Source organism: Perca flavescens, chromosome 11 (assembly GCF_004354835.1).
Source record: "Perca flavescens isolate YP-PL-M2 chromosome 11, PFLA_1.0, whole genome shotgun sequence".
NCBI classification, from domain to species: Eukaryota; Metazoa; Chordata; class Actinopteri; order Perciformes; family Percidae; genus Perca; species Perca flavescens.
Window position 1 is genome coordinate 20,871,621 of NC_041341.1, and position 453,274 is coordinate 21,324,894.

The window sequence follows — 453,274 nt, forward strand, 5'->3', positions numbered from 1 at the left end:
GTCATCCCACTAATTCAGATATGTACACTTTTTCAATAAATCTTATCACTGTAGCAAATGCTGTGCATTTCTTTATTCAAGCAAAATTCTGCATGATAAATAATCCCAGTTTCTTTCACATTGTTTTTCTCAACATAAAAGTGTGCCTATACTGAGCATGTTAAGACAAATAAAAGTTTGCATATTATAGTTTTACTCCACTTATCACATTATAATACAGACAATCACCATGTCTGTAGAATAAAAGCTGCCCCGTGATCATGGTTAAGCATTGTGCTTTTTATCATGAACAAAGCGCCGGCAGTAGCAGCCGCACTGCCAGTCATGCCTTCCAAGTGTCTGGACAACATTCAGTCAGTGAATCACAATGACATTGCACAGTTACACAACATAGATTGCACTAAAGTTAAGGGTGGTAAGTAAAGTATTCTTATATAAACATCTGAATTCATCCATAAGGGAGAATAAGGGCATGTTCATACATGTAAATCAACCCTTCTTTGGTTCACAAATGCACTAAAAGAATTCAATGTTATTCAAAACAGTGTGATATCATACAGTTGAGTTTCCAAATAGGAAGGACAATACATTACAAATGGAACAGAACAGCATATTACCTATTCACAATTCGAATCTCTGGGTATAAATAAAGTGATTCATCTATTACATTCTATACTGTATGGTCGATTTATATATAGGAGTTTTTCACTGTAAATCTAGAACACATTTGGCACAAAGGCAATGTAACAATACTATACACAATCTACACAAAAATCTCTGAAAACACAGCGATCAAATTACAATGACTGTGTTATATATTTCCACCTATGTAATATCAAAAGGAAATAACAGCTAGGGTACAATGTGGTGGTGCATCTGGCTTGATAATTATACAGACAACATGGAGCACCAACAGTCAGTACACCATATGTATATATTACATTAATACTCTTTATGTCAATGCTATAAGGTTCCCTACATTGTGCTCTGATACTTTACTGAATTTATTTTGATGTAATTCTGTTTTAAATTCTGACCTTCACATAGTACAACAGTAAAATATATATTTTTTATAGCTGCTATAGAAAGAATCATTCAAGTGCTCAGATATTCCTGCTATTTCATATTTACATGAAAAGTAACCAGTGTTAATCTCATTTAGTCAACATTATATATATATATATATATATATATATATATATATATATATGTAAATGTCCTGTTAACATACGGTTTAGCAAGAATACTAGTGCTTTTGTGATTCTCTCACAGATTTGACTTATGTCCTGTTTTACTTTAACAAATGTTTTGAATATATGTCATCGCTGCTAAAGACAGAAGAGACAGAGACACACAGGGCATATTATTTCTTGTGCATTGCCAGAAAAGACTTGTAAGCAAAAATGTCAACGTCTTTATGAGACAAAAGGGACATGATGTCAAGCTCAAGTCTCTCCAGAGTTGGAAATGTTTGGAGGGGGGGGTGTGTGTGTGTGTGGGGGGGGGGTTCAGGTGTGTGGCTTTTACAAGTCATGCCCCAGTCGCTCAATCTCCTCGATCAGGAAGTCGATGTCTGACCTGGTAGCAGCGGGGTTTGATATTACCATGCGGAAGAAGTTGACCTTGTTTCCTTGTGGCTGGTAACCCACCATTGTAGTCCCTGACTCCATCATCATTGCCTTGATCTTTGGGGCCACCTGTTGTGGAAAAAAATTATGTGTTACCATCCAAACTCTGCAAAACACAAGCATATGCACAAACAATTTGTCCACGGCTTTACTGTGTGAATCCCTAAATCTAAATAGACACAATATGAATTAATCTAAGAGGGCAGGGGGAACTAGAAATGTAGCTTAAAAAGGACATTGATTAGTCATTACCTTGTGCAACCTCTCCCGCCTCTCGTCACCATCAGGCAAGCTGCGAAGGCTCGGTGGAGTATACCAGAAACACACATTAGTGTGCTGCGGCTGATAAGAGAAAATGGGAACAACATTTGTAATGAGTGCCGATAAAAACAGCCTTCTGTAATTTCAGCTTTCACTTGTCAGCAATGCAAAATGGTCCAATCAATCCTAAAAGCAAGTTAAGATAGGAAATATATTGTTGTAGTCATTTATCAAAACAAAAAGCCCAGATAGCTAATAGTAGTAACAGAATAGTATAGACAATTTTTCTTTGTTGCTGCAGCGAATTTTCTTGAGTATCCAATACATTCTGATTTATATTCATCCGATTTCTCAGTACAGTGAATATTTGCTGTCTGTGTAAATAATTATCTCACCTCTCCATCAAACACCATCTCGAAGCCCTCTCTGTTTTTTATTTTATTGTAGAGGTATGCTGACAGATCCAGGCACTTGTCGATATGCTGCTCAAATCCTACTGTTCCCTTTTAGGTAGATTGAAAAGGAAAGAATAAGGAGTTGTTACATTCTAGATATGGCAGCAGGGTTAGTAGAGACTTTGGAAAACAACTAATAAAATGCACACCTTTGCCTTCCACATGAGCCAGAACTTGAAGATATCGACATGCCGCCCACACTGAATGGCTTTGTCACCTGTGTCGTATGTAATATCATACTGTTTATCTGGCTGGAAGAGGTAACCAGCACACATGGAGTTGCAGCCTGTTAATAATCCCTGAAATGGACACAGTCATGGTGAAAGAAACTGCAAGGTTACCAACCACCGGCCGAAAACAGATATCTTATCCTGCTAATGCAGGGGTGTTATTGTGAGCAGCAGGCAAGTGAAGAAAACTCACCCTCTCTCTGACCAGAACGGCAGAGCACTGCAGAGGCACTCCCATCATTTTATGAGGGTTCCAGGTGACTGAGTTGGCCCTGCACAAATATTGAAACCGTAAACACAGCTCTGTTATTGTGATTTTGTGTATGTGTGTGTGTGTGTGTGTGTGTGTGTGTGTGTGTGTGTGTGTGTGTGTGTGTGTGTGTGCGTGCGTGCATGTCAAGTCCAGGAACAGAAGTGGCAATCTAAGAATATATTGATCCTTATTATTACATTTATTGAAATAACTGTGCACATGAGTATTTTGAAAGATAGAGTTGGAGAATTCTGTGGTCATGTACAAGCTGACTACAAATCTGAGATTGTACACCAGATTCTCTTGGCTCAGATTTTAAAGAGGTACTGCAGCAATTTGGTATAATACTTCCATGAGGGCAGATTGGGTTGCACTTGTGGCCAAGGGGTTAACGTGCCGACTATGAGCCACAAGGCCCCGTGATCCATCCCCTAGGGACTTTTGTTGTGTCATTCACCATTTGTCTCTCCTCCCTCATTTCCTGTCATCCCTCTACTGTCTACTATCTAATAAAGGGTTAGAATGTAAAACAAAATATGAGAAAAGACAGATAGATTCATTTTGTTTTAAAATCAATGTCAAGCAGCAAAGCCCAAGATATCCCGACATTCATTCTCAAGTATGGGTCAAGACACCAAAACACCAGATCCTACGTTTCTCATAATGTAACTCATTAGCATTTATGTAAGACCCTTCCTACCTGGTAAATACTCATGTCTTTCAAACTCAATGCCCCCAGTTGAATGCAGTTTTTCTTCCTTAAAAAGGTGAAGCCTCCACTCCAAGCCCATGCCAAAATAACCCTGACAACATCATGAGGCTTAGAATTATCCTTATGATGTCAGGGTTATCCATCCAGAGACATGATACAACTGCTTTCACAGGCTGAGTAGTGTTCTCTGTGATTCGTAAACTGAACTTGATACGTAAAATGATCTACACTTAAAAAAACATGTTTTCCTGTACTGCAAATAATCGTCATTTATATGAACAATTGCACTATTTTACCTCTCTACTCCATTCAGCTTGTGTCTGTGTTTCCTGGACATCAGCAAACCTCCTCCCCATGCACCCTGCACAGGAAACAACATATTTATAACAGGACGGATGCTAATGTCTATTACAGTGGCTGATAGGTACAGCTGATGTTATTTTTTTTGTATTGAAGATTATTGATATTCTCTTACGTCCACATGAAGCCACATGTTGTACTTTTCACAGATGTCTGCAATTTCATTGATGGGATCAAAGGCTCCATAGACGGTAGTACCAGCGGTGGCATTCACAAACATCGGCACATACCCCTGCAAACCGGAAGCATCGGAGAGAGAAAAAACATTAGCTACAATTGTGGGCTGAATTCAAGTTGTTATGTTAATTCTCTCCCTGTGATCGTATCTACTGCTTTGCCATTTCCTCTAGTCTGCACATCACTTTGCCTTTGAAGAATTACTTCAAGGAGAGGTACTTTAGACCGGGGCAGCATCACATGTGAGCAGACAGAATTGTATTTAACCTCACTGAAATAACCTCGCTGCTCTGACACACATAAGTGTTTCCTTTGCTACAAGTAAACTTCACGGCTCAGAGAAGTCTTTCTCAATGCACACTGATAGAAGCAAATTAATAAGTTAGAGGGGATGATGTCTGAGTCATTGTTGTTGACATTCACCTTTTGCTTGGCCTCTATGACTTTGGCTTCCAAATCAGCAGGAATGACTCTCCCTCTGTAAAAGAAAAAGATGCAATAGTAAGTCATCCAGATATTTGATCTTTTACCAGACTGTCTGCATGTGGGTTCAGTAAAAAACAAACCTCTTGTCTGTGTTCAAAAGAATTAGGTTCTCTGTCCCGAAGCCCAGAGCTGCACTGGCTTTCTTGATGGAATAGTGGCTCTGCAAGAATGGATGTTTGATCAGTCACAGATCAGGCTGGATTTACACTTAAGATATTGATTATCAAACTTTGTGATAAAGGTACAGTTATACAGAGACAGTGTTAAGACTAACATGCTCTGAGGTGAAGAGGACCAGTCTGGGTGCAGCTGTCATGCCTTTGGTCTTGACTTCAGGGAAGAACTTATATCTGGCAATCATCACACTGTACATGTTGGAGATTGCTCCTCCTGTAGAAAGTAAATACGGTAATTAAGTACACATTTGAGGTACTTGCTCTTGAGTAATTCTGTTTTAAGGTGCTTTACGCTACATAAGTTTTGGAGACAAAATGTACTTTTTACTCCACTACATTTAATTTAATTACTAGATACTGCAGATTTAAATAATTAAAATAAAATGTAATAAACACATACATTATGATGCATCATTATAGAATAAACTACTCAGCAGTATATAAAGTGGTTAAAATTAGCCCTGGCTTTACAGGCTGCAACATTAAAGTGATGCTTACACATTAATGCATTAATAATTATAATCCAAATTTATTATATAATTCGGAAATGCGCCAATTTGCATCATGAGTACTTTATTATCTTTTTATATCTTTCACCACTGGAAACCAAATGAGAGCTTTTAGAAGTGAAAACTTCAAATTCAGAACCCAGAACACCTAGTGGTATCTGTTATAGTATGGCATAATAACAAGAGTCTGACATGTTTGCATGAGGACTTGAGAGTTTCTGAGGTACTGGTTTGTCTCTCACCTGGAGAAAATATCCCATCGCCCTCTCCGTCAGGCCAGCCGATAATCTCTCTCATCTTTTTCAGTGTCAGCTGCTCCATGAGCACAAAGACAGGGGCGATCTCATAGGTAAACCTGGAACCAACCGGAAAAAAAACATTTTAATATGTGATGAAAACCTGATTGAACATACAGTATAACTTAACATTTGTGTACGACAAATACTACAGTTTTCTCTCTGCCATTTGATTCAAGTTAAATTCCATTTCACCTACAGGCTGCAGGAGAGTGATGGGATCAATATGAAATACACTGATATTTAACAACATGTATACTCTAATTGTACAGCATGGTTACTGAGCATGCTGCTCTCTCAATAGAAATGGAACAGATACAGCATTGTGGACACAGTCACACTTAAATGATAACACAATTTTGTTCTTTTAGAAATGGCCTTTTGATGCAGTGAAATGACACAGCAAATATTTTTTTCTTGTCTAATCAAAGTACATTAAACCCCCCTCTGCCTCAGAAAAGAGCATAGTCAATTTGGAATTACAACACAGGCAGGCTCATCCATCTTCTCCTGACCAATATGCTTCTAATTACATAAGTATCTGTCTGTTCACGCAAAGAAAGTAAATTAATCAGTGCAACATTGCAGAATGTCGCATTGTGCCCCACAGCATCGTCAGCATACACACACACACAGCAATATAGAGAGGGAAAAAATAAACAAGTCAGATGCCACTCTGCAGATGTCGCACATTAATTTCACTGCATTCATTCATGCAGACAACGCTCACTCATTCTGATTATGTAAGACCTGGATGTGATTGTCAGTCTATTAGTGTCAGTCAATATCTGCCAGGGGTAATTAGGGTTGATGGAGTAATTAATAAAGGTAAATTACAAGTATGTAAGCAACCTCCACCCTCTGGTTCAAGTCATCCTCGGTGATATGCCAATAACACAAAAGCTGACTACAGTGCTTCTTTGAGGCAGGCTGTGGAAGACAGACTGGTGGTTGAACCATGTTAGAAGGAATGAGGCTATTAAAACATGTTTGAGACTGTTAATAATTTTTTAAACAGAGTTTTAAAATAAAGGGTTTAGGCTCCACCTCTGTTACACTAAAATCCTAATATAATCTTCAGAAGCTTCACCACTGTGTACTGATAAAACTTATAAATTACTGTATGGTACCATTTTCTAATAGGGCTCCCTTTATAAAAAGAGAACTCTCTAGAGAAATCCTGAGCAATTAATAAGAAATGGATGTGAACAAATCCCTTTTTTTCTGGTGTTTAACCTTTTTATCTGGTAATTTTTTTTGGCATTCACCATTATGTTTTTTTTTTAAGATACTTTTTTTTCTTCATTTTAGGCCTTTATTTGTATAGGACAGCTTAGACTTGAAAGGGGAGAGAGAGGGGGAATGACATGCAGCAAATGGCCGCAGACCGGAGTCAAACCCGCGGCCGCTGCGTTGAGGAGTAAACCTCGCAGTTATACATTTGAGTAATTCATTAATAAATACTTCTTTTTTTGTGATAAATGTCTTTTCCAGATGGTAAGTGGCCATACAGTTCAAACAGTGAAAGGGACTTTTCAAAACCTGCAATAATCAAAAAGGTTCCCTGAAGCTGCATGTGACCCCACTGATCAAGTTTTTTTTAATCTGCATTTCACCTTTATTTAATGGTTTACAATAATGAGAATGGAAAACATGGACCATGACTGGAATCAAACCTGGGAAGTATGGTATGGTACGTATGGTATGCACCTTGGACCACTAGGACGTTCCAGAGTTCGGGTCAAGTCTCCCCTAAGTTAATCATCATACATTGAGCTACCAGTTTATAAGGTAAACTACAACAATTAAATGCAATAAAAATCGAGAAAGAGAATGACAACAGAGATGACTCAACACCCCTCTGATGCAGTCATGAAAAACTAAAGATAGGTTTCTCATTGCAATGGCAAAACTCATCACTGAGTCCCACTGATGGCTGCCCATATTGTGTAGAGATGGTCTGAGGGGGAGAGGCTCTTTCCCCCTCCTGGCATTGTTATGTCACAAGAATAAAACAAAGACACCATGTAAACTGTGAATGCGAATCAATATGCAATTTAGTTTGCCCGCAAGGCTGAATTATGTGACCACAGCTTGAGCACAGGCCAACATTGACAATTCTGTGGGGGAGTAGCTTTACAAATGTCTTCTTTTGTGCTTCTTATTTTCCTGCTTGATTGACAATCTATTAGAGCATGCAGAGTATTCTTCTGCCAGCGACAGTAATTACTGTATGTCACTTCAATAATTTTTACATGGGCCATTTAAAAAACAATAAGTACAAATAAAATCTTTAAAAAGGTAGACTAGAACCTAATGACTTCCAAACTTGATCCACTTATTATTGCTTATATGTCAAATATTATCTGCATGAGTGTATTTATGGAGTGCACATATTATTTAAAAAACCAAGTGATAAACAACACTGTCTCACAGCACTCACATGTTAGTGTTGGCTGTTGAGGTAAGCCACTCTCCTGCCAAACCAACAATGTCTAATCCAGTGGACAGCTGGTTAAAGAACCTGGGGTGACCTGCGATTGAAAAAGAGACAACAAAGCAACATAATCTTCTGAAAACAATTCATAATTTGAGAATGTGAGAGAGAAAATGGCTTATCTGTAATCATTACACTGGCATGTAAGCTAATGAGAGTTTTTGATTGCAGCAGGCCATGCTGCGCGCCTTCAGGCATCTTTGTTCTTACCTGTTCTCACTCCATACTTCAAGGTGTCCCTGCAGTCCACCAGGATCTGCTCCAGAGACTCGGGTTGGTCAGAGAGCTCCAGGTTGAAGCCCTCCATGCCCTCCAGCAGCTGGTGGGGGTGGTGGAAGTCCAGGACCTTGGTGGATCGGTCAAAGGTCTTCCTGACGTAGTTGGTGAGGATTTCCACAATCTCCAGCAAGAACTGCATGGTTGGCTCTTCTCCATTTTTGGCGGGCAACAGATCTACAAAATTAAATAAATCCATGAAATTTGAAATTCGTTTGTGTCTCTTCTGGTAAACCTGGTCCTTTTCACTTTTACTGTTGAACTTCCTGTGACCTCTGGGTTTCTCAGCAAGTTGATAATTACTTCTACTCATTTATTTTGTGCAAATCCTCCAACAGTTGGGTTAAAAGCAGCATTGAGGAACTAACACCCACAAACAAATACAGTGAGACCTTATAAATAATTATTTTGGCACTACCAATCTGATTCATCAGCATATTAACTTTTATTTATTATGATTGTATCTGCTTATATCAAGCATATATTTGGTCATTAGAATCCAGATTCAAATCTCCACACAATGTTGAATTTCTCAAAGTTGTATGCGTTATATATGTATAACATTTATTCCAAAGAATAAATACATATACATTCTTCTCCAGCATATACAGTAGCCTACCTCTGGCGAACAGATTGGAAAAATCGGTCTCCGTGCGTCTGAAATGCGCATCTCCTCCGGTGTTATCGCAGGAGAGCAGGTTCTTGGCTGCGCGCTCCTTGAAGGAACTCACAATTCTGCTCCTTTCCTCCAGACTGTTGTTCTTCTGTAAAAACCCTAAACGATTACAAGAAGAGGAATCCGCAGGGTGATTACACTCCCCATACATGTTGAGAGCTGCAGCTTTTTGAGTCTACCAGGCCCACTAATAATCCTCCGCTCTCATTTCTGATTTTTATCTCCTTTCTGTCTATCTCCGAGGATCTACACTGCTCTCTCTCTCTCTCTCTCTCTCTCTCTCTCTCTCTCTCTCTCTCTCACACACACACACACACACACACACACACACACACACACTTTTTTTTCATGACAAACGGGTCCCATCCTGCTCAGGGAGTCATGTTTATGGGCGGAGGTCTCTGTGGGAGGTTGAGCCCGGTGACATCAGCATCAAACTCCAGCCAAGCAAAAACAACTTGCTGTTATGTAGCGACTGTAAATTGTTATTAAAGCACAACAACACAAGTAGCAGATAACAACACAAGCCAAAGGAACATTTGATAATGTGAAGTGAATGTATAAATAAAGCGTGCTGGGGAGAATATAGTCCACATGTAGGCTACTTGACAGAAAACTCATCTGAAGATTGGGCAACAAGCTATTTTGGAGACATTCAACCTTTCCCCCGTGATACTAATCCAACCACACCTTTGTTTTCGTTCCCCATCGTATTGTGTAGCTTTATACGGCCCTGGGTAATTAAATGGACTTAATGAAACCAGCAGAACGTGTCGGTCAAAAATACCAGAAGATTGTGCTGCGCACTGGTGCATGGCATTCACCATTATGGTAGATGTCAGTCCGCCCTTGGTCAGCGTGGTAGAAGACGGGAATAGACTCTAAAAGTAGAAATCGGAAAATCCATCCTGATTCCCTCTTCAGTTTCATCAGCTTCTACTGAGAGATAAATTGATGGTTTTGGCAGTTGATGCTCCTCGCATTTTTTTTTTTTTTTTGCATTTTGGTTAAATTAGCTAGATCAGGTGTGATCGTTATAAACTAAATAATATCGGTTAACCTAAATATGTAATCGTTGTTTGGATGATATTTCAAAATCCTGTTCGTCGAGGAATCCGTTTCCATTGAGCCGCGAGTAATATGATGCAGGCCATGAATAGCCAGTCGCGCTTGTGGACACAAAAAAAACCCTGATTTTTTTTTAATCTCTATTTGACAATTCATAGTTTTTGCATAACTTTATTATTATTTTTTTTAAATAGAGCTACTTACCACATATCTTCATTCCCAATTTTCTAGTACATCCATGAGCAACTCCACACCAAGCATCATAGCCTAAAATGACAAAAACAAAAAAACAACTAGAAAAAAAAATCCAATTTAAGTGTAGGCTACATTTATATCTTGAACAATTTAATGTTGAAAATAAATGGAGAGACGTATGAGGTCAAGTGATGTCGCATGATGAAACAAAAATAGCCCGCATGGGTGTACTGGGATTATTTAAACATTAAACCGGCACTCTTCAGGGCCCTGGATCTGAATTAGCCTATTTCCACTGAATGTCAGCGTTCATGACCTAGGCGAGAACTTCAAATTAATTAGCCGTTTGGATCCACGCCAAGCTAAAGATCGAATTGAGTGAATAGGTGCTGGTTTAAATGCGAGCATCAGTAGACATGAGCCGGCTGGCCAGTGACAGATAGAGAATTACTGCGTTATCAAGGGCTTCCAGCCAGAGAGGGGATGGGGAACCTTGGAGGGGAAGCATAGACCAAATCCTCAAAAGCAGCAATTTCGGGGAGGGGAAGAATGGGAGGAGGAGGGGTGGTAGATGGAAGGGGGGGGGGGGCAGTCCCATATCCCAATGTAACCCCTTGCTTTGGATCATTAGATAAATCATTGCCCTGCTCAGCTCATTGGACGCACTTTAACTCAGTCCCCACAATGATTTTCTCCAAGCCAGAGGAAATGAGATGGGCAACAAAGGGACAACTAAAAACAGAAAAAAGGAAGAAAAGAAACAAGAGCAGATGTGCTGACAAACAGCATTCAGACCAGACTATAGACATTTGCAGAGGTGCAGCCCCTCTGAAATCAAATATTTGTAAAAAGTAATAGCTAATGTTTGCACTGTACAGAAATATAAGTGCATGATATTTTATTTTAAAAAAGAGGTAACAATCACCAATATCTGTATAGTTATTGTGTCAGAAGCATATCTAGCCCTTTAACATGATTTTAGACCTCTATTCATCGGGAGGATCAGGCTTATTTTTTCTTTCTACCAGCTGACAATGGAAGGACTGCGGTGGCTGTATGGTTTCTACATTGCCCCTTCTCTCAAAAGCTCAATGCTTAAGTGTACCATTAGGGGCAATTTAATACGGCTGAATTAACAGCCACTTCAGGGCAATTTTCATTTCTCCATGCAGGCACTTTATTTAGCCCGAGCACATTTAGCCAAATGCACACACAAAATGAATGCATTAAACACCACCCCTAATAATAATAATAATAATAATAATAATAACAATAATAATAATAATAATTTAATTTAATTTATTTGCAAATAAAAAAAAACTTTTTTAGCCTTTCTTATAGGATGTTCCGGTGGTGCAGCCTCGGGCTTGTTTTCCATGCTAATTGCTACTGTTAGTAGAGGACATCAGGTTTTGACAGCAGCATTTATCTGTCACGCAGATGCCGGGAGGTCGGTGTGGTGAATGAAATGCAGCGGTGATTTGTGGCAAAGGAAGCTTTCTCAAATGGCAGCGGATCTCTGCCCCCCCCCCCCGCCTCTCTCTCTCTCTCTCTCCCTCGATGAAAATGATTAATGGCATTGCCCACAAAGTAAATAGCACACATGAAATAGCATTTTATCTGTGATGGACCTACTTGAGCCCGGTGGTCGTAAATTTGTCGAGTTGGGATCCGGTTCGCCGCCAGAGGAGGAGGGTGCAGACGCCGCCATCAGAGACCCTGTGCCAAAGTCTTCACCTCAAAAAGCCTGGTCACTATTTTTTCTTTAATGCGACCAAAACCCCAAGAACAAATTATATTTTAAATATTGGCCGCTTGAAAAGAGATGCTTAAGTCTGAGGCACAGACCTGTAGGTTCCAAGGGCACATCCTGTCTTACAAGTTGAGATTCAATTAGTCGGCACAAAGAAAAATGATGAATCTAAGACAAGTTCAGCTTGTTCAACTGTTAACTGACAGAAGAAAAATCCCCAATTGAACCAGTAGCCACTGACAGGAGCACGTTATTTCAGTGTCATATCTTGATCCTGCTCAGGATGGATGATGGTTTACAGCCGCCAGACAGCTTCATGTTTGTCATCGTCATAATAAATAGCACAGCACTAATTGTTGTATAGCTAATGCTATGAAATACGCACATATTGAATATCTGGAGTTAAGGCTATGTGCAAAATAAGCAAATAAAAGCCTACAAAGAGCAGACAAAATTTTACTTTACTCCAATTAATAATTTGGCCTATATCGTCATCAGAAGCCTGGCTTTGGATCCACACACTTGCATGACAAATATCAGCACAAGGTGATTATTTGCATTGTTGATCAAAGTCCCCCACAGAAAAAAAACACACGACTTGCATCCCTCTTTCCAAACCTCCAACCGGTTATTAAAGGCTAAATGAGAATGTTTCAGCGGAACAAACATCCCGTGTAACATAAACACGTGCAATTCATACACAAACTACAGGCTGATTCTGTCACTTAATGCTATTCTCTTTGCAGGGAGAAACCTTATAAAACACCTGTTAGAGCATCTTCAATGACAATTAAGAAAGAGTTCGTTTAGTTTGGACTGGTTAGACTCCACAAATGAATAAAGCCACTTACCGTGATGATGTGGGTCCAGGTGAACAGGTGCGGTCCCAAAAAAAAAAGTGAATTTACCACCAAATTAAGTCCTGAAGGAGAGAGAGCTTCGCTCTTTGGTACACTCCGAGATGAAGAAGAAGAAACAACAGACCCGAGCTTCAGATCTCTGCTAGACCCCACACAAGGTGACCTTGCTTTTGTTGGAGTAGGTTTGATTAGCAGTCATTTAAAGCAAGCCTTGTCTGTTTATTGTCATTGCGCACGAATGAGTCACTAGTAGCCTACCTCCATCGGTGCTGCATATTTGTGGAGCGGACTCGTCTGCAGAGGAGTCCGCAGGTTTGGCACTGAATGGCGCCGCTTTCGGCCCCTGAAGTGTGACTTTTTTTGAAAGTGTTGATTGTCTTCGGATCTATATAGCTCTGGTTTGAATCCTGGTCACGGACGTGGACTTTAAGTTTGATGATATGAGCAACACATTAGGCTACGTGAGGAGAGATCAGGATCGAAGAGGGGAGGGGGAGAGGGTCGCTGGTTTTGTTCTTTGAGGGAAAAAACAAGAGGACAGCCGTAAAGACGCAATCACGATCCTAAATACTCCTTTGCTTTTATTTTATTATTCTAACCCTAAGCCCCTCCAACCATGAATGAGTTTGCCATGTTGATATTATGAACTGAGATCGATAAAAAAAACGTTTGCAGATGATCTTAACGCTATTTGTCGTTACATATAGAATAAACACCTGTCTCATAAACATCTTATTTTCCCACTTTTTGTGCAGACAGGGAGGTTTTTGAATGGTGAAGATGTAACCGACAACATCATGACACACTGAAAGGACGAAAAACACGAAATCCACAAGGTGGCAGTGAGAAACCAAGAATGACTTCTGCAGGAGCAGACACACAAATGGGCCACTCCAGAAATACTTCATGAAGCTAATAATAAACGGACCCATTAATATGGAACACGTCACCCTCATACTTGAACGCAGGGACATGAGGGACACACAGGAGACAAGCCAATCACAAGCAATCACACATCAGTCTCTGGGCATTTGTTATCTTTTGCATCATGGATGTGATTACAGGTTATGTGACGCTGTTGATATAAAGCACATCAAACTGTACATTACATTTGAGGACATAGAATTAATTGTTTTCAGCACTGGACAGCTCCTTAGCCTGCTTGTGCTCCTAAAGGCTGCTGTCCAGTCCTGACTTCTCAGAAGGTGCTCAGAGGCAAAATTGAGCTTTGGGCCCCCCTTGAGTTCCAGGTTCCTCCCTGTAGGGGCTGCCAGCATTGCTATGTGTCAGTTAGGGTTTGGTAATTTGATTAAACATATATCTATTCCAGGAATATGCACAATATTAAATGATAAAATAAATAATAAAGACTAGATTTTGAGCAGGGCCCATCTACAAGATGGAAGTAGTCAAAATGCAGGACATGCCTTTAAGGACAGGTTCACATTTCTTAAATCTATCTTAAAGCAATACTCACATACTTTGAAACAGTTATCAGCAGGGCAGTTGCCCACTTTAGTTGCTTGATAGTCCAGCTTGGTGTACAATCAATACTCTTCACAACAAATGCATTTCGCCTCGTCACACATCTATTGTGTGCCTGTCCTCTGCCAACATCTGTCATGAAGTCTTTAAACGGCACCCTGCAATGACACAGTAGAAGGTTTTCTGTTGTTTTGTTTCTCAGCTGCAAGGGAGTGGTGTACAAATACAACAAAAGATGTAAAAACTAAAGGGAAAGGGGGTAGGGTTGTTTTTTACCAGTAGCTGTATGAAACTGTCCACAAGATGGGGCATAATGCAAATGTAGAGAGTGAAAAAAAACAGGGAGGAGGAGGGGTCCCATTGAGACAGACTATTCCTGTATTTGTGTATGTGATTATTTTTTTACTGCAATCTGTGAGCAAAATCTGACTTAAACAAGTCTAGCTGTCTGAATTGTGACTGGGAAATAAGCCTGTGAAAAGAAATCTCCTTGACAGGAAAAACAATGCCTGGTCCTGTTCTTGTTTCTCTCTGAGCCTGCAGCTGTCAGTGAATGTCCCTCTACTGTCACACAGTGTCTCACTGGTGTCAATGGTCTCTCCCTCATCTTGTAAACTTTACATCTTTTCAAGCCAAGTCTTCAACTCAAGAAACACTCATCTGGCTTTATGGGTCTGCTTTGAATAAATACTCCTAATAAATAAATCACTAAAACACTGTAAGTATGATAAAAGTTATATCCAAAAAATCAAGTCTATAGACAACTATTCTAAAACTCAGTGTCAAGCAAACAGACCCCTGCTGAGATAAGACACTGAGATGGTGACGTTCAACTCTTAACCCAGAGCTCAGCACTGAGGATCGAGGATAAAATGGGCTAACGCTGCACTGTGTGAAAAGCCATGTTTGATCTTTTTAAAGAAGGTGAAGCTGTGATAACATCAGCAGCCTCATCTGGGACAGTTTTAGGGCTGTGATTAGATTTTTAGAAGAGCAGGGGCCATGAGTCCATGCAACTTTACACTTTAACTCCATTACAATTCAGAAACAAATATTGTACTTTTTACTCCACCAAATTTATTTGACAGCTTTAGTTACTAGTTGTTGTTCAGATTTAAATTCTGCATAAAACAAATATGATCATCTTATAAAGTACAGCCCATCGTTAAATATTAAATCAGTGGTTTCCAGCAAACAAAAAGTAGTATCCAGTTGTGGCTCCTTAGAGGTAAAACACACCTATATATTGAACCAAAAGGCAAAGGTTTTGAAAAGTCTGAAAAAGTTATCTGAGTTTATGTACCAGGACTTTTTTTGTTTTGTTCCAACCCCATTAATCAGGTGATGACCTCTCAGATTTACCTTAAGATAGGTAGGTTGGGAACCAATGGAATAAACTACACAACTGTATATCAAGTACTTATAACTAGCTACATGTGGACCAGCAACAACAATAAAATTATGTTTACACCCTGATGTCATAATAATATAATTTATCATATCAGTCACAGGGGCAGATTTTTTCTGCCAAACTAGTCCTTTTACTTTTATACCTGAAGAACATTTAGCTCATAATACTTTAACTTCAGTAGGATTTTAAAAACAAGACTTTGACTTGTTAGAGTATTTTTATAGTGTGATATTGTTACAAATGGCCTTTAATCAACACATTTATTAGATAGGAAAGGGTGAAACTGAAAACACAATAACAAACAAAGTGTGTCCCAATGATATCACATTAAAGCGGTAGTAGGCAGTTTTCTGGAAAAGGCAAAAACATCTACAGAATTTGAAAAAACAGCTATCCTCCGGCAGCTTTCCCCTCTCTGTCCTAAGCCCCTCAGACCAGATGAGCGCGGGCATATGCACACGCTTCATACAGTAACCTGCAGAGAACTAGTCATTCATGGCTACCATTAGCAGAAGGCTTAACTATGAGCAACATTTTCTCTCCATCTCTGAAACGCTTTGCTGATATTGACACTCGTTTTATTGTGTTTACTGTCATACTCTCTTTTAGACTCTTTTGTATTTGTCCATCTTCTATTTCTGGGGGGTTGCTTTGCAGTGTAGGTAGTGGTTACCAATGCTGGAATAGCAACTTTTTCTGGAGATTTTTTTGCCATTAACTCAGGCTTTCACCATCTGAAAGGGATGTGAATGTGCATCTGCATCTGCATTTATAGAACAGCCAATAGGAACACCCTCTCTCTGAAATGACCTGTGATTGGCCAAAGTCTTCCTTCATGGCTATATTGTCTGAAGCCTGAAAACAGAGCCAAGAGAAGCTGCAGAAGTCTAGTTTTCTCTCAGACCACTTGAATTACAATATGCTGAAAGTTTATTATGGATTTTTTGTCCAATGATGCCAAAACAAAACTGCCTAACCCAGTTATAACATAAGAGGTAAGAAAACATTAAACAGATGAGCTAATTTCAATACAAAACTCACTAAATACAATATATTTTACTAATAACACTTGAGAAAAATATGTGTAATGAAAATGAACCAATACATACAGATGATGCGACCACAGGACTGAGGATGCAAGCAGGAACAAATGGATTGATGTCAGACATCCAGATGAGGCTAAAAAACAGTGATTCTGAACACCTACTTCCTGTACATGTCACATGACAATGGAGATGATATAAAATTTTGCCACTAGGAAGTGCAGAAAATCTGCAATCTGAACAATAACAAACTGGAACAGGACAATCTTATTATCCTTATTGCAAATCCCCCGGTAAGAACTTGTTGGTCTTGTAGGATGAGGCTTTGCTTTGATTGAGGTGGCACTAAAAAAATGTGAAGATAATGACAGTGGTCGAAAATAGCTAAGTACAATTAGTAAAGTACTGTACTTATATTACTTATAGTATCATTTTGCTGTTTTGTACTTCCCATATTTCCATTTCCTGCAACTTTATATTTCTACTGCATTACAATTCAGAGGCACATATTGTGCTTTTTACTCCACTATATTAATTTGACAGCTAAAGATAGATTTTCTTAGACTCAAAATATTAAAATAACATGTTTATAAGTGAGCTTTACAGGTGCTGGTAGGTTGGTTTTATTACCTTCGAACAGAGCCAGGCAGCTTGAAAGAAGGCCATAGATATATAGGAGGCTATTATAAACACATGATTTAAGAAGTTTTGACTAAAGTTTAACCTCAAAGAGGGTCAAAGACAGACTGTAAACAAGTTGGATCTTGAAAGCTTGGGATAAAAACACGTCTGCAGGGAGTAGCTGGTTCAAGCACTGCCTCCTTGTTTTATTGGACGTACACTGTAAAGAAATGTAAATGCTTATTTAAATCTAAACATATTTATGTATTCAATAAAGAGATGGAAATCAGTTATGAAGAAATATAACATGTTTTAATTACATTTTAATCGCTGTGCACTGATGTATAAAACATGCAGCCCAGCTTGAGCCTGACTCTTCTGACCTCTTACACACAAACCTCCATCCAAGAGTCGCTATTTTTAATCAGAACTGGCATGAAATTTCCTCTTTATTACAACAATGTCTAGATATAACAAGTCGAACTTAGAATCTAATTTACTAATTTTTCATGGTTTAATACCCAACACCCCCTTTTCTTTAAAAGCCAATTAAAATATGCAAAAGTACAATCCTTTAATGTTCTCATAAAAATGTAAATGACTCAAAATGGTTACTTACAATCAGAGGAATTATTTAACAATGGAAAATAAATCTTCAAGTCTCCATGAAATTATAGAGCAATGACATCTCTAAAGTAAAGTAACACATGTACATTAAATGAACTAAGGAACAACTGGGATTTTTACTATTTAATTCTCCTGCTGTTGTGCTTGTTGCAGATGGCATGGGATGCAATATAAGGTCATCTTGCTCTAAAACAAGGTTTATTGTCTTTGACGGAATGAGTCTGTTGTGTTGACCTAACCACTGGGTGCAGTTTAAACTAGTCTCCTGTGAGACATTAAAATCTTCTATCACCGTCTCACAGCTAGAGACTCTTAACGCTCCTGTGTGAACACACATAAGAGCTGAGCTTGAATCTCTTACATATAGTCCACTTCAAAGAGTTATCTGTGAAAGCAGCTACCCATTTATTCCAATGCAGGTTAGTGGAGGGTAGAGGTGAAAATCACGAATTACTTTGCTAATTCAAATTATTTAGTTCAGCTCAGTTTAAAGATTTGTAGTCACTGACTATGTAGTTTGTTCAGTTTTATCTAAGCCAAATAATCGCATCATTGTTGAAATAAACTTCAGTATGTATAACAATGAACACATCACTGTTCATAACGGTGATGTGTTCGCTGTCTTTAGTTAAGTACACATTTCAAATAGCAATAAATCCTCCAAATTAAACGACAAAATGCGTTCTTTGTCCATGACACATAGTAGCGTTTTCTGATCTGACGCCTTTATCAACAGGACAACATCATTTGTTTGGTCCTTCCAAAACTGTCACAAATTACTGTTAAAAAATAAATTGGTTTTAAGATGTGAAAATGCTATCTTTTAAATCAACGTTATGCAAGAGTTAGTCTATATCCTTGACATTCGACTTCCGGAATTGCTCCAGTACCGCAGAAAATTCCGGCGGATGCATATATTTTAGCTGATTTCCGTTTCCTTCCGCTTTCTTTTTTGTTGGAATTTTAACCTCCGGTGGATTTATGAGTACTATGGTTAACTGCTCCTCAGATCTCTCTGCATGGTAAATTGAGACAACTAGCTAGATCTGTCCAATTTGTGTTTTCACTCGCACAACTATTTTGCAGCGGCTCCGTGCAGAGCTTAGCGCCGCCCATGGTGATTGTGATTGGTTTAAAGAAATGCCAATAAACCAGAGCACGTTTTTCTCCCATCCCAGATTGCTGTGTGGAGTAGACAGACCCTCCGCCGCTCCGCAGCGTGTGGATGGTCTGGCAAAGCGACACTATGCAAGAGTTACGCCCGCCCTCTTCCCAGCGAAATATTCCCCTAGCGGCGGGAAGTTTTAGACGTAAGGACTGCGGGGTGCGCTAGCTAGCTAAAATATACTTTCGTCATATAGAAGTGGCCGTGATTTCATCCAGACAGTAGATTGGAAAAAGGATTGACGATGTCCGTGCTGAGAATACCGAGCTAGCTTCTTCTTATAGCTAGCTGGTGGTGTGTGGCTTCTCCCGGGAGATCGTACCCGCTCACCAAAGTTACATAGTGCAAGAACAGGCGTCCGGGGCGTGGAGTGGGAATGAAAGAGGCAGTCACAGCGGTGATTCGGTAGTCGTTCATTTAGAAGATTCCGTGTTAAAAATGTGTTCGTGGGCGCCCGGATAGCTCAGTTGGTAGAGGTTTACTCCTCGACGCAGCGGGCCTGGGTTCGATTCCGACCTGCAGTCCTTTGCTGCATGTCATTCCCCCGCTTTCTCCCCTTTCATGTCTTCAGTTGTCCTGTCAAATAAAGAGCTAAAAAAATAAAGTGTTCCTACATGTACTGAACATCTCTTGTCCAGCCTGGTAGAGAGCCAGTTTCCCTGTATGTCCGTTTTTTTGGGTCAGCAAGAGAAAATATTTCTAACGAGCTGCTTCAGGTTTGTTACAAAACCAAGAGTTATAAACCTTAAATCAAAAATTGAAGAAAACTGAGCTAGCCTACTTTGTACTATTGGCATTAGTTTAGAAGCAAAATTAGCTGAATAGTAGGCCTATATTAACTCCATGAGTGAATTCAACAAATATAACTGATATGAAATTTTAAGTCTGTCCATCAGTATTAAAGTTTAAATATCTGCACCGATCAAAGTAACCTGTAAACTATATTCATGATGTAAAACATAGTTACAGAAGGCTATAGAAGTAAAACACAGACAGACATAAGCAGAACAGACATGGGCAGCTTTAAAAGCAAAGTAAACTACTCATCTTTATGTCACATCACACACACTTCCAAAGGTATAGTTGCCATTTGATCACTGCCTGTGTTTTTTTTTTTTTTCACACATTGTATCCTTTTTGTCTATCTTTAGCAGACAAGACCTATATGACACCCTAAAAAATAAGTAAATTGTTATTGTTTCATGACTCTGGTCTGAATATTTCACCAACAGTGTCATATTTTACTTAAAAGATCTGAAAACCTATTTTCTCAATCAGCTTACTGTAAGCTACAAGATCCTACATGAACACAAATATTTTCTGGCAGTTTTTGTTTTTCGTGGTGGACGCCGGTGCTCGGTTTGGACATTTTTTATTATTTTATCTTATTTCTGTGCACCAATCAGAGCTTTTGCACTCTTAACCTTGTAATAAACGTAACAAAGGTTTGTTTTTTAGAAGTTCTTTTCTGAACTTCAACTTCGATTGTACATTTAATGATAACATTTTAGACAAATACTTAGAAATAAATACTTTTGTAGTTTCCAGTGGCTTTAAACTGAGTTGCACAGAGGCATTGACTTGAATACAAAGATGGTTCTCAGACAGTCCAGCTTAAGCTCACATATTTAATAATTATTTTATCTAAACGTCCAGACAAACCTTTTTCACTTGCCACACTAAATGTAACACCAGCTGTAAAATGTCAGGCAGTACATAACTATCCTCCATAGAGTGCAGCAGAGCTGTTGACATCAGGGATTTGATTCATGCCACTGCTTGTCAGTCATTTTATTTTGAACAGCCTCCGCAGAGCCAACGCCACGGTGAAGAAGGATCACGTCTGATGAAAGAGTTTGTCCCTGTGCTGACTGAACCTGATCCCCAAAGCTCATGGGACTGCAATGAATTATTTAATTTATATATTTTACATTTGAGGGTCTAAGTCAGTCAGTTAACATTTGAAAATAATGTATTTTCTAAACCAGAAGTGAAATAATTCTGAACTCTTCTTTCAGCACTCCCTGAAAGTTCAAACAATTTGACTAAGAGTCTTATCTCAAGGTCCACTTTTTAGATTGCTTTCAGAGCTTTCAGTTGCATCCCATGGCCTTCATCAGTGGAAGGTGTTTGAGAAGTGGAAAGAGAAAACATATTTATAAATAAATACTTAATTAATAGATATAGTAAGTAAACATAATTAAAATGATAAATATTATCACTACATAATACATAATTACTTTGTATCCATATAAAAAATGAAGACAGCTTATATAGTGTATAACATAGTCAATCATTCATTATCTGTTTACATACTACACATTATTGGGTCAATACAGCATTGATCCAATACTGTATTAACTTTACTTTACAGTATCAAAATGGTTATTTTTGACTCAGTGTTGGACACAACAAGCTCAAGTTTTCCCTTAAACCATCATAAATGTATCGTTAGTTGAACAAAATGATATACATGTGACATTCAAAACTGCAAAGGATACATGTATTAATAACAATCGGTCACAAATAGTGACATATAAGTTTAAAAAGAGCTAGAGTAGATCATAATAGTTCACAAGCATCCCTTTTAATTTGGGTAAATCACCCAACTGAAATACAAAAAGAAAAACGCTAATACTGGGTCAAAACAGCCCTTTGTCTGCTATATTGACTTTTAGTGTGTATATACCAGTTATAGATGCTTCACAGGAGCTATAGTTATTGACATTATTTAACATTAATAAACACTGAAACATATATGCTTGCTGTATAACTACATTATAGTGTGTCTTAAACAATTGATTAACTGTTTTTTTGTTTATACATATAAGGGGGGTTGAAAAGAGTGAAACCCTGACGGGAATTACATACAAAAAAAGATAATTAGCAATGAGCATTTAATCTACAATAATGCTTATGATAAAAAATATTAATTATTTTTCTATTTGAAAGTAGAAATTAAATCATTTGAAATCATACATGGACAGGCAATTGTAATATGAATATTGAAATGTTCTTAAATCTTTTTCATTTTAGAAAATAAACTTAAGCCACGGTATATGATATCCTTTGAGTTATTAATTAAGCATTATGGCCCCCTGCTGTGTTAAGGAATAGTGACTCAATTTTGGACAATGAAGCCAAATCAGAGCCGAACCATGCCTTTGTGCACAGCCAGTCTGGTGCATTTAGCATATCCATCCACAGGCATCATTTCATAATAGGATCATAACATTTGTGGATAAAGACTTTATAGTTCAAAGGGTCACATCTCATCATACTAGGTTTTCCCTTCATAGCTCATCTTGTTGTGATGAATGCATGTTAATATCCGTGCAGATTGTCCATTCTTGGGATGTGGTAAAACTGGAAACTCTCACTAGTCCATTACTACCAAGTGCATATAGCAACACTTAATATATAAAATACATGTACGCAAATACAATGCGGAATCACATGACAAATTTGGTCCAAGTACTATAGTTGCTAAATACAACATAAAACTGCAGCAGCAATCAGTAATCTTTTACAAATTCTTTATAAATAATAGGTACATTCATTATATAACTGAGTTATAGATGAAAACCTGTATTTTGTGTTTTTTATTTAATGATCATTTAAAAAATATAGAACTGATTTGTTGCTATTCACAAATAATACTGATGTAAACAAACCTTTAACAACACTAGTTAACATAATAACTTGTATTTTTATTGTTGTTTAGTGTTGGTCCTTGATTATAATGTATGTGTTTTTTTAACAGGGACAACATTTTATATTGTAAAGAGAAGTGATGCAACAGATTATCTTTATTTATCTTTATTTATCTTAGGCTAAGTTGCAGCATCCATCATTGGTTATAGGCCTTTAAATTCAGGTTGAAGTCAGTTTGGGAGTGAGCAAGTTAAAATCCTGTATTTTGAAATTTGGTGTGGAGGCAACCACTACAGTATGTTAACATATGGACGTTTAATTGAATTCTAAAGTCACTTGGTTGCACCTTTAAGCATATAACATATCAAGATAATGAAGTAAACTGACCTGGATTTCCAACAGGCAGAACTTTCTGCCTGATATCGCAGCACACTCAACAAGGTTGCCAAAACAAACTATATTTGCACTGTTAAATAAAGATTGAGCAATAAGCGTAATAATAAAATTGAGTAATACAAATTGATCACCTGTTGAACCTTCCAGCAGATAATGTACGACAACATGCAAAAAATGGAAAAAGATATTTTTCTGAATACAAAATGACCTCTACAGTAGTCTAAATATTTGTCTGCTCTGATGAACCACTGAGGCAACTTACAAAAGGGGGCGCTGTTGAGGCAGAAAACTGACAGTTCAAAATGCCATCGAATGGCAGCGGTTGTTCTCTTCATACTGACATTCTCACTGATCCCTCATAAGACAGACAGAACAACAGACAGTGTCACTGCTGACAGGCAGCAATGCTGCTCTCTAATAATTAAGTTACTGAATTGGATAATTGGATCATTGTGTCATCGTTCAGATCTATTCAACATTGAAGAGTTCATCACTTCTCTGTTTTGATTAGTTATTTGGAAGTAGTTGCTTCAAGGTTAGAAAATCAAGGTATTTCGTCCCCAGAAGGTCACTTTTAATCCCCAGTCGCCATGGGAACATGTGGGTGGAGGAAGTCAACATAAAATACTGATCCGCAAGTAGCAGTTAGTTTACTTTATGTTACATGAAACTTAATGTAGGTGTTTGTGTGTAATAAGTGTGCAATCTACCATACAAATTTCACTCTGTTGGACAAAAAAAAAAAGAGTTCTTCGCCAATTGGTTCGGTCAAAAAAACTTGACTGTTGACAACTGCCCATTAAGGCTCTGATTGACAGACAGGTGAGACATTAAACTTGCTGCACATACTGTGTGTAACATGAATCCAGTGATATTCCAGTTAAAAGTGTTTCTCGGCTAATGGGCCTCATCTCAGTCTATGGTGTCACTTCAAAGTCCTCAGATGTAAATGTAAAATGCAAAAACTGTGGCAGAAAAAAAACAAATACACCACATCTATTAGAGTGCATTAACAAATTAGAGCATTTCCACAGTTGAGTCTAATGGTAGAAAAATGAACATAAACTGAAGTAAATGTGTGGTATTCTCCAAAGAACTTCATGTAAAATTATAATTATTTTGAGGTATGGCCTGAAAAGAAGCAACATTTTAATAAAACCTCTAACCTCATAATTTACTGACATTAATACCGCTTTACTGAAAAGGTAGGGTTGGAGTGTAATTAAATTATGTTGAAGAATATTAACACCTGTTTACACCTTTGAAGCGCCCAGGTCTACATATGATCTCTAGGGATCCCTTACATGCTTAATGTCAGTTGTAGTCTTAGTTGGCGAACACATTTAAGGGTTTGCACAACTACATTTTACTGTTAAACATTGTACTGTAGATTTTTAGACAGCGTATGTACAATTCTAATGATTTCTGTGAAGATTTTCCAATACAGTCCAGACCAACTAATCTTCTGTCAACAGCAGCAGTAGGGCAAAAGACTGGATTAAAAAAATGCAACATCTTTTCATTTTCAGAAGCTGAAGTAATATTAAACATTGTTTTATGTTGGTTGAAATACTCCTTTTTGACCACAACCAACAGCTGGAAACTAAATATTAGCACACAGTTTTCTGCAAGTCCTCATATCACTTACATTTTAGATATTACTTAATAAAGTAATTGGAAATTAATAACTGGGGTTTCCACTTCACACTAATCTAGGCAATACTGAATGTATTTCTTTCCATATAAAACTTGCTTGTCTCATCACCTATAACTAAGTGGTATCAAATGAATTTTTCACGTTTAGAGTTGAGGAAAATGTTATAATCTTTATTCTCACACAGTATTTGGGTCATATCAACAATAGCAGATCTTTTCAAGAGCATGCTTAAAAACACCCCATATGGAGCAAAAAACGGACACTTTCATTCAACAAAAGCTATTAAATATAATTTACAGGGGAGTGAAATCTTCCACCGAAGACAATGATCAAACACAAGTTGAAAACTTGTCTTACTTGGTATGATATAGACAGTGAATTCAAACTCATGAGCTATAACTTCTCCATAGTCCCAAATTAACTTATGAAACTTTATATACAAATATGTGCTACACAGACCAGCAATGTTTGAGACTATTGTCAGGATGTAAGAAATCAACCAACAAAATAAACAAAATACCCTATAAAAAAAAAAATGCAGCTCACTGTGTACTTAGCTAATGTAAGATTGACTGTATTGCACTAGTGATTTCTACTTGTTTTAAATGACTACAAGGTGTGTTACAACATATTCCTCGTGTCCTCCCTTTTGACATGGTCAAGTGTCTTGTCGTGGCACTTGCTTTTTTTGTTCTGGTGAGTTTTGACATGTTTTGCCAAGTGGTCACTCCTCATGAACCTCTTGCAGCAGTCCGGGCAAACAAAGCGCTTTTCCCCCGTGTGAGTCCTCAGGTGTCTCTGCAGCTCATCCGACCTGGTGAAACTCTTGCCACAGAACAGCCAGTTGCACACAAACGGCCGCTCTCCAGAGTGCCACCTCAGGTGCGCCTTGAGGTGAGAAGTTTTCCCGTAAACTTTCCCGCATCCCGGTATGTGACAAATGTGTTGTTTCTTCTTCCCAGGCTCGTCGCTGGACGTGGAGGACTGGCAGTTGGGACACCTGCACCTTCTGCACCGCCGCGCAGTTGCGAGAGGGGACTTTGTGTGCAGCAGAGCCGCGATTTGCGTCTGATATTGCGCAAAGTCCGTATGTCCCAGAACCAAGCCCCTCTGCAGCTGGAAGCGATGGGGACCAAGAGAGGCTGAGTGACTGACATGGTTCCCCTGCTGGAGGCTCCACCACGGAATATCCTCTCCAGGGTTTGGGGATAACTGTCTCTGCTGCTGATGCACAAGGCCGGAGGGTCCCGTGACAAAACTTGGCATTGCAGGCGGAATGGGAGTCGGGGCTGCGTAACTGACGGCGGGAACGTAGGTGGGAGGGCAGGAAGACTGCAGAGACTGCATGGAGCAAGGTAACATCTTCACAGGGGAGAAGTCATAGGGGTACGAGGGGTCCGCCGGAGGAGTGAGGGGCAGTTCGTGGTGCGAGGTGAAGGAGCTCTGGATGTGCGCAGACAGCTGGGGTTTGGAGGATAGTCCGAAAGTAGAGTTGCTGGCCAGGCTGCTCTGAGGGGTTCCCTCGTTAGTCCACGGGTGAAATAAACGCGAAGGGGAGCCCAGAGTTGGGTCGTAAGGGACCTGGAGGAAATCTGTGTGGTTTGATCCGTGGTGATGCCCGATCCGGTTACAAGTGGCAGCCAGCAGAGCCAGCGGAGAGTGCTTACAGTTCTCTGGAGAAGAGTTTGGAGTGCGATCCTGGATAACCGAGACACACATTTTCTATATTACAATCATTATTTACCACACTCAAAAAAAATTTAAAAAAATAAATAAATAACGTTATTAAAACATAGTTTAAATGTAATCTGCACTAAATCGATCCTATCGCCTGAATTGTGATGATGTGACATAAAAGTTGACGTTATGTTGCAGCAGAAGTCATTAAGACGCAAACGATTAGCGTTAGTAATACAATTATATGACACTGGACTCAAAGTAGCACGGCTTTTATCTGGTGTAAACTATAAAAGACTCGTTACCCATACGTAAATCAACTCGGATGAGTACATTCACAACTTATTAAAGTCGTCAAAGTAAACAGAAACTTGCGCACAAACCTGAAGAAAAGCTTGGAGTGTTTCATTCCGCAGTACAGCCACTGCTGCCATGATAAACGTCCTCCTCCTTCTTCGATGAAAACAAATAAAAATAAAAGCACTAATTTAGTTAAATACGTGCATTCGCAGTAAAATATCGCGTCGAGCAGGTCTCCACTCTCCAGTGCTTCCTCTCTCCGAGATATCCTTGGTCTATCTGAAGAGTGAGGGATCACTTCTTAGAATTTGATAAGGACTTTGGTGGGCCGCCAGCCAGTCAGAAATAAGATTTATTACTTTGAAGTTTGCCGCTGCCCAATCATCAAAGAATAGCGGCTCTTTGAGAGGGGAAAGCAAATCCTTTGAATCCACAAAGCTCCTATGGTGTGTTTGTTGGTCTGGATAAAGGAGCTGATTATTAGGGGGGATGGGAAGGGAGGAGATAAAGGCGGGACAATTAATGAAGTAATCACTATGTGGGAAATGTATATACACAAATAATTGGATTTTCTTGATCAAAGACCCCCATGCCGCCTGGAGACCACGGTATTGGATGCTGTAGTCATCTGATCCTCTTTTTGTAATTAAGGATTTGTAGCAGAACCCTATGTGACAATGTGACATTGTTATCTCTGGAGATCTCCAGCTCTAGCCTGACTGTTTGATGGAGGAAAGAGACCAAATCAAGTGACTCAACACAAAGTTCTCATCTCTCAAGAATCTGCGTCTCTTTTACATTTGTAATTTGAATTAAATTTCCTTTGTTGTTCCTTTTAACTACAACATGGCATTAAACACTTAATTATGCCCTCTCTGAATTATTTAAATGTGTAATGCCCCTTCACCCATTTCAATCATTGTTTTATCAGAACCTTATTCTTAATTTAGTTTTTTTTCTCTTTGTTGAGCATCAACATGTAGCCTAAGCTTAGAGCCTAAGGCAAAATTCCCAGCAGCTAATTCAAATTATAACATGTTACTTAACATGACACAAAAGGGAAACCTCTGTTTTAAATCAGGTGACAAAAGCAGCACTTGAAATGGTGATGCCTCAATTTCCTTAAACTTGTAACAAAGAGGTTATAACCTCTTTGCTTGTAACTTCAATGTGTCTGAGGAGGAAGTTCAGCACAGGATCTCACACTGAAGCATTAAACAGAGGTATTTATAATGTAAGGGGTCTTCCGCACAAAAGCTAAACTGGCATATATCATATTTTTGTCGTGTTTTTGTTTCAGAACATTTAATGAAGGCAGAAGTATGCAGTTTTCTTAAGATAATACTCAAACTTTTGTGGCAGAACAGTTGGAATGGAAGTTGTAGTTTTCTATATCAACTCTCTGATCTTTATCTGGCTTCCCTGAAGAAACAATCACTGTCCTCTCAACTAGTTTGGAGCGGCAGATTTTGAATTAGATCTGTTCCTTTGAAGGGATTAATGTTCCCAGTCCTCTCCCACGGCTTTACACACAGTCATGAGGGTAAGGGGGGGTCCTGCTGAGCTGCACTGGAACCATGTTAAACTACAAAACTGGCTACAGGAGTGGTGTAGTCACACTGTTGACTGATAAAAAAAAACTAGTAGAGATTAACCTTGTTTACATCAAGTTATGGATGATGAAGTTTATTGTGTAAAGCATATAAAAATATGCAGAAAACAGCAAGGTCACTACTTTGAATCCCGAGCCACAGAAATGATAAACAACCACCAAAGTGTTTTTTTCACAATCTGACCACCCAACACACTCATATTAAGGGATTCTGAATGATCTATGAAACATTCGTAAATTATTATTTAACCATTAAAAAGCTATTAGTTAATACTTGTGAATTGTTCGGTATTGGATGAATTCACTCTCTGCATTTTGGTATGAAAGGATTTGTGATACAAAGGAACTCAAAACAGGTAAAAGAGTATTATAAAATGGCCAAATGGTTGATAGATTAGTAAGAACATGTTTTGGGTTGTCAAGTTGTAAAAAATTCCTTTGACTGGTGTTCATCCTTTCTATTTGAGTGAAGTTAGTTCTAAATGTTAATAATATAAATACTACCGCAGTTTCTCACTTTCTTTTCAGCAGTCTGCAGTATGTTAATAATTCATTAATAAAAGGTTTTTACACAAATCCATCTTACATTGGCAACCCCCAAGTTGTTATTGATGGCTTATAACTGATTCATAAAGTAATAGTAAATGATTTATTGATTAATTAACCATTTATAAAACTGTTATAGAAAGTGGTACCAAAATGTAATTTTACTGTGAATTGTACTGTATTGGTGTACATTTGTACACTTCATACATAAAGGATTTTGACACAACAGAGCTCAAAATAGGCGAAAAGAGGATTATAAAATGACCGAAAGCTGTGTACTTAGTTAACCAGCGGTTACCAACTAAATTAATGAACAACTCAGATGCCACAGTAAACATTTTTACTCCATTCCTCGACTCCAAAAGTTTTTATCTGTGCAGAAAAAAAGCTGTCAGTTAGTTTCTGCATGCAGGTTTAAATGTCAGATAAATGTCAAATGTTGTAATCTGCTCACTTATGTCAGGCCAGACAACTGTTAAAGTAAAGAGGAAATCCACCCTATAACAGAACTAAGATTTTACCATGATCCTGAACAGCCGCACTGATTTGAGGAACTTAAAGTAGGTAATGTTAATTCTGATTTAGGGTGGATTTTCACTTAAATCAGCTTTACATGTGAGCTGTCATGCTATGCAAAAGCAAAATTCAGACATATGTGACAACTGCATGAATTCTGTGAACCATCAGCGTTACCAAATTATTGATATCTTCCTATGAGATACTCGGTTCAGCCCTAAATGCAAGTTCTTACATTTTAATGAATCTCAATGGGACTCCGGCTGAGAGATGGATTTGGCTGAGCAGGACTTTGATATAGTTTGTAAGAAATTCATTACTGTGTGCTGGACACAATGTCCAGTCCCCGAGGTGATTCACTTGCTCCAAACCTTCACCGTCTTGTGGCAATGCCTCAAGTTTTACAGGGTCACCTCAGCAGTGGTTGGCTAAAAGAAAGTTTTTCTGCTGCATTTGATGGCAAAATTAACTTAGAGGAACCCCTGCTGCAATAGTTTTCTGCCTCTACATATGTTTGAACATGGAATCAGTCTGTACCATTTATGTATTTTATACAATACTTAAAAGCCTAAAGCAGAGAGTTGATCAAGGGAAATACTGTGGAGATGTACGCAAAGCTGCATTTAGGGACTAATGCAGTTGTAATAGGAAACAAAACTCACACAGTTGTTGTATCTAAAGGGCAGGAACCCGAAGCAGGTCTTTTTCTACATACATGAAAGTCAGACAAAACCATAAGTCCGTTTCTGCACTTTTGGCACATAATCCTCAGAAATCTGAATTTCCTGCAGTTAAAACAATAGGAAACATTTTCAAGTTCAACAGGTGAAGAAGAAAAAATACACCAATAGTCAAAGTGAGTAGTTTAAACATATTTATTTGACTCATATAAAATGTCGGTTTACTATAAATAAATATACATTTACAACAGATATAAAGTGTGTTGCTGAGTTTGTTTTGGTTCAGGTCCAGTTCAAAGTTGAAGAAGGCAATCTGCAGAAGAGAAAGGGAAAAAACTACATTGTCAATTCTCATTATGCAGCACACTCTAAATAATAAACACTATTGTTGCAGTTTTCAATTCATATACATTTATTTCAATTATATATTACTTATTGCATTAACCCCAAAAGGATCTGAGAAAGTAGAGCTGCATATTATTGTGACATGTTGAGCAACTGACAGTGAGAACTGTGGATTTGACAGAGTCAAGGGGCAATGCCACAACACAAACCCTTTTTAACTTTTCATATTCTCTGGACAGCTGGGGAGAAAACAGGTTCCACATCTGTCTCATACTAGAGATATCAGAGAGGACGGGGGTGGTAGGGAAGGTGGTAAGGGTGCATGTGTGAGAGTGAGAGTGAGTTCTAGTGTGTGGAACAGAGAGAGGGGGAGAGGGAGAAATGCTCGAGGCTACTGGGTACTTGAGCAGCTATAATGGTGTCTCGTATGAGAAAACATCTGTGAATTTCCTCAGTGATCTACAACAATGTATAACTCAGAGCAGTCACTCAGCAGACCTTTGAAGTTGCTGTCTGACAGAAAGCTGCCATTGTTCGCAGCCCCCAACACACAGAAACTCCAACTTTGGTCTCACTAATTTTCTCTGCAATGCGATACAACTCTTTTTCTCTTTTTCTCTCTTCCGAGCCTATGAAGCTGGGGATCTCTGCATATTCAAGAGCAAAGAGCAAAGCCTTGGCAATGTGCAGGATTGGCCTGGGGTCACGTAAGGCGGGACAGGTCATTTTACCTTCTCTCAGCCCACCCTGGATGCGTTAATCCAGCCCTAAAGAGGGAAACTCTCCCCCTCTATTGATAATGTACAAGGTTACAGCCTGCAGTGCTCTCCAAGGAATTATACAATAAAAAGATCCCCAATCAGCATATATACTGTGATGACATGAACAAAACGATCCTCGAATATTTAGATGTTTACAGCTTTTAAGAACAGGTGGTTATTTATACTTACATTTTTAAATATTCTTTCACTTAGTGACTACTTTCCAGGGGGTAGGTGCTCCAGAACACAATAAGAATGGCAAATATTTGCAAAATGCAATTTGTGATACTTTTAACATCAATTTGTTTCAGGTTTGTAACTTTCTTTTAACATTACAACACAATTCCATGTTGTAGTGGGCTAAATAATCTAAATGTGCTCCTTTTAGTAAATATTTAATTATAAATGTTAATGTTTTGGAGAAGCAATAAAAACACAGGAGAGTGAAATAAACTGTATGGAGAAATGTAACCTTTATCTTAACAGTATCATACAATATGTGAAATACAGGAAGGAATTGACATACACATATATAATTGCATATATGTGTCTATAAGAAAGTAACCCATTACACCTGTCCGTGAAAGACCCTGTTCCTGTAAAAGTACTGTGTTGACCATGTCAACCAACTTATTTATCTTTAAAATATCAACACAAATGGTTAAAAAAGGGGGAAAGAGCATGCAGAAACTACGTAAGCAGGTGATCTTAAGGGGCATGTAACAAAAATACTGTAAAATGACAGCGGGGGGTCTCCATGGACAACTACACAAATAAGAGAAATCTATTTATTTTTTACAGTAATACTGGGCATTACTTTATTGTGACCTCAATCAAAAGGTTGAACACCGGGTGACACGTCCCTGCTCCTCCTGGCAGTGGCAAAAAGACAAGCTTTCTGCAATGCATCCCAAACTGAAACAAGGCCGTGGTAATTCTCACACTGTTACCCGTCCAGCGTTTATTCAATGGCAGCTGGTCCCACCATCTGGGAAAGCAGCACCGGGGCAAAACAAAACAGGTTACACCTTTGGCCATGCCAAGTCTAGTAGTGCCCCACTCCGTCTACAAACTGAGAGAGGCTAATCACAATTTCACGCTCTGATTTGTCAAATCCCATTCCAGCACCGGAGGCACCAAGAAAACTTTTAAGTCAATAAATTCCATGGTGTACAGGATAACAGCTTTTCCATACTGTTTTCATTGTTCTATGTCAACCTTTATACTAGATTTTACACCAGGAAGCAACTGACTCTCTTTTTTGCAGATGAAAAGGAAGCTGTAATTCTGACCAAAACATTTGGTCTCCACCAAGATTAGCAGCCAGGAACAAAATCTCCTCATGCATGCATTTTATATTCATGCAAATGTTAACAACAAAACAGTGCATAGAGTGCCCTCAACAAACAGCAGGTGTGAGGAAGCTGAAACAAAAGCCACTGTAACCCTAATGGCATCCCTTGTCATTAAGAGACCTTTGATGTATGTACTCAACAGACTCTTTTATCTCCTTCTTCCTCTTACTCTCCTTGTCTCTACCTGGTTTAACCAGTTTTCTTTATTAATGCTGTCTTTAGTGAATGTTCTTTTGCTCAGAGCCCTCAACACACATCTGACATCTGGTTGAAACTCATGTACGTCATTCTTTGGCACCAATCATTTTCCAGCAAAGAGCATCACAACACTAAGTTTGTAGATTGGTATCTGTTCGTCCCGTGGCCTCAAAGTTGGTAGTAACAAAAACTATTAAAAAAAACAAGACTTGCCATTAATTCTTTACTTATAAAACTCTACTAAAACTGTGGTATGCAATCATAATGCAGTGTGATATATTCTACTGTGGTGGAAATCGGTAGAACAAAAGCACGTAAACTGCATTAAAACCGTATTTGAAAAGGCTGCACATGAAATACTGGTATTCAAACTCTCCCTTTGAACTCAAAGGATATAGAAACAGGACAATGTTGGCCTAATCATGTTCTCTCTTTGAAGTGAGACATCACTATTAGGTGAAAAGGTAAGTATGCTTCTTTAGAAAATAAAAGCTTTTCATCATTTATTAAGGCTGCAGCTCGAGCGATTTTCATAAAGATGGTTTAAAACTTTGGATAACTGTGTTTGGGGCTACCTTGGATGTAGCTTTAATGAAAGTGTGGCGCATGAAGCAAATAGCTAAAATGGCAAGAATAACACCAGCAGTAACGTTAGCCACATTAAAGGAGTCCTCTCTCCCACACCAGATGTTGTCAGATTTAATGAGGGAAAACAAGAGGGAGAAGGATTTACGCAGACGTATTAAAGAAAACACAGGTGTCAGGCCTCCAACACTGACTTGACACTGCGTCTGTCGCTCAGCATCCTGCCTACAGACCTGTAAGACAACCAGGAGGCTTTAGTTCATTAGGTCAGAATCTTTCATGAGAGTGACAACAGTATTTCATAATATTTGCCTTTTGCAACACATAATCAGCTAACCAAGGTAATTACGTACACACCTAGGCTCATATGCTAAAGCAGGCAATCAGCCAGGGAGTTAATTTGGCAGAGAAAAACAGGGGAAGAAACACCCACTCTGGAACCATTTGTCACCACAGTCCAACCTTGTTATTCAAACTAGTGAGCCTATTTGAAATTCCTCTCTGTGGTAAAACAGGGCCAAAATAATCAAGGGAGCATGATCACACTTAATTGATTCAGTGTACTTTTAAGATGCACTACAGGGTGCTGGGGTGACCTATTTCAGACTGCTCTTCAGAGGAACCAACTATCCCAGCAAGGGAGTAATGCACAACGAGGATTTTAATTATTGCAGGATCTGTGGCTACGACCGGAGGTGAAATGCTTCTGAACTAACTGTGACACCACATTATAACACTGATAGTGGTTTAGGGTATTACTCTTTTTATATAGTTATATATGACAATATTAAATATAAGACTAGAACTTTATTATCCATGCAGCTTAATTATGTGAGCATGAAAACAGCTGATTTCTACTTGGTCTTTTTTTGAGAAAAAGTTGTCCACAGATAACTGGAACCAAATCTCAAACAACCACAAGAGGGACATAACGACAATTTTTAGATAAATATTGGTTTCAAATTTCAAAAAAGAAGGAATGCTTTTGTCTCACATCTCTTTGAATTCTTGTCAATGCAGTAGTGAAATGTAACAAAGTACATTTACAAATGGGCATTTGCACTTTACTTAGTATACTCAAATACTGTACTTAAGTAGGCTACAATTTTTTTGGGTGCGGTGCTCCTTGGGGTGGCATTAGCTCAGTCCATAGGGAGTTGGGTTCTGAACCAGAGGGTGGCTGGGTCAAGTCCCTGTATGGACCAAAGTACAGAGTGTGGATTGGTACGTGGCGAAATGCTAATTCACCTCCTGGGCACTGCAAAGGTGCTCTTGGGCAAGGCACTGTACCCCCAACCGCTCAGGGCACTGGTCCAGCAATGGCAGCCTACTCACTCTGACATCTCTCCATTTGCCCCTGACCGTGTGTGTTTCAGGCCTGTTTGTAATTAATTTCTAACAGAGTGTAAATTGTAATTCCCCACTGGGAATCAATAAAAAGTTTAAAATAAATTAATACTTATGCTTCACTACAATTCAGAGAGAACTATTGTACTTTTTACTAACAAGACTAGTTCTTTGCATATGAAGTTGCTGTATACAAAACCTATGATGAACTTACAAAATACAGTTCATTGTTATAGAATAAACTACCCAACAGTATATAGTAGTAGTAAAATTAGCTCCACCTCAACTGCTACATAAAATGCTGCTTACCTATTATCATCACTCATCAGTAATAATAATAATCTCATATTGAGTAGATAATAATGTAACAATGTCAGGAACCATAGAAATCTGTAACTTTTTCTGATAGTACTCTTGTACATGTTATACTGTACTGGTGTATTTTACATTGTTAAATTGCTATTTTTAAAGTGAAGTATCTGAATACTTTTTCAATCACTGTGTAGAGGTTACATTACTTCCAGGATATGTGTAACAATTAAAACACTTTGGATTAACCATACTACCACGACACACATTGTGGCTGTTCAACACAACAAACAGCATAATTATGGTCGGAAAATGATAAAACCGGTGGACTTGAAACCATGTATCATCTTAAAGAGTCATGTAAAGAAAAGCCTTATATTTCACATGCTTCAAAAAGAGAAATAACACATTTAACCAGTGATGTTGAAGTCATGGATCAGTCCTTAGTGTCTCAACCAGAGTCTGACCCTCACAATACTGAGCGGTGGGATTTGATGAACACTTTGGGTCTCTTTAAACCCACGAGGATTTGTGTGAACCTTAACCTAAGTGAAGCCCCTATCTCTGTCTCGCTATCTAGGCAGAGCTCTAATGTTTTCCCCGCTGAATGTAAGGAGGATGAGATCCTCAGTCATACCACCCTACTCTTCCTATTAAGATCAAAATCTCCTCTCAGGCCCTCGGGTGTCAACAAAGGGAGATGCAGTAAATGATATGCAAATTGAAAAGAAAAAAAAAAAAAAAAAACTCTACAAATCAACTCGCCAGCCCTGTATTTCCGACACTTCATATCTTAAAAGAAAATTCCTGTATTTAGGGTGAAATTAAAAGTGAGGTCTAGCTCTGCCTCTGTAAGGCTATATGTGGTGATTCCAGCACTCAGAAAGCACAAAGCCCCTCTAACTACAGCGGCTCGCTGTGGGAGAACTCGTAGGGAGAGTTTGGGGTTTCAGAAGGATTTGTCTCTGGATCCGTCTTAGACAATAGACATAATGCTCAAAAATAGGTAGATACCAAGTCAAGTTAACACCACTGAGTTTAACAAGAAACATGCTGCCTGTAAGATGAGGGGTTCCTCAGAGTAAATGTGGAGCAATGCTGAAACAATAACATTTGTCAAATGACAGAAAATAACCAATGATCCTTTTAATTTTAAGAAACAAACTGATATTGTTGTCTTTTATTGAGATAAAATGCCAAACATATGCTGGGTAAAGCTTTAAAATCAAAGGATTTGTTTGCTTTTTTTCAGTTTGCGTCATTATAAAATGTAATAGTATGACTGATGGTCAAACACACGGTCAAAAGAAACAATTTGAAGACATTTGTTTTTCTCTCTGGCATTTGTCATTGTTTCATAGACTGAAGAACCAATCAATAAATAATTAGTACATCCAAGGCTAATAAGAGTAATCATTTCTTGCAAGCCTGGCATAGAGCTTAAACATCTGACATTAAAACTTTAACAACATCTGACAATTAAAACAAATGGTGCTCAGCATGTAAGTGTTTCATTGTGACTTTGCAAAATGTTTTTCATTAATGAAACCTCCCCTCACATTACATGTATTGTCATTAATTCATTTATTGATGCAACATATGTACCATTTCACAGCAGCTTGTAAGCTGACTGAAAATTTCTTATTTGGTGCAGGTTTTAAGACCCCAAAAAAGCCTCTGGAAAAATGACAAACACCACAATACACATTTTTGCCACATTGAGAATGACACAATAGCAGCAAATCAAGCACAAGACTAGAAAAAAACTTTGATAAGAGGCATTTGCAGACATCTATAATCAAGCATTATGACTATAAAACCTGAGCTGAAATGGAGAAACTACACAAAATATAGAACAATGCTTATAGAAAACTGTTGTAATAATTTCACTGATGAGTAAGTCGTTCCTGTAAACGCTTTCCGACCACTTTGGATTAACAGCTGAGGGCATGGCCTGCATAGGTCACTTATTCTGCACTGCTATTACTTGCTCCACATACAGTACCACAGCACATCCATCACTGAAGATGTTCTTTGGAGTGTCTGTCTGCATGTCTTGTGCGTCTGTCTTACCGGTTGACATGGTTGTAAGGCTCAGCCCTGACTGACGAGAGGCCCACTAGAAAGAGTGGGAGGGGGGGGCGGTCGCGTACTCTTCCTCAGGGATTGACTCCACAGTTGACAGTAATTTGTAGTACTCGTCTTCTCCATCCAGCACTTTGATTTGACTGTGATAGGAAAGAAAGTGGTGAGAAGTAACTGTGATACAGAGCAGTCTTGATGTGAAAACCTAGACATTTAGAATAAAAACAATATTTGCAGATGCAGCGATGAGGCACGTGTTTTCTTAAGTATACTGAGCTGAACCACAATGTAATTTATAGTACAAATCCAAGTCAGACCTTCAACAATTAAAATTAGCATGCTGACAAAGCCTTAATATGTAACCCCCCTCTCTAATGACTCCAGAGCAACTGCTCATAAAAAGCCTGTTATTTTTGGCTCTCCATTTACATTATAAGAAAACAACTCCATTTCTGGATTCTCCTATTCCACAAAGGGCCTGCTCTGTTTAGAGTTGCTGTAAGTAGGAAAGCAGTTATTTACCCAAGTTTTCTCGGCTTCCTCTTGCTCCCCTGGTAATCCAGAGTTCTCTGAGGAAAGGGCCAAGAGCACACAGTCAAAAGATGAGCAGAGAGTCATTAATTTTTAATTCAAAGTGATTTTGTGTTGAATGCGAGCAGATGCTGATAATATCAGAAGTCACAGCATAATTTTTTCTGATCAAAGGGCTCAAGTGAGTCTGATGAAGCATGCATCTTGCTCAGCTTTGATAAACCACATCAATTATTCACCGTGAAGGCAGACATCCTGACATGAAAGCAACAGATAAAGAGCATAAGCACATGTTCAAGACAAGAGGCAGAGAAGCGTGGGGGTGGGGCTCCAGGGTCTGGCACAGGTAGGTTTAATTGTATTATCATGTGGAACCAAAGTCAGACAAAGGCCTTTATCGGCACTTTGAACTCACATTTAGCTGGTTGTAGTACAGGCTGTCTTCAGGGCTGTTGAGCAGCTTGGGCTGCTGGCCCCGCCGGCGAGGAGTTCTCTGCTGCAGCTTCATCACTGGACCTGCAACAGAGGAAAAATGAGGGCAGGGATCCAACCAAGCAAAACAACAACAAGCACCGACATGATACTGATGGTGATGACAGGAGCAGTAAACAGATTCTGCCCTCCACTTTTGAAATCTGCACCTAAGTGTGACAAAGTGGCAGAAACATATTTTAAATTTACGTCGGTTTAGGTCTAAGATTATGTAATTTCATCGATGAGCTGACTCAATAACAGTTTAACATTACATAAACCACATCTAATTATATCTCTCCTCACAGGTGAACAACAAGCGAGAGTTCAATATGCTAAATAGCTACAATGGAGGAGGCAGAGGTGAGACTGGAATGTGTTTACACTGAGGCTCAGATCAGAGCTTACCACTCCTTTTCAATAGAAACAAGTGAAAACAAATGCAGTGCCTGTTACAATAGAAACAGCTGTGACATCTCAAATGTTGTTACAAACATTTGCTAGCAAAAATTAACACTGACTGCAGAGTGTTGACACTGAAAAAGAGTGGCAACTTTAAAAAGGGTTGATAATCATATTTGTAATATTATAATAATATTTTGTGGATGTGTAGTCATAGTCTGAGAGTATTTTAAACACACTTAATAATCTGTGAGACAATTCAATACATTTAGTTTAAGTAGAGGATTTATTTTCAATGCATCAAACATTAGTCTCAGTGAAGAGTTAAACGTTTATTTTTATCTTGTAATTAAAGAAGTAGTTAGTATGTGCTGTGGCGTGAGGCTTTAATGAGGAAGTTTGCAGGGAGTTGTTTAGAGTGGCTGTTTAGTCTTTTACAAGGTGTAGTTTTTCTGCTGAAGACAGTTTTCTGGAATAAATGCAACAAAAGTAGAGCCAACAGTAAGCAATATGGGATATTGTTGGTTTGGAAGTAATTGTTTGCCAATTAACAAGATCAGGGTCAAGTTGCACATTTTAATGTATTGGAACGGAAATCACTGCACAGCAGTAAAATGCAGCCAGGTGCTGGTCAAACACAGACATGTAAAATAATCCAAAATAAAGGTGCTGGTATGTGGGTTTTGTTGTCTTTGTATAGAACACGGCTAGCTGTTTCCTTCGGTTTCTGGTCTTTGTGCTAAGCTAAGCTAACCTGCTGCCAGCTTTAGTTCATACTTAGTGTACAGGATGAGAGTTGTATTAATTTTGTCATCACCTTTTAGCAAAAAAGTGAATAAGTGTATTTCCCCAAAATGTCGAACTATTCCTTTAAAGGTACAATATGTAACATTTCTGCATTAAAATGTCTAAAAATGACTATACCCATGCTATATATTTTGTTGAATTGTGTACTTACACTATCCCAAATGTTTTTAACATCTTTCAAACCCAGAGAAATCTGTTATTTTATTTTTGACACGGGATGTTTTGTTTAGTCGCCTGTCAGTGGCGTCATATGACCTTTGACTCCTCTGGTTCCTCTAACTTCCATCAAAACACTGGCATCCACATGAAACATTCAAGAGTAATTGTAAATCATACAATGTCACAGAAAGAGATACACTCAGTTACCATAATACTGCTTTTTTCTGCCACATGGCATAATTTTTTCATTGATTACATGCCACTTACAACACAGTAATACAGCAGAGACCTTATTTATTGATATTGATTGATTTCAATATCAATCGATCAAGCTTACTGTGCTGGTTGAGAGGTAGCTAATGCTAACGCTTCGTGGGTAGCATTATAAGGTTACAACATCATTCAACATGCTCATAAAGTTATTTTTAGTATGATTGTTTTGACCACGGTTAACAAGACTGGGTTAACCCACAAATAAGTTCATCAGTAACGTTAGCTGTATAGATAGACAACTAACCTAAATGTGTGTCTGTGAAATATATTAATAGATATAGATATTTTATTAGAATGACATGAATAAATGTAACTTGAATAAACTTGAACGCTTAAACTCTTCCGTAAACAGATGCATTCTAATCGGTGATAGTGTTTAACAATTAAAACTACAACTCCCATAATTCAACACAACTTCACAACGTCATCAAAAGTCCGTGTTTACCATCCATTGTTTTGATTGAGAGAAGCCTAGCGGCAGAAAGTTACATATTGTATGTTTAAAGGTCCCATGACATGGTGCTCTTTGGATGCTTTTATATAGACATCAGTGGTCCCCTAATACTGTATCTGAAGTCTCTTTCCCGAAATTCAGCTTTGGTGCAGAACTACAGCCACTAGAGCCAGTCCCACAATGAGCTTTCCTTAGTATGTGCCATTTCTGTGTCTGAAGCTATTGAGGAGGAGAGTGGGAGGGGCAAGGTGGAGGGTGGGGGTGTGGCCTTGACCAACTGCCACTTTTCTCGTTTGAAAGCCATGATGTCTCTCTCTCATGGGTGGGCCAAATTCTCTGGGCGGGCAAAGCAGAGAAGGGGGAGGTAACCTTGCTTGTTATGACCTCATAACCAGATTCCAAAACGGCTCATCTGAGCTTTCATTTTCTCAAAGGCAGAGCAGGATACCCTTTACACCTATCACCATTTCTAGCCACTGGGGGACCATAGGCAGGCTGGGGGAACTCATATTAATGTTAAAAAACCTCATGAAGTGAAATTTTCATGCCATGGGACCTTTAAAGGCTGAGTTCATCTAAATCAAAATGTTTTTTCCACATGGGCCTTGTGGTGCCTCTTATAGGTTTGGTTTAATTGTTGAGGTCATATCTGCAGGATATCTGCATCTGAGATATTTGCTGCCACCCCAATTCAATTAAAGTTTTTAGAATTTGATTTGTGGCGATTTGGATAAATTGACCCTTTAAAGTGAAGTGACACCATTAGCTGGCCTTTCAAAAGTACATTTCCACCATTCACATTTGAACAAAGGACCTGAAAAAAATCATCCGCTGACTCAGCAGAGATACAGGACTCTAGATGTAGAAGTTCACCCTCCTACTTCTGAACCTAAAGACACAAATGTGAGCCGTGACTAATCTGCTACACAGAGTAAGAAGGAATTTATCACTGCCCACCCATTGAATGACTTCTTCTCTACTCTCTGCTGCTTCTCTTCCAGCAGATGCCCGAATCTTTGGCGGAATGACATTGTTTTCCCTGATTGTTCAAAACAGTGTACTAAAGAATTAATTATTCATTCCCCACAGAAAAGTTAATGACTTACTAAAGATAACGAGCTACGTGATAACCTGATTATTCAAACATAAGTCAATTAGAAAGGCTTATTATATTCTTCTACAGCACATCCAGGGTTTCAAAATTCATAGGTTACAAAAGTGTGTTTTAAAGCCGAGACACCTTTACAAGGAAGCATTTATATTTAATGTCAGATAACGTTTCATCTTCTTTGCCTACGTTTTCGGGTGAGACAGGACATTTCTTCATCATCTCTTGCTACCTCGGCTTCTCTACCTTGACTAAAGCTGCATTTGCTTTTTCCATCTTAACCCTACTTTGTACTCACTTTGAACAGACCTCATCACATCTCAATCCTATACATCAAAGGGCAAGCTCCCACCTCTACCCCCACATATTTCCTCGGCTTTCTTGATGTTATTCAAACCAGTGCAGGTTTACTAAAGTCACACTTTGTAAATGCCCAGAAAGTTCCAGTCTGTTCTGAGATATTAGCTAACTTTTACCGTCAATCTTATCTATCCGTGCCTCAGAGGTGCTAACCATCCACTGTGTGAATCCTTGTCACCCCTGAGTATTAGAGGGTATTTGGATAGATTTCATGTACTGAGGAAAAAACAGCTGTGTATTTCTTCTAAAGAAGTAGCTTGGTTTGGCTGCATCAAAAGCGTTTAGGTTTAAATATTACATTGAGATAAATTGTACAACGTTGCTGCTTTGTGAGACCTAAAAGAGCTACTCTATCTGTTGAAAAAAAAGAAACCAGCACAAATAAAATGTTTGCACCTTACATTTAAGTTAAACAGCATCTGTATGTGGGACATTGTTCTGCTAATGATGCAGAAATGGATTTGATAAGCAAATGTTTTATTCCCCTGAAATTGCATCAAAGCACTCAATCACTAATAATGAACATCCTTGAACAAAGTTTCAAAATTCAATCGCTTTGTAAAATAGACTGCATAGCCTGTGTTTTCAACAAACATTTGTCTTGTTTTTCTTTAAAAAAATAAAAAGAATCTGAACTGTATTCAGTACAAGCAAGACCCTTTGCTGTACCTAAAATATGAAATATTGTAGGGCTGAATGATTCCATTCTTATCCCTTGTAAGAAGTTAAAAAATAAGTTATTGCTGTTGCTGTTTCTAGAGTAATATGCTCTCTGCAAGTTTGTGTCTGTACACTTTAGTTAAGATGGTTTAGTCGAGGAAGCAACACCACCATCATTTTTAACCACTAGCGATATTGCTGGATGGCATCACCTGTCGCTCGGGCCACCAGACTGAAATATCTCTACAGCTCTTAGATGGATTGTCAGATTGCCATTATCCCTGGAGGATGAATCCTGCTGACTTTTCCTCCAGCGCCACTGTGAACTTTGGTAACACATTTGGATGAATTATAATATCTTTGGTGATCGCCGGACTTTTCATCATCATCAGGTCAAAAATTTAATTAGGTTAATACTTTGGTTTATGACCTAATATTTTCAAAACTGATAACATTCCCACATGCCAAACTAAGACACATGGTGTGTTCTGATCATTGACTGTAAAACAGGCAATGGTTCTGATATTTAGCAATGACATGGTCATTGTGAGCATGCTGACGTTAAGATTTAGCTCAACATCATTCAACTGCATTACTTTATCGTTTTTTTATAGACACAAGATGAATTTGTGATTGTGGTTAGTACGATCATATTTTGTTTAAAAACACAAATACAGGCCTGTAATTATGTTTATAAAAAAGAATTGCATTTTAAATCACTATTGCAATATTGGTTGAGAAAATCGCAATTAGATTTTTTCCTAAAATGGCTCAGCTGCTGGATACACCGCTGCATATCTGGAGCCCGAAACACGACACACGGGGGTTGAGCATCACCATTTATCCATTTTGACCTGCAGCGATTAGAGCGTGTAGCAGATCAGAGGATGGGTCAGAACTCCCATCTCTGTGCCTCTGTTTGGGAAATCACTGCCATTTGATCCAGGCCAGCCCCAGAGGAATGCTGCTCCCACAGATATATTACAGGCAAGGAGGCTGCCAAACTGGCCTCTGGCAGGGGAACGCAGCTTGGACATGGGCAGCAGAGCTGGGAAGGGGTCAATCAGTGGCTCACACCGGGGGTTTGCTAAATGATGGTGGGTAATGTCTGCTGTTTGGGGTGGGGAGGAATAATGGTCAACTGGGAATACAGAGGCAGTACGGTTCATGCAATATTGATTTCTCCATATCAAAAGAAAGCCAAGCTGAGTTGAGTGAGAAACTTACATATTGTACATGTTTTCTTCTTGAGATAAAAAGGGCTAGAATTCTTTTTGAGATAGGTATTTCTTTCATTTTCAAAGAGCATCAGATGACTCGTATTACATCTCTAAATACCACTTTGAAATCCCTTCAAAATCAGAATGCTCTTCAGAAACAAGATAAAAGAGCTGTTAAAAGAATTTTAGTGGAATAAATTAGAGATGTATCGATTTACTTCCCAAATCACGTGCTGCAATCACCTGACTTCTCCCAGACCACAGAGAACCACTTGGGCTTTGTTTATTCAGATGGAGGGAGCAGAGGCACCAAAAGGCATGGATTATAAGGAAAAATCATCAGCAGGGGCCTTTGATGTCTAAATGAGGCATGTGCAACCCAGACCCTTCTCTTTACCTCACAACTGCCTCTTCACACACACACACACACACACACACACACACACACACACACACACACACACACACACACACACACACACACACACACACACACACACACACACACACACACACACAATTTCTCAGTTGCAAACAGATCACTGAAGAGGGTTAAAGAGGATTTCCAGAACTTTTTAGGGCTCCTGAGATTTATTACCGCTCTCGTCATTTTGGACATCATACTAAAATAGCAACTCATGTGCTTTAAATTATAAGACAGACTGGTCAAGTCCTGCAGATAATGCTGAAAAAAGTAGTTCCTGCATCTGTTTTCACTAATGCAAGGAGAGGATGTTGTTACTTACAACCAATTTTTCACACTGAAATCAATCATTTCCACTGACAGCAGTTTTGGAACTTTGACTTCTAAAGAAATGTTTGCTTGGTGGAAAAATCTCTGAACTTTGTGGAAGTCAAACATTTGTCACAGACATAATTCATGTAAGTAGTAAGGAGGGAGACATGAATTACAAGGAAACCATGCTAAACATAGATGAAATATGCAAATGAGTGGCATTAAGCTTTTTCTCTCCTGATTGGTGTGATCCTTTGTAATTTTTTAGATCAAAAAAATTTAACTATATAAAACTGTATTTGTTCAACAACAATAAAAAAATCATAAGGTTTTGTGTTTGGGAAAAACTTTGTTTAACTACATCAAATGAGCCAATCCACATGTGGAAAATGACAGAGAACTTGGAGTATCATTTTCCACCTAGATTTTATGTCTGAGGAGATTATTCTGTTGGAATTGTGATGATGAGTAGTTTGGAAGTACATCCTGTTAACTACTCCCACTGACATTAAGAGGATTACGTAGGTAGCGTCAGACAGAGGCAACTCCTTCAGTTAAGTTGAGTCTTTCCTATCCCTTCCAAATCTCTGCTGCCGCTATGTCGAGCCTGTAATTTGCCTATAACTGAAGGCATCCGGTTGAGACGCTGCGATATGTGAAGACAGACAGATCAATCAAAAGGCTGAGAGACAGCGAGAGGGTGGGAGCGTATTTGTCTAGAGAACATGAAGAGGGTGGATCATTTGTCTGGCAGATGCATGTTCATGTGGTGCTGCTGCTGCTTTGAAGGTGGTGGTGGTGGTGGTGGTGGTATGTTGTGGAGCAGCACCTGGTGGCTGCAAACCTTGTGGGAGGACATGTGGGAAGACGTTTAAGAGCTGAGGGAGGGAGCGAGAAGAGAGGAAAGTGAGATGTACTGGTGAGTGTGGGTTTGACCTCAGTGTGGGTAAAACAGCGTTCACATTTCCAATGAGCTCTCACAGCTGCAGCAATAAAGCCCAGAGAGAGCTCAGGGCTACAAATAAAATCAATTCCTATTGACTGTACCATTTTATGCACTGAGGGGACATAACTATAACCAATAAGTCAACATGAACTTCAATTACTTTAGCCCTCTTTTCATTTTTCTCTTTTCTCATCCCTTCAAGCGACCAGGTTAACTATCTTCAAGGCACAGAGGTAATTGGTCTCTGTGTTGTGGCACTTTATCACTGTCTCTCTCTTGACATGTATGTTTACCACAACTATAATCTTCAAAAAGCCTGTTAACATAAGTAGCTCAGCTTTCATAAACCATAAAGTCAGCTCTGACTGATCCCCAGCACCATCCTGTTTACCACGCCGAGGAGCATAAGCAGCACTCTGATCATATCTGCTGCTTGCTAGCAAAGGCTTTCTTTCTACACACGCTCTGTGACTCATTTCCAAACATGATGTATTAATATTCAGGTTCGGGAGACAGGTGACAAGAGGTGACATAGTCTCGAGAGTGCAGCTTAAATGACTTCACTGTGTATGTGTAACTTTTTCACTGACAAAACACAATCAAAGATTGGTGCTGCAGACATCTGAGAGCGCCTGGAGTACAAAGTGCTTTAATGCTCTCTTCCCACCATAAAATGCAACACTGCGGGTATTTCGCTAAAGAGTGAGAATAGTTGCCTAGCCTGATGTCACATATGCAATAAAACAGACATATATCCTATTTTTCTCACTCCTTAATCTGCTTTGTTTCATACATGAAAGTAAATTGGACTGAGCGCAACACTAGGCTTTGTTAAATCACTTAGAAAAGACCCAACGTCCGTCAAACACATTGAGAGGTTCCAGGTCACGCCCCGGTGTTTTGGCATTAATGGGAACAGAGTGTGTGCAAGCGTGCATGTGTCTGTAGGGGTGGGGTAATTCGATTTCCATGGCTAATTTTCTGTTTTTCTCCACTGGTGTCCTGAAACACTCCAGGTCGAGCTCCAGCCCGAGAGAACCGATGCGATCACCAGAGGCGACAGCAGGATGAGACACAGGAAGGAGCCTGGTCTCCAAACATCTGGCAGGGCAAGGCTTCCATGACTCGCTCAACCTCGGGATGAAAAAAAAGGCCCTCAGATCTGCAGCGATCAAAGTGTGCCCTGGGTGCCTGAGCCACCGTGGCCTCCGTTAACATATTCAAATGGGGTTTCCTGAAAGAAGTTGGAGCCACAAGCAGACCTCAGAACATAAACGAGGCAGGAGAAGAGGCGACGGTGAATACCTGAAAATCTGTGTGCTCTTCACACAGAATAAGCCCATGGCAGAAGAGGAAGGGATTTTCTTTTTGTCAGGACATTTAAATAGAATATAACTGTCAGATATGAAACGTTATACATGTGCCAAAGGCTAATTTACTCAGTACAGAGAACCTTCATTTTACCTAATAACAAAAAGAAGTATGGGAGCGTTTGACTTACTGCAATAAATGATGCCAATGAGACTTAACTAGAAAAGTTTTAGGTTGCATTAAATTTGTAGGTTTCCAACCTGGAGGTCAGGACCCCCAATGGGTCCCCAAGATAACTGGCCAATGCAATAACCACCCTTAAAGTTCTTAAAACAAGTGAAACTATTTGCTAGTGCATTGAGAAGATTTCCACTTTACCAATTGTGACAGAGCCTAATTTCTAGAAAATTCTTGTAAAAACAAATTGATTTCTTTTGGAAATAGGTTGAAATTATCTTCAATTCCACACTGAAGTTATTTTATGATGGAGATTTGCACTAGTTATAATACAATACAAAAGAAATACACAAAATTAGGTTTATTTTTCTGACTTTTTGTCATATTTTTTGCTTTTTTTCTGGATAATTTCACCTTGTTGTGCCTTGAAAAATCCTTCAAATTAAACAATCTAAACAGCTCAAAAGTAATTTCCACAATGAGGCCACAGTCCGTAAACAGGGGTTGCAAGTAGACTAAAAGGTTGGGGATCAATGCATTAGGTGGTACAGTAAAAAGTAGATCATTGGGCTACATTTCATGGTGAGGGGATCCTAAGTGCAAAGGAATGTGACTTTTACACATCAAATGAAACATCCTACATCCTCATCTTAGGTAGCTGGGTGTCAAACTACAAATGAAAACAAGAAAGTAATTCAGCCGTTATCTAAAAAGTCTTTTAGAAAATGACTGGAAGCTCCAGTGACACAGGACAAAACATACTTTTGAGCAAAATGCCCTCTTACTGGCATTTACTGCAACGTTTCCCTCTATAATCACTCTGACATTACGAATTCATCAATCACTGGCTCCCTTCAGCAGCAGTGATGCCTGGGAGCGGGGGTCACCTGTATGCAGCATTACCGAATTAGCCGCTATCTAACCCAGACCTGCTGTGGCGTGCTGACACTAATCCCAGGCCCGCTGGAGAGCCCTGTCTGTGTTACATTCTCATGTCTAATCCCCATAATCTCTCAGCCGCGGCGCTAAATGCTATTTCACCTCGGTCTCTTACCTCATACCCCTCTAATAACATTAATGAAGGGCCGGGCTCCCATTACCCAGGCTACCCCAGTGGTGGGCTAGGTGACGGCTGTAATCGGAGGCCCCCTGCACAGCCACCCACTCAGCCTCCCAGGCAGCAGGAATTAATGTAATTCATCGCCTGGGGCAAAAAGCAAACTAAACATATGTTCAACAAATCAGGGTTTGTGTATTTTCTTGTCACCGTTTCTGTGCAGGTCTATTAGAGTCATTGATGAGATCCTTAGTGAAGGGCTCACCGTGCGGAAGAATGAAAGCTTTGAAGTGCTCATGCCACTTCGAAAGCCCCCCCTCCCACATGCCATGAGACGTTTATGATGAGCTGACCTGGGTTATTAAAATACCGCAGAAATGATCACCCATAACACTGCTCTCTTTTTGCTGTCAACAAAGAATAGCAACAGAGGATTGGCTGGGATGAAAGGTTGAAAGGGGCCCTGTATTAAAAATGGCACTTTATCCATTAAGGCGGGATTTCTGCTGTCTCTTTGTGTAATTACCTGCACCCGCCAGCTCTGCTCGGGCTTACCTTGTTTACACTGCATGTCTCGCAGTCTAGCTGTCTCCCTGCAAGGCTTCGTTACACTGTCTTCTGCTCTGCCTTTGTCTCTCTTGAAGTCTTTCACTTGTCTGTCTCGGCTGTCGAGGCCAACCTTGAAAGAGGAGGCGTAAACACACCCAGAAGAGCAATGTCAATGAAAGCAGCGGATAAATAGACACAAGTTAAAGGAAGCTCTGTAATGTGTTTTTTTCGCTTTCAATTTAGTCATGTAGACACTTTATTCATTTATTTACAATTTGGCACTCATATAACTCAAACCCATTAATGTGCTTTGCAATGTTAATCAAATGCTAATGCAATTGCATATCCCCCTTTACTAGCCCTACCTCCTAGCAAACAGCACCACACTGACTTAATTGTGAGGGTAAAAAACAGCTCATTCAGACTTCCTCTCATATTTAATTTTATCTTTGAATAAAAGAGCTATAGGAAAGTATTAATCTGCTTAACATTTCTAAGTACATCCTCCAAAGGATTTTGCTTTTTTAATCTTACATATGCTCAGCAGAGTTACTGGCAAAAACTGTACATTTTCCTCATTTCATCCTTTCAACATCAAATGGTGAGCAGCAAAAATTGGATCAGACTTCAAAGACTGTGATGTGCTCCAAGTCACGGAGTGGCTCTTCTATTTCACATATTGAATCCGAGCAGGATATCAAAGTGCTACCAAAGAACCTCAGGTCTTTACTAAAAAAGGGGTCTAACATCTGTAGAAAGAGGAGCGCAAAGACAAATCACCTCAGGGAAGAGCGAGCATTTATTCTCAGCCGTGAATTTCCAGCCTTTTGATTCTCTCGTTCCCGTACCACCCTGTCTTCTCCGCTGAGATGAAGGTTGGAGCAAGAGAAGTCTTTTGTCTCAAGGACTCAGAAAATTCCCAAAGAATAATCTGGGTTAAAGCTGCTTTGTAGAATAGCAGCATTTTACATACACAGCTAAAGTCAGGCATAAGAAAATGCTCATTGATATTCTGTTACTTACATTTCCTCTATGTATGTGATCAGTATGTGCCTCCTTGCTTTCTGAGTTGTTAGACCTGTGAAAGTAAGAAGCATTTTTAACTGAAATGAACACAAATTGCATATGTTTAATGGCAAAAACAGCTCTGGTTTATGATTATGCAATTTGTAGAGAGCGAGACAGAGACTATGTTTCTGTGTATGATCACTCAGTGTTGCATTATTTAAAAAAAGAAAAAAAGAAAAAACAAATGAGACATCTGCAAACACAATGATGCATGCCAGTCATGCTTCGAGTCCAGAAAAACAAAATCTCATCCAGTTTGGACTTGGTGATGCAACCGGAGGCTCTGTTATTTGGATGCAAACACAGAATTCATGCGTGGCAGAGAGGAGGGATATCAAAAGGGAAAAGAACAGCATGTAGGTGAGAACATAGATCTTACAGGAGGAAAATGGGCCAGATCATGTCAAAATAAATCTATATGGAGAGATTCCAACACTGATTAAACAGAATTGTTAAGAGAGGGTTTGAAGTTTTTCTCACCAAGGAATATGATTGTAAACATTGAGAGAAAAATCCCAGATGAGGCTCCGCTCAATTTGAGTATACAACAAGCATAACATTTTCAGATGTGTAAATCTAGTATTTTGGAGTTTGAGTCTGAAGAAAGATGCACAGCTTGACCAAAAGTCACCTAAGATTTGAACGATATTTCGCATAAGCATGACTTGGTTTACCCTGAGCGCTGATAGGCAACGCAACTCTACACACATTTGTCATTATCATAATTTATTTTCGTTCTTTTTTGAAGCTCCTGCGCATAAAGAAAAATGTCATACTTTTCCTCATAGATACATGTTTAGTATGTCATCTCAAACCTAACGTTAGAGTATTTGTAATAATTATAAGTTGTGGTTCGGAGAAAAGCTAAATACGGAGCTAAAATCCGACATCAACACCACTGCTACTGTTCAGTCGGTGACTGCTCTCATGCTTAGCACATACTTTCTTAATGACTGGCCTGCCCATATGCTGAATAAACACAAATTCTTCAGCTCGTACATCTGGAGACCAGCGCAGCACCCAGCCCCATTTGTGGTCAGACAAGTGTGCTATCTTGGTGGAAAGATATTTATTACGTTTATAAAACTGAAAAAAGGGTGTGCTTAGGGAGGAGCTTTCTCTTCTGCTTGAAACAACAGTACATTACAGTGCAAGAGCAGCCCGTCCAGCAGGGCTGAATATGAGTGACAGGTATGTGAGACCTCTTGCTCAATAAGCCGTCTCTAATAGTCTAATTTTAGGTCCATTGTCTGTGCTGTAAGAAGAAACAATAAAGACATAACGAAAATCAAAACCGCAGGAAAACATTCTTTCAGTGGGAATCGATCCTGAAGGACAAAAGATGTCAAGGCTCACCCTGTATGCTCCTCCTTGGTGGTCTTTCCTCCAGCCTCAGGGTGACATATGTGCTCCTGGGGTACATGGTCCCGACGCACCCGATGGCCCCTGTAAACTGCACAGGATATGAATGTCAGACATGCTCTCACATGGTCAGAAAACCCTCTGCCATTTATCTATCTAACAACATACACATAGTCCACTGAGGCAGTTATCAAATATAATTGCAATTAACAGCAATTTATCAAAGCACTAAAACAACCTGTGAAATGTGTTTATTAAAGGAGTGTAGTGTAGCAGTGGGAAAACTTTGTGTGATTATTAAGACACACTGGGTTCAGATGGATAGTAAACGGAGCCTGATGACTTACTCTGTCAACGGGATTTGTGTTTTTCTTGTAAAATTATATGCGCAGGAAAATAAAGCTCAAGTACATTGTTGAGCCATGGTTCTACTTTGCATGGTCTAATCTGATCGATGGTGAGCATGTCCCCCCAGGCCCCGCTGAGATCTGAGAAGCCACCAGGCTCATACATTTGAAAGGCATCTGTTTATTTTCAGAATGCAAATGCAGCCCACCTCAAAGGCTATAAGCTGCAGAGAACACACAATGTGAATGTGCTGGAGTGCTCTGCCGGGGGGCTGAGGCCCCACTTATGTCAGGTTCAGGGTCCCCGCCCCCCTCCTGAACCCCAGCGGCCACACACAAACACACTTCTCTAAAGAGAAAGACAGCGGCGATAGAGAGGCTTTTCTCACACCAAAACCATGTTTACCCATTCTGCAGCGTTATTTACAAGGGGTTTTAATGGAGGACATTTACACAAGGTGTGCAGGCGACTGAGATGTGCCAGATGAGGGCAGCCCTTAGGAGAGCCGGGGGAAACAATGCCAAATCTCCTCCCCCTGCCCTCCTCTCTCCTGCCCCTTTTGGCACCCTCCCTTGTCCTCCAGTCAGAGGCTCTAAGGAGGGGGTGAGGCAGGGGGGGGGCCCGGGAAGGTTAATGTGCCCGCTTTGATCTTCGTCAAGGCACACTGAGTAAGAATTAATTTACATTTCAGATGAAAAGGTTGACAGTATAAAAAGGCATCTTGTTTCTGGTATGTGAGAGCTGTGTAATAGGCCAGGAATTTGAGAGAGGAAGTCGTGAGGAAACAGAAGGGATAAGCCCCTCTCTTGCCTTTACTGGGAAAGAGATGAAAGGAAAAAAAGGATCTCAGTATGCACTGTTCTTCTGAAACATGGGGACCAAATGCTGCCCAAACTTTCAAAAGCTTTTCTTTATGCATTATTAATTAATTATCACTGTTTCGTAGGCCACTCGTTGAGATCAAAAAGGTGTTTCACAAAGACGTAAGGTTTTCAGGCCTTTATCCATTTTCCTTTTGAAAATTTATGAAAAAGCGGCGTGTATTTCTAACGGACACATGAGAAATTCCAGAGGTTTGCACTTGGAAATATGAAGAAGTTCAGAAGAAAAAGTAAAAATGTCTTTACCTGACTGAATGCAGATAGCGGCCTCTTCCCGCTCCTTTTTTATCTGCTTGAGGTTCTGCCGAGCAACATAGCCCCTCCAGGCTAGAGAAAGAGAAAGAGACCGTGTGTGTGTGTGTGTGTGTATACGTGTGTGTGTGTATGTGCAAGAGATCGCTGACCTGCCTCTGTGAAACAAAATAGACTTCACATATTACACAAGATCCCACTTCAAAACACTGCTAAACCAGGTGGCAGATGGATGGATCCCTTTGAACTCTCTGAGGTCTTATTGTCTGCTCTGAAGCATTGCTCTTAACCCATGTAGGTCAAGCTGTGGTTATCAAACTCATCTCTTTTATGAAGATTCACAGGAACATAATAGACTAGAGGTCATTAAGAAACTAGCAGTCAGATTCACATCAAATTTGCACCTGTTTCATCATTACGTGATAAAAGAATACATCAGGATTTTTGCGTTCATTTGCATTTTTTTATTATTTATTTTTTACTTAAGTTTTAAAAATGGCTTTCCTCTGTTTATGGTTTAATTAATACAAGTGTACCTGACTGGATGATGACAGCCCCGCGGTTTCTCTTCTGCTTCTCTTTTCGGTAACGTCGGGCGCCCAGCCAGCCTTTAGTGTAAGCTTGCATCACCACCACCCGAGCTATCACCTCCCTCAGCAGCAGGTTTAGCTGCTCCACATGGTAGTACCTAAGAAAAACCTGACAGGATGTTTCGCCCAGGTTAGAATATCCCCAGTATCTCAGTCTAGATCTCTGTACTGCTGTTTCTATACATGGTTATTGGTGAGTTTAGGTTAAATGTATAATACAAACACAAATGTCTTTATTGATTCATTTATTGCTGTAATAACCACATTACCTTTGTCTTCCCCAGCACCCAGCCTTCCAGTTTGGCCCGCTCCAGTATGGCGACAACGTTCTCTTTGCTGGTCTCAGGCATCTGGTGAGCCCGAAAAGCAAGGTAGTAATATCTATGAGAACAGGCAGAGGGGAAAACAATGAAATATTTGATCTAATGTAAAGATTATGTTTGGAAAAAAGGTTATCTAATCACCATTTAGGGATTTCTACTATTATTAATTTTTGAGTGTTCCGATTTTCTTGTCATCTTTTTCTGACACCATTTGGTGTTTGCAACAAGAAATTGAGCCATAAATAACAAAGACATATTGGATTATTAATTATTGATTATTAATGGATTATTGCTTGATGCCAGTAAAATAAAATTTTTGAATTTTAAATTTGTCATTTTGGAAAATACGCTTATTCGCGATTTGAGTTAGATGTGAAGATTGGTAACACTCTCATAACTGTCCGGTAAATAGTAGGCCACAGCCAGCAGCCTGTTAGCTTAGCTTATTCTTATTCTTTATTTTATAAAGGACAACACAACATTTCTGTAAATGTGCCAGTGTTAGCCAGCCGGCTAATTTTCAACTGTAGTCCTTTGGCCAGATGAATTTAGACCAGAGCAGCAGGAAGCAGCAAGACATTAGTTCCACTTAGCATAAAGACTGGAAACTGGGGGAAACAGCTAGCTTGGCAATTCCCAAAGGTAAACAATATCTGCCTACCAGCACCTGTACAGCTCACTACAACATGTTATATTCTTTGTTGAAAACATAAAAAAAGTATATAAAAAAAAAAGACAAATTGCTGGCTGTAGATTAATTTCTAGTGTACAGACAGAAAAGCAATAATAGTATTTCCTAAAGTGTCAAACTATTCCTTTTAATTTTACTACTACTTTTGTTTGATTTAGTGTAAACTGTAAGATTTAGAATTACTGTACAGGTAAATAATCCAAAGATAAACTACAAGTATTTTGGTCACACAGTCGATTACATAACTGATTACAAACATGGAGCTCCACTTTAGTAACTGACCACATTTGAAAGTTATTTAATCTAACATTGGTCAAGGAGAGACTAGAAATCTTTGCATTTCCCCCCCCCCCCACAACTACTAGCATCATCACAGCTGGAAAATCGCCTGCTCAGTCAGAGCAGAAAAATGAGCCTGACTGAGACATGAGTCTTCAACAGAGGCCCTTTGTTTGAGCTCTTTTGAATGGATCATCATCTCTTATTTCAGTGGCCACAGAAGATGCCCATCAGCCCGGGCCTATCGGTGTTAATCAGCCCCACTGCATGTTTATCGCTCACATTGTCTGGACTTGTTGTAGTTTACAAAATACCAGCATAGGACAGGGTGGCTCTAACTGTTTGCTCAGGGACATAAAGGCTCCAAAACGACTGGTTCATCTCTTGTGTTCTGGCGTTGGTCAAAAAAAAGAACAACATGAAGAAAAACTTCTTTGAACTCCCCTCCCCACTTCAGTCTACAGCCTTTCATTCTAATTCCTGTTGATACCTGTTATTTCTTTGATGTAAATACAAAGCACTGCTTGGCAACATCAGACGATCCTTTGATATGAGAGCACAAATTTAAATCAGTTTTCACTAAAGGTGCAGTTTAGCCATTCAGCTCCGTCTGTATGACTTCTGCCTGGCTCAGGTAGGATCATATGGATTCAATAGCAAGGTTAAAATGTAGTCTGAAGTGGTAATACACCCTCTCATTCACAAACACTTCAGGTGTTGTAGAGAAAACAGTAAAATTATCGTTCAGGCTTTTGATGGTTTTCAATAATCACACACTTTTAAATATTGGGACCAAAACTAGGACATTCAAAATTTTAGGACACCAAAATTAGGCACAATTTTTAAAGCCTTCCTAAAGCAGTGAGACTAACCATCCCTCTCAAAGTTTATTTTCCCTACAGGCCACAAGCCAAAGTTAATTAAATTTTATATCATCTTAAAGTCTCCACATTAGAGGGGGCGAGAATATATTTCAAAGGAGAATTGATCAAACATAAGTTTCCCTGCATTTTCCCACAGACTTGTCTTAAGGATGTGTATTTTTTTTCCTGAACAGAGCTTGTGATGTGTGGGCATACACTTTTTTTAAATTTGAGGTTGGACATTTGATGTGTGGTATGGAAACACCTCAGCACAAGACAGGAAATGTCTGGACAAAATGGTACACACAGCATAAAAAAGTCATATGCAAGGAGCCATCGTCCCTTGCTGTAATATGGAAGAAGGGTCACAATATTCATCACGACTCCTCTCACCCTGCTAACCATCTTTTTAACTTCCTCCCTTCTTTTTAAACACTGAAAAGTATCTGAACCAGGACAGCCAGCACTTACCCAGAGGCTGTATGCGCCCTTAACTCTTAATTATTAATGTGCTGCTATTATTCACGTCTGTAAGACAATGTAAGGGTATGTATGTATTGTACTGTATACAATGGTATGGATCATAGGTGTCGTGGTACCTACAGCATCCCGATGGGAACGCTTGTTTTAATTATTTATTATTATTACTTACTTTATTTCTATGTCCTGAGGTGGCCACTGTATGTGAGTGAGGTTTTTGTTGTTTTTGAGCTCACCAAACCAAATTCATATCAACTTTGTTGAAATCAAATGGCAATAAAGTATTGGATCTTGCACCCTGAACAGGGATACGTAACACTTATTAACGTTAACATATCCTGTCCCATATTTTTAAAAACAAGAACAACACCCTTACGTAAAGTCCCGCTAATGATGAAATCTTGTTTTAATTGTGTTCAAATGTAATACCAATGGGACACACATGAGACTACATTTGAGCTTTTCCAGGTCACTGAATTAAAGAACAAACTCTTTATGAATAGTAAAAGGAAATCCATTAATGCATCACCCCTTATAATCACAGTTCCTCCCTGTTTGAATTTTATCCATATTTTCAAGACTGGAATATCCACCCAGTTAAAACAGCTGTAGAATTTTGTCTGTTTTTGTTTCTTTGTTTTGCACTATCACTAATGACTGCCAATTAGTCATCCTTTTGCCCTGCTCAACTTGTACCCTTGTCTAATTAAAGAGCTGTGTTTGTGTGTGATGCAGAGCACAGCTCACTTGTTCTGCACTCTGGGGTTGAGTCAGCGCTCCACATGTGTGCATGCTGCAGAGTGTAGGTGCTGCCTGTCTTGACATCGCTCTTACCTGTTGACGAACTCTTCAAACAGGATGCGGTGGGAGTAGCCTTGCCGACGGATGTTCACTGTTTCCAGGATTCCGGTGTAGCGCAGCTGCAACATCACCCTCTCCTTGCAGAAGCGCAGTCCCTGCCTGTCATCATTGGGTTTGATGCAGCGCACAAAGTGTGGCTGACCTACCACCATCTTAGACAGCAAGTCCATCAGGGAGTACTGCAGATATACAATGACAAAAAAAAGATAAACAGTTATCATATGAATTCACATTATCACAGTCCGGTGGTGTAACTCCAGCTAAAAAGATTAGCACTTCAACTTTTTACAGACAGATCCGAATAGTAATTAACAGCATTAATAAGTCCCAACAGGATCTGACAGTCTTTTTTCATTCTCATATAACAAACATAAATAACTGAATTAGCAGTTTTTTTTTTATTGCAATTGTTATTTACAGTAAAATAATCGATAATGTTTAAAAATGGTGAAGCAAGACAAAAACTTATTGTTTAAAGCTACATAAATGAAGTTGTTTTGCCTTGGAGGCAGCAGAACATACAGTATATATATCATCTTATCAACATATCATCACCATATAAAGTTATTATGGCTAATGTTGCTTATTTACAGATCCAGCAGACACAGATGAACATTAGCATCATTTGTAGAAGAAATTCTGGCCACCAAACAAAAGTAAACCCAATGTTCACTCTCCTTTTAACTCTGTTTTGGTCTCCACCAACTCCTGAGGATCTTTAGCTGCTAAATGCTCCACGATGTAGTTACAACTTTGTCTGTCTGCCATTTGGTGCCAACAGATTTGCAGGACGGAAAACCAAAACAATAAGCTGAAAGATGCTAAAACGCTCCGTAGAGCTAAGGCGAACTGCAGAGTTGGATGATCACTCTCTTACTACAACATCTTTGACGTACACATACTGTAGTCATTTAATCTATTGTTAGAATAAAAATATTGATTATTAGTGCAAGTCTTTATTTCTAAAGATATATTTGATCATATTATGGTACGGAGCCTCCCTGAAATAAATAAAAAATTAAATAAATAGAAACATATGATTCAACCAACACTATCAATGGATTTTGACTAGTAGTCTAACATTGACACGACTCATTTAGTTTGGTGCCCTTTTCTGCTTTATTTCAAGAGTCAATTGTTATTTCTGAAAAATTGTCATCCGTTTGTGTGAGTCAACACAATTATGATTTTAAAATTATAAAAACAGAAGAGTTCATAACATGTTTAAACGGGTTGTTGTCAGACAGTTGATCATCATAAAAGAGAAAACACCTACACGGAAATAGGAGGCTACAGTCTGTCTCCTCATGTTGGTGGTTTCTTCTGGGTGACGCATCATCTCCATGGTGTCCATCTGAACACAACAGTCACAATGAACATGTTGCCTTGACTCAGGCCAAGAGCACCACTGCAAAAGCAGCAGATATAAATGAGATTCAGTTTGATTGCAACCTGACATCCTTTGTGGGCTCTATAGAGATAAAGGTATTATTACAGCAGGTCTTCTTCCTCTAAATGGGCCAGTTGGGAATACACAGCTGTACTAACTGTGCCGTCTGTATAACATAGCCCCATAAACACTTAAAGCTAACAATCTAGAGAATAATTCTGCACTGCTGTGGGGCATGGGAAAATTGCAGAGCATTCTGAATAATGAGACCAGCCGTCACCAAGCAGACAGTCATCCCGACAACGACGGATTAACGAGGACACAATATAAGCTTTCTAATGGCCTTTGCAGTTCATGGTTTCATCAAAATTAATGATGCAATGGATATTTTATGGTAAGTCTACGTAGCAAAGTGCATATTTTAATTCTTTATTCCTTCCCAGTGCAGAGAAAGAAAGGTACGTCAAACGTTCTCTGATTTACATGAAGAGAGGAATCGGATGCTTTTACACTTTATTTTGAAAGCAGATCACACAGAAATGGTTATCCAGGACTCACTTCCACTATTCGAACAACTGTCACACTTCTTTAATCTGGTCGTACTGGTAACTTTTTGTAACTGTCAGTTTCTGTAAACTTTTGCCCAACTCTGATTGAGAACATGACGGCATACATTTTACATCAATCACACTGAGTTGTTATTAAGAAGCCCTTTCTCATTCAAGATTGACTAGGTGCTTATGGGAAGTTCAACAAAGTTTCTCCACAGTTATGTTGGCCTGTATTTGTCTTCCACATTAAGTACATCTATAATTTAAAAAGATACAAAACAGAGCATTTGTTTACATTATTGCTGCAGAATTGTGGCTGCGTGAAACAATACAGTGGTGCTCATAAGTTTATGATCCCATGATAAAGTCTTTTGGAAATTGATCTTAATGCCTTAATTAAAAAATTAGGAAAGAAATCAACTTTTAAGGACACCAATTGTCTTTGTGAATGAATAATGTATCTTAAATAAATAAATGTTCTTCCTTAAAATACGGGGGGCATAAGTAAGTACACCCCTATGTTAAATAAAAAGAACATTTATTTATTTATGATACATTATTCATTCACAAAAAAAATTGGTTTCCTTAAAGGTTGAATTTTTCCTAATTTTTTAAATTAAGGCATTAAGATCAATTTCCAAAAGATGATTTTTTTTATTCAACTTTAGCATGGGTTCCTAAATTTATGAGCACCACTTTACTTGAAAGGAAATGATTTACATTTTTCAAAGCCAGACTGTGATTGCTGTCAGAAGATTGAAGCAGCAGACAATTCAAAATTACTGAAGTTTCAGTTTGGATTACAATGATGATCAGTTGATTTCAGTTAATTATGTTTTTCAAAGACTGTTTGGAAACATATTTAGATTTAGGCTAATTTAGTATTTAAAGAAGTCTTACCTTCAATAGGTATTTGGGAGACTTTGAGTGTGACACGTCGGTGAATAACATGCAAATAAAGGAGGAGAGAAGTGGAAAGACAAGAAGCTGAAATTCACCTTTAAGGGGTTTTCCATTGTAAATCATAATGTGAATTATCTTTCTGTTTAACAAAGACCAACCAAAAATAATTCCACAATGGACAAAGATATTTCAGATTCATACAGACATTATGATTTGTCCAAATGAATCCCCTTAAATAAAGTAAAATAGACAGTGAAATTAAACTGTTGGAGTGTGAGTCCAAAAGTGAGAAAGTTCTGCTATCAAGAAACCTTTTGGCTAGCTTTCTTGTACTAAAATACAGTATGGTGTGTGTGTATATGTGTGTGTGTGTGTGTGTGTGTGTGTGTGTGTGTGTGTGTGTGTGTGTGTGTGTGTCACACCATAAAAATGCACTCAAAGAAACTGCACGAAGAACATAATTGATAAACAATATTGGATGCAAACACTGTCAGTGTACTCCTTAGTATGTCCGTTGAGTGTTGCTACATCAAGAATTATTGTGGAATATACAACTCATAAAAACTATTCTGGTCTCTTATTTAAGTATGTTGATGTAGTTATTTGAGCTGATTTCAGAGGACCTACACATTTTTTTCAAGTACTTTAGTGCACATTAACAAAACAACAGTAGTTAGTAACTCTGAAAACTACTTTTATGCCGTAGATACCAAATGCCAGATGGCCATGCTGCATTACCACAAGCAAGATAGCAAACATAACAGGGTAGTCAATTAATGTGGCTATGCTTCACAGCACAAGTTTTACTGAGTTTCTTATGGTGCAATGCCTCTGAGCAACAAATAAAAAACCATTATGTTCTCAGATGTGACGATTTGTGCAACAGGAGCCTCACCTTGGTGCGCCCTGAACCGAGCTGCGGTGGCAGAGATCTGGAGGCAGCTGTGATTCGGGCTCTGGACATCGCCAGATTTCCTGTTCAATACCAAAACATGAAAACAGTCATCAAGTAGTCTTGTCAGGTCTTATTGAAAGCTAAGAAAAAGTTTTAACTGCTGTGTGAAATAAAGGGAAGAAATGATCATTGAGAGTGAACTATCAAACATGTAGACACAATAAACACTTTGGGGTGATATTCCTTAACATACAAGATATAAGGAAATCAAAGGTACACTACTATGTTAAAAGTAGTGTTCATACTGCAGCACAGTATGAGAGACAGTTCAGAGGGAGCCTAAATCTAAGCTGAATCCCATGGACTCAAGAGTGCAGCTGCGTGCACAGCAGTCCAACAGCCCCACACATAGCGGAAAGGATATGAACATAGCATATGCAAGACAGTCTGAACATTTCAAAGTTTCTGCACAAGATGTCCAAATGTTTTCTCTGGCTATATCTTCAGAGGCTAAACTGTGATTAATAGCAGTGAAAGAAGCCTTTGAAGCAGGATTGGTGACATCAAAGTCCTAATCCATGGGTGGCAGGATTTTTATAATGAGTGGGAAGTATCTTAACACATTTCAAAGGGTTTACTCCATGAATAAACAATAGCTGCACAGATGTGCCACACACACCTTTAGAAAAATACGTCTGCAGACACAGGAGGCAGCATTACCCAAGCAGCAGTGTATGGCAAGGAGGAAAACCTTTGTAAGTTTTTTAAGATAAAGCTGAAGTGACAGGCCAACAATTGTTCTAGATTTTCTACCGCACACAGATGAACTTCTAAAATGCAAATATGTAGTCGGCTTCTGCTATATCATTTCAAGACTCACGTCAGTTCTTAAAGACATGGTCTGACAACGAGCCAAAAACTTAAACACTGGATCAGCGCCTGCCTTTCTCGGAGGACTCTGCACTACCAAGTGTGTTTTAGAAGCATCAATCAAACACTGGAGAGATCAAAATCCATTTATGATGGATTAATTAACAGCAAGACCACTTCTAACTTTAGACAAAGAACGTCCTACTTGTGCCAAAGGTTTTAAAGTGAGCCAAAGCAACAAACACACACACACACACACACACACACACACACACACACACACACACACACACACACACACACACACACACACAGCTGTAGTCAAAACAAGCCAAAACATATGATGTGAGAGTACTTTTAAGCTAGTGGTGATACTGCTTTCAGCATATGACATATCTGCTAATACTTATTTATTTATCCACTCATTTATTCTGCCATTTAGCATTTGGTGAACAAACTAAATTCAAGATATTCTGACATTCTCAAATTAAAATATGCACTTTTATATGTGTTAATAATGTGCTTTAAAGAGTATCCACAGGTTCTGAATCTCAACCTAAAAATAGAATAAAGGAAAGTGTAAAATATGATAACATGGAAATATGAGCAGTTAATTGCTCATTATGAACACATGTTTGTGAGAGGGCCTTGTGTTTTAGGATCACGGAAACAGATTTTACATCCTCAAACTCCCCTTTGGCACAATCAACATAAAAAAACACACACATGCAAAATAAAAAAAGTATGATCTTTGAGAACAGGAGCCGTTAAACTGTGTCGTGTATATTACCAGCACACAGGCAGGGAGGGCCCCGCTCCAATTAGCCCAGAGTAAAGCTGGATGGATTAATTGGAGTGGGTCTTGTGCAAATGAAGTGCGCTCTCTCCTCTCCCCATTAGTGCTGCTGGGCCAGATCATCTGAGCACATTTGTCATGATGAATTAGCGGCTGCGAGTGGAACGGGCTCATGGAGTGTCACTGTGCTTTCACGCCTCTCACTTCCATGACACCATCAAGGGGAGATGAAGGGGCTGTGCCGTGATGAGAGAAACTATGACAGTTGTACCTAAGCCTTGCAAATGGACACTCACTGCTTTCTTCATGTATTCCTTGGCGGGTCGTATTAATTCATTCTTCTGGCGGGTTTCATACCCCCTCCTGACTAGATGATTAGAGCATGGGTTAATAGTCAGTATCCTCAAAGATTTCCATCTCCTGAGACTTGAAACCAAGGGAACACCTGTGATGTCCGGCCTGAAAGAAGACCTTCTAATTTAGATACAGTGGGAAACTTGTCTAATGATGTGGATTATAATTATTCAAACACAGAGACGAGCAGGAAAAAAAAAAAAAAGACTTGTTCTTTGACAGTGGATTCAGTTTCAGAAGAAGGCCACATATGTTTTAGTTACTGAGGCAGTTTTTACTTTTGTCAATGCACTTAAATAGACATATGGTGAAAATAAAATAAGGAGTTTTTAATATAAAAGCTTATTAATTAAAAGAGGAGCAGGTGATGGGAATATTTCCCATCAGGTCATTCAGTCTTGAGAAACAGGCGGTGGAGGAGCGTCCCACTGATCTTTTCTGCTTCACGCATGTTGCTCTTGGCATAGACTTCCAGGAGAAACACAGAGTGAGGCAGAGCAGTGTGTGTGGGGGGAGATGTGTGTGTGTGTTGGGAGGGGAGGGGGGGGGGGCAGAGAGAGAAAAAGCCTTCCTTGGCATCTGTGCATTCACTTTGAAAATTAAGCCCAGCAAGAATCCTGTAGGAAAAAAAAAGCTCAAGCTGGCAGTTGTATTGGGGTTCTATTGACAAGAATAGTCAATGTGCTTGGGATTAAAAAGCAATCCTGCGTTCAATATGACACCTCCCTACATGCTTTTATAAGTGCCAGTGTGCGCCTTGTACTTCAGAAGCTGTGGATCGAGCTGTCGACATGGGGGACAATCAAAGTTGTAAGAGAGAGCAGCCTTCCCGAGCTGAGTGAGCAGAGGCTTGCTGGATATCTCCACCACTCTCCCGCTCTCTTTTTGAAAACATGTGATCTAGAAACTCAACTCAGCAACCAAGCAAATGAGATTAAAGCACCCATAGCCCTCCGCCACCCTCCATAACCACCACCATTTATGCCTAGAGATGGCTCCGGGGGCTGTTGATTTAAATGCCATCCACTACTGTCAGAGCAGATCAATCATAAAAAGCATGGTGTAATTGGCTTTTAGTGACACAACACAGTGTTGCATTTATCAAAGGATGTTGTACCATGTGACTTAGGAGAGCAGGCTCCTAGCTATTGATGTGTGGGGCCGTCAAAAATCCCACTGCTGACTCAAAACATTCTCCAATACCACGATTAGGGGAGAAATTGAACAAAAGTATCACTTGGTGAGTGTCTCTTTTGGTAGCGAGAATGTGTGGAAGTCTAGTGAAAGACTGGGGTGTCTGCCCACTGGGATGAAAAAGGCTTCTGCTGGGAGAGAACAAAGAGCCAAATGTGTCATATCGCTGGGAGATGCCTGTCATTTCTACACAGGAGGATCTCCTAACATGAAGGGAGATGGAGGGAGATGCAGAGGACGGCAGAACTGCAACTGTGGCTTCATGTGAAGATGTAAAAGCAATGTAAATTGTTCAACATACATCATGGTCTTAAACTTATAAACCCTGATATCCCACAGGAGAATATTGTGGAGCTTGTTTTATTAACTGACCTAGTGGTACAATTGTAAAATAGGAACAAGAAATATTTAAGGGTCATACGGACTCTTAAACATTTCTATACAGGTTATAGTCAAAGAATAGGAAGTACTCGTACCCTTAAGTAAAAGTAGCAATACCACAACAACAAAAATAAGATGTTACAAGTAAAAGTTAGCAGTAAAATGTCAATGTTATATGTCATGTTAATTATTATTACTTAATCATTACTGTGTAAACGAACGGTATAGCAGATCATAGTGAAGCTGATTTACCTACTTTATTTGCTGCTGGATGGTGCATTATATCATAAGCTAATCACGTTTTTTGGGTAAAATATTAATCTGTAACACTAGTAAAAAATAAATAAATAAATTAAGCTAAATTGAAGTAATATTATGTTCCAGGTGAAAAAATCTTTGATGCTCCATGAATATGTGAAATGCTCAGGTGGCCTACAGTATACGTACTGATAATCCAAAAATGACAACAAACTGCACCAGTGTAGTGCAGGTCTCATACCAGTGAATTTTCTTTCTACATATAACATCCATTATATAAGTGTTGAAACCCTGGCATGGATAAAATATGTCTTTATACGCCACTGTGTGTGAACTTTTCATAGGGTACACATCACTCTGCACATCCTCCACTGTCAATGTGCTCTGACAAAGGACTGGCAGTCTCAAGGTGCTGTGTGTGTGTACAGATGTGCTGTGCAACAAGCAGCACAGCCAGGCCCCCCCCACGCACGCATACACACGCATGCACGCACGCACGCACACACACGCGCACACACACACACACACACACACACACACACACACACACACACACACACACACACACACACACACATGCACGCTCGCACACACGCTCACAGTGACCGCAGGCTGCCCAAGCCCTGCTAGGCCCTACTGAGCCCAGCCAATTCAAACACTGTGATCCCCCTGATCTGGGAAAGGCCCTGGCTCTGATGAATTTGTCCATGCAAATACATTCCATTTCCTCTGACGAAACATGTCCAAGCCTCAAGGACCCACATTCTGCAAGGCTCAAGTGGACTCTCTATTCACCGCCTGGGAGCTTTTTACTTTCTGGGGCCCTCCTAGTTTCCTGCTGTTCTCCAAATATGACCTGCATCGATACTCCACCATTCTCAATCTACCGTGTGGAATAAGTGAGTGGTCTACTGAATATTAAATAAATGTGGACTGCGTGTCCTTGTTTTAAACCTTTGTTTTTTAAACAAAATATAACAGAGGAAAATTATGCAGTTTAGAGGAATTGTTCCTGCATCACTACACTGTTTGTTATGTGTGCCAGCAGAAACATTAACATTCACTGCATGTAAGTGTATAGTTTGACATCCCAGGTCCATTATTTTACTTCCATCACAGTGTCAGACTGCAAGTCTACGAGGGTGTCCCCTAGTGGTTACACTGTGAGGAGGCGACCCAGAGTGGATAACCACCCTGGTGTAAACCAGATTTCCATCAGATCCCTCCAGATAATGGTAATTTCACAGATAACAGTAAATCTATAATGTGAAGTAAAATGCAAATTAAATCCCCCCACAAATTTTACCCTGAAGAATAGATTTATAATTTTCTTATGCTATACTGTATCTCACTTTAAACGGTGCTCCATCTTTGCCAGAACGATAAGCCGGAGCAGAGCGTTTCATAGCTTTTATCTAATGAGATGATCTGCAGTTTTACAAACTGCAATAAGAAAATTGGACCTCCAACTCCAAAGAGCAGATTGCAGTCATACTGCCTTTACATGAACATGCAAAAGAATCTACTGTATATAAATACTGTGAGCTTTGGTAGAGCATTTTAGGATAAAAAGGCTCAAACTGCACAACACAGTAACAGTTTATTTCTGTGACAAATCATCACATTAACTTGATCCACCGGTCTGAATGGCAGGACACACAAAGTGCAGTAGAGGAACAAGGAAATAAAGAAGCTTTTAGGTCTAACAGACACTATGTCAGCAGCAGTAAACATTTCAGCATCTTAGTATCTATTCAGTGCCTTTGTGTGCTGAAATGAGGTGTTCACTGAATTTGTTTTTTATAGAGTGTGCTCCTCTGAAGCTTTTAATTGCAGAAAGGAAATGGCTGAAGGCTCCCATGTGCACAACCTGCAATTGAAGTTTACAGACACATCACACAGATTTCTACTCAGCTAAGGTGCCTTTTGTGAATTGAAGCTCCTTTTAATGCCACTGGGACTGAAAGCAGGCATTTACAGGTCCCTAAAAAGGAAGTGAATCACATAATGTGGCTTAGCTGAAATAAAGTAGGAAGCGGGAATCTGATAATGTAACACATCTATTAGCATTTCAGCTAAGTCAAGTGACCAGGAGGCCTCAGCCACGGCTAATGACGAGCACATTACTCTACCTTCATTTAACCAACAGAAAAGCGGTGGGAAGAGTTTCTTTTGTGTTCTCTAAATACTGTTTCTTCATCCCCTGGGTATTTAGAAACCTTATCATAAAAATATCCCACTGCACCCACAATCTGTAGATAGCATTCAGCAGTGGGAAACCAAGAGGGACAGCTTAGTGAAAATAAAAACAGAGCGCCGTGCAGAGAGCTGAGCCTCTCAAGAGATAATGGAGACTGCAGATTTATCCAAGCACGGCACACAGAGGCTTGAAACGAAGGGGGACCAGGAGATGCCTGGGAGCCGCGTTTTTAAGAAACCCACTTACCTGAACATTTATGGAAGCAGTAGACACAAGCACAATTCACAGAATACCACAGTCAGAACCCTGCATTGTTAACAATAGTTCCTCTAAAAGAAAAGTTTTCATTACCATTTCCATTGTGGTTAGCGGTAGAATAATGTTCCTGTCAGTGGCTGAGATGTTTCACATTGCTACAGTATATTTTTCACTGAGGCCTATATCATAGCATACCTGTTTTAGTTAAGGGGCTGGAGAATAGCTGCTGCAAAAGTTTGTTCTCTGATGTTCTCAGAACTACGATGATGTCTGCAGGAAGAGTGTCTCGGTTCTTCCCCAAAAAACCATTCACGCTGTACATTACCTGTCGAGAAGGACACAACATTACACATAAACTCTAAATGCTACTCACATTTAAAGGAGCCAATCTGATTTGTCTTTACCTCTGATAAGGCCTTATATTTTTCTGATCAGATCAATGAAATCAAGTAACATTTGTGACAGACATTTAAACATTTTAACTATTGTTAATACACTGGTAAATCTTTTTATCACACCAACGAACAAGGCAGTTTGTTGCACAGATTCATAGATTTATTTGATACCTTTCCTGCATAATGCTGAATCCCAAAACAGAGCTCCACATGTTTTGGTATCCAAAAGTACTTGCAGCGCAAATTGTCCTCAAATTTATCTGTTGGCAGAAAGGCAAAATAGTTAAATATACAAAAAGATGCTTTAAGCAGCACAGGTAGGAACATTTTAAAGTATCTAAGCTGTGTGGCAAGAGCTGCAGCTACATTCAAAGAAGCAGTGACCTTATGAACTCTTATATTCATGTTTCATGATTTTTGTTTGTTTGATGTCTGAGCATGTTGCAGGAGTAGCTCCAGTCTTACCCACTAAGGTCTGGTCAGTGGCCTGAGGGAAGCGACTCTCCTCGTCCATCAGGGACAGCAGACCCATGGGCTTCTGCAGGAACATGTCCAGGATGGGCCTGTTGTCCTCGTATTCCACCAGGCTGGCATCCACCCCCTCGCTCTGGTATTCCATCTAATTAGAACCAGTGAATATAGAACAATCTAGTTAATGATTTCTCTAAATGACCCAATTAAACAATCTGGGCTAAATATTATTTGTGCATGTTTGGGGGTAAAAAAAGAGTTTCTAATCAACAAAACCAAACAGCTGCAGTCAGCTAAGTGTGTCTATTGCTGAAGTTTACAGCATAATAGAGGGTTTTACTGAATGCATGAAACAGAACAGCTCTGAACCACCAAATAGAGCCACTTACTTATTCATAATTTATTTCACTTTGCAAATAACCCCGAGTCTTATCATATTATTGCATCTATTTAATTTTGGATCAAAAACTTCTTTTAAATATATATTTTACTAATAAAGTGGAACCAATGGATCTAAACTGTCCTCATGTTTTAGTCATTAACTCAGAATAATCAGTTTCTGTGTACAGCAAGACTGTAGAAACCAAATCAAAATCCCTTTTCCACAGAGCACCAGCCCTTCATCAGGGGCAGCTCGCACTTGTTTGTAGAAGAGAAACTTTTCCACAGGCTTAAAGGCCTTATTTTCAATTATCACTGCTGTGATTAATTTGTAAATGGTAAATGTTGCTTCCAGTTCTGGTCCTGGAGAGAGCTGGAAAATATAAATCAATGAGCAGAGAGTATTATCAGATTTTATGTGTGAAATCCTGCCTCAATAAATTATCTCATTTGTATTTTATTTTGTGAATTCTTCAGTGCATGTGTTGCTGTATGCATTTAAATCAAATGTAAAGCAGATAACTTAGTAACAAAATGTGCTACAGTAAATGAATACATTTGCCCTTCTTTACCTAGTTTTTCCTTTTAGAAGGACTGTTGCAAAGTTAAAACTACACAGACCAAAAGGCATTATAGCAAACTGGTTCTTGATTAATGTCTATTCATTTCCATCAAGAAAAAAAAAATCATCTTGCACTTCAGGGTAAACAACTTCATTAAATCAATTAAGAGTGTGATTTGGTGGTGCGTAATGGTATAAGCAATCATTTACACATCGCAGCCCGGCTAAAAGCAAAATGTTCATTTAGAGAGCATCTCTGCCCTGATGGATTCAAAAACACAAATAATACTAAAATGACTGCCTTCTCTAAGTGTTTTAAACTAGTTTTTTATACACAGTATTATTGCTGAGGAGTGTTGTGTGGATGCATTCATTCCAAGCACATCACATGACATGAATAATCATGATGTACTGTATTTGCACAGACATACTATATCAATAACCTCCCTCTATATGTCAAACTTACCTGTTCAAGGGCAAAAATGTGCTGGTTGAAGTAAAACTGGATCTGCTCGTTTGCGATGTTGATGCACAGTTGTTCAAATGAGTTCTTCTTGAAGTTTTCAAATCCAAATATGTCCAGGATTCCCACATTCATGACGCTCTCTGCGGCACTTCAAAGGAGGAAAAAGGGGACAAACAAACTTATTCTTCTATGTTACAGAACAAGCAAATCCCCAGCAGGCATATTAATTGATAAAACTTTAATGATAATCCAAGCTCAACCCAAATACAGAGTCCTGTAGTCTGATGAGAAATCATAAACATCAGCTTTCAAAAAGTCAGAGCTTCTTAAATGGGTTCATTTCAATCTCTATTGATTTAACCTCGAGTCATTTTCAATATATGCACAAACAATACTTATTTCTAAGACACAGCATGAAGACTTAACACCCTGAATTTCATATTCAGTGCTTGGAGCTGCTACTTTTCATGATCAGACACTGCCCGCTGTATGTAGAGGTCACCTTTAGCCTGCGCTACATGGTTGTTAATGGCAATAAGGAAACAGCAAAGATGACTGGAATGCAGACAGGAACTCTGGCTTTTATACATCTCAGAGACGACTCCTTGACAGTCGACGCTCATATTTATCATGGAATTCTTTTGGATCAATGAAAAGCCTCTTTGCAGTCTCTCTGAAGTCTTTTTAATCATCTGAACATTATTTTCTCTGCACGCAACTCTGTATCAAAAATTTATTAAAACTTTTTTTTGCTCTCCTTTTGCTTGTCTTGTGCTTGTCCATTGATATTCTCCTCTGCATGTTTGCATCTACCTCTACAGACTTCCATAAAGGTCATCAGCTTGGCAGAAACTCTGCGCAATCGCTCGAGATAATCGAAGAAGAGAGAGTAAGAGAGTAACAGTGAACGCCCACACAGATCTTCACCATTGGGACGCGCTCACCAGATATTCATGTCAGGCTGCAGCAGGGAGTTGATGCGGTTGACTATCCAGCTGAAGAGGCGTCCGTACAAGGCCTTAGACATGGCGTCTCGGACGTCAGCGGCTTTGTCCACGGTGTTGGTGCGGATGATGGTCTCGCCCCTGGTGACCACACACTGGGAGGTCAGCGCCTCCTGGAGTTCCTCAGTACCGATGCTGAGGAGAGACGCAGCTGAGAGAAAAGACGAGAGAGTTAATCAGTTTGATAATCAGGAGCTCATCTGCCTTAATCATTAGCATAAAAATAAGCCCCGGCAATCTCTTACTGTGGATGTCTTTCAGCTTCTTTACATGTTTTATGTAAATGGAAAGGGGTTCTGTGCTTTCAGATATATTATGGTTACTGCTTACAGAAAATGTTCCCCTATTTTCTGGGTAACAAGCCATGATTGATTGATTGTTTATTTTGCACATACAAGTGGCCACAAAGTCACAACATGTGTCACAAAATAACTATTATATACAATTAATTATATACAAAACATAAATTATTACTTTACAAAAAACCATAACACAGAGACCTGTGAACACATTTCTCAAAAGGGTTTCCTTCTTAAAACATTTTACTACATAGTGCAGTCCTTAAATCATCACACAAGGAGGATTAAAACATAGAATAGCTTCCTTTTTTAATCCCATCTAAACTCTTTTTTTCTTCAGGGAGACCATTGAACCTACCTGTTTCTTCGGCTAAAAGAACAGCATCACTAAGTATAAGAAAACACATCACCTAATGTAATGTATCTCACCGTTCTCTAAGGCCGCTGAGTTAGGCACTTCACTCTTATCCGTCTGGTGTTGGGATGTGATGGAAGCAAATTCAATATTGCCCGTGTTCAAAATGGCTGAGAGAATTCTGTAAACAGAGTTGACCTCCTAAAAAAAAAGAAAAAATACAAGCATTTCATTCATCTGCGACCAAATACTGTATTTGATCGAGTATTAAAGTACCTCTTCAGTAAAGCCAATATTTCGGAAGCACTCCTGAATTGCGTCAAACTGCTCCGTGTACAGTTTGCTGGAGACAATGTCTTGCATCACTTTGCGGTGTTGGCTATCAATATACCTGCAGATGCAATCATGAGTATTAATGCTGATGCTCCAAAATGATGGGAATGGAAAGATGTATTATGAACATGTCATAGTCAAACTGCTGTGCACTGTAAAATATTACAGACCCATTTAGTTATGTCCACTTATTTCTTATTTTTAACTGAACAAGCTTATACAAGTTGTGGATTTTGAACTCAACTTTTTGAGTTTTTGAAAGTTAAACTTGCATTTATTCATTGGGTTGACTATTTAAAAAAATGTATGTGTTGATTGAACTTGGGTTTGTAAGTTATCAGTTGAAAAAAAAGCGTGTGTGTGTGTTGCAACAAAAAAGAGCTGCCTTTCGAGTTTAAAACAACCTGTCTTCTTCCACGGCAAAGTTAAAGCATGGACACAATAAATTAATTATACATTGCCGATAAGTGATGTAGCCTATTCAAATTTCTTCTAAAATATAACACGTGTTGTGGCAAACAAGAAAGCACTAGTGCCCGGCGGACAACAACAACAACAACAACAACAACTTGTGAATTTCACTCAAATTGAAATGGAAAGTTCTTTTCAAAAGTCAAATGTTTAGCTCCACCCACATTTAGTCCAACCCCAATCTGCGTACTGCAGTCAGGACTGCAATTGGTTCATTGGCTGGCCAATTCCCATGATGCAAGGTGGTAAATAGAGTTGTGTTAAAATTTGCTGAAAAGTTTGCAGTTTGTTCGAAATACAAATGTAACTTTATGAATTCCGTTTATTAAACGTGTGCTTAGAATGTAGTGTTTTGTTGCCTGGTAATTGTCATTGTTGTGCTGTTTTTTTTTTTTTAAGTGACTTATGTGTGATAAGAGGTGGAGTATTACGGTGTTAGACGTTGAGCAGTAATAGGCTTCCATCAGCCATTTATCTGCGGCATGTCACTTTACTAGCAGCCATTTTATGTCAAGTGATGCAAGATCAGCAGAGAGGCTGCTATTTTGTACAGGGCCCTGGGGCGCCCCTCCCACCCCCCAAGCACCCATGCTATCTCCGCTATAAATGTGGTTATGTTGGTTTAACTTGAAACTGTGAGTTGAAATAAAACAGAAAAGTATGTCTGTTATACTAGGCAAGATAGGTTTCTTGCATTATTAAAGAAAATAAATTATCTGTTTTAACTTAAAGTATGAAGTTAAACCAAGTAATACAAAGTTAAATCAACTAAAAGAACAACTTTAACAAAACTAGAACACTGTAGTTACATCAACATCATTAACTTTAATTTCTAAGTTGAAACAAAGGCAGTCTTCAAGTTGAGTGAACTTCGATTTTCAAGGCAGCAGGGGAACTTGCATTTCCAAGTTAAACTAACATGACATTTATTACAGTGTGCTAACCTGGGAGGTGTCCTGTCTGGTAGCCTGTAAGTCTTCAGCTTGTCTTGGTGGTAAAGCCCAGCGTATATGTAATAAAATATGTGGAAGTTTTTCTCCCCACTGAAAGAAAAACAAACAGAGCAGTCAGAAGTGTGACAAAGAGAACGCCAGTCAGACCAAGCCAAAGCAGCACATACATAGCCTGTTTGATGACCCTCGACTTCTCCAGCAGGTTCTCGGATATCTTGGCCCCGATGACCGCTCCAGTGGGTGTGAACTTCATCTCCAGGTATTTGCCAAAGCGACTGGAGTTGTCATTGATAGCTGTGCAGGCGTTTCCAAAGGCCTCTACAAGGGGGTTCACCTGCAAGATCTTCTCTCGCAGTGTCCGATTGTTAGCCTGAGAGCAACAACATGTTTCTTTAATAAACCATAATTATTATAGAACTATACTTTTACATTCTTTCAGTATTCAGCATAAGTATTAACCAATTTAACAATAAAAGGATGGCCACACAGCTACTATACCTTTCCCAAGAAGGTAAGATGTTGAACAATCAAATGAGCGCTCTCTGTTTTCCCCGCACCGCTCTCGCCGCTGATTATGATACACTAAAACAAAAGAAAACAAAATCTAGTGTCTAAAACATCAAACAAGGAACATTTACATGATATCACATACTTTTTCCCTTTTTTTAACCATGTAAAAGTCTTGTAGAGAATGAAATCTATTTTTCAAGACAGACGTCACCGCTTTTGTTCAAAAGTGAGTACATATGCTACAAAGCTTATTCAATCGCTATAGGAAATAAAGCTAGATGTGATCAAAAATGTCTAGAACATCCTTCCCAAACATTTCAGTAAATTGTTGAATATAATTTTCTTTACAGATTTCCATCATCATTTTATCTGTTATACAGATACATATCTGAGTCTCCATTCATCAAATGTTTTTTGGGTAGTACCTGGTCTTTGCAGAATGTCACCATGCCTCGGTAGGCTGCATCTGCAGTAGCAAAGATGTGTGGAGGGTTGTCAGCCCGCTTCACACCGTGGTACAGCTTAGAGAACTAAGAGAAGGCACATGCAAAAGGCATATTTTTTTCAATTTTACCGATTTCTACAAAAAAAGATCCAAGATTTGAGTTTTGTTATAATTATGCAAACTCAATTTTCACCTGTTTTTATTATTTACATTAAACACTAACTCTAAAGGTGTGAAGACACCATGCGTCTACAGCCATGCTCTGTGAGGCTGTGTTTTAGCTGAATGCTAATATTAGTGTGCTAAAATTGCTAACATGCTGATGTTTAGCAGTTTACCATGTTCACCATTTTAGTTTAGCATGTTAGTATGCTAAGTATGCTAGTATTTGCCAATAAGCACTAAACACAAGGTAAAACTTTCGCAGGTATTTGGTCATAAACCAAAATATTGGACAAACTGAAATTATGACCTGATGGTGCTAGATGAGGGATCATCAGTTATCACAATTCCCGAGGGGATCATATACAGGATGTCTTCACCAAATGTCAGGACAATCCATCTAATAGCTTGGGATAATTCACTAAAAACAAATAATGTCAACCTCATGGTTGTGCTAAAGAAAAAGCCAGAGGATGATGATAATCTATTAAATAGTTGAGATATTTCAGTCTTGACCAAAGTGGTGGACCAGACGACTGAATGGCATTGCTATCCCTCGACACATGCCGCTAGTATGAAAAAAGAAAATGTGTTTGTGATGAAAGCAGTATTTTTTTTTACATTTTAGTTATATGTTTGTATTGTTATTCTCTTTTTCTGGTGTTCAGCTGTTGTAATATTTAAAATAAATACTGATTTACACTGACTTTAAAAAGAAGCCCTACATCACTTCCCTTTTGATTGGGAAAAACCACTGGGAACATTTGTGTGACTGGTCCATAACCAACCTGGGGAGAGTAGATGTTGAGATTCTGGAAAGGATTGAGAGCAATGAGGATGTCACCAACGTAAGTGTACACCTGCAGCTCATCATACCGCTTCTGGAGATGGCTGATTATTGTCTCCTAAAGAGAAGAAAAGAAAAACACACATAGCATCAAGAACACTGTGCCTTTGACTGATCAATACATGATGAAATGAACATATTATACCTTACCTCATCTAAGAACTCCAGGTTTACCAGATCATCATCAGGACAGCTCTCTATTATGAGGGTTTTACGAGTATTGATCAACTCCTGCCTGTATGAAGCCAAGCACATTATAATGCCTCAGAAAGCTGTAAAGTGACCACCAAATGAGAAACAGTAGTTTGACTGGCTGGGTGTAAGACCCAGTCACTTCCAAGGTTTGTGTGAAGCCCTTAAAGCTCTCCCAGGGGACACATCTCCCATTATCACAGACTGTGATTGCACTTCATCTGTGTTTTGACCTATCACTCTCCAAAGAGTCCCTGTGGGCAGAGGTCAACACGGAGCCAGCTGCCTCCATGGGACTGTGGAAAACCTCAGGGGACACCAGAGAGTGTGTGAAAGAGGGCTGTGTCTGTGAGTGCCTACAGCTTTACACATGTGTGTACAAAGGATAAGGTTGGTGATATTCTAGACTTGTCTTATTTTCATCAACTCCAATGAAAAGACCCAAACCAACACTGAATTGATCCTACAAACATGTATTGTCTGTGTAGCCAAAGCCTGACATAGCTTATTCATCTGTCAAAGAGCTCAATTATTGTCAAAACATATCAAAACAACAACAATGAGCCAAACAGTTACACTGGGTGTCAATATGATGAACATGTAGTTTGGTTTGAGTCAATCGAGCATTCGCTGTCCTGCTGCTGTCAATACCCACCAGGATTGGGTAGCATCATCTATTCGTAAATCCATCACTACATTTGTGTATAAAGTCCTTCCTACGTTATACCGAAGCATAACTACCAAAAATAACAGTTTTGAGTAACAGTGCCGGAAAAAAACCAAAGCGACCTGCATGGAAAAGATAAAACAGATTAAACTTTTGGAGAAACGCAACCCGACATCACGCTGCGATAGCTAATGATGTAACTGGCGATCAGACAAAACACAACGGCGTGTAATGTTATTTTTCACATATAGTCACTCAATATGGCCTTGTGCACCAGTTTGGAAACCACCATTTTGATAGACCTGCCAATTCTTGCAGCATGGCTAAATGCTAGCACCATGGGCAACACGATGGAAACTCAAACAAGCAACACAATACCGCCGATTGTGTATTAATCCCCAACTGAAAAAGCATTTATACTCCTATTTGAGTAATGTTTGCTAAAAAAATTACTTTGTTACTTTAAAAAATTAAACTACATACTTGTTTTAAAGATTTATGTTAACTAGGAATAAATGGTCTTGGGGCTAAGTGTAGGGAAGTCAGAAAGTAGTTAAAGACAGATTAACAAATTGTTGGCTTTTGTCTTTTCATGGGATTGACAATTAAGATAAAAATAAAAAACACCATCAATGTCTTTTACTGTTGGTATATGACAACTACTGAAAAAGCATCAGAACACTTCTTGTTACTACTCAAAAAAATTAAATATCTCATTCACAAGATGTATCTATATTATATTACAATAAATAATCAATCGTATAATGAAAAAAAATATTCAAGCTTCAGGTTAGGAATTGTTTCCTCCTCTGCCGTTCTATTCATTTTGTATTCTGAATATAGTGTAAATTCAACAGTGCAGAAATAAAAGCTGCATGCTCAATATGTGGTCCCGCTAAGTCATCGTGTCCCTTTGGAGAAGGACTTGAGACCTCTAGCCTCTACCTCTCTGCTTTGAAGTAAATCACACTATTCCACCTACGGCAGCTACTTTTAAGTTCTCTGTCTTTATTCTTATCTGGAGTCATTGTGTGCTGATCTGTGGCATGAGAGACTAAACCAGGCGAGCCCAGTTTTCGCCCTACAAGCTCCTAATCCCATTATCCACTTTCACTGTGGACAGGAATTCGGGATCAGGCTCAGGCACCAACTCTGCACACTCTCGGGAGTAAACTGAGCTGGCACAACATCAAGACTCTCAGTCAAGGGCAAGTTCAGTGAACTCTTCCACTCATTCATCTTTACACATTTTAGGATACAAACTCCTGCAATCACTGTCCCTGCCCCTTCATATCTATCTAACTATTCCAAGCAACTTGTACAGTAGCTACTTTTAAAATCTGTGAAGAAAATAACCCAACTCATCTTAGTCAAAACCAAGCAAAAAAAAGGTAGTACAGTTGAAATGTCACTTATTTTCAATCTTGAACAGAATATTTGCTCCATCATTGGTTTAATCAACTGGGTGGGAAAGTGCTTTGTACTAAGGACTCCCCATCAGATGGGTGCTCCATCCACTGGCCTAAATGGAGTTTATTAATCTAAGGTTAGTCAGCACAATCACTCCCTCTGAATTAGTCACACTCCCCTAACTTCTCTCTAATCACATACTGTAATGTCCATTACAGGGTGTCATCATCATCACTGTGTGTAAGAAGATGAGACCCTGCCCCCTACTGGACAGAAAGAATATCACCACTCAGTCAGTGCCCATCTGCAGCAACACAGATCTCCAGTGACAGCACACAAATGAAGCAACTAGCTTTGTCATTGTAGCATTTTATTTACTCTGCAATTTTAGAATGTAATATAAAGGGACTTACTTGGTTTTGGTTTTGCAGCCCAGTTCTTGCTGTTCCTTGATGAGACCAGCTAACTGCTGTGGTAGTACCACATCTTTGCCGTGGGCCTGCTTGATGAAGGGATGCTCTAGGAGGTGCGTCACAGATGGACGTGCTTCAAAATCCTTTATCAGACACCTTACGATCACAAAAATAGAGAAAACTTTAAACACTTATAGACAGACATAGCCTCCACCATTGTCTATCTGTTATTTGTCTTAAAATCAGAATTAAGTAAAACTACTGAGGAGAAATTGTCTCCTCACCTGAACATGACAGAATGCTGGTTTGTCTGGATCAGTACTGACAGACATCTGGTAGGGAGCTTCTTGTGTTCTTAAGTCTGGGGTCACTAATCTGTCATTCTCTGTCTAAGTACCACATGGTGACTATCACCATGCCCCCCCGAGTCCAAACAAGCCTTGCAATGGCACAGCAGTAATAAGTCCTATCTGTGATGTGCAGTGTTTGCCAATAGGTGACATCTCTTTGTGATACTGCCCAATGCCCACAATTCAGCATCAGTTAGCTGCTGATACAAATGGTTGCAAAATATTGACTGTTAAGCACCACACACCTAGGGGAACAAAACTGGCTTTCATTTCTGACAGTTTTGATATATTGTGAAACAAAAACTATGAAAATAAAACACTGTAAATTCCCACCTGAATGCAACAATTCATCCATCAACAATTCACTTTTGTACTGTTCAATTACTTGTTCAGCTAAAGACTTTAAACGTCTGAATGTGTGCGTGAGCACTACAACACCAACAATTGCAGGCAGAGGCGAGATAGGAGAAAAACACCAATCTAATTCCTACCACTTAATCTACACTGGAATTCTGTTTCTTTTATCAGTTTGTTTGGCTCTGAAAGTTAATTCCATGAATTCATTAGCGTCAGGACATTAAGCAGAGGTTGCTGCTATTAGCAGGGCTGTGCTGGCGGGATGCTGAACGGCAGGCCACTTTGTCACAGAAGTCAGCTTTCTGGCTGCACAAGTGCAGACACTGGTGATGGATTTATTATCACCACACACACACACACACACACACACACACACACACACACACACACACACACACACACACACACACACACACACACACACACACACACACACACACACACACACACACAGGGCTGAAAAGGCTTCACAAACAGTCTGCAAAGCTTGATAACATTGTCCAACCTCCCAACATTAAACTCTGCTGGGCTTTGTTCAAGGAGATTATTTCTGATATGCTATCACATAATCCATTAACACAGATTACAGACTTTCAATCCAAAAAGTAGCCAATGAATACCATTGCAATTACACTTGTAAAAAGTAGAAAAAACTAATATCACTACAATATGTGTTGGCTGTTTAAGGGGTAACATGCCTTGACTCTGTCCTGACCAGTCAGTAACTCAAGTGACACAAAAAAAAACCAACAGGCCTTCAAAACAGATGGTCTGTTTGTTTTTTCAATTACTCCTTTTCAGTTAATGCATTTCAATGCAAACCTAAAACAATGTTAGCTGGAAACCATGCCCACACAAATAATTCTCCAGACAAATTGAATTTCATTTTCTCATTATGGTTCAACCTCACACACCTCTGCGCCGTATATATTAAGGTTGTATATTCTGAGCAACCATTACGAGCCACCTCTGACATTATTAGCTTTGCACAGAGAAGGAAATGATAAGTTATGGGCCTCAGATAGAACTGATAACTCAGGTGAATTAGCTTGTTCCTCTGTGGCAGATTTACACAAATGAAAGTCAATGAACAGGAAGACGAGAGGGTTGGTAGAATCTGGCTATAAAATATCAATTTCAATTCCCTTTATGTTTACATGCACATTACCGCCTGCTGACAATGTACTAAAGCTAATGTTATGCTCTTCCTGATAAAAAAAAAGTTATCTCAATATACATTTTATCATTTCATGCTGGACAAATGCTATATATAAAAAAGAATTGGCTTTTAATATGTTCAAGAGTAGCTGCTCAGTAATGTGTATCATCTCAAGTACTGCATATAGCATCAACAGCAGATGTTCAACATTGCTTTCAGTCACAGATTCAAGCAGATTTAAAAGTAAATTGGTGTCGTAAATGATATACATTTGTATATACATTTAATGTTTGATGTTGAACTTTTCTTATTTCATGTTTATTATATTTTTACTGTGGTTCAGGTTATTATTTGCAATCATTTGTTTCCCAGTGACAACAGTTCAAATTTCATATTCATATTTAGTAACCAAATCAAAGTCTTAATTAACATTAATGTGTGGGATTCTTATTGATATATACAGTATGTATATATACATACACATACATACATACAAACATACATACACACACATATATATATATATATATATATATATATATATATATACCGACCTTCTGATTTATAATATATATATATATATATATATATATATATATATATATATATATATATATATATATATATATATATATATATATATATATATATATATATATATATATATATACATACATACATACATACATACATACATACATACATACATACATACATACATATATATATATATATATATATATATATATATATATATATATATATAAATCAGAAGGTCGGTTGACAGGTTGAAGTTAGAGGACACTTACTGGCCGATGAAATGGCAAAAACTTCTGCACCACTGCTCTGGATTTCGTAATGTAGGGGAGGGATTTCTGAAAAAAAAATCACATATACAAAAGTCAGCATAGTATTTAAAAAAAATTTGACTTCATTAAATGCATTCAAATGACATCATGATCATCGCTGAAAATGAAAGACTTTAAACTCGTCTCCTGAGTAAGCTGACAAATTATCGCTGGCAAGCGGAGTGTGACCGTCAGACTCCTGTGAGAGTTTTTGGTCCGAGGACGAGCTGGTCGGGGTCCAGGTCTGTGGCAGCCACAGAAAAAGTGACAAATGATAACAGCTCCTCCACTGTCTGGCAGCAAGCATCTGCCATTGGGAGCCAAAAGTTATGGGAGCTAGTTATACCTCTGTCAGCAGCATTTATGGAGGCCATCTATAATGAGGCTAATACTTTTCAAGTGTGCATGATGACAGGAGGCAGGTCTGTTTGAGGAGCCAAGGCTGGACGGGCCTGAGTACAGTCATCTTCACAGGGAGCTGCAGGTCTGACAGCTGGAGGCTGAGCCTTTTGTCACTGTCAGACAAACCGTGTCAGACCTGGTCGAGACATTTATTAACTGCATTAATTAGTTCACACGTGTTGTTTCCCAAAGCTGACAGACAGGTAGAATATGAAATCCTTTGTTTAAAGGAAATGCATGAATTTGATTCATTTTGTTTATCACTAACAAACCAGAGGTAGATGCAGCTACACATTAAACGACAACATACTTAACATATTTTTTTCTATTTTTTTTGGAAAGGAGGAGAGAACGTTGGGGTGCAAAATCTGTCATTTCCGCCGCACTAAGTTAGTAGAGTCTTTGATAAGGATTCAGACAGGCAATCCTTTCCAAAGTGCAGATCAAAGCCAGTAACTGACTGCTTCAATACAACCTCTAATATGAGCCTGAAGACACGTTCTCGCATTGTAGCATACTGCTTATACATTAGAAAGTCAATATAGCAGCACACTGCTGATAACACTGTCAAATGCCCTCATTGTGCTTAGCAAATTCAGGCAGTTTTTTCTTTCAGCATTTGTGAGAGTGCTGGCTCATATTGTAAACACAAATGGCTTATTCAAATCTAGGTCCAGGCAGAGCATGTACTGTCAGATGTTCCTCAGTGTGGATTGAGGCAAAATCACAGAGGTGTCAGCAGCACTTGACAGCTGTAACTAAGCCATGAAGGAAGACAAAAATCAGGCCAATGCAATATTTGAATACGTCATATGTAGAATTTATAATTCTTCCCCTTCCCATATGTAGCAAAACAGTTTTTTCATTCAAGAAATTCTTTAGTGTGACACTTAAACTTTCACTGCTCCACTATTGTCAGTGCTCACTTACTTAGAATCTGTCCAACAGCTCTCTATTTTCACATAGAATCATTATCGAGACATACTGTAAATATCTATTTCTTTGCCAGATCTCCACAGTCTTCAAAGTCCACTATACCAGACAACATAAAGGTGATTCAATTACCAAAACAAGGCAGCAATGTTGAGTTGTTTCTTTTTAGTTATGAAGGAAAATCACCAAATATACTGTAAATCAGAAATATCAGGCTATATACAGAAACATCAGGCTTAACAGAGACTGACTACAAGGGTCCAAAATAAAGACTTATTCAGCAAATGGACCACCCGCTTAAAATTTTAGCTCATCCATCACCGTAGCCAGAGCACCAGCACTTCTTTGCTCATACATGCATGAACACACAGAACTACTGCTATATTTATCATGTCTCTGGCAGCCACATCACTAAATGCTGCCATCCTGGACACTACACAGAGCAGTAAAATAACATCATCAAAGACGGAGATGTTTAAGCCTTTAATCACGATTGGAAAACTCATCCAACCAGCCAATGATCTCTTGTCAAGGGTCAAGACTGCATAAGTGTTTGTGGCCGGGTTAGCTCAGTTGGTAGAGCAGGTGCACATATATAGAGGTTTATACCTCGACGCAGCGGCCGCAGGTTCGACTCCAACCTGCAGCCCTTTGCTGCATGTCGTTCCCCCTCTCTCCCCTTTCATGTCTTCATCTGTCCTATGGAAATAAAGGCATAAAATGCCTGAAAAGATAATCTTTAAGAATGCATAAGTGTCTGATAATGTGAAATCTGTGACATTAAGGTGTATGGTGTATTGCAGGGCTTCTAAGGTCTAAATCTATCCAAACACACTTTTGTATACATGAAATGGAGATGTAGACATTCAAAGGCATGCCCGTTCTTTAAAGATAGCTGAGAAAACTGAGATGCGGACAAGTTATCAATCGTAATCATCCAGAAGTAAAAATGTTTTTTTTTGGCCAAAGACTCTCAGAGAAAGCAAATGCGCACTAAACTGCAATCATTAGCCACGCTAGCGCCATGGTGAAAGGTTTGGCATTGTCAGGTGGTCGATCCACCACTTAATAGATTAGATTAGATTAGTCTCTGACTGAAATATATATATAATATATTGGATGGATTGCCATGAAATGTTATATAGACATGTATGGTCCCCAGACGATGAATCCTAATGATTTAGATGATCTGCTGACTTGATGTTTTGTGGACTACTGGATGGACCGCATTCAGATATTCATGAAATGTAATAATATTGAGGATTTCTTAACTAGTATTATTTTTTTGTATTCTAATTTGCTCAATATTTTGGTTTATGACCAAATACATGCAAAACTAATGACATTCCCATCAGCCTCAGTTGTACTTTGCGTTTTGACGTATTTACCTTAGCGCTGTTAGCATGGCTGTAGACTCCTAGTATTGTTGATGAATAAAAGATTTGTGAACGACAATTTTGTCTGGAGAGGATTTAAAAATACATGTCAAGAAAATGCAAACAAATCTGCAATTTATATATCTACATGCTGTAGTTCAGTAATGCATGGATTTAACATATCATTCAACACAAAGGCAAGAAATAACTTTAGTCCAAACTTGATTTTTTACCCCTTGAAAAGATTTCATTCGGTGTCAGAAACACCAGAAACTGCACTGATATCCCTCACCCTTGGCTGTTCTGCTCCACAGATTTTAACTCAGGCTTTTTCACTGAAGAGCTGTCTCTTACAGGCACACTGGTCTGGATTTCTCTCCCTGATCCTCATGATTTGATTAGCCTTTGTTGCTTTTGACAAGCCATCATTTACCTCTGTCTTTCATCTCGATCGTTCTGGTCTCTGCTCAGACAGATACACGTACTTTTAAATATGTGGCTAATATCTACAGGGATCTGGCCGAATAAACACAACCTTGGGATGTCTTTGCCAATTGCCTCTAACCTTTACAACGCATTTTACATACACTTTGGTTTGACTTTACATGGACACTCAAGGCCTGTTTACCATAGAGGGCACTGGTGCAAGCAATTACTCTTACCGCATATTAAATATCACAGAGCATCTTTGTCTAGAGTATCCATAATTAATTTTGCAGTTGATGATTTAACAACTTTACCCTCTGACATGCTCAGTTGCCTTTATTCATGGTCACCACAGACATCACATATCTGTCATACACACTGTAACACACTGAGTTGCTATTAATCATAAAGAACAAATTCATAAAAGCCTTGAATTTATGTTAAAAAATAAAACTGAAGCTCCAAAAAAATATCAGAATGATCTACCTGGGATTTAAACATATGCATGTATCGGTGGTATGTCACAGCTCATCAAGTATCCGATATTTCTGAAGCACAAACAGACCACGCATCAAGGTGACCCTAATTCACGGAGCTCATCTGACAGATATCAGAGCTCCTCTTATCGTTTATAGCCGGCTGGGACGAGAAGCATTTTCACCTGTGCAGGTTTCCCTTAGCACAACCAAAACTGTGACATAACGGCTATCTGCTGCTAGCCCCTGTAGTCAAAGTGGTGATAGCATATAGAGTTTTTATTTGGTCATCACCAGGAGCCATTCAATCTTTAGCTTGACAAGGGAAAAATCTTACAGTGGTATTCTCAGAAAAAAATAAGTAATCATGAACAGGTGAAATAGTACAATGACAGAGAGCTGACCACACGCTGCTTGAACAGTGTTAGCATGATTCAAAACTGGGATGAATTTTTCTTGTGTATGGAATATAATCTTGTATTATATGTTATATATTTCTTGTTTACTATCTAGATGTGTTTAGAGAGGAGGAATGATAAGGTGGATGATACACACAAGATTAACAACATGACAGTGAACCCTTTAGAGCCTGGAAACGCATTACTGTGTGCAACTGTAAAATATCCGGATGATGAAAATGCTTATTGCATGTTTTAGTGCTTGTATGGTTTCATAAAACATGTACTACCCAAGGACAATACTTCTCTGGTAATGGTTTGTTACGTATTAAATAGAGAAAAACAATCTGGAACTCTGCAATGATCAAAACCGGTGAAGATGAATCTCTCTGATTTCACCATGCATCACTCTCACCGCCACTAAAAGCCCAAAGGTGAAACACATTTCCCTATTTAGAAAGTAATTCATACAGGAGTCATAATTTACACCACATTTTCCTCATGATTTTGTCTGCCGAGCAGCAGTGATGGGAAAATATATTTGAGATAAATGACATGTTAACAGAATCATTTCATGGTTCAACACATTTGCTGTGATATATACCACAACCACCAAGCCTTTAAGGTCCCAATTCATATCAAAAGGGCAAAATATCTATTTTGATTCAAACAGAGACAGAGGAATGTCAGTTAAAAGATATATGTCCAATTCCATCAACATCCTAGTTATCCCCAAAGTCAAAGAGTCTGAGTAATGAGATCTGCAGTAATGAAATAGGATTGGACATTGACATGGGAAATGCATATACCCCCTCTTATTATGGCTGCTGTTTGATAAGGAAACATGCTAGCTACTTGACAGACACCACTTATCCAGTTTCAGGTTGCTTTTTTAAAATGCTCCCAAACCTACAACCCTTAAGCTACATCCACTCCTCCAAAAAGGTGACGTGTTATAAGATGCACATCTGAGGAAAAACCTAATTCTGAATTAGTAGCATTCATCATTTTACTGAGTCGCTCTTGTAATTATTTTAAATTCAGGATGAATTTGGTGCTGATGAACTGCTGTGTTGGCTCCATAATTCCTGCCACACAAGTCACCCATGTTCCTCCCCTGGCTTGGCAGGGAGGAGATAACATTGTGACGGGGAGGAGGTGACAGCCTCATCTCAATGTGAATGGAGCTAATCACCAATGCAAATTGCAATCAGAAGGGCATATCTCTACCTAACTGAGAGATAATTGCGCAATTGTGCTGATAACAAAAGGTCAACCGCGTGTAGCCACTAAGCTCTCAAATGATCATCAGACACACACCGTCTCCAGCAGTGAATATTTTTACAGATTGAATCACTGCATTAATTTTAAGGCCAAACACTAATACATCTGATTATTTAGCAGATGCGGTCTTTCAGATAGGAAAAATCTAAATGCAATAGCAACAAGAAACATTGATCAAACCACAAATATCCAGTTTTCTATTTCTAAATTTCAAGTTCAATTGTCAATAAAGCCACTGTTATTTTTTTCTTTTCATCACCTTATACTGTCAAATTAATTTTGCCCATTGTCCTCCTGACATAATGGAAAGCTGTTTTTGAGCACGCTTGTGTGGGCAGCCTCCAGCTGTGTGGTAGGAGCGCCCTCTAGTGGACTCACCGCGGGATTTTGAAGAGGGCTTTAACTGGATGCATCTCAGCCAGCGGGGGATCTCCGTCTGCCAGCTCGATGGCTGTGATGCCGAGCGACCACACATCACAGCGGGCATCGTAGGAGTAGTCATACTGCTGTTCACAGGCTATGACCTGGCAATACAACATAACAGTGAACATTGAATTCACTACTACCTGAACATTGTGTCAGATTCTTGAAATAAAGCACTTTATTAATATTTAAATAATTTGAAGAAAATAATGTTCAAAAGGATCATAAAGCCAAAATTGACTTCCTGTTATAGCACTCTCTTACTTGCTGCTTGTTACAAACATCTATATTTATGGACTAAAAAGGTAGGACAGTTCAGTTGCTGGTGCTACGAGCCTCTCTTTTCCACAGTCAATAATTATAACTGACATTACATTTTACAGCTGAGTTTATTCTAAGCGCCCCTGAGGTCCCTCCCTACCAGCCCAATCACCACAGCTCATTTCTGCCAAAGAGTAAGCCGAGGGGCCACAGCCTCCCAGCTATTAACCTTGAGGCGACCGCAAGAGCTGCACCCATGGAGGGGAATACACAATGACAAGGGGGAGAGTCACACAGAAATATCTGAGCTTCTCTCCCTCTCTCTTTGTGGCACATACAGTATAAGAGACTTTGCTCATTTTAAATGTTCAATTAGGCACAAAAACATGTGTACTATTTAACAGTTTGCATTTCTATACAGTAGACAGCATTAGCATTGGACTCTGACCTCAGGAGCCATCCAAAACGGAGTCCCGACTGATGTGTTCCTCCGCAATCGTGCGCTGGTCAGCTGAGCGGAAACACCTAAAAAAACAAAAGTAATATTGAATCACCTCTAATAGTAATTACGATTTAGATATTAGTATTTTTATCAGTGTGAATTTGCTCAGAATAAAAATACAATTTATGATAGAGACTAAATGTTTGAAATAATCAATAAATCCTTGCATATAATTTAGTGTGGCAACCTGCCAAGCAGCAATAATAATGGGCTATAATCATTTCAAATTATGTAGGACAGATTTTTATCAGCATGAGTCCACTTCATCTCCATGACACAGAGGACATAAACATGCCTAGGGGTGACTCAAAGTCATTTGCCATAACAGCTTTCTTTTAATATGCAAAGGATCAAATAATGCAATTTAAATGAGCAATAATAGCCTCAGGTTAAGGCTACGGTCCATGAAATAAAAAGATGTTATGGTAAGCAAGGGACTAAAGTGTGGAACACATACAATGATTTATCCTGTGCTTGTGTTCGCCTTCACAAACAGCGTTGCAGGAATGTGCTGCTGACACTTCCTATATCAGTCAAATACCAACAATACCTTATTTATCTGACAATGCACTTCAGAGAAAAGATAAAGCTGAGAGACATTTCTCAGACCTTGATCCATTTGTCTTTTTCCAGAAGTCCCTGAATTGGCTAAATTGCCTCTTTCAAAGACCATTACCAAAGTCAACCAGTTTGACTCCTCCCTCAGTTGTCAGGAGGATGTTGTTGCCTTTGACGTCACGATGGATAATCCGGTTGTTGTGCAAATGCTGAAGACCCTTTTAAGTTAAAGGACAAAAAGCACAAGGTGCTCAGCATGAATCATCATCACAATATTAGGCATTTGTCATTAGTATAAATTAGAATATGATGCATCAAAAGGTTAGGCAGTACAAACTATATAAAAGAACTCCCACAGCTGTTCAGAAGTAGGGACATTCATTACCATCTGCCATACTTCCCCTGTGAAAATTAATGCTTAGCACGTTCTCTGCATGTTTGCATCCCACCCTCTCCCTAACATTAGCAGCTTTGCAGCGGGCCATCTTACCAAGAGGGCACTGTATAAGATGTATGAGATAACGGGCTCTTGCAGACACTGGCCTCGCATGAGCAGGCCTTTGATGAGTTCTGTGACAGAGCCGCCATTGCACAGCTGGGAGGGAGACAGAGAAATTCCAGTGACTCGTCCATCACTCAACACTCTAGATTATGATTCATGGGGAGAGGTAGCCCACACACACAAGTCAGAGGAAGCAATGCAGCATCACATGGTAGCATGATAGCATCAACATTCATGTAGATGGGTTATTGTGACAAACTGAGGCCCTTTTTTTAACTACTTAGGTATTTAATTTAAGCAACCAAGTTTTAAATATTTTGGGGTTCACAGACACAAAAAGGCAGTATTTGGACAAGCAAGAGTTAAAGGTACCCAGGGAATTGTCTAGTAAACAAATAATTATGTTTACATTCAGAGTGTCTTCTTCAAGCGGTTTCTTCCTCATAAGAGATTTGCAAAACGTATTTTTTAAATATTTAGTTCATTTACATCCAGATTTAACATCAGTTAGCAGTCTTGTTCTTTCTCGCCATTTCCTAGCACATAACTAGATTTTCCGCTGCATTCTTGGCCAGTCTTTGAGGTACATGCCAGTTTTATTTAGCATTACATTGGGCAAATTGAAGTTCAAACGATGAGATGTTTCCAGCTGACGAAAAATATCCTAAAACATTAGTCAACTCTCCTTGGCATTTAGTTTGACCTGATTGTCTTCTTGTTCTTCGTTGTTACAACTTTCGTGCACTACATATTTGCAATACTGACCTCTGCAGTTTCAGAAATGGATGGCGTTACCCGCATGCTCGTAAATATACTAGTAGAGCATGAGATATTACATACAAAGTAACTATATTTCTGTAAGTCGACTTACAACACCCTGTAAACTTATGTGTGGTCTACATGTGATACTGAGCCGCCCCCCTATACTTTAACCACGCCCACATACTCAGGCCATGCCCCCTTTCATATTTTGAAGTGTTTAAAGGAACACTTATTGGGAATTTAGCTTATTCACCGTAACCCCCAGAGTTAGACAAGTCGATACATATCCTTCTCATCTCCGTGCGTGCTGTAATGCTGTCTGACGGCTCCAGCAGCATCAGGCCAGCACAGAACACGCAGGTGAATGGTTCCAGTAATCCTACTGCTCCGAATAAGTGACAAAATAACGCCAACATGTTCCTATTTACATAGGACGCACGGAGATGAGAAGGGTATGTATCGACTTGTCTTACTCTGGGGGTTACAGTGAATAAGCTAAATTCCCAATAAGTCGGCGTGTTCCTTTAAGGTAGAGTGTTGTGTGAGGTATCATTGAACTCTGCAGAAAGTTCCCTATTCATTGGTAACGATTTGCAGTGTCTGAGTGACGCGCAAATGCATGGCCGCAAGGAGCGGGTCCGCCAGTAACCCCGACGTGCAAGGAGGTGTGAGGCTCGTCCAACGCCGCTTGTAGCTTTCTTTTTTTTTTTTTTTACAAACTTTTTTTGTACCAGGCTGTAGACATGTTAATTTCTGCTGTAAAGTTGGGTGTTTTAACATGGGCATCAATGGGAACTGACTTGCTATTGGAGCCCGCCTCAAGTCGTCATTTGAGGAACAGCAATTTTTGGCACTTCGACATTGGCATTATTTTTCAGCACCGGAGGCTGTTGCTTGGTTTTAACCTGTTTTATACAGTCTATGGTTTTAACATGAAAAATAGTCAAGGAATTTTCTCTATTTTTTTCCTGGTGTGTAAAGGCCATTAAAAAACAAGATTGTTAATTAGTGAGCTTTAGAGGTGAACAGAACCGGGGTAGCTGGTTTCCCCTGTTTCCAGTCTTTAAGCTATGCTAAGCTAAGCTAAGCTAATGGCTGCTGGCGGTGGTTTTATATTTACCATACAGACATGAGAGTGGTATCAATCTTCTTATCAAACTCTCAGCAAAAATATCAAACAAGTGTAGTTCCCAAAATGTCAAGCTATTCCTTTAAGTAAAATTCAAAACTATTAGCACTGGTACAGTGTTAACACTGAAATGATATACTGTAGTGTGTAAAGGATGCAATGCAAAGATGCATTCTGGGGAAACCAGAAAACAGTGATCTAGGGTACTGACAAAGAGACTAAGAGATAAGAAGAGCTCACCTCAAGGACCAGCCAAAGTTGTCCACCTGATACTTTGTCTGACTTGTAGAACATGCCGTAAAACTTCACCACATTAGGGTGGTTGGACAGGGACCTCAATATGTTGTATTCTGCCTCAATTTCCTCGTCCACATCCTTTAAACAGCAACAGAAAACAGGCCAAGTTGGAACATAGAATTGCCAGAGATGATGCTATGCAAATGAGAAGCAAATAACATGGAGGAATGTAATAACAAATAACATTTATGCCTAAATAGTTCAGGTTGGGTTTCATCTGAAACACAGCAGAAAATCCAATGATAGGTTGACTATAATTAGACTCCTACAGATAGGGTTATAAAGTCAGTAACAAAGGAAGGGACGAGCCCAGGTGCTAAACTATTTCTGGAAGTGCTTTTCTATCAAAGTAAATCTCAGAAGGGAGAAGCAGCAGTCAGAGAGGCAGAATTTCTCTTCCTGTATGTCTGAGTGATAATGTCAGCAGTCTAATCAGGGAGAGGGATGAGAGAGGAGGCATCTTCATCTTCATGGCCATCAGGGGAGCATCATGGTGGATAGCACTGCCAGGATGGGGATTGTTACATTGACACAATCACAGCCATGTCTCAGACCAAGTCTCACTAGCACAATACGCTGCCAATGCAGAGGCTACAGCAGTCTTATCACACAGACAAATTAAAGGATATACAGAAAGGATACAGCCAATGCAGCAGCTACACTTTCTGGTGAGAGTGTGTTAGACTTAACATGACAGGACATAAATGAAAACGGGAGACATTGATATATATCACTGGAGCAAGTACAAGTACAACTGCATCAAGATGGAGAGGAGGAAAAAGTACTGGCAACTTACTCTGTTTGAATGGCTCGCATGCTGAGACAAGTCACATAGTTATAAAGAAAAACACAGTGGTTTTAGTCTTTGCTTTTTTTCTTTTGTCACAATATTATGAGTTCTTGCTGACATGAAAAAAAATGTCAAAATGAATGGTTATGGGGTACACGGGGAAGCACACAGAATGATGTCAGATTAGTGTTCCAGTTATCTAATTTAGCCAGCAAAACAGTAAACACTACATTTGTTCTATCAAGTGTTCGATTAAATTAACTACAAAGTAAGAAAGCAGTTGTATTATTATATATATAGGATAGGTTGGCCTGAGTCATAAAGACAACAGAACATTAGACAATGATCAAGGTAAAGGCTCAATTAAAGCAGTTACAGCAGGTTAGTAAATGAGAAAAGTCACAGAAAATACAGAGAGGTGTTTTTTAGGTGACTCTGCCACTGTTGCCTTATACCAGTGGCAGATCTGTTAATTTTACACGTGTGGTCAAATCACATGCAGCCCAAAACTAGTTATGAAGCTAAATCCAGGAGATCCAACATAGAGGCACAAGTACAACAATAATGCACCTTAAATTAAATCAGTGGTTCCCAACCTGGGGATCAGGACCCACAAGATAAATCCAATTGTTCACCAGACAATTAAGAGCTAGTAAAGCAGGAAACAAGACTAAGAGTCTACTGCCATGCAATCAACTCTGTACTTATGCATAGCAGTGCTTTGAAATAAATGCAAAAATCAGCATGTTAACATGTTTGCCATCACAATGTTAACATGCTAATGTTTAGCAGGTACAATGTTTACCATGTTCACAGTCTTAGTTTAGCGTGTTAGCATGTTAACATTTACTAATTAGCACTACACACAAATCACAGCTAAGGCTGATGGCTGCTAGATGAAAAATCAGGGGTCACCAAAGTCATTAGGATTCATTATCTGAGCACCATTGATATCTGTACTAAATTTCATGGAAAAAATCCATCCATGGATCTGAACCACTAGCATGGCTAAAAAATATTGCTACACAAAATGATATACATTTTTTAGTTTTTACAGATATTACTCTAATCTTTGATGGTCTTAATAATTATAGGTAAATTTTTCATATTCTGGCCTAAAAACAAGGTCTAAATATTAATCAAATATAACGGGGGAAGAAAAATATATTTTAATTGTTTTGTTCTTAACCCATACCCTTACTCTTGATGATGGGCCGCAAGTAGTCAGTTTCATTTTAATAAAAGCCCAAAAGATTGGAAACCAGGAGGACATTAAACGACTGAGTGAATGAGTTTTTGGATAGTCTGGTGGACTATATAAATACTAGAATACACTATATAATGAATCCCTAGCTGGTTCTGCATCATCCATAGTCTGCTCTTCTCCCACTACAGTAAGGGTTGGTTCAAATAGCTTGTGTGGTCTGCAAGGTGATGGTTATTAGGGTTAGGGTTATGTTGACAAGCAAAGTGTAAAATACAGTTAATCTAAAATCAACTTTTTTGCAGGCAACTGAAAATAGACAACATGCAGCAGCGACAGGGATTTCGAATTCTGCAAAAGGTTTCTCAGTAAACATGACTTACATTGATTGGGTCCAGCACTTTCACAGCTGCCTGACTCCCGTCCTTCTTATTGGTCACTCTGTAGACTTTCCCATACGTTCCTTTACCAATGGTCTCCACTATATCCCAGTTACTTGATGGATCGCCCAGGTTCTCCATGTCAATCATGCTGGGCTTGTGAGGATACAGTCCATACAGTGACCTCCTAGAGGATTAACACAATCCCAGATGAAAAAAACTTTTCAAAATACAGATAATTTTCAAATCAATAACAAAGACAAAATAACAAATTCTTGTTGAAATACCTCTTTAGTGAAATGAAAACTCAATAGAAATGAAGAAGAAAAATGCCAATCCCTTTCTAATACCTAATACTTGTACTTGTAATACTAACCCTAACCCTACAAAAAAAGGTTCTTGAGCCTGAACAGACTTTTACATGGTCGCGGCAAGACAGAAAAACATTGTTTCCCGCTTAATGTCACAGAGAAATAATTAAAATAAAGTATGAACTGAGCGGTTTATGTATAGCACAGAGCAATACCTTTCTTCCCATGAGCCTTCTCTTTTAGCTCTGTGAAACGACTATATCCGCCAAGGGAGCCACTTAACAGGTTTAAAGCATGGGAAATCAAAGTAAAAACCAAGCAGACAACTGAAGGTGTAAATGACTGTACTCTACTTACATGGCAAGTGTTATTTCCTTCTGACTCATCAGGGCTGAGAAAAATTGCAACTAAAGAGTCTCTTGTGATCATAATATAACAGCACCAATAGCAACAGCAACAGCTTCCTCAAGAGGACATGCAACAAGTGGCATTTCACAGACACTGAATTAGCCGTGTCCACAGGGACCTCGTCACTGCCCACTAAGAAGTGCAATCTCCCGAAGATCAATTGGATTGGACAGAGATTAACTTGACATAGTGGCCTCCTGAACAAGCAGTGAACCGGCACCACACTGTTTTGTGAAATGATCAGTATGTTAAAGTGCTCATATTATGCTCATTTTCAGGTTCATAATTGTATTTAAAGGTTGTACCAGAATAGGTTTATGTGGTTTAATTTTCAGAAAACACCATATATTTGTTGTACTGCACATTGCTGCAGCTCCTCTTTTCACCCTGTGTGTTGAGCTCTCTGTTTTAGCTACAGAGTGAGACATCTCACTTCTGTACCATCTTTGTTGGGAGTCACACATGTGCAGTAAGGACTGCTAGCTAGTAAGTTGCAGAGTATGAGGGAGTGCCACGCTAGCAGCTAGGCGAGCATTATAACGTGTGTTACAAAGTGACGCACGTTCGTCACGGAAGTAAAGGCTGGACTACAATAGAGCTGTTTGTGAACAGTGTTTTCTGTTGGAGATGGTAAGTCCCTTCCGGGTGGACTTTGGGTTTTTTCACTTTTTAAACCTATAACGTGCACAAAAAAGATATATAACACAAAAAAGGAAAGGGGAAAAGCCAAAAAGCATAATATGAGCACTTTAAGTGTTTTTCTTTTTAAGTGCAGTGTTTCCTGTGGCGGTGCGCCATGGCAAAATTTCTTCTGCCACGCTATCAGAAATAGGGCAGACACACAAGTCGCGGTTGCCTTTTAATGATCCTGCCGACATAATGACTGGGAAAGATACCGCTACGCTTGTTACTGTAAGTAGACTACAATAAAACCTAAAAGTTAATACGTATCAATACCCACTCACCTGTCTACAGGCATACACATGTAGGAAGCAATATATTTCAATCTGATCTGTCTGGGCAGTTCACTCTCGTCCACCGCGCTGTTTACACAAACACAGCTCTACTCTACTCTAAATAGCGAATTTTGACAAACAAGCTAAAACAAAAGTTGTTGGTTTGTAGTCTAACTCTTTATCTTAGTTTGCCTCAAATTTTTAAATTTGAACAAATTCTTGTAAACTTAACTGCTGGCTAAACTAACCATCCTCTGCTGGAGAATTTATGGATGTATTATAAGACCAAAACAAACCAACGTGGCTACTTAATATGCACGAATGACGCAATCTTTATGTTAACCGTGAACGAATGAAGACGTGAACAGTTCACGTCTTCATTCTTGATGATGATGCTGGTTGTATTCTGGCCCTCATGACCCCTGACCTAGGACTAGGTATAAATTAATTAAATTTGCACAACGATATGGAATTAGGCTTAAGCCCAATTTGTTAGGAATACCAGTTATACCATAAAATAGGATGAGAAATAGTATTGTTTTATTACAATTCTATACAACTATATTGAATAGGGTAATAAAATGGAGTGGGGGTTGCTATTCGGACAGACCTGCCCCCACTGCTAAAAAAAATCCTAAAGGAAACACTGAAGTGATTTACACTATATATTATAAGGTCATCAGGACCACTGAACGGCGATGCATAATCCCAATATAAATCCTCCTTTAAGTCTACAAGTGATGTTTCTGTGACCAAATAGAACACGTAGAGATCATTGATGCAAAACATTAAGTGACAAAACAGCTGAGACAAAAAAACATGATGGATTAGGAACTGATATAGCCATGTTGAGAAACATGCATCCAATTTTTTTTTTAAATGACCCCCGTTTCAGATTAGCATGATGGAGAGGACTGTTTGTGTAAGATCTCACGACTGCTCCGCTTGTCATAAACGTGTTATGTATCACAGAGACTATGTGACCCTGAGGGAGGGGCGCCGAGATCAGCAGATTGATGTGAAAAAAACATGAATGATGTTTAACCCTCAGGTGCTGTGGCCACTCACACGTGAGGACAGATTTATTGTGAGTTGTTGTGCATGCAGGTTGAGCAATGGCATCCAGGTAGATAACCAATGGATATGCCGCTTTTTGGGGGGGGACGATCAGATATGCAGCACTGATATCCTTCACCGTGTCCTTCAGGGAGACACATGTGATAGCAGCACTAGCCAAAGTACCTTTTGTAATTGTGCGTTTTTATGACACACATTTCAATAATTATTACACAAGGCAACTACTGAATCACTTAGCTACAAGTATGGTTTCATCTTCAGTCTAATAATCCATTATTGATTGTTTTGAAGTTAATCGCCCATTTTAAACTGTCTCTGAATAATGCATAATGCCTGCCTTATTAATCAACAAGATCCAAACCTGTTTACCTGCCGCTTATAACTGTTGCTCTGTTTTGTAACATGTGTCTGCATCTACACTGTCTCTTGAACACATCACCAGTCACCTGTTGCCATGAGACCTTCACCAACTTTTGACAGCTCATATTCCTCAACCGCAGCTTTTTGTCTCCAATGACTTGCTTTAAAATATCAACCTTTTCCTGTGATTTATAATCATACGTTCAAGCCTCAAATGTGCAGCTGCAGATCATATGAGTGATTATTGTTTGTCAGTGAATTAGTGGCTAATGTCTAATAGCTTTCAAAGACGTAACAAGTACAAGCTGTTAAAGCAAAATACAACAACAACTAGACTTTAACAACAGGATATGTGTTAGTCAAGCATAATTTAAAGTTGCACATAATTTAAAGTTACACAGCACAAATGATCTCACCTACTGCTTTTACATCAAGTGAGAGTCTGCAACAATCACACACAAAGAACCAATGTGGTCATCTACTCTTCTGCAAATCTATTCATTATTCAAATAATTGTTTAAAGATCAATAAAGCTCAGATCATAAAACCAAGAGTCACACATACCTGTCTCTGTCAGAGTGTTTGTCTCTCACTCACACTGAAAGGCTCCAGTCTAATTCATGCTAATCTATAGGGATTAATAATTCACCAGTAATCTGCAACCTGATCTGCAGCACATTACTTATTCAGGTGGCAGATGTATCCACTCATAATGGTGGCTGATATTAAGCGTCTCAGGTTGCATGCAGGTTACCAGGAAGTTCGTGATAGTTGCTAGGTCACATGCCTGCTGGGACGGTGTTGTGCCAAAAGGATTCCACTGAGCTAAGGACAAACTGTCCATAAAATCAAATATAAATCCAGACCTCCAATGTAGGATCTTATAATATTATAATAATCTGGCAACCTTAACCATAATGTATCTACAAAACAGAACCTCCATGAGTTTAAAGCCCTGGGGATCTAATGAAGTGGAAGATAGTCACACCAGCTGTAAAGAGTGTTAACATCGCCAGAACATGCTCCTAGAATTTTTTTTTATACATGTTTTATATTGATGGTTTCCAAACATTTTCTATCATGCCCCACCTTTGGAAGCCCATTGTTGCCTGGGCAAATAAATAATGTATTAGCTTGTTACAATGCTGGGGAAACTAGTAAGAAAAGTTGAGTTTAATTTAATTGAAATAACATTTTAAAGAACATGGACATGATATTTATTTGTATGTATGAGTGTCTGTTTGCAAATAAAACGTGTTTTTACACACAAAAGGCTCTTCTGCTATATACTGTATATGGACCTTTTTCACAGCAGACATTTGACTTGTCAAAGTAGGAAAAGCACAGCCGAAATTGATAACCTTATGGCTCAATTCCATCAAGTGTCCCAGTAAGCCATTTCAGTGAGTCAAGGTTAGCCTGCAGTTTCGTGAACAAAGCTCATCCATGGCTTCATCCTTCATCCAAGTTACAAGCTTTACAACATACAGCCCTCGGTTGTATTATAAGAGAGAACCAAGGCCATGTAATCACTATGTCTGTAGTAACGTTATGTAGGCATATAGCTAGCTATGTATAGATCTTAATACAGCCATGGGGAGCGTGTCTATGTTCCCCGGGTCCTATGTTCCTCGGTTCCTATGTTCCTCGGGTCCTATGTTCCCCTCTTTGTATGAGACTGGGGAACATAGGACCCTTTTAAAAAAAAAAAAAGGGTCCTATGTTCCCCGGGCTGTTACTTTTTCCACCATTACTGCCAAATTCCATGGCAAATAGGCCTATGTAACCGTAACCCTAACCCTAACCCCCTAACCCATAGATTGCGGGGGAACATAGGACCCAGATTGATACCTGTGTAGCAATGTATTGCTACAGGGGAACATAGGACCCTTTTTGGGAAAAACGGGGAATATAGGACCCTTCTTTTTCTAAAGAAGGGTCTCTATGTTCCCGCTCGGGGAACATAGGACCCGGGGAACATAGGGATGACCCCCAGCCATACTAGCTACCCCTGATATTAGCAACTAGCTAGCTAGCCGATAGCCCCGCCAGTTTGGGAAACGCTGACGTTACATCCACGTAACAGGCTTTACAGCATACATACATCACTCGGATGTATCATAACTTCATAAGATAATACCATGGACGTATTAATAGAACACATGGTGAATTACAACCATTAGCTATATCCATTATTACAGCTAGCTACATGAGCTCGGGAGAACAGTCATGTGAGCGGGCGAGCGCAGTCCCGCGGCTCTGCTCGCGTCCATTATGCGCGTTCATCAAGCCAAATTTAATAATTCTGGATTCACTTCTAGTGAATGTTAAAAATGTTAAAAACGTGACGTTTTAAACAAGGACCCTTTCAGTGTTCGGGGTGGTAGGTTGATATACCCCGAAACAACTTATCCGCTGAAATATAGACGTTTCTTTCGCCATGCAATGTCTATGTGACAAGTCTTTCTGGGCCATGGGGTGCAGTACCACCCTATCCGCTAAGCCCGTGGTGGCTTTTAGACATGGCGCTCTTCCTGGGGGGTTGGCCCAGAGCCATTCTGGATCTGCCATAACCAATCGCTAATGTTTGGTCGTGACGTATGTCATGCACATGTGCAACAAGAGGGGAGACCGTCAAGGCTTATATTTAGCATAAGCATCGCTAGCATTAGCCTTAGCCAACTCCTTCTACACTAACGGAGCGAGCTGGAAAATTTTCCCGAACCCCCGTGGGGAGGAGGGCCACAACATCATGGCCACCAACACAAAGGAAAGATTGTTCTTGCTCGGGCTTTAAAGGAACACGCCGACTTATTGGGAATTTAGTTTATTCACTGTAACCCCCAGAGTAAGACAAGTCGATACATACCCTTCTCATCTCCGTGCATGCTGTAACGCTGCCTGACGGCTCCAGCATTAGCTTAGCCCAGCACAGATCCTGCAGGTAACTGGTTCCAACTAGCCTACTGCTCCCAATTGTGACAAAAGTGACAAAATAACGTGTTATAACATGTTCCTATTTACATGTTGTGATTTGTAGAGTCACAGCGTGTACAAAAAACAACGTAACATGAGACACAGCCATCTTCTAACAGTAAACAAACCTGGAACTATATTCTCAGACAGGCTTGCTGCGAGCATATCACTCCGCCCGAGTACTATATTCTTCCGCCTGAGAATATAGTTCCCTGTTTGTTTACAGTTAGAAGACGGCTGTGTCTCATGTTACGTTGTTTTTTGTACACGCTGTGACTCTATAAATCACAACATGTAAATAGGAACATGTTGGCGTTATTTTGTCACTTATTCGGAGCAGTAGGATTACTGGAACCATTCACCTGCATGTTCTGTGCTGGCCTGATGCCGCTGGAGCCATCAGACAGCGTTACAGCACGCACAGAGATGAGAAGGGTATGTATGGACTTGTCTAACTCTGGGGGTTACGGTGAAAAAGCTAAATTCCCAATAAGTCGGCGTGTTCCTTTAACTTCTGGATCTTTGGCGGCGTTGCCACAACGGACCAAATGGCTTCGCTCTCATCTTTCTCCGCCACAACTCTAGCGCACAGCCTCAACGCCATCGTTCTCAGCCACTCCCTCTGTTCGCTGGTTGGACTGCCAAAAATGTTGAAGGAGAAAACCCAAGACTATACCCAAACCCAGACGTAGTACTGAAGGGAAATGAAAAGTGAGCCTAAGTACGTAGGAGGGCGGAGCCAAGGCTACCACAATACCAGGGCCTCTCCTAAGTGGAATGCAGCCATCATTAATGGTTTTGAATACACCTGTGCTTTTCCTACTATGACATGTCAACATGTCTGCCGTTAAAAAGGTCTATTGACAGGGAACTAGGGCAGTGATGCCAAATATGTGGGTCAGGACCCCCTTAAGGGGTCACAAAGGGTCTAAGGTGCATCATTTTCCTTATGATATGCCGTTAAAAAGAATCTGAATTGACTATTAAGCTTTGGTCACCCTGGTTATATTCCGTAGACATATGCAACCTGCAGAAGGGTAGCAAGTAGACATAGCATTGTTTTAAGGGGTCACAAACAAAAAGAATTGGGAACCACTAAACTTGAGAGCAAGATAGGCTTAATTTTTTTTTTTATTCAGTTTAAATGTGAGTCTTGACAGCCTCAGAGCACACTTGTTTATTTAGAGTTGAATCAGATTCACTTAACTTTCGTTGCCATCCACAAAAACATGCTTTGTCTTTTTGTCACAAAGCAAAGATAAAACCCAAATGCTGTTCTTTGCATGAGACACATCACTGCTGCTTTAGAAACAGGACACCACTGGTCCTAGATGGCAGCGCTCAGGTTACCCCTTGTTTACCGTACTGTCAGCATACCTGAAAAAGGAACATCGTATCTGGTGATCAAGAGCTTCTCTCTGACACACTGAAATAGTAAAAAAAAAATCCAACATCATCAAACTACACATCAAAATCACAGGGATTTATGTAAAAACTGGGTTATGTGTTACGTGCTGCTTTGTGATAATACTACATGCAGATGCCTCTTGAGCTAAATAATATGCCCCCCAACATTTGCATTTACGGTGCATCTGCATAATTCCAAGTTTCAGTGATGGTTGGAGGTGCTAACAGCTTTAGATGATGTGAACAGCTGCAGCACAGGGACCATCTTTATCACCAGAAACAGTGGAAAGTGAAAGTGAGTAATCTAATTTTCTGCTTCCATCAAACTCGTACAATCCCACCCTCTCTGGTAAAGCCTTGCGGGAACTTCACTTGGTAAACCCTTTGGTAAATCTGTGGAGAGAAAAAACTCTGGACTATAATCCCTTTTAAGGGGATATGAAGAGGCTTTGCAGTAAACCTCCACTAGCCACGAGCCAGGCTGAAAGCACTGTGCACTTGTTGTCACCCTGGACAACCAAAGCCTCACACGACCAGAAACCCCTTTTTCTTTTGTAGTTTAACCCCCGAATCTCAGCAGTCCACCTTCATGATTAATAATCTCAAAGTGACAACTTTGTAAACACTAAACATTTACCTAATTAAGAAGAAGCCAATGTCAGCATTAAATTAATCAATCTAAAAACCGGAACAACGGTGGCTGGGTAGCTCACCTGTTAGAGCATGCGCCCATATTTGTGATATAATGTGGTGCAATACTGTACAGTGCAATACGGTTAGTGTAAATTAAACAAAACTGACTGTTATACAGTGATATAAAAGTTGAACAAAGTTGCACAATCTCAATCATATTCAAAGACGAGAGAAGTCTATTTTTGTCAACAAACATGGTTTCAAAGTGCAAAAATGTCAATGCAAAGAGCCCATATAACTTCTTATTCTTAGCATAATTATCATATTCTAAATACAAATTCTAAAGTAAACACAACCTCATATTAGCGTATGGTTTCATTCAGCATAGGACCCTCATTCTTAATGTAACAGCCTTGCCTTGGTGATTTATTACTTAACCACCACTGAAATATATTCAAAATTGCACTGTATTGAGTGTTTGTTATGGTCATGTAAATTGTGGTTTAATATTATGTTTTCCAGAATTACATCATCACTGTAGCTTTCTGGATTTAAGATGATTAAACCTACAAGTGTTTGAAATATTTATTGTTTGTTGTCTTGGTAAAAAAACTAACTCTTTGGTTGATATTGAATAGAAAAAACTAAACCAATACAGTGAAATACATAATTTTGCCTTTATAAATGTAGGACTTTCCGTAAAATCCAACTGTAGACTGTATTTACACCAACACAGCATACTCAATAAGTAAAAATAGCATTTAAAGTAATTTGTACCCTACATCATTGCACTCATTTTGTCATTGCTAATTGTCCTGACAGAATGACTATTGTAAACGGTTTTGATGAGAATTAGTTCATGTTTGACAGCAGTATTTGATGAGGAACATTTTTTATTTGAAATGCAGCAATTATCTAAATTCACTGATAAACATAGCTCTAATGTTTTGATGCGTTGTTAAACTTACTATGTAGGCTAATGTATAATCATATAGCAGTTTTCATTTGTGTGCTACCTTAGATTTTGAGGCCAATATTACTGGCGCAGTATAACTTTGGATTCAATGTTTTGCTAATGAAATTAAACTGTAGTGGAAACTGTGCCTAACTAATTATTTTTTTAAATGGTCATAAGTTGGTGACCCTCTAAAACAAATGTAGGCCCGCATTTGTATGATTTTTTTTCCATTATCCCATCTTTTCAGTTATGCCATTATTTCACAACGTAAAGCCTATAGCCTACACTAAGTGTACCAGAAGTAGTACCAGAATTACAGTAATCCAGACAAGATGACAGTGTGGCCTACTTATGAGAAAACACGAGACCTACCTTGAGTTTGCAGCCTCTGTATTTCCATCTCTAAAATCTGCAAAACAGAGGACGTTTTTTTAGACATCAGCTGATTACTGCTCAGTCTTGTATCCATCTCAGAGTATCGGGGTCAACGCAACCAACACTGTTGATAGTTTTAGACAAACCTCACAATTAGTCTACTACTTTAACTAACAATTATCCGTGCAGCTTACCGTCCATAGCAACAAATTCGAACGGGTTCCCCGTTTACTCAGTGAATGGTTTTAATTATTAAGAGTATAGACATCTGAGCATGCTGTCCTGCTGACCGGAAGCTCATAGCTGACCAATATCACCTTCAATGGTATAATCATGCTCTTTGAGACGGCAGTATGTACCTACCTGGACACGAGGCAATTCAAGGGAAGATAATGTAAATGAGGAAATGTCTAGTGATGCTCGCCGCAGCACCGCCTCTAACTCTACCATCTCTCAGCGTGAAACTGTTCGCATTCTCGCTGGTTTTACCCGGATAAAATTCCTCCGCTGGCCACACTATTTTTTTGTTTCTTTTTGCCTAATTGGCAGAAAAGAGAGGATTTGTGCAGCCATTGGTCATTAACCAGAGGGCCTCCCGTGTTCATGCAACTTCAACCCAATTATCCTCAAAGTGCTCAGTCACATGGCAATGAAAGTTCTTTCTGGTACTCTGAAAAGGACAGTGGACAAGTTGGATGAACAGTATTAATACAGAAATCAACAATACAGCATACATGAGATTTCCTCAAGTTTTATTATTTTTTTTCATTTCATTAAATAAAAACTAGCAACCAACCCACTTACAAATGGCACACACTGATATTTCAATGATCTCAGTACTGATGCATCTGCTCAGCTGCATTTTGAAAATATTTAGCAGCTTTTCACACAAGCTGTATTCTTGTATAGTCACATTATTCATTCAAAAAAGGTCACAGGACTGGTCTGTGGAGATGATCTGATGAGCTCCAGTGAACTGAGACCCCTGGTGGTCACAGTTTGGATGTCTGTCTCTTACCAACCACATTTCCTCACTACAGCTCACACCAGTGGCTTGAGACCAGAGAAAGGTCATTACAGAAAGTAACATTTGAGCTTTGTGGAGCAGAGATGATAGCAGTGGCATGAAACCCTCTTGTTCCTCTTGTCCCTCTAGCACTCATGTCTCTTGGAAATGACTTCAATTACACCTGCTAGAAATTATGGTCATGTTTAGATACAAAATTATAGTATCTGCTTTTTCTGACAGCACCGGTAGAGGAGTGGTTTTGATATCTGACAAAAGCAACTATGACATTGAGAGAATATTTTGACATAACCAATATAGATAGCATCACTGCTCTCATACAATGTACATAAGGAAGAGTAGAGAAGGTCATTCATTGTAGTACTCAAAAACTAGCAAAAAAAACAACAATAAAAGGGCACAAATCAGTGTTTATATTTTATTCACATATGTTACATTTTGCATTAAATGTCCAAGTCATACTTTCTGGTCAAACTCAGAAAGTTTGAGTCAGCACCTACAGTAATGTACTGTATTCTCTCCTCACTCATACAGGAGAACACACAAGAGCTTTCAGTTACAATTTACACCCATTACTCATTGGCTATTTGGTTGCGGTCATTTACAAAGTGGGTACTGCAAAACAAAGAAGAGAGGAGAAACTTGGTAAACAGAAAAGCAGCATGCATGAATTCAAGAGAAGGGTTTTTCAAGTGTTAACTTGTTCCTTTAAAAATTCCTTGATGCAACACGATGTGGCCCAGAATTCCAAAGCCAGATGTCAGGGATATCAGCAGTGTGCGGTTTATCACTCAAAAACATTTATCTTGCAGGCACGACTGGATACATTTCCTCTCTTCCAGAAAAAAAAAAAAAAGATGATAATCAGAAAATTAAGTAGCTAAGACACTTAAATAATGGTGGCTTAAAGGATGTCATGCACAGTGTATAACGGATACTCAAGTCTGATAATCTTGTTATGTTGGAATGCAACTATTAATCACAACTGGATGATGCATGAGTTAGGGATAGTCATCACAATAAATGCTCTGTACTGCAGTTAGGACTCGACAGCTGACAATCAAAAGCATAAAAAGGAAAAACAACTTTTTTGACAGCACAGACAGATGAGGAGTATTGACATTTCTCAAAAGCAACTCACATTTCATTGAATTTCATGGAGTTTCATATCTTGAGAGAAAACTTTGACAGAACTAATATAATATTTCTGCTCTCATATAGTGTTCAGTTTTGCCAGTGCAGCAGGACACCCTATCTGTGCAATGACATTTTCTTTCAAATGTATGCTACTTTAAATTCTGTATGTTTGACTTTAGGTTTCTGTAGAGCGATGACAATGACTCTCATAGACCGGTTGTAGCGTTAGCTGTTAGAGTTAGCATTAGATTTCTTCTTCAGAACCAACCAGAAACAAGAAGCTCTATGCGATAGGGCAGAACTACAAGATCTGTAGTGAGCGTAATGAGGTGACCGCATACCTCCTTGAACAAAGTGAATTTGAGTCAACATTCCCAGCCATCTACCATAAACTCAAAGCACAACCATAGAAAAAAAAAAAAAACATCACAAACGTTAAAATTACTTACTTGAACAATGAGCAGCAGCATTTATTTAAATATCTAAAAACATTTTAAACAGCAAAAACAAAAAGAAATTCCTGAGGATGGATTGCAACTAGACCCATTAAAAAGAGCCTTTGCGTGTCTGCAAAAAAACTCTAGTGTGTTGATGGGTGGACTTGTCCTGCCTACCCTCATGTCAGCAGACAATGAGTGCACATTGCAATATCACCGCTACACTCATCAGGAGCTTGAAACTCATGCCAGCACAGCAGAGCACATTTGGATAAATAAAAGGGATATGCATCAACATCATCAGAAATGGTGTCATAAATAGTAATCAAACTTTGCATGGACATTCAGCACTTGAGATAGATATATATATATATATATATATATATATATATATCTATAGGCTTAAAAACACCTGTTCCACGCCAATTGAATTTCTGTGCAAAGTTGTGCTTTTTACTTTGATCTTACCGAATTCTGTTTTTCCCTGTTGAAAACCACACAATAAATCACTTAAACACACACACGTGTTAATCTTTAGGCATGATTGTACACCAAACTTCACATAAACCAAGGCTGTGGCAGCAATACCCTCACTGGGATGTTTGTGTTTATCACGTTATGAGTTCCCATTTATTTTAAATCGAGGCAGACACATAAGCCAGAAAAAAAAAGAAATCTTCTCCGTCACAGGTTGCTGTTTTCAGTGGACTTTGGAAGATCTTAGAGTCCATTATAGTGAGGCCCCCAACGCTTATTGATGTGATCAAAGGTGTGTGAAACCCACTGTTGCTCCAACACTCGATACCTCTCTTCACATAAGAAGAGAGGCTTGCCACGGCTGCAGAAAAGCCAGAGGGGAAAACAAGTGTGAGAGCTGTGTTTGTTTTCTCTCCAGCAACACATTCTTAAAAACAAACTGAGTCCCATTTTCATACTAGATCCTAATTCAAAGAAGGTTTTGAGTATGTTGAATGTTTGTACGTGAAGGCTTACATGTACTAAAAAACATGTATGCATAAAAAGATTACGATGATGTCATGTTATTATCAGTACAGATACATACTGCATAGTATGTATAACGGAACTGGGACACAGCACATGAGTGTTAAAATGTTTTAACTGTATAAAGGGTGTGTGTGTGTGTGTGTGTGTACCGTAAATCGCGGTCCTCCTCTCCGTGGGCATCAAGGTAAACCGAACCCCACAGGCAGAAACGATGTCCACGGATGATGATGATGACTGAGGCATTTATTAGTAGAAAGATGCCTGTAGCTGCGCCACAATGTTGGGAGTGCTGTCAAAAAATAAAAAGTCATACAGCTATGCAAATTCAGCTTGCAATGAGGCATCCAATTATTACTTTTGCTCCAAATTGGGTTGTTGTCCCTCACGTAGAATAATAAAACAAATAACAATAAATAACATTATGGGCCTGCTTTTGAAGCACTGAGAAACTTACCAAAACACATTCACAGATACCCTGCTGTTTGCAGCACACGCCTTTGAGACAGACAAAGGCGCCACAAACAAGGCAGAGTGCGGGGTCTTTTGGCACCTTTTTGCAGGCAGTGCAGGCCTTCCTGTGATAGTACTGGAAGATGATATTGTAGTTGTCAGGGAGCTGGAGAAGGCGGGGGGAAGCCCACTGAGGTTCCTGGACAAGCAAGGTCTTCCGAGGAGAAGAAAGACAGAAATATGTAAAATTTACTAAAATCTGTCCATAAATGCACTAGTCATTAATCACTTTGTCCTCCAACTCTTCCCTGCTCTACCCAAAACTCTCAAGTAAAAAAGACAAAAGATAAAGTTTCTTAAGCAAAAAAAAAAAAAAAAAAAGAATATCAGACTTGTTGTCAGCCTGCACTGAATTAAAATAATTCACCAGGTGTCAGCTTTCCTAGTTTTTAATGTCTTCCTTCAGCTCTGAAATGTTATAATAAATAATGTCCTTTTAAGTATTAGCAACCTAAATTGACATGCAAGACACTTAGTTTTTACCAAATGATATACAGCATCCAATGTTACTGCAATGCTGACTGCCAAGGGCATAAGGCACATGGCTAGTTATGCAGTCACTCTCTTCAGAGACTAACCGCTAAGGACCTCGTCAACCAAGGTTGAAACTAATTTCAAAGTGTCAATAGCACTTGAGTTTAATGAGTAGTTTACAGGACATCAAGTTCAAAATACTTGGTTTGCATATTTATTGCAGAGAGTATTCAAACTATTTATTTGAAACTCCAAAGCCAATTAAAGCTCAACATCTCATTATACTGATATTTTCTGAATTTAAACCCATGCTGCACAATTAAATTCACTGGGAATTAGCTCTAGTTTGTTAAAGGCAGAAATACTATAGTCACACTGAATGGTAATTTATGTTCAAATTCAGCTTTGAGTCCAGATTTACAATTTAAAAAAAAGAACACATGGACAGACTAACTACTAAATAAGAGTTACAACAATTTCTTTTTATCTCTAAACGTTTTTTTAACGTCTCATCCACATGTGATTTTAATGGTATATACTTGCTGTCTTTTGTTATAGCACGGTCATAATATATATGTAAATCCTCTGGTCTGAAATTCGCACACATACCAATGATTGCTCAGCTTGCATCTGAAAGAGCCCTGTGACCTCAGTGCACCACTGTGACACCAAGTCAAAGGTGCTGACTGCCCACTTCAGACATGAGGCACTGTGCACAGTGTTGGAGGGCGGGGCCGAGGATAAGAGCCCCAAACACACAGCCAAGGACGAGAACTCCTCCTCCTCCTGAGAACACACAAACAAAAGAAAACAGCTGAAGAGGTCACTCTCTTTGCTTTCACCAACACCTGTGCCTTATGGGAAGTCAAATAATCTAAACTCTAGTTTACCCTTGTGCTGAAACCATAGACTGTATAAAATATGGAGTATCTCCATGACGTCAGCCATTGGTTTCTGAAGAATAAAAATGTAGCTGGGTGTGGGTGGCTTGGGCAGTCGCCATCTTGGCAGTGCCTAACGCCCCCTGCTACCAGCTATTCCAAAAATGGGCAAAGAGGTGTAGCGTGGAGGAGCTGAGGTGGGCCGAAAGCCTACAGTCTATGCTAGCCACCTGTGACTACATCCACTTATCACTTAAAGCGGCCCGCCCTTAAAGAGATATTTTGATTAAAATCCAGCTCTGTGTCATGGCAGTGTGATAAGATGAGTGGTTTGCTGGCCGTGCAGGGTTGCACCGAGCTACATTTAATTATGCATAACTGTAAGCCTTGATATAATTTAAACGGGTGAGATATACAATCAATTCACCAGTTACAGCACATCATGAAGTGGGAAATTAGCAATAGAGACCAAAATCGTTTTTTGTACCAGGTTGTAAACGTGTTTATTTCTGCTGTAAAGTTGGGCATTTAAACATGGGGGTCTATGGGGATTAGTCTATATCCTTCGCATTCTACTTCCGGGATTGCTCCGGTGCTGCAGGAAATTCCGCCGGATGCATGTATTTTCCATTTCCTTCTGCTTTCTTTGTGTTGGAATTTTAAATTCGATGGATTTATGAGGACTATTGTTGCAGGGTAAATTAAGGCCGGTTACACACTGCCTGCGTGGCGTGAGCTTGGCGTTTCTGTTGCGTGTCAGCTGCGTGGCAACTGCATGGATTTTTCTATGTCTTTACACAACAGAAACATGTCTGACGCAGCGCTGCTGCTGCTGCTAGCCTTGTCTGGACACATGTATGTTTCCCATTGATAAAATGAAATACCATGTTAAACATAAATATATACTGATTTGATTACAGCAAAGACGTCGGCTCGAGCCGCGCATGTCACGCAGGCAGCATGTAAGCTCTAACCTGTTAACATGGGAGCCGAAATATAAAACGGACACGCCACACAGCTGACACACTCTCGCGACGCAGCCAGTGTGTAACCGGCCTAAGACAGCTAGCTGACGATTCTGATTGGTTTAAAGAAATGCCATTAAACCAGAGCATGTTTTCCTCCCATCCCCGAATGCTATGTGTGGTAGCCAAACCCTGCTTCAGCGCGCTTTGGAGGAGGGTCTGGCAAAGCGAGACTAATGGGGAATGACTTGCTTTTGGAGGCTGCCATTCATGGAACTGCAGTTGTTAGCACTTCAGCATTGGCTTTATTTTTCAACCTTCATTTTTTCAGGAGGGTGCCACTTGGCTGAAACGCCTCATGTCTTGTAGTGAGACATCAATCATGCTAGTTTCATCTCATCATCATGAGAAATTTAACAAATATTGTAGACAAGATCAGATGAGCAGAAATATTGACCAAATAGGGCTACAAGGGTAGGGTAGCTTCGGCAGGTAGCATGACATTTATGATAAAACATACCAGACAGCTAGTTAGGTTGTCTCCGTAGAGGTGATGCTGCAGGAGGCAGGAGAGACGCAGGAAGGGCAGGCAGAACTGTTGAAGGCTAAACTCGATAGATTGTGGAGACCACACACTGGAGATCAGCTGGAGAGGGAAACAACAGTAACACTTGATCAATAACCAGCCAACGGCTTGCTGATAACACTGTGATGTATATCTCCCCTGGAGATTAGTGGAGATATTAGATCACTGTCTCTCAGGGTAATGGCCAATTCATTGTTTAAAAGAAAATGAAAAGGAGCAGAGCAAAGACAAGACTGAGGGGAGAGAGAGCACTCTCCTGGAGGCCGAAGTGCTAAACAGACATTTTAGTGCCTCACCATTAATGTTTCTTCAGCGTTCACCTTGTAGACGCTGTTGTCCTTCGAGAGCTCACTGATAACGTGACTTAGCAGCGCTTCAAAAGATGTCTCCGCATTTGCAGCATTCTGTGGCAGAAAATCAAAACGTTGACAATATGTAATCAAACATTAAAAGACCAAGATTTACACTTAATCTAGCCTATAATTTCCTCTGACGGTGAAAAAGCATCTGCGTCAGTCAATTAATTGCCTGTTTGAGCTGAATTAAGGGGAAAACATTAAACCAAAGTATTTTTTAGCTGCCGATAAAAAAAAAAAAAAAAACTATTTCCATATTGTTGCAGTCCCTCCCAAGGCTTATCTATGTTTAAAAAAGCCATTGTCTTGTAATAGGAAAGGAGGATAGTAACACTATGGTACACCTATAAAACTAGGTATTAACATGAACTCCAACTGATAAAGCCATGACAAATATGGGTCTTCAACAGTCTAAATTAGCCCTTGATCCCAGAAGGCATGTGTGACTCATTAGACAGTTATTCTTTAGTCATCCCGTTGAATGATTTCACAGATGGATACGCGCTGTTTCTTGCAGAGAACATGTTTCATAGCCTATAGGCATTCAGAAATTGATAAGACAATCAAATGACCCTTAGCCAGGGACAAAAACATATAAAAAGAAATAAAATAGTCATGGTATTAACCATTGTCGGTTTTCAAATATATGAATGCCACATATCAGAAAGCTTCACGTGTACATCTTGCCACTGTAGTCCTCCTCTTACAGTAGGTATAAAATGTGCTGCACTGTAAAATATAATGACTTATGCAGAATAAGCAGCGAACAATAATTCTTTCCTTACAATATAACTACTGATAAGTGGTAAAGACATTACTGAATGTGTGTTCTGATAAAAAAAATTCAACTGGTTTAGCTAGTATTTTATATATCGGAAAAAAGCTGCATGCATTTATCAAGCTGAAGGTGGTAGAATATAAAACAGCAGTCTTATCTCGTCTGCCGTCCTTTGTCATAGATTTATAGGGGTGGAATTTCAAGTCCATGGATTTCCTTCCTCTAGGCTCGGATCTTTGTTCAGAATGCATCGTTTTTAACAACTTCAATTTAATTACAATGGCGTTCCACCAAATATGGATGCTGTCCTCATTGTGGATTTGAAATCCATCTTAATGGCAGCTTGTGAATGCCTGCGCTACGGTTCATGACAAGTGTAGTAGGAAGATACTAATCCAAACCTCCATTATGGATACAAACACCCTAAAGGGGATGGTTTCAGCTATTTGTCTTTTGAAATTCAAGCGAGCTACTCACTAATACAGATTTAATAGACTGAAGACAGATAGCCAATTAATGCAACACTCTCCAGCAATCACACTTTTCAAGATAATGAAGATCGACTGTGAAAATCACGTACATGAAACCAAAAGGGGCTCAATTCATCTCAATACTAAGTCATACACAATGATTTACGGTTGTTGTAGACTGGTTCTAGGGAACAATCAGATGATACAACTGGTTCAACAATCAGGGGACACAAGTAGACTTTTATCACCCTTTGAAAATGTTACCCAGCAGCGTTGGAACTGCACAGAGAGCAGGAAGTACAGTGAAGGTTCTCTTTACACAACTATTTCAGCAGTACTTAAAGGTTTTATGCTGTCTTAAGTGCTGGGACATTATATAATTTACAGTATGACCTTTTTTGACAATTTCTTTAGTTTAGTTCTGTTTAAAACTAATTTGGGAGTAAATAAGATATACTGACTAGTGTACCAACAGCCATTGAAAAACCTTTATCGGTCGACCACCTGTACTGACTACAGAGGACCATGTAGGCAATCCACACAAATCGGAAACAACAAGAAATAAGTATAAGCCCAGAAATAAGCACAATACCAATAAAAGAGAATACATATGCATTCAAAAGAAGTAGGTAATAGGCAGCATATTACATCACTAGCAGCGAGGTCACAAAAACCCAGGTGACTATATTACCTGGTCTACATCATTTAAGCCTCTAAACACTACAGTAATTAAAGAAAAATGAAAAAAAGACCTACTGTATGCCTGACACTGGAAAATAAATAAGTTTAGCACCAGCATAATGTAATTATGAATCAGGCTAATTCAATGTGACCTCACTTTTACCTTCTTGAGTGCTCCAGATGTGCTCCAGGCCTGCCTTTCTTCTGGGCTAAACTTGGTTGAAAGTGCAGCCAGAGCCTGGGTGAACTGCAGGTTGTACAGCATCTTCACCACACAGGTAAAGTGCTCTACACATGGAGAGAAGGTGACACTGATTATATAAACCAAGTGGGAACAAACAGAAGTGGAGAAGCACAATTTACACAGATAAAATATGAAATATATAATTCATAACATTACTTCAATATGTGAATTTAAAAAGACCTTCTAGCATTAGTTTGGCATAGAGAGCCTCAGTGAACAGTATGAAGGATAATCGGCAGAGCATTTCAGGCGGAAAATGTAGCCTGAAGGATATTTAATTTTGGTTTAAAAAGAACAACAAAGAGGGCAATTTTGCTTTATTCTTCTCAAAGGGCTGCTGACAGCTCCACTGTCCTGGTCACTGTGACAAGTGTCAGTACACACATTAAACAGTAGAACTAAAAAAGGTTGCCATCCCTTTATAGCAACCCTGTGCAAATGACTCCTCAGGGGACTATTCATGCCTCAACCTTTCTATTTCTCTAAAAAGAAAAAAGAGCCCTTAACAATGATATGCTACATGCTATCAAACACCACCACCTTATGAACAATCTGACAACAAAAAAAACATTCCTTGATGAATTCTACATCATGATTTAAAAAATCCAAACACACTAAGGGTATCTAACTATAATCTTACCTGTTTTAGTCAAAAGCTTTCAATAAATTCATATTTACTATGTCCCATAAAATGTCCCTGCCAGCGGTCAACCTAATTCAATCATCAACTAAATGATCTGCCTGCTGTGACACTTCTCCCATTAAACATGACTGTAGTGCATTGGGCCAAGTCTTTAGGTGGCCCTCTACCTTTTCTGGTGAAGGGCTAACATGGAGTAGATGCAGCGACAAGCCACAGATGAAGGGCACGCGAAGGAGGGGCAGCCCTCCCATCACTGGGGTCGTGTCTCTCTGATCATCACGGTCAAATAATGGCAACAAGAGCATAGATAGGAGATGTGAAATGCTTCTTTCCAGCTCTCAGCCCTGATTTTTACGGATAATGGGGAGCTTTGTAGAGCAGCCACTGAGAAACATCCCTACTCTCTTGTAGTGTCATGATGCAGACATAGGAACTGTACCTTTTCGCAGAGGCTGTGGCATTGTCAGCACAAAGATAATCAGGAGGGATGGGACATCTCGAAACAGCATGGGTACCTCAGGTCTCTTTTCATCAAAGTCGCTGCAAAATATGCAAAAGTTATTCTCTCTCTCTCTCTCTCTCTCTCTAAATTTGCTTAACAAATACATGGCATGAAAAGGCCCATTGCTTGCATTCCTGCACCGACTTCCTTAATGTAGCCCTGGTTACATATTTGCATTGAGTGCCGTCTCTATTTAAATGTCTTCTTGTTCTGTTGACAATTCAGCGAGGTTCCAATCTCCACTCTACTCTTGAAAGGCCTAAGGCGGCTTGGAATAAGAGAAACTGCACTAAAAGAATAATACCTTTCATTACCAAAGCACTCAGCGGTTAATTCCACTGTGAATCGGAGGAAAGCCTCAGAGGATGGAGCTTACAACCCTGCTATGACCACTGCATACAAACTATTTGCACGCTGTAAAACATTCATGCATTCCTCTTTGGTTCATACAATAAAATAAGGCAAGAGCAATGTTTTGCGTCTATGTACGTCTATTTAACTGGGCTACATCAGGTTCACTGCCTAAGGGTGTCAAGGACAGTGCTCCCTCCCGTAACCCAAACAAAGTATTTTTAAACACCAAATGGCTCCTCTGAGAATACTGTAGGGCTGTGAGCATTTTAATAGTAACAGGTGTAGAAGCTGTCTTACAACACTAACAGGGAGGAAAGGTTGTTTAAGCTCATCTTGTATTGTTAAGGGCTGCCAGTAGTTTTTTTTTTTTTTAACACCATCAATCCTGACAACCAAACACATGTGTGCATGAAATAAATGTTCTGATGTACAATAGTGATTCAAGACAAAAAAAATAAAAAGAAATTGTGTGTGTGTGGTAGAAACTATGTATTTTACTAACTACTGGTAAATGCTGTGCTGGAGTGGTGTTGGTGTGGTGCAGTCGTTCTCTGTACAGAGTATTTGACAGGGTGGTTTTGCTCTCTGTGGAGTGCCCGGTAATTTGCGAGATGCAGCAATTATTGGTATCTATGGAAACCACACATGGTCCCTTTTCTGTTTTTAGGTCTTCTTTGTGTGGAGAAAACGCTGTTGGGGGCGGGATGAAATGATGGCGTTTAGAAAGGGGACAAAGTGGCCCTTTGATTGCATGTTTATGTGAGGAAGGAAACGTGTGTCGGAAAGTACAGAAGGGGGGGGGTCACAAATGTATGAACATATTTATAGATTTACTGTTAGCAGAGGTACTTCAGAAAGAAAGTCACTCACTATGCCTCTTTGCTTTGTGTAACCTGAGTCAGCTTAGTCCAAGGGTTGTAGGCTGAATCAATGCTGTACAGACGCATGTGCATGGCCAGCACATGGAATAGCTGATCTGAAAGAAAAAGAAAAAAACCAAAACACATCATTGTTATGTTCCCCGCAAGGTCCAACAGGAACAAAACCAGCAGGTGTCTGTTTATCTCAGTGTTCATTGTCATAGCCCACCAGCAACCAGTGTAGATCAAATGATGAAAGCAGTTGACTTGAACTGACTGCAGGCTAATGGTTTGGCTCTGATAAAACCAGGCCAGGCCAGATGGATACATGGAGTGCTTGATAGCCTCGAGCAACTCTTTGGTCAGGTCACACCTGTTCATTGTGAAACTAATGGAACATGAGGAGAGACCCCCTGTGCACACACAATCTCTTGTGTACACACTAGCTTTTAAAAGCAGGACAATTCACAACCTCGATTGTCTTTGTCCAGAGCAAACCTGTTACAAGTACCAACATTTATGACATTATAGAAAACTACAACATGGGCAAAAGACAGGAAGTCATTTTAGATGTAATATATTCCAAAGTGAAGAAAGGTCCTTGTCTCTCTTATTAATTTAGAAAATAATGTAACAATGTATTCTAATCTCAATCTACATCCTCTAAAAGCCAGAAATCAAAGGAGCACAAGAGCAATAGATTTAAATCATATATGACCATGTTTGAAACCAGCGGCACTAAACTGATTAGTTTCATCTTCAGGTGAACTCAACAACCTTCTGTAGAACCAAAACCTTTTTCAATAAGCAACACTAATCCTATTTTATTTTGTTTTACAGGGAATTATGATGCTGTAGCAGCAAAAGTGCTTCAAAATAATCAGCTCTGCCACTTGACTTGTGTGAACTGCCAATACTTGATGCAACACTGCCCTCTACAGGTAAATAAAGACACAGCATAAAGAAAGCAAAGGGTCAGTCCTTCGTTGCATCCCATTTGTCCTTTCTACGGCTTGTTTCCTCAGCTTGTTTCCTCTCTTCCCTCACTACCACTCACCAGGAGGGAAGGGGAGGGGGAAAAAGTAAATGAGAAATAGAGAAGAGGTGAATCAAACCCAGGAAGTCTTTTCCTGCTATTGTCATAAAATTGCAAAATATATACAGATGGAAAAGGCTTATTTCAAGCTTCAGGTCCAATATTTGATCACAGCTGTCCTGCCAAACCAATGTAAGCTTTAAATAGCTTGTTTTCATTAAAAGTCCCTTAGAAGAGCTTACTCAAAGACACTGGTGTCGTAGAATGCAAAAACATTTTCTAAAAGGTTACAATAAGTCTGCTCCGACAAAGTTGCTATAAATCAAACAACAAAGTGTGTTATTCTGCTTTCTACACTACTGGGAAAACTGTAAGACACTGGGCAACAAAGGAAAAGAGAAGATAGTAAAGCAAAAGAGGAAGCATTTTAGAGTAATTAGAGGTGCCCTCTGTGCGAGAGAGTCTTCAACTATGAGTGTGAATTCAACAGTCATTTAATTATTTAAAACTGTGCCCTTCAAACTGTGACATATATTCCTTTCAGTTCATGGAAAAGGCCTGTCCTCCATCACCATACACTATTTTACTGAATACAATCTGAATGTGTGTTCACTTTTTGTTGCAAATATTTGACAGTTGCATGTGTTCTTTCAGGGCATGCCATCATACAGTAGTCTACATGTAAAATAACATCAGCTACACAAAAGAATGAGGGAGGTTAAATAACGCAAATACAGCGGTCCAACACTCACCAAGTACTGCAAGTTTGCACAACTGAGGTCAACATGAATAACATGCCTTTAAACTCCCTACACAGTAGCAGCCACATAGTCCCCAAGATTAATTCAAATATTTGCAGTTAAATGAACCAATGACATGCTATTTGGAGGCTGACTCTCAATAGAGTTGATTTAGCCCTTTTCAAGGGAATTGTGGGCAGCTTGCCTCTGTGGTCCATCATATCCTCATCAGCTCAACAGAAAAAGTGCCTACTGGGAAACAGGCTTAGGAACCCCATGAGCTCTCAGTTAGCACACGTCTGCCGTTTTCCTTCAAATCCATTTCCCTAAGAAGAACGAACACTAATGTACTGCATCTGAGTAAATTTGGCCGTCGGCATGGCTACGTGGTTAATGTAGCTAAAAAATGGCAAACCTCCACTGTGAAATCTCTTTTCAGCCACTCAAGGATGACAGGCCATTTCACTGCAGCAGCCCCAACTTTGACAGAATAATTAAACAAAACAGAAAATGGGGTGTAGTCTGTACAACAATCTTAACTCTGACACATGCATACACTTTCTTTTGCAATATCCCAGCCTTCATGCAAAAATATTTAGTAAAATTTTAATCAGTCAACAATACTACAATGAATGCTGGTAGTGGTTGATGTTCAGCTTTGTCTTTGAGGAACCAAGATCCCAGTTTTCATCCTCCCCTTGATGCATGGTCTTGTCAGCTATGACACAAACAACAGCACTTGACCCATTTGTCTGCTTCATTTACCCCGACTGCTCCCAACAGCTCACCTGGGACAGCGTCTAACCTTGCCTGCCATTGCTAAGCGACCCTTTGATTTTTTTCTTTTAATGGTTCAGCTGTAACACGGAAGAAAGAGTTTGATCTCAAGTCAGACACTTTATTAAACAGGGGCTCATGGGAAATGACAGCCCCCTGCATTAACACATGTCACTATAACTGTCAACCTAACAGCAGAACACATCTGACATAGCACCTTAATACCATTTTTTTTGAAACCGTGAAAACACTGCAGGTCGCTGAAAAGCAACAGACAAAGCATGGTTAAACAGTCAAAATTCTGCATAAAATTAAAAAGGGACCAAAAAAAGGTATTCCACTTGAAATAATTTATCAGACTTACACATTGTGAAGTTATATACGATTTTGAGGAGAAATTGTATTGATATAAAAGTTAAAGATGTCTAGGAGTAACTACTTACTGAGACATGAGCGTTTGGCGGCTGCACTGGCCCCTCCAGAACATAGGTTTCCTCCCCGGTGTACAAGTTCCAACTCCAGGTTGGTCCTGAGAAGACAGAGCCATGACTATTATGAGGTAGCAGGTACACATATGAATATGGACACGGACACACACAATCTAAAAGTGATCATTTGCTAAATGACTCATCTCCATCTCAATCACTCAGGCTATGTCGAAAATATTTATATACATGCTTGCAAGGCAATTTTTTTGAATTCATGTGTCGTTTCGGTCCCAATAAGCTGGTTCTACTCCATTTTCTCAGTATTGTGTTGATGACTTAAAGGGGTGATAGAATGCAAAACCGATTTTACCTTGTCATAGTTAAATAACGACAGTTTGGTGGGTAAATAGGACATACATAAGCCGCTTTCCGACCAGGTAGTTATAGGAACATATTATAGGAAAAGTCCACTTCTAAGCAGTTCTACTAACTACTCTCCCCCAAAACCGTTTTTTCAATGTGCATTCGCACTGGCCAGGTGGCCATAGGAGGGGTAAGGGAATAGCCTAATGCAAGCACAGCAACGGTCTTTATAGCATTAAAATCAGAAAATAAATACACCCAAAAAGTATGAACTACATACTAAATCTAATGTATATAGCATATTTGTCATAATTTAAACAAGTCTCCCGAAACGGGTATCTCTCTCTCCCCCTCCTCTTCGTTGTGTGGTGTGTGTGTCGTCCGGACAGCGAGGTTGTCAAGCCCGCAGGGCACGCTTGTGGAGTTTAACTCCGGAAAGACAGCTAAGCACAGGTTCCCGTTAATCTTATGATGGACTTGTGTTGTGATATTTAAACAAACGAACCGTCAACGGCCAAATAAAAGCCTGTTATTTACGAGAGCGGTCTGAGAGACCACCAGCTGACAGCGGGGTTTCTGAGCAGGACTGGCCGAGCGGCGAGCTTGCAGCCGGGGCGCAAAATTACGAATCCCACTATGGCCACGCCAAGACCCGCCCTACAAAGCAGCTTGATTGGTTGGGGTTAGGCATTTCACCTCGAGTGGTTAAGGTTAGGGTTAGGAGATTGGTCAGGTGATAGGACCCGTACATGTAAGCATGGACGCCTGGCCAATAGTAGTGTGTGGACGCTATTGAAGGGCGGGTCTTGGCGTGGCCATAGTGGGATTCGTAATATCGCAGCCGGGGCAGGCGCCTGCCGACTGTCGCCTCACTTCATGGAGCTTCTCACCTCCGAAAACTTTGAAGCAAATTGTCAATTCGGCATCAATTTTCGCAAGACTGCCGATATTCGAAATGTTAACAGTTCATTTCTCGTCTAAAACGTTGTCAGAAGTGAATTTAGTGATGAATAAGAAAATTGTTAAAATTGTCCCGTTGTTGGTCTGTCTGTACCGGAAACTCGACCCTCGTTGATCTAGGTCCCTATGCTGAAAAGGGAACAGCGAAAAGACGCTGCCCTGAAGTAGGAGCTGAAAGAGTTACAGGAACTGCAACCAGAGGGACTTAAAAATCCCCAAATTGGTCGAGTTGGAACACGAGAAGTTCTACGAATTTTATGTTCTAGGAACTGCAAAAATCCCTCCGGTCGGAAAGCGGCTATAGAAGCTAAAAATCCCATTCACACCCCTTTATTATGAAAATCTCTTATTTTGAAACTGCAGCTGAAAACAGGCAAATCTCAACAAAGCTGGTAGCTTACGTAAGCATCCCAAGACCTGTACCTTTGTCACGCCCATGGGTGTATTAAGAGAAATCAACTATGTAGAGGTTAAATATGGGCCGTTTTACGAAAATTGATGTCCAATTGCAAATTTTGTCCAACTATGTGTCGGAGTTCAGCGGCCGGTGCTGCCTGGGTTGCTGCCTCGCTGCCTGGCCTGCCTTCCTTCACAGACCCTGGCCTGCTGTGAGCTTGATTGAGCTCCGTCATGGCGAAACTGAAACTGTAAATATACTTTAACGCCGAAAATGAAGCTTACTATCAGGTGATTTGTAGCTCCACATAGCTAGGATTGAAGGGACAGTCGCAGCTAACGAAAACCTTAATTTTCACAAATATTCATTAACTTGAAATCGGACACCGTTGTTAGCTTTATAAGACCTTTAGGTAGATGTTGTATAAGTGGCGTGACGAAATTCAAACTGTAAATATACTCTAATTACGCCGAAAATGAAGCTAACTAGCCGCAATCTGTACACATTGAAGGGACAGTCGCAGCTAACGAAACCCCTAGCTAGTGTTCACAAAAATTCATTAAATTGAAATCTGACACCATTGTTAGCTTTGTAAGACCTTTGGGATAGCTGTGATATAAGTGCCGTGACAAAATTCAAACTGTAAATATAGCTACTATAGTTATGCCGAAAGTGTAGCTAGCTAGCAGCGATCTTTTCCCATTGTATTGAATGGGACATATAGCTAGCTAGCTGCTCCTCTTAACAAAACGCCTGACGTTCATAAAAATGCCTTACGTTGAAAACTGACACAACGTTAGCTTTGTAAGACCTTGGGATAGCTGTGATATAAGTGCCGGGACGAAATTAAAACTGTAAATATATTATAGTTATGCCGGCAGCCGGCCGCGGAGCCCCGTAGTGCAGTAATCCACAAAGGGTGACTTTAGTATGGACCCCAGCAGGCTGTCGCTTTCTCGTCAGACTGTGTGGAGCTCCTAAAATCCGACATGTCTTACCAAACCATACTTCAATTTTTGTAAAACGGCCCATATTTGAGATTTATATAGTTGATTTCTTGCATAAAAAAAGTCTCAGAAGTGAATGTGATAATGAAACATTGCAGTGTTTGGAATATGAGATTCTGTCGCTTCTCTAATGTGCTGTATGGGGGATTCGCTCAACCAATCAGCGCGGGTCTCTAATGTGTGTGTATGGGGGATTCGCTCAACTAATCAGAGCGCAGCTCATCTAAATATTCATGACCATACCATATTTGGAAGAAAAGCTCTTGTTACAAATAGGGGATGCATAAGGGCCAATAAAATATCAACCAGGCCATTTTCAGCCCAACCAATGTTACATACCCCATTAGGAGACCATAAGGAACAGTGTGAAATACCCTATATAATCATTCTATCACCCCTTTAACACAGATGTCGTCTTTGGTACTATGTTGGTCACTTAACCATAAAAAGAAAAAAACGCTTTCATGTTCCACCATGTTGCAGGCCTGGTCTCACTTGTGCACTGAACTAAAGACTCACCTCTGGCCTCTTCACTAGTCCTGCTCAGTCATACCATCACTTACTTATATCTGGCTTTACAAAGACAAGAAGCACTGGCTTTTCATATGAGATCATGTAGTATAAGTTGACAAGCAGTATACATCACCTTATACCTGCACATTAATGCACACAGTAAAAGTGAATCATTAACCAATGTGTGGGACTTCTTGCCAAATTACAAGTTGGAAGTGGTTATTCAAGTAGGCCCAAATGTGTAACGCAGTTTTACATTACAGGGTTTTTGGAAAAGTTTAAATCTCAATATTTCTGTCAAAGTATGTGTCTATGTATTAAAGTTATAATAGATGTGCATTACAGAGCACAATTAGTTTGGTAAATAGGTTTATTTTTCTAAAAGTTATATGGTTGGTTTAAAACATCTCCATAATCGACCAAGCAAGTAAAAAGTTCTTCGACATGTATAACAGGTTACATAGGATGGATCACTGACACAAAAAACATCAGTCTGGGGTGCAGTATTCCTTTAGAAAACCGCCATTAAAGCAGAGACTGTCCATGCGTGACCGAGTGGATGGAGGTATTGGTATATCATCATATTCAGATTTTGGTTACGTAGCCTGCCTCTTTTACCAGTTTGATTAGGAAGATGAAAGATGCTGCCTAGTCAAGCCATTTGCCATTTAATGTTCCTGTTTTGCAGCAGCAATTCCGTATTGAGTAATTGACAGCTTTCCAAGACTGATTTTACACAAACTGGGCCATTAGCATAAAAACTGTTCCAACCACAAGTAATGCATAATCCCCAATGTGCATTTTCCATGCATATCCAAACACATTTCACTCCTGAATTTTAATTCCCCAATACCAAAACAGTGAAAAAATTAACTAAAAGCTCTAACAAAGTACATAGATGGTGAAACAGATAGGTATTACTAAAATAAGATTGATCTGGGCCCGTTTTCATCTCACCACCAGCCATTTCTTTCTATGGGCCAGAGAGGTGGGGGCAAATCCTTGGGTTTCCTGGGAGAAAAAGCAATTTCACATAGATAATGCAACCACGGTGAAGCTCCATCTGGCTTTTGCTGATAAGAGTGCCTCTGTGACAAAGGAATTTTCCACTCCTCAGGCAATTTGCGCTGTTCATTGAACTTCAGAGAGCCAACAGGCATCCAGACACACTCAGGGGATCTTTCTGTTCAGGGTGGAGGGCTGAGGGAACCACAGTGTTGTTGGGTGGGCAAAAGGTCTGGATGGTTACGCTCCAGGAAGGGCAGAGTTTTTGGAATGGGAGTGGTGAGAAGTTAGAGACCCCAAGGGGAACTGAAAGCCAGTCATTTCTCTGACCTGTGACCAATTTGTTGAGAAGATACAAATACTGAGAAAGGACTATAATGTTTTTTCAAGATTAAGTTTCTGGCCTTTTCGCCAGAGGGTGGGGGAGGGTGAGATGCCCAACTGGAACAGCTCAGTTGCATCATTAGACCACTAGCTCACCCCAAGATGCTCCACAATAATTTAATGTAAAGGAATTGTGTGAAGGACCTCTTAAAAAGACCAGTGGTACTAAAATGAATTCAGAAGAGGTGAAATAAATCCATACTCAGTCAGACCTAATAAGTGAAGATAGAGCAAGAGTCAAAACCATTTCACTGTGGCCTAGAGTGACAAAGCTGCTAATGCTACTTCCAGGACCAACGCAGCAATATAATGACAAGTGTGAAGTAAAAACAACCACACCTTCACAGCTCCATGAACAAGTTTAAAAAAAAAAAAAAAAATGCAACACAATCCATATATTTGGTGCAAGTGTTATGCAACAGCTGCAGTATTGAATTTCAGTTCCATTTCAAGGCGCCTTCCTGGAGTAAAATGCTAACAAAGTAAGACTAACACTGAGAAAGGGCACTATTGTCTTTTTGCAATCATTGTTATTCAGGCTGAGGAAATGGCATTACAGACAAGGGAAAGAACGGGCAGACATTAATTCCACTGGTCTCAACAGTCAGTGGTGTATGCATGTGTGTAAAAATGTGTGAGGTGGTGCAGAAAGAGGACCTCCATGTTCAAGGACTGCAGACACAGAGGTCAGTAGACAAAGACTTGCTAAGAGATAACCCAATATGACAAAGTCATTGCTCATAACTCGCTGATGCACACACGTACACATGCACAACAACTCCTGGGGTAGTATTTTGTCAGGATCCTAGAAAAGGAACAGACCACACTCGAGTGATTACATGCCCTATTATCTCCTCAAAGAAATTGTGAACCACATTTAGTGTAAAACTTCTATTAGCTTAGCCCCATCTAAAGTCAGTTTGACTGTCCACAGCCTCACCTTGCCACGGAGTACATGAAGAGGAAATCATTGTCAGGGGAGCCAGGGTTCTTGCCGTAGTCCATGTATTTTTTCTGGGTGGTATTCTTGATGTCTTTAATAACCAGCTCCATCTCTTTACTTAAGTTGGATTCGGTCTAAAAAATAAATAGAATTAAGTCAAAATGATTTCTTGAATGGATTTTAGGAAGCTAACCCAAGCTAAGAAAAAACATTTTATATTTACATAAACAATTCAAGATCTTGCAATAGAATGCATTACATTGGAAAAGGAGACTTTGAGTAAATGTCAAACAGGGTGTAATCAAACATATCTAATAACAGTAACTGCTTTTCTGTTATAATCTATCAGCAATGTGAGACAAAGTGACTTAGTACAATGTATCTTATAGAAATGTCCTTTTCTTGTTTATTATCCCTCTCCATAGGAAGTTTAAACTGCAGTTAGGCATAATTGATACAATGAGCTTATAGAAAGAGACTGCAGACAGTGTAATACAGCAACATACAGTCAAAGAAAAATGGCCATTTGTAACTTTTACTAAAGCGGTTTCCAGCTCTTCCTTTCAAAACACTTTGTAAACAGAAAGCTTACATTTGCTTGGCTCAACAGTTTTCTTGAGCACATTTTTTAAAAAACCCACAGGGACACATCTTCAAATTCAAAAACATCAATTACACAATGTAGATCTTTTCCACTTCATTCTGCTCCTGCAGCCTAAAGTTGCTCAAAGCCATCTGAATTCATACATCTGACTTCAACTATGGAAGAAGGATTTAACAAACAACTGTGGTTTTAATTTTATTCAAAGCAGCATGAAACCAACTAAAGAGAAAGGAAATGTATTGGCTGCCTGGTAATCAATTTTAGTTTGTCAAAATGACGTAATAATTGCATGGTATTGCCATGCAGATATTTTGAATCAATCTGCATTTATAACTACAAAAATAGCACATCTGAATACAATGAAAAGAGACTTGAATGTAACCGTGATCCAAATACAACACTAAACCATGCTGTAAAAATGTTTATTTTACTGATCAAGAATATGGCACTTGTAATAATTATGGCAAAACAGGCAAAGACATTAGTGTAGTCCTTTAACCTCTTAACCGTGTTTAATAAAAGGTCATTCTTTGATCTGGAAATGTATGTCATTTGGAACAAATCAATACAGCATATAGCATTCCGCCAATCATGAGATTGGAAATGGAAAAGATATCAAATAGATGATAGGTTCTGTTAGGCCTGAGCGATAAATCGATTTTATCGATAACTCGAATGTGTACGGTAGTTAATGTCGATTTGTTTAAATGAAAAATCGTTTTTCTCCTTAACATCCGCCAACGCTCCCCTCTGGGCTCCCGTAGTTCCGAACGGGCTCAGCCTTTTTTTACCGCTAGTTACTACGAAGGAGCTTGCTACAAGTATGCTACATTCATGAGACCATTGGATGTTAATGTACGTTACTCAGCAACAGGTGAAAAAAGGGGCAAGGTTGCGCGACTAAAGTCAAAAATGATTTGAAGTGAATTACCTGTATGTGTGAAAACAGCTTTATCTCACGCATCCATTTTGTGGTTATATTTCCCAAAAATTGGCATGAATAATCATAATGGTATACATGCCCTGTGTGTGTGCGTGTGTATGAGTCAAAACAAAATAAAGTTAATACTTGTTTTTAACAATTTCTTTGTCATCTGCAGATTGATTTCAAGTGTGGGTGGGGGGGGAGGGAAATCAATTTAAATCTTAAATCACAAATCAGGGATTTTTTTCTTAGGCCATATCGCCCAGCCCTAGGTTCAGTAACAAAATTGTGCCACTGGTAGTTATTGACTCTTCAAGGATGTCAGGCCCTTGATGAATTTTCCAATAGAAGAACAGTCTCTCTTATAGAGAACAACCCTGTTTCCATCTGCATCAAAGTTCAACGCTCCCTACAATTTGAAGTAAGCTGATAACTTTAAGTAATTATAATCACAGTCTATATTACCACGTGCCAGTAATAGGTTGACAGTGTGTTTGAAATACATGATGCCTTTAATGATAAACTCCTGGCTGTATTGTAAAACTTACTGGGAAGAGGCCAAGTTTCTCCTGAAGATCTTCCACCTCCTTTACAAGCACAAATGTCTTCTTGTTTGTGGGTGTGTGCCAGGCACCAGCCTCTGTCTCCCGCCCAGGGCGACAGGGAAGGACACTATTGGCAAACTGTCGACACAGTGGGCACGTGAATTCCCCCTTGTCAACAGAGAAACCCTGGAGGACCTGGTCATTCTGAAAAGACACATAAAAGTTACATTTGACCTATACAATCAAAACTCAAAACTCAAAAGAAGCAACTGGCATTCGACCTTTTATAAGTAGAACGTGACAGGTAGGATTGCACAATTTCTGAATATATAGTCTTTAGTCCATACTGCATCTACACAAGGAAAACATTAATGAACAGTGGATCCAAGACTCCAGTGCTTTTCATCAATTAATCATTTAGTCTTAGCAATTCTTAAAAAAAAAAAAAAAAAAAAAAAAAAAAAGGTATGCAAAAGGTATTACATTTTTTATAACAAGAAGCAGATAAGTAAGAAACTTCTCACATTATATAGGTCTAATTAGGATGTTTGGTATATTCACTTGGCTAATGACTTAAACAATTAATCAATTGTCATTGATTGTCTGTTAAATAACTACTGTAATTAGATGACTAATAATTCCATAAGGTCAAGTTTTGTCTTACCCTCAGAGACTCCATGTATGACTTATGGCAATCTATATGCAAAGTGTGTCCACAGGTTTGAACATAGACGCCCCCATCCCAACCTATTGACACAGACTGCAGGCAAGAGCTCTGCAGAATTCACAAGAAAAAAAACCACATCAATTAGAATATGCAAATATGTCTTCAGACATTCAACCTTCCAGACCTTTTGTTTATATTGTGGTGCCGATACATATATTCTTCAAAGTGAATTACCAAACTACAATAATCACCCTATTGATGAGGTATTTTAAAGCCAGCATCTTTTAAAGGACAATTAGACTGCATGAGTGAATCACCTGCTTTTTATCAGACTATATCCAATTCAACTAGTGTAATCATTTTTGGTTTGGAGTTGTGTTGCAAGCTAATCAATACACAACATTGGCATGGGAAGCAAATGAAAGCAACTAAGTCAAAGCAATTTTCAATGAAGCTTTTTGGTTTTACTTTTTACCGATGACTGGTATATGCATTTTTATTCTGCTGTTTGTCACACAATGTCTTTACAGTGATTTTACATGACAGCCTGGCCTATAATACGACTACCAGTGGTAGTCAACTACAAGCATCTTGGCGCCCGGATAGCTCACTTGGTAGAGCGGGCGCCCATATATAGAGGTTTACTCCTCGACTCAGCAGGCCCGGGTTCGACTCCGATCTGCGTGTATTCAGCTGTCCTGTCAAATAAAGGCCTAAAAATGCCCAAAAAAGAATCTTAAAAAAAAAAAAAAAAAAAAAAACACAAGCATTTAAGAAATGTATTCTATAACAAGACAATCTGACGTCCAAGTCTCTTAAAAAGGGACTTCAGCAGATGCTCACATTGCTGACTTGCACACAGTATAAACTAAATGTCAATAAATTCAAACAGCTAGTTATTAGAGATGGTAGAGCTGTAATTTTAACACACAAAAATCTGTATCGCTATAGTGCTCCAAGTGTTTATGGTCTTTTTCCTCTCCTCTGTAAAGCTGACAATATTTTCTGACACCTACATCTTTGAAGAACTGTTGCATGAGCGTGAGCCTGACATCATGAGCCACTCCACACGTGTCTGCAGCGTAGATGTGCTCTTCATCACTAGTTGGTAGCTTCTTAGCCTCTTTGCTTTTGCAGCGGTGCCCGAGCACTGAAAGCCAATCACAGAGGTCAGTTATGAATTATGATGTGAGGACTATAAATCGGTCTAACTTGTTTAGTATTTATACATAAAAGTCAAGAATTGGGATTGTGGTCAGAGTTCATACAGTATTAAGGCTATAACTAATGATTAATTACAAATAATTGATTAATTTGGTGATTATTTTCTTGATTAATCATTTAGATTTAAAAAAATCCGAAAATAGTGAATATCACAATTTCAGTGAGTGATCTTTACAATGATAGGTTTCATGCACAAGTGAGCAGGAATCAACATAAAAGAATAATTAAGCCAATTAAAACAATAGTTAACCCACCTATTAAAAATATGATTTCCAATATGGGTGGAATAAAGGTGCTATGAATAACTGTTTTGGTTTAAAATACAAGATTTCCAGCCAATAAATAGAATAATCATGTGTGCTTGTTTAAAATTGTACTCCAAACTAAGACAGTAAACAAATGCAGGTGAAGGTTATTCATTTTAGCATCCGAGAATGGAAGGGGAGGATGCAGGGACATGCAGTACCTGAGGATGCTTGGAGGAGGACTACGAGGCCAGTGGGTCTGTCCTCGGTGGAGGGTCCGCTCTGACCACAGATCACGCAGTCATAAAGAACCTCGGACTCCATCACTTCAGACGCTCCTAGGTCCATGGCTGCCTCAGTGTCAGGGGATTCTAGCATCAAAAGTAAAAATCTTAATATAAGTTTGTAAAAGCTTCCCCCACAAAAACTTTCAAACTTAATTACAATTAATAATAATTAATTTGAGGCAAATAATTACTAGAAACCTGTAAAGCAATTTTGAAAGAATTCTGAGAACGTATCATTCATATTCAATGATGTGTAAGCATACATTAAACTCTGCTTGAATGAAAAGCATCCAACTGTGAGAAACAAAAACACTTTGAGGTAATGTGGTCTGAAAGGAATTCCTTTAGGTAGATCAGAAACTGAGGTAACAACCCATGATGTAGGGAGGTCCCTGACTGCGAGCCACGTTCGTACTGAGGCGACAAATACGACACTCAGTTGCACAACACTACTCCTTTCTAATTTACACTGAAAATAACCGATTCTAAGAACAATACTTCCGGCTGATCTTTTGGCGTTTTCAATAATTCCTAATAATTAGTAGTTTCCTTATTACAGTCAGTCATGGGAAGAAGAATGGAGAAAGTAACCTACTGGGGACATGCATACTCTCTGCCACCCCTGCATCTGCATGATGGCACAGCACTAGAAATTAATAATTAAATTAGTTTTAAATGTTAAGAACCGTGTTCAATTTGAGCAGTAAATATTGTGGACAAATGTCAAGGTATGTTGGAAATGGAATTATTGCATTTTTGGAAAATATGTTTTCAAGAGAGGTCACGGTGTTCCTGGGGAAATGAAAGATGCATTAGATGTCAACACCACAGCTTAAGCCCCAGGCCATCCCAGTACATAAAGTCACCACCAACAAACACACAGAGAAAGGTAAGACGACAAGGACACACTAACCATTGGTGTGTTGCTGTTTTAGGTCTCTTACTGCATACATTTTTAATACTCTTTTAAAAAGTATTGTTCGTACTCAATAGGTTTTTAATTGGTCATATTTTATTTGACACATTTGCCTGTTCTTAAAGAATGCTGGTTACGTTAAATGATGATCTCCTTTGAAATAACTTTGGTATGTGTTCAGGTGTTTGTTCATGTATCGGTCTTTGAGATTTCTGGCGGTGGTGCACTGAAGTATGACATTTAAAATTTCAACTGCAATTTTGCTGCAAAACATAATTTTCTAGAAAGAGCATCCAGGTAACTCTTGGGACTATTTCTAAAGATACAATGAGAACTCTTCTCAGTGAGTTCGGTTGATTATTCTGAGTAATAGGGACAGTGATTTAGGAAAGACACATTGCGGTTTCAAATTTAAAATCAAATTGTCATTGCTATGAGAACAACAAAAGAAATTCAATTCACTTTCATTATTTAAGGGAAAGGAGGCGAAAATCTTAGAAAAATATCTCAAAAGGTGGGCAAATAAAACAAACTCATTAATGACAATGAAACTGACCTTTTGTTACCTGCAGTTTTTATAAGTAGAGGTGAATGAATAACAAAAATGGATATAGAGGTTATCGGTCTGCCTCTCTTTTAAATCAGTGTGGATTAAATCAGCCACACCAGTTTTTCCAACTCCTTTCAAACACAAAAACTGTGATCACCCAAATATGAATCGTAGATCATTCTACCAAATTATTAATACATTCTGGTGTTTGTCAACTGTCCTGTCCAGTCCCGTCTTGTCAGTTCTGTTATTGTCCCGTCTCACTTCCTTCTGTTGTTCTGTTGGTCACCTTGTTGCGTTTTATCTGTTACACTTCGTACGTGGTGCTTTAAATCTCCCCGGCCCTTATATGGATCCAGGGTCTCACTAAAACAGGGTGAATGGTCACGGTGGGGCAACAGTTAATGCACTGAATGTAATTCTAAATCTGAACGTAACATATATAAAAAATATCGCTCTATAATAAAAATCGCTCTATAATAAAAATAAAGTTGTCCTCCGAAGAGGGAAAGAAAAAAAGAAAATATCAGCCACATCAATGACACGGAAGTTATACAAAGATTAAAATAAGAACAGAAGTTACTAATATCCTAAATATAATTCAAGGTCTTTAGTGACCTTTGGTTTATTATATGACAAAATGTGGTTCCAAGGCTGACTTCAAGAGCAAACAGCAAGTCCAGCTGTCTTTGACATGGTACGTCTTGAAATCTTACGAGCTCGATTACTGGCCAATTTGATTAGACCTCTTGTGCAGGACATCTAAAAAATAATACTAAATGCTATGTTGCAGGCACATTTAAAGACATCTGCAAACAACTTACACTGCATTCACTTGATCTAAATTGTCATCTTTACATCCCATCTAAATCTTACTTCAGTACAGGTGATGCAAAGCAAGCAGTGAGCTTGAAGTAAAGCAACTAAAGTTACTGCTCAGCAGGAAGTGTGCAGAAGAGGTCATAATAGAGTCCTGCCGGAATGGTCCGTCTGATCACAGCAGCTATAATTCATTCACTAACCATGCTGTGTCAAGGCGGGCCCTGGGAGTCCAGCCCACTATTAGTGCTTTGATCCTATGTGCCCTCAGCCAGCAGCCACCCACACTCCCACAGGAGTGCTCTCCTCTCAATTTCTCCTAACAGGCCTACAGAGACCAAAAGCAAAGACTCGGCCCACTGTCACCTTGCCCCAATGAAAAAGGTATAGGAATGATATGTTTATTTCAGCCAACAGCACTTTTCTTCAAGGGCTACAGTAGCAAGATGTCCTTCAAACAAAAAGTGTTACTGTGTTTTGTGCTTTTATGTCAAAACAAACCCAGTTTGGTAAGCATAAGCATTCTTTCATAGAGGTGGTTGCCACTGTACTCAGTCGAGTCAGATTTTCATTCTACATTTTAGTCAGTTTTGGAAGCCTACAGTTAATAAACGACAGTCCATAGAAATTTGTTTATTTCTCTATTATACTGATAACAAAATAAATATCTCTAATATCATATCTTTCAAGAAATTCAAACTTGAAAATGAGCACTCTGCCTCACAATTTGTGACCGTCCTAACACAATGCGTGTTTTAAAACTCACTGGATTAGAACCAAAGTAGAAGTGAAGGTGCACTTGTGACACACACACACACACACACACACACACACACACACACACACACACACACACACACACACACACACACACACACACACACACACACACACACACACACACACACACACACACACACACACACACACACACACACACACACACACACACACACACACACACACACACACACACACACACACACACACACACACACACACACACAATGGGGAGTCAGCAAAAAATACATTCACTATTGTTGGCTTGCCTGTTTGGCTGTGCAGCATTAAGGTAGAGACAGTAGACAGTAGACTGAATACTGCACTTGGATTTACAACTATGTTACAGTAAGTATGCCAAGTAAAGCTTGTGTGCCCTATTGCTGCGGTGTTCCTGCTTCCACAGAGCATAGTGCCATGATAACACACTGTTTGCAAACAGAATTTGGGCAGTGGCTGCTGCGAACGATGCGTTAGTAATTTAAAACTCAAAGACCATAAAACTGAGGCAACAAGCTGGCAAAAAAGATGAGCTGGCCTTTTCTTACCAACATCCATGGCCATTGCCATGAAACTCTTCTGCCTGGATGCAAATTCAGCAAGCAGCTTCTGTTGTCTCTCTCTAGCCCTCTGACGTCTGAAAGAAAGAAGAGTGATTAGCTATTTGATGAATATGCAGCAATATGCAGTATTTAACTTAAGTTTAAAACCAACTGAACACACATTTCAGACCTTTTAAAATCACTTAAACTCTACTAGCAGGATTATATTAAAGGAATGAAATAATTTCCATGAGAAAATATATACTGAGTAAGTGAAAACTGGGATTACATACAGTGACAACAAGCACTGCTCTAGATAATAATAGGTTCCTGGCACCCACTTGCTCCATTTAAGAACATTTATCACTGCACTTCCACTAACCAAATGCATTACAGTTGGGAATAAGCATTGTTTGTTGTGAAGGGCATGCTTACCCTGATCAATCACAGCATGTGCAACAGATTCATTATATGAAGCAGAAGATACTGTTACATATAGAGCAGATGTCTGATTTTAACAAGGCTGTGTTGTGAAAGTTGGAAATTATTAATTATTGAACTATGGCGGGTTGAACCCCACTCTGCAGACTTACAGGGTGAGAGCTGACTGTAAATTAAGACCCTAATAAGAGGACATACTGTAAACAAATGCTGACAGGAGCGTCACAGCTTAATAATTTTCACTGATGGCGTAAGGGGTGCCGACAACCAGCATGAGGAATGGGCAGCAGTTTCTCACTTCTCGCCGCCACTGACCACACTGCTGCCTGACGGTTGCCTTGGAAACAGCACTAGTTTGTGTGAACAGGAGATCCTCTACCTTTACCTTTGTCTGTGGGGTGAAGCCAACCCCAAAAGGAGGCAATTATTAAACGGTTATAGCCCATTCCATCATGATCAGAAGAGGGAAATGGGAGACATGGACTAGTGGGTGAATGTGAGGTGGAGAGTCAAAAGTTTGATTTTTTGAAACAGCCAATGGACTCCATTTTAAATGGTGGCGCAAAGGTATACTACAGTGTTAATGGAAACACATACGATAATTGTGTAGATTATTTTTCTTCCAAAATTAAAAAGCTGGTAAAAATACATTTAGATTCAGTAAATTTAGCTTAAAACAGACAATAAATATTAGTTGTATTACACAGATCATTTGCTTCTTGCCACTCTGTACTTCTCAGACAATATTACTCAGATTTCTTATTCAGAGAAGCAAGATTACACATTTTTAACAGTTTTTGTTGTGGCATGCTTTTAAAAGACATAATATGACAGGCTGAGAGGATAATGAAGAATATTTGACTCAAACCTTTTCAGCATTCAGCACATAGATAAAAAAAAAAAAAAAAAAAAAAAAACTGTACACATTGATTATCCTTGCACACATGACATGGCCCTTTGATTATTGTTGCAATTGTACTATAATACAATTCTTGTAGTGTTAACAAAATTATAGAATGCCTTAATAATAAAATTTGAAATGATGATATAACTCGCTTTTAAGCGATTATGAGCAATATTAATATGCAGCTGTGCAAATGTAAATCCACAGTCGTGAATATGTTATTTAACATTAAATACCTCTCTTCTTTATCCATGGTTTTCTTGTCAGTGGGACTGTTCTTCTTTGGTGGCACAGGAGGACACACCTTTCCACAAATGTCCTGGATGCTACGTTTGATTTGGCAGCTGCGCGTGGCTGCCTTGGTAAGGATGCGTTCAATAGCTGTAATGCCATCGCCGTGAGTGTGACGGCTCGTGTCCATATCTTCCAGCCAGGATGCCGACAGAGAGTTCTGCTTGGACGACAACTTCTGGTGGAGCTTGAGGAGGAGAGACAGCATGCTCTCCCGGATCTCCAGGATCTCAGTCACCAGCTGAGGGGGTGTGCCTGGTGGGACCCAGCGTGTTGAGGAGCTCTTGGGCCTGACAACCTGGGAGGCTTCAGTGTTGCTGCGGTTGATTATCTCCTGGAACTTCCTCCTCCGCTCTGCTACAAGGCTGAACACCTGAGCTTCACGCAGGTTCTAAGAGAGCAAAGCATTTTTAACAATTTATTTGTTTACATGAAAGTACGTACGGTGAACATTTTAGTATGTGCCTTACAACATCAGTAGAACTTTGTTTTTGTATGGGTGATCTAACACCTAAGTCTGTCACTGTTAATACCATGCCCTATAATTAAAGCTTTATAGACACAATATAAACACATGTGGTACATAAATAAATGATGTCCCACCGATACAAAAGTTGTCACAGCACACACCTTTTTAAGTATCAAGCCCACATCATATCAGCAAAGTATGCAAACAGATGAAGAGAACACTCTTGTGAACAACATCCCTTCATTCCACCTGCATCTGGGTGCTTTGGCAGATCTGTCTTTGAGCACGAACACAATCTCCTAAAATGGCATCACTAGTAGTCTGGTGGACTTTGATGGATTGGAGGGGTGATTCATTACCATAGTCAGACAAGCACAATACACATAAAAGTCAAATTAAATGTCCATTATAAAATTTCAGCGGACGTGGTTTCATGAATACCTTTGCTGATAGCACACAGAACAAACATATTCCTGAGGAAAATTCAAATCATCCTGATGGGCACTCAAGCCTTCTAAAAGATAGCCATGACCTGACCTGACAAAAAGGACCTGAGCTGCACTGTTAAATAAACATACAAAATATTGCTCAGTCAAGGCAACATCAATCATACTGACATGCGGTTAAAAAGCATTTACCCAAACCTGCATTTCAAATGTAATTAGTTTCAGCAGTCAAGAGGGAGGGAAACTGCTGAAGCGCAGCATTGAACACACACCATAACACACCAAGGCAGACCTCCTTTAAAAAGCACAAAACAAATGTGCAAAGAAATCCTTTCATGATTAAGACAAAACGTAGACAAACATAGCTGCTAGCGGCATCAAAGCCATCAACCTTTTTATATAAAAAGGAAGTAGATAGCTACCTCTCTCCAATTCCCTGTAAGACGCCTGGAGTTCTGTGGAGCAAGTACAGCAAAACAAACAACAATACTAGCAATGAAATGAGTATGAAGGCAACAAAACAAACCATGTAGGATGATAAATAAACCCTACGCATGTCAGGGTAGAGTTCAAAGAAAATGGGACAAGATTGTTTTTGTTGCTGTAATGTGCTAACGTTACGTTGAACTAATTGTCACTCTTTGTTCATTTTATTATTATAATTTACATGTTTTATTGTTCCTAAGCTTTCCTTTGTTTTATTTTGTTCTTGGCATACCTGTTCTCCATATTTGCTGCCTCTGTTTGTTGTTAATTTGATTGCTTGGTTTAATCACACAAGTGTCTTCACTTGTTGTAATTTACATGTTTTGGTTTGTTTTGTGGTTTCTCACTTTGTTGTAAAGCACTTTGAGCTACACTCTCTTTATGAAAGGTGCTATATAAATTAAAGTTTTATCATTATCATCATTTTTAGCATGATTAGCGTTACATTAAGCATGGAAAAGTCAGGGGACCACCAAAGCCACTAGGAGTTATCCTATAGGGACCATAAAAAAGTATCAAATGTCTTTGTAATCCATCCAATAGTTTAATATCCAATAGAAATATGGAAGTTGGAGCAAAAATTAGTCCTTATAGGATGTGAACCCAAACTTTATCACCAACAGCTGTGAAGTCTGATATGTGAACTTTTCAAAAATCTGAAGGGTCAAAATTGTTTACACTACTAAGTTGCGGACTATTTCTTGACTGGGAGCAATCACTTCCTGTAGTTACAACTGGCTGCCTCATGTTGATGACAAGACACGTCTTTGGCTTGGCTGTAGTAGCAAGGGCGGGGAAAGTTGAATGAAAGCACAAGTGGCATATGAAGCGGCAGGTATAATGTTAAGTCCCATCAGCTGATAATCAAATAGCAGCAGGTGGAGCAAATTCTCTCTTTTCACAGCCTTTCAGATTTGTTAGAGACACTACGGCACCTTTTCTACTTAGATTTAGCCACTACTTGCCATGTGAAAAAGGGGTTTATGAATCTATATTGTTCATGATGCTGTTGATACACTGTGTTTTGTTTACTTGCCGCACAGAGCCATCAATTCAAATCCGCATAATACAAACATGTGTTTTGTATGCCAAACTGAACGACTGGAGACCACGCCTGACTGGCATTGCGCTGGTCCATTGACCACTGGAGGACAAAAAGACACCCAAAGAAAACTGACAGCAACCTACAGTCTGGCATGCTCTACACTTATCAAGTGTTAATGGCTAACCTTTAAGCAGACAATTGCCTTACAATCGAACAGATACACAGCAACATTGACATTGAAATGTATTTTTGGACACCTGTTCAATAATCATTAGCCTTTTAGCTTAGATCCCTGTGAAAAATATCTGGGTCTTGAGCATTTAGATGTTCACTTACCTTCCCAGCCACTAGTTTAATTCAGTGCCATTTGTGCTGGCAGGAAGCATACAGTCAATAAAAAAAACTGGGAGTCAGTATAGTCACTAGAAGATTCACTTCCAGTTGTTTTAATACAGTGACATCGCACTTTAATCAATAGTACCGTAATCCATCTCAGCCTACATGCAGAGCTACATCTTACCTGGCCATAGGAAGAAGCTTCAGTGCTGGTGCTGGGAGGGGCCTCTCTTTTCACTTCAGGAGCGGTCTCAGGAACCCGAACCCTCACAAAGTTGATGACATGGTGCAGATTGGAGAGGAGGTTTGTGCCAGGGAACCAGCTGTCATGGCAGTGCTCCTCAATGCAAGGCTCCTAGAAGCATAAGACCCTGTAAGACACTGGTGGACAACAGAAGTTTGGACAGCAAGGAGTGGTTGAAACTCAAACATCCACCTCACCTCATCCTCCTTGTTGTCTTGAACCTGGTTATCCAAGCCCAGCTCAATAAGGTATAGCACCATGCACAGCACATGCTCCGACATGTTCTGATGATCCATCCATATCTAGAACATATCAAACTATTAGTTTATACTGAAAACAGCCAGATGTTATCCCCCGCAACTATGCCACTGTTGTTAGACTTAAACAATAGTTTGTCAATTAATTGTCTTTTTGTTTCTACCTTATGCCTTTTTCATTTGTACCAATATCTTGTAACATGTCATTATCAATTAGTTGCCAAGTCATATTTACATTAAAAATAGCAAAAATAAGCACTTCTAATTTAGCTCAAGTAGTGAATTGAGATACAAGGGAAGCCCTGTATTATACCACATAAATACTAGTCGTTAAAAGGCTCACCTTGTAAAGGAGAGTGAATATCACAATGTGCAGGGTCTTGCAGTGCAACAGCTTGGTTAGGCCTTTGTAACATGGATGCAGAGGAGTCCTCTCCTTGTAAGGTGGCCATGGGTTGCCGGTGTGAATGCCAGACTGTTTTAAACTAGACAAAATCATCGTCAACAAGAAAGAAATATCAGAGGAAAAATCGGTAACACACAGAACAGAGTAGTTACCACACCCATAAGGTTGTGTGCTAGCTTACATGCAACAAAAGGTTGAATCTCCACATAAAGCAAGACAATTATAGAAATAAGAGTTTGATAAAGTGACATTTTACATTGTTCAGAGTAATCCACTGTAGAAAAGGTTTTAGTCTATGCAACAGAGCAGCCGACGGGCAGCACAGTCTCTCACTCTATTAGTGATGATGGGATCATTGCTGTATAAAACCAGGGCCAGCCTGACAGGCAATCCATCATATTCAAACAGCGTAAATGAGCAACATGAGGCTGGTATCAGACTCTGAAGGTGGCGATGGCAGCTTCAATATGTTTTAAGGAGAAATATGCCTTAGTTTCATCTGGTTTAGAACACCAAAATATATGTATTTGATTACAATTAACTACATCAGTGATCCATCTATACTTTCAAGCTATACCAAAGAAGGCCTAAAATCCCATTATAAAAAGGTTATCTTCCCAACTAGCATTTCAAGCACTCAGTGAGGGACCCTTTCGTTATAATTAGCATCTTTACACGTTCCAGCAACCTTAAAGAAAATTACCTCGAAGGTATCTCCTTCACCTCCATGGACACGTTTGTCTTGGTAGATGTCTGTACCACAATCAAACAAGAAAGATTTCCTCAATCCTATTACAATTTAGACCGAAGTATTGATTTTTCGCAACAGCTATCTAATTGGAACCGACTTGAGCACCCGGTAGACCTGACCTTTCTTATCATGTCCCTTCATAGGCAGGTGAGAGAGGTGACCCAATGACATTGAACAGAGCATGATGCAGGCTGGTTTTGTCAGGGATAACTGAACACGAATACTCTAAATTAATGGAGTCAAGCATAATGCAAGGACAATATGTGATATACAGTGCTAGAAATGGTTTAATGAAAAAGCACCGTTTATCAAATATCTAAATTATATAAACCAACCATTTCAAGGCAACAGTGTTAACTTACAATGCTGAGTATCTGTCCATTGCTGACTGGACGTCACGCCGATAGACCGTTCTGAGAACGACTATGATGGGGTCAAACTCCTTCTCCCACACCTCCGCTAGTTGAGAAAAGGGAGAGAAATGTTTTCTAACCTCTGGTACAAAGTGACATTGATTCACTTTCTTCCTATTTTCACCTGCTCTACGTAAGTGGTGTAAGCCTGCCCCCAAGTGGTCTGCTGAGGACTAATGACAGATCTAATGCTTAATGCTTTTAGGCTTTAAAAGGCTAATTTTCTACTAATTTCTACCTACAAATTTGAATATAAAGTGTGTGGTCTGAATTACAATACATTACATGCATTTCCTCTCGGTGGGTTGTGTAAGATACTTCTATTAGTATAACTTTGTTTCCAATTTTGTGCCATATTATAACAATACAATTCAAACAGAAAATACAGCCCAGTGATTTGCTTAATATTCCATGGCACACTGTACCAATTTTAAATTCATTTGTAGTTTTCCTCCCAATTTGGAAGGAACGCCCAATTCCCAATACATTGCAGTCCTTGTAACTGCTAACACTACTGTTGGCCAGTGGAGGGCAGCAGACATATATATTTACATCTAGGAAGTTCACACTATCCTGCAGAAACAAACCCCACTGTGCAGATGCCACAAACAACCAGAGGGCGTTCAGCATCTAAGTTCAGAAAGGTTACTGTCTGAGTCCTGTACCTAATAGTGCGTTCCATTTGTACTCGGATTTCCGAGCTCGGAACTCCGTTCACACACATAATGCGTTGTTATTGCTAACAATGGCTAACCGGGCTAGAACTAACGAAAACAATGAAAATCCAAAATGGAGCGCATTCAACTCTGGTGTGACGTCATTCCCAGCTCCGGCTTCCGAGTTCCGAGTTAAAAAGAACGCACTATAATAGCAAAACCTGACAGCCAGCTAGTCAGCATTAATCACACCAGCCACTTCTGTGACATCACTTGATTTTTCAAAACAGTTACAAACAGGTTACTTGTTACAATGAATGTTTGTTAATCATGTCCTAAACTTCACTACAAAACGCCCTACCTTTTGGTGTGTACATGCCCTGCTGCATGGAGCCTCCAGGCTCGAACACCGGTGCTTTGAAGTCAGCCACAGCAGAGAGCATCTCCTCAAAACTACAACTCCCTGGTACAATGCCACTCTTTGGGTTGGGATTCTCAGGAATCTAAGGAAAAAACACTTAAGGAAAAAGATTGCCATGGATGACTGAATAATAGTTTCCCTTTAAAATATTTGCATTGAAGGATACAAGGTCTAACAGCGCGCTGTGTGTACGGTCATTCATACACAACTGCGAGACCATCTCAGCCCGAAGGATCTCGTCATCTGTCATCCCTGTTAGTCAGAGTGAGAAGTAGAACGTAAAGACAAACTGACAAAGATTATAGCCAGACATTAAATACCAATTTGCAGAACTAAGATTGTAAGCAAACAGCATGTTGTGTCTTTTAGTCAGTTTAAGCAATAGTGTGCCGGTTAACACAGTTCCTTTTTTTTTTTTTTTTTTTTTTTTTTTTTTTTTTTTTTTTAAAAACGCGGTTTTATTTTACCATAGGCTTACTTTATTATATTGTAATCAGTGTGTTAATTTCGTACTCTCTGTAGACTGTGCATTCTGTGTGTGCATTCTCCGTTGTACCACTTACCCAAATGAACGCGAAGGCTTGTCAATATGACCAGGAAGGTCAGCGCTCCTTCAAGCATCGGCCTCTCCTGCTCAGAGTCCAACACAGCATTCTGATGCTGAGATGCCATGGTCAACAGGTCAACCACTTTAAATCTGTGTGACAGAAGACAGTGTGCACAATGCTACTAATCTGTGTTGCATTAAAAATGTAAAATACTACATGAATGCATGTGTAGGAGTTACCTTTCAAAAACACTTGAGATGAAGTAGTCAGGATCCAGTCTTGATGCACAAACCTGTAAATACATAAATAATACGAAATTCAAAATTCAAATAGGAACAAAAATCATCATAATTATTATTGTTAAAACAGTATATAAATATAAGTGAGACAAGATAGTTTTCTATAATACAGAAATACAAACCTGGAGCAGATAGATGTCTGGGTCAATCATGGAGTTGCAAAAGTGCGACTGCACGTAGGTCATAGCCTGTCCCTTGATCTGAAGACCATTCCTGACCCACATGTTGCTGTGGATCTCGGACAGGCATGCCTACAGCCATACATAGTTTTAGTTAACATGTGGCTACAGACTTGAAGGGGATACATACATGAATACAAACCACAAATCTGTTTATGGGCCTCTAGTGTTACCTGGATTTGGAGTGGATGCACCATGATCTTCATCAGCATCTCTTGGTCAGGCAGGAGGCTGTCCAGGTCCAGGCCTTGGCACTTTACAGCCTGAGAATTTTCAATCAAACAATTAACTAAAAAAAAAAAAAAAATAAAAAAAAAAAAAAAAAAAAAAAAACATACACACACAAGAATGTACTTCAGAGTCATGTCTTAAGAGATGAGAGCCTCTGACATACCTTACTGAGGAACATGGCATAGTAGCGGTGCAGTGGCAGGTGAAAAGTCACTTGATTTGGAGCAGGCTAGAAGAGATATAGGAGCCATGAGGAAAGGGGGAGGAGAAGGCTTGCTTGTAAACACAGTGGTTTGGCTTTTAAATTTACCTCATCGATGAAGCCAATGGCATCAAACCAGATCTGCAGGGTCTCCAAGCAGTAGCGTACCACAGTTTTAGTATATTCCTGAGTCTCCTGTTAACAGACAATTTAACATGTTAAAGATTATATAGGGTTAGACGGTAAACGCATGTAGCACAGGATGCTTGAGATGCATGTTCCATTAATCATTCAAGGTCATCACAATAGCACACAGGAGATGTGCGTGAGAGCAATCGGAGTGTAAAAACACTGGACTTACTTTGACTTTGCAGTGTGTTAAGAGACCCCACATTGGTTGTGCACAGGCCTCAAGCTCTGCTGCAAATGCTGCATAGTATGTCTGAGACTCAAATTCCACATGTTCATTCAACTCCCGCTTATTCAGGTTCATACCTATCACAGGAGGAAATGGTTTCAAAGGTTAGACAGTCACCACATGATCCATGGCTCTATAATACTCATATGAACAAACCAATTTTTTGTGGACCTTGTGTTTTGACCTTTTGTTTCAGCGTAGACCTCTTTAACCCCAAAATATATATGTTTGGTCATGTACATAATAGAATGTATGTGTACATGTGTGTTTCCACATTAGAAATCAAAAGTGTCCGATGAAAGCAAAATAAATCTCTATTAAACAAGAGAATTTAAAGCAGGAGCAGTGCAGCAGAAATACATACAATGTAATAGTGGCCCTGTGCACATAAAGTCAGCAAGAGGATACTCCAGCCCACTGTGAGAGGGTGAGTGTTATTTTTAGGGTTGTGGTAGAGTACACATGGCAAGTGAGCAGCACTAACCACAATCCTAATTCAGAGACTGACCAACAACTCATTTTTCTCTGAGGTATTATCAGTAGAGAACAGTTGAGGCCAGCCTCGGTCTAAAGCGTACTGTTGGTATAGGACATCTAACTGAAAATCTGCACAAGCAATCATTTAAATCAAGTGTTGTGTTCGACCTCATGGGCAACAAATTGCTTTGGATATACCATTTACCTATCCAACTATGACTTACCTTGGAAAAATGACACAAAGCTCATCCACAGCATCAACAATGAATGGTCCTCAAGGAACTTTTTTGCCACACTTTGGTGTGAGAGGATGTTGATAAAATCACTAACTAATGGCCAGTAGGTGTTGTTCTTCAACAAAGCCTCACTGCAGTTCACCACAACATGGCGACTGTTCTCTTCATCTAAAAAGAAAAAAAAAAAAAAAAAAAAAGAGACAAGGAAACGCACAGACATTAAGGTAATTGCATTTTGGCTCACTTTGTATTTAGTCATTTAACAACAAAAAGAGACAAATAGAGGAAGACAATAGTCTAAGTTACAAAACTCAACACTGGGCTGGCATACAGGGTAACAATCTTGTCTGCAGTATATATGAAAAAAAAGACTGCAGTAAAAAAAATTACAAATTCAACCTTATTTCAATTAGAGCCTGCACAATGAGAAAGGCCAGAGGGATGAAACATCTGTGCATGTTTTTTTCTGTACAGAGAATGATGTACAAAGCAAACTTAACAGCTGCATTTTGCTCTTTTGAAAGGAGTCCAGTTTTTCCTTCTTAAAACTAATTAGACATCAGAAACATTTGGACAACTTACCCTGAAGTTCACTTTTAATAAGGCAACTCTCCATCATGTAGAGAAGGACTGTGACCATGATGTCCAGCAGCTGACACTCCTCTGTCACATGTCGAGCCAGCTCCTCATTGCTGAACAGCTGCACACTAATATGTACAATGCGGTTGGACATTGTATCTGACTCGTGGCTTTTCATCAGTGTTTTCATGATGAATGCATAATGTTGAACAAATGTTTTTGTAAAAGTGATCTGCCAGAGAGGAAGAGAAAAGCCCATAACACAATTAAGGTTTACTGCTATGATATGGTCACTTTTAGGAGGATTCCATTTGCTTTCAAAACTAATATATATATAAATATATATATATATATATATATATATATATATATATATATATATATATATATATATATATATATATATATATATATATATATATATATATATATATATATATATATATATATATATATATATATATATGAATGAGACAAGCATCATTTCAGTTACCTGAGAGCCTATGCCATGACATTATATTACAATAAAAAGGCCAGACATGCATCTTAAAGTGATATTAAAAAGGCAAAATACCTTGTAATCTTGATCTGGCAACATGTTCAGCAGGAAGGTGACCATCTTCTGGGGAAACTCGTATTTTATTGTCCAAAACAGCAACTCCTCCAGAAAGCATTTATGCTTCAGAGATTCAATAATACATGCGTCTGAGGGCAGAAAAGGCATATAATAAGTAGGGCTGGGGGAAAAAAAATCGATTTGATTAAAAAATCGAGTTGGTAGGTCAAATCGATTCATAGTTTCAAAAAATTGATTTTTTAGATTTTCTTTTATCCAAATACAGTATAAATAATTTGGATGTTTAACAATCTTTGTTGCACACTGCACAGTGACTTTTCACTTTGAGAAAGGGTTTGCCTTTGCAATTTTCTTTATGTTGATGCACTTTAATTAAATACAATAAATATATATTTTTAAAATGTATTTACAGTTCAGTTATTTTGTTTTAAATGGAAGGGGGAGGGGGGGGGGAATCGAATCTCGCAGATTTTTTTAGAGAAACAAATCGCCCAGCTCTAATAATAAGGTGGCAGTTTCATGTAACATATACTAGTACATTATATTTCTTTTTATAAAACGGGTAGCTCAAATCAAGCAACGGCTTTGACGTTTAATTCCTTTGCACAATAAGTTTCACTCTGCACCTGAGAAAAATCAACAAAGTATCACTAAGTGTACATTATATTTACATTATTTTCACCACTTTACCTTGCCGTCAGATAGACCTTTCTTTTCATTATCTATGCTCTCTACAAAGCCACCAGACTCCATTGACAAATACAGTAATTATACCTCGCAGAACACAGGAGTTGCTGGTCTACTGCTGTATCGATCGGTTAGTGCAGGCCGAGATAACGCCCCTTAACTGTAAAATTATTACAACATACCACGGCCTGTTGTGAGTTATTGCTTCAACATTTACCTTTGGTATTGCTGCTCAGCTTAACCCTCTTCCTCTGTCCAACAGACTGCCCTGCATCTTGGTCCTCCTGAGGAAAAAAGCAACACAAATTTCAACAAACAGGTTAACAAAATGTTAAGTAAAATCCCAAACATGAACTAAATACATTTTGATTTTCCGATGGTTGAATAATTTAAGACATCTATGTAGGCTCTGATCACTTGTGGTGGGATTTTTTTACATTTAAAGATGAAATTATTCATACATTAATAAAAAAGAAATGCTGGAATAATCTTTTGAACCCTAAACTTAAGTTAAAAACAGTTAAAATGAGTTAGCTATTCTGTGTGTGATGCTGGTACATACCTCTTTATTAGACTCATCTGGGCTCCCTGGTGCGGTGGTTCCTAAGAACACCAAGAAAAACATTTAGCCACAAGTAGCAATTAGCAGCATCTTAAGCAACTGGACAAACAAATGCAGATGCCTGAGATATCACAGATTTGTTCAAACAGCAGTATTCAACATGGGTTAAATAGGCTGCAACACACCTTCTAAATACTTATAAATTATGTATACAAAGTTTGATTTCTCTAGAAATATGTGCTGAAGTCTGAACTGTTTGGCAATAAACTTTTGTTTATCTTAACCTAATGATATTATACACAAATATGTGGAATAGCTATGATGTGTGGACAGTTCAAGTATACTGTGTGGGAAAAGTGGTTTCTGCAAGTTCACAGGTCTGTGTTTCTATGGAATAAAATGTGAAAGAAAACTTATGATTGCTGGAACCTGCAGGGCATGGAAAAAACTGAAATTGAAAATTTAACGCAAATTATCAAGAATTTTAAAACCTTTTTAAAGTCACTTACAGCTACAGCTGACAGAAAGTTGATGAAAATATGCTTTATACAAAGTGTAATGGTCGTCTTACCCAATAGGACCACTGCTCCTGCACCTCCTTCAGCATCACCAGTAGCATCAGCAGCAGCACCTTGGGATTTCTCCTCCACAGAAACCAGGCCTGAATTTTTCAAGGCTGACAAATACTTGTCATAGTTCCTTTGAGCATAGACATTCTCCTCTTGGCCTGCAACAGTGGAGCAAAACATAAATTGCAACAATTACTTTAATGTCAAAACCTCAAGGTATAGAATACTTAATCACAAGCGAATGCACAGTATTTCAAGTAAAGGAGACCTGGATGAGGTATTCTGCTACAGAATGCATGGCTTGAATAAAAATGCAGACCATAAAAACTGTTCTTTATATTTTAACGATAAGTTATTATAGTATATGCATTTTTTTTTTCCAAGTTTTAAAAAAATGTTCATAGGTGTGACACAAAAGAAACAACAACATTACATTTCCTAAAACCAAGAAAAAAAAAAAAAAAAAAAAAAACACTAAAATTCTGTGGTATGGCAATGCTTAATAATTATCAACATGTGTTGGTCTAACACAAACTCTAGTATAGATATTTACCCATGCTCAAGTCCTTGAATGTTTGCTGATTGGTCAAGATCTTTGTCAGTACAGTCCTCATTGCGCCTCCCATCTTTGTGAGTTCCTCCAGGAAGGATATCTGAGGTTCCAGCTGCTGCAGGACTTTCTGTAGATCTCTCTCAGTTGAGGTGTCTGGTAAAGCAAGATAAGAGATGTACTGTTCAGTACTTTGTGAACATAATTTTGGATGTAAATAGTTGTAAAACACAAGTATCCAGTTAGAACAACAGATTCTGATTTACATTTGACACACAACAGGAGATCCACATTATAAATAAAATGTTTTAAAAAAAGAACATGGAATACTTTTGATTACTGGGTTTCTGAAAGACACCGGACACATTTTAAGTAATGTTTCATAGTGACAGCTTTTGTTTAAAATGGTCAGTAGGTCAAAGTATATCATCTCATGTCTTTGTAAAGAGAAGACTGTTGTCCTAAGTGTTTTCACCTGGTTCAATGTATCCATCTCTCAGATACTGTATGATACACAGGATAAAGCGAGGAAGAACCATCTCCGACATCAGAAGAAGGTCTCGAGGTATTGAGGGGACATTCTCCCCCGTTCTCAACCGATGCCGTCTGCAAAACCTGTCAGGAAAAAAAAAAAATGTTGATGTTGCAGAACTCTTACGAAGATCCGAGAGATTATCCCTCTTTCTCTCCTTCATTAATTCATTTTTGTCTGAATTCTTAAGCGTCTTAAATCATTTTAAGTATCAATCCAGTAGGGACTCCATAATGGCCCTGCTAAATCAGAATGTTGGGTTTGAATAGAATTTAATTTTGTTTGTTTTTAAAAGTTGTAGGCTAATACTTGTGATAACAGCAACTTGTAGAATTGGATATTTGGTTGAGGTTTAAATATGGTTGGGATTTGGTGAGCATTCCAGTAAGAATCCGGGAGTTTTATTTTAATTTTTTGTCCCTGTCCATACCAGTGTGATCGATAACAACACACAAACTACTACACCTCTTGCTGATATTGCTGTAGACTGTTTGACTGAGAGGAATCAGTCAGCAGCAAAGTCAGCTGCTTGATGCTGAAATATCCACAATATTTCGTAATATCCACAATATTTGGATACAATATTTCGTGGCATCAAAATTATATCACAATAATCAAACTCCCAGACCATATCTATGCAGTCATCTATCGGCAATATATAGAAACCTCCAGCTACAGCTGCTGGTACAATAATTATTGTTATGGTTAGCCAGGCTGGCTAATGTTAAAGGTCCCATGGCATGAAAATTTCACTTTATGAGGTTTTTTAACATTAATAGGAGTTCCCCCAGCCTGCCTATGGTCCCGCAGTGGCTAGAAATGGCGATAGGTGTAAACCGAGCCCTGAGTATCCTGCTCTGCCTTTGAGAAAATGAAAGCTCAGATGGGTCGACCTGGAATCTTGCTCCTTATGAGGTCATAAGGAGCAAGGTTACCTCCCCTTTCTCTGCTTTGCCTGCCCAGATAATTTGGCCTGCCCATTAGAAAGAGAGACATCATGGCTTTCAAACGAGCAAAGTGGCAGTTGGTCAGGCCCCCCCTCTCTCCTCCTCAATATCTACAGACACAGAAATGGCACATAGTAAGGAAAGCTCATTGTGGGACTGGCTCTAGTGGCTGTAATTCTGCACCAAGGCTGAATTATGGGAAAGAGACTTCAGATACAGTATTAGGGGACCACTAAGGCATATATAAAAGCATCCAAAGAGCACCATGTCATGGGACCTTTAACCCTGAAAGCTGAGCTGCTTAGTTCAGGGTTTCCTATCAATAAATGACAGAAGTATCGTAATATTCAACACGGTTGCTGACGGTTGCTCCGTAAGTTCTCAAACATAATTATCTGGAAGCTATAACGTTAACAGACTAACGTTCATGAATGTAACAAAAGCAGATCTGGAAATTGTATTAGTTAAGGTAGCTAGCTCACTTCCCACCAAGACCTGTCAAAACAATACTGGCTGTAAGTTAGCTTAGCCAGCTTAGCAAGCAGCTAACTAGCTCGGACTCACCCACTCTCTCGCATGACATTACTGTCTCCACAGTCACAGGCCCCACCAGCCTGGCTCCTGAACATGTTGAAATCATGGCCCGTGTGATCTCCATTATTGAAACACTCTGCACACAGTGACATGCACGGGGAGATGCCACAGGTCCGGCAGCGATATGCCACGAAATTAGCCGTCCAAACCAAGCCGCACAGAGTCGCGTTGTCATAGGACCGGACCGTTTTGCAGAAATCCTCAAAACCTTCGCCTCCTGCAATTAGACATTTACACCAGTCAAGAGCCTCTGTGTCCGCCGCTGGTTTTTCGGGATTAAGCACAGCGTCGAGCAGCTCCTGAAGTTGTCGCACCCCGGAGCTATTGTCAGTGCGATTTAAGTCTGCCTTCAAGCGGGTGGCAGTGGCTTTCTTGTCCCGGCGTACCAACGACGCCGCCATCATGCACTATGGCTTGTTGTCCACAAATTTATTTTTGTTGTCTTGCTTCCATGTTCTCGGGCTTTCTCGCGATACGGCTCGTTACGTGGTCGTTGTCTGACAGATTTCCAAATCTAACAGTTTTTTGGCCATGGCCCTACAATTTTTTTTTCGCAATCATAGACTGTATAAAAAATGAGTTCGCAATATTGACTCTGAATTATTTCCCCTTTCCTATAAAAATGTAGTGTTGGGCTTTTTATCTTACTCTGCTACCAAAGACAACAAATACTACATCATCAATTTAATCTTATTACTCACAAAATATCATATTCATAAATCTAAATTTTCCAATCATAAACCATCATTTTCAATTAATGGAAACGAAATAAAATTTTACATTACACCAATCATACATTTTTAAAACAAAAAAAACCAAACAGAAACCCTGAATCTACATTTTTATAAACTGATTGATTTCTGTCTATGTTCTGAGCCCCTGGCATTTTCTGTTTTTGTATGTTTTGTTTACCATAATTATTTGTCAATAAATAAAATTTAAAAACTATTTTACGTTCAGTGTGCAATGAGTGAGTCTCGGGCGTCTTGCCTTTATTAATGCACAGTTGGAGGAAGGTCTGGCAAAGCGAGATTAATGCACAGTCATCCGTGCTGTTTTGTTTTCTTGTTTCTAAGTAACTGATCAAGCCAACTAAGTGCTCCCATGCAATGCTGTACGGAGAGGGCCAAATAGGCTAGCATTTAGTAGGTAAGGTAAATTATCGAATTGTATAATCCCACTTTGTTACACTTGTATAAAACACTTTCATGTTGTACATAATTTGAATTAATAATAAACTGAATTTATATAGCGCTTTTCATAGACTCAAAGTCGCTTTACAGGGGAGGTATATTACAAAAACAGAACAAAACAAAACAAACAGAACAATTTTTTTTTTGATATTTTCACATATTATTATTAATTATTATTATATATTTTATTATAGGCCTATTTGTTTATTGCATTTCCATTTTTGTATTTATGATGATGATGATGATTAATTATTTGATATTTTTCTGGCAATCATGTTATCAGTTGTATTGCAATTAACTAAATCATATTCTAAAATGCCTGTTTGACACAGCATAAAATAAAATATTTCATAAAACAAACCAAAAATTGACGTCGGAACCATAGACCATTAATATAAATATTTAAAGTCTATGGTAGGAACTACCATCACGCGTTCCGGGGTCAAAGTCGGAATGTTTTGGATGATGCACACATTGTTAAGGAAGTTGTCTTCAACCATGCTCAAAATAAAACTCCTGTCTATTTTAGTTGAAGAATAGCGGTTTTAAACAACACATCGGGGTTGTCGCACAGCGTGCACACAGGTTTGGGTCATCACAGTTGCTAGTAATGAAACTAAAAGAGTTAGAGAGTTGGCTACAGCAAGTGGACGCGTTTGAAGAGCCAAAAATTCTTCTTGAGCAATATCCAACCAGTCCTCATATTGCTGGTAAGGTGACAACGTGTGATCATAGGATAGTTTGCTAATATCGCATATTGTTGTCGTTAACTTTCTGCTTGTTTGTTTTTCACAGCATGCATGCTTTATACAATCCAAAACACGTTTAATGACATTGAGGGTAAACTAGTGGCAGATCTGGGATGTGGCTGTGGAGTCTTGAGCATCGGGGCTGCGATGCTGGCTGCAGGGTGAGAGCATCTGACCATCATCAATGCATTGTTTTCAATCATGTCAACAAGAATTTTAAACAAATGTACTTTTCAATCAGCTTCATTCCTCATTCCCTTGTCTCTCTCTCCAGTTTGTGTGTCGGCTTCGACATTGACAACGATGCACTGGACATATTCAGAAGAAATGCAGAGGAATTTGAAATTTCTAACGTGGATCTGGTCCAGTGTGACCTGTGTTCTCTGGAGGCAGAGGCTCATGCCAAAAAGTTTGACACCGTAATAATGAATCCACCATTTGGGACAAAACACAACCAAGGTAGTACACAGTTTCAAGGGCTTTTAGTTTTGTGCTTCTATAAAGATAGGGGACTTTTGACAAATTAAGTAAAGGCCAAGAGATCCTCGCTTGTAGTCCCATTTTGTGGGTCAAGGTACAAAAACTCTCGATCATACAGTCCCCATAATGCAACCCAATAACATCTTTCAGTAGGACCTCCCTGTCTTATCTCAAGTCCACTTCTAAACTCTGACATCAGAAGTGGTTATTTTCTGAATACGGTTACAGTATTACGCCACATTCGGGTCATATGGCATAGATGATCGAAATGGGAAAGATTCCCGTCGACTTGTGAGCAAGTTTTCACAGGTTGAGTAGTTCTCCTTGTTACATGTATACTGATCTCCATGTGTTGGACCAGTGGAGTAGCCCTTTAAATAAGTGTAACCCTATCGAGTTACATGTATGTGTTTAACTTCAAATTTGTTTTTATTCAAGGCATGGACATGAAGTTCTTGTGGGCTGCTATAACAATGGCAAAGACAGCAGTGTATTCACTCCATAAAACATCAACACGAGAGGTAAGTTCATTTACAGCACTCTGGTATTAGACTGCGCTTTTCAGTCCAAGTTAAGTCCCTGAGGGAAAGTCAAAGTCAGGTTAAATCTTTCAGGTCTAATTGAGGACCATAACCGATGTGATTTTACATATCTGTAACCATGTCCTTTCAATGAAAAGGTCAAAACTTTAGAGAAATACTTTTAAGCCTCAAGTTAAGTCAAGTCCAATCTCAAGTCCTCATTTTTATGACTGACTCAAGTTTACATCAGTAGTGTGAAGACTGAAATACAATTCCTCATCTGATTACAGCACATACAAAAGAAGGCTAATGACTGGGGAGTGAAAATGGAAGTAATAGCAGGTAAGAATAATACAGTACATCTCTCTAACTAAAATATTCAAACACTTACTATGTACTCTCTTTACAGAACTAAGATATGACTTGCCAGCATCTTACAAGTTCCACAAAAAGAAGTCGGTAAGCTAACATACTGTTACACTACTGAGGGACGCGTTTTGTTTGTCTCAAACTGTAATTGACAAAACGCATTCACACAGATCTTGATTAATAGTTATAAACGTTTTATTTGCTATTGACATATGCAAACTTAAAATAAAAATGGCAGACGTTCTCATCAGTCATTGTAGGAAATCTCCAAGGAAAAAAAACAAGGCAAACAGCTTCTAGATGTCACACAGGTCTGACAAAACCTACTACATGTTCACGTGTAATTAAATTACTGTCAAACAAATTTATGTTGAATATGATAAAATCAAAACCATCCTAAGAGGAGAAATAAGGTACACAAATAATGTGAGGCACAATATACAGGGACTTAAAAGGCTGAAAACTGACAGAGCTTTGCAAATTGTTGTCTAGGTTGACATCCAGGTGGACTTCCTACGATTCTCCAAAGCCTGAAGCTGTCACTGGAATGGATTTAATTGCCTCTGCATTCTCACGGTTTATAATAAAAGTTTTCACAAAAGAAAAATTCTGGGTGTGACCTTGTGACTAAGATCCATTTTCAGTTTTGATAATCTTTGCTGCGGGACCATCAGCATCTTCTAGTTCTCTCTTTGGGGCTTTGGGTGCTAGAAGAAAAGCACAGTAGATATGATAATGTTAGAGTCGATAAATATCTTGCCATTGAAACACATTTTGAAGGTCTGCAAGATGCTGAACTTACCATCGTCCTCATCATCACTTTCAAATTTAGTCTTTTTGCCCTTGTACTGAGTTCTGCCTTGATCTCTGCCACCTCTTCCCCTTCGGCCTCCTCTTCCTCTGCCACCTGATCTTCCTCTGCCAACTGTTAAGACAGACAAGATACATCAACACAAACATAAATAAAATAAATTATGATGGATTTACAAATTCCTTTAGATCAGCTAAGTTTGAAAATGGTATGTACCTCTGCTTTTGGACCGGTTGTATGATTCTTGTTGAGCTTCGATGATCTTCTTCAGTTCCTCTTTCTCCTCATCCCCCTCAAGCACCTGCCATGTAACACTGTTGTTCTTGATTTTCAATTCCCCTCCGTTTGCCTCTTTGGCATTATCGAACGCTTCCTTTGCAATCCCATCGAAAAGGAGGGTGCCCTTGTTGAAATTAAAAAAATACATAATTTTTACTACATCACATCACTCTTTACCCTGAGTGCAAGGCTTGAGTGGTGGAGGGCTTCCTTACCTCTTTGGCCCCTCTTGTAAAATCAACCCACTTTATCTTTCCATGCCCAGAGAACAATTCATGGAAGTCCTCTCTTGAAACATCTTCAAGCTCTCCTGAAAACCTCAACAGGCAACCTGTCTGTTCATCCAAAAGTAGACCCTGTAACACAAAGGACAAATTATTACTGTGACCAGAGCCCTGCCAGGAGAATGTACTCTTGTTAGCACCGAGGAGGACCTTACCATTTCTTTGTCTTCTGCATGTTTCTGCTGTTGTTCCTTGTCCCTAAAGATTTGTATTGGGCGGGGGAGGGTCAGTCATTTTTCACAAAATGTACGGTATATTTTAGGACAAAAAAGGTGTTGCTTATGTACTCACTGCTTAGCTTTGGCTTTGTTCTCCGCTTTGAACTGTTTTCTCTCTTCTGCTTTCTTTACATGGTAGTCTTCTCTGAAAGCAGGACAGCAATGACAGGATTATCACCACTACTACTACTACTACTAGTCCTCCAAAAATGACTATAAACACTACTTCCATTATCTAGTTTTGAAGCAGTGGTTCACAGAAGTTAAAACAGTCACAAAATCTATTAAGTTTAATCTATTAAAATGAATGTGCTGATCTGGCTTAAGGTCCGACAGACTAGAGGGATCCAAAACCTTTGCACATACTGCATTTCCTTTCTCCCTCCAAGTTACTTACATTAAGCAGGCTTACTCTGCATTAAAATAATCAAAAATATGTCACTCCCTTTTTCCCCCCTTTCAGAGCTTGAGCAGACGTTTCTCAATCAAAACAGCATTTGTCCACTGTAGATACATTTTAAACCAAGAAGCAGTACAACCTACCTTGATAACACAAGCATCTCGTTGTCTTTGAATGATTTTATGTCTGAACGTTCAAGGAACTGCTTAGATGAATCTTCTGTGTCAAAACAGATAAACACTGATCCCTGTGAAAGAATAACTTCAAGTAATTAGAAAAACACCCCCAGATTCACTGGAAAAAAAACAACAACATTCAATTGGAATTGTTAAACATATTTAAAATTTACCTTGAACTGCCTTTGCAGGTTTCTCCTCATCTGAATGTTTTCTATTGCACCTTTCCCATTCAGCCACTCCTGAATCTCATCAAGGGAAGTTTCGAGAGGAAACCCTTTCTAGATGAGAAAAAGCAAAGAATATAATTACAATATGTACAAAAATGTGACAGCATTTATGTAAACTTAGCACAGATACAGAGTGCCATGACATGCAGACGTTAGCTAGGAAAACACCCGGTCTATAGTTTATAGAATGTAAATGTATACTCTTAGGTACACCTAGCTAACTCAGTCTATAACAGTCCTGCAATATACTCTACCTTCATGAAGGTTATAATGTTCAGTTCTTGTTGAAACTGTTTTAGAGGTGTTGTTCAACTGAGGATGTAGTCATGTTACGATTAGTTTTTCCTGCCCATTTATATCAAAGAGCATAGATAGGCTAAAAGACAGAAAGACCTCTGTTCAAGTGCAGTTGAACCAACACCTCTCTAAAACAACAACAACAGAAACTGAAAAGTAGAACCTTTATGAAAGTAAAATATTCCACAGAACGTTTGTATTACACTGCATTAGTTTTAACTAGGTGTACCTAAAAAATGAATACATGTTTTAGTTGAAATAAGAATTCTAAATTAGTGTGCATTCCATTTAAAAACTTACTATGTACACAGATTTGTGTTTAAGAGCATCTTTGTAATCATCATTCACTTCGGGTAAGGGTTTGTTTGGAGACCTCCTGATTTTAGTCTTGTCTTCACTCATTTCCAGGAGGCCAGTCTTTGATTTCTGGAGAGCTTCAACGATGACGTTGGTTTCTGTAGTTAAAATTTTCAGTCTGGGAAGAGATTACAGACGTTTCAACAAATACTCTGAACTCAAAGGGGAATAAAGGCAATGTATTACTACTGCACTGCTCTTTCAAGTACTTAGGCTTGATTAGCCAGTAAAAGTGCTGACTCACAATGACTTCCGTCTACATAAACTTCCAAATATATACTTGAAGCAGTTTGATTTTGCCAAGTTGTCCATACAACAGTCTCTAAGTCTAATGACACTTATTAATATCCCTTAAATTCAGCAAACTGTTACTTTCTTAATGGAGGTGTGTCTGTCTTTATGTGTGTATGATGTGGCTAGGGACAGGGTGAGGACATTTGCTAATCTTGTCCCATTTGTCATGACTCACACAAACTGATTAGTCATCTCTCTCTCACAACCTCCAGTTTTGCTTTCCTCCCGTCAGCTTATTGAAAAATTCTCCACCTCACCATTCCTTGGTGAACATGGCTTTTAGTTGATGCTTGCCACATCTTGTTATGGAAGCTTCAGTATCTGATTCAGTCATGTTGAGGTGGTGAGACCCCAATCAGGGATGTCAAAGCAAATATTTCCTCATCAGCTGTTAAAAACAAAGCACACATGTGCGTTGCAAACAATTTTGCCACAGCCTTTGATATGTTAATCATTTGGCTAGTGTTTTGGGGATTAAGTCCACATGCTGCGAGATGCCAGTATCACATATTTTGGTCAGTGACAACCACGGTTGCTTTCCACAAGAATAATAAAAATTAATACACTAGTACTACACTTGTCTACATGTAGAGTGGATTACTTTTAGTTTTCTGTGATCTCACACACTCCCTTGAGGTTAAAAGGTGGGGTCAGAATAGCAGAGAGCCACCCAAACAATGAAATAACAGCAGTGTGATTGCAGGTTACACTAACATTACCTATAGTACGGGCAAAGATAGTGCCAGCCACCGTTATTTCCTGGACTCCCCTGCCTTATTTTAGATCCTTCTGCACATGTCTCAACATGCAAAACTTGTAGAGGATGGTAAAGCATGGGACTAGATTTATTAATTTTGCTGTAGCTAAATTCCCTGTGGTACTATGCTGCATAACTGGATTTCAGTTCAGTTTTATAGCACCCCAGCAGATAAAATAAGTGTTTTATGAGGGTTATCACTTGGTTTTGTGTCGTTTAGGACGCCAAATGTAACAAAACAATGAACACCAAGCTTTTCGAAAAAACCCAATACGTGTTTAAAGACATGATTTTATTTTAGCTGCGTTTTTATTTTTTGTTTATTTGATTAGTAATTGTTTAACAGTAGTTAAACAGAGAATGTGATATAGACGGGTATAACAAACCTGTTGAATTTGAGCATCGTCTCCAAAGGCACCCAGCCATCATCAAGTTGCAGTTGTTCTTTGAGAAACTTGTCTCTCGGAAGATTGTGATCCCCGAAGTAGTACTAGAGGTGGGAATTAAAGATATTTTTAGAGCTGAATTTAATAGACTTTTACTAAATAATATATAACTACTACAATCTGAATTACCTCTATCTGTCGTGCCACTTTCATCTCAAGTGGAGTCATCTCTTCTTTCTTTTCAGCCATATTGTTCTGTGCAGAAAACAGTTATCTAAACAATTAGGAAAAGATTCAATAGATATGACGCATTTGTGAATTATATCATAATTCTAAACAGGAAAAGTTAACGTTGGCATGAACAGGAAACAGTTCTCGTTTATTCTGATGTATTTAAGAGTCAGACTGTATGCCGATATTGCTGCTAGCTTGATAGCTAACATGCTGGTTTATAAACTGCAGCTGGGACGTTGACGTTACGCCGGCCACGCTTTTTTTTGGTACACTACACGCTTTTTTTTGGTACACTAAAAGTCACAGCTTTTGATAGTAGCTACATGTTTTATTTAGTGTTATATTTAGTCAGCCGCAAATTACTTAATAGCGTTACGTAGTTTAACGTTAAATTAGTAATTTAGCTACACTCTGCGCAACTCCCATACTAGCAGAAGCATGCAGCTCAAACATGCTAGGCGAGATTGTCTCCTCTGCTCTTTAGTAGCTAACCTACCGAACATTTCCATGGTGATATATTAGAAACCACAAAAGACATTTTACACCATCTTGAAAGGTTATACTTACGATACGTTGAGTCTCAGCTAGAAGCACTTTCAGCCGTTGAAACCAACAATTTTCACTTCTCTGCTCGCACGTTGTGGAAGTGCTGCGTGCGTGCTACGGAACACACCGAGGACCAAAAAGAGATCGTCTCCGCGCTAACTCCACTGTGACTGTGGCTGTCCGGCTGTTTGGATTTGAGCAGCTACAGTACCCTGGCCGTCACAATTTATGATGTTTTCACTACTGAAGTGACGTCTTTTTTGTGAATTTGTTTTGGGCAAACAAACACCTTTCTAGTTCTCTTTTTGAGTTACAGCACTTAACTTAAATTTAGTGCAGTACAAGTGCACCTGTTTTCTGTTATATGAACCCAAATTAAAATTTTGTAATATTAGATTTGTAACTTTTAAATTATTTATATTCATTTATAAAGTTGTATTCTTTTAGCTTACTTATAAGTTCTGTTTTTGTTGCATACATCTTTTGATATTGCCTTGTTTCTTTAGGCTATTGCTTGTCTTAATGTATTTTTAAGTCTAATAAAAAGCACTTTTAATTTACTTGTTGAAACTTGCTATACAAATACATTTGCCTTGCCTTTATACTACAACAGTCTTTACCTGAAATATTAACATCCAAAAGTTGTATGGAACCAAACATAAATCTCAGTGTGTCTGACTGTAGATCAGGTTCAGATACAATGTAATGCAAGTTGTCCAATGTACCTTGTATGGAGCTCACTGATAAATTCAGGCAGAAATCACATCATACAGGTCGTAATTTATTTAATCAAGTAATAGTACAGTTGTATTTAAAAAATTTAAAAAAAAACATGCATCAGTAGTCGCAGGTGGATTCCGTGTATATGTATATTTAAGTTTTAAATAATACTATTTTTTCTAAATCTTAGTCTTTTCTTTCAATCCATAAAAACAGAAATACCCAAAAGTTAACTAAAATGCTACTTGTGAAGCCCCTGAGATTAAGTGTAATGCTTATTATTAGTGTATTCACAGTTTGGCAAATGTGTAGCCCTATAAAGGCAGGTATAATGTGCTAACTCGACATCTTGTGTGATAGTGTGTACCTGACATTTGCAGACTTTGACAGAATACAATTCACCATCTGATTCATTTGGGACAAAATGATGTGATAAGGGTTTGACACTAAACACTGTAAACGCAAACACTTCCATGTGATCTGGCTGGGCTTGGAAGAGTCCCCACAATCTCCCAAGAGTCCAGCTCAGGGTCATATTTCTCAATGCTCTGCAGATAAGTCCCTTTTGAGTATGAGTATCCCCCTGTTACATAAATACAACCATTTATTACCACCGCCCCACACTCCATCCTCCTCTCCTTCATCACTGATATTGGTCTCCATTTGTCTCTCTCTATGTCGTAGCAGTCTGCGATAGTCGTCTGTCCACCCACCAAATACAGCTTGTTGTCGAGAGACACAGAGCACAGCCCGTACTCTGAAAACAGAGGATTTCAAATTAGAATACAGTAATGAGCATTTTTGTATTCCTATTTCTTCTCATTCTCATACCTGGATGTGGACTTATTGTAATGATACTCCACTCATTGACATCTGGCTTGTAGACTTGGATTTTTTCATAGGTGCAGTTTCCTCTGTACCCATAGTGACCTCCGGTCACATAGATTTTATCTCCCATTACACAGGCAGTGGCATTTCCTACACCTTCAAAGGAAACAGAGGTTAAAGGTATCATTTGATCAATTACTCATGTCTATAAATGTTAATAAAACTTAAACCTGCATTTATTAAAACCTTTTGGGGAAAGCGCAACAAGCTGAAAACACAACACTGACATATACAATCGCCTTATGTTGATATAGAAAACATGTAATAAACAGTTGCTTATTTACACATTCAACAGATCTACAGCAACTTTAGAATTCATCTGGCCATTTAGCCAGTAAATCCCTTCACTATTTTCACTAGCTATCTAACTAACTTTGCCTGTCTGTCTTTTGGTGCTGGGCAGGTAGCATACAATGGGTTTATCAGAACTTTTTTCACTAATAACCAGCTGCCTGTGTCTGATAATGTTGATAAAAGCAGTGAGAGTGAACTAATTCATAAAGTCGTGGGCCATCAAACCAAACCAATGAGCGGAACAATCACAAGTACTCATGTGATCCAGTGTTAATATAAAAATATTGTTTAGTGCAGCTTTAAGTTGAAAAAATGTAAAAGCATGCACTTTTTTAAAACTCAATTTCCCCTTGTCAATTTATTTTGGGGCTTCCAGCTATATCTAGGTTCAAGAAATGATTCAGTTGTTGATGACAATTGAAGCATAACCATGGCAACTGAGCAAACTGATGATGGACCTGAGATGTGGCTGAAAGCTCAGAAGGAAGACAAGTAAGTGGAACGTGTGTTAAATGTTTTGTTAAACTGCTATTCACAAGGACAAGAATGAACCTTTAGGCTCAATAAGCCCAATAAACATAAAAATAATAACATTGACTTTCAATTAGTAACCACAGGAACCAATCAGGAACCACAAGTTCAATTTAGAAGCTATTTAGGAGCTTTCAATCAAATCACACGATCTTCATCAGCAGATGGAAGGTAAATTACTCTGAAACTCAGATTTTAGGCCAACATGGACAAGAAGTCCTTAAAGTGCTCAGAAAAAAAAAGGGAATCAAGAATGCCATTAAACCAACTTCAATCTGCTAATACAAATCAGAAACTCCAATACAGCTACTAAATTGAGCCTATAGTGAGATTGTTTTCTCAACAGTAATTTATTCTTTCTCCTTCCTCTTCAGTGCATCAATGCCTACATCGCTTAATATTTTGCATACCTTGGATCATTTTGGCCAAAGGGAACCATTTCTTTTTCAATGGATCATAATATTCTGTCTCTTGCTCTGGTGCTCCTCCTCTGTAGCCTCCGATGGCATAAATACAGCCATGCAAAGCCACAGAGCAGTGGTAGTATCTCGCTGTGATCATGGAGCAACCCTCGGTCCATTCATCATAGTCACAGTTATAAACTGAAACTGTGTCCAGAGCCTCAACAGTGTTTGTCCTGTAACCACCAGTCACATAGATATTTGCTCCAAGTAAACTGATGCTGTAGCTCTCTCTTGCGTGGTCAGGCATGTCTTTTCCTTGAACCCAGGTGTTGCTGATAGGATCCCATATGTGAACCTCACAAAGAGGATGCCAGTAGTATCCGCCGATGACATACATGCTGGAAGACATTTTTCTGCTTGCAGACATCTCCTTGCCATTGGACCTTAAAGCCTGAATGATCATAGATTTAAGCTTCCCTTCACTGTTCAGCAAGCATGGTTTGTGCACATCTAAAGTAGCTTTAAAGTCAATCTCATCCAGGTCCAGATGGATGGAGTGCAGCAACTCTGCAGCACAGTGAACACGATTATTCAAGTCATGGGTCACCCACTTAGCCACAGCATCTATCAACAGATCGTCCCTCTGAACGGTGAGGTTCTGAGCGGTCAAAAGTGAAGTCATGTTCCCATGATCCAGTTCTAGGAACTCGTCCTGCTGAATGAGCTCCGTGAACCTGCTCAGCATCACTCTGCGGGCCTCCCTCTCCAGGCTGGGACACAGGTGCAGCTCAGCAAAAGCATGCATCCCCAGGCAGTTGTCCACATCCAGGAGGCGAATGAGAAACTCCTCGCATGCTTGTTTCACAGAAAGGAACTGCAGGAGATCTGCAGCCTCCAGCAGGCTCTGCACGTTGCTCGCAGTGATACACACCTGAGCTGTGTACACATAGTTCACCAGAACACCCAGGACCCCGCAGTCTACCCCGGTGAGTTTGATGACGCTGTTTGACCTCTCCCTCATATCAGCTGTGAACATGACTTTGAAATATGAGCTGCGGGCTGACAGCAGCGCCTTGTGGCAGTGAAACACCTGTCCGGACTCGCCACATTGTAGAGCAACGTCGGTGAACAGGCCACTAACGTAGAAATGCCTGAGTGCATCAAGGAGCTCTGTTGGATGGCCACTATCACAGAAGTCGTATGTGTAGATTTCAGCTGGCTTATGTGACATGGTATCTGGGGGAAAATACATGCAAATGGCCTATGTCAGTGGTCAAATTACACAATCTGCTGTAAAGACTGGCAGTAGGCTAAAGCAAAGCAAAATCGCGATGTCAATATGTCCCTTTATTTACGCATTCATTCATAAATAGAAGGCTAGGTTTAGGAAGAGAAACTACAGGCTTACCTCTCATCCTATGTCCATGAATGAACCGTGCTGTTCAACACTCGGCAGTGTGTCCCCTCTTTGAACGCTCCTCTTCAAAAAAAACAAAACATGAACCTCAATTTAGCTCGTGCAGGACTGGCGCAGACAGCTCTGTCCTATTTTGGTATTTGTGTGCAGCGGTCACCCCCCCCCCCCCCCCACACCCCTCCTCCTACTCTCTCCTGCTACACGTCTCCACCAGCAGGTCCTTGACAAAACCAAGCCACCATACAGAGGAATCACCCAACAGCGCTATTTTCTCCCTGAGCCTAAATATAACATCCATCCAGTCTCGTGATGCACTCACGGACGGCGCATTATTAGTGTAGGCTACTCAACAGGCGGAGAAGAACGAGGCATCACATAGCATACAAATCTTATACAAATGAGCGTCGCCTTCAATACAGCACAAACAAGAAGCCACAGCACTCTTCACTATTCATGTCCCCCCCACCCCCATTCTTGTCGTTGCCATGGCGTTTTGAACCCACTTTCAGTGTGGGCTTTAACTAATCCTAACAAGGATTAACGGCACAGTGCACGATATTCACTGCTGCACAAGATCAGAGACATGTGACCACATCAGCGTGTCCGTACTATAGTAAAACAGTAGTACATGGAATTCAAGCACGCAGGAGAGTAACCTATTAACAGTCTTTAAATATTAATACTTACTAAAAGTGGAAAACATTTTAAATCTTTAACTAAAAAGTTCATTCTTTGAAGTCACAGTGAAAATTGTAATTTAATGGTGGTACTTAATTTCTACTTCTTACTGCCAGGCATCTTGTGAATGTCACGAAGGGATTAAGTCTTATCCTTATTTTAATAATAGATCATGCATTTCTTCATTTTATTTTGTTTTATTTATCTGAATCTGCAAAGTAAAGAGTAACATAATGCTATTAAATAAATGTAGTGGAGTGAAAAGTACAATATTTCCAATAATATAGTGGAAAAGTAGTAAATATCAGAAAATGGAAATACTTAAGTGCATCCACCTCAAAAGTGTACTAAAGTACAGTAGGCTACTTGAGTAAATTTACTTCCCACCACTGCTGTTTGGTAGTTAACTGGAGACGCATCATAATGTAGGAGCTTTTAATCAGATATGTGTACCCCTATATACAATGTAATGGAATAAAAATACTATAAACTACTGCCTTAAAATGAACCATGGAATTGAAATAAATTCCTTTGGACACAAAAACTGAATTTTAAACTTTACAAAATAAGAGTTACATTGCAGGGCTGTTTTATTAGACTGGGTTGAACTGTACATGTGTGCTTAATAGACAGGCAACTTGGTGTGGTACATCCCTTTAAAAATGTAAGTAAAAGTGTGAAGTTCACTGAATAAAAAAAAAAAAAAAAAAAACTCAATTGCCAGTTTGTTACAATTGTTCTTACAGTTACTTTATTTTACACCTCTGCTTTAAAAAGGTCAAACAACAAACTGAACAGCATGTGACACTGAAACATTTTTATTTATATTTTTACTTTAACAAAGTTCATGTAAAGTATCTAAACACTGGAATGTTATCAAAATGTAAGTTTTAAACCGCAAATGTTCAACTTCTAAACAAAGCTGTTAGTTGTAAATGCTAAAACCAAGATGGATCAATTATATTCAGACACTCTCAAAAAGAGGTTTTTCAGATAGCATTGCTGCGGCCATTTAAATAGTGAGTTGTGCAGCCTCCTTTACCAAAGGCTTCAAGGCACTGAGGTCTGGCAGGAGAGAGGACACCCCCACACAATACCACAGATCCCCGGTGCGATCTGCAGGAGCACTGTAGGACTCAATCTCCACTCCCTCTGTGGCCAAAAGTCCTAAACAAAAAACAATGGAAAAGAGAAAATAGGTGCAAATTTAAAGAAGAAAAACACAGCTATTTAGTCCTAAGAAGTCATAACTCAATACCACCTTTCATCAAAATTGAAAATCTTAAGTTAACAAACAATATTATGAAACATACGATATACTGTATACTGCGTCTGTTCCACTGAGGCTATATTCAATCTTTGCGGAGACTGATACGCTGTCTATCTACAGGAATAATGTGTATTGTAATATTTACTCCAAAAAAAGTGTTTGTTTTGTTAAAAGCAAAAATAAAAAAGGACTATAGAAAAGGCTCCAAAGTTATGTTAGTGTTGCTGTTATTTACTAGAGTTGACCATATTGTGTTTTATGTTTCACGTTTACTCCCGTTTATTCAGTGCTGGTATCAGGGTAGCCAAAGCGTGTGCTGGTTTGTATATTATAGCGGACGTCACACAGTTAATAAGCAGTATGATAGAGTTAGTTGGTCAGTTGGATTGTAGTTGTGAGCGGCACCTTTCTTCAGAGTGTGCGTAAATGAGAAGAGTAAGTATATCTGCCACATCACTCGTGATATTGTATTTCTTTTTAAAACCAGCTGTTATTTCTGCTATTTGACATAGATTAGAGTTAGGAGTTTAAGGGGTCGCCACGCTACGCGACCATTGTGCTAATTATAGTCACGTTCGTACACGCTAGTTTCGAGCTTCGGCTCACCCGACTCAGTACGTCGGGTCAAAATATGTAACATTGTGTTTAAAGATGTTTATACTTTTACTACTTGTTGTTAGGATTGTTCAGTACTTTGTGGTTGAGTAAATTAAGAAAAACCACACTCCCACTCAAACACACAAGAAAGAGGAAGAAATAAATAGAATAAGAACCATCTCTCAGCTCTTCTTTTCATACTCTGGAATATTTGGCCTTATGTGGTGTTCTGGCCGACACACTTGCGTGAACCTGGTGATAAAACCTAGCACCTAGACTGAGCGTCGACCCATTATCTTCACTACAAGGACAAATGTGCATTTTAAACAAATGTCTAATGGGTTTAAATTGCTAATTATATCTCAAATCTAGAAGCCATGGAGGTTGGCAGATTCAGAATTATAAAGGAGGGAAACAGAGTTAGCTTAGCTGTGTGAGGCCCACTTGTACTGTACATCATGAAATGGCACGACAAATATTCTGGTGTACAGATGATCAGAAATAGGAATTGTTGAATGTTGATGAGTTTATGTTTGCGAACGTGCCTGGAAAAGAAGGTAAAATGGTATGAAAGTATTTATTTATTCTGATTTCTCCAGTATTGTACAGAACATGTTTGGTCAGAGATATATGAATTTTGTGGTAGACATGAAGATCTGAAAGTCCGATTGTTAAAACGTCCTCTCTTTTCACAGTTTATATTAGGTTTGAAAATGAATGTGTGTCATTCTGAAACTAGTTGTGATTTTGTGAGGTCCAGTGAGCTCACGCAGTCTAGGCAATCATGAAAACATTTACTCATGTGAAATGCTTGAATACAAGACACAATTTATGAAGGTAAACCATTACACTACAAATTACAAACTCTGAAAAGGTCTATTGAGATTGTTGTTGCCAAAATTGGTCCTTGACACACTGTGATGGAGTTTAAAAAAAAAGAAATAAAAAAAACTGAGTAAAATGTTGCTTAAGATCCATCCAGTAGTTCTATCTATCAGTTATGGCCTTATTGTAAACATACTGGTTAATTGTATCATTTTAAAAGTTTCTTACCAGCCACTGAAGATAGGAGCTGAGGACTTGCAGAGGCCTTGAAGAACAGCAGGTTTCCAGTGAGAGAGACCGGCTGTTTGAACACACTGTCGCTCAGCTCCAACAGGACTGGCACACCACCTTGAACTGAGCCACTGGCTTTGTAGCTGCTGCCGTTGGCCACAATCTCTACCTTACACACGCCACTGGCAGCCCCATCAGATGCACAGTGGTTCTGGTTCACCTGAACAGTCCACATGTATGAAAAGATTATTTTCTTAACACTCATTGTTGTCATGTGGCATTTGCCAGTAGGGGTTCAGGTTGTACCGTGATTCCAGACTCCTTGGCTAGGCTGAGTACGTTGATGAGGTTCGGGCAGCAGCCAGATTCATGGTTCAGCAGTCCAACCAGTACTGATGAAGTCATGTAACCAGTGGAGGACTTCATGCAATCCCCTGGTTTGAAGAAAACAGTACATATTGTTAACTGCCACTACTAGCAAGTGAAACATTCAAAGAAAAAAATGCTGATTTTAGAAAAACTAAAAACTGCATGGTCATAACTTACTATAATAGCGCCTGTTTCACAATCATACCACCAGAGGGAGTATATTCCCCACCATTACAATACTACACCCCCCCTTCAGGTTACACAAACTGGTTGGACCAGTAGTATTTACCTTGAGTAGTGATTTGGACACGTTTATACATTTTCTTAGAAGAAGTAGCACATGATTGCAGAACAGCTCCGACAGCTTCTCCCAGTTTGATCAACTGGTGAGATTCCTGGGAGAACGTGCTGGCCAGAACCTGTGCATTTACCTAAAAAAAAAAAAAAAAAAAAAAAAAAGGAGAAAACAAAACAAACTTTATTCCTTAATCGTCACATACACACAGTACAATGTAGTGAAACTCTATTACTGCATTTAACATTTAGGGGGAGCAGTTTAGGACAATTTAGGTGGCTACACAAACCCAAGCAGTATTTGTATCGGTGTAAATACTTGTTTGTTTCTCCACTTACTTCAGCTTAATCTCTCCTAACCACTAATAACTATGGTGCCTTATTGCTAGAAATATGGAAATAAATGCTAACAATCTGTTTTTTTACTTCAAATAAAAAAATATTACAGAAAGAAAAACTAGCTTTTCCAATATTTGTACAATCATTTTTAATGTCAAAATATGACAAACTAAGCATCAAACTAAGTGCATTTATTGTTTGCTTTGCAAGTGTAGTATTGCAAGACAGAACTGAGCTCACCTTACATGCTTTTAAACAAAAAAAAAAAAAAAAAAAAAAAAAAGAAATCAAATCCATCAAACCATGTCATATTAAAGTGAAGCTCTGACTCCAAACGACTACTCAGCAAGTGAAAACAGCTAAGGTAATGTTCTCTGTGGCTTGTGCTTAGAGAGAACTACTTTTAGACAGAAAGCCTGCGTTACAAACAGGGAGGAAGGGTCCAATAAAAGATGTGATCCAGTTGCATTTTTTTGGAGCTTCACCCATTTTGGGGATTAGAGTTCAGAATATTTCAAGCTCTGCTGCATTGATTTTCATCACTCTTCTTTATCCGTCTCTCACGAGTCCCCCCCAACTTTATTTGTTTGAAAACGTAGAAGAACGCTTAGTAGAACTTACTGCTCCAACCAGCTTCTTGCCCTTCACCATGTCCACAATCTGCAGAGCGATGTCCTCCCCACAGCGAGCCTGAGCCTCCTTCGTACTGGCTCCCAGGTGAGGACAGCTGATGACATTAGGATGGTCGACCAATGAGCGGTTCTTAGGAGGCTCCTGTGGCCAAACATAAACACAAAGTAAGATGTAGGCTGCTGCAGCACCTCATTTATTAATAATCAATGAGTGATTAAAGACACTATTTATTGCCCAAATAATCTTGCCTCAACAAAGACATCAAGTCCTGCTCCTCCGCACTGTCCGGACTCCAGAGCTCTGAGGAGAGCAGCTTCATCGATGATGCCCCCTCGTGCACAGTTCACAACCTTTACTCCTTTCTTGCATTTAGCAAACGTTTCATCATTAAGCAGACCTTGGGGGGGAAATGTTTTTTTTTTTTTTTAAATCCACAAATTTTAAGTACAATTTATGATGGCTATATAATCATGAGAGCTTCAGTGACACTCACCAACCGTAGAGGGCATTAGGGGAGTGTGGACAGTAATATAGTCACACTGGGGCCACAGCTGCTCCAGAGACATCTGCTCCACCCCCCAGCTGGCAGTCACCTCAGGAGGAGTGATTGGATCATAGCCAATTGTCTAAGAAGAGAGAGCAAAAAAAAAAAAAAAAAAAAAAAAAAAGACTAATCTTGCCATGTTTGTTTCATCTAATTATCAAAGTGCAATTAACCACTGAAAAATGCAACCAGTCTTGTCATGTATAATCTCGTTACTTACCCTCATGCCAAATGATTGCATTCTTGAGGCGACTTCCTTTCCAATTCTTCCAAGTCCAACTATTCCGAGTACCTTGCCATACAGCTCTGCACCCATGAACTGTAAAATTCAGAAACAAAACAATGACCCTGTCCAAGTGTCACATCTGATTAGTGATGACGGGCTGAACAATGGAGCCGACCATGCGACAGTAATAGCTTTGTGTGCCAACTGCAAACACGGTCACTCAAACAGCACACGGGGGTAAACTACAATCTCTGCATACCTTTTTGCGATCCCAGTTCCCTTGTTTCATCGACATTGCAGCTTGAGGCACATTTCTGCAAACAGAACGGCATAATTAATAGCACTTTTACATTACGTCAATGCAATTAAAAAGACTGAGCATGTTGACCATTGCTCATCTCACCTTGAGAGGCTCATCAGCAGGGCACATGTCAGCTCGGCAGCACTGATCGTGTTACCGCTTGGTGTGCTGGAGAAAACAAAGTCTACAGTTAATGGACAGTACATGATATCGAAACTGCACAGTAAATCAAATTTGTGCATAGAGCGGAGACTTACTTCATTACAATAATACCCTTTTTGGTGGCAGCATCAACATCCACATTGTCCACACCAGTTCCAGCTCTCCCAATGATTTTGAGATTAGCAGCATTGATGATATCAGATGTTACCTTCGTTGCAGATCTAACCACAAGGCCATCGTAGTCCTAGGATTTTTAGAAAAACCATACAGTTGTGTTTTATAAGACTGTGGTTACAGCCAAAAACCTTCAGGGCCCCCTAAACCCACAGAGTCACCTTGCCCATTACTTTGCAGTACATTAATCAATGCAAAATGTTTAATCATTTGCACCACTACAGCACAATATAAATGGACATGATAAGGGCCTTAAAACCCTGATTATTACCTCATCTTGTGGCTCTGTTTTATAGAGGAGCATTTTGTAAAAAAGGTAGTTTTAATACAACAAAATGTTTTTAGTTACAATTTACATGGTACAAAGTTAAATACATGCGTCTTCTCATGTTATCACAAAGTAAGAATGCTTTTGCACCTAACCTTATTTGCCCCGTTAGTAAAGTTTGTTTGGGCTAATGTGAAAGCTGTCACATTAGCTAAATCTGGTGCAGAATAACAACAGGACTGAGACCGCCTGAAAAGGAGAGTTTTGGTCTGCTTCCAGACTCTGGTGCGGTTAATTTATGGTGGGAAAGCAAACCGACCAACCCAAAGGCCTATGTGATAACAACATGTGTGTTTTTTGTTGTTGCATAAATTCAATAGCTTAAAAACAGCTGATCATGTGCGGTTAACAAAGCTTTCTCCCAATCTGTGCAAGTGATGTGTGGCCTCTATTTATACAAGATCATTGTAACCATGGTAACATGTCCGCTGGAGAGTGTGAAGATTTTCCCTTACTTATCTTAAAGTGATAGATGAAAGTTGAACCAGAGGTGCGTTTAACTGGTGTCCTACTCGGGAGTATTTTAACAGTTCCCCAATAATAAAGCGAGAGAAATGCAGCGACAACACAGTAACTATGCTCCGGTATTATTATGGTACAAAATGCTTCTTTTGGCCACGTTTCTTGTCTTTAATTGCAATTTATGGAAAGCCTATACATGGGGTCCAGTTGGAGCCTTGACTAATAATGTTCATAATTAATTACTTTTTCGTGAGCTCTTTGTGAACACCAGAAAAGATAAATATAGGCCTACTCATAAGTAGTAATCAAAAACTGATTAGTGAATAATCTACCACTCAGTAAATATGCCTTCATGTTTACTCCTCTTTGTTCATTTGTAAAAAGCCAGTGTAAACATAAATCTGACCAGTAGAACAAAAAAAAAAAAAAAAAAAGGCAACATGTCTTTGTTTTGGGTTCAGATTAAAAAGAACCTAGCAACCAGTGTGAAAGCACTGTAACTGACACACAGCACACAGGAGGGCAGGTAGGAACAGTTTATGAGACTTACTGGGTTGAGGGTAACATCACATCACATCACTCAGTTCTAAAAAGTCTTTACATTGGCTTCCTGTCTCTCCAATAATTGATTTCAAAACACTACTGTTGGTTTATAAAGCAAGGAATGGTTTAGGGCCAAAATACATTTCTGATCTGCTGCTACATTGTGAACCATCGAGACCTCTCAGGTTGTCTGGGTCAACTAAAGCTGGCTTGCCTACCAAGAGAGGGGTATAGGGGGAAAAGGGGGACCATATAGCTTACTTTTGCCCAAGGGCCTAACAGTGGGATAGTCCAGCCCTGGATCGACTGCAAAACACTGCAATCAATTCAGTTTGAATGGCAACATTTCCACTGCAACCGATCTAATCTGACAAATCTAAATTGCACAAAGATATATATGTATATTTTTATTATTACATGCACAGCCTCCTGATAAAGGTTGCCAATCTGCCGCATGTGGCATCAGAGAAAGTGATGCGGAAAAGTCAGAGATGAGTTGCATCAGCTTCCCAAGGGGCGGGGGCGGTACTAAATGTACAATCAATAGTCACACCCGGCAAAATGCTTGTCCCAGTCAAAAGAAAAGCGCGTGAGTATTAAAAATGCACACATTTTACATTAAACTTTACATGAAAAAAACCCCCGAGAGGCTTACTTTTTTGCCTTTTACTTCCCCACTGCAGCGGCAACAATGATACGAGCTTTTTAAAATGATGCTAGCTAAAGCTAAACTTTTGCAAAAGATTGCATGCTGCGTAGAAACAACACCCGGTGCATGTGAAAGCAGTACGCAGTACCCTACTCGAGTGCCAACTTTACCTTAATCTCCGCCATCAATTCATCCTTTTTCATATTCTGTTTTTCCGTAACTCGGATGCCATTTTCCTCCAGAATAGTCTTGCAGCGAGGGTCAACACTTTCACTGATTAAAATCGTCTTGATGAAGATAGGTGCCATGTTGATGTTTTTCTCTTCGGGTTGTTGGTGGTGGTAACTAGTGTTGGGGAGCCGGAGTGAAGGACGCAGGGAATGGCTTTCCCTCTGCTGGTTTTGAAAGGTTTTCTCTGATTTAGGACAGCCCCCTTTCAAATAAACCCGACTCTGCTCTGACGTAACGTGCCAGTTTGATGCGAGCATCAAGCCATCAACAATTAAATGGTAGAAGAAGTATTCCGATGTTTTGCATTCTCACTGTTAGCATGCATTCAAAAGAAAGAAAGAAAGAAAGAAAGAAAGACAGATAGGTAGGTAGGTAGATATGTAGGTAAGTGATAGATATAGGTAGATATGTAAGTAGGCCTATAATAGATATATAGGTAGGTAGGTAGGTGATCGATAGGTAGGTAGTAGAGGTGTGAAGCTTCACTGATCTCCTGATTCGATTACAATTATTAGGTCAGCGATTCAATTCGATTCGATATCTCGATGCATCATGATGCGTCAAATACATTTTTCTATTAAAGCCATGTAGGATATTTAATTCATAGCTTTTCAAGCTTCAAAAACAAAACATTCTGCAGTGCTCTAATACTAAATAAATTGGATACATCAAACTAAAGCACTGAGCACATGGCACTTCTTGAATGTGCAAAACATAACAGAATATGTAAACAGAAATGTTGTTAGGCCTACATTAAATTGTAAACAGAAATAATTGATTATGAGCCTGCCGATTATCAATGCAGCATCGTCCATGTCCATGATTCAATGCATTGATTATTTGATTAATTTCAACACCTCTAGTAGGTAGGTAGGTGATAGATAGATAAGTATAATAGATAGATAGATAGATAGATAGATAGATAGATAGATAGATAGATAGATAGATAGATAGATAGATAGATTAGATTAGATAGATACTTTATTGATCCCCCAAGGGGAAATTCAAGGTCCCCGTAGCAGACATCACACAAAACATACACATCATAAACAGGATGATAAAATGACATGATCCACATGAATAATATGTACAATAAACAAAAAGATACTAACTAAAAAATCCACATGCAGAATGCATCTATGAGAGTGTGTGTCATGGTGGTAGTGCAAATAAGTCCAATAGTGCAAGGATAAAATCTAGAGACCAGCATTAAATATGGACAATATAAGAGAATATGGACAGAGAATAAAGCAGTAAACAGTGGGCCAGTGGACAGTCAGTATAACTATTGTTATTGTTATTGTTATTTTTATAGGAAGTAGTGGAAGTGGTGGAGAGGGCCGAGAGGCAGACAGGCTATGCAGAGAAGTCTCTCTCTCTCCTCTTCCCTTTTGTGAAGCATTGTAGAGTTGTATGGCCCTGGGGACAAATGTCTTTCTCAGTCTGTCAGTGGTGCATGGCAGTGCGTGGTCTTGAGCTGATCATGCTCTTCTGCTTTGTGATAGTGTTGTGGAGTGGATGACAGTCATTGTCCAAAATGTTGAGCAGTTTGTTCAGGGTCCTTGATTATGTTTATCACGCACAGGTACAGAATGTATATATAATGTAGGTGTTTTTGTTGAAATAATTTTAATCCTCCAAAGAATATCAAACGTTCTACCCTTGTTATATCCTTCATTGTATACTTTTTTTTTTTTTTTTTTTCTTTATTCACAATACCACTTGAAACATTACAATAATACAGCTGGGGGGGTACAAGATGAATTGGGTAGAGTGAATGGGTCCCCCAAAGAAGCTAGAAAAGCTTATAGGTGGGGGCCCATGAATCAATAAAAAGTAGTGATACAAACTATAGAATACACAATTACCACAAATGATGATGACTAGTTGCACGCGAGAGGCGCACCAGTACATACATAACATTACATACACATACAATCATACACATACATCCCAGTAGTCCATGAAAAAAAACAGTTTTATATTAGATGTAGGTTAATAAGAAATATTTTTTTAGTTGTCTTTTAAAGTTGGAGACCTTATCTTGTTCATTCCTTCATTAAACAGGTCAGACAAGTCCATTTTAATCTAAATTTAACAGACGCCGTTCATCACATGACTATATAAGATGCACATGACAGCCCCATTCATGCCATTATCTGCTTTCACCACTAGATTTTATAACACAGGTTGTGTGTATGCAGAATCTGTATGAGTGTTATATAGTTAATTTGTATTGTTAAGTGTCCCAGTAAGCCATTTCAAAATGTCCCCTTTGAAAAAGGCCTATGACGTACAGAGTACACAGGAACAGGTCTGTAGAAATGGACGTGTAGCTTTGGGATTGTCCGTGCTCCGATATCATCTTGTCTGACTTCCAGCGTGATAGACACACTGACACAATACAGCAGAATATGGATCAGCTGTTCTCTATTTAAACTACCAGTAGTTGAATTACAAATGAGTTTAATTACAAATTATAGGAATCACCTGCTTAAAATCCAATTATGTCTTACAGGTTCCAATAATATTGTGACTTGGTCTGACTCCCGAATCCCTAGTAAGATTTTTGTTTGACATAACATTTGTCTTATGTGTTACACAGTAAACCAAAGAAATACTTGTAAACATTTTTTTTTAATATATTTTTCTGAAAGAAATGTTGCATTGATTTGAAAAAAACGCAAAGGTGCCAGCATTTTTTTAAAGAATTAACTCAATGTGGATGCCATAACAATTCAAAGAACTCTGATGAGGACAATGCTATTATACACAACCTTTGGGACTTTGCAGGACTGATTTTGAAGCATCTTGGAATGATGTTGGTTGTTTGATTTAGACTTTTGAATAAAAAACCTTGTTGTCCTCTTTGCCTGTACCCCTCGGCCTTGTAATGTCAATGTTGTAGTTTGTGTGTCTTTGTATGTCCTATATGTGTTGTATACAGGATATTGTCTTTTATAGACCTTTTTCACGGCAGACATGTTGACATGTCATAGTAGGAAAAGCACAGGTGTATTCCAAACCATTGATGATACATATGCATTCCACTTAGGAGAGGCCCTGGTATTGTTCATGCTGACTCACTGAAATAGCTTACTGGAACACTTGATGGAATTGAGCCATCGTTAAGGTTATCCATTTCAGCTGTACTTTTCCTATAATGACAAGTCTGTTGTGGAAAAGGTCCACAATAAAGTAATAAAATAAATAAATAAAGCACAGTGCCACCTGTCGTCCATTAGCGGATATGCTTCAGATTAGTTCCGCCGTTGCCTAGATACAATGCAACAAATGCGGACACTGAAAGCTGTAGCTATGTAACCCTTATATATATGTCAATGATGTAACCTGGTAAGAGTTAATGCTATCTATCTAGCTACAGTAAAGGTTTTATTTATCAACTGTTTTATTTGGCAGTAGTAGGCCTATTTAAATAATAATAATAATAATAATATATATATATATCTAATACAAATGGCATCGGTGGTTCAGTACGGCCGAAGAAGAGGCTCCAGTAAAAGAGGTGAGAGATAAAAAAAACAAACTTTACTGAGGGTAACGTTAGCTAAACTAGCTAAGCTGGCTAACGTTAACTGTCATGGCTAACGCTAATAGACAGAAGTCTTTGATGGTGACAGCCGCCTTTTAATATTGTAAACGTTAAACTAAAGTCAGAACAATTTAAGACATGGCTCCGAAAACACACGAGTTATTTAATTATTTTGCATCTATCCCACAAAAAAACATGCAGACGCTTTCAAAAGAAAACAACTTCCTGTGCAATGCTACAGATATTTAATATCACTGCACAGTATTATTTTTGCGTATATTTATATTTCGCATATGCATGGTCAGAAACAGAAACACTCCAGTGCAACCTCACCCCATGAAGGCTCTTTTGACTAACGTTAGCCACCAAAAGACAAAACTAAAATGTTTATAAATGTCAAAAGGCAATTCCTCACTTGATCCCAAATCATTCAGAATGATATATGTTCTTCAATTCCATGTGCAATTACAAAATGTAAACTTTCAACATAAAAAAAGCATCGTAGAACATTCTAGACAAAAGCATTACTGTAATATGTAGCTATAACTATTTTAAATAATTAATCTGGACTTCAGCTACCTAAATTACACAAAGTGATGGTGTATCTTTTTTTTAGTCCCCTTAAATATACTGTGTTCTAGATGTAGTGTGTCTTCTTTCCTCCTTTTTCTAATAGTGTCTTCAGTTGAGGAAGCCAGCAGGATGATCCAGCCACCAGACCTCCGGCAAGTCACTGTCTTAACCAAGGCTGAATGGCTGAGGATTCAAGATGAAATAAACCGGGTTAATAGAGACAAGGAGAGAACGAGAGAGGCAGCAAAACAGAGAGAGACCCTTCACTTGCAATCAAAAGAAGTGGTGAAACTGTGGTCCAATACCATCGCTGTAAGTTGCCTGTACAGATTTTATTTGCTTGTAAGGTTGCACAATAGAAGCACAATATACTGCAGTAATATGTTTACATCTATCAAAGGGTCAAAGGCAAAAAAAGCTAGAGGCAAAGAAGCTTCGGGAGGAGATTGAGGAGGAGAAAAGGAAATTGACTGATAAGGAAGAAGCCAAATATCAGGAGCAACAGCGGAGAGAGGCCATTGAAAAAGCCAAGACTCAGCTGTATTATCAAACCGACCGTGTTAAAGGATTACATGTTAGTATCTCTTGAGAAGTATTGTGTCACCTGTACATGTCTGGCTATATATCTTGATGTTTTTGGGATACTGAATGATTGCTGTGACTTCCACAGCGTGCACTCTTGCTGACAGAGGTGCTGAAGGAGAGGGAAGCACAGATCGAACTGAGGAAAAGAATCAAGAGTGCCTCTAAAGATGTGGACAAAGAATTCCTGAATATGGTAGAGAGCAGAGAGGATGAAGCCTTGAGACAGGAGCAGGAGAAAGCACTTCAGAAAAAGCTTGAGAGACAGGCTGTGGCAGAGCAGCTAAAAAATCAGTAAGACTCACATCAGACCCAACAAGCAGCTTTGAACACGCTGCAGATGCAACAGTTGTCGGGGTCTTCAGAGAATTTAAATATTTCAAAGATATGCATTTCTGTTCTATTTTGTCTATTGTAAGGTAACATTGCATGAGAACTAGCATTTAATGTCTTATTTTACAGCTGTTCCTGGTTGTGACCAATTTCAAATAAGAATTTGAGAAGAAGGCTTGAGTAAAAACCATTTAGCTGAGAATATGGTTCCTTTTCTTTAGGGTCAAGGAAAATAAGCTACTGAGAGAGCAACAGAAGATAGAGAACCAAAAGGACGGAGAGGAAACCCAAGGCCTTCAAGAGCTCTACCAATGGGAGCAAAGAATGGAGGAAGAAAGACAAGCAAAGCTGAAAAGAGACATTATGCATGCTCACCTGGTAGGGCCTTAGCAGCGCAGGTTATCTAGTATTTGTATCCTTATTTTATAAAACATATGTTCACTACTGTATACTCTGTATTCAGGAACATATCACCAATAGAGACATCATAAGAGCGGCAGATGCACAAAAACAGAATGCTGAAGAGGAGCAAAGGAAACTTTTTCTCTCTGCAAAACAAAAAATGATGAAGTTACGGAAAGACAAAGAAAAGGAATTGTTCAGGTAAGACTCGGCGAAACAGTGAGTATCGACCTTGTCCTGGCTTCGTACAGCCAGTCATCGCAAACATACCCTAACGACGGATCCCTAGTGTATATCGATCACGCTTGTGAGTTGTTTCATTCTTCAGAGAGGCCCAGATGCACAGAGAGAGGATCATGGACAAGCTGACCGTCACACAGCAGGAGCAAACTGACACGGAGGAGCAGCGGACTGCAAAGGCTGTCGCTGAGCGGGATGCAAAACAGGCACAGTGGCAGAGGGAGGAGGAGGAGAAGAAGGCTGCGATGTTGGAGTCGATCGCTGCACACAGAGAATTCCTGGTAACACACGTTCAGATGCTGCACCTGCAAAATACAAAGTTACTGGAGCATAAAGCTTTTGTTAAACCATTAATATTAAATGTCTACTTAGTCATTTATGTGGGGTTGTGACCTGTGGGTTAAAAAAAAGTTTGTCACATATTTTTTTCGTGGTATAGCTGCAGTGAAATCTGGTTTCACCTGAGACTCCAGCTGCAGCTAACACAATGTTCTCACACCTGTAACACACACTGTCTCATCAGAGACTGGAAAAGGAGCAGAGGGACAAAATGGACGAACAGAACACCCGAGACAGACTTCAGGCCAAGAAACAGGCTGACAGAATATTTTCCGAGAAACAACAACTGAAGACTCAGAGGATCAAGGAAGAAAGAAGAAAACTACAAGAATTCCATGCCACACAAATGGTAATGTTAAAACCCGTCACACATCATTGCAAAAATTAACAATTTGGGTTTGGTGGTAGTTTGACATTTGTCTTTCATCCTTTAAATATAGGCTCAAAAAAGTGCCCGGCATCAGCAGCTGAGAAGAGAGGAACATGAGTTTGAAGTGAAGACCGCAGAGCTCATCGCTGAAGAGGAAAACCTGTTTCAACAGTATTCACGGCACATCATCAGCGCAGCGGCGGAGGCTCAGCGAAATGTGTTTCCACTTTGCAAAGCCGCAGGGGAAGGGGTTGGAGGAGGGCTCGGTCCCATTTCTAACGGAGTCAAGCCTAGATACCTCGTTCAGGACCGTAGCGGTGCTCAAATGCCCAAATATGTCTCTGGTGCCACCCAGAACATTAAAAAGCTTAATGAGGCCGTAGATATTCAAGATACAAAGCGGAGACTTGGGTTTACATGGTCATAGGTCGCTCCCAGCTGGCAATTCTGGTTTCATGAGTGTTGAACACACTTAACACTAAATGTTTTAATAACATCCTTAAGATGTTTCGACAGAGGCTGTCTGAAATCACTCCCTCGCTTACTCATTCGTTATTCCGTTTATAATAGACACTCAATAGTGTGCTGTGTAGTGAATAGTAAATTGGGACATTGGACACTTGTGAATAGTGATTATATTGTGTCATCCCTTGCAGGGGTAATGCGGCACGGTTTTAAAATTTAGAGTTAAAGGCAACGTATATGAACCATAACATATCTGGTTTGAGTTGAGCCAGGGAGTCCTTCCCATCTCTCTCATCTCACTAATAAAAGGCATGGAATTGCCCAAAATATACTATTTACAAAAGGTGGCCTCTATGTCATGGAGACTACTTTCTTTGTCCAGTTGTTGAGATGTTTGAGAGCAAGCTATAGTGCATAATTTTCACTTATAGTACACCATTTGGTGAACAGGGAGTGATTTTGGACACAAAACCTTTTGCATGGATGTTCTAAAAGTACATGATGGAGAGGAATACGTGCTTTAGACAACGTCCGAATGTTTTAGTCAGAATGCTCTACAGTTTATTACAAACTTCTGTAATGTTCCATACATTACGTAACGAAACGTGAAAACTTGACCGCTACAGTGAGATTAATTCCAGACATATTTATGGTTTGAAATAAATAAAATGTTCTGTGAATATTGTGTATCAACTTACCCAAGTAAAGATGACTCTAAAAACATGGACTCTAGTTAAACACTGAACCAAGCAATGAATCACCACTGCAGTTAACTGAACCGGACACTGGATGACAAAATGTTGACAGTATAGTGTGAATTTCCTGTAATAATGTTATCACTGTTGATTATTGTAATTTTGGATGCTAATAATGTTTGGGCCTCCAATAGATTGATTGCATTTGTGACAGCATTTACAGAATATTAAAACAATTGATTAAAATCAAAGGTGAGCCTTTAATTCTACACAGCAGTCGAGTTCTTCTTAAAACCAACTTGCACAAGACACAATTTATACAAATGGATTTTATGTTGTACTTACAGCATGACGTTGAATTTTTTTTTCATTCAAAAAACAAACCAGAGCTATCTCAAAACAGGTTAACAAATAGGATTACAGTACAAGGTCATGGATGTAAGAAAAAAAAAAAAAAAAAAAAAAAAAAAGTATGAACGTACAAATTCCATCAAACAATGACAGGGCTAAGCATGCACGAAATGAAGAGCGTTTTCTTCCAGATTGATTTTTGTAGTAAAAATACATGACAAGTAAATATCAGACATTTGCCAAACTAAGAGACTGTCCTTATCCCCAAAACCAACTGTGTTAACATTGAAGGGGGGGCGGGGGACTTATTGTAAAGGCAAATCCACAACTTCCATTCTGTGCCAAAATGAAGACCATAGTTCAGCCAAAGCATACATGATGCTACAGTCTGCCATTGCAGGTTTGAGGCGTGGTATTCACAGTTTGGAAATGTGCTTTGACGGACTTCTGTATAACCCTGTTAGCTTTGGCTCAACTGTGGAATGGGTTTGTAGGCACTGAATGAGGATTTTGAACATGGAAAAATGATGCTGCATACTATATGTGTAGTGGGTAAAAAAATAGGGACAGACTTTAAAACTCCCAATCTATTCCTTTAGGATTTCATCACTGTCTCAGTCGCTGTCAGAGCTTGAGCTCGATTTATTCCTCTTGCTGTCGTTTCGGTCTTTGCCCTTCGTACTATCTGGTCTTGGTTTGGCCGGGCTTCTTCGGTCTTTGGATCTGGAGCTACTATTTGCTTTTCTCCGTTTGCCATCTGGGCTCTTTTGACTCTTCCTTTTCTCGTCTCTATTGCTCTCAGAACTGCTGCTACGTCTTCTCCTTTGGTTGCCAGATTCTCTGTCTTTGTCCTTTCTATGAGACGACCGATCTCTGCTGTGGTCTCTCTTATTGCTCTTGCTTCTGGAGCGCCTGCCTCTGTGGGAGTCTCTCGGCTTATTTCTTTCTGGACTTCTTGTTCGCTGTTCCTTATCCCTGGATGTCCCTCGCTTCTTATTCTCCCTTTCACTGTTGTGTCGTCTGTCCTGACTCCTAACACGTTCTTTGCCCCTCTCTCTGTCCTTTTCTCGTTTTTCTTCTTTGTCTTTTGACGCTGCACGCCCGCTCTTATCCCTGTTCCTGCTGCTTGATCTGTGCCCATCTTTTGTTGTTGGCCTTTCCTTACTTTTGGACTTAGTTCTAGTTCTCTCACCATTTCTTCCTTTGGTATCCTCTTTATGCTTTTTATCCGACTCATGACCCTTATTTCTATCTTTATTGTGATCAGACTCTGACTCCTTTTCCTTCTTATTCACATTTTGGTCTTTGCTCCTTGAGCGACCTTTTCGGTCGTCACTTTTGTGCTTATGACCCTTCTCTCTGCTTTTAGACCTCCTACTCTTTTCCCTGCTTTTACTGCGGCTTTGGGATTTATCCCGTTTCTTTGCCTTGTGTTTGCTATGATTCTCATTCTTCTCATCATTGTCCTCTTCTTTGCTTTTGGATCTATGGGACCGAGTTTTCTTGTCTTTTTTACCCTCAGCTGTGTGTTCGCGCTTTGTGTCAGCGGTCCATCTTTCTCTTCTTGGAGCTTTAGCAGCCTCATCCTTGGCCTCGTTCATGTCCCCTCTGTTAAAAAGAACAGAGTACGGACATTAGGCACCACTATAGAGCTACGTGACAGCCTTAAATAATGTTCTGAGCTAATATAATCTAACTGTTGGAAACATTCCTCAAAAGTTCAGAAAACAGTTTCATTATTTGCTTACATAATGAATGTTCTTGTTTAATGACACGGATTAGCTTTAAAATATAGAAATATAACAGCCTTTGCATTTCATTCACAACTAATATCTGGAAACATTTCAGGTACCCACCCAGATAAGTTTTCTTGTTTTTTGTCAAACATTTCATCACTGCTAGGCATACTTAAAGGGATGTCAATATGTGCAAGTTTATATTTAAAGAAAGCTAAGGCCTCTGACTGGCAGAATTCATTTTAAATGGGCAGCCTTATTTTATGGTCTTTTTTAAAATCTTGTTTTACATTTGTGAATTGTACTGTTACATACACTTTATTAAGTCAAAGTGAGGTTATCTTACTTGTCACCCTTAATCCAGCGCTCTCCAGTGACTGCCCTCATCCTCTGACGTTGCATCTCCTGACGCCAGTGTGGAGGGGTTTCACTGCGCCGAAAACGATCTCTGGACCTGGAACGAGAGCGTGACGGAGTCCGATAGCGCTGGATGGGAAAAAGGACAAACCACTTACTTCTGTTCTTAAACTGAAACTCACACTGGACAAGACAGACATTTTATAAAAATGCAATTACAATGTTCATGAATGGTGAAATTCAATTTTAGGTGTCACTGCCTTATTAAAGCTATTTGACATATTCCAATCTCATTAACACAATATGAATTGTGACAGAGTGGACAAAATGTTAACGGAGCTCTTCTCATTGGTGCAGAGCACCTACCCTCGGACCCCTGCCTTTTATCTTCCTCCCGGACCGTGTCATCACCAGTCTTCTGTGATATGATGATTGAGAATTATATGTTATGCCAGCACTAAAGAGAAGAAAAAATAAAATAAAAAACAAGGCATGAAATTTACCAGACAATGGCATTATTCATCATGTCATATTGGCTGTTTGTGAAGCAAACTAACCTTTCTCTTGGCCTTTCCTCCTTTTTTGGCTGAACCTTTTCAGCCTCCTCTTTTGGCTTCTGGGCCACCTGGGGACTCCTCCTCATGAGAAATCGGTTCTCTGGGATGGGTGGAATTTCTTCAGGACGTACAGTAGATGTAACCACCTCTTCTTGTTCTTTCTCTTCAGCACTTTCAGCCTCTGACCTATGAAAGCATTGCAGCTCAGAATAAAGACACTAGACACTGTTTACACTGCAGATGGTGCAAATGTGACAAATGAAGTACCTTTTCTTTTCCTTCTTCTCTTTCTTTTTTAGCTTTTTCACCTTCTTTTTCTTCTTCTTCTTAGATTCCTTCTCAGATTCTTCAGAATCAGAGGAGGACTGTGATGAGCTCTCAGAGTTGCTGGAGCTACTGCTGGAACTGGAAGAGGCTCGCTCTTTCTTTTTTTCATCTTTCTTTGCTGCCAACATTTAAGAGTTTTAGAAGCAGTGCTTTATACAAATCTACAGTAGACAAATCACAAGCTGACGTCTGATACAAACAAACAAACCTTTAGATTTAGGGACAAGCTCTCCACAGTTCAAAACTTTCACGTCAGCATACGGTCTGCTATTAGGATCCGTTTTCTGGTTCTCCATGGTTTGAACAACCTCTTGGCCAGAAATCACATGACCAAAAACCACATGGACACTGAAAAAAAATACAGTGGGGTTGAGCTTTAGCTATGTTGATCTAAGTGAAACATATTGCGTACATTGTACACAATGCAATCATTCAAAGTTTTAGATGCAATGAAGCAGCACTCACCCATCCAGATGTGGTGAGGGTTTTGTTGTTCTGAAGTGTTACAGCAGGCCATTCAAGACAAAAAAAGCATTTAATTATTCGTTTGACTAAAGGATGACAGAACAAACTAATGAGTCTAATGCAATTTATAATATAAAGGAAAGGTGCTTACATAAAAAACTGTGATCCATTGGTATCTTTGCCCCTATTGGCCATAGACAACAGGTACTCCTTGTTGTGTTTAACAGCAAAGCTTTCATCTGGGGGAAAAGGATAAGATTGTACTGCCATCTTGAAGCCAACGTCGGTTTGGATAACAACTGACAGCTCTGACAGTGGACTCTTTACCTTCAAAAAAGCCTCCATAGATGGATTCGCCTCCTCGTCCATTACCTACGATGTCAGAGAAGAAATAAAACATAAGAAATGGGCTGCTACAGGAAAGAGATTTATGAGGTTATAAAACTTCTGCTAATTGCTGGTTATACATATTTGGTTAGGTTGATGTTAAGCTTTGTTGATGCTTTCCTTTTAAGATGCGGACACCATACATGCATATGTAGCAGGTAAAACCTGACTGCTTTGCGATGCTTTTAACACATTAACAATCCCTTCACAAGCTAAGTGCACCATTCACATCCTCCAAACTTTCATAACTCACCTTCGCTGAAGTCTCCTCCTTGAATCATGAAGTCTTTTACAACTCGATGGAACAGACATCCTTTGTAGTGCAGGGGTTTCATAGTGCCTTTACCAATGCCTTTTTCACCTGAATGAAACACAGTTAATTGTCAGCTATCAATATTAAAACTGTGCCATGAAGTAAAACATTTCCTGGCATATTATTGTGTAGAAATCCATTATCACCTGTGCAGAGGCACCTGAAGTTTTCACAAGTTTTGGGACAGATGTCTGAGAACAATTCAACCACAACTCTGCCGACTATGAGGAAAGAGTTAGTTTTGTTTATTATGATGAAAAAAATAAATTAAAAAAATCAACTTCAGTGGTCAGTACATTAGTACTAATGCAGTATAATACAATATATTTGCAAGATATCCTACTGAAACCCTTCTTCCCACCCTAATTATATCAATGAATGTAGACTAAATATTAGAAACCATTTTTAGAATACAATATAATTCAACAGCAGCACAAATGCTATCCTCCAAAATGACAATACAGTTTAATCAACACCTCTCTAAAACAGTAGACAATCTAAGAGTGTACTATTAACGGAGGTAACATTTATTACAGGGCTGTCATATTAGACGGTATTATCATTTAGCTGCAATGACCTAATATATTAAACTGACAACTGAGTGAATGTATCAGTAAGTAGCCAGAAAGTTGAGGTGTCCTCCTTACCGAGCACATTACTGATGCCAATGTCAAGGAAGCACCGAGTGCGCTGGACCTTGATCCCCATGATCTCCTTTACTCCTTTACTACACCTGAAGGGGAGAAACATAGAGAACACAAAGATAATTTAGCTCTAAATAACTTGCCTTGTCTTCTCAGGCTTTTGGTTAATTACAGTTTGTTTGTGTGTGTGTGTTTTTTTGTACAGGGCTTGTGTTGATGCTTACATTGTATTTTTTTGTTTATGCTTTATTCTCATGCTTATATTTTTACATTTTGTCTTCAAATATAAAGCACTTTGAGTTTACGTTTAATAAAAAGGTGCTTTATGAATAACATTGCCAATTGCCATATAATGGACAACATAAACGTTACTGACACAGGTAGCGTTAACGTTGCGACGACAGAGGGATTTTAAACATAATAGTTCGTTTGTTTTTTATTCTATAGTTATGGTTTCACATAGACACACCGTCACCCTAACGGTAGGCCTGGCGTTAGCATTAGCAAGTTAACCTAGCCTCAGTCAGATAACATGTACAGGGATTCTTCTACATGATGTGAACCATACAATTTCGACATATTAACTACACAAATATATCGCCAAGATGTGGTTAATGCGAAATCACATCACCTGGAAAAACAAGGCTATCACTCCATATAGCGAGCAGCTCCCAAAAACGACGGAAATCAAGTTTCATTCAGTGTTGGGCTCACTGTTTTCTAAAGATGGCGCGGCAGGGACGTCAGTATTTCAAGAAGCGTGCGCCAGTCAACGCAGCCGGCACGTAGCTGGGAAACACGGAAACAGTGCGACACTCTATGACCTGAAACTAACCTGTCAGGTACAGCTTTCTTTTAAAGAGAGTTCATTTAAAAAATCGTTAAAAATATATCCAGTTTAAGAGATATTAGGGAGATTTAGACTTAGTATTTAATATTCTTGAACTTTATATTAAAAGAAGAACAAACAATTTTGCATGTATTTTGTATCACTGTATGTATACCATAACATGTTGGGTTTGATGTTCAACATTTTATAAGAAGGAAAACTGGGCCAACCAATCAATTTCAGGATAAAGACATTCTTGTATGTTTTGAAGGTAATGAGATTGAAAAAGATGTTTTTGTGTGCAGTAAAATTCAACATTCACAAGAAGAAATGGGCAGACTCCAACCAAACGTTGGACTTCTTTTTCAACATCTTGACTAACTTTGTGTTTGGTAAATTTGTCATGAGCAGTTTTATATACAGACTATTATACTTGTGTTTTTTAAATGATGTAAACAAATAAATAAAAAATGGTACAGCTTTCTCAGAAATCATCCAGAACAATTATTCTCAAAGTGGATCCTTGTGTGGGTTCCAGGGGGTATAATCCTTATTTTTACTATAATTTCATCCATAAGTAACACAATGACATAATGTATGACTCTTTGGTCATTGGTTTCATACACTTTCTGTAATATAACATCTAAAAGTGAAAATCCTATCAGATGGAGGACCCTGGGAATCTTATCAAATTGAGTGGGTGGGGGTGTCTAATTTGTGTCAGTTTACGGGTTCTCACCTTAATGAACCCCTCTGGACAACTGGTTGCCTGCTGAAGGACTCTCGACCTTAATACGATACATCCATGACCTCACCATGTCTGCATAGGCTCCTGACTGAAAGGCAATACCCAGGGTTTAAAAAACCCTCGTATTCAGTATGTCACTGGCTACGGAAGTGTAACAGTATGGCACGCATGCTGGGTAATTTTGACTTTGAATGAGCGATTTTAATGACATAATGTATTTGTGTTATATATCTTATGTTTGAATCGCTGTAATCTGCAGAAACCTAGCTAAGAGTCCAGCTAGCAGGAGTAATCTGGAGTCATTTTAGGTATTTATTTTTCCATGCACGTGAATACTGCTTTAGCAAACTGAACTTATAGCTATTGGTGTTATAACTGTTAAGGAAAGTAATATGAAATCTCTGAATGGGGTTGTCTGCGAGATGAGCCTGTCTGAGCATGAGGTCAGCATGGCACACTGAGCTAACCTTACTGTCATCATGCAAGTGTTTGTGCATAAAATGTTACTTATAACGATAGCATACCAACTTATAAGTTATAACCATATATAATTGAACACATTGTGATGCAGGTCAAATTAATGCGTTTCTTTTGTGTGTATCTGTCTTCAGTTGACACAGGTCCCTGAAGGAGCACCTAACCTATGCTACCTCCAGACTGGAGTTTTGTGGGTGTGATCTCAGCTCGCTGATAGCTGCCTGCCTGTTGGTTTGACGTTGAAGTGCACAGTGGGGACACTGTGTTGGTACAATGAACACCCCAGTGCATTTTTAATTTGAGCCCAGGTCTGTGGTGATGCTTCGGCTCAGGTGTGTGCATTCCTTCCTTGGGAGACTTCTTCATGGGGGGGCAGTGAACCGAGACCAGGTTCTGGAGCAGCTGCGGGTTTGCTCTGCTGAAGACCAGGTGTTTGATGTGGTGGGCAAGAACAAGGCCAAGCTCACAGTGAACCATGTCAGCAGTGCTGTGGGGATGCTTTGGCAGTTCCAGAAGGAGAAGCCACAAATGCTCAGGACTGTGGAGCTCATCAAATGCCACCCACAGTTCTTGACTCTCCGGGTTTTGGCGGAGAACAAAATTGCTCTTATGGATGATTTTATGTTGGTTGACATGCTTTACAGTTTCCTCAGGTACATAAAGATATAGACACAATTATTATAGACACAATAGTTGCAGTGTTATGTCTTTGAATCATAATAGAGGAATGATAATGTCCTGTATTACTGTCCATCTTTTAGGTTGAATGTGGATCCACATGACTCTCTTGTTCAGCAGTTGGTTTCAGAAGCATGGCTCAGAATAGACCGGTATGATTGCATTACATTAGTTTGAGTTGATGGGATGTAGGGCTGCAACTAACTATCATTTTCATTATTTAATAATCTATTGTCTTTCATTAATCAAGCGATTGTAAAGTCTATAAAATGCCAAAATACCCTCAACTGTCTTGTTCCAACCAATAGTCCTAAACCCAAATATAAAAAATGCATTGATATCAAATAGAGAAAAGGTGTAGATCTCTACATTAGAGAAGCTGAAACCATCAAGTGTTTGGCATTTTTCTTTTTAATAAATTACTAAAAAGATAAATTAGTATACAAAATGGTTGTATTAATGGGATTTATTTGCAGATTTCCAATGGCATCCCTGTCCAAGTTTTCCATCTGTCTCAGTGATCAGCACCTTCAACACAGTCCTCTAATGGGCCACATCACCAGTATTGTGGATCAGAGGTTGTCGTCCATTGATGATGCCAGGTTGGCCATGAGACGGATAAGATCAAATATTTAATCAAATATAAGTACCTTATATTGTGTATTGACTTGTCATGTTTTCCCAGGATCCTAACTACACTGATGATCAGCATGTCGTCCCTCGTGTCTCCCCGGCTTCGGGATGCCCTGATTAGCAGGGCAGACCATCTCCTAGACACCATGGATCCCTCAAATTACAACAACCCGCGGAGAGTGGTGCAGTTTCTGCGCAACGTCAAGCACAGTTACCGGCCTCTGCTGGAGAAGTGCAACAAGATCATCTTGTGCAACATTCCCAAACTGGACGCAGAAAATATCAGCATCATCATGGGGCTGTATCAGTCCCTGCAGTTCAACAACTGTGACTTCAGGCTCGCTGTCAAACAAAGACTAAAAGAACTGATTGATTCAAGCACCGACCCTTTCTCCTTCACCAAACTGTTTGTCGCTCTGGCTCCGATGGCCAGTCAGGAGATCAGAGACGGGTTCGTATCATTATCAATGGAGGGATCCATGAGTGGAAATCTAACGCTTTACAACAGTTCTTGAGTCACACATGTCTCCAATGTGGTTTAATCCCTCTCAGGTTGGAGAACACTGCCCTCCTGTTGGCGGACGAGCTCAATGCACATCAGGCTTTGGCTATAGCTGAAGCTCTAGAAGAGATTCAGAGCAGGAATCTTAGCTTACTGAACAAGTGAGTTCATATCATATAGTTTAATAAGTGGAGCCAATATATCGACCAATATCCACTTATTGGATATATATCAGTATTACCATATACAGTATATCAGTACACTGACAAAAAAACATTTCATTATTGATCTTGAAAACAGGGCCATTTAAGAGCTCTTCTGGTGCTTTTGATCATGTACATGATCTTTTTTGGCAGATGCATTTGTCATGAAATTGTAAATGTTCAAATTTACATTTTCTGAGAACTCCAAGAACCTCTCGCTCATGTTGTCTTAAAAGTTGACTGAAAATGAATTCTTTACATTGGAAACAGCAGTTGACAAAATCTCACCACAAGGTCCATTCGTTTAAAAACAGTGTCTCCATGATATAGTTTGCCCATCAGAAAACTCTGACAAGTTCATTTGTTTATTGTAAAATCTCTCCACTCAGGTTATATCTTGTTGAAAGTCAAATTTCAGGGATCCTTATCATAATGTTGTGTATCTTAAGGTGTTTACGTGAAAAGATTCCACCGATATTTTGTAAAATGTAATTAATTATTACAAAATTATTTTCCAGAATTGCATTGGTAATCCAAAGGAACCTTCATTGCTACAAGCCAGTGGAGGTGGCCAGAATCACCCAAGCTCTTTTTCTGCTGCAGTACCAGAACCCCGAACTCTTCACTAAACTAAGAAACATTTTGGTCAAGTAAGTGTTTATTTGAGCTAAGGAAGACATGTTGCTTCTCTCTTTGATTGAAATATAGGCTGGTTACCCTTTCTCTTGCAGCTTTTTGCTGCGCAGCTTCTTCCCCTACGAGGTGACCATGTTGACCCGTGTTCTGTCTATGCTGCCCTGCCCGCGGCTTGACGAGGGCGTGATCTCAAGGGTGGATGCGGTAGTGACCCAGTGCAATCTCAATGACCTCAACACCATTTCTTTTGCCGTTGCCAAGTGGGTGCGCAATGATCCCTCCTACCGCCACAACACTCCCAGCAAGTACGTCCGTCTGCTGCAGACCCTGAATCGTTGCGGGCATGAGAGGCTGCAAACGGCCGACCGGCTGGACTTGGTGCTGGAGGAGCTCAAGTACATTTCGGGAGAGTGGTTTGAGGAAATGCTACTGGAAGAGACGATGGTCACGCTGAAGAGGATGATGGACCAAATAAACTGGACCAATGTGCCTGAGCTGGCCCTCTTCTTAACCAGGATAAATCACCTCTGCCCTCCCCTGATGGACCGTATCGCCAGTATGGCCATTAAAGACATTGACAAGGTGCCCTAAGAGACATCACAATGTGTTGAGTCTGGAATAATTAAATATATATTAAGCATACTTTTCCTGTATCCGTTTTCAGATTCACCACTCGGCAACCTATGCTACCCTGCTACCCTTCTCTGTCCTGAATTATGATCCCGTACAAGCAGACGAGTTGTATGATGTTTGCATTCAGCGCTTCACGCCTCATATCAGTAAGTCAATCAGTTTACACTGACTTTTTATTTTTTATTTTAAACTTACACTAACACCTTTCCCTCTTGTGTTTGTAGGGTCCTTTGACCCACATCTGCTAGTTCTCCTGGCGTACACTTTGGCTGTGGCCGACTGTTTTCCTGAGGAACTGGTCAAAGAAATCTTCAGTATAGACTTTCTGGGAAAGCTGGATGCCCAACTAGAAAGTATGTCCCCAGCTTTGCTTGCAAATGTGTTTATAGTAATATAATTGTTAATCTGCATCTTTAGCAAAATACACATCTTAAAATGTAAGCACTTCACAGTTCAATAAGATTAACTGTTGTCCTAAACTTCTTACAGCTCTACCTGATAACCTAAACATGCGGACCAGACTACGCCTCATGGAGCTCAATCGTGCCGTGTGTCTCGAGTGTCCCGAGTTCCAGGTGCCCTGGTTTCATGAGCGCTACTGCCAGCAGTTGCAAAAGAAAGGTAACAAAGATGCACAAGTTTAGGTGGGGAAAATGGAATTCAAATAAATATGTACTGTCATATAGTCTGTCAAAATGTTTTTTGTTTTTTTTCAGGGAATGGCACTGTGAGTCCTGTGCAACAGCAAATCCACAAAATGCTGGGCGAGGTTCTCGGTGGCATTAACTATGTTCGAGTAGCAGTTGTCACTCCATATTTTTACACTGCAGGTGAGTATTATGAGGGGGGATTTCTATCTCTACATTAAACGCTAATTTGATGTTTTATCGCACCCATTCTATTAAAGTCTGCACCTGAGGAAAAATGAAGCTCATACGATGGGTAGCCCATTCACTTGCCATGCATCAAGTCAATTTATACTGATGAATTTCAATTTAGAACTCTTAAACACAAGCTTTAAGGTAACGGTCACATTATATTACCGTTATTTCCGTCAGAAGCGTAATGTGACCATGTTGTGCCTTTACAGACTTTGAATGCATACTGGACAAACATCTGCAGCCGTTGCCCTACAGCGAGCCCAGCACACTGCAGATCTCAGACAGAGGAAAGGTTCACTGGGGGACCAGCTCAGTGGAAAACATGAGGGATGAGCTGCCACCTGGAGCTCAGCGGTAGGGATATATCCGAAAACAACATGAATAATAAAGATGAATAAGTAGACCAATCGGAAATGAATTATGTTTGACATCCTGCTTTTACTTTATCACTCAAGAGTTGCTGTGGACTTTCTTGATTCAAAGTCCTTCTGCAAGAACTCTCCCCATATGAAAGGTGAAGCCCTGATGAGAAAACGACACCTTGAAATTCTGGGATATAGTGTGGTTCAGGTGAGAAGATACCATTTTAAGATTGCATGCGGTGGGGCGCCCGGGTAGCTCACCTGGTTGAGCATGCGTCCCATGTACAAAGGTTCAGTCCTTACCGCAGTGGCCGCGGGCTTGATTCCGACCTGCGGCCCTTTGCTGCACGTCATCCCTCTCTCTCTCCCCTTTCCTGTGTTAAGCTGTTCTGTCAAATAAAGGCCTTAAAATGCCCCAAAAATAGTCTTTTAAAAACAAAAAAAATAAAGATTACATGCGGTGACCATATTAAATGTCAGTGACACTGAAATAATCTGTTTTTTTACAGATCCCTCACTTTGAATGGAACTCTATGGAGCTTTCAACACCAGATGCCTGGAAGGACTATCTAAAGAAGAACCTGTTTAGAGAGCTTTCTTCTTGAAGGCCTTATTTATTGAATAATTAAAGTAATGTTGAATTTAACGCCTTGACAGTGTTTTGAAAACTATCAAGTGTTCCTTACTCTATTGAGCGCAAAGTTGACATGAATCTACCTCGTTCATGTTAAGTGAGATTGTGTATTATGTGCTTTTGCATTAAAATGGAATATTTTTAATAAAATATAAAGCTTCATTATCTTTAAAAAAAAAAATCTAACATGAATGGGGTATTATCAGTGTTGCTCAACAAAACTGGCTATCATGCATTTTGCTAGACTAGTCAATATGCGGAGCGTCAACAGGAGCCAAGGTTTCCATCAGTCCTCTTTGGGAGTATTGTTTACCAATTCACACAAACATTTAAACTGTGATTGTAGAGCTTTTGAACATGAACATTGGCAGACATTTTCCCAAGACTACATTTTATCCCTTACATATGTGACATATCCAGACTCTTATTCATACATTAAAAAGGCCTCAACATTTAACTGAACCTTTATGTTCTGACTATACTAGTGACTTCTCATACAACAGCATTAAAACATTTTAAGTGAAACTTGTCATGACAGGGCCACACTATTTTGAATAATCATATGAGCCGTGTAGTATTGCTTGAAAACAAACCAATCTAAAAGGTCAAACAGACACAGTAAGCCTGTGGAAATGATGTTTTAAAGGTGCACTATGAGTTCCTGCGTGGTCACTTCTGTTGACATTCCAAGTAAATACCAAACAAAACAGAGCAAGCTCGGCCCTCCCCCCATGCTTCTGTCATGACTAACTGACTAACTGTCACTAACCCCCACCCCCAACCATCTTGTCGGGGATTGGCTGGAGTGGTTTGTTGTATTTTGGTGCACAGCCTGTGCCTCAAGTGTTTGTTTGACATTTACGACCCCTATGTTGTCTCCCCAGACCGGGCTTTTTCACAGTGTATTCATGGGGCAGGCAGCTAGCGGATCAAGGAGAGCTGCCTACGATTTGAGACAAAAATGAAATTGCGATGAAACCATGCTGGAACTCATAGTGCACCTTTAATACTGAAGAGTTACAAGGTACTTGTTGTAACTGACTGGAAGAGGAACATTTTCAGATTAAAAGAAGAAAACATTTCTATGCAAACCTAACCAGCTAACAGTAATAATAATAAAAACTCGTAATTAAGCGGTGAAAGTGGGGAATTCTCAACAAGTGATGCGTTTTAGAAGATCAGAATCAACTAAGTCTGGTCCAAACGACAAGAAATAAGCCAATTAAAACTATAACACATTTCATAGAAACACTCAGAACAGGCAAAGAGGACGTGTGATATGTTAAATGACAACAAGCCGCTAAATAAGAGCATGTACATAATATTATTGCCTACAGTAGTAAAGTGAACGTGCTTTATATGTCCCTAGACTGTTGTTACAGATGGGGCATTCTGGCTGCATTTAGACGCATGGACACACAGGAGGCTCCAGCTGCATAACGCATCTCTTTGATCATACCAGTCCACTGTTTCTTGTCATCTTCATACCTGTTGGGATAGTTAACACGTCACTATAAGACAGCATTGAAAGTATTATGAGAGCCATCATTATAAAAAAAAATATTGAGCAAGATGACATTGTTCTGTGCCACATTATATTGTGAAATGTAATGCAACAAAATCAACACATACAGCCAAATGTCGATGATCTCACTGGGTGCGCATTCGTTCTCGTTCTCCACCAAGGCGAAGCCTCCAACAGTGTACAACTGCCCTCCACAGCTCACCAGGTTGACTGAGCTCCTCTCCTGGGGCAAATCTGGAAAGGGTGACCACCTGCAACAAGGTACACTCGGCTGTATTCATGTGTTATCTCCATGTTGTTTGTTTTTTCTTGTCCTTAAGAATCTCAGCAAGAGTTCCTTGACTTTTTATTTGAATTTTATATTAAAGGAATATAAAATAAATCATACATTGTATATCTGTTACACAAATTATAATACTTTTTTTCTCATTTGTGCTTTTTGTCTGGATGCCTTCTCTTTAAAATCTTTCAAATGAAGCAGTCTGAGGATAAAAACACCATGGTTTAACCGCTCACAGCAAGATTGGGACCACTGATTTAAAGCATGCAAATATATCAAAAAGCTGCAACATTTTATGAATATTTGATATATATAACTTGGATTGGTAAACTAAATATCTGAAAATAATAATAAAAAAACAGCTATGTACAACACTTTAAGGTGCCTATACAAATTGTTATAATAAAACCACATACTTGTTGGTTCCAAAGTCATAGGCTTCACATGCAGCTGTGAGGCCTTCCTCATTGACTCCCCCAGCGACAACAATCTTCCCGTTATGGATAACTGCCCCAAACATGGATCTGGGCGTCTTCATGGAAGCCACTTCTTTCCACTCTGACCTCTTGTGGCTGTATGCAAACATCTTATTGGTCGCTTTACTTTACCGGAGAGACAAAACAGATGAATGTGAAGGGTTAATGTAATGTAAAAATAATATATTTGGACTTAATTTCAAATGTTTTGGCATTGCAATCTTACTTGTCATCTGTTTTTCCTCCAATACAGTACACCAGCCCGTTCTCAGAGACAACACAGTGGCCGTGGATGTTCAAGGGCAACTTTTTTGTTTGAGTCCATTTCATTTTGCTAAAAAAGGGCAGATAGAGTATTTAAACAGTAAATACAACCTGTGCTTTCAATAAGACAAATGAATGAGCATATCCAAAATGGCTGTACTGAACTTACTCAATGTCATAGCACAGAACAGTGTCATGAGACTCATTGGACTGTAAATCTTTTCCTGCCACAGCAAAAAGGAGATTGTCACATTCACCTACAGCAAACAAACACCTCGGGGAGGGCATGGGTGGCAGAGCGATCCATTCAGCAGTGAGACTGTCCAACTGAAAGACACATTTTAAAGATATTTTGGAAAACCAAATGAAGGAATTACTTTGATGTGTTCAGAACATCTGCGATGTAAATTACAGTTTTATACCTGGTAGAAGTAACACTGCAATGGGTTTTCTTTGTCCTCTTCATCCACAAACAGTCCTCCCAACACGTACAGATTGTTCTTCCTTGTTACCAGGCTGACGTGGTTTCGTGGGATCTGCTCAGCCATTGCAGCAAGCAAACATTCATTCTCCTGGGCATCATAAGCCACGGCAGCAGTGTCATTGATCATCAGAACCATGTCTTTGGCATACATGCCGTATCTGCGGTTATCATTCAGATAGCCGGGCAATTTTTCCTCCTCTCCTTCCTCATCATCTTTTCCCTTTTTCTTCTCAGGCAGCTTCCCTGCAAAGGCTTCCTTTATGACTTTGATTTTTTTGAGAAGCTCCGGATCAGCCTTAATGAGGTCATCCTTCTCCACCTTCTCCTTAAAGTACTTCTCTGGGAGCAAACGGAAACGAATGCAATCAAAGGCCTCCTCTAAGGATTTCACACGCTTCTCTTTGTCTTTTCTGATCCACCTCATGAAGGTCTCAAACACTAGTTCCTCCTTTTCTACATTCAATGCATCTGCTCCAATAATGGCAAAGAACTCAGGTGGAGCGAGCTCTAAGAAATCCTCATCATTTGCTATGGTCTCAAATCGATCTGCAATGTAATCTCGAGCTGCCATTGCCAGTCTGGCGCTGTTCAGCATCAGTCCCAGCCTGTAGATGGCAAGGCAGTTTTTCTTTGACAGCGTCTTCTGGAGATAATTCACACAAACTGTGAACACTGAGGGGATCTGGAAGCGGTTGGCAGCAGCCAAAATATCCTGCACGTTGTTGTCATTGATGTCAATCTCTGCTGAGTACATGTGATTTACAATGGCCTCCATAACAACGGGGTCCAGGTTCTCCAGAACAACCTCCATTTGATCCATTTCCTTGCCATCGTTTGAGAAGTACAGCTCCCGGAAATAAGGACTACAAGCTGACAGAATAAGCCGATGGCAGGGGATGCTTCGGTCTTCAACCTTTAGGACACAGTCAATTAACTTATTCTCATTCAGGAGCTCTTTGAGTCCATCCTGCAGCAAAGTGCTCTGAAACAGACGGAGATCTTCCCTCATGCTTTGGGGATCCATTCTTTTAGGACAGGACGTGAATGGAAGTGTTTACAACAGACTGTCCTAGCTGGTGAAGACCGAGAACTATAGGCAGCCAGGTCTGAAGTCACTTCAATATAACGTGCCCCTTCTAAATATAGCCAACCACCCCAACCATGAAGAATTCAGGTTGGCCAAATCGGAGAGCTCACACAGCTGTCATAGAGTAAAAACAACTGTGGAGCCTTGTCACCCTAGTGATTTGTAACAACACTGTTGTATGGTCACACAGAAATAACCTATGATCCTTTCATTTCATTTACTCTTTTTGTTATCCAATAGGGTGAAATGTATAGTTTTTATCTATCGAAACACTAAACACAATGACAGGACTATTTGTTGCAGCACTTTGTGTTCACGGATATTAGTTTTACTACAATCCTGTGTTATTCTAGAGACATCTACTATGTGGAGTGAGTCACAGTTCACTGATAGTAACAAAAACTTCAGTACAGTGTGATTCAGTATAGGGATGTGACACATCCACAGGGGAGTTGTCTAACAAGAAGACAGGCTCAGTGAACAGCTGCTGCCACAGGAGGTAACTGTTTGTCCTCTTTTCACATTTTTTAAATACTTTAGCGCCTTCTGCAGTTATGTATATCAGTGTTTTTTCCACATAAAAAAGGAATTGTGTGTGGGATACAGTACAAACTTACTGCATTCTTGTTATTCAAATGTAAAAAAAATTAATTAAAAAAAATACTCTCCAATGTCTATTTAAATACATTTATTAACTTTAAACAATACAAACTGCATTATATGTCACATTCTAGTCATTAAAAGAAAACGTTTTACACAAATATCCTCAAAATAAATATGCCCTACATGTACTTTGGTGTTTTATTTATTTTTAATCAAAAAGTACCTATGCATAAACTGTACAACTTTTAACCTGACATAAATAAATAAGTTTCATATTATTTCAGCTCATGACTTCCCACAGTCCTTGAAGTGTGAAGCCATCCTTCAGCTTCTCAACAGCGAGGCCCAGCTCCTCAGAGAAAACTGGCTCACGGTCTTGTTGCTTTGGAACAACATTAAACAAATGAAAAAAATTATAACATAATATACAACATATTTTACAATTATAACTGGTGATAAAATTAATTGTGAGACGTTACCTTATTTCCATCAGCAAAGTAAGCCTGTGGGCAACACACACAATTCACACATTTATTTAAAAACCAACAGGGATATGTTGTCTGTGATAATAGGCTATGGTCATCTGATGAGCACTGCTCCATAACACAAATGAGCACTAGGCAACATGAATTGTTTGTTCATTATGCTGAAGGGCTTTAGCTGGCAGCTATTCTGAGAGTCTTAAAACTAAACCATTGACTCTCAGAGGAGTGATGAGTGGAACTCACAGTGAAAGCATCGGTCTGCTCATCGGGCTCAATTTCCACGTCATCGAAAGGCTGTTCCACTGTCAGTTCCTCCAACGGCTGGGGCTGAAATTAATGTTAGGACAAACAGCACTATGACAACAAGATCAGCTGAACTAGTGAAAAAGCCAGCTACAATGGAGTATGCAAAACAATTACAGGAATGTAGATACAAAAAGATTTGCTGTGAAAATGGCAGTGATTCAAAAATATAGGGGGGTATTTTAAGTTGGTTTGTTTCTAGTTTTAAGTCTTTTTTCACATTTTAATGTTGTACTGTTGAGGTGTTCGGGGTCATTGATTCTAATATTGTGACACCTACCTTTTCTTCCATTTCATAGTCCACTCCAAAGATGGGGTTGGCAGAGTACACCTTATGCAATGAGTTGATTTCCTTAAGTGCGTCTTGAAGCTTATCCACAGGGTCAATCTTAAACCCGAGCACATAGCCACCACTCTAAAAACACAAGTAGATTTGTGCACTCATACCCCAGGTAATAAATCATTATATTGTGATCAGTTCAGGCGAATGTGACTCCAGCTGCATTTTACTTCAAACATTTTACCTGGCGTGAACTCTCTATCACCAAAGCCAATCCAAACTTTGAGTCTCTTATTCTGATGGACCACTAGATTAAAAAAAAAAAAAAAAAAAAAAAAAAAATGGAAATAAAACACACAATCTGAAATTGAAAGAGAAACAATACATAATTTACAACCAAAACAAGATCATTAGTAGCAGCTCATATGCAAGAGTACAGTGGTGTCTGTCTATGACTAAAGTGAATCTACCTCAATTAAAAAAAGAAAAAAAAAGTAGCTGTAATGACACAGGGCTGCTGAGATTAATCACTAAACAAATGTATCCTACCGACTAAAACAGGATGGAAAATTACAAAGGTACCTCATGCCTCCTGCTGTGTGGATGTACAGTACAACAACCTAAAGGTTGCTCTGTGTCTGTTTTTACACATTTTGGTGTATTTCTATTCAAAGTGCATTATGCAATTGACAACCACACAGTTCCTCTCTCACTTAGGCGCTCCTGAGCACGTAATAGGTTTATATATTTTTATACAGGGCTGGTATGTAAAAATTTGGGGGACAAGCTCAAGTTATGAATACTAATATCTACATTACAGTATCTGGTCACACTATCAGTCGGCATTCAAATTTTGTATAATTTGTGAGGACAAGTTTCAAAATATTTTGAGCCACGAATTAGCAACAAAAAAAAAGGAAAACAAAGAATCCTATTAGAAATAATCAAAAGGCCACTTTACAAGTCAGATGGAAAGTGAGGACTGGATTGGTAATGTTATTTAGTGTATTGTACTTACAATCTGAAGGTAAGGAATGCTGACATTGAAGCTCTCGTTCATATTGGCATGCCACACGATACGAACATTGGTGATAAAGAAGGTTCCAAGATTACCCTAAAAGAAAGCATTTAAATCTATTTTTAGTATAAGTCTGAGTATTTATGATGTCAGAGAAACTCTAAATAAGTAAACTGGAAAATGCTAAATTGAAGCAAATCATTTCACTTTTGCATCAGCCGTACCTGATCACTGGATAAATTCCAAACTCCATTAATTTTATCATAAACTTGCTCTCGGGGCAAGAGCCTCAGCTGTTTATTTTGAATGAGAGCAGCTCGCAATTTCAGGTCCCTGTACATTTTCGATGTCTCATAGGCCCTGTCACAAAACAAAAACAAAAGTACTTAGTAAGACATACATTTTATGTAGACTGTCCTCACAGAACTGAACACTGCTTCAGCATTGTTTTACCGGTGGACAGCAATAACAGAAGTGAAGAGCCGTGGACTCCCAGGAACCACATTGGTGAAAATGAACTCAAATCTTGTATTGTTGGACTTTGTCAAGATGTAGAGCGCTTCAGTTTGGCCTCTCAGTTTCTGGAAAATAGCATTCAGTTAATAAATTAGCATTGTTTGTCAGTCTCTATCACATTTCTGTTAAGTTCTTCATTTATTATTTACTTCAACAGCATGTCGAAACAATGTTGCCTTTATTTGTCCTTGCAGAGATTAGTTTGAAACATTTCTCCACTTTAAACTTGTGAACATTTGACCCAGACTTGTGATGTGTGCGAGGAAATGTAAAAACATTATGGACAAATACTTACTTGAAATAATAACATAAGATAAGCGTACTTACTGAGTTAGCTGTCCTTGTTGTGATGTTAATGATGGAGTTGTAACCCACAGCTAAAAAAAAAAAACAGATCTGCATTTAGGTTGGCAAGATTTTTAATATGATTTCCCACACTTGGCTTCTTCCAGTCATCTTAACTTCGCACTTTGTTGCTATGTATTTGCAAATGTGAGCACTGAAAGTAAAGTAAGAGCCTCAAGACATATTATTCTGTTTATCAGTATGATTTTCATTATTATCCTAAAGCACTTAGTATTACTTGTAGTGCTCATTGATTGAACATACAACATACAGAATGACATGAAGACATCAGCTTCATTTCAACAAATGGTAAACAACTATTTTGTATTGGATTATTCTGAAATTGGTGACAATGGTGTTTCACAAGAGCTTTAGATTTAGTTCAGGTTTAAGCAAAGGCGAGAACGAAATTGATTGTGCACAGGAAAGTAATTTGACCTACAATAAAAACTGTTTTTAATCTGTTGAAGCTGTCCAAATAATACAATTTAATAAGGTAATATAATACCATTAATTTCCAAGAGAGGGCAGACTTATTCTGCCGATGTGCTGCTGCTGGAGAGAGGCAAACAATAAGATAAATAAATGCATTTAATCATGAAGGTGTACTCACACAAATTGACTCTTGGCAGGGCCGAAGAATGCCAAATGATTCTCAGGTTTGTTACCAAAAGTCGTCCTGCAAAAAAAAAAAAAATATATATATATATATAAAAAAAGACATCATGACATTTTGGTGACCAGCACACACAAGGTTGCGCAGATAATTTTAACCTCCAAGACAGCCAACTACCTCGGTCTCCGTTGTTTCCTTTAGTGTCTTCTATGGAGTCCAGACAGTCTATTAGTGCTTCTCCTGGACGAGTTTTCATCTGCCTGTGTACAAGGAAATTAGAACGTATCTACAGATAGATCAAATAGATTTGCATCTCCCTTGCCTGTGTAACGTTATAAAATTGATTGACGGATTGATGAGGGATAGCTGAGGCTTAATTTAGCTAGTTAACTAGCTAAGTATATCACAGCTGGTTAACGTTACACAGTAGCTAAAGCTGGTATTAATATAACGTCAATCTATGACATCTAGCTATACACTAAAACAAATGTGGCATAAAGCTACCGTAAAACGTTTTCCACGATAGACTTTAAAGCTAAACACACTTTCAGTCTTGTATTAGCAACAGCCGAATTAACGTAGATAGTTTATCTGACGTTACCGTTGGTTAGCCAATTAGCGAGCTAACTAGCTAGCTAATTTAGCTTGTTTGTACGATGGTGAAATAATCCCAAAACGGTTACAGTGAAGTAACTTACTGTGCTGTTATGTCGAATCTAACGTCTCTGTCCTCCCAGAGAGCATCTAAAACAGATGACATGACTGCAGGTAATAAACCCTTCGGCTTAACGTTATTTTAGCTAGTAACGTTGGTTTGCTAGCTAAATGTTAGCTAGACTGGCTAATCTGAACTAGCGTCATAATCACTGTGGCAACAGACGGCAAGCAAACGGGACAATATTGGTTTTTCGCAAAAGTTGTGGCAACATGTTTATATGTCATTATATATATATATATATATATATATATATATATATATATATATATATATATCTTTCTATACTATATATTATATAGTATAGATAGATGTATAATTAGGGAAAAAATCTGATTTCATATATAAATTAACAATAAATAAACTATATATTCTATAATTTGTTTATTTAGATATTCAGTTTTTTTCCTTAATCTTAAACATGTAGTGTTTGGGTTTACTAACACATTTTCTGCCAGTGAGTACTATATTATTTACACTCCTTGAAATTGAAAAACTAAATTAATTTTACTCTTTTTATTTAATAGTCTTGTCAATAGGCCTTTTTCACAGCATACATTTTGAATTGTCATAGTAGGAAAAGCACAGGTGTTACTAATAACAATAATGATCACTCTGTTCAATTCAAGTGTCTCAATAAGCCGTGACAGTGAGCCAGTGTGCACAAGAGCAGCTAAATGGAATTCAGACCTCATTATTTTTTATTTTTTACACCGGTTCTTTTCCTGTGACAAAATGTCAGTTGTAAAAAAAGTCCAGCCAATTATCTCTGTGTCAGAGACCTTGGCTGTTACAAAACGGAGACAAAAACTTTATATAGCCTAATAGAGACATGTTTGCGACCTTCAAAATGGCCTTTGATTTGTGAAACATCTGCCACTCAATCAGTTGACTTTCTCCCCCACCATGACTGTGAAGTGGAACGCTCCAAAGTCATGAACCAACCATTACACCCCAGTGGGACGCCTAATTAGTGCTCTATGCTTTATTAAAGGCAGGTTTGCTAGAAAGACCTAATTAAGATGTTAAAAAAAAACACATGGACAGAAAAAGATAAGACATACTTAATAATTATATAACGCAATTTTATGTGAGAGGGAAAACTTAAATAAAAAATAAAACAAACTTAATTTTAAAGTTAGATTTAGGTAATGTTCATAATCCATTCATTTAATTAATTGATGACAGATGATGACGGTTATAATGGTAATAGTAATACTGGTTATTTTCCTCAATGAACACACACAAAACAAGACAAACCACTATTATTTTACATTTCATTACAAAAAAAAAAAAAAAAATTATTTATTTTAAATATACGGTGCACACACTGCCCAAATAGACAGGTTTAGACAATTGCAGTAGACCTCTGAAAGTAGTACCCAGACAAAAACAAATAGAACGCATAAAAAAATACTCAGCATATTTCAGTAAATAATAAACACAAAGTACGTAAAGCACGTGGCTCATAGAGGTATAAGAATGATCTACAGGTTAATTTTAAATTGTAATACAATTTCTAATTAAAGTTGTTTTATGAAACCGAGGGCAGCCAAACCTTGAATAAAGGATAACTTCTGGTTTATCAAGCACAATACAATTTCTTTCAGGTAATAAAGTCTGTTTTTGTAGAAATTCATCTTAATTAAGTCAGTCAGTGAACAGCAACATGTAATTTTTCAGAATTTGATTAAATTCATCATTATTTTTCAGTACCGTTATTTGTGTGTGAGGACAAAAGTGTTATAAAAAGTGCATGGAATTATTTGCTGAACCCAACTGACAGAATGCATCACATTAAAATAACAAATGAGTAGTCCACTTTCTGATGTCTTCTTCTCCTTTCATCCTGCTGAGTCCAAGACAGTATAATATTCAGACAATAAAAATAAAGGAGAATGTGCACATTTGCTGTTAAAATTCTTAAAAGTTACCTGTTCTGAATAGAACGCAAGTATTCTTGCATTCATCCTCTGTTTTGTAACGGTTGTCATTTCCACCGCAGCCTCCATACCAAAACTGTGCACAGGCATTGGCCTGCTTGTCGTAGTACCAGTAAATGCTATAGTCTCGGCAGGTGCCTTGGTCCAAGCTGAGGTTACAGCGGGGGGCTGCTGAAGAAGAAATGGTGCGTGAGCTGCATGTTTTTCAAAAAAATGTTTACGTTCTCAATGAGAATAGGCCTTTTTTTACACAACATATATTTTGACTTATTTGAAGTAGTCATAGGAAAAGCACAGGTGTTACTAAAAACATAAATGGCTTAGTTCTATGGCAGCGAGCCAGCTGCACCGGACCCTGAAACCAAAGCAGCTAAATACAATTCAGCCATCATTCATTTTATTATTTACACCTGTGCTTTTCACACTGTGACACGTCAAAGTGTCGTCTGTGAAAAAATCCAGTTGAGCAGAAGTGCAGTACTCACCTTCAGGCAGGACTGGACTCACCACGGCCGGCAACCGGTTAGAGTTTAAAGCTGAGCCCAGTGTTGACACAGATGTTGCAGATGAGGATAACGACGTAGAAGATGATAAGCTGGCCTCATCAGAGACGGAGCTTTCTCTCACAGGTGATAAAGATGTTGTTTTGTTAACCACAGCTACAGTAGCTACAGTATTACTGCCCCGCGCATGGGCTCTTAAGTCTAAATCTTCACCTTCATCGTCTTCTGCCACCTGGAGTAAGACCACAAAATAAGTCATCGTCATCAGTGAAGAAAACGACAACAGAATACGTAAATCAAAACAATGCCGAATGAGTTTTCAGACCTGGACGGGGAGCGGATCAGCACTGATGGTTAGGGCGAAAGTGTCTCCACGGCCTCGGCTGTTCGTGCGCCTCTGAATTTGTATTTCCTCTTGGTAATTGTGAACATTTTCGGTGTTCCCATATCCATTGTTTCGATAACCATTATTGCCATAGCCATTATATCCATTGGTACTCTCTCCATGTCCATTGTTTCCATTAATACCACGCCCATGTCCATTATTTCCATTTATGCCATTACCATTGTTGCCGTTCCAGAGTCCGTTTGTAATTCGATTGTAAATGAGGGCGCCATTTTCATCTTCACAGAACTGGCTGATGAGTTGAGACTCCAGTGCTGAAAAAATACATTAAAAAAATCAGTAAGGCACTTACAACCTCTCAGCTGAAAGCAATTATAGCTATGCATTTTAATGAACACACTGCTGAAGGCATGATATTTACAACATCTGACTATGATTATCACCTGGTAGAGTGTTGAAGTCATCAATAAGGTACATGTGTTCGCTGTCGGGGTCTGAGGCAATGAGGTTGAGTTCTTGCAGGAACTCCGTCTGCGTAGGATCAGAAGAATTGACGATCCCCAGGGCGTACATCTCAATGTTTGCAGCGTGAGCTTCCCTCACAGCTATGTCAAGTTTGACAGGCTCTCGTTTGTCAGTTTGACCATCGGTGATGACGATGGCTACTTTCCTGACTCCAGGCCGAGCGCTAAAGAAAGCCTCCTGAGTTGCCTTTCTGATGGCGGTGCCAGTGTAGGTGCCCTCACCCATGTAAGGCATTTTTCTGATTGCCTGCTTAATGTCTTGTTTGTTCATGTGGCGAACCAAGTTAAACTCCAAATGGACATCCAGACTGTAGAGGACCAGTCCGATTCTGGTGGCGTTGCGTCCGACTGTGGTCCGGTCCACCAACCTGGTGACAAAGTCCTTGATGATTTCAAAGTTCTCGGGGCCGACACTCTCTGAGCTGTCGATGACGAACACAAGTTCCATTGGCCTTTCTTTGCACTTGATGCCACATCCTGAAAACAATGAAATACTGTCACTACTGTCCTATACTCTGGTTTAGGTAATGATAGTTTTAATGCTGCCAATTGATCAAATTACTATATATAATGTGAAAGGGATTGCTCACAGTGATGAACCCACAGAGAATCATCACCCGGCTCTGCAGCTCCCTTCAGCTCTATAGTCTTTTAGCGTCTTTTAGGTCATTGTTTTGATTTTATGGCAAGGTTCTTGTTTTGGTTCACTATCACCACTCTCATCATTTCCAGTCACATCAAGCAGCTTTAAAAAGTCACTATGAACCTACCCAGCACCAAACGGCAGACAGACACTTGGCTAAAGCAGCTCTTTAGCAGCTCAAGATATTTTTTTCCAGAATTTGTAGAAATTTGTATTGAGCTAAAAGGAAAGTAAATATTGGCCTACAGGTCGACATAAACATGAATCCAAGTGAATACTAATGTTGGTCCATGTCTGCTGGATGCGTAAATGGGCAACTGTTTGCCAATATATTTGCAATAGAAATTTTGTAAAGTTAGAGTATTTGTTAACAGTTTTTACCATAGCCCCCAAGTGGCCTTCAATTATTACTGCTATAAAGAAATGATGTCATCTGAACCAAACATTTAACAATAAAACACCTTTCATATTTTTTCATACTTTGGCTCTACATTCATTAATACTACTTATTAACAGTTATGCCAGTGAACTAGACTTGTAGTCTTCTTACCACAGATTTCTTTGATCAGCTTAATAATGTCTTCTCTCTGAAAAATATGAGAACATTTATATTAGTACAAAATCACTATGATTGAATGTTCAAACATTAGTTGAATTGATGAACTTACTGTGAGGCCTGGGTCTCCTTTTGATCCTGGCCTCCCCTGGGATTGGAGAAAAGTTTTAAAATAATATTACCATTACAAGCCAGTGCATAGCTTAATTGAAACTCAACATTGGCTGTTTGATTATTTATTTGAGAGCGTGAGGAATAAGATCTGTATTTCTTACTGCTTCACCATGATTTCCAGAGTCTCCCATGTCTCCTTTTATACCTTTCATCCCCCTCTCACCCTGTGATCCACGATCACCCTGTAACATTACAGAGCCATTTGTCAGTCAGAGTTAATCAGATATCAATAAAATGTTCAAAACATATGTTTAAATCTGCCACCTTAGCTCCAGGAAATCCATCCCCTTGAGGCCCTCTAGGCCCAGCCATGCCTTGTGATCCTGGCTCACCCTGAAATTACATTTTAGATTTACTGAATCATTTGGGAGCTTTCCATATTCTTGGTAGATCATAAATTATTATGTTTTGTCCTGCAGCTAGTTTGTCAGGCAGTTCTATTGTGTAACATGTCAGCACCAATCAAGTACATTATATTGCTTCACTCTTACTGTGGACAAGAAAGTACAAATGCGAAATAATCCTGATTAAAAAGAGTTTGGCAAGTGCTTGAAAGACAGCACTTATGTAAAACAGTGGTGACATTTACCTTTGGGCCTTGAATACCCACTCCTGAAGGTCCAGTTGGACCAGCAGTTCCTGGCCTCCCAACGTTACCCTTAAAATAAATATTTAAAAAGTAATTAGGCGGCTGGTTTCTACAAACAACAAACCGCAAACTTGCATAATATAGTAAATAGTCATAGGACAACTTCTAACCTAAATATTGTCAAAGGTTTATTATGTGTAGTTATTAGCTATGATTCAGATTTGAATATTAATTATAAGTAGATGTTTGCTAGATAATCTTTCTTACAGGTGGTCCTTGTAAGCCCTCTCCAGGGGGGCCGGGCAAACCTGGCAATCCTCTGAAACCAATATCACCCTGAAACATACATGACATCATCAAATTGATACCAATACACACACAAGCAAAAACACAAAAACAAAAAACATGTAGACACAGTGTTTCCTTTAGGATTTTTTTTTGCAGTGGGGGCAGGTCCGAACACCCCCCCCCCCCATGAAACAGAACTGACACTTTGCTGCAACACAAACAAATATATTTATTCACCTCTATTCACACACACAATGAGGCATATTTTCAGTTGTGATGAAATGTATTTTTTGCTTACTATATATATATATATGTTACTATATAGGCCAACTTTGATCTTGACATATAGGCTGAGCATTCTGTAACAAATAACAATAAACCCCACTATTAATTACATTATCTTAATGCAGTGTAACTACTTCACCATGTAAATAATGCTCCTAAAATACAAACGTGGGTGAGGGCGTTCAGCAATCGCTATTATATCGAATCAACAGCCACGTGCAATTTAGCTCGCAGGTGAAGAACACAAACAACGAAAATCACCAGTTAACTTAATTTAAATTTGCAAGACCAGGCTTAAATGAACTGACAACATAAGTTATACGACTCACAGTTCTCAAGGACGTACACACACACGATCTCAACTGGCTTATCATCTGGACAGTGTCTCTTTTTCCTTTCTCCCTTTTTCTGCCGAGTCACCGTGCTATTCTCCGACATGCACTCTAACAATGCAGCCCTATTTCTGATAGTGTGGGGGACAGAAATGTTGCCGTGGGGGGCCGCCACGGTCAAATCAACATAGAGGAAACACTGAGACACAAACCTTGGGACCAGGAATTCCTATTCCTTCTGGGCCCTGCTCGCCCGGTAAGCCTGGCAGGCCTGGAGGACCCTTAAATAAATACATAAATTAGTTTAGAACAAGCTAACTTGCACAGGATTTACTAGTTACAGAGTTTTCGTGCTAAATGTGCTAAATGTTGATGATACAAACCACAGGGCCGGGGATGCCTTCGCCTTTTGGACCAACTGGACCTGATGAACCTGGATGACCACGATCACCCTGGTTAAACAACATTTTGTGATGAAGACCATCAGCATTATGCTAAAAAGAAAAATATGGTTGAAAAATGTTGTAAAAAAACATTACAGTGTTTACCTTTGGACCAGGTAATCCATGGCCTGTTTCCCCAACAGGACCAGGGGGACCAGCAGGGCCTCCATCACCCTGGAGACAAGACAACAAAGTCATAATGATGAATTATGGCAACTTCTTTTTGATGCATTACATCACATCAGACACTATCTGGCAGTTCTTCTGGCTGCTGCCTATACTTGTCTTCCTCGGTGCCAAGATCTGTGTTAAGAGACAGTTTGAGGATTCATTTTTATTTACCTTTGGACCTGATATGGACCGTCCTGGCTGCCCCAGCATGCCCTGCTGGCCTGGTATCCCACGTTCACCCTAAAAGATGAGAGTTGGCAAGAGACTTAAGATCCACTTAATATCTTTATTTTAACAATACTTGTACTGCAGACAACCTGCAGGGGACTTTTTTTGTTGTTGTCTCTATTCAAAGGTTGGGTTAGTGTGGCTTAAATCCCCTTCAGCAATGTATTCACCATACAATAAATAGAAGGAGGTTGCTTATAATACATCATCATGGAAGCTATCATGCCACAATAAAATACTTGATCCATTAATTCTTACCTTTGGTCCAGAGGGTCCTGAGATCCCAGGAGGCCCATGTAACCCACGTATGCCCCTCAGACCCTGGTCACCCTTGGAGGGATTACAGCACACACGTTACCTGATTAACATTTGTTGTCATATAAACACTGAACAACACAAGGATATATAATCTAAAGCATACCTTCTCCCCTTGAGTGCCAACTCCTTGTGCTCCCTCAGGACCTCTTAAACCAGGTAAACCAGCCTCCCCCTACGAGAGCAAAAGGTAGATGAAACAATGAAGCAATCCTCAACTGTGACAATTAATTCTAATTCCAGAAATAATGTGGTGTTGTTTCATAGTAAACCAGCGGACAAAGGGAAGGAAGGTAGAGTTCAGATACTACTAAGAAATTTGGAAACAAAGTGAAAGTTTTCCACAGAGTCATAATGCAATTTACCTTCTGCCCTGGAGCTCCATCCTCTCCTGGAAGACCAGGCAGGCCACCCAAACCAGCTGCCCCAGGGTCTCCCTGTAACAGTACAATAGTATTATTTGATTTTTTTATGGATTCGGTAGATTAGCACCACCCATATGGTAACATAAACCAGAACTAAAGTGACTGGTTTACCTTTGGACCAGGCTCACCAATGCCTCTCTCGCCTGTGGCTCCCTGCTCTCCTGGTAAACCTTGGTCTCCCTAGAAACAGAAATAGCATAATGACATAGGATATAATAACATAATTATAAGGAAAATGTCATAAACCTGCAAGTTCTGAACTTTGGCATGTTTTTTGTCTGTTTATTCTTGTGCTGCACATTTATATTTCGAAAATTGTAAAATATATAAACGTTATGTTCTTGTGCTGCTTCACCAGTGACAGAACAGTACTGAATTGTAAAGCTAGATTGACCTGGAAGCCTTGTCTGTGTGAGGTGGCAGTATTAACCATTGTGCCAGCTCTCTCTGACCACACAAGCAGACACAATGTTGCATGTCATACAGCAGGTGTTTTGACAAACCTTCGGTCCAGGTAAACCTTCTCCTGGATGTCCTCTGACGCCTGGTGGACCTCTTGGACCCTCGATTCCCTGAGCAGTAATACAGATTAGATGGATTTATGTGCAGAATGTCCTACAACTCTATGTAGGAATATCATATCATATTATATATATATATATCTCTCTATATATCTCTCTATATATCTCTATATATATATATATATATATATATATATATATATATCTATATATATATATCTCTCTCTCTCTCTCTCTATATATATATATATATATATATATCATGTAGGACATTGTGAACACATAGATGATGATATTTTGCTGACCTTCTCTCCCTGTATGCCCACTCCTGTCAGTCCAGTTGGCCCAGGAGAACCTGGAGGCCCCATGTCACCCTGGAAGTAAAACACCAGTTTAATACTAAAGTATCAGTTCTCAGTGACTCACTTGACAACATAGGTGTGCATATGCTACATACATAATCTTGACTCCTCGATACAATTTATACTAGGACTGTCACACTTGAGGTTCAAGAGAAAGCTATGCATAGAGTCTATCCATTTTGGGAAATACTCAAAGTTTAGTTAATTCATAAATTATATAAATAGTACATAATGGTCCTTTCCAGTATAGCACAATCTTTAATCCCAGTAATCGTCATATTTCAATTAAATAAATAAAAATGTTTACTTATGTTTGGCTGAAAACACATCCCTGATTATTTTAAGGTAACCTGTGGAATTTCCTGACCTCTAGTAGTGCTATGGAGCAGGTTTCTTTATGAGTGGGTCACCGCTTTGTCACAAATACATGCACATGCGTCATGTACATTCCTGTCAATTGTTTCACACTATTTCACCGATCAACTGGTAGCGCTAATGAGCCAAGAAACACAATAATCACCGTTCTCGGTCTAGTGAATGACATGACCCACCCTTTCTCCTTTGATTCCTGCGCCCTGCTGTCCCCTTGGTCCTCTCGGTCCAGCGAGCCCACGTTCCCCCTATGGAACAAAATCTGTTTATCTATGTCAGTTACATCACAGCCACTTGCCTTTGGATCACAGCCAAGTCTGCATTGTTCTCAGTAAAGAGAGTATTGAAGAAGAGCATGTTGGCTCCTGTTATCCTCTTGTGATTAATACAAAATGATCCTACGCACAAAGAACGAAACCGGGTTTTTTTCATGGCACGTCTTGACTAAATTTACTTTTTCCGGTGAAGTGAAGCGGTTTCTGATGGGAGCAGCCCATGAACATCCAAGTTCATGGACTGGATGAACATCCAAGTGTAATGATGAAATGCATGCAGACCTACTAACTTACTGTGTTTCTGTGTGTGTGTGTGTGTGTGTGTGTGTGTGTGTATAGAAGAGAGGAATTGATCACCTCTGACAAAAGCACTCTGATCCCCTTTTACAAGAGGTAGAAGTCAGCAGAGGAATAAAATCTATAATAGCTAGGAAGTCTGGCACAGGTAAAACAGATGTGTAGTCGCTTGAGGACATTTCCAGTGCTTGCTTTCCAAAAGCTTTCTTTAACAAATATGTACTTAGATTTCTTTACAGAAAAATCTTCCACATAAATATGCTACTATTATTTACCCACACTTTCTGTCTTGTGAGAGGCTATTGAAGCAATTCTTTTTACTCTTACTTAGGTATTATACATTAATCTATCTTCATTATGGTTAGGTGTTTTACCTGTGCGGCTAAACAGCAAGACATGCTGTTGTTTATTATAAACTCCATGCATATTTTATACTGTAAGCCATATACCATTGCACATAGTCTTGCATGTCTTGCCAAACCCGTTGCTGAATCCCAGCTGTCTCATTTTGAATGGGGCATTTGCAGAGTCTTTTGTAAAACATAAGTCCCATCGTGCAGCATGTTGCAGCACAGAGGGGATTTTTTTTTTCACAGGCTTAACACATCAACAACAGAGTGAGTAGTAACGCCACAGTGAACGCCTGAGTTGTGAGTCAGTGAAGTGGAACAGAGTGAGATCTGGTTTTGACAGATGCATGCCATGAACTGCAGAATACTCCACATTACACACATAAACAAACATAATTTAATGAGAGCTTATGTTTTTGTAAGGATCTAGCAACTGATTTATGCAATGTTAATGCACAAGTTTTGAAACTGGTCAAAATGAAAGTAATTAGGTACTGGTAAGTGGTAATAATCTATAATTGCTTTTAAACATGCAAATATGTTTAGAAATTGCATTCTGCTGATCAATTAAAGAATATCTGCAGCCCCTTATTTTATATTGATATCAGGGTTGACATATTCATATGGTAGCCCTGATAGCTCAATGCACTGCAAATTAAGAAACTATATGCAAATAGACACAACACAAGCAAATAAAGAAACATCTTTACCTTTTTTCAGAATTTAGAAAAAGTGCTGCAAGAACACACAACGGAAACTGTTTCCAGGGGACAATAAAAAGTGATGCACGCAGCCAGAACACGCTTGTTGTTGCCATGGTTTGTGGCTCACCTACACAAAATCACTTATAGTTATTTTTCGGCTTATTTTAACATTGTGATTGCAAGATTAAAATAATATAATAATCGGCAAAAGGCTACAGCTAGGCAAAGCTGCAATAATGGGCATGTGTTGTCAAATTGATGTTTCTTCATTTGCTTGTGTTTTGTCTATTTGCATCGGTTTTCTTAATTTGCAGTGTGTTGAGCTCTCAGACCTTGATATCTCGACCTGGCTAGTGTCTTTCTAAACCACTGTTGACAAGCTCTCTTCATATATGTGTTCATACACATTGAACCATTTAGACTTGCGATCAGGGCTGGACTGGCCATCGGGGATACCGGGCATTTTCCCAGTGGGCCGATGCACTTTTGGGCCAAATCGCCGATATAAATAGGCCTTTTTTTATATTTTGGCCGGGCCGGCCCATAAACAACTCACAGTGGCCCATTGGTTAATTTTCTTTATTGGCACTGGCCTGACCCAATCAAATCCAAGAACCCCCTTCCCCACTCACAAATTTACAAATCCCACATGGCCACTCCTCCCGGCCCTGAGACACGAGCTGTAATAGTTATGCTGGAAGTTCAGCATCCACGTTAAAATGGACAAACGACCATCAAAGTGCAAGGGAGGTGCAAAGAAATTACAGGACAAAAAGATTAAGAATCTACAGGCGGATTCCTCAAAAATTTCGGACATGTTTGGGGCTGTAGTTGCTGCTTCAACATCAGCATTACCTGAAGCCGAGGAGGAGGAGAGGTGGCTGGCTATACAGAGAAGCAGAAACAGCATCATGACAGGAAAGAAGCTGAGGAGGAGGTGAGTGACCATGACAGGGCCATGGGAGCGAGTGAGGAAAAGATGGAAGAAGAGAGTAGATGAAGATGTGGTAAGGAGTAGGCAAATTAACAGGGACTCTCAGGAAGGGAGGGAGGCTGTGTGTGTGTGTGTGTGTGTGTGTGTGTGTGTGTGTGTGTGTGTGTGTGTGTGTGTGTGTTCGCGCGCGCGCGTGTCACGTCATAACGACAACAAGCAGTTTGGCTGTAACATTAAAGTTAGTGGCTGTCAGGTAACCTAACTGCTAAGCTTACATTGAAAATGCTAGCGGTTAGCCTGTTGGGTAGCTGAAAAGTCTGTGTGATCTATAAAATCAGTGTTGATACAAACATCAGTGTTCCTTGAATGGCTTAATTAGCTTCTCTTGTCTTGGTGCTCTTTTCAAGGGCATATACTACTCTCAGCTTTATTCTAGCTTTTGGGAAGGGTTATGGTTATGGTTATGGTTATAGTATTTAGCTGCAACTTATGTCCAAAGCAACAAAATATGAATCTTACAATAGTTAAAATGAAATGTAAAGTTACTAAGCCAATATTAAGCAAAATAGTAATAATAACAATAATGGCAATACAATATCAAAAATCAGTAATAAAAAAATACCATAAATATACAAATCATAACTGTAAGAATTAATTAATTAATTAAGTGTAAGATCGACAGTTAAGTCTTGAGATCCCTCTTGAAGGATCCAAAACGATCACATGAATGCAGAACACTAGGCAACTCATATCACAGAATGCACGCATATTTTACGAGGACTGTCTGCAGGGAACGTGTCTGACCAATCACGGTGGATGTGGGCCGCCTGGGCCAAAAATGCCAGGGCCGATTTTTTGTCCCAGTCCAGCCCTCCTTGCGATACAATAGATTACAAATCATTAACAGTGCATGAGTAAGGCTAGACAGTTCTCTGCAACAATTTAACATTAATCAATATTTTTCTAAGCATTACTTCATCAACAAATGACTCGTTGTTATTTAATTAATCTGTATGTAACTCGTGATATTTAGGTGTTCAGACTTGTGTGTTAGACTGGTACGTTCTAGCTTTGACCTAGACAATGTTATATTGATTAGATGACTTCTCTGATGATAGACTCAAAATAATACCTTTGGTCCGGGAAACCCCTCGCCATGGGGTCCTTTTTCCCCTTGAACACCCTGTGGTCCTTGAGGTCCCTGTAAACAATGCCAAAGTGTACAATATGTCACTCAAACAGTGCTCAGGTCAACGTATGTAACGTATGTGGGTTTTCTCAACAGATCACATGTGCCACTGAAACAAATAAGGACATTACAGACACAGAAACATTCAACACTTTGGGATAGCCCAGACTTTTTATTAACTTACAGGAAGGCCGGGCTCGCCCACTCCATGGGGACCAGGAGGACCTGGTCGACCCTGGAATCCCATGTCACCCTGCAGATTTATATAGTAACTTAATTCAATAAGAGAATCACAAAGAAATGCAGATAGCAAATAAACTAACAAACAACAATAATAAGAGGGTAATCCATAACATTTACTTTTGGTCCAGGAAGTCCAATACCAGTCTCCCCCTGAGTCCCTGAGGGGCCAGGTGGGCCACGTTCACCCTGTGTTCACAAACATAATAAAGACTTAACACCACTGTACATTGGCGCTTAAATCATGTATCAATATAGCAAAAGGACATGAGTTCTGAACCAGTTAGTGTCATCCTTTTAAATCGCGTTTCTGCCTTTTTAACCTCTATTTAAACATTTGATGTGTTTCATTTATTGTGTAAAAACACTATGTTGCACCCCTGAAAAGTAGTAACTCAAAACGTAATGCACACATACAGTTTAGATGCTTCTTCAGGCTGAAAATAAATCCTTTAGCTGTTGTGTGTACTGTAAATAGGGTAGTGGGTGGGATACTATGTAATCTCTCCCTGCAGGATAGGACAGATAAGAGCTAAACTTCAGTAATGTCTCAAAGTTCAAGAAACCCCAAACAACAGTGTCTTAAAATAACAAAGAACTGCTGAAAGTACTTTTCTACTGTACATCACAGTTGGATTAATTACAAAATTTGCTCCAAATGATTAAAGGGAAAACAAATGCAGAGCCTGACATAAAGAGATGTTATGTAATAATTTTGCCTGCCTTAACCATTTTACTGCATTTAATATGAATTTAACCTGAATGATTAACTTTAGAGTTATCAGTCCTTGTTCCAGGCATTCTCATTTAATTGTGAGGACTGTGGAGTGAGAGGCACACTTAAAACATTCTCTTCAGTTGTATCTAGCCCCTTTCTGCCCTGCACCTCACCAGTGGGGATGTGCACACTACCAGTACTGCTCTACACTTAAAACTTCACACTCAAATATGTATTTGTGTCTCACAGGGGTATTTTAAGGGAAATATACTAAATATGGACCACCAAGAGACCTGTTAATCTTTGCAAATGCTTCCTACATCATGTCCTTACATGGCGAGACATAAGCATATACTGATCCATGTATGTTATTAACTGCAGACTTTGTTGAAGAAGCTGACAATGCTGTAGGCACTTCCTAGTCTGTATTTAGAAACAGGATACAAGGAGAACATTAGGAGAACCTGTAGAGAGACTTTTTGCTGATGGCTCATCCCTATGCTGGTGAGTAACAGTAATGATGGGGAAGACTTTGGCTCATTGCCAAGTGTTCACACAGGGGTTTATTACCAGACAAACAGGCCTCTGTGCTGCACAGTAAAGACCAGGGTGGTAGAGCTCCAACCTCTAGTTTAAACTAATCATAAAAGGAAATGTAAAGGTCATAGCAGATGTGCACGATGAGGTAAGTAAAAGTTGTTCATAAGGGGCTGACCTGCTTTCCCTGATGGCCCTCTGGTCCAATGTCTCCATGTGGTCCTGGTAACCCCTAGTCAGAAACAACATACAGTACAGCCATTAATAAAGAAATAATGTGTGTGCATGTTAACTATCAAAGCTCTATAAACACATAAATTGCATATTTTACTACTGAAATTATTACTGACCTGTAAACCTCTAAGTCCTCTTGCTCCACCTGAACCCTCAGGACCCTAAAGTGCATCACACAGGTAAGAGAAAGACCATGAGACCAAACGCAGTATGTACAGTAAGTAGGAATCAAACTGGGAACATATTATTCATCATGTGTAGTGTGTTGTACCCTGTCTCCTTTGATTCCTGGAGTGCCGCACTCACCCCTCTCACCCTGTGTAGAAAATACAAGTACTACACAGGCTTGCATTGATTCAAAAATAAATAATGTTAGCATTGTCATTCATCTAAACCACATACCTGCTCTCCTTTATAACCTGGTTTTCCCTACAAATTAAATAAACAGGATGTTATGTGTGAACAAACTACAGAGACAATAATGAATATTTTCTTAATTTTGGTCATGAATAGCGATATTTACCTCAGCACCCTCTCGCCCGGGTAGACCACTTAGTCCTGCTTCACCCTGAAATGACAGAAAGTACACGGACTCATTATGTACAATGAATATGAGTTACAGCTACTGCAAAGTAAATACCTTAACACAGAGTAAACAGTCTGATATTGCAGGTATAAAGAGAAACAGTGTCACCTACAACATCAATAGACTGAAAAGTTAACACATTTCAAAATAAATGTGTATATAATCCACAAATATAAAATTAATTGGAGTCAAGTAATGACCTGACGTTGAACAAATCAGTTCATCGTTATATTAAAATCGGTTTATGATTTTTCCTATATTCCTTATACTATTAAATATGAATGTCCTAATAATTTCCAACAGATTCATATTTCATGACCATGTCAATATTATTTACAACATAGAGCATATATATATATAATAACAAATACAAAAAAGCACAGTGCACATAAACACAAGCAATACAATGGACAGAATATAAAAAGTAATGTAGTCAGTAGTCAGTAGTCATTAATAATTGTATCGACACAAACACTAAGGTAAAAGGTGGGTATTGGACAGACTTTAAAAATGCCAATAGAAGGGATTTAAAGGTAGATTACAGTCTTGCTGCAGTAATGGCAAATGCTCATTCACTGTTAAATTAAAGGTGTGGAAGTGGAATAGGGGCGGAGTTGGTGAGACATATAAATAGGTTCCACAACATGCAGTACTTCAAAAACAAATAAAAGGACCTTAAAATCAATCCTATATTTGATTGGTTGCCAGCAAAGGAAGGCTAATACAGGCTGCCAAGGCTGACAGACTAACTCACACACACATAAATGGTGTACAAGATGTAAAGAAATAAAAGCATGGTGTGGTACATATAGCTTGGTACTCCACCGGAGAGGGGTGACAAGAAAGAAGAAAAGTTACTAATGTTGGCAGAAACTGTACTTGATAACTAAGAGGCAAAACAGCTGCAAAGCATGAACTTAACTGTTATTTGTAATTGCAGATAATAATGTCAGTTCATAACGCATGAGTGGCTGAGTTTGTTTTGTATGAATATGTAGCTTTATTTCTTCAAGAGCACTATACGGTTTGTTTCTTGAGTGCATCCTAATACGTAACCGTTGAACAGATCACTATCTGACTAAATTATGTATTCATTAGTAATAATACAGATTATGGCTTCTTCATGAACTCCTGGAAAAGTTACATGTGCAGTGCAACAGGTCATGTTTTATTGTATAAGCAAAACCATTTTATATCTTAAAAATAAAATACAAATATTGAACTAAAGTCATTACTAAAAATATACATATGTTACAAATTACTAATATATAAACAATAATCATAAATAATAATTAACCAGGCCTAGGTTTTAAGTTTTTCCAAGCACTTTACAATTTACAGACCCTGGATGACCCAGTTCAGGAAGCCTGACAACTTTTTGAAATTTAAGTGTGACACACTGAGGAAGTATTATATAACAGCTGAAAAAGCCTGGCAGCTAAGACATTCATAGTCCACATGTCCACCAAAAAGCACACACCTTTTGACCTCTGAGCCCTGGGGCTCCATCATCTCCGGAGCGACCTTTTTTCCCCTGGAGCAAAACAAAGTCAGGGTTTAGTTGATTAACAACCTGGGGATTAGAGTTATCTTGACCATGTGTATGCAAAGTGAAAGTGTTTAGACAGGCATTGGTTGAGACAGAGAGAAAAAAAAGGTAACTGGGCTAATGTCTGAAAGTGTGTTATATATGTGCTTCTGGATGTGAGGGCTGTATGACAGTTGAAGCCAAAGGTGGGCATGAGGGGTCTTGTCCACAGGGCCAAGGGTCATTGTCTTGAGCTGCACCTGGACAGCGTGTGTCAATTGCTATCCACCAGAAATCACTAGTTTCTGGCCATTAAACTAATGAGAGCAATTATGCCTCCTTGTCTAAGTGTAAGAATTTGAAGAATCTCTCTGAGAAACAGCACCTGGTTAATGGCTATGAAGCTGTCTGTCAGCAACATGGTTATCTGCCAGGTTGCTGGAACGCTTGATATTACCTGAGCTGTCTGTTAGTGTGAGTGGGTGTCCTCTTCAAGCATCACACAGAAATCATGTGTAATATCTGGTGCTCCATACTGCAGTCTTTCTATCCCTACATAAAGGACCATGGCAGTAGGGGTTGTACGGTGGATTTATGGTGGCCAAAGGTCCAGTTTAATGGAAAGTGGAGCTCTAAATGGTGCCTTTGGTTTCCATGGGGGACATCTTATGTTACATGAGAAATGCACAATAACTGGCTGAGAATGAGCACAACAAACATATTTCTCTAGGAATAGCAGACCACAGTCTCTGATCTCATTTTCCTGTTGCCATAGATTTGCTTTTAGAATGTGGGGCAGGGCCACCTATCCACTTACTCTGCTTGTGCAAATGCCTGCAAGCAATATTAAGGAGAAAAAAGCAAGTAATTATCCTGATTGTTCAAAACTGCCCAATTACCATCCCTAAAATATCAGGAGCATGTTAGATTTCTTTGCATAAGATGTCATGTATCCTTTCTTCTCACTTGTGACACTTCAAAGGAAACTGCTCTTTGTTTGTGGGATATTTTCAAAAGACTAAGGCTAAACACTCACCGCAGGCCCGCTTGGTCCCCTCTCTCCTTTCTCACAAGCACATCTCTGAGCCAGAGGGCACTTTAGAAAAAAAGAGACATGATTGCTAAGCTGTCATGGATGTAATTCTATACACCCTCACCTAATTACACATTATTACATTTGAAAAGATTCCATATATGAGCTGTCTGATTGTAATATTACTTACTCCTTCATCAGCCAAGTTGGTCTGCAAAGAAAACAAACGTTTATGAATATCTGACAGAATATGACTTTTGACAATATTGCAGTCCCTTATTAGATTTGTTCAGTCATTGCTTAGTGAGGCAGATTTCTTATGATATTTTAATGTGGCACCATATATGCCTATAAAACTACTTTATACAAACAGTAGTTTGGGGAAACCAAAGGTATAGGCACTTAAAATTGAAAGCCGAGAAACTGATAAACAAATAACATTCCTTAATACTTCAATGTTAACAACAACTTAAGTTATTTAAGAATGAGTTATAGCAGTGCCAGTGTATGTCTATGTCTAAATGTAAGTAATGTGTTACTGTATAGATACATTCTAGGAATCCTAGGGGATATGCTCATGCAGATGTCAAACAATGTTTTTTAAAGCTGTGTAAAAAGCTTAAAATCCATAGCTGTCACAACATTCTTTCATTTGTTTCTCCAGAGCATTGTCATCATTCCATCTCTATACGAATACCTGAACAAGCCTGTCCATGCGTCAACCCTGAAAAGATCCTTATTCAAAGCAAATACATCCCCTTACTTCTCAGTGGTGTCTGCTGAAAGACAAGGTATTATACTCACAATCTCAGGGACGATTTTTTCAACAATATCTTTGTCCTGTAAATTATGCAGGAAGCGGGTGGCCGGGGAGCTGGCGAGCAGACGGAGATGGGCTACATTGGCTGGCTCGTTGGCTGCCCGGGTGATGCCCAAAGTGAAGAATTTGATGCCCTGGTTCTTCGCATCAGCGACAGCAGAGAAAATGTCAGGGTTCCTCGGGTGGGAAATACCATCTGAAAGCAGCATGGCTACTTTGATGCTGCCGGGGCTGGATTCCTCCAGGTAGATTTTGGTCATGTTGGTAATGGCGTAGGTGGTGTAGGTGCCATGCCCGATGTAGATAATGGGAGCTATATGGGTCTTGAAGTTCTCTGTGCCCCTCCAGTCTCTGAAGGTTTGCTCTGTGATAACGTGACTGCTGTACTGCAGGAGAGCCACTCTCAAGCTTAAGCTGCGGCCGGTCTGCAGCCGTACCGCTTGGAGTCTGTCCACCATGTTCATGATAAACTGCTTTTCCTGCTCATGATTGTCCTTGGCGCTCTCGGAGCTGTCCAACAGGAAGGAGAGCTCCAAGCTACAGTCCTCGTCTAGGATGGCTGTGTGAACACAGAACATAATGAAGGACTCTCTATTGGCAATGCAACATGTTTTTAAAGTGTTATTACTTTCAATAAGCAATTGATTACATTTTGATTTAACTTTATGTCAAAATAATGCATTTGTTTCTTCAGTCTTCACACAGGGGAAAACTGCAGATGAGTACAGTCAGAGTAAGACATGAACAATACATTACAATATCACTGTAGCAACATGATGTTAAATTTTTTGCACCAAAAAGAGAATTTGTATAAGAATACAAACATTTTCTTTCATTGTCTTACCTTGTCCATTATGAACATTTGCAGCCAAAGGTTTGGACTTGGATTTTATGTTAGTTTTCCTCTCTTCGTAAAACTCTTGGGCCCAGACGCTGGTCAGTGCTGTTACCAGCAGCACCAACGTAGAGGAGGGGAACATCTTTGTCCCAACTTTGGAGAAAAATGGCAACAATAAATCAAAATCAATCCATTTTACTGTCCACAAAAGTAGTTTCTGCATCAAATCAGGTTGGAAACGTTTGTGCATCAGAAAACAGTTTCATGAATATTATTTTCTTTTAAAAGTGGATAATATCCTTGAAATAATTGAGCAATTTTTCTTCACATCAACTTACAGTCCAACCTCCTTTGTAGTATTTCAGTGTCCTATTTTGAGTGCAGCCCAAAATGCAGACTTGAAAAAGGTAGCAGGAACAGCAGAGGACCGGAGCGCGCAGGGAGCTCCAGTTAGCGAACAGCAGCAGTGTCAGTCATTCTGAGGAGTGAAAGACCCCAAGACACTCACTCCTCCTTTATAAGGAGGCACTGACAGACCAGATCCCGCTGAGCCTTGCAAGGACTCCCGTTCTGCCCTCAGGGCAGGGGAACTTGGAACAGGGGATTGTTTGTAACAGTGAAGCAAATACAATAAACTGTAGATGTATGCGTTTACTAGGGGGTAACTCATTCTTAAATACCACAGAATTATCATATTATGTATTTGTCTTTTTACTGAAAAGTGAGAGCCTTTTTAACTGCCAGCAAAATCAGTTGATCAGGACTCATCTATATTTCAACTTCAAATCCTTTAAAGAAAACACATACATTCATTTAAACAGTTAAAGCACTTTCTTTCGACCATAGCGAGCAGGGATGAGAGGGATGGTTATAAATAAAATCTAAGAATCTGGCACAGAGTCAACCATGTCTTTTAAAATCTCAATTATTTTGAATCTGTAAGTTAAGTTAGTCAACGTCGAAGACAAATGTTGGACATAAACTATAATAGGCTTGCATCAGATTAAAATAGCACTTAAGACAAAATTGCAACAACAAAATAGGGTCAATGCATTTTTTTAAGAGGTGATATAAAAAGCATATGCATAAATTCCACAGGTGGGGGTGGGGGGTTAAAGTTAAAGTTTAGAGGCCCTAATGGCAAGGGCCTGGTCACCTTTGGACTATCCCTCGACTTTAAATGACCATAACAGCCCTGACTGAGAAAACAGGGTTAAAGGGTCTGAGATTGTAAAAAGTAGTATAAAATCACTTTAGATAAGATAGAAAAGGGTCAATTGGATCCAATTGTTTCAATTAAGAAACCGTGGATGATCACAGTATTCTCAACAGAATCCTCAACTAACTTTAGTTCACTAGATTATCCTTTTGTCGGCTATTGTGATTTGTTTCTTTTAACTGAAAAAGGGGGTTGCAACCAGTAAGCGAGTGACATGCAATATATCTTAATAACAGAAGCCATAGGTGGTACTTCACCTTCCAGACCCTAAAAGATGACCATCCACTAGCAGAGGTGACCTTTTAGCGTACTGGTGCGGTTTAGAGATGGGGCTGGTCCTGTGCAGACTGGCTCCTGATTCATGGCTGCCTGCTGTGCTTAAGGTGTCGAGGCTTTGTTTTGCAAAGCTCCAGGCAAGAAGTAATTAGAGGATACTCTCTGACACAAAGGAATGTTGCACTGAATGATGGCTTGGCAAAATCCACCCTGTCACTTTCATATAATGAATGACGTCCATTCATAGCATTCCTATATGCTGCAGCAACATTTACAACTTGTGAATATTATTTTAAAGTATTGTTAGGGGTTAAAAAACAAGAACTGAATACTCTGGCACTCTGTAACAGATGGGTAGAATACACTGTGAAATTCACAGTATTTTATTTTCATTACAGTGGTATTTTGAGTGGTGGTTTTACCTACTGACAATATAAGTATTTTAGGAATACATGAACTCTTCTACAGTGTCATCACGCAGCATGACGGCAGCAGCAGAACCAGATGTCAGTAAAATCCTAAAAATTTGTAAAATCCTACTCCTCATCATTGCTTCCACCACTAGGGGCATCTGACCACAATGTGGTTTACCTCCGGTCTATATATCAGAGACTCCTGCAGAGAGAGAAGCCCCAAGAACGCTCAGTTAAAATATGGAACAATGACAGCATTATGGCCTTGCAGGGTTGTTTTGATTGCACAAACCGGGACATTTTTAAATGCCTTGAGATAAATGAACAGGTAGAAACAATAACTGACTACATCAATTTTTGTGTAGACACAGTCGTACCCATAAAAACCACTAAAATCTTTCCAAACGACAAGCCCTGGATCTCCAATAAATTAAAGCATCTTATAATTGAAAAGAAAAAAGCACATTGGAATCAGGATGACACAGCCAAAAGGGACATACAGAGACAGATAAAAAGACAAATACAGCTGGATATGTACAGTTACAGACAGAAGATTGACGCAACCCTAGTGTCAGCCAACTCCCGTGAGGCATGGCAGGGGATCAAGACCATGACCAATGTCCCACACAAGGGCAGAGGAAAACCCTCCCTGAACCTGCCTGGAGATGAGGGATTGGAAAGGGCAAACCAGCTAAACAGCTTTTTTTTGTCGCTTTGAGAGTGGCAGCGATGCTGGGGCTGGCATTGTGCTGCCCCCTCCACCCTCTGCGTCTGTCCTAAACATCAGTCAATCGGATGTCTTTCACCTTTTTAGCCACTGTAATCCCCGGAAAAGCTGCGGCCCTGATAAAATTTGTGGTAATATCCTTAAACACTGTGCAGAACAGTTAGCCCCTGTGTTCACCGATATTTTTAACTCCTCTCTTAACATCTGTAAAGTCCCTAACCTGTGGAAATCATCTACAATTGTACCTGTGCCAAAACTGCCAAGAGTCCAATGACTTCCGACCAATAGCACTGACATCTCTGGTCATGAAGTGCCTGGAGCGTCTGGTAAAGAAGTACATTGTATCCCAAACCCACCATCTTATGGACCCCCTGCAATTTGCTTACCAAGCCTCCAGGGGGGTGGATGATGCTATTCTGACATTAATGCACCTTTTGCACACTCATCTTGAGAAACCAAAGACTCATGCCAAGATTTTATTTGTGGACTTTTCATCTGCTTTTAACACTATGCAACCTAAGATTCTTGCAGACATTTTAGCTAGTGAATTTTATATTGATACAGGTATTATTAATTGGATCATGGACATTCTTACCAGTAGAGTCCAGCGGGTCAGAGTGGGCTCATCTCTGTCTGATTCGATGACAACATCCATAGGCTCCCCACAAGGATGTGTTATATCTCCTTTACTATTTATTCTATACACAAATTCATGCACTAGCACTTTACAAAATAGGCACTTTATTAAATACGCTGATGATACAGCTTTAGTGAGTCTGCTACAGGATGGGGAGGTAGATCATGGGCCAGTTTTAGACTCCTTTTTAGAATGGTGCAATAATTCACATTTAATTTTAAATACCAATAAGACCAAAGAAATGTCCATAGATTTTAGAAAGTCACAGCAATCCACCGACACTTTTATCAATGGTGGTGCCATTCAGGTTGTTACAAACTACAAATACCTTGGCATTGTACAGGACAACAAGCTTAAATGGGACTCTTGGACAGATCTCCTGCAGACTAAGACACAGCAAAGAATGTACTTTTTAAAGAAACTGCTTGTTTTTAATGTTAATAACAAAATGCTCCAAATGTTTTATACTGCTTTTATTGAAAGTGTTTTAACTTGCTGTATTATCTGCTGGTTCAGAAATGCCACTGAGTCTCAGAAAAAGACAATCAGAAAAACAGTCTTAACTGCCAGCAAGTTACTTGGGGTAACACTACCGAGCATTGAACACATTTACAAAGACAGACTGGTGAGAAAGGCTAATAACATTGTATGTGACCACACACACCCCCTGGCATCACATTTTAAACTACTGCCATCTATGCGTCGTTTCTGCTTACCCCTTCTGATCAAGAACAGATAAAAAATTTCTTTCGTACCACGAGCCATAAAAGCCTTAAATCAGTCAGAATAAGCTAGTCGTCCAGCTGGTCTGACCATACCCAAGGGTGTATAGTGTATTGTAGTGTGTGATGTATAATCTTCATTTTTTGTTTGTCGGTGTCTGATATAATAATTATTTGTTTGTATTATGTCTGATGTCTTGTTATAAAGTGCCTTGCGATTGTGCCGCAAACCCAACTGCCCCACGGGGACAATAAAGTTATCTACTTACTACTACAACTTGTGAAAATTATTTTAAAGTATTGTTAGGGCTTAAAAAACAAGAACTGAATACTCTGGCACTCTGTAACAGATGGGTAGAATACACTGTGAAATTCACAGTATTTTATTTTCATTACAGTGGTATTTTGAGTGGTGGTTTTACCTACTGATAATATAAGTATTTTAGGAAATACATGAACTCTTCTACAGTGTCATCACGCAGCATGACGGCAGCAGCAGAACCAGATGTCAGTAAAATCCTACTAGGCGGGTTTGTGCTGCCCTCTATCGGTAAATGAGGGTATAACAACACGATGGACCGCTCAGACAGCCCGTTGGGTTGAGCAGCAGTTCAAGATCACTCATAGCTGTGTCCGTGTGTACTGTCCATGGTGTGTACATTCACCTTCAGCCATCTACTATGTTGGGTGCTGTCACCCAACTCTTTCTTTGAGTGAGTGAAGACACTTTTTAAGGATGGACTGACTGCAGGGCTGGACTGGGACAAAAAATTGGCCCTGGCATTTTTGGCCCAGGCGGCCCACACCCACCGTGATTGGTCAGACACATTCCCTGAAGACAGTCCTCTTAAAATATGCGTGCATTCTATCATATGAGTTGCCTAGTGTTCAGCGTTCATGTGATAGTTATGGATCCTTAAGACTTATCTGTTGAGCTTACACTTAAATAATTCATTATGATTTGTATATTTATGGTATTTTTATTATTGATATTGTATTGCCATGTGTCTGCTAAATACTATAACCATAACCATAACCCTTCCCAAAAGCTAGAATAAAGCTGAGAGTAGTATATGCCCTGGAAAAGAGCACCAATACAAGAGAAGCTAATTAAGCCATTCAAGGAACACTGATGATTGTATCACCACTGATTTTATAGATCACACAGACTTTTCAGCTACCCAACAGGTTAACCGCTAGCATTTTCAATGTAAGCTTAAGCAGTTCGGTTACCTGACCGCCACTAACTTTAATGTTACAGCCAATCGTTATGACGTGACACACGCGCGCGCGCACACACACACGCACACGCACACACACCCTCCCTCCGTTCCTGAGAGTCCGTATTAATTTGCCTACTCCTTACCACGTCGTCATCTACTCTCTCTTCCATCTTTTCCTCACTCGCTCCCATGGCCCTGTCATGGTCACTCGCCTCCTTCATGTCACGTCATGATGCTTTTTCTGCTTCTCTGTATAGCCAGCCACCTCTCCTCCTTCCTCTACTTCAGGTAATGCTGATGTTGAAGCAGCTACTACAGCCCCAAACACGTCCGAAATTTTGGCACATTTTGAGGAATCCGCCTGTAGATTCTTAATCTTTTTCTCCTGTCATTTCTCTGCGCCTCCATCGCACTTTAGTGGTCGTTTGTCCATTTTAACGTGGACTCTAAACTTCCAGCATAACTATTAGCTACAGCTCATGTCTCAGGGCCGGGAGGCGTGGCCATAGTGGGATTCGTAAATTTGCGGCCCGGAATGGGGAAGGGGGTTCCTGGATTTGATTGGGTCAGGCCAGTGCCAATAAAGAAAATTAACCAATGGGCCGCTGTGAGTTCCTTATGGGCCGGCCCAGCCATAAAATAAAAAAGGCCTATTTATATTGCCGATTCGGCCCAAAAGTGCGTCGGCCCACCGGGAAAATGCCCGGTATGCCAGATGGCCAGTCCAGCCCTGACTGACTGTCAACGTCCTTTGGCTTGACTTAAACGCATGCTCAGTGTGTCACTCCTGAAATTGACCATAAAGTGTCTCCATTCATTTGCGATCAGTAGGGATTTATCTTTTTAATTAAAGCAGCTATAACACTCAGTTATTTGGTCATATTATTACTTCAATCAGACGTTGTAGCTCCAGTCATGTCTTGATGACCCCAATCAATGACCTTTCCAAATAACTCAGTAAAATTCACTACCTGTTTGAACTTTTCAGCCTGTAAGTTTCAGTGGCAACAAAACATGGACCTTGCAATTCTGAAGCACCAATATGTTTATTGGTTTATTGTTTATTTATCCTGTAGATTTAATATATCACACATGCTATACGTTAGTCCTTGTTTAGTCTCCGTATGATGTTTCTCAATTCGAGTTGCTGCTGTTATCGTAATCGCAAAGTCACTTTTAATATGTTGCCGTTAATGTCATTGTCCCTTCAGGCAGAACTGCCCAACTGCTTGATAGTGGCTGTGATTGGTGCTGTGGTGGATGTCCAGTTTGATGAAGGCCTGCCTCCTATTCTTAATGCACTGGAGGTGGCTGGCTGTGAGAGCAGGCTGGTGCTGGAGGTAGCACAGCATCTGGGTGAGTGTGATGAATTGATACTGGGGTCCGTTTTTGGATGTCTGTTACAAAAAAAAAAAGAAAAGAAAAAGAAAAGTGTCTTTACGGTCTCTCCTCATGCGCTTCTTCGGGTGAAAACACAGTCAGAACGATCGCCATGGATAGCACAGAGGTTCTGGATCCCAGAGCCCCTATCAGGATCCCTGTGGCCCCCAAGACCTTGGGCATTTGAGAACCCATTGATGAGAGGGGTCCAATTAGCACCAAACAGTAAGTTTGATGATGCTAGAGTTATTCTATATTTTCTTGTTGTCAACAAATCCCAAATAATAAGTTTGTCTCTCAGTACTTCTTGAATTCCTGACTGTCCGTGGCAGCTGCAAGTGTATTTGTTCCTTCTAAAAGGAACTACTACTACTACCCCATGTTGGGGACTATTTATTTTGCTGGTTCATGTCTTCATAGGATTCATTCACAATTAAAAAATAAGAATATGGCCAGCCTTGTCCTTTAAACAGCATATTTAAAAATAACGTATCATCTTGCAGAACTGCTCCTATTCACGCTGAAGCCCCTGAGTTCACAAACATGAGTGTGGAGCAGGAGATCCTGGTCACCAGCATCAAAGTGGTAGATCTGCTGGCACCATACACAAAGGGTGGAAAGATTGGTGGGTGGATTATCTGACACCCTAGATTTTTTTTCTGCACTCATATTTTCATACATGCATCTCATGATAATTGATATTGTGCGTGTTGAATTCCTTCAGGTCGGTTTGGCGGTGCTGGTGTTGGCAAGACTGTTGATTATGGAGCTGATCAACAATGTGGCCAAGGCTCACGTGGTTACTCTGTGTTTGCTGGAGTGGGTGAGTGAACACGTGAGGGAAATGATTTAACCACGAAATGATCGCGTCCGGTGTCATTAACCGGACACCACCTCAAAAGTAGTAACATAGTTTTGATGGAGTCATGTAGATCTATTCAGTCTGTGTCAACTCATACTAAACTCCCCAGGTGATTCCTGTCATTGTGTTCTCAGGTTGCGCTGGTGTACGGTCAAATGAACGAGCCCCCAGGTGCCCGTGCCAGAGTTGCTCTTACCGGTTTGACTGTTGCTGAATACTTCCGTGATCAGGAGGGACAGGACGTTCTTCTCTTTATTGACAACATCTTTAGGTTTACCCAGGCTGGATCCGAGGTATGCAATGCCAAATATATTTGTCATTATTTTCAGATATCATCAACAAATTATGATATTGTTTATGTATACATATCTTGCGTCTGAATATTTGTGTCATTGTCCTTTAGGTGTCTGCTCTGTTGGGCCATATCCCCTCTGCTGTGGGTTACCAGCCCACAAAAAGGGCTCCATCACCTCAGTACAAGTGAGATGACACAAGATGCTAATTGCACATCAGCAGACTCTCATTTTTCCTGATTATTCATACTGAAATTGTTCAAATCATTTTGTTACAGGCTATCTATGTACCTGCTGATGATTTAACTGACCCTGCTCCTGCCACAACTTTTGCTCACTTGGATGCAACAAATGACTGTTAACAATATCCGCAATCCAAAAACTAAACTAAAATCTTGTCTAACAACCTAACTGTTTTTTTAGGACTACAAATCATTGCAGGACATCATTGCTATCTTGGGTATGGATGAATTATCTGAGGAAGCTAACTGTAGCTCGTGCTTGTAAGATCCAGTGTTTTTTGTCGCAGCCATTCCAGGTAGCAGAAGTCTTATGGGAAAGCTGGTGCCTCTGAAGGAAAACAATCAAAGGCTTCCAGAGCATTCTAGGAGGTAAAGTGCTGTGTCAAGGTTCATATATTTCTAAATGGGATTAACTTAATGGACATTTGATTGTAATGGTTATTCTTTTCTTTCTTCAAGGTGAATATGATGCCCTGCCAGAGCAAGCTTTCTACATAGTGGGTCCCATTGAAGAAGTAATCCAAAAGGCTGAGAAACTGGCAGAGGAGCATTCTTAAGTGATGTGTCTGTATAGTTTTATGAGACTAACATTTGTACAATATCATTTCTATTTAAGGAACTTTTAAGATGTCATGCTGTGTATGTTGTGTTGTGGTTCCATTTCTCTGGAAAGGTGAAGACGAAATTAAAAAATAACATTGCGATATATAGTTAGTTTTTTTCCTTTACATTGTTAGCACCGTCAGTGAGCAAACATTCTTGGTGAAAAATATTTGTTTTAATGAAAACATAACACTTACATGTTATTGCTAAAGTTTAGCCCATCATGTGGCGAAGTTTCTTATTTAACTCCCTTTCTTGTAAAAGGAGGTTGGTGCTGTGTTCTTTGAAGGCTTCAAAATCCTGTAAAATAATGGCAGAAGAAGATATGTTGAGCATGTTATGTGGGCCACTGTCAATCACACTTCAATATTGCAGATTTTAACAAACCTTTTTCAGCTTCTCATATTTTGTCATGGATTCATCAAGAGCAGACTGGAGAGACTTCACTTTAACATCTGCATTAACAGTTTCTGCTTCCTGTTCAAACCTGAGGCAAGGTCAGAACAAATATAATCATGGAGAAATATAGACAGTGACAATACCGGTTATCCTTCAGGATTTTTCTTAAAGCAGTATTGGGTTGTTGATGCAGAATTTACCTGTCCTCTGCTTCGGCGCGGGCTTTTTTCTCCTCTTTCCATTTTGTCTCCAGTTGCTGGATTTCCTCTTGTTTCTCCTGTATTTAAGAGCAATTTGTTTGAAGATAAAGTAATTCTTTTTTTCGTTTCAGTGAGGAGAGCAAATAGTATATTCAATCACCTGTATTACTTTCCCTCTTTCCATAGACAGACACAATAATTTGTCCTTCTCTTTGGTGAGGCTTGTTATGCTTTCTCTCATGTTGGTTTCCTTGAAAGCATGCTCTTCTTCAGCATTTTGTAGATTCAGCTTTAATGCTGATTGTGGAGAGAAGGCCAGAAGTTTACAAGTGCTTGTACTTTGTAGCACTTGAGAATATAATATAATATTGAAAATGATAAAACGTTGACTACCCACCGTTGTACATTTCTACAGCATCTCTTTGTTGTTTCTGAGCATCATGCAATTGATCAAGTAGCTTTGTGGCCCTGGATTGATGCTGAGCTGTTTGTTCCAGGAGTTTTGACTGGCATCCAGCTAATTTCTCCCTAAAAGATAGATGTAAAATTCAGCAAAGGTATTCAATTTAACAACAAACAGAGAAAAAAACAGCAAAATGCTCATATTTTAAAAGCTTAAACCAGGGAATGTTTGGCAGTTTTACCTAATAAATTACTCATAAGATTATTAAAATTGCTGTTGATTAATATTATGTTGGTTGACAAATAAATTGACCTTTCAGCATTATTAATACATGACAATAGATCTACTTACTGATATTCAATTTCCTTCTCTGTGTATTTCTCTCTCAGTAGTTTGATTTCTTGCATCTGTTTTTGAACAAACACTTCTTTATCTTGTAATTTTTGGGAGAAAAGTGTGTCATTTTCTGACTGCAGCTGTTTGTTTTCCAGCTTTAACTGGGCATTCTGACTTTTGTACTCTTCCATGAAAGCAATAATTGCTTGATTGTTGGCAGCTAAATCCATAAATCTCTTCTCTAATAGCTCTGCTCTGTTTCTTTCACTGTCCAGTTCTGTCTGGCAGTCTGTTACTTGGCTCTCTAGCTCCGTATTGATGTGTTGCAGGGCTTGACATCGAAGAAGCACCTCATCTGCTCTCTCTTTCAACATGCAGATCAGGCTTGACTGTTCATCTATCCTGGACCGCAGCATCCCGGTTTCTGTTGCATCATTCACAGAAATGCTTCGAAGTTTCTCCAGTGACTTCCGAACAATGTCCACATGCTGGGAACAAGGGAAAAGGTCATGTGATAGAACATGATACACAGGTGCTTTTGGCAGCTCCATAGTAAAGTCATGCTGTGTTTGGACAAGGGCCTGACTGACACTGTTGTTTTGAGGCTGATACTGATATAATTTGAGATGACATAGCTAGCTATCTGTGGAGAAAATTCTAAATAAACTCTAGGTGATGTCTTGGGCTTTAGTTTGGACAGTCAAACTTTTCTTTTCTAACGTTAACTTCTAACGTTATACATTTGGGTAGCTTTATTTTAAACAATAAATAATATGTAGCCAACTTTATAAGCTCATATTTATAAGCTGGTCAAATAAATGTAACGTTAGTGGAGTAACGTAGCTAACTAGCTAACGTTACAAAGCACAATATTTCCCTGTAATGTAGCTGGCTAACTTGACATCAAATTTGAAGTGTAACGTTACTCAGGAGACGGCTAACTAGCAAGTTAACGTTAGCTAGCTAATTAGTTAGCTAAACTACTAACGTTTTTATGCATAATTCTACCAACGGAGGACCCCGCAGATTTATGGTTGTCATCGGTATTTTCTTACCTGCGTCGTGTTGCCCTCCACCTTCATAAAGTTTTCTGCATTTCTCTGTGGAGTTGCCATGATGAGTACAAATGAAAAAAAGGCCTTTAACGTTATTTAACTTTCCCCCTCAGGGCTCGGTTCCTTATTTCTCCAAGTTTTAGTTGCTCGGTTGCTAATGGCAACCATCTTTGAGCTGCCCTGTGATTTAGAGTAGATGCTAGATCGGATCCACTAGACGTGTCGACGTCACAGGACGTGCCTCGTGGCCCGCATTATTCTGACTTTTTCTGCCTCTGATTGGCTTATCCTGGTTTTCTTACCCTAACCCTAACCAATCCCGGGTCCCCATGCCTAAACCTAACTACGTCGACCATTCTAGCAGATCCGAATTAGCATCTAAACTGATTTTTCAGGAGCAGGCTGCGGCGGCAGGTGGAATGCTGGTGCCTCTGCTCGGCCGCATGATGGAGGTGTTGGACTACTGATCAGACGCTAGCACTATTAGCTAAGGGAACGTTATGGGTCGAACAAAAATATGTTATAAGAACCTAACGTTAGTTGTCTTATCTTGTTTAAACCATGTTTAACTTTGGTAGTCCTCCTGTACATTTGTGATCACTTAATTTAATGATGCAGTGCAACTGGCAATTTTCTTTTTTGTCAATTTTCATTTTGAGATCTAACGGTGTCGTCGATTTATCTAACGTTAATTGTTTTTGTTGTATCTTTATGGAAACATTAATATTCCTGTTGGACATAAAGAGAGCCCAACGTACCAGGAAATGAATTTATGGTAACTTATTTTTCAACTATTTAGCATTGGTGTGGGGTATGGATGTATTAAGAGAACGGTGTGGGGGAGTGTGGGACCTGGATGGCATTATGCAGGTTCCAGGGCCAGAGGGATTTATCCGGAGGGCCGAGGCTGGCTTGGGGGAGCGGCTGTCCTGGCCTTTGTGCACGCCCCTTTTCATCAACTAGCGGGCCAAGAAAGACGGGCAGAAAAAAAGCAACAGCATCCCAGCCCAGTCCCTACAGCTCCTCCATCTGCACAGCGGAGCTGGACGGACCAGCCAGAATGTGGAGAGCACTGCTACTTCAACTCTTTCTCGTCTTCATATGTTGTGTAAGATGGTGCAGCTCTGAAGGTAAGTAGTGTGACTTTTTTTCTTCTCCTACATTTTTTTCCTGTTCACACAGGCTGTCAGCTGAATGATTTATTGAGGACCTGCAGAGTTGTAGTGCTACCAGTGATTCACTCAGTGCACTTGTTGCTCATCAAAACAAACCAGTTACTGTGCAGGGAACATGTTGCTGAATTAAAATCCTTATGTATTTGTTTCTTTTTAGCACAGAACAATAAATTACACACCCAATGAGTTACAGTACACATTCTGATGAGAATCAAAGAGGATACATCAACTAAGCACATGACTAAATAACCTTGTTGATGATTCAAAAAGCCACTATAATGGAACTACACAATCTTCTTCAGGGATTTTGATGTGGCTCCTAGGTAATGTTATTCTGGTTCTAGAGCTAAATGTTTTACAACATAGTATTACTTTAAAGGTTGAGCACAAAGCCTTCCTCAGACAGATTGGAAGTTCTCTTGAGGAACCTTTGCCTGAGCTTTACTGTTGCTAGGTAACAGAAAAGAGCATGTGACTTACAGACAATCTGTGAGGACTGAGAGCTACTGGTACAAATCCCATTCAGTGGAGCAGATTTTACGCCGCAAACCACTAATTCAAATTCGATTCCAGCTCAGGGAGGAACTTTATTTTCTAATTTAAGACAGAGACGGACAACATGCTCACATACTGCTCTTTATACATGACAAGTCTTGTGTTTGTCTCTTGTGTTTGTAGCCCAGCAAGATCCTGCTTCTCAAGTTGTAATCTGCTTTCTTTTTGCTCAACCCTTAGTATGTAAGCTCCTTAGTGTGAATAAAGCAACTAATTACACTGCAGCTGCTGCAGAATGGAACCATTTCTACTTAAGGAGCAGTCTGGAGTGAAGTAAAAACTGTACCAAGAGTAAGGTCATTGCCACAGCTTTCTTATGTATATATTATAACATATCATTGACCAATTTCCTCACTGGCTAACAGACACACAAAAACAGAAATGGTGGACTGCCCATGCCAAAAAAAGACCAAAAACAATTCACTTGGCATTTCCTTTGAATTACAGCAGTCACAGTACTTGTAGCTGACATTTGCTGATGACAACTGAGGTGTACAAAATGATGACTTGACTTAATCCGCAGACTCTAAGTAGACTTTGTCAGCATGAGCACGTTGATCATTAGCCTGGATTTGTTGTGATTTGCAGACAGTGATTGGTGACTGTTTAAATAAAATTCATGCAGTCATTCAAGGTTTAAACATTTGAATAAGCATTTCATGTTATACAGAGTAGCAAGTGCTTACTGAAGGCTAACTGGTGGTGTGAGAATCAGACTGAAATATGTGCCACTTGAAAATATACTCAGGAAGATAAGTAATGGTTTACTTTTACTATGAGGGGAAAGGATACCTTCTCTAATCTCTTATCTCCTCCACAAAAATCCTTTAGTTTGATAATTGTTTCTTCCATAACCTTCTGTAACACATTACCCAGTCCTTGGGCTTGATACTACTGCAGAATGCTTACACTGGCATTAATAGCTAATGTAACAGTCTGAGGGGATTTCACGGTGCTGGTTTATTAACTATCCTCTGCAATTTTTGCTGCTCCAGACATGTTTTGTCACTAAATTGAGTTGTTTTTTCTCTATAAATCAATGGCCAGCGGAATCTTAATGACATATTAAGTGAACAGTAAGAACTTTGATGCTGTTACAGATTAAGTTGGAATATGAAACAGAATAATGAAAACAGACATCTTTGTTTATGTAATCTTAATTGTCTTGATTTGATTACACTTATTTTTAGTTTGAGTCTGTAATGGCTGTAAAAAAAAAAATTCTTCTGTTGTGTTCAAACTTTTCAAGACACACAATCTTGGCCTGCACGTGCATGTTAAACCTCATGCATGCCAGCGTCTTTCCGGTGTAGGCTAAATCCTTGCGCAACAGTTACACTGCGTTAGAAACAGGAACACAGTTGGCACAAATCAAGAGCAAATCCTTTCTTTTCCTGCAGCTCCCTCAGTCTAGGTTACAGACACTGAGGATGGAGTTTAGCCTCCAATAATCAGTTAGTTAGCTGTGACTCAGTCTACAGAGGAAAACTAAGTTGTCCCGTCTCTCTCTAATTGCATTGTGACAACTTCATTTATAATTCATTCTTTTCACTCATGCTTTTGTTAAGGCACGTACCAAAAATCATGTTGAGTATTTCTCAATTCTAAATAGACCAAGGCTTTATTCCTCTTTTTTGCTCCCATGCCACTGCCAAAGCCTCCTCGCTTTTCCACTGTTTTGTGTGTAGCAGTAAGTGCCAAAGTCACTTGTTTGGCAATTGACTGCATTCTGCTGCATTGATTTCCATATGAAATAGACAGCAGCACTTCGCTCTGACAGCATGGATGGGTCCAGCGTTTCATGCTGCCAGCAGCCGTTTTCTCCACTTTCTTCTGCACACATTCACTGCTCTAAGACAAGACGGTATTGATGAAAGCTTGAAGACATCTTTCAGGCGCTCCATGTGACAAGAAAGAGATGTTTCAGAGAGTTAGAGGACAGGTGTTTTCTTAATGGGTGGCCATGTGAAGGGAGCTTATGTTCCACTTTTGTTTAACCTTATCTCAGGAAGTAAGCCTTACTGTACTCTCCTTTCTGCTGAGTACTTTTTTAGGGTGACACTTCCAGTTATGAGTTTGCATCCCTGCTGGCACCTCTTTTGTGCCATTGTAACTTCACAGTGGGGTTTAAGGCGTATGGGGGGTTTCATTCTAATGAAAATTCCTCTACTACTCTTCTTTGTTGGGCAATAGTAGGGCGTCCTTATTTTCCTGCATGGATGGTGCGGTGCTCTCTCCTGCTGAGGGTTTAAGTTGCTAATTAGGAAAGACAAGGCTGGAAAGAAGGGAAAGGAAAACATGAAATTACACAAAAACACAAACAAAAAACTAATGAAAAAAGCACTCATCATTAGACTCAGATTAAACATTCTTAATACAATTTGCACCCTGACTTTTATTTTCTCAAGTAATGATTGACATAGTGAAATTGCAATTTTTTGTCAGGATGAAGACATAGAAATTTGAGGATTAAGGAAAAGTTACAAAGAAGACGTTCTTTTCAGAATGTAAGAAGAACCCTCGCACAAGATAGTGCTGTTGAAAGGTTTGGCTTCAGTGTATCTGTCACCTTTCCCAGAAGTAATACTGTCAGGAAACACTGGCTGCATTTGAAAGGCTCCAGTAGATTGGTTTCTCCTTGGCATACGTGGTTTTAAGTAATCAACCAAGGCCTGAATGTATGGCAGCTATAAACATTTTGCTTTGTTATTAATTTGTTTTGCTAATTTTTGCAATTTTATTTTATTAGTTCAGTTTAATAACACAATTATATTTCTGTTTTTTAAACATTGTGATCCTGTACAGACAGTAGTGTTGTCTGGACACTCAAGACTTAAAAGTATTAAATCTGCCCTTCATTGTTGAGGGAAATTTTATTATTTTTTACTATTTTTTGTTAAATAGAGAGCATCTCCTAGCAGTTATACTGTATGCAACCCTGCTGCCATGCTATAGATGATGCTGAAACCTCTGGGATCACTGCCTTCTGCAACAAAGGCTCCCTTTGAGCAGATTGTGAGCAATTTTATCATTAGTAAACTGAGCAGGAAAAAAGGTTTTGCCTCCTGGATAGCTGCTGAAGGAGTTAAATATACAGCTTGTGTGTCTAGGTTGGTCGTGAAGTAGTTTGGTTTTTTGTTGGCAAATTAATCTGAGACAAGTATTCTTGATTGGAGCGTATGCTAGGCTTTTAGTGCAGTAGCACAGGCAGTGACCCCACAACTGTTGTGGAAGTGATCCACCTTTAAAAGAGAACATTACATTAAGGAGATGATAAACCTCTGACTCTAAATACAATCAACGCCTTATTCACACAGCATTTATCAAGCTAATAGGCTGCAGGTGTGTAGGCAATTCATGTTTGCTAGTTTTAGTTAGTTTTTGTCACATGTGCCTATAATTCCTTATAACTAGTAACTTCAAGCCATTCATGTGTAATTGTAGAATCATTGCTATGGGATTACTGCAGCATTTGATTTTAAATAAGTAACCTCAATATTTAGCAAATGTAGAAAGCTATCTGATTAAGAAGGAAGAATGTTTCCAAAATGCTGGATAAGACAGGACAGAGATAGACCACCAACCTCAAGCGAGCACCACCAATCACCACCTCACAGCTCTTCTCATGAAGAATTTGGGTTGAAATGGTTGCGGTACCACTCAGTACCACTATTTATTCCAATTACATTTCAGACCGGACAGGAACAGCATGCACCATAAATCAGGCTGTCAAAGAGACAATCAGAATTGCACATTCCTATTTGGACGGGTCTGATAGAGTGCTCTGCCACTGAACTATGCTGCCTAAATCAATCTCTCCTGGAAAACGTCAGGGACGGTAGAGTGGTGGTACCTTATCTCTACAGATGCCACTCAGTGAGAACATCAAAAGGAGGCTCGGGATGAGTGCGGTGAAGATTGTGTAACTTTCGGGGGGATGGCTGGCACGCTTGTCTCCAAGGCTTGTCAATGCTGTTAACAACATGCTTCATCAGTGGAAGGCATCCCTACCCCCTTATGCCATGTTTTTCTATTAAATATAGAGTATTTAAGAATTTATCAAATTTGTTTTTTTGTGACCATATTTTAATGTAGTTTTTTCTCTTTGCCTCAAGGACCCAGGATAGGCAGAATGACATGTTTTGGGCCTAATTAAATAATGATAATAACAATAATGGTGATAATAATAATGTAATTGGCAAAACATTGAAGGATTACTGTCGATAAAAGTTACAATAGCATGAAAGAAAATGCTTAAACTCAAGCACTGAATTATGTCAATTTTGTATTGTGTCTAGGATGCGAGTTGGGGCAGTTCCGCTGTGGGACAGGTCGATGTATACCAGGTGACTGGCACTGTGACGGCACATCAGACTGTGTGGATGACTCTGATGAACACGACTGCCGTGAGTTACTCATTATATTGCAGTGTAGGCCAACATAGCACCTGAGATCATTCTTGTTGGATGTGTCATTTCAATCTAAATTACATCAGTGGTGGAAGAAATACTGAGATCCTTTACTTAAAGACCTGCTATCAAAATTGTACTAGTAACCAGAAGTATAATCAGCATAATATACAAATACTTAAAGTATCACAAGTAAAATCACTCCTCTTAAGAAGTAACTAGTAATTAGTACAATATTTGTATTGCATACATTTAGTGGAGCAGAGTCACATATGATAAAAACACTCAAGTAAAGAACAAGTAACTCAACATTTTAATAAAGTACTATACTTGAGAAAATGCACATACAGTAGTAGCTTCCCACCAGATTACAGTCAACTATTGTAAATAATGAAATGCTCTGTATGTATTGCCACAGCTCAGGTATCATGCGATCACAGTCAATTCCAGTGTTTGAGTGACGGCGAGTGTATCCCTGATGTGTGGCTGTGTGATGATGAGGAGGACTGTGAGGATGGCTCAGATGAGAGGCAACACTGCCGTAAGTACATTTTTACATTATTAGCCATTTTCCAGGTGAGCTTATAAGAAAATAGAAATTACACCAATTTATTATTCCAATTGTAATTTGCATTTTGAATAACAAGATATTCAAAAGATACCCGCCAAAAGGGTCTGTGGAAGAGTTAGATTTCTGTTGAGTACCTATATCTACAGTACAAGAAGATGCACACAAGAACTACAGTATGTGAACAAAACTTGTCTTGTGCTGCTAAGTCACTCTCCAATCTGTCCCCAGCTGGAAGGACGTGCACCAGTAGCCAGTTCAGTTGTAGTAACAGGGCATGCATCCCAGGAGAATACAGATGTGACCGTCTGGCGGACTGCTCAGATGGGTCTGATGAGAGAGACTGCCGTAAGTATTCTCCAGGGTGGTTTCCCTTTTTTTGTATTTAAGGCTCCTGTGGCATTTTAATCAATTTGTTAAGATTAAGAGGCTTGCTGACTGACAGAATGGGCCACAATATGCTTCTTGTTGTCAGAGGTTGATTGCAGATTCCTTGGTGGATTAGTCAAGCTGAAGTTCAGCTGCTATGCTATTATTGTTCTGACATGGTAGACTCACAGCACTACACACTGTGGTAATCTCACAATTGCATAAAGAATGCTGTGGTCGTCTTTTATCCTTCCCATTTGCAGAGCTTTTCACATTTTAAAAGCTAAAGAGAAAACAGTTGTCAGCTTGATTTGAATGCATAGCGTTGCCCTGATGATGATTTAATCTTTCAGATTACCCCGAGTGCACACAGCTGAGGTGTGCTAATGGGGCCTGCTACAACCGGACCCAAAGATGTGACCAGATGCTTGACTGTCGTGATGGCTCTGATGAGGCAAATTGCAGTAAGAAGCCAGTTACTTTTAGTGATAAACTATTCATGTGGAAGCCATTGTTGAGCCTTCCACAAAGTGCAACCAACAAAGCAATACCATCCATAGCATGACACCATCACCAAATAGATCTTTTTTTGTCTTTTTCTGTTGCGTTTTCTTTAGCACAGCACTGCAATACGGGCCTGTTCCCGTGTCATAACGGGGTGTGTGTTCCTCAACGCTACGTCTGTGACCATGACGATGACTGTGGAGACAGAAGTGATGAGCTAAACTGCAGTATGTGGCCTCTGTCTTTCTAACCTCCCTTCTCTTCACCTAGATAGATGTACTTAGTCTCTGATCTTTTCTGTGTATTGACATTCTCCATTTCACCTGCAGCATATCCTACATGTAGAGGGAACTACTTCACCTGCCCCAGTGGCCGCTGTATCCACCAAGTCTGGGTTTGTGATGGAGAGGATGACTGTGAGGACAATGCAGACGAAAAAGGCTGTGGTATGGAAACAGTTGGAAACCAGTTGTCATAAACCTTATTCATTTTTGCTGTAAGGTCGCAAAAACGTCCGACATTTGGCTGGTTAAAGAACACTAGAATGTGTAACAACTCAACATCTCTGTGTGAACCTGATTCATCTCCAGTCTCCATGGTTTGTTCGGGCTAGCAAGACGCTATGCCTATGCTCCTTTAAGTGTGTTATTCAAATGCCTCTTTGTGGCACAAGATCATGCAGGCCCCCAAAGGGCTTTAGAATTCCTCCACACGGCTGTGAAGAGTGTGTGTTTTTAGAGGATGGGCTGCTGAAGCCCTCTGAGCCCCCATGTGACCCCCTCAAAGCTCCACTCCCCTCCATCGATTTAAAGTGACAGTAATTTCCCTGACAATAAAGTCCCACTCACAATTTTCATAAGATCAGCACCACATTCCTGTGGAAATTAGGCTGCCACACACTCACACGCTAAATATATTTAAATTCTCAACAGCCAAATAGCAGAAAACCTCTCTGCTGTCCTGCTTTCTGATTAAGATTAATTTCGTAAGCCTGCAAAGACAAAGATGAATTTGTTTTGTCTGCAGATAATGTACTGCAGGAGTGTTACCCAGGAGAATGGCCCTGTCCATCCTCTGGCCTGTGTATCCCCATGGATCAGCTATGTGATGGGACAGCTCACTGTTTTGAGGGAGAGGATGAAACTAACACCACTGCTGGGCGCAACTGCAGTTAGTACCAACACAACTTGTGTCAAGTACAAATTAGTACATCTAATGTCAATGAAAATGTGCTATTGAAGTATATTCATTCACTAATGTGGTTTCTGTTGCGGTCAGGTATCTGGAGATGTGCCTCTCTGAGCTGTGAGCATCGTTGTCATGCTTCCCCTGATGGAGGGACCTGTTCTTGTCCTTCTGGATACATTGTCAACACCAACGATAGTCGCTCATGTATAGGTATATATCCTTCATTGACTTTACATCACCCTTGCCCAATGATTGAGATTATTTATTATAATAAATTGGGACGTTCAATGATTTTCCATGTAATAGAAAGTATCTATTATATTATGTAAATATTTGGCTCAATAAATGAGATAAGCAGTAGCTAGCGCAAATTTAAAAGAAATGAGGGGGGACATTTAGTTGATTCACACCTCATTATGGCTGTATGTTGTCTTAAATGTGTTAAAAGTGGAATTTGACTAAAACTAAAAAGTTTAATCCTCAAATGCTGTGATTTTGATTTCATGCTGAAGACTTTGACGACTGTTCGATGTGGGGTGTCTGTGACCAGTTGTGTGAGGACCGCATAGGCTCCCATCGCTGCAGCTGTCGAGAAGGCTACACCCTGGAGCAGCACAGATACTGCAGAGCTGACGTCTCAAGTAAGTGCCTCTTTTCCTGTTTGCTAACCACTGTGGCTGCTTTACTGAGCATCTGCACTTCTTTCTGGTGCATTTTTGCATACCAAATGTTGTTTTAGTTAGTCTCTTGCCTTTGTGTAACATAGAAAGAGTGTTGACTGAGAGGCTGACCTCTCTGCCTTTAGCTTTAGTGAAAAGAGTGTGAAATGATAGAGGCTAGAAAGTACTCTACCTTCATTAATCTGAGTCAGGGATCTGAATTAATGTGCTACATTCTGTAAATTTCTAATGATATTTTAGATGAGCATCCATACTACAAAACTGATTACTGCTCTAATACAAATATGACTCTGGTTCTAACCTGAAAGTTTCAAATGACTTCCTTATGCTGTGTTTTGTTAACTTGTTGTATTTTGTTTCCGCTGCAGCTGGAGTCCCTTCCTTGATATTTTCTAATGGCAGAGACCTGCTAATAGGTGACATCCATGGCAACAGTCTACGCACTTTGGTTCATTCACAGAACAGAGGGGTTGCAGTGGGAGTGGACTTCCATTATAATCTCCGTAGAATCTTCTGGACTGATACTATTCAGAATAAGGTTTTTCTTTAATACAATTTCAATTTTACAACCGTATATGTACCTATTTACTACAGTGTTTGTCTTAGAGCATTACCTTAATGAAAAATATTGTTATTCCTGGGTAAGAGGTTACAGGAGCAGACCAGTTTTTTTTGTTTGAGGAAATACTTGAGTTAGTCTGAAGCTGGCCAGGATGGAATTCTTTCAGTTATCCTGTGAAATATCAGCAATGTTGATACTATAATAATGGGATAGCTGTTGGCTCCTTTGGGGCTGGGTCATAATGAAGGGAAGTAGATGTGGAATGGAATCCAAATGGCCTAATCTTGAAACCTGTCCGATAGGCTGGTATGATGTTCACATACCAGGGTGCAATTTTTGTAAGTTGATCTTGTTTGAAGTAATCATGCTGCATTTGTTTTCAATGGCACTGTCCATCCATATGCATTCTTTGGCCAGCTCAAAAGTCTTTGTTCAGTCTATGCCTTGGCCCCTCAATGGTTTGAACTGCAGCCACTGGGCTGAAAGGCTAAGGCATATCTCTGACTGGGCATCTGTGTATATCAGCCAACTCCATGGCAGCATGTCAGATTAAAAGTAGGTAAAGCACAAACAGGGCATGTGAATGCAACCAAAAAGGTTAAACTATCAGGCTATTTCCACATCTTCAGTTTCCCTTTAAACAGGTCAGTTGAAATCCTGCCTTTTAGACGTCCAGATCTTGTTTCAAAAGAAGCAGAGCTGCTAAGAGCAAACCCTAACCAGCTGCATGGTGCCAAGGCTTCCAGTCTGAGAAACTAGTGCTATCATAGTACCAGTAGAATGGCAGGTTCAGAAAACAACTTTACATGCTTCACAGAAATGTTAAAAGACAGAATCATCAGACAAGCAAACAAATAATTTCTTCTTCTTCTGTCTTTTTCTACTTCTAAAATGTTTTTAATTGTAGATTCATGCCTGTGACAGCTGTTGACTGCCATAGACTCTTAAATCACCCTTTCTTGAAGGATAGGTCCACATTATTTAAAGTCAATCTTAAAACAAAACTCACATGCCCATAGATTTTTTGTTCGCTGTAATTATTTCTTCTGTTCATACTGACCACAAAGTGAGCAGTTTCAATTTAAGTGATAGGTGACAAAATCCAAAGTCTGTTATGTGTAAAAATGTATTCCAAAGTGCAACCAAAACTAGTGTGGAAGCTTTTGAAATATGCTTACTTGATTCGTCTATCTGAGACAGCTGAAGCCTAAAGGATTCTAAAGCTTAATTAGAAGAAATAAGAAGTTAGATAATTAGTTTGCTCACAACAAGGACTGGGGACATTGACCAACTAGAAGGTCCCTCTGATAGCGCAGACCTCCGCCAAGGCATGCCCTGTCTCACAATGTTAATGCAGTGTGAATTATCCTAGTTTGGAACTAATTTTTCCAACTATTCTGACACCACGTGAGTACAGCACAAATGCCTTACCTTGCAATGTTAACAAAAGTGAAACCTAATTTGTGTATCCGCCCCGTGATTCGGATCCGCTCCAAAATGTAATGGGTTCTTCCTTGGCCCATGCCACACCCTTCCACCAAGTTTCATGAAAATCAAGCCAGTAATTTTTCCGAAATGCTGCTTACAGACAAACAAACAAACCAACCAACAAACAGACAAACCAAGCCTAAAACATAAACTCCTTACTTTCAATGTTGCATGTGAGTATTGTAGTAAGATACACTTAATCAATACACTTGCTTAAAAAATTTGAATTTATTTTTTATCTTCCTTTTATATCTTGAAGCAGTGACCACCTAAGAGCTAATTTCCTGACAACAATGGCGTCTTTTGTGTACAGGTGTTTTCTGTGGATATGGACGGTTCCAATATGCAGGTGGTTTTAAATGTATCAGTTGACTACCCTGAGAATTTGGCGGTGGATTGGGTGAACAATAAACTGTATGTGGTGGAGGCCAGCGTCAACAGGATTGACATGGTGGATTTTGATGGAAGTAACCGGGTCACACTCATCACTGAAAACCTTGGAAACCCGAGAGGACTGGCGGTGGACCCCACTGTAGGGTAAGCACATCTCCTAATTTCCATCCATTGAGCTATCCACCCATTCCCAAACCCCACATACAGTATCTGTCGTGCTCCATTGGCATGGAATAATGGGTGTGTGTGTGTGTGAGATTAGCAGATTGCCCTGGGTGGATTAGTGAGGAGCAATGTAAGTGATGACCCTCATTGTAATCCAATAGTATAGTTCGGGGGGGGGTGACGAGGGGGGGGAGAGAGCCAGGTGGCTGCAGATAAATTGCTTATCGTAAATGAATGTACAGCTCTTTGGGTAGATGCACAGCCACCCAGCTGGAGACATAATGTGATAATGTGGATGCTAGACTTAATTAACAAGAGTAAAGTATCCAAGATGACATGTAATGTTATTTCTGTGGTCCCAGGCCCTGTATATAGCAGTCCTTATGTAATGATCCATCTCAGAGAAAACTTAAACATTAAACATTTAACCTCCTTTCACAGGTATATGTTCTTCTCAGATTGGGAGGCAGTGAATGGACAACCAGGTCTGGAGCGGGCCTTTATGGATGGCACCAATCGTTATGGGATCATTGGGAGTAAACTGGGTTGGCCAGCTGGTGTCACTCTGGACATCGAAGCCAAGCGCATCTACTGGGTTGACAGTCGCTATGACTACATTGAAACTGCAACATATGATGGCCTTCATAGGTAAATATGTCATGTGTTATTCCTCAAAAATAACACGTCATTTTTAATTTACAAAAACATAAAAGCATATTGTGAAGTAGAAAGGTCCACGGTTTATATTATAATATGTCAATGTTCTAAAAAAAATGTCAATAGAAAATCAGTGGTCCATGGAGGTGCTGTGATCCCACACCCATTTGGCATCAGTCTTTTTGAGCACAATGTCTATTTCACGGACTGGACCAAGATGGCTGTGATGAAAGCCAACAAGTTCACTGACAACAGTCCTCAAGTTGTTTACGGTACAGCTCAGACTCCACACGGAGTAGCGGTGATACATCAGCTGAAACAGCCATATGGTAAGTCCCTCAATGAGATAAATGTGTGTTCTTCAGAGTGATGCAGCTCACAGTATAATGTTAATTTACCCATATTTTCTGCCATGTAACTGCCAGTGTTTCTAAAGGAAGAACCATGAATAGCTATGGACAAAGACAATCTGAATCTGTAAATTAATTTTATATAACTTTACTGGGATTTGTTTTTTGCTTTGGTCTCCAGTGCCAAACCCTTGTAGTGTAGACAGAGGAGGATGTGAGCAGATCTGTGTTCTGAGTCACAGGAGTGACAATGGAGGACTGGGTTACCGCTGCAAATGTCGCATGGGCTATGACCTACATGCCGATGGCAAGCGATGTTTTGGTAAGAGAAGATTTCTCCTATAACTGAAGTGATTTGTTTCTTGAACAGATCTCAGTGTGTTTCATTTATTCTAAACATGTAATGGTTCACCTTATACTCACCTGTACAGCAACTATTATGTTTCATATGATCTTCTGGTTTCCTATCTTCAGCTGTGAGGCAGTTTCTGCTGTTCTCCAGCCAGCTGGCCGTCAGAGGGATCCCCTTTAACCTCTCTTCTCAGGAAGACATCATCCTGCCCGTCACTGGATCACCTTCCTACTTTGTCGGGGTGGATTTTAGTGCTGAAGACGATGCCATCTTCTTCTCAGACACAGCCAAAGACATTATCTATAAACAAAAAGTGGACGGGACTGGTGAGCATCTTGTTGGTCGCTATACAGTAGCCGAATTGTTGAGAATATCCTGTTTACATTCACAGCATTACAATTGCATAATAATACAAGGAAAGACATGGTGTAGTATGAAAAACAATCAGAAGCTTATGTTTCCAATGTTTTCTCTGTGCTTACATCCTTAGATAATTTCTTCCCTTGCAGAGAGCTCGACCATGTGATTTAGCCAGGCTTATACAGGGAGTTAAGGGAGTGCCTGATGGGGCCGACTGGTACTAGGGAGTGGACAGGAGCATGGACAGTGGAAAATGGAACATATGATCAACATCCCAAACTAATGACCTGAAAATGATTAGGACAGACTAATCAGGAATGTTTTACCAAGCAGTTTTGATATTTAGTTTCAAATCTGTCACCTAAGCTGTGGAAAGTAGTTAATAATGTCCACGAGCAGTCACACCACACAAAAAAAAGAAACACCACTACTCTGATCAGCGATGTTGTTTTTGGAGCTGCTCTAGTTTTTTCTGTCCGATCCACATGGTGAAAATGCAAGCTGACAGCCTATTTATTGAAATGTGTTCCTCTTTCATCTCTGTGTTAAACGGTGGTCTGACTGCTTTGATCTGCACAGGCAGGGAGGTACTGGCAGCTAATAGAGTGGATGGAGTGGAGGACCTGGCTTACGACTGGATTTCAAAAAACCTCTACTGGACTGACCCCCGATACAGGAGCATATCTGTCATGAGGCTAGCTGACAAGTCCAGGAGAACCATCATACAAAACCTCAACAACCCTCGTGCCATTGTGGTGCATCCTCCCATTGGGTAAATCATTATAAGACCAGATAATTAATAGTGTTTTTATTTTCCTTTTTCTATTGATATTTTTTATACATTATAAAACTAAAAACTATGGGATTCAGACTAAACTAGATAGGAATAGGGAAGTTTCTGTTAAGTTTCATCTTAAGTTTCTCTTGAGATGTGCTCAACCATTCAAAGACTCAAATAAAATCCCCACCTGATAAAAGGATCCTTATTTAGAACAAGCTTTTATTTCCAACAGCCTCAAAGTCATAAGGCCTCGGTGTCCAACAGCTCAGATTAGTTTAGCGTGAAGGGCAGTATTGTAGCAAACACTAAGAAGTTGGCTTAAACAGAAAAGCTCTACAATGTGGAAGTATCCAAAATAAAATCCAAATCAGGAACAGTTGATATTTCAAAGTATTCAAAGTGGGCACATTTTTGAGTGTAATGTAATATGACAGTGATGCTCGTTGTTTATTTGTCTTTGACAGGTATATTTTTTGGACTGACTGGTACCGGCCAGCGAAGATTATGAGGGCTTGGGGTGACGGGTCACATGCCCTCTCTATTGTAAACACAACTCTTGGCTGGCCAAATGGCCTAGCTATTGACTGGAAGTGAGTCAAACATCCTAAAAAGCCAACAGTCCCACGATACACCATTTCACCATTAATGTATTTTTTTTTATTGTTTTACACAAAATGTATATATAAAAAAAAAAAGAATATGCTACAGCATTGCTTTTTTGTGGCTGTGTTTATTTTAAACCTTTGCTCTCTGATTTGTTTTCCACTCAGCGTAATGCGTCTGTATTGGGTGGATGCCTTCTTTGACAAAATTGAGCACAGCAATTTTGATGGACAGAACAGGATTTCTTTGGGCCGCATAACCCAGATCTCCCATCCATTTGGTCTCACTATTTTTGAAGGTAAAAAGTCCTGGAATAAACAACAAGTTGCAATACAGTATCATGTATTTAATTTAAATAAAGAGGGAGTTCATTTTACTGCCGTTGACTTGAACTGTGGTTTGTCATTCTTGCTTTAATGATGGCCATGTCAGAAGAGCAATTACTGTTACCAGGGAGGTGATGAAAGTTAAAGTAATTGAGCTTTGGTATTTTGCTCCTGTCCCTTGAAGGCTATGCATATTTCACTGACTGGCGCCTGGGTGGCATTGTACGTGTGCGCAAGACCGATGGTGGGGAGATGGTCATTATCAGAAGAGGAATCAGCCACATCATGCATGTCAAGTCTTTCAACTCCAACTCCCAGATTGGTCAGTAGCTTTATTCACTACTCTTCTCACTCCACTGTTCGTGCGTAGCTAAGGCTCACACTTGTCAGTCATATTCCAGGTAATTATGCTCCACTCTCCTTCTCAGGTTCCAACCTCTGCAACAGGCAGACAAATCCTAATGGAGACTGCAGCCACTTTTGCTTCCCAGCCCCGAACTCACTGAGGGTGTGTGGCTGCCCGTATGGCATGAAGCTGTTGCCCAACCATCAGACATGTGTAGAAGACTCTTCCAACGAGCCCCCCACGCTGCAGTGCGGAGCCAACTCCTTCTCCTGTGACAACGGCAAATGTGTCCCAAACAGCTACAGATGCGATGGTGTTGACGACTGCCATGACAACAGTGACGAAGTCAATTGTGGAATTAACAGTAAAGCTTTTTTGAAAATCTAGTCTATTATACTGGCCCTACCTGACCAGAGTAAAAACAATTTCATGCCCCTGGTGTTTTTCAAATAGAGTTTAATATTATATTTTAATCAAGATCATCATCTCTTTTTTTCAGACAACACTTGCTCCCCCTCTGCATTCACCTGTGCCAATAAGCAATGTGTGCCTGCGAGATGGCGCTGTGACGGGCACAATGACTGTTTTGATAACAGCGATGAGTACAATTGCCCTACGCAGGTGCCTGGAACATGCCCTGCTAATCAGTTTACCTGTGCCAACCACCGCTGCATCCCACATACCTGGCGTTGTGACACTGATAACGACTGTGGGGACAGTTCAGATGAAGCTGACTGCCGTGAGTATCTCTATAGAAGCTAGACAATGTGCATATGTTGAATGTCCCACCTATGTCTCTATTAGAAAAATGGGTTACTCAGAAAAAGATTTATGGCTTTAACTACACTGAATCTGCTGTGGACCCAATTCAGCTATTTATAGAAACATAGTTTTTGTTCCTCTAAAAAACTAAAATGACTTGAAACTAAGCCGTGTACACTATTGTATATGTTGACATAGAAAGGCTAAGAGATTAGCTCATAGTTTATATTGTCTAACAATGTGTATCGACAGATCTGAGAAGCACATGCAATCCAGGACAGTTTCAGTGTCCAGACCACCGCTGCATAGATCCCAACTATGTCTGTGATGGGGACAGGGACTGTGTGGATGGGGCGGACGAGCAGGGATGCAGTGAGTATCTTACAGTTTTCTGGACGTACTTATAGTTGCTGGTCTCACCCGGTGCTCACTTATCCATCAAGTCTTTTTACACAAGTCTGTATTTGATAAAATCTATTTAATTCTGCTTGTATTTTATACTGAAAGTAGTTGCTAATCAGACCTATTTACATCAGGTCTCATGACCATGTACTGTAGACTTTCCTACGACCTAACTGTAAACTTGCTTCAGACCAGCTTCTCACTTTAAAATATTGTGAATTGGAGCTTTACATGCCAATTCCCAATAAAGAATAACTAAATTAATTTGTTATTCATCCATTCTTGATCAACGTACTGTTTATACATACCAGCTAAACATGTTTAAGAAGTTGTAGAGGTCAATTGAACGCTCTGTAAAATTCAACAAGCATTTGCTAAGCCTCTTAGTTTATTGATCTCATTACTTGTGTTGCACAACAATTGAGCTCAGCATACATACAAAACTGCAGAAATATTAAATATCAGGTTAACATACTCAACTGGATTTTTCAGTCTACAACTGCACTTTGAATGAGTTCAAGTGCTCCAGTGGTCACCAGTGTATCAACTCCTACTACCGATGCGATGGAGTCTTTGATTGCGGTGATCGCTCAGATGAGCAAGGCTGTCGTAAGTATTTAAATCCTGCCTTTGGTCATGGGCCATATTACTTAAGCATTACTCAGTCATGCATAATTATGTACAAGGTTGATTTAAATTTTCTCTAATTTTGAACTGTGCTAATGTGTCTTTGGGGTGTTATATCTCAGCTACTAGGCCCCCAGGGATGTGCCACCATGAGAGCGAGTTCCAGTGTCAGTCAGACGGGAGCTGTGTACCATCTACTTGGGAGTGTGATGGTCATCCAGACTGTGAGGATGGCAGCGACGAACACCATGCCTGCCCACCTCGCACCTGCCCCTCTTCACTTGCTCGCTGTGACAATGGAAACTGTGTGTTACGTAGCTGGCTTTGTGATGGGGACAACGACTGCAGGGACATGAGCGATGAAAGAGACTGTCCCACGCCGCCTTTCCGTTGTCCGAGCTGGCAGTGGCAGTGCCCAGGCCACAGTCTGTGCATCAACCTCACCACAGTGTGTGACAACACTCCTGACTGCCCCAATGGTGCAGATGAGTCTCCTCTCTGCAGTAAGTCTGATCCCTGCTGTTTTTGTCAGCCTGGAGCATGTTCTTTGTCTTTCAGAAATACTTGATTGTTTTATTAGATTTCTACATTGGCTGGTCTCCCTTAAATTCAATTGAATTTCCACATGGCGAACAGGATCGAAGTCTCCACTGATTTTGTTTAATTTGACATTTTCCTAGTATGCTGTAAACACGGACTTCATTTCACAGGGATTTTGTGTTGAATGTTACCTGTTTGTCTTTGGATTCTTGTGTTCAAATCATGCATGTGTGTGATTTGACCTGTATTAACATGAAAATGATCTGTGATTTTCCTTTCTCACTACTTTCAGACGAGCCTTTGCCAGGTAGGAACAAACTCTCAATCATTGTTAGAAATGCTGCAAGTAGTTTTGATTCATTTTCAACAAACTGTACACAAACTGAACACAAAACAATTGCGGTCAATAGAGTCTGTGTGGTGAATATAACAATAATTGTCCACAAATATACATAAAAAATAGTTCTGGCTCAGAGTAGCACTTCTAAAGACACTAACTGAAGTAGTTAGTGCTTTGTTGTTTATTAACTATCATCTATCATTGGAACATGTTAAGTAATTGCATAATTTGGTAGATTTTGTGTTTGGGTTGTATGAGTTATCATTTACTTGGTTTAATTTCCATGTTTGGGTTCTAAATTGTGCTTTTCCCACTTTCAACTCAGATCAGGAGAGCTGTTCGGACAACAATGCTGGCTGCACCCACGGTTGTATCCAAGGGCCGTTTGGGGCCCAGTGCACGTGCCCTGTGGGTTATCAACTGAGCAATGACTCCAAAACCTGTGAGGATGTAGATGAGTGTAATCCCCCTGGATTATGTAGCCAACACTGCTTTAATGAGAGAGGCTCTTTCCGCTGCCACTGTCAAGATGGTTACACTCTTGAAGTAGACCAGCGTACCTGCAAAGCCTCAGGTGAGGAGGGAAATGACTTAAACCATCTGTGCATGAAACATATAGCTCCCGTGGTAGTTGTAAATAACAACCTGTAATTTAATAATACAGTAAATTAGGAACTAGGCTAATTGTCATCACTACAGTGACATGGTTGTCAAGATGATGCCTCCGCTGTGCTGGCTGTTGGGCAGTCCACCAGACTGGGAGACTGACATACCGTCTTTCTTCTCCCATGTCTCTCCTTGCTGCTCTGATTTCTTTAGATAAGACAAATAACATATGTCACTCACTGGCCATCACTGTTGTAATTAGGACATAATCACCAACAAAGGACTGTTTATGGGGAGCGTGCCTGACATGAGCTCCTCTTCCACACAGATAACCTGCTGAAAGACTGCAATACAATAGGTCATTATTTGGACAAAAGTGCATTCCCTGAGGATTGCCATTTGAGTAGGGTCTATTTAACAGTCCTGTCATATAGTTGGGGTTGAATAGCTGTTGAAAAGCTGATAAGTGCTCTAATTAGCATGAGAATGGACATGAAAAATAGGTAACAGAGATTTGATGTCTGTTTACAGATTCTCGTCAGGCGTTCTTGCTAGTGGCCAGTCGTAATCAGATTGTGCAAGATGACATAACCACTCAGCCCAATGTAATCCGTTCACTGGTTCGAGATGGACGCAACATTGTGGCCCTAGATTTTGACTCAGTCACTGACCGTGTGTACTGGTCCGACACAAGCCAGGACAGAATCTGGAGTGCTAACAAAAATGGCAGTGACAGAACTGTGGTGAGTTGGTTTGTTCCTTTTTGTCACCGAAGATATATTGCACTAAAATGTTTTGTGTTTAACCCCAGCTTTACACATGGTTTCATTTTTTTACATATTTAACTATGAATGAGTCTCTTGTGGACAGATATTTGACAGTGGAGTGACTGTAACAGAGAGCCTTGCAGTGGACTGGGTGGGCAGGAATTTATACTGGACTGACTACGTCTTGGAGACTATTGAAGTGTCAAAACTGGATGGCACCCACCGCACTGTATTAGTCAGTGAAAATGTCACCAACCCCAGAGGCCTAGTGCTGGACCCAAGAGACAGGTCAGTGATGTACTTAGAAACACGTTTGTTTTAAATCTTGGAATGTAATGTAGTTAGCTTAGCGTAGTTACTAGTTAGCATAGTAATTAGCTTAATTCAGCTAAGTAGTTATGGTCTCCACTTTTTATTATGAAAGCAGTTGGTGTTAAAAGACAAGCGTTTGTTTTGCAGTGCTCACCTTATGTTCTGGACCGACTGGGGCAGAAACCCCCGCATTGAGAGGGCCAGCATGGATGGGAAATTGAGGACTGTTATCATAAACAACAAGCTGTACTGGCCCAACGGTCTAACCATAGACTATCCAAACAATTTGTTGTACTTTGCTGATGCCTACTTGGATTTCATTGACTACTGCGATTATAACGGCAACAACAGGAAGCAAGTCCTGGCCAGTGACCTGGTGAGTGTACGAGAAAGAAAGACACATTTTCAAAATCATCTATAGAGATCTGATTTATGTTGATAATCTAAAAGTGAACACAGCACATTCAATTTCCCTCTGAATAGCATGTGTAAGACACATTTTTTTTCTTTTGCTACTCTCTGTGAAAAGGTACTACAACATCCCCACGCAATTACCATTTTTGAGGATTTTGTGTATTGGACCGACAGATACATCAACCGTGTGATGCGAGCCCATAAGTGGCATGGGGAGAACCAGACAGTGATGCTTTTCAACCTCCCTCAGCCCATGGGTCTGGTGGCAGTACACCCAGCCAGGCAGCCAACAGGTATGGCAAAGATATTCTATATCAACAAATCTCTGTTGCATCAGTATTGGCTGATGTTGACCATTGTGACTAAATTAGTTTGGTAGTTTTGTATATTGATAATGATGCCAATATGCAGCAGGTCTGTTGTTTTTGTAAATACATTTAAGAATTATCCTAGAGATCCTGTGAAGATTACTCTGTTGACTCTTTGCGGCTACGCATGTGTGTTTGTGTGGTTTGACAATTCTTAGGTGAAAATCACTGCTTGAGGAGTCGCTGCACTCATATCTGCCTGCTTTCTGCTGTGGAACCGAGTTACTACTCGTGTGCCTGTCCCTCAGGCTGGACACTGGCAACAGATCAAATCACCTGCACCAGAGGTATGCATCCTGCCAAATGAAGGAAAACACTCATCACTCAGTTTGATGAAAAAGGAAGTTGGGTCAGATGCAGTTGATAAGTTGATGTACTCATAAGGTATTACTCTTAGCTGTGGTTATTGTTGAAAAAGAGCAAATCTGTTATTGTGGAAATGATGGTTTTGGCATGCTTTATTTGCAGCCATCGCAATGTTGGTAAGAGGAGAAATCTTTGAAAACACTATTCGTATTATAGATCGATCCAGGTCCTTGTCAACAGTCTTCCATTTAGATTCTCTTGTAAACTGCTGTTCCAGTCATAAATATTAAGAATCATATAAGTGTGTCTTTCAAGGTCTGAAGGAGACAAGGGACCTTTAATTCAAAGTCCAAGGAGTCCCCCTTTAGTCAACAGCTTAACTCATCTCAGGTTTCAGCCCATTCAAGCCAAGCAGAACGCAGACTCCCCCTGAGGCCAACGATTATCCAAGAATGAAAATGCCCCACAACCATTCATCGATTCTAATCTCTGATGACAAAGCAAATCATATTGTGGAAACAAATTTCACCACACTTTATAGATAAAGGGCTGTTAGCTCAAATCCCCTATTTTGCAACAGGTATCATACACTGAAAGCAACTTTTAGTTTTGGATTACCATGGGCTAAATCCATATCCAGGAAACATGGTTTCCTAGCTCTGATTAAGAATTTGTTACGTAACTAAGTACTTAGTAATTCATAGCTTTTGATTTGTTTGAAATTACAAGTCACAATGACAAAGCTTTTGCTTGTTGTTTTACTGTAGAAAGAGCAGTTTGTAAAGGTATTCTTAGACACTGTTTATTCACTTTTGCATTATCGTTTCTACTTGTAGTTGAAGATCCTTTCCTGGTGGTTGTGAGAGACAGCATCATCTATGGCATTTCCTTAAACCCAGATGACAAGAGTAATGATGCTATGGTCCCTATTGCTGGGCTTCACAATGGCTATGATGTTGACTTTGATGACAATGAACAGACCATCTACTGGGTGGAGCACCCGGTGAGTTACTCTCCTGTCACAGTTCAGTTCAGAACTTGACGGTTGACGGTAAAAATACACAATAAAAATGCAATTAAAACATGCTGGGAAAACACAACACAAGATTCACTCAACTTACTCAGCAGTCTGTGAGGTTAATCTGTCTTCCTTTGTCCACCAGGGTGAGATCCACAGGGTGAAGTCAGATGGTACTAACAGGACAGAGTTTGCCCCTGCGGCCATCCTTGGCTCCCCTGTCGGCCTGGCCTTAGACTGGATAACAGAGAACCTGTATTACACCAATCCAGCTACACAGTCTATTGAGGTAAGACAAATAATACTTTGTCCTGTTATTGTTGTTTTTTATCATTACTGACTTTAACTGAGATCGATATTTTTGTGTGATTACACTCTTAATAGGAAAACAGAAAATGAGTGTAAGGGCAGTGTCACAACACAATTACGTTGTACAACAACTTAACTTGTTTGTACTTGTACTCGGCCAGGTTTTGAAGTTGAGAGGGGAGGTACAGTACAGGAAAACTCTCATCACAAATAACGGCTCTCCAACTGGCGCTGGCAGTCCTGTTGGCATCGCAGTGGACCCAGCACGTGGGTAAGCCCCATTTAACACAGTCCTGGCACGGTCACTTATCCCCACAGCTACTGAGCTCCAACAGCCTCTTCATCGCCATCTGCTCTGCCTCTAGAGAGAACTCAAACCAGTGTTACTGAATACCCGACTGCACACTCAAACCACAGAAACGTACAATAGAGTACATTGAACAAACAATAAAGACATTTCAAAGCCATCCCTTCTCACTCTAATATTAAGACATTGCTCTCAACTCTGATTTTGGGTTACATGACCAAAATCAGTGTTGAAAGACCTCACAAATGACCTGGTCCTCTGTGGGTTGAGAGAAATTTCTACCCTAATAAAAAGCGTTGATAATCCAATGAAGGAAATCAGAAAAGCTGATGTTCTAAGTTCTGGAAAAGTTAATATTTTGGAGATGAAAGGTTTTCACTAACAGCGACAATTTGTATCTCGGTGGTTTGACTATAAAGTGTATGCAAGGCTATTAAAAAGTAATAAGCATAGAGATCCATGACTATATTGTAAATGTAACCTCCATTCTTGTTATGTCCTCTAAGCAAACTGTACTGGACAGACCAGGGAACAGAGAGCGGCATCCCTGCCAAGGTGGCATCTGCAGACATGGATGGCTTAAACCCTGTCACCTTGTTCACCAACAACCTAGATCACATTGAGTTTCTCACTGTGGACATCACAGAGAACAAGCTGTACTGGGCTGTTACAAGCACTGGCATGGTGGGTCTTAGCTCTCTTAGCTCTCAGGAGTCACCATTTGTTATTGTTATGGACCATTGTATAAGGTTCTCAAATGTGTGCAACTTTATGCTAATCTTGGTAATTGTACAAAATGAACATACTACGTTTGAATCCCTGTCTGGTGATCTCCACAGATTGAGCGTGGGGATCCAGATGGGAGTAACCGCATCACCATAGTGACAGGCCTGTCTCACCCCTGGGGTGTGGCTGTCTATCAAAACTACCTCTACTTCACTGACCGCAACTTTGAGGTCATAGAGCGTGTGGACAAGTCCACGGGGGCCAACAGGGTTGTGCTGCGAGACAATGTTTCTGGACTCAGAGTTCTGAAAGTGCATTATCGAGAAAGTGAGTAACACAAGGAGACATCATCCTCCTCATTCACTGCTGTCTGTGTTTGGCCTGTTGTTGCTTTTGCTTTTGTTCATCATACTGCATTCTCTCCACAAACTAAGCCTCTGCAGGTACCTCCAATGGCTGCACCAACAATATGGGAGTGTGTGAGCAACTCTGCCTCCCTCGGACGCAAGGTCTGTTTACCTGTGCATGCGCCACAGGTTTTAAACTTAATGCTGACAACAGGACCTGCACTCCTTACCAGTCCTATGTTGTCATCTCCACTCTGTCTGCAATCAAAGGCTTCAGTCTGGAAGGGGCAGATCACTCTGAGGCCATGGTGCCTGTGGCTGGGAGAGGTCAGTGATTCTAATAAATTACCTAATACTGTACTGCATGTTTCATAGGATACCTTTTTTTTATGTTGAGAAAATACATGTCTAAAAGTAAAAGCTGAGTTTAGGTGGAATAATAAACTGAATAACTGACATAGTAACTGAATATCAAATGTTCATGATATGGTTCTTGTCTTTGAAGTAACAATAACGACGGGGTTATCCTCTTACAGGCCGTAATGCTTTACACATTGATGTACACATGGCTTCTGGTTTCATCTACTGGTGTGACTTCAGCAGCACTGTGGCCACACAAAACGGGGTCAGACGGATCAAGCCGGATGGCTCTGGATTACATAGTGTAGTAACATCTGGAATAGGACGCAACGGGATACGAGGCATTGCTGTGGACTGGGCTGCAGGTAAGCTATTGTGCCAGCTCACAAATGTGTTTTAGGATCTTTTTTATACATCCATTCAGTGCCTTCCTGGTTGCATCTCAAATATTTACATAAGTCATTATATTTTTATCCATGTGAATTAATTCCACAACACTTCAGATGCAGGTAGAAAAGGATCTCAGTCACTTGCTGTTGGAGGTGTTGGTTCTGAAATTGATGTAGATTAAGTTCACCACCATGAAAGCATCCTACCCTTATAAAATATTTTGTAGCCAGTTACACTGGCTGTTGTTTTCCTCTCTGTTAAAAATGCCAGCAAGTGTATATAGTCTACAATATATATCATTTAGACCAGTGAGTCATTTCAATGTGTTTTTTGTCAATTGTCCCACATTTGTACCACTTCTCTTTTTTTATATTCTAATTCTGTGCTCATATTCAATACCTTTTACCTCGCTAAATTATATTACATTTGCAACTGCAACATCTTATTTTCCCACAGTGTAGAAGAGTTTAATTTTATCTGAATAAATACACTGCTCTTAATCTGTTCCTGTAAACCAGAAAACCAAAAGAAATTCTGACTCATTTGAATTTGCTGCATGACACATGCCTCAGGCAGCAGGCTGCCAGCTAGAGTCAAAGTTAAGAAGCTTTATCATAATGACAGACTCACATAACAAGGAGATCAGTCCCACACAGCTGACAAGGAAAGAGGATTTAATTTGCTAGTTTTGGAAAAACAGAGACAGCTACAGACACGACAAACTGTTTCCTTGTTACTCATTTATAATTGCATCATTATAACTGAAGGCATAACGGAAAATCTGTTGTATATTAATAACACCATCATAATGTCAGCTGGTAAAATTTCTACTTGAATTGTGACCTGTCATACTTAGCAGTTTGTGGCTGATGACCTGATCATCCCAAGTCTTACAAATATTATGATGCCACTTTAAACACTTAGCTTACTGGGTTCTTTCCACAGGGAACCTGTATTTCACCAACGCCTTCCTAACTGAGACATATGTGGAGGTGCTCCGCCTGAACACCACTTTCCGCAGGGTGCTGCTGAAGACCCAGGTGGACATGCCACGCCACATTGTAGTGGACCCCAAAAACAGATTCTTGTTCTGGGCTGATTATGGTCAGAACCCCAAAATTGAGCGAGCACTCTTGGACGGCACCAACCGCACAATTTTAGTGTCATCAGGGATTATTACTCCTCGAGGTCTCGCTCTGGACTGGCAAACTGGCTATGTGTACTGGGTAGATGATTCCCTGGATATGATAGCCCGAGTCAACCCTCAAGGTGGGGAGACAGAGATAGTCAGGTATGGCAGCCGCTACCCAACTCCTTATGGAATCGCAGTGTTTGAGAGTAGTATCATTTGGGTGGACAGAAACCTCAAGAAGGTGTTCCAAGCAAGCAAACAGCCTGGCAGCACAGAGCAGCCTGCTGTCGTCAGAGACAACGTCAACATGCTGAGGGACGTTACCGTCTTTGACCAACGCACCCAGCCTGCCACAGTCCAGGAGCTTAACTACAACCCCTGCATGGAGGCTAATGGAGGCTGTGCCCACTTCTGCTTTGCACTCCCAGGTTCTGGCACAGGTAACCAGAACAAAAAATGCAGCTGCGCTTTTGGGAATCTTGCAGTAGATAACAAGAGCTGTGTGGTGTCAAGGGATGATTATCTTATCTTCACGACTGAGAGCACCGTGCGCAGCCTGCGCCTCAACCCCGAGGACCATGCATTGCCCTTCCCTGTGGTCAATGTCCCACGTACCTCAGTGGCACTGGATTTTGACCTCACAGACAGGAGGATCTACTTTACCCAGAGCTCAGGCGCAGGAGCAAGCAAGATCAGCTACATCAGCCTGTCCTCTCCCACCTCAGCCCCTGTAGTTGTGGCTTCAGGTAGGTTTGGCACTTCCCTACTCTGCAACATACACTTTTATTTATTCCTCTTGGATTTGTTTTTGTTTATGTAGGAATGGATACCAGTGGTATTGCTGATGTTGCTTTGTTCCCTGTGTTTGGACAGATCTGGGGGCTCCTGATGGCATTGCTTATGACTGGATAAACAGAAGAGTTTACTACAGTGACTATGTCAACCAGAGCATCAGCTCCATGTCTGTGGACGGCTCTCAAAGGACAATTATTGCCCATGTGTCCAGGCCAAGGGCCATCATGTTAGATCCCTGCAGGGGGTAAGACTATCACAACACACACACTCTTTGTTCATTAGATTAAACTGAGATTTAAAACATAAACCTTCCATGTTCCACAGTTACATGTATTGGACAGACTGGGGAACCCATGCAAAGATTGAACGTGCTACCTTGGGTGGAAACTTCAGAACAGAGATTGTGAACACTAGTCTTGTGTGGCCCAATGGACTGACCCTGGACTATGAAGAAGAGAGACTCTATTGGGCAGACGCCAGCTTGTAAGATCTGAAAAATTCTACTGCTGAAATATATACCAACTTGTTTCTATTGACCTTGTCAAACTGCTGCTATTATCATTATTTTGCTCTGCCATCAGACAGAAGATTGAGCGATCCTCTCTCACGGGGTCCAATCGGGAAGTCATCGTCAGCACAGCCATCTACCCCTTTGCTATGACCATGTTTGGCCAGTTCATCTATTGGACCGACTGGAACACACGCAGCATCTATCGGGCCAACAAACACGACGGTTCTGACCTGAGGGTCATGCTTCAGAACCTGCCATCTCGGCCAATGGACATCCATGTTCTGGCCAGCAGGAAGCAGCAGCAGTGTGATAGTCCATGTCAGCAGTTTAATGGAGGCTGCAGCCACATCTGCACACCAGGTACAAGCTGTTTCATGCTGTCACTTTTAGTGAGGTAGTTGAAAACCCCAACTAAATGTATAAACTGCAATTGTATCTTGTTAGGACCCAACGGAGCTGAGTGCCAGTGTCCATCAGAGGGCCGCTGGTACCTGGCTGACAGCAAGCACTGTATCCCTGATAATGGGACTCGCTGCCAGCCCGGACAGTTTACCTGTATGAATGGCCGCTGTATTCGTGCCCAGTGGAAATGTGACAATGACAACGACTGTGGAGATGGCAGCGATGAGTTGGAGAGAATCTGTGGTATGGTGTTCTTAAAAGGGCTTGAATAAATTGTGTTCTCTTTTTTTTGCATTTTTTCATTGTTTTGTGTTTTATTGAATTATACAAAATCTCTCTGTTGATTATTAGTCATAGCGGTCCTCATAGAGCCCTTACACCTCCTGCATGAGTGAATCAGAACTCTCTTCTCTATTAAATGCAATTCTATATCTTTTACCTTCACTAATACTAACAAGTTATGTGTTTCTGCTTTAACAAAATTCTTTCTTAGGGGCAAAACCTGACTTCAACTATGTTGGTGTGTATGCTGCTTGCACTTCATAATGACATTTCCATTGACATGCACCTAATTCCTAGGTCTTAAAACAAATGAACACTAACAAATGAATCAATATGCTTATATCTTTGCATGCAGCCCCACAGCTGTTGTCATCATTTATTGCCCTGTCAGGTAAAATGAGCTTCCACTGCATGTGTATTCAGGCCTCTCCATTGGCCAGAGCTCTGACATGTTCTTGATTCTGATTGGCAGCCTTCCACACCTGTGAGCCCACAGTGTTTACTTGTGGCAATGGGCGATGCGTGCCCTACCACTACCGCTGTGACCACTATGACGACTGTGGAGACAATAGCGACGAGATGAGCTGTCTGTTCAGGCCGTGTGACCCCAACACAGAATTCACCTGCAACAATGGCCGCTGTATCGCAAAGGACTATGTTTGCAACGGCATGAACAACTGCTATGACAACGGCACAACTGATGAACTTAACTGCCGTGAGTATCCTTAGTTTGCCACAGAAATCAAACAGAGGTAAATTGGTTATTACTTATAATAAATATCAGTTCTAATTTCTGATTAACTTAGCGGAGAGAACCTGCCAGCCAGAGCACACAAAATGTCAGTCTACCAACATCTGCATCCCACGTTCATACCTGTGTGATGGAGACAACGACTGTGGGGATATGAGCGACGAGAGTCCTACGCACTGTGGTGAGTCAGTTTTAGGATTAAAACAATATTGTGTTTTATTTCCTGTTGAAGCAAATTCATATTTGTGTCGCTCTATTAATGGCTTGAAAAGGCCTTTTTCATGGTTGTAATTAATAACATTAATAATGGCTGCATTCTAATTCCAGTTCCAGCATCATGATGTTGTTAATGCTCCTCACTTGCTCTCAATATATATATAAAAATATATATTTAGTGCACTATGTGCTAAATAGGGACTGATTTTGAAAACAACTCTATAGGTTCAAGGAATGACATGGATCATACAGCCTTACGGTCACCATAAGAGGATACAAAACTAAAAGGGTTTACAAAGAAAAACTCAGGAATAAAAAACACTGGCACAATTATTATTAATTGTGTGTGGATTTAACACACTGGAGTCTGTAAGCAGAAATCATTTTGAGTATGATATGTTGCAAGATTTTAATCTGCTCAGTATGCGTAAAACAGGGTTTTAATCCACGTAACGTTATTAGAAAAAGGATATAAAGCCAGAAACAGACAAGGTTTATCCCCCCCTCCCCCCTCCCCTCTTCAGCATGCCAAAATTCCCACCCTGTCAAGTCCTCCAATTGATTTCATGCCTTTCTACGTCTTCTACATAGCAACATCTACATGTTCCCAGAGCGAGTTCCGTTGCTCCAGCGGTCGCTGCATCCCCGCCCACTGGTACTGTGACGGAGGGGCTGACTGCGCAGACGGCTCTGATGAACCCCTGTCCTGCAGTAAGTGTCGCACAACTCTCTCATCCCCCCAAAAACGGGCCTGTTGGCTTTGTGTGTCTGCCCCCGCCCCATTATCAGCTGCTCAGTTATTGTGTGTTTGTGTCTGTCCGCCAATCTGCATCTGTGTGCTGCTGTGAGAGAGTGCTGTGAGTGATGTAGCGCAGAGTGTGAGTCAGGGGTGTATTTCTTTGTTGATGATGTGGTCAGTCAGGCCTCCTATTGTGTGCTGCATTCCTCTGTGGTGACACCCCTCAGTGTCCTCTGACAAACAGCACCTCCCCCTCCCTTTGTCCACCAGGGGTTACAGAGCCTCACTTTGGCTTTTGTTTAGATAGCTCACCATGCATGGGAATTTGGAGTTGCCATGACTATTTTGAAAGCTTTGCCAGTGTTGTAATGTGCCTTGCTTATTAGTAGAAAAGCAGTGGGGGAAGTACCTGAGATAATCACAAAAAGGAAAAAAAATGGATAATAATTGATATTGAATTTAAATGATTTGGCAGACAATAATGAAACAGTGCTGTGCTGTGTTATCTACAGTTTAATGTAATGCGATTTGTCTCTGCAGTCACACTGGTCAGAACCTGCAACACAGAACAGTTTCGCTGCGATGATGGCAGGTGCATTGCCTCATCCTGGATCTGTGATGGGGACAATGACTGTGGCGACATGAGTGACGAAGACCAGAGGCACGATTGTGGTATGCATCCTTTCATTACCTCTGCTTTCTCTCTTCCCACTTTTTCTTTCTCTTTGTCCTCTTCTTCATCCTTTTCTGCATCTTCCCACTTCATCTCCTCTTGTTCCCCATCACTTCTCCACTTTGCCCCCTAATGCTTCCCGTAACCTAACATTATTCAGGACGCTGATGGATTAAGATACACACCACTGGGGGAGTGTTGTGTGGGAGACACTGGCAGTCAGTGCCTGGCATGTTAGTCTCCTGTAGAAGGTCTCCAATCCAAGGAGTTGACATTCCTGATTTCTCCTGCCTCACTCGTTACTTTGTGCATGTCTCCTTTCTCTGGCTTCCTGGCTCAGGGTGGATCAAGACTCTTATGTCTCACCAATGTCTGCTCCAACAATAAGGTGCCTGAAGCTAAAAACTTCAGCATTGCCTGAGCCTCTGTAGGAGACTCACTTCAAACAATGTGGATCTATCACATTAGATGGATAAAGAATTTTAAATCATGGCTGCGTGTTTTGAAATACAGTTTGGAATGTTTGGCATTCCAAAAATGCAGGTTGACATTGGGTCATCACCATCATTATTCAACTTCTTGTAAATCCCCCTGCCTGATTTTTTTTTTTTTTTTTTCCCAGGCAATCGCACATGTTCGAGTGCAGAGTTCACCTGTGTGAACAACCAACCACCCCAGCGGAAATGTATTCCACGTGACTGGGTGTGTGATGGAGACGCCGACTGTGCAGACGCATTAGATGAACATCAAAACTGCTCACGCAGATCCTGTGGCATCAATGAGTTCACCTGTAGCAATGGCCTCTGCATACGCAGCTCCTATAGGTTAGATAAATGAACTCTTTTGAAATATCGCAAATGCCATCTCTAATCAGTCTGTCTAGCAATGCGAGTTCATCTTTTGTGGCCTGTCTTCTAAAATCAGGTGTGACCGACGTAATGACTGCGGGGACAGCAGTGACGAGCAGAGCTGCACCTACCAGCCGTGCCAGCAACACCAGTTCACCTGCCAGAACGGCCGCTGCGTGTCCCATGACTTTGTCTGCGATGGCGACAATGACTGCGGGGATGAGTCTGATGAGCTGGAGCACATGTGCCACACACCAGCACCTACCTGCCCCCCTGGAGAGTTCAGATGTGACAATGGACACTGTATCTCCCTGAGTCAGGTGTGCGACAGGAACGATGACTGCTCTGACAACAGCGATGAGAAGGGATGCGGTGAGTGTGAAGAGATTTACAGAATAGTTCAAGGCGCTGTCAATAATATACTTTTAACCTTTCAGGTTCTTCAGTGTTTGTCTGCATTTGGGTTCCTGGAGATGATGCATGCTCCCTCTAGGGGAGATGTCAAAGAAGTGTTAGATTATGTATAGCAAATGACTAAGGAGACTTTATGTTGTCTGTAGATACTGAATATAGCATCATCAAATTAAAATACTGCGATTTTGATTATGTCTAAGCATCTCATATTTATAGTTAAGGTAAGAATGATAAGCCACTGTATAGATTAAAAAAACAATTTGTTCTGACAAGGCAAAAACATACAGCTTGTCATCTTTGTTTTCCCCCTTCTTGATTAGATTAGACAGGACAAAAGTCTTTTCTTTGCTGATGACTTTATTGACTTCGTTAATATTCTTTGACTGCAGGTGTCAATGAATGCACAGACCCATCCATCCATCACTGTGATCACAATTGCACCGACACACCCACCAGCTTCATCTGCACCTGTCGCCCTGGCTACCGCCTGATGTCTGACAGCAAAACGTGTGACGATATCGATGAGTGTGCAGAGACACCGAGCGTTTGCAGCCAGGTCTGCGAGAACACTGTTGGCTCGTATGTGTGCAAGTGTGCCCCAGGATTCCTCCGAGAGCCGGATGGCCACAGCTGCCGTCAGAACAGCAACATTTCACCATACCTCATCTTCAGCAATCGCTATTACCTTAGGAACCTATCAACAGACGGACAGGCCTACTCTCTGATCCTGCAGGGCCTGACCAGTGTGGTGGCCATGGACTTTGATCGTGTAGACAAGCGTCTTTATTGGATTGATGTGAGCCGCAAGGTGATTGAGAGGATGTCTTTCAATGGCAGTAACAGAGAGGTGGTGGTCAATGGAGTTCTACATGGGGAGGGCCTCGCAGTTGACTGGATAGCCAGAAAACTCTACTGGGTGGACAGCTTTTTGGATTGTCTCAAAGTCTCTGAACTGGATGGTCGATTTGTGAAGAAACTGGCTGAACACTGCGTTGATGTCAATAACACCTACTGCTTTGAAAACCCCAGAGCCATTGTGTTGCATCCCAAATATGGGTAAGTCAGGCACAAGGAGGAATTATGAATCTTACTGTATCTTATGATAGAGCACTATATCAATATATCAGTAGGGCCAGTATCATTGGCTGGTCTGCTAATATTGCTTATCACAATATGTTGGTATCAGCGGGTATGATAGTGGATAGTCTGAAAGAAATTGCAGTGCAATAAATTGCAGAGATAAATGTTTTATAGGCAGAATTATTATACATATTTGATATTTCTTTGTCTTAATTCCAGTTTAATATTGTTACATTTTATTGCCCTTATTTTATGTGTCTGTAATTTCCTTTAATTTGTAAAGTATAGGGATAATAGAGAAATAATAGACAGAAGTTTTGAAACAATTTTTTAAATAAGGATTTAGTTAAGTAAAGTAAATGAGCTCCATTTAAACCCAAGTAAATAATTCTTTATTAATTTATTATTGGTAACTGTTGAATGCCTGTCGACCTGTAAGACTGTTCAGGTTACGCTAGCAGTTAATTGAAATGTATAAATAATGATGGACAACTCAACTGAATGTTACCTATAATTGGTATCAAATCGCATCATTTTTGGGGGGGGGTTTATTAGTCAGTTTTATTCACAATGTTTACATTTTTAGTTGAAGCAACTAACTGACTCTATCTCAAATTTAAGGGATCCTTGTCAGAAAGTACTCAAAACAATTATTCAGTATCTAAAAAAAAAAATCAGTTTGGCTTTTTCTCATACTGAGTGAAAATGAGTGAAACATTTTTGTTCAGAAGTATAGATTCTCTTTTTTTCAGATATATGTAGATATGATGTGATCTAAAGTAACTTTCTTGGCTCCCTGTTAGATTTGTATACTGGACAGACTGGGGAGACAAAGCCTTTATAGGTCGTGTTGGAATGGATGGAACTAACAAAGCACCTATCATCACCACCAAGATAGAGTGGCCCAACGGGATCACGATCGACTACACTAATGACAAGCTCTACTGGTCTGATGCCCATCTCAGTTACATCGAGTAAGTACATTTGTCAGGAATTGATCACACTGTTTTTCACACAGTAAAGGCAGTGAGACTTGTAACTTGTATTTCTCTTGTCAGATACTCAGACTTGGATGGTCAACACAGACACACAGTGTATGATGGAGATTTGCCTCACCCGTTTGCCCTGACTGTGTTCGAGGACTTTGTATACTGGACTGACTGGAACACACGCTCAGTAGAGAAAGGCAACAAATATGACGGCTCTGGTCGTCAGGCCCTGGTTAACACCACTCACAGACCATTTGACATCCATGTGTGTCATCCCTACAGACAGCCTATTGGTGAGTTAAAATCTCAAAATCTTGTGATCAAGACCTTTTAGTTTATTATCTCGACATGTCCTCCTTACGTTGATTTAGGTATAGGTTGATCACTAGCAGGACAATACCTGGCCTGTATTTACCCAGCTGTGGTGAACTGAGATTGTTTGACCTACTGTGGCTCTTCCTCTGACAGGAAACAATCCTTGTTCGGTGAACAATGGAGGCTGCTCTCACCTGTGCCTGATCCGTCACAGGGGGCGGGAACACACCTGTGAGTGCCCGGACCATTTCCTGACTGTCCAAATAGGAGGTGTGACCCGATGCCTTCCCATGTGCACCAGCACCCAGTACAGATGTGCTAACAATGAAAGGTTTGTCAAGATTTCTTCTTGTGGTATGCCTTGTGATCTTTTTATGTGCAGCCTTTTCATTGTTGAACTGACTGTGACATTAGTGGGACTGCCATAAACAAATCAAAACACTGTTAGGATGATAGGTTGTTGTTATATCATGCCAGGGGTTTTGTTCATATCAAAATTCAAACTTCAGGGGGCGACCTCCAGCTCACCCGGTAGAGTGTGCGCCCCCATGTAGGCTGAGTTCTTTGCAGTGGCCCTGGTTCGGATCCAACCGGCGGCCCCTTTGCTGCACTTCATCCCCTCTCTCTCCACTTTCGTGTCTATACACTGTCACTATCTAGTAAAGTAAAAAGGCCAAAAAATTATCTTAAAAAGAAAAATATATTTTTTTCGAACTTCAGATTGGATTTGTTATAATCACTCTCTCAATCAAAAATAATCCTGCTAGCAATATTTACAAAGACTGTAGTGTTCACTTGCTCCATCCATAATCTTTTATTTCAAAACACAGGAATATACTGTAGAGGAAATGTCTGTTTGCTGTCTTTGCAATAGAAAAACAGCGCCCCCTGCTGTTTAGGTAATAATGTAATCCATCAAAATCCTTCTGTGTTTGCACAAAATGTGCACACACGGTGCAGTGATGGGGTCAGTAGGGGCTACAAATCTTAATTTTTATAAATATAACTGTTTGTAAAAAGTAATGTAGTAATATAAAATTTGTGTTGTAATGATGCATTGATGTCAAATGCTACACGTGCTGCATTTACTTTTTATGGCCACTTACATTTTTGCAGCCTTTCATAGAGTTGTAAGTAGTTGTTTATTTGATGTAATGAGTTCAGAGTGGTTAAAGTGAGTGACGGAAAGCTTTTTGTGCAACATGTGGAACATTTTTTGCCCTGCCTCTGCTTCAACAGATGTATTCCTATCTGGTGGAAATGTGACGGTCAGAGGGACTGCAGAGACGGCTCAGACGAGCCTTCCACCTGCCCGGCTCGCAACTGCAGGCTCGGCCAGTTTCAGTGCAATGATGGAAACTGCACCAGTCCGCACTTCCTGTGCAACAGCAACCAGGACTGCCATGATGGCTCGGATGAAGACCCTGTGCTGTGTGGTGGGTTGTGTTCTCTAATAGCTATTATTCATTTCTCCAAAATGGAGTGTATTCTTTGTGGCTCCCTTTTAGTCTCTGTTATGATATCTCTTATGACTTCATGTAAAAACTACAGCTTCACACCAGTGTGAAACCCACCAGTGGCAGTGTGCAAATAAGCGGTGTATCCCCGAGTCATGGCAGTGCGACGGCGAGGACGACTGTGGCGATCAGTCTGACGAGGACCCTGCCCACTGCTCCACCAGGACCTGTCGCCCGGGACAGTTCAAGTGCCGCAATGGACGCTGCATTCCCCAGAACTGGAAATGTGATGTCGATGATGATTGTGGTGACAACTCTGATGAACCGTTAGAGGAGTGTAGTAAGTAATACACACTTTTTCTTTTGTGCAATAACTCAGTCCCAATCTGAGTTCCATCAGAGCAGAAACTTTGATGTGGGTGAAGGCACATATTACATGAAGCTTAAACAAATTTTACATTTTGACTCCTTCTGGCATTAAATATCCATGTATTTTGATGTTTATAAAAGTACACCACTCTTTGTCTCCTTTACTTGACAACTGTGGTGTTTTCTCCACAGTGGGACCGGCTTATCGATGTGACAACCACACAGAGTTTGACTGCAAGACCAACTACCGCTGTGTGCCACTGTGGTCTGTTTGCAACGGCCACAATGACTGCAGGGACAACAGTGATGAGCAGGGCTGTGGTGAGTCTGTGACAAATATCCTTGAGACAGGGCTGAGGTCCTGTTGACATTGTCACAGTGACTTGAAGACTGATTTCAGAAGTCTCAGAATATTAAAACATTCACAGCATGGAAACAAGATTATGTGTTCAAGGAGTGAGGGGCAATTAGCCAACACCTCAGCCTCCTGTGGGACATTACACAGTGAGGTACTGGGAGGTGCTGATGGAGAGGGTTTCACCACTCACCCTCCCCCACCATTTGCCTCTCCCTAAGAGCACCACAGATTTATGAGCTGTCCGTTAATATGGTTCTACATATATGTGTGTGTGTGTGTGTGTGTGTGTGTGTGTGTGTGTGTGTGTGTGTGTGTGTGTGTGTGTGTTGTTGCGCTGTCCTTGCGTGGGGGCAGGGTTCACAACGAGTCTCTTTGTACTTTGCTACGATCCAAACACACTTGCCGCGGCCCTCCCGTCTCTTATCAGAGGCTCTCACTCCATTAGTGCCATGCCGGCGCAGGACGAAAGAGCCACGCTAATCTTCCTGTAAGAATGTAGCAGATGGGCCAGGTGGAGGGCTAGGAGGGCAGGACTAGCTAACACTGCGTTATCTTTGACCCCCAGCACTGTGTGGTAGAGATGGCTCAGACCATCTCTCCTCCACTCCTCTCCCGTCAGTGCTTCCCATCTCCTGCAGTCTTATCCTCTACAGACGCATACTAGCATGGATAGAGGTCACCCTAGGCACGCTGCTCTCCTCTTCTCTGACTGTTGCAGTTTAATTAAAAAACAAGATGAGTTTCATTTCAAACTGACATACCACCTCACATTGCACCTCCGTACTACAGTCCGTATGGGGACTTGAACCAGCAACCTCTCCCATTCCCAACCCAACTCCCTACGGACTGAGGTACTGCCACCCCTAAAAGTAAAAGATAAAGTTGGTAAATATCTTTTGTCCAAGCATCATATGCCTATTTGCGTTTATAAATACAAATCTAACCTCATCCTCCAAATACAAAAAGAATGCCGATGCCAAGTGCTCAATCTGTTTCAGGTGCACTAAGTCCAGCAAACCTTAAGGTGCTCTTTAAATTGAAACAAAGTTCGGTTACACTTTACTTGAAGGTATCTACATAAGAGTGACATAAACATTATGACATAACGCTTCTGTCATTAAGTGTCATTCAGTTTTTGTCATGACAAGTTAGGGTTAGGGTTATGCCGCGTTCTATTTACCTGGGAACTCGGAAACCGGAACTGGGAATGACGTCATACCCGAGTTGAACGCGTTCTATTTAAAAGTCGGATTTTCATTGTTTTCATTAGCTCTAGCCCGGTTAGCTATTGTTAGCAACCAGTTGATGACGCCGTTTTTTGTGCATGCAAACAGCGTAACAACATGTCCACAGATAGAAGTTGGACATGCCTGTGTGAACGACTGATTTAGTGACACAAATAAGACAGAAGTGCTTATAACTTTATGTTACTGCAGCTTTCACAACTGTTGGAGCCATGTTGGATTTTGAACTCGGGCTACTGCGAGGTTGTACGAGTGTACAGTGTCATGTGTTCATGACAGTGTCATGTCACTCTTATGTAGATACCTTCAAGTAAAGTGTTACCCAAAGTTTTTCAGGCGAGGAGAAACAATGTACTTAGTTGAGCATAATAATGCTGTTAAAGGATGACCAGTTTCATGTTCCTGCTCCTTTCCCAGATGAAGTGACCTGTGATCCTAATGGAGACTTCCGGTGTGACAACCACCGCTGCATCCCACTGAGATGGAGGTGTGACGGGGACGACGACTGCGGGGACAACTCTGACGAACGCAGCTGCAGTGAGTGCTGTTCACTGTCACTGATAAAGTTACATAGTTCAGCTGCGTTTCAGGTTTTAGTTTGAGAACTGACAAGAGTGTGAACAGTGAAAAAGCTGGGTACATTGTTTTGGTGTCATCTAAGTGTCTTTTAAGTAGTTTTACTTAGGGATTTAAGCTCAGCTTCTGTGAATTGTCCAAATGAAATGGGAGTGTTGATGGCTTAAGAATAGACCAGCTATAATTTTTATCAGACAGCAGGGAGGATTTCTAAGAGGCTTGACACTTCTGCCCGAGTGCTGTGATAGGTAGTCTTATCAGTTGCTAGAAAAACAGGCTGTCCTCAGTGTGTCAAAAAGAGGGAGTGAAAGAGTCTGTCACCCTTTGCCCTGGAGAATTTAAACATGTCTGAGAACATGCCAGTTAATAGAGATAATGTAGCTTCTCAAAGGAGAAACAGAGACTGGGGTTAAATCATGGTGGTACCGCTCCCCTTGTTGCTGTGATGCTGATGCCAGGGGAGTTTGTCTCCAGTGAACTCATGAGCTCACTGCAGTAACGGCTGCACATACAGCTTGTGTGAGTGTGGGTGTGAGGAGGAGAAAAATAATAGGCCGCATTTGGGGGTGCCACAAGGCTCGATTTTCGGACCGACTCTTTTCTCCCCCTACATCAATGACGTGGCTCTTGCTGTTGGGCACTCAAAAATCCACCTCTATGTTGACGACAATATCCGGTACACAACCGGCCCCCCATTGGATAACCATATCAAACCTCCAGGAGAGCTTCAATGCCACAGCACTCCTTCCTAAACCTCCAATTACTTCTAAACTCTGGCCAAACCAAGTTCATGCTTTTTAATCGATCACTGCCCACCCCTGCCCATCCGATTAGCATTACCACGCTCAATGGGCTGGAATTAGAAAATGTGACTGCGTACAAATACTTAGGTGTCTGGCTAGACAGTTCCCTCACCTTCCAGCAACACATGAAACAGCTTCAATCTAAAGTTAAGTCTAGGATCGTTTTTTTTATTCCGCAACAGGACCTCCTTCACTCACGCTGCCAAACTCGCTTTGGTGAAAATGACAATGTTACCAGTTCTCGATTTCAGTGATGTTATTTACAGAACTGCCTCTAACTCTCTCCTGTCAGAACTGGATGTTGTCTATCACAGTGCCATACGTTTTGTGATCAAAACCCCTCTTAACACCCACCACTGCAACCTCTAATGCCTAACTCATTGGTAACAACTCATTTACAAGTCCGTGCTAGGCAAAGTTCCGCCATACCTTATCATATCGTCATATCGCCCTACCCACCCGTAACCTCCGCTCAAGCAGTTACATCTCCTTGGTCACCCCAAAAGTGCACACCTCCTTCCAGTTCTCAGCTGCAAATGACTGGAATGAGCTACAAAAAACTCTGAATCTCAAAATCCTCATTCCACTAACTACCTTCAAAACACGCCTGAGCAAGCTGCACGTGCTAACTGTTCTCCATCATTCATGCATTGTTTTTACACATCCTATTCCACTGTCTCTGTCATGCCCCATTGCACATTTGTACATATCTGTTTATGCACTTTTGCACTTTGCATCTGCCGTGGCATGCAAAACTGTATTTCCCCCCACCATTGTTGTACTACCTTGTTATCACACTATTTTTTTTTATCTACTAATCACATCTATACCTACCTCACTATTTAGACCACTACTTGCACTAATTGTATATTGACTCTTTACCACACTTCAGCATTTAGATAGCTCTGTTTATTCATGCATATTGTGCTATGATTGATCAGCATCACTAGCTAGTCCACACTTCACACAAACTGTACATTGACTCTTTACTTTATCTCAGCATTTTATTATTCATACCGTGTGTTGTGTTATTTCTGATTCTACCTCACTACCTAGACAAACATTTGCACTAATGGTATATTGACTCTTTACTATATTCTGCATTTAAATAAACTGACTGTTCATATTCACTATGTTATTACTGACCCACATCACTAACTAGACTACATCTTGCATCTGTATATTGACTTCACAACTTCTCAGCATTCATATAGACTATCTATTTATATATACTGCGTTATAACCACAATTTAATTTGCACTAACTGTATTCTGGCTCTTCACTACATCATGTATATTATGTTATTACCTTCCCACAATCGCATTTCCATCGACGTACTTACTTACACCTCACTTTGGGGCGGCTTTGAACTGCCTACTGCCTATCTGTACCTTTGTAGCCTATTGCACTCTGTTTTCTTGTACTATATTGAACGTGAAACTGTATGTTGTTTTGAACGCTTACACTTTTCTTGGCCAGCTCGCCGTTGCAAATGAGAACCTGTTCTAAACGGCCTACCTGGTTAAATAAAGGTTAAATAATTTTTTTTTTAAAAACCCTTCACAGGTTTGAGAAATGTGTCAAAGTTGAATGAAAGACACACAAGAGCTTTTGACATCCATCGGATTAATGTGTCTGTGTTATGGAAGTTCAATAAACACAAAATGAACTTCTGCACTTGCTTGATTTCTCACTTTCTGTTTTTCATGTTTTCCCTCAGCTCCACGCGCATGCACAGAGAGCGAGTTTCGTTGTGAAAATCTCCGCTGCATTCCCGACCGTTGGGTCTGTGACCATGACAACGACTGTGAGGACAACTCGGATGAAAGGGACTGTGGTAAGTGGAGGCTCTTTGTTGGCCTGGTTGTTTGTGAGTAACGGAGGGCTGCACTAAACAGAGAAGCAAAACAACTTCACGTTTTGAAGCGTCGACAGACAGGACCACCAATAGTCATCTATTTAGTTTATTCACTCTGCTGAAACTGAGGAATTTCTTCCTTACAGTGCTGGCAGTACACTGTTTTAGAAGTTCAAGTTTCACTGAACATCACATATCAAGAAGTTATTCTAGATGAGATACATGAAATTAAAGAATATTTCCCAATGTAGGAATAAAGTCAAAAATGTGGGGATTTTGGGTGACAAAGAAGAAGCTAGTGCTCCCCTTTTCCATGAGTGGTGTGTAGTTGAATGTGAAGTAATAGTGCTGGTTTGGCTGTTTTGCAGAGTTGCGGACTTGTCATCCCGGTTACTTTCAGTGTGGCAGTGGACACTGTATCGCTGAACGCTTCAAATGCGATGGCAACGCCGACTGTCTGGACTATACAGATGAGACGTCTTGTCGTAAGTGTCCAGCATTGAGTATTTGTCACTTTTTGGTGATAATTATCACATAAAGAGAGTTTTATCATAAGTGAATGTAGCATGCACCACATGTTCTTTTTTTATCACTGACTTTCAGCGACCCGCTTTCCCAACGGCACATACTGCGCGCCCTTTCTGTTTGAGTGCAAAAACCACGTATGCGTCCAGTCTCATTGGAAATGTGACGGAGACAATGACTGTGGAGATAATTCAGACGAGGAGCTTCACCTCTGCTGTAAGAAGTGACATAAACACTCATAAAAATCCATGCTTATTAGATTCTTGCCAAGAACCTGGCAAACTTAATATTGACTCGCTATTTGTAAGTGAATGTGTTGAAGGTTTTCTTGAGAGTTTCTGTTCATCCACAGTGGAAATCCAGTGTGAGACTCCGTTCCGTTTCCGCTGTGACAACAACCGCTGCATCTACAGCCACGAGCTGTGTAACTCTGTTGATGACTGTGGTGACGGCTCTGATGAGAGACAGGAAAACTGTGAGTATGATAGTTTGTTTAGCTCATTCATCTACTCAAATGTATGTCAGGTTCTATTTTACTTTTTTAAACATGCATCTACAGCATCTCTTGAGTCGATATGTTTGTGTCCATCTAGGCCAAAGTCCCACTCATGGACCCTGTACAGATGATGAGTACAAATGCAGTAACGGACAATGCATCCCTCTGCAGTATGCCTGTGATGATTATGATGACTGTGGAGAACAGTCGGATGAGCTTGGCTGCCGTGAGTACATTAACAAAGAGCATGTTAGTAACAATGATGGATTGAAAAATTAAAAATATATTTTCAAACTTGCAGGTGTACTACAATTAAGATAAATAAAATAACTAGTTTCCAACTGAGTTAGCACAGTCAGTCCATTTAGTAGTAAGTTAAATGGACATACAGTTACCTACATGTTTGACATTCAGTGTGTTTTTTGTATTTGCTCCTGTCAGACCATGGCAGTGGACACACCTGCAGTAACAACATCTGTGAACACAACTGTACCGACCTGACGCAGGGAGGCATCATCTGTTCGTGCAGGCCCGGCTACAAGCCCAGAACGACAGAAAAACACACTTGTGAAGGTAAACGTCACATCAGTTAGTCGCGTCACGTACTCAACCCATTTCAACACTGACACAGAAGTAGTTTTCTACATTCAATTGATGTTTTTCTCTTTTTTTTTTCCATTGTTTATCTGCTTTTGGAAACAGACGTGAATGAGTGTGAGGTGTACGGCACGTGTCCTCAGCAGTGCAAAAACACGAAGGGCAGTTATGAGTGTTTTTGTGCTGAAGGCTTTCTCTCTTTTGGTGAGCCGCATGGGACAGAGTGCGCTGCCCAGGGTAAGACATTCACATGTAGAAGAGGATTCTTTACAAATGTTCCCTTTCATTAGTGTGTTAAGCCAAACTCTTGCATGCAACAATTGCATTCATTGGACCTTCATTTTTGTATAGGAAACCCACCGGTGCTGCTGTTGCCAGACAACATTCGCATCCGTCGTTTCAACCTGTCCTCTGAGCAGTATTCAGATTATGTGGACAACGCTGAACACATCCAAGCCTTAGACTACCTGTGGGATCCAGAGGGACAAGGACTCAGTAAGACTTCTACTCTAAACCTTTTAAGCCTGTTGTTGTTGTTAGTGCCAGTCAATATAAAAGTTTGGATAACCTTTATCCCCTGATGCTGTAGGTGTTGTGTACTGGACAGTTCTTGGTCGGGGTTCTCAGTTCGGCTCTGTCAAACGAGCCTACATGACCACATTTAACGATCACGGCAACAACCCAGTGAAAGAAGTGGATCTGAATCTGAGATACATCGCTAATCCTGACGGCATCGCTGTGGACTGGGTTGGGGGGTAATTCACCAAGATTATGATGTAACCATTCGCAGAGGATGCTTTAAATTCTCTTCAGTTGCTCAGTATGTATTTAAAACCTTTTACAGGCACATTTACTGGACAGATTCAGGCACCAATCGAATTGAAGTGGCCAAACTAGATGGGCGCTACAGGAAGTGGTTGATCCACACAGACCTGGACCAGCCCGCTGCTATTGTTGTCAATCCAGCAATCGGGTATGAGGATGTAGAGCTTTGGTGTAAAAAAGAATATGTTGTCTGCATCCTTAATTCCTTTGTACAGTATGAAGAGGTTTTGTAGCCGGACAAAAAGTAATGTTTTGTCTCTGTGATCATTTCTGTGTTGGCAGAATGATGTACTGGACAGACTGGGGCAGGAAACCCAGAATAGAATCAGCGTGGATGGACGGTCGGCACAGAGAGGTGCTGGTGAGCGAGGAGGACCTGGGCTGGCCTACTGGGCTGGCTCTGGACTATCTGAATGGGAATAGGATCTACTGGTGTGACTCCAAAGAAAACATCATTGAGTCCATGAAGCCTGATGGCACAGACAGGAAGATCGTCATATCAGGAGGTCCGAACAATTACAGCCAGTCTGCCGAAATACAAACAGATATGACGTTTTACGGACAGGACTAATATGTAGAGTATTTTATTCAAATAACAGCGGCGGTTATTTAAAGTATTGTGTTTTCTCTTTTTCAGACATTGGCCATCCCTACAGTCTGGATGTGTTTGAGGGGCACGTGTACTGGACAACAAAAGAGAAAGGTGAAGTGTGGAGGACTCACAAGTTTGGGAAAGGACATAAAGTCAAAGTTCTAACCATCAACCCCTGGCTCACTCAAGTCCGCATTTACCAGGAGCAGCGACACAACCAGTCAGGTCAGAACACAGAAGGATTCATATAAAGAGAAAAAAAGTTATTGTATGTCATGTTTACATAAAGTGATGTTGGATTATTGCTGACACACTCATGCTTAATGTAGTAGCCTGTAAAAAGGCTTGTAAGACATATTAAGAAAAGGTTCTCAGTATCTCACATTGTAAAACAAAAAATTATAAATGGATTTGACAACTTTATGCGGCAACTTTTGCAAATAATGACTATATTTTTTCTTTTCTTTTTTACACTTCATTCTGAGTATATTTACTACTTCAAACTAAAAGTACAGAAGAGAAGAGGAGCTAGTAATCAGCAGTTATGTTTTGAAAATGTATTTAACAAGGAAAACTTCATTGAGAGTAACAATCTTTTTTCCATTTTTCCTGACCAAGAAAGACAGCAATAACAAATAGTTACAGACTAACAACATAAGATAGATAACACAAAGTATGCCTCGGAATCAAAACAGTGCACAATGCTATTATAAAAAAGAAATTATTAAATCCATGCTCTGAACAATATCTTAGTTTTATTCTTTGTGCTCTTTCCTCTTCAGTACCCAACCCTTGTAAGAATGTGTGCAGTCATCTCTGTCTCCTCCGGCCTGGTGGATACACCTGCGCCTGCCCTCAAGGGTCCTCTCCGGTGCAGTTTGACTCCAATGAATGTGATGCAGGTAAACAACAGCCTGAGTGCATCTGCTGCCTGCACTCTTTGTGTTGGCCGCTGTGGTTGCATCATCACTTTGCATTTGTTAACCCATTCTACATATGTGCCTGGCTGCTCCTGTGTGGTTTTGTGAAACTGTGGTGTGATATTGTTTTGTTGTTGATTGTGTGTATGCCTGGCTTTTGCTCCTGCAGCCATTGAGCCACCCGTTGTAATGCCCCCTGCATGTAGATGCATGAATGGTGGAACCTGCTACACTGATGAAGGCGGGCTGCCCAAGTGCAAGTGAGTTTAGTAGTAGGTGCCGTTCACACCGGTGATTGATTGGTTGATTGGTTGATTGGTTGATTGATTAATTGATTCTCCATCAGTCATATCCAGTAATGCCTGAAATTCTACTTTTTCTAAATATACTTCAAGATGTTGTTTACCTATGTAAGAAAATGATGACTTTCTGCAGATGTCCATACGGTTATCTGGGCAGCTATTGTGAGATGGGGAAGTCAAGGGGCGCTCCAGCAGGAACAGGTACTGTAATTCGCCCATTATCTAAGCTACACTTTGTCTCTGCTTTAACTTGAAGTGTCTACTAAACTAATTCTAAAATCAAACAAAATAATTGGAGTCCTCTACACATGCACTGGTTGACATGCGGGACCTGCTGCACAATATCATCTGTTGGCTTTACAAAAACAGTCTGCCTCAGCAATTACTGAAGATGTTGACTTGCCAAAATCACACATTTCCTTAATAAATAGCCATGTAATACTTCAACTGATCACTGTTTAACTTCTCTAATGGTTTAGCAAACTAATGGGTCATCCAAGGCCATGAACAGTTAAGGACTAGTCAGCAAAATGTTTAATAGGAATGTTTATAATCAGCACATTATTGCAAGTGTCTAAAATGCATACAACTAAATATTTTCTACCTTTTCTGCAGCTGTGGCTGTTCTACTGGCAGTTATTATCATCCTGATCACTGGAGCTTTGGCTGTCGGGGTTTTCCTCAACTACAAACGAACAGGATCTTTCATCCCCTCCATACCCAAACTACCCAGGTATCTTGGTACTCTTGTTTTTGATTCTCTTTTTGACTCTCTGTTTTTTTGTGCTTACAAAAAATACTGTACTACAGTTAATGCATGCAGAATTTAGATCAAAGTTCAAATTGAAGTGTTTTGTTTTTATCTAGCCTCAGCAGCCTGGTGAAATCCGGTGACACAGGGAATGGGGTGACGTTTCGCTCGGGTGATAATGTTGATCTCGGACCATCACACATTGGAGTGTCATTCATTGACACAGCTATGCAGATGGTGAGTCCTTGAAGGATGCTTTATTAGCAGTTAATATTCACTAAAAGTGTACTATCAGCATTTCTGACTCACAAACTAGTGCATTCTAGCATAGTGCAACTAGCATTCCTTCTAGAACTGCTTGTGTCAGCAGCAGTTGGGAAAGAAATGTATATGTCTTTAATGACTGTGAATATCAATTTTATCAAAATGATATCCCTATAGGACGATAATTTCGCCATGGAATCTGGGAGGCAGCCAATCACGTTTGAGAACCCGTTATACGCCACAGCTCCTGGAGCGTCCGGTGATCCTGCTGTCATTCATGCCACACAGGTACTAAATGAATGAGGGATTTTGTTTTTATTTCCCACATTAATCCCACATGTAAACTAAGACTTCCAGCAGTTGACACTTTCCAAAGAAGCATTGCTGCAAACCACATACTGCACATGGTTCCGTTGCTTTCATCATTTCAGCATCTTCCAATAGAAAGTAATCTCTTTTTAGTTTTTTTAGTAAAATACCCACACACTGCTGTGTCGTTCCAAATGTTTTTTTTTTTCATTCCACATGGGCATGACAGCTTCATTAGGTCCTTGGGAAAACGGTTTGAGGTCAAAACATTGTCATGTCCATGTAGAATTAAAGAAAAATCTGTCAGATAATCGTTCTCCAGCACCTTCAGAGAATATATGGATGTACTGTACGTGCGCCTCCTGATTATTTTATTAAACTATCAAAATGAAAGAAAATATTATTAGTTAAGCCAATAAGATCATCGTCATGGCTGATGAAACTGACATGACAACCTACTTCTTAACAGGTGACTGTTAATGTGAGTGGCGAACAGTTGGAGAACAAGTTTGTGAACCCGGCGTATCACGAAGATCAGAGTGCGGGCGTTGTGAACGCATCTTCTGTCAGCACCAAACCTGTGCAGGTGAGTCAAATATACAGTATGTCCATATAACACTAAGCTAAATTATTATTATGTTTTTATTTAGCGCTTTTCTAGTCTTAACGACTACTCAAAGCGCTTTTACATAGTACAGGAACCATTCACACACATTCATACACTGTGGCCGAGGCTGCCATACAAGGTGTCACCTGCTCATCAGATAAACATTCACACACATTTACACTCCGATGCACAGCATCGGGGACAACTCAGGGTTCAGTGTCTTGCCCAAGGGTACTTCGATATGGGACTGCAGGGCCAGGGATCAAACCACCAACCTTCCAATTGACAAGCGACTGCTCTACCAATGAGGCACAGCCACCTCACTGTTTGTGCTTGTTTGCAGGAGTCAAAGTGGAGCCTTTTCAAGCGAAAATTAATGCCAAGTACCACATTTGAAAACCCTTCATATTCAGAGGTAAGTTTGGACATGGGAGTCACAATGAAAAATGTTAGTTACTTGTGTTTGGACCCCGAAGTGCAGAGACAGGAGACAGCGAGCGATTCAAGGGTGTGTATTAACAAAAAGTCACTTCACAGGGAAGGCTGCAGTCAAGGGCTGGCCCAGAGGAGGGGACAAATGAAAAAACACCCAAACACAAAATACACACAACCATGACAGAAGATTTTTTTTAGGACACCAGTTACAAAATAGAAAGTACAGGTATTGTTTCGGCTTACCCTCTGCATTGTTTTACAGATGAAGGATGAAAAGCCTGTAGGAAGCCCTGGGGACTCTTCTGCCCCTGAGCCCTCTCCGTTTGTCCCCCCCGCCAAACTTCAGAAGAGGGATCGTCCGAGCACCTTTTCGCCAACGGAGGACAGTTTCAAAGACACAGCCAACCTCGTGAAAGAGGACAGCGACGTATAACCCCCCTCTCACCGACGGGAATTGAGAAAAAGAAACACACTTTGCACAGAATTTATTTTTTTATGCAGTCTGTGTACACAAACTTGATTGTTTTAGGAAAAGAGAAATACATTTCTACAGAATGAAGAAAAAAAGTCTTCTGTGACTATGCCTTCTGACATTTCTTATGCCAATTCTTGTGTTAATGTTTTCTTTATTCTGATGTACAATATGTATATCTTTGCACTGAAGCTGCTGATAGAAATGTTGATAAATAAGTTGTATATTTGTAAATTTGAACAGTAAGATTTTGTCAAAATATCTGAAATAGATCCTATGAATAGTTTAACATAAACACAATTACACAGATAATAAAAATGTGAGCTGCATTCTGAATGTACAGTACTTATATGATCGAAGGTTATTAGAGAAATGTGTGATGTGAATGATATTTTTTTTTGCCACTGAACAAAACTGAAGATGTATTTACTTCATCATTCATGTTTATATACCTCATTTCAGGGCTGGAAACTAAACAAAATCAAGACTAAAATAATTGGATTTTATCTTAGGCCATTCAATTTTTCAAAGATATGTGCTCCAGTATAAACAGATGCATAAAATATGTGTGCAAAGCATACTCGTTGTACCTAATCAAACTCATTATGTTCCCTGACTTTATGACTTTGAATCAACGTGATCACTTTTTTTTAGTAATGATATTGGAACAATGGCCAAAATCATTTGGAGCAATACTTGAACATGCCCGTGTTTGTTTTGCATGGAAATTAATTGATGTAGTTGATTATCTTGAAAAAGCAACACATGACCTGAGGATGCAGATGTAAATGGCTGTTTTTTAAACATGGTGAATAAATTCTTAACTTTACAGAATGATTTATTTTGTATCATAATGAGGACAAATAAAAACTGTATCTGTGATCATCTACAACATGCCCATATATGGTTTAAATTGCTGCTGCTGAGACATGAAATTAATACATTTCCTATTTTGTAACACAGTCTTGACACTTTTTAAAAGAACTTTTGTCACAATATATTTTATCGTTTTCACAAAATTATCTGTCATACTGTTCAGTTCAGTGTCAGGCCTGTTAGACATGTCTTTTATCCTTAGGTAAAGGAAGAAGCGCATTGATAACAAAGTCTGACACAAAAGAAGGGAGGTAGGACAGAGGAATCCAAAAAAACTTGGCATCCCAGCCTGCGCCATAACGTGTGCGTGGGAAGCGAGCGGTCAGTGCGTGCTCCATACACCTGGTCACCTTAGAGATATCTGGACTGCACAAGATGCCCATAGAGAATTCCTGAGCTTTCACATCTGACAGGGAAAAACAAAGCAGAGGAGTCATTCAGATTCAATTCCTATTTTTTTGACACTATTTGTTGCTGAATGCCATCAACTGTACTTCCACTCACAGTCATCCAAGTATGTGTCTCCATAGGAGTCTTTGACATCTTGAGGGAGACGGGTCCACAGTCTCTTCTGGTCAGCTTCAATAAGATCTAGTCTGGTGACACCTGTCTTGAAGAAACCCGGCTCAATAATGCTCACTTTGATGCCAAAGTGCTGCATGTCCCTCCTGGGCAGAAGAAGCAGAACATTGGGTTTCCTTAGTGTAGCTGGACAGCTTTATATTGTCTGTTTTCCTTTAAAAGTAGGCTTATGTCATGTAAAAAAAAAGTAATAATAATTGTCAGTCTTTTGCAAGTAAACGCAGTGGTAGAAAGTAACAACCATAAATACATTTACTCAAGTACTGTACTGAAATACAATTTTGAGATAATTGTACTTGACTTAAGTATTTCCATCTCATACATCTTCATACATCTACAGTACTTCACTACATTTCAGAGACGAATATTGTACTTTTTACTTCACTACATTTATTTAAAAGCCATAGTTGCTAAATTTTATAGTTAAGAGCTTACATTGAAAAACATAATAAGCTTATGAAACTCATTGTTAAAGATTAAATCAGAGGCAATCACTACTACTAAATCACCTACTGGGAAAAACTGTGAATGTGTGCTTAACATGCAGGTTTTTGTTTTGTTTATAATAACCCATTTGCAGAATTTCCTGTCACAGAGAATGTGATGAATATGTTTTCTTCCCACTACCTGAGGCTGTCGGAGAAGGCTTCCACTCCCCATTTGGACAGGCAGTACCCTCCACCAGTGAGAGACAGTCTGCCCAAAATACTGGCCGTATTTACCACCCTGCCGTGGGCCTTTTTCAGCAGAGGCAGAAACTGGAGGGTCACCTCAATAACTCCAATCAGATTCACATCTAAAACCTTTGTGAAATCCTCTAACTGCATCCAGTCTGTTGGACCGATGGGGACGGACCTGCCGGCATTATTCACCAGACCCCACAGACCTGCAGAGAAAAGAGGCAGGAACGTTACCAACTTCTGATCTCTCTTTTGTTGATAGAAGAGGATATTTTTGAGTTATTATCTTCACAAATATCAGAAATATCTTTGCAGTTACAACTGGCTTGATTCATTCCTCATCAATATACGTACATCTATAGTTTAGAGTGCTTTATACTGTATGCCTCATCTGACCAGCAGCAAACTGTCTGAATTAAAAGCTAAAAAAGGTCTTGATCTACCTGTTTTTTTCACATTACATACTTTTGCACACTACAGATATTTACAATCTGTACATTTTATCTAAACCACTGATTGTTCTGCACTAATCTCTAATTCTTGGTATCTTTGCACCGCATTTAACACATTAAGCGGAAGCCTTCCTCCCTCTGTAAACTCAGTTGTGTATATTGTTTTATGTATTTGTATACTAATAAATTATAATTTCCATTATGGATTCATCTGCCAATCATTTTCTCAATTAATGGATTCGTTGACCTATAAAAATGTAAAAATAATATAAATAAATAATTTTGAAGAACCCAAGGTGACATTTTTAAACGACCTTTTTCATCTGTAATTTATGTGTGTATGCATTTATATTTGTTTCCATGACACATGACCTAAAATTACCTAATCTTATTCTCATTCTGTTTTCATGTTTCTTTATTTTGCTGCACTGAAACCAGAACAGAAAGAACAGAAACTCTTCTACACATGCTCTTGATGAATAAGGTCTGATTCTGAAAAGTTATATCATTTTCTATAAAATATGGCTGATTTTCCCCAGAGGTAATGATGGTGGAATGAGACTAATCCAATCAGTACATAGAACATACTGTATAGTGTTTGGGAGTTATCTCCACTACTCAACCACACACGAGAGACCAGGCATATTCACTACTTCCAATAAAGTAAAGTCTAAAAAGCTTTTAAAAGGTTTACACTCAGGTCAGGATAAACTCTGAATCAAATCTGTAGTTCAGATTTATGTTTGGAGAATCTTTACTGCGTTCCTGGCTTTAAAATATGCAGACTATGAGGTAAGTATGTTCTCCCTGCTCTTTACAAAATAGAGTGTGCTAAACATATCAGTAGGAGGATGATGAGTTGATGATGGGATGGTCCAGGTTGCCTTTATCTCTCCCAGTGCCTCACTCTGACTGGCACCCTATCTGTGTGTACCCCCTGCTGCTTTCCGCCTGGCTCACCTCGCTCTCCGACTTCTTTGCTCACAAACTCCACCGCCCTCCTGATAGTCGCACTGTCTGTAACATTCAGCATGAGAGTCTTCAGTCTGGGGGAGGCCGCTGTTGCCAAATCTGTTGCACCTTTCTCTGTGAGACATGCAGCCATGACGTGGAAGCCTTTTCTATCCAGCTGCCTGGCCAGCAGATTCCCAAAGCCGCTGTCACAGCCTGTGATGAATACATGCTTCTGGCTGAAGCCATCAACCTTGTAGGAATCTCTGATGTACCAGCGGATGACAGCAAGAGTGGACAGAAGTAGAGCACAGCTTAAGGCCAGGTGTGACAGGATTGCCTAAAACACACAATCCAAGGCTTTGACTTCATGCCTCTCTTTTTTTTCTAAATATTCTACACACATTCTCTGTAAAATGTAAATAAAAAAGTGAATATTTATGCAAAGAGTGCAAACTAAGAGAAATCAACTTACCTCTAATAAATATATCGTCAGACTGGCAGTTGACACCTGAGTGAAGAAACTTGAGATGTATTTCTTCAGTTCAAAACGTTTAAGATCGCATACACAGAAGCATGATGATTACCATTGAACAACCCCTTCCCATCCTCATTATCCCTTATCCATAGATGTAATAAGCAGCAATAAACCTGCCAACCACAGAGGCCTCCGAAGGCCCAATAGGCTGTTTTTATATGTCAGTTGGTTTGTAATAATGTGATTAACTTCACATTTACTTGGGGATATGCGCCACTAACAAAGACACGTTATTGGAATTAAAGAGCAACGTAACCCCTCATTTAACTTGAACACTCACCCCTTCACATAATCAAAAAAAAAAAAGTCAAACTCATAGGTCTGCCTCAAAATGTGCATGGTGCATGTTCCTGAACAAATGTGTTTAACCAGAGCTAATTTCTGCTCCAGCGCCATCTAGTGGCAGTGGGTAAATCTGGTCATGGCAGTAATGCACACTAGACATGATACTTCCAATATTTTAAACTAAAAGCAGGGTTTATATATCTATTTTGTATCCCTCATATCAACTGATTAAACGTGAATCCCTTACTTAATAACATAATATAATAATGATAATATAACCATATTATACCTTCACCAAATCTCTGAAGGAAATATTGTATTTCTTTTCTCTAATATATTTATCTGACATTTTTTGCATAATGAGTCCTTGAGTGAATGAGTGCTTCTTCTGATACTTTAAGTAGGCTACATTTTCTAAAGCCTTTTTGCATTGTGCTTACAACTTTTACTTAAGTGAAGGATCTGAATAGACCTTTTTCACGGCAGACATGTTGACATGTCATAATAGGAAAAGCACATGTATTCCAAACCATTAATGATGGCTGCATTCCACTTAGGAGAGGCCCTGGTATTGTTCATGCTGACTCACTGAAATAGCTTACTGGAACACTTGATGGAACTGAGCCATTTTAAGGTTAAGGTTATCAATTTCAGCTGTGCTTTTCCTACTATGACAAGTCAAAAATGTCTGCTGTGAAAAAGGTCCATATCCACTGTGCTATAATAACACGTGCACTGAATTTTGTTTGTGATGGTTTACATATCACAAAAAAAACCTATTCACCTCCATTGTGCTGGGTTGTAGCAGTGGGGATAAAACCAAGCCTACATGCATAGTTTAACACCACAAAAGGTAAGTGGGAAAACTTTCGTTTTTGATGAACTTATCCTTTAATGCAACAATATCTCTCAACCATCAGATGGCATCAGATCTCATTAAGCTGGTCCCTGTAAAAATAATAAATCGTTTAATTGTGTCTTTTCTTTAATTTTAAAGGAAGTTAAGGTTATATCCAGATTCTGTTTGGGAGCTCCTACAGTTCCCACTGCAAGACTTTCAAAGTCGCCAGTTCGCTGTACTATTTCATACATTAGCTACCTGACTGGGCTCACACCATAGTTGCATAATTATAATAACTGTATGATTCACAGTCGCACCAGACTGTGAGTCATACAGTTATTATAATTATGCATCGCACACACACACTCTCTCTCTCTCTCTCTCTCTCTCTCTCTCTCTCTCTCAATAATCGCAAACTACGTTTTTGTCACGAAAACACACGCGAGAAGTGACACGGAAAGATGACGTAGAACCATACGCAAAACAAGATTTTTGGATGTCCGCCAGAAACAAGCGCTCCAAGTTTGTAGCAGATTTGCAGCGATTAAACAAAATAGAAAAACAAATTTTAAACAGAGCGCCTTTAAGGGGTGTTGTCGTTGGCAAAACTAACCTTATAGTTTCCACACATATAGCTTTTCTTCTAAGTGCAACAACAACTTTGGTTCGTGTTTCAAATGCAACACTAAATGCATACTACAGTCAAGTACAAGCCAACCCCCCTCTGGTTCTCTGGTAATGAACATCAAAGCCAAGTAACAATAATGCAAGTTGTGTAAAATTAAAAAAAATAATAGTAATGCAAACATACCATGGCTAAGATGCGTCGTCCAGACAATAACTGATAAAGTGACAATCCTTTCTCAGTCAAGTTGTGTCAGGGTGTGATGATCAGTGTGTCTAGTGTCAAGGTCCATAGTAGATATAACAGAAGGGTTAAATGTTTCACCATTATGGGGTTGTGTAATAGACAACACCAGATTACATGACCCATGGTTTTGATAACTGCATTCCCCTTTTACCTCAAATCAACCTTAAAACACAATATCTCAGGCCAAAGCTCATAGACTGTCTACGTATTTCACATTGAAGGGAGATCAACACTAAGAATCTGAATACAGCTTTAAACAGGGCCATTGGAGCCAAAGTCCCATCAAGAAAAAAAAGCTTTGCAAGTTGAATTTGTTGTGACTGTGTTTAACATCATATGACTTAACCCTTGTGCATATATTTAAAATTACTCTGATGTTATGTCATGAGAAAATGGCTCAATCTGGTGGACAATAGACAAAAAGTTTTGAAGTTTTGAAGCCAGGGCTCTAGATTGAAAACCTACTTCTTGCTGTAACAGCCGTGGGATCTCATTTCTGTGTTTTGACGATTGGAATAAAATATGCTCAAAAGCACAAAACAGACTATTAGTACCAGATTAAGATTTATACAGTATAATTGGATAATGATAATTTATATTGCTATAGTGTTAAGTTAAATACATTTTTTCCTAATATACCTTACCAATGTTTTAAGTGCAACACTCACCAAGGTACCTTGTCATTGTCTGTGGGAATGTGAGCATATACACATTTTCTGGAGGACAGTGACAGGCTATATTTCTCAAATTACCTCCTCCCCAGTACCTGTATGCCCTAAACTATGTATTCTGAGACTTTACCCTGAAAATTGTGGACTATCAATTACAGAAAGATCTGACCTGTGTCTATTGCAGGCCATGTGCTATATTGCCCTCTGCTGGAGAAATGTTAATTGTCCCTATGTGGTTGAAAAAAAATAAGTCTGGCTCTTGAGAAAGTCACTTACATAGGGATAAAACCCTCTGAATTTAACAACATCTGGGAGATGATCTTGATGCGATTGTAATTGGTCAATGGTTATTGCAAAAAAAAAAAAAACTATATAAATATGTTGAAAAAAATAAATAATTGAATGCTGAAAATGCCCCTAGTGAAGCACAAAGGTTAGGAAGCAAAATTATTTGTCTGTTGCCAAAGGCAATTATCTGTAATGCATTTAGCTTGGATCTCAGGCATGACAATGTCAGGAGTCAAAGACATGATAAAGAGCCAAACACGTTTTATAATACAGAAAATGTTGTCGTCAATGGCACGTACAAACAGTTATTGCAGTAAAAAAAAAACACATGAACTTCAAATTGGCACTATTGCTTTCTCTCAAACAACTGATTTGACAGAAACTACCGTGCAGAGACTTTTGGTTTTACAGTAGGGTTATTTTACGGAAAAGCCTGTCGGAGATGCAGGTTGGCATGTACGACACAGGCAACCAGAAGACCTTCGCGTCCCATCCGGCAGAGTAGCGTGTACGAGGATGAACGGCAGAGACGGCGTGCTCCATGCAGATGACCACCTTCATCAGGTTGCTGTCCGTCAACATCCTGAACCGTTGAGTCAACATTTCAATAGCTGAAAGAGAAGCATTTCACCCATGGTTTATATACAGGGCAACGCTTTATTTTACAGGTTTTTTCCATTTCTAGTTAGTTCCTAATGATTTCTGAGGAGGCTTCTTGGATAGAGCTGTACAATTTGGCATGAATTATATTATACAGACAAGATTCAGTTGGTAAACTACAAAATAATGAATCACAATGAAACACTAAGCTAAGTCTGTGCACAGAAGACCAGCTGAAGTGGCAAATATGCTTATTTGTCTACAGATAAGCATACAATTTAACATATATGAAGAACACTGTCTATTTTCTCTCAAATTAGTACCAAATTACACATAGTTCCTTCCAGGAAACCTACAACATATGACATGTTAATTATGAGTAAATAAGGGAACCACAGCATAAAGCATAACCTATAATTGATATCATCAAGAGAACTCATCAAAATGTTTAAAAATATAAGTTTGAGTTGCTTTAAATTTAGTGAATAAATTCATCATAGAACAGAATGTGCATCTTTTTACTGTGCCACCAGTGGGCGCCAGACTTACAAAGATGAAAAAGAGCAAGAAAATCAGTACTTCAGGTTTATTTCTAACAGCTCAAAAGCATCCTTAAGATCAGACCATTTCTCTCGGTGACAAAAACAAGAGAGGTAGTCCTCAGACTGAAAATAAAAACACTAAATCTAATTGCTATATTGCAGCTGGGTTGAAATATTCATTACAATTGTGCATCTAGTGACACATTTAGCACAGGTAGGTTTATACATTATGAAAACCGAATGACTCTTGATAAAAAGGCGTGTTCAAGCTCATTAAATCAGATGTCAGAAGGCTACAGACTACTTTTTTAAAAAGCTTTTAATTGGAGGAAAACATAAAAAATAATATATAATAAAATAAAGGAGCAGTGTCACTTTTCATTGGCATTAGGCTACAATTAACAGATATCGCTGGATAAAGTTCAGAATCACCAGTATCAAATTTGGGAAAGCACTTTGGGTTTATTTTATATGCAATAGCCCTTTCTATATGTAGTCCTATATTTTTTTGTTTGTTTTTTATAAACAGATGCATATATATAGTTGTACAATATAGAAAACTGTGGCTGGGTTACGTGCAGGTTGCTGGGGCAAAGTTGACCCAAAGTAATCCAATTTTTAAAAAACAATAACTAGTAACAAAAAAAAATGCCACACAATTGAGCAAGTGATTCCACTTTGCACTTGAAGCAAATTGAAGAAGTATCACATTATAAATACTTGGGCATTATCATGGATCAATCACTGTCTTTTACACTGCATGTCCAAGGTTTGGTTAAAAAACTGAAGTTGAAGTTAGGTTTTTTCTTTAGAATCAAGTCTTGTTTATCCTTTAAAGCAAAAAAAACAACTTTTAAATGCCACATTCTTGTCTGTTTTGGACTATGGTGACATTTTATATATGTATTCGACCTCCCAGCGTCTTCACGCTTTGGACACGTTGTTTCATGGAGCCTTAAGATTCATCACAAACTTAAAATCTCATACTCATCACGGTTTGCTTTACTCTCGGGTCGAGTGGTTCTCCCTCTCAATCAGGCGTTGGATGCACTGGCATCTTTTCATTTATAAAGCAGTACTAGGATTACTTCCTCCTTATCTGAATGCTTACATCCTCCCAAGGTCGGCAGGGACATATCACTTGCGTTCACAGGATCTGTTTTTATTGTCAGTCCCTAAAGCCCGCACTGACTTTGGCAAAAAGGCTTTTAATTTTACAGCACCATCTGCATGGAATCAGCTTCAGATTGAGCTACAGATGAAGGAGTTGGTCTCACTTTATTCTTTTAAAGGCTTTCTAAAAGATCTTGCAGAAAGGCAGTCTGTCTGTCATTGTTTATAAATTGATTTAGGACCCAGATTTTCTTTATGATGACATTGGTGTTTGAATATGATGAGTGAAAGTGTGTCTATGTTTTTATTTTGTTATTGTCTTTGTATTTATTGAAACCAAGCTGCTGCCACTTGCCAGGACCATCTTGTAAAAGAGATTTGTAATCTCAAGGAGTTTTTTCCTGGTTAAATAAAGGTTGGAATGAATGAATGAATGAATGAAAGAAAGAGCTTAACGCAACCATTGATGCACTTTCTACAAGTCATTACCATCTTTGGTAAAAAAAAAAAAAAAAGCACCTTTACTTGTAATTTAATAAGCGATAAAACGTATGCAACATAACTCGTTATTTGACATGTTAGCAGAATCTGCTTTGTTAATGTTTGTTTAGGTCATGGAGAACATGGGTCACCAGTCAACAAAACCATCTCCTTTTTTGTGAATTGTTCTGTGATGTGTTGAGCTGCTAAAGCAATACAAAAAAGTTATTAACATAAAAGGTTGAGTAACTCACAGTCATTTAAAAAAGCAGGTCCATAGTCGTCCTTCACATCCTGAGGTAATCTGTCCCAGAGCTTCCTCAGGTTATTTTGCATCCCCACTACGTCAGTCACATTTGTTTTGAAGAAGCCTGGCTCAATGCACGCAACCTTGATACCAAATGGTGCCATGTTTAAACTGAAAGATAAATTAGGTTTGCGGTTAGTCAAGAAGACACTTGTGAGAATAACAATGTGTGTACAGCATGAAAAAGGTTACATCTCCTCTCACCGCAGACTGTCGTTGAAGGACTCCACTCCGTACTTGGACACGCAGTACGGTCCGCCGAACGGGGTGACTCGCCCAAACACACTGGCGACGTTCACCACTCTGCCTCTGGCCTTCTTGATGAGAGGGAGGACGCTCAGTGTTACGTCGATTACACCGCACAGATTGACAGCTATCATGTCCTTGTAGTCGTCTATAGTGAGCCAGTCAGTGGGACCAGAAGGCAGAGCGACTCCAGCATTGTTCACCACGGCCCACAAGCCTGAAGCAACACAACAAGATAATAAACACAAGGAGATGAGTACCCACTTACATGGCACCACCTAGAAATGAAATAACTGCCTAATTCCTCAAATTTGAGTTAAAATACTTAGACACCATGGGAAATACTTTTTTTTTTGTATTCCCTTTCTTGCAGAGCATTACATGAGAATGAGAATTAATACCACTCATGTATGTACAGTAAATATGTAGCTACAACCAGCAGCCGGTTAGCTTAGCATAAAAACATAGGTGAAACAGCTAGCCTAGCTCTTTCAAAAAGGTAATACAATCCACTATGAAGTTACTATGCCCGGCAAAAAAAAAAAAATAGTCCAGTTTTTGTACTGATTAGCTAAACAAAACAAGATCAAGTGTAGTTACTAAGCTTTAGGAGTGCTGGTAGGTAGATTGTATCACCTTTAATACAACCAGGATAGCCGTTTCCCCTTGTTTCCAGTCTTTATGCTAAGCTAACTAGCTGCTGGCTGTAGCTTCATGTTGATGGACAGACATGAGAGTGGTATCAATCTTCTCATCTAACGGTCGTCAAAGTCAAAGTCAAAGTCAAAGTCAAGTTTATTTCATCCATAAAAATGGAAATTACAGTGTACAGTGCTCACACCCGCCTAATACAATATAATACAATACATAAATACCATACAAAATTTATAAAGATGTACGTTTAAAGTGCTTGTTGTGCTGTCTGATAGACTGAGGTATAAAACAGAGAGCATACTGCTTAGTTCGTGTCACAGGAGGCCTTAGCCTACCACTACGTTCCATAACTCTACCAGTCAGATTATCATGAAGAGGGTGACCCGGTTCCCTCGTTATTTTCTGTGTCATTTTTGCCAGATGCTCATCATATACTTGATCCACTGTATTTAACTCTCCTACCATTTTTCCAGCCCTTTTAGTCAGTCACTCTATCAATCCTGGCCTTCTCGGTTATCCCAGCATCCCCCCCCCCCCCCAACCCACCACACAGTAGCTCCAAACACTACATATCACTGACATAAAAAACATTCTCACCACATCTGTATTCACCTTAAAGGACTGCAACTTCCTCATACTGTATACCCGTGGACTTAAATTTTTCATCAGTAAGTCAACATGATCTGACCATGTTAGCCTATCATTGAAAACAATGCCCAAATACTTGTATGTGTTCACTCTGTCTATTACTGAACCTTTAATTTCCACTGCCTCAGTTGTCATCTTATTTCTCCTGTAATCAATTACTAATTCTTTAGTTTTCTTAACATTGAGTTCTAGGAAATGAGTATCACAAAAATCAACAAAAGCTTTTATCTCATTTTGATAGTGACTATAGTCATCATTTTCAATTAACCCAATGAGCGCTGTGTCGTCAGCAAATTTAACAACTTGACAGCTTGCCTGCTGTGGACGGTAGACTGCAGTGTAAATGGTAAAAAGAAAGGGTGATAAAACAGTTCCCTGAGGTGAACCTGTGTTTGTCATGATCTTGTTTGACTTAACTTTTGAGTTTAGTTTAACAAATTGAGACCTGTTCTCTAAGAAATTTAGAATAAAAGAAATAAATACACCTGGAACCTTCATCATTAAAAGCTTATTTACAATGATGTGTGGTTGTATCGTATTGAATGCTGAGCTAAAATCATAATACAGAATTCTCACACACCGTCCCCCTGCATCCAGGGGAGCATAAACACTGTCCAATTTACAAACAATAGCATCCTCTGCCCCTCTCCCTTTCTGATAAGCAAATTGGCAGGGGTCAAGATAATTCTCTACATGAGGCTTCAGACTATTTAACACAATTCTCTCACATACCTTCATAGCTATGGAGGTTAGAGCCACTGGTCTTAGATCATTCATACACTCAACAGTTTTCTTTTTAGGTACTGGTATAATGCAAGATTGTTTCCATAAATCCGGTAACACTTTATGAGAGAAACAATAATTAAAAATACTTTAAAAAATGCTTGCTATTTGAAAAGCACAGCCTTTTAATACTTTTGGAGATAATCCATCTGGACCTGCTGCTTTGGTAGCTTTCAGCCTTATAAACATACCATATACCTCCTGATTGTTTGTTTGCAGGCTATAGTTATCATCCTCTGTGCTGCCAATCATATCCTTGAGTCTTTGTCTTTCATCAGAAAAGTCTATTTTATCAAATCTATTATAGAAGTGATTTAGATTATTAGCATATTCCCTTGTGCCGTTTAACTGGGATCTATTTACCTTCCCTTTCCCTGCATATCTGCTCATTAACCACATTCCTTCCCAGACTTTCTTCATATCATTTTCTTTAAAATAATTTTCTATTTCGCATTTATACTGATATTTCTCTTTATTTATTTCCCTTTTAAGTTCTTTATGGATCTTTTTCAGTGTATTCTTGTCTCCCCTACCAAAGGATTTCCTTTTGTCATTAATTAACCTTTTAATTTCAGCATTCATCCATGGTTTGCAATTTGCATATACCTTAACCCTTTTTTCCTGTACAACCATATCATTGCAAAATTGTATATACCCACAGACAGATTCAGTAAATTCATTTATATCCTTGGCAGTATTTTCAAAAACCGCCCAGTCCGTATTTTCAAACGAATCTTTCAGTCTCTCCATCGCGTCTTTTGTCATCAAAGTGAACAAGGTCATTTCTTAAAATGTTGAACTGTTTCTTTAGAGTTGGAACATTTTCTTTAAGAAAACATAAACATTAATATTGTTGATTCACCTTACATCCTAATAATGCTACAAAATCTGAGATAAACATAATACCCGTTCGTGAGATAAAAGAAACCTCATTAAATGTGACACTATAAAATGAGCACCTCAAAGCCACTCACCCTTCTGTCCAACCAGAGTCTTGATGAGAGCTGCCGTTTCGCTGACACTCGTGGAGTCGGTGACATCCAGGTGAAAGGTTGTCAGTCTGTCGGAGGCGTTCTCCTTCAGCTCATCCTCACCCTTCTCAGTGTAACAGCATGCAATTACATTGAAGCCCAGCTTGTCCAGATGTCTCGCGAGGAGATTGCCAAACCCACTGTCACAGCCAGTAATGTAGACATATTTATCTTCCTTGTTGGGCACTCTTCTGCTGTTCTTGTACCAGCGATAGGCGAACCAGGGAACCACCAGTCCAAGGATATACAGGTACATTTTTTCTAAAGAAAAAGACAGACAGAGTCAGAGTTTAATAATAAAAAAAACTCATTCATAATGTTATATTGGCTACAAATGAAATAAATCAACAACACTGACATGTCACAATTTTAAATAATTGTGATAAATGGATACTCCTTTTTGTATTTTTTTTTTTATATATTGAGCTCAGTTGCACCTGCATTTTAGCATACACAAAAACAATCTCCTGACAAGGTCCATTTAGCTGCTTTTCTGGAGCTTTCAATAGCCAAACATAATCTTCTTCAGCCGATGGAGTTTGCCTAATCGATCGTTACAGAATCTGAGACTGAGATTTTAATCTTAAGATTTAAAACAACATGGATGAGAAGTCTACAAAGCAGTCAGATGTAAATGTAAATATCTTCAATTGTATGACAATTTTACATCAGCTGAAAAAGATTGTGTGATATGACCAAAAGCTCCAGAATGGCTGGTAAGATTGCATTGTCAGCTACAGCTACTTCTCGGGGAGAATTCACTTATTCTAATGTGTCTGTTGTGGTGTACATACAGTGCTGCTCATGAGTATAGGAACCCCAGCTAAAGTTGACTAAAAAGAGGAATAAAAAAAAAAAAAAATCATCTTTTGGAAATTGATCTTAATGCCTTAATTGAAAAAAATTAGGAAAAAAATCAAACCTTTGAGTACACCAATTTTCTTTGTGAATGAATAATGTACCGTAAATAAATAAATAAATGTTTTTCCTTAAAATACAGGGGCATAAGTATAGACACCCCTATCTTAAATTCCCATAGAGGCAGGCAGATTTTTTATTTTTAAAGGCCAGTTATTTCATGGATCCAGGATACTATGCATCCTGATAAAGTTCCTTTGGCCTTTGGAATTAAAATAGCCCCACATCATAACATGCCCTTCACCATACCTAGAGATTGGCATGGTTTTATTTCAGTTAACCTAATAGGTGGTTTGATTTACATTGAGAGATGATTTTATGGAAAGTACCCCATGCCAATCTCTAAGTATGGTGAAGGGTATGTGATGATGTGGGGCTATTTTAATTCCAAAGGCCAAGGGAACTTCATCAGGATGCGTAGTATCCTGGATCCATGAAATAACTGGCTTTTAAAAATAAAACTCTGCCTGCCTCTATGGAAATTGAACATGTGTATATTTATGCCCCCTATATTTTAAGGAAGAACATTTATTTATTTACGATACATTATTAATTCACAAAGAAAATTGGTATCCTTAAAGGTTGGATTTTTCCTAATTATTTTGATTAAGACATTAAGATCATTTTCCAAAAGATTATTTTTTTACTCAACTTTTTAAAAAACAAAAAAAGTATAATTCAACTTGCAGCAATTCCTGAACGTCTGAGATTTTTTTTTTGCTTTTTCTCTGCCAGTCATCATGATACGGTGACAACTGCCAGTGTCATTCATACAGTGATCAGCATTCACGAGGTGCTTTGCATTGACTATTTATGGTTAAAAATGGGCGTGTACAGGGCGGGATAAGAGGCTGATCCACGTACGCACGCTTGTATGTAATCTCTGATTTATAAAGGGAACATTGTTTACAGGTGTGGGTACACACGGTTTTATAAATCTGACTTCTTTTTTTGGCGTAGGCCTACGCCATTTTGGGCTTTTGGGCGTACACACTTATAATAAGGAGCCTACGGACAGTTTTATAAATGAGACCCCAGTTTTAAGTTTCCCTTAAATTTCCCCTTAACTGCCAAATGGAAGCTGCAATCAGAAGACAAGTCAACTTCAGCGTCGTAATTGACATTATCCAAACACAGTTTTGCGTTTTTCCTTTCTGAATCGCAATGACATTGTAATTGGTTAATAAAGCAAAAATAAAATGTGAATCCTGTCCAATCTCATGCAATCTTAATTTCACATAAAGGAATGTGTGACTATCTACTGTTGAAATTTATGAATTAAATACAGAAAAAGTGCGGTCTTTACACGACTAAACTTTTTGACAAAATTTAGCATCTTCTTTGTGAATGACAAGGACTTGACATTCTGATGGCACTGACATGTTTATCGACATAAATATTTAGTTTTGAGGAGTGGACTAGAGATGTTGAGCAAGTTATACAGGCTTTTGCAGGTCATCCATTGTGTGGTGCTGTTTGTAATAATTGTTTTGAGAAATCGACTTACTGGTTTGCAAACGTTAAGAATGATTCGAGAAATGTAGCCTACCAAAGCGACTGAGAAAGAGTGAAAAGAAAAAAAACTTACGTGCAGAGAGTGAATACATTAAGTGGCGCATGGCAGGACAGCAGGACGTGAATTTTCAGGAGAGACACAGAGAGTAAAGATTTGTACAAAGTTGTTTTTTCTTTTACTACTTCATTTATTTAAAAAGGTAACTTCCGGGGAACTCAGGTATCCTCCAAGCAAATTATCTTGTCATGCCTTCCCTAGGATAGAGAAGGCATGACCCGCCCTAATCTGCTTCTGATTGGCTAGTACGTTGCCTTCGTAGCCAATTAGAGGCAGAGTAGGGCGGGACATGCCTTCACCATCGTAGGAAACTCAAATTCGCCTCCTCCGCCCACTTTTCACAGAAATTATGTGTGAAAATTGCCATCTGCTGGAGACTATATGATCATATCAGATAGATGATAGAGCATACATTTTCCATATTTCCATAGCACATATATATATTTCCATGCAATATTATGTTATGGGTTTTGCTCAATATATTTATAATCCTTATTTAACCCTCCTGTTATCCCATGGGGTCAATTTGACCCCGATCAATGTTTAAGGTCTTTAAAAGACATAAGACATTCAATGTTTTCTACGGTGTCACACATTTCGTGACAAACTCTCATTCATACACAATGTATGGGTCAATTTGGAAAAAGTCTCTGAATGTAACATCTGGGAGATGTTCTTAATGCAATTGTTCAATGATTATCGCAAAAAAAAAAAAAAAAAAAACACTATACAAAAATAAATAATTGAATGCCGAAAATGCCCCTAATGAAGCAAAGGTTAGGAAGAAAAATCCATTGTCTGTTGCCAAAAGGCCATTATCTGTAATGCATTTAGCTTGGATCTCAGGCATGACAATGTCAGGAGTCAAAGACATGATAAAGAGCCAAACACGTTTTATGATACAGTCAATGGTATAATCCTTCAAGTACAAACAGTTATTGCAGTAAAAAAAAAAAAAAAAAAAACATACATGAACTTCAAATTAGCACTATTTCTTTCTCTCAAATAACTGATTTGACAGAAACTACCGTGCAGAGACTTTTGGTTTTATAGTAGGGCTATGTTTACGCAAAAGCCTGTCGGAGATGCAGGTTGGCATGTACGACACAGGCAACCAGAAGAACTTCGCGTCCCATCCGGCAGAGTAGCGTGTACGAGGATGAACGGCAGAGACGGCGTGCTCCATGCAGCTGACCACCTTCATCAGGTTGCTGTCCGTCAACATCCTGAACCGTTGAGTCAACATTTCAATAGCTGAAAGAGAAGCATTTCACCCATGGTTTATATACAGGGATATTATAGAATTATATTATACAGAAAAGATTCAGTTGGTACACTACAAAATAATGAATCACAATGAAACAGTAAGCTAAGTTTGTGCACAGAAGACCAGCTGAAGTGGCAAATATGCTTATTTGTCTACAGATAAGCATACAATTTAACATATGAAGAACACTGTCCAAATTACACATAGTTCCTTCTAGGAAACCTACAACATATGACATGTTAATTATGAGTAAATAAGGGAACCACAGCATAAAGCATAACATAACTGATATAACCAAGAGAACTCATCAAAATGTTTGAAAATATAATTTTGAAAATCCTGAACCTATTCAAGTTTATCTATACAGAAGAAAATCACAAATTATAAACTACTACAGAGTTGCTTAAATTTAGTGAATAATTCATCATAGAACAGAATGTGCATCTTTTTACTGTGCCACCAATGGGTGCCAGACTTACAAAGATGAAAAAGAGCAAGAAAATCAGTACTTCAGGTTTATTTCTAACCGCTCAAAAGCATCCTTAAGATCAGACCATTTCTCTCGGTGACAAAAACAAGAGAGGTAGTCCTCAGACTGAAAATAAAAACACTAAATCTAATTGCTGTATTGTGTTGATATTTATAGTAGGGCAGCTGGGTTGAAATATTCATTACAATTGTGCATCTAGTGACACATTTAGCACAGGTAGGTTTATAAGTTATGAAAACATAATGACTCTTGATAAAAAGGCTTGTTCAATCTCATTAAATCAGATGTCAGAAGGCTACAGACTACTTTTTAAAAAAGCTTTTAATCTGAGGAAAATGCAAAAAAACAAAAATAAAGGAGCGGTGTCACTTTTCATTGGCATTAGGCTACAATTGACCGAGATATTGCTGGATAAAGTTCAGGGTCACCAGTAACCTCTAATCACAGGTCGCATGAGAACTTTTAAATTTGGGTAAGCACTTTGGGTTCATTTGAGGTTTTATTTTGACAACGGCCTTCAAATCTGAGCAAGGGAGCTGATATTTGTCTGGTCTCTAACCTGTGACGAAGCCGACTTGATTGAACCCATAAGGAAACTAAAAATCAATCTGACGGAAGAGCTCACGGTGCCACTGAGACACACAAGATAATCAACCACGGCAAGGCGCCAACTCCAAAAGGATTAGATTTTTTATCTTACACCATTTACTTTTATATGCAGCTTTCATATGTAGCCCTATATTATTTATTCACACAGACACACACGGGCAAAGTTGACCCAAAGTAATCAAATTTAAAAAACAATAACTAGTAACAAAAAAATGCCACAGACATTGAGCAAGTGATTCCACTTTGCACTTGAAGCGCTTAACACAACCCTTGATGCACTTTCTACAAGGCATTACCATCTTTTGTAAAAAAAAAAAATAAAATAAAAACTTTACTTGTAATTTAATAAGCGATCAAACATATGCAACAGAACTCGTTATTTGACATGTTAGCAGAATCTGCTTTGTTAAGGTTTGTTTAGGTCATGGAGAACATGGGTCATTTTTGGAGAGATGAGCTCCAGTCAACAAAACCATCTCCTTTTTTGTGAATTGTTCTGTGATGTGTTGAGCTGCTAAAGCAATACAAAAAGGTTATTAACATAAAAGGTTGAGTAACTCACAGTCATTTAAAAAAGAAGGTCCATAGTCGTCCTTCACATCCTGAGGTAATCTGTCCCAGAGCTTCCTCAGGTTATTTTGCATCCCCACTACGTCAGTCACATTTGTTTTGAAGAAGCCTGGCTCAATGCACGCAACCTTGATACCAAATGGTGCCATGTTTAAACTGAAAGATAAATTAGGTTTGCGGTTAGTCAAGAAGACACTTGTGAGAATAACAATGTGTGTACAGCATGAAAAAGGTTACATCTCCTCTCACCGCAGACTGTCGTTGAAGGACTCCACTCCGTACTTGGACACGCAGTACGGTCCGCCGAACGGGGTGACTCGCCCAAACACACTGGCGACGTTCACCACTCTGCCTCTGGCCTTCTTGATGAGAGGGAGGACGCTCAGTGTTACGTCGATTACACCGCACAGATTGACAGCTATCATGTCCTTGTAGTCGTCTATAGTGAGCCAGTCAGTGGGACCAGAAGGCAGAGCGACTCCAGCATTGTTCACCACGGCCCACAAGCCTGAAGCAACACAACAAGATAATAAACACAAGGAGATGAGTACCCACTTACATGGCACCACCTAGAAATTAAATAACTGCCTAATTCCTAAAATTTTAGTTAAAATACTTTGACACCATGGGAAATACAGTTTTTTTTGTATTCCCTTTCTTGCAGAGCATTACATGACAATGAGAATTGATACCACTCATGTACGTACAGTAAATATGTAGCTGCAGCCGGTTAGCTTAGCATAAAAACATAGGTGAAACAGCTAGCCTGGCTCTTTCGAAGGATAACACAATCCACTATCTGTTATCATACTATCCAGTTACTAAGCTTTAGGAGGTGCTGGTAGATTGATTGTATCACCTTTAACACAACCAGGATAGCTGTTTCCCCTTGTTTCCAGTCTTTATGCTAAGCTAACTAGCTGCTGGCTGTAGCTTCATGTTGATGGACAGACATGAGAGTGGTATCAATCTTCTCATCTAACGGTCGTCAAGAAAGTGACCAAGTGCATTTCTTAAAACGTTGAACGGTTTCTTTAAAGTTGGAACATTTTCTTTAAGATACATTATCAGCACTGCCCAGTTTTAAACATCAACAACATTGATATTGTTGATTCATCTTACATCCTAATAATGCTACAAAATCTGAGATAAACATAATACCCGTTCGTGAGATAAAAGAAACAAAAATGTGACACTATAAAATGAGCACCTCAAAGCCACTCACCCTTCTGTCCAACCAGAGTCTTGATGAGAGCTGCCGTTTCGCTGACACTCGTGGAGTCGGTGACATCCAGGTGAAAGGTTGTCAGTCTGTCGGAGGCGTTCTCCTTCAGCTCATCCTCACCCTTCTCAGTGTAACAGCATGCAATTACATTGAAGCCCAGCTTGTCCAGATGTCTCGCGAGGAGATTGCCAAACCCACTGTCACAGCCAGTAATGTAGACATATTTATCTTCCTTGTTGGGCACTCTTCTGCTGTTCTTGTACCAGCGATAGGCAAACCAGGGAGCCACCAGTCCAAGGATATACAGGTACATTTTTTCTAAAGAAAAACACTGTCAGAGTTGAATAAAAAAAACAAAAAACAAAAACACTCACATTCATAATGCTATACTGGCTATAAATTAAATAAATCACAAAACACTGACATGTCACAATTTTAAATAATTGTGATGGATACTCCTTGTATTTACGAGCTCAGTTACACCTGCATTTTGACATACACTTGACAAAACAATCTCCTGACAAGGTCCATTTAGCTGCTTTTCTGGAGCTTTCAATAGTCAAACAATCTTCTTCAGCCGATGGAGTTTGCCTAATCGATCATTACAGAATCTGAGATTTGAATCTTAAACTTTAAAACGGGTCGGCAACCTTAACCAATGGCACGGTGGCAATATGTGTGCAAGAGAGTTATTGATGTGTTGAAATCATGGTTGAAATGCTGAATCACTCTCATCCACATGCCAAATTACAACGTTCACAGTTGCGCGACCTGTTATTTGCGGTAGTTTGACTTGTATTCCCACCATAGACTGTATAAAAACTATCCCCATCCGCATGCAGCAGACCCACCCTACTCTGCCTCTGCTCTGATTGGCTAGTAGGCTAATAGTAACACTGCTGGGTTCGGTAGCGGCAGAGAATAGACCTTTCACAGCAGACATTTTTGACTTGTCATAGTAGGAAAAGCACAGCTAAAATTGATCCCCTTAACAATGGCTCAATTCCATCAAGTGTCCCAGTAAGCTATTTCAGTGAGTCAGCATGAACAATAACAGAGCCTCTCCTCAGTGGAATGCAGCCATCATTAATGGTTTGGAATACACCTGTGCTTTTCCTACTATAGGACATGTCAACATGTCTGCCGTAATAAAAGGTCTATTTCTAATAATGCCCATAAGACCGTAGACGGGCTCTGGTAGCTGTATGTCGGCAATCGCAAGCCCGCTAGCTAAGAAAGCTAAAGTTAATGTTCAGGCATTCCAGCCCTCATGGACAGAAGAGTGGGGTTTTGACCATATTGGTGCTGTGTGCACTTTGTCTTGAAAATGTTGTTTGCCAAACATCGAGTGTTAAACGCCATTTTGACACCAAACTTTCAAGGATGCGGCAGACAAGGCTGAATCTATCAAAACGTGCCATGTCCAGGCATGGGAAGCAAGCTAACACATTCAAAGTCTTTGCCACGGCCAGAAATCATGCTACCAAAGCAAGCCATCACATTGCTAATTACATTGCAAAACGGGGAAAGCCATTCACTGATGGAGAATATATATAAAGGCTGGCTTTCATCTGTAGCTCAGAGGTTTTGTTTGACAAAGGGATAATAAAATCAAGAATAAAAGACATTCCCATGTCAGTGTTAAACGACGCATCGAAGAAATGGCAGAAAACGTAAGAGCGCAGCAGACAGGTGGTAGACAGGTGGAAAAGTTACATAGTATGCCTTTAAAACAACATGGATGAGAAGTCTTCAAAGCAGTCAGATGTAAATGTCAGAAATGTAAAGATCTTCAAATTGAATGACAATTTTACATCAGCTGAAAAAGATAGTGTGATATGACCAAAAGCTCCAAAAGAGCTGGTAATATTACGACGTCACCTACTGTTTCCGAAGTCAAGAATGAACTTTCAATCTTATTTTATCATATCGTCTGAGTTTTTTTTTAATTTTTGCAGTACCTCCCAATGTAAAGCAAGCACTACATTTGCAACCCTGGACTTTTTCAAACTAATGACATTTTAAACTTCATTTAACACTAAATTCTGCTGAGGAAATTTTAAAAAAAAAGGTCCCATGGCATGAAAATTTCACTTTATGAGTTTTTTTTAAAATAATATGCGTTCCCCCAGCCTGCCCAGTGGCTAGAAATGGTGATAGGTGTAAACTGAGCCCTGGGTATCCTGCTCTCCCTTTGAGAAAATGAAAGCTCAGATGGGCCGATCTGGAATCTTGCTCCTTATGAGGTCATAAGGAGCAAGATGTCCCCACCCCCCTCTCCTCCTCAATAGCTAAAGACACAGAAATGGCACATACTAAGGAAAGCTCATTGTGGGACTGACTCTAGTGGCTGTAATTCTGCACCAAGGCTGAATTTCGGGAAAGAGACTTCAGATACAGTATTAGGGGACCGCTAAGTTCTATATAAAAGCATTCAAAGAGCACCATGTTATGGGACCTTTAAACATGAAACTGAGATGTGGCAAAACCTGTATCTTTCTGTGGGTGGAGGACACGCCTTCAGGTATGACTAGCTATGTGCGTTATTCAACATGGAGGCACATTTTTGTGTGATGATGAGTCCTTTGTCTGCACTGCACTTTATCAATGGGATACTTTACAAGCCTAACAATAAATCTAGTTCTTTTTTTTATAATGATGCAGTAAGCTTAAGAAATTGTGGCAATTACATTTTCCCAGGGCCCAGGCTGACATCTTTAAATTGCTTCTTTTCAGTCCAAAACATAAATTTCTCTATCACAGAAGACCAGAAAAAAACCAACAGAGATTTACATACTCAACAAATCTTAAATTATTAATCTATAAACAAAATGGTTGCCAAGTAATTTACTCTAAAGCTCTAAAATAATAAACACATACAGGCCGAAATTAATGAATGTAAAAGGCAGTGGAAATACTTTACAAATTAGCCAGTTCAACTGAGACTGAATATTGAATATAATCTACTGACATGAGGGCTGCAATTAACGAGTCGATTATTTCCTCAATTAAATGGAGAATTTGATGCATAAAATGTCAAACAGTAAAACAATTCCACTTAAAATTTAGTTTTTTCCCCCCGACAGACAGTCCAAAACTCAGAGATCTTCAGTTTACTATCATAATACAAAGAGAAGCAGCGAATCCTCACTGTTTATGAGCTGGAACATGTGAAGTTTGGTAGCATATTTTTGCCTGAAAAATTACCAAAAATGCTAAAATTGAAAAGCGAAAAGTGAAAAAGCTAGATGACAACATTTCACCATGTGGAGTGAGATTCAGAGGACTGATTCTAGCTTCAGGTGTAACTAGATGAACATCTCTTACAGGTTTTCTCAGTCGCTTTGATACATTTCTCAGATCACAATTAAACACTCAAAACTGCTTGTTCAACCTTCACATGATCTAGTCACTTGTGCACAAGATAAAAGCAATTTATCATTGTTTTGGTCAAATTGCAATTGCTTTTGTACATACATGCAATTGATAAATGTACAAGATTTTGTAAATTGTGTTTTGTAAATAAGTGTGTTTATTAATAATAATAATAATAATAATAATAATAATAATAATAATAAATTGATCATGTACAACGGTCTGCTGATTTTACATGATCAATTGCTCATGTCATGTTGCTCATAATATAATATACTGGATGTCTGTTGAATTGTCTTACCTCCCCAACATCACAGGCATAAATTCATTGAATAGGTCTTTAAATGCAAAATGGTTGAACTCATTTTCATAATCGGTCAAGCAAGTTTTCCATACAATACATTCCAATTGTTCTTATAGATTGTTGTTGTGAATTTGATAAATTGCTGTCAGGTGAATCTTGACTTCCATTAATGAAGGGGATTGTGTGAAACACTAGATCAACCAATGATCTACCAGATCATCCTCTATGTTAAATAGCTTGGAGGTGCTCCAAATAAACCTTCAATTGACAAGCATTATCCAAACAGAGCACAACATAGTTTTGTGTTTTTCTTTCTGAATCGCAAGGACACTGTAATTTGTTGATAAACCAAAAATAAAAAGCATAAATGTGAATCCTGTCCAATCTCAATCCTAATCTCACATAAAGGTACGTGTGATTATCTACTGTTGAAATGTATGAACTCCATACAGAAAAAGTTTTGACAAAACAGCATCTTCTTTGTGAACAATGACACAAGGACTTGACATTCTGATGGCACCGACATGTTTATCGACATAAAGATTTACTTTTGAGGAATGGACTAAAGATTCTGAGCAAGTTATACAGGCTTTTGCAGGTCATCCATTGTGTGGTGCTGTTTGTAATCATTGTTTTGAGAAATCGACTTACTGGTTTGCAAATGTTAAGATTGATTCGAGAAATTTACCAAAGCGACTGAGAAAGAGTGAAAATAAAAAAAACTTACGTGCGGAGAGTGAATACATTAAGTGTTGCATGGCAGGACAGCAGGACGTGAATCTTCAGGAGAGACACAGATAGTGAAGATTTCTTTTACTACTTCATTTATTTGAAGGTAACTTCCGGGGAACTCAGGTATCCTCTGTGCATCTAGCTTTCCCTAGAGACGGCATGACCCGCCCTAATCTGCCTCTGATTGGCTAGTACGTTGCCTTCGTAGCCAATTAGAGGCAGTGTAACGCAGAGAGGGCGGGACATGCCTTCGCCATCGTAAGAAACGCAAATTCGCCTCATCCGCCCACTTTTCACGAAAATTACGTGTGAAAATCGCCATCTGCTGGAGACTATATGATCATATCAGATAGATAGATAGATAGATAGATAGATAGATAGATAGAAAGAAAGAGAGATAGAGCATACATTTTCCATATTTCCATGCAATATTATGTTAGTGTTTTGCTCAATATATTTCTAATCCTCATTTAACCCTCCTGTTATCCTTGGGGTCAATTTTACCACAATCAATGTTTAAGGTCTTTAAAAGACATATAAGACATTCAGTGTTGTGTCATATATTTTGTGACAAACTCGCATTGATACACAATGTATCATGGTCAATTTGACCCCAGTCAATGTTTAAGGTCCCAGGGGAGGGACAAACATAAAAGTTTGTAGCCTACTGCAGCCTTTTCAAACAATTTCTCTTGATGCTCTGTGGACTCTCTCTTTATACACTCTCCATTGAAAATTACCTCTAAGCAAAGTTTTTTTTTTGCCAATGAGCTTTTGTCACAGCTCTTTGACAGGGAAAGTGACATAGAGGAGAATGTGTCTGAGAGTAAGGAATGTTAAGGAGGATCATGACTATGAGCCAACCTCCTCTGATGAGAATGAGACTATTGGGGTTGACCCTACTGTCGTCTATCAACCACCAACAGATTCTTTTCTCTCTTAGCCTCCAGAGGACACGTTACCCTTCCAAAAATGGAAAGTTATCATGGTCCCTCTCCCTACTTGAACTGTATTGGAACATTTGGAAAGACTTGGATGAGACCCACTTGCAAGCCTACAGTGGGTTGCACATTTTGTCAGTGTCCAAGTCAAAAGGTAAGCAACAGCAAGAGCAATATAAGACATTCAATGTTTTCTCCCGTGTCATACACTTTGTGACAATGTCGCAGCGATACACAATGTATGGGAGAAGTAGGTCCAGCAATTACTCTCTCTGTGAGTTAAGGTTAGGGTCCCATTGTCTCTCATAATATGTTTTTTTACCACAATAAAGTTCAACTACCTCGTTAAACGTTCTTTAAATTACATATACTCTTTCTCCCTCATTAAATCAAAAAATTAATACGATCATACTCAGGCACTATATTACAGCAAGTGGCACATTAAATAAAATACTTTGACACTAATGTCTCTCGGGGTACCCTTTAATGCTGTATGATAACCTTTTACCAACAGAAAGGGTCAAACACAGAGTTAAAAAGTAAACTGAAACACTAAATGCCAAGAAAGGCAGTCCTTTATATGCTTCACAGCCATCAGGCTTCATAAAGTATCTATCTATCTATCTATCTATCTATCTATCTATCTATCTATCTATCTATCTATCTATCTATCTATCTAAATTACATCATGTTTCCAGTCTTTGTACTTAGCAAAGCTAATTATCAACTGACTTACTCTTTGCAAGACGACAAAATAGTGTACTACCAAAATTAACAAACTTCTTTAATGCAACATACCTAAACTAAGTACACTCATATAATAGTGTAAATTATTTAATATACTATACCAATGTTGGCCACCTACTGTACATTTGCATACAGTTGTTAGTGCAGGCTTCTCCATGACAGACAACTGTCACCTCTGAATGAGAAAATCAGAAAGTCAGTTTAAATCACAGTGTGCCTCTGAGTCCCCGCCTTCCTGTGTTATTATTAATCACCTTTGTTTTGAATAATAACCGGTTGTAAAGAAGGAGCAAATTCCAAACGCAGGCCCTCTACTTCTTGTCCTAGTGGGCATTAACCCAGCTAACATCCGCTTGATTACAGTTTTTCTCAGTCGCTTTGGTACATTTCTCAGATCAGAATTGAAATTTTCAAAACTACCTGTTCAATCTTCACATCATTGTGTCACATTTGTGTCACAAGTTGCAAATGCTTTGGTACATCAATGCAAATGATTATGTACAATTCTCTGCTGTTTCCTACATTATACCTAGGTCTCTGTTGAATAGTCTCACCCCCCCCACAACATTTAGGCATTAGTTCACAGCATAAGTCTTTACATGCAGAATGGTTGAACAAGTTGTCATATGTCAAGCATATTTCTATACATTTCTATTAGATTTTTTTTCTAAATCTGTCCTGAATTGGTAAATTGCTTCCAGCTAAATCTTGACTTTCTCTAACGAAGGTACATCTCATGAACCATCAACTGGCAAGTATATATATAGCCGGAACACAACACAATATTACAGTGTCTGACAATGGAAGGACAAGGAATTGGACGGGGTCAACAGCCAGAGAAAATAAGGAAGACTGCACTGTAATTCATACAGCACTGCATGTACATTTTTCCCTAAGGAGATTGTCCTATGTTCACTTTTTTCTTTTCTTTGTGCTATGCAGTGCTGTCTTTTTTCTTTCTGTATCACAATGACATGATCTGTCAACAAATTACAGTACAAACAGTAAAAGCGTACATGTGAATCTTGTCCAGTCTGTTGCAATCAAACTCCCACATACACTAAGGTGTAACCTACAATTTACAATAATTGTCATCAAAACTTTAGCCATAGTTTACATCAGAACATCCATACATATATCATGCTATATGTACTAATAGCGTACTTAACTGTGAAATAAGTAAACTCCACACTGCAGTTAGAAAGTTATGGAACAAGACAAATGGATGACATTTTAATGAAAAACAAAATGTATTAGCCTACAGTATGTTTATGAAATTGTTGACATTAATGATTAACCCCTTAAACTTGTGTTACCAAAGATTTGAAAATGTGCTGGGGTATTTCTTTCCATTCACACGGTTTGGTTATTTAGCCTTGTGAAAATGTAAAATTTGTAATTAATTAAAGTTTCATTCTGATGAATTTTAATGACAGGTAGGTACCAACATTTCCTTATTTATGACATTTTATTTGGATTATGTGTGTATTAAGACAGCACCTGACAATAACTAATGGCCTTACGTTCATTGAACCCATTTTACAATCACTTGTTATCACTTATGATAACAAGTAAATCTTTGTTTTCAAAGATACAGTGGTATTACCATAGAAGGTATAACTAATAGCAGTCAATGAACATTAACTTGGTTTAGTGATTGAGTGAAGGGTCATAATGTTGACACAACTCTTATCAGTCTAAGGGAGGTATAGATAATAGGAAAGGAGAATCATAGGTTACCTGAAAATAAGACTAGATTCTAGAGTCTAGACTCTAAGTTAAGATAGGAATTTACTCTGATGAGCCTCAGTGGTGCTGCTGGATTTCTGAAGAAAGAAGACATTCAGCGAGAAGTCCAGGTACAGTACATTTTCTTTTCTTCCACTGTAAAGTTCATGCTTAACAAGGATCCCCCTGTAATAATTGCTGTTCTTGTCAGAATCTATGTATTTAATAATTTAGTAATTTAATAATGTTTGTGTTGACATGCATATAGTAAGATTCTAAAAGCAGTGTGTTGCTGTAGTATTTTTACTACACACAATACACAGTGGATGGCAACTGTGACTTAACCATTAGATAACATTAACTTATTCTAATATTCCAATTTGTTTTGGGAACAATGGAAGTTTTTCTTAAACTTTGTAGACACATACGTGGACTGAAATTAATCTGAAAACGTGGTTCTCTTGAAACCCACTGGACCATGGATCCCATTGATTAACATCCAAATTACAAGATTATTTTGTATCCTCAGTTACTGTGGTGGCCCTGTTGGCCATCCTGTTGGTTGATTGTAACTCATAATTTCTTCAGCTGTGCTGATACATTTAATACTTTGGGTACACCAAGCTCCGTCCTCAGAGATGCTGCTTTCTGCTTGCTAAGCACATTGTAGAAACATACTGGGACAACAGGTCACTTAGGTTAACATTAACACACAAATAATCAGTTTATAAAATGACACTTATGCATACAAATAGTGCTTTTCTATTATAGACAGTAAAGCTTGTATTTTCTTATTACAGTTACCTAGTGAGGACACACCTGCCTGAGTCAGGGCAGCAGACATGAAGAAATCGATCACATTTACAGCACCAGGTGTCGATAAAAGAGGTGCGTGATCCACTTTTATTGCAAAAACAAAAACAAACAATAATGGTGTTTTGTATAAAAAGTAATAATGGGGTACCTACATTTCATTTCTCCTTTTTTCTTTTTTTTTTAGCAGACATTGAAAATGGGTAAGTTTGTAATAATGTATCTCTCATAATATACTACTGTATGTTTCAGACCACAATATGTTTGCAAAATATTCCTGGGATTTACTTTAATTGTTGTTAATGTTAATGTTCATGTGTTACAGAGATGAGAAGAAAAAAAATAAGATTCCCAGTGTTGGATACTTTGAGCTGGTAAATATTCTGTCTTTGCTCACATTGTTCATGAACAGTGATGGAAAGTAACTCATTAGTTCACATTCATACGGAAGATGCTTTTGTCCAAAGTGACTTACAATAAGTGCATTCAAACCATGTTGGAGCAAGAGCTAGGTTTCATCCAAAATGGGGAGAGTAAATAAAATCTTGTTCACTGCTACAGTAGAATTGCTCAGAGATCGCCTTTTTAATTTAAGTTTATTCATAAAAAATTGTAATCTGAAAAGGTGTTGCTTAAGATGAAGATATATTTACTCAAATACTGTACTCAAGTACTTTACTTGAGTATTTTTATTTCACTTTACTTTTTAATCCACTCCATTTATTAGATAGCCTTAGTTACAAGTTATTTTTTAGATTAAGATTTTACATAAAAACATGTTAAAAAATTATAAAATATTATAATATCATGTACTTTTATCTAAGTAGAATTTTGATTGTACAATTCTCCACACCACTGTACTTTCACTATCTCTGATTTGATCATTAAAACATACAAATAAAAATGGGGAGCAAATTCTCACAACTACATTGTTGAAATAATAAAAAAAAATCCACAAATTCCTTTTTTCAGTTTCGATTTGCCACTTGCAAAGACACCGTGATGATGGTAGTGGGGGGTTTGTGTGCCCTCATACATGGTGCAGCTTCACCTCTCATGCTTCTGGTGTACGGCCAGATGACAAACACGTTTGTGGCGTATGAGCTTGAGGTCCAAGAACTGAAAGACATAAACAAGGAATGCAACAACAACACCATCTACTGGAAAAATGGCTCCATATATGAAACAGCTGAAAACAGCACTGTGTACTGTGGGTAAGTGTATAGTTAACGGCTTATGTGATTACTGTTACAGATAAGAGCTGCTGCTACTCATTAAATTCTCTCTGCAGGGTGGACATTGAAGCACAGATGACCATGTTTGCATATTACTATGTTGGAATTGGAATAGGAGTTCTGTTTGTTAGTTATTTTCAGGTACAGTAAGTATTTCTGCTTGCCATATTCAGCTTTAATTTAAAACCCTCTTGAGTAATTATGGCTTGTTATGAAGTTTTAGCACATCATATGTACTGAAATAAATACTTTTGTGCAATTCTGATTACTGTAGATTGCCTTCTGGGTGTCTGCGGCCGCAAGACAAATTGATAGAATGAGAAAGACTTATTTCAGAAAAGTAATGCAAATGGAGATTGGATGGTTTGACTGCAACTCTGTTGGTGAACTCAACACAAGGATGACAGAGTGAGTTGGACCTGTTTATCTGCAGGTCAGGCTGTTATCAGTGTATAGCTGTGAGAATGTTTTACACAGAATAATGTTTCTGTTCCTTGACAGTGACATCAACAAGATCAACAATGCCATCGCTGACCAGGTGTCTATCTTCATTGAGAGGATCTCTACGTTTGTGTTTGGCTTCATGGTTGGATTCATTGGCGGATGGAAGCTGACATTGGTGGTCATAGCAGTGAGCCCGCTGATTGGCATAGCTGCTGGACTTATGGCCATGGTAAAGTTAGTAGAAGGATTTCTTACTGCTGGATAGGAGTACATAGCTACTGTATGTGGTATCATATGTCACAACGTTTAAATATGTTTGCTAATGTTTATGTGTGATTTTCTTTACTGTTACTGAAGGCTGTGGCCAGGCTGACAGGACGAGAGCTTAAGTCCTATGCAAAGGCAGGGGCAGTGGCTGACGAGGTTCTGTCATCCATCAGGACAGTAGCAGCATTTGGTGGGGAGGAAAAAGAAGCTGAAAGGTATTTTGTCATTTTGTCAGATCACAAGAAGTTGTTCTGCATCGCGATTGATGATGATAAGCCACTACTCCATGACTTGAAATGAAACTGAAATTTGTACAGATATGACAGAAACCTCGCAGAAGCTCAGAACTGGGGTGTGAAAAAGGGCACGATCGTAGGCCTTTTTCAAGGATACCTGTGGTGCATCATTTTCTTTTGTTTCGCTTTGGCCTTTTGGTATGGGTCTAAATTGGTCATCGACACCAAGGAGCTGTCTCCCGGTACTCTTATTCAGGTATGGAAAGATAAAAGCAATAAATATCTGATACTCTATATAACATAAAATAAGTATTTGAAAGACAGTGGCGTTTGTTTCACCATGTGGCGGCTGTGTTTTGTTTTTAAGGTATTCTTTGGAGTACTCATGGCAGCTATGCACCTGGGCCAGGCCTCCCCATGCTTAGAGGCCTTCGCTTCTGGTCGTGCTGCGGCAAAAATCATCTTTGACACAATTGACCGGGTAAAATCAGGATGCTACTTAAGACTTTATTGCAGATACAATACAGATTTGAAACGGTACATTTAAAGAAGAAGAACCTTCACCGTAAAATGAAGTTCTGTGTTCTTATGTGTACAGGAACCAGAAATCGATTGTTTCTCAGAAAAAGGTCACAAATTAGATAAAGTAAAAGGTGACATTGAGTTCCATAATGTCACTTTCTTCTACCCGTCCCGGCCTGAAGTTAAGGTACATTTCGTCAACAAGCATTTCTTTATGTCCATTTCTCACTTATCAAAAATGAACTCATAAAGAGCCAATTATGTTTTCAGATTTTAAATGATCTGAGCATGCAGATCAAGGCAGGAGAAACCACTGCTTTTGTGGGACCAAGCGGATCTGGAAAGAGCACCACAATCCAGCTCTTCCAAAGGTTTTATGACCCAAAGGAAGGAATGGTAACAATCAGCAAGCACCTGCACAGACACACCGGACATCAGTGGAGTGTTTGAAGGCTTCAGTGTAATGTTACAAATAAAATTCTCGTTCTCAGGTGTCTTTGGACGGCCATGACATTCGTACCTTAAACATCCAGTGGCTCAGATCTCTCATTGGTATTGTAGAGCAGGAACCAGTGCTGTTTGCTACAACCATTGCAGAAAACATCCGATTTGGTCGTCCTGGAGTAACCATGGAAGACATCATTCAAGCGACAAAAGAGGCCAATGCCTATAATTTTATCACAAATCTGCCACAGGTACATTACAAGATAAATACAGATGAATTACAGTGCATACAGTTTCATAGTCAAAAATGTAAATTTGTGCAGCCTAAAATTAACATGTTTACTACTTCTCCACTAGAAATTTGATACTCTGGTGGGAGAAGGTGGAGGACAGATGAGTGGAGGACAGAAGCAAAGGATTGCTATTGCTCGAGCTCTGATCCGAAACCCCAGGATCCTGCTGCTGGATATGGCCACATCTGCCTTAGACAATGAGAGTGAGGCTGTTGTCCAGGAGGCACTGGATAAGGTGAGCCACTCTCTGTCCATAGACTACATAATTGAGTGCACTTTGACCATTAACTTCAGCCACACATCATGCTTTGTGGAATGACCCTAATAACTGTGTGCAGATGCGCATGGGCCGGACAACAATTTCTATAGCCCACCGTCTTTCCACAATTAGAAATGCAGATGCCATTATTGGTTTTGAGCATGGACAGGCTGTGGAGAAGGGAACACACAGTGAGCTCATAGAAAGGCAAGGTGTCTACTTCACCTTGGTCACCCTGCAGAACCAAGGCAAATCCAACACAACTAAAGGTAAAATTTATTTAGGGCTCAAATCATTAAACTAGGGCTGCAGTTAATAGTCATTATAGATTGATCTGCCGATTATTATTTTTTGGTATTTCTGTGTATAAAATGCCAGAAAAAGTAAAAAATGTCCATCACAGTTTCTCAGAATCCATGGTGACTTCTTCAAATGGCTTGTTTTGTCCAACCAACAGTCCAAAACTCAAAAATGTTCAGTTTACAAAAGAGAAAAGTAAATTTTGTGTGATATTTAATATTATTTTACTTATTTTTGCTAGTATAATGACTTATAGTATAGTTGATTATCAACATTGTTGCCAATTATTTTTCTGTTGAGAAACTAATCAATAAATCAGTTAATTGTTTCAGCTCCAATGTAGAGTGCATTTCACATCCTTAAACATTTTTAACATTAATGTTCCATTGCACACACTTGTTCCTACTAATAGACCATGTTGGCTTGCCTGTGGAGAGTACAGTACTGGTCCAGCCAATAAGGATGGCCAGTAAGCTACCATCTTGTCAGACACAGTCAGAGGTGATGTTGGTTGCTGTGTGGTTTGCTTGTGATGCTGTACAGGCTTGTAAGCATGGCCTTAATCTGTCCGACCTATTTTGGAAGGATGATGATAAGAAGGGAAAATATGTATAAAACAAAACTAGTATTATAATCCATGTTGTATGTACACAGGCAGGGACCTTTAACACCTTGTCACGCTGTCCCCACAAATACCTCCCAGTATCACAAGCAGTTGGTGGGTCCAATCTGATTGATTGAAACGGCACATTTCAAAGCACAGGAGTCAGTTGGCAATCCTAGTGTTTGAAGGTCTTTCCTGTGTTTGCTAAAGAGCAACGGAAGCTTTAATACTTGGATAAATGCTGTTTTGATTTGGGTTTTTTTCCTGCCAGACGCGATCAGCGAAGCTCTCGAAGAAGACTTTAATCTAAAAGTGAGGAGCCGCACATCCAGTAAAAGGTAAAGTAAAAATTCAGAAAGATCATATCAGATAAAAAACTATAAAATAATTAAATAATAATAAAGAAATTATTAAACAAAATTAAATATTCTGATTTTTTGTTCTCAACATTACTCCTATAGGGACTCTGTTCGACTGCGATCTCAGAGTAAATTGTCAAATGACACATTATCAGACGACCTCAAGACCCTTTCGGACAATGAGTTCACAAATGTACTGAGGTTCTCTTTCATGCTGTGGTATACATTTACTTTATCAATGTCGTGTGGAAATGAATAGATCCAATGTGTATTCTTTAACAGAAATGTGAGGATGATGCAGACAAACATGTAGAGCCTGCTCCAGTAGCACGTATCCTTAAGTACAACCAACCAGAATGGCCCTACATGCTGATTGGCTCACTGGGAGCTGCTGTCAATGGCTCTGTCAACCCCATCTATGCTGTCCTGTTCAGCCAAATTCTTGGGGTGAGGATTGTGTTTTTCCCATACTCTAAATGCCTATGTTATGTTTTACAAGCTGAAGTAGTTTGCTGAAGTGTAAACGACTTACATGATCTTTGTATTTGCAGACATTTGCCATCGGTGACTTGAACGACCAGAGGAAACAAATCAACGGGATATGTATTCTGTTTTGCATTGTGGCTGTGATTAGTTTCTTTTCCCACTTTTTACAGGTTTGCATCAGACTATACAGTATAGTACACATCACATTGTCAATTTGATATAGAAAACTAGCAGAACTGAGTAATCTAGGATTTACATGTAGACTAACTCTGATTTAATGTTTTAGGGATATGCTTTTGCCAAGTCTGGAGAGCTGCTGACCCGCCGTTTAAGGAAAGTGGGCTTCCAGGCCATGTTGAGGCAGGAGATTGGCTGGTTTGATGACCCCAGAAACAGTCCTGGAGCTCTGACCACCAGACTGGCAACTGATGCATCCATGGTGCAGGGGGTACGTTACAGATTTACAGACCTGTATCCATATTTCACATTATTTATAACACAAACAAGCATAGGTTTGGTATTGTAATGACAACATGTGGCTGGTATGGCTTCTGCAGGCAACAGGATGTCAGATCGGCATGATTGTGAACTCGTTGACCAGCATTGGAGCTTCTTTTATCATTGCTTTTTACTTCAGTTGGAAGTTAACTTTAGTAATAATGTGCTTCCTGCCGCTCATCGGGCTGTCTGGGGTGTTCCAAGCCAAAATGCTGACAGGTTTTGCAAATCAAGATAAAAAAGCCATGGAAGCAGCAGGTTGGGTAAGCTCCAAAGAACATTTGCCATTAAGGTGCATTGATATCTATACATTTCCCTGAGAAACCAAAGGCTATAGTGTAAGATCTAAACTTTCTCCTGCAGGTTTCCAGTGAGGCTCTTGCCAACATCAGGACGATTGCCGGCTTGGCCAAAGAGAGCTCATTTGTTGAATCATATGAGCAGAAACTCGAGCTTCCATATAAATCTGCCAAGAAGAAAGCTATCATCTATGGGCTTTGTTTCGGGTTTTCCCAGTGTGTCATCTTCATGGCGTATGCTGCTTCTTTTAGATATGGAGGCTACCTGGTTAGCTCTGAGGGGTTACAGTACATGTTTGTTTTCAGGTTGGTAAAATTATTTCTTTCAATGGAAAATATGTCTTTTTCAGATCCTATATCTATTTTGTGTTTTGTGATGTGATTACCAAACATTAACATCAAATGCTCTTATGGTGTTTCTCCAGAGTGATTACAGCTGTAGTAATCAGTGGGACAGCACTAGGCAAAGCGTCCTCCTTCACTCCAGATTATGCCAAAGCCAAAACTGCTGCTGCTCGGCTTTTCAAACTATTGGACCGAATTCCTAAAATCAGCATAAGCCATGCAGATGGAGAGAAATGGGTTGGTGAATTCAGTAAATAAAACAGAATCATACATGGGATGTCATTTTGTCACAATGTTACATTCACATGATTAAACCCAGTTATTCATTTTAAGGATAACTTCAGAGGTGAAATAGAGTTCCTCAATTGCAACTTCACCTATCCAACCCGGCCAGATGTCCAAGTGTTGAACGGCCTGGTTGTGTCTGTGAAGCCTGGTCAGACTTTAGCGTTTGTTGGGAGAAGCGGTTGTGGGAAAAGCACCAGTGTTCAACTGTTGGAAAGGTTCTATGATCCTGATGAAGGGAAAGTGGTATGTACACTGTTTCAGACATTCATTTTACCAATCACAAAATAAATGTAATCTATTCCAACGTCTTGATTATGCTATCATTTATTTTCAGTTGATTGATGGCCGCCCATCTTGTACAGTCAATGTGCCCTTCTTAAGATCTCAGATTGGCATAGTGTCCCAGGAGCCGGTTTTGTTCGACTGCAGCATAGCGGAGAATATTCAGTACGGAGATAACACATGTAGTGTCAGCATGGAAGAGATTTTTGAGGCCGCAAAGAAAGCCTACCTACATGACTTTGTGATGACGCTACCAGATGTGAGTATAAACACCCTAAAGATACAACTTTACACATACCATTTGCCATTGCAAATCCTGGTTATTAGTCTGGTACTGTAAGCCACTCTTTTACTGTTAACAAAAACACAATTCAAGTATTGTAGCTTTGTTGGAAGCTAATTTGACTGTGATATTAATCACTGTCAGCTATATTGTGTAGATTTGTTTTTAATACCAAACAGTTTTATTATTAATTACATTTATATAGCGCTTTATCATAGACACTCAAAGCGCATTTGGGGGGAGGGGGGGTGGGGACTGCTCACTAGCACCACTAATGTGTAGCACCCACCTGGGTGATGCACGGCAGCCATACAACGCCTTACGACCCCAGGCACCAGAACACTCACCACACATCAGCTAGTTAGGGGGGGGGAACATAGTGGTGGGGGAAACCGGAGAACCCAGAGAAAACCCACACAGACACGGGGAGAACATGCAAACTCCACACAGAAAGGCCTGGATTTGAACCCAGAACCTTCTTGCTGTGAGGCCACAGCACTAACCACTGGGCCACCGTGCTGTCCAAAGTTAGTTTCATTTTATATGTGATATTGTTGATATTTGTGTATCTATATTAAGTGCATGCCTTTCAACCAGTTAAACATACATACACACACACACATATATATATATATATATATGTGTGTGTGTGTGTGTGTGTGTGTGTATACATATGCAAATGTATATCAGATGTTAAGAAGTTAATATAATAGAAAGCATTTTGTTGTGGTGGTACAGATTTACAGCATTGCTGACCATGAGAACTTTTGCTTTCTCCACTTCTCTCAAAACATTTACACATTTTAAGAAATATGAGACTCAGGTTGGTGCCCAGGGCTCCCAGCTGTCAAGAGGACAAAAACAACGCATCGCCATTGCCCGGGCCATCGTCAGAAACCCCAAGGTCCTGCTACTAGATGAAGCTACCTCTGCCCTGGACACAGAGAGTGAACAAGTAAAAAAAATTCTCACCATCAAACAGCATATACATATTTGTATAAGTATATTGTATGATATCAATTTCCACATACTTACATGAGGGTTCCTGACAAAGTTCTGTTTCCCTGCAGAGTGTACAGTCTGCTCTGGATGAGGCAAGAAAAGGACGAACCTGCATCGTCATCGCTCACCGGCTGTCTACTATCCAGACTGCTGACATCATAGCAGTGATGTCTAATGGAGCGGTCATAGAGCAAGACACACATGATAAACTCATGGCCAAGAGGGGTGCCTATTATAAACTGGTCACAACAGGCGCTCCTATCAGCTAGACGCCTGCGGGCACTTAAAATGAGCATACGATGACCATCATTTATAGGTCTATTCTTTTCATGCAATGTTCTCAGAGATTGCACATAAACCATGGGTATATGTTTTTCATTTGGCATAGAATATACATGTTTCTCAGCTTTTGGTTTGAAGAATCCATTTGTAGTAATCATGTGGTTTATTTGGTTGTATATGTCTGGTTTTATATTTATTTGTTTACGAGAAGTTATTTTTATAAATGAAGGGGTAAAGATTTTTACATGCATCTGGCAATGTTTGTATTGTTGGACTGTAATTAATGTTTTGAATTATTCTTCATGTTATTCATTCAAAAATATCAAACTATACTGTGTCACTTGCAAAGGAATGCTTTAGGTCTAGTGTCATCCTTGCATTTGTCTTGGGAAATCCCAGTAGTATTCTTTTAGCAGTGGCAACTAATACAATCCTGACAGTTTTCTTTTTACCAAAATACCTTTTGTAATAGCATGTGTGTGTGTCTTAGGACAGTTACATCATTTACCAGGCCTCAGGTGCCACAGGATGCTAAGCAACCACAGGCGGTGGGAGAAGTTGAACTAATCTGCCTAATCTAATTACATCAGAGACTCTGTTCCACCTCATTACATTTTGGCTGATCAATTTCTGAAGTTGCCTGAAAAAACTAAGCGAGCCCTGTTTAATCAATACGTAGCCTACATTCATTTTTAGGTTTTTGTTTTCATATTGCAGCATAACCTAAATGTTGAGAAACCCTCACTTATCTCTGACATAATATAATCACTTATTTTTTTTCAACTGAGCCACAATGCATATGTCTGATAGAATTATACATATAACATATCTTAATTTAGTGTTTTTTCACTGATATGCTGGACTGATGGGGAAATTAAGCATTGATTGTTAATGCAGCCTGACATAGAAGAAATCAAAATTGTGTCTCAGAAAGCTATGCTAAAGGTGAGGTATATGACTTTGTTTCAGGCCAAGAGTAAAATAAATAATTTAAACATATTTATTTATTTAAATCTAAAATGCCCTTGAGCAAGACACTGAACTCTATGCACCCAGTGTGTATTGGTAGGAAAAAGTAAGTTGCTTTGGTGAAAGCATCTCCAAAATAAAAGTGATGCAATATAACTCTTTAAAAAACTATTTAATAAGAAAACTATGAATTCCAAATTGATAAAAATCCTAAAAGTTTTATTTACAACAATCTTTCATATGTTATTAATGCTTAATATGTACACTCATACAGTAGATTGTGTACAAAAAAAAAATCAGATATGCTACAGATGTTATAGTTTTATGTTCATCACATGAAGTTATACAACATAAAAACCCATTTACTATTCTAACCCAACATATATTGCTGTTTCAGTGCTTTTGTGACAATAACTGTGAATAACTGACAGGTGGTGTGTATTCACCTAAAACATTTTCTTTAATGCTAATTAAAGTGATGAGAACAATGTTACAAAACTTCACAGTTCCCTCCATAATCTAAGCTAACTTCCTGTTCTCGTCTCCAATTAACAAATGAACACAGTAAGGAACAACAGCAACCACACCAAAAGGAACAGAAGCGCTCTTACAAAATGATAAAATGTAAAACAGAACCTCAGTGTGAGAGAACATTTTGATAAAGTCATACAGTTGCAGGAATGTGAGAGATGCTGTCACACACATGAGTTTGAATCTGGTTTTGTAGCTGTTCTTCCCCTTACAGCTGTGTATGAACATCTGAGAGTTCACTGACAGGCCGAGACCAAACAGCACTCCCAGGTTTCTCACCAGACCAGCAAAGGGTGTGGTGTCAAGATGGATCCAATCTGGGTTAGCACACCACTTCTTGGCTTTAGTAACTGACCACAAAGGATCACTGTCTGTCAATTTGAGGATCAGATAGAAGCAAATGGCTAAAGAGAAAAGAAGAATGTTGGTCTGGAGGTACACTTTCAAGCTTGCATTGTAGACTAAGGGGATGTGATCAAATGCCGCGGCAACCAGCATACCTACACATTGCAGAAAAAAACAGAATTATTAATTATAACGCTGTGGTATATGTAACATAGTATTAGCTCAAGGAATCTGTGACAGAAAGAAGAAACTCACCAGCTGAAAGGCCGAGGATAACCTGATGTGGGAAATGTGTTGCAATAAAAACCCTGGAGATGCAAACGCTTATCTGAATGAGCCAAAAAGCCATCCACAGACATGATCTCAGAAGACGAAACCTGCAAGGATTGAAATATTTAGACACAACCAGTAATGAAGAAATCACTGATGTAATGGTAGGATACAAAATAACTGCCCACCTTTGAAAACTATGCACAGAAGTGACAGTGGAGGAAGGCCTAGTAAGGTTGAGAGCAGAGGTGATCATCACATACCACACACATGCTGAGCCCATGGCGTGACCAGATGGACTTCCTGCATAAAGAAACATCAAAGAAAGTGTTTGACAATGCTAGATAGGGTTACTTTTAATGGCATTAGCTAAAATATACTGCATACATGCTGACCTGGCCCTGTTTCACACGTGATGGGAAATTGCTCCAAATGTGGAAATGAGTCATTGTGGTAGACGTGACTTTCTTGAACCCACCAGTAAGGTCGCTGCCCAAACAGAAACCTGATAAACATGTGGATTAAAACACAAGTATTGGATTAAAACACAAAATGCTCTGAAATTTAAAATACTAACCTCAGAGTTGGCTTACCATTTGAAAATAAGATTGAACCAGTCACTAATAACAGCCACCCATATCATCTTGGTGCCCACATTATGACTGAGATGAAACCAGAGGGGGAAATAAACAGAAAAAATATTACGAGGGTCTCCAACAGTTGACATGAAGTTGAGAAAGCCCTGGTGTTCCCTGTAGTTCTTCTGGAGGTGCTGTATAACCAGCACCCCACTGCTGTAGACAAAATCCATCGGAGGTTTCCTATCTGTGTGCCTGAGTGCAACAGCTGCTTCTTCAGTTATAGCACCATGAACCCCCTTCACACCGAAGATAGCTTTATATCTCAACCTGGCATCATAAATCATTCAACGGAGCCATGGCAACAACTGCAAGCGCTTCAGTTTGAGCTTTCAAATGATAAAATAATGTGTTACCGAGCCAGCTCAGCATTTTAGGAGATGTTACAAAATCTGTTTACATCTTGACTGTGTAGCCATTAGATGTTTTACAGACCATTGCTTTTATAGTTGTTACATATTAGCCATTGTACACACTAAAAGAGACAGTGCCCCACGTAACCCCCTTGATCCCTTCAGCCTCATTAATATTGTTTCTCAGTAAACGCAACAAAATGGCCTTTCCATAATACTGTGAGTGAAAAACACAGTCCATCTGGCATCCAGTTAGGCATATATTCAGTGGATATATCATCACCATGCTTTCTTTACATTTTAAAACCACAGTCGTCTTTGTAATTGCATTGCAAATGCCTTGCATTGTACAAACTTGTCATTAATAATATTTTATATGTAGGCTATATACTAACGGTCAAAAGATTGGAGTCACTTAGAAATTTCCATTCCACTCCATTGTAGACAGAATACCAGTTGAGATCAGTTGTTTTTTTAACCAGGGCAGCAGTTTTCAGATTACATTATGTGTTTACATAATTGCAAAAGGGTTCTCCAATGTTTTCTCAGTTAGCCTTTTAAAATGATATCAGATTAGTAAACAGAATGTGCCTTTGGAACATTGGTAGCCTGACGTGGTCCTACTCAGATTCTAGTCAGAATGTGAGTCTGAAACCGCTCCATTGGGCTGTGATTATGGGGCGTGTTCCAACCACGGTTCCAACCGAACCAGAAAAAAAAATGCCTCTGCATTCATTGGATAGACCTCCAACCAATCAGAGCAACGGAACTCAACACTGTGTATCGTCTCCATAGCAACCACTCTTTGCACAATGCATTCGTTCTAACATCCGACTTTTAGACTTTTTTGAAGCTGGATATATCATTTGTTTCTTGTAAATATAAATGTGGATAACGTTAGCGATAGTGACATGCTCGCTACAGTTGCATTTCTAGAGATAGATCGGCGAAAACACGTTTTATTTCTCTGATTCACGGCTTTGTTCTAGCGCCGGCGGTCCCTCTCTTCAGTCTCTCTCTATGTCTCTCCACCATATAACGCTCTCTCTCTTCAGTCTCTCTCTATCTCTCTCCACCATATAACGCTCTCTCTCTTCAGTCTCTCTCTATCTCGCTCCACCAACGCTACTGTGCTTTCGGGCAGTTGTTGAGGCTCCTCCGCTGAGGACTTTAAAATGAATGCGCTGTCGATATCTTCTGTAACCGACGCGATGGTGGAATCTACAAATTCAACCCAAGCGTTCTTTGGTGATGTGATTGATTCTGTTACTGTTGATTATATCTCTATGGCTCTGCTGTTGATCATCTGTCCGACAATCTGATTGGTCCGAACATATCCTGTTCAATAATTGCTTCTCAACGGAGCGACTCTAGACCGAACTTCCCGACCTCGACGTTGTGGACGGGGCTAAATTCGGCTGGCATCCAGGCTAGAACATTGGATGAATGGTTGCTGATAATGGGCAATGTAGATATTGCATTAAAGATCAGCCACTTCTTTCTACAACAGTCGAGAACCCTTTTGCAATTATGTAAGCACATAATGTAATCTGAAAAAAATCTTATATACGGTCTATGCGTAAATCCCTATGTACTGTCTATGGTAAATCCTCGTGACGGATCTTGCAGGAGGCTCCCCCCATATAGGCTCCCCCTCCTCCCCCTCCTCATCAGCATGAGTTCCACCAATCAGAGGCATCACTGTGGGAATGTTCAGGATTGTGGGTAATGAAGTACTTATCCAAGACATCGCGAATAAAAGACGTTTATCTCAAAACAAGGTTGGTGCCCCATGATTTTTGGCGTTTATACGAGCATATATAGTCGCTTAGTCACGTCGGCATGCTGGTTTTAAGTCTACCATCGACGGTTACCATTTTATGGCTTATACTCCAATTTGTCAATGGATACATTGCATTGTATTTTTACTTCCGGAACCCGCTGTGGGCGGGATGCAGACCGCGGATTTCAAAAAAGAATAACGACTGGTTCAGTAGCAAGACTTAACGTTACATCGAAAAAGACCAACGGATGCACATTAAAACACGTGAGTAACGGTATTGCATCCACATTTAGATTAACTAGCTAGCTAATCAAGTTGTAAATCCGCTGGTTTCGTTTCCTGCGTAACGTTAGCTAGCTAGCTAAGTTATGGCTAACGTAAACGCTAACGTTAACCTGCTAATGTTGCCAGGGCTGATACGATAATGTTAGCTAATCACTCGAATTGTTTAGGTTTTAACGGTTACTCTGGGATGTTCTACTGGGACAAGGTAGCCCCGTTTGTGAGCTCGGTACTTCGTACCGTACGTTAACGTTACTCAATTCGAACGGAGTGACATAAGTTGTTCGTACTGTTTTGTTACTTTTTAACTGACCATAAATAACGCAAACCTTCCTCAGTCACTGTCATACTGTTATTTTGTGGTACCAACCACCCTGGTAGGAAGGAATTCAACAAGCTTCTCGTGGGAGTTGAGGCTGCTAATGTTTTATTAAACTTTTACAAAACAATCCCAAAGTTAATTTCTTGATCAATTCTGAGCTGTCAACAGTATCACATGGTCCATCAGCTCAGTTGTCAGTCAAGGAGATAGATCTGTTGACATTGCATCTCTGTTGCTGTTTAATGCATGTGTTAATATATAGGTCACGTTTGCATGTGTGTGTATTTTGGGCCTGTGTGTAATCTGTATAATAACAGAGCCTCTCGGGGATTAATAAAGTGTCTTCTTTTTTCTTTTCTTCTTCTAATACTAGTATACAGTCAGTAGCCTGCATTGAACTTTGGTTGAAACACTGGCCCCTTTCTATTTGTTTCTCAGCATCAACAACCTCAACTTTATTATTATCCCAAAGGAAATTTAGTATGCAGCCAGACATTATACACACAAATCAGAAGAATGCACTGATGACATTAACAGTGGAAATCTATAGTAAAAAAATAAATATATTTATATTTATTTTATAAGTGCTGTCCAAGGTGAGAATAATGCTCTTTTACATGCTCATGATGAGCATTGTGCTGTCTATTGTTTTTTTTGTTTTTTATTGCAGACTGTGGACATCATGACATCCATTACTGATCCAAACGTGAGCGACGTGTTCGCCAGTGCAATGGAGGAGATTCACAACAAACAGCTTAAAACATTTGGGGAGATAATTGACATGACTACAGAGTTGTGCCAGTCCCACAGACAGTTTGTGAAGTCTGCACATGGTATGTCTGAGATATAATTTCTAGAGATGGCCCGATAGCATTTTTTGCTTCCCGATACCGATTCCGATACCTGAACTTGCGTATCGGCTGATACCGAGTACCGATCCGATACCAGTGTGTCATATATTTTATTATGTTATAACAACTGTATACTACTATCCCTGTATGGATGTGATATGATTTCTATCTTTGCTGTCTGGCTCAGGTTAAACTCTTTGTAAAACATGAACAAACACAAACAATGAATGTCGTAGAACTTTCTTTTATTCTCCAGTTTGACAGTCAGTTATAACGGAAAAAGAACATAAATAAACTACTTTAATGTAGATTTTCTTTAGGGCTTTATTACGTGGTATCGGATTGGTGCATAAACTCCAGTACTTCCCGATACCGATACCAGCGTTTTAGGCAATATCGGAGCCGATACCAGTATCGGTATCGGACCATCTCTAATAATTTCCCCATTAGTTGTTGTCTTTCCAATAATTAATGTTCCTCTGGGGCCATATTTAAAAAAAAAAAAAAAAAAAAAAAAAAAAGCTGGTAGCTGGATGGTCTTTCTTTTCAGGTTTTAATTTTCCTCATGTTGTTGTCCTGTTGAATAGTAAGACCAGTTTGTCTTTTTTACTATATATATATATATATATATATATATATATATATATATATATAAACATCAGGCTGTCTTTAAGAAGTTTTTTTCCTTTTGTGTAGATTCATGTTTAAAGAAATGTAAGGACGATGAAATGCTGTTTGAGAAAATACAGACATTCGAAAGAGGTGAGTTTATGCATTAAGCTACAAAGTATTACATCTCTGCCTTACATGTGTACTATCCACTCAGTCGTGAGAACAAGATTGCTGAAAACTGTTTTTATCTGCTGAATAATTGCTCATTTTCTGATGCACACTATGGACCCATACTTGTCTGGGACAAAATGTTGTAATGTTGCTTCAGAGGCTTCATTGTTTATGTGAAAGCGTACTTGGACTGATGCAATATTTTTCCCCCAGACTTGGTACAAAAAAATGCATCATTGAAAAGGAAACAGCATGCCATTTCTGAAATGATATCTGAGATTCAGCAGAAGGAGATGCAGAAAGATGACATCATCCAGAAGATAGAGAAACTTAAACAAGAGCAAGCCAAGAGAAAAGAGTGTAAGTTTATATTTGAACATTTAATGAGTGGTGTAGATCACATAACTTAATATGTGACTGTAGCATGAAGCTGTTTTAGTAACTGACTCCTTTCTTTTCAGTAATCGAGTCTCAATATAAAACTAACAAAAACAGACTGAGGAATCTCCAGAAAGCCAGAGCAGTCTTTCAGGATCATTTGGACATGGAGATGCGAACAATCTCTGGCAAAACACAATTGGTTAAAGGTATGTCAAACACAAACCTTATTTCGTATTTCTTGAGTCCTGTTTCTGTTATCAATCGTTGTTTTTAAACGTTAATAGCAATTAATACACATTACAATACTTGTAGCTTGTCTCGGGTAATGCCCTGACTTTCTCTTCCATTAAAGTAACAACGTCAGAATTTACAGAATGTGTTTGTCTTTGTAAAGGTGAAAAGCTGCAGTTTGTTTTCCGGAATATCAGCCCTTCAGATCAGGACAGCGCCTATGTTGTCACAATTGGGATTAAAGAAGACGGATCATACCAGAGTAAGTTACATACCCGTACTGTATATTAGAAAACTATTCTGTAATGGCATTATTTTGTGCAGTTGAATGAAGATAATTGACAATATTCTGTATTTTTTATATTGTCGCAATTGCCAAAGGAAAACCAAAACCAGCAATGAAATGATCCTACTACAAGTATTGGCTGTGTAGCCAAAGCCTTATAGCATATTCTTCTGTGCCATAGAGGTCCATTGTTGACCAATAACTATTAAAAAAAAAAAGTATAAATGTGCCACACCGTTGCACTGGCTGACGTGTTCCTTCATTTCCATGAAATAACTACTATAGTTTATTTTGAGTCGATCATATTTACACCGCCCTGCTGCTGTGTATATACAAACTAGAGCACCAAATGTGTATTAATCTACCCCTAAAAATAGTCCTTAAGAAATGCAGTATTTACTACTGTTTGAATAACATCTGCCTAAAACTACATTGCCCAGCTGTTTTAAACATTTATGTTTTCAACAGGAAGTAATGGTCATAGGAGTGCCACAGATATATAGCAGGGAAGTCAAAAGATATTGCACTGCTGGTTTTGGTGTTTTCGTGGGATTTATTGACAATAATAAAAATATGAAATCTCACCAGTCTTATCCTGCAACAACCATTGTAAATGGCTTCTATAAACAAGTCTTCAATTCCTACAGTTGTGTCGAGTGACCCCGTGCTCAAGTGTTTGTCAATCCTGGAAAGCCGGCTTCAGGAGACCAATAACTTCCCAGCATTCCTGGCAAACGTCAGGAAGGAGTTTATCTCTCTGGCACGCTGCTAAGATTGGGAGGATGAAATACAATTCAAGAAACGTCTTGCTGCAATGTGGACTAATATAAGAAGCACAGCTTTCAGTCTGTATCTACAGTACAGGTCTGTAAACGAAACATCAACTGCCTTGTCAAGACTAATACTTATGGATTTATTATACATTTCTGTGGGCAATAAGTAAAAAGCTATTTTTAAAAAATCTGGACTTCTCATAATCACTGGTATTTGTTTGAACAAATTGTCTCATTATTGAGCATAGTTTCACAATTTAGTGGAAACTGGGTATTTGACATTGTTTCAAAGAAGTTTGGCATCTTAACAGATGTTCTGCGGAAAATATCTCTAAATCCTGAAACATTCACCAGTTTACCGTAGATGCTCTATAAAGTAAAAGATGAGGTAAAGATGGATAAAGTAATTGATCAGTCACAGATGTGGAAGACTCTTTTCTTTTCTCATGTCATTACTTAGTTTAAAGTGGGTGGGGAAAAGTGTTTATAGGCTAGTCTTATTTTCCTGTGCTCCACTTTTACTTATGTTATTCATGTCTATCTGGTAAATTCACTTTTTTTTTTTTTTTTTAAACCACTCACTATAGTTGAGTTCATCTGTACACTGTGATAAATAATGAAAAACATAACTTGAATAAATATACACTTAGGTATAAAATTCACATACAGTATGAATCCCTGCAGCATAAAAACATCAGGGAGCGCAGTGACAAAACTTATAGATCTTGACTTAGAGGAACATGCTTTTGTCTTTTTATTAACACTTTTAAAGCAATTATCATCAGTCAGTAGTACAAACAGAATTTGTAGTTTTATTTGGAACTAGGGCTGTGTGTGTGTGTTTGTGTGTGTTTGTGTTGCTGATGGGTCAAGTCAGTCAGGCATCGGATGATTTGACGGAGCTTAACACAGGCAGCTCCTCAACATAGGTTGATGGAAAATGGCCGGTTTTCCCGTCAAGTTTGCCAATCCACCAACCATTCTCTTCCTTTCCATAAATGTCTAGAAGATCTCCTTTGAAACAAAAATTAAGTCATTGTATAAGAATAATTATCTAGTGTTTTAGATGTTCGGCACTTACGTAGCCACTTACCTTCTTTCAAAGTCAATTCATCATCCTGTTGAGGTGTGAAATTGTACAGGACCTTACATTTTCCCATACTGCACATCTCCTCCTGTGTTATTTGACCTGTTCAATGTTGATATTTTTAATTGCTTTAATTTTATGATGCAATTCCAAATGTGCTGAAAAGAAATAAATATTTGTGTTGCACTGGAAATGGATTACCTTTTCCTTTGTCATCATCAGTGTGAGGCAGAGCTCCATTAAGGGTGCTGCCACACTCTGCAGCTGCAGCTGTGGAAGTGACTTGGTCGGTGGCGCTTGGTAAAGTCTCCACAGACTGCTGTGTCACAAACTGAGCAGGTCCTTTGTAAATGATGGACGCTCTCAGTGATTGTCGGGATCTGAATGGGGTCCTCCTGAGTTTGACTGGGCGAGTCAGTTGAACAACGCTGTGCTCACAGTCCTCGAAAAGGAAAGTAGTTTGTGTTATATAATATCCTAGAACTGTAATTCCTAACCAGAAGTACTTCTGCATATAGATTGTAAAACTCTTTGACATTTGTGCTTTTGGGCCATAAAAATAAAATTGACCTGCCTTGACTAATACTGTATACAACATCCAACTTCTGCCACTCTAAGTGGTTGTTAAAAGGAAAAAAGGGACCAAGCCTTAACATTGACAATCCCAGGATTACTATGTCTTGCATAAAAACATGAAAGCAATATCCAATAAACAATATATGTTGTGTAATTAATATTATTTGATGACTGATGATTTATTAAATAATTAAAAACCCCTCTGAAACATGACAGGTGTTTTTTGTTTTAGTTCTTTTAAAGATTATTTTTTGGGGGCTTTTCCCTTTTTTATTGTACAGTGACAGTGGTTAGACAGGAAAAGAGGAGAGAGATGGAGGATGACACGCAGCAAAGGGCAGCAGGTCGGATTAGAACCCACGCCACTGCAGGACTCTGCCAACATGGGGTGAATGCTCTTACTGGGTGAGCTAGAGGCTGCTCCAGGTATTGATGTTTAATGCTTTACTGAGATAAAACTTTAAATTAAAACCAGTGGCATTACAATTTAAAGCCTCTCCTTTAGCCAATAGGCTACCACTACCACAGTCTAGTCTATATCCTTTGTGTTCCACTTCCAGGATTGCTCTTACGCTGCAGGAAATTCTGCAGGATGCATGTATTTTCCATTTCCTTCCACTTTTTTTGTGTTGGAATTTTAAATTTGGTGGATTTATGAGGACTATTGCTGACTGTTCCTCAGATCTCTGTAGGGTAAATTGAGACAGCTAGCTAGACTATCTGTCCAATCTGAGTTTTCTGTGCAGCGGCTCTGTGTAGAGTTTAGCACTGCCCATGACGATTCTGATTGGTTTAAAGAAATGCCATTAAACCAAAGCATGTTTTCCTCTCATCCCCGAATGCTATAGTGGAGTAGCCAGACCCTCCTTCAGCGCGCTTTGGAGAAGGGTCTGTCAAAGCGAGACTACCGCAGAACATACCTTATGTCCTGAAGATGATGCATGTTGTCTTACCTTGTCTTTCCATTTCACAATGCTGTCACTGAATCGGTGAAAGGACTTGGTTTTCCCCTCTATTTCAGACAGTGATAAAGAGAGTTTGTAGCGAGTGGCCTCAAGGAGATCCAGTTTGAGAGAACTCTGCATGTAACAAGATGGCATTAGTAAACACATCATCAAATCTAATTTATGATCAATTTAAGGTAAATATGCATCTGGAAACACCACTATCCATCCACTCTACACACAATGTTTACCTCATCACTCTGCTGTTCAGTTTCCTCAAGGTTCTTTTGGTTTGAAAAAGATGGATTTTCAGAATATGTTCTAATTAGTTTTTCAATTCCTGCAACGAGAATGTCGAAGGTCACTTAGAAACGAAATGAATGACAGCATGGTACTGTCCATTATGAATCACTGAATTTTACTGAAAGACATATTTCGTCCCCATCAGATTATATTGTGTACTTTTAGTGCATTAAACACTTTTGTGCAGAACTTGCCTTCACGGTCTTTCTTTGTTTTTGTAATACTGTCCTCCAGACGCCGGAGTTTGAGTTTGATGGCCTCTTTTCTTCGGTCTTTGGCCATCAGTGATGTTCTGTCCTCCTCCTGATGCATCCAGAACACAGACCACACATCAGTAACTAAGATAGTCTTGGTTACAGTCTTGGTTACAATCTACCATTGATGCAATATGTGCCAAGGCTACAAGGTCTTTTGTGCTGTAAGTATTTCCTGCACATTTTACAAACATGCTATTGCCACTAACGCACTGCACTTTGCACATTCATATAGCAGTATTTAACCTTTTATTAAATCAGGTAAATCCCATTGGGATGACTATCATATTTTCAAGGGAGACCAGAGTGTAACCTGACAACTACATAAACAAAATGTAAAAAAACAAACAGTAAATATACATAGACCACACTTAAAAAGACAGCCTTCATGTGCCAGGCCCTGTCACAAAATGATAAATACATCTTTATTTCTGCGGCTTGCATCAGAAGACCCCCTGCAGAGATGACTGGCTGTCTTTGAACGGGTGAGTCACTGCATCTGTGGCCTGCACACAAGCTCTCTCAGAGTAAGAAATTGCAGACTTACAAAATAATCGGCCATCAAAAACTCTGCTTTGTGATCTTCAGCTGTGATGCTGTTTTCCTCCACCAGGGTTTGTATGTCTTTATCCATATCCACCCTTTGGACTGTCTGTTCTATCTGCTTTAGGCCCTGGAAGTGGCAGGTATAAGTTATAACATCCATAAAAGGATTAAGTGCATACTTAATGAGCAGGATGGATGTCGGGGTGACTTACATGTTTGAGGGTCTGCCCAAAGCTGGACATGTGAAGGTTGTATCTACTCAAAATGTTGCACAGAACTTCAATTCGCTGTTTCTCCAGCTCCTGTATGATCTGAAAAAGCAGAAAGTAGCACTGTGATGCTTTGTGTGCAGCACATTCAATCCTTGTCCAGAGTCCTTGTCATTTACTCTGTGCAGCATATCACATATCACCTCCTGTTGGATGATTGCCGTCTACACCTACTGGCACAATTTGAACAAAAGCACTGAGGAAAATGAGTTCATAGTGACGAAAAGATTGTACAGTAACCAGAAGCTACCATTCTTTGCTGCACGCTGATAAAATGTGTGAGAAAAACAGCATGAAATAAGTTGCAGAATGCACTGGGTGGACTGTGGTAATGTGCTGCTCCAAATAGTGTACTTGGGCGATAGACTGATCTAGTGCTTATAGAGCATGTTCTGCAACAAAAAGCTCACTGGTTTAACTCTTATCATACATAAGGTGTCCTTGAACAAGGCACTGAACCTACCTGTTCACTCACAAAGAAGCCACTCTGGATAAGGAGAACAGCTAAATGCCTACAGTATGTGAAGCAGGAGAGTATTTTTCCGCACCTGGTAGCAGTTTTTCAGTGTATTTTCCCATTTGAGTCTCATCTGATGACCCTCCATGTTGACATTAAAGTACTCCTCATCCACCCGCGCCTGCATCTCTGCCGACTTTGTCAACCTGTTCAGCATCTGTAGTCAAGAACAGGAGAGAACAAAAATCTTTTAGCAAACTTGTTGGCATCTTTACCAGCAAGGATTCACTCCCAGATGATGAAAATGTATGAAACATTGGTTTGGTAGTCATATACTGAACCTTTTGTTTTTCTTTTTCTGTGCAAATTTGTCTGTTGTTGTCAACAAAGTTGAACAAAGCCTCATGCTCTCTTGTTAGTCCATGCAATTTCTTCTTTATCTGTTTTAGGAGAGGACACGCAATAATCAACATTAACATATCACTGTGACGAAAGCAAATAGTTAAACTCTGAATAGGATTACATTTAGCATGTGTAGGTTAATTGAGGGGGAATCGCTTTAAAGCAACTTTAAACTGCCAGATTTTAATTTTAATTTGAGCTACATAAATACAACTGCCTGTTGAATTGATATGGCGTTTCTACATTAAATTTAAAAAGTCTTAATTCCAGTAATTCAGTTATTGCATATTTAAGATACTTCATGTAAATTCAAAGCAAGACAAAATTATATGTTGTTTTGCAGAAAGAACAGTAAAGTGTTCAAATGTGTACAAATCCCTCATATTTAACAGTTACATACTACATTACAACACATTCATACTACGGTGTAAAGGTTGCTATAATACACCCTATGATATATTGTGTTTCATAGCAATAGCCACTCATTTAAATAAAATACATCATTAGTTCAAACATTACAGTCACTCATGATCAATTTTGCATGCCAGGTTGTAAAGAACATTATGGTGCTGTTCTGTAAGGTGAGCAAAGAGTGTGGTTATGGTTGGTCATAATATTTTCAGTACCAAGATGTTTCTAAGACTTTATAACCTAGCATGCAATGGTTTATGACTGATCGAAAATTTGTAAAGTAAGTAAAGTATTGTAATCCTACTTTCAATGGCTGGTAACTGTTCTAACACATCATAATGCACTATTAAAGCTTATATCAACTCAGAACCGATTATGCAGGTATCTATACATACTGAGACTCCGTCATAGCTGATTCATATCTCTGCAGTTTTTTTCTTTACCTTGAGTTGTTCACTCCAATTAGCAGTAAAAAGTTTTCCAGTTCTTTCGATGGCACTGTCAAGCTATTAAAGCACAGAACAGGTCAGAGACACATAATGAACGGAAGCTTGAACAGACAGATACGGTATACTGATACAAAGATAAAGAATCAATTCCATACAGGCCTCTTCCTCTTATTATGCTCGTCTAAAACTTGTCGTATTTCCAGAATTGCTTCTTGCTGAAATGCATTTCCTAATGATCTGAAATTAGAAAAACGCACCATATTTAAATCCAAATTGTGTGGACAGACATAGTTATAAAGTGAACTTGGGCTAAAAACTACCTGTGGGCATCTGCTCTCGAGTACATCTCATCTGACACATGACACCAGGCACTGTAGGTGGAACTGAGTGGGGAGCACGAGTGAAAAGGTTAGAGCTGTGGCCTCATTTGCCTGACACCTGCCTGTGTTTTGATCACATCTAACTTACTAGGCTCATACTATTTCCCATGATGTCATTATTACTGTACAGCACTTGGCAGGAAAAGCTCATGTTGAACACAAAAAGACAGAACCAATTAAATGCTGAACTGTCTCTTACTTGTTTGACATTCCCTTTGAGGCCTTGATGAGTTTGCCAGCAACTTTTTGTAGTCCTTTGGAATAAGTTAGTTCCAGCTCAGCCCTAAAACAGGAAAAGATTGCAGCCAGAGACAATAACTGAGTCAAACAGTAACTCTGTCGTCATTAAAAGTTAGTCGGAAGGCCGTAACTGTACTGAACCTACCTTTGCTGAAAAACTGCCATAAGTTCTTTGCAGAAGTACTCTCCAGTTTTTGAAAACTGTTTAACATTTTGATAGAGTTGGTTATACTGAAAGACAGGCAATAGGGCTCCATGAGATGTTTGTCATGAAGCAATAACAGCCTGAATCAACAGAGTTCAAACCGATACAAAGTCAGGTGTGAATAAAATGCTCATTAAAATCTTATTTTTTACTCCAGTGCATTTTGGAAGTACACTGAACTGAACTGGTCAAATAAATACTCACAGAGCAGGTGCTGATAGGGTCCTTCATCTTAAGACTTCGGCTGTTTGTTGACTTTGGACCTTGGAACTTTGACCACCCTCCTCCTAAAGTCACTCATGCGGAAATCACCTGAGCTTTTGTCAGTGGCCTATACAAAGGAAAATTCCAGTGAGAGAAAAAAAAAAAAAAAAAGAACCTACAAATGTAAACTCAAGCAGGATGGCAAGTCGGCGGCAGATATAGATAAATAAAGGAAAAGATATAAACATCAAACATGCTCTAATCTCAGCCAATCAGTGATGACCCAAAAATGAGTTGCTTTATTATTTCATGTTAAAAAGTACACCAACTATGTACTATGCAACTATAAATGTTGGTAATATGAGGCGTCCTGGTAGCCTAATCGTTAAACCAGCAGTAAGAAAACATTTTTGGCAACTTTGGAGCAGCAAAAAGAAGGTGTAGCTTGTTAGCAAACATTTGCCTATTCACACAACCAGTTTTTGTCTACACCAACTCTCTAGCTGCTAAATGCTTCACTTTGTTCACCAGCTAGTAGCTAACTGAGGGGACCTGCAGAGTCGTGGATAATTCTCTGTGGGTTTGTCACTATGAGCGACCCCTTTCACATACAAGCAGTTATGTTAATCGTTGTTAATATAAAAATGTTGATTATAGTCGCTAATATCAACAACAATGGCTCTGGACCAGTACCCTGAAACTGACCCTGGACCCTGAAACAGAAGCAGCTAAATGGAATTCAGCCATCATTTTATCATCTACATGCTTTTTCTACTTTGGCATATCAAAATGTCTGTAAAAGGCCTATGGCTGTCCTTATGTGTCATTTCTTAATGTAAGTAAAAAATTAAATACAAAATAATATGAAAATATAAATCTCAAGTCATTTTTGGCAAAAGAAATTTCTTTATGAAATTAGAATTCACAACCAGGATTTGATAAAGGTTTTCTTTGCTAATTACACTTAGGCTACGTTCACACCGCAAGTTTTAATGCTTAATTCGCATTTTTTGCTCAGATCCGATTTTTTGTTTGGCTGTTCACATTACCTTTAAAATGTGGCCTATATCAGATTCCAATGTGAACTGTTTGCGGTTTCAAACTGACCCGCATGCGCAAAAGAACAAAAACAGTGACATCAGACGCAGCACGCTGTTGCACTAAAGTTAGGGAGGTTATGGAGGAAGTAAGCATTTTCGCTTTTATTTCAAAATGTGTGTCTAATGGCAGCCGTAACATTAATGAGCAGGTGCTGAGGAGGAGAAGAATGAAGAAAAAGAGAGCCAAATTGGCTATTTGGGCCTTTTGTGGGGTTATGCAAATTCACTGCAGAGGTAGAAACGGAGCAGTTACGGTATGGAATTGAAGTATCTCCCCATACACTAATTAGGTCTAACACCTCACTCTCCCTCCATTCACTTGCTCCATCACTGTTCTCCATTTTTTAGGCCTAGTCAAGTTTTTAATTTTACTGTCTGTGTCTAGGGCTAACTCCCACCAGCGCATAATTGTGACAAATGTCGATGTAGATTGATGTAAAAGTCGCATCAAATCCGCCTTGGTTGTTCACACTGCGGCCGCATTGAAAAAAATCTGACTTTGGTCTGATTCAGGACCACATATGGAAGTGGTCTAAATCTGATTTGAAAAAAAATCTTATCTGGGCAAGATTTGAGTGTTCACACAACTTCTGAAGAAGTCTGACCTGGTCACTCGACACCAAAAAAAAATCAAGATTTGGACCACTTTTGCCTGCAGTCTGAACATATCCTTATTGAACAGACCCACACACTTTTGCAATCTTCATGTTTTTTCATTTATTGAATAACTCAAACAACTCATGTCTGTCTCCTTAGATGGCTTTTCATGAAATGCTTACCAGAAACGTATCAGAATACTTAACCAAATGCTTTAATAGGGAATACAGCATCTAGCCATATAAGACACACATAATACTGTTATTGACATCTCTTACACAGTTTGAGTGGAGAATGTGTTTTAAAATGTGAGAAAACGTCACACATTTTTGGCATATCTTTGGGGGTGTAGCGTTGAAAGTAAACCCAGGTATCTAGCATTTTGCTAATACTTATCATGATGTGTGGTGTGAAAAAAACATCTGTGTTCAAGATTATTTCATCTTTAACACTGACATCAAAGTAAAGTAGATGTCCCACCATCTGCAAACATATTTATAAAAAAAATAAATAACATAGAAAAACACGAACATAAGAAAAAACACACCCCCAGTATGCCAGACTACTGTATGTTAAAGTAGCATGCTTACATCATAAATTGGAATTTTATTCACTGGCTAAACAGAGAGTGGGTTGTACCAATAGGAGTGCTTTGATATTTCACTGAGTGCAGTTTGATACAAATATATAGATGAAGAGAATAAATTGCACGAGGAAATTAGTAAAGAATCAAACTGATAGCTGAAAACTGCATTCTCACACGCACACACACACACACACACACACACACACACACACACACACACACACACACACACGGATGGATGGATGGATGGATGGTGTCTTTAGCATGGCTCCAATGTTGTGTTAGTCAGTGTTCATCGGCATATGGGGGCCCTGTCAGGTAGCCATTGGTCCCATGATTTTTGTTGGTCCCGTTGGTGGTGCTGCTGCTGTGGAGCTTGTGATTGGGTGGGGGGCTGTCATCCTCATCAGAGCTGGACTCGATGTCACTGCGGTCGTCTTTAGAGACCTGCAGAAATAAGAGGGATGGTTGGAGATTACATTCTTAATAAAATTCTTATCTGTGTCGTTATCTGTGGCAGCCATGTGTGGCAGCAATACAAATGGTCTTTTGTGTGTCAAACCAGGAGGCGTTCTGCCAATCAATATCAAGCAACAGGCTGTAAAAGCGGCCATACAAACCATTTTTGAAGAGACCTCTGAACGTGACATTATTTTGACTGCAACTAATGATTTTTTTAAATTATTTTTCGATTGATTGCTTTATTATTTAGTCTGTAAAATGTCAGAACATAATGGAAAATGCCCATCGCAATTTCAGAGTTTGACCTTGTTTTGTCCTACGAACAGTCCAAACCCATACACCCATATTCTGTACATTCAATTTACAGTGATTTAAAACAGAGAACAGCATTAGGGCATCATTTTTTGTCGATCAACTACTATATTTATTAACGTTGACATTATATAATCAAACATGGTAAGTGTAGATTCATCCAACATAAGATTTACAATTTACTAATCTCAATTAATTTGGATTAACTGTCTGGGAACCATGAATGTCTATACAAGATTTTGTGTCAATCCACCCAGTAGATGTTGAGATTTTCACATGATAAGTGTAAAACTTTAACCTGCTATTGGCGCTAGACTAAAGCGCAGGAGATCACCAAATAATCGTTGGGGGACCGGGAATGTCTGTACAAGATTTCAGGGCGTATATGTACGTACAATAGTTTTAGTCTGGACCAAAGTGGTGGACCGACCGATATACTGACATTTGCATCCCCGGAGCCATGCCAGGAGCATATAGCTAAAACTGCTCTGATTATGTTAGGGCTGATATTGACAATCGGGGTCATGATGAATGCAAATGATTGCATGGATGCTGGAGACATGAAATTATACACAAAGCACACAGTACACCATTATGATTGAGATATTTCCCTTTAAGACTACTTACATGCAACGGATTCCATTTTCCCACCTTGAAGGATGCAGGTTAGCATAAAGAATAGAAAGGGAAAGTCAAAAGTGGCTTTTGCCAGCACTACATAGTATTTATGTACTAGCAGCAAAACACCTTATTATGCAAGAACAGGAATTATAAATGGAAGGATTATGCAGAGGGACTTGAAAGAAGAGCTGAGTGTAGTGACTCACCTTTCCTTTGGAGATGGTTTGGCACGCTGTCTTCACTATGAGGTAGGACCAGAAGGAGTGAAGTAGCTGCAGCAGGATCAGAAGCAGGTTGAAGACCCACCAGGACGGGTAGGGCCCTACAATCTCCCAACTCTCGAACAAGGTGGTATTTAAAATCCTTCCATAGCAACAGAGGGGGAGGGAGATAATTAACTTGACATGTTTCATAGAAAAACACAAGGAGTAAAAGTTCTCTCTGTCTCCAGCTCTTCGTCTTTCACGCAACACCTGCCCTTTGATGACGTGTTTGTAGCACAAACAGACGTGTGTCTTTGAAAAATTATTTTGTTCATAGTCCAATACAAGAAATATATATTTAAAATTGCTAATAGAGAAAAAAGAGCCTGGCTTCACGTGACATGCGATCAAAACGTCAAGGATTCTTGTTAAATATATCCCTGAGACATATCCTGCAAATGGCTGTCTGAATCATCCTCCAGATACTGAAGCCATGGCAACAGCTTTACAGTAATGACAACTTTACTACTGGTGTGGTGGGGGCTGACTAAAATGTAGTGTATCATCATTTTATAGTGAAACAAAGGCAGAGAGCTATGGGGTGTTGGCTAAACCTGTTTAAAAAGCTGTCTTACAATGCTGCACATTAGTTTTTTTTTTTTTATTATTAAAGACAAGCTTAAATCTAGATGCCTGAAATAGATTTTCTGTGCGGATCAAGAATGGATGGTATTTTATAGAAAAGCAGACTGCAGCTGCCCGACTGAGAAACTAAATCATGTCTCCCTTTGCTTGATGACTGATGTATGCACTTTCAAGGACTAACATTGATTTGTGGTAAATCTGGCAAATATCAGAAAGGCCTGTTATAATTGGCTACAATTTGAAATGCTGAATAAATGCAATGTAAAGCAGCACCGCAAAATGATAAGAGATCCTTATTAGTAAAAAAAAAAAAAAAAAAAAAACTTAGATGTTTTAACAAAAAAATTCAACTCCAGTCACTTTTCAATGACAAAGCAATGACCATAATGTGCTGCATTTCATTTGTTCGGCTTTATTTGAGACGTTAAAGCTGCTGTATCCATAGTAACTATTACTTAGCAACAAAATTCACAGAGATGTATCTGCAAACCGTTGCGGAGAAAGAAGTAAAAAAGAACTGAGATCTTTGTGGCATTGACATGCATTTTCAGGGATGGTCTGCCAAAATGTGCGGAGCATCACATGCATCTGCTGCACAGCTTTTGACATCTATTACTGCCTGTATGGACTGTACTGTATTAAAATGAAAGGCTAACATTACTTCAGTGAAGTCAGCCTTTAGAAGGACGCTAACTATGGTACACAAGAAAGAGAATTACACTCACCAGACAGGGTAAACTCCCAGCCTGGAACTTATAAAGAGAATTGCAAACATTGCAAACAGGAGGTTGCACAGTATCTGACATTTGGCATAGTTGGCCATTTTGGCAGCCTTGGTAGAAAAAAGAAACAACCGTTAATCTGGACATGTAAACAAGTGCTTGAAACATCTCTGACAATATAATTAAAAAGCTCTAGTTTCCAACAAAGAGTATGTTGAACATGCACTGTGCCTGTATGATACAGTCTGCCATAATGTTCATAATATAAGGATTGCAGTTAGATGTAGATAAAGAAGGATATCTAAGCATGTAAACTCCAAACACTCACACCCACACACCCATCCATCTTTGCCTCCCTTTGCCCATCTGTCCATCTACAGCCTTTACTTCTCTCACCCATCCTCACCTCTATCAGCACGTCGGCTGCATCGTGGAGACACATGACCAGAGTTCCAACTCGTGCCATGTTGTTCACGTAGGAAAAGGTGATGAGGGAAATTGTTGCCACATGGTGCAGGAACATGATCAGGAAATCCTGGGGACACAGTTGCCATGGAAATGTCACACAACTAACGTACTGCCCCACGACTGTTTGAGTCACTGCATGCGACACCTACTCAGAGCATCTAGTGCAGTGCCGACGTGATGAAATCACACACACACATTAGCTTACGCATAACATTGTGTATTAATTCTTTATTTAAAAAAAAATGACAAGGCCCCTACTGATGATATTTTCAAAAATGGTCTTTGCCCAAGTGAATAGCTGCACAAAATAAAACCTCCTGTTTTTGTTTTGGTAAACCGTGTTCGTCATATGCCGCTGTGATTGGCAGCTATGAAAAGATATACAAAGTTATGACAAAATAATAATTAATCACCACTTACACAAACAAAAATAACAAGCCCCGCCTTTTGTATGTCAAATATTAATGTTTCAAAGTAACTGGTGACTATATATGTCAAATTAATGTAGTGGAGTAAAAAGTACAATATTTCCGTCTGAATTGTAGTGGAAAATAAGTATAAAGTGGCATGAAATGGAAATACTCGAGTAAAGTACAGCACTTGCAGTAAATGTACTTAGTTTACATTCCGCCACTGTTCTCAGAATCAAGCATATCACCTAAGCTCAACATAATGTAAAACAAAATTGTAGTTAAAAGTGAAAATAAATGATAGTTTAGCTTCGGTCCTGTCTTGGTACAGTATGAGCCGTAAGGTGTGGTATAGCATTGAATGAAGCCCCAGGGGACTAAGGATGCAGACAGCTGGCATGGAAAAGCATTCCTCTAGCAAATCTTAAGAAATGTATCAGCTCAAAGCAACCAGAACCAGTCCCAAATGGAGACAGCATGAGAAGGAGGACGAGAAGGAAGAGTAATGATGCAAGATACAGAATGAAAGCAAGGCAAGAGTGTGCGGGGAGAACATACTGGAATTGGCAGGGGATGCAGAGGACCTCCTCAGTGTAGTACTGTGCATTAAAAAACTGAAAGGAGAAACAAAAACAGACAACATGCCAACAGTCAACAAAGAGATGACAGAGTGACGGCATACACAGCATGGCATCATGAGGGCTGCTGTGAGTACAGTGAGTGAAGTGTTTTTGTGAAGAGGGCAGAGCTGGGGATGGACTGGAGACAGGCGTAAGATCATGGCTGGAAAGCATGCAAATTGATACTTAATGAACCAAAAGTAGCCATTTTCTTGAAAAAAAAGAAGATGAAAGTGGGTTGATGAATGTTTGTTCAAGCTAACCTCAGTTCTTACAAATACTGACCAAGTTGAACCTTTTTAAAACTTTATTTATAGTACAATGTGTTTAATGTGCATACAGTATAAACCTATAATCTGGAATATAAAGTTAATGTCACCTGCAGCAGTTTGCTGGAAGTATTTTTATATTAAAATGGTTAATATACATGAAAGAAGGCAGTGCTATCAGTGACATGTAAACACTTGTGATATGGTACGTTTGTTGATTGTGGATTATTTTTCAGGATTAAATATTTATATAAATAAGAGACTAAACTTGTATGTCATTACGTGAAGAGAAACCATTTCAGTTGATCTATTCTTCAAACTTTTATATGTTATTTGAGTATTGTATGACACCATCATGTAACTGACATATTACACAAAAGTGTCCACAATATCAAACAAAAATAGACTGCACCAATAGTTGGGGAAAGCTTGAGAAAGATTTTTGTGAAGTTTGATAGGGAATCCAATTTCTGAATGCTAAGTGTTAATCCTTTTTACCCTTGCAATATTTTGTTATTTCACACATCAGTGAGAAAACATTGAGGCGGAAAGCTAACAGACTAAACGTTACAAAGTCATGGCAGTAAGAAAAGAGATGGACGGCAAGGCAAAAATTATGTCTTTTCTGTGACAAAACTTCTTGCAATGGCATAAACAGAACAGACCTTCCTGACGTGGAAAAACGTGACTAAAAGTGTCACTTTTTGCCTTACAGTAGATTTTTTAACAATTACCCATGTTATTGGAGATGCTTGTTATGCATAACTTGGTGTGACTTGCAGTCATTCTTACCTTCCTCCTGATGTCTGTGAATTGGGAAAAGAGTAAGGAAAGGTAGAAAGACAGCTCCAGTATATAGTAATAATGGATGTCCACAGTCAGTGGCTGCATAAAGACAAAAAGCAACAAGGTTAAAACAAATATTTGAGAACTAGGTAGTTTTGCTAATACAAGTCATCTGGTTGTATCATGATTACTGAGGATGGGTGTATTAAAAGACTTTTACCTGGTAAGGGTAGTTGTACCAGCACTCTTTAGTGTTCCAAAGCCATGCAGTCTGCAAAAAATAAAAAGAGTAACTTAAAAATCTATATGAAAAAAATAAAACTATACTATATTTTAAAAATCATCTTTAAAGATCATAATCTTAGGTTAAGACAGCATTGTAATACAATGTACTGTGAAAACTCTAGGGATAACGCTGGAAAGACTTTGTTGTTCAATCCCTGAGAAGTCTCATATGTCATGTTACAATGAAACCTAGAAAGAGCAGGCTCCAGGCTCCATTACCTGCAATATAAATGCAGTGTTATGCTGTTCCCACACATACAGTGGAGTTCAATTCAATATGTCATTTCAGATTTAACATATCAATATTAATGTGAACATTTTTGTTTTTAAAATACTGAATGACTGAAAGAGATTTTGTTACAGTGCATACTTTGACATTAAAGGAAGCTTGATTACAAAGGAACCAGGGGGGTTCATCCTCATAGGAAGTCCTGAAAAAGGATATGGCATCAGGACGACAAGAGAAATGGTAACTGTAATACATACGAATGTGTAAGCAAACAGTGACCCATCACTGTGACTGAGTTTACATCTCCTGCTCTCCTCTCCAGACCTGCTCTATTAATAAATCCCACAGAGACTGGAGCCTGAGGCAGGAATTGCCAGGCCGGGGAATTTGCACTATTTGCACAAAGTGCTTCATCATGCAACTTGTGTCTTTGAGAGATTTGTCCTACTCTGCTATCTCAACTATTGCTCTGTTGATTATAGCTAAACATTTATGTTTATTTTCTTTTTTAAATATATGAATGTAATATAGCATTCTATCTCAGCCACATATTTCATTTATATTTAACTGGCACATTGGACAAATTTACCACAAGTGCTAACTCTCACAAATGTGGCTCATACTTTCTAAACAAGGAGAGCTGTGTTTAATACTCTAATCTCCTATATCCCCTGAACTACGCGTGGCACAGCGACGCATGGTAACATTATCATTATCGATTTTCACAACCTTGGCAGAAGCATTTGAAAGGTAAAAGTGCTTCGACAAGAAAGCCTTCAATATAAAAAAAATGTTGGCATTATGTTTGTTAGAAAAGTTGGCATGCATTTAGCTAACGTTAGCCGCTTAAGATAATGTTCTTCCTAGCTAGCTCACACAGGCTAACGTTAATACCAGAAATGATGGACGTTAACGTTAAACGCCAGCATTGCGGTTGGTTCGCTGGTATTAAAACGTACAGTACTGCCATTGTGCCTTAACTTGATAGTTTTTTATGTGTATAGTTATGAAGCACATATAAAACACGTCAAAAGTAAAGCATGCTAACTTTATTTTGAAGCGCTAATTTAAGCATGTGGCTGTCAGATTTCACTGACACCAATAGCCCAATCATAGCCTTGAACCAGCCCAATCGTAATATTATTAAAGATATATTTAAAAAAACAACAACAACAACAACCACCACCACCATATTCTACTGTTAACACTGTTAGCATCTTTACGTTACTCTGAAGCAGTAACGTTACGTTTAATGTACTTTACTGTCAACAGGTAGCCTAACTCTATATACTAGAGTCATCTCAATTGTCATTATTTTGCAAGCAGGCATTTCAAGTAACCATTGGAATTACACATCCTACATGGAATGATATCCAGCAATGGCACATATCATATGAATTCCAGCAGCAAACAAAAGAAAGACAACTCATCACTGAGTCCTACATACTTTGTGAAAAATGGCTTTGCGTGTTTAATGCATGGCATTGTTTAGCATTGGTAATGTTTTTCTTTTCAGCTGCTCCCTCTTTCCTTTTAAAATCCATTATTAATGAACAATTTGTGCACTAGGCTTTTTACACATTGCCTTTATATAATTTGTTCCCTTAGACCAGAACATCAATTTTACTTGCCAATCTCATGACTTGGCGCTAATCATGCCAGAAACCACAAGATTTTCATGCTAGCCATGCACTTCAAAATGTGCTGTAGAAAATGGTGTCGAACCTCAGTGACTCTAAACTAACTAACTTCAGTCATAACAGCAGGCTGATGCTCATTTGTCTGTAAGGAAAGCTTACCTTTTTAAGGAAACGCACTCCATAGGTAAATATGTATAGATAGAATGTAAATCTCCACCTGAAGGAAACAGAGAAAAAAAATATAATGAATATAAATCAAATTTTTTTTGGTAACAAACCTTTCATTACTTTTGCAATCTTTACATTTTGTTTTTGTGAATAACAGAAGTGGTTTTAAGTAGGCTGTAGGCTAAATATGGAGAACCCCTGCCTTGAAATTGCAAGTGTAAGAGAAAGTAGCCCTTAGCTGTACAGTGTGTTGCAATTCTTTTTTTCTTTCTCTTTTCCACTTTGATTTGTCAAGTCTAGTCTATAATACAATTATGGATTACAGTTAAGGATGAATAAATTAGAGGGAAAAGCAAAGTGTTTTAATATGCTAAAACCAATTTATAGAGAATAATGCAGCTACATCACATGTAGGCAAATAATTTAGATAAAAAACATAAACATTACCAGGGGACATGTACATGAACACAACTTGTTCTGTAAACTGCTTATGTAGTTCTGTCCCTAGGTGCAGCACGCTGTGGCACACTATGTGGCTGTCATGCCTGTAATCAGAAATTTGAAGTGGTGTGATGTCCTCATACTTCCCCACATCTACAGTCTGGGGTGAGTCACAGACAATTGGACATCAGTGACTTCACATTGGTGAGATCCGGGGGCAAAGACAAGACACTAACGCTGTCCCAGCCCATCTTGATCCGTGCTTTATATAACCCTGCACATAATGTACAGTAACAACAACAAAACAATGGTAGGGAAGGTGATCATGAGGTCTGAGCTTACAAGCTGATGAAATGATCTGCTAAGTGATCAAAGCCTTGCTGAGCAGGTAGATGTGCATATGTCCAACTTATAACAGTCAGCAACTGAGAGGAAGGATTTAAGACTGGCCAACCAGCAAGCCCCCCTTTCCACACAACTCTGGAAATTGCATCAGACAAAATCATATGTGTTTCTACAGGGAACAAAAGCTAATTATGTCTGATAGGCTTGAATGAGAGACCCCCTGTTGTGCGGTATTGAGTGGTCAGAGCATTTCACAGATTTGTAACCAATTAGATTAAATGTTTTTCCCAGTCGAGCCTATATTTTAGGATATATACATTCACTTCTTAATACGGTGCAATAGTTTTATGAAGCAAAACGTACGGAACAGGCAGAAAACAAAGCTTGATTTCTGTAACATTGGAGAAAACGTTGACTGATGACGCCCCAGGCTGTGACAGAAGCTGTTCAACCTGTCATGTGAGAGGAGTTTTTGCATACTTTAAAGGTTGTGCCGTGTGGTTGTTCCAGCTGACCTCAAATCAAACACATTTTGACATCCAGAGCCTCCAAACACAACATGACACGAACACGCAAAAAGAGAACAGGATAAATCAGCTTCTCCAACAGACATAGTCCTTTTTGGTGAATGTTTGTATGATATGCAGGATATTCATTTGTAACTCTTTAATAAATGCCAGAAAAATTCTAAGCGGGTTGGAAGCTGTCATTAACTGCTTTTTGTGCTTGATAAACCATATTGTAAAACCAAATTAACTGGACAAGTCTACCTGGCACATAGTAAAGACTGTTGCATGGCAACTAGTTCATCAAGCCTGCAAGAGTCTTTTTCAAGTGCTGAATCGCTGCTACATAGGTACAATCACAATGACTCACAACTGCTTCCTGTGAATAGTTATAGTTTTTTCCGAAGTCAGGCCCATATTTTTTTGTAATTGTGAGTTACGTTTCTTTTTCAGATACAGTGTTGATAAAGACTGGTTGTGGGAAAACTAAATTAACTAAATGTTATTAATTTAATTATCCTAGAGCTGCTGTTTATTTTCTGCACATAATGTAGCCGAAACTAGCCAATTACAATTACAAAAAAATATATTCATCAGTGCTGGGTAGTAACTGTGGAACAGAATTATGTTAATGTATTATTTTGAACAACTTACAAACTGTAGTTTATATAACAAAATAAGAGTAGGCTTATGTTTGGCATATGTTATGTATGTATGGCTTATATCATAATAGCTTGATTATACATTAATGAATCATTCATGATATCTGATGAGACTATGGGTTTTAAATTGGGACGGATCCACTGATTGCTATTAAATCAAATGTACCTGTTTGGACAAAGCATTGCATGAGAAAAGGTAACAATGTGACTGTAATGCAACTTTGATTTGATCAAAAACTCAGTGATGAGGCTGGCTTTATTATGAGTGTAGCAACTAGCTTTGGAATAAAACAATAAAAAGCAGACCATGCTGGCTCATTTAATTCCACGTTGTCACTTCTCCAGGTGGGTAGTCTGAGCACCAGCTGGCTGCAACTGCTTACATTCAGGTGGTTCAACATGACAATTAGTCATGAAGATCAAGCTTTGATCACAATTCAGTTGTGCAAAAACCTTGATATATTCCCTCTTTGCTTGATATTAAATTGGCCAAATAAAAAAAAAAAACTTGTTAATAGCCAGTTATTTTACTGTGGTGCTAGAAGACTGTAACTAATTAAAATTAAGGCTGTGGTCTCTCAAGAACACGTGTAAATGGCTGATCTCTCAGCTGTCGTAAAAGCGTCTGCTGAGCACAAACTTATTTATTAACTTAAAGTTTATTAGATGTTGGCTTGGTGTCTGCTGAGCTACTTCTGGGGAGGTGTGTTGGTTAAAAGGTATGAAATCATACACCAACATATCGGTCATAGGAAGAGCAGTAATGAGAATACTGGTAATCTCAGCTGATATTAATAGCATGTTTCTACAGAGGTTAATTGCCTAAATGTATTTTTGAGAATCAACAGCAGGCTTTGATTTTGTATCTGATGAAAGTAAAGAAGAGGAATGACAAATTAAGAGATCATAGTTAAAGGCTAATAATTGTCAAGAAAATGCAAGTGTTCATTTTTGGTTATTAATGTGATAGTCTTGCTTTGCCAGACCCACCTCCACAGCGCTGCGGAGGAGGGTCTGGTTAGTCCACACAGCATTCCGGGATGGAAGAAAAACATGCTCTGGTTTATTGGCATTTAATCACAATCGTCATGATTGGCGCTAAGCACCGGGCAGAACCACGGTGCCGCTGCAAAATAGCCTCAGGAAGGAACTTGTTTTGGTGGAACATGTGTACGTTCAAAAGTTGTTTTAGTCGTGCAACAGAAAACTCAGATTGGACAGATAGTCTAGCTAGCTGTCTCGATTTACCCTGCAGAGATCTGAGGAGCAGTTAACCATAGTTCTTACAAATCGACCGGAGTTTAAAATTCCAACACCGATAACAGTGAAATCCGGCGGAATTTCCCGGAAGTGGAACGTCATGGATATAGACTATTAATGTGATAAAACTATGAGATGAGGCATTATAATAAACCACCCAACTCAAAAACAGCAACAAAAAAAATGTATTGGAAAAGTTTAGCATTTGGAGGAATTTGCTTCCTTAACGAGAGTTAGATGAGAAGATCGATACCACTCTTGTATCTGTATGGTAAATATGAAGCTGTAGCCAGCAGCTGGTTAGCGTAGCTTAGTACAAAGACTGAAAAATTGGTTCTGTCCAAAGGTAATAAAATACATCGACATGTACCAGCACCTCTAAAGCGCACTTATACATATGGATACACCCATGTTATATCTTGCTTCTTTAATATTTAAGTCAAAAAACAAAAAGTTGTGGTTGTGAGAGGTTTATGCTAGACTATTTCTTTGCTGAGCACAGTGACTTTCTGAAGTCTAAGCTGGTTACATGGCAACCTCACACTGATGACAAGACCACAGGAAGTGACTGCGCCCGTCCAAGAAACAGCCTGGGATGTATTGAGATACACTGTTAATTAGCTTTAGAGGTGCTATTGGTATTTTATTACCTTTGGGCAGAGCCAGGCTAGCTGTTCCCACTGTTCCCAGTCTTGGTGCTAAACTAAGCTAATCGGCTAATGGTGGTAGCTTCATACTTAGCGTACTGTACAGATATAAAGGTGCTTATTAATATTATTATCCAACTCTTTGCAAGATAGGGAATAATTCTAAAATTATTATTCAACTTATAAAAAGATGATAGGTGAAACCATTCCATTAGATCAAATACATCAAATATAAACTGAAGCCAACGCAATGATAGATATTACAAGATAAAAATAGTAAATATATTAAGTGTTTTAAAATCTTGTCACAGAAATACCCTCTATATTTTAAAAAAGTTCAAACGTTTTGCTTCTGATGATTTCTTTGTTCTCAGAGAAAGGAAGAAGATGAGATCAGACAAAAGGGGCAATTGAGGACATCAAAGCCTGCTTCTTCCTCCGCCCGCCCTAACCAAGGAGAACTGACAAGAGGAGGGACTCTCTGGTAAAACTACACTGAAAACACGGCTCATCTTAATTTGTCATTTAATCTAATTTAAAGGCTTTAAATGAATCTTTCTTAACACAAATAACTTCTGCCACTGTGGTGAAATAATACTTGTATCCAGTGATTTTTCATTGTTTTTGTGCAAAGGACCTGAAGAATTTCAGTTTCTGTTGTAAAAAAGAGGTTACTGTAGGTTTCTTGCAAAAAAAAGAAAAAGAAAATCAATACATGAACTTGTTGGGATGTTTTTTTCTGTATTTACTGGGGAAACAGAGGCAGTAACAATAGCTGGTAAACTAAATCTATGCAGTGTCTTCATTATTTCCAGACCAGATGTGTCTGCTACATACTCTCTGTTTGCATTATGAAAAGACAAAGAATGCTATCAGTCGGCAACAGCTGTGCATGAGGGCCTAATTAGAGCACAATCACTGCTGGACGGACTGAAGCCGGCACTGTTTGGAGAATTGCACCGTAAGCAACTGAGACAGAAAACCTTGCCAAACTATTCCAGAGCTCAATATCGTCTGCAGTCAGTTATGCTGCATGCAGATAACAGCATTGGTACAGTTGCTTATACAGATTGAATGCCAGCTAAGCATGTTCAATAAGCTCACAAATATATTACAGAGGAGAGCAAACTCAGTCTCTTCTGGTTAATAAGAAAGCAGGTTTGCTTTTACAGATTCCTCCATTAGGTTGTAACAGGAGTCCAGTGGTTTTCTCAGCCAGCAGTGTTCTCCTGAGTGAACAGCAGCCTCAGGCAGATCAGAAGATGTGAGGCTCCCTGTGTCTCAAACTGCCAGATTGGCTTTACTGGTGTCAGACATGACTCTACTCTGACAGCCACACTGGCTTGTTGGCCTTTAACATCACACTGCTAACTAACAACAATCTCCCTGATGGCAAATGCTCTACTGCAGATTAGCCAGTTCTGCGTTACGACACATTTGACGATCATCCCACGGCAGCACCAGCATTCGTGTTGCAATCTTTAGAAGCCGTGTAAGATACAGTAACGGTTTGCAGAAACTGAAGTACCATCATAATGGTTTCTCAAATGTGAGGACATGGTCTTGGACTGTTTGGAAACAAGCAACATTAAGCAACTGCAGAGTTTCCCTTCATTTCCATACACTATGGAAATTAACTTGCAGGAACATGAAATAGTTATCATGCCTGCTTTTACTGTCACAGGTGTGTTATTGGCAGTGCAGCCTATTTGAATAAGTCTTCACTTACAACTGTATTACCAATCATCAATAAAGTAATAATACACATGATAACAGCAAAGCAGATCTTCACTAACTTAGGCAAGTTTAAAGTCTGCAAGTACATTTCCACAAACTTGAATTTTATAACATTCAGAGAAAAATGGCTTGCAGCTAATTTAGACAATGCTATAAGTTGTGGTGTTAAAAGTGAATTTTTGCCTTACATGCTTTCACAGAATCGGGCGAGCGTGCTGGGCTTCTCCTGGTTTCGGCGTTGTCTGAACCAGCGCTGGATGGTCCGCACATCCCAGTCGAGCTGCTTGGACAGGCCCTCCAACCTCTTCTCATCTGGGTGCTGGTAAGACAAGGTACACACTCTATGTCTTAGATGTAGTTTTCATTGTGGCACAAATGTCATGAGATAAAACATTAACAATAATGAAGTGAACACATGCACCACCTTGGTTATAGCAGTGAAAACCTTCTCCAGGATAGCATTGGGTTGTGCTTTTTGTGGCCCGTTGGCTTGGATCTTCAGGCCCATGGCACATGGTCTTGCAATAAACCTGCAATTAAAATATCATCTTCTAGATCAACACATAGACAGTATCTTTTTGGTGAATTAAATGCAAATTTTTTAAATTTAAGGACGGGACACAAGTCATGCAATCACAAGGAAACACATGCATATCCATAAATTCTTTGCAGGTGCTGGGTAAGTTATCTGCACCTGGACACGTGCATCTGCTTCCTCCCAATTCTTCTTTTACTCTACCAGAACATGACAATGTTTTGACAACAAATGGTCTTCCACAGGATATCTTGAGGAAGACCATTTTTGGTTGAAAGGATGACATTTACATGTAGAATAAAAGAAGAATTGGGAACGACACAGCCATGAGAAAATTATATTTTTTTGTCCTTTTGACACAAAGCATTTGGCATTATATTGCAAACCACTTTACAAATCATGTGCAATCTGCACATTTCTGATTGCATTTAGTAAAACACTTGAATTGATTTTTATTTTGGCAAGCAGTGATGCGGGGATAGGCAAATAGCTACTCAAGTTAACAAGTCTACTATGTAAATATACAATGAATACATTCATGATAGGCTATATGCATTATCTCATGGATTTAACACATTTGAGTCATACAGTAGCCTTCTCTGTTTCAGATGATTTTCACTTTATGAATTAACACACTGTTTTCAAGGATAAATACTGAACATGAGTGAAGGGTTAAGTGGGGCTCACTACTCCCAGAAGAGACTTCTGACACACATATGCATGACAGGCATTGCTGTGACCATCATGGCTCTATAATAGGCTAAGATGATGCAACATGCACCATGTCATAACTGGAGCAGTAGAGTTAAAACAAACCACCCGGATTAGTAAAAGGAGCCTGTCTCCAGCATGGTGCTTTGTTGAAATTCAGGTTTGAGCTGAGAGGACAGTAACTGGATTTGGGCAAGTATGGCAACTTGGCTGCACTGTGTGCTCTCTGACAGATGCATCAAATGCAGACAGCGCGTAATGCTGCAGGCCTGCAGAAAGAAGGATGATCAACCGTGGTGATTTGTGGGCTAACCAGATAAGAGGCAATTGTTTAGATAACAGACTGACAAACATGGACAGCGGGGTGTGCGGAATCATTCACTGTGAGCATTTCATCGACACAACAAAATGTACTGTACCACAGCCACATGGATTACCGCATGTGCTTAGACCCACCTTTCGAAAACCAGCCGTATCATAAAGATGCAGAATGCTAAAGGACACGCCAGATAGAGATCCTCGGCTTGCGGGAACGTTGCTTCATCTGTGTTTTTTAAGTCAGCCCAGGTTACATTATGTGGGAGCCAGAACCTCTCGTTCCAAAACCACGCCAAAATACCGGCCATCTCCCTGCAGCAGACACCGTGACCGGGTGGAAAGAGAAATCGACGGCCCGCTGTATCCCGGAGCTCTCTCGCAGGCGATCTAACCGTGCAGACTCGGCTGATGATGAGATATCCGTACGAGGTCGCCGTCCGTCCTCTTCCCCTCAGCTATCCCAGTGTAGGGAAGTAGACTCAATCAGCTCCTCAGCAAGTGATTGGTGCGTTGAAATGTCATGCAATACAGTCAGTGACAGTGTAGGCTACGTTACAGTATGCCAGCTATAACGTAATCAAGGTAAACCACTTTTTGTATCGCACCTTTATAGTAACTCAACCTAACAGTGGAGGTAAGACTGAATGGCTTTTAGTTTAGTTTATTTCGCTAGTTTTACACATTTATTGCTGTTATATTAGTAGGAAACCTACAATATCCTGCCTACCAGGTGAGGCGTCAGCTTTAATGTATTATTATTGCCAAACTCAAACTGATCATTAATCAATTGATAGTAAAACGGTGAAATTTAAGCGCAATTAGAATGGTAACACTTGAGCGATGGGCTTCAGACGACATCATGTTGGTAAACCACGCCACCTAATGTCAGTTTTGATGTAGGCTAGTTGACCTCAGGGATGTGAAATTCATTAATTAGGCATATGTGACCTAGTATTCTTATGTTCTTTAAATGGAAGAACACAAAAGCTTCTCTGTTGGGGCACCTATAAACTATGTGTTTATAAATATATATATTTTGAGGCAGTTTGTGGTGCTCTTGAACTGTATTGCATACAGAGAGGTGTAATATTTTGTCCAAACATTTATATCACTGGAATATTAGAAACATCTCTCATTATAAGGCAACAGAACCACAAACTATATAGCCTCCAAAATGACCAAAAGTCAAATTGAGACATCTTTAAAACAATTTTAACAAAACACTGCGTATTTTATTGCATGGTTGTTCTATACACTGCATTCGTCATAGCTCAGTGTAAACTGGCAACTCAGTGTATATATAATATATAATCCACAAGCACAGTACAAAAGATAAACATTAGATTTTTTCATGTTTTATATGCTGTATGCGAAATACAACATAATCATTAAATGTTAATAAGATAGTGCTGCTAGAGGGTATATTTAACGATTCTGTTTAATTGTAGACACATTATATATAAAATATAACAAATAGGGCATGCCACTAATGATTATTTTCAGTAGGCTATAGATCAATCTGCCGATTATTCTCTTGCTTTTCTTGTCCCACCAACAGTCCAAAACACAAGGCTATATTTACCATCACAAAAAACAACAAACTTGAGAACATAAATCATTAATGGATGAACAAAATAGTTGCTGATTAATCTATTGACCAATTGATTGTTTCAGCTCTAATAGCAAATCCCATATGTTCTATATTTCTAGATGGATCAACGGTGATTACTTTGTCCTTCAGTGATCATACGCTGCACATAAAGATGTGATGACGCCACCTACTGGCCAGTGTTAATAACGTCACTTGCAGTTTTGACTGTATGTGACATGAAATCGTCACACAAACGCGGCGCTACCATGGCGTACCGTGTCTTACACTACATCCATGGCCTCACACAGCTGCCAACTCGGTTTACCTGATAATAAATCAACGTCCAAGTATTTTAACATATTAGTTGCTTAATACATTTATTAAAAAAAAGAAAACTCTATTAAAGGTCTGGATTGCAGCCTTTGCCGCATTATTGTTTCCCAAGACTATTAATAGTTATTTTAATCAATGCATGTCTCCCTGTGTGTATTGAACCATTGTGTCGTCAACTGGCATGTCACTGTATAGCCTAGTGTGCGCGCGTGTCTGTATGTGCGCGCATGTGTGCAGCCCGTTATTTTCCGGGTCGTCTCATCGCTGGCGATAGTTGCTGTGCAGCAGTCGCCAGCTGACATTTGTACTGAGGAGGTGAGGTCAAATTTCTCTCTCTCTCTCTCTCTCTCTCTCTCTCTCTCTCTCTCTCTCTCTCTCTCTCTCTCACTCTCTCTCTTTCTCAGTCTGTCTGTGAGATAGGCTGCTAACTAGCGCAGAATCATCATCATCATGGCGGATCAAGGCGAAACTCCGGCTCCTATCCTCCACCCGCAACCAGCGCTGACAACCAGCTGGCCAATTACCAGAGAGTCGTACGAGCTGCAAGAAGTTATAGGTTAGTACCCGGAGATGTGATGAACGCTATAGCTATATTAATATGGAAAGGCATGCCGAGGCGGGTTATCAGCTGTGGATGACGATGAGGGGCCTACCGGCTTTTTTTATATGCGGTAGCCTCCTGCAATGCTTTGCAATGCGGATGTGAACAGGCACGTTTAGAGACTACCGGTCTACATCAGCTGTGTTTGCGACCCTGAGGAAGCCGAAGCGGTTGAAATACAGGTTACTGTACTGGGTTGGAAATGTCACTTTCCCTAAGCGTTTTTATAGTCGCTCAGATGATGGAGACCTACTCCAGCAATGCCGGTTTATGGCACGTGTCCAGTTTATTAGCATTACTAAAATCACAGATAATGTGGCAATGTGTTATTTCACTTGTGTTATCTGTGATGGGACGTCATCTCAAGTGAGCAATGTTTTGAATGTTAAATGTACTAATGATAACTTAATAAATAAATAATTCTATAATAGTAATAATTATAATGGTGACAATAGTAGTTAGACTAAAACTCTGAGACTCAACTCCTTGTAGGGCTGTAACTAACTTATTCCTGTTATTGATTACTCTGTTGCCATTTCATGTTAGAAAAGACTGAACAACGCCCATCATATTTTCTCAGAGCCCAAGAGCGATGTCTCCGATCAACTGTCTAAAACTCAAAGATATTTAATTAACAATCATATAACAGAGAAAAGCAGCAAATCCTTATATTAGATAAAGCTGGAACTAAAAGATCTTTACAAGTTTTGCTTGTTGACTTAACCGATTACCATAATAGGTGGTGATTCATTTTCTGTAATCAATTAACTGACTAATTGTTTAAGCACTTACTCTCACAATTGATATGAGTCAAAGGCAGTGAACTGCATGTTCAATCAATTGTTAAGTCTTGTTTACCATCCTCGAATAAAAACGTTGGACAATATATAGTCTTTATGTGTTTTATGGAGTTGTTATCATGATTAACCCTGTGGTTATGTGTTTTTGACACTATACTTGGAAGACTGTGGATATGCCTGTCGTAGATTTATGAAATAGTTATATATATATATGGACTGTAGGATTTTCTATTGGATTTTCTTCCTGTAATTCAACTTATTTCAGAGTTTGAAAAAGTTGTGTCCTTACATACGTTACAGAAGTTCAGTGTTGTCATGAATAATTACATTTTAGAAATATTACTGAATAACAACAATGAAAATCTCAAATGTACTGACAAAATTCAAAAGTTGCCTGAATATTTTTGGCACACTGTGTGTATGAGCTAAAATGTCATATCAATACTGATAAGAAGTAGCACCACAGCTGTGTACTGCTGACTGTAATGAGTTAGTGAGCCCCCCCTCTCTGTTCTCATAATCAACTGGTAAGCAGTCAGATCTCATGCGTTCTCTCCTTCTCCTTATCTGCCACTAACAGTTGGAAAGCAATACGCTCTGTGTCACAGCTTCTTGGCATGAACAACTTCACTACTCCAGCGTGGCCTGATTTGTAATGAACTAAGTAAACAACCTGTCACATAAAAAACTGTTCTGTAATCAAAGTCAGTTTATGTCATTGTCTGCACACATAAAAGATGAATATCATAACACAAACACAAAACCTAAGGCACAGAAGGCCAGACAAATACCGTAAAGCCACAGAGTGATGCTGAATTTAAGAGTTGTCTACCAGCTGTGTGTGCTGTGTGTCCCTCTTTGCTCCTGTCCACTTTGTCATTGCTCTGTTGTGGCTGTGACTCCAGGCAGCGGGGCCACAGCTGTGGTGCAGGCAGCCCTCTGTACCCCCAGACAGGATCGCGTCGCCATAAAGAGAATAAACCTGGAAAAATGCCAGACAAGCATGGATGAGCTATTGGTGAGTACAATAAATGTGGGCTTGTTTCCTAAGTTAGTGTGCACAGAGTTTTTGTTCTACTATCTAATGCTGTGCTACTACTTTTTTCTGATCCATATGATTAATGTTCTGTGTCAGTCTGACTAGCAATATTCATAAATGCACCTAAAGTGGTTGTATTTCTGAATATTTTTCTTTAAGGTCGTATACACTGAGATGTAAATCAATTCCTATTACTACGTTTTCTCTCTAATGAGAAAGGAAGTGCAAGTTGTGAGAAAACGTTGACTAAAATCTGTTCAGTTTAACATAGTTTGACATGTCATATCCTGTCATTTCTCTTTCCCAATAGAAAGAAATACAAGCAATGAGCCAGTGCAACCATCCCAATGTTGTCACCTACTACACCTCCTTTGTAGTGAAGGATGAACTTTGGTTAGTCATGAAGCTTCTGAGTGGAGGTAAGCTTCAGCTGCCAAGCTACCTGGGACCAAATCTACCTCTGGCTTGATAATACATGAATGCTCAGTGAATGTGAAGATGCTATATGTTTGTGCTTTGATCTGTTGCCAACTATGTAACAGCTGCCTGGGTTATAACTCACTTATACTGTAGTTGTCTAAAATGAAAAATAGTGCAGTTATACAGAGTATATTAATTCTCTTTTGACTATGTTTATTACAATCATATCTTTTAGGGCTGAACAATGAATCTGAATTTGATTGAAATGGCAATGTGGACTAGTGCAATATCCAAATCGCAGGTGGCGCAATATTTGTATAGGCAAAATTTCTGTCAAAATATCATTCTGAATTAAATATTCTGGTGCTGCAGAGATTTCCCAGCCTACAAATCGTATCGTACAGACTTAAGAAAAAAAATCTTTGTTTGGTACAGATATCACACCATGATCATTTTAATATATTTTTCGAATGAAAATATTAATGCAACAATGATCATTCGCTCCTATATCGTTAATCATATTGCAACTGCAAGATCAGTCAAAAATAATTGCAAATAGATATTCCTTCCAAATCGTTCAGCCCTAATATCTGTAATCTGTACTTATATGTAGTTAGTAAAAGCGACAACTGGCAAGAAATAAGACCTTAAAAGTAAAAGTTTTGTTTTTCTTTGTTAGTCTTGCATATAATAATCAAAAAGGGCTATCTTATCTGCATTTCTAATACTGTAAATATAATGTGACAATCACACAAACTGAAACTCACCATCTAAACGCCACCGCTATCTGTCTGTGGCATTGCGGGTTGCAGCTGCAAACATAACAGAGACGACCAATGTGCACACAACTACCTTAAAGCTGTAGCTTCACCAAGTGGAAAAATCACGTCATGCCACTGGGTGTTAATGCTCGTGAAAAATAATTAGTGTATCTGCCCCGTGATTTGGATCCACTCCAAAATCGAATTGGTTCTTCCTTGGCCCATGCTACACCCTTCCACCAAGTTTCATGAAAATCGGGCCAGTAGTTTTTCCGTAATCCTGCTGACAAACAAACCAACCAACCAACCAACAAACAAACAAGCAGACAGACAAACCAAAAACATTACCTCCTTGGTGGAGGAAACAAGCTGAAAATATAACATTTTTGGTGGAGGTAATACATATTCTTTCAGCACAGTATTTTAGGCTGGCTTTATTACAGTTATAAGGAAGCAGTAGCAGACCCTTGGTTGCATGCTATTGTAAACAGCTTATAGCTCTCTCTTGTGAAGGAATTATAGCATGGGCGTTACTCACTCTAATGTACTGCCTATTATGTTCAACTGTTGAAAGAACAAGCGATTAACAGACACTAAAGTAATTTGCGCCTGAATATTGATCACATAGTGACTCAGAGTAACACTGCAGCTGATTTGTGTTTTTCATTAATATGTTAAAAAAATAAGTGAGTGAGAATTAGAGGAGTGTTTTTGTTTTTCTGTGGTGTTTTTTAGGCTCGATGCTGGATATAATTAAGCACACAAACAAAGAAGAGGACAGAAATCGAGCGCTAGATGAGCCTATTATTGCTACTATATTAAAAGAAGTCCTGGAGGGCCTGGACTATCTGCACAGAAATGGACAGATTCACCGGTAACTCGTTTACCATTTTAACTTTCCTTTTGTTTTTATTCTGAAGTTTGCTGTTTTGATTTTAGTTTTTGATCAGTTTATTATAAGGTTTAATAAATAATACAGTTTATAATATATTAGGGGCAACGGTAGCTCAATCCGTAGGGACTTGGCTTGGGAACAGGAGGGTTCTTGGTCTGTACGGGGACAGACCAAGTACAGACTGTGGACTAGTAGCTGGAGAGGTGCCAGTTCACCTTGAGCAAGGCACACAAACCCCAACTGCTCGGGGTGCCTTTAATGGGCAGCCCCCTCACTCTGACATCTCTCCGTTAGCGCATGTGTAAGTCCTGCTCGTGCATCAATGTGTATTTTGGGCCTGTCTGTAATATGTAATATATCAACAGAGTGGAAAAATTTAATTCCCTCCCTGGGGATCAATAAAATTATCTCTTCTTTCTCTCTTATAAGACTCATTAAACTAATTGTAAGAGAACCTATAGCAACAACAATCCCAGTTGAAAATGTACATATATTCTACATAACGTATAAACATTGAAAAAGGTTGTCACTCTCTGGATAAGAGAGTTAAACAAATGGCTTAACTTATGAGAAAATGTAAAATGAATCAGGTGCAGTCATATTAATGGGCAAGCAGTGCAGTTGTTGACTGTTTCAAGGTCACTTAGAGGCAGGATTAAACCTCTGTCAGCCCCTTGGGCAGAGTTCCAGATGGTGGTGGGCTGTGGGACTCGTTTACACGAACGGAAGAATCAATGCTGCTCCACATGACTTTGTTGTTTGACTGTGTTTGCGTTTTGTTGACCTCAGGGATGTGAAAGCTGGGAACATACTACTGGGAGAAGATGGATCCGTTCAGATTGCAGGTGTGTTCAACATGATGCTAATGTTGTACTCTGTTACATTCATGCTTTTCTTTAATTTAATACGACTAAAACCATAAATGCCTAAATGGTGGAACTGAAATCACAGACTGTATGAATACATGAAAAAGGTAATGCATATTTTGACTACTTTACCTGTCTGTCACAAAGGTGTTTTAACACAGATTTTTAAATTAACAAAATACTGTACTGTATATTGTCATTTTTTTAGATCTGCTAAAAAAGCCATGACTGCAGCCGTGTTCATTTCGACACATAGTTCCACGTGTTTATCTATATTTTCAGATTTTGGAGTAAGCGCATTCCTAGCCACAGGGGGGGATATGACTAGAAACAAAGTACGAAAGACATTTGTTGGCACGCCATGCTGGATGGCACCAGAGGTGATGGAACAGGTGAGTCTATCTCTATTCATACAACAAGGCAGCTACTGGTGTAAAGTTCATCATATCTCATTCAACATGTATTTGCCTGAGTTTACCTCTGCTGCGCTTAGTGCTAATCCATTTCATGATGTAATGATATTAGCTGATGTATTTTTGACAAAATCACGACATTAGAACAACATAGAGCCCCAGAGATTTAAGTGTATTTGATATTACAGATTATTGTAATTATATACCCACAGGTTCGAGGCTATGATTTCAAAGCAGATATATGGAGTTTTGGAATTACAGCCATAGAGTTAGCAACAGGCTCTGCACCCTATCACCGCTACCCTCCCATGAAGGTGAGTGTTCTAGATGGTGTTATTGGGTGTAAAATAATCAGTGTGGTGTCCTAATCACATCTATTTTTGTGGCTTTCACCAGCACTGTCAAAGAAAAGAAGAAAGCAGTGCCAATTAACTTTTACTTAACTTTCCTCTAAACCAATTTGTTTCTGTGAAATTTCCTTAATAGCAAGAAAAAAACTGAACACATTATGACTTGCTGCTTTTGCTGTAATAGGCAAACCAAAAAACTAATAAAGAGGCATCCTTTTTTTTATCTAAAGAAACCCATTGCTTTTACTTTTCTTCTACATTTCTTCAACAAACAGTTTCCTGCTTAGAGTTTCTTCTCTCATCTTCAATTTTTGTGTTGCTGCTGAAATGTGAGGGCGGTTCTGAGCATTTTTTGTTCTTGTCATTTTAGGTTTTAATGCTTACCCTACAGAATGATCCACCCACTCTAGACACGGGTGTAGAAGACAAGGAAGTGCTAAAAAGATACGGAAAATCGTTTAGAAAGCTAATAACTATGTGCCTTCAGAAGGATCCTGCCAAAAGGTTAGGCCCACATCCCATATATCAACCAAATATGTCAGTGAAGAGCGCAATTTGTGATCAATGAAAAGCACCCGATTAACATTCAGATAGTGCTGTGTGGTGATGTGTTTTCAAGAATGTACTTTTCTTTATCTCTAGGCCTACAGCTGCAGAGCTTTTGAAGTGTAAATTCTTCCAAAAGGCCAAGGTATTTGTTTCATCTCAAATGTTTGACTTGTTATTAGTGTTTTACTTTTGGCCTCATGCCAACTCCAACAATGATTCAGCCCTGTATGTTGAGGTTTTGTATTAGTTTATGATGGTTATACATACCTCAATACACAACATACAGTATAAAAGGTTCACAAGGACACTGTATGTATTCATCACAATATACTATTGCAGAAAAAATGACAACGGAAAAAGGAAAACTTATAAATCTTTCCCTAATTGAATTCTATATCTTATATCTATATCCACAATTCTCTTCTATGTCTTTGTCAATAATTGAAAATAAGTTCTAGTTCAGAGAAATGAAAAGCTGAATATCTCAAAATAGAGTAATTATTTGTATAATCAGTTAGCATAGTTTGTATAGTGTTAATTTTATGAAGGGAATTTAGCAGGACCAAGTACTGAAATCTCACCATTGTTTCCATTTAAAATGGTCTAACTTTAAACATTTAAAAATAATAGATAACTTAACCTTAAAAACCACACACCTTTTGTACTTCAACCAACTTAGTTGATATCTGATGGCTACCATTTAAAAACACAATACTTTACAATACTATACGATATTTTGATTCGTAATTTGATTTTTTTCTTGCAGAACAAAGAATATCTGGTTGAAAAGCTTTTGTGTCACGCACCAAAGATTTCCCAGAGAGCGAAGAAGGTATGTTTACTCAAACATTCCCTGTCAAATAACTCAGTTCGTGACTAAATATGACCAAAGTATGGCAGTACAGTATGTACAGTCAACATAAGCTTTGCACTCTGACTTTCTTAAGCACCTCAAACACTTAATGCCTAAACTGTAGATTATGTAAAAAAAAGAATATGGGCCACTGCAGCAGAAGATGTACTGAGATAGGTGGCTCCCAGTGCAGCTCTCTATATAGGGCACCCACCAGGATTAAATTAATTATTACCATTAGAAGGGAGCACTTTATTGTTCGGGGTGCTTGCTCAGTTGCCCACTGGTCACAGTTTACTGGGAGGAAGTGCAGTTTTCAGGCACAGCTGATATTGGTTTCACATAACACTCCGCCTGGATGGCCAGGACAGAAATGGGAACAGAGGGCCATTGCCAGAAGGCAGAGTGGCTGAGTGGAGGGGTGGAAATTTACTGACTCCTAGGGAGTAAATGGAGGGCATAGTGGATAGCAGGGCTGTTACGGTGTATGTATGTGTATTAATGTTACGCACAGACAGGAAAATGTGTCAGTAAAGAGGGAGGCAACTGTTGTGCGAGTGGCATCATGTTGAGGTTTGTTGATAACTACAGGCATCTTTAGCAGTCACAACAATGAATGGAAAGGCACTTATTGTTAAACTGGTGTGATGATTTATATATTAAGCTTTGTCAATACAGTTTAATACAGCGACCACTTTTCCAATTTAGACTGTATTCACATCTCTGAAGCAAATTATGTGAGATTTGATATAATGAATGCACTTTCGCAGACTAGAACCTATATGCTGTGGAGCCATTTATCCCAAAATGGAAATGCACAATCACGCTTACTGTAATTAATATTAAATATTTGTATGTGTGGAGTCCTGTTAAAAGTATAAAATAGACAGCATGCACAAAAAAATACAGCCAGGTAATGTCTGATTCACCTGATAGCTTCGGTGGGTGAAATGTATAAGCCACAGAGCCAGTGTCCTTGTTATTTTGTGCTGATTTGACCTGCACAGTCATCTCTATTATACATTGAGCAAACATTACCCAAAACTTGCAGAGACAAGCAATACTGCCGAAAGATTGTGGTCTCAGGATGCTGTGACCTCTTTATATCAAGACTACCGTGGCCTCGCTCTCTTAAGATCTTGTCCAGTTACTCCCAAACCTCCTTGACTTCTTTAAACTGCAATATTGTCCCTCTGCCCTTTTGCACCTCAGTTCCTTGGTGTTCTTGTTCTGTTCCTGTAGTTTCTTTACTGTGTGGTAAACACATGCAACTCTACTCCCAGGAAACAAGTGCTATGTGGGTTTAAGAGACAAGACTTAAAGCCAGACAGCTAAAACCATGGGATCTAACTTCCCCTTGAACATACTCCATTAAATGAAAAGGAGATGGCAGATCCTCCAGTCAGCTGTCATCAACAAAGTTATTTTTAATTAATCCTTAATCTGATGAAAGGAGGGAGAAACTCAAGAATGATTTCCTAAAAAAAAAAAGAAGCAAATCACGAATACAGGAAATCGTCTCTAATTGCGTCATATTTGAAATATGAATGTAAAACAAAAAGATCATGTTCAGAGTCATATAGTATGAACTCTAGATGTATGTGAGTTGAGTAACCAACAGAGGGCACCCTCACACCCCCAATAGAGCTTCCAAATGGAAAATTTAGTATTTATTGTAAAGATTAGAGATTGTCTTGTCTTACAACCGATGTGGGCTTGAATCATTGATTTGTTAATAGTTGGAACATATAAAGTTATTCATATTGAGTTCAAATGTATGGCCCATTGCACAAATCATGATGGAATACTGACTGAGTTCTGCATGGACTCTTTCTGAAGCCTAAAAATACAGTGCATTTTACCTGCATCAGTTGTATTCCCTGCAAACCCTGATATCAGCTATAATCAACACTTACATTCTGAGCAATGTTTCTATATTTACTATTTATTTATAGTTATAGTATATTTAAATACATTTTCATACATTTACAGTGGGATGATTTTGTTAGCTGCATGTCTGTTAGTTAGCTTATTTGGGTGTGTTTTTAAAGGAGCCATGCTCGTAATTTCGTTTGTGTGTTACATTTCTGTGTTTTGCTGAATGACAATAAAAGGAATCTTGAATGTCGGTCGGGTGATCATGTATGGCTGCAGGGTGCATTGATCTGTGTCTGTTTTGCTCAAGGACCCTGAGCAGAACTGGGGGAGCCTTGGTTCTATGTCAGGTTTGGAAAAAAAACCTGACACCACCAGAGCGGTAGTGCTTCTTTAACTTTGCCCTTGTTTAACACTGGGGCATTTATATGACCCTGGTGCTAGTAGCTTACATGTGCTGTCTCTTCCGTAATACTGTGGTGCTTTCATATCTTACCTCACACTGCTAGACTAGTCATGTGTTGCTTGCTTTACACACTTCTCCAGACTGTAGAGCTGCAACAAGTAACAGGCTTTAGGGATGACTGTGCCATACTTATTTGCTTTATCGTGCTGGTTACATTTGCAGTTATGCTACTACTGGTGTTTAACCATTGTGTATCTCTTATACGTTGCCTCTTTATATGATTTATAGAGTTTTTCCCTTGTACTGTGCTATATTCATTGTGCTATACCCAGACTGTGCCTACTAAACTGATAAAATTACTATAAGCAACTCAATGCAATGGTTTCTATTGGAGTACTGATCCGTTTTGTCTGTCAGTGTACTGTGTACTGTATCGCCAGTGTTGTAATGACCTTTGAAAATGAGCCAATTGAATATACAACCTACAACCTATCTGATGCACCATGAGTCTGTGAAAGATGTTTACATTTTCACAAGATCCTTTTCCTTTTATAACAAGATATTTTTTATGTTATTATGACATATTTTCTCATTATTACTACATACCAAATTATTCAGTTATAACGACATAACACTTTATCATTACCCACATAGACTAGACATAGACATCATCTGCTGATCTTTTTCTTGTTTTAACAACATATTAGAGTTTGAGGTTCTCTCAATGTCAGTAGTTTCTCTCAGGGAGGGGGAACTTTATGCTCAGCACAGGGGTTCCAGTGCTATAACATAAAGGCCTGTAAAACCTGTAATGGAATCATGGATAATGTAAACCACAATTTACATAGGTGTTCAATTAAAACATTTATGATCAATGACGTTGTTAACATTAAGTGTGCTGGCTGTGTGTTGTGATGGTCCAGGTGAGAAGAGTCCCAGGCTCCAGTGGCCACCTGCACAAGACAGAGGATGGAGACTGGGAGTGGAGCGACGACGAACTGGACGAGAGCAGTGAGGAGGGCAAGGCAGCGGTGAACCAGGGCAGGGTAGGTGGGACTCTACATACCTCAGCAGTGTGTATTATTTCAAATTTACTCATGATCCTTTATATTCATCTTCAAATGCATGAGTGTAAACAAGTTTCATCACACATTATTCATTATCATGATTATTGTTTGGATTCAGCTGTATTGTCATTGTAACAAAACTACAATGTGCACATGGAAATTCAGAATTTGGGTTATTAAGGTGTTGGTCATTATTGTTGCATACCATGTGTAACCTGTAGATCGATGTTATGTAACCCTTCCACTTTGTCTTTGATCCTGTACATCCCTTTCCTCCCTGATCAGTCAGTGTTTTTCGGATAGTCGATGGCTTATCTTTGAGAGAGCCCGTCATGAGGTCGCTGTAATGAGCTGGAAGATAGCTGCAAGGATTTGAGGCAGAAGGAAGTAGGCAGCTATGATGAAAGATCCCTTTGATAAAGATACCCAGCTTTAATGTATGATGCAACAAATAAAACTTTACCAGAAGTTTTGATTTAAGAAATACATTGTTGAAGATAGTGTTTTTACAAGGATCTCAGGCTTGTTTCTTTTCAGCAGTTGTACTGCTCTTTTTTTTTTTTTAAAGCAAATAAGTTTGGACCGAATGACGGATGGACAGATGCAGAAACAGACATATAGTATATGAAAAAAAACATTAAGTCTGTACATTCCAAGTGTTTTGCTCGTGGAGAAACAAAAAAGGAAATCAATCATTATTATTGCTGCATACCTATGAATACAAATGTAAATGTATGTTTGGTTTTTTCCCTCTAGTCACGAAGGGTCAAAGATGAGGCCAAAGATGTAAGTTAGCTCTTCTTCTCATACACCAGTTTAAAACTATAAATACATTTTTTGTATTTTGGTGAAGAGGCAAAATAAACTTTATCCTCTCTGCTGCTGTAGAACTTGGCACTGGCAGAGGGGCATTTTTGGAAATGCAATTAACTTGATTACTTGGGCTGAAGCTTGTGTAAAAGTAATGAACTCCGTTATGAATGTTTATTTCAACACACTAATCAAAACAGCCAAGCTTCTGTTTTAGTGTCTGACAATGCCAAAAAAATTGCTCCTCATTCATTGTTTTAAATTGACTTTCTCGTGTTGTCTTTATAAGATGAGCTCTGATTTGATATTTACCAAGGATGTAATGGCATTTTGCACAATTACGCCTCTCATTTTGTTCCTCCTAGAATGAGGAGAATGCCAACAATGTCCCTATTGAAGGGTTGTCTATTCAGCATCCCCAGGTGAGGGATTCAACCACAGTACTAATTTGTCATGATTCAGTGACCTTGATGCCTCAGTGATTGTCTGTGTGTGTTTGTGTGCATCCATGCATGTGGATACTGCACGTGTGTGTGTGTGTGTGTGTTTGTCTGTGCACGTGTGTAGGTAGGCGAATACGTGCGTGTGTGTGTACATGTGTGAATGTTGGTCTCCTGGAGGGATGCTCTCATGCCCCTCTCTCTCCTGGGTGTATCTCAACTAAAGACTCACTGCCATTGCAACCCATTTTCTAAGGCTCTTGTCATTTTGAAAATGAGCCAAAGCAGTTTGAGGTGTAGTCTTGTGCTCTAGTCACCAATTAAATCTAACAGCTACTCAGCAGTCATTTCTGTCCCCTAATGTCCCCAGAAAAAGAGCTCATTTGTAATATGGTTCTGATAATGGTAATTGATCCGTACACACCTTTATGTCTTGTTCCTTTTCTTTTCCCATACAACTTCCCCTGCAGCTGCAATAAATGGAAGACATTTTTCAGAAAAAATAAAGCACATGGGCACTTGATTTTTTTCTGACTATATGTTTATCTTACAGTTACCAGAACCTCTTGCTTTGCAGTAGAAGCTGTTTGTAAATCTTCTTCCTCTTTTCGAGAGGAAATATTTTTGTTTGTCTGATCTGTAAAGCTCTAAGTTTACACGGTAAACTGCCTCTTCATCTGATGTTTTCTCACACAGGTTGAACCCTATGGGAATACACCCTACATTCAAGGTGCTGTGAACATGGTGCTACGGCTAAGGTATTTATTTTCAGAACATTTTCTCAATCATTGGCTGATACATTCGGCAATCTTAAGAAAATATGAATTTATTTTACTCGTGGCAACATTCTGTTTCTGTGGAGTAAAAGCAGAAATGCCCAGTAGATTTAAACATTTCTAATTATGTTTCTGTATGAATCATCACTTCACTTTGTCCTAAACATGTAGGCCATTAATATACCTAATGATCTTTGCCTGCTACAGAGGCGATCTGGCATTGCCAGGGATCCCTTCATCTCCCTTTGTCTCACCGCTCGTGTTGTAGGGAGGAGAGGGTTACACTCCATTGGTTCTCTGGCTGTACTCCACAATCTGCTTTCCTCCTTTCATTGCACCTTTTGCTTCTTGCTTTACTATTCCAGACATTGCTGTTCATGAACATATTTTAATGGCAAAGTGGAGGCTTGTGATGTACTGTAGATACTTCCTGTTAGAAAACAACTACATTTACTGCCCTTTCACTTCAACATATGGAATAAGGAGGAGGGCAGGTGTACACATCACAAATACGTTATCTGTTTATCATATACATTATATTTTCCTTCTCCATCTTACTCAGTATACAAACACACCAATAGAGAAAGAGAGAGGGCATTTTAAGGGATGTATTGTTAGACAGTAGCTTTGCCTGTAGCTCCCTGATGAGCTGGTGCACACTATTGGTTGAACAGACATCTGAACGTCCAGCATGACACAGAAAACCATTTTATTCTGTGCTTAATAACAAAACAGTGGTCTGGATGCAACAGGGGACGGCTTACTGTTTGGTGGCAGGCGAAGAGCCATTATTCTAAACTGGTGATTAAAATGAATTGCCAGTTGCGATGGTTTGGGCTTTTTTGGTTCCTCAGTTTCACAATTTATTGTTGTTCGATCTGTGGAGTTTATGGCTGCGGCACAAAGAGCAGATTGTGTTAGATTGTGTTAGTCAGATGTGGTTATCAATTGGTACATTCACAACATAAATTTCCATTGCACCTCTTAATAAAAGTAAAAATACTGTTCTTCCGGTAACTTCAGAATGATCTTGTAAAGATTTGTCAAAGCAGAGTCATGCGGCAAATTAATTAATTTCTACAGAGAAATTCTACGGATCATTCACTGTGTCTAATATGATCCCAGCTGTTAGGCTGTCAGTTCATCTCTCTGGTTTGTCAGCTGGAATATTCAGTATTAGAGATACAGACATGTGATGGATGCATTCTTAGATGTAAAGCCATAAAGCTTTAGGAAATTTTTTTCTTAGAAATATGAGTTTTTCAAATGCTAAATATGCCCTGGTGGATTACCAAGGCCTTTCACTATACGCTCGTCTTTGACATGCTCTCAAGTCTGACATAGGGGATGTGTTAACGATGGGATTTTTGACTAGAAAAGACACACTTGACAGAACATTACATTATATTTGATGTAGCAGCAAGATTAAAAAAAAACTTTTGAAAGGGTGAATAACATTGAGCCCCTCTTATTGTACAAATGCAGTTCTTTATACTATCAACAAAGATATCTCCATTTGAACAGCAGATGTTATGCTGACAGAATCAGTCATTTTAAAAGTATTTATCTTCATTTATTAAGAATAACTTTACCTTTTTTATTGTTGAGAAGGATTTGGCTAGTACGTTTTAAAGTGAATCAGCACAGAAGGTATTATAAGATGAGAGACTGCATCATATTTTGGGATTTTGTTTTGGCTGTGTTCCTATGTTTTGGGGGCAGATATTTTTGGCCGTATTTAGTGCAAGGCTGCGTAAGAAGAAACACTGTATTTAAGTTGGGTGATTAAATGAAAGATGTATCTGGAATATCAATGTTGCTTGGCTTTAATGTAAATTCAAAGCAAATATTTTTTTTTTTTACTTTTATCTCGTCTGTTTTCAGGTTAAATGTTATATTATTTATGGTATAAAAATGTTATATTACGTATGGTTATTATGGCAAAAACACAACAATTAAACCCTAATTGTAAAAATTTAAAGTTAAATAGTGAATGCATGAAAGTAATTGCATTTGAGAGAGCAAAGTAAACAGCTAATTTGTCTTCTCTCTCTACTGTTCAGCTGATTAGCATGAGTTCATGGTAATATGATCCCCTCTGTAGCGGAGACGGGGGAACAGCAGCAGCATGATTGGATTTTTTCATCATTTTGCTTGCCACTCATTCAATATATATATATATATTTTTTTTTTTACAAAGGCACAGAGGTCTCTTGAGAAGAGTATTGTCAGCAGTTTGAATGGGAATTTCAGACTTGCATAATATGCTTGCTGTTGTTGCAATGTCATTGGAGCTTAAATAGCACAGATGCAAATTGATTTCACTGAGCAGTTCAGTCAGGTGACATTTACATGTTTTCTAAAGATTCTTCTATATAAAGGGTATGTAGAAGTTGACTAATGTCAGAGTAGCTTCTGAAATATCTTCTTGATAAATCTTAGAGAAACAGTAGCGCCTGCAATGTCATCCATAAGCCTGAAGTTGGGTTTATAGCTTGCTGCCATCTTCAGTTGTTTTGGACCAAATAAATCCTATCCACCTTTGGCATCTAGGTGTCGCTAGTACAATAACAAGCCCATGCTTCCTCTTGGGTTATCCCCTCCGAGGGAATGTGCTTGCAGTTAGTTAAAATAAATTAATTGGATGCAACCTCTGACAGCCAGCTTCCTCCCCAGGGCCTGGGGGCGACTAAAGAAGGGAAACCCCTGCCTCATGAAGCATAAGCTAAAATAATAGCAGAAGACACAAAGAAAATATCCCCTCTTTTTTTATAAACTTCTTTCAGTCATAACAGTGAATTCTCCCCACATATACAATGCTGCTTATAAGTTTAGGAACCCATGCTAAAGTTGACTAAAAAGAGGAATAAAAAAATCATCTTTTCGAAATTGATTGATGCCTTAATTTAAAAGAAATGAGGAAAAATCCAACCTTTAAGGACACACATTTTTTTGTAAATGAATAATGTATCGTAAATAAATAAAAGTTCTTCCTGAAAATCCAGGGGGCAAAAGTAAGTACACCCCTATGTTAAATTCCCATAGAGGCAGACAGATTTATATTTTTAAAGGCCAGTTATTTCATGGATCCAAGATACTATGCATCCTGATAAAGTTCCCTTGGCCTTTGGAGTTAAAATAGCCCCACATCATCACATACCCTTCACCATACCTAGAGATTGGCATGGTTTTATTTCAATTAACCTAATAGCTGGTTTGATTTGCATTGAGAGATGATTTTATGGAAAGTACCCCATTTTTTTTAATTAAGGCATTAAGATCAATTTCCAAAAGATGATTTTTTTATTCCTCTTTTTAGTCAACTTTAGCATGGGTTCCTAAACTCATGAGCAGCATTGTATACTGTTTGCATTTATGTTTAAAGAAACTGCCTTCCTATCAGTGTGACATGAATGAAGAAAAATGAAAAGGGGGCTAGTGGGTGAAATGCTAATTTTACTGCTGTTGAACTGTGGAAATTTTGACTCTTCACAGTGGTATTTAAAAAGGATGTGAATTTTAGGCAAGATTTATTTGGGCAGGATTATGATCCGCTTTGCATACATGTTGCCTTGAAAGCCTTGGCAATGTGTTTCCTCTGGTTCCTCTGCTGGCAATAGGGATGTTGTTTACATCCATCTGGTCCACCAGAGTTTTTACCCTGTTTTTTCTTTTTCAAATGTAACTCTCAAATTAAAAAAAGTCAAGCTGACTCACAGCTAAGTTGATAGTAAATTCTCACTCCCACTATGTTGTTTAGACTTACTACTAACAAACTCATTGCAGATATGTCTTTGCTTATGCATTTGTTGAATTATGGCTCTAATTTCAATTGAAATGAGTGTTGTGGGCTGTAGACTACAAACTAAATTAATCTTCTCCTACCACACTTCTTTTGGGCAGCACTGACACGTCCTATTTTTATCAGCAACAGCTACTCCCCTGTCACACACTAATTTAAAAGACAGATTTTGTATGCAAATGAATGCAAGTTGAAGCTGCAAAGAGGCTGGAGGGCACATTTCATTAATGCAATCAAACAAGCTGGATTGATACATGCCTCTTTTCTTTTTTTCATTTTACTGCAGTCTAGGTTTGAGGATACGTACCACCTCAAAGTTGCAGTTACATTACAACATTATTTAAACACTAAAATCGCCTTTAGTCACATCTAATCTTCACAGAATCACAGAGCATATGATCTAAACAGGTAAATGCACACAGATAAGCAGATGCCAACATTTTCTGCAGTTCTTCATTGTGACGAAGGCTCTGTCACTTTTGGATGGCACATGGTAAACTCACTCAGGTCACAAAGCACCCAGACAGTTAATTTGCAGTCACACATTTGCAGTTGTTTTGAGAAAAGTAAAAAATTTTATATCAAACAATAACAAATCAGTGGATGCAGCAGGTTTGAGGTATGCAGGAAAAGCAGTTAGGCAGCTGTTCCTTCATACTGTTGTAAAACCACTGAGAAATGTATTCTGAAAGTTCGTTCATCCAGTGCTACAGTACAGCACATTTCTCCCACAGGTGCTCTGCTTTTATGGTAAATCAAATCATCTTAATAATCAAAGTGGGGGAAAATCTAAATTCAATTTAATGTCCATTACGTTTTTGTGGCAGCACATTTTCCTAACCATTGTAGGAAAAGGTGATTTACATTTATTAAAACAAAATTTATCAAAATTAGTTATCTGAAAGGCGTTGCTGGTAGTGACAATAATTTTCAGACTCTCCTCAATTCTGCTGAGTGTTTTCTTACCTTTTTAGCCTATTGATTTGGTTTTCTTGGCCGTGACTTAACTTAACACTCTCACCGCTCCTATCGGAGCCTTTTTTTTTAGCAAAAAATCTACAATGAAATCAACTGTTCGACACACAGACAAATTTGTAGCTGGTGAACATAGTGGAGCATTTTGTAGCTAATATTTCATCAGGAGCTTTTCAAGACCAAAACCAGAGTTTTAGGATAGTGAATATTGGACTACCCTTTATCATGGAAACCACAAACACAACTCAATTGTTGCTGCTTGCTAGCATGTTCACCCTTATCAATTGGTGATAGTATGTCAGTGTTGTGTTTACAGCTTGTTTCCACTTCCCCGAATGCCCAAAAAATAAATATATAAAAAAGTAATATATAAATATAATTGATGCAGGTTGTGCTAGTTCACAAAATTAATTTGCATGTTGACACACAGCCTTTGTCTCTCAATGTTTCCTAATGTTCTGCAGCTTAGTCATGTCTCTGCACTCGCAACTGTTAATAGACAGAGCTGCACACATTCACTTCAATCACAATCCTCACACCCTCCTGTCTCTTCTTTCAGGAACTCTAGAAAGGAGCTGAATGACATCCGGTTTGAATTCACTCCTGGGCGAGGTAAGAGCTCTGCCTATATGGATTTGAATGTGTTATACCCCCTGCGATTACATCTTCAGGCACAGTTTATGTTGTGTGTAATAGGTAATGGCATTGCCTGTTCTCATAACAGTATCTAATTTGATATCTAATACAATTACCTGCTAAGTGGAATGCTGCAGGCCCAATATTTGTCATGTTATTCCCTCACCAGACACCGCTGATGGCGTTTCCCAGGAACTGTTCTCAGCCGGCCTGGTCAACGGGCACGATGTTGTTATTGGTAATGTTACACCTCTGTATATTAGTAAATTGTGTTGTCTGAATACACACTTGGCCTAGCTAAGCCCATTTACTGTAAAACATTTAGAGAGTATCAGCATTTTCCTAGAAATGCTATTATCAAAGATGGACATTTCATTTGGCAAGTCCACAGAACCTGACATAACTAAAACTTTTTTTCATAAACATTGAATCTGAAATATAGTATGGGAACTGGTAAAATACATAAAATATCTTATTTTTCTAGTGTTGATATTGACACTAAACTTATCTTCTTTTACTGTTGTAAAACATGTACTGAAATGCACTCTGCATATTGTATATATCTGCATATAACTTATTTGAACATTGAATATGTTGTTGCATGCCCTCTACATTACAGTTGCTTCTAACCTTCAGAAGATTGTAGATGACCCAACTACCTACAAAGTTTTGACCTTTAAGCTGGTGAGTTTCCAGATGATTGATGGCTGATGACACACACTCCTGGGTTTGTCCTGGTTGACAATGTCGAGCCGTAAACAGCTTGTTGATAATAGGTCCAGTGAGGAATGTGAGAGCTGGAGTTTAAAGAAAACACTCTCCTACTCCCTAACATTGACAGTAGTTTCTTTAGGGTTAGGGGTAGGGTTAGGTTTAGGGGTAGGATTAGGTGTAGGGCTAGGGTTAGGGTTAATTTCGCTTACGTGAACCGGATGTATCTCCCACTCCGACCGGTCCTACGAGAAACCAGTGCATGTAAAAGGTTCCTAGGTATGTATCGCATGTAAACAAACCGGCATTGGGGGGAATACACACGCTATCTCGCCTGCAGTCGGAATGGAAGGGGTTTGATGCAAATTAGCGACAGTCGGCGTTAAGGGGTTAGAAAGGCCACAAACAACAAATAGCTTCAGCATGAACCAACATCTGTCACCGAATGTTTTTCAGTTGATGACACAAGGATGTTTTGTTGTGAAGGAAATTGGAGGTATTACTTGATAGGGGTGTGGGAAAAAACGATTCACATAAGAACTGTGATTCTTACCCTCCATGATTCTGAATCGATTCACAAGCCAGTTGTTGTACAATGTTAATTAAGTTATGTTGGTGGAACGAAAAAAGCAGAACTCAACCAAACACAGTACAGCAACCAGACGATGTACAGCGAAAAAGTGTTGCATTTTGGATTAATAACTTAATAATTGGCTTTGCATGAAGAAATGAAAGTATTTTGTGGAAAAACTCCCAGCCATCTTTAATCGGGTAAAAAATAAAACTCTATCGACAGTCCATTTAAGAAGACCTGCGCCTGTACAGCGTTTTGGATAACAATAGCTTCCCCTGGTACTAACGTTGCAGCAGAAATGCTGTTCTCTACTACTCCATATATAACATTAATTACAACACACAGAACACACAGACAGAAGAAGACTTAAGTGTTGCGTGTGTGCCATTTTAAGAAGTCGCCTTTGTATGACTATCAGAGAAACAGTGACATTTGTGACAAAAAGCAATAATGTCAATCCTTTTGGATATAACAATCATATGTTAATTCTGTTTTATTGACCTTTCTGTAATTGTGGGTAAACAACATCTGTGCTTCGGGCCACAGTGCTTGACAAAGTGACCTTTGTTTTGTTTGCCTTATCAGCAGCTAGTGAGTATCACAGGTGGACCAGTCAGTGGGGGAGTCAGAGTGAGGGCAGTACTGCCATGTAGATATATGGGCATGCTTCAATTTCCATATGTTAACTCTGCTCCGTTACAGACATTGCAAAATTCTCACTGTAGCTTAACTTGAGTGCAGTGTCACAAAATCCAGGGAGTGAGAATAATTACCGTCGCTAGAGGAGCAGTTCATAACCCTTTATGCAGGCAATGTGTGGTGTGGGTGACTCTAGAGCAACTTAATGACTTAACTTAACAAGAGGTCACTATATACTCTGTAACCTCACAAAGAGTGACCTTTTTTACAACAGTCCCTCCATATTGATCAGACAACTGCAGAGCTCTCAGACCACCAGAGAGATGGAGCCTCTCTCCCCAGTCAGGTGTGAATTGCAAGAGGCCGGTAAGTGTTAGGCCACCCATTCACAGTGGCTTTTCCACAGGAGGAGAGCTGAATACAAAAGGAAACTCCCTCAGGCAGATCTAAATGCACCATGCCTTAAATATTGCTTCTGTGAATAGCATCCGATCAGCCTAAAATTGGGGTGAGATGCAGGTGCTGGAAGGCTGAACTGTCAGTAAATTAAACATTGTGCTTTTTCATTGGAAGCTGTTAAGTTTAGGGATGGTGCATGATATGGTCAAACGTATGTGGACACCCAAACATAGTGCCTGAACATTACACCTATGAGTGATTGTTGTACATATTCCAAAATCATTTACAAGGGCACTCTGAGAGCGCAAACCTCCTCCAAGGCCATGCCATACATTTCGCAACAAACAGACAGACAGACAGACAGACAGACAGACAAACCAAACTGAAAACATAACCTCCCTAGTGGAGGTAATAATATGCTGCTATAACAGCCCCCACTCCTGGGTTTTTCACATCCAGCCACAGGAATAGAGAGGATGTGCACAGATGTTGGGTGATAAGGCCTGGCTCGCAGTCGGCGTTCCAGTTCATCCCCAAGGTGTCAGATGTTATGGAGGTCAGAGCGTTGAGCAGGCCAGTCAGGTTCTTCCACACCAAACCAGGAAAAACTATTTCTTTATGAACTTCAGTTTGTGCACGGGAGCATTGTCATATTAAAACAGGAAACAGCCTTCCTCAAACTGTTGCCACAAAAACACTCTTTAAAATGTAATTGTATACTCTCAGGTTAAGATTTCCTCTCACTGGAACTAAGTTGACTAGTTCAAACCATGACAAGCAGCCCCTGACTAAAAGTACACATATTGTTTATTTGATACGTAGAGTTTAATTATACATGATATACATGTACAGATATGAAGAGATTAATGCACTAAGACTTAAAATGTTTTATTTTCACATTTAATCCAACTGCATAATAGTGATGTTCTGACTGAATATACTGCAGCTTGCATGGCCAATACTGACCTTATTTAACAGATTGGGTATTGGCCAGATGCGACTCATCCACATTAAAATACTGTTGTTTCTCACTGTCCTAAAATTGTAGAGTGCAATTAAAAAAACCTCCTATAACCAGGCCAGGTCATGTTTGTAAATGAGAAGTTGTTCTCAAACAGTTTACCTGGATAAATAAAGGTTTTTTAAAAAAAAAAATATAACAATATAATTAAACATTTGCACAGCCTAAAAATAATGTTGATGTGAATGTCTCCACTTTAAAAATAAAGCTGGCAATATTCTACATTTTTGTAGAATGCTGGGTACTGCGGTTTTTAGCTAATATGTGGTATAAACCACAGTGCCCCGCTGTTTTAGTTCTGTTTTATCAGGAGTAAATTTGCATTTGCTGGGGACTATTTTCAGCTGCGGATTAATACACATTTGGTGTACAACTTGACATTGTATGTGGTATTGACTCAAAATAAACTACAGAGGCCGTGTTCATGGTGATGACAGAACATGTCAGCCAATGCAATGGTGTGGTTTATTTATGTTTTTAACAGTGAAGGTGTCTACGCCATAGAGGAATACGTTTTATTAGGCTTTGGTGACACAGACACACTTCTAGATGGTGTAATCACTTCATTGTTGTCTTTGTTAGTCAGGTAAATTACAAACCCAGATTGTTTTTAAAGTTTTATAAAAATAAGACTGAGCAGGTTGAAAAACCTTTATTTTCTGAAACAATAAGTCAAAACCTTTATTTTGTGAGACAATAAGCTTGCAGTTGTTCCAATCCCCAGGTTACTCCAGGGTGTTAGACCACAGCGGTTCGAGAGATTTTGCAGGATTAGTTTTGTTGATGGAGATGAGAGTGTCAGGATGCGAAGTTGACCGTCTCCATGTTTTCCTCCTCATGCAGGCCTCCGGCTGCGACAACACGGAGATACCAGACGAGGTGAAGCTGATCGGCTTTGCACAGCTAAGTGTTAGCTGATGCCCTCGTCACGCCTGAAGCAGGTGAGACAGTTCAGGGCAGACAGACTGAGGAACACACCACCACTTCCTGCAACATCTTCCCCAACACTTCCTGAAAACTCACTCCCGCGCCTCACTCCTTTTCACCTTCCCTGAACCCAAGCTCAGCCACCGCCCTACCTACACTTCCTTAGCGCCGACTTCCCTGCTCACTGTCCCCTGACCTTTACCCTTAACAACATTCCACTGCCTAGCGCACAGACCAGGAGCAGGACACAGCCCAGGAAACTAAAGATGTACTCAGGTGGTGACATAAGGTGATTAAGATGTAGCTTTGAATGTTCTCTGTTTGTTTTCTTTTACTCATTTTTGTTTTACATCACATTGCCTTTGTGTTCCGCAAAGCTTTCATTATTTATTGAAATGAGGAGGTATTTTTTTTTATGTTGTTTCTCACGCTGTTTTGTTGCCACAGTGACAAATTCACTCGCATCTCACAAACACACTCATTTGTGAGGTTTCCCTGAGGTCTTTGTCAGAATGTAAGATTGAGTTAATTTATGGGGAAAAGCACATTTTCATAATAACATAATGAATGTCTAAAAAGAGAAAGAGTTGTATTTCTGTGTTAAGACCTGTTTGTCACTGACAAGAAGGGAACCATTTCCTTGAGAGTGCAGAAAAAAGAAGAGACCCGGATGGTACTGTGTTTAATTTGCTGCTCTCAACAGTGCTTATGCTTCAAGATGTTAGAGGTGCCTTGTTCATTTTTCTGTGCCTAAGAACGTAGACAATGAGACCACACAAAGAGCAGGACCTGCAGATTACCATTTTAGTTCAAGTCAAGTATGTAAACTTAATGAGACACGCTACAATGCACTTTTGGGCTGAGTGTGTGCACCCGACAAGCAGATGCTTAGCCCCCGGAGACAAGTTAACTTGTGCGCTTTTGTCATCAGACAAATAAAACATAACAGAACCTATAGTCATGTAATCTGCTCTGGTTTACGTGTATTCAGATGCCACGTTAATCAGCTAAACCACAACAGTTTAATTTGTTTGCTCTGTCCTGCTGCACTATAAAACCCTTTGTTCCCAAAATTATAGCAGTTACTGAAATGTACTGAATGACAATGCATCTGAGGATGAAACCAAAAGGCAACTATTGAAAGAGTGACGAGCCATTTGTTTGTCCAAAGTCCAGTAGCTTGAAATTATTTTTAAATATTGAGGTGGTAAATATTAACTTCTACTAAATTCTTTTATGAAGTAATTTATTGTTTTCTATGTACAGTATGTGTACCATTTCAGCATATTGCACCTGTTTCCTCTCTGTAATCAGCTGATGTCAAATTTCTAAAGAGGAGCAACAATAAAGAATTGCTATTATTTAAAACAGGTGTGGAGTATTTACTTTTAGCTCACAGTGTCATAACATACTCAATTATAACTATAAAAATCGAAAGCAGTGCTGATATAAATTTGCTTCAAGCAAGACTATTTAATAATAAAAAAAAAAAGGAATTACACATTCTTCTCTTACAAATGAAAAGTTGAATCTATGAGTAATAAAATGCACCAGACACTGTGTGTTGCTATAGCCTTATTTGGTCTGGTTTGACCAGCACCGTATGGTAACTACCTTTATCCAAGGTTAGAAAACTTTAGACAGATATTACTGTGTAACTCACAATAGAGAGTGAGTTTGCTGACTTTATGACTTGTCTCTACTGTACTTGTGCTTCTGTTAATCTACTTTTCAGCATTTTCCCTTATCCTGGAATTTAGGATTTGTAGTCAAATCTGTTGTTCAGGAAGTTATGTAAGTTAGCTTTAAATAGCTACAGTAAATCATTTTGAATAATCCTTTATGTGACCACTGTAGACTAATCTGCTCTTTAATTAGAAACACAAAGACATTTGGAAAAAAAAACTCAATAAACCTAAAGTAACCCTTTAACAGGGAAGTCAAGCATTTGTTTTTTAATATAAAAAACACAATATATAACAACAACCCCTTGCGGGATGGATGCTTTCACAGTAAATGTCACATTAGCTTTTAATACTACAAAACTCTTGAAAAAAGAAAAGAAAAGTTTGGCCATGAAAGACACATTTTCTGAGAAACACAGAATTTTTCCATGATTTCAGTAGCAGTGCTTCAGCAATCACTGATATGCCAGATACATATGATAATACATCCAGTCTGTAATGGTCTTAGTTACAGTTAAACTCATACTTGCACGACAGGATGCTGTATTTCTCTTGATATGTGAGGAGGCGATGAGTTGAAATAGCTGCTGACGTATACAGCATACAAGAGCAGCAGCTGGATTAATGAGGAGCTGGTAGCTGAGACACACAATTACCAAGTATAAAAATGCCAAAGAGGAGAAAAAACAAAACATACATCTAACTTTTTCATAGAGAAGAGGCAGCGAAATTATAACAATATGTAAATAACATCAGGCAAATTCATAAAAAAGTTAATACAGCTAGGTGGTTTCCTTTTTGCCAACGCAAGAGAAAAATATCAAATTATCTTTCAACTTGGTCTGTTTGGAGAGTGATGATATACTGCATCTTATTTTCAGCTTCGTACCTGACAGCTTTTATGATAAAGATGAAAAAAGGGGAGAGCAGCATGAGTGCAAATGTAGTTTTACCTCAACAGACGACCAGGTTTGTTGTTGGATATGATAACTGTTTGCACTGTCATTGTTCAGGAATTTGTCTTTCATTTGCAAATAATACTTCTAAAATGTATGATATTATAGATGTAATATACTAATTTGATACTTTCCTGCAAAGAAATTCTCTTTTGGCTTGCTGTCCTGCAGGAAGATCAGGGTGCTAAGTCAGCAGCCATGCAGCTGGTAGAGATCCAGTGTCTTGCTCAAGGACACTTTAGCAGGGCAGAAGGTTGTGAGTGTGAGCTTGAACCAACGTTGTCTGGTTGAAGTGGAGTCTCTCTACCCATTAGGCCACACTACGTAATGCTAAATGCTGATTGACTTAATGCTTATAAAGAACTTTCTATATTAAAGTTGTACCTGGAATACATGGACCAAATGTCTTTCAGTAACAAACACCACATTTTAATTATGCATGAGAATACGCGCTTTACAAGCCTCATGCATTCATTAACAGTTGTGAGGTGTTATCAGCGGAAATAGACATAAATGAATGTTAATGAAAACATCCGTTGTAAAATAGAGACTTGCAGCAGCCCTCAATGTTTTTACATTTCTCATTGTGATGAGATTTAAAAGGAGAAAAAGGCAACAACAAAAAAAGGAGTTGTTCAGTGGCCCTCGTGCCCCCTAACACCTCAGGTGCTTCTTGCTGGACATGTCGTTCCAAATGCGGTGCATCTCCTCCGGGGAGATCTGGTGCACGGTGATAACCCGCCTGTACCTGCACAGACTGTAGGCCATTTTCCAGTGATTAAAACCACTGTTCTGATACGGGTGTATACCCAGCTTACGCAAACACAGTCCCACATACACATCCTCCAGGTGCAACAGTCTTGTGTGTAATGAAGTCTGGAAGATTAACTCAGCAACATCAGCAGAGAACACGTAGCCAGTGCCCGAGCAGAAGGGTGGGTATTTACTGTCAGGATACAAGTCCCTGGACATGTACCACTTACTGCGCATATCCCTTATGGGACCACCATTTATAACATAGCCAGTGAAATATCTCCTTCTTGGCTTGGTGGTGGGCTTCAGGAGCTTGTAGATCAGATTATCCATGTTGACAAAGATGTCGCTGTCGGTCTTCATGACATACTGCGCTTTGGGGCAGAAGGTAGCCACCCAGCGCATGCCCATCATGGTCTTGAGGGTGAGGTTGTGGTAGGAATCAATAAAGTTCTCCACCACAATGTCATGGAAGATCTGGCTCTCCTGCTCCACCATCTGGTTCAGGACGGGGTCTGTGTTTCTGCCCAGCAGAAAGATGGTGAGGATGCGGATGTCACCGAAGGTGCTCTCATCCCCCCAGGTCTCCCGAATTGACTGCCGCGCATCAAACTCCTTGTGCGTGGTGCTAATGAGGATGACCAGGAAGGGAGCGGCACTTTCGCACTTCTTCGGCTCATTGATGACAAATTCAAAGGCATGTGGGTTAAGGGGGCGGGTGTGGATGTTGGTGAAGGTGATGTTTTTTGGGGGTTTCGCAGCCTTACGTATAGGCACAGACATGTGACCGACATATGTGGATGTTGGGCGAGATATACTCAAGTACCACAGAGCACTCGCCCAGCAAACCACTGTCAACAGGTATAAACATGACACTTTTGAAGGCATTATGCTGCATTTAGGTGTATTTTGATCAGCTGGACCTTATAAGGCTTTCTTTCCATTAGCAATGTTTCACCCAGCGAGGCAGCTTGAAGCTGCTCCAGCGTGCAGTTTGACATTAATTGTCAGTAATGGATTACTTTAGAGAGAAGTGATGCTGTTTGTGTTTTAATGCAAAGCACTTTAAAATCGTATGGGCATCCACTTTCTTTTGGTGCCACTGCTGCTTCTCCATTTACATCTGAAAGAGAGAGAGAGGGAGAGAGAGAAATAGATTTATATAAATATATATACACATCAGACAGGCCATAAAAATATATATTTAAATAAAACATGAGAGAAAGCATTTTTTTAATCCAATAAACTCAGCAGTGACAACTCAAATAAGAATAAAAGCCACAATACAGATTTTGCTATCAGCAACTGCAACAAGTCAAATAAATGAAGAAATGCTGCCTGAGTATTATCTTATATTTATACAATTAACAACTCAATAAAAAAAAAGTGTTGGAGTAAATCTAGTCAGAGGAAGAAAGGAAATGACTCAGATGAAATCAATATCTAATAAATGAGTGGCTGAAACACACGTGGAAGATTGTGGTGCCATTAGCCGTGCAGCAAAAGTGACTCATTCTCCAGAACATTTATATTATTTATTGTTGAAGTTTAGTTATTATTCAGTGGTAACACACATTGTCATGTAAGAATTTTCTGCATAATGTGTTACCGCCTTGGTTTATAAAGGGTCAAATTCCCTCTGTGATAATATGACTATGACTTTCATTATGACTATATTAATTTCATTTTAATTATGCTCTCACATTCAATGACAAACAACACAGAATACATAATGGTTATGATCATGTAATGGGGAAGCAGATTTCTAAAGGGCAAAAGAAGCACTGTCACAACAGATTTGACATTTTGCATATTAGTGTTGCAAATGCCTCAAACTGCAATGTGTTTTCCTGAGACTTTTGTATTGAGATTCTTTACTCAAGTAAAGTAAGAGCACACAAGTATCAGCAAAATGTACTACAAGTATCAAAAGCAAACATACTCATTACAGAAAACTGGCCCCTGTTATTACTATAGTATTATATATTATTAGATTATTATAGCTGATACATTAACGTGTAAGTAGTATTTCACTGTTGGTAGAGGTGGGGTTAGGGTTGGAACTTAAAAGGTGTGATGCAATTTTCAACATTCAACACATGATCCTGGTACACAGGTTGACATTTACAAGAGTAAATGCCCTTTTAAACTCAAACCAAAAGCAACCCCCCCAAAAAAAAGTACGGTTTACAACTTCTCTTGTTCTGTGGCTCAAAGGAGTTGTGTGGGGTTGGCAGCATTCTGACAGCTGACAGAAATTTGCCATGTCTGTTTTTTTTTAGCAGTCGTTCTGCACTAAACTACACTGTTTTAGACTTTTTGTGCAGGTGGCCGTATATGTTAGCATATAGATCAAGCTGGAGAGTAGCAAAACCCGGGCTGAGCAGACAAATGTAGCCGTAATGGCATAATTTGAATTACATTTAAGAGTGCAATTACCTGCAGCCTATACCCATATTGCATACCAAGGTACTTTGTTAGACTGAGATGGCATGAACAACAAAGGATACATACAGTACATGCTTTGAAAACAAAACATTTTTTGTAGAAGGGAATGAAATACTGTTTGACTTGTATGCCTGTGGACTATGAGAACAATATAACTTGTTATCTTGCACTCTTTATTTGGTGTCAGTTTGAGAATAATCTGAGACTGGTTTACATACGCTCTCAGTTCCCTTTTTACCAGACTGTTTCAGCAAAACTCTTACGTTGAGAGTGTTTGGTCACAATATCAGACTTCTCCTCTACTTCTGAAATGACTATTAGCTCTCATAGCAACATTTTACTCAGACACAAGAAAAAAAACAGAGATGCCGATATTTTCTAATACTAGAGGAGGGTCAGGCAGAGTGAAGACAGAATAACAGGGCAATCACTGTTTGTGCTGAGGTTAATGAAGTGCAAAGGCATATAATGTTTGTACATATACACATGTTCTAATAACCAGGGCCAGCTGGTAGCAAGCAGTCACTGTGTCCCACATTGTCACTTTGAAATCTCACTTTCTAGACTGAAGCAAAAATATTTATGAGACAGAATTGAGGCAATGTTTATATGACAGTTCATTTGGCTGCCAGTCTGTAAAACATACCCTCCAGTGGTTTTCCAGAACAGACATTTCTAAGCTGGTCGGGGTCTCATGTGCGCGCGCGCACACACACACACACACACACACACACACACACACACACACACACACACACACACACACACACGCACACACACGCACACACACACACACACACACACACACAGTGCGTGGCACTATCTTTGTGGGGACCCGTCATTGACATAATGCATTCCCTAGCCCCTTACCCTAACCTTAACCATCACAACTAAATGCCTAACCTTAACCCTTACCCTAACCCTAACCACAACCTAATTATATCCCTAATCCTAAAACCAAGTCTTAACCCTCAAACAGCCCTTTAAACTCGTGGGGTCCAGCATTTGGGCCCCACAAAGATGTCCGGACCCCACAAGTATACTGGACTCCCGGTTTTTGGACCCCACTAATATAGTTAAACAAGAACACACACACACACACACACACACACACACACACACACACTAAATTGAACACTAGTATTTAAAAATACAGTAGTCAATTTGAAGAAAATTCTGAATGTCAATAATTAGGTCAGTCAGAATGAGCTGAATATGCTCTGTGTGTAAGCAAAACTGAAGGGAGATAATTTACATAAGGTCTTGTCTCTGCTCTGTCTATGAACAGCGATTTCTCGTGCACTGACAAACATTCGCTCAAAGAAATGGCTTGAGTGACAGCTCAGTGCTGTCATGTATTTTTACTGTCAATCAATCAAATCAAATGATAAGTCACTAATCTGTTGATTATAATGGTCATGGTGACTGTGTATCATTCATCCATCCATCCATCCATCTTCATCCGCTTATCCGGTGTCAGGTCGCGGGGGGAGCAGCTCCAGCAGGGGACCCCAAACTTCCCTTTCCCGAGCAACATTAACCAGCTGCGACTGGGGGATCCCGAGGCGTTCCCAGGCCAGGTTGGAGATATAATCCCTCCACCTAGTCCTGGGTCTTCCCCGAGGCCTCCTCCCAGCTGGACGTGCCTGGAACACCTCCCTAGGGAGGCGCCCAGGGGTCATCCTTACCAGATGCCCGAACCACCTCAACTGGCTCCTTTCGACGCAAAGGAGCAGCGGCTCTACTCCGAGCTCCTCACGGATGACTGAGCTTCTCACCCTATCTCTAAGGGAGACGCCAGCCACCCTCCTGAGGAAACCCGTTTCGGCTTCTTGTACCCTGGATCTCGTTCTTTCGGTCATGACCCAGCCTTCATGACCATAGGTGAGGGTAGGAACGAAAACTGACCGGTAGATCGAGAGCTTTGCCTTCTGGCTCAGCTCTCTTTTCGTCTGGCAGTGCGATAGATTGAATGCAATACCGCACCCGCTGCGCCGATTCTCCGACCAATCTCCCGCTCCATTGTCCCCTCACTCGCGAACAAAACCCCAAGGTACTTGAACTCCTTCACTTGGGGTAAGGACTCATTCCCTACCTGGAGTAGGCACTCCATCGGTTTCCTGCTGAGAACCATGGCCTCAGATTTAGAGGTGCTGATCCTCATCCCAACCGCTTCACACTCGGCTGCAAACCGATCCAGTGAGTGCTGAAGGTCGCAGGCCGATGATGCCATCAGGACCACATCATCTGCAAAGAGCAGCGATGAGATCCCCAGCCCACCGAACCGCAACCCCTCCCCACCCCAACTATGCCTCGATATCCTGTCCATAAATGCTACAAACAGGATTGGTGAAAAAGCGCAGCCCTGGTGGAGGCCAACCCTCACCTGAAACGAGTCCGACTTACTGCCGAGAACCCGGACACAGCTCTCACTTTGGTCGTACAGAGATTGGATGGCCCTGAGTAGAGACCCCCTCACCCCATACTCCCGCAGCACCTCCCACAGTATCTCCCGGGGGACCCGGTCATACGCCTTTTCCAGATCCACAAAACACATGTAGACCGGTTGGGCATACTCCCAGGCTCCCTCCAGGATCCTTGCGAGAGTGAAGAGCTGGTCCGTTGTTCCACGACCAGGACGGAATCCGCATTGTTCCTCTTCAATCTGAGGTTCGACTATCGGCCAAACACTCCTTTCCAGCACCTTGGAGTAGACTTTACCAGGGAGGCTGAGATGTGATACCCCTGTAATTGGCACACACCCTCTGGTCCCCATTTTTAAAAAGGGGAACCACCACCCCGGTGGAACCACCACCCCACTCCTTTGGCACTGTCCCAGACTTGCACGCAATGTTGAAGAGGCGTGTCAACCAGGACAGCGCCGCCACACCCAGAGCCTTGAGCATTTCTGGACGGATCTCATCAATCCCCGGGGCTTTGCCACTGTGGAGTTGTTTGACTACATCAGTGACTTCCACCTGGGAAATTGACAATGATCACCCATCATCCTCCAGCTCTGCCTCTAACATAGAAGGCGTATTAGTCGGATTCAGGAGTTCCTCAAAGTGCTCCTTCCACCGCCCTATTACCTCCTCAGTTGAGGTCAACAGTGTCCCATCCTTACTGTACACAGCTTGGATGGTTCCCCGCTTCCCCCTCCTGAGGTGGCGAACAGTTTTCCAAAAGCACCTTGGTGCCGACCGAAAGTCCTTCTCCATGTCTTCTCCAAACTTCTCCCACACCCGCTGCTTTGCCTCTTTCACGGCAGAGGCTGCACCCCTTCGAGCCCTTCGTTACCCTGCAACCGCCTCCGGAGTCCTCTGGGATAACATATCCAGGAAAGACTCCTTCTTCAGTCGGACGGCTTCCCTGACCACTGGTGTCCACCACGGTGTTCGTGGGTTACTGCCCCTTGAGGCACCTAAGACCCTAAGACCACAGCTCCTTGCCGCAGCTTCAGCAATGGAAACTTTGAACATTGTCCACTCGGGTTCAATGTCCCCATTCTCCACAGGGATGCACGAAAAGCTCCGCCGGAGGTGTGAGTTGAAAGTCGGTCGGACAGGGGCCTCCTCCAGACGTTCCCAATTTACCCGCACTACCCGTTTGGGCTTACCAGGTCTGTCCAGAGTCTTCCCCCACCCCCTGACCCAACTCACCACCAGATGGTGATCAGTTGACAGCTCTCTCTCTTCACCCGAGTGTCCACAACATACGGCCTCAGATCAGATGAAACGATTATAAAATCAATCATTGACCTTTGGCCTAGGGTGCTCTGGTACCACGTACACTTATGAGCATCCCTATGTTCGAACATGGTGTTTGTTATAGACAATCCATGACTAGCACAGAAGTCCAACAACAAACAACCACTCTGGTTTAGATCAGGGAGGCCGTTCCTCCCAATCACGCCTCTCCATGTGTCTCCATCATTGCCAACGTGCGCGTTGAAGTCCGCCAGCAGAACAATGGAGTCCCCCACTGGAGCCCCGTGCAGGACTCCAGTCAAGGTCTCCAAGAAGGCCGAATACTCCGAACTCTTGTTTGGTGCATATGCACAAACAACAGTCAGAGTTTCCCCCCCCACAACCCGCAGGCGTAGGGAGGCGACCCTCTCGTCCACCGGGGTAAACTCCAACGTAGCGACACTCAGCCGGGGACTTGTGAGTATCCCCACACCCGCCCGGCGCCTCACACCCTGGGCAACTCCGGAGAAGAAAAGAGTCCAACCCCTATCCAGGAGTATGGTTCCAGAACCGAGACTGTGCGTAGAGGTAAGCCCCACCAGATCTAACCGGTAGCGCTCCACCTCCCGCACCAGTTCCGGCTCCTTCCCCCACAGAGAGGTGACATTCCACGTCCCCATAGCCAGCGTCTGCTGCCCGGGTCTGGTCCGTCGAGGCCCCTGACCTTCACTGCCACCCGTGTAGCAGCGCACCCGACCCCAGCGGTTCCTCCCACAGGTGGTGGGCCCATGGGATGGAGAGGGAGTTGCCACGTTGCTTTTTCGGGCTCGACCGGGCTCCGTGGCAAACCCGGCCACCAGGCTGACGAGCCCGCCATCTGGGCCTGGCTCCAGACGGGGGCCCCGGGCTTCCTCCGGGCAGGGTAACTTCACCTCTTCTACGTTGTTTCATAGGGTTTTTGAACCATTCTTTGTCTGGCCCCTCCCCTGAGACCACTTTGGCTTGGGAGACCCTACCAGGAGCACACAGCTCCAGACAACACAGCCCTCAGGTTCATAGGGACACACAAACCTCTCCACCACGATAAGGTGATGGTTCCCGGAGAGGCGTATCATTCAGTGCATCCATTTAGATTCAACATCAGACATATGTGTGTGTGTGTGTGTGTGTGTGTGTGTGTGTGTGTGTGTGTGTGTGTGTGTTTTATCTATTGGGTGAGACAGAGAGATATAAATGGGTTTATTTGCCATGGAGTCGTATGGCAGCATATATCAGTTGCTGAGATATGGGCAAGATATAATAGAGAGAAAGGGTATAGGTAAGAGCCGGAAAGAGGTAGAGACAGAGAGATGTAGATGCTGATTGTAAGAGATGTATTATCCTGACTGAATGTGCAAAAATCTGCTCTCAACAAATGAGACCTGGCATAAGTATGCTTTCTGCTCTGCTGCCTTGTTTGACCTCCTTTAGGTAAAGTGGCAAACATTAAGATATTCTACAGAAAAGCTGCCATTCACAATGGTTGGGGATTTTTAATAGCATCATAATAATATTATGTTCAAAGGCTTTCCATTACGTGCTGCTGCAATGGGCATTGTTGCATCAGTGTTTTGAAACAATACAATGATAATGAACTTTTAAAAGCATATTTTGGTGGCAGGTGAGTTAATAAGGATCCAGCTACTTCACCAACACACCAAAATACAGGAGATGATAGATGGCACAACTATTTAGACCCCACTTTGTTCAATAGCTCATTAAGTGTACATTACATAAACAATGACCAACTGCACATACTTATATGTATATATACATAGCACTTTTTATATTCCCTGCTGGATAAACACTAGCTATGTTCTTGCACTGCTGCTTATTAATGAAGATTTTATTTTGCATGTACTTACACTTACACCTGTCAACCTATCAGTGTGTACAGTGAGTAAGTTCATTCATGAAAGATGACGTCATCCATAGCAACGTGGTCTTCTCTTCGAGTTCCCTAAGCCCCTCAGCAAAAGTTGCTCTCAGCAGCTTTGTGAGCAGCTCTTACCTATGAACTAGCGCCACTCCGAGTGGTAAGATAAGATACTTTTTTTTGTATTCACAGCTCTGTCTGTAGTTTGTTGGCCTTTCAGGTTCAGTCTCTGGTTGTCTGTGGCAGAGATTGCTCTGCTTGTGTTTAGATGATTGTAGCATGGAATAGAGCCAGCAGGCAGGCCACCAGACCTTTGCGGAGCTATTATTCAAATCTGTCTCCGTAATATTGGATGTCACACAGAGAGTCAGTCATAAAATCTCCCGCTCTGTGTGACCAGATTTGGCTGCTAACTAGCAGAAAGGATAGTCAAATATAAAACAGTTCATATGGGGAGAAGCACAACTGTTGAGCCGTGAACCTTCAGGACATGAAATGTACTCCAGAAGCATAACAGGGAGGGGAATGAAATGAAGAAATAATTAGCCTACACTTCCAACAGAGACCCAATTTATCATGATTTATTATAGCAAGAGGTAAACTTGTATGGGGAGCACAGCACAAAGACAGTCATTCATCAAGACATGACATTTCTTTCTCCAAGCCTCTAGGTTGACTGTTTGGTGGACCGGTTTCTAAAAAGGGCCTATATCGCTCTCCTCTGTACACAACAAAATTGTTTTGATTCATGGCCCAATGACCATCTATAGAAGGGACTCTAAAATGCTTTTTCCAATATCAACTTCTCAGAGCTAATAGATTGCCAGATTGAATTAGTTGGTTCATACCAAAGCTGGAGAATTGGGGAGCACGCGCCTGTGCCCAAAATTGATTACTTTGGCATTTATTTGACACAATACTCTTTAAATGCTGGTTATATTTTTAATCACGCAGCACACTAATGGCAGAACTAAAGAGATAACAAAATTCATTTTAATACATGCTTTGCATTTTAATATAATTCTGACAGCATATCTACACCATGCTGTTATGAAGGTTGCATTCCTCCTCTCCTCAGACTTTTAATTTGAAACGTGGATTACAACCACAGCATGGATGTGTATTTTTTCACAATAACAAATAACTGAATGATATATGAAATACTGATGACAGGACCGTCTGATGAAGGAGAGACATGTGAAAGATGATATGAAAATTGTAGCACAGCAAGGAGTAAAGTCTTCAATATTAGTCTCCAGTATTATGATGTTGAAAGACACATTTGTAAGCTCATAGATGAGATTTCATTGACCTTGGAAAAGAACGGAGACTGGCCATGCACACATTTTCAAAGCCATTAAAAGGTGTTTTTCACAACATTTACTTGAACCTCTCAATATTTTTTGAAACATTTTTCTGGTACTCTTATTATAAAGCATAAATCAAACAAAAAGTTGAAAAGACAATTTTTCAACTAAACCAGATCTCTTAAAGTGCCCATATTATGCTCATTTCAGGTTCATAATTAGGGCCCGAGCGCCGACAGCGGCGAAGGCCCTATTGAAACCGAAGGAATTATTATTTTCTGCAAATGAATTGCCTTTTTGAGGGGCTTAACTTATTCAAAAACTCACCAAAATTGGCGGTCGCATCAAGTCTGGTGAAAATTTACATATTTTAAGGGTTTCGGGAATAGGCACACAAAAATGGCTCGCTAGCGCCCCCGACAAAGTTAAACAAATTTAGCCCCTGCAGTGCGTTTAATGTAGACTCACGAAATTTGGTACATATATGGAGCATGTCAAGATGTACAAAAAACCTAATTAGAGCCATATCCTAAACCCAACAGGAAGTCCGCCAATTTGATTTCAAAGTTCAAAATTAGTGTGATTTTGGCCATTTCCACGTCGTACTTTAACGAACTCCTCCTAGAGATTTCATCCGATCAACTTCAAATTCGGTCTGTGCCTCTTAAGACGTTAAAGTTGAAAAGTTGTTAAAAGAAAAACTTTTCATCACAGGGCGTGGCCGTGACAGGGCGGCCATTTTGTGTGTTTTGCCATCAAAACAGGAAGTGGGTGTAACTTGAGTGTACATTGTCCAATTAGCTCGAAACTTTTCAGGACAATTAAAGGCCGATATTTACTTAAAGTCATAGCGCCCCCTAGTGGCAACAGGAAGTAGGCCTAAAAGTCAAGGTGCTATACTCTAACGAACTCCTCCTAGAGAATTCATCCGGCGGACTTCAAACTTGGTCTGTACCATCTCAACATCTTAAAGATGAAAAGTTATTAAAAGAAAAACTTTTCGTCAAACGGTGTGGGTGTGGCGTGGCGGCCAGTAACCTTGACGCGCGCAGAGGCACGAGGGCCCGTCCAACGCTGCTTGCAGCTTTAATTAGGGCCCGAGCGCCGACAGCGGCGAAGGCCCTATTGAAACTGAAGGAATTATTATTATTTTCCCATCAAATGAATTGGCTTTTTGAGGGGCTTAATATATTCAAAAACTCACCAAATTTGGCGGTTGCATCAAGTCTGGTGAAAATGTACGTATTTTAAGGGTTTTGCGAATAGCCGCACAGAAATGGCTCGCTAGCGCCCCCTAGAAAGTTAAAAAAATTGAGCCCCTGCAGTGCGTTTAACGTAGACTCACAAAACTTGGTACACATATGTAACATGTCAAGATGTACAAAAAACGTCATTAGAGCCATGCCCTAAACCAAACAGGAAGTCCGCCATTTTGAATTGAAAGTTCGAAATTAGTGCAATTTAGGCCATTTCCACATGTCGTACTTTAACGATCTCCTCCTAGAGATTTCATCCGATCAACTTCCAACTCGGTCTGTGCCATCTTGAGACGTTAAAGATGAAAATTTGTTAAAAGAAAAACTTTTCATCGTAAGGCGTGGCCGTGGCAGGGCGGCCATTTTGTGCGTTTCGCCACCGAAACAGGAAGTGGGTGTAACTCGAGTGTACGTTGTCCGATTACCTCGAAACTTTTCAGGATTCATAAGAGTCCAACCCTGAGGACAAATAAAGGCCGATATTTACTTAAAATCATAGCGCCCCCTAGTGGCAACAGGAAGTAGGCCTAAAAGTCAAGGTGCTATACTTTAACGAACTCCTCTTAGAGATTTCATCCGATGGACTTCAAACTTGGTCTGTACCATCCCAACACCTTAGCAATGAAAAGTTATTAAAAGAAAAACTTTTCGTCAGACGGTGTGGGCGTGGCGTGGCGGCCATTTTGAGTGTTTAGCGATGAACAAAGAAGTTGCTGTAACTTGAGTGTACGTTGTCGTATCTGCCCGAAATTTCTCACGATTGACAAGGGTCCAGGCCTGAGGACACCTACAGGCCAAAATTTACTTTTGGTCATAGCGCCCCCCGCTGGCAACAGGAAATGCGCCTTATATGACAAACATCATCCGATTTGCATGAAACTTAGAATGTGTGGTCTACATGTGATACTGAGACGCCCCCTATAATATGACCACGCCCACTTACTCAGGCCACGCCCCCTTCCATAACATTTGAACCGTTTAAGGTAGAACCTTGTATGAGGTGTCATTGAACTCAGCAGAGAGTTCCTTCTTCATTGGTGATGGTTTGGCCCGCCCCCTATGCTTAAGCCACGCCCCCTTTCATACAATTTCAACTGTTTAAGGAATACCCTTGTGTGAGGTATCATTGAACTCAGCAGAGACTTCCTTCTTCATTGGTGATGGTTTGGCCCGCCCCTGTTTAGGCCACGCCCCCTTATAACTAATGATCCGTTTGATGTAGACCCTTGTGTGAGGTATCACTGAACATGGTTTAATTTTCAAAAAACACCTTATTTTTGTTGTACTGCACATTGCTGAAGATCCTCTTTTCACCCTCTGTGTTCAGGTCTCTGTTTTAGCTACAAAGTGAGGCATCGCACTTCTATCCCATCTTTGTTGGAAGACGCACATGCGCAGTAACTAGGTAAGGATCACATCAGATACGCACAACCGGTGCAACGTCATAGAATGTCTCTGAACAGATTCACGCCCACTTTTAGGGGAAAACAATCCCGCGTTCCCCATAGACGACAACAGTATAACGACAGAGGAAATGTAAATCGCTCCAAACTTTTACTTTAAACAAACCATTTTTAATTAATAACTATGCCGAAAGGTTGCTGAGTAGTTTGTTGCACCAACAATACATCCAAAAACCCTGGTCTTCGATTTGTCCTCTTGCCATGTCCTAAAATAGATCCTGATAGATGGGCTTTGGCTCCAGGCTATAGACCAGACCAGCATCACCGAGACCCCCTATGAGAGGGAAGAATCGCGCTATTACATCAGGAGAGAAACAGCTGTTGTGTAGCGGGTCAATCGAGACTTTCACATTGATATATGAGGCTCATAAGAAACGTGAATATTGTCAGTCAGTGTGGTAAATGATGCAGGTGACAGTTACTACTGATAGATAGCTAACGTGAGCTTTAGTGGGAAGCTGCTAACAGTTTAGCAGCATCAGACTGTCGTCTCCAACTAAAGCTCAGCTTATATATCGAACACTTGGTTATTAATAACAGGTTGATTAATTACAGACGACACTCAGCCTAACAATAGTGATTTAATCAGATATGTATTTCTACATTTAGCAGTATGCGGCCACCGTGTTGGGTCATTGATCTACTGATAAAGGGGAAGACAGGGGACATGACGGCAATCAACCTTAGTTTATTAAGGTATCGTGAATGCTCAGGTTCAGGCAAGGTTATACAATAAACATTAGACTTGTGTATAAAACAAACCATCTGTTTAACAAGAAAAAAATCCACACAAACTACATTGACTTCTATGGGACCATCTGTTTTCTATACCCCAAAAGGGGGGATGGCCTTGAGTTTTAGCAAAGTACCCGTATTTGCCGGTTGTGTGTATAGCTGTTTGTTTCTACAACTTAGTACAAGGCAGGATTAGCCGGGAGACATCTTCTAAACGAGAGCGCACTTCCAACTTTGCGTGGAATACCTGCAGAACAGGGACATGTAAGTAGTTCTTTTGTAGATTATGGTGAACTAGTGTGTGTTGTAGCAGTGTTGTGCCATTGAGGACGAGCTAGCAAGCTACGGTTAGCCACCTCGTCTCGGCTACTGACGTAGAAAGCCCTGCAGAGTTTGAACAGCTCACCTGGATACTAAAGGCAGAAGACATTCAGAAACCCATATCTCACTCAAAAGAGCATGGATGTTTTTTTTTCCAAGTTTGTATGTGTGTGGAAGCACCAGAGACACAAAATAACATCCCAAATCCCAGAAAAAGTGTTTTTTTCCACAATATGGGCACTTCAAACAAGAATAAGCCTGTAAAGCTTTTTAATCACCCTGTCTCTATAAATGCATCTTTCCAGAAATACAATGTAGGCTACTGCAAGATCTGTTGTTCTGGAGGCAAAGATGGCTTTAGTACATTAACTCAGAAAACACACACTTCTTCCAAATAACATGGCATCGCTTTCAAAGACAGCCACAGTAGATCATTCATGTATTAGTATAGTGTAGTGACATTTATATCATTATTTACTTTTTCTGTGCTGTGCCTATTACTCTTTTGCTACTGTGTGCTGTGGTAACCCAAAGTGTCCAATATTAAATACATAATATGAAATTGTGAAATGAAAAAGCCGTTCATTGAATGTCCACTAATTCAGGCAGAGGCAACAGCTAACTGGCCCCTACCTGGTTTGTCGTGACTAGTAGACAAAGACTTTGTGATGAAAAATGGCATCATAAAATAACAGTAATTGGGACATTTTCATTGTGAAATAAAAACGGCAATAAAAACAGCTGGAATGAAATCAAAATAGCCTGCAATGAACTTGCTGAATGTTATTGTAAAGAAAAAGGAGGATGAAATGACATTTCATAGGCTAAATTTGTTAAGCAATATTGGATTTTTACAATTTCATTGGTTTTGTTGCAATTATTACAGATCCCCTCCAAACATGTTATAAGACCTAATAAAATGCTATGCTTTTAACAATAATTTGTGTCTAATATGGGTTTTTCTCATAAAACAACTTCTTAAAAGCTGGTCTACTTATTCTCCCTTATTGAAAAATCTAATCCCAAGTGTTTCATTCCTGGACAAAAGTACTTCCTACTTTACTGAAAAGTCCCTTCTCATTGTTCGAGCACAGGGTGTTTCAGTTTTTCCAAATCACACTTGTGTAAGTTGCATATCAGACTATGATTGGCTTCCAATACCACAAAATCCTGCTGGCACGAATACATCTTAAACTCAGATTTCAGATGAGCACAGAGAGAGAATGTGAAAACAGCCTTCTACTGTCAAACTCTGAACATCGTCATCGTCAAACATCAAGTGAACCTAACAATGATCAAAACACATTTTCAAAATAAAATGGGTCTTAAAATATTGGACACTTTGGGTCAAGTTTCATCTCACATGTTCGTCCTTGAAATTGAATAGCGCTTCTTGACATAACAAAACAAAAATAACAAGTTCCGTTCCCCATTCATGCAACAGTAAAAGTCTAGTCAGCTGTTCCATCTCTCTGCAGAAGGAGATGAGATTTGATCTAAAACCAGACGAACAAAAGAATCAGATTCTCTATTTCCCACAGACTCCTGCCCTCTTTATTGCTCCCTGACTGAAACATAAGGGGAATATTGTCATTTACATATTTTAGGCTTAGGGCTTGATCTAAATTGTGCTCTTCTATTATAGAAAGCTAAACACTTAAAGAAAATCTATACTGGCAATTCAATCAGTGAAGCTACATTAAGCTAAATGAAAACCTTTGATAGATTGAAAAACATTAAACTGGCATCCCTGTTACTTTCCTCCATTGGGATAGCTGAGCTATTTTTAAAATGTATGGAGTAGAAAGTACAGATAATTGCGTGAAAATGTAAGGAGTAGAAGTAAAAAGTGTGCTGTAAAATAATTACTCCAGTAAAGTATAGATACCCAAAATTTCTACTTAAGTAAGGTAACGAAGTATTTGTACTTCGTTACTTGACACCTCTGCTTAAAACAGAAATTTGCTTGGGTGGATTGAGGACTGATTTCTACTGTATAGCCTACAACCTTTTAGTAAAATGCAAGATTGGCTTTACACTGGGACGATTGCAGCAAGAACAATTATTTTCAATGCATAGGAGGTGAAGTGTAACAAAGCAATTTTGCACACTGACTGAGGGTGCGGTAAAACACAAGAAAATAGAAATAATTAATAAAATTTTCTCTTTTACTCTAATGTAAGATGCAATCGTTAGCATATCCGACAAACTAGCTTACCGGCAGCTACAGTAGTAACTAGTGTTGACGAACTGACCGAAGAGCCGGTTAATTAACCAGACTCGTGTCACTGAGCCGGGAGAATCGAGTGCCATACGTCAATGAACCGACTCACTCCTGTTTTTTTCTTTTACTTCATTCGTGCTGTTGGCATTATATATATGTCAATGGTTGGCCGTTGTGTAGCAGGTATTCTTCTGCTACTGTGTGTGTTGTAATCTAGCTCATTAGCGCCTCCGCTGGACTGGAGTGGTGGTGGTAGAATCAATCAGGAAATAAGCTACTAATGCCTAGACCCGAACGAGACCGAATGTAACCGTGCAACCGGCCGACTCTAATGTAATCAAGCGGTGTCTTGGTTCTCGGCAAGTTTGAGTTATTAACCAAGCCTTGTTTCTGGTGCATCTTAGAGGATTGTGTTCACAGCAATTCACACATTATCGATGGGGAAGTACAGTACGTCACATACAAATACACGTCATGTTATCTTGGTAGTTATGTTAAGTTAAATGTTAAGAGAAGTGAATGTTGCTACGTGGTAGCTAGGCTAGGCTGTCACAAGGAGACCGCGCACCAGGCTACTGAACGAGACCGTAAGCACCGTAACCGTAATCGTGCATCTTAGATGATTGTGTACATACAAATTAATAGATTACATTATCGATGGATATCACATACAAATGCACGTCATGTTATCTTACTAGTTATGTTAAGTTAAATGTTTGTTACGTGATAGGTAGGCTGTCACCAGTAGACTGTGCACCAGACTACTGAACAAGACCGTAACCGTGCCTAATGCATGAGTCATGTAATCAAACGGGTGTCTAGGTTCTCGGCAAGTTTGAGTTATCAACCGATAGCAGAAGCCTTTATGTCTCATGCATTTTAGAATTGTGTTCATGGAAATTCATATGCTACATTACCAAGTGGAAGGTATTAGGCCTATATCACATACAAATATGTAAATATTTTGTTAAAAAATAAATACAAAATGGGGGGAGATCTGAAGATTTGTAGAAACTCCTGTGCTGGCCACACAGAAGTGCTATGCAAATCTTCTGCTCAGGGTGTTGAATGGGGCACAAAAGAATGACACAGGACTTATATAGAAATTGATTTGCTCAAAAAAAATGAGCAAGGAAAAAAAATAGCAATTTGCTGATCAAGTTTGTCAAAAATGTTTGAAGTAATAGTAAAAGATGAATCACGCAGCCCACATTCCCCCATTGAGAAAGAAAATTGTGGAGTTTTTATTTTTTATTTTTTTGTGTTTTTGTAATTGATGATCTATACTGTATGTTTACAATGGACTCATGACTTTTTGGGATCATTTATTGTGTTATGGACTAAAGCTTTTTGCCCATTGTCTTAAGGACTTTGAAAAACACAGATGACAAAGGAAACATTTCTCCTCCCATGAGAAATTAATGGACAAATCAAGGAGAAACTATCACATTTTTTCTTCTTCATTGTTTTCACCCCTAGAAATGAAAACACTAATATGACTTTTGCAAAAAGTCAGTGTGTCAAAGCCATTTTATTCACAGGTGAAAGCAGCCTCCAGATTCCTGCTGATGAACTCATTCAGCCTGATGACTACATCTGATCAAGGAGATCAAGGAATCCAGGACAGATTCATGCAAGGTGCTGCTGGACACCGGCGCTGCAGTGGAGTGGGAGAGACGCATCACAAGGAACCAGGTTCACACTTCAACTTCAGCCCAGCAGAGTGCCTACAGGAACCCAGTCCGGGTTCAGACGCCGACGGAGAGAACCAGCGGTGCTGACTTCTGCTGACTTCCTGCGGTGGTTTCCTGACAGAGCAAGGAGACTGAATCCCACCCCCTGACCCTGGAGTCCCTGCTGACACACCAAAAAGCTAAGGATGGCTTTTTCTACAGGTGCTGTAGCAAGCAGCACACCCTGCCGGTCCATCTTCATGTTTCAACGGTTAAAGGGCCAGAATGCTCAGGAGGATAAGAGCATTTTTTACAGCAGCTGCAGCCAAGCTAGGCGCGCAAATGTGACATCAAGAGTGCGCCATAGCCTGCTAAGGTTTTTGGTGACGTTGCCGCCTGGCGCTGGGTGCATGAGAATGAACCAGCAGCGATCTGAGATTTTGTCCAAATTTTCAGATTGGACAAGACAGAACAAAGAACTTTTCAAAATCTGGATTTCAGACCATTCCCCAGTCTGCATCTTTCATTACAGAAAGGTCATTGATGAAGACTGTTTCTTTGTGCTCACTCCATCTGAACTGATAGCATATATATTGAAGTGTGAGTGTATCAGTTTTTAGCTCCTTTGAGATTAAGATCAAACCTAATGCATTCTTTCCTTGAGCCAGATAAAAGATATTTTCTGCCATGGAATAGATTTCAGCCCTACCTTGTTTTCTTTGATTTCTAAGATGTTTTCCCTTCCATTGTCTTTACCTGGTCAACAGCTTTAGTATCTTCTGATTTAATTAAGTGTTTCTGTTTTTGTTTAAAATGGAATGCAAGTCACTAATCACTGTGAGTAAAACCAGCAAAACATATTTTGTTAAGAGAAAATATCCTTCTTGATACAAGATGAGGAGTCAGATGATGAGGTCAGAAGAGGACATGAATTTCTTTCATAAATCATGATTTAGTTCTTACAACTTTGCTACATTTTTGTTCAGTAACATATATATATTATATTCACACCTTTTTAAAGTGTGAAAGGAGGGACTGTGGAGTTAAATAAAGTTGTAACAATGTTGATTTTAATAACTAGGTATGTTTTATGTTTTAAGTAATAAATTGTATGCTGTAACCGGGTTATGAAAATAGGAATGAATGTATATGAATGTAAAGAATAGGTCCAGACTGATCTGGTTATCACAATCACCACCTTTTGTCTCTGTAAACAATAGGTAAAGACAGACCCTTTTTCTCCCTCTCTCTTCCTGTCTTTGGTTAAATTGATTAGGTTAAAACCAACTATTAACATATGAAGAGGAACGTCTCTTTGAGTTTCCAACCTCCTGGTGCCAAGTCTGGGTTAGAACAAAGGAAATGCAAACTCTGTAAACTTGAATATAATCAACACTTCCATGATAATCAACCTTAGTCTGTGACCTGGGGTAAACCTAAATTCAGAGGTGTGTCCTTAATCAGAGACCCACAATTCCACAGGAATATAATTCGGAAACTGAGGTGATTTCGGCACTTCAATCTGTGACCCCGACAGGGGAAGCACGTTGAAGTCCGCTGTTTACAGTGTAATTGTTTGTCATGTCGCATGACTGTTCTTCTGTAACTCCGCAAGGAGAAGCATGAGATCGGTCCGTTGTCAGCTGCAGTGTTTTATGTTTTATGTTTGATTGTGTTTTGTCTTGTCGTTTTCATGCAGTTTCATTAAACCTTTTGCTTAACTTTCAATTCGACCCAGCTTCTCCTTCCTCCTCCAGAAATTGAAGAACACGTCTTTTAGAGAATTCTTAACAAATACACGTAATGTTATCTTGATAGATATGTAAAGTTAAACGCGATCACCCCCCCCCCCTCGCCGCTGAGGGCATGCGAACCGGTGACCAAATCTATTAACTCGGTAGGCCAACCAACGACCGTCCGGTTGAACCGACTCTCGTAAAAGAGTCGGTTGTCCCATCCCTAGTAGTAACCCAGCCAAGGAGCATATCATATGTTATGTAAAATAACAGTCTGACCTTAAATTAAATATTTCTTATATGGGGGCTACTAGGATTTACTAGATATACACTGCAAAACTATAACAATGCTGCTTCTTTATTTGAATTTTACAAGATTTCCATTAACGAGTCAGCTGGAAACATTAAAAAGTCAGCCGTCAGTTGGCAAAAATGGAGTGTTAGCTTAATTAGCTAGCTACAGCTACTAAAAACGGCCATTTCTAAATCAAAATCAACTGTCGCCAGCTCTAAGTGAGAAGCCTGCTTTTATCTACCTCTGTCTGAAATAAACATTGTTTAAAAATGATTTAGAATTTCAATTAATCTGTCACCATTATCATTGTAAACTACATAGGCTATGTGCCCAAATGCAAATGCATAGCAACATCCAAGTGGGGTCAGGCTTAACGAATGGTCAAATATATGTATCTCTATATTATTAAGAAATGTGATGCAAATTAAATTAATTTCATCAACATAATGAGGAAAAAGTAAAGTTAAAGGTGCACTATGAGTTCCTGTATGATGTCACTTCTGTTGATGTTCAAAGTAAATACCAAACAAAACAGAGCAAGCTCGCCCCTCCCCCCATGTTTCCGTAACTGTCATGACTAACTGACTAACTGTTACTAACCACCACCCCCTCACCCAACCATCTTGTTGGTGATTGGCTGGAATGTGGTTTGTTGTAGTGCCCTTTATATAGCGAGTGTGGCCAACTAGGGAATCGAATGTTCTGAGCTATCCCTTTATGCGATTGGTTCCGAGGTGGTCACGTGTTTCGTGGACTCCATGTTGGATACCAACATTCATCTGATTCCCATTGACACAGTGCAGGGAATAGTGGAAAAATGTAATACATTATTTAAAAAAATGTTGCATGTTTGGCTGCAATGAAAGACAGGGAAGCAGCAAAAGATTTCACAAGTCCCCCCGTGAACCAAAAAGGCGAAAAGTATGGGAGCAGTTCATTATTGTGTGAGGTAAATGTCAATTTCTCTCTTCGATATGATAACAAATTACGTAGCTTGTGATCTTGCCATAATCGTATGGCTTTTGGTCTCAACCGAATCCAGGTCTCTTTATTATGTTCATAATAATATTGGAGGGAAAGTGAAACACAGGTTGGACGAGGATGTTGTTTGGATTTTCACAAGTTTAGACAGCTACGCCGATGTTTGCTAACATTAGCGCAACAGTGTTAGCCTAGCCTGCTAGGTAAATATTACACTGCCTTCGGAGTTTCCTATATCTGCGTCCATGTTGTCAACATAAGACTTGTGGCGTTAGTGCTCCTTTTGTACCATCATTTTATTGAATAAAAAGCTTTGCTCCTACAAGATGGGTGGGTTTTTGTTACGTTACACACAAAGCTATAGTTAGCTTGTACGTATGCTAGCGGACATTAGAAAGGTAAACACTGCTCAGAGACTTATTAGGCGACTGGTCACTCACTACAATGGGCATTTTTTAGAGGCCCATTTAACATATAGAAGGTAAATATACACTGAAATATTTCCATAAGGGCCTTTTACATATTGACAAACGTTGATAATAACATGTATATTCCCGTTTATGGTGAAAATAAGCGATTTATTTCAAGATAGCATATTCACTCCATAGGGTTACACTGTAGAGTCATCTGACGTTGGTCTCCAATATGGCACCCATGATTTGAGTTGGCCACACTCTCTATATAAAGGACCCTAGTTTGTTGTATTTTGGTGCACAGCCTGTGCCCCTATTGTTTATTTGACGTTTACGACCCCTGTGTTGTCTCCCGAGACCGGGCTTTTTCACAGTGTATTCAGGGGGCAGGCAGCTAGCGGATCAAGGAGAGAGGCCTACGATTTGAGACAAAAATGAAATCACGCTGAAACCATGCAGGAACTCATAGTGCACCTTTTAAGGTTAGGAAACGAAGTGTAGATATTAATATTGACATATCAAAAGCGACTTGCAGCTTGAGACAGGAACTGTGTAACATTCAACGAAAACCACTATTTTCCTCTAACCTAAACCAAAATGCTTTTTTTTTTACTAAACCTAGGCAATATTTTAGACTATTTAATCAAATTTCTTTTTTATAAAGTCTGTGACTTATGATTTAACTCTAGAGTTGCTATTTGCAGAAATTTGTTATTCCCCTGTTCTGATTTGTCAATAAAGTTGTAAAAATATAATAAATAAAAAAATAAAAAAATAAAAGGAGAACTTTCTTGTCATAATGGAGGCAACAATTACGCTTTCCTCAAAATGTATTTTGAAAAACAAATTAGCAGCTTGTGTATAAATCTAATTTCCAGGCAACAAGGTTGTAATATTCTTCCACAAGCGCCACTATATTAGACAGTTTGTTGTGCTATATTTTCAATAAGACTTGATTCTTGATTTCAATATATTTAATTGTTCATTAGCATGATATTGTCCTCGGGCAACATCCACTCCTGTGGGACTTTACTGAAGGCTATTAACAAGCCAGAACATGGAGATTTCGGAGGGATCCGACCTTTAGACACTTGCTGGTAAAACTATTTATAAGCCTGGGCACAACAGAGTCTGCAAATTAATCATTATCTGTGTCTGAAACAATAAGATTTATTTCTAGGTTTGGCTGGAATATTACAGGCATGTTCGGCACCACAGGAGTAATAATGGTGACTGAGGGACTAGAGGAAGGATTAAAAAAGGGGTCAAAGATCCTCTGCCAATGGTTACTGTGGGGACTGCTTGCACCTTTCTGCCATCAGGTGTTGCCAAAAAATATTAGCAAAGAGGCAGTGTGCGTCGGAGTTTTTCAAAGCTGAGCTGCAGACAAACAGGAAGCTGGCATCCTGCTGGGATGATGCCAGCAATCTTTCTCCCTGAACAGATGCTGCCCAGTGCCCATTATTCTTTGTTCCCTTCTCCAAAGGCAAGCTGTGTTGCATGCTGCACATAGAATAAAAATGCTCACCTTGATGTCCGTAAAGGACAGGACTTGGGAAAAAAAGAAAAAATAGAACTTCTTGCCAGTTTTAAACCACCAACTGCTTCTTCAATTTTTTATGAGCTACTTTGCTTAGCATAAACAATGACTTGCAGAGAGCTTCTTCTACATTTTGCTGTATAAATTCAGGGCTCAGTTTCATTTCTGTAAAGTATGAGAGATGTGTCACTGTTACACACAGCTGGCTTGATGGATATTTCCTAAACGTTCTCACAAAAATGTTTTTGAGTCTTAATTAAATAAGAAATCCAATAAGCCAACAAGAAATTGAAGCACTTCCCTTGTTGAACTTATACAAGAACCATCCCAGGGATACACTCTTTCCCACAAAAGAAAATACTGCCATCTGGTTGGTGGCTATGCTGAATCTGGATTTATCTTCTTGATCGCGTACTGTCTTGTCTGTTTCTGTATCTTGTCCCAAGTAATATAATGTGAAGGACCTTCATTACTAAGGCCAAGACACAAAATTACGACGTGGCAAATGGCAAACGTCTGATTTCTCTTAAACTCAGTAATTGTCTTTCCAACTGAAAAAGAAAGAAATGCTGATGAAAATGCTTTCTCATCTTTTCACCTACAATCTCAAAACTTTTATTTTTAAGTGTTGTTAAAAATAGACATCGAAATGTGTAGAGAAATCCATTCTCTTGTGTTCTGTAGTGATTACAGTTTTGCTGACTCTAACGTTTCTGTTTTGCAAATGATTTTCAAAAGTTACTCCATGAAATAAGTTGTCATTAGTGTTTATGGTTAGGTGCTGCTAGAGGAAATGCTATAATGTCTGATTCGCAGTATCACCCACATGTACATGACTGACTGGTCTCTTTCAGAGCAGCAAAATATCTCAATCCTAAACAAACAAGTACATATTTGTGCAAGACATTTTTCAGTAAAAGCAGTAGACGGTTTTAAGACAGCTTCTTTTTTTTACACTGTAAACACTGATTGCTTTGTTACCAAGGGACAGTGTTTCCATAGTGAATGACAAACTACTGGTATTATATTACAGAAGAAAGCCTTAAGGCAATTTAAATGGCAGTGGGGACAGCCATTACAAGTAAATCCTCTACTGCATAAATGCTGCATACTTAGTGTTTGACCAATTAACTGATGAGGTGGCAAATTCTAGATTTTACAAACTGTTGCACTGGGTGACATATTTCTTTAATATTATGAACATGGACACTGTAGTTTAGTTTTGACATACACTGTCCTGCTACTGTATACTCACTAGAGCACCAAATGCATATTAATCTGCAGCTGAAAATATTCCCCAACAAAGTTTTACCTGAGTAACATTCATTCATTCTAAAACATTTACATTACATTATTACATTTTTGTAACTGGTGAGATGTATGTCTTTAGGAGGAATGAAGGGCTTAGGCCTGAGAACCACAGGCAGGGTAGGGAGGTCTGAAACTATTGAGAGATGGACTATCATTGGTTTGGTCTCTTCATGGAATTTGTTGACAGTAAGAAACCTATACAATAACGGCACCCTGATCCTTTAAACCTACAGCATACAGCAGAGTGCATACGGCACAGTAGAGAGCAAGTCTCAAATAAAGATGCTTTGCAAGTCTATGTAATATACAGTATCCCGAACATGACTGGCACCCTCTGATTAAGATTAAGTATTTACTCCATGCTCAAAATAATGAAAATTATGACACAGGCGAGGATTAAATATACAGTAAGTATCAGTTTTCAAATGTCAAGTGAGCACAACTTTGAGTGATGTGTTCAATGTCACAAAGAGTGCCCTGGATTTTTGGCATAAGCACACAGACAGGGATAAATTGGATCAGGGCTATGCGTGCCCTGGTACACAGGCTACCAGACATCATCAGGCTCAGCTAAGCCATGACATATCCTCTATCAACAGAATAATTATTCACTCACACTTTTCTAATGTGGAAACAAAAAAGCATTGTTTACATGCTGGTCAAATGGACTAAAAATTGGTTTTAGGCACATGGTTTGTGATTGTTATGGACCTTTCTGTTGCCTGTTGTTATTTTGTATGTTTCCTGTTTTGTATATTCTCTGGCCTGTGTATATTCTGTTGTGTGTGTATATTTCTGTTCCCTGTTGTGTGCATTTCTGTTTCCTGTTTTATTTTGATAGTCTGGTTTTCTGTCTTGTCTCGTCTAGTTTTACTTCCTGTGTTTTCCCGCCTTTGTTGATTACCCTGTCTCTCCTAATGTGTTTCACCTGCTGTGTCACCTGCCCCTCGTTACCTCATTACCCCGTGTATTTAGTCCTTGTGTTTCCTTTGTCTCTTGTCAGATCGTTTTGTGTCTGTTTGTGTCCTTGCCCTGTTAGTTCTTGCCTTTATCCTGTCAAGTGTCTTTTTGGAATCTTCCCTGTGTTCTTTTGTGAGTTTTTCCTTGTGAATTTTCCCCCGTGTTTTTCCAGTCTCTGTGTTGCCGGTTTTTGTTACCATTAAACCTTTGAGCTCAAACCTTCTGCCTGCCTGCCCTTTCTCTGCGTTTGGGTCCTGTTATCCCCCGCCAGTGTAACATGGTTTTCCTGCTTTAAAAGACTGACAGTCCCCAGTAACCGCCCACTGTGTACTGAGTCAGCACCGACCTGATTAATGTGAGTGGACGAGCAGCACCAATCAGTCACACAATGTCAGTCATACAGCTGAGGTAAACTAGGACTTACAGGGCAAGTCTTTTGACTCTAACATTACGTTTTGATTTAACCACACATAACTCAGACTGTGGATTGGCAGTTTACTGTATTATCTGAACAATCAATGTTTAGATTGAATTGTTTATGTGAACTGTACTGATTCTGTAACCAGTGTTGTTGTTATCCTCCACCTCCCTACTAGTAGTAGCACGATGTCTCTCCTCGATTGCAAGGTGTGAATGGTACAGTACCAGGCAGTTTAACAGGGATCTGCTTCTTGGGACTGACTCAATATATGACATTCAAATATAAAATTGCCATGGCAATTCTGCAAGACTGAAAGCCGCAACCTTGGAACCCAAAATACATTTACCTTGGAGATTAGGTAACTTAAAGACTTAAAACATAGCAAAAGCAGTTATTTACATGCACTACTACTTATACAAGGTTGAGAATTACTTTATTAAAAAAAAAGTTACCTATCTCAGGTTATATTTTATTCATTAACCTTGTGAGGAAATTCATCTCCTGAATTTGACAAATCTCAAAGCAGTGGGCAGCCACAGTGCCAAGTGGACCAACTTCAATTCTGAGACCTATTTTCAAGGAAACCCATGAAAACATGCCTGCATACATGCAAACTCTACACAGCTGTGAGGAGACAGCGTGAACTACTGGGCCACTGCAGTTGCCCAAACACACCTTTGGTAGCTTAATGGAACAAAATTATACTCTATGGCATATATATATATATATATATATATATATATATATATATATATATATATATATATATATATATTCACCCTAAAGATTATTAGTATAACCTGTAAGACCTGTAGACCTGTAAGATTTCTCGTTAATGCAATTATCTAATCAACCAATCACATGGCAGCTGCTTCAATGCATTTAGGGGTGTCGTCCAGGTCTAGACAATCTCCTGAACTCCAAACTGAATGTCAGAATGGGAATGGAAGGTGATCTAAGCAACTTTGAGCGTGGCATGGTTGTTGGTGCCAGACAGGCTGGTTTGAGTATTTCCCAATCTGCTCAGTTACTGGGATTTTCACGCACAACCATTTCTAGGGTTTACAAAGAATGGTCTGAAAAAGGAAAAACATCCAGGGTGCTGCAGGCCTGGGGGACGAAAATGCCTTGTTGATGCTGGAGGTCAGAGGAGAATGGACCGACTGATTCCAGATGATAGATCAACCACATGTTACAACCGAGGTATGCAGCAAAGCATTTATGAAGCCACAACCCGCACAACCTTGAGGCGGATGGGCTACACCAGCAGAAGACCTCACCGGGTACCACTCATCTCCACTAAACATAGGAAAAAGGGGCTACAATTTGCACGAACTCAACAAAATTAGACAGTTGAAGACTGGAAAAATGTTGCCTGGTCTGATGAGTCTCGATTTCTGTTGAGACATTCAGATAGTAGAGTCAGAATTTGGCGTAAACAGAATGAGAACATGGATCGTCATGCCTTGTTACCACTGTGCAGGCTGGTGGTGGTGTAATGGTGTGGGGAATGTTTTCTTTGCACACTTTAGGCCCCTTAGTACCAGTTGGGCATCATTTAAATGCCACAGCCTACCTGAGCATTGTTTCTGACCATGTCCATCCTTTTATGACCACCATGTACCCATCCTCTGATGGCTACCAGCAGGATAATGTACCATATCACAAAGCTTGAATCATTTCAAATTGGTTTCTTGAACATGACAATGAGTTCACTGTACTAAAATGGCCCCCACAGTCACCAGATTTCAACCCAATAGAACATCTTTGGGATGTGGTGGAACGGGAGCTTCCTACCGTGGATGTGCATCCCACAAATTTACATCAACTGCAAGATGCTATCCTATCAATATGGGCCAACATTTCTAAAGAATGCTTCCAGCACCTTGTTGAATCAATGCCACAAAGAATTAAGGCAGTTCTGAAGGCGAAAGGGGATCAAACACGGTCTTAGTAGGGTGTTTCTAATAATCCTTTAGGTGAATGTATATATACTTAAGTTATTTCTTCCTAGTTGATCTACTTATTAATGTGTGTCAGTAGATCATCACTCTGCTACTGCAAATATTTTCACGAGGGTTATGTGACTATAGTGCAGTGATGTATTCCAATCTTGACTGACAAATTAAGAACAAAGGAACATTCTGTTCACTTTCTACTGTATACATAAGGTTATAAAATCATTACCATCTTCTTCCCCATTGATGAAGGGGCACTGTTTAGTTTTATGTGTTAGAAAGAGACAGGCCTGATCATGTGTCATCAGTGTTGCAGAGTTGAGTCGAAATGCAGAGACTTAATGAGAGGATTTTTGCTATGGAGCCTCTCCAGCCAACCGTGTCCCATCACAAAGAAGCTAGGTAGTCATTAGAGGGACAGATGGTGCTGTGGCTGATTGGTCTCTCTGCTGACCAATTTGAAGGTGTTTTTCCTCATCATGCCTCTCCTCAGATGTAGTGAGCAGTGAAGGAAAAAGCGAGGCTCACATAAAGACAGAAATGTAAAGTACACTTCTGTAAATTGCAGGATACCTATTGCAGCTTTGATGTGTGACTTGTGTTGTACCACTGTTTCCTCCCTCAGGGAACATTGGTTATCTGCATAACCCCCAGTTCCACCGAGTCTGCAAATTCTGTACAACATATCAAGTTATGGGAATATAGCTTCACGCCCGGAGACACCCCTGCAGATACACTAGATGCAGAAGATCAGGCCTTGGCACAGAGGTAATAGTGATGTCAGTTACTTTACTGCTGAGAGCACAGACTTAGGGACACCCTGGGCTGTCACATTTCTGCAATAAAAAACGGTGTTTGTGGAGAAGGCCAGCTCGCGGCAGAACAGACATCCTCCCCTAAAAAAGAGAGAGCCCCAGACACAGCCATGCCCCTGATGAAGTAAGTGTGCACCCCACTGTGCATCTATGCGCCCTTACAGACAGGCATGCAAGATCACCTTTTCAATGCAATGAGAAAGCCGTTGTTAGGAACGTGCTCTCCCTTTAACAGGGTTACCACAATTGTCGAACAGCTGGTCCATTGAGTGCATCTCCCACGTTCGATCACCATCCGGCCCACATGGGGCTCCTTTGCTCAGACACCTGACTTGCATCTAGCACTGGCATTTTCATTCAATTTCCTCTTAAGTAAGCCCAGGGACACTGCTGGAATCACAGAGGCCATAAATCCCAGTAGGTGCTGGCACTGACAGAGATAGACCATGTGATGCGACTGAAACATAGAGATCGGTTGAAGGCGGAGGCGAAAACCAGGCCCAATTTCCCATAGTATCCATATTCAGACCCATAAAACAAAGTCTCTGACTGGGAGTGGGACAGCTCTTCTCCGTGTTTCTAAAAAAAAAAAAGCTAACATCCATGCTAAACAGGTGTGTAAATTTGTTAGCGAGGCTAATTAAGTATCCATTAACTAAGCTAAACAGCAAGAAATGCAACTAGTTAGCAAACTAAAAAAAAGCTAAATGAGCGCAATGGGTAGGGAGCTAGCTCACCTGCTGTCGGACAGTTAAATTGCTACCAAGGGTCTTGCAAGACTAAGCTTAAGCTAGGAGTGTAGTCTAACTGGATGTAGAATGTTGGTATGAACCAACCCCCTTCTGCTATATCTATCTATTTTGCAAGGACACCGTTGCTGCATCCTGGGTTTAGTGCCGCCCAAGCTTTGTGATGCCGATTTCTGTTCTTCTGCAGAGATCCCTTTCTCTCGTTTTTTAATCAAAATACCAGTTACTTACATCTGAATTTCTGTGAAATTGTCTCTTAACTGTAGACATCATGTTGCCTCATCCCATGTATTTAACATCGAGGTATGGGGATAAAAAAAAAAATACAAGCAAGCCAGAGCATTTTTTTAAAACTACTGTATATACCAGAATGGTTGCAGCCAGACCTTTCTACAGCACTGACACAGTGTGGTGGAGATGGGTCTGGCTATGCGAGACAAGGTGGAGTGCAAATGGATTGAGGAGGAGTGACTAAGATGGGTCTTTTGTAGCCCTCTGAAAGGCAATACTTCCTACCTGCAACAGTCTCATTGGCCATTGATCCAAAAAAGGACAAAGAGTCATGAAGGGGTCCCTACATGACTTAGCTATATGGACCAAAAGCGTTTTTTTTAAACGGTAAATGGTTGAAAACAATTCTGCTGTAAAGTTGGGCATTTTAATATGGAGGTGTATGTGGATTGACTCCCTTTTGGAGCCAGCTTCAAGTGGCCACTCGATGAACTGCAGTTTATGGCACTTCTGCGATGGCTTACTTTTTCAGCACCAGAGGTTGTCGCTTGGTTGTACCGAGTGTACCGACCGAAAGGGAACCAACTGTCACTTTACCATCTCACAATGTTCCTTCTACACAAAAATCACCCGCAAAGACATGAGATGGATAACATTAAAATGAAAATGTCAAATCTGGATTGTATGAGAAAGTAAAAAATATTTGTCTGTTCTACAAAAAGGGGTGTGCTGAATGAAATATGCAATGCAGAACAAGGGGGAAAGCTGTGTCACTAACTGAGCAGCTACAAATTATCCCTATTATCTCCCCAACAACCTGATTTCAACATGTGGAAAAAACAAGGTGAAACAACCTAAGGCCTGTAATCTCTCTTGATGATGCTTCTGAGGTTCTGAATTTACATTTGAAGCCATACAGTTTTACTTGCACTAGAAATAACACAGCAATCATGAAAGAAACAGACAGGAGCAACATTTGATAACAGGATGAAACAGGATGCAGCAGCCCCTGCAGGAATAATGAACACTAGATGGAGGAGAGATGAATTATGGGTCACTTTAATGGTGGCTGTCACTGAATGTCTGATACATAAACATAAATGCAGCAAAGGCAGAGGAGGAGCCTTTCTTTCAAAGCCCAGATCTTCCCGAATGAAGGAATCTATAATTTTTCCTGTCTGCTAAAAAACACAAAATAAACAACATGATGATTGGGAAAACAAGGTCATGCAATGCTTGACAAACAGCCAAATTAGTCATTGATGTTGTTTTCAACAGGATGCACCTTGTCTGCAAAGTATTATATCTGGGGATTTCTCTAGATATATTTTCAATTTTGGCAAATTTATGTAAAACTCAACAAGATGAATGACCTCCTAGATGATTTTCAAGTCATCCAGCAAGATCTGAGTCTGCAACTTTAACAACTCTGTGCAAGTGCAACGTCTTTAATCAATGTGTCAAACTGCGACTGTAAAAAGATTTCCAGGTAAATTGTTACTGGAGGCAGTTCAATGTTAATAACAGAAATGCACAAATTCAAAGCAGTTCTCTGTAGTGTGTGAAAAAGAGGTTTGACTATTTGATCTGTTAGAAGTATAGTAAGTGAAACAAGACATTTAAACAAGATATATCTTGGTTCAAGAGGGCGGTGATGATTTAAAAGTAAAATACATAGCGCAGAGGTGTTGTGGTGCAGTGCGTGCACTGAAGTATACAGTAAATAAGCATCATATTTTGTGCCTAAACCTAACCAAACTTTCACAATGTTACACAGCGTGTTTAAAATACAACCTTTACGTTCTCTGGTTTAGATAGGATGGGAAACACTCCTGTGTGTCGTATTTCCTGCCAGCGCAGGCGCTAATTTATGAAACACTCCTATGGGTCATATTAGAGGCTAGGAATAAACAACTTATATTGTCGTATGGTTTGGAGGACTTGTTGTGAGATTGGTCATGGCCATATATTACTGAATATATGGAACAATAGACCCATCTTAGTTAAATCAACAAAAAAGCTAAGCGTAGGAGGAGGATGATGTTGGGGCAGTTGAAGGATCTGGTAGTGGAGGAAAACGGAGAAGTGTCAGGTTATAATGGCTGCACCGTACACTTGCATGAATTTTCGATGTTACTAATCACATTATAGCCAAGCAGCCAGCGATTTTGAAGCATGAATAAAGCAGCTGACACCAATCAACTAATGCAAGCATAGCTTCAGTGCTCTGCCTGATCTAATACTGCAATACTCTTTCATGTTTTTAAACTGTTTCACTTCACTTGTAAGCAAAACTGCTTCATCCCAATATATAATACAATACAGAATATCAAGTTTTATCTTCATCAGAGCTATGCCAGGATAAAACAATTTCAGTTTTACCTAATCTAAAGAGATCTGTCCTTCTAACTCTTATGGTTTTTATATTTCATTGTAAAGCTGGAGGCTAAATGCAGCATTTGTACAAGAACTTCTCCATTCAACTACTCTTAAAGTTGATGGGTTATCTGTCCAGATCATACTGAAACTCTGAGCGACCTTTCTTCTCAACTCAGGTGGCAAAATGGACCATGTGCTTTTCCACTGTGTATGAATTACATGCCCTACGCCAGCGGCCATCTGGGAGAATCAGCTGCAGATCATCATCTCTGAGAGTTGGCAGTGATTTCTACAAAAACACTTTCACAAGGCAAATGCTTCCTTACATGGAGCATATAAGCAGAGGTGTGAACCCAGGCTGTCCAGTTGATAGTCCCTGATATACAAATATATTAAAAGATCCAATAAAAGAAAAAATCTGATGATGGTGGCCATTTATAGCACAGAAGTTGCTTCAGTACATCAGAGCACAGTTTTCAGGCTATGAAGCAGCTAGTCAGTTGCAGAGCATGAGGAAGTGCCACGCTAGCAGCTAGGTGAGCATTATAACGTGTTACAAAGTGACGCACTTTCATCACGGAATGCTGGACTACAATAGAGCTGTTTGGAGTAGTTTGTGAACAGTGTTTTCTGTTGGAGATGGTAAGTTCCCTTTGGGGTGGACTTTGGGCTTTTTCATTTTGTAAACCTATAACATGCACAAAAAAGATATATAACACAATAAAGGAAAAGGAAAAAGCCAAACAGCATAATATGAGCACTTTAATGTGAAACAACAGAATTAATAAAGTTAACCAGTGCTACAGAAACTGTACCTTGCCTGGCTGATTGTAAATTGTTTTATCTGCTGATTGCTGGGAATAGTAAAAGCAAAAAAAATAAAATTGGTATACCAAATATGCTCCTATAATATGGTTCTCATCTTCAGGTTAATAGGGGTCTGTAAATGTGTGCTTTATGAAGACAGGCACAGATGTATCGATAGAGTAAAAGCAGCTGAGGGACTTGCACATGACAGGAAGTAACCAAGCTTAATTTTGCAGAGTTGCTCAATTGGCACACCATTAATGCACTCCAAAGGTTTTTCGCACAAATGCTCCAAATGCACGGTCACAGTTTATGTAAATAGCCGAGCATGAACCTCCTGTCACCGCAGCCTTTCCCTTCTGTGGTAACATCAGCATTAATGATGAATCATTATGCAGGTGAATCTGGCATTTTTGTCTCCCCAAAGACACCTCTGTCTGAATCCTATTATCTCTCCACTCCTTCAGCCCTGTGGCAATGTGAAGAGGATCACCAAACCTTCTTAAAAAGCACTTCAACATGCCACATGTTGTTGACCCCAGTTACATGTGTAATGTGCTGCACTCGTGTCAGATAACTGAATTAAGAAATGCATTTTGAATACAGAAATACAAAAGTGTTTTATTATCATATGCACCCACACACAATCGCATCACACAGCATGCAAAATGCCAGACACACAAGTTTCTTTTGTGATAACACTGCTGTCTCTGTGTGTACCCCTTAAAAGTACAGGTTGTCTTCGATTCACCGCTCTTCCCTCTCCCTCATTCCCAAAGCTCTGTCATGAAATATGCATTCACATAGGAACAGCCGGCTTCCTTTGCCAAACGCAATAGTAAAACCTGGTACTTATAGCTTCAAGACCCTTTTCATCAGCTTTTCATCAGTATGGTGCTGTGGATAATTTATGATTCAAGTTAAAGCTGTGAGGCAAACACAATTACAGCTGGCCTCCGCAAGTCACTTTGTCACAGACTCAGACCTTTTGTCTCCATTGATCATCAAATGAAAAATGGGATACTTTCATGGTAAGTATCCAGCTACTGAATCAGGTTTTTCTCAGCACTGAATGCATATTTTTCATATATCATAACACAGTGTGTGTTGTACATGTAACTATCTTGTATCTTATGTAACTGTGGTATCATGCAACTTGGCTGTGTGTTTGTGAAAGCATGAAGCAGAGAGCCAGCATAGCTGTTTGAGAGAATCAGCAAGACTGAATGCAGAGCATTAGAAACATACAGCTCTAGGGTTCCCATTACAGGTACAGAATATAGAGAGCTAGCAGAAGACAAGTGTCTCCAGAGAAAAAAAGTTTAGCCTGCTCTGAAACAGAATGTCAGTGCCATGTGAGGTGAAAGAGACTATCGTAAAACCCAAACTATTTAGAAAGTAACTGGATCCAGTTTAAATCAGTATATGAGTGCAGAGATGGACCTCTTCCTTTTTTGTATTGCAACACAAAAAACAAAATCCATTGTTTATAAATGCAATTAAATTGCTGGGCAGAATTTTCCACATGCACTTGTTAAAGGTGCCCTGCCATATAAAACCGTTTTGAATTGCATTTTTTTTTTAAATATGTTAGGTCCATATGTGTTTGTGTTATGTTGTGAATGTGAAAATGAACTGCTACCTCCTTTGTCAGCTCTAGCCACTGAAAAGAAATAAGCAGAGAAATCAGGCCAATTACAAAAGCTGGTCAGTCTGACATCATATTGCCTGAGCTCATTACTATTCATGAGCTCGCCCAGTTGGGCTGGGTAAAGGATTCTGACAGCCAGGCTCTCTGTTAGCCAATCAGATTCAAACAGCTTAGCTTGTTGAATATTAATGAGAACTGGCAGAAATCGAGCTGAGTCTTCCTGTAGGCTTTCTATACCATGCTAGAATGGCTTGAAACAAGGTAACCAAGGCATTTCTTCCACAAAAAATGTTACAGAGTCCATGGTAGAACTTCAGACATTACCACAAAGTAATGAAATAAGTGTGGCAGGCCACCTTTAAGGCAACAATAAAGAGGTACTCAGAAACCTAATTAATGATGCTGTCAAGGAGTTCTTAATTAATACATCTTTTCTTTACAAGCAGATGGTCGTAGCCAACGAGACAGAGATGGTATTTCCAGCCCTGCCCCAGAAATACATGTACTTCAAGCAGTTGGCCATGTGTCCACACAGCACCCCTGCAGAGGGAAGAATATAATGAACACCCAAAATTCAAATTCAAAAGGACATTCTGACAAATGACATATTCCCTGTCATAAAACAGACATTATTCTGTATTTCTAGGCATCAATAAAAATGCAGTATGTCTCCTCCATCATGAAAAGAAACAGTGCAAGCTACACAATTTAAAGTAAAATCAATACTATCTTCATTTTCTGTGATGCAGCGACAAAGTGATTCATGTCCACATCATCAGAGAAAAAGCTTGCACCATCTGAAGGGTTGTTCAAGGCGATGTATTCAGTTCAATGGGCACAGTTGCCTAAGATGAATGAAAAGAAAAGTAGAGAAAGACATGGCAAATGTTGTACCAAATCAATGTGTTCTATTCAATTTTCTTCCACCTGAACTATAAAGGCACAATTGTGCATAAAGCCTTTGACTCAAATTTAAAGTGACAGAAACCATGAATAGATTTTAGTGATTCTTGTGTGCTTTATTTGTATTTTCAGCCTAGTCGACATATTTAAACTCTCTGCTGCTGCTATTTGCTACTTTAGGCTGTAGTTATTATGCTTTAAGTCAAAAGTGCATACACAGTAATAATATATGCTTCCACTAAGCCATTCTGGCTGGGAGCTCAGTCTGCTAAGTGGTGTGTAAATAGAGAAAGTAAATTACCATAATACCACATTTCTGGCTGTGTTAACGGCACCAAGGACATAGGAACACACAGCAAAAATTAAAATGCTCATGTGTTGAGCCAACAGCTGTTTTCAAATGCTATTCACATTAAATTGTTTGAAAGGCCTCCAAGGATATGACCATTGGATGCCCTTTTATGATGACTCCATGTTTTGATTAGTGTGTAGTTTCAAGGAACTGTGATTAAGATAACACCTGAGTCAGTATATGCTTGACAAAATACATATTAAAGTATAAATATTATTACATTATCAAAATTGCCACTTGGGGGCAGCAGAAACCAGAAACAAGTAATCTTATTTACACATCTAGGAGACACAGAGCAACATTACATTACCATTCATTTGGAGTCGTGTTTCTGGCCACCTGGCTAATAGAAGTCCAATATTCACTCTCATTTTAGCTCTATTTTCGGTCTCCACCAACTGCTACATGCCACACACTACATTAAGCAGCTAACCACTAGTTGCTAACTTTGTCTGTCTGCTGTCTGGTGCTGGACAGGTAAGGCACAGTGGATTTTTAGAGAAATTCGCTGAAAACAGCTGCCTCCTGCGGCCAAAAGTGATGCTGATGAGAGACACTTTGAGAAATGCACTTATTCGCTTTCATACCAAGGGCTAAATGCCTAGCATAAAGACTGGAAACAGAAAAAAGCATTGTTCTGTCCAAACGTAAAGAAAAAAATATATATCTGGGTTTGATGGTTATCTGACTCAAGGGAGAAAAACAGCCATCACAGCAGGGCAAATAAAGTCTCATACTTTTCAATATGGAGAGGCTACAGATCTCATGCCAAGAGGAAAAACATGCAGAGCACAACAACAGCCTGCCATTCATCCAATGTCAATGCTTCAGCTTCAGAGAAATGTGGTTTTATGTCAGGAATGAAAGACAATCATGCTGCTGATTTGTGTGGCTTAGAGAAAGAGCAAAGAACAGGTGCAACACCATGTCCTTGTTTAAAGGACCAAATTAAAAATTATTTACTTTAACATACTTTCTACTCCTTTTCAACAGCCTGTATGGACACCTATTGCTTCTCTGCACGGCTTTCTGTTGTTTGTCCAGTGGAATTGAAACTTTTACTTGTACTTGAAAAGACACGTTGCCATTTGTTTTCATTTGGCAGTTTAGCTGCACATCTGAGTTTACCCAATGGAACGGCTAAAATATACGTCTACTGAGCACAGAGAATTAAAGATCCTCCAGAGACACTGTGCCTCTGAGGCCATGGTCCAATATTTAGAGTATATTCAACTGATGATTATGAAAAGCTGCTATGTGTACTTTTTATGAACTCTGAAATCTGGCTTCAAAATTGGTGACTCTGCAAAGACTAATTTCGGACTGACAGGACCAAATAACTGAATCTTAGAGAATTAAATGTCACTACTAATAATCTTAAACCAGGGGTTTAGACTTGAAAAAACAAAAAACTGCTTGAAACACGTTAAAGGGTTAGTGTTAGGCTATTATATTTTCAATGTTGTTGGGCAAACATTCCATCATAATCTTTCAGCATATTGTAATTCAAGTGGTTTGAGAGAAAACTAGACTTCTGCATCTCCTCTTGGATCTGTTTTCAGGCTTTACAAAATCTAGCCCTTGATGGGAAACTTTGGCCAATCACAGGTTATTTCAGAGAGAGAGTTTCAAATTCGGGCATTTTTTGCTTTCTACCCACTGCAGCTATAATATTTATTGTCAAAGCAATTGATGTATGTGAATTATCAGTCCAGAATAAAAATTAAATCATTGCAACACAATAAAAAAAATATATTAGGAAAATGTAATTTCCTAAATTCGACAATGAATATAATCTTGAGACTCCTATCTCACACTATTACTCTGAGAGGAAAAATATTGTGTCAAACGAGCAGTTAGATGTTGTTGTATTGCATGTCACAATCAGAGAAGGAGAAACTAATTATCCTCTGAAAACAGGATACAATTACTTAAAAGTAATTGTTAAAATTACTGCTTATATTTTCTTGGATTGTGTGCAGTATGAAAAAAGCAGTTGCAGTTGTCCAGCTCTTGTTGAATCAAAACAGCCTGTCCTCCTAAGCAGCTCTGCCTGTCTCCACATTCAGGCTGTGCTTTATCACTTCAGGGTCAGTAACAGTGACCAGGCAATCTGCCATCATGAACCGTCTATTTATGGCCAAATAAGTTTCTAATTTGCTTTGGAATTTTGTCATTTTTCTGTATTGTAGTTCTGTAAAGGTAGGAGCTGTTGAGTGTAGAATATGATGGATAATCACTAATATTAAATATAAATCGGGATAGACATTTTTCAGCCATGCATGGAATGGAATTGTATTCAATCAAAAATGTTTTATACATGATCCTTAAACTTTGCTACTAAATACTGTACATTCCTTATAATAGAACATTTGAGTCTAGTCTGAGTTGGTAGAACAAATGTATTTAGCGTAATTGCTTCTCTCGTTTACTCTCTACAGTATTTTCATCTTTATTTTGATTCTTCCCTGTTTTTTTTTAAGAACTAGTTTCACTTTTGTCTTTAGTGAAGTTGTAGGTAGTTATCATGTCTACAATATATGCTTACATTTTTCTAAAAAGCGAAACAAAGTATAGCATGACACTAACTGGTTCACCCGTGCCAAAAACCGCCACTGAGCGTCTACCAACATTGTTGTGGATGCTCCTTCAGCGCGCTTTGGACGAGGGTCTGGCAAATCGAGACTAAGGATGCTGCGGTCTCAAACTATTTGATTATATAAATATTGTTTTTTCCTTCATGTCAGTATGATTTTAAGAACAATGTATTCAATACATTTATTCCAAATACACAGAAAGAAAACCAATGAACATATAACATTGAAAAGTAATGTGCTGCATGGAGAGGTTCTATCAGAAGTCAGCTTGGCCAATTTCCAATCTGAGAACACAATATTGGACATTATTTTGCTGCCCAGACCCCATCCGTCCCCACCTGGGTCTCGGTCATGGTACAACAATAAGTGTAGATAAACACTAAATCAACAAAACTTAAACCCAGATAACATAAATGCACACCCCCAACATTAACAGAACATTCTAGGACAGAAACCGTTCAGAACTATTTTTTCCCATGAGCCTTTGCACCGAATCAGCGAAGAACAGTTCAAACGACCCCGCACCTCCCATGCAGAAACTTAACATCCTTTGTTATCTCTGCTTAATATGATCTGTGCACTGCATACTTAAGCTGATAATTACAAACAACTAATGTGATTTAGAAATGAATATGGTTTTTAACTACACATGAAAAAATAAATAGTGACCACTAAAAAGTAAAATTACAACTAAATCTGGGTTTACAGTGTAGTACCTGCCACCAGTAAACATCTTCCTTTTTGTATTTCAGCACCTTTTATGCACAAAGCTCTATACTCACTTAATCCATAAGCTCTACCTTTCCGAGCAAACCCGGCTCCCAGCTATCAAAGACAAGGTGCTCAACGTTCTCTGCCTCAGACAGAAACGCCCCCCCCCCCCCACAGCTGGCTCAATGTGTATCATGTGTCTGTTTGTAGCAAGAGTTCTGTAAACAATCCTTCAGTGAAGAACAGCAGTACATTGTTTCATGGCAGGTTTTTTATAAAGAAAGGGCCAATGTCCTCAAAATGAAAAGGTCTTCCTCAATGCCCCCGGCCACTCTCTCTGGGCCTGCTTGTGTTTATCATCACTGGCAAAAGGAACATGGCCTCTTGCTGATCTCGGTGGACCTCCCCAACGAAGCCCATCTACCCCCTCCCCTGTTTCCAGTGTTTATGCTAAGCTAACCAGCAACACTTCATATTTAGTGTACAGATATTGGAGTGGTTTCAATTTTCTCATCCAACTCTTAGCAAGAAAGAGAATATACATATTTTCCAAACTGTCAGACGCTATTGTGGTCTCCCAACCCTTATTGCCCTGCAAGAAGACTGGGTGACTGCAACATTTACAATATGTAGGAGAAGGTTATGAAACAGTACCAACAACAGACAGACACACACGTGCCCCTTCATTAACACAATCCACAACTTCTTATGAAGTCTGCCAAAATTACAAATTGTTAAATTTACTTTTGTTCTGTTTTCATTGAATCTATTCCCCACAAATGGGGAGGTTTACTGTGTTAGAAGTAAAAAGCAATCACTGCAAGGCAGATGGGGCTGTCAAAGGCAACATCTTTAAAATGAATCCAGCAGCAATTTGTTTTAGTCAGACAGGTGACTTACATTTTCACTGACACTACTTATATTACTATTTCTTATTATGCAAAGAAATTCATTTTATAATTTGACCTACACAAAATCTCTGACCAAATTTCTATTTCCATTTGTTTAAATTCCTCCTGTTATTTAAGACAGATGAGACATGAGTTGAAAAAAGATTTCCTGAAGTTAGTTATGATTTATACGACTAAGCATTCCAGTTCCTGCAGCTCTAGATTGTCCAAAATGTGTCTCATTATGCAGATAATTGGTGCTGACAGTCAATAATGAGTGAAATAGAACTGCGTAGTAATTACAGAAGTAGATTCATCACAGTTACTGTCTGTAATTATGTTTTGGCAGTTTTACTGTAACTCAGTAATGAGACAGATTGCAGAGAATGTGCAAGGTGCTGCAGAAAATCTTCAAAAAAAATAGATCTTAAAGAATCAGCGCAGTCAGTGCAGTGTTATCATGTAAGTAGATCATATGTAGTGTGTAAAATATGAAATACAGATAAAGGCTCCTGTGTGCGGCCATGTGTAAAATGTAGATTTATAACAACAATCTTTTCTGGCACTTTTCAAATAAAAATTAGTGATGGCTGGCAAATTTGCTTAAAGTCAGTTCCCTCAATTGTAAATAGATGCTTTTACTATATCTCCTGTTTATTCCACATCAGGTTTTATTCCAAAATATGTGACTGCAAAAAAAAGAAAAAAAGTTACAGAATAGAATAGGCAAATGCACGTGAGCAGCTTATGTTTGGTGTGAATGTTCATTCACAGGTTTTTTCCACAATTAAGACAAAAGCAAACATAGCTGCTAAGACAAAAACAAACATATCTGTGAGCAAGAATGTGCCCTTAGAGCCTTAAATCTCACAAACATACTGTGCTGTGCTATCACTATACAGTTCAGCTTTGTTAACTTGCTTCTCTTTTTTAAATAACAAGGCGTTGTCACATTATTTATTTATCCCCATATCCCAGAGGACTTTACAACCAATCTGGGGTCAGCTCAAGTCCAGCCACCTAACAAACTGATAGAGTTGGACAAAGTTTCTACAAAGCCAGTGGTGGCACAGCCTTGGGTTGGTCAATTCAATTCAATTCAATTTTATTTATAGTATCAAATCATAACAACAGTTATCTCGAGACACTTTACAGATAGAGTAGGCCTAGACCACACTCTATAACACTCTGGTCCATCTCCACTGCACAGTATACTGGAGATGCGAGGCCTGATGCTGGCTGGTGGCACAGCACTTTCTACAATCAGGCTTTGAGATAAAGGCCAGTGGCAAATTGAGCTGTGATGCTTTGTTCACCTGCAGCTTCCAAAAATAAAGTAATGCCAAACCTTTGAGGCACTTTCTATGCGCTGCTACACTTGTGCTTCGATGTGGACTCTTTATTGTAAGATAAGACAAAAACAAGATGGACGCTTATTTCTAAACTTCAGTACAGAGGTGTTCAGTACATGTTCGAACAAATCTTTATCAACGAATATTGAAAGTGAACTGACAATACAGAATTACCACTATCACTGACCGAATAAGTAGCTTTAAGCAGTGGAGCTTCCTTGCTTATAGCATATTAACAGACTTCGTAACTATTAACCTTCTGTACAGTGCTTGCTTTGCCCAGTTTTGTGCTGAACTGAATGTGACTAACAACAGACTGAACATGCTACTGAACTGAAGCTATTACACGTTGAGCCGTATGAATGGTGATGCGTTCACTTACTAATGTACATACTTAAGTGCATTTGAACAGTGATGTGACCCTTAAGCTCAGAAAAAAAGTGAACAAACTACATACTGTGAATATAAATCTTTGTGCTACGAATTAGCAAAGCAATCGATGATTTCCCCATCTACATTTCTAGTTCTAATAAAACTATGGATCTCGCGACAGACTTAATATGATAGTAATACATCAGACAGAGGGATTATTGATTGTATCACACAGCACATAACACAAGCAGTAGAAGCACATTTCATAGCTGTTTGGAGCCTTGTGCAATGTATGTGATACATGGCAGTGAGACACAACCAACGTCCCCCAACGACAAACTATTTAAAAAGGACCAATAATTTTCATTTTAAGTTCTTCCTGAGGCTGTCTCTACATGTAACAAACTTATCTAGAGAACTGTAGTGTTTGCTGTTGCAGATTTCAGCCTATTGCTAGCATTTTTGACCTGAAATATGAAAAAAACATTGTTGCTCACAGAATACTTCTCAATACATTTCAACATTGATCACACTGCATGGTTAGTATGAATAGTCACTATGCTTTTTCAGTTACAGTTACTGCAATTGAGAAAGTATTGTGTAATATGAAATTGTCAGTATTTGTTATAGCTTAATTATTAAAAAGGAACAGGTCAGTAGTTGCAGCCCTCTTAAGGAAAATTACTGAATGAGCATGAAAAATGATTTGACTTCCTTGAGAGCTAAATCCTTTCACGCTTAGGCCAGTACAAACACAACCAAAAAAACTCCTTTATCTATACTTTGTCTTGAAACATTGCCCTTGCACAAAGCAATTACAGGGGGAAACGAAAAGCCGCAGGTGGAATACAAAGGACGGCACTGCAGAAAGGATTCACGTCTTTGAGCACTTGGACACAGTGATTAACCTTTATCTTTCAACTTGTCCCTGTCAGACATCATTAGTGAGAAGACGCTCACAAGAGAGGTTGGCATAAAATAACGAGAAACATGATGAATCTACACCTCGTTTATTTTGTCACAGATGAATGTGAAGTGATGGAATGTGTTATGACATGCCAATATAACATATATAAAAAAAGACAGCACTGCTGTCATAAATATTGATTAGTAAATGCATCGTAATTAAGTTGAGTTCATTGACACATTTTGTAGCCAGCTACATATTTCTGGGCTGCTTATAATGAAATTGAAAAATATGTGTGCCTGCTTTACCCACTGATCCAACCTGGCCACTTACTTGAGGTGTTCTATTATTGCACAGTACTAGAAATATAAATTTTTCAATTTTTTAAAAACATTTTATTATTTTAACTGTGACGCCGACTAAAGACAAAGTACAAACCAATTTGTAAAGGACCTACATTGTCTAGTTGCTCGGTTAATCTCAGGGAGATCATGTCACGACCTGCATTACACAATATGACTTAATAACCTCATTGGGAGGCAAGGGCCATGCTAATATGGAAGCTGTAGCAGGTGAATGCAGTTTCTACCACATCATCTTTAGTACTGTGATCATTACAGGCAAGATGGGCAGCTTGAACAGTGCAGTTCCTGTTAAAATGGCTCTATGCATATTAACACTACAGACATACTGTATATACCCTCCTGTATACCTTAGTTTTTTAAAGTTTAAAAAAACATTATAGTTCATTTTCTCTCCACATTCTGTTCTCTGTTTTGGCAGTACATTCGTTTCTATTTGTAGTGCACACATTTAGTTTCTCTGCCGGGACATCTTGTCAATTTATCACTTTATTTGTCATGTGAAATCATATAAAATACAATTTCAGTGAAATGTCAAGCTGAAGCAAAAGATGTGACCCCTAAAGCAGAGCTCTTAAATACAGGAAGTGGCCAATTGTAACGTACCAAGTGCCAGTCATGTACAGATAGTTTTCACCACAGGGGTAAAAAACACTTATTTGATCTGAAATCATAATGCCTTAATCTTAATAATTCTGAATGGAGTGTAAATATAATAGAGAAATTAACTACAATCAAATTTGGTTACATTTTTGTGAAAAAACAAACAAAAAACATTCCCACACATGGAGTGTTGCCTTGTATTTCTATTTTATGGGTGTCAATTATGCTAATTATGAAATGTTAAGAAAAGTTAAGCACTGTAATTCGTATAATTTACCCATTTTTTTTGCTGTGTTCACCACATTGACTGCTGCTGTATAAGAACGTGGCTGGCTGTGTATAGGGCAGGGGTCTGGGAGGATGGGCGGGCGTTAACATATAGGACTTATAAGCCAGGGAGCGGAGTTGGGAAAAATAAAAGACTTTCACCCAGGAAATACGTGTTCCTTGGGAGAGTTTTAATACAAATCACAATCTTTTCCTGAACTATAGTCTTTTTGGTGTCTGAACTTAACTTTCGTCGCCGCATAACGCTCACTTTTTCTTGCCTAAACTTAACCGTAATCTCCGCCGAAATGACCGGAGGCTCGCAGTGCTCTGTACCCAGCGCACAGTCACCTATTCTGGGGTAACTAGACCACCAACTACCTTAAACAGCTAACAACTGCCGCTCTGTAGCACGGAGCTCTGTAACCGATGTCATGTGACCAGTCAGTCCCGGCTGTTGCCCGGTCTTTGAGACACAGCTGTTGTCTGTTTTTTTTGTACCACTACACGCGGTTCACAACACACGGTTAGTTAGCGTAGTTAAACAGTACACACAGTGAAATTACGTGTCCTGTTTTTATTTCACGCATACTATCTGCTTTGAGTGAGTGAAGCTATGAGCTGAGCTCTGTTATCTCAGAGCTGTTTGTTTTGGAGAAGAGTTGTCAGGTGAAGTGGGAGAGAGCATGTCACGGAGGATAATGGCAGCAATGCGAGTTATAGCTTATATATCTTTTTTTAAATAGTTTAATGAGCTTAAAATTGAACATTGCAACTGTTATTTATTAATTATATATTATTATTTAAATTTAATATTTAGGGTAGTGTGTAGTACAGAGTCCGTAGTCTATCTATCCACCCCCCGGTCAGATAGCAACCCTACCAACTTAACTAACAAATTTTTTCTGGATATGTTAATGAATAATTCTTTGATCTGCAAAAGTTATATATATGCTGCCTGCAGTAAATGACTGGCCCATAGGATGGCTTTTTACACAGCACCCCAGGCTGGTCAAGCAATCAAGTCCAACGATAGCTGCAAAGCTTGATTTGACTCAAAAAATATCCTGTTTACAAAATATATTTTCATGTGGCTAGAGCTGCCTTAAGCTAGAAAAAAAACTGACTTTCCATCTGTCACAGATTCTTGCATCCATCCAGTCCTGGTAAATATTACTCCAATTCAGCTTTCAATAGCCTTCAAGTCAAGGTCTTAAATCTTACATTTTACAACCATACATTTATCTTCCTCTGTCAATTGCCACCATCAACTCTTGTTGAAATTATGTGTGGCGCTTTGTGATTTTCTATTCATAATTAATTTATACAATTATTGGCTGATGAATATACCATCAAGAAGCAAATAAGCAAGATACTTGTTTCCATCAAATGGTCTAATTTACTCGCTAGCTTTCATACAGGAGCTTCAACAAGCAGAAGGACATATCATTTTTTTTAGACACATAACATACCATTCTGTATAACTCCCAACAAATCAATAGCATCTGTGGTCTCAGTTGATTTCAATCACGTTTCCTCATTAAGCGTGTCTAACTGGAGAGCTCTTCCTCCTAACATATCACTGAACAGATGTTGCTATCAAGTCGCAGAGGAGTTGACCTTTTCTCTCTTCTGAGGGAGAGACTACCTGCTGAATAACAAGTTATCCTATGAAAGAAAATCCATTACATTGCTAAAAAGAAAAACTTAATCTTGAATTCTTGAAATGATAAGGTGAAAAAAGTTTTTATGAATCAAAAGCATCGGACGTACAATAATAATTCCCTCAAGCTCTCCACAGGCATGCCAGAATAACAAGTGAAAAAGTGCTTGAGGTGTGCTTTGGGGAATGATCGAATGGTTGAGTTCCCTCGATTCCTTTGGCTAAAATGTTTCTATTTAACTTAAGTTTAAACTAAAAGCTCTTTTTTCAAGCAGCCACTGCAGTGACAGCTCTGGTGCTTTAGGATAGATAGATCCAGAATCAGGACACTCATCCACTTGTACAACAAAACACAAATCAGAATTTATGTTGCACTTATAGCACATCATATTGTATGTTTCAAGACTGAAGTACTTGTCATCCTCCTGAGCTATGCCTCATGTGTTTTCTGCAGCTTCACCACCGAGGCTCCACTCCAGTAATTGGCTGGGGATTTGTAGGAATATCAATTCCAGGCAAGCTGTGCATTGCTTTGTGCAAGGTGCTGGTAAAGTGTCACCTTCACACTTCACAGGCTGTCCTGGTGCTCTGTGCCCCAGAGAGAAAGAGAAGAGAAAGAAAGAGAGAGAGAGAGAGAGAGAGAGAGAGAGAGAGAGAGAGAGAGAGAGAGAGAGAGAGAGAGAGGAATAGCGCTGAGATCACAGGCATCAATTCTCATTTTTTTTTGATAACTGCCTTGGATCAAGTGGGAGGGGTTCAAAAGACATATTTTTGTCATAGTGCAGGGCACATGATTGAGGCTTGGCTTCATGAGGTTGACACTAACGTAATTATTAAGACACACATTATACACACAACCACTTATTCTCTGGCCCTCACAGCTATAAATATGAATATAGGAAGGCATCAGCTAGCTCTCTTCTGTAATGCAAATGTCTTTAAGACACACACTGGACTTGAGACCCAGAAAAAAATAAAAACTGATCTTTGTCACCTAAAATTAACTATAATATGTTAACTAGTGTAGCATGTTCTGCTACATTGGAACATTTACTTGGCTGTGAAGTTCTCTTTGTACCATTTTGTAAATGTTGTTAATATTAGTTAATGTCTACGTTATGCTAATATCCTGCTCCATTTGGTCTTTTGTCTCACATTTTAGCAGTTTACACTTTATGTCTTCACAATGGCCAGTCTCACATTTGCCTTAGAGTTGCAGAAATAAAGAAAGGTAAAACATATTATCTTCATGCAGTATCTAAATTGAGGAGAGGCTAGCTGGAGGTGATAACAGGTCATCATTTTAAAATAATGTTTTTCATACAAGGTGGCTAGATAAATATAAATAGAATAGAAGCCTACTGTAATTACAAGTAGATCATTATATATATATATATATATATATATATATACAGGATAGAGCATACTGCCAGACAATAATGAAGATATTAGACGATTCTGCAAAATCCTGGATTACGATCGATGCCAGTTTCTTACCTCCAGTGCCAACGCTTTTCAAATTCTTGCTTTCTTCACTATCTATGCATTAAAACTACAGTATGGTTAAATATCCCCTCCAGACATCCATCCATCCATCCATCCATCTTCGTCCGCTTATCCGGTGTCGGGTCGCGGGGGGAGCAGCTCCAGCAGGGGACCCCAAACTTCCCTTTCCCGAGCAACATTAACCAGCTCCGACTGGGGGATCCCGAGGCATTCCCAGGCCAGGTTGGAGATATAATCCCTCCACCTAGTCCTGGAACACTTCCCTAGGGAGGCGCCCAGGGGGCATCCTTACCAGATGCCCGAACCACCTCAACTGGCTCCTTTCGACGCAAAGGAGCAGCGGCTCTACTCCGAGCTCCTCACGGATGACTGAGCTTCTCACCCTATCTCTAAGGGAGACGCCAGCCACCCTCCTGAGGAAACCCATTTCGGCCGCTTGTACCCTGGATCTCGTTCTTTCGGTCATGACCCAGCCTTCATGACCATAGGTGAGGGTAGGAATGAAAACTGACTGGTAGATCGAGAGCTTTGCCTTCTGGCTCAGCTCTCTTTTCGTCACAACGGTGCGATAAATTGAAGGTAATACCGCACCCACTGCGCCGATTCTCCAACCAATCTCCCGCTCCATTGTCCCCTCACTCACGAACAAAACCCCAAGGTACTTGAACTCCTTCACTTGGGGTAAGGACTCATTCCCTACCTGGAGAAGGCATTCCATCGGTTTCCTGCTGAGAACCATGGCCTCCGATTTAGAGGTGCTGATCCTCATCCCAACCGTTTCACACTCGGCTTTGAACCGATCCAGTGAGTGCTGAAGGTCACAGGCCGATGATGCCATCAGGACCACATCATCTGCAAAGAGCAGCGATGAGATCCCCAGCCCACCGAACTGCAACCCCTCCCCACCCCGACTACGCCTCGATATCCTGTCCATAAATATTACAAACAGGATTGGTGACAAAGCGCAGCCCTGGCGGAGGCCAACCCTCACCTTAAACGAGTCCGACTTACTGCCGAGAACCCGGACACAGCTCTCGCTTTGGTCGTACAGAGATTGGATGGCCCTGAGTAGAGACCCCCTCACCCCATACTCCCGCAGCACCTCCCACAGTATCTCCCGGGGGACCCGGTCATACGCCTTCTCCAAATCCACAAAACACATGTAGACCGGTTGGGCATACTCCCAGGCTCCCTCCAGGATCCTTGCGAGAGTGAAGAGCTGGTCCGTTGTTCCACGACCAGGACGGAATCCGCATTGTTCCTCCTTAACCCGAGGTTCGACTATCGGCCAAACCCTCCTTTCCAGCACCTTGGAGTAGACTTTACCAGGGAGGCTGAGAAGTGTGATACCCCTGTAATTGGCACACACCCTCTGGTCCCCCTTTTTAAAAAGGGGAACCACCACCCCAGTCTGCCACTCCTTTGGCACTGTTCCAGACTTCCACGCAATGTTGAAGAGTCAACCAGGACAGCCCCTCCACACCCAGAGCCTTGAGCATTTCTGGACGGATCTCATCAATCCCCGGGGCTTTGCCACTGTGGAGTTGTTTGACTACATCAGTGACCTCCGCCTGGGAAATTGACAATGATCCCCCATCATCCTCCAGCTCTGCCTCTAACATAGAGGGCGTATTAGTCGGATTCAGGAGTTCCTCAAAGTGCTCCTTCCACCGCCCTATTACCTCCTCAGTTGAGGTCAACAGTGTCCCATCCTTACTGTACACAGCTTGGATGGTTCCCCGCTTCCCCCTCCTGAGGTGGCGAACAGTTTTCCAGAAGCACTTTGGTGCCGACCGAAAGTCCTTCTCCATGTCTTCTCCAAACTTCTCCCACACCCGCTGCTTTGCCTCTTTCACGGCAGAGGCTGCAGCCCTTCGGGCCCTTCGGTACCCTGCAACTGCCTCCGGAGTCCTCTGGGATAACATATCCCGGAAAGACTCATTCTTCAGTCGGACAGCTTCCCTGACCACCGGTGTCCACCGCGGTGTTCGTGGGTTACCGTCCCTTGAGGCACCTAAGACCCTAAGACCACAGCTCCTCGCCGCAGCTTCAGCAATGGAAACTTTGAACATTGTCCACTCGGGTTCAATGCCCCCAGCCTCCACAGGGATGCACGAAAAGCTCCGCCGGAGGTGTGAGTTGAAAGTCTGTCGGACAGGGGCCTCCTCCAGACGTTCCCAATTTACCCGCACTACATGTTTGGGCTTACCAGGTCTGTCCAGAGTCTTCCCCCACCCCCTGACCCAACTCACCACCAGATGGTGATCGGTTGACAGCTCTGGTACCAGGTACACTTATGAGCATCCCTATGTTCGAACATGGTGTTCGTTATAGACAATCCATGACTAGCACAGAAGTCCAACAACAAACAACCACTCTGGTTTAGATCAGGGAGGCCGTTCCTCCCAATCACGCCTCTCCAGGTGTCTCCATCATTGCCCACGTGTGCGTTGAAGTCCCTCAGCAGAACAATGGAGTCCCCCACTGGCGCCACATGCAGGACTCCACTCAAGGTCTCCAAGAAGGCCAAATACTCCAAACTCCTGTTTGGTGCATATGCACAAACAACGTCCACCGGGGTAAACTCCAACGTAGCGGCGCTCAGCCGGGGGCTTGTGAGTATCCCCACACCCGCCCGGCGCCTCACACCCTGGGCAACTCCGGAGAAGAAAAGAGTCCAACCCCTATCCAGGAGTACGGTTCCAGAACCGAGACTGTGCGTAGAGGTAAGCCCCACCAGATCTAACCGGTAGCGCTCCACCTCCCGCACCAGTTCCGGCTCCTTCCCAGCCATCCCCCTGTCCTGCCAGCAACCGGTCATCACCCTGTCCTGCCAGCAACCAGCCAAACCCCGGGCCATCCACAAAAGGCGTTCTGCTTACATCGCCAACCTCCACAGTGGCTCTGCCGATCTGCCTGGCCTCTTGCCTGTCCTCCACAGTGGTTCCACCGGTCTGCCTGGCCTCCTGCCTTCCCTACAAAGTGGCTCCTCTGCCTGGCCTCCTGCCTGGCCTCCTGCTCATCTTCTAGACCTACGCTGCTGCCACACCCCCAGGTCATCCACCTGAGGACCCTGGCTCCATTGTTTAGCTCCCAGGCCCCTTGCCCACTGACTCTGCTCTGTTATCTGGATCTGAATCTGCCTGTCTGTCAAACACTACTGGAACCCGACTGTCGGCCTATCTGTACCTGCCTTACCAAAACCTGTCTGAAAGCTCATCTATGCAATAAAACACTGAACTGAACTCTGCCTGTTTCTGTCTGTGTCTGAGTGCTCCCTGCAGTCCCCAGCATGACAAAAGGTAATTTTGGTTTGTTTGTTTGTAGATGGATTAAAGTGTTGCTATTTCTGCATAGATTTTTGTATTGGCCCATTTTTTTTTCCTAAGAGAGCCATTTGTTACCTCAGAATGTACAAGTCGGTTTTTGAGGCATTCAAAATTGTAGAAGCATGAGGAAAATAAATAAGATTTGGGCTGAGCTCAGACTGTTAAATATTATGAAGTTGCTCAGCTGACTGAGACAGACTGTCAGTCAGAGAGCATATATGTTAAAGGATTACAACACAGCTCTGTTATGGTAAACTACAGAGTATTTAACTGTACCAGCTCAACCGGAAACAGCAATAAGCAATTTCTATGAGCCAATAATAGCAGTAGATGCAGTGTGGAATGTATTCATTAATTGCATTTTGAATCTGTCACACTAGTTTCAATTAAACAAAAAAAAAGAGAACAATTATATATTTAAATGATTAAGTCAGTCGACATTAAATTAAAGTCAAACACTATACAAAATACAATATTTCATGTTACCTTGAAACTCTCAACAATTGACCATAAATGCTGCTCTGCTCTTTTTGCAGATCAGTCATGGCTCCTGCAGAACTTGTCTAGGGCCCTTTTTGTTACAGCAATGGTCTGCTGGTCACTGGGGAAATTAAGTCAAACTTCAACAGGACAGCAGTTTAGACTCATTCCTCTAAGGTAGGTAGAAACCAGTCATTGGCTGGAATTGTTCCTCAATGCCTCCCAGTAAAATGCATTTCTTCTCGTCTCACAATTTGTACCCATTAAACAGATGGAATAGAGATGGAAACTGCCCACCACTCTGTTATCATTATGTTTTTTCCACATCAATTATAAAATGAATCTGTCTATATTTGCGGTATGAAACATATTGTATGCATAAATATGGGTAGAACAAAATTGCCGATATTAGTTATATATTAGGCCGATTCAAAACGATAAAAATGATATTCACTGGAGAAGGAGGAGAGAAGAATGTGATTGTATCTATTTAAAAAGTAAACCTGTTTTTTTGCAAGACTACACAACAATGATAGCACAAATCAAAGGCCAGTAAAGACTTATAATAATTGCATTTAAAAGTGTGATGTTTTAGATTATTCTTACTGTATTCTCATAAGTGGGAAGGGTCTAATGAGAAAAAACTAACTACAGCTGGAAGGCTGCTCCACAGTCTCGTTAAAAGATTGAATACAAGAAGTAATTACAGTAACACACACACACACACACACACACACACACACACAAACACACACTACACTAAAAAGATGGTGAATGCTATACAGTATATACATTTAATAATGGAAATACAATTGTAGCAGAAAGTACCATGAAAACATATATTCATATATTTAGCTCCAGGTGGGGGGAATAATAATTCTTTGCAAATGCTTTCACAAAATTGTATAACAGTACTGCTGTTTTGGTGAAAATGGCATGGATATGCTGTATAACTGACTTATGTCTAGATTAAATAAGAAACAAGCATTTGATATAATATCTTATATCAAATTATATCATAATTTTATGATTAAAGGAATTTTAAAACACCCTTCTAATACAATTTTGACAACTTACAGTAATTCATTTTGCTGGACAGATCAGCAGTTTGAGAAACTAAAATTAAAATGTTTTAATACTGGAAAGCCTGTTTAAGTGGGTCTTGTGAATAGGAAGTGGGATGGAGGCTGTAATCGCCTGGGGTTCTTAGACACAGAAAAGGCAATGTCAAAGTTTTAATGCCAACTGATAATTTGAGGCAAAAGTGGTCTAATCATAATTTCTGAACCATTTTGAAAGTGTTCCCACGAGGCAAAGCTCTTAAGATGTTCCTCCATGTAAGAGCAAGCATTTTGTAGTAAACAACATTCAAAGATTTGAATCTAGATCATATCAAAAACTGCACACGTATCGGTTTGTCTTTTACTTTGGTTCTCTCTTCTCCAACAATCTTGTACTCTCCTTTTCCTTCTAATAACTCCCCCCACATTTTGCGGCAGGTTTCTTATGAGTGAAATTTGGTTATGATTAAACAATACAATCTATGAAGGGTCTTTGTGGCCTTTCACTGCACATTGCCTGATCCTCACTATCTGATAATCAATATGAACAAGTACCTCTACATGTCGCTGATAACTGATAATGTTGCCCCTACACTGTGCTAATTACAATTCTATTCAATGCACAGTAGAATCATCTTCAATCAATTAATTAATCCCCCCCAACAGCACAGTTTGTTAAGCCTGGGAAAACCCTGGAGAACTTCTGGCAAATTTGAGATTTGCTCTGCAAGTCAGTCTGGCCAAGAGCCCATTCAAGCCCATTTCCAATTCTTCCAAATCGAGGCACCAATCTCAACCGGTGAGGCGGGCTCTACACCAATCACAACCGTTACACGATGACAATAGCGCAGCAACGGTGAGCAGCTTTTTGTTTACATTCAACATGATGGCTACCGAAGCGCAACAACCCGTTGATGCCGCTGTCACTAATGTCACCTGGATCGTTGGTCTGATTGGTTGAAGGACTATCCAATTGCGCCCAGAGGCATTTGAGCAGCGTCCGTTGGTGACGCCCCTTTGGAAATGAGCTGCGAATGAACCTTGCCCAGACCCACTCTCAGTTACAACTGAGAAGAGTCTGGTGTCAACTAGGCTACAGTTTGTTAATATGTGTACGAGAAATTTGCTTCAAACCCATTTGAGTTTTTAACAGTAGTATGCATTGTAATATATATTTGCAGTTGTTTCTAATGGATCTCTGCTCTATTTATTTATTTATTTTAAAGCTGCCAGGGAGAGGCCGCATTATGTGTGTGCGTGTGAGGGAGAAGAGGAGAAGTTTGATCAATGGCATTTTGCCATTCTTATATACTGTAGGTTGGGATATGTCATACATTTGTTAGTAAAGACTATGTCAAGCTGTGCTATTATGTAGAGAAGAGAAAAAGCTGCGAGTAGAGAAAAGGCTATTATTAGCAAGCCTATGCTCAGGCAGTTTTGGACAAGTAATGCTGCGCTATTGTCTTGACTTGATACAGCATTCATTATAGACCTAAATGGACAGGATGCACGAATGTGTAACATTATGCCAAGAATAGAATAATGTTTTACCTGCTGCTTTCACAATACTGATTTATTCAAAACAAAAGCTGAATACACAATACATTCACAACAACTAAATAGATGCTGATTGTAAGCCCATTGTAACAAGGGAAGCAACACTAAGCAAAGATACCGTACACTTAAACCAGGGATTAAGGCTTCAGACTACCTAGACTAATTACACCTTGCAGACAGGTGATTAGTGAGAACAGTCACAGTAAGCAGGGCACAGACATGGACATGGGAGTTATTGTATAAGCACAAGCTCTGCAGCAAACAAACTAAACAAAAAGATGCTTCTGGACACTGATGGACAGAACATTACTTACTGTACAACAAGATGGACATGTAATGGAAACCATCATGTGGTTGAATGAGGAGATTAGCGTTTGATGCAGATATTTACCTAAAATGTCCCAAAAAAAAACACAGCTCCATTTGAGAGCTCGCTCATTTTTGAACTTTTAAAGCTATTGTGGTTAATTTCACACTGGTTGCTATATAAATGGTTAAATAACTAACAATTCCAAGGAAAAATGGCTGGAGTCAGAGAATTGATAATTGAGTCAATAAAGTTGTTTATCTCAATGGGAGAAAAATACTGTAAAATAAATAACATTAACTAGTGTCATAATTAATTGTCTAAAAGATGCTTAAAGTAATTTTTAAGATTATGTATTTATCTAAAATGGATTATAACAATACAAACTACATCTGCATGGTATATGTGCAGATTTCTTCAGGAGATTTTGATGAGCGTCCATGCACATTTTAACCAGAGCTTCCATATCCTACACACATCAGTACAATAAGTAAATGTTGTTTTGTTGCCTACCATAATAAATATTAAGGATAGAAAACATTAGTAGTATCTATGACAAAAACAAAAACTTCATTAGATGACATGACACAAAACATCATCTGACTTAGTAGAAAGATCCATCAGAGCTTTCTCCTTTTCTATTTTTTAGTGGGCTAATATTGCTGGACATTAAAGTCTGGCTCACTAAGTAACATTTATTATTGACCTATAATTAATAATTATTTATTAATTAAAATAGAATAAATAGGACCCACATGAAGGAGGAGGTTATGCAGGACACACGCGCTCGCGCGCACACACACACACACACACACAGGCCAGAAATACACACATTCACACTGCACACACAGGACCCCATAGACATGCAGTTGATTTGGTGTTAGAGTGAAACATGAGTGAGTTAAACATGTTCTAAGAGGCACGAGCACTCTGCAAAAGAGGGATGAGAAAAAAAAGACATTAAAATCAATAAATAGGCCTACGTCTCTTTAAAGTTTGATATCCTGTCTAACTTGACCCCCTGCACCTCCCATCGTCCTGGAAAACCTACGCATTTCTAACCGTAAGTGGAGAGGTGAAAGCCCTTGCAAATAGGATGGAGATCAGTGTATGCTAAACGGGGATTGAGCCAAAGTAGCTGCATCACTAAAGACCCCAGAAGGGTATAACCGCAAGGCAGAGATCAAAGCCCACAATAACCGGGACACAGAAAACCTGCGGATGAGCGCACGGAAACGAGGAAGCACAGATTATTATCTGCGGATCGGCGAATCTACTATCATTTCAGAAATGACAAAAAGTACAACCATCACACTGCATCGCATTCCTTAAGAAAGGGTAAGTGAAGCTCAACCTGCATAGCACACGCCATTAAAAGACAGAAAGCGTCCTCGCGCTTACCTCACTCAGTGTCTCCATCCCACTCAGACTTCTGGTCCTGATGATACGTTACTGCTTTGCTCCAGCATCCTAAAGCACTGTTATTCGACCAGGGGGGAGGAAACATGATGGTTAGTGCAACTGGGCTGACGTACCGCCTGATGAGACAGAGAGCCGACCAATCAGAGTGTAATCCGATAGAGCCTTTACCAATCCGCTCAAAGGGAGAAAGTGAGGACTGCAAGCAGACAGTAGTAGCAAGCTAGATTGACGCTGTGAGAGAATTTCCAGTCAACTCCTCGAAACAGTTTTACATCTCCTGTCCAAACCATCCATACATAATAGTTAAATGGGCCAAACAAGTCCGCGCTGATAATTTAAATTACAATGTATCTTAAAGAATGTAAGGCCTCTTAAAGCTTGTATATCCTTGCTGGGTGGCTTATACGACTATGCTAAAAGGCTAATTTTAAATAAAGAAAAGACTAAGAACCAAAATATGAAGTAGAAAATAAATAGAAAGAATACTTAAAAAAAATTGAAATTCAAAAGTATATACTGTACATTTAAAAGTATTAAAAAGCTAAAGAGTACAGTATATTGGCCCATTGTGTACTGTAATTTCATGTACCAAAGTTAATATGTACATATGTCACAGCTGTATAAGGCAAACTATAGACCGCACACTATGCTGTTTATATTCCTACTTTAAATACCAGCTTATAAACCCTCAATTCACGTTTAAAATACTTTGTCACACGTTAAGTCACAAACATATGATGACATATAATATAAAATAAAAACATATTTACAGTCTTGCAGTTAGGTGAACAGGTCAGTATACTCTATGCTAAACTTGTGCACATTCAGGAGCAGTAAGAGTGTGAGTAACCAAATTTGGTCATAAGCTTATTTTTAGAACTGGCTGTAAAATTCAATTAGAGTATGTGCTCTGTACTCTGCTGCTGTATCACACTACATGTGTCCAAGTTGTCCCTCATCTTCCTTTTTTTAAATGTTCAATTTCAAATTTTTCCCCCACATGGAAATTATTTCCCAGTCTGCTGTAGGCACACCTGTGGTATGAGTTGCAAAATCCCCTCCAGGGTGGGGACAGCTTCTAAAGGAGATTATACTGACAGTGTGAGAGGGATCTGCTGACCTGCTTCTGTCTCCTTGTATAGGCTGCTTCAACCAGACACACCTGACAAGCTCTGTGATAGTACTTTCTCTTTGGGTTTGATTTGGATGGCAGAATAACAGACTTTCAAAGACACATGAAACAAATAAATTCAATATTTTATTGCCCTTAGATCAGCAATAAAGTAAGTAAACCAGTCTGTGAGGATGACAGAATCAGGACTTTTCTTGTACAAAGCAAGGTATAACCATCTAAACTAAAAAATATAATTCGTCATTGCAAAATATCTGTCATTCAAAATAGGATACAAATGTCCAAAACAAACAGGATTATCACCAATTCACTTGTTTACATTATATACTTTCAATATTATAAATAAAATAATTCCAAGATGCTTTTAGTAGTCTGCACACCAGGTGCTAAAAAAGGCAAATGCAAAAATGTTGATATGTTGAAAGATAAAAGACCTGACAGAATAATACAACAGAGTCCACAATATGAAACTATTTCCATGAACCGGCATGCTAGCAAAAGAATAGATTGAATTGTACAATAAGCCAAAAAAAAGTGAGTCAAATTATATTGGAAAACTTTTTTAGTGTGCTTCTTTCATGAGCAGTGGGAATTGTAAGGTTTAGACATACACATTTCCACCCAGAAATGTAGAGTGAAACCAAATAAATATTCATATTTGATCCAGATCTTAATTTTGTCATGATGCTGTTTTTAGCTATACCTTGTCTAACGAGGCAAATGGCAATTCTTATAGCAGTTAAAACTGATTCGATTTGATCCTGTTGTATCAAATACTGAATTTTATCACTGAATGTCAAGAAAAATAAAGCTAAAATACAGTGAATGAAACAAATGTGGTTCAAGGCACACTGCTTCATGTCTACATCCACTTTCCAAACTTTCTCATCATCAATCTCTATAGTACTTACTATTCCAGTTACAACATGCTTTTCCCTTCACATTCCCATTTACAAGTAGGCTATATACAGTTTCTTTTCATATCACTTTTCATGTTCCTTTTTAAATCACTTGACTGCGTATATCTTCCAACCAAACACTTCCTAAATTGTACCAACAGGACAGTTCTTTCAGAGCATCTTATTGTACCATTCATTCTTTTGGGCATCTACTTTGGGTTTATTTGACTGAAGTGTGTAGTTGGGTGGTTTTATTCTAAAGGACACTTCTGGGAACAGCCTTTCTGTGTTGTTGTTTGGGTGACTTGGGGGAGTTGTCAGGAGGGGGCCACTGTGGTTTAGTTAGCTGAATATCATCTTCTATTTGAAAGGCTTTCTTCGGGGAATCAGCCTGTGGCGGCCAAACTACAGATATTTTGTTGCAGTGTGGTTTGCATTCATCGCACATTTTTGTCATTGCGTTTTCACTGCTGTGTGTTTTGTCTACGGAACTTAGGCTGCTCATGGAATATCGCCATTCAAGTTTCGCATCTGAGGGGATAGGTCCACCACTTCCTGCGGGAGGTTTCTCCCCAAGTCCATTATCGTAGTTCCCGTTGGACTTGAGGAGTTGTTTGTAATGGTGTAGACAGTAGAAGTGTCCATGGAGAGAGACATAATTTCCGAGGCTACAAGAGAAAAGAACATCCTTTCTTTTAGAATAAAATAGGTGTTTAATTGTGCCCATGGTGACCATTTATTTAAATGATTGCCATATTTACCTTAATTTATTTTTGCAGTGCTCACAGCAGAAACAGGATTTATGGTACTTTTTTTTGTCCACTATCAGAGCATCCATCGGATAAGCTCTCCTCCGACATACTGTGCAGATCTCCGCCTTTGGAACTCGAACCTGCTTGAAAGAGATAAAATGCTAATTATTTGATTATGTTTACGGTCATCACATGGGAAGAGCATTTCCTTTGGGTTGCCTCACAATGCAACAACTATGGCTTTTCTTTCTTTCTTTATGTTATTATGGTAAATATTGTTAGTACAAAGCAGTAAAATAGATGACATTTGTATTTAAAAATGTACCTGATATGGTTAATTCATTTGTTTGATAAAAGCAAATGTAGTGGTCTATCTTTCCTTAAGATTTTATTCTATTCACTCATCTACACACATGCATGCACAGATATCCATGCGTCTCTCAACAGCACTTTGGCATTGTTTGTGAGCACTACAAATAAACTGTCATCCAGTTAAGTGCAAGCTCTCAACCAATTACCAACTATTTTTATTTTACAGAAAAGCCTTCACAATTCATACAATGCAGTTATTTGAAATGCTGCTTTTGTAACACACCACAAACCCATTCAAAGAAATCCCATCCAAACATAGTCAATGCCATTAGTTGCTGTTGCTTCATGCTGTACAGGTATTTACCAGATGAGACAATCTTTGTCTGATGTGACACAACTTGTGATGTTGTCTCCTCAGAAATAGTGTAGCCAAGACTTTTGAAAACGGATTCACTTTCTGTCCACGTTTTGTGGAAATTACTCAGCAACTTGTCAGTAGCATCGTCATCGTAGGTTTCTGTTTGCTTCATTGCTGAAGCTTGTTTTTTTACTGCATCAGCGTAGGAAAAAGGAGCCCGTTGGGTTGACACACTCTCAGAGTGCGCAGTGACAGCTGTCCTTGTTCCAGTGACCTTGTTACCTAACTCATCAACATTTGAGAAATGTTCTGTGATTGATTTGGTTTCAGAGAAGGCTGATGGTTCTGCTGGCACAGTTTCTACCTCAGTTTTCTGAGGAGGGAGGGGGGTGCTCTGCGGTGAGCCTCTCTTTGTCTCTGGAGGACTTTCCCGCTTTGAAGTGTCAGCTGTTGTTTCACTCAGGCTTGACACAGTCTCCTCCCGATCCTTTTTCAACTCTCTCAATGAGGAACTTTCCTCACCCAGTTCAAAAACATTTTTAATATCCTGGATGTCAAAAGTTGGCATTTCCTGTTCCAGGATATCTTCTTTCTCTTTGTCATCATCTGTGCTTTCAGTGTCATTGTGAAGCCACTCTGTGAGTGGGATAAGCTCTTTTCTGATTAAGAAATTCTCTTCTGGTGATTCAAATTTGTTTACAAGACCATACAAGTCTGCCCTGGGAAGCTCATCCTTTTCTTTGTTCTTATTTTCTGCCTCACAGTCTTCCATGTCTGGGCCCAATCGTTCAGGGATAGCAATGGGCTCCTTTCGCACATAGGTCTTGTTAATTTCAGCCTTTTGAGCCTCTTCAAAAAACTCTCTCTTTTCTTTGAAGGATACAGATGATGGCTCTGAAATATCTGAAGAATCAATAAGATCTGGGTCACTTGGCATGTGGCACTCAATGCTATTTTGTATTTCATTTGCATACAAACTCTCTGAAATATTAGCTTGATCTTCTTCTACATATGAAGAATTTACATCAGCCTGCTGTGCCTCCCCAGATAAACTCTTTTTGGGCTTTTCAGTTGCAATCAGTGTCCCTGAAGCCTCCACATGTTGGGACTCGATTTTGATTTGCCGATGGAATGACGCAGGTGATTCCACAATCTCAGATTTCCTCTCTGAGATTTGTTGGGGAAGCAGAGGTGGTGGCGTGACGCCACGTGAGAGCTTGGCTGTCGTGTCTTTCAGTCGAGCCAAATTTTCTGCTCTGTCAAAAGTCGGAGAGGGTGTGATTCTTGTGAGGCGTGATATCGGGGTGTCACACCTGCGTGGCGGAGGTGTGGGAGGTGTGGGTGGCCTATGCAGCAGGGTAGGCGACGGAGTTACTCTCTGGGGTGAGTCGGTTCTTCGTGTGGATTCGATGGTGATGAACGTTGGTGAGGGAGAGCGCATCCTCAGTAACGGCGAGGGAGCCCGAAGGTCAACGGACTTGCTCAGACTCACTTCTTCTTTCCGTCTTTCATGGGAGGTCTTCTTCTTTGTTTGGTTCTCAATTTTGGCAGAACCAATACTGATCTTGGATATTCTTGGCGTTGCCCCACCAGAAACAGATTTTTCAGAAACTGTCTCACACTCATGCTTTTCCATTGTCTCATTGTCTTCTAGATGCATTAGTTTAGCCTCTGCAAGTTTCCTCACACCTGAAAGAATTTCTTCACTTTTTTGAGCATCACTTTCCACCACAGAGCCCTCCAGTTCACACTTACTTTCCGGACTCAAGAGCCAATCTGGAATGGTTTTGAGCACAGATTTTGAATCAGTATTTTCTGAAACTCTTTGTATCTCTGTGATGTGAGAGATTAACACTTGGACCTCTCGCCTCTGAGATTCTTCAGTTCTCTCTGCTGTGGACTTTATCCGTTCATTGTGCTCTGACTCGCCTGTCACTGTAATTGGGACATTCTTACTTTCTCCTGATGGTTCCTCTACGCTCTGCTTAATAACTGTCACTCCTTTCTTCTTTTGAGATCCCTTCACTTGCTTTTGAACTGCCTTTTGTTGCTGGGTATTCTGATCGTCTTTGCTTTCTGTGGTAATGATTTCTCTCTTGACTTGAATCTGCTCTTCTTTTATACTTTTATGAATTTGGGAAACTGCAATTTTTTCCTGAGTTTGGTGGGATTTTTCAGATGTTGCTGTCTTGGTTTCTATAACACATGTCTGTGATTCTGTGGACATTTTTTTACCTTGACCTGGCTGTGCACCCCCTTTAGACTTTTTGGACTTCTTTTTCTTCTTTGCTTGAGCCGGAGTTTCTGGTTGGCTGTCAGTCTTGCTAACAGTAACAGCAGGCGTGGATTCAGCAGCAGGAGAGGAAGTAACTTTCTTAATCCCCTGCTTTAGCTCTGTCTTAACTTCTTTAGGTTCACTGATCACTTTCACCTCAGTAGCTTCCTTCACTTCCACCTTGACATCTTGTGAAATACTCTCACTCTCAATGGGTGATTTTCTCTCTACTTGTCTTTCTTGCTTATTGTTCTTTTTCACCTTTTGGTTTGGTTTGCTTGCTTTACTATTTGTAGAAGTGGCAGCCTTTTCTGTTTGCATGGGCTCTTTAGAAACTTTCTCTTGGTTCTTGTTATCGCGCTGTGGTGATTTAGACTTTACATTTTTGTCTTTTTTCTCAGATTCACTTGATTTGACTTGACTTTTATCTTCAGACTTGTTGGAGCTCTTTGTTTTCTGATTTTTGGAATCCTTCTTTCTATCAGCCATCATATTTTCAGTTTTTGTGACATCGGTGATTGAGGTCTGGACTTTGTCAACCATGACAGACTGAGCAGACTGCTTGGAGGAAACAGAAACTGTTTTCTGTGTCGTCGTATGCATCTGTTGTCTAACAGCTGAGACAGATGAGACAATTTGTTGTTTGGCAGACAATGTAACTGTTGAATCTGTGAGGATTTTCTCATGGCAAGTGCTGACATTGCTCTGGGTTGTATTTGCAACTACAACATGCTTGGATAAATCACAGGATTGGGAATCTGAATGAACACACAATCCAGACTTTTCAACTCTCTCTGTTGTGATTTCTGATGTGTTGTTATTTGACTGCTCTACATCACTGGTGGAGAGCATATCAAGAGAAGCAGTAACTGAGTCATGTATGTAAGTGGGTGTTGGAGTGGTTGGGGGGGTGTTTTCCTCCACCAGCTTCCTGTACTTTCCTTCTGCTTTTATTAATGGAGTGTTAAATTTACTCATTTTCCCTCTGATAGGCGGAGGAGAGGGAGGAGGGGTAAATTTCACAGGAGAGATGCAAACTTTCTTTAGTGGTTGTGACTCAGGCGGAGGAGGGATTTCACATGAAACAGTTTTTGATGTATGTGTTGTTTTCGATTCTTTTCGGTTCATTTCTACCACTTTCTCCGATTTAACCTCCACCTGTTGTGTTTGACTGAATTCCACTTTAGGCTCCAGCTTCTGGACCTGGTGTAAAACAGGAGCTTTCACTTTTTTGACCATCATCTTTTTTGCTTTTGCTGGTGAAGTATGAATTGCCTGTGCTGGCATGCTCTCCAGTTCTTGTTGAGATGGAGGAGGTGGGAGGAAGTCCTGCTCACTGGTGAGTGGTGGTGGTGGAGGAGGAAGGTGATCAATGTCAGAATCAACAGAGGGAGGAGGAGGAGGAAGGTCAGTGTCTGCCACCGGTGGAGGTGGAGGTGGGAGAGGCAGATCAGGCTCCGGTGTTTGTGAGTTTATGATGTAATCACCAGTCTTTACTTTGGTTTTGTCTAGTTTTTTTGTTCCCTTTCCCTTCGACTTTAGATTACGAAACTCTGTCTTTAATGTTTTGATGCCATGGTTTTGGGTAATCGTTCTATGCTCCACCACAGTTGATTGCTGAGCAGACTGCTGCACAGAACTTGACATTGTTCTAACAATATCAGTTTCATTAGAGATGGAGTGATTTTCTTTTGATGTCTCAACTGAATTAGCAGTTTTTATCTTTTGTATGTTCCTCTGTGCATCAGCATTTAGGTTTTTAACTGGAGGGCTCTGCTTGACTCGAACTCTTCTGTATGATCCAAGTCTGACTTTGGGAGCTTCACGCTGTGCTGTTTCCAACAGCGATTTAATAGTGCCTTTAACATCGCCCTTTATCACTTCTTCTTTTCCCAGCTGGGATTGCTCCTGCATCTCATATAACGACTTAATTGACATCTTCACATCACCCTTTACATCACGCTCGAGGCTTGGGCTCCTTTCCATCCTCGGTGAAGGCGGAGCCTCCATTAAGAGCTGGATCGTTCCTTTGACGTCTCCCTGAACATCTATTCCCTGTTGACATGTCCTCCTCTCACTGGAGGCATCGTGCAGACTTTGCATTGCTGTGCGAATATCGCCCCTCACAATTTCTTCCTTTTCAACTTCCTTCACCACTTGCTTTGCCAGCTCCAGAGATTTCAATGTGGCCCTCACATCTCCAGAAACTAAATCCTCGACAGCAGCTTCAACTCTGGATGTCGATGATTTCTCAAGAGATCTCAGAGCCCCTTTGATATTTCCAGGTATGATATCTGGCTTGTCCACCTCTTTGTACCGCTTTTGAGCCCTCTCGAGACACCGCAGGGTTTTCGGTATGTTGCCTTTCACGACCTCCTCTTTCTCTACAACAACTGTCTGATTCGCTGATTCAGACAATGAATTTAAAACAGCTCTTAAATCGCCCTTGACTATCTCTTCCTTTTGGACTCTTTCCAGTGGGAGGGTTGGCTCTGACATGAAAACCTTCACCGTGTTGTGAACATCACCGGGTATAACATCCTCCACAGTACGCTCAATTTGCATTTGTTTACGGCCAAGGATAAGTTTAGTGTTCTTGATGTCGCCTCCAATGATCTTCTCTTTTTCTGCTCTGTCCGGTAGAGTCTCATCAGGTCCTACATGGAGCTCTTTAAGATAGTCGAGAGCCCCAGATTCGATGCATGTGGAGTAAAAGTTGACATTCCCTTTTTCAGCCTCATCTACCTTTATCTTCACTGCCTGATCTGTCTTGTCTGAGCTGGACAGACTTTGAAGAGCACTCTTTATATCCCCTCTTACAATGTCCTCTTTTTCAACATTAACATTCTCTTGTTTATTGAGAAGGGAATATAATGTCATCTGCACATCTCCTTTCTCATCCTCCTGGATGAGTATTCCATGTTTGGCTGAACCACTCTCATGGAAAAGGTTGTTTATAGCTTCCTGAATGTCACCTCGTAATACTTCCTCTCTTTCAATACTGCTGCCTTTCTCTTGGTTGAAAAGTTGATGCACCGTAGAACTGATATTACCCTTCTCTTCTGAATCTATGACTATTTGCTGCTCCTGTCTTTCCTGTCTGTTCAGCAGGTTCATCATAATAGTCTGCAGATCTCCCCTGATGACATCCTCTCGCTGAATTTCCGGTGCCTGCTTATTCATTAGCTGATATTTTGCCATCCTAACATCACCTATTTCATCAGCTTCAATGAGTATTCCCTGTGACTTCACCATTTTCTGACTATAAAGTTCCTCAAGAGTTCCCTTGACACTCTTACCCAGGATTTCAGTCTTCTCCATTTTTGTCTCGTTAAAGTCGTCAAATGGTGTCGTTTCAAAGAGCCACGTTGTTGTTTTTACATCCGCTTTGGAAATCTCCTCTTGTGATGTGATGGTTGTACCTTCATCCTCATTTACCTCTTTAATGTGGTCAAGAGGATTTTTCTCAAAGAGCCAGACTGAATGTTTGACATCTCCCTTTTCAACCTCCTCCTTTTTAACTGTTTCAATCAGATTTTCAGAGCTCATGCTTCTTATTTTGTCAATGGACTGGGTTTCAAATCTCCATTTCGCAGACCTGACGTCACCTTTTTGTATTTCACTCACATTAACCGTTCTAACAGATTCCTGTGACAGTGCGTCAGACTCAAAACGATCTTTGTTCATCCTTACATTGCCTCCCTGAATATCATCCACAGTTTTTATGAAAGCCTTCTTCTCTTCAGCAATCCTGTCGAGAGGTTGTGTCTCAAATTTCCACTTGGCAGACGTGACATCTCCTTTTTGCACATCCTGTTGTGTGACAGATTTAATGATATAAACCTCATCTGTGTCCTTGATGGTGTCAAGGGGCTTGGTTTCAAACTTCCACCGGGTTCCGACAACATCTCCTCGTGTTACTTCCTCGCTTGTGACAGTGGTGACCTCGTGGTAAATGCCCTCTTTGTCCTGAATGGCGTAAAGGGGCTGGTTTTCAAACATCATGGTGTAATTTCTCACATCGCCCTTTTCATCTTTATCACGGACAATTTTTCGCATTTTCATCAGCTCTGTGTCTGTCTCCTGAATTTCATCTAAGGAGTAGGTCTCAAAAATGAAACGTCCCTTATCTACATCTCCTCCTTGTACATCATTCACTGTGCGGCTGTTAATAAATTCCTCTTGGCTATCGTGGATTGTATCTATGGATTGGTTTTCAAAGAGCCATTTGCAGTTCACCACGTTTCCTTTTTGTATGTCCTCAGTCTGAACTCTCTTGAGCTTTTGCATTACCTCCTCAGATGTAGAAGTCATGATATCAGACGTTTGGTTTTCAAAAATGTATTTCATCCCTGACACATCCCCAGACGCAATGTCTATCTCGGTGACACGCTTAAAAGAGCCTGTCTCCTCTCCGGTGAGGTTTTCCAGTTTCTCTGTCTCAAAGAGAAAACAAGCCGTTCTTACATCCTTTCCTCTAATGTCCTCTTGATTGACAGTGCATGTTTTTAAAATGGTCTCTGTCTCATCGTGGATACTATCGAGTGCTTGTGTCTCAAAAAGCCATGTGCAGGTTTTGACGTCTCCCTTATGCATTTCTTCAGGTTCATTTTCACCCTTTAACTCCGCTCTTTCATACAGGATGTCAATTGGTTTTGTCTCAAATAGCCACTTGCAGGTTTTGACATCACCCTTCATGAAATCGAGATTACTTCTTGTCCTCACAACCTCTTCATCTTCAATATTGCTGAAGTACTTAATAGCATCAAGAGGCTGTGTTTCAAACAACCACTTTGCAGTTTTAACATCACCAGACTCTATTTCTTCTTTGGATATGCCCTTGATAATTTGGTATTTATTAATGCTTTCATCAAACTGGTCAATTGGTCTTGTTTCAAACATCCACTTGCATGTTGTTACATCTCCTTTCACAACCTCTTCCCGCCGCACTGTTTTCACCTCATGGAAGTGTCCTGAGCTGTCTTGCATGGCATACAGTGAAGTAGACTCAAACAGGTTTTTATTTGATTTCACAGAACCAGATGTTACACCCTCTATGAGAATCTTTTGAGATTCATCCTTACAGTTTAGATCTGTGCTCTCAAAGATTTGCTTGTAGTTTGAGACATCAACTCTATCAATTTCTTCTAGGTCAATTGTTCGGATGACGTCCTTCCTTTCCTGTTGAATATGCTCCAGTGGTTGGCTTTCAAATCGCCATTTCTGATGTCTAACATCACCCCTCTCCTCATTAAGTGCTTCTGTTTTTTTCAGTTTGCCCACCTCTGCAAGCTCATTCAACTCCTCAGTTGGAAACGTTTCAAAATAATTTCTGGCTGATTTTACATTACCTGCAATAATATCCTCTTTTGTCAGGGGCTGAGTATTTGAATCATCTTTTAAAGTATCCATTGGCTGAGTCTCAAATACCCAGCAGTTCTTACGAACATCTGCCTTGCAGCTTGTGCCATCCTCCTGTGTGAGGTCGTCCTCAACATTTACAGTGCGGGTAACCTTTTTCTTCCCCTCTCTTATGTGCTCTAGAGGTTGACTCTCAAAGCGCCACTTTTGGTGTCTCACATCGCCTTTCATTTCTTCATTTACTTTAGCCTTTTGAAGTTTTCCGACCTCAGGGCCAGTTTTCCTCTCCACTCGAGGGCTGCTTTCAAAAAAGTGCCTCGCAGATCTAACATTGCCCCCGATAATTTCTTCAATAGACTGGGATCTTGAATTGGAGTCATCCTTCAGAGAATCCATTGGTTGGGTTTCAAACACTAAGCAATGCTTGCGCACATCGGCTCCACTAATCTCTTTCTTCTCCATTTTTGAGCTTTCCCACTCATTGAGAGAATTTAATGTCTTTATCTCAAACAACCACCTGCCCCAGTCTCCCTTATTGCTGTCCTCCATGGAAAGACTACACACAAGTTTCAAAGATGTAGATTCTCTGTTTGTCATGTCCAGGGGTTGGGTATCAAAAAGCCAACGTGAAGCAATGGAGTTCTCCAATTCACTTTCAATTTTACGCACAGACTTAATCTCCAGCATTTGGCTCGATTGTCCCATAATGATACATTTAAACTGAGTGTCAAAAGTGCTCGTAACAGTTTTCACCTCTCCATTAATTTCTTCTAATACTGACCTCAGACTCAAGAGGTGGCTCTCATCAATGGTCTCAGTGTGGCCAAGGCTTTCCATGTACTTATTGTCAATCATGTAAATAGTAGCATTTCCATCCTCCTCTGTAAAGACAATCTCTTTTGTTAAATCCTCCTCCTTATGCATTTTATTTAGGGTGCCCATTGTTTGGGTTTCAAATAACCACGCTGCAGCGCGGACATCTCCTTTATCAAATTTGTTGAATTTGTTTTTATATTCTGTCGAGTTGATATTGTGTAAACTCAGCTCATCCATTGGCTTGGTCTCAAACATCCAAGCTGTACGTCTCACATCTTTTCCAAGAATCATTTCCTGTTCAGTTATTTTGTTGTTGTCATCATCCTCATCAGGAGTCTCATCTTTAATGGTGTCCAGTGGCTTATTTTCAAACTTCCATCGCATCGCCTGCACCTCCCCAGGAAGAATCTCTTCCCAATCCATGTATTCTTCATCATTGATATCATCAGGACTATCACCATCATTCTCATACATGTACTCTTGGTTCTCTAACTGGTTGTTCTCAGTTTCATTGTAATCACTGTAGTATTCCTTCTCTATATTCTTACGAACCTCAGGATGAATGTGCTTGCAAAGACGTTTCAGCTCATGCATACTCCTCTGATTGAAGTAAGCCTCTTTGCTGAATAAGTATTTGGAGGGGTTTGCCGGTTCCGGAGGCCCAGGTGAGTAATGGCATGCTGAAATATTTTCACTGTCTGATGGCATTTCTAGTAAATTTAGAGGCGGGGGTGGAAAATAGTCGGAATCCTCAGGTGGTGGGGGCGGAAAGTCCTCATAATCCATCACTTCAGCTGATATCTCTTCTGCTGCCTCAGTGGCGGATGCTCCATAAACCTCTCTAGTCATGGTGTTGCTTTGTGTCACATTTGAGGACCACTTAGATCGATTGATATCACGTCCAATCTTTTTAAGGAACAAAAATGATATTTACGGGTGAATAACTATAAATCCATCACATTACCCCATAACAGAGTTATATGTGCATTATATTTCACCTTGTTGTAACACTTGCAGATAAAGTGTAAAAATTACATCATAAAAAATGAATAATCTAACACAGCAGAACACCTGTGAATCCAAGGTTAATGGCATTGTATGAATAGAACCATTGGAACCTACGATTATTTTTGACTGACTTTTTTTATTAAAACAGCTAACAAAGAAGGTGCTCGTGGAATGTTTGCTGTTTAACCACACTTGCTGTTACCACCAGTAACCACAGGTGTTGCCAAATCAACCCAGACTTAAATCTTATTATCTTATAGTATATTTATTATCTTAAAATTAACTTACCCTAAATTTTATATGCTTTCCCTTCATATTTGCAATACTTTTGCCTAACTCAAGTGAAATGGAAATGCGTACCTTAATTGGTTTCTGTGGAGCAGCCTCTTCTATTGTTTTTTCAAAGCGATCCCTCAGTTCTTTTGCTGTGTACCTGGGAAACTCCTCTTCTGAAAGTCAGCACAGTAAAAAATAGAAAGGCAGGCCTTTGTTAGGCAGTGACAGTGTATATGGCAGAGAAAAATAAATATCCAACAACTTCCTACCTGTTTCATTTTGATGGTTTTCATAAGTAGATGCCAAGGTATTATCGCTGTACATCACCTACATTTTTAAATGAGAAATGGAAAAAAGATACCGATGATTAAAAAACTGAAACACAGAAATTCAACCAATCATTTACCTATGAATTCTACACATGTTTCAATTCAAAAGAATGTTTCTATCTTAGCCTAAAATGTTAGAGACTACCAAACACACACCAATTACACAAATGTGATTGCTTGCGATCAGTTACAGTTTTTACCCAACAAGGCAATCAAAGTATTTAGCTCATTAGCAAAGCCTTCTCAGGCTGCACAGGGACAGGGACAGAAAAAAGTTTACTACCATTGTTTCTTGGTTGAAATTTAGCTGCTGACTGCCTGGGACAACCTGCCTGCTGCTGCTTGACACTGTCACTTCAGAGTTGGACATTTCCTGTGAGGATGAGGACAGCAGTTGTCAAACAGTGGAAAACGTGTGCATACCACACAAACACACAGATGACTCTCTCAGTCTGGCTTCACCACATTGCCCCTCTTGCCACAGATTTGAGTTTACTCCACTCCAATTTACTCCACCAGCCAAAGCTTAATAGTACACAACTGAACACCATGCAGAGAAGATGCTAGACCAGATTGCTCACTGCAGTTTGAAATGACTAATCACAGATGGAGACCAAATGACACAGAATGTGTCAAGCTGTTCACTCACACTGTACCATAGCAAAATAAGAAATAAGATTCCTATCTAATGTGTTGTAAAGTTTCTATCAACCGGATGGAGCTAAAATATAAAAAGCACCCTGAAGGGAAAGTTGTTAGAAATGTCAAGTAATGTCTGTCTCCTAAACCCACACACTTTGCTACACACTTTAGTATTAGTGCAATAAGATGTAATAAGAGCCTCAGTGTTAATATTCAGCCTACATTTACATATTTTACTTGCAAAGCTCTCAATGCAGTCACGCAACTCTAAAGCTAAATGTAAACATGCCCAGGTAAGAAGAAATGTTACCGTCATTCGACCACATCATCTCTTTCATGCTCTCAGCCTCATGAATGAATATACTGTGTTCTACATGTGTACCTGCACACTTCTGTGATGAAAATGGAACTGGGTTACATTGTGTGATGTTGCAGTTTCCTGGGTCTCAAATTGTTTCCTCACACTGGCAAGTCCCCCAGGCAGGGAGCAGACCTCCGACTCCTCCATGACCTAATGAAGCAGGAAATATCATTAGCTACCTCCACTTCAACATGACCTGAAATCAAACGTGGTGGAGCTAATGGCATGTGTATCTGGCTCTCTCACATATTCAAACTCATATAATATGCTGTTCAAGTAATAGTTCCAAATTTACATAAGGAATTGTGAGAGTTTTTTCAAAGTAAAGCAACAATATTTTCTGCAACCTTTTTCTATATTCTGCCCTATGAGGGGATTCTCATGTTTCCCTCTATTTATATTTTCCCCAGCTGCAAAACTGTCATCACCTCCAATAATACTGCATGACAACACCAACAATAATGGTGACCAGCTACTGTGAAACCATGGATGCCCTGTAGCAGCTAAATAATACACTATACAGCATACAACAGGAAAGCAAGCAAACCATTATAATTGCCCAAAGAAAGTTTGCTTCTAATTGCACAAATGCTCTTTTTAATGCAGGCAGCTCTGGCAGGTACTGTAGCTACATGTTGTAATAGAAACAATACATGTCCATGCACAAACTAAAGTACCCCGCCGGGGATGGTGTTATCTGCTTGCTTGGAGACAGCTGGCTGGTACACGGCCTCACAGTCGGTCAGTGGGATGACCTCTGAGTCCACAGAGTGAATCCGGTTCCTCTGGTTTATATATCTCTTTCAGGAAGTCCTGTCCTGGTTCAACCTGCGCTGCCAGCAGCTATGGCACAAATACCCAATAAACTGTTCAATAACATGCTTCTCTTGTGTGTGATTAGGTATAATTCAGTTACTTAGAGGTAGCACACCATACTTAGTGATTTAACATGTTCAATGACTCCCAAAATGAAAAATTCCATACATCACCGTTATGTTTACTGCAGCACTGTGAATGTGACCGTAAAACGTGACCGCAGTGGCACTTTTAATCATGTGACCATTCTATTTAACGTAACAGTCGAAGTTTTAAACACATAGTTAACATTGTTAAACGGAACTAGTTAAGTTGAGGTAACAAAAAGACTTAAGGCTAGACCTTTTTTACTTACTTTTTTTTTTTACTCAGTAATGGATGTGATTTAAAATGTAGCAGAGTACGTAAGTAAAATTATAGATTTAAAAAGTAAAAGTACACAAAAAAACTAATCAATAACAGTAACGTGAGTAATTGTAATTTGTAAGTTTCCCTATCTGCGTAAAACTACTAAAATAAGGACTTAATTGCAGCATGGACTAAGGTCCGTAAAAGTTGATTAATTTAAAAAAGTTGACTTTTGGTTTCACACGGGGCACAAAGGGATAAAAACCATGGTCTGTTGAATGAAATTCCCTTTTGTTTTTTGGCGCTCTTATACTTGTCAGCTCACTTCCTCACTTGCTCCCGTAATAATTACCATGATCACGAGAGGTCGCCGCCTAACAGCAAACAAAAATATGGGTCATTACAAGCTGCTTGCACAATCGACCTATATGGTCGTTTTCTGTGTGAGGACAGTCTGCAGATCCCTGTTTGTGCGGTTGTTTTTTTTTAAAGCAGTACAGAGGAGGGACCTTTTTCTTTTTGACAATATAAGCCTGGTTTAGTATATTCCAGTATATTGCACATGGTTCATATTCTACATAGATTCTAATAATAATAAAGTAATGCACACAAGCACCAGTCTGTCATAAAAAATATTTACTATTTTGAATAAAATTAGTGATATTTGTTCAGCTTTTAGATATATATTGACAACCGAATTCATTCTCCAGTAGTGCTTTAAAGGTGCTACCATAGTGCACGTGGTGCTCTTGTAAATGATGCCTTGTGAGTCATTTGAAATTCTCTACAGGGATGTTATTTAAACCAATTACACACCTGTCTCCTGACATTCAGTTACTCACAAGATGTGCAGGATGAATAATCATAAACAACCTTCAAACTGTCCAGAGTGACTGCTATTTAATCATGATGTGAGGTGAGTTTGATCCATGCCTCCTCTGAGTGAAAGTGAAAGCATTTAGAGCCAATCCCAACTGAACTGATGGTTTTGTCCAAAATAATCCTTCTCTAACAGTGTTCCCCAGGGGATTCAATAGCCCCTTGAAATGGTCACTTAGATCACATTGAGTTTTTAAGAAAGACATGACTTGCATAAAATCAGTGTTACCATACTCATATTCACTCATACTACTCAGTAACTCATATCAAAGTCAATAAAGACACTGCTTGTAGACTATGCTTCAAATCAGCATAGAAATGTATTAAGGGGTTTAGGTCAGTGATTCCCAACCCGTGAGCCCGTGATGTGATGCCGTGGCAGAAGGAAAAACAAGCATACAACAAAATATATAGTTTTCATACAGACTTTTGTATACATTATATATTCTAGTGTATTATCATATTGTTTAACATGTGCAAATATTTTTTTTTTACCTCAACCTCAAACCAGATAAAGACTTGCGCCCCCATTGTGATCTTTGCCGCCCCCCTGGGGGTGCCCGGACCCCAGGTTGGGAACCCCTGGTTTAGGGGATTATTTGGGAAGTGGTATTAGCAGCCATGAAGATTTTTCATTTTCATTTTAGGCAGTATTATGTGTTATGTCTAAAATTGCATCAACAAACAGTCCAGAAACAAAGGAACATTATTGTTAACTTGCAGGGTATTAAAATCTGCCTAAAGACAGTCAGTGTGATTGTTGACTTTTCCAACTCCATAACTCCAACTCCATATCGGGCCAATTGCTGACAAAACATTTTTGTCTATGTTATCAAATTCAAAGTATTCACACCTCAGTTCACTTGTGGATATAAATGTGCTGATGCAAATAAGAGGATGAAATATGAATACAGACTGTTTTGCTGTTTGATAAAAGTACAGCGTCAAAATAAGACTATCCATTACTCTGAAGGCTAACAGCATACATAAATCGTTATCGCAGCTCTGCTCTGTGTTGAATTAGCACTACACGAAGCCATGTGTATATCCAACTCATTGTAATATCAAGAATAATGTCAGCAGAAGCTGCCAGACTGGCGACATGAGATTATATTTCACATCTTTAATATCATTTTTGACAGCAAAAGACAGATTTAATCACTGCATATCATTTCTCAAAGTACTGAAATCTAAATAAAGAACAGACCCAATGAAATACCAAATCAGATCAAAACACCCCAATTTTTGGAGTTAGCAGAGAGCTGAACGTGAAGATATTTAAAAGTAAGCTGAATAGTGGGCTTGTGAATATGAAAATGGTAAACCCATTAATGCTACTCTCTAAATTTCATGGCAAACACACATTTTAGAATATCTATTGGAGCACTGGACTGTTGTTAGCTGCTTTCCATTGACATATTTGTTTTGCTATGCTTGATTTGTAGCTCACCAGTCCCCATAGTATGATGTATTTTAGTCTTGGAGGAATGGTAGTTATGTTTGTGTGAACCAATCAGCCAATTAAGATAGATAACACAGCTCTAAAATGAGAGAATTCTAGTTACTTACAGTACATATTTTAGTTCAAATCTTCACTTTGGCAGTGAAACTTTATGAGTGGAAAATTCTGCACTGCAGCATAAAGTTAAATATTGAGGGCATGGACTCACAGAATTTATTGTGGTAGGAACTCAAATTTGTAGCCAACAAAAATCTGTCAACAGTCTGAGGCTATCTCATGACACGTTGAGAGCTCAAATAACAAGAAAGTGAAGTAATCTAGGCGCCATGTACTTGCAAAAATAAATCAAGCCTATTTTAAACGTAACCATGAAGGGTCGTGTTTCTCAGTGAAATATAGAGGAAAGCTTGTAGGTCAAGGCTTTCTTTTTCCAAAAGATTTTCTATAGAGCCTGCATTGATGACCTTGTGTTTGTGTAATTCTGTATTTGAAATTCTCTGCAGTATTCTTCATTTCGTGGCTTGCCTGGGGACCATGAAGTAGAGCATGGCAGATAGAAGTGCTGGCCTTGGTACAAACAGCTCAGAACTCCATCTATTTAGGAATAAGTTAGAATAAATCTAATCCCTCCTATAAGGTAAAAATCCAGAGTTAATTTAGTGTTACGGACATAAGATTTATATTTTGCCTCTGTATTCTGTATTTTGAGTGGAAGTGTACTCAACACGAGGACAATGGGAATTCATTTTAGAGTATCAATATTACAGTGCCAGTCTTTCATGTTTTTCTCTGCAGAAATTAAGGAGATTTTACAATGCATTACATTTTGTGGATGCAAAATTATTAACATAAAAACATCATTTAAAAAGCCAAAATCAATTATTATATATATACATATATATATATATATATATATATATATATATTTTTTTTTTTTTTACAAAATTCCACTCAACTCAAACACAGCTCTCAGAGTGTTCATCACCTACCAGGTAAGGAGGATAATGAAATACAAAAAAAAGAGCTCAGCACATAAAAATCCCACTCGAAGGCCACTGCACCCCCGGCCTGCAGGGTCGTTCCAAGCCAAAGCAAATCCCAGTCAGTGTCGGAGACCAGCTCCAGTACTATGTGTTCACCTCTGTCCAAACGAGTAGACAGTGACAGCTGATTTTATTTTAGACCCCCCGCCCACTTGCAAAAGAAGGGCCTGGGGTGTGTTTTTTTTTAGAGAGCTAGGCCTCCGTGCCTCCAATGTCAAGTCCCTAAAAAATCCATATGGAAATACTTCCTGTGACTCCTCTGAAGACGCTTGTGTACTAATAAATCAGGTCACCCTGGTTTCATCATCACAGCTTTCATCAGAGTGCATTGCATACTCCAGCAGCTGTTACCGCCCATCATTATATACCAAATTATGCACATACAAATCCACAACAAATACTCTCAGAATGGCTCATTTTCAATGCTTCTGCTAATCCCTAAACAGTGTAAAGTGGACGTTGGGCAGGTGCAGATTCAAGTGACACTAAATGGTGGTGAAATGTTTTGGCCGTGTGTCGTGCTTTGCTGTTGGTCTGAAATAGGGTCAGTGATGTAATGCTTGTTGAGGAGAGGAGGGTTAAGGGAGGCATAAAAAACGAGACACCTCTGAGTGTGAAAGAGCTAGCCAGCTCATCTTGTTTGGCCCAGCTGGAGACGGTGGCGCCAGCCTGACTCTGGTAGTTTCACTGTTTGAAGACTAGACATGTCTGCCAGGCATCTGAACAACCACATTCATCCTCAGCATGTGTAACTCATACCTGCATTTCCATAGACCACCTGCTTTAAAGAGACACTCTGGGATTCCTGCTCCCACCAAACCTCACCGAAATGCAAATGATCCTGTTCACCTGTTCTCCTTATCATTTAAATTTTAGATTTCTATAATCCTGGCATAACTGTGCTAGGATGAGAGTAATGTTATCTTAATAAAAGTCAAGGGCAAGAACGGATTATATATACATATATGTAATCTGAACATTTGTGTCAGTGTTTTGAGGTCTCATGTTCTTTTCATGATGAACCTGCTTTATTCAGCTTTAAGCCAGTCCTCTGTGATCCATAACAGAGATAAGTCATGCAGTGAGGGTGAAAGGAAAAGAAAGATATTTAATTCTCTCTCTCTCTCTCTCTTTCACAGACAGACACACACACGCGCAATTGCACACACACACACACACACACACACACACACACACACACACAAAACACAAGATCTTTTGCCACTTCTTTGGCTGTAGAGGAGTCCAACTCCATTCGGAATTCCTACAGGATGAATAGGTAAATTAGTAGTTCTGTGTGCTTTAGTAAGTCATCAAGTTGTCAACACATTGTAATTATGTGGACTACAATTACTAAGTGAAGGTTTAGAAAGCCCGAAGAGGCAATATAATGGATTACTGTAAGCAAAGAGAAAACTCAAGCTAAATAGCAAAGCTTGTATGAGGGATGGCGCATAACAGGATGGTTTTCTATATTTCTCTTATTTTCAACAAATCCCATGAAAAGAGTAAAATCCAATAAGTGTCCATATAAACAGTCATTCTAGTCTATAATACAGTGTATTTGGACAGTTACACATTTTCTATTGATTTTTTCTATTTGATTTATTCCAGCACACTAGATTTTAAATGAAACAATGACTATCATCTTAATAAAAATGACAAGGCTAGACTGTTCACCCCAATATAGTCTATATCGACGACATTTCATTTCTGGGATTGCTCCGGTGCCGCCAGAGATTCTGGCTCTCCGTCACCTTCCGCTTTCTTTGGGTTGGCATTCTAAACTCTGGTTGATTTATGAGTACTATGGTTAACCGCTCCTTAGATCTCTGCAGGGTAAATCCAGACAGCTAGCCAGACTATCTGTCCAATCTGAGTTTTCTGTTGCATGACTAAAACAACTTTTGAACCTATGTTCCACCAAAACAAGTTCCTTCCCGAGGCTATTTTGCAGAGGCACCGTTGCTCCATCCGGCACTTAGCACCGCCAAAGACAATTGTGACCAGTTTAAAGAAATGCCAATAAACCAGAGCATATTCACATATTTCACCCATCCCAGAATGCTGTGTGGACTAGCAAGACCCTCCTCCGCAGCGCTGTGGAGAGAGGTCTGGCAATGTGAGACTAACCCCAATATAACACACTGAAATCTGAAAGTTGGCACTGTAGCCACATAGTCACTATATCATTTTCTAGCCCAATAATGCTGGAGTACAGAGCCAAAACAAAAAATGTGCCTCCGTCCAAGTACTTGACTGTGGCATGGCCAATACTGAAAGATAATTGGCTGTAAGTATACAGAATGTCTCCTCGTTGGGAAAAAGGAACAGGTTTGTAATTTAAAACATCGATACCAACCGTGGGGATGTTGCCCATGAATGTGACAAAACAATAAAAAAGAACAATTTACAATGAATAACAAAATAAGAGAATAATTTACAATAAATAAAGACAGGCTGAGTATTTCTCTTTGCTTTCTCAATAACTTCCCTCAACATGCTCTTAAGCAAGGCACTAATCCCCTGGCTCCTTCCCGAGACATGGCTCATTGCCAACCAACACAAGTGTTTGGTGGAGAGCCTTATATTGTCAATTTGTAAACCTCACTCCTCTTGCAACTACTCACCCAGACAATGGCTGCTATCTGTGAGCTCTTTGTCACAGTGCCTGGTTAAATAAGATGGAAGCCCAGAGGAGAAGGCTATGAGCTGTTTACATTATGTTTAATTAGATTCACGCGGAAACAAAGGAAATGTCACATTTGCAAAGACTGACAGACATTTTTTGACACTAGTTTGCGATGGCGAGACTGAAAACAAATCTAGTTTTGATGTCAGAGGCAATCTGCAGATTATAATGAAATAATATCATAGCCTAATTATAGCTCAATTCACTGACCCAGCATAACAATGCAATTTGAACACAAATATCTGAAATATCATTGATCATATGTTAATTTTAATATGGTTGCCAAATTATAAATTCAATAAAATCAGCATTAAGCAGCAATTCCATGTGTAATAGTTAATTATAACTGCAATATTTTCACACATTTAATTTGTTTAATGAATGTAAATGTTTCAGATTTAATGCTAATATTCACCTGACATTAATTGCAATGCAAATGTTTGTATCTGCAGTCATCTTAGAAATTTGCAGAAATTTGCCAATTACAGTAACAGCTCTGACATCAGTATCACAAATTTACAACAACAATTCTCATTAAATCTGCAATAAAACTGAATTATGACAGTCACTGGACGTCTCTTCCCATTTTATCACCTCTCTGCTACATAACTGCTGATACATTTTCATATACATTTCCTCTGAACTAGGTCTCATCCATAATGTGGAAAGCACATATATTTCACTGTTTTTGTAAATGCCGTTGAAATATTGCCAACAGTGTTTTCATTTTGATCCTCTCCCCAGTAGAGGCTTGGAGTAGCTTACATCAGTGAGCACTGCACACGGACCACAAGCAGATAGCACCATGCATGACAATGAGCCACATGTCTGCCAGATGCCATTAGAAGTAAGGGAAGGAATCACAAGAATTCTTGGATTCACAGACTTGCAAATAAGGGATTTTTTCTTATTATTTTGCAGCAGATTTTGTTCTTTTTTATTCTTTTACTGGATTCACATTTAGAGTGATGGATAAGTCTCAAAACCCACACAATCAGGAATTATTAACTGCTTTAACTTCAGCTGTCATAGCAAAAAGTACACGTTATGTCGCTCCACTTATCTTGTGATTCCTTTCACACAGGCATTTCTAAATGAATGTCTTATTGCTTTAGCTTGACCATGTCAAGTACAGGAGTATACTGTGTATGAATGGAGATGAAGAGTGTAGATCTACCATAAAGCCCAACAAGCCTAACAGATGATGTCAGGTGCAAGAGGCCAGTGATATGTTGTATTTTAAGAAGTGGTATGAGGCAGCTCCAAAGTGTCTACACTGTGGCTTCGTGTAGCATAGCAGCAGCTTCTTTAAGCTCCACACAGTCACTGCTCTGTGTGTGTTGGTATCTGCTACACATAGAAAGTATCACTTTGTGCTCCTGACCACAGGCCACCTGGTAGTACTGAAGGGAGCTACACACATCCCCAGCCTATACGAGCTACTAAAAAATGAAATGATTAGTTTGTATAGAGAAGTTTATGAAGTGAAATGAAAGTGGTAACATATTTGTGCTTTCAATCAGATAATTCCAATGTTGAACAAATTGAATTAGAATAGTGCAATTTTAGAGCACAGCAAGGGTAACATAATATAACAGCTGATTGGTACTAACTCTGTTACTGTAGAGAGAGAGGGACAAATATGAGAGGAAGCTAGTTGTTGATTATTAGGAGGGCCATTATCTTTGACGAGCTGGATCTCCTGCGGTCCACAGAAAACATTACAAGACCTTGTTTATAGGAGCCACACAGTACGCCCACAAACCTGTCAGCATGATAATGACAATCCCATCCTGTTTGTCCTCAGAGATACAATGAAACACACAAATGGAAAAATTAAAACAACTGGCATGAAACAACATTTAGGTTTATGAAACATGTTACCTTTCTTCTTTATCATCTTTCACTAAATCAGACTAAGAGTCTACAGACTAGCAGCTCTGTAAGGCTGCACGCAGACACAGCAGTGCTTTAAGCTAAATGTTAACGTTGGCATGTTAGGCAGGTTGTGTAATGTTTATCGTGTTCACCATTTTTGTTTAGTGTTTGGCATGCTAACACTTTAATAAATAATATGCAATTAACATAAAGTACAGCTGGGAAGGATGGGAATGTTGTTGAATCATGAATTTTGACTTGATTATGGTGCCAGATGAAAAGTCAGGGGATAACTAAAGCTATTATAGTTCATCCTTAGGGGAACATGAACGCCTGAACTAAATTCCATGGCAAATCATCTAGTAGATGTTCTAGTAGAATACTTTGACCTGCTGGTGGCACTACAGAAGGAGACATCCTCTGGGCACCATGGATATGTGTACCAAATTTTATGGCAAATCTAATCCTCTTTAAAATATTTAATTAAACCAAAAATGTCAACCTTTTGGTGGCGCTAGAGGTAAAATCAGGGGATCATCAAAGTCAGTAGCATCTATCCTCTGGGCACCATTAATGTTTCTTTTATTAGTATTATTGTGAATCACTGTGGCGTAGATGACATAGCGATGACATAGCAAGTGAAAAACACACACATTAAAGCACATTCTACAACTTGACCAATTACCTGAATTCTATTCTGTACATTACATATTTTCAGTGGCACAACGCAATTTACTTTTGCAATGGGAATAAAATACAAAAACCCTGTAAACAATACAACATGGCTCTTACAAAATCATCTTTTCAATACACAAAGTGCTCTGAAAGTTGTGGAGAAAGGGCACTCATCTGAGAGATTTGTTACTATCATACCTGCAGTTTGGTCTTTAACAATCACAGATAATTGCATATACCACATAATAGATGTGATGTGTTTTATCATCTTAATTTTCTTAACAAAGCTCTTCTGTAACAGAGATAAAAGATCTTTGGCAAAAGTCGAGCATCCTAACTGCCATGGATGCAATAATGATACAGTATCACAGATAATAATTAGCATGCTGCCTTATCTTTATATATGTAAATGCTCTCAGGGAGCAGCAGAAAGACAGCGATGAGGATATATCGCTTAGCTGCTAATCAGCACCATAGGGCTGAGAAATACCTCTTTGGTTTTCAAATTAATAAGCCCCTGGAGGGTCTTCTCCTGCTGCCTCTTTGGAAAACGAGGTAGAACAAGTCTGAAATCGAGGCAATGCCACCCTTCTGCTTGGAATCTGAAGCGAGGAACCTTCTTATACGAAGCCTGGTCCTGCACATCAAAACACTTGAAAAGTCTTGTAAGAGAAGAAAATGAAAAACTGGCATCTGAGAGACAAGAAACTAAAGTGAAATCAGAGGTCCTCAGGAGGCTTCCTTCACCGTCTTTCCTAACTGTCTTCAAAATATCTATGCTCATTTTTAAATTGACACTGTGATCACATATCTCCCCCACTACCATTCACACGACATAATGCAGGTGTTGTTGCTTGGGGCATGAATATAGAAAATCTTTGCAAACTGTCAAGCCAACATGCCTATTTTTGACATTTTAGTGCGGCTGTGCACAGATTAGATGTTCTTTTTAGACCTAGAAGTAGTTTACAGTATTTAGAAGGCAGTTGAAGCTTTCCAGACTCTATGTTTGTCCCTGATATATTTAGTGTGGTGTTGGGTCACTGGCTGCTGTGTGGTTTCCAACATGATGACATGATCACTGAATACGAACACATACACAGTCAAAAATGAAAAACATGAATTTAAAACATGACAAAAACTGAAAGCAGTGGAATGCTTGATTAACACGCACTGTAAGTATAACACAAACAGTATTTAAAACAAGTCATGTCAACCAAATCAGAAGCAGAATAGTTATATCAGTAAAATGTTACTGTGACGGTAAGCCTTTGCTTAATACTTCTGGAAATAAAGCACTGCCTAAGGCAAAGGAGGCCATAAGGGTTAAAGCCACTTTACATACTTCACAAGAAAATAAACAGACAAGATAATACATTTGTATAGAAAGAAAGAAATGTTTCTTCTTCTAACTGGACAAAGCATTTTGTGATCCCTTCAGAATGACCTCACAGCCCTAGGATGAGAAGCAATAATGTAGGCTATTAAATGAATAATTCAACATTATGGCAAACATGCTTATCCACTTCATCTCTGAGTGTTAGATGAGATTATTGATGCACTCTCATTGTTGTGTGGTAAGTATGTAGTTTGAGCAAGGGGGGCGATTAGCTTAGCTTAGCATAATGACTAGAAGCTGGTGGAAAACAGCTTCTGTGGCTCTGTCTAAAGGTTAGAAAAAGCAGCACAAATGCCCTATCTCGCAATGTCCACGGAAGTGAAAAATGTGTGTATCCACCCCCTGATTCAGATCCACTCCAAATGTAATGAGTTCTTCCTTGGCCCATGCTACACCCTTCCACCAAGTTTCATGAAAATGATTTTCCATAACCCTACTGACAAACAAACCAACCAATAAACGGACAAAACTTCTTGGAGATAACTAAAACATTTGTGTTTGTATACACATTTTTCGAAAAGGTATAAATGCTGGGAAGTCTAATTTTGAACTTTGGAGTGGCTAGCTGATTCCCCCTGCTTCAAGTCATTATGCTAACTAACTTGAGCTAATCACCTTGGTTCCAGCTCTGTGCAGCACTTAAAGTACAGACATGATAGTGTTTTCATTTTTCTCATCTAACTCTTGGAAATACGATACGATACGATACGATACAACTTTATGTCTAATGTCAAACTATTCCCTTAAACTTTTCAACTGCAGTCTACCTATCAAGCAAAACATTTCAATAGCTGTTATCACACTGCATACTTGCACACAAAAAGCACAATGTCCAAGAGTTTACAGATTTGTCCCTACAGACGTGCAATTGTCATTGTTAAATGTACATTACAGAGTCAGACTAAGCTGTGTGTAAGAGTGTTTTAGCCTCATAAGAGTCTGGAGACAGAGAGATTTCTGTAAAAGCTCCAATCTCTCACTCCCAGCTGTCCAAAGCTGGCCTTTAGAAAAAGTCTCATTGGAGAACACTGATAGACAGAATGGAAGCAGCTCAAATGTATGAATCTCTTGAAAATTTCATGCATAATTGGCTGTTTGTGTGTTCTTTTTTTAGTGTCTACCTCACTGCCAAAAATATATGAAATGTTTTTAAAAAAACATATAATATTACTCTGGCTGATAATTATTTTTAAAATCAATTAAAATATTTAATTGTGATTAATCACATGATTGTACATAGTTAACTTGTGATTAGCCAGCAAATGGTATTTGAGATTCAACATACTCATAACTCAATTCAGATCAACAGTAGGCTACATACAAATAACTTTAGTCTTGTCGAGAGAACTGGAAGGGCTTTGGAACTGAACTTTCCATTCAAAAGACCCTTTTCTTCATTCATTTCTGCTCAAGGAGGTCTATTTCTGCTAGCCATCCACAACATTACTGCTGCATCGCTTTCTGATTTCCTAAATTACGGAG

General features: G+C 39.6%; 27 protein-coding genes and 2 long non-coding RNA genes across 60 annotated transcripts; 8 read left to right on the top strand and 21 right to left on the bottom strand.

Annotated features, from left to right (window-relative positions):
* Positions 1 to 1,523: 1,523 nt before the first annotated feature.
* On the bottom strand, positions 1,524 to 12,322 carry LOC114563881 (glutamate decarboxylase 1). Its single transcript, XM_028590840.1, has 16 exons — positions 11,891 to 12,322; positions 10,265 to 10,327; positions 8,936 to 9,091; positions 8,251 to 8,493; positions 7,987 to 8,077; positions 5,490 to 5,602; positions 4,837 to 4,952; positions 4,643 to 4,722; positions 4,500 to 4,554; positions 4,015 to 4,131; positions 3,836 to 3,900; positions 2,768 to 2,846; positions 2,494 to 2,643; positions 2,285 to 2,392; positions 1,881 to 1,970; positions 1,524 to 1,697 (listed from the first exon to the last, which is right to left on the bottom strand). Exons 1-16 carry the CDS (start codon positions 11,964 to 11,966, stop codon positions 1,524 to 1,526), a joined length of 1,776 nt encoding a protein of 591 aa, XP_028446641.1. The 5' UTR covers positions 11,967 to 12,322.
* A 12,754-nt stretch (positions 12,323 to 25,076) lies between these two features.
* On the bottom strand, positions 25,077 to 27,196 carry sp5a (Sp5 transcription factor a). The gene is made up of 2 exons (XM_028591694.1): positions 26,988 to 27,196; positions 25,077 to 26,625 (listed from the first exon to the last, which is right to left on the bottom strand). The coding sequence occupies exons 1-2, from the start codon at positions 27,036 to 27,038 to the stop codon at positions 25,549 to 25,551; spliced, it is 1,128 nt and encodes a 375-aa protein (XP_028447495.1). The 5' UTR covers positions 27,039 to 27,196; the 3' UTR covers positions 25,077 to 25,548.
* A 3,276-nt stretch (positions 27,197 to 30,472) lies between these two features.
* On the bottom strand, positions 30,473 to 101,720 carry myo3b (myosin IIIB). Of its 8 annotated transcripts, none has more exons than XM_028590977.1 (40): positions 101,490 to 101,720; positions 101,124 to 101,160; positions 99,131 to 99,179; positions 91,669 to 91,852; positions 90,088 to 90,108; positions 89,235 to 89,369; positions 87,092 to 87,196; positions 86,720 to 86,819; positions 85,990 to 86,066; positions 85,236 to 85,381; positions 79,524 to 79,589; positions 76,849 to 77,004; positions 74,317 to 74,401; positions 74,108 to 74,224; positions 73,138 to 73,242; positions 72,701 to 72,784; positions 72,370 to 72,572; positions 72,194 to 72,292; positions 70,722 to 70,836; positions 70,520 to 70,646; positions 69,732 to 69,942; positions 68,788 to 68,935; positions 67,373 to 67,526; positions 67,079 to 67,167; positions 66,708 to 66,837; positions 60,202 to 60,281; positions 59,304 to 59,324; positions 57,739 to 57,816; positions 56,436 to 56,641; positions 53,235 to 53,346; positions 52,912 to 53,074; positions 52,370 to 52,450; positions 50,889 to 50,985; positions 49,488 to 49,542; positions 49,245 to 49,328; positions 48,471 to 48,594; positions 38,190 to 38,290; positions 37,766 to 37,812; positions 37,232 to 37,386; positions 30,473 to 30,571 (listed from the first exon to the last, which is right to left on the bottom strand). In XM_028590977.1, exons 1-39 carry the CDS (start codon positions 101,574 to 101,576, stop codon positions 37,278 to 37,280), a joined length of 4,188 nt encoding a protein of 1,395 aa, XP_028446778.1. In that variant the 5' UTR covers positions 101,577 to 101,720; the 3' UTR covers positions 30,473 to 30,571; positions 37,232 to 37,277. The 8 variants fall into 8 exon arrangements, with proteins under 8 accessions (XP_028446778.1, XP_028446783.1, XP_028446779.1 ...); XM_028590982.1 differs by lacking the exon at positions 101,490 to 101,720 and adding an exon at positions 101,321 to 101,457; XM_028590978.1 differs by lacking the exon at positions 90,088 to 90,108.
* An 837-nt stretch (positions 101,721 to 102,557) lies between these two features.
* Positions 102,558 to 145,912, bottom strand: ubr3 (ubiquitin protein ligase E3 component n-recognin 3). Of its 2 annotated transcripts, XM_028590841.1 has the most exons (40): positions 145,417 to 145,912; positions 143,849 to 143,988; positions 143,377 to 143,529; positions 142,826 to 142,981; positions 142,255 to 142,295; positions 141,910 to 141,976; positions 141,003 to 141,133; positions 140,432 to 140,660; positions 139,838 to 140,017; positions 139,080 to 139,213; positions 138,827 to 138,913; positions 138,680 to 138,745; positions 138,459 to 138,548; positions 138,229 to 138,357; positions 138,047 to 138,099; positions 137,823 to 137,956; positions 137,426 to 137,511; positions 137,200 to 137,341; positions 136,132 to 136,228; positions 134,956 to 135,097; positions 134,553 to 134,657; positions 134,296 to 134,466; positions 132,667 to 132,699; positions 131,275 to 131,720; positions 129,700 to 129,788; positions 126,021 to 126,170; positions 125,347 to 125,480; positions 124,328 to 124,438; positions 123,667 to 123,867; positions 121,587 to 121,723; positions 116,033 to 116,118; positions 113,047 to 113,152; positions 111,760 to 111,860; positions 110,597 to 110,721; positions 108,445 to 108,552; positions 108,083 to 108,208; positions 106,326 to 106,502; positions 105,187 to 105,396; positions 104,882 to 105,021; positions 102,558 to 104,565 (listed from the first exon to the last, which is right to left on the bottom strand). In XM_028590841.1, the coding sequence occupies exons 1-40, from the start codon at positions 145,848 to 145,850 to the stop codon at positions 104,448 to 104,450; spliced, it is 5,565 nt and encodes a 1,854-aa protein (XP_028446642.1). In that variant the 5' UTR covers positions 145,851 to 145,912; the 3' UTR covers positions 102,558 to 104,447. The 2 variants fall into 2 exon arrangements, with proteins under 2 accessions (XP_028446642.1, XP_028446643.1); XM_028590842.1 differs by lacking the exon at positions 132,667 to 132,699.
* Positions 145,913 to 147,084: 1,172 nt separating this feature from the next.
* Positions 147,085 to 149,365, top strand: mettl5 (methyltransferase 5, N6-adenosine). Its single transcript, XM_028591661.1, has 7 exons — positions 147,085 to 147,349; positions 147,435 to 147,549; positions 147,663 to 147,847; positions 148,307 to 148,389; positions 148,680 to 148,731; positions 148,799 to 148,848; positions 149,251 to 149,365. The coding sequence occupies exons 1-7, from the start codon at positions 147,250 to 147,252 to the stop codon at positions 149,290 to 149,292; spliced, it is 627 nt and encodes a 208-aa protein (XP_028447462.1). The 5' UTR covers positions 147,085 to 147,249; the 3' UTR covers positions 149,293 to 149,365.
* ssb (small RNA binding exonuclease protection factor La) lies at positions 148,932 to 154,235 on the bottom strand. 2 transcript variants are annotated; one of them, XM_028591659.1, is made up of 12 exons: positions 154,049 to 154,235; positions 153,437 to 153,502; positions 153,248 to 153,351; positions 151,754 to 151,928; positions 151,100 to 151,207; positions 150,894 to 150,997; positions 150,424 to 150,495; positions 150,288 to 150,330; positions 150,064 to 150,204; positions 149,786 to 149,972; positions 149,561 to 149,683; positions 148,932 to 149,465 (listed from the first exon to the last, which is right to left on the bottom strand). In XM_028591659.1, exons 2-12 carry the CDS (start codon positions 153,494 to 153,496, stop codon positions 149,386 to 149,388), a joined length of 1,197 nt encoding a protein of 398 aa, XP_028447460.1. In that variant the 5' UTR covers positions 153,497 to 153,502; positions 154,049 to 154,235; the 3' UTR covers positions 148,932 to 149,385. The 2 variants fall into 2 exon arrangements, with proteins under 2 accessions (XP_028447460.1, XP_028447461.1); XM_028591660.1 differs by having other exon boundaries at positions 153,437 to 153,521.
* A 560-nt stretch (positions 154,236 to 154,795) lies between these two features.
* Positions 154,796 to 158,419, bottom strand: klhl23 (kelch-like family member 23). The gene is made up of 4 exons (XM_028591354.1): positions 158,273 to 158,419; positions 156,871 to 158,100; positions 155,579 to 155,731; positions 154,796 to 155,504 (listed from the first exon to the last, which is right to left on the bottom strand). Exons 1-4 carry the CDS (start codon positions 158,277 to 158,279, stop codon positions 155,194 to 155,196), a joined length of 1,701 nt encoding a protein of 566 aa, XP_028447155.1. The 5' UTR covers positions 158,280 to 158,419; the 3' UTR covers positions 154,796 to 155,193.
* Positions 158,420 to 159,693: 1,274 nt separating this feature from the next.
* phgdh (phosphoglycerate dehydrogenase) lies at positions 159,694 to 167,351 on the bottom strand. The gene is made up of 12 exons (XM_028590524.1): positions 167,077 to 167,351; positions 164,846 to 164,994; positions 164,691 to 164,756; positions 164,547 to 164,601; positions 164,282 to 164,380; positions 164,011 to 164,143; positions 163,766 to 163,914; positions 163,506 to 163,658; positions 162,541 to 162,682; positions 162,189 to 162,316; positions 161,880 to 162,102; positions 159,694 to 160,126 (listed from the first exon to the last, which is right to left on the bottom strand). The coding sequence occupies exons 1-12, from the start codon at positions 167,212 to 167,214 to the stop codon at positions 159,972 to 159,974; spliced, it is 1,590 nt and encodes a 529-aa protein (XP_028446325.1). The 5' UTR covers positions 167,215 to 167,351; the 3' UTR covers positions 159,694 to 159,971.
* Positions 166,800 to 174,958, top strand: cfap210 (cilia and flagella associated protein 210). 2 transcript variants are annotated; one of them, XM_028590526.1, is made up of 9 exons: positions 166,800 to 166,846; positions 171,367 to 171,575; positions 171,664 to 171,837; positions 171,934 to 172,139; positions 172,400 to 172,556; positions 172,642 to 172,781; positions 172,909 to 173,101; positions 173,344 to 173,508; positions 173,600 to 174,958. In XM_028590526.1, exons 1-9 carry the CDS (start codon positions 166,819 to 166,821, stop codon positions 173,954 to 173,956), a joined length of 1,629 nt encoding a protein of 542 aa, XP_028446327.1. In that variant the 5' UTR covers positions 166,800 to 166,818; the 3' UTR covers positions 173,957 to 174,958. The 2 variants fall into 2 exon arrangements, with proteins under 2 accessions (XP_028446327.1, XP_028446326.1); XM_028590525.1 differs by lacking the exon at positions 166,800 to 166,846 and adding an exon at positions 170,435 to 170,663.
* On the bottom strand, positions 170,793 to 174,436 carry LOC114563722 (uncharacterized). Its single transcript, XR_003693672.1, has 4 exons — positions 173,214 to 174,436; positions 172,851 to 173,125; positions 172,554 to 172,726; positions 170,793 to 171,446 (listed from the first exon to the last, which is right to left on the bottom strand). It is a non-coding gene; the product is annotated as an uncharacterized LOC114563722 (long non-coding RNA).
* A 381-nt stretch (positions 174,959 to 175,339) lies between the features above and the next one.
* On the bottom strand, positions 175,340 to 180,615 carry ppig (peptidylprolyl isomerase G (cyclophilin G)). Its single transcript, XM_028590523.1, has 13 exons — positions 180,458 to 180,615; positions 179,830 to 179,915; positions 179,329 to 179,403; positions 179,123 to 179,230; positions 178,810 to 178,854; positions 178,634 to 178,721; positions 178,483 to 178,512; positions 178,226 to 178,365; positions 177,958 to 178,135; positions 177,691 to 177,876; positions 177,500 to 177,590; positions 177,123 to 177,262; positions 175,340 to 176,648 (listed from the first exon to the last, which is right to left on the bottom strand). Exons 2-13 carry the CDS (start codon positions 179,888 to 179,890, stop codon positions 175,655 to 175,657), a joined length of 2,136 nt encoding a protein of 711 aa, XP_028446324.1. The 5' UTR covers positions 179,891 to 179,915; positions 180,458 to 180,615; the 3' UTR covers positions 175,340 to 175,654.
* An 857-nt stretch (positions 180,616 to 181,472) lies between these two features.
* On the top strand, positions 181,473 to 187,192 carry fastkd1 (FAST kinase domains 1). 2 transcript variants are annotated; one of them, XM_028591507.1, is made up of 16 exons: positions 181,518 to 181,578; positions 181,663 to 181,711; positions 182,015 to 182,533; positions 182,642 to 182,710; positions 183,035 to 183,160; positions 183,244 to 183,642; positions 183,744 to 183,854; positions 184,415 to 184,546; positions 184,628 to 185,114; positions 185,197 to 185,311; positions 185,390 to 185,518; positions 185,655 to 185,786; positions 185,882 to 185,995; positions 186,256 to 186,400; positions 186,502 to 186,616; positions 186,918 to 187,192. In XM_028591507.1, the coding sequence occupies exons 3-16, from the start codon at positions 182,199 to 182,201 to the stop codon at positions 187,011 to 187,013; spliced, it is 2,505 nt and encodes an 834-aa protein (XP_028447308.1). In that variant the 5' UTR covers positions 181,518 to 181,578; positions 181,663 to 181,711; positions 182,015 to 182,198; the 3' UTR covers positions 187,014 to 187,192. The 2 variants fall into 2 exon arrangements, with proteins under 2 accessions (XP_028447307.1, XP_028447308.1); XM_028591506.1 differs by lacking the exon at positions 181,663 to 181,711 and having other exon boundaries at positions 181,473 to 181,578.
* Positions 187,193 to 187,332: 140 nt separating this feature from the next.
* Positions 187,333 to 191,177, bottom strand: klhl41a (kelch-like family member 41a). Its single transcript, XM_028591508.1, has 6 exons — positions 190,010 to 191,177; positions 189,757 to 189,914; positions 189,550 to 189,657; positions 189,264 to 189,449; positions 188,675 to 188,818; positions 187,333 to 188,530 (listed from the first exon to the last, which is right to left on the bottom strand). The coding sequence occupies exons 1-6, from the start codon at positions 191,093 to 191,095 to the stop codon at positions 188,419 to 188,421; spliced, it is 1,794 nt and encodes a 597-aa protein (XP_028447309.1). The 5' UTR covers positions 191,096 to 191,177; the 3' UTR covers positions 187,333 to 188,418.
* Positions 191,178 to 191,945: 768 nt separating this feature from the next.
* Positions 191,946 to 196,225, bottom strand: bbs5 (Bardet-Biedl syndrome 5). Its single transcript, XM_028591580.1, has 12 exons — positions 196,023 to 196,225; positions 195,502 to 195,584; positions 195,322 to 195,387; positions 194,691 to 194,740; positions 194,301 to 194,428; positions 194,072 to 194,207; positions 193,848 to 193,943; positions 193,074 to 193,136; positions 192,830 to 192,964; positions 192,490 to 192,573; positions 192,241 to 192,264; positions 191,946 to 192,143 (listed from the first exon to the last, which is right to left on the bottom strand). Exons 1-12 carry the CDS (start codon positions 196,082 to 196,084, stop codon positions 192,042 to 192,044), a joined length of 1,029 nt encoding a protein of 342 aa, XP_028447381.1. The 5' UTR covers positions 196,085 to 196,225; the 3' UTR covers positions 191,946 to 192,041.
* Positions 196,226 to 197,103: 878 nt separating this feature from the next.
* On the bottom strand, positions 197,104 to 224,005 carry col28a2a (collagen, type XXVIII, alpha 2a). Of its 5 annotated transcripts, none has more exons than XM_028590876.1 (36): positions 222,998 to 224,005; positions 215,349 to 215,495; positions 214,489 to 215,063; positions 213,875 to 213,895; positions 213,688 to 213,747; positions 212,604 to 212,657; positions 211,061 to 211,105; positions 210,940 to 210,966; positions 210,809 to 210,853; positions 210,654 to 210,698; positions 210,482 to 210,535; positions 209,169 to 209,237; positions 208,993 to 209,061; positions 208,752 to 208,820; positions 205,239 to 205,307; positions 204,631 to 204,699; positions 204,308 to 204,376; positions 203,916 to 203,984; positions 203,745 to 203,816; positions 203,486 to 203,554; positions 203,323 to 203,394; positions 203,008 to 203,076; positions 202,771 to 202,839; positions 202,606 to 202,674; positions 202,435 to 202,503; positions 201,585 to 201,653; positions 201,318 to 201,386; positions 200,993 to 201,061; positions 200,830 to 200,910; positions 200,667 to 200,702; positions 200,549 to 200,585; positions 199,275 to 199,832; positions 198,811 to 199,145; positions 198,468 to 198,717; positions 197,974 to 198,150; positions 197,104 to 197,891 (listed from the first exon to the last, which is right to left on the bottom strand). In XM_028590876.1, exons 1-36 carry the CDS (start codon positions 223,119 to 223,121, stop codon positions 197,884 to 197,886), a joined length of 3,858 nt encoding a protein of 1,285 aa, XP_028446677.1. In that variant the 5' UTR covers positions 223,122 to 224,005; the 3' UTR covers positions 197,104 to 197,883. The 5 variants fall into 5 exon arrangements, with proteins under 5 accessions (XP_028446677.1, XP_028446678.1, XP_028446676.1 ...); XM_028590877.1 differs by having other exon boundaries at positions 197,104 to 197,888; positions 197,974 to 198,153; XM_028590875.1 differs by having other exon boundaries at positions 197,974 to 198,153.
* zgc:172182 (coiled-coil domain-containing protein 89) lies at positions 221,460 to 226,531 on the bottom strand. 3 transcript variants are annotated; one of them, XM_028590881.1, is made up of 8 exons: positions 226,333 to 226,531; positions 225,293 to 225,765; positions 224,936 to 225,066; positions 224,699 to 224,835; positions 224,539 to 224,615; positions 224,327 to 224,426; positions 224,137 to 224,239; positions 221,460 to 221,956 (listed from the first exon to the last, which is right to left on the bottom strand). In XM_028590881.1, exons 1-7 carry the CDS (start codon positions 226,390 to 226,392, stop codon positions 224,153 to 224,155), a joined length of 1,065 nt encoding a protein of 354 aa, XP_028446682.1. In that variant the 5' UTR covers positions 226,393 to 226,531; the 3' UTR covers positions 221,460 to 221,956; positions 224,137 to 224,152. The 3 variants fall into 3 exon arrangements, with proteins under 3 accessions (XP_028446682.1, XP_028446681.1, XP_028446683.1); XM_028590880.1 differs by lacking the exon at positions 221,460 to 221,956 and adding an exon at positions 222,874 to 223,083; XM_028590882.1 differs by lacking the exon at positions 221,460 to 221,956 and having other exon boundaries at positions 224,096 to 224,239.
* On the top strand, positions 221,821 to 223,076 carry LOC114563900 (uncharacterized). The gene is made up of 5 exons (XR_003693699.1): positions 221,821 to 221,915; positions 222,038 to 222,164; positions 222,443 to 222,564; positions 222,664 to 222,762; positions 222,936 to 223,076. It is a non-coding gene; the product is annotated as an uncharacterized LOC114563900 (long non-coding RNA).
* Positions 226,532 to 226,752: 221 nt separating the features above from the next.
* Positions 226,753 to 274,800, top strand: lrp2a (low density lipoprotein receptor-related protein 2a). Of its 5 annotated transcripts, XM_028590776.1 has the most exons (81): positions 226,753 to 227,462; positions 232,361 to 232,468; positions 232,890 to 233,012; positions 233,271 to 233,387; positions 233,762 to 233,872; positions 234,026 to 234,139; positions 234,242 to 234,358; positions 234,939 to 235,082; positions 235,191 to 235,310; positions 235,613 to 235,741; positions 236,149 to 236,318; positions 238,144 to 238,367; positions 238,830 to 239,036; positions 239,172 to 239,374; positions 239,577 to 239,717; positions 239,870 to 240,073; positions 240,687 to 240,879; positions 241,353 to 241,478; positions 241,659 to 241,789; positions 242,002 to 242,139; positions 242,246 to 242,527; positions 242,663 to 242,902; positions 243,178 to 243,297; positions 243,820 to 243,936; positions 244,077 to 244,457; positions 244,787 to 244,801; positions 245,160 to 245,408; positions 245,972 to 246,183; positions 246,311 to 246,495; positions 246,667 to 246,895; positions 247,049 to 247,226; positions 247,460 to 247,588; positions 248,444 to 248,610; positions 248,771 to 248,914; positions 249,096 to 249,205; positions 249,748 to 249,925; positions 250,081 to 250,294; positions 250,402 to 250,641; positions 250,851 to 251,039; positions 252,010 to 252,942; positions 253,070 to 253,235; positions 253,316 to 253,474; positions 253,573 to 253,862; positions 253,947 to 254,147; positions 254,398 to 254,424; positions 254,542 to 254,577; positions 254,659 to 254,901; positions 254,993 to 255,118; positions 255,745 to 255,864; positions 256,433 to 256,564; positions 257,188 to 257,389; positions 257,490 to 257,785; positions 258,217 to 258,883; positions 259,711 to 259,881; positions 259,966 to 260,189; positions 260,365 to 260,542; positions 261,451 to 261,647; positions 261,763 to 262,008; positions 262,230 to 262,358; positions 264,057 to 264,176; positions 266,739 to 266,855; positions 267,245 to 267,361; positions 267,480 to 267,617; positions 267,754 to 267,876; positions 267,995 to 268,123; positions 268,339 to 268,470; positions 268,600 to 268,731; positions 268,846 to 268,989; positions 269,084 to 269,249; positions 269,339 to 269,467; positions 269,602 to 269,825; positions 269,957 to 270,136; positions 270,694 to 270,813; positions 271,001 to 271,091; positions 271,267 to 271,334; positions 271,749 to 271,866; positions 272,001 to 272,121; positions 272,326 to 272,436; positions 272,927 to 273,043; positions 273,408 to 273,479; positions 273,762 to 274,800. In XM_028590776.1, the coding sequence occupies exons 1-81, from the start codon at positions 227,189 to 227,191 to the stop codon at positions 273,930 to 273,932; spliced, it is 14,256 nt and encodes a 4,751-aa protein (XP_028446577.1). In that variant the 5' UTR covers positions 226,753 to 227,188; the 3' UTR covers positions 273,933 to 274,800. The 5 variants fall into 5 exon arrangements, with proteins under 5 accessions (XP_028446577.1, XP_028446578.1, XP_028446579.1 ...); XM_028590779.1 differs by lacking the exon at positions 226,753 to 227,462 and having other exon boundaries at positions 232,371 to 232,468; positions 232,895 to 233,012; XM_028590777.1 differs by lacking the exons at positions 254,398 to 254,424; positions 254,542 to 254,577.
* A 226-nt stretch (positions 274,801 to 275,026) lies between these two features.
* rdh1 (retinol dehydrogenase 1) lies at positions 275,027 to 279,125 on the bottom strand. Its single transcript, XM_028590448.1, has 5 exons — positions 279,120 to 279,125; positions 277,522 to 277,852; positions 276,057 to 276,315; positions 275,352 to 275,515; positions 275,027 to 275,253 (listed from the first exon to the last, which is right to left on the bottom strand). Exons 1-5 carry the CDS (start codon positions 279,123 to 279,125, stop codon positions 275,027 to 275,029), a joined length of 987 nt encoding a protein of 328 aa, XP_028446249.1.
* A 2,125-nt stretch (positions 279,126 to 281,250) lies between these two features.
* LOC114564338 (retinol dehydrogenase 7-like) lies at positions 281,251 to 290,080 on the bottom strand. Its single transcript, XM_028591605.1, has 5 exons — positions 289,917 to 290,080; positions 287,354 to 287,671; positions 284,253 to 284,511; positions 283,996 to 284,159; positions 281,251 to 281,617 (listed from the first exon to the last, which is right to left on the bottom strand). Exons 1-5 carry the CDS (start codon positions 289,945 to 289,947, stop codon positions 281,412 to 281,414), a joined length of 978 nt encoding a protein of 325 aa, XP_028447406.1. The 5' UTR covers positions 289,948 to 290,080; the 3' UTR covers positions 281,251 to 281,411.
* Positions 290,081 to 290,825: 745 nt separating this feature from the next.
* On the bottom strand, positions 290,826 to 298,632 carry LOC114564337 (retinol dehydrogenase 7). The gene is made up of 5 exons (XM_028591603.1): positions 298,469 to 298,632; positions 294,063 to 294,380; positions 293,087 to 293,345; positions 292,830 to 292,993; positions 290,826 to 291,155 (listed from the first exon to the last, which is right to left on the bottom strand). The coding sequence occupies exons 1-5, from the start codon at positions 298,497 to 298,499 to the stop codon at positions 290,926 to 290,928; spliced, it is 1,002 nt and encodes a 333-aa protein (XP_028447404.1). The 5' UTR covers positions 298,500 to 298,632; the 3' UTR covers positions 290,826 to 290,925.
* A 5,075-nt stretch (positions 298,633 to 303,707) lies between these two features.
* On the top strand, positions 303,708 to 311,417 carry abcb11a (ATP-binding cassette, sub-family B (MDR/TAP), member 11a). The gene is made up of 24 exons (XM_028590449.1): positions 303,708 to 303,867; positions 303,996 to 304,078; positions 304,212 to 304,345; positions 304,439 to 304,610; positions 304,739 to 304,863; positions 304,966 to 305,140; positions 305,252 to 305,365; positions 305,483 to 305,593; positions 305,677 to 305,802; positions 305,898 to 306,101; positions 306,208 to 306,378; positions 306,482 to 306,671; positions 307,578 to 307,644; positions 307,768 to 307,858; positions 307,948 to 308,112; positions 308,217 to 308,321; positions 308,438 to 308,599; positions 308,709 to 308,912; positions 309,013 to 309,254; positions 309,374 to 309,530; positions 309,627 to 309,824; positions 309,916 to 310,122; positions 310,955 to 311,101; positions 311,217 to 311,417. Exons 1-24 carry the CDS (start codon positions 303,708 to 303,710, stop codon positions 311,415 to 311,417), a joined length of 3,711 nt encoding a protein of 1,236 aa, XP_028446250.1.
* Positions 311,418 to 312,918: 1,501 nt separating this feature from the next.
* On the bottom strand, positions 312,919 to 314,356 carry LOC114563809 (glucose-6-phosphatase 2). 4 transcript variants are annotated; one of them, XM_028590696.1, is made up of 5 exons: positions 314,139 to 314,356; positions 313,941 to 314,050; positions 313,749 to 313,848; positions 313,531 to 313,652; positions 312,919 to 313,430 (listed from the first exon to the last, which is right to left on the bottom strand). In XM_028590696.1, the coding sequence occupies exons 1-5, from the start codon at positions 314,354 to 314,356 to the stop codon at positions 312,919 to 312,921; spliced, it is 1,062 nt and encodes a 353-aa protein (XP_028446497.1). The 4 variants fall into 4 exon arrangements, with proteins under 4 accessions (XP_028446497.1, XP_028446496.1, XP_028446494.1 ...); XM_028590695.1 differs by having other exon boundaries at positions 313,531 to 313,637; positions 313,734 to 313,848; XM_028590693.1 differs by having other exon boundaries at positions 313,734 to 313,848.
* A 1,925-nt stretch (positions 314,357 to 316,281) lies between these two features.
* On the top strand, positions 316,282 to 321,508 carry spc25 (SPC25 component of NDC80 kinetochore complex). 2 transcript variants are annotated; one of them, XM_028591176.1, is made up of 7 exons: positions 316,282 to 316,317; positions 317,594 to 317,756; positions 318,471 to 318,536; positions 318,771 to 318,917; positions 319,019 to 319,144; positions 319,333 to 319,431; positions 320,103 to 321,508. In XM_028591176.1, the coding sequence occupies exons 2-7, from the start codon at positions 317,606 to 317,608 to the stop codon at positions 320,225 to 320,227; spliced, it is 714 nt and encodes a 237-aa protein (XP_028446977.1). In that variant the 5' UTR covers positions 316,282 to 316,317; positions 317,594 to 317,605; the 3' UTR covers positions 320,228 to 321,508. The 2 variants fall into 2 exon arrangements, with proteins under 2 accessions (XP_028446977.1, XP_028446976.1); XM_028591175.1 differs by lacking the exon at positions 316,282 to 316,317 and adding an exon at positions 316,332 to 316,583.
* Positions 321,090 to 326,982, bottom strand: nostrin (nitric oxide synthase trafficking). Its single transcript, XM_028590450.1, has 16 exons — positions 326,956 to 326,982; positions 326,692 to 326,777; positions 326,506 to 326,589; positions 326,247 to 326,309; positions 326,082 to 326,163; positions 325,921 to 325,983; positions 325,006 to 325,104; positions 324,756 to 324,881; positions 324,151 to 324,249; positions 323,940 to 324,065; positions 323,333 to 323,441; positions 323,087 to 323,175; positions 322,845 to 322,970; positions 321,517 to 321,757; positions 321,322 to 321,417; positions 321,090 to 321,242 (listed from the first exon to the last, which is right to left on the bottom strand). Exons 1-16 carry the CDS (start codon positions 326,980 to 326,982, stop codon positions 321,106 to 321,108), a joined length of 1,653 nt encoding a protein of 550 aa, XP_028446251.1. The 3' UTR covers positions 321,090 to 321,105.
* Positions 326,983 to 328,757: 1,775 nt separating this feature from the next.
* cers6 (ceramide synthase 6) lies at positions 328,758 to 344,708 on the bottom strand. Of its 2 annotated transcripts, XM_028591251.1 has the most exons (11): positions 344,379 to 344,708; positions 343,101 to 343,206; positions 342,865 to 342,995; positions 337,070 to 337,127; positions 334,977 to 335,027; positions 334,763 to 334,855; positions 332,610 to 332,738; positions 332,207 to 332,313; positions 330,840 to 330,996; positions 330,640 to 330,663; positions 328,758 to 329,685 (listed from the first exon to the last, which is right to left on the bottom strand). In XM_028591251.1, the coding sequence occupies exons 1-11, from the start codon at positions 344,546 to 344,548 to the stop codon at positions 329,524 to 329,526; spliced, it is 1,188 nt and encodes a 395-aa protein (XP_028447052.1). In that variant the 5' UTR covers positions 344,549 to 344,708; the 3' UTR covers positions 328,758 to 329,523. The 2 variants fall into 2 exon arrangements, with proteins under 2 accessions (XP_028447052.1, XP_028447053.1); XM_028591252.1 differs by lacking the exon at positions 330,640 to 330,663.
* On the top strand, positions 335,941 to 370,102 carry stk39 (serine threonine kinase 39). Of its 5 annotated transcripts, none has more exons than XM_028591249.1 (21): positions 335,941 to 336,020; positions 341,314 to 341,423; positions 342,877 to 342,998; positions 346,569 to 346,720; positions 348,471 to 348,583; positions 348,915 to 349,023; positions 350,521 to 350,659; positions 351,470 to 351,525; positions 351,829 to 351,938; positions 352,172 to 352,273; positions 352,680 to 352,813; positions 352,952 to 353,000; positions 353,625 to 353,690; positions 356,916 to 357,038; positions 357,816 to 357,845; positions 358,235 to 358,291; positions 359,006 to 359,067; positions 364,422 to 364,474; positions 364,668 to 364,736; positions 365,118 to 365,182; positions 368,686 to 370,102. In XM_028591249.1, the coding sequence occupies exons 4-21, from the start codon at positions 346,615 to 346,617 to the stop codon at positions 368,758 to 368,760; spliced, it is 1,518 nt and encodes a 505-aa protein (XP_028447050.1). In that variant the 5' UTR covers positions 335,941 to 336,020; positions 341,314 to 341,423; positions 342,877 to 342,998; positions 346,569 to 346,614; the 3' UTR covers positions 368,761 to 370,102. The 5 variants fall into 5 exon arrangements, with proteins under 5 accessions (XP_028447050.1, XP_028447048.1, XP_028447047.1 ...); XM_028591247.1 differs by lacking the exon at positions 368,686 to 370,102 and adding an exon at positions 366,697 to 366,851 and having other exon boundaries at positions 342,877 to 343,008; XM_028591246.1 differs by lacking the exon at positions 368,686 to 370,102 and adding an exon at positions 366,697 to 366,851.
* A 1,517-nt stretch (positions 370,103 to 371,619) lies between these two features.
* b3galt1b (UDP-Gal:betaGlcNAc beta 1,3-galactosyltransferase, polypeptide 1b) lies at positions 371,620 to 373,119 on the bottom strand. The gene has a single exon (XM_028592062.1). The coding sequence runs from the start codon at positions 373,049 to 373,051 to the stop codon at positions 372,065 to 372,067; it is 987 nt and encodes a 328-aa protein (XP_028447863.1). The 5' UTR covers positions 373,052 to 373,119; the 3' UTR covers positions 371,620 to 372,064.
* Positions 373,120 to 427,317: 54,198 nt separating this feature from the next.
* On the bottom strand, positions 427,318 to 445,233 carry xirp2b (xin actin binding repeat containing 2b). 2 transcript variants are annotated; one of them, XM_028590798.1, is made up of 9 exons: positions 445,095 to 445,233; positions 441,278 to 441,443; positions 440,622 to 440,750; positions 439,881 to 439,970; positions 439,538 to 439,595; positions 439,353 to 439,441; positions 429,539 to 438,890; positions 428,872 to 429,002; positions 427,318 to 428,778 (listed from the first exon to the last, which is right to left on the bottom strand). In XM_028590798.1, exons 3-8 carry the CDS (start codon positions 440,745 to 440,747, stop codon positions 428,911 to 428,913), a joined length of 9,807 nt encoding a protein of 3,268 aa, XP_028446599.1. In that variant the 5' UTR covers positions 440,748 to 440,750; positions 441,278 to 441,443; positions 445,095 to 445,233; the 3' UTR covers positions 427,318 to 428,778; positions 428,872 to 428,910. The 2 variants fall into 2 exon arrangements, with proteins under 2 accessions (XP_028446599.1, XP_028446598.1); XM_028590797.1 differs by having other exon boundaries at positions 428,872 to 429,005.
* Positions 445,234 to 453,274: the final 8,041 nt, after the last annotated feature.

Coding starts and splice junctions, on each gene's coding strand:
- LOC114563881 (XM_028590840.1), bottom strand. CDS start 11,966: ATGGCGGCGTCTGCACCCTCCTCCTCTGGCGGCGAACCGGATCCCAAC. Junction 8,078..8,250: donor GAAGTATGGAGTGAGAACAG/GTAAGAACAAAG, acceptor TTTCAATCGCAG/GTCACCCCAGGTTCTTTAAC. Junction 4,132..4,499: donor TCATAGAGGCCAAGCAAAAG/GTGAATGTCAAC, acceptor TCCGGTTTGCAG/GGGTATGTGCCGATGTTTGT.
- sp5a (XM_028591694.1), bottom strand. CDS start 27,038: ATGGCAGCAGTGGCTGTACTGCGGAATGAAACACTCCAAGCTTTTCTT. Junction 26,626..26,987: donor CACTCCAAGCTTTTCTTCAG/GTTTGTGCGCAA, acceptor TCGGTTATCCAG/GATCGCACTCCAAACTCTTC.
- myo3b (XM_028590977.1), bottom strand. CDS start 101,576: ATGGTAGAGTTAGAGGCGGTGCTGCGGCGAGCATCACTAGACATTTCC. Junction 101,161..101,489: donor TTGAATTGCCTCGTGTCCAG/GTAGGTACATAC, acceptor TCTGTTTTGCAG/ATTTTAGAGATGGAAATACA. Junction 70,647..70,721: donor ATATTGGCTTTACTGAAGAG/GTACTTTAATAC, acceptor CTTTTTTTTTAG/GAGGTCAACTCTGTTTACAG.
- ubr3 (XM_028590841.1), bottom strand. CDS start 145,850: ATGATGGCGGCGTCGTTGGTACGCCGGGACAAGAAAGCCACTGCCACC. Junction 135,098..136,131: donor ATGGACAGATACTCAGCATT/GTAAGTTAACAC, acceptor GATTTTGTCTAG/TTTAAAACAGTCTGGCATTC. Junction 121,724..123,666: donor AGAAACTTGGCCTCTTCCCA/GTAAGTTTTACA, acceptor TTTATTTTTTAG/ACCGAATCCAACTTAAGTAA.
- mettl5 (XM_028591661.1), top strand. CDS start 147,250: ATGAAACTAAAAGAGTTAGAGAGTTGGCTACAGCAAGTGGACGCGTTT. Junction 147,350..147,434: donor AACCAGTCCTCATATTGCTG/GTAAGGTGACAA, acceptor TGTTTTTCACAG/CATGCATGCTTTATACAATC. Junction 148,732..148,798: donor GAAAATGGAAGTAATAGCAG/GTAAGAATAATA, acceptor CTCTCTTTACAG/AACTAAGATATGACTTGCCA.
- ssb (XM_028591659.1), bottom strand. CDS start 153,496: ATGGCTGAAAAGAAAGAAGAGATGACTCCACTTGAGATGAAAGTGGCA. Junction 151,208..151,753: donor AACACAAATCTGTGTACATA/GTAAGTTTTTAA, acceptor TTTCTCATCTAG/AAAGGGTTTCCTCTCGAAAC. Junction 150,998..151,099: donor ACCTGCAAAGGCAGTTCAAG/GTAAATTTTAAA, acceptor ATTCTTTCACAG/GGATCAGTGTTTATCTGTTT.
- klhl23 (XM_028591354.1), bottom strand. Junction 155,732..156,870: donor TTTGGCCAAAATGATCCAAG/GTATGCAAAATA, acceptor TTTCCTTTGAAG/GTGTAGGAAATGCCACTGCC. Junction 155,505..155,578: donor TACAATAAGTCCACATCCAG/GTATGAGAATGA, acceptor CTCTGTTTTCAG/AGTACGGGCTGTGCTCTGTG.
- phgdh (XM_028590524.1), bottom strand. CDS start 167,214: ATGGCACCTATCTTCATCAAGACGATTTTAATCAGTGAAAGTGTTGAC. Junction 164,995..167,076: donor AATTGATGGCGGAGATTAAG/GTAAAGTTGGCA, acceptor TAAAAATCCTAG/GACTACGATGGCCTTGTGGT. Junction 162,317..162,540: donor TGTCCAAATCACTACTCAAG/GTAAATACTACT, acceptor TCTTCAAACCAG/GGGATTGCATGAAGTCCTCC.
- cfap210 (XM_028590525.1), top strand. CDS start 170,615: ATGGCATCGGTGGTTCAGTACGGCCGAAGAAGAGGCTCCAGTAAAAGA. Junction 170,664..171,366: donor AAGAGGCTCCAGTAAAAGAG/GTGAGAGATAAA, acceptor TTTTTCTAATAG/TGTCTTCAGTTGAGGAAGCC. Junction 173,102..173,343: donor CTGCACACAGAGAATTCCTG/GTAACACACGTT, acceptor CTGTCTCATCAG/AGACTGGAAAAGGAGCAGAG.
- ppig (XM_028590523.1), bottom strand. CDS start 179,890: ATGGGGATCAAGGTCCAGCGCACTCGGTGCTTCCTTGACATTGGCATC. Junction 179,231..179,328: donor CTTCAGGTGCCTCTGCACAG/GTGATAATGGAT, acceptor TGTTTCATTCAG/GTGAAAAAGGCATTGGTAAA. Junction 178,366..178,482: donor CCCTCACCACATCTGGATGG/GTGAGTGCTGCT, acceptor ATTTTTTTTCAG/TGTCCATGTGGTTTTTGGTC.
- fastkd1 (XM_028591506.1), top strand. CDS start 182,199: ATGCTTCGGCTCAGGTGTGTGCATTCCTTCCTTGGGAGACTTCTTCAT. Junction 182,534..182,641: donor ATGCTTTACAGTTTCCTCAG/GTACATAAAGAT, acceptor TCCATCTTTTAG/GTTGAATGTGGATCCACATG. Junction 183,643..183,743: donor AGTCAGGAGATCAGAGACGG/GTTCGTATCATT, acceptor AATCCCTCTCAG/GTTGGAGAACACTGCCCTCC.
- klhl41a (XM_028591508.1), bottom strand. CDS start 191,095: ATGGATCCCCAAAGCATGAGGGAAGATCTCCGTCTGTTTCAGAGCACT. Junction 189,658..189,756: donor GTTCTGTGCTATGACATTGA/GTAAGTTCAGTA, acceptor GCCCTTTTTTAG/CAAAATGAAATGGACTCAAA. Junction 189,450..189,549: donor GGAGGAAAAACAGATGACAA/GTAAGATTGCAA, acceptor TCTCCGGTAAAG/TAAAGCGACCAATAAGATGT.
- bbs5 (XM_028591580.1), bottom strand. CDS start 196,084: ATGTCATCTGTTTTAGATGCTCTCTGGGAGGACAGAGACGTTAGATTC. Junction 194,741..195,321: donor CCTGCCAAGAGTCAATTTGT/GTGAGTACACCT, acceptor TTTTTTTTTTAG/CTGTGGGTTACAACTCCATC. Junction 193,944..194,071: donor GGAATTTATCCAGTGATCAG/GTACGGCTGATG, acceptor GCTTTCTTTTAG/GGTAATCTTGGAACCTTCTT.
- col28a2a (XM_028590875.1), bottom strand. CDS start 223,121: ATGACAAATATATTTGGCATTGCATACCTCGGATCCAGCCTGGGTAAA. Junction 211,106..212,603: donor CAGGGCTCAGAGGTCAAAAG/GTGTGTGCTTTT, acceptor CTGTCATTTCAG/GGTGAAGCAGGACTAAGTGG. Junction 201,387..201,584: donor AGGGCTTACAAGGACCACCT/GTAAGAAAGATT, acceptor ATTTATTTTAAG/GGTAACGTTGGGAGGCCAGG.
- zgc:172182 (XM_028590881.1), bottom strand. CDS start 226,392: ATGGCAACTCCACAGAGAAATGCAGAAAACTTTATGAAGGTGGAGGGC. Junction 225,067..225,292: donor GAGAAGGAAATTGAATATCA/GTAAGTAGATCT, acceptor TCTATCTTTTAG/GGAGAAATTAGCTGGATGCC. Junction 224,836..224,935: donor TGCTGTAGAAATGTACAACG/GTGGGTAGTCAA, acceptor CTCCACAATCAG/CATTAAAGCTGAATCTACAA.
- lrp2a (XM_028590776.1), top strand. CDS start 227,189: ATGGCATTATGCAGGTTCCAGGGCCAGAGGGATTTATCCGGAGGGCCG. Junction 234,140..234,241: donor AAGTGATGAGCTAAACTGCA/GTATGTGGCCTC, acceptor TTTCACCTGCAG/CATATCCTACATGTAGAGGG. Junction 254,425..254,541: donor ACCTGACTTCAACTATGTTG/GTGTGTATGCTG, acceptor CTTTGCATGCAG/CCCCACAGCTGTTGTCATCA.
- rdh1 (XM_028590448.1), bottom strand. Junction 276,316..277,521: donor CAAAGAAGTCGGAGAGCGAG/GTGAGCCAGGCG, acceptor TTTTCTCTGCAG/GTCTGTGGGGTCTGGTGAAT. Junction 275,254..275,351: donor AGACACATACTTGGATGACT/GTGAGTGGAAGT, acceptor TTTCCCTGTCAG/ATGTGAAAGCTCAGGAATTC.
- LOC114564338 (XM_028591605.1), bottom strand. CDS start 289,947: ATGCGCCACTTAATGTATTCACTCTCTGCAC. Junction 284,160..284,252: donor TCCTTCAACGACAGTCTGCG/GTGAGAGGAGAT, acceptor TTTATCTTTCAG/TTTAAACATGGCACCATTTG. Junction 281,618..283,995: donor ACCTGCTTTTTTAAATGACT/GTGAGTTACTCA, acceptor CTTCTCTTTCAG/CTATTGAAATGTTGACTCAA.
- LOC114564337 (XM_028591603.1), bottom strand. CDS start 298,499: ATGCAACACTTAATGTATTCACTCTCCGCAC. Junction 294,381..298,468: donor AATGTATTCACTCTCCGCAC/GTAAGTTTTTTT, acceptor GTTTTTCTTTAG/AAAAAATGTACCTGTATATC. Junction 292,994..293,086: donor TCCTTCAACGACAGTCTGCG/GTGAGAGGAGAT, acceptor TTTATCTTTCAG/TTTAAACATGGCACCATTTG.
- abcb11a (XM_028590449.1), top strand. CDS start 303,708: ATGGTAGTGGGGGGTTTGTGTGCCCTCATACATGGTGCAGCTTCACCT. Junction 307,859..307,947: donor CGGACAATGAGTTCACAAAT/GTACTGAGGTTC, acceptor ATTCTTTAACAG/AAATGTGAGGATGATGCAGA. Junction 311,102..311,216: donor TGGACACAGAGAGTGAACAA/GTAAAAAAAATT, acceptor GTTTCCCTGCAG/AGTGTACAGTCTGCTCTGGA.
- LOC114563809 (XM_028590694.1), bottom strand. CDS start 314,356: ATGGATTTTGTCTACAGCAGTGGGGTGCTGGTTATACAGCACCTCCAG. Junction 313,849..313,940: donor CACGTGTGAAACAGGGCCAG/GTCAGCATGTAT, acceptor TTCTTTATGCAG/GAAGTCCATCTGGTCACGCC. Junction 313,653..313,718: donor CAAAGGTGGGCAGTTATTTT/GTATCCTACCAT, acceptor CAATCCTTGCAG/GTTTCGTCTTCTGAGATCAT.
- spc25 (XM_028591175.1), top strand. CDS start 316,440: ATGGATACATTGCATTGTATTTTTACTTCCGGAACCCGCTGTGGGCGG. Junction 318,537..318,770: donor AATACAGACATTCGAAAGAG/GTGAGTTTATGC, acceptor TTTTTCCCCCAG/ACTTGGTACAAAAAAATGCA. Junction 319,432..320,102: donor AGAAGACGGATCATACCAGA/GTAAGTTACATA, acceptor CAATTCCTACAG/TTGTGTCGAGTGACCCCGTG.
- nostrin (XM_028590450.1), bottom strand. CDS start 326,982: ATGAAGGACCCTATCAGCACCTGCTCT. Junction 325,984..326,081: donor ATAATAAGAGGAAGAGGCCT/GTATGGAATTGA, acceptor GTGCTTTAATAG/CTTGACAGTGCCATCGAAAG. Junction 322,971..323,086: donor CTGAACAGCAGAGTGATGAG/GTAAACATTGTG, acceptor TGTTACATGCAG/AGTTCTCTCAAACTGGATCT.
- cers6 (XM_028591251.1), bottom strand. CDS start 344,548: ATGGCCGGTATTTTGGCGTGGTTTTGGAACGAGAGGTTCTGGCTCCCA. Junction 335,028..337,069: donor GAGTGCGTTTCCTTAAAAAG/GTAAGCTTTCCT, acceptor TATTTTTTGCAG/ACTGCATGGCTTTGGAACAC. Junction 330,997..332,206: donor CTGGGAGTTTACCCTGTCTG/GTGAGTGTAATT, acceptor TTGCTATGGAAG/GATTTTAAATACCACCTTGT.
- stk39 (XM_028591247.1), top strand. CDS start 346,615: ATGGCGGATCAAGGCGAAACTCCGGCTCCTATCCTCCACCCGCAACCA. Junction 357,846..358,234: donor TCAAAGATGAGGCCAAAGAT/GTAAGTTAGCTC, acceptor TGTTCCTCCTAG/AATGAGGAGAATGCCAACAA. Junction 358,292..359,005: donor TGTCTATTCAGCATCCCCAG/GTGAGGGATTCA, acceptor TTTCTCACACAG/GTTGAACCCTATGGGAATAC.
- b3galt1b (XM_028592062.1), bottom strand. CDS start 373,051: ATGCCTTCAAAAGTGTCATGTTTATACCTGTTGACAGTGGTTTGCTGG.
- xirp2b (XM_028590797.1), bottom strand. CDS start 440,747: ATGGAGGAGTCGGAGGTCTGCTCCCTGCCTGGGGGACTTGCCAGTGTG. Junction 439,971..440,621: donor TTCATCACAGAAGTGTGCAG/GTACACATGTAG, acceptor TCATCCTCACAG/GAAATGTCCAACTCTGAAGT. Junction 439,596..439,880: donor ATTTCAACCAAGAAACAATG/GTAGTAAACTTT, acceptor TTAAAAATGTAG/GTGATGTACAGCGATAATAC.